This window comes from Mesocricetus auratus, unplaced genomic scaffold, assembly GCF_017639785.1.
Source record: "Mesocricetus auratus isolate SY011 unplaced genomic scaffold, BCM_Maur_2.0 Super-Scaffold_100001, whole genome shotgun sequence".
NCBI lineage: Eukaryota > Metazoa > Chordata > Mammalia > Rodentia > Cricetidae > Mesocricetus > Mesocricetus auratus.
The window spans coordinates 9,650,528-10,174,684 of record NW_024429187.1 but is presented as its reverse complement, the minus strand read 5'-3'; the positions used below and the strand labels follow the sequence as shown (position 1 = coordinate 10,174,684).

The 524,157-nt window shown below is 41.1% G+C and overlaps 3 protein-coding genes and 1 long non-coding RNA gene across 10 annotated transcripts in view; 1 reads left to right on the top strand and 3 right to left on the bottom strand.

Annotated features, from left to right (window-relative positions):
• Slco1b3 (solute carrier organic anion transporter family member 1B3) overlaps window positions 1–13,212 on the bottom strand; it is a 57,704-nt gene extending 44,492 nt beyond the window's left edge. The window contains exon 1 of the mRNA XM_013115514.3: window positions 13,073–13,212. Within this exon, the coding sequence (XP_012970968.1) occupies window positions 13,073–13,147 (75 nt within the window). The 5' untranslated portion in view covers window positions 13,148–13,212. The remainder of the gene's footprint in view (window positions 1–13,072) is intronic.
• Window positions 13,213–57,542: 44,330 nt separating this feature from the next.
• Slco1c1 (solute carrier organic anion transporter family member 1C1) lies at window positions 57,543–93,988 on the bottom strand. Of its 6 annotated transcripts, none has more exons than XM_040743504.1 (16): window positions 93,839–93,985; window positions 93,652–93,734; window positions 89,809–89,961; window positions 88,678–88,819; window positions 83,625–83,757; window positions 81,272–81,405; window positions 79,459–79,605; window positions 77,478–77,576; window positions 75,326–75,571; window positions 74,761–74,925; window positions 69,773–69,968; window positions 65,841–66,006; window positions 64,672–64,856; window positions 63,554–63,618; window positions 60,309–60,426; window positions 57,543–58,525 (listed from the first exon to the last, which is right to left on the bottom strand). In XM_040743504.1, exons 3-16 carry the CDS (start codon window positions 89,935–89,937, stop codon window positions 58,303–58,305), a joined length of 2,148 nt encoding a protein of 715 aa, XP_040599438.1. In that variant the 5' UTR covers window positions 89,938–89,961; window positions 93,652–93,734; window positions 93,839–93,985; the 3' UTR covers window positions 57,543–58,302. The 6 variants fall into 6 exon arrangements, with proteins under 6 accessions (XP_040599438.1, XP_040599439.1, XP_040599440.1 ...); XM_040743505.1 differs by having other exon boundaries at window positions 93,652–93,719; XM_040743506.1 differs by having other exon boundaries at window positions 60,309–60,423; window positions 93,652–93,987.
• Window positions 93,989–108,541: 14,553 nt separating this feature from the next.
• Pde3a (phosphodiesterase 3A) lies at window positions 108,542–381,163 on the bottom strand. Of its 2 annotated transcripts, XM_005072911.4 has the most exons (16): window positions 380,201–381,163; window positions 225,107–225,157; window positions 164,372–164,626; window positions 163,866–164,020; window positions 160,574–160,698; window positions 152,941–153,160; window positions 148,431–148,516; window positions 145,579–145,733; window positions 143,705–143,842; window positions 138,700–138,811; window positions 135,335–135,448; window positions 134,993–135,192; window positions 134,030–134,233; window positions 132,884–133,039; window positions 130,933–131,191; window positions 108,542–113,860 (listed from the first exon to the last, which is right to left on the bottom strand). In XM_005072911.4, the coding sequence occupies exons 1-16, from the start codon at window positions 381,161–381,163 to the stop codon at window positions 113,619–113,621; spliced, it is 3,435 nt and encodes a 1,144-aa protein (XP_005072968.1). In that variant the 3' UTR covers window positions 108,542–113,618. The 2 variants fall into 2 exon arrangements, with proteins under 2 accessions (XP_005072968.1, XP_021084534.2); XM_021228875.2 differs by lacking the exon at window positions 225,107–225,157 and having other exon boundaries at window positions 380,201–380,846.
• Window positions 381,164–420,120: 38,957 nt separating this feature from the next.
• On the top strand, window positions 420,121–426,925 carry LOC121139689. Its single transcript, XR_005876595.1, has 2 exons — window positions 420,121–426,054; window positions 426,696–426,925. It is a non-coding gene; the product is annotated as an uncharacterized LOC121139689 (long non-coding RNA).
• Window positions 426,926–524,157: the final 97,232 nt, after the last annotated feature.

Genomic DNA, 524,157 nt, shown 5'->3' with positions numbered 1-524,157 from the left:
TTTCCTACTTTAAAATAATAGCATGCATGCCTTAGTTTTCAGTATTCTTCACTGTTTTGAATAAAGAATGACCTACTAGATTTATCAGTGGAAACAAGCTGTTCTCTTAATAAGACATGCTTTGAATCAATTTCTGAATTCATGTGTGGCTTTACAATTATGGTCCCCCCACTGATGCATACACTTGTTTGTGCATCTCTTTAAAGTATAGCCTCCGGTTTCCTTTTCTTCTTTCTCTCTACCATCTCCGTTTTTTTTTTCCCTCCCATATTAACTTTCCCTGAGTTAAGGTGATAAGGGTTCCTCCAAATTACTCTCAATATTTCATAATCTTTATTAGCATCTACTCATACAGGTTTGTGTTCACGCTGCTTATTCATCCTCTCTAGTACAGATTAACAGCATCGCAGCTTGGATCCCCACTGTAAACAACAGACTTTCCCAAAATAATTAACACTGGGTGAGGAGGTTACTCAAAAGAACGCTGGATGATGTTCTTCCTAATGACGGCCATTTGGCTCCCAACACCTATGCATCTGCTTACAATCTTCAGGAACTCCACTTCCAGGGGATCTTACCCTCTTCTGGCCCTCCTGGGCACCTGCAGGCACACGAGGCACACACATACACGTAAGCATACACATGCACATAACATAAATAATAAATAAAACTAATTTAAATGTGTATTGTGCTCGTCTCTCCAGAAAATACAGGACTTAAGTTCAGGGGAAGGATAATACATAATATTCTCAGAACTAAACAAAAACATGTATTTTAATGAGTTTTAATGACTTGCATGTTTCTCCCACATCTCTCCAAGAAGTAATAATCATATCGATTTTAAAGGTTTGATCTTTCCCTACCCTCATCTTTTATTTTTTTCTCTATAGTTGAAATCTCTGCTATTAGTTCATTGGCATAAAAGCACAATTGTTCTATTAATTTATCCAAACCCATTTCTATGCAAGATACTTCAAAAGGCATCTACACTGATAAGTGATTAGTGTATTAATAGAATAATTTATTGCTTATGAAAGAAACACAGAACATTCTCATCTAAACCCTAACTATGAGAGCTTCTGATTTGATGAAAACAGCAGAAATACTTCCAGGAATCCGGGGATATCTTAGTAATACAGACAGAAGTGCAACCAAGGACAAATCTTGGTACAAATCTCAAGGAAAGGTTTTATGTTGCTCTTGATTTCAATCTTAAAAGAAACATTCAACACCCTGAATTTCACAACAAAACCCTGAATTAGTTCTATAAGAAGAAACAGGTAACAGACATAAACCTTCCAGGCACAGGGGTCCCCAGTGTCCTGGGATATTGTGAGTGTACAGGATATTTCACGCAGATAGCAAATTTCTTTAGATTGATGATAGGCATACTCTTGTGCTTACTATATTATTCTGACATGGCTACTCTAGTCCTGTTCTTAACGTGGAGCTTAGGTTTAGAGAGAGAATGATGGAAGTTCACAAAGTGTCAAAGAAGAGAGTTGAAGTCTCTAATAAGAACATACTGAGAGACTGGCACGGGGGCACACTTCTGTGTGTGAGGTTTCAAACAGGCAAAAGTGCTCTGCTGCCCAGCATATTTTAATTTGTTTAGCAATCATTTCGCTCTCTGTGCATCAGTGCTTCCTTTGCCTGAACATATGCCAGTGTGCCAAGTGCATGCCTTGAGGGCTTCTGATCCCTTGGAACTAGAGTTACAGACGGTTATAAACGGACCTGTGCATCCTGAGAACTGAGCCTGGGTCCTCTCGGAGAGCCGCCAGTGTTTTTAACCACCTAGCTATATTTCCAGCTCAGTGTATCTTAAACTGGAACTGACAGGGCCACGAGATGGTAAAGTCTGTATTTACCTGCAGTCCTGGCAAGGGTTTATTTATTTATTTTGGCCAGAGATCTAGGCTTGAAGTCCGATGCCTGCTCCATGCGGTACTGGGTCCCAAATGCACTCGGGTGCCTTGTTTGTATCGCAACTGACTCGCTCAACAAACATTAACTGCAATTACAATAAGGCACCTGCTTTTCTCAACCTCAGTGTCGAGAATGGTGTAAAGGGTCACGGACAGTAAAAATGAGCCATGAAACCCCTAGGAAAACTAAAGCCACATAAGGACAAAGAGCCAGAGCAAACAGTGTAATGTGGACTGAGCCCCATCACTGTCGTAAATCCGTGTTATGAAATACTAAGCAAAAAGTGACTGAGGTCCTCAAAGGAGAGGTTTTTTGTAGATATAGCCATTAATATCTGAGTTATGGCTTTAGGGCTCAAAGAAATTTGCCCATTAAAGAAGAAATGGCACTTAGAGTGAAACAGAAAGCAGGTGAAAGCTTCTGGCCCACTGAAGCGCATGGGACATTTGAAAAGCAGAGAGAAGGGGGTGGAGAGAAAGGGGGAGGGAGGGAGGACAGAGAGAGAGGGAGAGAAGGTGAGAGAGACAGACAGACAGACAGACAGACAGACAGACAGACAGAATGGATCTGGGAAGGTACAAAGAGAGCACAGCACAGGGAGGCCAGTTCACATGGTAAACGTAACATTCAGCAGGTGAAGGAGCTTCCAAGCAAATATGACGATCTGAGTTCAATCCCCAGGATCCACAAGATGGAAGGCAAGAACCAACTCCTCCTTGTTTTCCTTTCATTTCCACATGTACCATAACATGCATCCCTGAGCACTCTTGCACGCACACATGCTTGTGCACATGCATACACACACACACAGATACTCACACACACACCTCACATATGTGCACACAGGAAAACTGAAATCTAAACTTTTCAAAAGCTATTTCCTAGGAGACGAAATGCAGCGGGTCAATTCTGACGGCTATAGCGAAGACGGACAAAGAAATCTTTACCAAGCTGAGCTCTAGTTAAACAGAATGAGTAATTAGGAACAGGCTGTAAGAAAGAAGGCTACAGACGCCTGAAATTCCAGGGGGATCTCTGTAGTTTCTGTTCTGCAGTGCTATTTGTGGAGCGTTAGTATAAGGAGTTGGGAAAGAGAGGGTGCCTGCAGAACTCTTGCAGGCAGGGCTGACTCTGCAGGCAGTTTCGATAGGGGTGGTTTTGTGAGTAGCAAATAAAGATCTTTCGCCCTTGGAGCATTTCCCACAATATTTGTAGCTTTTACTTTCTGGGCGTTTTGTTTGGTGAGTTTCACCAACATCTGATGTGTTCTTACAATTCTTGTACTTTGGTGAAATTCTAATCAATACCCACGCCATCAGCTGTCTCTTCTTTCATTATGCATTTTGATTTTGTTATAATTTATTTGTTGTGTTTATATTGGTGCCTATTTGCCACCGTTCATGTAGAAGTCAGAGGACAACTTGCTGGAGTCCATTCTCTCCTTCTCCTACATATATGTAACTCCTGTAATTGAATTCAGGTCTTCAGACATGGTTGGAACATCTTCACTCAACAGAGCCTTTCTTGATGGGCTGTTTCCCTGCCCTCCTACAGTTAAGAGCTTTTCTTACAATATGAATTTTGGTGATAAATTGTTTCCGTAATACAATCATTTTAATATAACGTTAAAACTACACTCAATTGCAGAGAATTTGAAAAACACACACAGATAATGATAAGGTCTTACTGTACAGACTGGGTTGACCATGTGTCTAGAATTGTCCCACCTCTGTCTGCCAGTTGTTAAGATTTCAGGTGGGTACCACCGTGCTTGCCCTGGGATTGGTCTACTATTTTTCTGACTCATTCACAAGCTTTAAGAAATATGGAAACTCTTAGTGCCCAGAGATCTGATCAGTTAAATATGCATAAACCTATCTTCACATTTCCCTTCATCCCTCCTAGACTACAAGTCTGTGGGTTTAGTCTTGGCTTTCTCTTCAAATGTCTTCCTACTTGCTCCATTAAGACGCATGGCTCCATAATGTTTTGAGTTGTATTCATACAGTCTGTCTGGGCTACTCAGTGTGAGGTTAGTGGCAACTACTGGGCTACTCAGATTTCAGTGCCAGAGCCTTGAAAGGTAAAACGCCAACATCTTAGGGTCCTGCCCAGAAGAGCAGGTTTATGAGGTTTTGGATTTCCCTTCTAGAAGCAACACCCTCAACACGCCTATGCTCCAAGAGAAGTTGCTTTCTCCTGAGGGAAGGAAACTCTAACTAAAACATGTTTTGGCAAAGTGTGGAAAGACCAGAAGGATAACTGACTGGTGACTAGAGTTCTTCACTCCCAGGCTCCTCGCCTTCCAGGAAATCCTGGTCTTCACCCTGAAAAAAGTCCCTAGTAAATTTATACAAACACTGAACTAACTCTACTAGCCTATAAAATAATAAGTAAAAGTAGAATATCATGCTTTTGATAACAGAGCTGAAAGACAGGTTTTCACAAGAGATAATCAGAGTAAGAAAATCCAGATACCAAAAAAAAAAAAAAAAAAAAAAAGCTCTAGCAGGGCACTTGAGAGATGGCTCAGTGGTTAAGAGCACAAGCCTCAGTTCAGCGTTCAGTGCCTGCATGGTGGCTCACAACTACAGTTCTGGAAGACGCAACGCCCTCTTCTGGCTTCCTGAGGCACTGCATGCAAGTGGTACACAGACAATGATACAGACAAAATATCCATACCCATAAAAGTAAGTAGGGTAAACATTCTTAAAAGCTCTGGTAGCTGTGCAGGATAGATAGACTTACAAAGTATTACTAGGTGCAGAAAAGAAGAGACGTCTACTTATTGACACATACATACATATATACCAGCCTAGAATGTAAAAATAGTCATAATTCACCCAGTAGCTTCAAAATATATAGAAAACTAACAGATTTACTCTAATGAAAGGGAGATTAATACATCTCTGTCAACTCCTGCTGTGGGAATGTTGCTAAGACATGGCAGGTCTGAGAAACACTAGAAGCAAGATCGATCTGTTGGACATATAATTTTGTATCCAACACTGTAGAACATGTGCATTTTTTTTCAAATAGATGATTGGTAATATAGAAATAGATCAGGAAACTTTAGGAATTTTCAAAAGGAGGACACTACACCATCTATTGCAATAAGTCATGATTAAATTTAACAAAAAGTGACCAAGAAAATATTTATATGTATAAATAATAGGCTTATTTGTGTGCTAATGAAATCATAATAAAAATTTAAGAATAAGTCTAGAATAAGACATTGACAGTAAACATAACTGCAAAATGTTGAAGTGTGTGACTTCTGTTTCTGGATGGATACATTATCATCCTATCCTGACAATAAGGAAATGAAATTAAAAACTAACTTTTCTCAGGTTCCCAAGACATACAGACACATGGCAAACAATTTTCTTTCTCTGGGATTGGAGGGAAAGGCCATAAACATGGAGAGTTACAGTTTGTCCTACATAAATAGGACCTATTGTCTGGGCAGACAATCTTCAACTGTGACTGAATTGCTGAAGGGACACATGAACAAGGCCATGATTAGACATTCTTTGCATTGTCCTCCATACCCTGTCCTTTCTACCTTCTTGCTGTGTCTAAGAGAAAGTGCAGTCAAAGACTCATCTGGGAATTTGAACAGTTTGCACAGCAAACCTTAAGGAAAATCCTTGCATTGGGAAAGAAAGGGTCATTTTGAAATAAACAGTACCCATTACTGTTTTGTTTGTTTTTGTTTGTAGACTTTTGAGATGGTTTTTTCTCAATAGCCCAGGCTGGCCTTTAACTTACAATCCTGTCTCACAGACTCCTGAATACTGGGAATGTTTATGTGTTACCACTAAATGTATCCTTTTGTTCTTAATAAGGCTTGCTTTGAGGAGAAACTCTCTGAGAGCAAAGCTTCATGATGAGATTTAAAAAAAAAGAATGAATGCTAAGCCATACCCAAATCTCTAAGCCCCCAATTCCACCTCCCAGTTATTGCCATGTACCACCTATATATTGGGGCAGTTAAAAAAAAACAAACAACAACAACAAAACCCTGACAAATGTCCTAATCTGGAATCAAAGCTCACTGAAACCTTATCATACACAGCTTATCATCTCATTTTCACCATCAAGAAATAGTTTTTTCAGACAGTTGAGTTGCCAGTAAACATACTTTGCAAGATGACAAAAGAAGTTATTTTGGAAAAGAATGGATATATATATATATGTATGTATATATATATATATATATATATATTTGAAACCCAGATCTAGATGAAAAGGAACTGAGAAAGAAATGAAAGTAACATAAAGGCTATTGATTTCATAATCTAAACCAACTGACTAATTTTTTCTTTTAAAAATGGTTCATCTAGCTTATTTTATATATGAATGTTTTACCTATATGTATGAGTATGTATTACTTATGTGCAGTGCCATAGAAGCTGGAAGAGGTCATTGGATCTCCTAGAATTGGAGACAGAGGTGGTTGTAAACTGCCGTTTGGGTACTGGGAATCAGATCTGTAACCTCTGTAAGACCAGAAAATGTTTTTAAGCACGGAACTATTTTTCCAGCTCCAAGTTTAAAATTTTTTTGCAACAGGAATAGCCACAATGCATCACACATGCTTTGGTACATACTTTATACAAATATTTATTTGTAAGCAAACATGAGTGAAATGATTGACATCAATAAAATAAGTGTTAGATGAGACAAGTAACAGTGTTCTGTTTTTTATAAGTGGCATAGTATTACTTAAAAGTAGACACACATTAGAGTTAGTTTTAAATGTACATTTCATATACTATGGGAAAAATTATTAAAGTAAAAGAATAAAAATATTAAAATTGTATAAAAGGTTTACTTAGGACTGTTAAGACAGGAACGTAGAGGAGAGAAAAAGCAGAAGCAGATGGAAAACATGGGTGAATCCAGTAAGTTTTCAAAACTCTCATATTAGTAGTCTCTTTAAATAAGTGTTCCCTTGAAAACTCTGAGGACTGTTGATGGCGAGGATGTCCTACTGTGTGTATGTTTCTCTTATTGGTTGATGAATAAAACACTGTGGCCAACAGAGGCAGGGGGATAGGTGAAACTAGGTGATAAGGTGAATTCTGGGAAATGTAGGCAGAGGCAGTCATCATGTAGCAGGCAAAGGAGTCGCAGGTCCAGAATTCTCCTATATCCAAGACCACACGGAAATACATAGATTAGTGTAATGAGTTAATAATTGAGAGAAAGCTAGTCAATAAGAAGCCCTGGTCACTAGCCAACAGTTTATAACGAATATAGTGTCTATGTGTTTATTTGGGGCTCAGGGCCTGTGGGACTAGCCAGAACAGAAATGCCATAACAGACTGTAATTCATAAAACATGACTCCACTCTATTCTCTCTAATAAACTCACTTTAAGCACAATATATACATATATTCACATATATATATAAATCATAAGTAAATGGAAAGTATTCTCTGCATTATTAAAGCAGAGCAGACACAGTTATACTATGCCCAGACGGATCAGATTTTAAAACAAGGAGAGTTATCAATATTTCTTAAAGGGACTTATGGGTCATTTGTCAATGAACATATAGTAATCTTTAATGTATTTGACTGTAGGATAGTAAATTAAATGAAGCAAAACCTGGCAGATTGTTGAAAAAGAAATAGATGACTCCACTATCAGAAAGAGACACAAGCAGAAAAAAAACACAATTGGCCTCAATGCATCATTAATAAGTTGGATCAATAGATACTGGTCATTGCAACCAACAACAGTGAAATGAATACACATTATTCTTAACTTCCCAGTAAGAACTCACCAGTTATAGACCACATGTATAGCCATGAAATATACCCTAACCAGTTTAAAATAATAGAAGGCAAAACTAACAAAAACAAACAAGCAAATGACAAAAAATTTTTCTTTACTTCTGTGGAATTAAATGAAAAATTGGCAACATAAATAAATGAATATGCTATAGTATATGAAGGTTAAGCCACAGGCTCCTAAAGAACATGTCAAAGAAGAAATTTCAGGAAAAAAATTAAAATACTTTAAACAAAAGCAGAATATCTCCTATCCAAATCGGTGGATTGTAGCTAAAGCAATATCAAATTAGAACTATATAGTGTTGTATATGTATAATACAAAAGATAACAAATATAAAACAAATATTAATATTTAAGGTTTGATAGTAGGAAATGAGGAAAAGAACAAATTAAGTTCAAAGTAAGAAGAGGAGAACAAAAAATTGAGATAGAAATCAATTAAATGGAAAACAGGATGTCAATAGAAGAGACCAACAAAAGCAAGAGCCAGTTCTTTTGAAATTCCAATTTGTAAGGTTCTAAGTGGATTGCGTATGAAGGAAAGAGTAAGGATAAAACCTAATATTGGAAAGAAGAGCCGTCACTACAGACAACATGGGCATAGAAACAGCCATTACTGCAGACAACGCACGTATAGAAGAGCTGTCACTACGGACATCACAGGCATGGAAGATCCATCACTACAGACAGCATGGGCATAGGGTATCTATCACTATAGATAGCATGGGAATAGAAGAGCAATCACTACAGGTAGCATGGGCACTTAAAGAACTAAGAGAGATACTGTGAGCAAGTACGAAAACTCTGACCACAATTTCAGCGATGTAGGTGGCATCCAGCTATTCTTTGATAAACATGCTCCGTACAGATTATGAGGCAAAGCAGGAATATTGACAGGCCTGTGTCTTTTTTAAAAGTTGATTTACTAGCTAATAAATTTCCCAAATAGAAAGAACCAGGTACAGACAATTTCACTGGTGAAGCCACCTGAAGAGTCAAGGAATATATATATATGAGTGATAATTAGAAAATTCAATATAATGGTATCCAAAAATAATTAAACATGATGACCAAAGAATTATTTATCTCAGATATGCAAGATGAGTCTATGAACCCATCCTACCACCAGGCTCAAAAAGAATGTACAAGAAGTGTGACAATATGTGACAAGAAGTTATTTAACTTGATGAAGATTATGCACTAAAACTTACACCCACTGATAACGAGTAGGAGCTTCCCCACTAGGTCAGTAACAAAGCAGGAGTTCACTCTTACCACTGCTTATCAACATTTTACTGGAAGTCTTGACTAATGAAATAAGAACAGAAATAATCATTACAAGATTAAGAAACAAGGAGGAATCTGTCTTTTCAGATGGCGTGATAATCCTTACAAAGCATCTCACAGGACTACGAAGGAAATAAATGGAACTAGGAAATAATCATAGGAAGAGTTTGTACATGGCATTAATTTCCAGTTCAAGCACTGAACAGTGACAGTTGAAATTTAAAAAGCATACTATTTTTATTAGCATCTCTGAAAATTAAATTCTTTGATATAAATTTAATGAAGTTTGATGAAAGGTATAAATTTCAAATGGAAGGAAATTTACAAATTTACATAGCTATTCTATGTTAATGTCAACATGTCAGTTCTTCTCAGCTTCACATACAGTTAATGAACTGCCAATTGAACCCAGCAAATAATTTTAGTAGGTATTAATAAAGTAATTTTAAAATTTATGTGAGAGACAAAAGACCCAGAATGAGGAATTCAGTATTAAATGAGAACAAATTTTGAGGACTGTCAGTATCTGACTTTAGGACTAACTATAAATCTGCAACAACCAGAACAGTTCATACTAGTGGAAGAATGGAGAAATGGGTCAAAGGAACCAAATAGAGAGCTCAGAAACAGATCCACAGAAATTGACAGTTTGTTCTTATGCCAAGACAGTAAACAAAGGAAAAGAACTTGGGAAAAGATCATTTCGAAATAATGAATTGACACTTGAACTCTATACCTTTCACAACACTTGACTCAGAATGGACCACAGACTTAAGTGAAAAGTACAAATGATGTTGCCCACAGAGATGACTCTGAAGAAAGCCTATTCTCGCCGAGATTTGGCGGTGTCTTTTAAGATGCAATTTATAAATTCCATTCTGATCAAGAACTTCTGCTATATAAATGGCACTGTCAGGAGAATGAGAATCATCAGGCAGGGAGAATGAACTTGTCAAAGTTATAACTGCTTAAAACAAACAAAAAAGCAAGTTAAAACTAAACAAAAAAAATGACCTCTTAAAATGGTTTTACTTATTTGAATACTTGGTCAACAGTCGATGGTGATATTCGGGAAGGCTTAGGAGGAGCAGTTCTGGTGACAGAAGGAAACCACTGAGGATGGGCTTTGGGAGCTTACGGTGCAGCCCCAATTCCAGCTTGCCTCTCTGCTTCATGCTTGTGTTTGAAGATGTGAACTCTCAGTAGCACAGCCATATCTGATGGGAATGACAAAAGTCACGAGGCCGCCACAGCTGCTTGACAGAGATCCAGCAATGCTGAGCCACGGGATGGCAGCCATGCCCTTTCTGTTTTTATCTCTGCCAGTGGCATAGTTGGGGAACTATTAGTATTAGTACAATTTGGGCATACTTGACTGATGAAAAATTTTTATGAATGAATTAGGTCTTCTCCCAGGAATACCACTTCAAGGTTCCCCAGAAAAGTCCTAAATATCCTACTCCTCCTGTGTATCCGTTTGAAGGTCTTCCTTACTCTTTTGAGGTTATGACACACATATAGAAGCCAGAGGTCTCTTTATGAGATATTCTCAAAACATCTGGCCCTGCGCTTAGAAACAAGATAACCAAACAAAGTAAACTTACAAAGGTCAACAGGATTCTGTGGGCTAGAGGAGTTAGCCGTAGATCAGATTACAAAATTCTTCCTGCTAAATACTCAGGCAATTCTGTTCCACAAACAGCAGCAAAATTAGGTCAGCTGATGTTAATTCTGCCCCATGCAGAGACATATTGATAAAGAGTGATATAGAAAGATGATAAAAGAAAGAGATATCAGGACCTCCCTTCCTTGGAGCCACAGTGATGTCCTATGACAAAAGAACAAAAGAATGCCACAACTAGACAAACACATTATACAAAGATGTAAAGCATAAGCATTGCATTATGTCAGAATTGGAATAATAACTGCAGCAACTTTGGACTGAATTTTTTTTTCTTGGTCTGTGTAACAGTTAAGAGTTAATAATATATTGCTTGTGACATGGCAATCTTCCTGGGCTAACTTGGAGATTTTGTTTTGATATGGCGTCCATATAGCCACAAAAGCTACTAGACTGAGAATAGGCTGTTATATGCCTTTATATTCTTAAACGTTGTGTTATGGTTATGAAAGATAACTGTTTATCAATGATGATTGCACTCGGGCGGGGGGGTGGATGATTGTAAAAGATAACTCTGTTCTGTCACAGTTTATCAGTGATGATGAGATGTGCAAGAGAGGGTGAAACTTATGTCCAAAAGCAAGAATGCTATGACCTACATGCATTTTAGAACAGCATGCATCTATCCCTGCTTATTGAATTCTGTATAAATAAAGAAATGCTCTGGATACTAGTCAGTCAGGCTGCAAGATTATCCTGACTATTCCACCTGGCTCATCCTTCCCTTGACAACTCCACACCTCCTTTCTGGGACCTGACCACCACCAGAACTGGTCCCAGGCTTCTGATATTTCTGTTCCTGCTACCATGCCTGTGGTTTACTGTCATGTTTCTCCATCATGATGTAGATAAACCCCAATAATATTCATGGTTCACCATGTTGGACTTTGTGGGTATATGCATTTTGATATGTTGGTTCCCTATCTGGAGTAAGTGGGCATTTGCTCCTGTCTTATTGAGAATAGTGTCACACCACAATGATCAGTCCAGCTACTTTAGAAGATGGCTAAAATATGTCTCACAAAACTAGCATTCTCACCCACCATAACACAGCATAACATCCAGAAAATGCATTGTCACTGTGGAATGTTAAACGGTGCCTTCCCCAGACTTTCCTTCAGCTTAAACCTTTTTCAGACATTTCATCAGAACAGACCTTTCCAGAAGTTACTAAAAACAAATAGACTTCATGTTCTCTGGACAAAGTTAAAGGAACTGTTTTTTTTAACAACATTCTTGCCATTAATTATTAGCTCTGTTATCTGGATTCAGCTACTTAAGGCATCAACCTTACGTAGGTCAAGATCTTAACATGTTGGAGAAGGGCGCCCATGGCTGATGTCTTTGCCTTGGGTCCACGGGTTGTTTTAGTTTATAAGGTGGGTGATTTAGGTCAGACATGTCCCCTTTGCTGATTGGGATCCCTCATGCCACACTGCTAAGAAAATTCTCTTTCCTGTGTTTGAAGTTGCCTATGTCATCAATTACCTATAGTTTTGTGCCAATGATCAAGGTCAGAATCACTGTGTTTTCAGGTGAGAAAAATTAAAAGACTGTTAAGTCTTCAACTAGGTCTTTGTACAAAGTCCATTTTACTAATAGCAAATTCTCTCTCATTGGTTACCAGAATTAAAAAAAAACACTGAGAAAATAATAAGGAAAGAATAGTATTTTGAGATTATAAAATGACTTATAGATACTAATCCCCCTGTTCATTATAAGACTATTTTATATATTACGTACACACACAGAGCTTTTAACTACATTTATAGTTATCTCTTGGGCCATCAAGAACCAGAGGGTATATCCAAATATTTCTAACTTACAATATTAATGAATATGCAAACATCAAAAACATCAGCAAAGTGCTACTGGGACAATATGTGAGGCCACTGGCAGTGGGTTCAAGATCTAACTAATGCACAGACTGACTTAGTGGAGCCCATTCTGTATGGAGAGATACCTTGCTTAGTCAGAAACAGGGGTGTGGGGGTGGGGGGGTGCCTTGGTCCTGCCTCAGCGAGATGATGGGGCAGACTTAGTAGACTTCCTAGGGGAGGCCTTACCCTCTTCAAGGAGCAGATGAGAGGTGAGAAGAGCAGGGAGAGTGGGAAGAGAGGAGGGAGGGGGAACTGGGATCGGAATATAAAAAATAAATTAATCAAAAACATTTAACATAAAAAATCACCAAAGGAAACTTACTCAAATGTAAAACACTTAATCAATATATAGATCATGTTGTTAATGTTTTATACTTCAGTGAAAATTCTAACTTGAAATATAATATTCTTTTGAATTACTTGTTTCCTTGTCTATAAGTAAAAATTCCCTCTGGATCTATCTTTGTTTGGTGCTATGGCACTCATGCTACCTTGAAGCCATCACAACGCCTTGGTCTGGAAGGTTGGACCTCTGCTGTTTTGCTTGAATGCTGAGTTTGGTCCATGCTTGAATAGTGGATGTGATTGGAGTATCTGCAATCACTGTTGATAAATGCTTCAGTTGAAGTGATCACCTACAGAGGGAGAAAAGGTGTCAATTATTTGGCTTTACCAATATATGATTTAGAAATGAGAATAACCATATGAAAATCAACTGATGTCTACGGAGATTATTGGCTCTCAACCACTGAACTAGGTAAACCCTGAACACAAAATTGAGAAAGAAAAACACAAAGTTCTAACCTCAGGGAGACTTTTAAATTTAAGCTGGTAAATCTATGAAGAAAAATTTAAAACCAGTGAGTTCAACATGATTCCTTTATATTTGAAATGAATGAAAACATTAAATTATAAATGTTAGGATTTTGATATCATTCTGCATGTCTAGGTTGTATGGCCTAAGAAAGGAAAAAGCATACATTAAAATTTGTTCTTAAGTTTTTATAATGTGCCAAACAGTGCCTTGCATACAACAGATACTCAATAAGCAGAAAAAATCATGTTATGGCTTGTAACAAGAATGATGTAAGATGCTTTACAGAGGGGTAGGTGCATGACAAAAGCTGATAGAGTTCATGTTTGGTGAACCACGTATGTAAGGTATATGTTCCATGTACCTCAGAGATACTGGCCATGTTTAACTTACGTTGAGATTTATTTATTCCCAAAGAGAAAAGATGATTGAAAATACAAGAGGTTAAAAACAGTCATAAAACTTCCTTATGCTTTATCATGGTACTCAGAGGCCTTGATTAAATATATAGTGATTTTCCTTTATTACATGGATGATGTCATATGATCAACACAATCTTATACTCCTTTTCCTGCTGCATACATTAATAACCATCTGTGTGAAGGGGCTTCTTGTCTTTTTATACAAGGATAGGGGATATGTTATCCATGCTTTATATATTTAGTTACATGTGTATTAGCAACTGGGATATACTTAACTACTTCATATTAGAAACAAAATTTATGAATTGCCACACCTGTAGAGTACATTGCTGCAAGTGTTTGGTGTCAAGTATACAAAGAACTGTATTTTAAGTATTTTCTAGTCTCTATTCTTTTTTCCATTTGTTAAAGACATGGTATCTCTATGCAGCCCTGGTTGTGCTGGAACTAGCTCTGTAGACCAGGCTGGACTTAAATCCACAGAGACCAGACTGACTGTCTTTCCAGAGATTAAAGGTATGCACCACCACCAATCATCTTGAGTACCTATTCTTAAGAAGAGGAAAATATGTACTTTGAGTCTTTAAAGTAAGAAATTACAGAAGCCCTCAGAAAATGGAAAGATCTCCCATGCGCTTGGATAGGTAGGATCAATGTAGTAAAACTGGCAATCCTGCCAAAAGCAATCTACAGATTCAATGCAATCCCCATTAAAATACTAGTACAATTCTTCACAGACCTTGAAAGAACAATAATCAATTTTGTATGGAAAAACAAAAGACCCAGGATAGGCAAAACAACCTTACTCAACAAAGCAACATCTGGAGGCATCACCATCCCCGACCTCAAGCTCTATTATAGAGCTCTAGTCCTGAAAACAGTTTGGTATTGGCACAAAAATAGACAGGTAGACCAAAGGAATCGAAGTGAACAGCCTAATATTAACCCAAAATGTGGGAACATCTGATCTTCAACAAAGAAGCTAAAAATATACGATGGAAAAAGAAAGCATCTTTAACAAATGGTGCTGGCATAACTGGAGGCTGGCATGTAGAAGAATGTGGATAGATCCATGTCCATTGCCATGCACAAAACTTAAGTCCAAACGGATCAAAGACCTCAACATAAATCCAGCCACACTGAACCTCTTAGAAGAGAAAGTGGGTGATACCCTTGAACGAATTGGTAAAGGAGACAGCTTCCTGAACATAACACCAGTAGCACAGACAGTGAGATCAACAATTAATAAATGGGACCTCCTGAAACTGAGAAGCTTCTGTAAGGCAAAAGACACCGACAGCAATATCAAAAGGCAGTCCACAGAATGGGAAAAAATATTCACTAACCCCACATCTGACAGAGGGTTGATCTCCAAAATTTACAAAGTACTCAAGAAGCAAGTCTCCAAAACACCAAAGGATCCAATTAAAAAGTGGACTACAGAACTAAATAGAGAATCCTCAATAGAGGAGTATAAAATGGCTGAGAGGCACTTGAGAAAGTGCTCAACATCCCTAGCCATCAGGGAAATGCAAATCAAAACAACTCTGAGATATCATCTTACTCCTGTCAGAATGGCGAAACTCAAAAACACCAATGACAGTTTGTGCTGGAGAGGATGTGGAGAAAGGGGAACACTCCTCCACTGCTGGTGGGAGTGCCAACTTATACAGCCACTTTGGAAATCAGTATGGAGATTCCTCAGAAAAATGGGAATAAACCTACCACAAGATGCAGCAACTCCACTCTTAAGCATATATCCAAAAGATGCCCATTCATACAACAAGGATGTCCGTTCCACTATGTTCATAGCAGCATTATTTGTAATAGCCAGAACTTGGAAGCAACCTACATGTCCCTCACCCGAAGAGTGGATAGAGAAAATGTGGTACATTTACACAATGCAGTACTATAAAGCAGAAAAAAACAATGGAATCCTGAAATTTGTAGGCAAATGGATGGCACTAGAAGAAACCATCCTGAATGAGGTAACCCAGTCACAAAAAGAGAAACATGGCATGTACTCTCTCATATATGGATTTTAGTCATAGATCTGGGGAGTGCCAGCCTACAATCCCATGGCCAGAGAATCTGGGAAACAGAACCTTCATTCAGTGGCTGATGGAAGCAGAGGTAGACTCCCATGGCTAAGTACTGAGCTGAACTCAAGAATTCCAGTGACAGACAGGGAGGACTGTTGACCAAAGGGGTTAAGACTGGGCTGGTTTAACCCCCAGAAACAGCTAACCTGACAAGGGTTAGCTCTTGAATCCCAGACTGATGCCTCAGAATCCAGCATGGGACTGATCAAGACCCCCTGAATGTGGGTGTCAGTGAGGAGGCCTAGGTAATCTATTGAGCCTTGGGTAGTAGATCAGTATAAATCTCAGGCATACAAATGGACTTTGGACTCCCATCCAACAATGTGAGATGCACTCTCACCCTGAACTCTTGGGGGAGGGTCTAGGCCCTGCCCTGGATGAAATGACAGACTATGGACACCGCCATGGAAGGCCTCACCCTCCCTGGGGAAATGAGGGGATACTGGGGGGTTGGTGGGAGGGCACGGGAGGAGGGGAGGGGAAGGAAGAGGGACCTGGTATTGACATGTGAAGCAATCTTGTTTCTAATTTAAATTTAAAAATAAAAAATAAAATATAAAAAAGAATAGGAAAATAAACAAATTTCTTCCTTGAGTTCATTTATGTTAACGTGTTTTCACTAAGGTTTAGAAAACATGCACTTGTTTATGCATGTATTGCAGAAAAGTATATTTTTGTATCTAAAATATCTATAGGTGAAGAAAATATAAACATGATTTGGGGGATGTGTCCATTATATATTATGCTTACTATATGGTGAGTGTACAGTTGATTGTCATTGTTTATGTTAGTCGCAGTCTGTAAAATTCAGTAGAACATGGAATTAGTAAACATCTAAACACTGATTCTTGAGAACACATTAGGACAGATATATCAGTACCTTGTGTCACAACAGTTTAACCAATTAACTAATAAGTAACCGTTCATGTATATTTCTGTTGAAAAGTACTTTCTTGAGTATATGCTCACATCATTAACATTCAAGTAGTGCATAAAATGCTTGGTCAAGCCAGCTTGAAGGTTATTTCACACACACACACACACACACACACGCTCACGCGTGTGCACACTCCTCATTCAAATTATAGTTTTTCTCTCTGTCAGACACTTTTGCATGAAAGAAACCTTGACTGAACTGTACCCTATTTTAAGTACGAAACAGGGCACGAAAATTGCAAAGTGCTTACAAAGCACACTGTGAACAGGTCATATATTGACACTCAGATGGCAAAGTGTGGTCTCACCTCCTATGACTTGCACCAAGAACTCACCTGTGCCCTCCACTGATAACCTGGTTTTCATCATTTGGCTCATGCTGGCCACTGGCCATGGAGTACCTGCACTATTGATTTTTTATGACATAAGTAGGAAATTTGCTGAAATATGATCTATAAATAAGGAGGGTCAACTGTGTATATTACCCATTAATTCTTCTTTTTTCCTTTTCCTGTGTATGAGTATGTGCGTGGTCATCTCTGCACAAGTGCATGTGTATGCATTTGGGTATACATGTTGTGTGTGTGCGTGTCCAAGTACGTGCAGATGCACGTGCGTGTACAGGTTTATGTTGTGGGGTGTGCATATGGAGATCAGAGGACAACCTCAGCTGTTATTTTTTCTGTTGTTCTTTTCATTTTTTGAGAGGGATTCTTACCAGCTTAGAACTCACTAAATAAAGTAGGCTAGCTGGCCATTGAGCACCTGGGTTCTGCCTGTCTCCGCCATGAAGTACTGGGATTGTCTGCACATACCACCACATCCAGATTGTTTTTATGTAGGTTCTTATCTTCCATCCTTGCCTGTCTTCCTACGCATACTCCATCTGGCCTAAGAATATTTCAGAGATCCAAATACCATGCAAAATACAATTTGTATTTCCCATTTGGTGACATCACAGCCTAAGTTCAGCTCTTGTTTAAAGTTTTATTTTCAATCCACTCAGAAAACCCTCCACACATGGAGCCAACATTTCAAGAAGATTGCTCTCTGCCTTTTTGAAGTTTCTTCCTAACCTGAAATCTTCATTTACAGATTGTGTATCTTCCCCAGTCATCTCTCTTCAATAGTTTTATTGTCTCCACTGAAACAAACACTGCCAGTCTGATGAGTACAGCATGCAAGCATCCCGTTCTGTATTCACACTCCTTTGATGAGACAAACTAACTCTACATACTTCTAGACTTTGGGGGGGGGGAGGAATACACAGCAAAATGGTGGAAAGATAAACCTTTGCTCCTAGTTTCTCATAAACACTAAGCTGATTGTAAGTAATCAGTATAAGTAAATCAGTATAAGTAAACTGATTTATAAGTAACCTGGAAGTGAGAGGGTCAGTCTGGCTTGAATCATACGGCATCAGTTTTCTCTATCTTGGAATCTGAAGTCTCATTTGGAGGTGTGGAATGTATTTTATCTGAATGTGTTTCTAATGACTAATTAGAGTATTTCAAACAAACAGTGTTTACCTATGACTATAGACACCTAATATACCATGCCAATCTTTCCTGGGTACAAAGTCTTCCTAGGTAGATTGAGGGGAAGCAGGGTCAGAAACTCACAGCCTCTGCTGTTGTATGTCTGCATTAACTATTCATGGGTCACAGGAATATAACACAGACAAGGGCCCGTCTGCTCAAGGAACTGGGAAAGAGAAGGAAACAGAACTCTCCTTCACGTTTCCTGGGGACCTGGAAATTCCCATGACCCATCTTACTTTGACAGTAATAATTTTCTCATCATCTTTGCAAACTGAGGAGGGAAAGTGGTATTCCTCTCCTTTGTGCTAGGAGCTATGCTAATCAGAATTTGGAAGCCTTTGAGATGGAAATAAAGCCACCAGGAAAATCTCTTCACAGTCCTTCCTTCTGAATGGCAGAGCAGATGTCATCTGGCAGGAAGCAGACACCAAAGAGCTCAGAGGAAATGCCTATTCCTGTTTAACATCTAGCTCTGCAACCTTACTTTTCCAGGTCAGAGGAAGTTAAAAAGAAAAATAAAAAGGGGGATCAACCCATCATTACATATGGGTGGTGAAATAGTTGTCCACAGTGCATATTAAGGAAGAAATCCGAGGTTCTCTGCATCAGACTTTAAACTCAATTTGTCTAGACAGAATTGGTAAATGATTTACAAATTCTATCTTTAAATTATCTTCTACTTGCTATAAATTGAGACCGTGGAAACCTGAGTCACATCTACCTCCTGAAGGGACTGGTGACAGGTTTTGAGAGCTGCGCTAAAGACACAAGCCATACAACTTAAATCATGTAGCATGAACACCCCCTTTGTATTGTGTAGAAATACTGAACACTAAAGAAATGTCAAAAGCATTCCCAAAATGCCTTACCTGAACTTAGCCGTCTACAGCTCCTGTGGCATGTCCAACACTGATCTTAGAAGCCACTGATCCTCTTTGAAGCTACTTTGTTTCTTTTCTTCTCTGGGTCCAATGATGATTAACTATCTTTTCAGGTCACCATCCTCCATCAATTGCAAAACACAGACAAAGATCTAGCTACAAGTTCACTGTTGACTCCTGTGTTTCAAGATTGTACTAAAAGCTTCTCAGAGATTATACATCTTATGCTGATGCTAAAACAATAAGCTTTGATTTTAGAAGTGCCTTGCAGTTTATATTCAACTGAATTCATTTCACACTAATTTCCTTGAGAATATAAATACAACATATTATCTGAGGTGTATAAATTCTTCCCAGTGTGTGTGTGGGGGGGGGACACAATGTAATTCTGAAAAATGAAGCCAGGTTGTTTTAGTTTTAAAAGAAAATTTACAGCATTGTTTGGTTCCTGGATAGAGTTCCTAAAATATTTTTATGTAATTATAAGATCATTTTATCATAATGAACTCAAAACTGAGGCTATGGTAATTAGACAAGCAGAAGTCATTAATGTGAAGAAAATAGGAGAGGAAGTTATTTCTATTTGCAAATGTTGTGATTTCTACACCTTAAGATCCTATTAAGTCTACTAGCCAACACTTAGATCTAATAAATACCTAAATTAGAGAGTCAGAATATAAAATCAATATAAAAACCACCTGCCTTAATACATGCCTCTTTCTCTTGTTCCTGATTTTAGAGGATATATTCCCAGTTTGTCTCCATTTAATTTAATGTTGACTCTAAGTTTGTTGTATATAACCTTTATTGTTCTGAGGCATGGTTTGTCTATTCCTAATGGCTCCATCATGAGGACACTTTGAACACTGCCAAATGTCCATTCAGCAGTTGAAATTACTGTGTTTTCTGTCATTAGTTATTTATGTTATGTATTACACTAATTAGTTTACATACGTTGAACCAACCTTACCTTTCTGGAGTAAAACCACTTGGTCATAATGCACAATCTTAATATGTGTCTGAGTTCAATTTGTAAGTATTTCGTAAAGAACTTTTGCATCTCTGTTCATTAAATTTGGTTTTTAGTTTTCTTTTGCATGTTACCATTTCTTGGTTTTCATATCAGAAGCCGGGTGGTGGTGGCGCATGCCTTTAATTCCAGCACTTGGGAGGCAGAGGCAGGCAGATCTCTGTGAGATCGAGGCCAGGCTGGACTGACAGCCTCCAAAACAATACAGAGAAACCCTGTCTCGTAAAACCAAAAAAAAAAAAAAAAAAAACAAACCACTGACTTCACAGGATAAATTTGTCAGTGTAATATATTCTGAATATTAATCATATATACATCTGTCAGATGTATAGATGGCAAATTTTCTCTCTATTTATGTGGGCTTCTTTGTCACCAGGTTGATTGTGCAGAATCTTTTTAGTTTTATGAAGTCCCACTTGTCTACTGTTGGCCTTAATTTTGGGCAAATGGAGTACTATTCAGGAAGTTTTTCTTTAATGCCTATATCATGCATGGTACTGCCTATGTTTTCTTCTATCAATTTCAGTATTTAAGGTTTCATGTTTAGACCTTTGATCTATTTGGAATTAGTTTTTGTGCAAGATGATAGATATTAATCTAATTTCATTCTTTTATATGTGGAAATCTAGTTTTCCCAGAAAAAATTTATTGAAGATACATTTCTCAAGTTAATGTTCCTGCTTTCTTTGTCAACTATTAAACTAACCAAGAACTAGGTCAAGCTCCAGGAATCCAGGCAAAGAGAGGGAGGAGAGAACATACGGACAAGGAGGGTCAATATCATAGAGGAGAAACTCACAGAGACAGCTGAACCATGCTCCTGGAAACTCTTGAACTCTAGACCTACAACTGTGATGACTCCAGGGGACTGAACTAGAACCTCCATATGTAGTAGAGAGTTGTGAAGCTTGGGCTATCAGAGGGGCCCTTGGCATTAGGAAAATGATACAAACCTGGTACATGAGCTAGCTTGTTGGAGCCCATTCCCTATGGTGGGATACCATGCTCAGTCTTAATGCATGGGAAAGGGGCCTGGCCCTGCCCCAACCTATTGTGCCAGACTATGTTGACTCTTCATGGGAGCCCTTACCAGTGAAGAAGAGTGGACTGGGTATGGGCTAGTGGAGAGGTAAGGGAGGGTGGGAGGAGCCGAGGAGGTGAGAGGAGGGGAGGAAGGGAGAACTGTGGTTGGAAGGTAAAATGAAATTTAAAAAAAATATCTGAAGTTACATGTACTCGTGCTTGGGGCTCAATTTTGTTCCATTATTCTATATGTCTGTTTATATGCCAATACTATACTGTCTTTACTACTATGACTCTGTAATATATCTTAAAATGTGGGAAGGCAATCCCTCAAGTATTATTCTTTTTGCTCCGAATTATTTTGGCTATCTGGGGTCTTTTGTGACTCTGTATGAATTTTAGGATTTTTTTCTATTTCTGTGAAGAATGAGATAGTGATTTCTAAAATACTGTGCATGTCATCTGCAATAGAGGCAGTTTAATTTCTCTTTTCCCTATTTGTAGTCCTTTAATTTTCTTCTTTGGTTTTGTTGCTCCAGTTAGTGATTCAAAAAGATATTGAAATGAAGTGGGGACAGTGGACATCCCTGTCTCATTCCTGTCTTCAGAGGAATTGCTTCAAACTTTTGTCTACTTAGGATTATGCTGGCTGAGTGCATTTTGTACATGACTTTTATTATGTTGACCTGTGTTTCTTCTAGTCCTACATTCTGCAGAACATTTATCATGAAGGCACATTGGATTTTATCAAAGGGTTTTATTTCTGTTTCTCTTGAGACGATTATGTGATTTTTATCTTTATGTCCATTTATGTAGTTTGGTACATTTATTGACTTGGGAATGTTGAACCACCAATGCATTTCAGGGATAAAGCCAAGTTGGTCTTGGTGTATAACCTTTTCTAAATGTGTGTCTGCATCCCGTTTATAAATGTTTTATTGAACATTTTTGAGTCTATGTTCATCAGAGACATTAGTTTTATTTTTGATTGTGTATCTACCTGCTTTGGCATTAAAGTGATATTAGTTTCATGGGAGGAATTTGAGAGTGATCCTTCTATTTCTATTCTTTTCAATAGTTTCAGAAAGACTGGATATAAAGCTTTTAGAATTTGGTAGAATTCTGCTATCTGACTCTGCACTTTTTTTGTGTGGGGAAGGTTTTTTTCAGTCTCCTCATTTGTTATGAGTCTGTTTAAGTTGACGTAGACTTGACTTAATTTTGGTGGACTGGGTGAATCCATCATTGTATCCATTTCTTTTAGGATCTTCCAGATTAGTGAAAAACAGGTTTCTAAAATCTCCCTTATAATATTAGGAATTTCTTTGGTGTCTGTTGCAATGTTTTCCCATTTATTTTTTTATTATGTTAACTTGAGCCCCTCCCTTCCTTTTTGATAGTTGGGCTGAAGGTGTGTCAGTCTTGTTTACCTTCTTGTATCATTTTCCTTGTTTCTATTTCGTTAATCTCAGCTCTGATTTTCCTATTATCTCTTACCATTAACTTGGTGTGGATTTGGTTTGTTTTTGTTACTTCAATTTTGTGAGTTGTATCATTGGGTCATTTTTGTGCTCTGTCTGATTAATTTTTAACATAGCCACTTAGAGCTATAAATTTACCTAGTAGGACGGCTTCCTGTGTGTCCCAGAAGATATGCTGTGCTGTGTTTTCATTTGCACTTAGTTCCAAAAATTTGTTTATTTCTTTCTCAATTTTTCCATTGACCCACCCATCATTTAGTCTTGAGTTGTTTAATCTACATGAGCTTGTGTATTTACTAGATTTGTTTGCTGTAAATTTTAAGTATTTGTGCCTTGTGGTTAGAAGTACTATATGGAGTTATTTTGATCTTTTTGAATTTGTAAAGGTTTATTTTGTGTGTCTGGATATGGATTATTTTTTAAAACAATTCCATGTGATGCTGACTAGAATTGTATTCATCGCTGTTTGGGTGAAACATTCTGTCGGTGTCCCTTAAGTCCATTTGACGTATAATGTCAATTAGTTCTGATGCTTTTCTTTTTTGTCTGGGTGACCAGTGTATTGGAGAAAGTGGGATACTGAAATTACCTACTATTAATGATTTATGTTAACCTATGTCTTTAAATCCAGTAGTAAATGTTTAATGAAAATCGGCACCCCTAGAGTTTGGTACATATATGTTTAGAATAGCAGTAACTTCCTGGTTAATTGCTCCTTGGATTAGAATGAAGTATTCTTTATCACTTCTTATTAATTTGTCGTCATTTTGTCAGTTGTTTGGACAGCTAATCCTGATAGCTACCTGGTCCCCATTTAATTGGTGTTCTTTTGCTCATCGTTTTAATATAAGACAGTTCCTGACTTCAAAGCTCTGTTTCTTATAGGCAACAGAATAATGCATTTTGTTTCTTGGTCCATTCATTCAGACTGTGTCTTTTGGTTGGAGAATTGATATTTTAGTTAATATTTTACGTCATTATCAAAATGTACTATTGATTAATCTCATCATGTTGTTGAATTTTGGTATTAATGTTTGCGTTCTCTGTGGTACTTTGTATTTTTAATAATTCTGGCTTCATATTTCTTACCACAATATTTGTCATGATTGATTTTATGCTATGCTATATTTTCTCTGGTTTTTTTTTTGTCATGTTTAGCACATCTGCTAGAACAAGGTCATCTTTCATCTTTGACTTGCCCTTCTTCTCACTCTACTTGGATTTTTTGTTTTCTGTGAATCTTCCTAGAGGAATGTATGCGTTGAAGTTAAGCTATTAGAACCAGCAAAATTTGGTGTAAATAATCAGATGGAGTTGCTGAAGTGATCTGGTCTTGGTTATGTGGCAACAGGACTAAGGTTAGGTCTATATGATCAACGCTAAGTCCACATGATGGAGTTAAAAAAAGAAAGAAGAAGAACCTGCTCATTCTTTGAATTGTGTGAAACCACTGGGGTCAAGAGGTCAAATGCCAGACCCCAACTGAAGTTTGTGTATTGGCTAGAGCTGTGCTGGCAGCCACAGGCCCAACCTTTGGCCTCTGGGACAAACACATAGATGGTGGGAGACTCTATACACAAGTATGGACTCTGCCCTGCAGTGACCACTAGGGCCTCAGAAGTCAAAGCCCTCATCTCACACTGACATTTGAGATTGGTTGAATCAAAGTTTCAGTCTCTCGGGAGACTCGGAGTTTACTGGAGCCCTGTGCTGATCTTTGGAGACACGGGGGATGTAGCGTATATTGCTTGCTGTGACTCTGGTCTCAGTAAAGCCAGAGGCTTTATTGCTCTTAAAGTACTTTCTGGTCCACCCTTAGCTGGGAGCCTGGTTGTGCAAACTATCCCGTGGTCTAGAACTAGAGGCCTGGTCTCCTACTGTTCTCTCCCATGTGGAATTTTTAAGTTCCCCCTGATTACAGGCATCTTCTTCAAGATAAGAATCAACACTAGTTTACTCAATTGAATTCTTATATCAAAACCAGGAAAGTAATGGTCACTCACTTGTAAGGGTTTCTTTTGTTTTTGAGGAAGGATGAAGTTGGTGGTTTGATTAAAATAAACATGGTTCTCTTTCACAAATACCTCGTCTGGATTTCTGTCTTAAACTCACTGATAATAGTAAGATCTTCTCCCGTTCACTGCCTCTCCCCCCACGTCTCTCTGGTGTGTGTGTGTGTGTGTGTGTGTGTGTGTGTGTGTGTGTGTGTACGTGTACATGTACCTTGGATCATTCTATCATGACACTTAATAAAACTGTAATAACACATATGTAGTCTATTTCTCAGTCATTTGATATATTTTTAGTATTCCTTGTTAATTTTTAGAAACATAGGAACATTAGGAAGAGGCAAAGAGTGAAGAATAGGGACTGGGAAGTATGTGGAGAATCTAGGAAGGCTGTAAAACTGGCCCCAAATACACCTGTCTGAACTTCTGTGTGGTCTTTACTAAAATATGGCCCACACAGGAGACTCAGACCGAACAAGCCATGGGTCAGACTTTGTTTGTTCTAGACAAGGTTCTCCTATGTATTCCAGGTAGCTCCTAAATATGCAATCCTCCTACATCAGCCTTCCAAATGTTTGGATTACAAAGCATGCACCACCACATTGAAAAAGATATACATTCTAAATAGACATATAGCTGTTTCTGCATAATGTTGGCTTCTGAGAGCATTGGTGCTAAGTTACAGAACCTGCTTCATAATTTCAGTGGATGAATTTCATTCAGCATGGGGAGATGGCCTGAAAAAGTTCATTATGGCATTCATTTAGGGAACACAAGCATGCTTTGAACAAAATATGTGAAAAGAACTAAGATCAAATCAGGCCGATTAACCAAGAATCTTTCCAACTCCAGAAAAAAAAGCTGTCCTGATGAAATACCATAATGTTTGCTGAGGCCAAAGAGCATTTTCCTCTACTTCTGTCTCCTCAAGTCTTTAAGTCACAAGATTGCTCCTGAGAAAACCGTACTGGTGAGAGGAGAACCATTGCACAAGTCCCTTTGAGATCAATATCATGCAAATAGTCGAGGATCAAATAATTGCTAAAACTTTTCTTTAAGTCTATCAATATTTATTCTGGAGTAGTCCAGCAGCAGTGACGAAATACCAGACTCTGAAGTCTGATAGACTGACTGGAACTGGTAGCAGCTGCTTACAGTTTGTACCAGATAACTTGTGTTGTGCTGAGCATTTCCATGTCTTTCAAGTAACAAGTCAATATCTGGAGTAAGACACTGACTCACCTGACATATTCTACAATGGACACTTTGTCACATTCATTTTGTCACATTCATCTATGTGATTCTACAAAATGACTATATAAAAAAGTTCCCAGTGTGTTTCTTTTAAGTAGTATTTGAATTCAGTGTCTTGGGCAGCTAACTTAACACATCACAAAAGTTATCTCCCAGGTACAGAGCAAACTTGCCAATACCTAACTCAACATACCTCCCTTGCAAGGAGCCCCCAGAAAACTACCTCCTTCCGCATGTACCCTGTACCTCTATCTGCCACTGATGCTCAACATTCTTGTATCACTGAGGCTAAGGTAACTGCTAGAAATTATCTCTTGTAGTCATCACCATAGCAAGGAACCCCTGGTCACTGGCTTTTCACTTCTAATCTCCCTATGGGCTACATAGTCCTGTTTTGTCTCCCATCATCATGGATAATTATAAGTAAAAGCCATTTGCCTTCAGCCTCTTCTCAGAATTTTTCCGTGTCCTCTTCTTGTTGGTACTTGCAGTTGACCCTTCCCTGAAAATGGCAGCTTTTTCACACTGTGACCATTGGGGGCAGATGTGTTATTACTATTCTTCCATGCAATGCTCAAGACTAGACCTGACTTTCAAACTTATTTCACTAAGTTACTTCACTTCCATTTTCCCTTTACATCCCTGGGAATCCAGGCTTGAATCTCATATCAAAAGAATTCTGTTGAAGAGAGGGAGGATGGATTTTAGGAGCCACGGTGGGTCAAGGACATTACAATGAAACCCGTAGAAACAGGTAGACTGGTTCATAGGAATTCGCAGAGTCTGAACCAACAACTAGGAATCGCATATATATGACAGCTTTTTAGTTTGGTCTACTTGTAGGTCTCCTAACAATGGGAATAAGACTTTGGTTGGCTATTGGGAACTCATTCCTTATACTGAGTTGCCTTGAGGAGCCTTAATACAAGGGGAGGAGCTTAGTCTTATTGAAACTTGATACGCTGTGCCAGCTGAGGTCTGAATTTTCACTCAGGGTTCAAAAAAGGAACTAGAAATAAGTGAAAGAACTAAAATCTGGGGAGAAAACGGAAGTGACCCACACACAATTGCTCCTCTGCATGCTCTTTATTCCTCTTTTGCTCTCTTTCTCTATTGTTCTCCCTTGTTTGTCTGTTTTTTTCTGCCAGTTCTTGGGGGGTGGGGTACAGGTATATATACACACTTGCAGCAGTAATTCTTTTTCACCATACAATGTGAACCTTGAGTTTCTCAGAATCATCAAGGCAGATCAGATCTACATACAGAGCAATCAACTAAAGCTGCTAGGAGAGGCTGTTAGCATCAATCTCAGAGAGGCTGTTAGCATCAATCTCAGAGAGGCTTTTAGCATCAATCGCACAGGGCTGCAGGTCAAAGAGGGGGGTCTAAATTTAATTTGCACAAGAAACAAAACCTGGGGTTTTTCCAGCATCCCAGCCTCAGCAGCTACACAGGCTGCTGAGGAAAGTTTACTTTTCCCTGAGGATGAGCAAATGGGTTGATTACCTTTGTCATTATCTTCCCAGGGGAAACAGGAGGGAACAGTAAATCTCTGAGCTAAAATCTTGAGTTAATAAAACAAGAAGTTTAAGAATCTTTTAGTGCACGGTTAGTGTAGGTTATTGCTTTTTATATCTGCCAGTGAAGCAAAGCCAGGGCATGCTTATTTTTTTCTATCAATCTAGGCAGCTATGAATCAACAACTTTGTGCACGCAGTAATTCTATGCCCATGTATATCTGGGAATCGGGAATGTCTTAGATGGGATGACTTTGCCTGGGCCCTAAACACCAATCTAATGTCTGTCAGTAAAGGCAACTACAGGAAGGCAGATCTCTGCAATTGCAATGGGAGGGAACAGGATCTGATAGGGGAAAACAGGTCTCACACATATCTAAAGAACGTAATCAGTAAACTAGGACCTGCTAGTGGAAAACGGGTTTTTATACACTACTAGGGGGTATAATCAGTAAACTCAAAATGCATGGGAGAAATTGTTCTCAGTAAATGATGAAGTAGTGCTGAACTGTGGGAAGCAAATTCCAAGTTTGTTACAGAAAGAAATAAGCTACAGGAAGAATCTATAGCAAGAAACAGCCAGTTCAATCACAAGATTATAACACCAAGTACAGCTTTTGTATTGGTTTATCCATCAAAAGAATCCTTAATACATCTGAGTTATCTCATGATACGATAGCTGTGTAATTACTGTGTGATCTTCAGAGTTGATTATCATCCTAGTGAGAATATTTTCTAGGATACATGCCTCATAAATTTCCTTCTGTTTCACTGCCTATCTCTTTTACATGGTCTTTTCTATATCTTCGGGATCTTAATTGAAATTAAGTCACAAGATTTTGGTGACTGCAATAATGTTCATGTCTGATAATGCCATGTACATTAATTTAAGACTTTAATCACTGGTTTAGATTTACTTCTAAATACCACATTTCACTGTCATTTTATAAGGTTTACCTCTCTGGTGCTTAATTAGTATGCATCTCACACTTAGCCTTTTCTATACTGGTCTCCATATATTCTACCCCAAATCTCTCCTCTTACACTGGTTTTCACTGAATCAAACTGTGCTTCTGTCCTGACATTTACACAAACAGGCAACACATTGGAATCGGCCTTAATGTCTCGTTTATTCACATGTATATTCAAAATTAAGAGTCTATTTCTCACTAGTTCCACATCTACCACACTGGTTTCTAATTGCTGTAGAACTCTCAATTGCACGTTCCGGGTGGTTTCCTTACCACTTACCACTCATTTCCCCTATCCTGAGGTCCTCATGTACAATTCTACAGAATAGCCATAGTCATAATTCTGTGAAGCAGGACATGCTACTTGTAATCATTCAACTGATATGGCCATGAGGAATCACACCAGGCTGCTTGGAAGGGTCACAGGACTGAGGCAATCAAAACTTTTAAAACCTTTATCAGAAACAGAATATAATGGCGATTGCCAGGATCAACACAGTTGCAGTTGCCAGAATGCAATGACCTTTGCAAGCTTTACAGGGAACGCAAGATTGATGTCTAAAGGCCAGTTGTCTGTCAAGCTTCCATGCTTCCTTGACTTCCAAGGGTCAGGCAGAGAAGCACAAAGTGGCCTGAATGCTTCACTGCCTGAGGAGTGTGTCAGTGTCTCAGGAACTGAGAGGCGTAGAGTGCCCCAGGAGTCAAGGACTCTACCTGGAAAAACCTATGATACATCTCTCTCATGAGACCTAGGCCAGAGCAACTCTGTGATTTTTCTCCAGGATCTGCTATCTTGTACCAAACTCGTAAAGCCAAATCCTGGATTTCTCCACAAGCCTCAGGAGCTTGTGCCGTTGAGCATCACCACACATGCATTCTCCTGTACCATTCCAAGAGTTGTGGGCGCGTTACTTGGTTGGTTTCTAATAGCTTAGTCCTGGCATCTTTCTGGATAATCAGTGTCCCACAATCAATACTGACCCCGGGAGGACAAGCTTTGCCGAGATCCACCAGTCAGAGGGAGGAAAAGCAACCCCAGAAACAGAATGGGGAAGGACAATGTAAAAGGAGTGGTTGGTCCATACTGAGCATAGGCCTGCTTAATATCCTTAATGGTCTTAAATGAAACAGGTGTATAATTTCTACCACTTTGCCCTGGGTTATCAGGATCAAAAGGAAAAGAAAAAACAAAATCCCCCATTTCTTCTCCCAACTCCTGGAAACAATTCAGAGCCTTTAGTATCAGAGAATTGTACCCTGACTTAGAAGGAATTAATTTTCTTATCAGGGGATGAGAAAACTCAGTTAGAGATTAAGAGGAGCATAAAAAGAAGTTTCCATGCTTTCAGGAGCTGCACTTGATGAACAGGTTTTAAGGGCAGAGGAAATTGGAGCTGGATGGGGGGGGGGCAAAATCAGCACAAGGAGGAGGAAAACCCTCAGTCTCATCACAGAGAGAAGCACTAGATAATATATTTTCAAGATCTAATTTTTCTCCTATTCCCAGCGTTATTTATGTTTTTTCCTGATCATTGTCATTTTTTAATTTAAATGTGTCTTTCCAAAGCTGAAAAGTATCGTTAGGATTTTTTCTGGTCTGCTTGCACCTAATTCTCTTTGAGTTACTCTTCCTAACCAGGTCCAAGTGCTTGGATCCTGAGATCCCTCTTTGGGGAATGAAGGTTGAAGGTCACTAATTAACCCCAGGAATTTCATCAACTGATGGTAGACTGCTTTAACTCATCCCTCCAGCTACAAAGTTTGCAGAACTTCTTCTAACAAATGTCCTTCTTTCAACCCTGCCTATCCCATATTCACACCTCCAGTGAATGCTCCTGTCTAGTGGTATATTATTTATGATCTATTAAAGCTTGCCTAAGGATTGAGAAAGTAAAGTCAGCCACAAGCTATAGAAGCCATATACACAACCTTTAATTCCAGCAGCCAGTAGCTAGGGGTAGTGGTACACACCTATAATCCTAGGGCTCAGGATTAAGAGATAGAAAGATCTCTGAGTCCAAAGCCGTCCAGATCTATACAAGTGTGAATCAGTCTAAATGAGAATTATAGCTCACACCTTGAATCCCAACATTAGGGAAATATATAAGACAGAAGCAAGGTCTCAGAGAGGGATTCTTTCTCCAGCCACACTGAGGAGAGGTTACAGTCTGAGACTAGGTGAGAGCTCATGGAGACAGGATCAACCCTTTCATTCTGAGGCAGAGAAAGAGCTAGTGACCAGTTGCTTTGCTTTTCTGGTCTTCAGCTTGAAGCTTGAACCCCAATATCAGTCTCTGGGTCCTTTGATTTATTTGTGTTACACTCCTGCCTTATTCCTTATTATCCTTGTGTGGACTTGGTTCCCAGAAGTTCCTCACCTTTAACCATCTTTTTCCTTTTTTTTCTTAAATTCCCATATTTCAGGTGATTATTTACTAGACCAAGGTCAATGATATGACCGTGAGAAATTAAACCAGGCTGGCTGGAGGGGACCCAGCAAGACTGAGGTTGTAACAATTTTTTATGGAGAGAAATCAGAGTTTTTAAAACCTTTATCAGAAACAGAATATAATGGCACAGTTGTAGTTGCCAGAATGCAATGACCTTTGCAAGCTTTACAGGGAACGCAAGATTGATGTCTAAGGCCAATTGTCTGTCAAGCTTCCATGATTCCTTGACTTCCAAGGGTCAGGCAGAGAAGCACAAAGTGGCCTGAATGCTTCACTGCCTGAGGAGTGTGTCAGTGTCTCAGGAATTGAGAGGCATAGAGTGTACCAGGAGTCAAGGACTCTAACATGAAAAACACATGTCTCTCAAGGCAGCCAGGCCAAACCAACTCCATGGTCCCCCACTTTAACAATTCTGCTAACTTTGCCTAATGACTTCCCAAATAGCTCATCATAGACTCTCATGAATAGCCTTGGGTTTTCATAAGATTCTTATTGTAGTTTGACTATAAAAATGTGCGCCAGAAGCCTGTGTGCTTGAATAATTAACTCCCATCTGGTAGGGTATAGCTTACTTTTGGTTAATCCTGCCACACTCTTAATACAGTATAAACTCCAGAAGAATACAGATAGATTTTTCTGTATTTTGCTTGCTGCTTTTCATTGGTAAGTACAATACCTGTGGTACCTAGTAGATATTTAAAAAATATTTGTTGAGCAAATTAATGAATGGTATTTTCATTTCAAGAAATTTCATAGTAGGGAAGTGATAAATATAGCATAGGTAACATTGAAAATTCCTGTAAGGTGCTGAAAAGTTTATTATACTGTAAGTGAAGTTGATAGCCAAGCATCTCTGGGAGATGGAAGCTGAAAATTGTCAGCAACTCAGTTTTACTAGAGGTAAACATGATACTTACAGTGCACCATGCTAGATTCTCTATGTAAATGATACTCAAAGTCTTCCAATAGTTTCATAGCTTGTTCAAAAAATATGGATGTCTTCCCCATATCGTGCAAAGGTCCCCAAAGCTTGTTTCCTGGTTGTTCTACACATATTATTTCACAACACATTTACAGTCAGTCACTGCTTCCCAGCAGCACAGGTCTCCCTCATATGGCATAAGCAGCCCAATCACATCCCTGTCTTGGGCTTTTGAAATCTTTGTTCCTTCTCCTTGGAATATTTTCCTCATTTCAGTCATTCTTCTAAGTGGCTCTCCAGCATCACAGACACTTATCCTGACTGATTTAACAACTGAGCCTCTGTAAGTGGCTCATCCTCCACCTTAGTTCATCTCAAAGAGGAAGTCCATAAAACTCATTCACTTATAGTAAAAACACCATTCACTTATAGTAAAAACACCAGGAGATTTGCAGGCAAATGGATGACACTAGAAGAAACCATCCTGAGTGAGGTAACCCAGTCACAAAAAGAGAAACATGGCATGCACTCTCTCATATATGGATTTTAGACATAGATCTGGGAGTGCCAGCCTACATTCCCATGGCCAGAGAGTCTGGGAAACAGAAACTTCATTCAGTGGCTGATAGAAGAGGCAGACTCCCTGGGCTAAGTACTGAGCTGAACTCAAGAAAGTCAGTGACAGAGAGGGAGGACTGATGACCAAAGGGATTAAGACTGGGCTGGTTTAACCCCCCAGAAACAGCTGACCTGACAAAGGTTAACTCTTGAATCCCAGGCATCAAGAATGTGGGTGTCAGTGAGGAGGCCTAGGTAATCTATTGAGCCTTGGGCAGTAGATCAGTATTCATCCCGAGTATACACAAATGGACTTTGGACTCCCATCCTACAATGAGAGATGCACTCTCACCCTGAACTCTTGGGGGAGGGTCTAAGCCCTGTCCTGTATGAAATGACAGACTATGGACCCCCCATGGAGGGCCTCACCCTCCCTGAGGAAATGAGGGAATAATGGGGGGGTGTTGGGGGGGCACAGGAGGAGGGGAGGGAAAGGGAGAGGGACCTGGAACTGACTTGTGAAGCAACCTTGTTTCTTATCTAAATTTAAACTGAAAAATAAATTAAAAAAAACAACAACTATAAAAAATAATAAAAAAATCACCAGGAGACAGCAAGGTAAACACCACAATCCCACCAGGCTGAGAAAGAACTGCGTGTTTGAGGCTATGCTGAGCTGTAGGGTGGGACCCTGTCTCAACAAAATACAAAACAGCAAAAACAAAACTGAGCATTAGCAAATCATGAATATAAGCGGGTTTCTCCCAGGTGATAGAGAATTTTTACTCCCCAAGAGACTGATTCACACTTTATTATGCTTTCATTTAGCACCAGGGCCTAAATAAAAGAAATGAAGATCCAAGGGCTGGAGAGATGGATCACTGGTTCAGAGCACTGTCTGCTTTTGCAGAGGACCCACTTTCAGTCCCCAGAACACGGATATCCACCTGTAACTCCACTTCTAGGTGGTAACCTGGTGATGCCATCTTCAGGGCCCTGTGGTCATTACACACATACAGCATGCATTCAAACATGCAGGTAAAACACTCACACACTTAAAATAAAAGTTAAGAGTGTTTTAGACGCAATGAGTTAGTAAGAGTAGTTTACTAGGACTGGGGGAATGAGATAAACTAAAGTGCAAATCCAAAGTTACTTTCTGGAGCAATTCCAGACTTTGACTAATACTGATAGGAGACTATGGATAAGCTGATTGAAACAGGCTGAGAGAGAACATCTTTTTCCCCATCGCTCAGCAATGCACAGAACTTCTAGCCAATGGTTTTCTTGTCTAGCCTTCCAGGCAATGCCATAGGATATTATGGGCGATGACTTTAAAAGTCCTATGACAACACTCTCTCAGATGCAGCCTAGAATTGACAGAGACATCTGACTGCCTGGACTGTCACCCAAAGTTCCTCTGCAATGTTGGGGCATCCATCTTCGGCCTATAGACCTAACAAGTCTGACAGACTTTTCTGTGAAGCAGAATTTTCTGAAGGACTGTCCCACCTTGTCTTGGCAATGTTTTGCAGTCACTCTCTTTGGTGTTCTGTTTGTCCAGTTTGGACAGCATACTGTCATCAGTCAAGGCAAGGTCGCTTTCTTGTCCAGTGGCTACTTTTGCTACAAAGAAAGTAAACTCTATGTGGGGTTTCTTCAATGCTGATCATCTTCTCTATAGTTGATTTGTGCTGCCAGGAGCAAACATGTCTCATTGTCATGAAAAACCCTAATAAATCACTTTAAATGCCATATTCTGTAGGCCTTTGAAAGATTTTGAAGAATACCTATCCATTTGAAATATATCTCTGTATATCTAGAAAGTCTAACTAAGTTTTGACTATAAATCACTCAATACCCCATCCAGCAGTGGCAATCAAGTAAGTTTTCCCTTTAGTCAGTGTAAATGCTTCCCTGTGTCCAAGGATGTCACCACTGAGTGTCCAGCATACCTCTGGTAGTCTGAGTACTCCTGGTACTCTAAGGCTACAGCTACAGCTACAGCAAGCTACATTGTGAACACCTTGGTTGGTCAGGGTACATGTCCCTTTCTCATTAAGTCAACTCTCTCAAACAGAAAAGAGGCCCCCATACTGGGGTCCTATACTGCTAATTCTTTCTACTTCATTGAAGAATTCTAGTATATTACCCAATCTTAAAACCTCAACATCCATGATATTAATATGATTCTCACCAACAATCTTCTCCTGAAGGAGTGTATGAATGTCTGGGGCTGGGCCAGGGTACATGCAGACAAAAATCCACCAAGCTAGTACCTCCCATCCAGTCTGTGCTGAGGTAATCTCTGACTGGGACTTTGAATGAAATTACCCCAGGAGGCTTTCTTGCTAGTGGTCAATTTATAGCTTCCCTTCTGTCCAGTTACTCTAAGGCCTTCCTTAAAGCAGTAAATAAAGAAAAATCCAAGAGGTCATCCAGAACAAACAGGAAAACATAGACCACCTTGCAAAGGACCCTCTCACAATATAACAATTTGGATCATGAGAGTCCAAATGGAAAAAGAAACTCCTTGTGATCTACCTCTCTGAGAGTCTCCCTGGTATTAAGGCCAAACTTAAATGTCTAGAGAAAGGACCCCTGTCTCCACAGGCAGAAGCCTTAGCTGTGGCCTTCAAGATGGACCATGGGAAAGATGAAAAGGCCTCAAAACCAAAATACCTGATGCTGACTAGGGCCTTTCAGCTGATCCATGCAGCTTCCCAAGCTCCCAAAGCCTGACAACCTCTAGGTGCCTATTTCAGATGTGGTCAGGAGAGTCACTGGACCTTCATCTGTCCAAACCCTGGTAAACCATTCTGACGATGACCACAGTGCCATCAAGAGGGCATTGGGATGATGACTATCCTCATGTTCTTTGTGGTATGAGGACATCAAGCCCAAGTCACTGTCCAGTGGACTCCTGGTCTGACCATGGATGTGACTGATAGGGCTTTGGTTCCTTTGCCCCTCCCCGCCATATCTGACAGGGAGTCTTGGGTAGTCATCACAGAATTAAAGCACTCCATCTTCTTCCTTCTGGACACTGGGGTCAGTGTTTTGGTCCTAATGAAATTTTGGGAAACCACCACTCCTCGTGTCTCTATTTTCAGAGTAGGGGGACAGCCTTACCAGCCTCACCAAACCCTACCAGCTGTATTTTAGGGGTGCTCTCTTACCTTACTTAAAGTACCACATATACAGAACAAATGAAGGTAATTGAAAGGGATAAGGAAAAAGGCCACAGAAAGGCATGCTTATCAGAATAGCAGCTGATCTGTCAATGGGGACCATAAAGGCAGAAGGACTTGGACATGTGTAATTCAAGTTCAGCATATTATAGCCAGCAAAACTAAATGTAATAAATGAAGGAAAAAGAAAAACTTCTTCCTGTAATAAAAGTAGACAAAAAGAATTTGTGAGTGCCAAGCTATCTTAAAGAATTTACTGGAAAAAAGCACTTTGGACTGAAAAGAAGGATTTGAATATCAATGGATGACAATGAAAATAAACACCACAAAATCAACAACATGACAGGAATCAACACATATTTTCAATTATAATAATGGCCCCAATTCCTTTGTCAAAAGAGACAGACTGGGAACTGGAGAGATGACAACTGAGAGAACTGACCACTTATTCAGAAGATCTGAGTCCATTCTAAGAACTCATGTCAGAAATATCATAAATGCCTGTAACTCCAACTTTATAAAATACAACACCTCTGGCCTCCACAGGAGCCAACACACACACACACACACACACACGTATAAGCATGCACATAATTATTTTTTTTTAAAGACAGAGGTTCGCAGACTGAGTTAGAAGTTAGAAAACAGGATCCATTGTTTTGCTGCCTTCAAGAAACTCACCGCATTACCAAATGCAGATACAGATATGAACAGATAAACAAAAATTTTCCCAACAAGTGGAACCAGGAAGCAAGCTGGTGTTGCTATTGATACCTGGGAAAATAGATTCAAAGCTGATCAGAGGAGATTTTTTTAAAAAAAGACACTTCATTCTAATAAAGGGAATGGCCTGAAAAGAGGACAGTACGGTTTCTAAACTCTGAGCTTGGATATGCCTGATTTCACAAAACAAACACTGCCGGAGATAGTCATGAGTTAGCCCTAACTCACTAAGAGAAGGGAGCTTCAGTACCAACATACAGGTCACTTAGTAAAACTGAACAGAGAAACACTGGAGTTAATCGTTGTCATCAATCAAATGGACCTATGAGAGATATACAGAAGTTTCTACTCAAACACAAATTATAAAAATGAGCATTCCCTTTCAGAAAGCTCAGGGAGGATTTTCCAAAATAGACCATGCGCTGGAACACAGTGAGTCTCCACAAAGACAGAAAATGAAGTCACTCCTTATTTTATATACGACCACAAAGGGATAAGGCTAGATAGCAACAGCCATAGAAACCACAAAAGATACAGTCATAAGAGATCAAACAACACACCATTGAATAATGAATAGATCATTGAACTAAACTTTGTAAGGACAAAAATTCCAGAATTGAATAAGATTGAAACAACATAGCCAGGCCGTGGTGGCGCACTCCTTTAATCCCAGCACTCGGGAGGCAGAGGCAGGCGGATCTCTGTGAGTTCGAGGCAGCCGGGCTGGACCGACAGCCTCCAAAACAATACAGAGAAACCCTGTCTCGTAAAACCAAAAACAAAAACAACAACAACAACAACAAAAAACTTATTGGCTATAAGGAAGGCGTTCCTAAGAGGAAAGTTGTAGTGTGAAATGCCTACATCAAAAAAGGGGAACCCTGTTGCTAGTTACCCTGCTTGGACACCTCTTGAGGGAGGGGGAGAGAAGACCAGAAGACTCCGTGGGTGTGGGAGAGCTGGCCCCAAAGGCATGGGCCTAGGAGAGCTGCAAGCTCTGGGCCTCTCGTGAGGGGGACAGTCCCAGTAGCCCAGACTGACGATACAAACAGAACTTTCTGCCTAGTCCAAGAACTTTGCTCAATAAACACTGCTCCTGTCCCCCTGCACCTTATGAACCCCTCCTTTATGGTTGCCTCCCGGCCCCGCAGACCCGGCCTGCCTTCCCCCTTTTCCCTCCCACCTGCTTTAGTATGGACGTGACCTCCTCCTTTACGGTCCTCTGGACTCCAATAGCCAATGTGACACTGCCTCACCCTCGATTTCAGAAATTACCAGATCTCACCTTTCAAGGTTCAACTCTCCTCTCCCAAGAATCACCTCCTGTCTTGGGTTCTCTCTTACCCCAACCCATAAGCACTTCACTTTAGACCTCCTTGCCTATCCCCACTCATTATCTCTGTTCAGAAAAATCCAAACTGCTTTCTTTGGGGGGGGGGGGGAGTGCGCTAACCAGTTTCTCTCAACTCCTACCTTACGGAGGACTCCAACCCCTTCCACTGTCTCGCTTCCATCCCTCCGAACTTCTTTCATCAAAAAACTCATCATTTAAATGTCTTGCCTGGCAAAGACAATAGTCACACCAACATGACAGGACATCCACCTGCTTTTCATCCCTTATGACTCATTCTACTTCCCCCCCAGGCTACCCTACTTATGTAACCCACACAACTACATACCTAACCCACACAACAACATACCTAACCCACATAACAGCATACCTAACCCACACAACAGCATACCTAACCCGGCTGCAACACAAAACTTTATTCGCTATTTACAACCGATATTTCACTCTAATGCTGAATCCCTTTTGTCCTTTCTCCAATTGTACCTGACTCTCATCCCAGCAGATAAAACTGTTTCACAGAACTAAACCCAAACCTACAATGTATATCAGCAAATTAACCCCATCCCTGCTATACAAGCCCTACCTTTCCCACTCACCAGTTACATAGGTCTGAAGGTATGATAGGCTAAGGAAATGTGTTAAGGACTATAAATATAACTTGTAAAGGTTTCAGGATGTCGATGACTAATTGTGTAAGTTTGTAAATGCGAATTATAAGAAAATGGTTAAAGGTTTTAGGTTATAAAAGCTTAAGTTTTGAGGATCTGAGAAAGCGATTTAAGGTATACAAAAGATTATTTCAGATTTCTTTCCCTCCCTCTATACTGTTGTTATACTAAAACTCTAAAAGTTTATAATTTTAAGATTAATCAATAGAATTCCAATAAGCTATTAATATAACCCTAATAAAACATTGCTACTGTTATTACAGTCACAAACTTCAGATTATAAATTTCCTTTGGTTGACTTTTAAAAATAGACAAAAGTATTTTTATCAGGCTACAAATATCTCTATCCAGTCTACACATACAATCCTATAAAAATGCTAATGATTTTAGCTCAGAATCATTTTTTTTGGACTCAAAACTTTTCCTATGACTCGAAGACCTTCTGCCCTTTTTATAATGTAGATTTTAGTTAACAAATCTACAACTTTTGTTGGTATAAAATTGAAAAATTCTTATAAGCTCCAAAAAATAGGCTTGCATCCACCTATTGAAGGAGAAATGGACTCCAGATAATTACTCCTATCAACCAACAGTCTAAATGTCCCCTACCTGTCTATTCATGAGGGTGGGTTCTTTCCCCATTTTTGCTGGTCTTGGGATAACCTTCCCCCATTTACCAGGATCATAAACCTAGAAATGTCAAATGTGTAGCCAAGATTACCTTTTTCCCCTTAGCTCCTCAATTTACCTTCTGTCCCTAGTCTATCTGTCCCAGAAGATTTCAAACCAACTACAAACTGCCCCGGCTACTTGCTGTCCTCAGGTGTTCCCTTGGAATCTGCATCCTAGACAGCTCCTAAGCAACTGGTCTCAAATAGTCCAACCTCACAAACTGCCCTGCCGCTGCCTGCGATTCCCTAGCTCCAAGTGGTCTTGCACAGCCTGGACATTGAAAGAAACAGCCTGCTCTTCCTGATCTTGACCAAAAGGTTTTTGTCCTTAACAATGATGCCTCACTGTCAGCAGGAAGTAGCCAAAGAGAATGATGCCCGTTTACACAACACCCAAAAATCTAATAATAAAACAGAAAGGTGTGAATGAAGGACTCTCTAATAGGACCGAGCACGGCTAACGTGGTACTGACGGGGTTTGCCTTTCCCCCCCCTTTTCCTCTCCCTTGAGAAAAAAAAAGCATTAGATGACATCTCTAAAGCTGGCCTCCCAAGGTTCAAGGTCCATTCCCTTTATTTGGCCACTGGCTCATTCCTGAGACAAACAACAGGGTCCAACAATCGAAATTTATTATTTGCCTAGCATGTCCAATCACGATTTTCCAACTCACCCTGACACAGATTCCCTCCTCCCCTTTTCTCCTTAAAAACCCAATCTTGAAAAAAAAATCTGTTATCTGCTTGCTGCTTGCTATTGCTCCATGCTGCCTACCTCTGCTGGATCCAGAGGCAGTGCCCACCTTGCCTCTCTAGGGTAACAAGTCTCATTTGTGCTGAGAATTTGGTGCCTGGGTGTGTGCTCTAGCAACTGAGGGATGGGGTGTGCCGGGGTCTCTATGGCCCCCCAGGTTGAGGTCAGAGAGAGTAGAGTGCTCTGTTTGCCTGCCCCACAGCATCCCTAGAACCCAGAGATAATCAGACGAACCAGGGAGTCAAGTCAAGCAAGATCTCCTTTGTTGTTTAACAGCAGAGCCCTCTTAAGTAAAACACCTCAGGGCGGGAAAAGTATTACCCAATAATTTAAAGGTATTCCTATTATGTATCTAGTGTACTATCCCCTCTCGGGCATGGTCTGCTAGTGTGATGACCTCATCTACTGTGTGAGTCTGGGCAGCCAATTGTTTTTCTTAGTAAATGCGTGAAACCTTGCCTCAGTAGATTCCTCCCAGCACCATCTTGTAATGGCACTGGTCATCAGCTTGGACCAGTCCCCCTCCTGGTTGGACATGATCTGTGGTCCTTCCTTACAGATATTCCTGTTCTGATGGATAATTCTGTGACTTAGTATGGGGGCCCAGAATGCTGGAAAAATTCCAAGCTTTTCAATATCTCTAAAGACAAGGATTTCTGTCTATATGTTGTCAGAAAGCCCTTAACAAAGAAAGAAGACCAGGTACAAAGCCCCCGAGATTCAACATCTTGTTACTCACAATGTCTTGCAACACAAATGCCAGCATATTTCTCCAAACAAGTAACACACTAAGAGAAATGAGGAGGAGGAGGCTTTTGGCAAAGAGAATGAAGGAAGCCAAGGAAAAATGGCAGGAATGAACTACCAAGGCTGTCCTCACTGAGAATTTCTACTTCTAAATCTGAGTGCAGTCAAGGTAAAGTCTTTAAGAGCAACAAATAAATAGTCAGACCTTGATAAAAAAAAGACGTAGGTAGGAGTCTTGATTTGGATTTTATTGCTGTGAAGAGACACCATGATCCCAGCCACTCTTACAAAGAAAACATTTCATTGAGGTGGCTCATTTATGCTTTCAGAGGTTCAGTCCATTATCATCTTGACAGGGAGCAAGTAGAGTGCAGGAAGAGTACGACGTCTTGGCCGGAAGACAGGAGGAAGTCAACTGACTGGCATACCGAGGGAAGCTTGAGAAAAAGAGTCCTAAAAGCCCACCCCCACAGTGACACGCTTCCTCCAACAAGGACACACCTCTTAATTTGCCACTCCCTTTGGGGGTCATTTTCTTTCAAACCACCACAGTAATTTAGTCTGAGCAAAAAATACTGGGCAAGCATCCACCAACTGTGCAGGCACCAATATGCATTCTGGCACATATTGACAACACACATGCGGACATAAACACACCTGTGGGTAAGCACACAACACTGAATAAGGCAGAGAGATCTACAGACAGACACTCACAGAAAGGCTAGCAAAGATGAAGGCATAGTCAAAGACTCCAGCCTCTGCCCCCAAGGTTGAGTTTACACAGACTCACAGAAACATGGCATTCTGTCTAAGATAACCATGTAACAGATGTATCATTTGCTTATAGGTTTCCTGGACATCAGGCTTCAGTCATTTTTCTGAACTCATGCCTTTCAGTTTATCTCTTTCCTTGGTACTTATGGATAGGGTGTTAGCTCTCAGCTACTGCTCCAGAGCTCTTCCTGCCTGCCAGCTGCCCTGCTGTAATGTTCCTGGACTCTAACCCTTTGGAACTGTAAGCCCAAAATTAAATGTTTTCTTTTATTAGTTGCCTTAGCTATGGTGGTTTTGATGGAAATAGACAAGTAACTAAGACACCATCCCTTTTAGACAATTGGGACTTTATAGAGGTGTCATCTTGGCTCATAATCCACAATAAAGGCATAGAGAACAATACCACACAAAATATTCCAATAGATTTTTAAGTTTTGTATGTCATCTAGAGTTCTTGACCTTATAAGTTCTTAGGCCCATGACCAACTCTCTCAGTTACGTAGGTTTTCAGACTCCAAGAGCCCCAGGTTCTCATGCTCTATATGCTTCCAAGCCTACTAGCAGTGTCAAGGTGTTTGAGGCTCTTAGCCTTTGTAGGTTTTTTGGGATCTCCCACATGAAGCCCACTCCTCAATCCAATGCATACATGGAATGGGGAGGGCTTATTTATGACCCAGAGTTACATAGGCCTTAACTCATCTCAGTGGCTGCTTTATCCAACCTGGGATTTTTCTAAATAGTATTGGTGGGCATTTGTACTGTCACTGACTTTTATATGGCCCTCTGTGGTAGTGTGACTGTAACTGGACCCCATAATCTCATAAGGACCAGCACTATTGGGAAGTGTAGCTTTCTTGGAGTGGGTGTGGCCTTGTTGGAGGTAGTGTGTCATTGAGGTCAAGCTTTGAGGTTTCTTGTGCTCAGGGTTATCATCCAATGTCTCCGTCCTGCAAGATAAAAGACTCTCAGGTATTACTCCAGCACCAGGTCTGCCAGCATGCTGCCATGCACCCAGCCTTGGTGATAATGGGCTTAACCTCTGAAACTGTAAATGTTTTCTTTGTAAGTGTTGCCATGGTCATGGTGTCTCTTCACAGTGATAGAAACCCAAACTTAGACACCCTCTAGTGAAAGTGTCAACAAGCCAGGCATTTTGCCTTTTAGGAGCCTATGTTGTGAACTAGTATATATACTTTATTCATCCTGAAGCCTTCTGGAACTGAGTTGTTAGGAAATCACTACATAAAGCCCCTATTCCCCCCTTGATAGGCAAACCTGGCTCGTATACTATGGAGCTGTTTGTCATCTGTCTCCAAGATTTTAGAGCAGCTATAAGACTCACAGCCATAGATTCTAAGTCTGTAAGAGAACCAGAGGTTGACACGATGCCATCAGCATAATACAAAACGGTTGCCTTGGACCACTGCCAGGATGCCAAGTCTGGAATCACCAAGCCATGATAAGTGAGTAAGGCTAAACAAATTTCCCTGGGATAGCATGTGAGAAAAGCTGTTCTTGGTTCTGCAGGACTAGTATCTATCCCTGGTGAATGGGCTAGCTTGTTGGAGTCCATTCCCTAGGGTGGGGTGCCATACTCAGCCTTCATGCAGGGGAGCGGGAAGCTTAGTCCTGTCTCAACATAATGGGTCAGGCTTTGTTGACCCCTCAAAGTTATTTCTCAAATACCATCAGTTTTTTACATTGGCCACATGGGGGCATTGTAGGACTATTACAGTACATTGACATGTCACCCTGCCATCACCCCAGGCAACCAGGACTGGTTGATGGAGGCAGACCATCATTTTGGGCTTGATATCCTGAATTAGTGAGGGTAGCATTGGCTTCACTGTCCTCACTTGTAGCTTAAATTCCCTGGTGGTTATGTGGAGGTTTACCAGCCCTCATAGAATGCCCAGCCCTGGAATATAATTCTTGCAAGAGAAATATCCCTATATTGGACAGTGGTGGGTGATGGGTCTCAAGGCAACAATTTCTGGTTTGACGTTGATCATGAGGTCACCATAGCCATCCATGTATTCTCCAGACTCCCAAGGACTACAGTTGTAGCATCAACAAGGGCAAAACCCCCTAAATCTACAGTGGGGTGTCTTACTTGGAGTTTTCATTGCTGTGAGGAGATAGCATGACCACAGCAACTGTTATGAAGGAAAATATTTCATTGGCTGGCTTACTGTTAAGTTAGTTATCGTCATGCTAGAACACAGCAGCTTGCAGGCAGACAGGGTGCTGAAGAAGGAGCTGAGAGTCCTACATCTTGACCCACAGGTGACAGGAAGTCGTCTGTCTGCCACACTGGGAGTAGCTTGAACATAGGAGACCTCAAAGCCTGCCTCCAGGGTGACACACACCCACCAACAAGGACAAACCTACTCCAACAAGATCATGCCTCCTAATAGTGGCACTCCTTATGAGCTTATGGGGGCAGTTACATTCAAACTACCACAGGGAGAAATTATTAGATTTGAGGAGCCAGGCACAATATTTCCGTCTCAGAATGTTTTTATTAAATCCATGTCAGTGGCTTGTTTATTCTTAATTTCTTCAGTTTGCCAGTGTCTGCCCATACTAGACATACTCTGGCCATCCCTAGATCATTGTCAAATGTTCCTGAACCTGTGGTCTCCAGGCTTGTAGCACTGCCTTAAAGAAAGGTATGTTGTAATAGAGATTATCTGCTCCATCTTTCTCATCATCAGCAAGATTCCACATGCCCCCCTTGTCTCACAGGTGGAGGGGACAACTCCCCCATGCTTTGACTCACTGCTATCCCTTTGATAAGAGGGTGTTACTGGGTTCATGTCCTAGATCACATACTCCAGCTTTCAATTAGTCCTCCAGGGCATCTAGTTCTCACACTTTGTCTTCTTACATTCCTGTTTCTAACATCCCTGATAGACAAAACAGACAAATATATAACAACAAGAAAAGAAAATCATAGACAATTCTCCCTGATGAACCTAGGTGTAAAAACTCTTATTGAGGAACTGTAGGGATGGCTCAGAAGATAAGAGAACCACCTATTCTTCCAGAGCACCCAGGTTTAATTCTAGGAATACACATGGTGGATTACAACTATATGTAACTCCAGTTTCAGAGAATCTATTATCATCTCCTATCCTCCAAGGGCAGGAAACACACCTGGTGTACAGACATATATGCAGGTAACCCCCCACACACAGAGAGAGAGAGAGAGAGAGAGAGAGAGAGAGAGAGAGAGAGAGAGAGAGAGAGAGAGCATTACAAATACTAATGACAAACGTGCTAGTAAACAAATCAGGGAAACAATCCCATTCATGATAGCCACATACAAACAAATAAAATACTTGGGAATGAACCCAAGCAAAAAAAAAAGAAAAAAAATGGTACAATGAAAACTCAGCAACCCAATAAAGACTTCAAGAGAGATTCTAGAAGATAGAAAGACACCATATAGTCACGGGTCAGAAAAATTAATATTATGGAAACAGACATCCTACTAAAATCAATCTATAATTTCAATGCAATCATTCTTTACAGATGTAGAAAAGAACAATGTCAAAATTTATATAGAAGACCAAGGATATTCAAAACAGTCCAGAAAACTGCAGAAAGTATCAATAAGCCAAGAGTTCACTGGTACTATAGAGTAATAGTAATAAAATCAGCATGGTCCCAGCACTGAGAAAAGATGCATGGATAAATGGAATAGAACAGAGGGTCACATCTAAGTTCACACAACTAGAGCTGCCTGGTTTTGAGGAAGATTTTTGACAAGGATGCACAGTAGACAGCATCTTCAGAAATGGCGCTGGGAAATTTGAATGCTGACATGTAGGAGAATTAACCTAGGCTCTTCTCTGCAGTAACTGCAACTCTCAATGGATCGAGAATGTCAACATAAGACTTGGTATGTTGAAAAGTCTTAATATAATCATGGGAAATAAATTTCTCTGTGTATTTACAAGAAAGACTTTCAGAATAGGACTTTTATGCTGCTGGAAACAAGACCAGTGACTCACATATGGAATTTCATGGACCTAAAAAGCTCTATGTGGCAAAGCATACTTACTAGCTAAGAGAAGAACAAGCCCACAGAATGGGGAAAATCTTTGCTAGCTGTACATCTGATAGAGGATTCATATCTAGAATACACAAAGAACTCACAAAAGTAAACATTAAGTGTAACACAGTAAATAAAAGACCAGAGACAGATACTGGGGCTCAAGCTTCAAGCTGAAGATGAAAAAACCAAGCAGCTGGCCACTGGCTTCTTACCTCCACCTCAGACTGAAATACTATCTTGACTCCACTAAAACTCAGACTGCTACCTCTTCTCAGCTTGGCTGGAGAATCCAGAGACTTTATTGTCTTCCTATCTTTAATGTGGCTGGAGAATGAATGCTTGAAACTGACCTTGCTTATGTCTTATATACATCACTAATTCTGGGATTAAAGATGTGTGATCCCAGATGCTGGGGTCAAAGGCATGAGCTGTTTCTGTTTAGGACTGGGTGTATCTTGTGTAGATCTGGGTGGCCTTGGACTCAAAGAGATCCATCTACCTCTTAATCATGATTCCTAGTCTTAAAGGTGTATACCATCACCTCCTAGCTTCTGGGTACTGGGATTAAAGGTATGTGCCTGGCTTCTATGTCTTGTGGCTGACTTTGCTTTCTCAATCTTCAGGTAAGCTTTAATAAATCATAAATAATATATCACCACAATTACATAAAACAAACAACAAAATTCAACCCCAAATTAATGAACAAACTAAAATTACACAAAAGCGTGTAGTCTGTTTTGTGTTGGACAACTATGCCTGAGCATGAAGTCTGCACTAGAGAGTGTTTGGCATTCCCAGTTTCACTGCATTGGAGAAAACTGATTTTTCCTATCATAGACACAAACTAGTGCAAGCAGCTTCACGGTCAGGTGTTAGAACCTTCCTTGGGATTCTGTTTGGATTAAGTTGGTACAGGTCCTGTATGTGGTTATGCCATGTCTGTGAATCCATAGGTCCATCAGCCTTGAAACTTATTTAAATACTCATATTTGTTTTGTGTTCTTAACCCGTAGTGATTGTGGAAGAATTGTGAAAAAAGCCATCAGGTAGGATATGAGAACAGAGAGGAGTGTAGGGGAAGGATAGTTCAAGCAGAGATGAAGCTGGGTAGATAGAACACAAAGGGTCTATCAGCCACTTTTCTGTGGCTATGATAAAACACTCTGATGAAAAGCAACTTCAAGAACAAAGGGTTTGTTTTGGCCTATAGTTCCAAAAGGATAGACTGCAACATTGCAGGAAAGGTGTGTCTGTATGATCACATTTCCACGCACACACATGAACAGAGAGAGAAGCGGGGTGAGACCATAAACGCACAAAGCCCCCACAATGATGTACTTCCTTTAGCAAGTATATGTGTGTATATGTACATATATATGTTTGCTTGTATGTATGCGTACATATACACATATAAGTTCTGTAATATCCCCAATGTAACCATCAACTGAGTCCCACGTGTTCAAATACCTGAGCCCATGGAGGACGTTTCTCATCCAAACAACAACGAAGTGTCAGGGGGTTAGCCAAAGCTAAGGATTACGAAAAAGCACTTGGAAACTTCCTATGTCATAATTCAATTTAAAATATAAGAGGGGGGAGATAGAAAAGATATCCTTAATGTCCATATAATGCTGCTTCTAAAAGCCAAGAATTATGAACCTATAGCCTTCATTCCTGTTATGAGATATCTCAAAACCAGTATGAGATGCCCCCAAGGACCTCCAAAACAGTACAGCTGCTTGCCATTCCTTTTGGTAGTCCAACATAGGGATCAAGTTTGATGGATCTCATTGGATGAGCAAGAAAACAATGTTAGGGTGTATATTCTCCACTTTAAGTGTATACTTCCTGAGAATCCCAGGAAATGATCATTAATGTGCATGTGACTACTTGAGAATATATGCATATTAACATGTCTGTCTACATTCAAGTGAACTACTGTTTCTTGCTCTCTGAATGTCTCACGCATGCTTGCCTTTCTTATATTCAGCCCCTTGATGGGATGGCATGAGTAGAAAGTCAGTATTATGATATCTTGAGGTCATGAGTGGCTCTTTGATCAATTTCATGGCATTTGTCTATGATGCCTCCTTCTGTTTCTTTGTCTAGGATTTAAGTATTAGGACATTTATTTTTCTAAACCACTGGTCCTGTATTTGAAAATGTTTTTGAATGACTTCCAGAGTGATATGTTTTAACTTAAAACACTCATTCTCAAAACATTGAAGACAGTTACCTCACCACCCCCAATCCCTGGTTCATAATTCAATGACTAACTTCTGTTTGCCCCACTCCCTGACTTTCTGTTGATGCAGAAGCTAGCTCTCCATAAGTAGTAAGGGAAAGAACCCATGGTGAAAATCTTAAATTGCCCACATACGTTGCATGAGAACACAGCCTGGGATTAAAAGGAAGATTAATAGTTAGCATAGCAAGGTCTGGACCACTGAGGAAGTTGAATTAAGTTGGGCACATGATAAATTAGATAGATAAGATGATGGACAGGGCTTTGGGCCTCTGAGAGCAGGTTAACCCCCACACCTACCCCAAAGGAACTCCATATGTAAAGGACATATGTCCTCTCATATGTCTTGTCTCTAGCACAGATCATTGAAGCAGACTTTCTTGTAAGTAAACATGGCTTCTACCCATCTTCTCCTAGAATACACCCCAGACCACCTCATAGACAAGGAGATGAACATAAGGTAACTGAGGAAGACCTCACTTCATGGCTGTATTGGAGTTAACATTCTCTGGTGGTAAAGCTACAAGCAGTATATATGAGAACAAAGATAACATAGTCTATTCAATAGCAAGAGAGACTCCTGTAAGGTGGTATTTAAAACCACCAGCTGGTAGCAATAGCTATCATACAGTCAAGTTCAACACACAACGAAGTACACCAAATATTGGAGAGTGGGGCCTTCAGACCACAGCCATCTCCCTGACTGGGACAGATAGAGACACAAAGAGCTTGTGGGCTTTCCATTGCCTTAGACCATGTCTAACCTGAGGTCTTCATTCACACTGTAGGTGGATACATATGTTTCCCCCACTATCCCCCACAAAGCTTCCTTTATCTTAGGCTAATGTTATTGTGACTTACCCTGTGTTTTATTTCAGAGTTGAAGTGTCTTCTGATAATTGTGAAGGCCAGGTGTGAATCAGCAGTGCAGGGGACAATCTCCTTACAGTGGAATCCAGTTGGACTCAGCTGAGATTTCATAGGGACACATCCTACTGGCAACTCAAGGTCTAGGGCTCAGACGAGCGTCCTGAATTAAATGTGTCACATGGGACCATCAAAGGGCAAATGGTATATTAACCATTCCATAAAAGAAGAAATCCCTTAAAGAAGTTTGCGGGCATGATTGAAGACCCATGGGAGACAGAAGAGTTGGTGAAGAGGAAAAGCCTGCAAAGACAAGGAGTGTAGTAGAAAATGCTGACGAGAATGTCTTCATGAATGCCAAGACACAAGTTCATAGAGAGGCTTTCTTTTTTTCTCTTTCTTTCTTTCTTTCTACCTTTTTTTAGTGAAAAAATATGGAGTGTTAGAAATGAAGACTATGTTTCATGCACCAAATTTGATACTTTATTATCTAGAAGGCAGATAACTTCAGGACCATCCATACTGTACAGAGTGTGTGTTGTGCTTAGAACAGCATAGGTCAATGGTCCCAAAACAAGGAGCTGCTGGTTGTGTATCTGGTTTCTATAAATTGAAACACTTTCTATTGGAGGGAGGAAGGAGGTATCTAAGACTGACCCAGCTGAGTAACCTTCGGAACTTAGTTTTTTTGTTTTGTTTTGTTTGATTTGGTTTGGTTTGGTTTGGTTTGGTTTTATGAGACAGGGTTTCTCTGTATTGTTTTGGAGGCTGTCGGTCCAGCCCGGCCTTGAACTCACAGAGATCCGCCTGCCTCTGCCTCCTGAGTGTTGGGACTACGCCACCACCACCCAACTACCTTTGGAACTTAGAAACTTGGAAGATACACTGGGCCCCTCCACAGGGTTAGGGAAACAGTAACCAGTTGCTGGAAGGGAGAGTCTGGTGGAGCCACCTGCTGGCCATGCAGGGAGCTCCAAGAGTGCAGCTTTCTTGAGTCCTCACTCCGGGTGGGTGAGTAACCTTGACAAACTCAGTTTTTCCAAGCTAAATTTGGGTGCAATCATTTCTTCAGTCTGTTGTTGGTAACCTACCTGGGGTCAACAGACATTTGTTCATGTCTTACCGGCAAAAGTCATACAACAAACGGTAAGCTGAATTCCATGTCTGCAATTTCATGGAATTATATAGCCTCTTCAAGCCTCAGCAACCTGGTGAGTAACATGTACAGAGATTGTATTCATGCCTATATATAAGAATCATCAAACATGATAACAGCACAGAGGCTACAGTGTTTCAAACACATTTCTATGAAAATGTTTTCGGAATCCTGTTATGATAAAACCAGAAAGATAAAATACACTAGGTGGCACTCTAAGACCAAAAGAGTCATTTTTCTTTCGTATGTGTGTGTGTGTGTGTGTGTGTGTGTGTGTGTGTGTGTGTGTGTGTGTTTAATTTCTGTCTGCTTTCATGTAGGTTAGCATGCGATGGGAATTCACTGTTAATGGGTATGAGATATCAGGAGAACGGAAAACTAGAGAATTTTATTGCAGATCCAGGACATATTTTTTCTTAAAGCTAATGCTTACTCTGCAGAAAGCACCAGTGGCTGGAAGTATCTCAAACCTGCAAGCTGGGAAAGGAGATATGAAAATACCACGAGGTAGAAAGATCCTCAGAGGTATGGTGGATTTACAGTTATAGTTCCCAGTGCCTTTGGGCAGCTTGGCAACTCCTAGAGACTCCAGAACGTTCTAATTAAAGCAACAAATTAAGAAGCAGTGTCCTGAGTGGAGTTCTTGTTCATAGTGAGGGAAGCTGGTGCCAAGTCCAGACCCAACCTTTTGCCAGATGACAGGAAAACAAGTTCTAGACTTAGAACACCAACAGCTGCATATGAAAATGCAAAATAAAAAGCATGCAGTAATAACCACTCCAACAGGCAGACTCACGGACAACGCCTGCCTTCAAATGGCCAGGGTTCTGACACAATTTTAAATGTGTTCCTGAATAAAGACAATTGTGTGCTTGTCAGGCTCCTGAGTCCCTGTTTGTCCTAAAGTTAGAGGGCTTGGTTCTTTGCTTTGTACTTAGGAGACAGTGGCATTAGCTTTCGGCAGGAAATAAATCTATGTGTGGATTTTCAAAGATGCATTTACTCCAAATCAGACCTGGCCTGGGACACTGAATAACTGAAGCTGGAGAGATGCTGATCAGAGATGGGATGTTGGAAAATGACACTTACTAAAGCATCCAATGAGTAGGTACCCCAGGTTACCTCAGCAATTAATTGTAAATGAAACACAAAGAAAGTCTTTTTGTGAATAGCAAGTTCTGTAAAACTTTGGGGTTAGCTGGCTAGCCTCCATCTGTGAGTTTTATTCAGGGAAGGTAGATGCTTCTGTAACAAAGAAACCTCCCAGGTTCCAGAGTTTTCCTCACTGGCCAGCTTCTTTCACCCTAGGTGTTTCATTCAGTCAGCCATTGGTTCCCACTGTATTTCTGGCATTTTTCACAGTGGGAATAGCCATCCCTTGGCATGTTGTGGAACTTTCAGAGAATAAATTCACAAGAAATAAGATACCGAACAGTGACCATTGCTACTAAGATGAGATCAGGCTAATAGGACAGAGAGGGACACCATGTTCTAGGCCAATGTTGTTAAGGAAAGCATCCAAAAGTGATCAAGTTACAGGGGACACAGAGATCACCCAAAGATATGTCACAGGGGATGCTTGTATGTCACAGGAAAAGAGAAAGGGCTTCACTGGAGGACAGTAGGTACGGGTAACCTAAGTTTGAAGATGCAGATTGGCTCAGTGTGACATGAAATTTAAGGTTACATGAAACATAGTAATAGCAAATCTTTCATGTTGTGCCTGTATAGTTACAAAGTCAACTAAGTCCCTCAGAATCAGTATTCATCTTAACTTAGTGAAGCTTAAACTTCAAATGCCTTGATGATCTTCAACTCTAGTGAATTCATTGTGGCAGTTCTTGGTGAACAGACCATGAACAGGACACCAGGGGACCTGGTCAGTCATGACAGCATGCTACCCCTGTCCCCACTTTCTCAATCATTTTTCATTGAGCTCCAGCTCTTCTATGTTTCACCACTTCTTAGCATTACCAAAGAAAGAGCATGCTTTTAGCATCCCAACTTTGGGGGATCCTCCAAGTCACCTCCAAATTTTAGGACTAATGTTACGGAAGAAAAAAGCACAACTGTGGTATTTGAGACATGTGCAACACTAACATTGCTACAGACTACAGAACACGGGATGTGCAAATGACTTTAGTCTTCATCTGTCAGTAGATGTCACCCTAAGTAGCATGGCATGCTATTCAAGAATTGAAAGTAGGGACTAGAGAGATCTCTTAGTGGTTAAGAGCAATGGTTGCTCTTCCAGAGGACCTGAGTTCAACTCCCAAAGCCCCAATGTTGGCTCACCACCATCTGTTATTTCAGTGGTAGGAAATCTGCCACTCTCTTCTGGTCTTGCCTGGGCACTGCACACACAGTGAGCAGACATACATGGACTCACAACATCCAGACACATAAAAGAAATTTAAAGGATTGGAATGTGGCCATCAGAAAAACACAGTAGCCTTGTTAGATGTTTTTGCCTCCAAGGGGAAGAAATAAGACTGTTACTTCTTATTTCAAATAATCTCATCCCACCCTTACTAACCTTGTACAGGCTTCAGCTTGCTTAAACTTTTCTAGTTTGGTTACACAAATTTGATGCTTTGGGGAGTTATAGGACGCTAGTGGCTTAGGTTATGGGTTAACACAGAAGCAACATCACCAATGCCTGTAAGCCTTAGCTTAAATCTTGACTCCATCAATTGATAAAACCTGTTGATTTGGATCAAATCAACAAAACTCTCTCCCCGCCTCTACTTTTGAGTCAGAGTCTCTTGTAGCTCAGGCTGTGCCAGAACTCAACAGGTAGCAGAGGATGACCTTGAGTGTTGGGATTACACATGTAAGCCACCATGACTACCTTATGCAGTTCTGGCGATCCAACCAGATCCAACCAGCTAGGCAGGCATGCTACCAACTGAAAATATCGGCAACAATGAAGAACAGAAGCATTTATTATTTTGACCCTTCAAGGTGAGAATGTCTAAAGCCCTTAGCACACAGAGTACTTAAAGTAATAATTATACCCACAGTTATTATCCACTTTGTAAACATGATAGTAACTCTCAAGTATAAGTAAGCATTAGTTCATTCTTAGTCTTCCCTGATCAAACCTGATCCAAATCAAGTCTAAAGGAAATCTGCAGCCTCTCATGCCCAGTGAGAACAAAAGCAAGGCCTCTTCTCATAAAGCAATGCATATTTTAAATAGCATTATACAAAGACATATTAGTGTGAGGACTTTCCTAAGACATTCAGGCTGATTTAATTCAACACTCCCTCTTCCAGTCCCAGCCAGGTCCCTTAAGAGCTGTCATTTGCTTATGAGCAATCAAAAAGTTCAACGTCAACACAAAACACAAAGGATCCAGACTCCCTGTGTATTTCCCATGTTATATGTTTTTAATTACTTTTACTCTCTAAGACTTTATTATCTATAAACTCTTCTTTCTTTCTATGACTGTTTATACCCATTTTCTTTTCTTTCGTAAGCATGCACCATTGTTACACACACAGGAACCTGTTTAGGGTTTTTTTTTCTACCTGGACCTTTTTTACTGGATATCTCTAGCATTGTTTTTTACCATAAGTAAACTTTAAACTTTAAACAGCTGAGCTACAGCTGGGTCCTCTGCATGGCTCTATATGCTGGCTCTGCCTGCTTCTAGGTTCCTGAGAGCCAAGCCTAAAGCTCCAGGCCCAGTTGGAAGTTTGTTTAACCAGAAACTGTATTTAACCCCCAACTCTGAAATGCCAGTGCCCTGATCTGTGGCAGGCATTTTTTACTTAGCTTTTTTCTTCTTCTATTTAGTGTGAAAAAGGCTGTTTAAGTGCTCTGCTATGCAGCTGAACTTCCTAAAGGAGTCATGTCTGGTTTTGTTTGTTTAATTTTAAGGTTTCTCCAGTCCTGTGGATATATGAACCCACACTGGAACACTAAAATGTTGATTTTTTTTAAGTCTTCTGCTTTTGGGGGACATGACACCTAGCTCACAAATAATCACATGGAGACTTATGCTTTCTTATGAATGTCTGACCTTAGATTAGTTTGTTTCTAGCCAGCTTTCCTTAATTTAAATTGTCCCACCTACCTTTTGTCTCTGGGCTTTCATCTTTCTCAGTCATATACTTTTCTTTGCTTCTTATTCCATGGCTTGCTGTGTAGCTGGGTGGCTGGCCCCTGGTGTCGTCTCTCCTTCTCCTTTTCCTCACTCTCCAAACTCTCTTCCCAGATTTCTCCACCTATTTAATCTCTCTTTGCCTGCCAGCACCACCTATCCTTTCTCCTGCCTATCTATTGGCTGTTCAGATCTGTATTGGACCAATCAGCTGTTTTAGACAGGCAAAGTAACATAGTTTCAGAGAGTTGAACAAATACAACATAGAAGAATGCAACACATCTTTGCATCATTAAACAAATGTTCTACAGCATAAACAAATATAACACATCTTCAAGTAATATTCCACAACTGAGTTTGGTTTAAAAATAAGTGTACTTTGTGTAACACAGAATGTCTGCTTACCTCTGTTAGGTATGAGTTTATTTATATAAAAGTATCTGTATTTTTTTCTAATAAATTCAGTACCCCCTCACTCAATGATACCTTCCTATGCACAGAGCTGAGTTCCATAGATGAAATTCTGCTGTCTATTGAATTGATGATTATGCATAAAATCTTTCTTCTTTTTAGTTGGCATTTGGTCTTTTTATGAAAGAGATAATTTTAATAAAATAATTTGTTTTTTGAAATTAAAATATAATCACTTTATTTTCTCCTTCCCTTTTCTTTCTCCAAATCTTCCAATGGAGCCCTTGTTCTCTCTCAAATTCATTGGTTTCATTTGCTTAACTGTTGGTACATTTGGAACACATTGGAATATATTCCAAATTTATAAATGCAGCCTGATCAGTCTGTATAATGTTACTTGTGTGACATAATGTCAAGGGTGAGTACTTGCTATTAATGTGGCCAGTTGAGCTCTTCCCTATATAGGCTATTTCTCCTGCTCTCAGCATTCCTCAGTTGTCTGTAGTTCTTTCTAACAAAATATGGTTTGATTTTCCAAATCGTTCAAGAGTAAATTAATTAAGATTCTGTCGAGATAGTTATCTGCAAAGAAGTTACCTGTTAGGATATTGCTACAAAAAGCTTTGGAAAATGAGGAGGATGTGAGAGCTAGGGTGAGAATTTTGAATTTTACTTCGATATATTAAGACAAGCTGGAGAAGGCACGGACTCCTACCATTCACTCTTTGTCACAGGTCAGATGGATACAGTGGTGAAATGGATTCCTGCTCAGGAGCTGTCAGGGCAGTAGCTTAGTGGACACAGACCTGTTTACCAGAATAAAGGTCCATTTACATTTTCAAAATCATGAAAATATAAAACATTCAATAGTTACTAAAATTTCAATAAAATGGCAAAGACTAGGTTGTGTGTGTGTGTGTGTGTGTGTGTATGCGTGTATATGCACACATGGATATGGGTGCCTGCTGAGGTCAAAAGAGGACAACAGATTACCCTACAGCTATAGACATGAGGGGCTTGAGCCTCCTGATACGAGGACTGGAAACCAAACTTTGTCCACTTGAAGGGCATCAAGTTTTGTAGCTGCTGAACCGCCTCTCCTGACCCAACATTGCTTCCTGTGTTTTAAAGGACATCTCTCTTCCTCATTCTCAGTCTTCCTATCTTTTCCCATTCACATTTGCAAAAACTAATGTGTAAAGAGACAGCGAAAGGCACCCGACACCATACTTGAACCACGTGATTCTTCTGCTGTGTAAGACGAGGAGCCATGCTTTTGACCGGTGCCTTTCTGCTGAACTTCTACTCTGTGCACAATTTCAAACACAGTCTTCTTGGGGAATGTCCTGTTTAAGTTTCCTGTAAGTTCTAAAGGTTACTTCAAGTTGTATGTCAACGGCCAGCAGGATGGGTCAATGGAAAAGATGCTTGCTGCCAAGCCTGGTGACCCGAGTTCCATTCTGGGACCCACACGTTGTGAAGAGAGCCACCTCCTCAAACTGCCCTCTCACCTCCACAAGTATCCCATAGCATACACCCACCAAACAAATAAAACAAGTGTAAGAATTATCTTATAAAGAGTTGTATTTGAAGTCCAGGTCTCTAAAGCCCTGTCCTTGATTACCTGACTTAGGTTTAAGTGGCATGTTTTGGCTTTATCCATTGAAAGTTTATTATCCTGAACACAAGACACACCACTTGGGAAAACAAGAACAAAATCATGCTAAGTAAATTCATTCTGTGACTTATAATGTTTGCTGGCTATTGGTAGGATATTGGAATATATGGACAGAAATTATGCCTGAAGCAATGAGAACAAATGAAATAAAGTAATTACGAGACATTACAAATGACAGGAGCATATGTCCCAGAACACAGTATCATGTCTGGCTGATATGGTGGGAAGCCAATGTCATGTAGCACGGAATTTCATTTTGGCTGTGTTTCTCCATTGCTGAACAGTTTTTGTAACCTCTCTCGGCATTGCCACACCCTTTATCAAATGCAGGTTTTGGTATCACTAGTGCTGTGAAGATGAGTCAGTTTTTAGTAAGACTGACATGTCACAATGATGGATTCCTCATGTGGCTTTGAGAATTCCTTTGGTATGTAAAGTGTGTTGCCCTCCTGAATCCAAGGCACTCCAGTGTCTCACTCACACTGAGATACCCCAGTCTTACTTTCTTAGCCCTACTACCTGGTCTTTGGACTGTCCTGGCTTCCAAGATTTACAGAAGGCAGATGGGCTCAGGCTGTCAGCTTCCAGAGTATGGTGCCTCTTTACAGGTTCTCTGATTTGCCTTTGCATTCTTTAGAGAGACGAGGACTGTGCTCAGCGGAAGAAAAACAGTGATGAGCATTTGGAGATTAGAGCATGGACTGTCAAATTCACTAACTGCAGCCAGAGAAGCCGAAATACCAGGGGAGAGGAAAGGGTCTGAACTGAAGGTTTGCAAAGGAGAGCACCAGAGGGTTACCTGGTGGAATCTTTCTCACTTGTCTGGTAAGTGGCAGGTAGAAACCAAAGACACCACACCCAGCAATAATACTGCTTAAACCATTCACTTTCTAGGTGTATAAACCGTCTATTATTGATTTCCAGAAACTTAACCTTTTGTAGAGGAGTTTATTTTACCTTACAACCCTCGGTTCACATTCCATCACAGAAGGAATTTAGGGTGGGCATTCAGAGTAGAAACCTGGAGGCAAGAACTGAAGTAGAGGCCATGGGGACTCGCCACTTACTGGCTAGCTCTCCGTGGCTTGCTCAGCCTGCTTTTTTTGTAGAACTCAGGACCACCAGCCCAGGTGGAATCGACATCTCCACATCAGTAGTTAATCAAGAAAACGTTTGACAGACTTGCCTACAATCCGGTAATATGGAGGAATTTCCTCAATGGATAGTATCCCTTCCCAAATGACGCTAGCTTGTATCAAGTTGACAAAAGAGTAACCAGGACAAGCAAATGGCATTTAGAGCCTACAACCTCAACAGGGTGAAGATGAGCCATTGGAGGGTCGAGATTTCTGACTGTTTTATATATAAAGTACAAATAAACCATACATCAAATGTATAGTACACATGAACATTATATACCGCAGATACACCACATAGTACCACAAATGTATACTCAATCTGTGGTACCTGTGATATTATATTTTTCCTACATATTTTTATTGATTATTAGGGAATTTCACATAATGCAGCCTGATCACGCTCACTTCCCTGTCCTCTCAGGTCCACCCCCCCAAAAAAATATATTTGACAAATATACCTTGTGTCTAAGCAGAAAGTCGCCTACAGACATGGACATAGGGCAGCATTTGTTTTAAAATACTTTAATTCACTGATTTCATAGACAATAAAGCACGGTGACATTAATGACAATATTACCATGCATGCTTCTAATGTCACAATGAACATATGTAAATGATTAGTGGGGAAACTAATAAATTAAAATACTCTTCCGCCGGGCGGTGGTGGCGCACGCCTTTAATCCCAGCACTCGGGAGGCAGAGGCAGGAGGATCTCTGTGAGCTCGAGGCTGGGCTGGACCGATAGCCTCCAAGACAATACAGAGAAACCCTGTCTCGTAAAAACCAAAAAAAAAAATACTCTTCCAAGACCACTCATTCATGAATCTTCTCTGTATCAATTACTGCATTCCAAGGAAGATCTAAAATTGAAGGCACTCCTTAGGAACTACCCAAAGTGTATTCTAGACAGGTGGTTCAACTTAGAGGTGACATGTCATAATCAGGTATGAGAGGCATCCCCCCCAACAGGAGTACATCTTACATATCAGTGGACACAATGCAGAATGAAGCACAAACAAGAGAATAACTAAAAGAAATGTATAAATAAGACATTTTAAAATAATTTTCATCTATATCTCCTATGTTTAGTGATATTTATTACAGGTCTATCATCTAAGGCTTAGAGTGAAAAACACAAGACATACTTCTGAAAGAAGAGAGAAATTGCATGTTGAAGTCATCCTTTTGATTATAACTTTATTTGTTTACAGACTTTTCACGTACTGGGTAAAATGACCTCCACGTTTGTTTGTTTTCCAGATTTCTCTAAAGTCGCGTCTCCTTGCCTGGCCAGTACTTGGGCTGTGGCGCATGAACCCTTGAGACACATGTTTCCTTCCTGAAGCTTGAAGACGCCACTGCTCCGTCTCTTGTGGTTATGAAGCTGCTGTGTTTTGAAACATACTTTCTCTTTAAAACAAAAAGCACAGCCATGCTTAGGAAAATGGACACTGTTCCCAGGAGCGTAGTTAATCCCAGGTATATGTGTCTAAAAGAGGAGAGAATCTCAGTTATAAGGATTGCAGCTACTCAACTTGAAATAAAACATAAATACAAGTTCTAACAGAATGATGGTGACCTCTTGAAGCTCACAGAGTTAGAGTGGGCTGGCGGAAGTGAACACTGGTGAGCCACTGTTGGAAGTTTGCTGCTGTATTTCTTAGTAGTATTGTAACTCCTACTTACTGCAAATGATATGATAGGCTCCATTTCCTCTGCAAGGAGTCCCTGAAGTCGGCTAGCAATTTTCCTGCTTGCCCTGGGCAGTCCTAGGCAGGCTTTTTGCTGTCTTGGAGTATAATTTTTAAAGTGTCTCTTTAACTTCCCAAAGGGTCAAGGTTTGACTGAGTCACGTGGTGACCTTGCCTCAAATATTTCTCCCACACATTCCAAGGAAAAGCTGCAGCAAGCAATTTGAAGGAGGGGTCAGAATTCTTAGCGTAGCAGAACTGCCTGAAAATGAACTCGGTGCTCAGTTTACTCTCCCGAGAAGCCTTTAGTCCAGGAAGAACAGGCTTCAAGCTTTGTCCTGGACACTTGGTAGGCACCCCCCCCAGTCTCTGCATCACAGTTGCCACGCTGCATTGAACACACAGCCTGAGCAAATCAGAGCAGATGCCAAATCATACTCCCTGAATTGGCCTTGGCCATGGACTAAAAGCCCTTCACACATAACATCAAAGCCTATTACAGCTATCTCATTTGAGATGGCCTGACTAATTCATATTCAACTTTGATGCTGGAGACTCAGTTTCACTTCCCCGAAACAAAGTGCTGAGCTTGTAAGTCTGAAGAAAAGGAAGTCCCTGCTCTTAAACCACTGGCGTGAGGCTTTTGGCAGTAAGAGAACAAAGATGTGATGGACAGGACTGAACGACACTGTAGTGAGAAAATCTCGCTCTCCACACGAGACACACTCACACACACACACACAGAGAAAGCTTTTTACTTGTATGCATCTCAAGTACTGGAATAATTGAGCATCAACCTGGCAATAAGAGCCGGACGGATTGAGAGCCAAATCCAGATCTTGCCCAGGGGATTAGTGCTGACGTAAATGGTACAGTTTGGCTCAATTTAAAAAAGAAAAGAATTAAACCCAGAATGTGACCTAAATTTAAATGCATCTGAGTTTCAGGGAATGTCTTGCCATTTGTGTGCACAAACTTTACTGTATTCAGGGAATTTTCGTCATTTGTCATGTGTGTGTGCTCATGTGAGTACATACATGCAAGTTGTGTGTGTGTGGGGGGGTGTATTATGAGGCAGGATTGCTAACTGTGTAACTTCAGGCCAGCCTAGAACATATTACATAGCCCAGACTGACCTCAAGTGAGCATTAGTTCTCTTCTGTCAGCCCCCTCAATTCTGCAACTTCCGACGTGAGGGATTTTACCTGACTCATTTTCATCATACTTAAAGAAATGACTACTTGGGGGGGGAGGGATAAATTAGAACAAAGTATAATGATACATATGTGTGAAAGTATCATATCATAATTAATACATTCATGACACTTATTACATGCAGGATAACTTAAAAAGTAAGAATAAAATAATGATGATATTTGAAATGAAATTCGGTATTAACAGTGGCAAATATGTATTTTAAGATAATATCAAATAATAGAATGGGTGTATGAAGCAGCTCCCAGCTTTTAGTTGATTTGTCTTCCAAACATAGAAATTGCACACTGAATTGTAGGTTTCAGGGATGCTGCACAAACTGCAATGTAGCAGCATGGAGATCTGGGAATATGTTTGACCTGGTACCTGAAAGCATGCGAGTCATACAGCCTGCAGGAGCCTCTGCTTCCACACTTTTTAAATCCCCATTTGAGGCATGAAGTGTCAATCAAAACACCAAAATACACCGGAGCTGGGATTCCTGCTATAAGAAACACAAACGATCACGCCTAAGTTTTCGGTCACGCACCGGAACCACTTACCTTGAGTGCCTTAATCACTGTTTGGGAGATGAAAAGCCGCAGTTACTGAGACCTCTTTCTGTGGCTCAGAGTTTGGTCACAAGCTCTGGGCTCAAGCCATGACTCTCACTAGTTTACCTCCGGGTCCACGTCCCCTGGTGCATCGCACTCAATGTGAGCACAAGCTCTCCCTTGGCTGACGGTAATTACCAAGTGAACGGGATTATGAGCTTGGAGGTCGTATTTGAGCCCCCCTCCTCCCCTCACTTTTAATACATCCCAAGTCATGAAACATCTATACGTTAGGTATACAGTCTCCTCTCTCTACTTCTGCGCCACTGTAAGGCCTAAGCAAGGGTACGTGTACAGCTCACTGCTGAGAATTTGCCTCGCAGACTTCAAGGACTGGGGCTCAATTCTCAGAAACTCCATCCTCAATAAAAGCAATAGCTAAGGATTGTTTTTGCCGATTTCCTTAGCACTCTCTAACCTATTTACTATGCAAATAAATGCACAGATAATTGCCTAAGGTATTTATTTCTTTCAAGACCAAACTGCATTTCTGCCCTCAATGAGCTTTATATTTGGGATCCCAGCTTCACTGAAAATCTTTCCATTCTTAAAATGTTCCGTCCTCTTGCCTAATACCTTGAGTAGCTTTCTTTCTAGGAAACAAACTTACTTTTCCTGCCTCCCTCTTTTTTTTTCTATTCTTCTTCTATTTATTTATTTATTTATTTATTTATTTTGGTTTTGATTTTTTGTGGATTTTTTTGTTTTGTTTTTGAGACATGGTTTCTCTGTGTAGCTTTGGATCCTGTCCAAGAACTCACCCAGACTGGCCTCCAACATACAGATAGCATCCTGCTTCTGCCCTTCAACTGCTGGGATTAAAGACTTGCACCACCCCTGCCCTGCCTCCCTCTTCTTAACGCACACGTACCCTTTGTGTCTCAGTTTAAATGGTTCCCTTCAGAAAAGGCCATTTCAATGGCCTAAAATGCATTAATTCTGCTCACCAGCCCATAGTGCTTGTTCCCTTTCACAAAGCCTTAATGCTCTCGGAACAACTTGTGTTAATTGTGTTTTCTGCTAGGACCCAAGCAGACACAGGAAGCTCCTCTCTTACTCACGCTATAGTGCTCATCATTTCTCAGTAACTGATTACCAAGGACACAGTCCTTCCTGTGGAGAAAAGATAAATCCTCACAACGAAGCTTCAGCAACAGTGTTCTGGGAGGATTGAGATATGTTCACAGCCTCATTTCTGTTTTATGTATTGCAAGCATATGGTCCATGAGCATCTGTTTTACGCCATTGTCATTGCTTAGGAGTCGCCAACATTTGTACATCTGACTAAGGAAGGGTTTTATGTTGGCTCACAGTTCAAGTCATGTGCGTCAGCCATGGTGGGGAAAGCATGTCAAAGGACTTGACCCATACAGCAGGGGCATACTTGGTAAGTGACTACAGCGGGAAGCATAGAAAACTCCAGCTGGCAGTTGTCAAGTTATAGACCTCAAACCCCGACCCCCCGCATCAGAGATATCCTCCTTCAGCCAGGTCTCACCTTCTAAAGGTACCCCAACCTTCCAAATGGTGACACCATCTGGGTATCTGACACTCAACAAATGAAACCTATGGGACACAACTCATACTCAAACCACAGCATATTGTTATACAAAATAGTGTGCTCTGACTAAAGCCATCCTAACACTTTAGATGGGCCTTTGATAACAAACAGGAATTATTTTTAAAATGCTGCCTTCTTGAAATTCTGTTGGGAGTTTTATAAAATAGTCATGCTACAATTGAGTTAATTTAGAGCAGTAATAGTCATTTCAGCTTCAGGCAAAACATATGCCAGGAATGGAATAATGACCTCATCTCCTCACAGACCACTCATTATTGACAAATGATCTTTACTGTGGAAATGGGTATGGCCTCATCACCAAGAGAGCATTATCCAGCGATGGTCTACACTAAAGACAGGTCTTCACAGCAGAATGGGCAAAACTGCATACAAGGTCAACTGTTCTCACCTGAAAACATTTTTGGCAGTTTACAAACATCAATCAGGTAAACGCAAATGAAGGACTAGCCATTAGATGACAGATCTGCCTACCTACAAAAAGGAAGGTTTGTCAGAGGTTGAAAAGGGGTAGCTAAATGCAGTGTGTGGCCCTATACTCACTCTGGAACCAGAGTGGGTAAGGGTGTAGAGAGCATGGCTACAATGTAACTTCATCATGTAATTTATAGAAGATAGAGTAGCACATTGGTACCAAATGTCTTGACCATGGCAATGGATTGTGGTCACACAAAATGATGGCATTGCTACTTGTAGCGCAGCACAAGCTATGGTCCTTACAGAGTGCAGGAGGCTCAGCTTAGAGAGGGCATCGGAGGAACCAGACTTCTTAAGCACTGGAACTATTTCCGTCAAGGGAAGGAAAACGGCTGATGCCTTTTCACCTTTAAGGCTGGCGTGGATGTTGTCTAACAACCTGCTAATCTTTTTGCCAGTCTATGGAGCCAGTCTTCCCGAATCCCCTCAATTTCTGGGCATTGTTTGGGCAAGGTCTGGGCATACCTTGAGCTTTGTCTCACACTAACTGGAACCCTTCCTTACGAAAGAGGCTGCATGCCCTTTGCATACTCCTATCCTCATGCTTATTACAAATCTTTCCCCCCTAGGCCTTACGTTGAGCACCGTTTATCACCCAACAGAACACATTCTTACTGTAAAGGTTACAGGGGCTTTACTAATCTGCAAGGGAGTTTCAACATAGCCATCCCTGAAGCTTTATGGTGAGAATTGTGGAGATTTCCCACCCCCACTCCAAGTTTTGCTGTGCTTAAATGTGTAGGAAAAATAAACCATAACCCAAGATTCCAGAGGTTTTGACCAGATGCCGCTAAAGCAGTGCTGACCCGAGTTTCATTCTTCACCTTCCGTGGATTATTTCCCTGCTGTCCATGACACTTCCGGGGGCGCCCGGACAATAAACCAATGTAAACACACACATACACACACACACAGTGTTTCAGAAAGAGAAGAAAATCATGGTCCATTTTGATTACACTTACCGAGAACTCTTACTGCTAAGGTGTATATACCCAGAGCAAAAGACTTAAGCTGTGGTTGAATGCACCTGAAATAGGCAAAGCACCATTTAGAAAATGTGGCCTGAGAGATTTCTCAGTGGTTAAAGCACTTACCACGCAAGCATGGAGCCCGAAGTTCAGACACTCAGGCCCCACACAAATAATGAGTAGGCTGTTATTCCAGCCTTAGAAAGCAGAGACGGAAAAGCATCACTGCACAACGGCTAGTAAGAATGACCTAAGCTCTGACTGGGAGACGCTGCCTCAGTGACCAAGGTGGAAGAACATTTGAGGGCCTGCTCATGAGTACACACCTGTGTGCACTATACACATGCAAGTATGTACGCATATACACACTACACACACACACGCACGCACATGCCTTTCATGCAACCCTTACTCTAGTCGCGATTATCCAAGTATTCTTTAATCTCAGCAATTTTGCTTAAAAGAGGGATATAAAATTTAAAATCCTCCCATTTTCAAATACATGATTTATACCAGAAATCAATGCTTACTTCCTATCTAAATCATTCTTTAAAACATATATTCTAATTATAATATGAGAAGGAGTACACATTTAGGGTCCTTTATATAAAATTGCTTTAAGTCATTCACATAATGTTCATAGATCAGAATCCTCAATTGATTTTTAAAAAATACCCATCATGGAAAATTCCAGTATTAGCAGAAACATGTAGAAAATACTAACCTATAGATAAAAATGATCAGTTCAAAGCACTCTGTTATTAGACATACCTTCAAGTATCTCACAATTGTTTATTGTATAAATTTGATGGAAGCATATTTGCTGGAAGGTAGATTTTTATCTGTGTTAGTAATACTGTCTCCAACGTCGGAAGTCCCACATGGTATTTACCGCAAAACTTCAATGATGTAGGTTTTAACGTTGCTCTAGATTTAACACACTAAACTAAGAAAACTCCATATGGCTATGTTTTTATATAAAAACATAAGATGGGTTCACCTGACATTGGGATCAGGGGCTGGTTTCAAAGAGCTATCAAGAACCATGATCATAGAGAAGAGTATACACTGCATTAGACCATGATGTTTGGAAGAGGAGATTCAGCACTCACCTCAGGAGCAATATATACCCAGGTATGCCACCTAGAGATAATGTATATGACGTGATGACTGAAATCACAAGGAAATACAGAAACATTTGGGGACATCCATTATCTTTCTGACACCTGCCCATTATGCCTGACCAGTTTCCTGATGTAGGGGCTGCAAGTCCCACACAAGTGCAGTTAGAAAATATCTGTAACACAGTAGCGAAAAATTCAATTACTGAGATATATTTAATGAAATCAGAAGTCACTTTTTAAAAAATACTATTACTATAATATATATGCATTACATAATTAATGGGGAAATACTTTTTGCTATATTTACATGTATTAAGGTGACATCTAATAGAGTATTTCATTGTTTAAACCATGACCTGTAGTCTACACCTGACTACTGTTTCATCCTTTGATTACTGTAATGGTCATCTTTTTGCTCAACCTACTTCCTCTTTCACCACCCACAATCTGTTTTCCACATGGCAACCAAATGAACATTCAAATCCTCTCACTGCCCTCAACCCTGAAATTAGTGTCCATCACTAATTGTAAGAATCTCAAATCATGGTAGTGAGTTTTTCATTCTCTATCAAGTAGCCCCCAGATCCCACCCTGATCTCATTGGTCAACAATCTCCCCGATTGCCCTTTGTTTTCCTTATACAAATGACTCTGGAGCAGCCCTGCAGCCCAGACACCATCTGCTCCTCTTGATGAGCTGCTTCAGAACCACCAACTTACCCAGAGTCAGTTCTGGGCTCCTGGGTCCATACCTTTAGATTCACATCTCATAACCTCCCAATTTATGCTGTTCCTAAAACTTCCTGTATGTACTGGCCTTGAGCTGAAGGGACACAGATCCTAAAGTAGACCTTAAAACTGGTATGATATGATGTTTGGGAGTTTCTTAGTCTAGGCTAAACTTTTTCACAATACAAGGAGAGATGTAGACTAAACAATTATGAACGTTGTTATACCTGTTTCCTGACTAATTCTTTCCTTCATTCTTTCAACTTTAGTTCCATAAGGATATTTTAAATTCCCTATATTTATATACAAACCCAAGGGTTGGATCAGAACCAGGCTTCTGTCTTGGTGACCTACTAAGACCCCAGCAGAGCAACACATGTTTACATGACAGTCAGCTAACAGGCAGACACATTAGGAGAGATTTCTTACAATGTTCTTTCCACTCTGACTGGACGACTGACAACCAGCAAGACAAGCAGACACATAGGTGATCCCATTGTCACCACACATGGGCTCCCATTTTGACTCTGAACATTTACATCTTGAGTTGCAATCTGAAAAGAGAGCTCGTTCATGATAAGAGACAGGTTTGGTTCTGAAAAGAAATGTAACAGTATTAAATATTACCTCTTAGCAGGCAAGATTCTAATTTTAAAATGTCAATGCTCTTGAGTCATATAAATGCTGTGGTATTGGCGATTGGTTTGTCTTTTGAAAATACAATTGTTGTGTTAAAGATATCAGCATCTAAGTGTTAAATATGAGCCAACTGTTAACTGACTTTCCCTTAAGCCTTGTCTTAACAGGCTTACCCATTCTAGCCACATCCACTACTTAGCTTAAAGTTCTTACTAAAGTCCTCTGCTTCCATGATCCTGTAAGGAATTTCTGTGATTACAAGACAGAAAAGCAAATTCAGGGTCTATTTATGACCCTATGCATGTTATCTTTTGTAATTGTATGGACATCAGTATGATGGGTATTGCTTTTAGTTAGGAATAAAAGCAGCTAACAGTGAACACCCTTCTTGCATCCATTGTGAGTGCATACCTAGTTGCATGTATCTTTCCAATCATGCACGGTGAATACTTTGTCTCTCTACTCTTCCATGTACAGAGATCTTCTGCATACCTCACCATCTTTGCTTACATAGTCCAAAATTAGTCAATGAATTACCAACCCATTTAGCCACAAAACTGATTGGAACACTCTGAAGTGCCAGCTTTGGGAGGATGGAAGATGTTTATAAATAGTTATGAGTAATCTTTATCTTCCAAGGGTTGACTTTCTTGAACATTTACCTTTCTTCTTTTTCTCTAGTCCCTCCACAGGGCACTTACCCATTGGTGTGTCATTTTGGCTTCATGTTATGTGAAATGCCTATAGACCTTTCAAAATTCAGTTTCCTCCCTCATCGTATCTTCTTTTGTGTTGATCTCTTATCTTGGTGGATTTTTATGCAGGTATTTTAGAGACTTAAATGAACAAACAATACTTTGAAATGTACACTTAGTAGAGGCCAGATCAGTTTGTTTATTCCTGTGATGCTAGTGTCAAGTATAATTCTTAACACATAGTAGAGTAAGAAATGTGGTTTATAGGAACTGAATCATCAAAGAAAAAAGTCTTTTTATTGAGTCTGGATCTTGCTATACAGCCTGGTGGGGCTTGAACACTCAGACCCCTGGGTCAGCCTCCTTAGTGTTAGTATTGAAATCACATTCATCAAAAGGTGATGTTTAGAGAAAGAATAGTGCTTTGTGCCCTTGCTCTTAAGTGTATTTCCTACATGATTAGAGCAGTGATTTCTTAACTGAGGTAACAGCCCATCAAGTTGGGCCTCTGTGGATTGGGCCATCTCAAAGGTCACCCTGAACAGAATTTAACTAGGTCTCTGAGAAGTGCTCTGGGAACATTTAATATTCTCTTCCATGAAGTGTTAACTGCTGGCTGACATGAGTGGTTTCATAGGAAGCTTAATAACAATAAAGTTTTTGAAAGCCCAGTATCAGTCTCCTAGAGGTCCTCTGAGGTCAAAGCCACAGATGATTGTACCTCCAATGAACCTTGGTGTGAGGGAAGCCATCATTCACATTCATATCAGGAAGGTCAGGTTAGGCAGGGTACTTGCTCAAACTCACACCGTTTGTTAGTGACAACCTAGGAGTGGACCCTCCCAGGCCTCTTGCATCTATATTCTTGTTCTCATATCAGCATTATCCTCCTTCCTGCAGAAGAGATATTCCCTCAGTTGTCATATTTCAAGCTCATCAGCAGAGGACCTCTTGGGTGTCTAAAATCAAAATAACCTTTTCAAACAAAGCAACACAGGACAATCCCAGGGGAAGCATCTTGCATTAAAGTTAATTATTTTACACTACTGGGGATATTTTTAGTTTGCCATCTAGGACAGACTTTAATTGCAAACACATCTTATGAAGGATGTGTTTGACAGTAGGCCTGTGGCTTAAATGTTTAATTATAAGAAGAGTTCCAACAAACATATTAGAGTGTTTATTCCTCAATGAGACTTGTCTTTCAGACAGTTGCTCTGAGAGGCAAGGTGATTTCCTAGTGGTGTTGCCCTTCTTCGACTGCTTTCAATGGCACAGCTATTATCAGAGGTTAAACCTGTGCCACTGCGGGGGATGTTTTTAAAAGTACGGAAAGCAATTTTGAAAGAGGAGTTTCAGAATGCTCTAAACAATGGCAGCATGATGCCAATTCAGCTACAGTCTCTCAAGGTGAGAGGCTAGTACCCAATGGTTAGATTATCTTCAAAATATTTCATCTTTTATCATGGAAGTATTCACAATGTGACCTCAAAAGTTCGCAGCTATTGAACTGCGTTTGCTTTTACCTTAGAAAAAGCATAATGTGGATCTGATTCACGCCTGTGTGCAAAGTCAAGATCTACCTTTATAGTCAAGTTTGGGAAGCAAACTGACTTTTTAAAACTCACGTCCCTTCAAGGAAGGTTAGCAAAACTAACTTGTATAAGAGTATAGAGGATACGCATTAGAAAAATGAGAGTTATGCTGTTTTTTAAATTGAAAGCTACAAATGATTCCACCATGCTTGTCTACAATGAATATGAAAGGTGCAGTCAAAGATGGTGCAAGGCTTCTATTCTCTGAAACGCATAGTTACCATTAACACTCTTAATGCTGACCACAGCAGACTCTTCAGCCTCCCAACCTGATGGGATACATTTCTATTTAACTTTGCATTCAGAGAATTAGAAATGTCTTCTATAAGCGTATGTGCTTGAATGAGGTGGTGGTGTTTTGGGAGGCTGTAAAAGCTTCGGGAGTTGAGGTCTCTAGGTCACTGGATCAGAAAGCCAGAGGTTCCATCTCTGTCTCCTAGTCTGATGAGATGTGAACAAGAAGTTCCTATGCACTCACAAAGCCATGGGGTCCTCTGTTGCTATGCCTTCCCCTCCAAGACGGGATGTGTATATTCCTTCAAACTGCAAGCCCAAATACATTCCACGTTTCTTAAGTTGCTTCTTGTTAGGTATTTGGTCACAGGCATTGAAAACAAGAAACAAAAGAATACAAGATCTGGAGAATCTGCCTTTCTTGCCTCTACAGGGCTTCAAGTGGTCCAGTTGATTGAATCTAGATCCTCTCTGGTACATGGTAGATGTTCAGTAACATCTGTAGATTAATAGTATAGGCAGACTAGATGAAAGGGTACACACACTCCTTCTGGTAGAGTGATAAGAAGGACTTGTGAATGGGAAAGTGAAATAGGTCTTACAAGACTCAGTGCAAGACAGACAGCTAAAGACAGCTGCTGTGAGATAACTTTTTCTCCTGAATCTTGCTGTGGTTTTAAGAAGAGGAGACTCGGAAGGATAGCCAAGAGACCAATCCAGTTAACTAGGGGTCCAGAGGGGAGAAAATCCAACATCTTCCAGATATTTTATGGCAGGGAAATACTAATCATTATCATGTGTATGACATCACATCCACAATTTTAAAAAACAGTTATTATTCTATTTTCAAAAGAAGAAATTATAGCCTAATTGGCTCAACCCATAAATTATCACTTTACTAAGAATTCAAGCTCTGTTCCCTTGATTATATTGTTTCATTTGTCAGGTTGATTTTCTAATGTAAGATGTAGATTTAGCAATTTCATATTACATAAGACATTTTCATTCAAATTTGAAAGGAACCACAAGTTTGGGTGACAATAACAGATTCTAAGCTTTATGTGGTATCAGTTATTCCATTAAAATTTCCTTTCTATGAAAGTTATGAGACTTAAAACATTAATCTTATTGGAAAACTCTATTGACAAATTGAATTACTCTAACCCATCTCCTCAAATGATATCATGAGGGAACATACCCTTGGTAGGACACAGTCAAGCCGGCCACACCAGGATTTTCACATCCCAGGGCAAACAGAGAGAGGAAGAGGAGGTAGCCAACGACAGATGATCCCAAGTAGAGTTTTGTAGCTTCAAACACACCCAGCCTGAATTTCTTCATAACTATTCCCCCAGAGAATATTCCAAGGGCCACTGCAGGAATGTTGATGAGCCCTGAGGAATAAGAAAAACAGGCCATTCAGTGACTGCCTACAAGAGATCTCTGAACATCAGACATGTGAATGCAAAAAACCTCTGATGGTTTTGATGTATTAAACTGTGCTGTCCTTTTAACTAACAAAAATATTGGTATTATAATTGGCAAGCATATACCAAGAGTTTGTGATTAGAATGAATGTCATGGATTAACAATAGCTCAAGTCTAGTCTCAGAGTCTTACATTCCAGATGACAGAATGTATAACTCCATTAATACAGAATAAATTGATGATGTGATGTCTTTTATGGTGGGTGCCCAGAGCTAACATTCTCTATCAGGAGGCAGTTGGGTAGACATCCATGTTCTTTAACAATATCCATAATATAACAGGCATAGAGAATGAAGGGAAGCTTATTGTTGTTTATGTTTTGTTTTCTAGTTTTTGGCTCAAACCAAATCTTGATTGATCCAGTTCCTTGGTTTCTTTCTTTGAAGCTGTCCTTACAGCTTCAGTTAAAGTGGCATATGTCATCATGTGGTCATGTGCCAGGTACCCAATTAGGCATATGACACACTATCCATCATCTCTAGTCTTCACTGCAATCTTAAGAGTAGGCATATTAATTTTCTCTACTTAGAAATTTCTTCATGATTATGGTTAGTAATGATTAAGACTCAACTGAAACACAGGAAGGCTAAAGCCAAGTCTTCTTTCTTCCATCTTTAGTCCCATCTTCTTCAAGTAGAATACTAGATTTAGACTTATGCAACCTCACAAGTCGTCAAGTAAACATGATGAAAAACCTGCATAGGGATTGGTCCCACCAGGTGATAGAGAGTGCCTGGGTTGAGGCGCTCTGAGTTCAGCCACTTAACAGCTATACAACTGCAGGCAATTCTCTGAACGTCTCCAAAGTTGCCCACTGTCAACTGTTCATTAGAGCCTGAGTATTCTTTACCTAAATGTTTGGAACCAATGTGTTTTTGAATTTTGGATAATCTTAGAGTATACACATATAATAAGATGTCCTGGAGATGAGATCCATAATGCAACAAAAATTTAATTTTCTGTATCATATACATAACACTGTAACACAGTCTGGATATTTTTAGTGTGTTTTTATTCTGAAGGAGCTCAATCACTCAAGGTCAGGAGTTGCCTTCTTCACCTGTGGAATCATTTTGGCATTTTTATTTCTGGTTTGGAATGTTGAAAGTGAAATAGTGTTGAGGTGATGATATGATGCTATTTGTGAGTGGCTCTTAGCACAATGTCTAACACAGAAGTATTCATTTCTACTAGATGGGCACAGATAAAAATCATGTATGGGAATAGGGAGTGAATCCTCCACATTAAAGTAGACCAGGTCTAGGATAGGAGTATGTGATTCCCATCTATGCAGGAGACAAATACAGGGAGGTTATGAAGCCTGAGCAGGCTAGTGAGACAGAGTTCAACGCCAATCTCAGCACTTTAGTTAGATGCCATAAATGAAATTAAGACAGGGATTTGGGCTGTTGCTCACTGGCAGAATGCTTGGCTACCATGTGCAAGTGCTGTATCCAAACCCTACACATCACAAAAAACAACTACAAATAAATAAAATTATCATTCCTTCTCTATACTTACTTTTATTTTGTAATTTATACACTGAATCTTTTTAGTAATCTTCACGGAATTAAAAGAAATAGCCTCTTTCAGGTTACTCTTATATTACCTTATTTTTTAAAATGTATCTACCATGTGTCAACAGATGAAAGGACATTTAATCCATCTTTTTTTAAATCCATCTTTTTTATTTGACTATTGGTTGTAATTCTTAATATTAAAATTGGTGTATGAGAAACCAGGCCAGCCTAGCTAAGGACATAGTTCCAGGGTAGATTCTCAAACAGAAATCAGCTCATCTCCACAAGGGCTGGACTGTGAACATGGAATAAATGAGACACTACTTTTGCTCTCCAACTAAACTGAGATTTGTGGGGTGTGGCCAGTGAAGGAGATGGAAGTGTCCTGAGACTTTGAATGGGCAACAATCAGCTAAAAGACACATGATTGCCATTTAAAAAAAACAAAGAACAGAGGCTGGGAAGAAGGTAACAGATATGGCTACTTGTAATCCAAATTCATTCATGTTAACAGTTTCCCCTAATTTAAGAAAAAAGTCTATTTTCCAGGATACAATATTGCATGATGCTGAATAATGTGAATAGGCACTTCTTCACAGACATGCTTTTTATGCAAGCTCCTGGGAAGAGGATTTGGTCTTGTTTTGTTTGTTTTTCCTCTTCATCCTGATTGAACCTTGTCTTTCATATTACATAAAAACTTGATTAGAAATGAATTGTTCCAATATGTGAAAACTGAGACAATTAAGTACTAACATTAGAAGTATTAGGAATATTTCGGTTATCCCGGGGGTTTAATGTACAGTTTTAAAAGCAGAACCAAAATAGCAAGAAAGAAAAAGACTAAAAATTGGGCTTTAATTAAAATGATGATCATGACATTATCAACATTAAAATATCTTACATCTAATCGGGTAGGGAGGTACTTGGAAGAATAGAGAGAGGAGAAACTGTATTCAGATTATACTATATGAGAAAAGAATCTATGTTTAATAAAAGGGAAAACAATTAAAAGGTAAACTAAAATATATGAGAAATACTTGCAGTGCACACATTCAATGAAAAATCTGTAACAAGAAAACGGTACAATAGCCAGAGGTTACCAAGTGAAAGACTGGCAAGAAAAATAAAGAAATAGCATTGGCAAAGGACTGAAACAGTTAGTAGAGGGGAATGCTGAGGTGACTAATAAACCTATGCAGACATATTCAACATAAACAGTCAGCAGGTAAATGACATTACAATGAAAAAGGCTGACAACATCAAGGCCTGATAACAGTGTGGAGAGATTAGCATATATGTTCACACATCTAGTGTGTGTTTAAATGTGTTCAGCCATGGTGTTTCTCAGCAACATCTACCGTATCTATCACAGACTGCCTATGGTCTAGTTAGTATTTGCACTCCAAGAGCTAGTCAAAGAAAATGAATACACCCATAGTATGATAATGTGTGATCTACAGTAACCAAAAGAATAAAACCTAAAAGGCCATCAGCACTAACATGACTCATAGAAATAATTTATGGTACATTGATATCACAGACTATACTACAGTAAGGAAAAAACAACAACCATAGGTATTCAGAACAGAGAATGGATTTGAACATCAATTGTTCAACTTCTATAAGATTCAAGAACAGGTAACACTGGCTTACGAAGATTGAGCCTACAACAATTGTAGACATTAGGGAAAGTATGTGCTGGTAATAATCTTCTTAGCTAATAGGGTGCTCTAGATGGTGGCTACTTCACACATGTACACATGAACACACACATATACATAATTTATTCAGTTAAGCTATACGAGAAACATCTGCAAACTTAACTGTTAATTATAAATTATATCTGGATACATAAAACTACATATAAAATGGAAAAGACTATCTCAAAAGTCCATTGCTTATTTATTCATTCTCCTTAAGCTCAGTATACAACACTGACAGATATTAATGAAGTTCTGGATGGAAATTTCTAAAATATGCATTGTGCTCAACCAGTAATGCAAATTCTTTTGAATCAATTAATATTGGAAATGGAAAAGTTCAGTGATCTAATTTTCTAATGTTGGAGAATAGACCAAACAAATCAGTAACATCTTCTAGGTGCCAATTATTCAGAATTTGTTATAAGAAAAATGCATCTTCCAAGATGCACTCAACTTTTTAATTCTCTTTTTAGAGATAAATATATGGAGTGATTTTTTAAATATTCCATGAAGTGGAGCTGTAGAGATGGCTCAGAAGCCCAAGTTTGGTTCCCACAACATACAGTGGATGGTTCACAACTACCTGTAGCTTCACCTCCAGGAGATTTTATAGCCTGTTCTGGCCTACATGGACACATGCATTAATGTGCATAAATGAATACACCCACCTACCACATACTCATCATCCATACCCACACATCCCCATAACACATCCATACCATAGAAAATACTAATAAGATAAATCCTTTAACAATTTCTAGGGAGAAGGAAATTATTTTTGAGTCTCAAATCCTCAAAATGGTGGTTTTAAAATGGTATGCTTGGAGAGAGGGAGTTAATTCATGACTTAAGTCTCTAATATTATAAAAGGTGATAGCCCTGTGTTTTAAATATTATTTTCTCTGTTTTATTTCCTTATTCTTGTTTTGGTCCTTGAGTGGTGTTCTTTTTATTGGATACATTAACATGCTATAAATACAATCCCTTTAAACAACATATTCTTCAGAAGTCAAACACATTCCCTGACTCTGAGTTAAACATGAGCTTTGCAACGAACGACACAGTTATACCATCTAAATGCCTGCTGTATTCCATCTCAGACACCACGCGTGCAATATTTCCAATGTTGAAAGGTATCCAAAAAGCCTAAAAAAACAGATACTCACTTCTAGTAATAATCTAAAAAAATTCATGCTATATTTATTTCTTTGTAATTCTTAAAGAACTGTGGGGAATTCTCTCAAAGCCAACCAGTTACAGTTACAAACAATTCCTTGTTGCAAAATTAGAATACACACCCACTATGTACATACATATTTACACTACTAGAGGGTTTTTTTTAAACTTGCTATTTTACTTCATCTAAAACACTGTAATCACTTTAGGTTAAAAAATGGAGCAATATAATATCAGTAAGAATGTACAAGATTCATCAAAGATGTGGAAAACACATGACAGACAGGTGTACATACCAATGAAAAAGTTGGCCTTGGAGGATGACTGCCCATACTGCTGCTCAATGTACTTTGGTTTATATGTCACCATGCCAAACAGAGAATTGAACTGAACAGTGCTTGCACACAGGTATAAGATGAATACTGGATTTCTAAGAAGAGTCTTCAGTGATGGAAGAAAATCTGTAAGACAAAAGCAATATGGAGTCCTGAGACAGCGTCTCAGGTGGCAGACATTGCAACCTTCAGGGCTGCAATCTGCCCAGGTTTGAATCCAGGCACACAGTCTCCTACAGGAAGACTATACAGGACCCATAATTCAGACAGGGACAGATCCCACCAGCCGATGTGTCATGGGCAAAGGGGCATTTCCCTCATCCTCCCTCTAGGACCCCCAGACTGGACATCAAGAACTTCCAGTGAGTCTCTTACTCCCAACGTAAGTCACAACTGTGTCTTTAGTGAGTGCACCTTGATGATAAAAGGACCTTTCTCCTACTCTCTTCATTCTGTGATTCAAGTGCTATTATTCATACACTTCAAGCCCCACTAGTCGCCCATGACCAAAGAGAATCTGACTTACTTCTTGCCATTTCCATGATTTTCATTTCTTCTCCAGGGGCCATTTGGTAACTGACAGGGTCATCTATAATGAACTTGGACTTCTCAGATGAGGATCCAGGGTCCTCTCTGCCTTGGGACCTTGGTAGGGTCTTGGGTAAGCACCAGAAAGGCACAGCTGCAAGGAGACTCAGGAGCCCTGCTATTAGGTAACCAAGCCACCAGGCCCCCACCCACTGGGGATCCTTTGGGGTGATGGTGATGTGGTCTGGAAGACAGGTTTTTCAATGTTAGGGTATTGAAATGAGTTACCACAGAAAGCAAGTTCTAGCAACACTTCTACCGCTCATAAAATCATAAAAACCTACCCTAGATAGTCAGGGAGATGTCTCAGAGGATGAAGAGCCAAGTTCAGATTTCCCCAGAATATACATGCATGCATGCATGCATACATACATACATATACACATATATACATGAATGCATGCATGATACATGCATATACATATATGTACATATATGTGTGTGTACACACGTGTGTGTGTGTGTGTGTGTGTGTGTGTGTACATGCCAGGTGGACCTGGATGCTCACCTTTATTCCAGTCTCCAAGTGTAGAGACAGGAGAGTCACAGAGCAGGCTGGACAGTCAATTAGCTATATTGGTGACCTCTGGACCTGATTGAAAGACCCTAGACCCTACCTCAATGAATAACGGTAGAAGACAAACTCAAGATGATTCCCAGTATCATCTAAGGCTCATGTTCACACACATGTATGCCCAGACACAAGGGAACATGCACACACACATGAAAATAGAAAACATGTAATAGCTCATCCAGCAAAGTTGTTTCTGTAAGTTTTTAGTTTCTGTTTGAATCATGGATTAAAAAGTCAGCATCTATGGGCTGGAGAGATGGCTCAGTGGTTAAGAACATTAGGTGGCCTTCCAGAGGTTCTGAGTTCAATTCCCAGAAACCACATGGTGGCTCACAACCATCTGTAATGAGATCTGGTACCCTCTTCTGTCCTGCAGGGATACATGCAGATAGAACACTGTATACATAATAAACATATATTTTTTCTTTTAAAGTCAGAGTCTAAAGGCTGTAAGAGCCTTGTGGCTATATTCTGTGCTCTGAAGCTGTGCCTTGAGCACAAGGGAGAGTATAGTGTGAAACACCTTACAGCCAGATGCTCAAGTTCAGATTTCCCATATATATATATATATATATATATATATATATATGTATATGTATGTATGTATGTATGTATATGTATATATATATATAAACACTTGCGTCTGAATTACTCATTCAATGTCTAAGATTGTCCTCAAAGAGTAATGGCCACCAGTCCCCAAATTATTGCCCACTTGGGCAAATAGGACGGGGGAGACCGGCTAAGACCAGGGGAGAGGGAAGTGTGGTCATCAGAGACTCCCATGTGTTTGCTTTATCGGCTGACACATCCAAGACCAGCGAGAGCCAGCAGTAGCCACAATTTTCAGCCTGAACTGGAAGCTGCAGAAGAGAATCTGCCTTGATAACAGACCACAGGTCTCCCCGCTCTAACCACTATCCTTCTGCACCCATTAACGCCTGAATCTTCAGCATCAATGTGTATCCCATGGAATGCTTTTACTTTATGAAAGAATGCCACCTGGACATTGTATCAAAAGCAAAGTTTGGGGGCTGGAAAGATTGCTCAGTGGTTAAGAACACTTGGTGATCCTTCAGTGGACTGGGGTTGTATTACCAGCACCCACATGTCTGTAATTCTGGTTTCAGGGGATCTGACACCCTCTTCTGTCCCCCTCCAGCAATAGGCACTCACTTAGAGTACATATATGCATGTATGTAAATATTTATACACATACTGCTTTTTAAAAATTAAAAACACAAAAATAAAATTTGGTATTTTTCTCAGTCCCATTAAAAATTATAGTAGTTAAAATTAATGAATAAATAAAAAATATACTCAGGCTGGCCTGACAGCTTAGTGTGTGAGGGCACTTGTACTAAGCCTGGGGACCTGCGTTCCATGCTGGGAAAAGTGATAACTGATTTGCACAAGTTGTCCACTGATCTTCACAAGCACATCATGACATTTACACACACAGAGACATAAGAAAATTAACTAACTAATTTATATATTCATTAATAAAACTACTTACCTAGATTCACGAAGCCAATATCAACATACAGTTTGGCACACAACGAACCCAAAAGGAAGCCAAAAATGGGCCCTATAATTGCCACTGTCTGCACACATCCTGTACAAGAAAAGCAAACCAAACCAAACCAAAACACATTAGAAAGGGAGGGGTAAAAAAGAGAAAACACAAGAATAGCTGTCATTTGGTTTTGCCTTGCTAAATTAAAAAGATGCTAAGCGGGAAATGTAAATGAGATGCAGCTGATAGCTGCAAAGTAAATACTTCAGCACTCCATCTGTGGGTGTGTCACTGGCTAACGTTTCAATGCACCAACTCAGGAAACAAGTCATTCCCTATTTGGGGAGAAAGCCATTTCTTCTAACACATGAACCGGCTCATGGAAATAACACCAACACTTTGACAAATTTAAATTCCAAACACGAAGCAAGCTTTAGTTCTGATAGCTGTAGCTGTCCCCAGTTTAGGAATCCCAGTCCTTGACAGGTGGAGGAAGGACCTAGGGACTATATGCCACAAAAACAAAGAAAGCAGAACTGTACTAATTTGTTAAACTTGCAAAAAAAATTTTATAGTCAGTTAAGCATATGTTCTCTTTTGACATTAAAGCAGGTTTTCCAACCTTGGTGATAAAGAGTGCTCACTTATTCATGAGGAGCTTGTGAGGAAGCACTGTGGAGGGAGTGTTGTCTCCGGAAGCAAAGGAGGCAGATTTTAGAGCAAGTTAAGATATTCTAGAAAACTCAACACATGTCGGGGGCAGCCTGAAGGACAATGGGAACAGGTTACCCAGAGGGCAGTGTCACTAGTAAGCAGAAAGGCTGCCCTGCTTAGTGTGTGTCTCCCACATGCCATTCATTTCCCTGCAGAAGTCAAGCATGCATGCTCCTGGGAGATTACATGAACTGGAGGTATGAAGAGCCATTCCCAGGCCTCTTCCAGGCTAGAAGAAAGTGTAAGACCATGGGTAGCCTCTAAGCACCTCTAGAGAACAGTAAATGCTAGCCAGTCCCTGCGAACATTGCTCAGTGAACCCCAGACTGTCCTTGAGCCCCCAAGTTATGATCCAGCTTTCCAATAGAGTGAGAGCCTGATCTTAATTTAAGTCTGTATTGGTATATGCAGGATATGGGATTTCTATGTTGTGCGCCCAGAAATACAGTGATTCTTGGCAGAGCCTCTCCTTTAACCTTGTCATGTGTCCTTAAAGGCTATGCATTCAAAAGCTCAGAATTCCAAGAAGTCAAAACGATGCGTAAAACACAGAAGACACAGCAATCACCCTTGCAGATCTAACTTCTAGCTGAATTCCAGGGTGTAAGAGACACCCACTAAACAGTGCGTGGATGCATCTGACCCTCAGAGTTGACTTCTACTATACAATTTTGTGTGGAAGATTCACCAGTGCATTGTCGTAGACACTGGTGAGTGCTGCTGTCCTCTGGAACCTGATCCACAGATGAGGCAGCCTGGAGCCTTGTTTCTATGTTCTTTCTATTTCTTTTCATCATTTATACCCACTCTCAAGGTTCAAGAATCCCTTCATATCTCAAATAGGGAAAAAAGATGCTTTAATTAATCAGGGCTTATATAATTCAAGGAAGCTTCTAGAATTGCAGAAACAAAACACGCACATGCACATACACATGTACACACCCTCACACACAAGGCACACACACACGGTACACACACTACACACATACTCTATGCACATGCACACACAACATTAAAAACAATCTCTGAACTCCAAAAGTCCCTAGATGTCTTCATAAAGTCCCATGCCATTACAGCTGAGGTCACAGCTGTTTTCTTCTAGTCCGGTGTTCTTCCCATAGTGCAACAGACATTAATTAATGAAGTGATCTCCATGTACTTCAGACACGTGATAACTGAATGAAGGCATGCTGAAACCTTACACGTTAAATCTGGAATACGTGGGAAGGGGGCAGACAGGCCCCCCACTTCCTACACAGGGTATTACCAATGTAGAAGGCGGCGTTGTCTTCACTGGCAAAGTCATCCAGATAGGTGATGCCAAGGGGTTGGATGGGAGTTTCCCCTAATCCTCGCAGAAGATTTCCCAGGAAGACATAAACCCACATGGAGGAGCTGGCATCCCCTTCACATCCTGGCAAAAAGGCAAAGAGAAGATGTAGATCAAGGTCACTATTGCTGTTAGATTTTTAGTCTACACTTCTACACTCGGTTTTCAAATTGAATTAGAGACCAAAATCAAAATCTGCCACAGTGCTAAGCTAATCTCATAAGAATTTGGATGAGGCTGAATCTCTCTCTCTCTCTCTCTCTCTCTCTCTCTCTCTCTCTCTCTCTCTCTCTCTCTCTCTCTCTCTCTCTGTGTGTGTATGTGTGTGTGTGTGTGTGTGATTTTTGCATCTCTTTCACAGATACACTGAGAGGCCTCACTAAGAGATTCTCATGTTTTTCACAACCCTTTATTTTTTTCTCTTCTTTTTATTTGGTACCTACACAAATATATTTGTCTTTCTACACACTGACATCTTTCAACATGTTATCTGAGGCAAAACAGGTCATGAACAAAGGCATACCCACATCCACCTTAACAAAAGTTGTGTATTTTTCAGCCACAAGTATTTTTCATTGCTGACCAAGTTCTACCTGTAACTGAAATGTTGATGTCAGTAATTGCAACACTGGGCTGTGTTGCCTGCAGTTATACCTGGTAATGATTAACTCTGGAAACAAGTCCCCACAAAGGTTATACGTCTTATACTCTTTAGCAGTCCACATCTTCCAACAAACTGAATATGTTTTTTTGACAATATTTTCAGAGTTGAATATAAAGCTGACTATTTAAGGGTACATTAATAAATGTCATTCCATGATCTGACTACACGAGGCAGGGCAGTTATGTCAATTACATAAATGAAAGACTGCTTCACAGAGATTTGGCATTGTACTAAGGAGAGGATGCTAACTGCCTCTAGTAATCACCACATCTAAAAAGCCCCCTCCCAAGCACACTCTGGGCTAAGTGATTCTCAGGTATTTATAACTGAAGTCTTCTCATCAACACTGGGAGGTGGAAGCTATTTTTACCTACGTGTGAAGGGAATTAAGAGAAAATTAATTGTAACCATGGGAAAAATTACATTTCTTACCTGACACTTCAGAATGAAGTTTCTAGTTGTGAAATTCATTTTATTTTCATTTCAAGACCTATCTTACTGTAACTACTGGAAGATATTCCTAGACATCAGCAAGTCATTTGTGTTTTTTTCCCATAATATGGGATCACTGAAATGTTTTGCTGTGATCATATCATACTATAGGATCTGTTTATATGTGTGAGTGTGCTTGCAGTGCAGACATGTGAGCAGCAGGTATGTGTGCCTGTCCCTGTGAGCAAGCAAAGGCCAGAGCATATTGGTAACTTTCTCCATCATTCTTGCCTTATTGTCTCAAGACAGAATCTCTCACTAAACCTAAAGCTCACTGTTTCAGCTGCACTGGCTGGCTAGTGAATTTTAGGAACCCATTTACCTTTGTCCTCCAGTGTTGGGTCTATAGGCATGTGCAGACATGCCTAGATTTTTAAGTGGGTGCTGAGGATTTGAACTCAGGTCCTCATGCTTGCAAAACAACCACCCTTTCCCATTGAGCCATTCCCCCCAGCAGAATAGCAGGGATTTTTTTACACCTTAATATTTCAAATACTAACACTTTTCAGAGAAAAAAGAAGTAATGAACTGAAGCATATATAAAAGCTAAGAAACTATTCGCTTACACAAGTCAACTTTTAAAAATGACCTTACCATCATTTATTTTGTTTTGTGATTTCCCCATGACTGAGCTTGGCGATGGACTGCTGGACTCCAAGTGGCATGGAGAGATGTTGGGAGTGATGTTGGAGGAGGGAGAATACTTCTCGTATTTCTCGTATCTGTACCTGCATATAAAGAAAATGTTTACTCTGACAGACTGACGTCCAGAGGCTTGCTTCACCACTGGTGAGGCTGTCAGTTTGGGTTTGCAGTCTCCTTCAAATCAGACTCGCCAAACCAATCTGGCACTGAGCAGCAGCTGGTTCCGTGGCTAGCCAGAAGACTCCGCCTGCCTTTGTGCCATTCTTGAGCCATCCACGATCCAGCGACAGAGAGTAATAAGCAAGAATCATTTTAAGACTTATTTTAAGAGAAGCCAGTGACTGCCCATCACCTATTCCCTTAGAACCAGAGGTAGCCACCTACATCTGCTGAAGACCAAGCAAGGCTGTCTCCAAGTCAGAGAACAGTCAGCACTGTTAACAGCTTGAGGCATTAGCACATCAGAATCACAGACAGCAGAACACTCACAGGCCAGTTCTAGAAAATGTAGAAAATGAATCATGGCTCTAGAGTCATTAGCCCAGAAGGAATTCTGCTTTTCTTCCCTCCAGATAATTAATTTGACAAATTTATCCAGTCCCAATCCCTCCAACATCCACCCCCAACCCAAACCACTTTCTGAGTTTCTTTAAATTCATACATGCACTTGCTATGTTGCCCTGAACCTGCCATGACTTCACAGTGGTCTACACAGACTAGCCTTGAACTTATGTGATCCTCCTGCTTCAGCCTCAGGAATAGTGGATATCACATGCCTGTGTCATAAGGCCCGAATAATGGTAGAAAACGTTTTTCTTTTCTTTTTTTTTTTTCTTTTTCCATGCTGGAGGCTGAAGCCACTTCCCCTCTGTACAGGACAGAGTTGTACTGAATCCCCCAACCCTGGCCATGGGTGCTCTTAAGTTAAGGGATTTAGTTCTGAACACATTTCGAATTCTGTCTGATGCAGTCTTCACTTAGCATATACCAATTCAGTATTCGCTTCCCGAGGTCTAGTCCCAAGCTTGTATATCAGTGTCCGCTTTTGGAGCAGAGGTCACGGTCACAGTAAACCATTCAAAACTCCACCTCTGGGTCCAGGGAGACACCTGTGTCAGCAAAAGGCCTGCTGTGTAAGCATGAGGTGCTGAGCTCAGATCCCCAATTCCCAGTTAAATGCCTGGTGCAGGACAGGCATATGGAACCCTGGCACTGGGGAGGCAGGACATCACCAGAGCTCATGGGTCAGCCAGTCTGCAAGGGTCTGCTTATCTTTCCACAGCTCTTCCCTCAGGAGTCTTCACTTGGCTGTTGTTCTCTATCGTTCACACGTGTGTGTGTGTGTGTGTGCGTGTGCGTGTGTGTGTGTGTGTGTGTCTGTGAGTGTGTGAGTGTATGTATGCTGGTGTGCACACCTGTGCTCACAGGGAGGCCAGAAGGGGGTATTGGGTGCCACTGAGCTGGAATTACTGGTATTTATGCAACATGCAGCTTGGACAGCCATCGCTTTTAAAGCCTTGGCCAACTTCTCCAGCCACGTTCTCTAAAGCTAATGTCCCTGTTTGACACAGTGCAGTACCCTGTGTATTGTTTTCTCCTAAGATCCATGAGATCAATGGTTCTTTTCATTCCCTCATCCCCAGTGTCTGAAACAATGGCCAGCACAACGCTAGTATAGATGTGTTAGTGGAGGTAAGAGAAACAATGCTAAACTCAGCCAGCCAGAGTGACCCTTCATAATCAACCACTATGACTGAAAAGAAATTACAACACCAAGATTACCGACTTGAAGAATGCGGAGCAAAAAAAATTGTTTTTACCAAGCAACAGGTATTTACAAAGAGCCCATCGTCAGTGAACAGTGTTGTGAAAAGCTGTAGACTGTCCACTGATGGCACTGGAGACATGGTTCATGGTGGAGAACACTAGCTGCCCTTGAAGAGGATCCGGGTTCGATTCCCAGCACCCACGCGGCAGTTCACAACCAACTGTTAAGTACAGTTAACAGAGATCCAAAGTCCTCTTCTGACCTCCCTGGCACTGCACGCAAAGACATACCGGCAGGCAGAACACCCACACATGTATTTTTAAACAAATGCCCACGGCCCCAGAACTCTGGGGGCTGAGGCAGGAAGGCTGTGAGTTCAAGTCGTCTTGGGCTGTCTAGTGAATCCAATCCCTGACTGGCCTGGGCCACTTAGTAAGACACGTGCCTTATGAAGACAGGACAAAATTATGACTGTAAAAATGGAGGAGGGGTCCTGCCACTGCAGATGAGGAGAGATGGAGACTTTGCACTTACTTCTCCATGAAGAACTGCGGCATGGCGATGAGCATTGTTCCAACTCCCATGACCAGGCAGCCTGCTCCGATGATTTTTGGCCTGTGAAGTCTGGCGCCAAAGTAGCTAACAAATGTGATGACCAGGAGATTCCCTTTGGGGGGCAAGAAGAGGCATTCATGGTCTAGGAAGCAGCCAGCAGCAGAAGTGAGCAAATGATGGACACACACTTAACCAAACTTCGCTCTAAGGTGACCACAGCCCCAGCCTTCCCATCCTGTCACTTTGTCCCTGTGAGATAACATGGCTGCTGAAGTTATCTGCAGATTCATGGTCTTCATAAACTCATCTTCTGTCAAAATATTCCAGTCAGAGTCCCACCCCTCTCTGCTGCTTTGTTTTGCCCAACCTGGTCATTTGTTCTTTTAAAAGCACTTTTTAGTAAATTAAATTTTAGGCATGGGGCTGGAAGGCTGGCTCCTAGGTGGAGAAGAGTGTGCTGCTCTTACAGAGGCCAAGGTTCTCAGCACCCACACGGGGAGGCTCACTGCTGCGCGTGACTCCAGCTGCAGGGGATTAGATGCCCTCATCAGAACTCCAAGGACACTTGCATTCACACGCACACACAATTAAAAATTAAAAATAAATCTAAATTATACAAGGCTTCCTTTAGTTGACATTTTTAATTTTTCTTAGTGATTTTGCAGTGAATTGTTATTAATTCTCTTCATTTCCTTATGGTTTGGAATAAAGCTTCTATTCGTTTTTCAATTGTTTTTGAAACATATATTTCATATTACCCCTACAGCCAATATTCCCTAAAGAAAAGTTTCACAAAAACATGACTACACCACACTTTAAATGAAATAAAATATTAGGCTTACATTTATACAAACTATATTTTATTTCACAAGACAAGCATTTTTTTAAAAAATGAATGAATAATGCTAATCTTAAAGTAAGAATTACACAATTCTAAAACAGCTCTAATGAAACATCATGAGTCACTTCTGTGTATGCATTTTTGTGTACTTGTCTGTGTGTGTGTGTGTGTGTGTGTGTGTGTGTGTGTGTGTGTGTAGGTGTGCATATAGACATTGTAGGTCAACCTTGGGTGTGAGCCCTCAGGTGCTGTCTGCCATGTTTCATAAGATTAAGTCTCCTTTCAAAGGCCCATGACTTTCTGGGCCGCTGGGCTGGCGGTTCAGCAAGCTGTCTCCACCCATTCATTCTGCAGGATCAAGAAAAGGTCCAATACCATGCCTGGATTTTTACTGTGGTTGTTTAACACGGGTTCAGACATCAAACTCATGTCTTCATATTTCCGTGACACTTTACTGAAGGGGCTATCTCCTGAGTTTTATGACTCAACGTGTCTTACGGGAAGATTTCTCAGGCTCTGTTATATAAAAGGGTTCCTAGGAGGTGATCCAAAGGGTGATGCAAAGTGTTAAAAATGCAGACGTCTTGGCACATCCTGTTTCTGCTGCTATGGAATGGAGTCCAGTTAAGGAGCCTTCATTTGCAAAGCAAGCTCAACTGCAGTGGTGTGGTGTGAATCACAGCAACACGCCATGAGAAACCCAGGTTAGGGCTGCACATTTTAAGCAGCCTTCATGTCTTAACTGTAATCATTTGCAGGAACTCCCATCTAGATAAAGAAGAAAACCCTTCACAATTGGGGGCTGATGGGCGAGGATGGCCTGAGTTTATGCTGTCCTCGGTGTTTTCATGTTACAGCAAAAGTGTGTTTCCCATCTGCAAGCAATCATCTGGTTTACTACTGTTCAGACATACTGCCAGAGTTAGCCAATTGGATAATGAGTGGTGAATTTTACAGCCCGAAGGATAACAATAAGGACGTGGGAAAAATAGCTCGAAAATGAGGTCCATGTGCTTGACTCCTGGAAGAATTCAGGTCTTTAAAATTTGCATATTAAAAAGCTAAGCATGAGAATACCCATTTGATACTTAAATAGTGTAAGACACTATACTGGTCATGTCTTTCTGCTTGTGAAGCTGACTTACATTTTGTAGCGATCATTTTATTATCGCTCCATGTACATCACAACCAAACTCTCTCAGCAACGGACTGGGGTTCAAAGGGTGCTTCTTTGCTACATTAGTGAGCAATACCATTTTGCCACCCGTTCTATCTCCAGGAGTTTAGGTTTCCTTAATTTGCTATGATAGCAAACTTTTCTGAGTTCTTGGGAGAGATACATGGGAAATATATGGTGTTTTAAAGCCCAAAATAAAAATGATGGGAGCATCTGGGAAGAGGGCTAGAGGGTAAATTGCTGAATGTGTTCCGATCTCAACACCAACATAAAAGTTGGGATGAGGCAGGCGCCAGTATTCTCAGCACCGGGGTCGGAGGGGAGGTGTGGAGACTGGCAGATTCCAAAGGCTTTCTGGCCAACCAGCCTAACTACAATGGTGAGCACCAGGCTCAGTGAGAAAGCCTGTCTCAAAAGACAAAGTGGGCAGTGATAAAGGAAGACACGATGTCTACCTCTGGCTCCATATAAACATGCACAGACAGAGCATCTGTGTTCTCATACGCCACGTACATGTTTGCGCCGATACCACACACACACACACACACACACACACACACACACACACACACGCCTGCTGAATTGGACATAAGAATTCCTCATAACTCATGGGATGAACTGATAACAGATAAGATGTCCAGGGAGTCTAGTAAGTGTTTTACTAAACTTGAACATACCCCGTGATTTTTTTTCTTCTTTTCATGCACACCCATTCAAAATTTCAAATCTTATAAAAGAGGGCAAACAACTGAAGTTATCTTATGTACCAGAAACAAAAACTGAACAGGGACAGTGTGGGAGTCAGCAATTTGGAGCCCAAGTCCATCTGCATATTGGGAGGGTAGGTATCCTATTAACAAAGGAAACAGTCCGTTGAGCCTGCCTAGTACAGCTCATTACAGGAGTGAGAACAGGAGTTAAGAAGAAATGTACTCATTAAACCACTATATAACAGGTGGAAGAACCTTTTTTTGCAGACTAGAAGACATCTAGTAAAGCCCTCAGGGTAACCAATCACTGAAGCATAGGAAAAACTGAGTCTAGCCTGGTGATACACACCTTGATGCATGTGAGGTCACTGACCAACAAGCATTGGTAACCTCGGACAAAAATAAAGGCAGACTTGCTGTAAGGTATCTCAGAAGGCAAAGGCACTTGCCACTCAGTTGATGACCTGAGCTCCCATGCGCACCACAGAACACTCGTGTATGCACATGCAAACACACAGGCTAAATTAGTGAGTAAATAACTGACTGGCTAACTCAATGTAATCTAAAACAAAAACTACTGTTAGCTTGGTTCCCATCCCTGTACAATCAGTGCCTGCCCTTTAACACTTCCCAGATGCTAGGAGGGCCATTCAGGTATGACTGGCATTGATTTGGGAACTTTGGGAACAGATCAACAGTAATGCTCCACCAACGAAGGCTGATGACGGCCAGTTTAGAGCTCCAGTGGCTGGAATCGTATGGGCTCAGAGGCAAATTATCTTGGGTCTTCCTATCCTCTTCATTGCATTTGTCACCGACCTCTGTGTTGGCCCTGACATCTTCCTGACCATTTGGTAAATCCCTTTGACTGTATGAACAGATCTCTAACTTCCACCTGTCCAAAAGCTAATGCTGTTGTCAGGTGGCCCCTGAGCCCCACAGCAAAGGTTTCCCCTGCTTTGCTGTAACCACTTACCTGATGTTTCCACCAACATGTTGGAAAGCATCTTGATTTATGGCTGTCTTTGTTCTTAAACAAAACTTTCATGAAACAGATACCACATTAGGACACTGCATTTAAGGCAGCCTAAGTCTGTGTCTTGGGCTATGGCCTGTGGCGATATCTTGTTTTTACTTTAACACTAAACCATGCCTGAAGACCAGGGAGACTAAGGAGCAAGTCACAGCCTCACCTTACCTTGCTTACTTCCCAGATGAAAAGAGAGCGAGCGCCTGTCTCCTCCTGTCTTATCACTTCCTCTCTCAATTCAGCCATATCACTTCCTGTCTGTCTGTACAGACCTCCAGTCCTCTATGGTTAACTAGTGGCTAGCTCCACCCTCTGATCTTCAGGCAAGCTTTTATTGTTAGAGCAAAAACAGGATATCATCACAATGGCCATGTATTATTTGTCTCAAAAGTAAACTCTCTCTTATCCCTTTTGAAGTGAGGGTTGTGGTTTTTACAAAAGCCAGAAAATGTATATGTTTATTGGTCTCACTTTTTCTGTGACCTCCAAAGTCACAAATGAAACCAAAATAGCAATTAAAAAGCAAACAAACTTGAAGATTTAAAGACTCCTCTCACTCCAGGTGTAGTTGACACTAAAGTGGTTAGGAGACTTCCCTGCCATTCCCAAATGGCACCAGTGACCACCGAGGGGATTATTTTATTTACTTTGGAAAATCATTAAATGCCTCACAGTTCTATTAATCCAGGAAGCCGACTAACAGGAACCACACTCTTACCAACACTTTAAAATCAGTGATTGAAGTCACTCTTTGAAGAGTCTAAACAATTGCCAAACCAAGAACACCTGAATGTAGAGTTTTTTACAGTCTGTTCTACTCTTGAGTTCCTGCTAACAGAATCCCCTTCTCTCCTTCACAGATGATGTGTAGAAAAATACGGTTTCTCCTTCTTAAATATTTGGCTACATTTTTGCAGAGCCCCTCTCCGTGTTCATGTTCCCACATTCTCACTCCTCTGAGTGGTGCTTCCCACATATGTTAAACCCAACACCAATCAGCACCCCCTCTTCCTGTAAGGAAAGTCTCCCCTGGGATGTTTAACTGACTCATTTAGGGCATCCAGTCAGGAACAACGGGGTGCAGGGAAACTGTTATCAGTTGCCTGCTCTATGAGAGAATGGGATTCCTCCACATAGCATAAAGTCCTGGCAGATTTATCCAAACAGGATTTTACATGTTGGATCTCAGCAGACATAGAAGGATGATAGCATTGAGCAGGTTTCAGAGAAAGACCATGGGGTTCATGGAAGGTTCTGGCTTCTGTCATACCTACCGATTTCAAAACTACCATCAATTATTCCCACCAGAGAGGAAGGGATATCGAACCTTCTCTCTATCTGAGTGATGGTGCTCTTCAAATAGCCTTCTGTCAACGCTTTGGCAAAGTAAACAAAAGACAATGCGCCCACGAACACCTGGAAGACACGGAAGGGGCACACGTGGTCTGACTGCTTTGGCATAGCTCAGAAGTCACCGAGGAAACAAATCAGAGGAGCAGCACTGCAGAACAGCAAATGTGTTAGCCTTGATGGTCTGATTCAAGCACTGTTGCAACCCTAATTAGTCTCAAGGCCACGCAGAGTCCCTCCCCTCACCCGAAAACAACCCCTCTAAACTACTTGGCAGTTGAAAAATGCATCTCTCCACTGCCCCTCTGCAAAAGACGTTACAGAGAAGTCTAGCTTTGAGAATATCAGTGAGTGACATGGAAAGAGTCATTGATGGGTGAAAATTGTAACCCATACACGTGTCATCTTCTCCCAGGTCCAACCTTGCCTATTATATATTTTGAAATCACAGTCTTGCCCCAGCAGGGAACATCACTCACTGAAGTATTCAGTCTACTTCTCTGTTTGTTTGGCTTTCTTGAGACCAAGTCCTTTAGGTATGCACTTGTTAACTTTATTCTTAAATTCCCAGTGGTTCTTCCATAGCTGTTTATATTTTAATAGACATGTCTTAATTATGCGTATAGCAGGATACATGTGAATTGAGGTTCATATTTATTAAAACACAACATTGTTTTGCTCCAATAATATTACTTGCTGGAAAGAAGGGAGGGCCTGCAACACACAGACACTGCCACTTTCTGTGTAACAAGGCCAAAGTTTTCTTCCTCAGAAGGAAAATAATAGCGTGCATGTACTTAGTACGATAACGTCGCAGGGTAGCTCTTTAGCAAATGTCTGCTTCTACTGTTCCCCTGTTTGTCTAGGAAGAGCCTTCAAAGGAACCCAAGAAATTCTTCTAGCCTGCATGGCAGGCAAAAATGATTCCACCACTTGTTGCCTGGCCTTCATAATTTGCAGTCAAGAGCCTATTTTCAAAAAGAAAGCAATTTCCTCTTCTAGCTGAATTTTATCTGGAAGGAAATCAGCATATAAACTACCCCCAAGCCCTCTACCTTGAGTTTGCCACAGCACGGTCGTGCTTCCTCCGGGGATGGACACCCCACTTTAAGGGATTGCCTTCTGATGGGTCGTGCCGGAGTTTTGTGGAACAAATGGGCGTTTTTCTTGGATGAGGTGTCCATTATGAAAATGTTCCTTTTCCCAGCCTGTCAAAGTTGATTTTAAAAGGAAACAACAATTTAATTCCGACCCACATAATTTAAAACCATTTCCATTTCACAGTAGACTACAGTTCTATAGGTATAATTTAGAGTGTCGTTATCTCCTCTTAGCACAGAAAGTTGGCAACCCTTTTCAATTAACAAATCCTGCCATTGAGAGCCTGCAGCCAGCATTCTTTTTCAATCTCTTCACTTTGAGCCTCATTATGGCAAAGAATAAATTTCCATGTTGCCTTTGGAATAAATAACGAGGCAGAATTTTTCTGACTTTGTGGTCTCGCCAGATTAAACTGGGCGCGAGCAGGAAGGGGAAGAGAAATCCAACCTCTTGAATATTGATTCATTAGAATTAAGGCTTCCAAGACTCACTGAATAGCAGAAGCTGACACCATCCCAGACCCCTGAAGCACCTTAGCATTCCCGTGGCACCCGAGTAAGGATTAAAAAGAAGCAAAAAGGAAGAGGTCCAATTTGTGTACCAGTTGGCTAATGAAGAAGGAATGCAAACGATGAACGTCTAGAGCCTAGGTTGAATTCAGATGAAAGTACAGGCTTTAGTTTGCCTTAGAGGAAGGGAAACCCTCCCCACGCTCCTCCTCCTTTCTCTTCTTCCTGACCAAACTCATAACAGTTTTGCACAGTCTGACCCTATTTCTCCTTGTTCATATTAATATTTACACATCCTGTGCTACACGTGGTTAGCCTTTTAACATGAGTCATAGTTTGTCTGATAATCTAATGCATGCCACAGGATTCAAAAATTAAAACAGTGTGGTTGTCCCTTTTGGCTACAAGGGGCTCACTTGTAGACAAATCGAGGTCTTCTAACCCTTATTACACTGACAGCAGAAATAATATTTGGAGTAAAACTTCATGCATGTTGTAAAATTTAGGATTGTTCTGCTTATGCACACATGATCTTAACCTTGTTAGCCTATTCTTTGGTTTATTAGAGTTTCATCATTTGGCTTCACAGGCAACATTTCATATTAGAAAAAAATATCAGCCAGGCGGTGGTGGCGCACGCCTTTAATCCCAGCACTCAGAAGGCAGAGGCAGGCAGATCTCTGTGAGTTTGAGGCCGGGCTGGACCGATAGCCTCCGAAACAATACAGAGAAACCCTGTCTCGTAAAAACCAAAAAAAAAAAAAATCAAGGAATGATGGCACAACTCATTTTGAAATCAAAGTAAGAGCAGATGGACCAAACAATTTAGGAATAGAGTAGATGTTTTTACTCTTTATCTTATGGAAAATGGACAGGGTTTAAAAGACAGGGGCAGGGACTTTTTAAAAAAATACTATAAGGCATAGAGTAAATGACAGGATTCTTTATCAATGGATCACCTTTAAGGAAAGCAAGCAGAGAATGAAACGGATTCACTGATGCTATTTCTTTGATACAACTGAACTGACCTTTATTAGGAAGGCTCATGAGGTCAGCATAAAAAGAGAAACTTCAGAACAAACATATAGACTTATAAACTCCCCAAAATGTTACCAAAACCAAATCAATTGCTCAATACTTTAATTGGGATTATTCTAAAAATGTAGCAATTGATTAGTAATAGTGGTTGATGGCATTCAACCTCCATTCCGAATGAAAAACAACTACAATAAAACATAAGAAACAGAAACAAAAGCAGAAACGCTGTTAGCAGTCTCTGATAGCAACTTTATACACCTACTAAATTACTAAGACTGGTTATCCAAAATAATGCTTTGCAAGAGCCATTAAACACTAGGAAAAACAGGCTTTTGCAATGCTGAGTAGTATTCTTTTCAATAAGAAGTCTACCCAGTACCTGATGGAGAACATCTAAAAAGGTTCATTGCTTAGGATGAAAAACATTCAAACAGCCAAATGATCTAAATGGCCAACAAATTATGGTGATGTCTCACAATGAAGTCTTAGAAGACATTGAAAGGTAAGGCAAAGAAACAAATATAGAGATTGGACAAAGAAGGATTTATTTTTAAAACAGTGTGACAAAAAGAATGATAAGAAATGAACTTACAGGCAGAGAAACAAAGTTGCAGTGACTTCAATAAAAAAGGCATTATTGCTAGTGAATGACATTGCAGAGAAGTTTTTAATGTTAGTTAAGTTTATGCATATATTCCAGTTTTTCTACAATAAGCATGCATTTTACAAAAAATACATTATGACATTAGAAGCCTAAAAATATCACTGCATAAAAACATACAGTCAGAAAGATTTTAAAGCACAAAAGGAGTAACAGTAGATTTACAACTCAACATGTGATTCTTTCCAAAAATTATATAATTAACGTTGGCCTTTTTAAGGGGTTATTGACATACTGCTTCCCATTACACATGATGCTAACACTGTTAACTAGAATATGCTTGAACTAAAATCTTTCTTTAAAAGAGCAAATGGCTTGACTATAAGCTGTAGACACCAAACAGTAAAACACACTGGAAATAATGTTTTAAAATTTTGAGATGTTTTAGCATGATATCTTCTTGTATTTTGGAGTGTTGACACAATCATTCTACTGTGACCTGGTGGTGAGACCAAAGAGCAAATGTCCTGATCTAGGTCAATATTGTGACAGGACAAAGTAACACTCTCTGAAAATTAACACTACACAGTTTCCCTGAAGCAAAATCGCATCTTAGTGGCTAATATGCGAATCAGAATTGACTGCAATATGTTCTAAGCAGGTTTCAGGCTGAGAGCATTGTGAGCTTCTCAGGGCTTTGAAAGGATAGGGAGAAAAGTGCCATGACATGAATGGGAAGACTTCTACAATCTAAGTCCACATCTCTTACTCTGCCTTTGTACAGCAGGACGATACACAGCTGATATATCCTTCATCCACTTGATTACATTCACCCAAAAACTAAAATAAAAAAGTAAAAGAGCAGACGGCATAGTTTCATTCAATACCCTAGGTTAGGGCATAACATATTCCAGATTCTAAAGCAAACAAGTCGAGCTGGTGGTTTATATAAAGCTGAATTCTCTGTTTACATGGGTTGGTTTGAGAGCCTAGGCTTTATGAGTATGGATAAATAAGATAGGTAAAATGAGTCACACCCATACACCCCAGCCAAGGGCTGTCACAGAGAAGGTCAGAGAAGCAGCCACACCCAGCTCTTCCTTCTTAGACAGTTCTGCACCAGATAGGTGCTCTGACTCTGAAACCCTTCGCCTCAAGAGGTCTCAAAAACTGACCTGTGATCTTTGCTGAGAAGCAGTGTGCCTTACGTAGAATACCAACCTTCCACCCCTAACAATGAATGACCTTACTGTCAAATTCACATTTCATAAGTGTTACTTCTATTCAGGGTGATACATACATTTATATACATATACTGTAATCTTTAAAACAACCCCCAAACTTCAAAGTCATGGTATCTACTTATAAAATGTCAGAGGCTGCCCAACTAATAAACATCAAAACCCAAATTGGAAAGCAGACCTGAGTTTACCTGGCTTCTCTAACACACTCCTCTCCTATTTCACCAAGCTAACACAGGGAACCCATCACCGTTTAATGAAGTGCTATGGTTTTATAAAACATTGTCTGGCAGAAGTCAATGTCAAATTATCAACTTCTCTCCTAGGGAGAGCAAGGTGCAATGCTCACACAATCAAAAACAAAAATAAGTGAATAAATACATGGAAATAAGAAGAACCCATTCTTACCTGGAGATCAAAGCCGGGCAGTTCTTCTCAAAAAGTGAAGCAGAAGGCTGGATAGCCCTGGGCACCGCCTGAAAAAAAGGAAACTGAGGCAACAGGAGTTCTGAGTGTTTCTGCCAAGTCAAAGGAGTGGTGGGCACAGCAGAACAGATTAGGGAAAGAAAAGACAAGACCAAGGGTCTGGTCTCACCCCGGGGGCAATCTTTCTTTCGCCTTTCCAGTTGGCCTCCTTTTTTCCTGGCAGTCTGGAGAGAATTGGGCACCCTGGCAAGGGTACTGCCCTGGTCTCAGCTCCCAGGGTACTGAAAGAGCTGGAGCCTTTGAGTCATTTCTTTCCAATTTGCAGCAAGTTTAAGGCCACACGTGATAAAGCTTTGTTTATGGGAGAGAGAAGAAAAAAGAAAAGACCACTTGTGATTTTTTTTTATTTGCTGATCCCAGAAAACACAACTCCACAGGGGGTGGGAGGGGTAAGGAAATCGAGCCAGGGCAGGGGAAGGAAGTTTGTAACAAAGATCCCCTGCCTTCTTCCAAGCAGTTTTCCAGCCAGCCATTGGGGATATCAATGGGCCAGCCTTGTTGTGTTGCATTTGTTTGTTTGTTATCATTTTAAAAGAAATATTCTTGGGCTAATTCCTGGCGTGGGGATTCTAGAATCTGCAGGAATACTTTCAGGTCAGGATCAAAGCTCTGCAGGCTCCTTTCAGGTGGAGTTTCGAAAAAACACAAAACAATAGCTTTCACCCACCCTGTGATTCTGGAAATTTGGCAAAATAGCTTGTTTCATTTCTGGCATTCAGTTGCATATGCTGCTTAATCCTAGGTAAAGAGAATGCCTTACACAATTCAAATCAAATTTTTCCCTAAGAGAAAGATGTTAAAGGAGTTTCAACAGTATGAGTTTACATTTTGTTTGCACCTGTAAGGGAAGGTTCAACTTGTTCTTCCAGGGCTGTGACTCTGAGCAAGCCACTTAATCTCAGCATGTTCTGCTATGGAACTAAATATTTGGTCTTTAAAATGAGATTTCTACGGACAGTCCAAGGATTAAATTATGTCACGACCACCACCTTTTAAAATGGGACATAGAGTAAGATGCCATATCAACAGAAAGAAAAGAGAACAGACAAACAATAAACAGGAATCAATGATGTTTGGACTTTTTTAAGACTAAATACTTTAGCGCTCAAACTGGCCTTTGCCATCAGAAGTAGGGGGAGATCAAATATCTTTCAATATGTCTACAAGTGGCCATTGGCTATCAATGGGGGAATGATGTATACCATGCAAAAGGATATGGGATTTATTTATCTCTAGCAAAAGAGAAAAAAGGAAGTAATTCTCCCCTTTGAGTGTAATTTGGACTATTTCAGTGTTTCTCAAATCCCTCTCTAACAGGACTCCCTTTTTCCACTTGTAAATTGTAAAAATTTACTAACATGACTACAGAGAACATAGCTAACATTTCAACATTTCTTGGGGCTTCGTAAACACAGTCTGGATCATATCCTATTCCACACTCTCATTCTCACCTTCAAATTCTAGAGCCCCACTCGTTTAACTGTGCATGTGACCCCCCAAATGGCATTGCCTACCTCCATAGGAGGGGGTGACAAAAAATGTACCAACAGTGCAAAGTTTCTGAGTGTTTAAAGGCCAGCACTAATTCAAAATGATGAAATGGTTGCCAAATCTGAGGTGCTCTGGTGGAGTCCAACTTGAGACCCAACACACCAGTGCAACCTTGGTTCTACACACATGGCATGCCCACTTGGCCTTGAGCATGCCCCTGTGGTCCACAGTGCCCGCCAACACAGCCTGAAGCACAGGCTCAGAATCCAGGCAATGTCGTGTTAAGGATTGGCAGGGTTTTAACGGCACTTTTCTTAATAGAAGCAAAGTGGTTTAATTACAGAAAACAAAGAGTTTTCATGCTTTCCTGATGTCTTTCTTCAGTCTGCATCAAATGATCATATATTTGTATTGTTTTATGATAAAATGTTTGACTTTTTTAAAAAGTATGTTTGAACTGCTGACTTGAATTTCATTTTTAAAATTCCTTAAACTAATTTTGGTTTGCAATTAGGATAGTGTAAGCATTTCAGGCTGGCTCTAGTGGGTCAGGTAATCTGGAGCTCGGGAGTCACAGAATACTGAGTGTTACAGCTCAGATGGAAAGGTATCCTGGAGCTTGGGAGTCACAGAATACTGAGTGTTACACAGCTCAGGTGGGAAAGTATCCTGGAGCTCGGGAGTCACAGAATACTGAGTGTTACACAGCTCAGGTGGAAAGGTATCCTGGAGCTCAGGAGCCAAGGACTACCACAGGCCTCAGTAAGCTTAGCAGCTTATAGCCTGGCCTCAGGGAAAGGCTTTCCCAGTGTATCCGCTCTGCTCCGGCAGGAGAGGGTCTTCCAGACGAGGATGTTTGCCCAGTGTAGCAGTTTTGCTCAGACAGGAGGTTTCCCAGGCAAAGTTGCTACAGCTCAGCTCTGCTCCCGGGAGAGTGGAGAGCGAGTGTAACAACTCCACTCTGCTCCGCTGCAAAGGAAGGTCCTCATCCAAAGCTGAAGCAGAAAGCAGGGCATGGAGGCATGCTGCCTACAGGCTTGCTCTCCATGGTTTGCTCAGCCTGCTTTCTTATAGAACCCTGGGCCACCTGCCCAGGCATGGCCCCACCCACAAAGGGATGGGCCCTCCCCCATCAATCACTAGTATAAAAAAATGCCCTACAGCTGGATTTTATGGAGTCATTTCTCAGTTGAGATTTCCTCCTCTGAGATGACTGTAGGCTGTCAAGGTGACATAAAACTAGCCAGCATGGGGCATCCAGGAATGGGCAGGTCAAGGCTTATCAGAGGACCACATAGGAGGATCTATCCTCTCCTTTTCTACTTCCTGGGTCCAGTCAGGACCTCTGGCTTTCTGTGAATAGCGTGATGGAGGTCTTCTCTGCCTCTGTTACTGATGTGGGAATATCTGACTGAAAGCAGAGAAACCTTTCTTGACTCTTGTATTTTGCTTGGGAAGTTAAGGTCCCAGAAACTCAATGGCTACCAAAGCTACAGTGTTTTTTGAGTGCCTGTCTTGTGAATCTGAAAAATTAAATTCACAGACCATAGAAGATGAGTTTTAGAGAAACATTTTATTGTAGGGAGCTTAGGAGAGATAAATAATAAAGAGCACTTAAATAGCTGGAGGAGTTCCTAGAACAGGCAACCTTGCCTTGGAGTTAATAAAGCTTTAGTGGATGGAGGAAGGAGAGATGGGGATAAACTGGTCTTATTAGCCCAGTTCCTATTCTTTGGTGTTCCGGTAGGTCCCAGTTTCAGTCCAATGCTCAGAATAGATTCCAGGAACCATACTTTAGGAGAAAAGAGATAAGGAAACACCTCACCTCTTCCTGGCATCTCCACTCTCTGGCCCCAGCAGAACCAGACATATTTTTGACTTAGATGCATGTAGCGTTTTTTTTACTTCTGGGATGAACAAGGCTTCAGACATACACAAGGGCATTTCCAGCATTTAGACAAGAAAGAAACTGGCCACACTTTTGGGTCCTTTTACTCTAAAGTGCCAAGTTGAGCCAAGGTCTACCACCCTGTCTCCTGTGTTTGTCTTCTGTTCTTCAAACACTACTGAAACCTTTGGGATTTTCAACTGGATCTCACCTGCAAAGTCCCTTTTCCCAAGGCAGGGTGCACTCAGAGACACAGGGTGTTAGAGTCACAGCACAGGATGCAAGAGACAGTTAGCACTCATTTTCTCACTCCCATACTGACCTCAGTGGCTTCCTGTGGTCATTACTTCTGTGTGCTCCTAAGTCCCCCGTTCCTCTTTCTGTTTGTTGTTCTTTGTTGGCCAATCTCGCTGACTTAAATCCAACTTTCTGTTTAATTCCTCTTTCATACCCACACTCTTGAAAATGGAGAACCACTCATTAATGTGCCCTTGGGGTTGATTTTGTATTCATTATTACTAACCTAACTGGACAGCAGATTAATTGTTGGGCAGAATACACTTTCATGATCCAATCGCTTTCCTTCTTTCTTAAATAACTTCTCTAATATTCTTCCCCCCAGCCCCAAACTTTAGCTAGTGGCCTAATTGAGGGAATTCACTAATGAAATAGAGGGAAAGAGGCAGGATAAATATCACAGCCTGCCACCACTGTGTCCATTCTCTTTTAGTAGTGTCTGTCTTCCCCTTTCTTGATCTTGTGGAAGAACTATCCATGCTTCTAATCTGTAGCTTAGGTATATATTCCTCAATTTCTTTTCCTCCTTTTTTTCCTACCAAACCAATCACTGTTCTTTTTTCCCACCACAACTATTTCTATAAATAACATCAAAGACATTTGAACTAATAAATGTGATAACAGAATTTTATATATGAATTTAATGATTTAGTAATACAGTTGTTTAGTTACCATTGGTCATGTGGTTTTCTTAGATTCTTCTTCTTCACTTTGGTTTCAGAGTTCCCTTTTCCCTTGATCTTTTCAGCTAGTAATGCTCTCCATAAGAGCCATAGTCTATCTAACAAAAACCCCAGTACCAGGAAAGAGAAACCTTCTTACCAGTAGTGACTTCCAAAACAATATAGGTATATCTCTCCTACCTCAGTGGCCCTGTACTTCTAATATTTAGCATAGAATACCCTATAATTCAGTTCTTGAATTATCTTCTTTGCTCTGTTTCCACTTGCTCCCTATATTAGTTATTTTTCTGCTGTTAAGATAAACACTAGGACCAAAAGCAACTAATGGAAAAAAGAGTTAATTAGCTTACTATTCCAAAGGGAGGGGTGTCCATAATGAGTCCATAATGATTGGCAAAGCCAGGCAGCAGTATGTATCTGAAGAAAGCTGAGAGATCATAATCTCCAACAGAAAACAAAGCAGAGAAAGTCAACTGGAAGGAGGCAAGTCTCTTGTTAAACAGTCTCTACCAGAAAAGGGGCTACATAAATAGGATGTGACCAATGGCAGTATCAATAGACTTGCTAACATGGAAGGGAAAACATTTGCCACAGTTCCATGCCTCGACAAAGAAGTAAAAGCAGCTGACTGCTGGAGGGAGAATTAGTATTTCTGCATACAGACCCATAAACATATATGTATGTAACAGTCACAGTGAAAGAAAAATAGACAATCAATTTGAGGTGGGAGTCATGAGAGTGGTTGGAGGGGGATGACCTGGGAGGCACTGAAGGGAGGAAAGGGAAGAGGGAAAGTGATGTAATTCTATCTTGATTTAATGTTATGAAAGATTTTTAAATGGAAGGAGAATCATCAGCGACCAGTAATATCACACCCAAAAAAGGAACAGCCACCGTGACCATCTTTATGTTACTTTGCTGCTTGAACTGTGACTGTTACCTTAGTCCTCTTCAGAGCAAAGCTAGTCTTCTCAAGCCTTGGTATGAATATGTGTCTCATAAAGAATATATTATGATAACCAGTCCATGGGAAATCCAGAGTCTAAACAGCACAACACATATAGAACCATCAAAGGACAAAGTGCAGAATCTTATTAGGATAATAACTCTAGGCTATCTCCAATCAAAAAGTTCAAGGGCGGGCGGTGGTGGCGCACGCCTTTAATCCCAGCACTCGGGAGGCAGAGGCAGGTGGATCTCTGTGAGTTCGAGGCCGGGCTGGACCGATAGCCTCCAAAACAATACAGAGAAACCCTGTCTTGAAAAACCAAAAAAAAAAAGTTCAAGGGTAGTAAATTACATATTAAAATATAAGGAATGAATCAGCCAATGGCAACAAATGTTTGTATCCCTATCTAACAGGAAATACTCTATGTATCCAGAATATTCTATAAGTTTTCTGTTTTGAGAAATTTATATCACTATTCTTTACTTATTTTTGTGAGAACTGATGGATTCTGTTGTCTGAGCACAAATATTTTAGAGACAAACACAAGTCTCTATTTTAAAAAGTATTTACCATTGTAAAGATATGTTCCATTGTCTTGAAAGCACCTTGTGGGGTACATGCTAAAGGTGGCAAATCTGTGTGATCCAAGCCATCTGTACTCAGTGTTCATTGTACTCTGTATATCTAGTTTGGACATATTTAACGATTTCTAGAATTACATGTGAATAAATGATAGGATAAGCAGATAAAGTGTTTGAAGATGAAATTTGCATTAATCTCTATCAGCTACAAAGCCCGAAGTGACACATAATGGCTATCTATCTATGTAGTTTTCCATACATACAATACTGAGATTTGAAAGATAGTTCATCAGTCTATAGAAATCCCAGCTCTTTCAGAGGACCCAAGTTCTATTCCCAGCATCCACATCAGGTGACTTAAAATTGCCTATGACTCCAAGGGATCCAGTGCTGATTTCTGGCTTCTGTGGGCACCCACAAACATGGCATTTACTCACACAGACAATGTGCATAAATATAAATAATACAAATAAATCATAAAACCAAAATTCTGCTCCTCATGTTTCTTTGTCCTCTGTCTGTACTTCCCTTGGTTGAGAGCTCTTAGTTATAACATGATCCAAAAACCTGATTCCTTCAGGGCCAAGTTTTGTAGGGCCCTTGTTTTCACTGGGTGTCTCTAATTTCTCATTGCATTCACTATTCAATGCAGAAACATCCACAGGGGATTCTCTAAGTTCTAAAAAATGATCTTTCTTGCCAAGAGTTTGTATCTAAAACCACATTTCAGCTTACGAGACTGGGTTCCATCCTGTCTTCTTTGGGTGGTTTAGTAACATGAGAGAAGAGAAATTGCCTAGTGATTTCAGCTTCAAGGTGAGGGAAACCATCGTGCATTTTGGCAAGATCATTCCATGATTACATCTTGAAGATCTGTTTGTGGAGAGCAAGGACATCCACATGAGGAGGAAGGTGCGGGGGTGCGGGGTGGGAGAATGTCAAAGGTCAAATATGACAGGTTATAATAATATCGAACTATGAAAATATCATGAGACCCATTTCTTTGTATATCAATTAAAATTTATAAAAAAATAAACAGGCATAATCAAGTTTCAAAGACAGGACTAAAATAAATGGGACAATAGCTATAATAGTGAGGGGTACAATTCCTATTTTAACCTAAAAGTCTAACACCTCTGTATTCTGGTGCTGTGCTTGACCAAAAGAGGCACTCAATAAACTCATGGTTCCCTAGAGTGAGCTCTGGTGGAACGGTGTTTCCATTCGTCATTACAATCCTAGGGAAAGTGGTATATGTTGCTTATGTATCCCCCTGGGAAACAATTGTTGCAGCATCTGGCATAGAACAAATAGCGACATAGGCCACAGCCTGGCAGAGATTAAGAACATGTGATCTGATCACGACAGACTATGGATGAGCACTTGTGATTGCAGGTGTTTGAACTCAACCTTGAAATCACTCAGTAACTTACTGAAAGTCAGTCATTTTGGATTCTCTGTTGCCTTTTCTATCTTTTGTTATTGAACCACCAATTTCCTTGTGGGTATGATGAAACAACAGGTGTTCTTCATTTATTCTTTTTCTTACTTATATTAGTTGAACACAGAATGATAATTTCCCAAATACCCGTGCCCTAATTCATGGGAACTGTAAATTCTTCCTATCATTCCTGCAGTGACTCTTAATATGTCTTTAATATTAAAGATCTTAAAATAAAGAAATCATGTTAGTTTATTTAATTCATATGAGTCTTTAAAAGCAGGAGCAAGAGATGAAATTTAGTTACTGAATGTTTGTCTTGCATGTAAAGCCCTGGATTTGATCCCTAGATCTCATAAACAGACTGTGGTGGTACATGTCTCTAATCCAGAAGCTTGGAATTGGAACTGATGGGAGGCTCTGGGTCATCCTCAGCTATATGGCAAGTTTGAGGCTAGCCTGAAGTATATGAGACCTTGTCTCATAAAATTACTACCACTACTGCTAAACACTGATGTGTTCGATCCACTTGGAGTTAGTTTTAGGTGATAGGTGTGGGTCAAATTCATTCTACTGTATGTGGATATGTAGCTTTCCCAGAACCATTTCTGTTGTTTTGTTTGTTTTTGTTTGTTTGTTTGTTTCAAGACAGGGTTTCTCTGTGGCTTTGGAGGCTGTCCTGGAACTAGCTCTTGTAGACCAGGCTGGTCTTGAACTCACAGAGATCTGCCTGTCTCTGCCTCTCTAGTGCTGGGATTAAAGGCGTGCGCCACCATCACCCAGCACAGCACCATTTCTTAAAGATATTGTCTTTCACCTAGTTTATGTTTTTGGTATCTTTGTCAAATCAGATGGCTGTAGTTTGTGTATTTTTGTTTGAGTCTTCTGTTCTGTTCTATTGAACCACATGTCTGCTTTTTGTGCCAGTACTATACCGTTTTAATTGTTATGGTTCTGTAGTAGATCTTGAAATCTTGAATGGTAATTTTTTAAGCATTGTTCTTTTTTATTATGATTTCTTCAACATTTTCTCCATTTCAAATGACATCGTATGCAGGTTTCTCATATATATGTTCCCTCTGGTTCTACTCTCTCTAGTTCTTTTATCAGGATGCCATATTGGACCTAGTCAAAGGCTTTTCTCTGTTTCTATTGAAGTATCATGTGATTTTTGTTTTAGATCCATTGATGTGATTTATTACATTTATTGACTTGCATGTGTTGAAACATCCCTGCATCTCCAGATAGTCAACTTCATCATGGTGCATAATCTTTTTGATATATGCCTCTGTGTGAACTACAAGCATTTTATTGAGGATTTTTGAATCTATGTTCATCAAGGGTATTGGCATGAAGTTTTCTCTTTTTATTGTGTCATTACCTGTTTTGGGTACTAGAATAAATACTGGCTTCATAGAAGGAGTTTAGACATACTCCTCTGTTTTTATTCTTTTGAATAATTTAACAGTAGTGGCTGTAGATCTTCTTTGAAAGTCTGGCAGTATTCATCTGTGATTCTATCTGGGTCTGAGATATTCTCTGTCTCTCTGTCTCTTTCTGTCTCTCTCAGTGGAAAGCCTTTCATTACCATTTCAAACTCCTCCTTTTTTATGGTTCTACTAGGTTTTTGATCTATTATTGCTTTAACTTTTGTGGTTTGGATGGGTCTAGAAATCCATCACTTTCTTTTAAACTTTCCTTAATGGGATGTTTAAATTATTCACTAACACTTAGAATTTCTTTGGTGTCTGTTGTAGTCTTCCTATGTTCATTTTTGATTTTGATAATTTGGGTCCTCCTTTTCTTCTTTTGGCTAGTTGAGACAAGGGTCTTTTGATAATATTATATCCTCAAAGAATGATAGCAGATTCAATGATTCTTTGTATTAATTTTATGTTTCTATGTCATTAATTTCTGATCATTTTTATTTCTTTCTACTTAGATCATTTGAGTTCAATTTATTATTACTTTTCCAAATTCTAGAGTAGAATTATTAAGTTATTTATTTGTCCTCTTCTAATTTATATATAGATACTTAGAATTATATATTTCTCTCATAAGGCAGCTTTTAATGTGTTCCGAAGGTTTTGCTTTTTGCTGTATTCTTGTCAGTTTCACTTTGTTCCAAGAATAATTTTTTACGTCATTTTGCCTTTGATGTATTCATCATTCATTAGTGAGTTGTTCAATAGCTCTGAGTATGCCTGAATTTGTGTAATTGTGAAGGATGTGCTGCCTGTTGGTTTTAAGTGTTGCTGCAGTGTGGTTTAAATAGGATACACAGAGTTCTTTAAATTTTTCTGAATTTGTTCCAGATTTGGAGGTTTTGTCCTAGTATGTGGTCTATGTTAGAGATGTTTCTGTGGGCTGTTAAGTAGACTGTGTATGCTTTGGTGTCTGAGCAGATTAGTTGGTAACTATCTGTTTACTCCATTGGAGTATAATGTTATTTTATTCTTTTTTAATTTACTTATTTTTTATGTATACAGTATGCTGCCTGCATGTATGTCTCAACACGAGAGGAGGGCACCAGACCTCATTATAGATGATTGTGAGCCATCATGTGGGTGCTGGGAATTGAACTCGGGACCTTTGGAAGAGCATCCAGTGCTCTTAACCTTTGAGCCATCTCTCCAGCCCTGTCATTTAATTCTAATGTTTGCCTATTATGCTTATCTTTTGTTCAGATGACCTGTCTACTGGCCAAAGTGTGGTACTGAAATCACCTACCGTTATTGGATTGGTGTTTATCTTCATCTTCAATCCCAGCAGTGCACTTTTTATGAATTTAGGAGCACCAGAGTTTGGTGCATATATGTTTAAGATTGTGATGTCTTGGTTAACTACTCTCTCAATCAAAGTGAAGTGCCTTTCTTATCCCGTCTGACGAATTTTAGCTTGAAGTCTATTTAGTCTGAGATTGGGATAGCAATAACTGCTTGTTTTCTCTTCTCATTTGATTAGAGCATTTTTCCCCATCATCTTATTTTAAAGTAGTTCCTATCTTTAAGTTGAGTTTCTTGTAGACAATAAAAACATGATTTTGAAGCCGGGCATTGGTGGCACACGCCTTTAATCCCAGCACTTGGGAGGCAGAGGCAGGCGGATCTCTGTGAGTTCGAGGCCAGCCTGGTCTACAAGAGCTAGTTCCAGGACAGCCTCCAAAGCCACAGAGAAACCCTGTCTCGAAAAACCAAAAAAAACAAAAACAAAAACAAAAAACATGATTTTGTTTATTAATTCAATCAGTCATGCTGTATCTTTTGGAGAATCAAGACCACTAATATTTAAAATAGTTAGATGATTTATATTGGTTTTAGACTTTTTTGTTTTTGTACTATTAGCCATACGTTATATTTCACTACTTATAACTTCATTTAATTCCTTTCTAGCCACTTGACTACTTAATCCTCTGTTCAATCTAAGATATTACTTCCCATATTCTGTTTAGGGGTGGTCTTTTAGATATGAATTTTTAAAGGCTGGTTGTGTTACAGAAAATTTTTCTTTCTCTTTAACTATAGCAGATAGTTTTGCTGGGTACAGTAGTCTAGGTTGGCGGGTATGGTCTTTCAGAATTTGAAGTATATTGCGCAGGCTTTTCTGACTTTCAGCGTTTCTATTGAGTAGTCAATTATTCTGATGGGCGTGTCTTTGACTTGTGTTCTTCTCTTGCAGCTTTCAATACTCTTTGTTCTGTATATGTATTGTTTTAGCTACAATAGGCCATGGAGTTTCTTTTCTGGTCTTGTCAATTTGGTGTCCTGTGTACTTCTTGTATCTATTTGTACGGATGTGTTTTTCCTTGGTTTGAAGATGTTACCTTCTATGGTCTTCAAGACTTGGTCTATGTCATTGACCTGGGATTCTTTTCTATCATCAATGCCTATATTTGAAGATTTGAACTTTTCATGGTATCATACAGTTCCTGTCCTGTGTTTTAGAATTATTCATGTATTATTTGTTTGTGTAATCAAATTCCTCTATTTTTATTTTTGAGCCCCCCCAAAAAATCTACCTTAGTCTACTTATAAGGCTTCCCATTGAGTTTTCTAGCTGGATTGTTGAGGTTTTCAAATCTATCTTTATTTCACTTTGAGTTCTCTTTAATATTTCTATCTCTTTAACTAAGTTCAGATCTCAAATTTCTGAAAGAGTAGGCAGTGCTCTTAACCTCTGAGTCATCTCTCCAGCAAGATCTCAAATTTCTAATTGTCATTTTATTCAGACTTTTTCTGCATATTTTCAGTTTTTGGACATCATTCAGGCATTTATTAATGAAATTCAATAAGGTGGGGTTCTGGGGTGTCTGTTTAAACTCATTGACTTCTTTGATAAAAGTTATGATTGTTCTTTTAAATTCTATGTCCTGAGGCTTATTTAGGCAAGTCTTACTAGAGAACATTTCTATAGAATTATTGTGTTTAATGGGAGGCACTCTGTTTTAGCCATTGTTTGTTTTTTCAATGTAATGTGGGCATGTGGATTCCTTTTACCAGTCGTGTGTCGATGTGAAATTCTGGTCTGTTTTAGACTAGCTCTAATGCAAGTGCTGCATGTCTAATACCATGCCAGGTAAAGCCAATATGAAGTCTTAATTTGGATCTCAACAGTACAACTACAAAATTCAATGGAAAGCCTCTCAAGTAGACTAAGAAAGAATTTTGGGGAAAATCCTAAATTTTGTGTAGGTATAATTATAATGTTCCACTTTGTGTATCTGGTATTCATAGAACTGTGGCATTATTTGTAGTATAATCAAAAGCATTTGATTGCATATTATTCTGAATCTGAATGCTTGAAGCTAGGTATTTTGGGTTGACACTGTTTGATTTAGGAAAGAATACAGTTCAGTGTTAAAAAGTTAGGTGATGACAATGACTAAGAATTCGTTAGCAACAGTGATGGAGACTTTGCCATGGAATTCAACACCCACCAAGGTTCTGTGGAACTTCTAACATAGTCTCAGGTTGCACAAATGACTACAGAAAGAATGATACCACAGAATCACTTTTATATAACGCATCATGTTCACATTGTAGCATATATGGATTATCTATGACACAATTTTAGTAATTTTGAATATTATGTAAATATATAAAACCAAGAGGCACTTCCAGTAATTCTGGCAAAAGAGAGTATCAATATAGTATCTAAGCTAAAAAACATTAAAAAATAAATATAATTTATCTAATTTTCTTTCTGTACAGATCCTACTTTTTACAAAACTTTTGTCAGCCATTAACTATGTCACTTAACAAACACTTGTGGTAGAATGATACTAAATATTGCTACATACATTGAGTGCAAGATACAGGTGGCAAGATCGAATTGATTTCAAATGTAAAACAATCACTTAAGTTCCAAGTTTTTTGTGTTCCTAAAAACGGATACACTTGGCAAAGATACTAATTAAAAAATGTAGCCAGGCTGAGTGTGGTAAGGAAAGAACTGTTAAAAAAAAACTGTCGTTTACAAATGATGTCCCCATTACTATCATTTAGTCATTTGAAAATAATGGGCATTTTTAGGAACAACAAATTAAACCACACTTAAACCTCTCTGGGTTGAAAATATTATTACTCAGGGTCGAGTACTTTGAATCTGCTATAGAGAACTACTCAATGCTTTTTTTTTCTTTTTCTTTTCACAGAGCAACAACGACAGATCAAATCAACCACTCAATCAGGGGTCAGAATGCACTTTCTACAAGAAGAAATGTCTACTCAAACCAAACCCACTGGATTCAGATTAAAGTTTCTAACATCATTACAGACGGTTAAAGAGAATCTTTTCTACCATGATTTTGCAAACAGAGCTCATAATATGTGTAAAAGCACCAATCGGCATATTGGGATTAGCTGGATGAAAATCTCCAGGAAGGAGTCTAAGGGGCTGTGTGTATTCAGAGATATTTCCAGTGCTTGCTGGCTAAACAGATGGACATCACTGGTGTATAAAAAATATGCTGTGTGCCCTGCTGTGATCATACATGCAGTCACCAGACACTCAAAAACGCAAACACCAAGCCAATAAAGTATGCCGAAATCTCATGCAAATATTTTACACAGTACTCAAAATTAGTGATTAATGAATAAACATATATTAAAAGTTATTGAACCCCCTCCATTAACAAGTAATATGTAGATATGTGAGGGCTATTTTTAAATGACAACAACAGCTAGAGTGAAATATCTGATATAATGGAGGTTTTGCTGAACTAGAAAAAAAAACCCGTCGAAATTTTTAAAAGGAAGATAATAGGACCCTTATTCACCAGCAAGTTATATATACAAACAAGACAGTGTTATTGTTGATTTCACATTAACATCTGAATATTTTGCTATATAAAGGGAATGCAATTACCAGGGACAAAGTCCCTTCTCTGCAGCAGCAGAGGGTCTGATCACCAATGATTCACACTCAGCAATGGGCAGAAGTGCTTGTCCTGGTAAATAAAGTCAGGGAGGTACCATGGCCTTTCAAGGGCATTTCACTCCAGAGCAAAGAACTAACTTGACTTGGGAGAAGGCTGTGTATTGAGGGTTTTAAATTCTTATGTCATCTGCTTCTTTGTACCATGGGTTTTATTACAGAAATGGGGTGAAGGGTGACTTGGACCCTGGCACTGAAAACATTCCTTCCTCTGTCCCAACTGAAGAGCATTTCTGATTATACTTTCCTTGCTAATATTGACTCAGAAAAGTAAAATTGGTGAGAAACTGCTCATTTTCTCCTTTGATCCAGACTTTTTTTTCCTGTTGTTAAGAGGGGAGAACTTCCTGCAATAGTTTGTCTCAACTGAAAGAAGTAGCCCTGGTAAAACTGTAACATTAAAGCGTGAGAGCTTTATAAAGTAGGTTCCTGTTACTTTTCTATAAAGGAATCCATCTATTAACCTGCCACTTGGTTTAAAATGACAGGTGAATACTGCAGGGTTGTTAACACAAGGTCAGCCCTTCATCTGTGAAAGCTAAAATGAATAACGTTTGATTTCCTTAGTGTTGAATAATTTGACTTTTAACTTTATTAGAATTTGGATAAGAATGATCTACAGCAGCAGGCCATTTATCATTCTTTAACGTACAGTGATAAATTACTGGGTGATGTCTTCATGTGCACTGGGGTAACTGGGAGGAAGTTTGATTGTAACTTGGGCACTTAGATTCTTTGGTAGTTTTTGTACAAGTGTATCTTATGTAGGTGGGTGTTTTTGCCTGCATGTCTGTGCACCATGTATAGGCAGTGCCCAAGGAGGCCAGCAGAGGGTGGCAGATCACCTGTAACTGGGGTTAAGGACTGTGTTTAAACATTTATTGATCCCTCTGTAAAGCATTTCCCCTCGAGAGCATTAGGAAAGCATCCAACCCTGCAAGTTTTCTTAGTCTTGGTTATGTCTAACTGAGAATTTTGGTAACAAGAAGCAGTGGTTTATGGGCTTCCTTTTAATCTAATTAAAAAAAAGACATACAAGAGTGGTGATTCAAGAAAGCAAATCGTTTTAAGTATTTCTGTCAGTATCAGCACACACAAAGGTTTAACATTATTTTTTTTTGCCAGTTTTCATGATTAGAGAGACCCACTTCTTAATGCAGAGCAAGGAGTCTAGGCTGAACACGGCCACACTGAACACTGACCTCTAAGAGAAGGCTGTCCTTCTCCTGTGGGCCATGTCACTTGGCAGGCATACACCTAAGATGCCAACACATGATGCTATCAATGTGGAGACGTCAACCCGTCTCAAGAGTACACCGTCTGCATACTGATGGTCTTTTCTACATTAAAAAGCTTGAGGGTCAATGTTATCCTCTAAGGAAGCAGGCTGGGTTCCACCAACTTCATCTTTTCATCTGGTCTGTAGACATATTTAAAATATTCATGCATAGAAGGTCAGATATCTTAGTCATGACATCTAACCAGGTTTTAGCATAATCTACCAGCGTGAATATAAAGACAAATTCTTAGGTAAGGAAAAAAAAACAGTATTAAGTAATGCAAAAATTAACATCATTTCAATACGTGCAATGTATATAAGGTGGTGACACAGATTACTGGTATCCATGCTGCATAGTATATACTAGTGTGTCCTTATTCTCTAATCATGGTTCCTTCGTGTGACACATACAAATACTCATGAAAAGCTCAGTTCAAACTGCCCAGACCAAAGTGTATGGTTGAGTTTACTCAGTGATAATAACTTAATTCACTTCTAATTTAATTTTCAGTACTTGGGCATTTGCTGGAGGACCAATTGACATAATATGGATATAGGACCACAAACTGATGGATTTCATCTTGATTAGACATTCTGAGAATAATGTAAATTCTGACATCTCTCCTGTTTAAATGGTGAATTGTTTTCCTCTAGCCTCATTTTGAATTTGCTTGGATAAACTTTAAAATGCAGCAATATCAGCAAATTCATAGTTTCGATTTACAAATTTGTGAAAGAAATGAATGACTTAGAACAAGGATCATGTAGTATTTCATTGCTCAGGTGGCAAGAAAATGACTTCAGTTTCAAAGCACATGGTTACTGTGGCATTTAGTTATCTGGGGCTAAACTACTGACATGCAAATCTTTGTTATTTTTATCTCCCGACACATATTAGGACATCATGAGTCAGGAAAAGTCTTGATTTAGTTTGTGGAACATCACAGAACTCTCTTACTGTAGCCTTTGGATAATTGAAAAGGCATTTTAATTGTTAATTGCACAAAAATCAAAACAGGAAACTAATAGGAATCAGGATTAGGAAGGAGGGAAGGCTAACAAGCCCCACCTCATGGTTACCACTATGCTTCTTAGAGTTACCCTAGGGGAGGACAGTGGAGGTCCCTGCACCAAGAGCATGCCCCAAGCAGAATAGACAGGACTTCTGCATTATTAATTTCCCGTTGTCCAGGAGTTGTTCACCACACAGATACTTCACTTTTATAAAGAAGTTATTTCAAGCTTTAGACTTTATTTACAATGATAATTTTCATATTTTTATTATTTAGAAAATAATTTATACTTTTCCATCATTTAAACAAAGAATAGGCCTGAGTCTCATGCCTTTTGCACAGCTTTTTACCTTCAAGAAAGTTCTCTGGGAAAGACAGGCATAGGACACAGGGAAACTGCAAATATATACATCTACTAAACAGTCGGCAGGGTATTCAGTTCTTCTTAGAACTACTAGGACCGCAATGGCTAATGTTTGTTCTGGATTAAACCCAAACAGGACAGAAAAGGGTATGGTGAGGGTAAGAAGCAGATACTTTCTCACACAGGAGACCATTCTCTCAATGCCAGATGAGGACAACTAGAGAAAATGCATAACTACTGAGTTCATCTGCTACTGATAACAAAACCAGGTCTTACATAAATAAGAACATTTTTTTTCTTACAGATAAGTAAAACAGTAAAAGTGGCATTTCGACTAAGGAAATAGTATTCAAAAGGCCAACTGGCATTGATCACGATGAAGATATTCAATTAGTATGCTGGGAATGGCATGGATAACATGCAGAAGACGCTTCAGCTTTTACTCCACAGAGAGCAGCTGGTTCCAATCTCTCCTACCATTGATGTGTTATGGCTGTCTATGAAACTATCCTTTCCCTAAGTGGGTAGAAATCCCTCCACTGGGAGACCTGAGTTTATCAAATGGCACCTGTATAGGTTCATATAAATCTGTAGTAAATCTCATGGAACACATTGGCACCACAGGAAGTTAATTCTGAAGTTGGAGGTGGACACAGTATATTGCTGTCACCAAGAAGTTGGACAACATCGTTCATTGTAAACACTCTAGATGTTGTTTGATAGCCTTTGAGATTTCTCAGGGATTCTTTAGGTCACACGCTTGGCGGTTGCCACCCTGTTCAGTTTGTTGCCTTTCGGTTTGAGTAGAATGACAACTTGTTTGCTAAGAGAAAAAAAAATTAATCTGCCTGGATGAATGAGTATAATTCTGGAACAAATAGGTTCAGATTGCTTTGGTCATTAACCCGTTACTTCATGTACCTTAAAACAAGGAAAACTAGGCAGTTTTCTGAGGACCCCCACCCCTCCATTATGTAACCACCCTGGCTCCTACTCAGATTCTATGGCTTTATTCAAACTGCATACATATTCACAATGAATTTACCAATCCACTCACTCAGACCTAGCTTGTTTTACTATTTATATGCATTTAATAGGCATATATCATTTGGAGATGGGGATGAGAACTGAGTAGATGTGAAAGCTATGAGTATAAGTGCTTTATCTATCTTTTTTTTATTGTAGGGGAAGGGTACCTTCACCAAAGAGGGGTTCTTGCTTCTAAGTAGATTTACAGAGACACACAGACACCATGAAGAAAGAAGAAATGATTCGAGACCTGCTAAATGCTGAAGACCTGGTGTTAACTCAGAAATACACTGGGACATATTCTAATTGTTTGGATGAAGCCTTAAGTCCTATTCAATAGAAAAATCTGCTTGAAATATTTGATTTCATCTTTGTCTGTTTTGGAGAAAAAATGCTGTGAATTACTATTAAATCATGCTTTTGAAGGGAAGGGTATACTACCCACGTATGGGAGACAAAGGGGTTTTTATCGTAAACAATCAAGGATGTGAAAGGGCAGAAATCAACACACGGGTCTTGGAGGCTAAGATAACCAGAAATCTGTGAATGCAGAACGTAACTGGGAGCTACAAGCAACAGAGTCCAGCGAGAAATGTCAAAATTGGGTTGGGAAAGGCTTTCATCAGGAAAGGGAAGACCTCCAATCAAGTCAGTTATCCAAAGCTGCTGTCTCTGCAATGCCTTAATTTAACAGCAAAACAACTGTATCAGATCATGACTCAAACTAGAGTAGGTTGATGGCAGGAGGCCCTCAGACTCCACAATGAACCCTCACCCGCTCTCGTGGGCTTGGACATAGCTACAATGTATAAAATGGCGATTAAAATATAACTATAAAATGTTTCCCTTTTCCCCCTTTTTTTCTTAAAAAAAAGTTTACTATCTACATACAGAAACAAAAAAATTCTTTATATTTACATCACGATAACTAGTCATGACATACGTAATAATATCCAATAAAATATTGAAAGTGAGTATCAACTTTTTAAATAGAGGTTTGGCTCACAGCATAAACAAGTGTAGAAAACAAAACAAAGCAACTCAAACGGCTTTCAATGGCTTAGCCACAAACAATACTCAACCCCCCTATAACCTTCACTTCAAAAAGGAGCATGACCACAGACCAGGCTGCAAAGTCATGCTGTGCCATCACACAGTGTATGGAAGACCACAACTGGTAACGTCAGAGCAAACCATCTTCAACAGGTGCCAAGGGTCAGCTTTCCCCAGGCCAACTTCCAAACCATAAACTGACATTTTACCTTCATCTCTTGTTATAAAACCCATGGTGAGTTTCTTGACTTTCTTTTATACTATAACACATCTTGCAGCAAATTGAGAAGACACAGGGCATCATCACTAAAGGTAATCTCCTGGGCCTTTCCCAGCACCCTTTTAGAACTCTCACCTGACGAAGAGCTGATGCCAGCTGCCCTTGGGCATCTACCACTAAAGAACAGCATCCCCTCCCATGGCTATTTGATCATAGGTGAGTGACATGTGTACTCACATACACCCCTTATACATTCACTAGGCAGGTAGACCAGAAAGCCTCAGTCTTGTGAGTGTGAGGCTGGTGGTGGAGCGCCTCCAAGTGGCAAGTAGCAGTGGTACCAATCGTGTGGCCCACACAAAGCCCACCCTCTGGAAAGGAACCTTTCTGGAAGCTAAATGGAGGAGGGCTGCCATTCAAAGACACTCCAGAAAGAACTTCCTTCTGTGTGCTCACATGTCCTTTGTCACCTGCTACAGCTAGTTATTCTATGAACAACTAAAATCACAAACATTTTCCCTACACACACATGTATACAAACATATCTCTCTTCTCTCTCATGCACACGCACACACACACACATACACACACACACACACACACACACACACACACACACACACACACACACACATTGGCAGGATGCATTGGAATTCCAACAATGCTCGATAACGTTCATCCCTCAGCAGGGAAAACAAAAGCTGGTCACTCTCAAGCCTACATTTGTTTCCTTGCTAAGCTGCACATTTCCTAGTGACTTCTTGTCCTTTGTGATTTTATGTCACAGTGACCTCTATATATCTTAATATGATTGTTACTACCTTGTGGAGTCAGGCATCCTGGCTATCAGTGTGCATGTGTTACACGTGACTATAAGTCTTACATGAGCCTATGTGGGAATTTGTACACACACATATACTTCTTCCTTATAAACGATCCGTAGACGCTGGTGCCACAAAGTGAAAGAAAGCTTCTTTGAGCCGGAGTCTTCAGCGCTGTCCCTTACTGTAAAAGTAAACACACAAAATGTGAAGAATTTCCCCAAATGCTTTAGCCATTTGCCCATCTTCTGGTGTTCTACAGTGTTGTGTCTAAGTGTTGTGCTGGCTTGGAAAGTGTCTGGGACAAGTCATTCTGTCTGCAAACACAGCTCACTCTCCCCATGGTCACAGGTCTGGCTGTGGAGCCAGGGTCTCCTCTACTCTTGGCTTCCCCTTGTCTTCCTCTTCCTCTTTGATGGCCTGGATCTGCTCTGAGGAGTGGGGCACAGGAGCCTGGTCCAGGGACTGGTTCTCTATGTCTGCTAAGCACTGTTCCTCTTCAATCACTTTCTTCCACATGGTGTGGTTCTGCAGGAGGTGTTGTGTTATTTGGCAGTAGATTTTCCTCCTTTTGAAAGTTTTCTTCCCTGCAAAACATAAACAATCAAAGTGAACTATTTGTGAGCTACCTAAATGAAGGTTATTCCTTTTCATATTATAATCAAGAGTTAAGTATCAAAGATACAATTATCAGTCTATCTTTCTGTTTATCAATCCACCTACCTCGCTTTACCCATGCTAACAATGCAGTTCTCTAGAACGGGAAAGAGAAGGAACATGACAAGAAACTATTCCTGAGATAAATGTGAACAGTATTTGAACAATATTTCATATTTAGTAATGCTCACATCAGGCTCTGCTTGTATTATTTTGTTAAAAATATTTGGGGCATATGTGTGTATGTGTAGTGTAGGTGTGCCTGTGTCCATGGATGTGGAGGTCAGGGGTTGATGGTGACATCAACTTTCAGAGGACAAAGTGATAACCACTGTCATAGAACCCCAAGACAAGCCTTTCTCTATCACTCTCTACCTTAGTCTTTGAGACAGCATCTCTCACTGAGCCTGGAGCTTGTCAGTCACCATGGTATGTCCCAGCCATGCTAGCTCTCTTGAGATCCATCTATAGACATCTTTGTGCAAAGGATAGTAAGGCGTTATTATAAAAGTAAGTGGATATTTTTTGCTCTATAGACCAGTAAGATCTAATTGTAAAATGTGCAGAAAAAAGAATTCAGTTAAATTATTTTGAATTATTTTTGAACCGCATACAAACATAAAAGTATTTAAATAAATGCCAGGAGATAGTAACACAGGTACAGAGTTATAAAAAATAATCTACATTATTTTTTACTCTAGTCATCATTTGTTGATGAGATGAATTGATCAATCAAACTGATATTAATCAATTGGTAAGCACACTTTGCTTTCTGTGTATTTTAAACAAAGATTGATTGGGCTCAGAGTTTGCTTTCAAAGCACTTGTACTCTGTGCAAGTACACTCAGGAGAGAGAAACTGACTAAATGTGCTGTTTGGGACAGAGATACACTTGTGACAGAGACAGCTATGCTATTTATGATAATTAGTGTTAACAATTAGCTTCACAGAAATTTGAAACACCTGGAAGATGGACGTTTGGACATATCTGCAGGGGTGGGGTGGTGGTTGCAAGCCCCACCCACTGTGAGTGGGGCCATTCCCTGTGTAGGAATCTTGGGATGGATATGAGAAGAGAAAGTGAAGTGAGCACTCGTGTGGGTGCCCTGACTCATTGCTCTCTGATTCCTGAGTACGGATGCTGTGGACTCAACAGATCTTGGCAAGGTGACTTTCTCATAATGAAGAACTATAACCTGGCATTGTAAGACAAAATACACCAATTCTCCCTGAGGGGTTTTTTTCCAGAGTATTTTATGACAGCAATGAGAAAGTAACCAAGACACTGTTGGTCTTAGCTTTGCATGTTAGAGGACTCACCCCCTACTCACACCTGAAAAACCATGATCTCCTTCCTCTTAGAAATCTTCTGATTGGAAATACATTCTCTAATCCTTTGCAACGCCTTCCAACCTGGGACCACCCTTTTGCAAGGTGATCACAGAGGAAGAAGATGGTACTAACATAGCAGTGTGACTGGAAACGCAGTGAGCTCTGTAATCCTAATGTTAAATGACCTTACCAAGGCAGACTTTAAACACAAAGAAGAAGAAAGGGGGGGGTGAAGAGACAGGGAAGGGGAGGGGGAGGTGAAGAGACAGGGAGGGGAGGGGGAGGTGAAGAGGCAGGGAGGGGAGGGGGAGGTGAAGAGGCAGGGAAGGGGAGGGGGAGGTGAAGAGACAGGGAAGGGGAGGGGGAGGGGAGGGGGAGAAAACAGCAGGAAAGGACAGCAGATGAGAGACTCAGAAAACAAGGGACAGACAAGCAAGAACAAAGGAGGGGGGAGGAGGAGGAGGAGGAGGAGGAGGAGGAGGAGGAGGAGGAGGAGGGTGCTGCCCATCCTAGGTCCACAGGCCTGTCTGTCCTCAATCACCCATCTCACAGCAGGAGTGCCGGGACTGCAAATGCTAGGTCGAACCACCACCACCACATCTGACTTCCTTTTGTTTTTCTCTCTCTGTGTGGGTCTTGGGATCAGCCTTGTGCCTCTGCTTTTATTTGCTAGACCATCCCATCCCTAATTTAGCTTTTTAATTGACTCTTTTAAGATCAATAGCTGACCTTGGCTTCTTATGGCTGCCAAAGCAGGGGCTCTGCCCCCAATAACTCCAACAAGACACTTCAATATATGTATCACTGATATTTGACTGCTAACATTGCAAACTGGGCAGGACCTGGAATCACCAGCAAAAGGGAAACCTCTGGGCACCTCAGTGTGGGAATTCCCAGAGCAGGTTGACATGGGAAGAGCCTTCTAAATATGTGAGGGGGTATCATTCTGTGGGCTGGGGTCCCAGGCTGAATGAAAAGAAGGAAGTCAGCAGAGCACTGGCATTCACTGGACTCTACCTCCTGTTGCAGATGCCATGGGGCACACCTCTTTGAGCTCTTCTGTCAGAAGCCAAGCTGTTCTCCATCCTGCATTTGGTGATTCAGTGATGTCATCACCAAACACTATACCCTTTAAAAGGTCCTCGCCACCTCTCTTGGTCTCCCCAGTTCTCTCTTGCCCTCGGTCTCTCTCTGTCTCTCTGAATCTGCCTCTGCTCTCTCTTGTCCCTACTCCAAGATAGCCTTTTACAGCTCCCCCTCCCCCCAAAAAAAATCTCTTGCATGAAGTCTCTTGCATGGAGTCTCTTGCATGGAGTGATCTCCATAGAATTCCTTGGCTCTGATTCACCAAGGTACTCTGCCACATAAACCCTGACATTTCCGCCTGTGACTCAGCAGGATAACCTCAATGCCTGTGCACTCCCCTCCCACCCCTATCCACTGGCAGTCTAAGCCACACGGGGATCCTATCCCTTATCTCCAGTGCATCTGCAACAAATTCACCTCTGGCCCACTGATCACTGGCGTCCCTTCCAACAGCAGCCACTGTTAAATTTTCCCTCTGATCAGCATAAATGCTTGCCTGAATCCAAGGGAGAGACCACTGAGTATCCATTCTCCATCTGGTATTCTTGGATGTGGAGGTACCCCCAACCACAGGCTTTAAGGCTATGATTGGCTCTCTTTGACGACCCAACCTCTGACCAATTCTGTTGGGTAAGCCTTCATTTCTGAGCATTTTCTTTTTCTTTCTTTTTTCTTTTTTTGTTAAAAAGATGTTTAGTACCATTTCCCAAAGGTCAACTCTTTTTTTAATAATAATAATTGTTTTATTTAGGTTAGGAATAATCTTGTTTCACATGTCAATCCCAACTCCCTCTCCCTTTCCTTCTCCCCTACCTTCCCCTGTCCCCCACCCAATCTCCACTCCAATCCCCAGGGAGGGTAAGGCCCTCCACGGTGAATCTCCAGTGACTGTCATTTCATCCAGGGCAGGGCCTAGGCCCTCCCCCAAGAGTCCTGGCTGAGAAAGCTTCCCATATTGTGGCATGAGCACTTAAAGTCTATTTGTATGCCAGGGATAAGTACTACCCATGGCCCCATAGATTACCTAGGCCTCCTCACTGACACCTATATTCAGGGGGTCTGGGTCAGTCCCATGCTTTCCACACAGCCATCAATCTGGAGTCCAAGAGCTCCCCCTTGTTCAGATCAACTGTTTCTGTGGGTTAAACCAGCCGAATCTTAACTCCTTTGCCCATCAGTTTTCTCTTTCTGACACTGAATTCCAGGAGTTTAGTTCAGTGTTTAGCTGTGGGTATCTGCCTCTGCTTTCATCAGTCGCTGGGTGAAGATTCTGTTTCCTAGACTCTCTGGCAGTGGGATTGTATGCTGGCACTCCCCTGATCCATGCCTAAAATCCATATATGAGTGAGCACATACCATGTTTCTCATTTTGTGACTGGGTTACCTCACTCAGTATGGTTTCTTCTAGTTCCATCCATTTGCCTGCAAATTTCAGGATTCCATTGTTTTCTTCCACTGAGTAGTACTCCATGGTGTAAATGTACCACGTTTTCCCTATCCACTCTTCAGTTGAGGGGCATCTAGGTTGCTTCCAGGTTCTGGCTATGCCAATGAAACTTTTTTTTTTACTTTTGGCTTTGTTCTAAAGCTCCGATACCAAGCACCATGTCTCCTCAGTCTGTTAGCTCTGACTCCGTCCAGTGTTGACAATCCAATGAGCAAGCAGCATGTGTCCTCCTCATTCAGTCTCCCTTAGTCCTTGGGTTGCCTTGGACTTCAGGCCTTGGAACATCCCCTCTACCTCACATGGGAGAACTGTGTTATCCACGCCTCCTGGCTTCTCTTTGGGATGCAACCTGGAGAAACTCCAACTTGAGGGCTGCTGAGCTTATCTGCCTTTGTAGTTGAGACCTCAAAACCCCTTGGACAATCAATAAAAATCAAAATGGCTGCCCAGAGGCACAACACCACCCCAGAGTTATTAGGGAACCCTACAGCTAATGCCAGCAATTAGGGAAATGGAAATTCTCTACCTCTCCTTATTTCCCTTTTCTCCACTCCCAAGCCCTGTTCGTTTTTGTCTGGTTTTCCTGACATTGTACATGTCTGGTCTTTTACGCTAAGGCTGACAGACCTGCAAATTCGTTGCAAAGCTGGAGCCGCAGCTAACTGTGAGGAGAGGAGGGTGCATAGGAGCAGCTGGCATGCACAGCTGCTCTCCCCTACATTCTTAAATACCTAGCGCTCCTAAAGATGCACGCCAGTCATTTGCTTGTGAAGTTGATTCTGAATTCTACAGTCCAGTTCTTCTGCTTCTCCCGGACCTCCTGGGCCCTCCACACAAGCACCTATGTGAGAAGGTGCTTCTCTGACTCCTGCACCCTGAAGGGCCTCTAGCCTGCTCCACCCACGGGGACAGCCCACTTTTCTCCTTCTCGGCCCTAACTCTCTCTTGCCTTCCCCTAGGAGCTGCAGTCCCACCTGAGGCAGACTGGGACTCTTTCTTTCCTTCCTTCCTTCTTCCCATTCTGTCTCTCTTTGTGCCTTTCTGGGCCTGCATTTTGTGAATTTCCTCACCTCCCCGGGGCGCTGTGTGCAGTGCCTCTCAGTTCCTAGTTGTTCCTCCTTGTCCCTTAACCCTTCCTCTCCTTGTCCTAGGCCATAAAGTGTCTCTGTGGCTCATGGGGCTAGCTTCTCCTTGTTTGGGGCTCCCACCATGTGGAAAGCTTTCTCAGCTCTGGCCTTTTGCACCCCTGTGGTTCTCTCTACTAAGAACAGGAACTGGCTCCCATTTCCCCTGCCATCTCTAGGCCGCTTGGGACTCCAGTCCTCTGTATTTCCACAGCTTTAGCTCTTTTTTATTTTATACACAAACCTTTTTTTTATTACTTTAATTTTAAATAGCTTGCTTCACATGTCAATCCCAGTTCCCTCTTCCTCCCCTCCTCCCCATCACCATCCCCCCAACCTGCCACCCTATCCCCACTTCCTTCCACATAGGGGATATCCAGATACCAAGGACTTTGAGTCTCTAAAGAAAGAAATCAAAGAGGATACAAGAAAATGGAAAGATCTCCCATGCTCTTGGATTGGTCGGATCAACATAATAAAAATGTCAATTTTGCCAAAAGCAGTCTACAGATTCAATGCAATCCCTATCAAAATTCTGGCACAATTCTTCACAGACCTTGAAAGAACAATAATCAACTTTATATGGAAAAACAAAAGACCCAGGATAGCCAAAACAACCCTATACAATAAAGGAACTTCAAGAGGCATACGGGACTTCAAGCTCAATTACAGAACTATAGTCCTGAAAACAGCTTGGTACTGGCACAAAAATAGACAGGTAGACCAAAGGAACCAAACTGAAGACCCTGATTTTAACCCACACACCTATGAACACTTGATTTTTGACAAAGAAGCTAAAATTATACAATGGAAAAAAGAAAGCATCTTCAACAAATGGTGCTGGCATAACTGGATATTGGCATGCAGAAGACTGCAGATAGATCCATGTCTATCGCCTTGTACAAAACTTAAGTCCAAATGGATCAAAGACCTCAACATAAATCCAACCACACTGAAACTCTTAGAAGAGAAGTGGGAGATACTCTTCAATGAATTGGTACAGGAGACCGCTTCTTGAATATAACACCAGTAGCACAGACACTGAGATCAACAATTAACAAATGGGACCTCCTGAAACTAAGAAACTTCTGTAAGGCAAAGGAAACAATCATCAAGACAAAAAGGCAGCCCACAGAATGGGAAATGATATTCACTAACCCCACATCTGACAGAGGGCTGATTTCCAAAATTTACAAAAAACTCAAGAAGCAAGACTCCAAAACACCAAAGGATCCAATTAAAAAGTGGGCTACAGAACTAAATAGAGAATTCTCAATAGGGGAGTCTAAAATGGCTGTGAGACACTTGAGAAAGTGCTCAACATCCTTAGCCATCAGGGAAATGCAGATCAAAACAACTCTGAATACCATCTTACTCCTGTCAGAATGGCTAAAATCAAAACACCAAAGACAATTTATGCTGGAGAGGATGTGGAGAGAGGGGAACACACCTCCACTGCTGGTGGGAGTGCCAACTTGTACACCTACTTTGGAAATCAGTATGGAGATTCCTCAGGAAAATGGGAATCAATCTACCACAATACTCAGCAATTCCACTCTTAGGCATATATCCAAAAGATGCAAATTCATACAACAAGGACATCTGTTCCACTACCTTCATAGCAGCATTATTTGTAATAGCCAGAACCTGGAAGCAACCTAGATGACCCTCAACTGAAAAGTGGATAGAGAAAATGTCGTACATTTACACAATGGAGTACTACTCAGCAGAAAAAAACAATAGAATCTTGAAATTCGCAGGTAAATGGATGGAACTAGAAGAAACCATCCTGAGTGAGGTAACCCAGTCACAAAAAGAGAAACATGGTATGTACTCACTCATATATGGATTTTAGACATAGATCAGGATAGTGCCAGTCGGCACTTCCACTGACAGAGAGTCTGGGAAACAGGAAAGAACCTAAGAGAGATATGCATGGTACCCCAGAGGAGAGGAATGAGGCAAAATCTCCTGAATAGATTGGGAACACGGAGAGAGGTGAGGGCAGGGGAATGGGAGCTGGGAAGAAGAGAGGGGAAGAAGAGGAAGAGAGAGTAGGTGGGGGGACAGGAAGATTGAGTGGGCAGTAGAATAGGGGTAGAACAGGATGAGAAATACCATAACAGAGGGAGTCATAGGTTAGAAGACAGATCTGGCACCAGTGAGACCTCTAGTGATCTAAAGGGATGACACCAACTGGCACGCTAAGCAATAGTGGAGAGACTACCCTAAATGCCCATTCCTGATAATGAACTTGATGTCTACACTATATGCCAACCTAGAACCTTCATCCAGTGACTGATGGAAGCAGAGGCAAACACCCACAGTTAAACACTGAACTGAACCCATGGAACCCAGTAACAGAGAGAGAGGAGCGATGATCAAATTGGCAAAGAATGGGCTTGCAAAACCTGCAGAGACAGCTGATCTGAACAGGGGAGAGCTCTTAGACCCCAGACCAACAGCTGGGAGGCCAGCATGGGACTGATCCAGACCCCCTGAGTGTGAGAGTCAGTGAGAAGCCCTGGGCAACTTATGGCACCCTGGGCAGTAGATCAGTGTTTATCCCTGGCATACAAATGGACTTTGTGTGTCCATAACACAAAGAGGGATGCTCTCTCAGCCTGGACTCTTAGGGGAGTGCCTGGACCCTACCCTGAGCGAAATGACAGCTTTAGCTCTTAGAACTCTTGGAGCTTGTAGGGATGCACCCACACAATGTTCTTTCTGCTTTGCAAATATCTCTTCCTCCAGGGACTTAGATTTTATTACAACAGCCTGGTCTCAGTTCAGATCCATGGCCAAGAAACTGGTTAAATTTATTTCCAAATTCCCACACACCATGAAAACGGCTACTGCACAGACAAATGATCCACAGACATCTTCCATCTTTAGCTTGCTTTACTCCATGCTTTCTCTACTTTCCACATGTTGTCGCTACAATTTCTCTGTGTTCTGCTCTCAAAATGATCTCTTAAGACTATGCTGCAAACTCTACTTCATGATTGGAAAGCTCATTGGGTATTGTTTAGAATCTACAAAGTGTGCAACAAAATTGGTCTTTAAACTTATAACAATGATGGGGTCCATAGAAGTGGCTCCATTCCATATTGACTTAAGGTCAGAGAGTTCAAGCCTATCCTTGCTCTTTCAAGGCTAAAGGCTTAGGACCTAAAGGTCTAAGGTATGGCTGCTGAAGGATGTTTGGCCTAAGGTGTGGTCACTAGATGTCTTGCCTAGATAACAGAATACTTGATCTAAGTGTGGTTACTGAATGTCTTAATCCTCAAGGTCAGATAAGAAGTAGGTTTAATCCAAGGTGTGGTTGCTAGATGTTTTGAGAATTAAGGAAGTAATTATGTTTGTTTGTTCCTTGTATCATTGGTAAGGAGGTCCTTTTGCCCCCCCCTTTTGGTTGGGGTATATAAGTACTTTGAGCACTAAACTTAGGGCCGATCCCAGTATTCACTGGATGTTCTTCCGACTTTATCTTCTGTTTCTTGTCTGTTTCTTTCCTCAATCTGAACTCCCTTCTCAGGTATAAACTGGAGTAGTCAGCTGTACTGGCACTTAACATGGGCCTGACATAACAAAAGGCTTATAGACAAAAATTTATAGGTGAATGTTTGTGTGTGTGTGTGTATATATGTGTGTGTGTGTGTATATATATGTGTGTGTGTGTGTGTGTGTGTGTGTGTAACTTGTATTCGACTATCATTAAACAAAATAGAGATCTACTAGGAAATCAGATGTTTTAATTAGCAACCATGTAGCTCCCCTCCTTCTAGACTGATGACCTCATCAGAATGTAAGTACCCACATGGCTGGCAATCATCTTTACTAAGGTTAATCAGTGCATACCATGTGGCTTCACCATCTTGAGATAACCACATACCATAAAGCAAAAATTGTAAAAATTATTAGTCTTAATAAGCTCTCTATTTATCATTGTATCTTTTATACTAAGGAAGCAACAATTCCCAAATATTTTGGACTGGTATGGATTTTTTTTTACGATGATAAAAATTTAAGGTTATATTTGCTACAAAATGCTATTATGTGACTAAACTCTGGTTTAGAGGGCTGGAGAGATGGCTCAGAGGTTAAGAGCACTGACTGCTCTTCCAGAGGTTCTGAGTTCAATTCCCAGCAACCACGTGGTGGCTCATAGCCATCTGTAATGAGATCTGCTGTCCTCTTCTGGTTTGCAGACAGACATGGAAGCAGGATGTTGTATTCAAAATAAATAAATCTTTAAAAAAAAAACCTCTGGTTTAGAACATACTGTATATGATGATAAAATTTGAGTGTTATAAAGGTCCATTAAGATTAACAAAAGCAGCCAGGCAGTGGTGGCGCACGCCTTTAATCCCAGCACTCGGGAGGCAGAGGCAGGCTGGACTGATAGCCTCCAAAACAATAGAGAAACCCTGTCTCGAAAAACCAAAAAAAAAAAAAAAAAAGATTAACAAAAGCTGATTTAAGATGTCTAACTGCTTTTGTCTTTGCTAACTATTTAATAACAAGCTCCTAGAAAATTTAGATAAGTAACAACATATGTTTGATAAAGTATACTTGATAAACAATAAGATGTGTAAATTCCTAAGGTCTACTCAGGTCCACAGTCAAGCTCCTTCTTCATCTCTGCTCAATTTAAGCTTTAGCTCTTTGTACATACTAAGCCATACAAAAAGTTGCAGTGTTCTATAATGGTGCACTATAAAAGGGTCAGTAAGGTTGACACTCTCGCTATGGCCTATATCTGTAATTACAAGTTTTATTTTAATAGTAAAGAACTTCAATTCTAAATTTTTTAAAGGCTAAACCTAACAAGAACGGAATTCAAACTCCTAGTCTTATAAAAGCCATTAACTTGTAAAGTGTTAAGGATAATTAAGACATACTATGTAGGAGTGAGCCTACAGTACTGTCCACGCCCCAAACGTGGACAGGCATACCTGGTACAGGTGAGGATATAAGGTCAAGAGAAAGCAAAAACCCTCTCCCTTGGAAGCCAGCCATGTTCCTAGAGCTCCTATCTCCCTGTAAGTAAACTCTATATTCAATAAATATATTAGACCTCCTTTTTCAGATAGCATTATTTCCATCGTCAATACTAGTTAATAGTCACCTTATAAATGATTAGATTTTTTTGGAAGAGCAGTCAGTACTCTTAACCCCTGAGCCATTTCTCCAGCCCCCTTATGTATACGGATGCTTTGTTTTTATCATACCAGAAGAGGGCACCAGATCTTATTACAGATGGTTGTGAGCCACCATGTGGTTAATGGGAATTGAACTCAGGACCTCTGGAAGAGCAGCCAGTGCTCTTAACTGCTGAGTCATTTCTATGTGTCCAGAACTAAACTTGTAGTTATGCTAAGTACTAATGCAATTAATTACAGGAATTGTATGTTTTCAAAGTTAAGCCTAAAGCAAGTTACTAAATTGGGTATAATTAACAGATAAATGTCCCTCAAACTCTGCAGAATCTGCTGGATATAGCATTAAAAATGTTTAATTAAAAAATAGGCTTTTCAAGCTGGGCGTTGGTGGCACATGCCTTTAATCCCAGCACTCAGGAGGCAGAGGCAGGCGGATCTCTGTGAGTTCGAAACCAGCCTAGTCTACAGAGCAAGTTCCAGGACAGCCTCCAAAACAATACAGAGAAACCCTGTTTCAGGGGGGAAAAAAAGGCTTTTCTTTATAGAGGCACATACCAGCTCATGGTAGCACCGCTAATCTTCTCCATAGAAGATGATGGGCACAGAACAACCACTTTCTGGAGCTTGCTTTAAATGTGGCAAAGCTGGCCATGGGGCAAGAAAAATCCTTTACCTTGCCTGCTGCCAGAACCTGTCCCCAAACCATGCATAAGCAGGACACTGAGGAACTGATTGCCCTACTTTGTCTAGAGAAAGAAGGCTAACTGCCCCCCCTTCCCCACATCCCAATTCCTCCTACATGGGAAAGTCTGTTAGTTCTTTTGGGCCTGGCAGCCAAAGTCTGATGCTGCCCTGGGACCTTTGCCTATAATAACCATGTAGGAACCCATGGTGATTGTCCAAGTCGCCGGTAAGTCTGTCATTCTTAATAGACTTGGAAGCTGCTGGATCTATACTTCCTGATGACTTAGGTTAAATTATCCTTCTCAGATCTCTCACGGTTTTGATGACTAGGTTAATGATAGCTTTGCCAGGTTAACAGCAGCAACCAAGGCATTGACTGCATTCTCAATTATATTTATATGTAAAATAGACCACAGGCCTCACATTCCTAGAGCTACTATGCTACTAGGTCTAGACACAAGTTTACCAGATTCTAAAAAGAGATAAACTCACAAAAACGGATGTCAATGCAACTTTTTACTAGTTGTTTATTTAAAGGACCTCACTTTACAGTGACTGCCCTCAGTAACCAACCACCTGCGTCTCAGTGAAGGAATGGATAGGAAAACAAGTTTATATAAGGTCTGAGGATACCAAAGCTTAAGTTGTGAGAATTGGAGAAAATTTTTTCAGGTGTAAGAAGGCATTATACAGTGTGTAAATGCAATTTATAAATGTCTGAGGACATGAAAGACAAAGTTGTGATAAGAAAGTGACTTAGGATGTATAAAATTTTCAAGTTATAGAAGTCTAAAGACTTGATATCCTGAGTTGTGATAAGAAAGTGATTTAAGGTATAAAAAATGAAAACTATTTCAGATTTATTTCCCTCTCTATGCTATCCTTACAGTAAGACTTCAAAAGTTCAGAATTTTCATAATCAACAGAGTTCTGTTAAGCTATTGATATAGCTTTGGTAAGTGTTGACTAATACTATTATCGTCACAAGCTCAAAATTTTAACTCTCCTGTTGTCTTCTAAGTATAAATTTAAAAATGCTTCTCATTGTTCTAAACACATCTGTCTAAACTATGTACATCCAGGCTTCTGGATACAAGAAAGAGTGTTCATGCTTTTAACCACAAATCATTTATTTCCCAAAGTTTCTACTATTATTCAAAGTACTATCTTGCCTACAATGTGGAAAACTCAGCTCTGTTTGTAAAATTAGAAATTTCTTATAAGCTTCGGGGAATTGACTTGGACCCACCTCTCACAGGTCAATATAACTCCAGATAAGCACTGTCTATCAACAGCCTATCCCCCAAATGCCTATTCTGCTTATTCCAGAGGATCTCCTCCTTCCCCTGGTCTTGGAACTCCCCTCCCCTAACTACCAGGACCATGGGCCTAAAGTGTATATCTAACGAAGAAAATTTCTCTCTAAACTCCTTAACTTTATCTTCTGCTCCTACTGTGTGTGTGTGTGTGTGTGTGTGTGTGTGTGTTCCAGCATTCTGCCAAGTTTAGATATTCCCTCAAAATCTGCATCCTAGAAGCTTCAAAGTGGCTAGCCTCAGGTGGTCCCACCGATGGTCCTGCAGAGCCTGGAAAGCAAGTAAAACGGCCTGCTTTTCCAGGACTTGGCCAGCATCCCAGCTTCCTTGGGTCCTCAAAGATATCAACACCCCCCAGGCATTAGGAAGTAGTCTAAAGAGCACGGTAACCCTTCCTGCCTCACCACCACACCTTCCTCTTCCCTCGCCTGCCCCACTATCATCCGTTCCTGTTTCCTCACCTGCCTTAACATCACCCAACCTTTTATAATAAGCAAACAGGAGGAATGTTAGAATCCATTTGCTCACTCAGCCTGCTGTCCTTAGAGACTAGGGTCAACACCCATGTCATCCACAGCTGCTGTATCCTGTAAAAGGCACCAGTCCACTCTCTTGGTCTCTCATATTCTCTCTCTCTCTCTCTCTCTCTCTCTCTCTCTCTCTCTCTCTCTCTCTCTCTCTCTCTCTCTCTCTCTCTCTCTGAGATGGCCTTTCATGCCTCCCCATAAGTCTCTTACATGAGATCTGTTGTGGGGTGTGATCTCCACAGCAAGCCTTGCTCTGATCCACCAACACACTGTGCCACGTAAACCCTAACACCTTTGCCATGCAATATGAAAGCACATTTTATTTTTAAAGGTAAATTAAAATTTATTTTCCCCGCAAAGCCTTCTACTCTAGCTTTGATGTGATGGTGATTAAGCATGAATTTGCTTTTGTAATCAATTTATTTTTATTTATATGAATGCATGTGAGCCTGTTTAAGTGTATGGGCACCAGGTAGCAGGAAAGCAAAAGCCTGCAGAAACAGATGAAGACACCGGATTTCTGGAAACAACTGGAGTTACAAATGTGGTGACTCGCCAAGTGGGTGTTGGGAGCTGAATCCAGGTCCTTTGTAAGAACAGCAAATTGAACTAATCACTAAACCATCTCCTCGGGAGCCTCCCCCTCCCACCCACCCCCCATCCCCGAGTCTACTGCTTCCCCAAATGGATTGAATCAAAACAGGAGGAAACTGCCTACTGTGCACAGTGTGCATATTTGCAGGGAAGGAGATAACAAAATTCCGCTTCCCCCCTTTTTCCTTTTGGGGCAGGCCCCAGGAGAGCAGCTGTTCTCTTAGGTGGCTGTTGAACGTTAGCAATAAAATTATGCTGAACCAAGTGACGTAGGAAAAAGTTGTTCCAAATAAATTTGCGTCGATTAGAATCTGCAGGTGGCCTAAAGCATGCCTGTGTTGGGAGCCAAATTATTCAGCACTGGAACCTTTTGAAAAGAGAACAAAGCGCCTTTCATTGCTTGGATTCTGAGCACAGCTTAGTACTTCATTAGAAACCTCTTAGCTCGCCCCAGGAACCTTTCAGATTTAATTATGAGGTGGGGTAAAGCCCCCTCTGCTCAGAACATCACACTGCAGCATTTTATTCTGTTTCCTGGGAGACCTCCAAGTTTTACAAACTGCAGAACTCACTGGTGGCTATTTAATATCTTTCCCCTAAGATCTGAGATCAGGCTAAATCAAAGCAAACATCTCAGCCAATTTGAATTCTGAAATGAAAATTACAAAGAACTCAAGGGCAACAGAGTTGAAGACAAAGAAACCCGAGTCCCTTCTATGGCTCTACAGCCTTCTGCTTACAGGTGGCTGTCAAGCTTGTTTTCTCCTCTATTAAAAGGAGGAGGTGTCTAACTAAACATCACAACTCTACACTGTGACTGGTGGTTAAATCTGCTAGCATCACTCCACCTTAGTCATTTTGGGGATTGCAAAGGCGCTTCAAAAGCATTTGGAGAGGTGGACCAGTGGATGGAGTGTTTGCTATACATCATGAGAACCCTGGCTTGATCTCTAGCATCCATGCAAAAAAGCTAGAATGTTGGGAAGCATCTGCAATCCCACTGTAATCACAGATTTGGGGCAGGTGGATCCCTGGAGCTCACTGGCTCCCCAGCCTAACCAAATAAACGAACTTCAAGTTCACAGAGAAATTCTGTCTCAAATAATAAGGTGAAATTAACCCAGGATCTCTACATGTACCCGGACCTTCACCTACACACGTTTCTCACACATAAACATACATTCCAAAACACACAAATCTGTGCATGAACAGGTCACACATCTAAAACTACAGCATATAATTACTGCGGCAGAGATGTTTTAAATTTCAGTGTAAGGGCGCTACTTAATCACTGAAAGCCATGTGTAACTGAACCCATAGACTTCTCATGAATGTTTCACTAGAATTGGCTGAAATAGGAGGGCCAAGGCAACATCATATCACTCTGGAGGCCAGCATGCTAGCCCAGCATTTGGAAAGACCATTCCCCATTCAAGCTTAGATAGGAAAGCTGACCCTGCTAAATAATGGTCCTGGCATGACTCCTTCAATTCCCATGCCTGGGTATGTGCCTTAATAATGTATGTGAGTTTAAATGGCAACCCCTACAGACTCTTGGGGACAAAGCATTTTCAGAGGCTCAGCTGACACAGGACTTTCAAGATATTCACTGACAGAACTTTCTCTCCATGAGCAGAGTGTCAGGCTGTTTGACTGTTTGAAGAGGAAAAGAAAGCAAAAGAAAAAACAAAACAAACAAACAAACAAAAAAACCCTAAAAGATGAGTAAGTCTTGGATCTCAAGTCTCAGGTTAAAGCTCTGAATCCTAAAATCAATATTCTTTTTACACGCATCATAGGAAATATATTGACAATAGAATATTAGAGAAAAAAATCAACTTTTCAGTTTCCTCAATTCAATTCAGAAGCTAGAAGCTGGGGAGGGAGCTCAGTGGGTAAGTGCTTGCTGTACAAGTGTGAGGACTTGAGTTCGGATCCTATCATCTACTTACAGCTGACGATGTGCCAGAAAATGTGTATTCTCAATGCTCCTATATATAGACATGATGTAGAGACAGGCTATCCTGGCTTAGGCAGCGATGAAGAGCAAGAGATGCTGTGTTAAACAAAGTGGAAGGTAAGGAATAACATGGAACATTTTCAGCTGACTTCCGCATTTATGCCTGCAGATACACACACGATAATAAAAGAGACAATGAACAAGAAAGGCTAACAAGTCAGACAGGACACGCAAGAATCTGGTCCAAAGCCAGTGTTCCAAGATTCTCTCAAGTAAATCCAGTTGACAATGAGTTCTTTAATTTTGCCAGCGTGTGTTGAAAATCAGGTTATATCTCCCTGTCTATATTATCTATCTGTATCAACTATATCATCTATATCCACATCGACATACACACACACACACACACAGAGAGAGAGAGAGAGAGACAGAGACAGAGACAGAGACAGAGACAGAGAGACAGAGAGAATGGACCAAATCGGCATGGTAGAAAACCTCCTTACTCTATGATAGACAGTAACCAACTCTTGCATTTTCCTGACTGACCAAAATAGAGAAAAAAAATGGCAAGGGCATCTGCCTGTGGTGATGTTTTATTTTTATTCATGGACTTTGAAAATACTAAGGTTTCTCTTTGTCTTTTCAAGTGTATAGAAAACATGCTGTGTTCACATGGTCACAAGACATACTTGTATATTTCATTTCAGAGGTTGTGGGTTTTACTAATTGTATTATTAGACACTGTGTTTTGTTATAAGAGGTACAGAGGAGTGTATCTAAAGGTGTAAGGTGTGACAGAGTCCTGTTTTTATAGTCACTTGAGTCAGTTGGATTATTGGCTGCATGTGTAATGCACCCAGATCCAATTACCAGATGTGGCAACACACTGGTGAATTTTCATTGTTTACTTGTTGTAACTCAGAGTCACCCGAGAAGGAAGTTTGGCTGAGGAACTGTAGCTCAGGTTGGCCTGTGGGCATGTCTGTGAGGGATGGTTTTGACTGTTAAGCAAAGTGGGAAGACACACCCCGAATGTGTGTGGCACTGTTTCCTGGGCTAGCCCTGAACTGCAGGAGAGAGAGAGAGGGAAGCTAGCTGAGCGTAAACAGTATAGAGAGGAAGCAGGGATCCATGTGCTTCTTTGTGCTCTTGGCAGTGAGTGTCATATGACCTACTTCAAGTGACTGCTGCTATGACTTGCCCTCAACAATGGACTGGGACCTGGCATTGTGAACCAAATAAATGCTCTTCCCCTAAATGCTAAATGGGTTCTTCTTCTTTTGTTTTGTTCAAGACAGGGTTTCTCTGTATTGTTTTGGAGGCTGTCCTGGAACTTGCTCTGTAGACCAGGCTGGCTTTGAACTCACAGAGATCCGCCTGCCTCTGCCTCCCGAGTGCCAGGATTAAAGGCGTGTGCCACCACCATGTGCCAGGCTGACAAAAGTCCTCTTATCTCTTCTCATTTCCCAACTCAGTCATGAAACAAAATGCCTGCAATTGGTGCATCTGGTAACTGAGATTCTAAATCATTCAGAAATAGTGAAGCTACTTATCAGCTCTATCTCACAGTGAAAACATCTTTGTGTGATATCTGATTGCCATACATTCACTCTCCCACTGTCTCTGTTATGATACAGGTAGCTATTTAGTGCCCAACCTAGCAAATTGAGCTTGGGTATGTAGTTTATGAGAAGCACAAAATCCTCTAAATCCAAGGCAGAACCCACCCCTGGAAAATCTCACCAGGGCTGAATTTTATGACTTACTGGGAGCTGTGTTATTTTCACAGGTTTCTTCCTCATTCAGTGTTTCAGCATCTTCCTCCTCTTCTTCTGGGTCATCAGTGTCCCCTGAATCATCGCTGTCATCCACCCATTTTCCTGGCATGAGACCCGCAGAGTCATAGGAGTGGCATAGAGGACCCACAATGTGTGAGATAAAGGATTCTTGAAGGTTGGCCAGCTGCGGGGCAGAGCGGTCCATGAAGGGGCTGATGGGCAAACCAAGGCTGGCTTCTTCATCACCCTAGAAATGGGGATTCACAAAGATAAATGACAGAGGAGCATAAATAAACATAAGACAAGCCAACATTCAACTGGCATTTAATGTGTGGATACTCCATAACAGAGTCATATAAATCCCTTGAAGTCATTGCTCAGAGTCATTGCCGATGACTAATATGTCCACAGAAGGACTTTGCTCCTGGTATTTTGTAACTGTGCAGTCTTGCATTTTTGGTTCACTTTTTAAAAAGGGCATGTAATGAGATTACTGATATGTACCGCTACTTCAGTGGAGCTGGGGTTCGAACTGAAGGCTTCCTGCACACTAGGCAGCAAGCACCAGATGAGTCACACCACCCTATTATGTTTGTCTCTCTGCCTTTGACTACTAGAAAGCATCAACTATTTTCTTGCCCCATTCAAATTGCTATATTACTCCAGATTTTGTTTAATTTATAATCTGTGATTATGTTTTAATACTCTTACTTATTACAGTATCTTTTGCTTTCATTGCCTTGAATATTGATGAGAATAAACATAACAGCTCATAAACAAGAGGTTGCCTTGAAAACTTAAAAACTTAATCAAATTATAAGCCAGGGTATGTAGATTTTCCTTTTCTTTCATGTTTTTCTGTATTTTAACACTTTACCATTGATTGATAATGCCATTACTAGTAAAGGCAATGCACTATTTTTTGAAAGCATAGATACTTTATTTTGCATATGAATGCTGACTACATAAAGCTTAAAAGTTTATTACAATCCCTATTTAAGTACCATTAATTATACCTGGTTGGGGACCTTTAATGCTAACAACTTTTATTTTCTGCTATTGATCTGAGTGGTCTGTCCCAGTGACATGGACATACTTGTTACAGTCACACCCTTTTCTTCTATGATCTGACCTCACCCTGCAGCCCCAGGAGGTCCCGCCTCAGCCTCTCCATGTTGGCATTCCAAGCTTGTGTCACCATGCTGGCTTGGCCTGTGGTCTAGGGCACTCAAGAAGGATCTAGCATTTCTTTTGGATCAGCTCTGTCATAAGCACTTGAGAGGATTTCTCTGCTCAAACTCCACAGCAATGCTCTGATAAACCTATTTTTGAAGTTCTACATGTGGCTTTTAACATTGGACCACAGTCTATCTGTCATCGATGCCCCCCCCAGTCTGTCATCTCTATCCCCCATCCCCCACAGAGTAAACACCTTTGTTGTGGGAACTGTTCTTGTATCAAGTCTAGAGTCTACACACACACACACACACACACCCTTTCATGTACTGCTGTTATTTAGCTCTACCAGAAAGCAGTCAATTTATGTTTTCTAATACTAAAGCTACTTTTACTATGATAAACAGACCTGTAGCAATTCGGCACTGAAATATTGTTCATAACAACTCACTAGATTATTCTACTATACTGACATGTCTCTCTAAAATGCCTAGTGAAAATTTTACCTGGGTATTCAAGAATTTAGTTCATTTTCATGTGTCATTTTTAAATTCCTGCGAAAACTGTTCTCTCTCTCTCATATATATATAAATGTATGTGCGATGCACATGCCTGCGTGTGTGTGTGTGTGTGTGTGTGTGTGTGTGTGTGTGTGTGTGTAAGATGGAGTGATCATGCTGTCATGGCTTGAGGGAAGCTTTGGTGACATTGTACCCAGCAAGAACATATGGCTTATGGTGGATGATGCAGCTCTGTGAGTTACCTGCTCATAAAACTCACTGGCGATGCCCTCTGTCCACTTCAGGTGGAGTTCTTTACATTTAGCAGGCCCGTTAATGTCAGCCAACTTTATACACATCTGACACACCAGGAGACGATCGTTTTCATTGGTCCAATCTATCCCAACTTCATCGTTCACCTGTTTGAGGGACAAAATTAACATGTTCTATCTCCATGATTGCTCAACTAGAACATGAGAGGCGACAATAGAATCTTATTGTCTTCTTTTTGTGCGGGAGTAAGAACATCAAACATCAGAACTTTTGATACTGGAACTAATATCATTGGCTTGCACTAAAAAAAAAAGTGATGCAGCTCACCCGAAATTAATGCAGTCAGCAAAAAGTTGCTATTCCTGAACTCACAAGAAATCCTGTTTGAAGTTAGCACATAGTTTCAATTTCTATTAAATAACAAAACTACAATAAGGTTTCTTTTGTATGTGTATGTATAAATGTATTTGCAGGAGTGGTGTGTGTGTGTGTGTGTGTGTGTGTGTGTGTGTGTGTAGGTCAGGGATTAGCCTCAGACCTCAGGTGTCTTTCCTCATGAGCCACCACCGTGCTTTCAGACAGGGTCTGTCTCTGACTACCCAGCTGGCTACTGAGACATGGGAGGCTCCAGTGTTGGCCTCCCCACTGCTGAGGCAATTGCATTATGCATGACCACTGCCATGCTCAGTTTTTTGTTTGTTGTTTTAAATGTGGGTCCTTAAGGTCAACACTTAGGTCTTCCTGCTGACAAAGCAAACACTTTACTGACTGAGGTTTCTTCTCAGGAACAGATAAGAAACTTTCTTGAATGAATAGTTGGGCTTTTATGCTTGACACATGAAGTTTTGCTTCAAGTTTTCTGTCCTTTCTATTCCTGTCAGATAGTTTACCTCATGTACTCTAGACATGCTTATATGCTACATCAAACAAAGCAGCAGTGATAGCTAATGTTTCTCATTCTATAAAACAAAGTCTAACACACAGCCAAGGTGACTTTTTACGCCAGCTTGGGAAAAAATAATTCAATCACTTCCTTCTCACATAAAGCTCATGGCAACTGAGTTTTGTCTACTACTTTGGACACAAAACACCTCTTAATGTGTCCACAAGATGAACGCTGGTAGACATCTACTTACCTTGGCATTAAATTTGGCTACAAAGTCAAAGTGTTTCTTCAGGTCGGTAGCCAAAATTGCTTCAATGACTAGGAATCGGAAATGCTTAAATTCCACATGGTCCAGGTTACCTAAGAAGTTATACTCTGGCCGGGACATGAAGAGATTCCATGCTGCAGCTGCATGATGATTCTCCAGAACTGAACGGTCATTGTACAGTACCGCCTAAGGTGAAAGGCAGGAGAAGGGAGAGTCCAACTTCTTAAGTTAAAAAGGAATCACAAAAGTCTGTGAGGATACGGAAGGCTTTAAATTTCTCATTTTGGTGCTGGCTATTAAGAATCATTGCATTATTGTGACTATAATGCCTTTTCTTGGGCGATGTTGTTTTCTGACATATAAGTTTCTCCCCTTAAAACTTTTTTCTGAAAATTATTATATATAATTATGTATATATTATAAATTATATATAATATCTTCTTTAAGAAAATTTTTGTTTGAGGAAACACTGTTTAGATCAAAAGAATTATCCCCAGTGTATAAGATAAAGAGACAGTAAATACATGCACTAAGAAGCAATGTTGCCACGGAAATATTTCAAAGACTAAGTTTTACATACAAAGTACTATAGTCTTAAAGGACCAAGGAAAACATCGTTCTTCAACCTTTTCAGAAAGGGATGTGTATGCAAGCTGTCTTTGCTATGTTGAGGATACTCACACTTAGTCATTTGAGTCCCTCCTAAGATGGCAACAGAGAAACTGTCTTTCTCTGTGATGAGGTTGAACATCGGCCACGAATAACTTGGCCTAAACCATGATATCTTTGGAATTAACAAGACCTCCAAGAATTTTAACTGAGGACTAAGTACAGGTTGGTTCCTACAGACCTAGGGTCTCTTAGACGTCACGTTTGTAAAATTAATTTTATTCCAAGAAATGCATACCGTAAATAATTTTCTCCTCGTGAAAATGTAACCTTTACCTGAGGAGCACTGGTGGCAACCAGGAAAGCATTCGTCCTCCCTGGGTGATCGTAGTCATGCATGGCTGCAGCGACATACAAAGCCATCAACTCTAAGGCGGGGATATTTCCAGACAGACACCCATATTTGTCATCTGACACATGATACGTTTTTGAAAACACATATCCCATGTGTCCGTGGATAAATCCACTGTCAGAATCTGGGGAGAGGGAGTGAAAAATGACAGGAAATCTTAAAAACTGTAAAACTGGAATCATCTTTCTGATTTCTTCTGAAAGCAAAGTGCGTGACCCCCCCAGTTCCTGGCTTTTACAAGAAGTGCAGGCATAATTCATACACACCCGAGTCGCTTGCTGATCCATGATCACTAATGACACTTGGGAGGCCAGGGATTGGCTGCGTTGTGAGATACCAAACAGCATGTAAAACATCTGTGGCGTGGATTCGGTTATGATCTGAAACAATGCAAAGAAGGCACATCAGCTGGTGAACTCTGGGGTTCAAGGGTGGAGAGTGCCATCTACTGGATAAACACTTCTGTCTGCACATATTAACTCTCCAGGGGAGGCATGCCAGACTGCCCTGGACATGCACTTCTGGAAAATTCTTCCACCAATTCCATTATGTCCACAGTAACAAGAAATCATACCCACAGCATTTATCATGCATGCAGATATCCAAAGTGGAAAAGTCAATGTCTGATTTTTCTAGAAGTGTATGTACGCAGGAAACTCAACGTGTTGTGTTTGTATTTCTCTCTCTTTGTTCCTGTACATGAAATACTACATAGAGATGCAGAAAGAAAGACCTAAACTACTCAGACCAATGGTCTCAATGACCAAAAAGTCATCTCAGATTAATGGCATCTTCTTCCTTATTTACAACAAAGATGCCCAGCAGAAGGGACAAGTGACAATATCAAAATTCCACACATCCTCTTTTACCATTAGGAACCAACAAATGTCCATCAACGTCAATCCTCACCAAGCAATCATAGATTTTTATCACACTTGTACAAATAAGTTGCCTATGTGGACTATACTGCTGTTTCATGGTTTCTCCCTTAATCTCTGCCTTTTTATAACTGCATCTGGATGAACTCAGACTAACTTGCATGACAGCTAACTTTTATGCTCCCATGTGCCCTGAATGGAGTTAGGGGTGGACTCTGATTAAAGACTTAATCTCTAAGATGTGAACAGAGTCTCAAGTCACAGTCCGTCTGATTCCATTTTCACGTCCCTTCCATGGTTTTTTAATATTAATTGTGGATTCGTTTACAGAAAGCCATAAGACACATAATTCTTCAGGAGTGTCAATGCTAAAATAATTGGATCAGTGAATGTCTGTAGTTAAAACTATGACCAGGAAAGCTTTTATTAGTGTGTTCACATTAACCTAAGTGTCAGTGTTCAACAGAGAGGAAATATTATATTTCTAAGCAGCACAAATCAAGCTAAAGCTTTCCTAGGAGATGGAAACAAACTCTTTTGTGGAAATGCAAGGAGCCAAGAGACCTTGGAAAGTGTAAGCAGTTTTATTGTAATTTTTTTGTGTGTAAGTGTATACACACCTACACACAAGCACACCCTGGAGGCCAAAGGAAAACCTTTGGAAATGAGTTCTTGCCTTCTACCATTGGGCTCAGGGACGAAGCTTAGGCCGTCAGTTCTGATGGCAAGCATCCTTATCTACTGAGCCAACCTATTTGCCCTGTAAGTATCCTTACTACATACATTATTTTCACATGGAGTGGACAGCTCCATGGTTTCCAAGAATAAATTATTTACTCATCTAAAAATAGAAATAAAAAACGTAAAACGATAAGTTTAGACTCTGGAAGCTTCCTTTTATACTTGAGTACTGGCCTGTCCTTCCCACTGTCTCACATGACGCTACAAAGAGCAATGTGTTCTAGGTTTCAGCAAAGCAGCATGGCCACATCGCAGTCTTCCTATGCAATGTGGCATCTAAGTGAATTCACTGAAACCTGCTGATGGAAAAACAAAATAAATTTGTGTATAAAACAGCGACTTGCAAATCCTGTCTGGTGCATAACTATACTTTAGTTTTCCTGGGCTGCCTTCCTGAAAATGTTTATTTATGTAACTCCTTAATCCCTGTGAAATCACTAACATTTATGTCACTTGTTGGCATCTGACCAGACTGAGCCCTGGGAAAGTCACATTAAAGGAAGCCAGGCTTATAGCCAGATTCCCCCCCGCCCCCACCCCCCCACCAACCCCCTTCTCATGTCTCTCTTCCAACTTCCACGGTCTGAGCAGCCAGACTTTCCCAAAGGACCCGGTACCACTAAGCATTCCCCCCCACACCGCCAATTTTGCCTGTGCTTGATCTTGTATCCCTCAGAATCTCCCAGTGGCACACTATGGGCTATGCATCTTCACGTGAGTATACCATGTGTATATCTTAAAAGCAGCATCCTGCTCACTAGGCTAGCATGTCCAGCTTGTTCAGAGATGCTGGCCAATTATTTGTGTCATAGTATAAGCATTTCTAAAATTTAACTTTATTTTTTTTTTTGCCTTAAGGCAGGGTGTCTTTCCCTAGAGTTCAAGATTGTTTTGAACTCATTATGTGGTCCAGGATAACCTTGCATTTCTGATCCTATTGCCTCAGCATCCTGAGTGCTGAAAGTACAGACATGTGCCACCAGATTTTCTACTTGCTAGGCAAGTACTTTACCAACAGGGCTACACCCCAGCCCTTCAAGTCTTGATAACTGAAAAAGACACAAGCTTTTGAAGTTCAAAATGTATACAAGCAAACTTAAAAGGGAAAACATGTTTTAAATGACATGCCCAATGTTATTGCACATGCTGTCAGAGTCCACATTCCCAAGATATATTCAAATTAATAGATTGGATAGAATTGGTTTTTCTTCTATGTATTTATTCCTTTGAAAGACCATATGGATGCTATATACTTCTACGGCTCCTTCGGTTGTGTGTTTTGGACATTTTCTTCAGTTCCATACATTCTATAGTACTGTATAAAAATCATAACATAACGTAACAGTGATTAAGCATATTTGACATGACCATTTAGCCTCTCCCTTGCACTCTGTCTTCATTAATTTTCTAGATCGTCAAAACTGAAATTCTTGACTGTGCTCTCATCTTGGGGTTTCACAAGTACCTGACTTTTTAAAACTTCCCCATTACCATGTATATTTCTTCTTTTCTATGCTGTTAACTAAACCACCATCTTCTAGACCCTCTGAGCACTAGCCAGATTTATCTCATCTTGAGGAAACATCAGTTGTTCTTGTTTTAGTTGTTGAACTAATCAGATACCATGATAAAAGCTTAGATTCACTCGATAAAAGCAGGTGACTATTTAATGAGAATACATTTAAATTTAACGTTTAATCTTATCTCAAACAGCTATGAGATATACACAGGGTGCCCATTCTAACCTTTTAAGAAGTACCATCATCCCATTTGATCCTGACACTCATGTGAAACGGATCTCATGACCCTATTTTCAAGATAAAGATATGAGGCTCGAGGAGGTGGGTGAGGCTCCAGGGTCTCACATAACACGCAGCGAAGGAGAGAGGCTTCCAGCTGCAGCAGCCATAGATATAGGGAGGTCGCCCAGATTAGCCAATGACTTGGCTTCCCACCGCTCTCTGAACTGAAGATCTGACAAGCAAGCATTGGATTATCCTACTTATACTCACAAGGAATGTCCCTGTATCCGATCTCCAAAGCATGAAAGTAATTCATGAATTCCCTAACCGGGATTTTAAAGGCTTCAAAGAGACCCATGTCTTCAAACAGTCTGTATGACACCTGAAAAAGGGGAATACAAGACCCTGTAAGAGATCACCCATTGTGCTGGAGATGGTAAAGGTAAGAGTGTACATCCGCCAACCACACTGACGTGCTCCTAGGAGAGATATTCCTATTGGGAATAGTAAACACACTAAAGACTTCTGTGTACTGAGCCCATGGAGGGCCTTACCACAGGGACTATGCCATCTGTATTGAAGGCAATTGCTGCACACCATCTCATAGAAATCCAAAGAAAAACCCCAGTATAACTAAGAACAATGCCCCGAGTCTTAAATTGCTGATTGCTGAACACGTTAAGATAACACACACATGCTAAGCCAGGCCTGGCATCTGCCACCTGCCATCCTAGCATGGGGAGGATATGGAAAGAAGTTTGCCATGGCTTTGACTACATTGCTAGAAATAGAGTCCTTTCTATTACTCTCATTATTACTACCAATACTTGAGTTCTCATATACAAGCACTAAGGGAATTAATGATACCTGCCAGATCTACAATAATTATAGTAACCATGGCAATGATATGTATACACACAGAACCAAATGAGACAGACACATACCCTAATCAGTCAGCACATATTCATTGTTTATAGGTAGTTCTCAGAGTACCTTTTGAGACTGGTACTGTGAGTTCCCAATCTCTGACAGCAGAGGATGCTGGTAAGAGAGAGACTGAGCAACTTGCAGAAGATCTTCTAGTGGGTATAGAGCAGAGCCAGAATCCAAACCATACATGTAGGTTTTAGAGTTTGTAGTCTTAGCCAATTCAAACCTCACAACTACAATTGGGAAATCAAAATGATTAGAACTTCAAATCATCAGAGTTTCCATATGATTAAAAAAAACCAATGTAGGGTCTCACAATGTAGCTCTGGGTATCCTGGAACTCACTATTATGTCAGACTGGCCTCAGACTCACAGAAATCCACCTACCTTTGTCTCCCAAGTGACAGGACTAAAAATACATGACACCATGCCATAGTTCTTGTGAAACCTTTCAAAGATGAACTAAGAGTTAAGACTATAGTAGGCTACTTCAGAGTCAGACTTTACATCAGGGTATTGAAATCAAGGATCTATCAAAATCAACCAGCTAGTATTTCACACAAAATCAACCCAAGTTCATGAAGAAAGGATCATGAACTGGGCAAACTGTGTTCACCGAAAAGAGTAAGTATAATTTCAAAATGTGAGGGCTGGAGAGAAGGCTCAGTGGTTAAAAATACTGAATGCTCTTGCAAGGACCCAGGATCAATTGCTAGCACCCATAGAATCTCACAACCATTTGATACTCCAGTTCCAAGAGATCTAACACCCTCTGCTGGCCTCCACATGTACCAGGCATGCATGTAGGGCACTGACATACATGAGGAAAATAGTAATATACAAAGATAAGAGAAATAAATTGATTTTTACTAAAAAGCCAACATTCAGATGCAAAGAATTCAGCAAGGCCAGGCACTGTGGCCACAGCAATATGATTCTTCAAAAGCCTGTTTGAAGTGAAAGTTGGCCTTGTGGAGTCTCAGACAAAAGGTGATTCTTGGTCTGCCCATGCTAATTAATTCCAGCTGTCCTAACATCTCACTAAAAGTGTTGTGGAAGGTCAAGTCAGGGGCCAGGGGGACCTTTCAATAATCAGAACTTTGGGACTCATCAGCTTAAATGCAGAATCTCAGAAAGGTCTACTTATCAAGACAACTGAAACTGCATTCCCTCAGAAGTTCTATGCTCCATGATGGATCAAGGTGAACGGTAACAGAGAGGGATACAAAGAGTATGCCTTCCTGGATGACTTGTATAATGACATACAAAAGATAAGTGGGTGAGCTTTGAGATCTAACTGTTTTTTTTCAGACATTTATCATGGGCTTGTTATTGTATTCACTTTTAACTTATACACATAATTAGAAAGCATATGCGCAAAATATATTTACAAAATAAAATTTTGTTTGTTTTTATATTTTGCTTTTTATTTACATTAGAAACAAGCTTGTTTTACATGTCAGTCCCCAGTCGCCTCTCCCTCTCCTCCTCCCCTGTCTCCCTGTAATCCCCCATCCCATCTCCTTTCTGCTCCCCAGGGAGGGGGAGACCTTCCATGGGGGATAGTCAAAGTCTGTCATATTATTTGGCTGAGAGAGCATCCCTCTATGTGGAATGGGATCTCAAAGTCCATTTGTATGCTAGGGAACTGTTAATTACCCTAAATATTCCTAATGTCTACTAGTAACCATGATTCTTAAATAGGCGGAACAGCTGAGAGTGTTGTTAATGGATAGAAGCCCATGCTTAGGAAACTGGATTCAATTCAACCCCTAGCAACACAACAGTAAAAATGGTCACTCATACCCCTACCTCTGAGACCATCAAGGGACACCAGAAATTTGCAGTATTGTTTGCTATATTGTCACTGTGTTGAAAAACTAAGCCATCACAGGTCACTTTGCTATGTGGTCATACTTTCTGTTTGGAGGGTTGGATGGTGCTATGAATGAATGAGTTTTATAGGTTTCCACGATGAGGCTGAATATAAAGAATCTGAACGTCTGAGAAGTCTAATCTCATGCAGGGTTCTGGAGTCTAATATTTACTCTATGATTTACCAAAAAACATAGAAAGAAAGGAAAAGTAAAAATATTCTTCAAGCCTTAGTTCCTTCTGTAATACAGAGATTAAAATAAAACAATAAAATCTCCTATACCAAGCTGGTGTGGTGATGTAGACTTGTAATTCCAGCCTTTAGGAGGTAAAGAGAGGAGGATAAGGAGTTCCATGTGATCTTTGGTGACATAGCATGCTTGACACCAGCCTGTGTTATATAAGACCTTTGTTCCCTCCCCCCACAAAACAACAAAACACAAACCAGCCAACCAACTACTGCCAGCACCAAAAAAAAAAAAAAAAAAACCTATACCAAAGTTACTGTGGAGATCGGAGACAAACAGGCATGTGTGGTGTTTAGAATCTAAAACCTGAGAACTCTGAGGCTGAGGCAAGAAGGCTGCTATGAGTTTAGGCTAACTTGAGCTGCACAGGAAGTTTCAGGCAGGCCAGACTGTGCTACAGGGCAACACTGTCTCAAGCAGAAGAGAGAGAAAAGAGAGGGGGGGGGGAGAGAAGACATACAGGTCACATAATCTCCAGTAGAAAAGAATGACCCTGCCTGGACCATAGCTATATTTTACAGCATGGTACATCATATGCCTGGTTTCAAAACAGCCTTGCTCTCGGTGTCACACTTGGCAATTGGATTTGAGCACTCCTAGGGGGAGAAAGGAGTTCTGACACCAAGGCACATGGGATACAGTGGCTGCCTTGAACTTGCTAAGACCAGGGAGCTTTACAGACAGTTTGGCACTAAGGACTCAGGAAGAGATGAATGGAGCTCTTAAATCCTAACAAACATGGCTGCCTGCCACTGTGTCATGCTCATGGCCAGAATAAAGTCTGGCAGAGGTAATTAGCTTCTGCTTCATGGCTCATCACCTAGTTGATCCATCGCTACGTCTCTTTCCCAACTTGATTAATAATTCCTGCAGGGAAAGGGCCACTTCTTGAAGACCAGATGAATTCCCTGGGCCTGTGTATTTAACACTGAAAGTAGAAGTATGAGCTTCCCATTCAAACCGTGTGAACTGTATTTTCCTTGAGACATTCCATACTCAGGCTCTTGTAGAGCAGTTGAGGACAGCCAGACTCAGAGGTGGAGAAGAACCAGCGCTCCACAGGCTTCTAGTATTTGGCAAACAGGGTATTAGTGGGCCTCATCAGCATGGGCTGGGTCCCAGTCCCACTGAAAGCATTTTTGGTGTGTTGCTTTGCAGTTTTTGAGGTATAGATTCACAAAGCCAAGGGTGACCTGGGATTCACGAAAGTCAGCAGTCTTTGGGGGTGCTGTGATATTTACTCATGTGCACATTTTAAATATATACTGATATGCTGTCATATCATCCCTTGGATTATAAAAATAATTTTCAGTTATTCACTAGAATTTCATGTGTATAAGTGCTTGCCTATGTGTATACATGTACACCATGTGTGTGCCTCGTGCCTAGAGAGTCCGTAAGAGGATGCCAGATCCCTGGAAGTGCTGTTCCAGGGGGTGGTGAGCCTCTGCAATAGCAGTAACTGCTATTCACACATGCATCATCTCCCCAGCCCTGAATCATGCAAACTACGATGACTGTTTTATAGCACAACCAATTCATCACTTAGCTGAAATTCTTGAAACAGGCATATTTAAGCACCAAATTCCCGTATGTTTCCCTTCCATGCATCCACCAGACAACCAGTCCTTTAAGAGGGCAGTCATGAGAGAGTCTCTCTTACAAAGACAAGACTAACAAACACTCTTTTATGCATCCGGCCACTCGCTCTGCATTTCTGGTGAAAGAGGTGGTTTTGATTTTCAAACACATAGAATTCTGATGTTTCACATGCCAGTTCAGGAGATACGTATTTCTTCACAGTATCTTATTTTTCCCATGAGGGCTAAGCACTGTGATACTCAAAAGTTAAAACAATGGTCAGAAGATATTAGAGCTGGATTCATCAAAAACAGGAGTTTCCTTTCTGGGGCCAGGCCAGTTTCTCTTTGGCTCAGTTCTATGAATTTCGGTTACTTGTCCATCTTGCTGATTTATTACCATCTCTGCCTCCTTTGCCTTAAAACAATTACATAATATCTTAATTGTAGACTACAATACTCAATTGAAATTCCAGTTGATTTTTGATCAGTACACAGCCATAAAACCCATCACACACACACGTTCTATGATAAAAAAAATTCACTTCTTTCTGCAAGCCTGCCCACAGGTGTTGAGAATGTACAGATTAGTATATAGTTTCCTTCTATATTTCCACTTATCCATTAGAATACATATCTTACCTGACTCAGAATACGGCCACATTTTCTTCCTATATTTTCCACTAAATCAAAAATTGGAAAATTCCAGGTGTTTAACTGATCCATAATTGAGTCCAGGTTATCCATGACTAGGGGTTCAGGAGCAAGAATAGGTTTGTCCTGTAATGGAGATGACGATACTTGAACCACACATAATTTTTCTATTAAAAAAAATCATCAATTTGGTCAATTCAATAAATAACTGTGGCTCTCAGAAATAAATGACTTAAAAGTGCACTAATCTTAAGATCAGTCAACAAACAAAAAGGAAAAGAAAGGAAGGAAGGAAAGAAAGATGACAGAAAGACAGAACGTGTATCCAGAGTGAAGAGGCCAGCACTGGATGCAGTTCCACTGACGTTTATGGAGTCTGGTGCTTGCTTGCCAGACTTTCACACACAACCCAGACAGACGTTTCTCCCAGATGTTAGCTTTACTACTTTTGTGTCAATTACAAAACTCTTTAATGAAGACTGAAAAACCTCAGAAAACTCTGACGTTATTTCTAAACTTCCTTTTTTCTATACTACAGCAAATGTGACAGATGTGCGAGCCTGCCTTACATTGAACCCTTGCCAGAAATGCATGAGGCAGACGAAGACTTCACCCCCCTTTAATTGCATTTATATTTGAACTGTTCAGGTCAGTATTCTTCCTGGAAAATGACAGCTGCCACATCTTTCAGGAATGTAATTTTTATCCTCAAGACCCAAGATCTTCCCTCCACTAAACAAGTTGCTCTAAGTGAAGCAAGGGCAGTCAGTGTACAAAGTGTCCTAAAATCAGGATACTCAGATTTCCCACTACCACAATTATTTTTCAAAGTAAAGAAAATAAAGAGATTAAAACACTAAAAAATTTTTGTTTGGAAAACTAGTTTGAAGCTACGAGTAGCAAAAACAAAGAAAAACGCTAAGGGCAGCAGCTGATGATTACATCCCTGTCATTGGCAGCCACGCTTAACCTCTCTCAAATGTACACCAATGAGTCTTTACACCAGATGAGTCACCACCAAAGGACCTTTTAGAACCAGTACAAACCTGATCTAATACAACAAGGAAAACAAATACTGATTCAGTTTCTAATCAAGGGGGTATCAAAGTTAAAACAGAAGACGCCCTAAGAAAAATTAGTCAGCCAATCAACCTCTTTTTCTAAACTATTAGTTTTATATTATATTTCCACTTAATATTATTAGTTTATTAATTTTTTCATTAAACTTGTCTTAGTTTTTTATTGTATTGTTTGTAATCATATGCAAAGATGAATATTTGGGGCTGTGGAGATGGCTCCATCAATCAGTAAAATGTTTTCCATGCAAACATGGGAGAGGAGTTTTATCCATAAAACCTATTAAAAAAATTGATGGTGGTCTCTTGTAAAGTCAGAATTGGGGACATAGAGAAATGTGGTTCCTAGGACTCACTAGTCAGCCATCCAAGCCCACTTAACTGAGCTCCAAACCAATGAGAGTCTTTGTCTCCAAACAAAGCAGATGGAACTTGAGTAAAAACACCCAAGGTTGTTGTCTGGACTTCCCATGTGTGGTTTCTGTATGTGCACTTGATCACACACACACACACACACACACACACACACACACGCACACACACGCACACACACACACATGCACGCACACATACTCACGCACACTTTCCATTACCAAATAAAAGAATCATGAAGAAAACCAATAAGCTCAGAGAGAGAATTATAACAATATAACCTGAAGGCTACAGGCACATGGACCAAATGGATGCAGCTATAGATCTAATGACAAGAGAACCTATGCCTAAGCAGGTCTCTGCAACAGAGGCGAGTTCTCACTGAAATGAATGAGTTTAGTGACATGGGGCTACCAGGAAGATCATGGCCTGGGAAGCATAGGTGCCACAAGCCGATGCTTTCCTCGGTGGCTCTCTCCGGCACTCGGCCTCCTCTTCATTCTGCAAAATATCACTGCTGTCACTGTTGTTGTTGGTCTCATAGTCAGAGGTCACTTGGGAAGTGTCATCTACAATGGAAAGAGAACAGCCTGCTATCAGAGACATCGCCATGGCAGGAACACAAGGAAGTGAGCCTCCCTGAGACACACCAGCATGTGGTGAAGTATTTATTTAGGGAGACTGCATTCATGGATCCATGCATCAAAGGCAGAATAATAGGGAAGGAAATATAGTTTCAAGCTGATTTTAGTTTTGACTATGTATATGCAGTATGTCTGTGTACACGTGATTTATATGCCTGTGTAGGGCAGACGAAGGCATTAGATCCCTTGGAACTGGAGCTACAGGCAGCTGGCTGTAAGCTACCCAACATGGGTGCTGGGAAGAGAACTCAGGTTTTCTGGGAGAGCAATACATATTCCTACCTTCGGTGTAACCTCTCGGTCCCCCAAATACATTTCTAATCCTAATAAATAGATGGGAATTAAGATGTGTGATTTATGTGACATTTGGTAACTTTATAATAATAACTTTTAGATAAATTGTTTGTATTAATTCTGTAAGTTTATTTTCTTCCTCCCTTATTTCTTCCCTTCCTCCTCCTTTCCCTCCCTCCACCTTTCTCTCTCTCCCTTTCTTTCTTTCTTTCTTTCTTTCTTTCTTTCTCTCCTCTTTCTTTCTTTCTCTCTCTCTCTTTCTTTCTTTCTTCTTTACATTATGTCATCAAGAAATCTACAGCTCCATACCCTCACTAGATTTAAATTTCTGTTTCCTCTGTTCTTCCACTGTATTAAGTCAGGAATAAGTTGACTACACACTAATTAAAAGGCCTGTGTGATGGGAATAATTATGTTGACACACCCAGGGATGAGTGGTCTGCAGAACTTCATAACTAATAAATGCAATGACTAATGGTTGTGAGTGGACAGATCTTATGTGTATGGCCCAGGTCCTTGGGAATCTAGGCTTCCTCTTTTCATTTTCTCCCCCACTATCTCACCTTCCAGTCAGCAATTATTAGCTGAAAATCCAACCAGAAAACACAACTGTGTAAAGAACGTACTTCCAAGCCGTCATCAGGAAGCATGAAACATTTGTAACATTATCTGAGGATCCTAATTTTCTTACATCTTTCTGATGAAATTGCTTGATGCATAAACTTAGAAACAAAGGGTAGAATAAAAACATATCTGATCATGTGCAACTCGTGATCTGCGGAGAAAGGGGAGTAGATCCAGAGAGGACCCCATGCTCTGCAAGAGTCCATGAAGGTGGCCTGTGCATTAGAGGACGATGGCACTGTGAGAGCCCAGAAAGTGACCTGACCAGATGTTCTCATTCTGTCAGCCCTGGGAGCCTTGGAGAAGCATCCTAAATCCTCAAAAAGCTACACAATAACCAGGCCAATAGTTTTCCTTTGACTTCTCCTCGCCCTTTGCATATTGCAACAGAAGATTCTCATGGAAAAATATGTCAACAAATTTTGAGTGTATCTACCAAACGCTGACAGGGATGCACAATTATCCCTCATGGTGCCATGACCTTAAAGTCTACATTTCACTGATGCTTTGTTTTCTACATTGTATACTCTAAGTACAGTAAAAACAAACCCATAGAGCCGTGCCAATAAAAATAATCATTACAGCAACACCCACAAGCAGTAGCTACTCACAGTGCCCCCATAATCCAAAGGGAAATAAATGATTCACATTTAAATTTTTTTTAAAGATTCGCTTTTGTGTGTATGTGTGTCTGTGTGCTCAGTGTGTGTGGTGTCTAAAGAGGCCACAGGAAAGCATCAGATTCCTGGAGCTGGAGTGACACACGGTTGTTGAGATACCAAATGTGGATGCTGGGAATCAAACCCAGGTCCTCTGGAAGAGCAGCCTATGCTCAAAACTTCCAAATCATTTCTTCATCCCCCCATACATGGTTTGTTTAATCTTTACATTGATCTTATGTAGCAGGGCACCATTGTTACTCTGCCATTTGCAAGTGAAGGAATTAAGGTTCAGAAATTTAGAGGACATGTAATTGGGGAACAGCAGGAAGAGTGATCCAGGTTATGCTAGCCATGCCCTTGAGCAGAATGCCTCAAGGGAAAAACCATGTTATCGTGAACAGTGGTACAATCAGGGTCATTCCTTAGCATATGGGTTGGTGATCTCATAAGCATATGCCGGGACAGGTAACCCTCTAATAGAAAAGGCATCAACATGAGCCACCATTGATGTATAGCACATCATGTAACATACAGTGCTATACATTATACAGGGAGGGCTTTGAGTTTAAAATAATATACATTTGTGTGAAAAGTACTAGAAATGTCTAGGAGAGTCCATGTCCAAACTTTGCTGTGAGTTAGATTTAGATAGTGCATTGAGGATGACTTTTGTTTCCTTGCTGGTCATTTTAAGTTCACATTTAATTTAAGTGAGTCGGAGAGATGGCTTAGTGCTTAAGAGCATTTTGTGTTGTAGAGGAAGTTCAGTTTCCAGTACCCACATCAGGAGGCTCACAATCACCCATAACTCAACTCCAGCTACAGGGATCTGATGTCCAATTATGGTCTACATGGGCATTACACTCATGTGCATGCACCCCCCAGACAGACACATACATATACACAAGATTTTAAAAATTCAGAAAGTTAAAATTTACAAATTTGAAAAAAGCTAGGAATTCAAGTTGCCTTTTTGGTCAAGAGGAAATTAGAAAATAAAATAACTTGAATTTTGAGCAACAGAATCCAAAAAGTTTATTACCTGTTCTGTTTGGTTTTTGAATGGCTGGGCCACTTCTCTCTGAGGGTCCATCAGGAGGATTCCCTTTTGAATAAGGTCTGCCACAGCTGAGAAGTGTTGGGAGAGCATAAGTACCTCTGTACATTTAAAACACTTTTAAGTACACAGTATCTTCATAAACATCAGCCATCCCCTGCCTTAGTCTTTCATTGCTGTAAGATTTACATTGGCTCATAGTTTAGCGGTATCAGTTCATAGTCGAGTTCTCCACCACTTTGAACCAGAACTGAGACAACATATCAGGGCAGTGACAAAGTGTGTCCTCCATCATGGCTCACAGAAAGCAAGAGAGAGCTATGGAGAGATCAGGGTCAAGGAACATTAGTCATAGTACAACCCTACGGACCTACTTCCTCCAATGAGGCTCCCCATGCTTCCAACATCTCCCAACAATGTGTCCAGTTATAAGGACATCAGTAGACCATCAACTGACTAAGTTAAGGCCATTTATGTCTAGCTATTTTCCTGGAGTCTCCATGTTTTATATGAAACCCATAACAACATATATAATAAAATATCACAGTCTTCTACTGGTGAGTCTAGTGAGGCGGTTCACCTTGCAATACATGCAGATGCTGATGGGTGGTCCTCTTTGGTGAGTGGCTTATCAGCAAAGGGGCTCTAAACTTCATCTGACTCTCCTCTTCCTCCTCCTCCTCAGCCCACATAATTACACTAAAATGCTGATGAAGTTGTTATATTATTTGTAAAGATCCTGGGATAACCACCATTTGTCTGTGAAGTAGTTCTGAAGGGTCTGGCACATGTCTGGCTATGACTGTCTTTCCCAATGGGATACCTTTAGAGCCTCATTGTTCCACTCATTGTTTGTAGTTAGGATCCTCAATTATTTTTATTAAAACACAGAAAATTTAAAACAGAATGATAGTATATTCATTTTATTTTTCCCAAAAACAAATGTATTTCTTTGCTGCAAATTTTTCCAGCCATCCTTTAAGGCCTAAAGGAACAAAGGATAGAGACATTGTGGGGGAAAAGTAAATGACTATACTCACTATTGCTTGAAAAGAAAACCAAACAAACCAAAAAATGAGTCAACATGATCTGTGGACAACCAAGACAGTGGAAGTTCCAGGGAAGTGAGTGGTGGCCCATCAGAGAGCTGGGCATAAGGAGAGAACCCTGTTTTTTCAACAACTTGACTACTTTACTAGTCAAAAGGTAATCCCACAAACCCTACTGAGATCCAAACTGCCCCCTCCTTTATTATTTTGTTTAACTACTGCACGATTAGATTTTAATCTTCTATTTTGTGGTTGGGCTCTTTTCTTCTGCATAATATAAAAGGTCTCAGGAGAACTTTTTGGTCTCATGGTTACTTTTAACTACAAGATGACACCGCATAAATTAGTTTGATATCAAATGTTTAATATCTAAATGTCTCATCAGCTTCTCAACTGTACACACAGTGTACCATCATACTAAGTAAGTATAGTTTTCAACCCTGAAATATATACAGAAAAAAATTATACAGGATTTATTTCTAATGAAGAAAATCCATAATTTTGCTATAGGAATCAAAAGAGAAGAATAAAAGAAATAAAAAGAAAGTTCATGCTAACTTATGACTTCTAATATTGTGTGAAAACTTATTGATGTGAAGGGTTTTCAGTGCCTGACAATACCTAAAAGAACTATTTAAGTTACTAGTTCAAATAGAGCAGCTCCTGCACCTCCCTCCCCCACCAAAAAAAAAAAAAACCAACCAGCTTGTTGCAAAGGCATTACAACAGCCAAGAGACTAGGGTTCAATGCCAAGCCCTTCGAGTTCAGCAGGGGAAACCACAATAGTTAGTCGTGTGTTTCTGGAGCATTTTGTGACTACATGGGTGGCTGCCTTGAAGGGAATTATAAACCTGGTTTGAATTATAGATTTATAAAGCCCAAACAAATAAAATGCACACTACTGGATTTCTAACCATCACTGAAAAAGGAGACAGAGAAATCCTCTTTTTGTTTTGTTTTTTTTTTCTTTCTTCATTCTCTTTAGGAAAGCTCTGTGACATTCTTCCCTCTAAAAACAACCACGATAATATGATAAGAGAATCTGGCTGGAGGAAAGCTGGGCAAGCTACAGATCTTTCCTGAACACCCTTAGCTTTTCTTTCAGATGATTATTTCTCACAAGTCTTGAGGGAGGGAGAGCCCCTTGAAAAAGCCAGAAGCAGATGTTCTTAACCCAAATCACTCTGCTGGGCTTTATCCTGGCTCAGGGTGCAGAACAAAGAACAATGCTTTCCTCAGCAAGCCTGTCCAATGTCAGATGCACGAACAATTACAGGGTGTCAACCTAAGGGAATTGGCCCTGGGGCCCAGTGAACTGAGAGACATGAAACAGACCAAGAACTCCTCCGAGTTTTTGGCACAGTGAGCGTGATGTAGCGTGTCTCAGGCTCTGACGCCACAACACACTCTGAAGATGGCTGTGCTGGATGGGAAGCCCATAGAACTCGATTCTACTTAGAAGGCTGTCTTGGGAAGAGTTTGGTTACTAGAATAACATTCTAATCTGGTCTTCGCCCAATAGCCAAGGTTGGCTATTATTTTTTCCACTTAAAAATAGTTGTATAGAGAAAGGAAGTAAAAGTAAAGATGATAAAATAAACAATGTTTATTTATCTTAAGGCAGTAAAGTTTGGATGAGGAGAGATCCCCAGATGTGATGTGTTCAAGTCCTGCTCAACAGTCTGTGGTGTTGTCTAGAGGTAGGGAATCTTAAAAGTTGGGTCTTATGGGGAAGAATGTAGGCCGTGGGGGTAGGGTTCAAATGGATATTGGGACCTGCAGACTCTCTTCTCTTTGTCTTCACTTTCCCCAACAACAAAACATACTTAGTTAGATAGTTCCTGCCCTGGGATTCTGCTTTGTCACGGGTCCAAAAACAACAAGGTCAAGGAGCCACTGAGTGAATCCTCTAAAGCTGTAAGTAGACGTGGGCCATTCCTTCCTGGACTCAGGTATGTTGCCATAGTGATGACTGACATAGGGAGTTTACAGACCAGTTACAAGCAAATGAAATGTGTGAAGCTTAGTATCAGTTGCTAGTTATTAAACAGAGTGCCCCGATAAAATGAGACACAAGAATGCATCATGCTGCTAACACATTCCAAAGTCATCTTCATTAACTGCACACAATAACATTTTGTTTAGGGCATTCTCAGGATTGTGCTGAAAACACTTGCCTCTTTTCTACTCAAAAACAATACTAGGGAAGGGAGAGATGGCTCAGCGGTCAAGAGCATTGATTGTTCTTCAGAGGGCCTGGGCTTGATTTCCAGCACCCACTTGGTAGCTCACAACCACTGTACTCCAGGCCCAGCCAATTTCTCACTGTCCTCTAGCCTCCTAGAGCACTTCATACACCTATATTCAGATAAAAACCCATATCCATAAACATAAGTAAATCTTTAAAAAACATTCAGTCCTTTAAGATAAAGCATCCAAAATGAAGATATTACTTGAGAACAACAAAAATGTTCATCAGTAATTGGTGGTGTGTTCTTTTTATGGTCAATGTTGATAAAAAAACAACATAATAATCACTTCAGCACATTAAGATCCTCTTTAATCAACCTCTGATGATACTGGGCAATTCTGTTTCTTCCTTCATCCCTCCCTCCTCCTCTCCCTGCCTCCCTCCCCCCTCCCTCTTTTCTTCCTTTTTGAGAAAGGGTTCCCTACGCTATATCCCAGGCTGGCTTCAGACTCATTGTGTAGTTCAAGCTGCCTTTGAACCCCCAGCCATCCTCCTGAGGGCTAAGGTTTCAAGTACTGCCCCCCCATGACAAGCTTATAATTCTGTTTTATTATGATACAAGAAGAAATCATTTGCTTAATTTCATTCAGGGAAGCAATTGAGTCAAGCCATAATGCACGATGTGTTAGTCATTCATTTTGGAAGAGTTAAAATGAAATACATAAGTTTCAGGTAAAATGCCTTAAAAATCCACATAAAATAGTCATAGGATAACAAAAGCACCCCAGCAAAATAATCAATTACATCACATTACTTGCTGAAGATATTTTATTTAAATTATTTAAACTTTAATTTTTTATTATGTGTCTGTGTGTGGTATGTTCACCTGAATGCAGGTGACCCAGGAAGGCAAAAGAAGGCATCAGATCCCCCAAGAAGAAGGGCTACAGGTGGTTGTAAGCCACCTGATGAGGATGCTAGGAACCTAACTAAGGACATCTGTAAGAGTTGCAAGCACTCTTAACCTCCAAACTGTGTCTCCAGCCCACAAAGCACATATTTTATCCATCACCTACTAGTATATAACACAGCTAATTATTTTGAGCTCTCTCCAAAAATCTGTCCAGACCAGACTTAATGGAAAATGAAGTTTCTATTCACAGAGAGCCATGGGAAAATTTAAGTTCCTATTATAGCCTTAAACATACCACCGCACTATCCTATACTTTTCCTATTACAGCATAAAGTTCTTACCTGCTACATATGACAGGTGGAGGCAGGATCTGAGGGGACAGGTCAGGGGCACTTTGGGTGTAAGTCAAGGCCCTGTGGTATCCGGGGCCTCTCTTGGCAGTTATTTCAGGGGATTCTGGAAACTGGGCTGAAGTAATGTTGCCAACAGGACTACTGGCAGGCGAGCCTTGTGGAGGTGAGGAGGAGGGCGAGGGTACAGGTGAAATATTAGCAAGGCCGCCTGAAAGAGAAAGAGAGTAATGATGTCATTCAACAATGCAAACATGATTCCTTCCTGTCACCTTTACCCTACATACATACAATCAGCAGCCACCAATTTCATGGTTGGCCCCCAGATCTGACCTCATCTTCATGCCACCACCTAGAGACAGGGCATGTACCTGGGGTGTCTCTATGGCATGAGAATATGACCAGTAAATCATCCAAAAATATTGGCAGTAGGGCTGGCACATACCCACTAAAGCCATGGTGGCCTGAAGTAACCTCAGGGAAGAAAGGTATTATTTTCTTCTCCCATTTTTGTTTCTCTCTTGTCATCCTGATTTGGAATAGCAAGTACAATTTCCTCATGGGTCTGGAAAATTTCAGCTGGAAAAAAACTCACTGCCCTTTAAAAGAAATACTTGCATTTTGTTTTGTTTTGTTTTTTCGAGACAGGGTTTCTCTGTATTGTTTTGGAGGCTGTCCTGGACAGCCTGTAGACCACGTTGGCCTCAAACTCACAGAGATCCACCTACCTCTGCCTCCCGAGTGCTGGGATTAAAGGCGTGTGCCACCAATGCCCGGCTGAAATACTTGTATTTTAAAAATATTTATTTCCATGAGTATTGGCCTGCATGAGTTTATGTGCACTGCATGTGTACAGAAGAAGTCTATGGAGAAGACGGCACCTGATCCCCCGGAATTGGAGTTTCCTAGATGATTGCTAGTCACCATGTGGGTACTAGGAATCAAACCCAGATCCTATGAAAGAAGAGCAAGTGCTCTTAATCACCTAGACTGGTCATCATCCAAAACTAGAGATTCTCCTGTCCCTTCCTCCCCAGTGTTGGAATGGGAGTCTCAGCCTGGCTTGGCTGTTTACACAGATGATGAGGATTGAACCCAGTCTTGAGTCAAGCACTAGACGCACAGAGCTGTCACCTCGGTCCTATCCCACCTCTTTTTATAAGTCTTTTCCTTCCTTCCTTCCTCCCTCCCTCCCTCATTCACTCCCTTCTCTCCCCTCTCTTTCTTTCTTTCTTTCTTTCTTTCTTTCTTTCTTTCTTTCTTTCTTTCTTTCTTTCTTTCTTTCTTTCTTTCTTTCCAGGCCATTAGTTCAAAGCCCAATGGAAAACTTCTCCATTTCTATGTGGACACAAATATTTATGAGAAGACTGATTTGTTTGAGTAGCTGGGAGCTGATAGCTGTAGAGACATGGGGTTTCATACTTAAATACACATTTTAAAATTCTTATGGCCATTAGGGCTCTTGGAACTCTGTAGTTAACTAAATTTAAACTAATAAGCAGACTTTAAGGCTCCTGGGATGAACTCTTGAATAAATGTGTAGCAGAGAAGCACTTTGCTTTTAAAGTTCTTTGCTCTCTCTATTTTGAACTCTTTAACAAGCACCGGGTCTCTGCGCCAACAGTGAAAAGCAGAGTGTAGGGGGCAGGGTGGGCGAGAAGCTGAGAAGATAAATGTGTAAAGGTTGCTGCAAATTTAGAAAAGGAACAAGGAGGACGTTATAGCCAGAGGACACACATTTCTATGCACCAGTCTTCAGATGGGTGGATAAGCCATTGGTGTAGACACCGGCAGAGCCTCCCTGAATGTTTGAGTGGGAAGGATTTCAGATTTCTGAGTTTTGTGGATTTGGGAATATTAACACCAGCTTTAAGAGTTGAGCATCTCTAATGCAAATTTGACAATTCAAAATGTCCCAATTTAGGTTTTCAGATTAGGATGGCTCAATCTGTGATCACCAAATACCATTTCCCTTTAGAACGGAGAGATAAAGTGCTGATGATATAGAAAGGGAATTTCCAAAGGAAAAGTAGAAATAACCTTCTTTGCAAGTAGGGAGAGAGAGTGTGTGTGAAGGATAGGAAGGAAGGAAGGAAGGAAGGAAGGGAGGCAGGGAGGAAGGAAGCAAGGAAGAAAGGAAGGAAGGAAGGAAATTCTATGACTTTTTAAGGGTCTTCAATCTCAAGAGGGAAGACATCTAATTTTGTGTTACATACACACACACACACACACACACACACACAAAACTGGATGAGTTAAACATGCATACCTTTTATATATTTATCTTCATTTTAAAAGTAATTGGAGAGAGTCCAGGAACAAGACACAGATCATGAAATAAAAATCCCACAATGATTTATATTATCCTAATATGAAACATTTAAAAACAGTGATAGGCAAAAATAAGTAATAAAATATATAATACAACTTTTGAAGAGTCTAAAATTCAGACTCATTTGAGTAACCTAGCCTTTGTCTCCTAGGTCTCTTGTTCCTTAGAGCCTGAGAAAACTTCAATCTACAGAGGCAACTAGAGGGAGAAGAGGAAGAAGACTGCCCAGGAATTCTTTAAGTAAATTCCTTTGCTTTGCAGTATAAAAGTTTTCCAGTTTAACTTTAATTGAGCAAAAACAAACTGGGCTGAAGAAATAGCTCAGCAGCTAAAAACACTTGCTGTTCCTGTAGGGGACCTAAGTTAAATTCCTAGCACCCACATCAGGAGGCTGTAACTTCAGCCCCAGGGGATCTGACATTCTTTTCTGGCCTCCTCAGATACCTGCATACAGATGTACTATGAACACACATGTACACAAATAGAAACAAAATAAATTTCTAAAAAAAGAAAGAAACCAGCTATTCTGATAAGCATGTGTCTCTGTACCAATGTTTTAGTAAGAATAATACAAAAGAAAAAATCAGCATCCCATAAAATTTTCTTTTGCATCTATCTTATAGATTTATGGCATCTGGATTCACCACATTAGAAGGCCCACATTTACAAGACCCTAGCAGAGGATTACTGCACAGGCAGCAGTTATGAATTAGAGGAATTTGGAGGCTGCATGGCAGTAGCTCCCCATTTTTAGCAACTCATACTAGAAGGGGAAGTTTTGAAATTCAAGTCAGGGGCTCTAGAGATGCTGAGGGGTTAAGAGCACTGCTGCTCTTCCATAGGACCCAGGTTGGTTCACAGCACCCACGTGAGAGCTCGAAATCATCTGTAAGTCTAGTTCAAGGGCATCAAAATGGCCTTTACCTGCCTTTGCTGGCACTGCATACATGTGGTCTACATATATACATATATACATACATACATACATGCATACATGCAAACACTCATGTAAATTAAAAAATGCAAATCATATTTAAATCTCCCATTGCTATGCTTTCATCAGAGGACTCCTGTGTGATCTGACCCATGTAGTTTCTTTTACTCATTGGTCAAGATGGCTTGTTTTCCAGCTCTTTCAAAGGAATGCTGAGGAGAGAGCTGGGAAGGCATGGCTCACTAGGTTTGTGCAAAGAACATATCAATCCCTCATACTCTGGACACAGACAAATCATCTTCAGCGTGCTGACCCATCTGCACTTTGAGGCTCAGGGCTCTTAAATTGCTCTTCACACCACCTGGGACCCCATATCCTTACCCCTTTTCCACACCAAAGACTTTCCCCAATCTCTTCCCACATGGTACATTGAAAAGCAGGTAGCAAAAGAATCAGTTGCATCAAACATATTTGGGAACTTGCTTATCTAGGGCAACTAAAGTCCATGACATCAAAGCAAGAATAATAGAGTTTCAAAACTGAGGTAGAAGCTTATAGAACACATGTGATACTGTGGTAGAAAGAGACTACTGTGGGCAGAAATTACTAGCAGAGAGGAGGTGGTAGAAAATGAGAGAGAGAAAAGCTAAGCCAGGCAGTGGTGGCGCACGCCTTTAATCCCAGCACTCAGGAGGCAGAGGCAGGCAGATCTCTGAGTTCAAAGCCAGCCTGGTAGAGAGAGAGAGAGAGAGAGAGAGAGAGAGAGAGAGAGAGAGAGAGGGAGGGAGGGAGGGAGGGAAGGAGGGAGGAAAGGAGGGAGGGAGGGACAGAGACAGAGACAGAGAGAGACAGAGAGAGACAGAGAGAGAGAGACAGAGAGAGACAGAGAGAGAGACAGAGACAGAGATAGAGAGTCAGACAGACACACAGAGAGAGAGAGCTCCTGAACAGCTAGGGCCACTCATTAAAACTCTGCCTCAAAGCAAAGCAAAAACAAAAAGTCAAAACAAAACATTGAGATAGAAAAGGAAATGTATGAAAATGCTATGAAGAAAACTGCTGCTTTGTGCTGATTTTTAAAATTGCATTAGGAGAAGGAAAAGCAAATCAAATAATCAAATGAAAACAAACAAAACCAGAAGAACCTAACTGACCAGCGAGAACTGGAATCTAGGTTCATCTGGTTCTTAATCTATCTCTATGTTTTGGCAGAGTTTTAGTGATTGATTTACATTCAGTATGAACAGGATATGGATGTTATAAAGTCCTTATTCCATGATGACAGCAATCTAAGGATACCACAATACAAAGTCCCTTTGAAATAGTCATTGACAGGAGACATCAAACCCCCACCCACAGAAATGACAGACTGCGACCCCTGGGACTGGTTTCTACCGTTGCCGCCTGGGGCATGTTGCGTGGATGGTCTTCTTGAGTTTAGTTAGACAGCAAATAAGACACAGGGTGTGAAATGCAGGGACATGAAGCTGTGCCCTCAAATACTCTGTTATTTCCAGTGTGTGCCAGAGTTACAACTTTCAGATTAAACACTTGATTCTGAATTGTGTGTTTGTGAGTCTGTCTGTGGGTGTTCACATGCATGTGGCATGTGTGTGCACAGCTGAATCTAGGGGACAACAACAGGCATTGGATCCTTTGAGGCTGGTGTTACAGGTGACAGACAGGTAGCCATGTTCTACGGGTTCTGGGAACATAACTAATCCTATGGAAGGGCAGTACACACTCTAAACTGCTGGGTCATCTCTGCAGCTCCCAGAATAAGTATATGTATATTTATAAAAATTATATATATTTATATAAAATTCATGTATTTATTATATGGAGTGTCTGCCGTGGCACACATGCCAGTCAGAGAACAACGTTTGGGAGTTTACTCTGCTCAGGTCTTCGAGTTTGGCAATTAATCTGCTGAACCATCTTGCAGTTCCAATATTGAGCTCCTTAAATCTAGCATGCTGGGTTGTTGAATGATTGTTATTAGATCACTTAACTGAGGGAGCACAGGTACCCAGCCATAGAATCCTAGTCAGAAACCATATCAATTTATTGTCCTTGGTTTTTCTTTACTATGAAACCATGAGGACAGAAGGAAGGCCCAGATGAATTCTGGGCCTTGGACCAGTTATGTCATTTTTCCGTCCCTCCGTTTCCTCCTTTGAGCTCTTTTGCCCATCAGTACCAGTGGCATTAAAAGTAACAGAAAAAAACTCTTTTTCGGGCTTGTGATGTCTGTGTATGTGTGGAGTGCTTATGTCTGTGGTATACATGCCACGCGTGAAGGTACGTGTGGTGTCTGTGTGATGCATGTGTGATGCATGTGTGTGTTTTCAGTGTGTGTGGTGAGATGTGTGTACAAGCACAGAGTGTGTTGAGTTCCTCACTCACACATGTGTGTAGAGGCCAGAGAGGGTGCCTGTGTTTGTGTCGTGGATCTCAGTTCATCGTTAATCTCCATCATCTTGCACTGTCTGGTCCTAGTAAAACTCAAGTCTGTTTCTCCGCTCACTGATGATGTTCACCTTACAAAGCTTAACAGACACCACATCTCAAAGAACTGTAACATTTGCAGGAGAATCAGACGGTCTTTAACAGTTTCTCTCAAATAATATATGAAATAAATGTTTCTTTCTGTGATGTGCATTCTTCCCCACCAGCTGCCTGGGTCCTGCCTCTGTCTCAGCCCCCAAATAACACACGAGACACTATATTAATTATGAAACTGCTGGCCATTTGCTATGGTTCCTTAATGGCTAGCTCTGACTTAATTATTAACCCATAATTACTAATATATATATATTTTTTTTTACAAGGTCTTATCTTACCGTGGATGCAGCCTCATGTGTCCTCTCTTCCCAGGATCACATGGCGGCTCTTCACCCTTGACTACACTTCCCAGAATCCTCCTCAACTCCTAGTCCCACCTATCTTGCTTCCCTATTGGCCAACAGTGTTTTATTCATCAACCAATAGGACAACACATACACAGAAGGACCCCACACCATCTTTCAATACAAATAACCTTACTCTGTGGGGAAAGTGTCCTCCCCACACTTAGCACTCGAGACTTTAAGCAGACTGAGTGATGGTTTCCAGAGGAAGGACCAAGGGGGAAGTAAACAACCAGAGGAAGATGAGCGACCAGGAGCCCTTCTCCAAGTCCTACATCTTAATGCCATGTCTGCCTTTCAAAACCCATCTCTTGAAATATTAGTGGAACGTGGGGAATTTTCAAATGGCTCCCACACAAATCCCATCATTTTAAGGATGTCTCGTCTGCTTCTACCTGTTATACACTGATTACTAGCAAACCCACACTTGCTTCTTTGAGAACAGGTAGAAAAGATGAGAAGGGAGCGAAGGAGGGAGGGACAGGAAGGGGGAGGGGGAGGGAATGCATTAAGGGAGGGGCAGGTAGAAAGGGAAGGGAAAGAAGGGTTTCAAGGTCAAGGCAGAGACCCAGATCTGAGGGCTTAGGTTCCCAGAAGACAGCAAGAGTGGGTGAGCCACAATCCTACTAGTTGCTCCCCCTCAGAGCTCTATCTACTGCCTGTTGGCAAAGAGGAGGGTGCAAGTCTGAGCAGAGGGCCCAGCTACCACAGAGGCTACCAGCAGAGCTTTCAGCAGTGGCATGAGGGTGATGACATGGATTTTGGAGTTCACAGTTGCCATGGCACCAGACTGGCATATCCAATATCACTTTGGGAAAAGAGGGTCCACATTCAGCCAAAACTGAAATTCTTAAGCTGCTGAAAATAGAAGATTCAGAAATGAAGCAAAAAGCAATTGAAAGACCCCAAGAAGAATTTCTACAATGCCATGAAACAAGCATTCACGGTTTGTACTTCTCAGAAGGAAGAGGTCAGTGTTTCAGCCCAGGCCCTCATCTAAATTCTGGAAGGGAAATTCATAGACAAATATAATAAAGTGGTGTGTGTGTGTGTGTGTGTGTGTGTGTGTGTGTGCGCGCGCGCACGTGTGTGTGCATGCATGCAGTACCTATAGAGACCAAAAGTGGTTTATAGGTGGTTGCCCATCATGAGCACTGTGAATCAGACTCCAATCCTCTGCCAGAAGTACAAGCCCTGAGTCAGCTCTCCAAGGCCTTGAACTCTTATTTCTCCTGCATTAGCCTCCAAGTGCTGGAATCATAACTATATCTCAGCAAACCCAATTTAGAGATCCCAGCATGAACCTGGGCTTGGATTAAGAGATGAAAATCTCCTAATTCCTTCCACTTTCCCAACTAAAAACCTTATTGTTCATTTTAATGCCACAGTTCATTACCGCAGCGTATGCATAGAAAATGAGACCGTGTGTGCGGGGAGTACATTGCTTACCTGGCCTGTTTTGCTTTTTAGCTTTCACATGGTTAGCTGCAGAGATAGCATAGGAAGAAGTGAAGGACCTGCTCTTGGTGAGGGTCGTTGATCCCGGCGTATTCCAAGAGTCAGGACTGAGAGCACTGCAAAGACAGCAATTAAAGACCACAGAGAGATTACTCAACTGTTCCTGAGCACGCACGGCCAGAACCCAGCCTCCACCTCTGCAACAGACACTCCAACACGAGTATTTCTTCCCAAGTTGCTGCCAGAACCATTTAAATTGCAGGTGACAGACTCAGCTAAGGCCAGCCTTGACTGCAGCTGCGTATCTGTCTCTCATTAAACACAGTCTACCAAAAGCAAGGATGCCATTGCCAATCCGTCCAATTCATAGACTTTCCTACATTTGTAGCCATGCCATTTACAGATCTTTCAAGAGCTATCTACATGATTCATTGATTGTTATGCAACTGTTCATGTAGGAGCAGAGAGTGTCACAATGCTTACTTAGGTGCTCTTTGTCAGACAACATTGTGACTATACACTGAGGAATTAACATTTGATCATGCCACTCAGGAACAATGTCTTGCTGCAGAACTTAACTTACCAAGTAGAGCATAAGAAGCAGACCTACAGCCTGTCATTTCTGTTGGCAACTCATCATTGCCTTTCAAAGACAACTATTAGCAGCAGCCTAGTGCGATGTTCTAAGACTCCTCTTTACTGGTGACTCCCTGGAAAGAATGTGATGTCCTGTCACACCCCACTGAAACACACTCATGATGGGCATGGTGTTAATGTACCGACCATATGATTAAGGGAGAGGCAACAGGCTCTCTTTACCTAGGCAATGCATTTATCAACAGAGACATGGCTCATCAAGTTGTTCCCTGTAAACAAATCAGGAGTCAATCCATCCTCAGAGGATTCAGCCCAGAGAAGGTTACAGAAGCCATGTAATTAGTAGGATTGGATCCCTGGAGGGTCTTCCACACCAAAATTTCTCTTTACATAGTGCTTCAAACCTTACATGTGGAAACGGAAACATTATCCACCCTAATTTTGGGGAGAATAGAATTCAGGAAGTTGTGTTGACAACCTTGGACTGCTCCTGGTGAAAAGTGCTTGTCTCCTGTCTTGCCAACACCTGTGTTTCCTTTCATGCACCAGTAAATTTGGTGAAGGTTGAAAACCTATAATTTGCAGATTGAATAGGATGTGTCTAATCTGTCTGGGTGGCATATTGTAAACAACCCTGGAATTGATGGGATTATGAATCATGATGCACAGAGTTTGTCGCATAAGATAAATAATTAATGAGGGTTAATGTGGAGATGATCCTGAAGAACAAGGACTCTACCTCTCCCAGCAGCCATCAATTGCCAAGAACTCCTTCATTATGGATGGGATTTCCACGAGCTCTTTCATATGAGACTTTTGTTCAGCGATTATATAATTTAAAGGTCTCCTTTTGCTCTTACCGTTCTTAGCAACTTACCACATACACAATGAAAGAGACATTTGAAGGTTGATGTGAGCTCCGGCAGTTGCCAAGAACACTTGAAGCCTAAAAAAATGCTTGTTTGTTTCAAGGCACCTTTAAAAATCCCATCTTTAGTCTTTCAGATGCCTGGAATTTTGTGAATGAGATTAAAAGAAAAACTTTGTGTATTTCATAGTTAGTTATTTCCTTGTGTTAGTAGTCTCTTTTTACCCATTCTGCTTGCCTGAGTAATGGCTAAGATTGACTATGAAAAGTTTATGTGATGTATATTGTCTGTCTCTTCATTCCATAGACTATTATACGGTAGGTACATTATTACTCATCCATGTAGACTTTTTGAAGAACTTAACATCATTTAGCATCTTAAAAAGATATCTTATTGGGGCTCATACAAAAACTGCCTACCTCTGTTCTTTGACAGCCATTAAGCATTTAAAAGGGGGCTTCAGGGATGGTTCAGTAGTTAAGAGCACTCACTGTTCTTAGAGGGGCCTGGTTTGATGCCAAGTAACAACATGGCAGATCACAACCATATGTAATTCCCGTTGCAGAGGATCTATACCCTCTTCTGACTTTCAAAGGTGCTATACACATGTGGTACATATATACATGTGCTGTACACATGTGGTACATATATACATGTGCTGTACACATGTGGTACATATATACATGTGCTGTACACATGTGGTACATATATACATGCATTCACGAAATTAAAAAAAACACTTCGAAAGAAGTGTGTCTAAAAAACAATTAAAATGTATTTATTTTGAAGCGTTTATATAATGGAATACAATGAAGTCAAGATTAATAAAGTCCTACCTGTATCTACCCCACTCTAAGTTGCTATATATTAATTTATTGTATGATACTATTAATAAAACAGCATGAATCAATGTATGTTATTTAAATGCACTGTAGTTCAGGGTCATGTCTGCCTATCTGTCAGCTTTTCAGTGACCAGTGCTGGGCAACCCCTGCTTAAAACTAATAAATAGGTAAGAACGGAGATTCAGGGCCACTCCAGGACAATAAGTAGAGAGATGCTAGACAGTTATTCAAGAAGGACGAAGACAGACAGGGCCAAGGAAAAGAAGTATCCCAAAGGAAATACCAGAGAGAATTCAAGCAGCCAGTCTGTTTACCAAAGCCATTACATGGTGAAATTTGTACAGTGTTCCCAGCTGGCCAGGACAACTCTTTGGGGGCCCTTTGGTAGAGAGCTTACTGGCTTTCAAAGCACAGGGCTCAAGTAATTTATACACAGAATGCTAAGGGTGAAGGTGGCCTAGTTGCTGGTAAAGACACAAATACACATATACAAACAAAAAAAACATACGCAAAAATGCGCATACACAGAGAAATTTTAAAAGATTTGAACGTATCCAAACGTTGATGAGATATCTACTGTTTGATCTATAATTCCTACTAATTCTGCAGGGAATTAAGGCGCAACAGGTCTGACAGGCCATGGTAAGAATTGTATGTAAATGCTAGGCTAGATGCCTTCAAGTTAGCTCTCAGTATTGATCTCAAAGCAGGTAAAGTATAGGGTACCCTCACTCTGGCCTTAGACTTTTCCACTCAGTGCCATAGGAGCAGGGGTCATCCCTACCTGCTCTTAGTGACTTAAGGTCATTCCAGTCTGGCCCTAACGCGCTCAGAATTTAAGCATGAGATTTTGGTAAGTTCTCAGCCCATTTCTCAGTAACTCTGGTTGGGCACATCCTCTTGGACCCCATGAATCCTTTTTGGCAAGTAACTTCTCTGAGGAGACATGGAGACAGTGGAGTGGACTCTAACCTGGGTGAAGGTGCTTCGTGCGGCTTTATGCTGGCACTGCGGTCTCTCCGCACTGGTGCCGGCTCCAGGGTGGGTAGACCTGTGGCAGAGGTGGTAGTTGTCCAAGTCGAGGAGACTCTTCTCAGCAAGCCTGGGGGCAAACTTCTTCTCAGGCGCTGGAAGGAAAATTCGCTTTATCAGGAACCATATTTTAGATAGTTGACTCTAATGGAAAACAATGCAAGGGATCAAGGGAAATGGAAGCTGGATTTCATCTATTCCTATCCTGGAACAGTGAAGAGAAACCCTGGAGTCCGAAATGAAAAGGGCAGCAGTAGGCCGCGCCAGGTGCTCCCTGGGGAGTCTCGGGAAGTGGCTCCAAGAAGCAAACTGGGCTGCACACGGAGTACGAGGCTCCCAGGTCTACCCAGGAAGGTTCTGTCTCAGACATCTCAGAAGTGGCAGGAAGGAACCCTTGCAGACTGCGGAAAGATTAACTCAGACCAAACCCTTCCCGCCACACCTACCTTGGGAATGGCCAGTTTATCTTTCTCCAAGCCCTCCTCCGAATCAGAGCAGGCGTAGTTCTCACTGAAGGTTACAGAGGGGTTCACTCTGGGCTTGTGGATGGCCTGGAAGGTGAGCTGGGTGCTAAGCAGGTTGCTCACGGCCCTCAAGGATGTGCACACGTTCGGAGGCAGAGACGGGTCTGCCAGGAGGTCGGTAATGAGCCCATGGGCCTCGCCCATCACGGCAATGTCCACAGTGATGCTGGTTCCTGACTGGGACATGAAAGCAGGAGGTCAGGGATGGTGGGGCGTGTGGAGGTGAAGGGAGCTGCTCTGGGCTTTGACCTGGACTTTCTGGCTGAAGAACAAGCAGCTGTCAGGCACTGTAGTGCACACTAATAAACTTGATACACAGGCGGCCGAGGAAGGAGGATATGAGCTCTAGGGCCAGCCCAGGCTAGGTAGTGAGACCATGTCTTAACCTCTGCAGTCCACTAGAAGTTAAAAAGCAGGTAAATTGAACTAAACATTTCAGAACAACAAAGTTTCAGTCACATTGCTGTTTTCACACATTAAAATTTGCCATGGCTGTTTTTGTGGGTCCATGCTTTTCAAAAAAAGTTACACTTTTAGAAAACGCATACTGATCCATAAATGTTATTGATACAGGTTTGCCAGGTGGCTCAGTGTTTGCCAGCATTTACTGCTCTTATGGAGGACCCTCATGACAGCTCCTAAACATCTGTAACTACTCCATTTGTCAGGTGCCATCCACTGACGTCTCCTGATACTTCATGCAGATGATGTGTATCAGTGGTCCTCAACCTTCCTAATGTAGCGACCCTTAATACAGTTTCCCATGTGGTGCTGACCCCAACCATAAAATTATTTTTGTTGCTGCTTCCTAAACTGTAAGTCTGAATCACAATGCAAATATCTGATACGCAGGATATCTGATGGGGTCATGACCCACACGTTTAGAACCACTGATACATACACACACACACAAACACACATATATATGTATACATATACATACATACATATATGCAGACAAAACATTCACATGCATCATACATAAAAATTAAAATAAATTAAAAAAATTCAAATAGTTATCTGTGTGATATATTAATATGTTACATATTATACAATGTCCAAATCAGGGTCAGCACATCCATCATCTAAAGCATTCATTATTTCTCTGTACTGGAAATATAGAAAGGTCTTTCTCCCAGCTTGTTAAAACTCATCACCTTCACCTACAGTCATCCCACTGTGAAACAGCGTGGGACAGCTCCATTCTCCCTCTGAGGCACATTTTTCAAAGCTAGAGCTTGAGGAGGAATGGGAGCATATATAGCAAGACAAAAACAGCTCTAGGGTTGCATCTTAGTAGTTCAGCACTTGCCTGTGGTGACATTATTTATGATTTATTAAAGTTTGCCTGAAGATTCAGAAAGAAAAGTCAGCCTCAAGCTGTGGAGACCAGGCAGTAGTGGTACACACCATTAATCCCAGGACTTAGGAGACAGAGGCAGATAGCCAGTTTAAGGCCAGCCTATAATATATGCAGTGGTCCTAGTCTCAAAAAACAAAGAAATAAACCAAACCAAAATGAACTACTTTCTTCTCTAATAATTAAAATGTAAAACAACTGAAAAAAATCACCTAATATTACCAAACTTTCCCAGAATTATAAAAACATGGCAAGCACCAATTATTTACAAATCAACGTGAAAATTTAAATGCACTATTAATAGCTTTAGGATAATTATGTCTATGTCTTACAGATATACATTATTTATGACAACATTCACAAAAATACCACTAAATTGCAATAGAACCTCTTTTAGCAATATGTTTTTTTTTTTTTGGTTTTGGTTTTTCAAGGCAGGGTTTCTCTGTATTGTTTTGGAGCTTGTCCTGGAACTCGCTCAGTAGACCAGGCTGGTCTCAAACTCACAGAGATCCACCTGCCTCTGCCTCCTGAGTGCTGGAATTAAAGGCGTGCACCACCAATGCCCGGCTGCAATATGTATTTTTTAAAAATTCATCTTACATACTTGTAGAAAAAAATCATCTAGGGCATTCCTCTGCAACAGCACTTATTCTCCCAACCTATACTTTTCTAATACACTAATTAGCCGTATGATAGTTGAATGAGAAATGTTCCCTACAAGTTCAGACTTTTAAACAGTTGGTCTCCTGCTGATGCCTCTGCTGGAGAGATGCAGCCTTACGGCAGAGAGTACATCACCGGGGACAGGCTTTGAGAGTTCACCGCCTTGCACCCTCTTCCCTTCTCTCTCCGCGTCGTGCTTGCAGGCAAGGGTGTCACTGTGCCTAACACGGCATAATGGACTGATATGGCTCCGGAGACAGCTAAAACAAACGCTTTCTTCTTTAACTTTCCTCTGGAGATGGTGTTTTACCACAGAGACAGAAAAGCAAAGTGACACACATACCCTAAGACATTGTACCACTTCCATGAAAATTTGAAATTTTTAGTTGGACCTTAGAGGACAAATTTTAAGACTTTTTGACAATGAAATAAATCTCAAAAAAAAAAGAGCAGAGACTGTTAGTTTTTTAAATCAATTATTGATGAGAATAACTTTGTCTAATTTTCTTTTTGTCTTAAATATTTTATCACATTTATGTGTGTGTACATGTTCATGTATGTATGTATGTGGTGTATGTGGTATGTGGTGAGTGGTGTGTGATATATATATATATGTGTGTGCATATGTGATATGTTGATGTGGGTGAGTGTGTGAGTGTGGTGTGTGTATGTGTACATGTGTGTGCACATGTGTATACACATAGATACCATGGCACAAATGGGGGGGTGCCAGAGGACAGTGTTCTGGAATGAGTTCTCTTCTGTCATGTGAGTGGCAGGGATTGAACCCAGGTTCTCAGGATTCACAGTAAGTACCTTTACACAATTGGTTTTCTTTCCAGTCCTTGTTCATTTGTTTATTTCAATTACAACTTAAAAAAAATCAAGCTAAGTATTTCATATACATTTAAAGAAAAATGTTAAATTTTATGAAGCATATTTAAGAAGAAAAAGAGGAAATGACACTTCTAGTTCAGGGTTAGTGCCACATAAACTTTAAAACGGATGCTGTGTTGATGTGGTATAGCTTGATAAGTTGACTCAGTGGGCCATGAGAAACAAGAAAAATACATGAAGTGAGGACAGGTAGGTGTGGGGGGAATGGTGGACCTGGGAGGAGTTGGGGAAATGGGGAGTGGATATGATCAGAATATATTGTTTATGCATGTATGAAGTGATTTAAAATACTGTAGTTAAGAACTGTTGTCATTAGCAGTAGGTTTCTTCGAGGCCTTTTCCATACAGTGTACAGTCCTACGGCAAAGGCCTTTAAAGAAAAGCAGGCAAAAAGTGGTGCATCCACACTGGGATTCACCGAGGAGCCAACATAAACACATTATGCTCACTTGGAAGAAGAAAACACAAGAAGAAAAACATCCACCTTGCCTACTGGCATTAAGTCATGCCCAGCTTGAATGAGTTTCGACTTTAAGGACGTTTTCATGAAAGAGTTAAAAGCTGCACTGTGCTGAAGAACTTATCACTACCCTTTTTGAAAAATGTCCACCTTGCCTACTGGCATTAAGTCATGCCCAGCTTGAATGAGTTTCGACTTTAAGGACATTTTCATGAAAGAGTTAAAAGCTGAAGAACTTATCACTACCCTTTTTGGCTCACAGAACTAAGGATGCCACTGAAGCGTGAAATGCTAGACTCACAATCAAATTTGATTGCCCTGAACCTGCCAAGAGTAACCACACATGAGTCTCTGAGAGGCACCCTGGCTGCTGAGCCAACAAACAGTAGACAAACAATAAAGCCACTTGCATGCTCATAGAATGACTATTAATTAATTTCAGGCAATGGGGCTTCCGTCATTGATATGGTGTTTTTAAATTACATACAAAGTGGAAAAAATCGGATGATTCACTCAAAGGATATTTTCGTGTCTTTTCAAATAAAAAATAATTAAATTTCTAAGTATCTCAATCATAATAATATGTTTCATTTAGCTAGTAAAAATGTTTGATAATGGCAATAAGCATGAAAATCAGGTTTATGCAAGGGCCACTGAAAGAAGGAGCCTTAAACTAAGAAGCTTCAAACAAACAAACAAACAAAAAGTCCCAAGTACAACATAAAACATTCTACCTCATTCTCCCCTTATAATTGGAGCATTTCATATTTAACATTCAGAGAATGCAATTCCAGAAACACTGTTAAATTGACAACCAGACCTGGAGCCTCACCTTTAAATAGAAATCTGGTGTTTAACTCCAATAAACAATGGGGGGAAAGTGCAGTTTTACACAGCCAAGTAAAAATAATAGGATCTCTTGGTAATCCACTCCTTCACTGCCTCTCCTATTCTCTCTTCTCCCCATCTTCTCCCCTCTCTGCTTCTCCAACTCCTCCCTCTCGTTTTCTCTTTTCTTAATGTATGTCACTTTATCTCCCTCTGCAGACCAGGCTGGCCTGTTTGGAATTAAAGGTGTGCAGGACCACATCTAGCTATGATCACTGCCGTTTTGAAAGCATCTCCTTTAAAACATTTGCTTTCCTCCCTTCTTTTCTCCAGCCAGTCACCTTTACAGTCTCCTGTCAGCATCCAGTACGCTGGCTTTCGGTTTTCAGATATGAGTGGCATTGCGACAAAAGAGTTGGACAATTTCAAAGTACTGTTTTTATCTTAAGCCAAGGGCTCAAGGTGACACGGTGAAATGTTCCCCACAAGCTCATGTATTTGAATACTTGGGACCCATTTGGTGGGTGGCATTGTCTGGAGAGGCGGTGTCAACTTTAGGAGGTATGGCTACGCTGAAGAAAGCAGCTCTCTGGGGAGAGGTAGAACTTGGGAGTGATAGCCCACCCCTACGTCTGCCCAGATCATTCTCCTGTGTCTCTGTCCGCATTTCCTAACAGCCAACTCAATGTGCTAGCTACCTCAAAGGCCCACAGGAATGCCTTCCCCTCTGTCACAGCTTCACCACAAAGGACCAGACGCTCTCCAATGTTGGGCCAAAATAAATCTTTCCTTCCTGAAGTTGCTTACTTCTAGTATCTCATCATGGTGACTAAAAAAAAAAAAAAAAGAGTAATACGCCAAGGGACAAGTTAAAAAGATGAAAAATAGAATTGAGATCAACATCGAGCTTAATTCCAAGATTAGACACATAACACTCCACAGCCTAGATATGGAAGCAGATTCTCACAGTGGAACCCAGCACTTGCTGACTTAGCTAACCTACTTAGTAAGGGTTCCCCTAACTCAGTCTCTTAAGCAGTCTCCTAGGGTGGCTTTCCATGGCCTCCTGGCATTTTCCTGAGTGTTGTGTATCCAAGCTGCAGCCTTTATGCTTCAACATCAAGCATTTTTTTCCACCGAACCATCTCTCTAGCAGCTAACATTTTAATGTGAAAATTATTTTACAAATAGTAAAATACTTGTTTTACTGTCTGCTAATACTGCCATGACCCTTCTATGTTGGAAATCATTATGTCACTTATTACTCTTTGCTTTTGCCTAATGCACATGGAGTCTTACAGGGAACAGAATCCTGCCTGGAACTTTCACAAACCCTTTTCTCCCAATAGTCAATGTGCACCTTCATCAGTTTTGCTGGTTCCCAGGACTATTTATCACAATACATATGAGAATAAGCTATCACTAAACCAATGGCCAGTGAGGCAATGAAATCCATTTCCGTTGAAACTAACAGACTAGTTTTGTCGAGTTGCACAGCTTTTGTAAAAAGACTTCACGAAGGTAGATTTTCATTGAATTAGGCCCCATCAGTCATGACTTCAAAACTTCAAATAGAAAAGTGTGACATTCTCGAAGGACTTTCCAGTAAAAATGCTCCCAAGTTCCTAATTCATTTCCACTATAAAGAAACTGAAATTGGCAGTCATCCACAGTATGGCTTTCAGGACTTAGGAAAGGCAGCTTGGAGCTACAATCCACACAGGGGATACAACCTCAGAAAAGAGGCATTTTTGGTCCCTCATCAAAATATGTGGGACAACTTGCCTGCAGACATACTAAATGAAAATACGTTAATAAAGGTATGGAAAATTTATGAAATATTTTACGATTTTTCTGCTTGAAAGGCTTTCAAAATTCCCCAATCTCTGGTCCTAATTATCACAGTTAGCGGAACACCAGTGTGTTTTTAACCCAACATTTCCTTTCTGTTGAAATGAGACATGATAAAATAGCTATGACAAGCTATTCCTTGTGATTTCTGGAGCAGGAGGATGAAATGCTGAGCTCATTCAAAAATACGCACCCAGGGGAGGGGAGCAAGTAAGGACCCATATAGCTATGACTTCTGTGAACTATAACAATCACCAGGAGGGCACAAAGGCCCCATGGCTATACGATAGTGGCATGCATGCCTCGGTGGTAACCAGTAGCATTTTAATCGGATCCAGGGTCCATTCACTGAGAGATAGATAGAGAGATCAATCATACTTGACACTGGAGACATGGCCAGCTCTCTAGAATTGGCAGATTCATGGAATGTAGAGAAGAACCCACAGCTGCCACTTTCCTAAATCAACATGACTCCTAACTTTAATCTAAATACTTATCCTTATACTCAGATACATGTAATTCTTACCCCTCATCAAAGAAACGCCTCTTTGCAATAAATGGAGGTCAGTACAGAAAACCATGACTGCTCAAAATGCAGACACAAAATGATTATGAGGTGTACATCACCAATTGATACATCTATATTTTAACTCCTGCACCAGAGACTCAGAGAGAATCACAAAAGAAAGGATAGATAGAGTATAAGAGACAGAGAACTAGAAAATCAACAGTGAGACAGCATCTCTTAAAAAAATGAGAGGCAGGGTTCACCCATGATATCCCAAGAACATGCCTGCTTAGAAAACACACCAATAGACATGCTTCTATAGGAGGAGAAAACTCACAGGGACCTACCCTAGACAGGCAACAAAGGAATGCTGTGAGACAGAGAAATAATCTCCCCAGAAAAGAGATGCCTCACCTACCCCAAGTGGCTCAGAAATTACTTACACACAAGTGTCATTATATGGACTGAGAAGGCTGTGTTTATGTATTTAAGGAGTATATATACACAAGCATAAGTATGCAACAATAATTAAAGAATTCAAGGAAGGGAAAGGGGGTGCATGAGAGGTCTTGGACGAAGGGAAGGGAGGAATTATATCATTATATTTTAATTTCAGAAGTTTAAAAAGTAGATAGTATAACAACAGTAATAATAATAATAATAATAATAGCAATTCAGCAGCAACAATGGGGAATATACAGGTTCCAGCGCATGTTTCACTACTTGTGTGCTCTGTGTGGGAAGAGTTAGAAAGTAAGGGTGTCAAGAGTTGTTCCAGAAGACAAGATAATTTGTTATTTCACTAGTACAAAATATCTATTCTGTGGGGTCCTGGGGGACACAGAATGTAAAGTCACACTGCCTGAGTTCATGTTTTTCGATCTGCTACTGTCTATACAGGCAAATCTATTTCTCCCTATAACTTTGGCTGTCTTAGCTCTAAAACAGGTGTACTGACAACACCTGCTTATTGACAATGAAATAAAACCACGTGTAGGAGTGTCAGTAAAGTCTCAGGAAGACAAATATAGGAGTGAGAAGTCGTGGATGTATACTACGTGAAAGAAGACATGAAAAAGAACGGATGTGACTAACGGGAGAGGAGAGAAAGAGAAGGCTGAAGAATATGGGGAAAAAAACACGATGTAAAACACAAACCTTGTAGAAAAATGTCTTTACGTTACCCAGGGTCATGTACAATGAATATATGAAAAGAAAATCAGAAAAGAAAGGGTGCTAGTAAGTGTTTAGCCTGGAATATGTGTTTAATAAATATTACATATTACACATGTAGCGGGAGTGTGAGAATAAACGGAAAATGATTGCATGTGTAAAGAAAAGAATCATAAACATGTACTTCTTTGTCAATTGTACTGGGCATTTCTCTCTCTCTCTCTCTCTCTCTCTCTCTCTCTCTCTCTCTCTCTCTCTGTCTGTCTGTCTGTCTGTCTCTCAACAATTACTCATGTGCATGAGTGTATACCTGTGCATGTGCCACACATGTACACATGCCTGTAGAATACGGAAGATGATGTTGAGATTTCCTGGAACTGAATTTACAGGCAGTTGTGAGTCACCCAATGTATGTGCCAGGTACTGAGCTCAAGTCCTCTACAAGAGCAGTCAGAGATCTTAACTGCTGAGCCATCTCTCCCGCCCAGTCAGAATCCTCTTATAAATGAAGACAGCCTAAAGATAAGGTTTCTCTACCAACAAAACCAAAGCAATAAAATGAGAACTTCTGATATTTTCACTTCTTACTTTAGGCAAAAGTAGTTACAAAGCCTATATCCCCAAATGCCCCATAACAGGTCTGAGATTAATTTTTTGGCTGTTAAAAAGTAATTGTACAACAGCCCTGGTTTCAGTTAACATGGTCGATTGCACTGGTGTGATTTATAACACTCCCTGAAAAGAATTCTAAGAGCAGGCATCTGAGGCCCATTGTTGGAAGCATTTTTCTTTTCTTTCTGTTTAGTCATCTTGGGAGGCACCCTGGGAGGCAAGCACAGCATGGAGGAGCATTCTCATGGCAAGGAGGGAGCTTGGTAAAGAGATGGATAAACAGCTTGAGCGATGACAGATAAAGAGGAGAGTCTGGGACTTTCTGTATGGTAGGAATGGATGCTGGGTCTATACAGGGAGACTATAGCCTTCTAAATCGCTATAGAATGGTGTGTCACCCCATCACCTCCAAACCTTTCCCAGAGAGGCTGCCCGTGTTAACCGGAAAATGCTATTTTGGTCTTTAATATGCTAAATTATTCTAGGATATGAGCTGGACACCATAGAAATAATCTTTGGCATAGTCTGGGTTCTGACCTCAGAGACAGAAAAACTGCATATGTGTTTATACTTTCATAGGGCCAGTTTATAATTTTAGACTTGAAGTTGTCTGGGAAATTTTTAAAAAATGAAATCATGTGAAAATTTTGCAGCAAGTCACTGTAGGCTGAACCTTGCCAAAAGGCCACCCCAAGGAAACAGATGTTTGCTTATTTTAATTTTCTGGCAGGGAACATGCATTTACATTTGAAGTAGCTTCTAAAGACAACACACATACAGTACAGTAGGAGGGGACCTATAGAGCCCTTAATCAGATGATTTTCCAACAACATTTCTGTTGGAAGGACCCCTATGAGACATCAGAAACCACAAATGCCAGCAATTACTGTAATTCCCAACTTCCTTCTCTTTTGATGTTCTGAGAGCATTCCATGCCATCAAATGAGAAGTAGTACGTGCCTCAATATCCTTTTGTTCTTCCAGAAAAGTCTACCTGCACACAATTGATAACTTGTCCAAACATTCTATGTTTATATTTCTTATTATAGTACTCTACAGACCCTAGTAACTTTACCTAACAACACAAAATTAATAATTACAAGAGAGAAAGCTATTTTATTATTCAGAAAACCAAACATGCTATTGGTTATTTATTCTATATGCCCTTATGTTATTGAAAAGATAACCCTAGGCTTAACCTTCAGATTTGTTCTCTCTCTTCCCAGTTAGATAAGATGAGGTGGGTAGCATAAATATGTGGGAATCTGACGGTGAGCTCATACCAGTAAAGGCTTAGAAAATACAAACTGCTGCATTAGTTAAAAAAAAAATTGCCTTTGTCAGTGGGCGAAACAGAAAATGGAGACCGTCTGTGCACCCTCTAATATGAGAAGAGATTTTTAAATAGGAATTTAAATTTAAATAAGAATGATAATCTCTGAGATCGAACTCTCCTTTGGTCTGTTAAATTTTATCAATGGTTACTAAACTTGAAGCTGCTGTTTAGACTGAAAACAAAGTGAGGCTGGTGAACAATAGAGGGCAGTGTTCTGCCTTGGAACTGACTATCTGCCTGGTAATCACCTCTCATTAACATACAGACTTTCATTTCTTTCCACACAACAAAAAAACACATAAATCATGAGGTTACTGGTGGAAATCAATAAAAAGTAAAATCAGATCTTTCATATCACTGTTCTAGTGAAGTTAAAAGCACATTAAATATTTTTCCCAATTACAAACATTTCAGTTGTCACTTTTGAACACGATCCTTTACAGGGGAGCTGAGGAGCCTACTCTGGGTCCTAAGCATGCTCGCAAGCATTCTCAACAATGAGTTACTAAACTGTAGCCCCAGCTTCCAGCTAGCGTGCCAGCGCTCCTCATATTATAGGGTACCTTAGAAACATGATCCATTACAATACATAATTTGATTTAATTTTTCCACATGCAATTCACCATTGTGGTTAAAGCATTCATAAAGCAACGCACATGCGCGCACACACACAGACAAACGCAACACACAGGTACATCCAAGCACAGTTTTCTGAACCTTCAGCAGCCTTGACTTCTTCCACATTGACCATCACTGAACACTTCCTGACTCACTTGCTGCAGTGGCTCCTGCCTATCCCACAGGTCTTTTCTGCTTCTCTTTCAAGAGTGTCTTCCCTGGCGCCTTCCATGCTATCCTTGGTGCCTGCTGGGATGTTCCCTTGTTTCATGTACTAGACGTACAAAAGCCCTAAAAAAAATGTCAAACTCTTTGAGCCACATGCCTCCCATCATCTGTCCCTGCATGTATAGACTCTCTTCTTAGGAGCCATATATATATATATATATATATATATATATATATATATATATATATATACTCTCTTCATAGAAGCCATGAATCTTCCATTATCTGCCTCTATGGGCATAGATTCTTCATAAAAGCCATGTGCCTCCCATCATCTGTCCCTGCGTGTATAGACAGACTCTCTTCTTAGGATCCATGCATCCTCCAACATCTGTCTCTGTGTGCAGACTCTCTTCATAGAACCAACGCATCTCCCATCATCCGTTGCTGCATGTGCAGACTCTTCTTAGAAGCCATGCATCTATCTCTGCTTATCTCTCACCTGTAGTAGATTCTCTTTCTTCTGAAAAGCCACTCATCCCTAATCATCTCTCAACTTTACACTTATCTGACACATTTATCTGATTGCTTTGGTTGATAATTTATGCAAGTATACGAAATCTATTACCTCCTTAAGGGTTTAGACTGCACAGTAAGGGCAATGCTTAGTGTAGTACTAGAAATACCACATACTCTAAAACTACAAAGTGGTGCATTCATTATTTCCAACCCTGTGCTCTCAAAAAAGTGAAAAAGGATAAGTTATTGTGTACAATATATCCCTGAAAACAAATCACTGTGTTAAGATAGCTTCCTGATAGAGCAATCAATCGTCTAGTGCAGTTTCATATTCTAAATTGATTTTTAAAACAAAGAAAAAAAAACTCTTGAGAAACTAGAGCCAGGAATGAAACCTATTCTTAACAGCTTGCTCTAGAGCACATGATTTCTGGAAAGTAACAAAAGTCAATATGAGGAAGTCGGATTGAAAAGGGAAACAACCTACAATGTTTTCTTATAATCTGATAATAATGAAATAGCAAGCAGAGGATTTGTGTGTATATTTATGTATCTTTTCTCCTTTTTTTAAAGAGAAAACCTCAGCAGGCGTGTAGGCAGAGGAAAAAATAGCTCTTTGGGTGCAGTGAACTTCAAACAACTAAGGTGGAAAGCATGAGTGTAGGAAAGTTGGAGAACATAGACCACAGCAGGAATGGATGCTGTGCTCAAGACCTTTGGTTAACTTGCCAACTGTAGTGAGGAACCCTGATAAACAGTGGCATGGGTATCATGGATGAAGACAGAAGTTGTTTGAGGCCAGGGAGACAAGAATGCTTCACCAATGCGGAGCTCAAAGTAATGTGCTCTTGTGAGGTACCTGAGGCACATATCTCTGAAGAAATATGTGGCGTCAATGGAGTCAATTAAGCTTTGTATTATGGTGCTCAGGCTTGCATACAGACACATGGATCTTGATGACACAGTTGTGTCCAGGGATGGCTCCTAGGCTGCTGCGGAAGTTGGTGAAGAGAAAAGGGAAGCAGACGGAGGGCAGGGCTGTAATGGATACTGGCATCTATGAGCGAAGTAGAACAGGTGCGGGAGATTGTGAGGGGCCAACCGTTCACACTAAGAATTTGCTATCAAAAGAGGCAAGGGGGAAAAAAACACATTTGTTGAGAATGAAGGGTCATCACTGACAAACGACTGAGATACCAGTGGTTTCTGAAACACTTTCTGTTAGTGTAGTGTCTGAGAGGTGGCTGCAGAGGGATGGTTTCAGCAAAGTATAGAGCCTACCAACCACTCTTCAGTAAGTGGGGCAATGAAAGACAAGGAAGAAACCGAAGATGATACGGTCTGGACACGAGATGAGGATGGAGATGCAAGTGTCCTCAGAGTCAGGTCTTTAGGTACTCTGTAAATCAGGCAGTGGCCCCTCAGCTTAGAATGCGGGATGGAGAATGCCGACATTACTAGACTCGGGGGCAATTGGAAGAAAAGGGCTGGCTACATTCTCAGGCATCACTGAAGGCCCACTTGAAGTTACCAGGCATGACACTTTACATGAAATGGCAACAAGCATAAGGAAACACAGCGTTTCCATATTACCCAGCAACAGCTCCCCTAGGCATCACCGACAACATGTCGTAGAGAGACTTGAGCACCAGTGTTCACTGCAGCGCTGCTCATAAAAGCCAAGTTACAGAAGCAACCTAGGTGTCCAGTGACAGGGGAGTGAATGAAGACAAAGTGATGCAGGTATACAGTGGAATTTTCGTTCAGCGAAAGGAGGGACAAAATTATGTCTTTTGCAGGAAAATTTGATGCATTTGGAGACAATCATTTTCAGTGAATTAAGTCAGTCTCAGACAAATATCATATTTTTCCTATCACTTTTGTTTCCCAGGTTTTACATACATATACAAAGTCATGTATATGACATGATAGGACCTGACAGTACAAGAGAAAATACAGAAGAACAGTAGTGAGGAATGACTAGGGAAGGGATGAGAAACAGGAGGGTTTGGGAGACACAAGGAGATATGTTCAAATATATTATATACTTGTATGACAATGCCCTCTGTAACATAGCACTGTATAAAATGATTTTATGCTAATGAAAACAAAAATTTTAAAGAGAATGGGGAGATGGCTCAGTAGTTCAGAGTACATGCTTCTATGGTGGTAGGTTTCCTGCTTAGCCAACATCTTCACTATGTGCTTGTACCCTCATGCAGGCAAATATATGTACACCTGATTAAAATAAACTAATTTTTTAAAAAATGAAAAGCAAAAGCAAGAAGAGCATGACTAAAGTCTTGGCAGGGATGAAGAAAGATGACCAGCCAACTGTCCTGGAAGTCTGGTGAGTTTGGGAAGGCAGGTTGATGGCAGAACTGGTGAGCATCAGAGCAGAAAAACTGGAAGGAACATGGTATCAGGACCTGGATTGCACAAGAAAAATACAAGCTTGATTTCACAGATCTATCTTCTAGGCCTGGAAAAGTTCTGCTTTCTATTATCAGTAATCAACTTCAAAGCAAATTCAGAGGCCAGACTTCAAAAGCCCATGAACTAAACCCCAAAGTTTTCTAATTCTACAAGTTGGTAACTAAGTGATGAATGATGTCTTATAAGGAAAATGACATAGCCAAATACAACCCAGTATTTGAGGAAGATGGTCATGCCCAAGGCTTTAAGAACATTATGGTGGTTTGAATGAGAAAAGCCTTTCAAGGACTGGGGTATCTAAATACTTGGTCCCAGTTGGTGCTCTTTGGGGAAGGCTGAGGCAATGCAGTTTTGTTGGAGGATATGTACCATTGGGGACAGACTTCAAGACTAAATAATCTCACTCTATTTTTAATTTGCTCTCTTCTTACACTTGAGTTTGAATATATGAGCATTCAGAGTCCTGCTGCACCTATGTCTGCTTCTTGCTGGACTTGCTGTCCTGATATGATGGACTCCCATTCTTCTGGGAGCATAAGCCCAAATAACCCTTTCCTTCTATGAGTTGTGTAGGTCATGTTTTCTTGTTTTTAATATACAAACAGAAAAGTAACAAAGATAAACACCAAGCATGGGCAACCATGACATTGGCAACCCTGACGAAAAGGAGATATATTGTAATGTTGACATCAAGGCAAATCAGTGGTACCCAGGAACCTATTAGATATGGGGACATGGGAAATTCAATATAACTTTTACTTTTCTCTGTCTATAATTTCTCAGTTCTGTCTTCTAGAATTATCTTCAGGAGTCCCAGGCCTCACAAAGAAATATGTGAATAAGTCACTTGTGAACATAAAAATGCATGTAAGTTCTGACCAACTGTCTCAATAAAATGCTTTCTTGAGATAAAAATAGTCAAGAGTGGCCAGCATTCTCAATGAGTCTAATACAATGAACGGACTTGAAAAGTCTTTCAATAACTCATCAAAAAGCAACCAATTCCATTTAGACAATAAAATACACCTTCCATTAAGAAGAAAGATTTCCAAATTTATAGAGAGATCAAATTTCAAAACACATGAAAAAGAAATGTTTTGAACCAAGAATTGTTCTTCCAACAAAATTTTGTTATAAATGCTGTTGTGGGAGCTCATGCCATCACACAATGAGCACAGTAGAATTTCTTTCCTTTCTTTCCCTCTCTCTTTATTTCTCTTCCTTTTCCCTTCCTTCCTTCCTCCCTCCCTCCCTTCCTTCCTTCCTCCCTCCCTCCCTCCCTCTTTCTTTCCTTCCTCCCTCTCTCCTTCTCCCTCTCTCTTTCCTTCCTTCCTTTTTCTCTTTCTCCTCTTCTTATATAAAAATGATTTCAAAAAGACAGGCAAAAAAAAGGAGAGAAATTTGAAAGGAATGAAAGAAGGTTGGATATTTTTTATCTTTTTATTCAACTTGCCAAAATGCAACTCCAAGTTCTGAACATGTCATTATAAAGGGAATGACTTATTACTTTCAAATCTTACAACCTGCATGGGACAAGATAAGCAATGTGTTTATAGTTAGTGATGATGTTCCTAGTGTGTTGTGTGGTGATTGCAGGGCTGTACCATCTGCCCACACTGGAAATAATGTTTCTATATACAGTTACTGGTCATGGCTGATAGGAAATTATCTTTGCCAATTCATTCCATGCTTTTGGTACACTCTTCTAATCAATCTTCTTGAGTTTTGGCTCTCATTATCAACCTGTGAGCGTCATCAGCAAACTCCACGATTTTACAGTATCCTCCCTTCCTTCACATTCTCTCTGTAAGCGTCAAAATACTCTTCCAAGCACAAAGCTCTAGGAAAGGCGCTATTAATCCCCTCTATTGGGAAAAAGGATGCATTTGCTGGCATGATGATTCTGTATTCCCAGGCTGAGGCAGGAGGATCGCCAGGAGGACCACAAGACTGTGGCTACATAGTGAGTTTCAAACCATCCTGTGTGAGACTATCTCAAAACTCCTAAGAGGGAAGGAAGGCAGGAATATAGGAAGGAAGGAAGGAAGGAAGGAAGGAAGGAAGGAAGGAAGGAAGGAAGGAAGGAAGGCATTTTTTCTCTTCTTGTATTTCAAACTTCAGACAAATCTTCACACTGCTCCCCCTGGAAGCAAACATTCATGTGTTTTGTGGAAAAAATTTTAGGAAGGAATTTGTCTTCATTTATCTCTTAGGTGGCAATGAAGATAAAATTTTATGTGTCAATCTACAAAACTTTAAGTTGGAAGACCTCAGTGGCACAAAATATGGTGAATAGGAAGAGAAGGGACAGGCTCCTTTGGGAGGATGTTTAGGGAGGAATTTACAAATCACTCCCATTCCCTACTGTTATCAACAATGACTCACCATGTAAAAGGAAATAAGTGAAGTAAATATGCCACTTGGTACAATGGTTAGTCACTTACGATTTATGCCACAGATTCCTTTTCTCCTCATGGTCATAATTATTGGTTCCATCAATGCTTTCACAAGCCCTGGTTACAGCAATAATGGTTGATTTAAGGAATATAGGGAGCCAACAATATGGAGTGAGTCAGTCCAAGTTATTTAAAACAAAATAGCTACACAAAGAAAGGAAAGTAACTTCCAAAGGCTCTTAGAAGATTAATGTCATAGAAGATTAATAAAATTGTGATTACAAGTACTCCTATTCTGGGTATCAGGATACAGGATACAAAAAAAATTCTTTGAGTTCTTGTTGGATATCATTTTAGTCAATTTCTTTATTTTTGTCTTAAGGAGATGAGAAATGAAGGATTGTCCTGGCTTTGATGACAGACTAAAGACTGCACAATTTACTACAGAGGAGGGGCTAGTTAAACACATCTCCAAAGTATCTTCTGACTAGCTTCGATATTTCTCAGAAATAACTGCAAGTTACTGACTCATTTCTATTATCAGCCTTCCTCTATACTGGCTTGAAAGACAACAATGACGTCTTATGTGCTTATCAACAGTACCCGTGGCTGCTGGGCTCACTAATGGATTCAACCATTATCTTATAAACCAGAATAACATTTGGATAGAAGGATCAATATGTGTAAACACACTCAAAAGTGTCCTTGTTCTCAACTTGACTCCGAGTTTATATACTACTTATGTATTAGTTACTTTTCTGTTGCTGTGATAAAATACCATGACCGAGGCAACCTACAGAAGAACAAGTTTATTTAGGCTTATGATTCTAGAGGAATAAGAGTCTGTCTAGGCAGGGAAGCATGGAGATAAACTGCATGGTGGCCCAAGCAGAAACCTAAGAACTCAAGTCCTCAGTGGCAGGCAAGAGCCACAGAGTGACTCCTTACTAGCAGTTGCCTGTCTTTAAAGTCTCAAAGACTACCCACAGTGACATACTTCCTGCATCAAAGCCACACTGCTCAATCTTTTCCAAACAACGATGTCAGCTAGGGACCAAGTGTTTAGAAACATGAGCCTGTGGAGAAGTTTTTCATTCAAAGCATCATGGTGTCTCAGCTACTTCCGTTGCTGTGATTAGATAATCTGATCAAAGGAACTTAAGGGACAACACATTTATTCTCGCTCATGGTGTGAGTGTGGGGAGAGCATGGGGACAGGAGCTGAAGGTAGATGGTTACATGGCAGCCAAGCCAAGAAGCAGAAATGAAATCCAGTTCCCACTCATTTTTCTCCATTTTTTATGTTTTGGGATCCCCACCAAAGGAATGGTTTGCCTATTGTTAAGATAGATCATGCCACATCAGCCAACCTAATCAACATAATCCCTCACCATCATGCTCAAAGGCCAAATAGTTCCTAAGAGGTGTGCCTGTAGGCTGGTATCATAGATGGTTCCAGAGCCCATCGAGTTTGTGACTAACACCATTAGCCATCAACTACTAGGTTCATGATTGAGTTGCTTATTTTTTTAATTTGTATTTATTTTGTATATTGGGAGTGTACCATGTGTGGAGGGCAGAGGACAGCTTGTGGTAATAGAATCTCCCATTCTATTTATTACATGGCTGCCTGGGATTTAATTCAGGCTATCATGCTTGGCATAAAGTGTGGTTAATACCTTAACCCACCAAGCCATCTCACCATCCTACTGCTGTAATTCTACACGAATTATGATCATTAAAATCCTCAAGCTAGAGACTCAACTAGGGATGGCTAAGACAACTGAACGTGAGTTCATGAGAAAAGAAGGGGCCACTGAGCTTCTGGATGAAGGAGATCCTGTTCTTTCAGAAGGAAGCATGCTGCCTCTGGGTGGGGTCAGCATTAGGGAGAAGGTGATGCTGTAGATCATAGTATAGTGGAATTAAACAAAACAAAACAAACCTTCATGACCCATTACTACTGTTCAGATGCTAGACTCATATAACCCTTGAGAATTTCTGACTATGAAAAGAACATTCCTTATTGTGCTGGGTTGAGGCAGGCCCACAGCCAGACTTGGCGGAGGGCGTCTGAGCCAGTCCTGCACAGAGCTGGATGAAGGCGCTGGGTGAGCAGCTCAGTGCCCTTCAGCTACAGCAGCTGGAGGAGCACCGCTACACTGCAGTGGGAAAGCCATCACTGCGACTTTACTGGGCCTCACTGCTCCAAAGGATCCCACTCTGCATGGCCCCCAACACCATCACACTTGTCAGCCTCGCCATCATCCTGGTCAACAAACTCATCTTCTACTGCCCTACTGGCCAAGGAGGAGACACCATATTGGACGTACTTTTTATGTGTCTCGGGACTCTTTATCTACTAGTCACTGGATGCCACTGATGGGAAGCAAAGCTTTCTTTATTTGTGGTTGGAAATACAAAAACATAGCAAATAAGTTTTTGTAATTGCTCTGTTTTTTTTTCAGAATGTACCCTCACTGAAGAGCTAAGAAGAAGAAGAAAATAAAGTTCCTAGATAGTAGAATGTGTTATGCATCCATTTAAGAACTTGGCATCAATTATAATCTTACAAAATTCAAACTGTTATGAGATGAAGACAATAGGACCATCCTACGATCTGCAGAACCTCATAGCCCACTCAGGACCAGGAGAGTTAAAGGGTCTGGGTATGCCATTCTCTAACCTGAGGCTTTAATTTAGCTTGATTAAATACTACCAATACCATGCTTGTCTTTCTGTGACTGGGTTACATCACACAGGATGGTTTCTTCCATTTCCATCCATTTGACTGCAAATTTCAAGATTTCATTTTTCCCCGCTGAGTAATACTCCATTGTGTAAATGTACCACATGTACTCACTCGTGTGGATATAAGACATAGAAAAAAGGTCTAACAGCCTACAATCCACACTACCAGAGAAACTAGGAAACAGGGAAGACCCTAAGAGAAAAATAATGGTCCCCCAAATAAGGGGAAAGGGATAAGAACTCCTGAGTAAATTGGGAACAAGGGGGGTGAGGGAGAAGGGAGGGAGGAAAAGGAGTAGGGAAGAAGAGGAGGGGGGAGGAGAACAAGAGGGTCAGGAAGACTGAGACAGGGGAAGTATAGAGGAGAGCAAGAAATACCTTAATAGAGGGAGCCAGTATAGGTTTAAAGAGTAATCTGGCACCAGGGAAACGTTCAGAGACCCACAAAGATGACCCCAACTAAGAATCTAGGCAGTACTGAAACAGTGCTGGCTGGCTGGGGCAAGCTATGTTCTAACTTTCTACTCCTCCTCCTCCTCTTCCCTCTCCTCCTCCTCCTCCTCCTCCCTCTTTCTCTGAGAAGACACTGTGTTGGGCTTGTTACCCCCTTCTTGACTGACACTGCTGTGTTTACACCCACTTCCCTTTCAGCTCCCACCTGATGTGATCAGGCATGTCTCCTACCAATAGCCCATTCCGCCCTCCCATAGCTCGCCCCAGACAGCCAGCGCTGTTTCACATTCAGTCTGACCAAAGAACATGCATTTCTTACGGGTAGGTTTTGTACCTACCTCCATCTTCTGAAGACCTTTCTTCTTGTACTTCCACTCTTAGCAAATGGCGTATCCCTCACCATTGACTCTTGACTCACGTTTGTTTTGGTTTTTATCCTTTGCTTTCTCAGTTCTAACATTAAATCCGTCACCAGATTCACCTAGGAATCTTAAAAATCCTCTCATCCCTGAGCCATCATTATTTCACTCAAGGGCAACCGGACCTTTTTCTTTCAACTTCTTCCTGTCCCAACCTGGGTTTCTTACAGAATAGAAACAGAATGTCCTACCTTGCTCTGTGATGACTTTCCAAAACTGGAGGAGAAAACTCAACTTCATGGAAAAGCTTCAAGTGTATTAACATTTAACTTTTCCCTACTTATACCTCCATACACTCTATAAAGGTCTTGTCTCCCCAAATATGGCCTGCAACGGTTTGAATATGAAATGCCTCCCATAGTTCAAGGGTGAACACTTAATGTCCAGTTGGTGGTGCTATTTTAGAAGCTTGTAGAATCTTTAGTGGGTGGGGCCTAACTGGAGGAAGTGGATTGCTGCTCGGGTAAACATTGAGCTGTGATAGCCTGTCCCCACTTCCTGTCTCTTCTCTGCTTCCTGACTGTTGATACACATGGCTAACTGTCTCATGCTCCTGTTGCAAGCTTCTACACTTGAGAGCACTGTACCTGGTCAAACTGTGAAACAAAATAAGCTCCCTCCTCCTTGAAGTTGCTCCTTTTTCAGGAATTTGATACAGAAATAGAAATGTGACAAATTCCTACACATGGCTCACATCCTGTGTAAGGGGAACTGAGAGATTAATTTTTCTCTTAAGTAACATTCATAGTCAAGCTTTAGAATATACAGCATATTAGCCTAATGCCCACACATACTACATCAACCATCTCAGCATTGAACCTCCATAGAACCCTGTTCAGACATCTGTTGTCATAGTGGGTGATTGCTAACTGTCAGTGACTAAATTTCTTACCAAACTGGGAAGGTTAATAATAGTAAGAACCGGTTTTGTTCATTTTTATAATCTCAGTGCTCTATATATTGTAGGAATGCCAAAAACAAACACACAAAAAACAGAACAACAGTCCATAGTGAATAGACTTCTCGTGGCCTTCTAACACAATATCCTATCCTTACAAATAGTTCTTAAAAGTTTACAGAATAATGATTTTTATTCACAGTGCTAGGGATTGACTCAAATATTCCAATCAGTCAATACAGAGTTGTTTATTTAAACAATACTCCCTTGAAGTTCTTATAGCTTCTACATATCCTGTTACTTAGGCATCTGCCTGCAATAAACTCACAGTCGTCAACATCAAGTGTGGATTCTGGAGCAAAAGGTACCCAACACAGTATCATAGAGGCAAGCACATGCATTACCACTGGGCAGCCTCTGCTATTCACTCATCTCTGACTGTGCATAACTCATTTTTATGATTAGAACTCAACCAGAAGTGTGTGCTTCGCCAAAAGAGGCATCTGTAGCAATGACACACCCAAATCACCGGAAAACATGAGGACAAAGAGAAAGATGTGTGAATGAGCAGAGGCTGACTCACTGCAAACACAGCAGGGTGACGCCGTACTTTTTAAAAAAGAACATAGAATAATTATAGAAAGTATTGGGATGACTTTGTACATATGACCCACCAATACCTTCAGAACACAACTCTGGAAACCCCATCAACCTCTATGGCCTAAAGACTAGCATTATACTCTAGCATTCCATTGTGATCAGCATACAGGTAGCCAACTGTCCTTAAAAAACAACATTCTTCCTTGCTCCGGAAATTTGAACGCCAGCTCACATCAAAACTAAAACCCACATATAAATTAACTGGACTGCTTATCTGCAATAAAACTGACCTGTAAGTCAAGCCACTTGTTTTCCATGCTGAGATTTTATTTTTAAACATATCGAAAACTATGTCAAACATAAGAAATTCACTGTGGTACACATTTTCCTAAGTAGTGACTGACAACAGGCCATAGGAAGGAATAACTGGGCAGGGTGGTTTGTCTGAGGGGACTTGAAAGTTCCTCACAGGCAAAGGCGAGCGTTCAGAAAAAGTAGACGTGTTTGACATGTAGCTACTAGCAACATGACAGAGAACATTAAAATTATTTCATACTCTTTGCTCTGCTATGGCATTCACGAAGCTATCCCTGACGGCAGGGTTTTCTCCTCAGACCATTAATCCACTCAGGCCTGTCAATTTACTTTCCCAGAGCCTTTGCCATTTGAAGGACATCATCCCTCCTCTTCCTGGAATTTCTAGCTGCTTACCAACTACCACCAGCTAACGTCCAAGGCCCTCTCTCCTCCCTTCCCATTCATATCCTAACATACCAATGTCAGGGTTTCAGCACAGCCTTATAACAGCTCTTGCTGCTACTGTTTGTGGTCAATTTATTTATTTGCTTTGAATGGGAGGTTTACGGGTGTGCACATGCCACAGTGCAGAGGGTTTTGGGGTATGTATATGCCACAGTGAGGTTGTACAGTCAGAGGACAGCTTTAGAGAGCTGAATCTGACCTTCCACCATGTGGACTCCAGGAATCAAACTCAGGCCACCAGGCTGGGTGGCAATTACCTTTAGCCAACGAACCACCTTGCTAGCCCTTACTGGTGGTTTTTAAATCCAATTATATCTCTTTCACTCCATAATTGCTTGATTTCTTTATAGTACTTTAAAAATGCAGGTGACATTGTTTTTTTTTTCTTCTAGAAATGTCTCTCCTTCCTCTGGTTATACAGCATCAAGCCTTTTTCTAGTTGTTCTGTTGTCCCTCTGGAAGTTTTTCTCCTTGTTTCCCATCTTTGATGGTCCAAATGAAAATGACCTCCACAGGCTCATATGTTAGAATACTTGGAGCCCCAGTAAGTAGAACTGCTTGAGAAGGACTAGGAAGTGAAGACTCCTTGGAGCAGATGTGTCACTTGGGGGCAGACGTTGAGATTTTAAAAGCCCATACCTTCTTAGTTAGGGTTTCTATTGCTGTGAAGAGACACTATGACCATGGCAAAAAAGAAAACCCATTTAATTGGAGTGGTTCACTTTCAGTTACAGAGGTTCCGTCCATTATCATCATGGCAGGAAGCCTGACAGCATGCAGGCAGACACAGTGCTGGAGGAGTAGCTGAGAGTCCTACATCTCACGGGCAACAGGAAGTTGACTAAGACACTGGGCAGTATCTTGAGCATAGGAAACCTCAACATCCACCCACCAGTGACACACTTCCTCCAAGAAAGCCATATCTACTCCGATGAAGCCATACCTCCTAACAGTGCCACACATGTGCAGCCTAACCTTACTCTCTCACTGCCTCCTGCCTGTGGACCATAATACAAGCCCTCACCTGCTGCTCTCATGCCTGCCTGCCTGCCTGCCTGCCTGCCTGCTTCCATGCTTCATGCCTGGATGATCATGGACTAACCTTCTGAAACTGTAAGGAAGCCCCCAACCCAATGCTTTCTCCTTTATGTCTTTGCCATGGTGTCTCTTCATAGCAAGTGAACAATAACTAAGACACCACACCTTAGCATTACCAGTCATTGTCACAGGATTTATTGTGTGGTATGGGTCCTTCTCAGTTCTTAAGTTTCAACTCTATTTGCCTTCTTGGGTTTGTAAGACTTCTTCTTCTAGAGGAGCTGAAATGTCCTGGCCCCCGAGCCTGTAGCCTAGAGCCTTGCACTCTACGAATCTGTGGGCAAGACGGCACCATGCAGGCAATGCATCTTGACTTGCTTTAAGGGACTTACATGATGGCTTTAATTGACTCCAGTCCCATCCCTGGGTTCTGGCTTCTATCATATTTAATACTTCAAAAGAAAGCTCCTTTTCTCATTTATTACTAAGTCCTATGTCCTGCTTTTTTTTTAAGCTTTCCACTCTTGTAGACTTTTCTTCCAGCTACAACTAATCCAGTTTCACTCATTCGTGTCCTGACAGATGTCACTACACCCATGTACAAGCTCCACTTGCACACAACAACAGCCTTCCCACCACCAAGATGATCTACGTTATTAGTTCTATATTTCTAGACCTTTAAATTATTCCAAAGGCATTTTTTCTGACTTGTCCCTACACCAATTGGCTGGGTTACAACCCATCATTTGTATCCCCCCACACATTCCGTTCATGTTCACTGTTCTATTAAAATGGAAGTAATGTGTTTAAATATTCATCTTGACCACTGACTGTCTATTTTACTTAACTATCACCAGTATGTAGCAGCAATGAAATGCATTCAAATGTCTGCTGAACTTAGATCATAGTAGTAACTTCTACAGCACAGTAAGGCATGTCAGATAAACTGTAATAATCACTGGTGGTTACGTGAACTTTTATGAATACCTAATATGGAGGATTTTTAATCTTTCCCCCATTGTAAATGCCTGAGGAAATAGACATATTGACTGCTCTGACCTAAGCAATGTGTACTGTATAAACAAATTGAAATGTTATAATGTAGCCTAAAATACATTTTTGATGATTGGTTTTTTTAATTAAATGATTACTGAGTTAATAAAGGCACTTATTTATAGATATGTGCCTTTGCCAAGACAGATTTTTCTCCACCAAGCCAAAATACTGGAAAGCCACCAATGAGTATTACAATCTATTTGGCAGTAACTCCCTTAGGAAAGTGAGTCAGTACGGGTATTCTGGTTTAGCAGGAAACCTCTCATGAGATGAGTTAAAATTCACAAGTTCTAGTCCTCTGAATGAACCTGAGGAAGACTTAGTACCTGTCAGCACACCATATGTGTATACGTATATGTGTGTATATATATATATATATGTACATATAGCCACATTTCATTCTGACCCTTGCAGAATGGGCTGTGCTTCGAACCATGCCATAAATACTGAGATTCCAGCCCCTAAACAATACTCTACAAATTGCATTCGGTTAAAACACAAGGTGGTGTGTTGAAGTAAAATCAAGTGGGAGTTTGACTCTAAGTCCTTTTGACAACTGACTCTGCAATGTGCTGCCATGACACTACTGTATTTGCAAAAGAGTGAAACATGTCAAGCACGGTGGTTCATGTGTGTAGTTCCAGCGCTGAGGAAGCTGAGACAGGAGGATTAACGTGAGTAATTCACATCTACATAGTGAATTTCAGGGCAGACTGAGTCACATAAGTAGATCCTGTATATAAGTTAAAAATAGTAAGCAAATAAATATCTTAAACTGAATATATGCAAATAATCTGTGAATTATATACCTCATTATATTAAAATAAAAAAGTTATTTCACAGTTGGAGAAAAATGTATCAACAGATGCATTTTCTACAGACACAGTTACTGTCTTAGGACTTCGGAGGAAAGTGGGATGAACCCCAGGAAGGACTGTGACCCGAATCTCATCCAGGATTTCACTGTTTTAATTCTGGTGACACACAGGTAGACCCTAACATGTCAGAAGAGGGAGGATGAAGGGCTGTAGTTACACAGTAAACCGCAGCAGCCCTGGAGCCTAGCACAAGTGCTCTGTCCTTTCAAAGTGTGCAGGAAGTGAGGGCATGCAAAGGCGTCCACTGTCATTGACATAACACCGTTCCTAAGGTGTATTCCACGAGACATGTATCAGAAGCCACCCATGACCAGAATCTTCTTGACTCAGGCCATGCACCCATGTAATGAATTTAGGGATACATCCTGTTTTCCATCTGCCTTGGTGATATCTAGGATTAGGGTAACTTTCATGTGTATCCCTGGCCTTTCTGATTCCCTTCTTCCTGTCCATTTTGATACCTCCCTGGAAGCCTCCTTTCTCCTGGGAGCTGATGATTAATGCTAATCCTCCTTCAGGCCACCTTGTGTTTTAGGAGCCTGTTCAAGCATATAGTACGTAGATCATGCTTCTATACACACACCCCTTGCAGTTGAGAGAAGGGGAAAGGGCAGATGGGAAGGTAGACCTTACAGCTCTGCTAGCAGCCGCCATCTCCTCCTACATATCCCTAATGCCTGAAGCAGGAAAATCAGAACCATGGTTTGTGTTTGAAAACAAATCCATGATATGGATGTGTCTGGAACATGACACAGTAGTAAGTACAGCTTTCTCCGTGTTTCATCTGTGGCAGAACAGAACATCTGGAACACTGTTCATAGACTGCCTATCCCTCAAGACAATGGCTTTAGCATATCTCTGATGTGATGACTAATACAATAGCATTTGATTTTTCACTGCACACAGATAATCATTCCCACTGTAAGGATCTATTACAACAGCCTATGTCATCATGACAAGGCAACACGTATGATGGGGTTGTATGCAGTTTGTATGTGTATATGTATGTGCACATGAAGGCCATGGGTCAATCTTGAGTGGCAACCTCTGGAGCCACCAATCTTGTTTTTGAGACAGGGACGTTCACTGGCTCAGAGATCACTGATCAAACCGCAGTGCTGACCAGTGAACCTGAGGGATAAGCCTATCTCCACCTGCTCTTCCTGCACCCAGCACTGGGATTAGAGCCATGGTCTACCATGCTTGGATGTTTTTTAAAGGTGTGTTCTGAGGGTCAAAATAAGGGCCAAATGCTTGCACGGTAGATAGTTTACCAGCAGCGCCGCCTCCTTACACCCGTATAACAACTCTGAAGCCTTTCTGTCTTCAGAGCCTCGGTGTGGTGTCCACTGTCTTCACGCCGCTTCTTACTTCATCAGAAGCCACAGATGCCAGCCCTGCCACCACGGCTTGCACCTGTGACATACCTCACACTGCTGACTTCAGATAACAGAAGGAAACCTAGGGAATGCAGTCCAGGCCACGTTGAATATGCCAAATTATTTACTATGAAAAATTCAAGTTACAGTCACACTGTGACAGAAAGATTTTTCTGGTGTAAAAAACTTTGTACTGCTTTCCGATTTTAAACTGGCCCTGGAAACCAGTTCATCCAATTAACTGTCCCAGAAACTCGTACACTGTGAAAACAAAAACCACTTCCAAAACCCTACCCCAAACAAAAAATGAAATCAAACAAACACACTTGATAACAAAATGAATTAAAAGCGTGACAAATTCCAGGCATGAAAGTAAGCTACACGGTTTGAGGCAGTGGGAAAGGGCGAGCTTTGAAGACGGATCCACCAGTCCAGAGAGTTTGAAGAGGACTCAGCTTCCCGCCATTTGCAAGCCCTGTTCCTTCCTTCAAGCATGCATGCTCAGGGGTTCTCAATATCCCCTTTCTTTTGATTCCCCAAATAGAGCACACAGGGCTTCTGAGACAGCATTGTTCATAAGTGCTCTATCCTTGCACATAGGGCATTCTGCTGTCCACAGACCATGTCGTATACCCGATTGCTGTCACCTTAGACCCTTCTGGTGCTACCAAGGGCATCCCCCAGGCTCAGAAACCTCAGAAACCATTTTGGAGAGGGTGCACTTTCTGAATGATCAGATTATAACCCTGACTAGAGCAGAGCAGCTCATGCCCCCTTAGGAACTGACTGAAGCATGGTGTCCCCGAGCATGAGCACATGTCCCTTATCAGAGCAACTTAAGGTAAAAGCATCCTAGCAAACAGCCTCCGGGTCTGGAAAGGTACAGAGCCCCTCATCACTCCCACAGCGAGAGAAAGCATCAGACCACTTCTGGGAATGCAAGCGAATGAAAGCCCTTGCAACAGCTGCAATAAAAGGCTCCTGTCTTTTTGCAAAGCATTCAAATGCCATCTGGCAATTTCGTTGACGTCAGCAAGCACAGAAAAACAACTGCTCCCACTGGCTTCTTCATCATTCCCTTCCGCCCCCTCCAGCCCCACTCTCCCCTCCTCCCTGGCAAAAATCTCCAGCTCTTAGCTGAAGAGGACAGGGGCAGAGCAACCTATGAAACCAGATTTTTTTTCTTTATTTCTTGTCTGTTGCATTTTAGGGAAAAGCTTGAACATTAGACTCTAAGTGGTATCTGCCCTTTTCAGTTAGCAAGTGAATAAACTATTTCTGGACAAGAAAATTTAAAGCCTTTTCTATTCTTGTGTGTTTGTGTGTGTGTGTGTGTGTGTGTGTGTGTGTGTGTGTGTGAGTGAGTGTGAGTGTTCAGATTGTATGGAGTGTGAGGCCAGAGGTGTTAAAGAAAAGTATTAATCTAAATTCTGGTTCCACCCATTCTCTAAGCCAGCCCAAAGCCAGCACTATGCCAGCCCAAAGCATGCCTGCAGGCCCCAGACTGACTATGTTGGCTTCAAATTTATGCATCACACATGCTTTCCCAGGTAGTTCCCTAGGAACCCGGATGGACAGATTAGTATTTCAATGCTGATGCCATGCAATCCACTGTTTTGTTAGGCATGGTCTATGAAGAACTTTTTTTTTTACATTATCAGACAAAAGTCAAAGAGACCAAGTGAATGTTGGCTATTTTAGTCGAAGAAACAAACAGTAGAAGGGGCAGCATCAAATGCAAATTTGGAAACCTGTTAGTAAAAAGTCAGTGTACATCACATGAAAAGACACAGTAATGCTGTGTAGATGTTACCTAGGCCTTTCTTTGGTTCTGAAGCAGAAGCTGAATGGTCAGCGCACGCCATTATTCTCAACAATAGTCAAATGGCCTCACCAAAGCTGATTGGATGGAGGGCTCCTGAACAGTGAAGAAAATATGCACTTGAAGAGACCCTATGGTTTAATGCCCATCGCTGGTCCTTATTTCTAATTGGACATTAAATTAAGAAAAGGCTGATCAATAAGCACTTGCTAATCTTGGGGTTGCCTGGATCCTCTGGTATCACACTCAGCCTTTCCTCAGTTTTTATAATCACCTTTAAAATCTCCTAAACTTCCTAACGCTGAAAGTTAAACACCACCACAATTTCTCATGATGATCCATTTGCTTTTTAAAGATATGGATGTGTCACATCAATGTGAATTTTCTTCAGTAGCTCCACCTAATTTAATAAACTAATCTTATTAGAGCTCACCTGAGGGTGATAACAGCATCATTAATAGAAAAGCAGATGGCAGGAAAGAACATATGAGGGAGAGTTGGTGAAGTGGAAAGGATTAGGTTTCTGAGCTTTGATTTTTTTAAATGATAGAATTAGTTTTTAATCTCTCCTCTCTTCTCCCCCTCTCTTCCTACTCCATATGTATGCGTGTGTGTGTGTGCATTTATGTGTGTGCTGTGTGTAACGGAGAGAGAGAGAGAGAGAGAGAGAGAGAGAGAGAGAGAGAGAGAGAGAGAGAGAGAGAGAGAGAGAGAGAGAGAGAGAGAAGGAGAGAGAGAGAGAGAACAGTGCTCACATTGGCCAGGAGAGAGGCACCAGGTCCCCAGGGTTACAGGGAGCTGAGTTACCTGCCTGAATCAGGAAGGTAACTACTCAGGTTGCCTGCAAGTGCAGCAAGTACTCAGACCTCCTCGCCGACCCTTCTCCCCAGTCCTCTTGGCCCCACTGAAAAGGGACAATGACAAGGGTACACAGGCACCTGGCCCTGAGTTCCTTATCTCCTCATCAGCTCCTACCTAACACTTCCCCTTCTGTGTGTGAAGTCCCTGGAACTTTTCCTTCTTAACAGGTTGTTTGTCACTGTGCCCCTCAGACCATGCAGCTCCCTTTGTTCATCTTGGGTATCCCTTCCTACTCATGCCTGAAGGCTCAGTTTAGCACTTTCTCCTCACAAAGGCCTTCCCTGCAGCTTTGCAAATGCCTGGTACACATATGCTAATTTAGTGTCTACTGCTGGCTGTGCCTGCCCCCCCTCCCTGCACAGAACTGTGGATTCCAGGGAGGCAGAAATGGTGGCTTATCTGCATCCTAGGAGGTTAGCCTGTGTTGCCTCCTAGTTGTGGAAGAAATGGAAGAACAAGGGACCTAGCAAGTGTAGGTACAGAGAAGGGAAAGGGTGTGAGCCCACGTCCAAACTGAACTGTTACCTTTCACTACTGAAGAGAGCAGAGAGGGGCCAAGCAGGGAAGCAGGGCAAGGGGACAGGCAGGGCTTTTTGCAAGTCTCGATACTGAGTAGCACACCAGACACCCCACACCATCCCATTGCAACCAGGCCAGTCCTCAACTGTTACTCTTACCACCCAGACTCACAATGGAGCAGGTCAGAGGACCGCCAGATTTTTGTGTGTGTGTGGGGGTGTCTTTTCTTTCTTATTATTTAATTTATTAACGTATTTATATTACATGCTGACCATAGCCTTCCTCCCTCCGCCCACCTTTTAGGAGTCTTTCCTTCAAAACAAGGAATTCCCAGGCTAATCCCTTTGACATGTGGGCACTGTGAGCTTTAGAAAGCTTTCCCTGTGCACCAGACTCAAGGCAGTCGTCCCTGCATCTCCTCTTGCCCTTCACAGTTCTTCATAGACTTGAAGTCCACTCTCCTTCTCTGGCTAACAGGATTAACAAATACCTCTACCATTTGTGTTCCTCATAGGACTTGCAGGTTCCAGAAACAAAAGCCATTTTTATAGGAACTCTGATAGTTTCTTAGAACGTCAGTCAATGAGAGAACAAGCAATCAACATTAATGATAAGTTATATGAAAAATAGCATTTATAGAGGGTTCATCTTCCACCACCACGGGCCAGTCTGTGCTCTTCCTGTACCTGATGTCACTCAGTCCTCATGTCACTCTGGTTAGGAGTTGCTAAGCTTAGACATAGTTTTCTCATGAGCTCATAGTGTTTTAGCCACTTTCTATCTCACATCTATTGAGGGATCAGACTTGGGCATGATTCCTGGCTGCTGCTGACTCTATATAGTCTGTGCCCTTAACTGTTAACTTTCCTTTGTCTTGCCACTGAAGTTCAATTTAAAGAGATCACTGTCATTTCTAATGAACTCAACCAACAGGAGTTAAGGCAGCACAAGAAAAGTCAGTCCTTAGCGACACACTGAAATGACCTGGAAAATTATATACCCACACCTGATGGCATTCAAATTTGAAGTGCTTATGCATTGAAACTATAGCAACGGTGGGAGCTTTAAAAGGTTTTACAATAAAGCTCGCAGTGTAAGCAGCTCTTATCCTGTGACTAAGGCAAAGCAGGAGTCCAGAGGACAACTTCAGAATCTCAGTTCAGAGGTGACACCAATAAGCTTGGATTCAGATTTGGTTGAAATCTGTTTACCTGGGAATATTTGTGAAGCTATGAAAACAGGTTGTCAGACAATGAGGGGAAAGGAAAAGAGAAGAACCAGGGATTAAATGTAAAATTTCTAAACCGTTGTGTAGAATCTTAGAGTTCTTGGGAGAGGGGAGTGGCCAGAGTACTATTACAAGAAGAATTAAGTTTTAGTGATTTCTAAAAGTAGCTCTTTCCTTACATACAGAAAATATTGTGGGAAGAATATCATTTCAAACACAGAGCCTTTTAATAGTATATGTCTATATTAGATCATAAATTTGTCTACCACAGTATAATTGCTTCTAGAAAAGACTTATTTATTTTGATTTTATGTGTATTATGTTTATCGGTATGTATGTTTGTACACATATGCTTACAGTGCCCTTGTGATCCAGAAGAGGGTGCTGGATCTTTTGGAACTGGGGTTACAGATGAGTCGAGCCACCAAGTTGGTGACAGAAACCTAGGCCACATCCTTAGTATGAGCAACCAGTGCTTTTAACCACAGAGTCCTCTTTCCAGCTTCAGTGCAATTATTTTTTTTGCATGCAGCTAAGAATCACATTAAAACAAATATTTCCTACTGCAGATCCACAAAAGCACGATGGAAAAGTGCACTTGTCTATGACCTCAAATGCATCGCTGTAAAAACATCAGCATCTTGGTGAGACATGGATCGCTACAGATGTTAGCCTGGGCCAATGATGACAAATCATTTATGGGTTAGTTATCTATTTATAATATTATAATTCCACTATTTCAAGATCTTATAATCCTTTCAAACTAGCTTAATTATTAGTAACTCAGAATGAATTATTTACTAAATGACTATATCTAAATACAATTTTCTTTTAAATTCAGCTTTAAAGTCATTGGTCATGGAAAGATAATTTCACAGGACTTAAATTGGAGAGAAAAATATATTTGTGTGTTTATAGAAGTCTTCGAATGATTGGAGACTTGCCAAGAATTGAGGAAAAGAAATTCTCCAAAGTACTTCAAGACTATACTTTCAAGGATATAAAATTAAATATTTCCAAGGAGCTTTATACATCTTACTACTTGGTGAAGGGCTTTCCAATACTAATAATCTATAATTCTGACTTTTAAATTCTGGTATTCCATAATTTCTGTATAAATTTTACACTTAGAAATGTGTGTGCACATATATATTCCACGTTCCTTTCAAAGAAAAAAATGGCGAGCTATAGTGTGCTATTCAGTTTCAATGTTCAGTGTTTAAATTTTGTAACAAAGTATCAGCAGGGAATAGAGACAATCAGATGGATGGACTAAGAAGTTGACTCAGCTCTAAGCTATGATACAAGTTCTGCTTATTTCCTTTTGTAACATCCCAACATGGTGACCTGTATCAGTATTACAGGTCCCTTGCTATTTAATGACCCATCTAGTAGAACCGAATGAAAACACATTAAGAAAAATAAAACCCTAGGATCTTCCGCAAATTCTGATAATTTTCATCAAGAAGGATTTCATTTGGTTTTACATTGCTGCCTCCACCCCTGTTACATTTAGTACATTTGTCATGGTGACAAACTATTTCTAGCTTGCCTTTGTTACATTGGGGATTAAATCCAATATTGTGAGTGCTTTACATAATTTTAAAAAGAAATTTAGAAATAACAGTCTTCCGCTAGTTTTCCCAAACCCAAATTATTTCATTGTAAGGACGGCTGTTTGAAAATCTCAGTGATAAACAAACCTGGAAGCTATAATTTTTTTTGATAGTGAAACCCTCCATTTGCCTCTGAAGGCAGGAAGAGGGCAAGACTTTCTTTTTTTCTATTGACTGTTTTTATTGTGAAACTGTCTTTTACGGGTTAGTGTTGCTAAAGCCAGAACTGAATCCAAGAGTTTAATTTATGCCATTAGCTTCGACTGTTAGGAAATGAGGTTTATTTGCATATTTGACAGGAACCTAGCATGTGAGTGCACAGTCAAGGGGTGGGAGAGAATTACTTTAATAGTAGGGTGCGCATTTACTCCTCTGACTTAGCATACACAATTGCTCTCAGTGCTGCAAAAATAAATAGCAAAACAATTTGCAGTGATTTCCCTATCCCTGTGATCAATAGAAACAGCAACAGAAAAGAACCAAAAGGCCCAACCCTGTCAAAATGTGCATTGATTAATGACTGCTATGATCACAGGTTTAAATTCACTAAACACTTTTGAGCCTTGGGTATTTTTAATATCACCAGTGTGATGGCTGGATCAGCTCTAAAGTGGTCCTTTAGCTCTCTCATCCCAACCAACTCATCCTCTGAAGCTGCCAACCTCTGTGGAATTCTCCCTGAAGAGCTCAGCCATTCTTGGTTGTTATCCGTTCCAACTTCCATCTACTAGGGTCTTTGGAAAGTACTAAAGTATTGCATTCTGTCCCTCCATGCCCTTTCTCTTTCTAAATACAACTTTTAGGGAAACAGGACATGTACTTGAGCTGTGTAGAAGCTACTCAGCAAATCCTCACACCTCACCCCAATCCTTCAACCCAATTCATAAAATGTATGGTTTAGACAGAGGTCCCAGGAGGTGGCTTATTATATGGTAATATGGTATTATTGTCCAATTTTTGATGCTATTACAGAATTCCTGAGACTGGGGAATTTACAAAGAAGAGATGTTTCTTTCAAGTCTAGAAGGTTAAGAATCTGGTAAGAAGACTTTTGAATTGCATGATCCCATGACAGAATACAAAATGTCCTAAGAGCATGTATGAGAAAGAGAGAAAGCAAAGGGAAAACTCACCCTCATATAAGCCACCTACTTACACCACAATGGACATGCTGTCATGAGAGCAGAACTAATCCACTGACAAGGGATGTAATAACCTATGAGAAGTGCTACCTTCAACACGGCTGGACTGCAGACTAAGTTCCCCACGCATGAGATTTGGTGGCACATGCAATTGAGAATGCATCAAAAATTTGAGTTTAAGTTGATGGAAAGATACTTCTCTAATACTAAGTATATCACACACACACACACACAGGGAGGGAGGGAGAGAGAGAGAAATATAAACAAACATACACATGTTATGCATTGTCAAATTGATTCAAATGCCAGTCCCCTGGGAAGGGAGATACTCAATTGAGAGAAAAATAAAATAGACATCCATAAGATCGGCCTTTGGGTCATTACTTTTTATTATCAATGATTGATGTGGCCAGGCCCAGCCGATTGTGGATAGTGCCACTCCTGGGGAAGTGATCTGGAGTTGTATAAGAAAGCAAGCTGAGCAAGCCAAAGGAACAAGCCAGGAAGCGGTATTCCTCCATAGACTCTGACTCAGTTCCTACCTCCAGGTTCCTGACATGAATTCCCTGTCCTCCCTGACTGCCCTCAATGATAGGCTGTGATGGGGACACATAGCCCAAACAAACACTTTCCTCCCAAAGTTGCTTTCAGCATGATCTTTAGCACACACACACACCTACACACACACACACACACACACACCAGTTTGTGGGAACACCAGACCTTGAGCAGAGACCCACTTCCCCTTCTGCCTGGGAGTAGGCAGCTGTAAGACAATGTTTACTAAAAACATGTTTACTAAAAACAATACAATGCCTGGGGGCATTAAGTTCCTGGGAAAGGCCTGCCCGCAGAAACCACCCTGAGCTCGACCTTGTCCAAAGACTAACCGCCTCTTCTGCCACACCCAGATCAGTTTCTGGGGTCAGGGCAGAACCAGCGAGGGGGAGAGGAGAGAGCAGAAGCTTCTCTGGTGGGAGCCTTTCTTGGGGGGAAGTTTTCTTGAACCTTTTTGGGGCCTGCTTAAAGTTTTCTTTACATCGTTGAGCAAGTCTCTGTGTTGTCAATCCCCGACACCCTCCGCACGTTCTCGGACACAGGCCACGCAGCAGACGCGACAATTGGAGGTCCTACCGAGATCGTGAAAGTGAGGTAAGTGGACGGGGTTAAGAAACTATGGGGAATAGTTCCGGGAAGCTAGAATCATTGCAGTATCAACTAAAAAAGTTACTTAAAGAACATGGGACTGCAGTCAAGTCTAAAACCCTAGAAGGATTTTTGGGAGAGGTGCAATGGTTTCGTCCTTCTCTTTCTATGAAAACAGGGGCTCTTAAAGCGCTTTATGATATTCTTCCTGGGGATCCTGCTCCAACGTCCCCTAGACAGATTACCCCAGAGGCCAGGGAAGCCCTACAATTGTTGTTAAGAAGTATAGAACAAGCCCACCTTCGGCGTATAGATTATGGGCAGCCCCTTGTTCTGGTTGTACTTTCATCTAGCTTTTCGCCCACTGCCGTGTTTTGGCAGACTGGTCCTATTTATTGGGTACATTTGTCAGCCTCCCCTAAGAAGGTAGTGACCCCTTACTATGATCTCATTTTACAATTGTTGTGGAAGGCGCACAAGTTTAGCATTCAAACCTTTGGAAAGAGTCCTGATAAAATTATCCTTCCTTATGGTAAGGAGGAGGTGGAACATCTACAGATCTTCCATGATGGGTGGACCCTGTTTATTACATCTACAGGCGCTCAGTTTGATAACCAATATCCCAACAGCCCCTTGATGTCTTTTTTCAAAAAACACCCTGTGATCTTTCCCAAGATTTTAAAGGAGAACCCTCTAGTTGGAGCTCGCTCAGTCTTTACAGACGGCTCCTCCAAGGGTTTCGCGGTGGTGGTTTCTTCTCAAGTGCAGAAGAGGGTACCCATAGGGCAGATGTCAGCACAAGCCGCCGAGTTGTTTGCTTGCTTGATGGCTTTCCAAATGTTTGAGGGAGAGCCCTTTAATTTATATACTGATAGTGTTTATGTTGCCAACATTGTTAGACCTTTAGAAACTTCTCCATATGTTCTTCCAACCTCCCAGGTTCGTTCCTTATTAGTTCAGCTCCAACATCTTATTTGGCAGCGCATCCACCCTGCTTATGTGGGATTTATTCGTGCACATACTAACCTTCCAGGGCCCCTTGCCCAGGGCAATCAAATTGCTGACTCCTTGACCCGCCCTAGGGTCTTATTTACTCAGGAGCAGCTTGCCCACCAGCTCCATGAGCGGTATCATCTAAATGCCCGCTCCATTAAATTTCACACTGGATGCCCCTTATCCATAGCGACACAGATTACCTCTCAGTGCCCTGATTGTGCTCCTTATCATAATTTTCCCAATGAGGGGGTAAATCCCCGGGGCCTCAGGGCCAACCATCTCTGGCAAATGGATGTCACTCACCTGCCGCAGGCAGGAAAATTAAAATACATGCATGTTTCGGTGGATACATATTCTAAACTGATTTTTGCCTCTCTCCACTCAGGAGAGAAAATTAAAGATGTTATTTCTCATTGCCTGCAGGCCTTTGCCTACATGGGCGTACCCGATGCCCTAAAAACGGACAATGGCCCTGCCTATGCCAGCAATCGCTTTGCTGCCTTTTGCAGGGAACATCACATTGTCCATTCTTTTGGTATTCCTCACAACCCCACGGGACAGGCTATTGTGGAGCGCACCCATGCCACTCTCAAACAGTATTTTAAGAAAATAAAAAAGGGGGAGTATGTTACCTCCCCCAATATTCAGTTATCCACCATACTTTACATTTTAAATTTTTTGACCATAGACCGTAATAATTTGTCTGCTATGGAGAGACATTGGAACAAACCCTCCCAGTCCTTGGGATGGGTCAGATGGAAGGACTTAATTACAGGAAAATGGCAGCCACCCACCCCCCCTATTAGCTAGGGTCCGAGGGGCTGTTTGTGTTTTCCCTCCAGGAAGTGAGAAGCCTATTTGGGTCCCCGAACGGTGCATCAGGCATGTCGACCCCAATACTACTCCGGATACTAGGAATGCTCACCATGATAAAGATGATCCAACCATTGCTGAACACTCAGGTAAGGGAAATATGGGCGTTGGTGAGGATTCCCCCCATGTTGATGCCAGTTAGTCATTCCAGCTCCCTGTTCATCAAATTTTATAACACCAATAATACATTGGGAGCGGCTGCCGCCAATGAGATTAAAAAGTCAGAAACTAGACATTCTGAGTTTCCCCCTCCTAAGCCTGATACCAGGGTCAGAAAGTAGGGGAATCCAAGAGATTGCCAGCGGCATACGCCTTTAATACCAGCGGCATACGCCTTTAATCCCAACACGCCTTTATGAGGGAACATCCTGGGTTGAAAGTTGGATTGAAAATGGGTGAATAGCCGGGCGTTGGCAGCACACGCCTTTAATCCCAGTACTCGGGAGACACAGGCAGACAGATCTCTTGAGTTCAAGGCCAGCCTGGTTTACAAAGCAAGTTCCAAGACAGCCTCCAAATACTACAAAGAAAAAAAAATTGGTAACAAGCTGGGCGGTGGTGGCACACGCCTTTAATCCCAGCACTTGGGGAGGCAGAGGTAGGCGTATCTCTGTGAGTTCGAGGCCAGGCTGGACTGACAGCCTCAAACAATACAGAGAAACCCTGACTTAAAAAAAAAATGGGAAAAAAAATTTTGTAACAGTAAAGAGGTACTGGTATTAAGTAAAGAAAAAGAAAAAGACAAAGGTATATAGAATGGAAAATTTTGTTTGCATTTAAGGTCAATTTTGTGAGTCATCTCTAAAAACTTTTGGCCAAAAGCTTGGCCTCTCTACCTTGCATCTACAGAGTTACAAGGAGTAGGTACGGCTGTACCCCATGACTGTAGCTCAAATGGAGGAATGATAAAGAACATACAGGACTTTTTAACCTCTTAGTTCAAGGATTGGCTGGAGTTGTTCTTTTACATAGATTTCAATTAAGGAAGCTTCATTGCAACAGACTAATCATGACCTAGGGAAAAAGGATGACTGAAAGATGCATGTATGTTCTGAATGTATGGTGTGGCCACACCGGTATGTATGAAATGTGATTGTGAATGCGTGAGTGTGAACTGCTTATATGATTAAAAGGATACTTAAATCCCTTCAAAAATAGTTAAGAAGCTACCTAGATTGCTTTAAATATAGACAAAAGGAACATCCAGCCAGTCTGTTAATGTTTTAACAGAAAAATTTAAGATACAAATAAGGCCTTGTCAGCTAGTGAGAGCTCTATAGGTTAGATTGGGAAAGACTGCTCACAGACTTCAAATAATTTTCAAAAGTTATTTGGACACAGTATAGTTTACAATCTTTGAGTGATTTTCAGAAGTTTTTGGGAAATATTTAATGGAGATGTCCTTTTTAATGGGCATCTACAAATAATCTAATAGTAATCCCATTACCTAGATAGTCAACCAAGGAGGGTAGACAAATCCTTCTACTATTATGGTCCAGCTTCAACAGTTCAAAAAAAATTTTTTAGAAAATAAAAAAGGGGGAATAATGTCCCCAGTCCCCACATGACTCATCAAATAATACACTCCTCATTTAAAAATTTTATAATGTGAATGCCAGTGAGCTTCAGACAGATTCTGACATGATGGAACTTGAGCAACTATTGCTCAGGTCAAATGGAGACACCCATGCACTAGACAGTGGAGAAGACCCTAATTTGGGGTCGAGGGCATGTTTGTGTTTTCTTGCAGGAAAAGAATAAAGCTTCGGCAGCTGTCAGACCATTTAGTGAGATGCATGGAGCAGAGAAAAACTGGACCTGAGACCATGGGAGCCTACCTAAGCCAGTTTGAGTGAGATCTCCTAAATCAGTGTTCCTGACCCTTGATGTCATCGAATCTAGAGCCCAAGAAAGAAAGAAAACAGTCGGTTCGAGATTTCCAGTTTCTCAACAGACCTGCTGCATCAACTTTCCGGACCCATGAGAGTTTTCATCGTGAAGCCAACAGAGAAAAAAGGACCCATTTAAAATATTTGGACATTCGTATGGACTGTGATGAGGGGCAAAAGCCTCTTTTCAGTAATTGAACAGGACATGGTCACTTGAAATATCAGACTTGATGGTTCCTGTTTCTGGAATCACGACTAGGCCAGTGTATTTTTCTAGAGAGATGCAACTTGTCCTAATGTGACAAAAAGGAGACTTTGACTCAAGTCGCATAATCAGCTGATGTTAAATCAACAAACTGCATCACCACAGGAACAAATTGGTGCTCTGTGGATAGTGCAACAAGCCTATTGTTCATATTTTTCATAATGCTACATGTGTAACATCAATGATTGTACCTAATGTATCTGTGCAAGTGCACTTTCTAAATGCTTTCCTGAGCAGATCTTGGAACAATTGTAAACTTTATCAAATTGTAAATCTAAGTCACATGCGGGTTACCCTTGTAACAGAATGTAAATCACGTACATGCTACCCTTGTAACAGATGAAGGCTGGTAGAATGTTATGGCCCAGATCTGGTGATGGGTACGGTGATGGAGAGGCGCTATGTCAATGGAGGTCCTGGGAATGGTGGCAATGGCGGTAGGCATTCTGGCTTTATGCCGGGCTCAAACGTGCCTTGTTCCAGAGGCAAGAGATCTGTAACCAAGTATTGCTTAGCCTAGCCCATGGCAATCCCGATAGCCATGAAGGTTGGTTACAGATGATTTAAAGTTGTGGTGTCTCCGACGACGGGCAACTTGTGGGGAAGACCCCTCCCACCTAAGACAGGGGTTCAAGGTCCCCCAAGGACGGGAAAGGGAGGGTGACCCTACTTGACCTAAGCCAGGAGTGCCTCATTTAAAAATAAAAAGGGGTGAATTGTGGGAACACCAGACCTTGAGCAGAGACCCACTTCCCCTTCTGCCTGGGAGTAGGCAGCTGTAAGACAATGTTTACTAAAAACATGTTTACTAAAAACAATACAATGCCTGGGGGCATTAAGTTCCTGGGAAAGGCCTGCCGGCAGAAACCACCCTGAGCTCGACCTTGTCCAAAGACTAACCGCCTCTTCTGCCACACCCAGATCAGTTTCTGGGGTCAGGGCAGAACCAGCGAGGGGAGAGGAGAGAGCAGAAGCTTCTCTGGTGGGAGCCTTTCTTGGGGGAAGTTTTCTTGAACCTTTTTGGGGCCTGCTTAAAGTTTTCTTTACATCGTTGAGCAAGTCTCTGTGTTGTCAATCCCCGACACCCTCCGCACGTTCTCGGACACAGGCCGCGCAGCAGACGCGACACCAGTTTTTGTCAACAAGATCTCAAAAGACCCTTCCTGGCCCTGAACTCCCTATGCAGCCAAGGAATGACTTTTCCACCTCCACCTCAGACAAATTCTGGGATTGTAGGCACGTGACACCATGTCCAGGGGATGCGGTGCTGGGGACGTAGCCCAGGCTATCACGCATGTCAGGTAAACATTCCACCAGCTAAGCTACCTCACCACCAGATCTTAATTATTCTGATTTAATGTGTTAAGTTTTGAGCTAATCTGCATGGTCCCATTTCTATATCCCTAACAGTAGGCTGTTTGCTGAAGCTTTGCCATTTCCTTTGTGAATAAACAACCCTATGGAGGCATTTCTAGTGCTTTTCTCCCCGTCAAAAGGCCTTGGCCTACATCATCTTCTTGCCTGGCAACTGTTTGCTCTGCATGGCAGGTCAAGTCTTAGAACATTACTGATATGTAATAAGACATTACCTATGATAAGGCCTGAATTATTGTATTAAGTGAATAAAAGACATTTGGGGCTGAGGTATAGCCCAGTGGTAGAGTATGCACTCAGGGCCATTAAAAAAGAACAGCAGCAAAACCAAAAATGCACTCATTCAGGAAATGGCACCTGGAAATATAGTATGACACACACATACATACTCGCACGCACACATGCATATATGCACACACACACACACACACATCCATGTTCACGCACATGTGTGATGAGATAGGGTTCTCCTGGCAGGCTATGAGGAATCAGTCTTGAGTGTCAGGACATGTGACATGAACACATGACAGTGTTACACAGTACACTGGTTGATCGTCATCAGAATCACCGTGGTAACACACTTCTCGGTACATCCATGGAAACACACTTCTGGGTGCATCTATGAGAATGTCTTCAGAAAGTTTAAACTGTGGATCTGATATAAATAGGAGTAGCACCACCCCATGAGCTCAGGTTTCAACCCTAATAAAAAAGCAGACAGTGAGCCGGGCAGCAGCATTGGTTTCTCTGATTCATGACCGAGGCACAGTGATCAACTGCCCCACATTTCTGCCAGCATGCCTTTCCCCTCGGATGGCCCATATCCTCAAACTGCAGGCCCAAACAGCCCTTCTTGAAGCTGCTTTAGTGAGGCATTTCACCACAGGAACTTGAAAGACAACTGAAACACATGGTGTCTTAGAAGGCAAGAGGCAGACAAAATGAGCCTGTGACTGAGATTGGCAAATAGTACCCAAGTGTCACCGCAGTCACTCCGGATTGTAGTGCATGAAGGATGACAATTGGAAACATTTGTTTCATGAAACACTTGCTCATGGGAAAAGGGACTAGAGGGGCCAAGAGCAGCACAATCTGTGGGGGATGCTGAATTAAAAAACCAGCACAACTTATTCTTGGAAAGAAACTGAGTATGTGCTTATCACACCCATCACATAACCTTTAGTGGACTGATGTGACATATACTCGCATGAGCAACTTAGCAAAACGCAGCCTTTTCAACTGTCTGTTTTAGTGTGAAGACAGTAAAGACGCTTCTCATTAAATACCTGCTAGGTTTTGTCAACAAAGGTGCATAGGCTCAAACATTAGCATCTAAATTGGGAGATGTCTGGGCCTAAAGGAGACAGAAACACCACACCCAAGGGATAGAACTGGACTCTGAGTAAATGGAAGCCTCATTTAAATATGGTGGAGATGCTATCACACAAACCCCAGCTGTATCTGATTCTCTTCCCCAAATCTATAGGTTGACATTCTAATGCCCAGTAAGTCAGAATGTGGCCTTATTTGAGGATAGAGTCTTCAAAGAGCAATGGAATTAAAATGAGCTCATTAGGGTGACCCTCATGCAATGCATGCTTTGTTTCTACAGAGAGGCAATCTGGTAAGCACATACAGAGAAAGGCAAGTAAAAATGAACAGAGTTTAGGGCGAGTTTCCCACAGGCCAAAGAATGTCAAAGGCTACCAAAGCACATCCAAAGCATGGACAGACTTGTAATGATGTATTATTTATTATATATTAAAGCTTGCCCGGGGATTCAGAAAAGCAAAGTCAGCCTCAAGCTATAGAGATCAGGCAGTGGTGACACACACCTTTAATCCCAGCATCCAGAAGCTAGGAGGTGGTGTTGTGAGATTCCTGCCTGTGTCCCATCGCTGCTTTAGACCCCAAATAACATACGAGAAACTATATTAATTAAAATGCTGTTGATCGTTTGCTATGATTTCTTGTCAGGTAGCTCTGACTTAATTATTAACCCATAATTACTAATATATATTTTTATGAGTTCTTTCTTACCCAGGACGCAGCTTCATGTGTCCTCTCCTCCTGGAATCACATGGTGACCCTCCACTATTGACTACATTTCCCAGAATCCTCCTCGACTCCTAGTCCCACCTATCTTGCTCCCTACTGGCCAACAGGTTCTTTATTTATCAACCAATCAGACAAACATATACACAGAAGGACTTCTCCCATCACACAGAAGATTTGTGTGGTTCTTGTCTTTGTTCTTCCTGGAGACCAGAATGAGCACAAACACCTGTCTGCCTCTTCTAAAACTCCCCCAGTAGAGGACAGAGTCTAGGGTGCAGTCATGCTAGAGTGCAAGTCCTGCCTCTTGTCCACTTGTGGAATCTGAGTATCCCCATCTAGCTTAAAAAAAAAGCACTCATAAAAATCCACATCAATACCACTAATCCGGATGCTGCAAACTTCATAACTACAAGTGAGATTTTATATTGGGATGGTAACGGTATCTAAATGAAGCTGTCTCTATGGATATGAGATTTATGTTGTTTCCAAATGTGCTTTGTTGCCTGTAGTTACTGGTACGTACCTCATGAGATACATATGCTTACCTGCTCTCACACCCATCTGTGTGGGCATATACATGCATGTACATATACATGCATATATGTAGATACATATACATGCAAATTTATGCAAAACTATTTAGCTACAATGTACCAAGTACTTTGCTAGACATCGGGAGCAAACTGTGAACACAGCACAGAAAGGTTGTGTCCTCTTGCAGAGAAAAATCATTACACGTTACGTGCACTAAAAGAGATGCAAGACTATGGAATTTGGGCCATGTTGGTGTGTAGTGATGATTTGGAAGGCCTTTCTGAGGAGACAGCATGACATTGCCACCCTCGGACTCAGCAGTACCTGGTCTACCCCACTATACCTAAACTCACAGTCACACACATAGAAAACTAAAGCATTTAAAGATCTAAAGGCATAAACTGAAAAGCAACCAACCACATGATTCTTACTTCATAGCTGTTTCTTTCACTCCTTTGCTTGATTTCATGTCACACTTTCCAGATCCTTTCATATCGTATTCTAACTGGACAGACCTCACTTGAAAATTGGAAAAATCAAAGCCTGCCTTTAACAGCAGGGGTCTAAGGAACGGTATACAATGCTGTCACTGCAGGGGTATCTTTAGGTAACTGACAGTGTTCTGTTCTTGGCAAATTGCACTTTTGTGAGTTTCCATGCTTTAGTGAAGATTGTCTAGTCTCATTTTCAGTGGTGGATGATACCACATGCTTAAAAAGTCATCCCCATTTGTATGTTTATGGATAGTAAAAGAGTTTGGTCCTTGCACATCATGTATGACCACGGCGACCCTGGTTTCCTGTTTTACATACAGCTCGGAGCTCCTCTGTTTCTAATCAGTTCACATGTAGTCCTGCATTTCAGGATGGTCATATCTTCATTCTGGCTAGTTGTCATATCTTCATTTTGGTCACTTTTACCGCAAATTTATTGCTAACCTAATGTTTGGTAGTTTTGTGTAAACATTACAATATGAAAGTCACAAGTGATTTAACATTTGAGACAAATCATGTTACAATTTTTTTTGCTTCAGAAAAGTGAGAATAATATTTCATTACAAATACACATTTTTTAAAATGAAAGGGTTGGTGATACTAAAATTCAATTATTTTCAGAATTATTTTTTAGTATTAATGTGATAACAAGACTTTGATATGTGGCAAAACTAGGTGTAAATCCTTTGATTTGTGAAAACATGGAAATGATGGCTAGCTCTCTCCTCTCCTTTCCTCCCAACTTCTCCCTGATCCTCTCCTCTCTTTTTCTTCCTTCTCATTCATTCATTCATTCCGTTTTGAATCAGGGTCACACATACCCAGAGCTGGCTTGGCATTGGCTATGGAGCTAAGCATGGCTTTGAACTGCAGCTCCTATCCCAAGTGCAGAGATTATATATAGGCAGGCACCACTACACCTCTCTCTGCACTTTTATTGCTGTCTGTTTGGTCTTTGCATGTAACTTCAGTTTTAAGGAGCACAAAGGAAAATTACCAGGTTGCAACTCACAGTTAGAACACATCTACCAAGTCAAAGGAGGATTTGGGGCTCCAGGAAGACAAGGGGGTGGGGGCTCTGGCGTGTGGCTTAGTGCGGGCACAACTGTGTGTCTCCCACTCGAGAAGCCCGGGTTCTATTGTCAGCATCACGTATAGATAATGGATGTGCAGCTGGAGGACAATAGATACATAAACAGATGGATGAGATGACAGAGAGAGTATAAGTAGATGATAGACAGGATAGATGATAGATAACAGATGATATACAGGTAAATAGATGATAGATACATAGACGAATGATTAACAGACGATAGATATACACAGATGAAAGAATTTTCACAACAGAATCTTGTGATCTAACTCAGAAAGAATAAAAAAAAACATTTTATTTCACATGCATGGAAGAAGCTTTTAGATGACTGCAAAGAAGTTGAAAGATTAGTATATATTATACATTAGATAATGTAATTAAATTAATTTTTTAATCTTTTAAGCTAGAGAAAAAAATTGTAAATTTTGGAACATTAGTTATTTAGCTATTTCATTAGAACTAATATATTAAAATTTCAATTAAAGAATAGCACATAACAGACCAGATTCTAAAATTCTCCTTTCTATGTAATCAGTAGCAGGGGGTGGCTTTTAAGGCTACCCAGGCAATGAGCCAACACACAAACTGTAGAAGAACTGTGTTGTAAACTCTATGTATATAAAATAAAATTAATTTCATTTAAATTCTTAGTAAGCACTCTGTTGTCTCCCCCTATTTTTAACTAGAAAATTTAAAGCTCAATTTTAATTAATTCTACATTAAAACTTAATATATTAGTTCTAATGAAATAGCTAAATAACTATTAAGTATTCAAAAATTTACAGAAGGCAATGTCTTTCTTGATCTCCAACTTAAAATATCAATTAAAAATTCAGTGTTAGTACAGACATTTTTTTCTTAATATGTTTCTGCAAAATGTAGGCACCAAAAATTAATGTTCCCCCAGAAAATCATCAAGAAGTGCGTTATGGATGATGAAGTATTCATCTTCATGAATCTTCAGACAATTTATCTTGCTCAAGTCATCATAGTTGACCTAATAAATAAAATGGTAAGTGACATTTATAGCAAGTCAGAAGGAAGATTTTCCAATCTGTAGGTCAGGGTGTCCCCTCTTGTATATCATGAAAGCCTGCACAAGGGAGGGTATTTGATGATAATTCAGTAGAAAGAAGCCTGACAGAGAGGGATTTCCCTTGATGAGAGATAATGCTAATGTATTTCCAGGATGAGTAGAAAAAGATGGACAGAAAATGCTACGGGCTGATGTACTCGTATTATGTTTTAGATTTATTTTTATTAATATGTATGAATGTGTGCCTGTTTTTGTGTTTGCCACCCAATGTGTGGGCCCCTATTGAAACAAAGAAGGGTATTTAATTTCCTGGAGTTACAGGTAATTGCCATCCACCCAACATGGGAGCTAGGGATTGAACCCAGATCTTCCGCTAGAACAGCAAGCTCTCCTTAGCTTCTGAACTATCTCTCAATCCCCTAGATATATCACCTTAAAACAGACGTCCTTGCAAATTGATTCTCATTTTTCCAGAACATAGATACTCATTCTACTGGATCAGATAAAAGAGAAGGCCCAGGCACCCTGTCTTGACAAATCCTCCGGTACAGTAGACACCGATAGCGTAGTGTCTACTATAGAATCAGGATGATAAAATGGGATGATATTGAGTTATCATTCACCGGAGTACTGACTCAGATGTGGTAGCATGAGTACTCTGAGGAATCACTGGGAACTCAGGGCTGTCCCAGGCTATACAGTAAGGTTAAGGCTAGAGTGGGCTACAGGATGAGAGTCTATCTCAAAAAGAAAATCAGAAGACTGTATATCGAGAACAAGTGTGCAGTGTGAATGTAATGTAATGAACGAGAAGACCATGTCTGACAAGAGAAGTCTCTCATTTTGGGTAACTTTTACATCTTCCAGTAGAACTAACATTTTTACTGCTTCCATGACCGTTATCTTCTGGGTCACACCTATCTAGCATCCCAGTTCATGGAGAATCGTGCAAGGTGAAACTTTAAAAGTATGAAGTTTCATAAAATCCCAGACAAATTGTATAATTATATTTTAATATATAAGTATATATTATATAATTATCATTTTGGCTTTCATAGAAGTGGCTTTAAGATGAGGTAGCTAGGGGACTTGGCACAAATTGATGGCTACTCATCACATTCAAAGATGCCACACCAATTCAGAAGTAATTTAGGCTCCATCCTGCTAAACAGCCCTGTGCATCCACAGTGCACTGAAATGTTGGTACTAGCTCATTTTCTGTACATAAAGAATCTCTTTAGGGAAGGCAGGCTTGGCAGAAGCTGCATTGGTACATTACTGTTGGGTGAAATTACTATTATGTTTAGTAATAACAATTCTAAAATGTTTGTTTCCCATACACTGATAACTGGGGACTGTGGAGATAGTTCAGCAGTTTCAAGTACTTGCTGTTCCTGAAGAGGATCTCAGTTTAGTTCCAGTACCCATAGTGGGTGGTTACAACTTCCTTTAGCATCAACTGTAGGGTATCACATGCCCTCTTCTGGCTTTTACGGGCCTCACAAAAATGTAAATAAAAATAATCAATCAGTTAATCAATCAATAAAAGGTGGTATGAAAAAAATCTAATACTTAGGAATGGAGGTTACACAGAGGTAGCTTAGTGGTTAAGAGTCCTTCCTGTAAAATCAAGAAGATAGGAGTTTCATAAATTGACAAAAGCAACTACTAGGGGATGGAGGAAAAAAACTGCATGCTTTATTTACCAAGTTAGAGTGACTACATTAACAACTATCCTTGTACCAAATGCCCAAATCACCCCAACCACTTATATATTTCAGCTATAAATTAAAGTCTGTTTAGAGTAATCCTTTTGACAGATATGCACTTTCCTCTCATTATTTTGATCATACTTTTAAAAATGTTTATTTTTAAATTTGTGTGTGTGTGTATGTTGGGGGGGTTATGTGCACATGGGTATAGTGCCCACAGTGTCCAGAAGAGATATAGGATTCCTCTGGTACTGAAGTTATAGACAGTTTTGAGTTGCCAGATGTGGGTTCTGAGAATTGAAGCTCAGATGCTCTGTAAGAGCTGCTAGTACCCTTAACCTCTGAGTCATCTCTCTAGGTCTATGACCATAGTTTTATGTTCTTCCATAAAATAAAACCTCAAAAGTTCTGAACATGCAATCAATGCAGAAAGATAATATCAAAAGTATAATGTCACTGCATAACAATAATGAAGTTTCACAGCACTGTAATCTTTTGGTTTGATTTTTACTTGAGAGTTTGTTCAAGATGTCTAAGCTAATAAAACATTCTGTTTAACCTTCCAGAATAGCACTGCTATCCCTCTAAGACCATTTCAAATCTTTGAGAAGACCTGTTGATATTGGGCCGTTTGCGAGCATTAAATTAAACAAGTTCACAGCAAGCCTGTTTTGGATTATTTTCTGTACTTCTGTTTTTTGGTTTAAAATTTTCAACTATCCTTCTTTGATTGGAAATCATTATAGGATGGAAGGGTTGTTCATACATTTTACCACCATATATAATTCACACTACAATGTGAAAATATTATAACCATGTCTGATCCACAATAAAATATGTTTTAAAGTTCAGATTTTATTAGAGTGATTCTCAATTTCATAAAACAAACTTCCGAAATACTGATAAAATGTCTAGCTATCCTTCAGTTACAACAAGGCCCCACTGTAGTCAACTTGTAAAACAGGCTAAAGGAAAGTCTGTGTGTTCAGATGCCTGTGGTTTCGCTTCATCCATCTATCCACCCACCCACTCACCCACCCACCCACCCACCCATCCATCCAACCTTCTATCCACACATCCACCCTCTCCACTCACCCACTCATTCATTCACCCACCCATCAATGTATCTCTCCACCCATTCAACATTTCTTGAAGGAATCCTGAATGATAAATTGCTATGAGACACAAACAAGAAGATTCAAAGAAATTTGAACCTCAACTTAGAAAATTCCATACAACATTTTAAGTTACACATATGTAGGAGATGAAAATGTAGACAACTCAGGAGAGTGTGGTTCAGATGTCTGAGCTGCTTAAGAAGGTAAGAAGGTAAGAAGACTTAAGAAGGTAAAGAATAAAACAGCACTTATCACAGGCACAGGAAACACACTACTAAAGCTGCAACGTAGTGAAAGAGCTTAATGCTCTCCAGAGTCATGAAATTTGATCTGCTTTGGATACTGGTTAGTTCGAAAACAAAACTGGGAGCCAAAAATAACAATAATTGTGTCGTTTTCCATGGCTAACTGAAATGGTATAAACATGTTTAGATTTTAGGATACCTTTTCTAAGTGTAGAAGAAGATGTAAAGACTAAAAGAACCAGGTGTGTCACAACATATACTGCCCTTTGTGTAACTCTAGGTGGCACATTTCATGTGTTTTATGATATATATGGATCTACTGACTTACAAAAAGTTATTGCTTTGATATTACATGTTAAGATAAACCTGCATCAATTTCCACTGTCATTTCCCTGCCTCTGAATTTGGTCATTTGTAATTTTCTTTCTGTGACATCGTAGGATGCCATTAGCCTTCTCCTGACTAATGAAGAAGTGAATGATACAAATCTTAAATACAATCCTTCCTTTCAATGTGCAGATGAACCAGGTGTAACCGCAGAATTTGCTACAACAAGGGTCATTGTAGATACAGCATCTATTCACAGCCTTGCCCTTACCTGTAGGTGATATAACATAGTTACCCCACTTTTCGCCTGTGAAACTTATGAAAATGAAGTTGTCCAGAAGCATCTCAGGACTTGTCAGTCTAGTCAGGTCTACAGATGATACTGAGTGGACCTGCCAGTCGTGAAAGGGACCACTGAAAAGTACCTTCCAAGGAACCGGCTAATTTGCTCCATGTAGAAATCAGCTAAGAGCCAGCCTCTCATGGTTTTTCTATACACAAAAGTTTCCATCAAGGAAAGGGCAGAGTTAAAGAACCCACCTCTGAAACGCACTGTGGTAGACACTAACACAGGTTTAGATCTTCACATTTTGGACTGCTCAATATTTATTGAAACAATAACAAAATTCCCCCTAGAAAACAAATTCATCAAAGCTTAAAGAATCTATTCTATGAAAATAACCCTCATCCTCACCATTATAGCAAAAGATCAAAGGAGAATGTGCTTTCAGTATTTTGATACCTCATGTTCTATTCATGTCTTCATTCCTCTCTATTAACAGTTGATACTGAGTCTCTCTAGACAAACACAATGATGTAAATGAGCCAGTAATGCCCACAAGTGCTAGAAAAGGATATTTAACCATGGCAGCACTCATTTCTATTAAAACAGTGCTCATTTTATATATATTCATAAAAATTCTCTATGAGGCTAAAAGAAAGTTTATAAAAATAACGCAAGTCTCCACCATAAAATGAAGGGGCCCCCTATACACAGGTCAGAAACAAGGTGTATGCAAATGGCGTGTCATAATGACGCCATAACCGAAGGCATACACTAAGCACACTCTGCTATTTAAGTAACACAATAAATCCATTTTCGTCTTATGCTGGATCGATAGCAATTTCTGTGTTAATAATCAGTGGAGAAGTGGAACAAGTGCTTTTTAAGGAAACCTCGTTTAGATACGACTATTTATCCTCGGGGTTAAAATAATGCTTCTCCTCTCCTGTCTTTTTCCATAAACAACAGCCACAGTGCCAAGATCCAACATCAGAAATGGCAAAATTATATATTTTCTTCTTTTGGGGCATAAATAGCAATGCCAAGTTCAGTTTGTTCCATGGATTTTTAAAGCCAAAGATACAACAAAACATAGTGGAAAACTTGGTCCCATCATGTGTCATAGGTTTCTATTAAAGTCCTAATGTAAATTCCCACTCCCTGAGTGGAAGGAGGCAGGATTACCTCTGCACATAAAAATTTCATGGGATAAGGAACAAGAGGGGAAAGGGCAAAGGGAAGCAAGGGGGTAAGGAGGCAAGGGCCGGATGGGGGGGACACCCATGCACTCTGGAGGCAAGGGCGGGGACCCATGAGCTCTGGGATTGAGAATTGGTGCTGTACCTAAAACTAAGGTTTAAATATCATCTTTAAGAATGTTTAATTGTGTGTGTGCGTGTGTGTGTGTGCATGCTTGTATATGTGTGTGCTTGTGTGTGTGTGCTTATGTATGTCTACATACATGCACATGCAGAAGATCTTCCGTGACAGGAAGTTAAATGGCAATTTGAAGGAGTGGATATTTTCCTTCCTTCAATCATATGGGTCCCAGGTCATAGGCTCAGCTGTAGGTACCTTTGCCCATTAAGCTATCTGACAAGATCCTACCATCTTTTAAAAAAATCTTAGTTTTGAAATCTTTTTCAGATAGCATCTGACTGTGTAGACCAGACTGGCCTTTTGAAGGTACACTCTCTGTCTCAGCAGCTGTGACCTAAGATTACAGGCATAAATTGTGTGCTCAGTCTTACATATGTTTCCATATCAACATGAGAAATTCCTACTCCTAACAAGATGTCGACTTACAAAGCAGTAAAACACTCCCCAACATATGTTATCTCACATATTAAAATGAGAAAAACTCATTGAAACCAGAACTCTTTAGAAATAGAACAAGTCCAAGAGCATAGAGATAGTTTTAAACACACAACTTCTCAGCCTTAGGATTTAAGCTTTAAAAAATATTTCACTGATCACTAGAAGGTTGCTATGTCACTAATTAACCAATATTTCTTAAACACAGCAGTTCAGCACAATTTATTCACGTCAACTGTAAGTTAATATATTATAACAAGCTGGCCTTGGTGTTGCAATGGTTTTCCTGCCTCTGCCTCCCACATGATGGGATTACAGGCAGGTACCACTTGTGCCTGGCTCCATCATCTTTGATAGTGAGCTTCTTTTCATCTCTTGCCTAGAGAAGTCGTGATTTCATGGTTTTCACACCCTCCCTTCTAGAATCAAGAGTCTGCTACCTTTCAAAGATGATGCTACTAGCTGCTTTTTTCCTTAAACATTCTTCTTTTTAACTCACCCTAGAGGTGTGTGCCACTGAGGCTGCATGAACAACTCTGGGTTTTCATGAATGGAAAAGAAAATAGCTCTGTTGCACAGCTCCAGGTTGGAAATAGTTGCAGGGGTACAAGTGAGAAATGCAAACCAGAACTTAGCTATGAAGCCACAGGGGCTCTCAGCAAATGATTTTGACTCAAGATTTGTTCTTATTGGATATCCCGTGGATTTCCAGTAAGAGCAAACTTCAACTTGCAACATTCTAGAATTTTTCAGGAATTATCTATTGCATAATGCATCAACACTTTCCCACACATGCAAATATATACATATGTATACACCACACATATACATACATGGACACACACACACACACACACTCCAAAACCCCAAATACCTGGACCCTAAAAAATTCCAACTGACAAAAACTCCATTCGTATGACTTTTAAAATAACTGTAACATCAATATCTACTGTTATGGTTTTAATAGTTGATATGTCCTTGTATTTTCTGCTTTCTTTGCTAAATAAGTCAGGCTTTAAATGCCGAGAACAGAAACGCCAAGCAATCTATAGTCACAGATAAAATTTCCATGGGTTGTGGACACTGACCACAGGTCTTCATGCTTTGGCAGTAAGTGCTATCACATGCTGGCTCACTGACCCATCCAATGTAGTACCTTTTAAAAGGACAGAGAGCGTCTTTGGTGACAGTATGAAATATGTCATGGATGCTATTAAATAACTTTGCAGTTTTTTCCTTACAATGAGGGCAAAGACAAACCTCATTCCATAAATTCAATCACAATAGTATTAGAAATGTACATAAAACTGTCTATGCATTAACAAGAGACTAACTGAAAACATTTCCCCTCTTGGGTAAAATTTTTAAAAAGTATACCAAGGAAAGGCTAACATGCTACCTCTCTGTCTTTTGTTGGGATGACACATGTCTGGAGCCACTGTAAAAATCGACAATTCCCCATTCTTCTACTCTCCTGCCTCCCTCTTTAGCTAACCTACTTCTTACTCACCACCTGACTCCACCACCACTGGTGCCATTTTGTGGCCAATGAATCATTCTAGCTGTAACACAATTGCCTGAGATTTTTTTTTACTTACATGAGAATATGTTCATATCTGAACTATCTCTCCCCCTACAGTTTTATTGGAAAGAATAACTTCCAATTTCCATTTCATAGTACATTCTCTCAATCACTGAAAAATGTCTTGCTCTATGCCACCAATAATATAAAATCATACAGTGTTTAAAATGTATTTGTCAGATTCAACAACACAAAGATAAAATGAACCCACTCTGAAGTTACCATATTTTTTTTCTCTTGCCTTTATGGCAGGTACAAGAGAAAACTGTATACCTGCAAAATTTGTTAACAGAATTTGTATACTTATTTTAGAAGACTCTAAAAACCAAATACTATCTTCCTTCATTGTCTTTTTGTTGCAGCGTCAACTGCAAGAGTAGTCAGGAACTACTGGGCTGAAAGAAGTGAGTTTTGTTGTTCTGGGCACTTGGTAAATGCAATAGCTGCTTATTCTGGTCAGAGTCCCTTCAGACAAGCAACTATCACCCGTGCCTGACATTCCCATCGCTTTTTGGAAGTTTTATAAGGTCCTACAAAGCTGTGACTTAGCAAAAACATTCATAAGGCATTGCATGTGTCACGGAAATGATGCCATCAGCCCTCAAGATAAGACGGTCATTCAATAAGCATTAGGCATGTCCACTCATCTATAAACAGGGTGCAAAGGAAAGCACAGCTGCCGACGGCAATTTTCCCTTTTATTTCCGTGGACTCATTTGATTCCTGTTTATTGATGCCCTCTGCAAAGGACCAAGGCTTTTAGCAAAGAGTGATGGACTCAAGGTCACTCACCAGGTCACAGAAGCACGTGCACCCATGCAGCCACTGCATGGCAGAAACACCTCGTCTCCCGGGCCACTCCCATTAGTCACTTCAGTGTGTAACTATGTAGACAACACCCATTCCCCATAATTTCTGCAGACGTTATATCCCCCTGTGAGAAAACTACTCCACAAGGATATGACCCTTGAAAGTGAAGTGTGATGTAGAGACTGAACCTGAGATTGTGCCTTGGAGAACACTAAGTGATCAGACCCCCACATTCTTAGGTGAAGTGCCAAAGCTAATCAGTCCACAGTTCCCACTTCCCTTCCACCACCAGCAGGGACTATGCTATAATCGCCACCAAAGGTTGCTTTCCAGACACCACTTGGCCATGTTTGGAGATGTCTCTGCTGTTACCATCGGAAAAAGGGGGCTGCCCTTGTCTCCTGCTGCCAGACATCACAATGCACAGATAAGGCAAATGGCTCTAAAGCCAACACAGCTCTCTCTCGTGTTTTTGGTGACAAAAAAATCAACAACTTCAGACCTGTTGGTTTCCAGAATTTGTGTACTCATGTCATAGGCACTTGTATGCAAAATGCTTGTACTAGTTCATTTATTTCCTCATCTCAGAGGACAAAGGCAAGAAATACCTGCACTTTTATAACAGCATGGAAGCTGTAGACAGTGTGATTAAATGAGATTTAAAAATTTCACAAAATAAAGACTATTTCAAAAATGAGTGTCCAAACAGTACAGATCTATCTGACAACAGAAGTTATGTATGAATGCATGTATGCATGTATGTGGCCCTTCTGGTCACTACTGCATAGATCTCAAAAGTCCTACCTAAAATGCATGGAACCCAGGCATGTATTTGTTGCATGATCCCACTCTGCAGAAGCAATTTTAAACAAATTTCACAACACACCAGACACAAACACAGAAAACGCAACAGTAGATATGGAAAGACAGCTCAGTGATTAAGCCCTCTTGATGCTCTTCCAGAGAACACTAGTTCAGTTCTCAGCATCCACACTGGGAAGAATATAACCATCCACAACTCCAAATCTTGACTGGAAAAGTATCGCAAAACAGAATCAATAACTGGAATGATTTCTAATCAATCATTAAGTTGATAGGGTTGTTGAAAAGTGAAAAAGAAAAAGAATGTAACTGCAAGACACTGAGTTTGTGCAAAAAGTCACCCTGGCAGTGAACTCTACCCAGGACATGAAAAGCTAGTAAGAAGTAACACTTGACAGGAGCGTTTGGAAGATGGAATAATGGTTCCTACTGTACTCACACTGAATCCTCATAACGAATTCCTGGGAAATGCGGCTGGGCATCATACTAAAATGTATTAAGAGGAAGTAACGCTAATACATTTATGTGGCATGGTTCCAGAGCAATCTGGAAAACATCTGTATTGTTCTTCATGTTCTTTTATAAAGAAATAAAATAAATTATTTAACCCCTAAAGTAAATGACATGCTACTGAATTCTACATTATTGGCAAAGGCGTAAGTGAGTCAGACATTCTCAGCATATCCAGACTTATAGAGGCGTGAGTTACACTGACTTCCCAGCAAACTCAGCTGGGACACCTAAAGATGTAAAGGCTAACTGGGCTAGCGGATTGCTTCCTGCTCTAGAGTTTTCACAGGCTGGCATCTCCAGGATGCCACAGACAATTAAGTACCTACCACTAACATAGTTCAGAGGCTGCTTTGAAGCATACTAACAGCCTGATATACTAAATAACATTTTCCACCAATCTGTTCAGCTACCTCCTTGCTTTGTACACTTACAAATTCAATTACTTATGAACAGTGAAAGCAGAGTCTCATCATCTACAGCAAGACTTCAATCATGCCAATAATTGTTGTTAGGCCTCAGCCTACATTCTTGCTGACAAAGCCTGGCTGTCAGGAGAACATCAATAATACACCAAAGTGGGGAAAAAAGAACCTGTAAGTTCTTATTGATGAATAAAAGTCTTTTAGTTTCCTCTTTGTCAAAATGATAGGAAGTTCATTGATTCACAAGCCAGACTGATCTTTCCCACTGGACCGTCCACTGAGTGATAAGTAAGTTTCGGGTCCTTGAAATTCCCCCTTCCACAGAGGTCCCTTTTGTAGGATGGCAATTTTCTGTTGCTTCTCTTTACTTCTCACTGGAAAGATTTTCATCAAGAATTTAAGGGGAAAAAAACCATAATTGCCTTCTGAGAATGTCATGCCCTGACTTCATGTGGTATTACTGGGAACGATGCCACATGAAGGATCTCTGTGTGATTCTGGAAGTTTATTTATCATTTAGCATTTTTCCTATATTTGGATGATCTAACAATTGAGAGCAGATGCTTTAAAAGGCAAAAACTAGAAACAAGAAAGATTAATTGCAAACCTGTTAGCTGAGGGATGAAGTCAGAGAATTATTGACTACAAAACAAACAGACTTGAATAAAGTTCTTGCTGACTCTAAACAAGGATATGCAAGTAGGTGATGAAATTTATTCAGAGTAAGACAGGCATGCTTTTCAATAAAAGTTTCACATATTAAATACTGAAATAATGCATATATGGTATGACCATGAAGGATGGAGATGAGTTGGAGAAAATTCTTATTTTTTAAGTAGCTAGGAGTTGAAAAGTCAACTCTAGCCCAGTACAGATTAAGGTTAACTATAGATAAAAGTAGACGCTCAGAAAAATTGCTTGCTACCAAAGATATGAAGATGAAAATTACTTTATTCGATTTTGATTCCTCAAAGGTTAAAAATACCTGAAGTATGTTCATGTTTTCCCTTTAAAAATACATGTGTTTACTGTGTGTATATTTGTTCACATTCATGGGATGGAGGGCCACGTGTAGGGATCATTCCCTCTAATGTGTGGGTTCTGGGTATTGAGTTCAAGTTACCATCAGGTTTGGAGTTAAGTACTCTACCAGTGAAGGCATTCCCACTATCCTGCATATGCATGTTTTCCTGTTTTTTAAAAAAGTTAACTTTTTTTTTTTACTTTACATGCCTGAGTATTTCTGTTGCCATGCATGTAAGTTCCATTTGCATGACTCGTATGAGTGGAGGCAATAGTAGGGCATTAGAGAAGATTTGTCTCCATGTATGCATGCACAATGTGTGTGCCTGGACCAATGGAGGCCAGAAGAGGGAATCAGATCTCCCAGAACTGGAGTCTCAGAGAGTATAAGTCACCACCTCTGTGGTGACCGGTTCTTCCGCAAGAGTGCTGTGTGCTGTTAATTGCTGATCACCTCTTCAGCCTGTCAGGCTTTTCTTAGAGTAAAACACACTAGAGTTTATCATCCAGAACAGTATGCACTGCTAATGAAAAGCTTTCCAGTTTCTTCTAGGCTGTCTACCAATTCATTAATTATTGAGATGAGATCCTGCCCTCTAACCTAGCCTGCTTTCAAATTCCATGTGACCCTTTAGTCTCACTCTTCTAAATGCTGGGGGGACAGGCGTGAATGATCACTTCTGCTTCTGCTAGAATTTCTTGATGTTCACACACCGAGTCAGTCGGTAAATATCTACATCATCAATTCAAGATCTCCTGTTACATCACACACACACACACACACACACCCGCACACACGAACACACGCACGCAAGCACCCTGCCTCCCAAAAGAAGTTAAAGGCCTCATGTTGATAGCCTACTTACCGTTTTGAAAGATTCATCCCCATTTCTTCTCCACCGTGGGACAAATATCTTACAACTTTTCCAAAGCCTTCCCATGCATGCTTTTGGTTTGGGGGGATGGTTCTCCAATGTTGTTTACCTGAGACTATATGATCAGTTTTGCTGGCATGGGCTGGATGGCTGGGATGAAGTGGGAAGAAGAGGTGGGCTGTGTGAAGGAAAACCTGACACCCCTTACACACAGGAGCCAGAGGGAGCCCTTTGAACAGAGCTGAATTCTGTCCCATGACAGCAGTTTTCCCTGCCATTAGGCCTTGGAGCTGCTTCAGCCTGTTTGGTTCTGTGTTTTGTGTCTGCTGATAATTATGGGTAATTCGCATTTCACTTAGTCCTGTCGCTGCCTTTCTCCACAATTCCACCTTTTTTTTTTTGAACAGAGCTTTCCCATTTTACCCTCCTTTTGGTTCAACTCCTAGAGTCTCCTCCCTACCATGGCTTCTTTGTCAAAAGCTCACACTCACTGGCCGCCTAGCCAGTCCAAAGGTACTTCCCGCGATTTTCATTCTCGTGAGCCTGTGGTCTTGGCCTTATTTTCTCAGACAGCACTCTTCAGCTCTGACTCATTTTATCCCATTGCTGACTTCCGAGTCCGCGTGCAACCAGCACCTCCCTCTCTGGCTCCCTCTCAGCACTACCAGTGACTAGTTCCCAAGAAGTGGCCTCTCTTCTGTTTTTCTCTTCAAGTATTCTTCTGGGAGTCTATCTGCTGCTGTAGTTAGATTGTCACATGTGCAATTGGCATTTCCAGTTTGACATTCACTCTCTCCTGGAGCCAGTGCAGCTAGAATGGTCCCGTGAGTGCTCACGCGACGCTTCCTTCTGGAATTACCATCCCGGCTTGTCACTTGCCAGCACCCACACTGAAGCGGCCCTTTTCCCTTTGAAGGTCTCTGCTTATGGGTCGGAATCTCTCAGTGTTCAAACCCTTGGCCTTCCTTACATCTCTGTGCAATCTCATCAACACCATGTGGCATTCTCTGTCTCAGCCCTGTAGAGTAATTCCTGTGATAGCACTCATCCCACAAACATTGTGTGGCATTCACATCAGGGCCTCCTGTAGCATACTTACCCAATAGGTTTTGAAAGAGATGCTACAAAGGAAACTCACGTACACCCAGACATGTCCCAGTTTGTATTGCTACTGAAATACTTTCATTTCCTGCTCCCTTCTATGCACTTCTGGAGGCTTGCCTAACATCTAATGCTCTGCCAGTCCTGCTGGTACCAGTTCTATTAAGTAGTGCTAATCCTACTAGGCAGAAAGAACTACAAAAATCCCATTACATTTTTGTTTATTCACTGGGCTTTCTTTCTATCCAGAGGCCTTATCCGGGAACTACAAGTAGAAACACTGTTGTATTCATTTTTATTTTTTTTAGTCATACATATGATTATGGATCTGTGAGGGTGGGGTGTGTGATATATATAATATATATATATCATGTCCTACAAGACCAGCAGTTTCAGGTTCCCTGTAGCTGAAGTTACAGGCAGTTGTTAGCCACCTGACACAGATGCTAGGACCCTCTGCAAGAACATTACATGCTCTTAACCATTGAGCCATCTCTCCACACCCTGCAATTTCTCTACTTCGAGCCACGACCACCACACACTTAGAGTTAGTGCTTGCAAGCCATTCTAAATTAAGCCAAACTGAGATGAGGTTTCACCAAGGCCTTCGAGTGTTAGCAAACTATTAAAGGATATGCATTCAGATAAAGCCTGCTTGGAATTACCTTTGAAAAGTTGAACTGCTTGAGAATGTTATACATTTTTTTAAAAGACAGTAAGAGAAGAAGGGATTAACGCTCTACCCGGCGCCTTTGGTATTTTATGGTAGCAATATAGAAAGAAATTAGAATTAGTGAGGAGGTGCTACATGGTGCTTCATTTATTTTTCTGGAATTTCTGAAGGATGGAGGGTTTGTCATTAACTGTTTGAAGAATCAAAGTGGGATGCTTGTATCCTACATTGGAAAGAGTTACTCTGTGGGCTGAAAGGCACAAAAGGCCTTTGTTGTACTTGATGCAATTTCCTGAAGCACAGGCTAACTCCTTCAGGATTTTCAGAACTAGAAAGGCTTTCTAATGTCATCCAACTTTTATGAAACTTATAAAATCACTTTAAAGCATATAATTCTAAGCTGTATATAAAATACCTAGAATATAATTTGACTCTGAGTTTTCTTTTATTCTTCTAAATAATGGCAACATGATGCCAGGAGTTTATCTTTTATAATTTACATAAGAGTGTGACCAAGTCCAACCTTAATATAAATTATAGTACAATGGCCATAGACAGAAAGATATTTTAAAAAATATATGTAGATATTTTACTATATTCTTTTGGCAGTACATGTCTTCAACGTGTTACTTGGCTATTTTGAACATCAAAGCATTTGGGCAGTAATAATCAGAAACTATGCGCTTGTTTGTACTGTTTACTTATTAACTATTTTAATAAATCTTTTAAACATGTAATTATGTGTATGTGTGCATATTTATATGTGTGAGTGACCATGTAGCCCAGAGACATCAGATTCCCTGGAGCTGGAGTTACAGGCATTTTTGATTCACTCAATGGAGATGCTAGGAATTGAATTCAGGTCCTTTGCAAGATTGGTTATTTTTCTTAATCACGGAGCCATATCGCAGTCCTGTGCTTTTCTTTTTATTGTTGGTTTGCAATCATAAACATGCAAATCACTTATTCTGTTAGTCTGAACAATCCATTATCCACAGGAATTTTGAAGAAAATTGTGACTTAAGATATTATAGACGTGAACAGAGTGAGAAGTACCAGAGAAAGTGGAAGAGGAGAAAAAAGCAGAAGACATACTCTTTTGGATAATCCTGGTTTAAGTGAGCTTGTTTATATTAGTTATTCATCCAACTGGTATAGAAAAAGGATCACAGCTTCTATGAAAATAGATTCACATTATTATCTAAATTTTTCACTACAGCACTGCTACTAAAACTATATGCACAGTAAGATATTTTACCTAAATATTCTCAATAGAAATATTTCATTTAAAATAGTTTTTCTAAAAAATATTAAATAAACATTGGTTGAAGTAAAAAAATATTTACAGCTTCTAAGATAAGAACTGAAGCTATCCATTGACTTGACTTCATTTTCCCTATGACCTACGTGAACAGTTCCATACCCACACAGTGGTGACACATGCACAGATAGCTACCTGAAATACAGTCAGGAGCAGCCCACATTTGACAAAGAACATACATGTACTACATAATTCACTGAAGCGTGAATCCAGAGTTAAGAATTTCCAGCCATGTACGTTTTTTTTTTGTCATGTTTACAGTCAGGTTAACAGAGGCTGTTATAAGAAAAATATATTTTCTACATCTTTACAAAATATACTTGGAGGAGAAAGGATATTCTGAGTGTGAAACACAGCCTTTATTCTGTCAGGCAATGTAATTATGGAAGAAAAACATATCCACATTGTCTAATTAGGTCATTAAAAAGCATAAATGCGTCATGGAAGCTTTTCCCTCTGCCTAAGACATAAAACAAGACAATGAAAACAGTCTGGTAATATAGAAAGGTCTAGAATTTGTTTCTTTTCAAAAATAATAGGTCCTTTCATCTTTCTTTTTCCTTCGACAATTAATTTAGACTCAAAAATCTTCTAATTAGTTCAGAGTTCACCCCTGATTGTATTTCAGAATATTTAACCAGAAACAGGAAGATGGAGGAGGGGAGAAAGAAAATACATGGAAACTTATCAAAGGGAGTGAATGAAATCAAGAGAGCAGGCTGTTGATCAAAATGAATTCTGCAGAGTCGAGGTAAATACAAAGTCCACATTCACGTAAACACGGGGCAATCTGGGAAACCGGGAAGGTCTCCGGAGGAAAAGACTGACATCTGCCTGTGGGTCTTGAAATCCAGACTTTAATTACAGTTAACTTAAATAAAAACAAATGGCATGATTATTTCGCCTCTTCCTCTGTCTGCTGATTATTATTCCTTGAATTTCACAGAATCTCATTCCTCAAATCATTAGGAAACAGAAACTGGAAAATTGAAGGAGAGGATGTTTACCTGGGATCCCCGTGGCCCTCTTTTGTGGTCCCATTCTGAATGACCCAGGAGCTGTGAAGACAAGAGGGTAACTATGGTAAATTAAATGCATATTTTACGTCAGCAATATCTTTATCCTTGCTCTAAAAGGACAACTGAGCTGCTAAAATCTGTGTTCTAGTAGGAATAGGACTGAACAGGCATAGTGAGTAAATTAACACGAAGAAATGAACTGTCTTGATAGCTACCATTTCAAACTATCCTGGCATCAAAGGTATCTGAGTATCCCTGGGAGGAAGAGTCTGCTATGTGTGGCTTTACTGTTCTTTGCCGGGGAAATTCTAAACACATGCCACATTGTGCAAAGCTTCACTTTCACGTCAGTAAGCCTGCGGCTTCCCAGGGAAATAAACACTGTAAGTCACGCAACAGGGCTGTGTGATACGCAGTCAGCAAGGGCAAGCAGACGGCTGATTTTATTTTCTTAGTGGTTTTCAACTATACAGGTATATATAATTATGCAAATCCACTGTTCTTAAAATCCTACACCCCGTTAAGGCTGGAGAGATGGCTCATTTGTTAAGAGCACTTGCTGCTCTTTGAGGGGACCCGGGTTCAGTTCTAGCTCCTATGTGGTAGCTCATAACCAACTAAGCTCTAAATCCAGGGGATCTGACATACATCCAAGGACACCAGGAATACATGTGGTGCACAGAAATACATGCAGAAAAAAATAATCATACATTTAAAATAGAAATAAAAATAAGTCCTAGGAAAGCATACCACTTTAAGTAGGTCAAAATATAAAACTCCAGTAATAATATGTTAAAATTTGTTATCCAACAGAAGACAAATCAGCCAGTAGTAATAGTGTGAGAAGAATACAGACCATAATTAAAATTTGACTTTAAAATCTTTGACAAAAAAATTGAATGAGAAATTATTGTGATATGATAAGCCAAAAATAAACTAAGGTAATTTATGCTACTCATTTTACAAGACATAGTTGGCCACTGTACTCAGCAGAGTCATTGTAATGATTTAATTATCGTTTGGCTAGCACATGATTTAGTCAAAATTATCCAACTAACCATTATACAAAATTAAATGTTCACACAGTTCATATTTCTTTAATGCTTTAATTTTAAATTTTTTGATTTATGGGCATTTCCTTTTTCTGGTAAATGCTCATTAATTCTAATTTAAAATTGCTGGTGAACTTCACAAATGTTAAATCAATCAATCAATCAAATGATTGGTATGGCTTATGAATATTTAAATTGGAGCCATTTAATTACTTATTTTCTAGAACTATCAAAAGCAATTCTTGAAACATATCAATTGTCAGCCTGTTTGTGGCCTTGGGATTGGCTTGTACTAATAGCAGGAAGGTGAGGAGCTCTGTACAGACAGTTTGGTGACATGATGAAGTGTGCTCTAGCTGGTGGTGAAATGACTTAATAAACTGTTTGGGACAGATTATTTTATAGGAGCCTGACTCATATGATTGTCACCTGCCCGGCTAATGATCTCAAGCCACCAGGGCTTAGTGTAACTTGGCAAAGTCTGCTGCCCATTGCTGTCACAATAAACACAGATCAATTAATTTTCTAAATGAGAATTATAATTTGTATTCCATGGATTAAAGAAAGACTGTTTGCCTGTGACATCAGGTCAAGAAGGCAATGTTTTTCACAAACCAGAAAGAACGTCATGAGATTTCTCCTCTCCTCGGCCACTAGTATCTTACATATGTTGATGCTTTAAGCCCAATAATGATGTTAGTTCCATTGTATCCTGATTTGAGTCATCATGTATTACAGAAAATAACATCAACTCAATACTTTGTAAATCAGAGCTTTTAAAAATACTGTAAAAACTCACGGTCTCAGTTGGGCATTTTCTTTAAAAAAATTAAAACCTATACTTTTCCAAGTGCATTATCTTTTAGAGACAGCAATTTCTCAGCATCATATGATAGACTAATGAGATGCCATTAGTGTAAATGAATTCCATTTTGTTCTATTATGAATATGTATATGGCCTGTTTTATTTAAAAGGTATGGGCAGACCAAGAATGTGGTTTGCTTAAGATTTATTTATTTATTCATTTATTTATTTGTTTATCTATGTGTGTGTGTGTGTGTGTGTCTGTCTGTCTGTCTGCCTGTCTGCATTAGCTTATGTGTGCCACGTGCATGCAGAAGCCTGTAGGCGCCAGATGGGGGGCAGATCCCTGGAGCATTAGTTACAGACAATTGTCAGCTGCCTGTGTGTGCTGGAGCCAGGTCCAGATCCTCTCTAAGAACGGTACCTAGCGGCTGAGCCATCGCACCAGCCCCTGACTGTGGTGTATACATTTTTAATGTAGACTACTGCTGTTATTTTCAACGTCATTGAAAGCTACACACGGTTTCTATAATATATGTAAAATATAAATGAAAAACAACTAACTGAATATGGTAAGTGGGACACAGAAATGGTCTTTAAAAAAGGAGGGCATCAAGGAAAATTAACTGGACATTTATCCCTATGGGCTTAAGGCCTTAACCCTTAAATTCTATTTTTTATGAAAGCAATTTAACCTCAAATTATCATTTATTATTTCAATGTTGAGTACATGGGGCTTATTACAGTATTTTCTGTGATTGGATTTATTGAAGAAGCAGTGGAAAATAATCCTGGAAAAACAGAACCATGGGGCAAAAGGTTTTGGAAAGTGCTAAGATATTCTGCAGCCCCCTCTCTAGGCTAGTGATTGTGAGTGGAAATATTGCTAAAACAGACGTTAAGGAATAGAGCATGAACACATAGGAAAGCAATGGATTTCAGAGTGAAGTACAAACTGTTGTTTTTCTATCAACAAGAAACTTAGCTATTCCTTTGATCAATCTGATAGATTTAGTGTTACCTCACAGAAAATCAAAGCAGCCAGGGAATTAGATTTAAAAAGGAAGAAAAAAAACCACATTTATAGGCCAAGGACAACAAGGAACAGAAGTAGAAACTGGACATTTTCCTTCTTCCAATCTAACCCATATGGACTAAATCTTTGAGATAAATGAATGGCAGCAGGACACTCCAGCAGTTCTGGAAGAACTATCTGAAAGGATTAACTCCATTTGAGACAGTCCTTTGAGAGAGGAATGTGCGTGACTTTATGATGTGTTAAATATAAGAGAAGGAGGGGAAGCCCTGGAAAATACATACGCTCTGGGCGTGCAGGCGTGGTCTAGTTCAGAGTACATGGCTACTTAACTCAGAAAGAGAAAACTATCAATCTGTCACCATCTATTAAAAACTTTCCCCTGGTTATTCACTGTGATTTCTCCTTGGAAGAGTGACATTTTGATAAGTATCTTATGAGAAGGTTTGAGGCTATACAGGTCATTAATGTCAAGCCTACACATGACAGGCAAAAATCTTTCCATAGGATGAAGAAGTCCTGAGAGAGGGGGGGCAGGAAGTCCCTTGCATCTCTTTTCTGTTCTCATGAACCAAGATGATAAATAAAGATAAATTTATTCCTGGTGGACAAACTACGTGTTCTTCAAGAGAGACAAGTCTGTCACATGAAGCATTAGAACATCCCGGCCCTTTGACACTGAGTCATTTTCATCTTACAGAGTGAATTCCTCCTTCTCTCCATCTTATTTTCAATAATAAATTTCTGCATCACAGCCTTCAGCTAACAGTATGTTGCACAACACTGCCTTCCAAGGAAAACAAAACCACTGCCAAGCACAGAACTCAAGAAGTTCACAGGAGTAGCAAGGAGAGCAGTGGGGAAACACAGCGGCTCTATCTGAGCACAGATATTTTTAAGCGTGCCGTGAGAAATGACAAGAGATGGCATGATGCTTCCTTAGCTAATGTTTCTTCATCTGATGCTGACAGAGTTTCACGATGCTACCTTCTCCCAATATTTATTTATATAAAAATAATTGCCTTCACAGGGGCATCACGGGAAAATTGTTAGTGAAAGTCTGAAGGCTTCAAGAGAACTGCAACTCTTTGGGAAAGAAGTAATTATTCCTAGTATACACTTGGAAAGATACAGAGGAAAAATAATTAGCTGAGGCTTGTGGTATAGACTTATAATGCCAGCTAATTCGGAGTACAAATTGAAGGCCTGTTTGGGCTACAAGCAAGTCGAACACCTGCCTGAACAACTGAGTAGGATCCCTAGCTCCAAATAAAAGTTTTAGAATGGGCTAGGATACAACTTAGTTGGAAAGCATTTGTCTAGCACGTGCAGGGTACACAGGCTCAATTCCCAGCATGGCTTAATTATCAAAGATAAAGGATGGAGAATCAAGTCACCAGGATTATGTTTTATGTCACTCTAAAGAAATCTTCTTTGTGAGGGACAGGTTTTACTTAAGGTCAGGCTAACCTAGAACTCTACAGCTCAGGCTGGATTCGAGGTCACTGTGATGCTCCAGCTTCAGACTTAGTGCATTACATTTGCCAGTCACCTTGACTGGCATTAAGAAAACTATTCCTTTCAGATGGTGAAAATTACTAACACACATAAAAAAAAACATACAGAAGTAATTTACACAGGGGGAAGTCAGAGTTGCCACAGGGTCCATTTTTAATCACTTGATAACTTTTTTGTTCACTAAACAAAATTTTATTGTGTGTCTATGATGCACATAGCACTGATGACCCCACAGCTAATACCACACTAAAAATGTAATTTTTATTCCCTGGCATTCATAATCTAGCGAAGAAAGGAATAAGACATTCACAGCAGCAGCCAGTCCACATGGCCCTGATGCAGATGAAGGGGTTCGGGGTATCATGAGAGGATGGGGTTAGGTACAGGAAAGATGGGAAACAGCTGGAGCTGGGCACAGAGCTACTTTCCAGTACGTAAGCCCGAGAAGCCCCTTTGAAAGATGGCCTCTCGCAGAGCCTTGGAGAAAGACAGACAGACACACTCATAGACCTGGAGGAAGAGCACATCAGACAGGATTCCCTGGGTGCACAATCCCTGAGGCAGGAGCAAGAAGTGGTGCCTAGGAGGCAAGAGTGAGTCCCTCAGGGGCCACTTGGGAGCAGTAAGATCTGTGCAATCACACAGGTCTACCTTTGATAGCTTACTTCAATCCAACAGCAAAAAGACAACCCTAGAGATCATTCTCTATAAAGACTGGGACACTGGGAATTCTCCTTGCCCTAGACTCTCACTAATTCTATCGAGAGACACCTTCTATTGGTTGGCATATATAGCATATTTTATTTTGCCTTGTTACATGTGCTCCAAGAATTATAAAATGTGGCAGAGTACAGAGCACTTGCTTAGTGCATGGACAGCTTTCATCGGGATCCTCAGCCTAGCAGGGATGGGGAAGGAAGAGACTCAAAATTGTAAGTGCTTGACTGGGCATGGCCTTCCGGCTCCATGTTTAGTTCCATGGCCATGGAGTTTTCAGTGTGACGAGCAAGTTCAAATTTATTTAGCCTTGGAATATTATCCATCTGGCACATGCTCTTCAATTTCTTTGTAGGTAGGTTTTCCCACTCCAGAATTCTGTATGAAAATATGACCACCTTGTTGGTTCCCTGGGCACAAAGGTTGCCAAGGTGAAGCTCTCTGGGCTGGGGAGCCATGTAGCTGAGTGTGGAGACTAGCACATCCCCTTCTGCTTCATTGCTTAATGTTCCTTCCTTTGTCTGATGTTGTTAAGAATGGGATGTCAGTACTATACTGTGCCCTTCAAACAAGGGACAATGGAAGTTTGCCTTTCATCTGACTTAGTCAGATATAAGCTAGCACAATCACAGAGTCTTCCACACTTTGCTTCTTAGCCTACCCAGGCTCTACAGTCAAGACTGGAGATTTTGCAAGATATAATACAGATTATGTGGAAAACGATTTACTGTCCTTCATGATTTAATAGCTAAACTAGGAGACACTATCAGTTTCCTTTGGGTGGACCAGATATAACTACCTGGCTGCCTCATAAAGAGCTTTCATTGAAGCTTCTTCAGCACTCCCTCCTGCAACCCGCAAATTAGCTCCAGCATATCAGTGATGTTTGCTTCACGAAGGTTTTACAGGGGAGGAAGAGGGGCTAGTTACATTATAGAGAACACAGCCAAGAGCCCTGAAGATAAACTCTAGGTAGCACACAGTTCCTCCATACCCAACTGTGCTCTTGTATCCTTTGTGACCGACAGGGCAGAGTGAGTCTTTTTCAAGTTACTAGTCCCAGCTTCTCTTGCCTTCAGAATCTTTCCCAAGATCAATCAAATACCTTTGTGAACATCCCAGGGTAACATATCCTCTCCTATGCTCCCCTTCTTACAATGCCAGAAAAATTTACAAGGAAAGAGGAGTTCCTTAGAATTACTATTTTTAAAAAAATGATAATGATGATGATGGTGGTGGTGGTGATGATTGTGTGTGTATGTGTGTGTGTGTGTGTGTGTGTGTGTGTGTGTATGTGTCCATCCGCGCGTGCATGTTTAGAAACTGAAGGTTACATTTGACTATTGGTCTTCAGTTACCATCCACAATTTATTGTTTTTGAGATGGGTTCTCTTATAGCCTGAAATTCACCACACAGCCTAGGCTGGATCATCAGCAAGCTCCAGGGACCCTGTATCTTTGCTTCCTCGGCACCAGGACTACAGGTGTGTGCTACTGAACATGTTTTTCTTGTTGTTTTATGTTTTTTAGTGTTTTTCTGTGTGTGTGTGTGTGTGTGTGTGTGTGTGTTTTATTTTTGTTTTCCATGTGGGTTCTGGGGATTGAACTCAGGTCCCTGTGTTTGTGTAGCATTGACTTTACCAACCAAATTGTCCCTCTTTAGAAAGCATTACAAACCTTAACATAGCCTATTAGTATTCAGGCAACTGTACTGGCCTGTCCTTTGGGTTCTGACAGGATATGCCCTCAGCTGCACCCACTAAAAACACCTGTGCAAATTCACTATGTTCCCTTTTAAAAGGGCCCTGCCCACCTCCCATATCTCTCTCCCTCCTTCCCTCCCACCCTCCCTTCCTCCCCCTCTCTCTGTCTCTCTGTCTCTGTCTCTCCCTCTCTCTGTATGCTCCCCCTCTCTTTCCCTCTTTCCTTTCTCTTCTCTTCTGCTGCTCCTGTCTCCAGAGGTGGGTCTCCTCTCTTCCCTGCACCCTTTTTAGGATCCCTTTCCTTAATTAAAAAGAAACCCTCTGCTTGAACACTGTCAATGGTGTCTTTCTCTCGCAGGGCACTTTTATTAAATTACAACACAGTCCACTGGAAGACCTTTCCTTTTCACAGACAGACACAAGGCCTTTAACTCCATCCACCCTCAACCTCTGATCCTGACTCTAACCATTGCAACCTGGCAGCCAGTAGAAAGTACAGAAAATGAAAGGCCAGAACATGGAGGAAGAGGGCTGCACGTGGCAACTCAATGGGCTTGAGTTTGAAACCCGAGCTCCATCTCTGCTAAGTGTGATAAAGTTCCCACACCTGAGTTCAGAAGGCTTTAATAATCCTCCCTCGCTTCTACCCTCACAATGATGACCAACTCGCTAACCTTACATGTTGCTAAATCTAGTGGAGTGACATCTGGATTATGCACAACATTTCTACCATGTGTGCATGGATGATTCTTGGTGCAGGTACATCATCACATCCAACCTAACAGTTCTTTCTTGTAAGATAGGTCAGGAAAACTTGGCAGTAAGATGAAATGAGCTTATGATTCTGCAAAAGGAAATTCCACCGGTGCTATTTCAGCCCACACTGGTTATTGAAGTCTGCGGAAACCTTCAAGGCAGCAGATTTAGATTAAACATGCCAAAGAACTGTTATTTCTGCTTAAAGAAAGATTAACAATTTTGTAAGAAATAGATTCTTTTCAACAATCTGTTTTGTGATTTTTCTGAGCATTTCTCTCATCATTTATTCTCTTTCATTTTTAAAAGAGTCATGTGACCCTGTTTTATGAATATAAAAATGAATTCAAAGAGGCAGGATGGAAGCAATTACATAGTAATTGAACAGGCATTAAAATTTAGGTCAGCTAGGTGTGAATCACATTGTTTCCTTTTCCTGCTGTTTTTCAGAGTCCATGCTAAGTATTGAGTCTTTGGCATCGGAGCATTTTGGTGAGGAGAAAGAAAGATACCATATTTCATCTTCCCCCATTAGGGAACTCACTGCAAATATTAGTGAGATAAGATTTATTTCTTCAAATCCACTTCCTTCCCCTAGCATTCTTCATCTTTCTTAAGACTGTGGTGATGGGGGAAGTCCTTCTGTGTATATCTTGTCTTATTGGTTGATAAATAAAGCACTGTTAGCCAATAAGGAAACAAGATAGGTGGGACTAGGAGTCGAGGAGGATTCTGGGAAATGTAGTCAAGAGTAGAGGGTTGCCACATGATCCTGGGAGGAGAAGGCACAAGTTTGACGTTCTCTGTAAGATAAGACCTTATAAAAATGTATATTAGTAATTATGGTTTAATAATTAAGTCAGAGCTAGCCATTAAGAAACCATAGCAAATGGCCAACAGCTTCATAATTAATATAGCTTTCTGCGTGTTCATTTGGGACTCTTGTGGCTCAGGGAGCAGGCTGGTGGGAACACATGTTGCACTGTGGAACATGAGGAACTTTTAATCTTCTAACACTATAAATTAACCATATTCACACCGATAGCTGCACAATCATCTCTAAGTATATAGTAAAGAATACATTGATTGTTAAGCTATCAACTGTTTGTTTGACATAGCTCATTAGTGCCACACATTCATTCCTGAAATCATTCATTCATTAATTCATTTAGCACAGAACAGTTGCACAAATTTGGCTCCATGTTCTATGAAAATATAACAAGGGAGTAATTTCCCAATCTAGATGATCCTTACAAGACCCTCTGAATCAGTAATTAGGAGTAGGGAGCAATGATCTACGTGAATTCATCAGGGCCACTGGTTCAAATTTCACCTCAGACATGATGCTGACTCATGAGTTAAATGATCTTGGTAGTAGTAATGTAAAAGGCCTTGGGTTCAATCCTCACACTGCCTCTCACATGCAAAAATACCCGAAAAAAAGAAGAAAACCAAACAAACCATCTAAGAGCCACTCCTCCCAATTCTGTGCAAATACTCTATAACAGCCCATGAGAAAAACCTCCTAAGTTCTGGGCAGATGAAGCAAAGCAGTTTCTATAAAAATAAAACATTGAGGCATTATGGCTGTAATTTATTAAGTCTACGTAGAGACTTTAGTTCAGTGGAAACTTAAATCACTGATCACCTCTGAGTGTGATTGTAAATCTGTACTTTATAGTATATTACACCATATCCTGTATTGTTTCTGCCATTTGGATCATTATGTAGGAAACAAAACAAAACAAAAAAAGGAGGAACTCCATATACTGTTTCTAAGTATTTACCTGCTGTTAGACTGGATCAGGCTAACAGTTTTCAGTTTCTTTATACATTTAGATTCCATTTAGATAGTAGCTTGTGAGAGAACTCATTCAAGGCTATTTTTCCCAGAAAAATTATTAAAACATGCAGTAACATTTCATGAGACTAATCTATAAAAATTATCTCCTTTTAGAAAAAAGTTAGAAAATTGAAGGGAAAAAATAAAATCTAGAAACACTGTCAGTTGAACCAAAAAATTTTTAACTTAAAAAGATTTATTTGTTCTTGAACTTGGTTCACCTTTTTATTCATAAAAATTTTTGATATGGTGAATTTGGTGTAAGCCTCATAATTAATAAGCCAAATAGCTTACATCTGTGGCTATAATCGTGTGTGTGTGTGTGTGTGTTCTTGATTATATAAATGTAACAGTGTATATACATAAATGTAGTTGTTAATATATAACTTACCTTTAACTATGCAAAATATATAAGACAACTTCATTTCAAGCTGTTGTGAATAACTAACTGGATCTGAGGAAATTCTCTAGGCTATCATGTTAAGAAATGCTCTTAAAATAATTACAAATAAAACAACATGACTTTTAAAATAAAATTGTCATTATATGATTTACATCACGGGACTCATTTTAAAGCCTGATAAGTAGAAATAGTTGCTGAATTCACCTTTATGTGTCTTTAAAACATGAATCCTGAATGTGACTGTGGGTTCCCAAGTATTAGGGTGACTCTTTGACTGACTCCCTGAATTTATATTAAAAATTGTCAAAGGGAAGTGGTCACATGATGTTCTGGTTAACAGGTACTACTAATGCCCAAGGTTCTGTCATCAGAGGATGACAAATTTTTCAAGATTTTGCAAGATAAAGTCTTGACCTCATTAGCCTGCTCAGATTGAGCAGTGATTTCACTATTATTGTTCTCAAGTTTTGCAAATTGCACATGTTCATTGTTCAAACAGTTCATTAGAATCTCTCTCCTCTCTCTCTCTCTCTCTCTCTCTCTCTCTCTCTCTCTCTCTCTCTCTCTCTCTCTTACACACACACACACACACACCTAACCTTAGGACAACCCCATAACTTAGTATGCAAAGGGAGTTTTTAATCTTTGAAAGATGGTTAGAGGCAGCTCTAAGAAATCAGAACTATTCATCCAACTCGCAAGTGACCGACAGGAAATGCTTTTAAAACTGAGCTCATTAAATTGGCAGATATCTTATTTCCAGCCACCGTCCATGAACTTCACAACCCAGGCCCTGTTAGGCAAGGTACTGTGCATATAACAGTGTGTCTATTGAGTCTTCACAGTGCTATAGTACAGAAAAGTGTGATGGGGTTGAATTTCTTGTCAGTAAGCCCTGGTTTTATTCTTGCCAGAGTTCAGCTTTCTCATTTATAAAATGGAGGTGGGCACCAGGGAGAATGCTAAGTGACTAAAGGTGCTCGCTGCAGATCCAACCAGCCTGAGCTGGATCAGCAGGATCCACGTGGTGGAAGGAAATGACATTTCTTTTTAGTCCTTTTTCTCCCCAGCTCCCTCCCTTTCTCTCCCCGCCTCTCTCTCATTCTCTCTATCTCTCTCTGTGTGTATGTTCCTTCCATGCAGGCATGTTCTCATGTGTACATACATACATACGTGCCTGTGTATATGGAGGCCTAAGGATGATGTTGGGAGTCTTACTTTAGTCTCTTCTACCTTATTCAGTATGGTAGGATTTTTCAGTCAAATCCAGAGCTCACCAATACAGCTAGTCTCTCTAGCCAGCTTTCTCCTAGAGTCCTGCCTCTGCTTTCGTTGGATTCAATTATGGATGGGCACCATGTACCCCAGCATTTATTTTGTGGATCTAGACTCTGGACCACTTGACTGAGTGACAAGCACATTAATGGCAAAACCATCCTCCCAGGCCCCATTCTAATATTTCAGCATTGCTGGAACACTCTCATTCTTCATGTTTCATTTCTAATAGCATCTAATGGGGGACGCTCTCCATAACTTCCCTGCCATCTATCTACGCATCTTACTATACCCTTATCTAATACCAGCAAGCATGGATTCTTTACCCTGAGCCAGGCTTGGCACTCAGAGTAAACAAAAGTTCAGTATAACCTGCACCTTCCCTGCCACTCCTCACACAAGACTACATTATTTCTTGCAGTTGCTGCAACATGAAAAGGTCTGTCAGTACTAGCTCTTAACTGTCTTCCACCAAAATCATAGGTTTTAGAATAGAAATCTAGTAGGTGTGTTATGTGTGCACAAGTTGAGATACACAACATAGGTTCACACAGAGGATAAGCAATTCCTTGATGCAAGAGAAAACTGAACCGTGGGAGTCAAACACCACACACCAACACATAGAGAGACAGAGATGAGAGAGGGAGACAGAGAGGCAGAGAGCAAGAGAATCTGTTAATCTGAAAGTTATGTTACTGTGTAACTTTCACAGTTATACTACTATTCAAATACTAGGTCCTAATTTCGCTCTGCTGAGAACGAGTGTCTTGGTACAAAAAAGCATATTTATATAAAACTGTAATATATAACATGTTTCCTGTTTTAGTTTTAAAGTCCTATTTTGGCTCTTAGATGCAAGTGAGAACCTGAATGTAGTGCAAACAGCTTTAGGATGCTCTGATCAAAATAGGAATCTTCTACCTGCCTTCTTCTTCGGTCTTAGGAGTATCATCTACTATTCCATACTACAGATGCTTCAATCCCAGGGAGGGGACTTTATTGATGCTGATATGCATAGTTTAGAAGCAGTTTCCTGGCCCAACTTGCCAACAGATCAGGAGGTGACAGGTCAGTAGATACAAGCAGAAGTCACTAGGTGACATTTCCATAGGAACTCTTGGTTAGTTGGTGTCTTGCTCTTCTCTTTCTTTTCTTCCTGCCCTCATGTAATGTAGGAGTCTAGGAGGAAGCAGTGACACCCCCCCCAACACAAGGTGACCAATCAGGAAAACTATCAACTGCTGTTCCAATAGCCTAAAGAGTCACCAGCGAGCACTCCTTAGGCAGGGAGATATTGATACAGTAACCCCTGTCTGACACACACAAACACAATTTCTTATGAAACAACAGCAGTAATGGTAGATAACAAATTAATAGTGAAAAAGCCTTGGAAACGGATAACAAACAGACCCACAAATATTATCTGACCTTCACTAACTCTGAGAAAGCACAATACTCTAACTGTATAATAGAGGCACAAGTTACACTGTATGTGTGTGTGTGTGTGTGTGTGTACACACACGTGTGCTCTAACTGCTTAATATATCACAGAGGCATAATTTACACTGTGTGTGTGTTTTTGGGTGTGTATGTATGTGTGTGGGTGCGTGTGTTTGGGCATGTATGTAGGGGGTGGATATGTGGGGCTGTGGGTGTGTGCATGTATCCTTCATAGCTAACTCAAGCCTATGAATGACATCTGTGTGGTAGACAAAACATGTGTGTCTAAATCTGTTTTACTACCACACATCTGAATCTACAACTTTAAAAAATTAATACAATCACAACTTTAAAAATGGATACCTGTATATAATGCTACAAACCAGGGAAAACCTACCTGAAGAACAGATTAAAAATGTTTTGAAGCATGCATTACAGAACCTGGTCCTAAAGTTATTCTAGGAAGAAACAGTTTTGTAATTCTTGGGTTAACCATATTATTTTTAGTACAGAATGTGACATGACCTTTGACATCATGATTTCTCAGATGGAAAATGCAAAGTAATATTTTATGCTGCCTTAAGCCTTAGAAATAAAATTCATTTATCATTAACCAACTTGTCTAATTCAGGCCACAGAGAAATGATGAAATTGAAAATTTCATTATAAAAACCTTTACATCTTTAATATAAAAGGTAGGGTTTCAGAGACTATCACAAATATAAGAACTTCTAGACGGATCCTGATGATTGAGAATTTACCTTCAAATCTGACTATCAGAGCAATATGTCTTCTCTTTTCAAAGATAAATGTTAAGTAGCCCCAAGAAAGAAAAGCACAAGAAATAGGAAAATATTAATACAACAAAAATCTAGCAGAGGTCTTGTAATAAGAATACTTGTAAAGAGAATACAGATCCTTAACACTTCAACAACAGGAAACACTTCAATCAGAAAACAGGTTAAAAAAAAAGAACTGTAGAAATAATGCAAAGCTTTAGTTCTGAGAATCTACTCATGCTTTCAAGTATTTATCTCTGTAGAGCCACAATCAGGGAAAGCTCAGCAGTGCTGCTAATGATGTTTGTAAAATACACCTTTAAATGTAGTGCAATATTTTTCTAGTGGGAGAGATTGTAGAGGCATCACAGTTGTACTTTAGAGCAGGGAGGGAGGGGAAACTCCAAATGTCCTAGAGCATAGTAAGGGATAAAGGCTTCAGTTTAAAAGGTTGTATTATATTAAATTACTCATGTAATCTTGCTGCCGTGCTATGCTATCAATAGCTAAAATAATAATAATAAAGACTGCCACGGAAAGAAAGGAAAAAGAAAATATGGAAGTGACTTCTCTCCAGCGACAACAAAAATCTAACTAGCACACAGGTATGTGCTTGGCCAGGAGCTGCTGGAGAAGGGCAAGTGAAAACCATAGTGAAACACCGCTTCACACCCTCAAAGCGAGGGCTACTTTTTATTAAATAAGCACACAGGACATTTTAAGTGCTGGTCGGGGCGTGGACGAAGAACACCCACCGTTTGCTGCCAGGAATGCAAATGAGCCCAGCCACTCGGGAAGAGCATCCAATAGCTTCTCAGAATATGAAACGTGGCGTTCACATATGGAGGAGCAGCAGTGTCACCCATAAGCATACACCCAAGACAAACGATAATTTATCATAAAGGCCTCAACAACAATACCCAGGGCAAACATTCTTCAGAAGGACCCAAATATAGAAACAACTCTAAGTGCACACACTAACAAGCCTTGGGCTAAATGGAAGATGCCAATCAGAAAACCTGATATTGACTCCCGTTTTAGGAAAAGTCCAGAATATGCAAATCTGTGTGGTCAGTCAGTGACTAGCTGATCTGAGGTGGAGGGTAAGCAAATGACAATGAGGTGTGAAAGCTAGAACACATGAGGTTTTACTTGGAGTGATGAAAAATTGCTGGGTTCAGTGATGATGTCTTTAGCTCCATGAAAATTCCAAAAGCTATTGTATTACATGCTTTAGATGGGAATTTTTTGGGGGATGTCATTTCAGCATAATTTCTACACAGACACACAGACACACACACACACAGACACACACACACACACACACACACACACACACACACACATACCTCTGTAAGGGCAAACATTAAATTCATCCCAACTTAAATTTGAGTAGTACTATTGGAATGTTGGGGGAATAGAACATTATAATTAACCTTTAAAAAGATTTATAATTATTTGTATGCTTGTGTCTGCATGTTCTTGAGCTTGGGGAGGCCAGAAGGTGGCTTTAGATTCCCTGAAGCTGGAGTTACAGGTGGTTGTGAGCCATGTGCTCTGTGCACAAGGACCAAAGTCAGAACCTCTGTAAGAGAAACATCATTAACCCAGCTCTCCAATCTTATAACTAACTTCTTTGTGTGTAAGTTATTAAGATACTTTAGCTGTATTAATGACCATATGTTAGCATGCCTTATTTATTTTTATACTGATGGTGTGTGTGTGTGTGTGTGTGTGTGTGTGTTCAAGCAATATGAGCATGGCCATGCCATAGCATGCATGCTGTTGTTAAAGAACAGGTTAAGGGAGTCTGTTCTCTGCTTCCACAATGTGGACCCCAGGAGTCAAACTCAGGCCATTAGGCTTGGAAGTAAGCACTGCTGCCCACTGAGCGATCTTAATATCCCTGGACATCTTATTTCTAATAGAAGTGATGTCTGTGTACAAGGATCCGTGTTTTTCTCACTAGCTTCTCTGGAAGGCTTTGGGGATTTTTCCACTTATATTTGTTCTGCTTGCCAAGTCGAAGGGTTATGTTAAGTACTCACATTGCTTTTATTTTTGAGTTGGCTGGAGGAATTCTCCACAAAGAGAGGCAGTATCAACCTTTTTATGGGTTTGTTATCTTAAACTGTGGTCGGCACAGTAGCTTTTATTTTCCTTTTCCCTGTGAGCAAAGCCTCTCTCCAAACACTTCAGTATTAAGTTCAACTTTAATGTGTACAGTTAAAACTTACTTTAATAACCTCCTATCCATTCTTCACGTAATGTTTTGACCAATACATGAACCTTTCATAAATGTCTTAGAGTTTCCGTTCTGTGGTTGCCACCATGACCCAAAGCAACTTGTGTAGGGTTAGGTTGTACTTCAGCCTGCAGATCTCAGATCACATTACGACACTAAGGGGAGTCAAGGTAGAAACCCCAGGTAGGAACTAAAGCTTAACCATAGAGGATCACTGCTCAATGACTTACTCCTCATGGCTTGCTCAGTCCGTTTTCTTATACAACCTAAGACCACCAGCCATACAGACTTGACTACAGGTCAATTGGAGGGAGTGTTTTCTCAATTAGGATTCTCCCTTTCAGATGTCGAACTTTGTGTCAAATTGCCAAAAAACAAAACAAAACAAAACTTAGAACCATGAAGACGTATGTTAACATTCCTGTAAAACTACATTGACTTTAATTTATTTAATGTTTCTTTTGGGAATCAGACTCAGGTTCTCATTCTTACATGACAAGCATGTTATTGACTGATTCTTTAGTGAATTATTTAAAAACATCTCCAAATACATTGAGCAGTATCATTGCCATCCCCTCAACTGTGATGGGACCACACCATACGAAGTTCTTTACTAGACAGCACACACAGAAAGTCTTAGAGACAGATGGACACAGAAAGATCTGCTCTTTAAGTGCTAATACTTTTTGCTTTCTATTGTTCCACTCAAGAATGAATAGGTGCTGTTAAGTCACACATGTAAGGACACTGAGTTCTTCGTTGAGAGAGAAAGGTAATGGTGATGGTTGACCTAAATACAATTGAGTTTTAAGGCACAAACCTTTGTCCATGGGTAAGGACACATTTTTGGTAAAGCAGTCAATATACACAGAACCTCTACATGATTTTAAAGATTCAGGATATATTTTATGGTAAGAAAAAAAAAAGCAAGACACTTCCCGGTGAGGGTTATAGCTACATGTTTTGTGATTTAGAAAAATGTTTCATATGACAATAGTTCTTGTAGAAAGAACATTGATAACTTAGAAGATACTTGCTAAACATTGAATTAAAAATAAGTTTATTATTTTCCTATTCTGATATCTACAAAGAAATACTCATGATTTCATGACCAATGATTTAAGTAAGGTACTAAACATTAGTGATCATGAGCAAGTTATCATTTCTGCAGGGGTTTGGCATTGAGTCAATAGGTGCAATTAATAAAAGAAAAATCAACTCTAATACACTGAAGGAGACAATATTCACACTTCAAAGGATGGGGGGAGTCTTTCCTTGTCTCCCTTGAAGAGGCCATTTAAGTCTCAAATGCAGCTTGGATCTCAGAATCAGGAAAATACATCTGAAGGTCTGGATTTTCTGTCATGCATCTAGATTTCTACTTTTAATCACACAGAGTAGCAAGGGCACCTCTCCCATCCAGATATTGGACTGAAAGCACTGCTGTGAATTCAGATGAGAAGATAAAAGCATTTATCCCATGGCACACATTCTTTCAAGGGGACTTAATGGAAATGCTTTGTTGTTTGGACTGTTCTTACCCATAAGAGGTAGATCACACCACCTGACGGACTGGAGAAAGCCAGAAAAAGATGAGTTGAAAGCATAACAGATTTTTTAAAAAGTCAAGGACAGACATTCTTTGATGATGGGACTCCTACGGCAGAAAACTTTCCATCCATTAACTCATTACGTATCCAGTGATTTCTACCAGCTAGATTCAAGTGGCATTAGAGAGACAAAAATAAATCAACATGAGTCTTTACTTTAGCAGAATTTCTACTCGTACTGGGAAACAAACTTGTAGCTGAAGAATTACAGTCCTATGATATAGCTCTTAAAATACCTATTCTTCAATGACACAGAGGTGTACAATCCATTTAAAACACAATTTTAAAGTGGAAATAAGCTGGAGAGATGGCTCAGTAGTTAAGAGCACTTGTGCTTGCACAGGACTACAGTTTAGTTTCCAACACACACAGCAGACAGTTCATAACTGCCTGTAACTACAGGTTGAAGAGATCTGATGCCCTTTTCTGGCCTTCACAGATACCTGAACATATGAGCATGAATGCATGCATGCACGCACACCTTTATTTATGAGAAGAGGGCCTTATACAAAGGAATTGTATGTAGAGTGGCTTGTAGGATAAAACACTAGTTCCAAATGAGAAAAGTACATCAGTGAACCATTTGGAAAGAGAGGGTTTCTTTACAAACGATCTGTATCCACAATACATGCAGGAAAGGGTGGACATCTCTAGATACACAGTGTGGCACTTCTGATGCAGTGGACAAAAGACTTGTAATAGTCACACCAAAAACTTAAAGGCAATGTTGCCACATTCATATTTGTTCTTAAGAAAGACTCTAAGAAACTATACATAATTGGCTGGAGTCAGTGAAGGTGGAAGTCTGCAAAGAGAAAGACATTATGAAATGTCTAAGGAAGATAGATATAAACACAGATGTCAGGAATTGAGGAGAATTGGAAGGTGAGGGCTCATACCTAAGGTGGAGCATTACTTACTAAAAGAACACAAATAAGGCTGACTCTGAATGAAGGAGATACTCCTCAGAATGTGTACATTTCCATACTGTCCTACACAAGTCTATCAAAAAAAGATGCAAATTCTATGGCGAATCTGCCTTCCACTCATATAGCCTGGCACCTTGAAGGTATTCTAGAGGTAACAAGTACATGAGAGCAATATGCAAAGCCAGTATGAAGCATGGACAAATGGGAGGTAGTGAGAGGTGGCTCAATGGTTAAGAGTGCTCTCTGATTTTGCAAAAGACCTGGTTTCAGTTCCCAGCATCCATGTTGGGCAGCTCATAACCATCGGTAGCTTCAGTTCCAGGAGATCTATTACCCATGGGCACCAGCATGCATATGACTTATGCAGATATAGACATATGAATAAAAAAGATAAATTATCTCTGAAAACAGTTGTGCTTGAGTCTAACCTATTGTTAGTCATAACTAATGTTTGCCTGCAAGTGCCCACTCTTCCCATGGCCTGTACCCACTTCTTCAGCATAACATGGGACCCTTCATATATCATTATAGGCTGAGTGTCATCAGTTTCCACAGAAAAGAAAGGAACACAGGCCAGTTCAAGAGAAATATTTCTCTTACATCCTCATCGTTAGTATTCATATTGAATGCTGGCCATATGGTTGCCATGTGTGCTGTCATCAGCTCTTGGTGCTCATTTCTAAAGGAGAGACACTGTGCAAACCTTCTTATATGCAAAACATGACTACCAACTCTTCATACATGCTGCTGATGGTAACCCAAAGTAACTTCATGCTAACCCTTCAAGTACTCATGCAATCAACCCAGTAACCATACATACTAAGCATGAAGTCCACAGGTGAAGGTGTCCACATCATCATACTTTTCATCACAGACCTTCCATGCTTTTCATTCCTTTCACTTACGGCTCTTTCCATAGGTTTTTAGCAAAGATGACTCTGCATAATTACTTTTCTGTACTCATACATACACTCATATATACTCACACATTCACACTCACACACACACACTCAATCTCACTACTCACACACATTCTCTCTGTGTCTCTCTGTCTCTCTCTCTCTCAAACACACACACACTCATACATACACACACACTCGTAAACTTCTTCGTGAGGGTTCAGTCTTAGTTGTACTAAATTGGCAATGTTAAGAAACTCATCTGACTTCTTTGACTTGCCTTCTTATTTTTTCCTATGAAGTAATGCTGTCAAATTACAGGAAAACAAAAAAAATGTTTTATTATCTGATGTGGTGATTACAAGAAGAAATCTACTTAACGTGAAATGACTTTTGAAGTATTAACTATACACTTAGCAAATTTAATAAGGTCAGCACAAAAATAACTGTCTTCAATTTAAAGAGCATTCTCTTTATATCAAATAAAAATTATGTTGAAATGATTACCTCTAACATCTTATAAACTATAGAGTAATATGAGAAATTTATGCACATAGATGCAGTTGCTCTGACCACATTGGAATCAGCTTGCTGAGTTTACAAACTTAACAGAAAAAAATATATGAAGAGAGAGACAGTAAGGAGGAAAGGAAGAGAGGGAGAGACAGACAGACAGAGATCTAATTGATGCTATTAGGAGAATGGCTTTGATATTAGGAGAGTCTTGTTGGCCTGGGAATCAAAGCATCTTGCTTTGAGGTAAAATACCAAAGAAACAGGCTCTATATTGTCATAAGAAAGAGTGTTTTTCTTCACAGAAGCCCAAAACAGACAGCAAATCTCTTTCATTCTGGGGATCCCAACTCTGACTTATTACAAGGTTTAGTAGAACAGTCAAAACTTAGATTTTTTGCAGGAAGGGTTTCCAAACATGGTACTTTCTGGGACCGTGAACAGTGCATCACCACCACAATCCACATGTGCATGTCAGAAAGTCTGGAGGTGGACATGATGGATCCCTGTTCCACGTTTTAATATGCTGAGCTAGTGAGCCCTGCACATTTCTCCTAATTTGACAATAAAGATTAATTTGAAAGAATAACATTTTTAATTAAATTTTTTCCATGGTACCAATTCTTAATAAAAATCTATTATGGAGAAATCAATATGTTTTTAAATAAATTTTATTTAAATTAGAAATAATTTTATTTTACATATCAATCCCAGTTCCCTCTTTCTCCCCTCCTCCCATGTCTCCCACCAACTCCCCATCCCATGCCACATCTGCTTCCCAGGGAGGGTGAAGCCATGCTGGGAAAACCCACAGAAACAGCTGACCTGAGCAAGTGGGAACTCACAGACCTCACGCATAGGACCTAACCAGACCCCCTAAACGTGGGTGTCAGTTAGTAGTCACTGGGAAGTCTATGGGGCCTCTGGCAGTGCAACCAGTATGTAACCACAGTGTACGAAGATACTTTGGGAGCCCATTCCCCATACTGAATTTATTTCATGGAATGTATGTGTGTCTTTCCTCCTATCTGGAGGAAGGGGCCATGCAAGATCAAGTGTGGCTGCCTGTAGGACTACGGATCGTAGCAAAGACAATAAGCTTTAGTTTGTGTGTTCACACTAAGCAAACAAAAGACTTAGTTTTTATTAGACCATATTGATCAACTGTGTGAAATGAAAAAAGGATTTGTCTCTTCAAGTTCAAATGTGGATTTAAATTGAAGAGTCTACACCTGAAATCTGTATACTGTTCATGTACAAAGGTAAGTAAAATAGGATAAGCAAGAACAATAGCAAAATGATAGCCTCTCTTAACTTATGAAATAGGATACTTCAAAGGGAAGGAGTGAAAAAAATGTGATTTTTGTAGAGTTGGACAAGGAATCCTCAGTGTGGAAATCAGACTGGCTCAGCACTGACAACCTTTGAGGTTCTTCAAAGACCTCAACCACTAATATATTTTTGTTTGTTTGTTTTTTGTGAGACAGGGTTTCTCTGTATTGTTTTGGAGGCTTTCCTGGAACTCGCTCTGTAGACCAGGTTGGCCTCGAACTCACAGAGATTCACCTGCCTCTGCCTCCCGAGTGCTGGGATTATAGGTGTGCACCACCAACGCCCGGCTCAACCACTAATGTAAAGACAGACAAGCCTGCTAGGACAACATACTGAATGTCTTAGAATGGCAGCAACACATTTGACCATTACACACAACAGTGCATCTGCAGACTCTTGTTCCTTGGGAAGCCTTCCTGTAGCATCCTAGCTATTAGTGGCTTGTTGGCAATGCCGGCATTGTTTACCCTGTGGATACATTATCGGAACCTTCCCTCTGCTTCCGGGAGTCATCTTCCCTTAGTGTGTTTGTCTGTATATTTGTATCTACCTGTTTCAGGTATTAATCATGTCACAGGGAAATCATTCTAATTTAATTACCTCCATATATACCAGCACCCTCTTCTGGTGTCTTCTGGTGCTGCACACACATGTGAAATTATCTCCATATAGACACACATGCTTTCAAATAATAAAAGATAGCATTTCAAGCATAGTCTGTTCTTCATAAGCAGTATATTCTTTGTGGGGAGGAAATGAAGTCTCTAGAGAATGTGTATTGCTGGCAAGAGCACGGCCATGTCAAGGGCCCAGATGTCTCAAACTCATGAGAATGGACAGGGCTTCCCTGGGTCAGGCTCAGAAATGGCAAAGCCTCCCCTGCTCAGACTGCCAGTGTTCAGTAATGATTAACTTTAGCTAAAAGCAGTATGCTCAGTATCAACTGCAGCTTCCTTATCTGGATGTTGCCTGAAACCCGAACCGGCTTCTCTTCAGAGACCGCCCACCCCACTTCCTCCCTATTCTGTAGGCGAGTTTCCCAACTGCTGGTGGTGCATCTCCCTCACAGTGTCAGGCTCACAAAATCCTCAGCTTCCCTGTATGCATGTGTAGGGAGAGATCTTATGTACCCGTAACACTGACCATACCCCCTTTCCTTACTGTTGACATTACACCTGTTTACAGTAAGTTTCCAATTGCTAAGGGTTGGGATTGGAAGGAGGTGTTCAGACTTGGGCATGTCTTTCAGATAAGTATAGGTTTAGATAGAATAGATATGCTTAGGATGGGATATAGGTAGAGTATTGTATCTTCTGGTGATTTATGATTTGTTGTAATTCGTCTTACTGTGTATCCTTATTGTCCTCTATGTGTATATGCTTTATATATGTTTGAGACATTTTGTATATTGACACAACTTAGTTTTAAGTCTAAATGTTTTCTTTAGACTAAAAGGGAAATTGTAGGGAGAGATCTTACGTACCCATAGAGCTGACTATGCCTGTGTGGGTGTGGTCACAGGTGCATAGAACATATGGGGGATAAAAGAGCTGGGGGGAAGGAGATGAGCTCTCTTTGGGTCCCGGTTGAGTCTGGAGAGCAGTGTGCAGACCTGTGGTTCTCAGCTTTCTTGGCTTCTCATGTAAGTGATTTCTCCCTCAATAAACTATCATAGGACATCCCTGTTTTGTGTAGCTTAATATTTCCATGATATACATGCCTGTGATTTCCTTTTATTCTTTTTATTCCTTGTGTCTTTCACATCATGCTTCCAATCCCATCTGTCTCTTTCCCCACACCTTTCCCCAAAATAAATAAAAATAAAATCTCAGAGAAGAAGAGGGATGGGAGAAGGGAGAAATCTCATCATTGAAGCTACAGTGTGACAGTGAGTCACACAGTAAACCCCTTTATCCATATATTCTTAGATGCAAGGGTCTATTGAAAAGAATAATTGCCCCTGGTCTCTGCTGCACCATTGACACTGGACTCTTCCTGGACATCCCATTGCTGACCTGTGTCACGGAGATTCTGCAGCCCTGGGTCCACAGGACTGACCCCCCCCATGCTCTAACAGATCATAGAAGGGGTGGATGTTGGGGCGGGCCAACACATAACCCTGGTTCTGGGCCTGGGTAGGTGTAGGTTTGGTCAGCCTGCCAGCTCTTCCAGTCTTCATCACCATCCCAGTCAGACCAATCTCAGTGCCCCAAGGTCACAGCCGTTCCTTCTACAAATGCATACTCTCAGGAAACACTTTTGTATACCACATTATTCACAAAAGTGTTGTTCAGACCTAATTGTGGGACTTCAAATCCCAGCTCATCCTACACTGCTCTCCCTGCCTCAGTGACCTCAGTTGTAAATGGGTTTGTTTCTACAGTGAATGCACTTTAATTAGCAATGGCTCATTATTAAATTACTATAGATGCAATAAGTCCAGAAAGATTATACCCATATCAATTATCTTGAAGAATTCATAATAAAAAGGAGACAGAGAAGACCTGTAGAAGCAGATAGTCTTATTTGTTTACCTTGGCTAGCTTCTAGATTCCCTGTATTTTTTAAAATTGTGATTCTGATCCAAGGAGTCACCATTCCTCCACGGGCAACAAATACCCCTACTGCCACCATGAGCATATAGCACAATGCATTGTTCAACACCATTGTGCTGGCTCAGATCACAGAATCCTCCTATGTACTCCATGAAGCTAGAAGCTGGGTTTCAAAAGCAGGGATGAAGTGAAGGCAGGGGTGTTTGAAACACTGGGAGACAAAGCAGGGGTGTTTGACATGCTGGGAGATGCTGACCTGCTTCTATGTGAGCCAACATTAGAACCGTCCATCTTCTGAATCCTTCCTAGCCTAATTCTTCTTAGTAATTGAGAGTCAGTATTTCCAATTAAAATAAAAATTTAAAAACGAGAGACTAACAACGATAAACCAAGCCCAGGTATGCCCTAATTATTTAATTCCTGTACCAGAGGATGGGGGTCTGCTTTCACAGACACCCTCACTCCCTATCAGAGGCCAGAGTACTTCCCGCGGGGTAGGTGGAGCCTGGCCTGAAAAAGTTTGTGGCTTTGGATATTTTTTCTTTCATTTTAAAATTATACAGACACACATAAAATGTCTGCTTCTGCATTTTAGTCAGCCACCTCCCCATATAAAGTGATAGGTTTAAACAGCAAAATAACGATATAATTGGAGGAAAGAAGTCTTGCCCCTGGCATTGGGTATTATAAACAGCAACGAGTGCCAGCGTAAACCTTAAGCAAGAGACTGTGTTCTTTGTCAAGCCATGTCTTCCTTTCAAAATACCCTTGCTGCCATTTGTCTGCACTGGGCCAGCTACAGTACTAACGGGGCCTTTACTCTTGTTGTCTAATGTTTTACAGGTTTGCCTTGGGGGTCACTCCCTGCGAGGCCTTTACGTCAGAGTGAGAACTCTGACAAACAGAGAGTGGGAAGATGCCAAGAAATGCAGAGTCAGAGAGGGGCGGACTGACGAGGATGGAAAGGGATACTGCACAGTGCTCACAGACCTTCTATTTATCTGGCCCTCCCTTAATGCCAGAAGCAGTGTTTCACTATTAAATGGAGGAGAGCAAGGGCAGGGACAAGCATGAGGTTATATAAACATTATCTTCAAATGTAAGATAAGAAATGCTCAGCTAACCCTCTTGACTATCTCATCAAAAGGGGTAAGACACTCATCTTTTCAAATGCTTAGTATTTAATTATGCTTCCTGATAAGTTAATATATAAAGACATCCCAAGAGCACTGTGGCTTGCTTCACTGAGAGACTCGGAGGCATCAGTGACAAATCTCATACTATTAACACAAACTCAGGCTGACGTAAAATGAGAGTCGGTAAGGCGGAGCAAGAAAGCACTTGAAGACCAGTGCTGCAGCATTTTCAAAAGTCGAGTAGACTACAGCATTTCCTGAGCCTCCTCTGCCCCGCGAGCACCATCATAATATATAATAAACTTATTAAGTGGGCTTCAAGTCATTTGTAGATCCTCAGGCTGTACTTCCAGACGCTTCAAAGTTCAGTAGGCTCGGTGCAAAAGCCCTCATTCAGTTCCCTACAATGACTTGCTCTCATCACAACAGAATCACTTGATATTCAAGCCGACTTTCCAGTGACTTTTAAGGTCCTGGATACAATATGGAAACTTACAGATGAATTTTTCAGGAAATTTCAGTGCAGGCAGGGCAAGAGGGAAAAGCGTTGGTGGGTGGGTCCTGGCAAGAGGGGGTAAATGGAGAGAGGTAGTGGGTGGGGGGTAAGACCAGAATACCTTGAGTATGTGCGGGAGATTTTCAGTGAATAAATATTATTTGTGTGTTAAAAAAAAGAAAAGCACGATGCCATATCAATAAGAAAGAAATAGTACTGTCTTGTAAAATAAAGTCTCAAGGCCAGCAGCTGAGTGTCTACCGAGTCCCTCACTGGAGCCAGCCAGAGGATGATGGGATGGGACTCAGTACATAAGAAGTGAGAGAGTCCTACCAGGTGCTTAAGCCACGGTGTGAGGAAGGCAAATATACGCCTGCTGACTATATGGTGATGTCTCCATCACTACAGAGATGCCAAGGAATTATCTCCATACCAACGGAGACGAGAAAGGAAATCAACTCGGATCATTTCCCACTCTTTATTGATAATTATCTTTTTTTAAAATCTGGATTAATGACAGTCTCCAAGGCCTTTACCCCTTTGAACAGCAGCCTGGAGTCTGGTTCAGATCATCATTCTTTTTCAGAGAAAGAAGGAGGGCTTTTCCATGGTTGACTCTCTACCTACTGGGCTTCTTCACTCCAGCCCTACATTCCTTCTCATCATGCCAAAGCTCTCTCCAGCCCTCACAATCACGTGACCTCTCTCTCAAACTCCTAGCAGCACACTTAAGAACACCCAGCTGAGAATCTAAAGACACCTTCCTCCAAGGAAAGCAAAGAGATCTTTTGAAAAGTCTACAGTCATTCAGCTTCTGAGATAGTCTGACTATAGAGGCCAGGCCGTCCCACAGTCTCAGCCTTCCACGTGCCGGGATGGTATGCCGCGTGCACTGCCTTGCCAAGCGGTGCAGTTTGTCATACTGACCCATCTCTTTTGCTCTAGTGTGGATCTGGTGTGGCCTGATCCTCGATGTTACTGGAAGAAGGTATAATCTCATTCAGAGGTGGGTCTACCAGCAGGATGTTGGCGCTTCAGGAGTGTGCCCACGAAGGAGACACAGGTGTTCCAGTCCTTTAATGTCTCTTTGCTTCCTGGCCACCATGATGTGGACAGGGCTTCTGCACCATGATCTTCATAATGCTCTGCATCGCCCCAGGGCACAGAAAGAGTTAGCAACCACGGGCAACGACCCTAGGAGCCGTAAGCCAAAGAAAACATTTCCTCTTACGTTGATCACCTCACACGCTTTGCAGCCATTAGAGAAAGCTACGTAAAGCAACATTTCACCCAAATTATATGCAAACAGACAACACTAATACTACATAACATAACAGCCAAACTCCATTAAGTGGAAAGTCATAGAAATAGTGAATGATGCTGCTATGAATTGATAGAGACACTATGAGGTCCTTGTTTTAAAGCCACATTTCCATTCTGTTTCAATAGAACATTCTTGAAAAGATGGCTTACAGGTACATGCTGAAAAAATGCAAGATGGTATCAAAAAGGCTCAAGGGAACTTTTTATCTCTCCCCTGGTTCTTATAAAAGAATGACAACAGGATCATTCTAAAATCCAACATGGCAGTCCCTCAAATTATACTTTGCCAGAAACCTTACAAGTCTGTCAAATAAGGGTTGGAGTGGTGGCTCTGCAGTTAGGAGTTTTCAAACAGGATCCATGTTTGGTTCCTAACACCCACATCAGGTGGTTCACAATGAAGTGTAAGTCCAGCTCCTGTAGATTTATAGCCTCTTCTGGTCTCTACAGGTACCTACACTCATACCACACACACACACACACACACACACACACACACACACACACACACTATTTGAAAAGGAGATCTCTTAAAATCCAAAATTATGATAATGATACAAATAATAAATAATAATGCCTTCACAGCATTATCCTAAGTATGTCACAGAGGTGACTACATTCAGTCTTCCCCATGTGTCTATTACTACAGCTATTATACAGATGGGAAATCTGAGTCACAGAGGGGTTAGTTACTTGCCCAGGAACCCAAAGTACCTATAAAGCCCCAACCTGTACCATGAGAAGGTACTGCCCAGTGGTGAGGCTAACACTGAGGAGGTAAGTTAGACCAGAAACCCAGGTGGGCCTTCCATGACAATAAAAGATTTATTCCAGACTCAATCGTTGTAGCAAATGTTCATTCTATATTTCATTCCTATTATTATTTTAGTTATACATACATAGATATAAAATATCGATAGTCAAAATAATATAGTTAATAAAATATGTACTTCTACCATGTATTATTAATTTGTAAAAATGGAATACAATTAATTTAATGAAATAACACTACAGATTTCTGTGTACTCTTCAGTGCTTATTTAAATTTTGTTTATTGGACAATTTGAAAAGTTTAACAACACAGTTACAATATGAATGTTAACAATGACATCAGAAGTATCCAGACTGAATCTGAGGTACAGATATAAGCATCACCCTTTCCAGGGAACACACACTCTGAACTTGGAACTCCATTCTCACATGTTAAATATACCTAAGAGTCCCACCTCTCTCCTAAGCAACACACTTGGGAAAATGGTGATCACTCTAGCCTGGGCTTCTCTTATTTAAAATGATACCTAAACAGATCATCCTTTAAACACATATGGTCCAACACTCTAGGGCTGTAAAGAATTAGTTAACTCAAGTGCTATCTGCTAATAACCCCCATCACTGATACCTAAATACTGTGAGTAGGAGCAGAATTTGCTAAATCAGAATGTGTGTCTTCCACTGGGGTCACTCATGCCCTGTTTATGGGGCTTATGAAGTGATGGAGTCTCACAGGTGAACCTGACAACACTGGTCCTGAGTCTAAGGCTGGATGGCCCCAGAAACAGGTGTAAGACTTTAGTAGACAACTTACCTTCTCCTTCTTTACAAATATGTATAAAAACATGAAGCACCTTGCCTTCATCAAGGTACACATGAAATAATTACCTTATCATACAATATACTTGTGTTTTCCTAAAGAGGCACAAACAATTCCAATACACTTTAAGTAACATAGCAAATTATTTTGTAGGATAGTTTTCTGGAGTAAATCATCATTCAAAATTTGAAATGAAGATTTAATTTTATATGTTCGAGGGTTTTGCCTGTATGTATGTATGTGCACTCTTTGCATGCCTAGTACCTGAGGAGGCCAGAAAAGGATCTCAGATTCCCCTGGAGCTAGAGTTACTACTGATGGCCATTAGGTGCCACATGTGTCTGAGTCCTACACAAGAGCAGCCAGCACTCTTAACTGCTGAGCCATCTCTCCATGCCCTGAAAGTGATTTTTAAATGGTACACTACCATCCACAGAAGCATTGTACCCTGAAGGTATTTCCAAGTATCACATTCCTTCTTGGTAACTATAAATCTCATTGTCACTGTGGCCAACAGTTCAGAGTGTTTCAATGATCTCATCGGAAGACATTTAGGACACCAAAGACCAATGTTGTGGTTGTGAGAGGCCTCCTAGATGAGATGTAGACCGAGTTTCATAAGTCAACCGTGACGGTGACACAGGTGCGCCATTATCAAAAACAATGAAGAAGATACTTCACTTTTCTTTTATCTCTGCAGCCACCCCTCCCCCAAATAATTACTTTTAGGAAACTGTGTAAGAGCAAGAAAGGATACCTGGGAAGAAGACTGAAGGCCATGACAGAGAGGAAGGAAAAGGCAGGATGTCCCACTGAGCAGAAAGTCTCACAACACATTCAGAATCCCCAGGTCTCATGGTGAGTCTGTGGCAGACAGCTGATGGGAAGACAGATAGTCTACCTGCGAGGCCAGAAGCCCCAGCAAAGGCAAAAGGGACAGCATGGCACGAAGGACATCAGAGAGAAAGGGCGAGCACGCGGAAACTTTGGCCACAAACCGTTCATAACTAACCTCAATGTGAGCCATCCAAAAGCGGCTTACCCTCACCAAACTGCCATCGTGCTTTGCACCTCTCTGTTGGTGTTTCGTGAGGTGTTGCTCGTTGTCACCGTGCTAGCCAGCCCTTTGTGCTGCCTTCCTCTACTGCCATTCATCCTTCCGGATGCTACTCTCAGTCATTTATAAAAATAATAAGGTGACTCTACGTAGTCTTTCCAGCCCCAGCCTTGCTACGTTCTGCTACCTGTGCTCTTTTCCTCTTTTTCCTCTCCCTCCCCAGTGTGTGTGTGTGTGTGTGTGTGTGTACATGTGTGTATGTGTGTGTGTGTGTGTGTGTGCCCATGTGTGTGTGTGCCCGTGTATGTTGATGTTGTTGTTATTGGAAGTGAAACCAGGACTTCATGAATCCCAGGCAATGACCTTACTACAGTCCAATGAATTGCTTCAGGAACTTGAAGTTTCCAAATATCCAATGCAGTTATTTCCCCTCCAAATCCTCCCTTGTCCTGCTCTTCTCCAGTCAGTGCTCTTCATCTTCCTGTGTCTGAGGTGATGCCCTGGGGGGCCATGAGGTATCAGCAGGCACCATCACAAGTCTGCGGCTACCCCACCATCTTATCCACATTTCCAATTAAATGGCAAATTCTGAGGATCTGCTCTTCAAATTAATCACAGTTCCATCAGTATCTAGATAACTGCAAAGCCCCTTCTCCTGGACCACATGGCCAAAAGGGCTTCCCCCGTCCCTGCTATGTGAGCTGTACCCTTTTGTGTTTCCTAGAATATGTAACCATTGGTTGATGTCTTTTCCAGTAAATATCTCACAATCGCACACAGACCCTGTTGAAATGGGGCTCACTAGACTCCTGCCCCCAGGGCTTCAGATTCAGTAAGTCAGGCTAGGGGCTGAGTCTTTCTGTTTCTATCAATTCCCAGGTGAGTACTGAAAGGAAATGGCCAGAGTAGGGCATTTTGAAAGCCATGATCTTACAAAGTGGAAGATCTTGGAGAACAGGCCCTTGCTTTAATGATTGTCATATCCACAGCATGTGGAATGAACCTTAGATGGCATTCACAAATGAGCGACTTTTGAATGAGCCTGTTCTAATGCAACATACATTTCCATAGGCATCAGATTTAAATTATTATCTTAAACTTGTAAGAGAAAACATCTCATCTGTCAAATATAGGTCACAGTGGGAATGAGGAGGCTGTATCAATAAGTATACCGATAATCAAAACAACATTCCATTTAATAATCATTCATGTATAATTAAGTAATGAGAAATCATTCCTCCAAAGGCTCAGCTGAAGATCTCATTCCATTTTTCACATTGTTTTCCTAAACTTCATCTTTTTTCTTTATTACTCCTCCAATCACTCCCTCTTTAAAAATATAAATCATTGGCACACAGAAGCTGCATCATTCTTGTCAGGTCTCCAAAGATCTGCACCAATTGAAAACTGTGTTTGCCTGTTTCTAGCCACCTGCAGGTAAAGCTCACAAACCCAGAAACTGGAGAAAGAGAGAGACCCTTGACATCCAAACCAGAGCTGAGCTATGAGTGGGTTTGAAACAGGAAAAGAAATAGACCAATAGAATGAGTTACATTGGGAATAACAAAACACACTATTCTAGTTGGAATGAAACTTTTTTTTTGTTCCACAAGAGAAGCAGGGCCATCCTCTCCTCTAAACTGTGGATGAACATGAAAGATGCTTATCAAAGAGGAGGGAAGGGGGCGTGTCATGAGACCCACCCCTCCCCATGCTCTCTCCCCCTATCTTGGCTAACCACTCAGTTTTGTAGTAGGAGTCCCTCATCAGTTGCAGAGTATGAAAATGAACTCTCCTCAGTGGCTAGAACACATGCTAGGATTTCTCATGGCAGCGCTTGGCTCTGGTATCTATGTGCTAAACTCTGATCTCATTCCTCTCTTTGTGACAGGGCCGAGGGGCTGATGCCGGGTGCTGCTGAGCATGTGAAACCCAGAAGCAATAGAGGAATCATTCAACCTTGGGCCAAATCCTAGAAGTGATATGGAAATTTGGCCAGATATTTGTTGTCCTCTTATTTTATGTTTTGACAAGCATGCATTAGAACAAGGCAACAATCAAAACGCATAATGTAACAAACACTTCCCAAGTCATTGGCAGGCATGAGAAAAATCAATTATGAATATTTCCGAGGCATCTGCCTGAATCTCTTGGCTGAGTATTCACAGTTAATTTTGACTCCTTAGTCGGATGACAGACAGCACAACCAAGATGGGACTTATCCACTTCCAAGCAGCTGTGCATTTAGAAAAAAAAATACAATTAAAATAAAATTTTCCAAGTCTTCTGTTGATTTTACCTACTATATTTCTTTAAGGTTCATGATGCCACTGCCTAGCCTGAAACTAATCCATCTAACTCCCCACATTAGTTCTACCAGAAAAAAAGCAGTGTAGTTACTATGGTTCAGACACTTTCAGATGCAGCTTCTTCAATATCCCTTGCCTCAACCTCTCCCTTGGCTTCTGTGAGAATCACGTCCTTCAGTAGGATTGTACTGTTTGACTTCTGCAAGCACACAGTTCTTTATACTAAGACCAATGCCTATGGTACAATGCATGTGTTTTCCCATTACACAAAATAGTCTCAAATCTTGGTGTCCTCACTAAATAATGATGTCACCATCAACAAGTTTCTAAAACAGCGTTGGCTACATCATCACTAAACATCTATATAAACCTCTCTAATATGAGAGCGGGAAAAGAAAGGGAGATGCTCCCATAAAAGTTGTTTTTGTGTGTGTGTTCTTATTCTTTTTTTATTACTTTTTTTTAAAATTGGAAACAAGCTTGCTTCACATGTCAATCCCAGTCCCCCAGGCCCCCACCCTATCTCCATTCCCTTCCCCATAGGTGATATCCAGAGTCTGTCATTTTGTTCAGGGCAGAGCCTAGGCCCTCCCCCAAGAGTCCAGGCTGAGAGACCATCCCTCTTTGTGTTATGGACACACTGAGTCCATTTATATGCCAGGGATAAATACTGATCTACTGTCCAGGGCCCCATAGGTTGTCTAGGCCTCTTCACTGACACCCACATTCAGGGGATCTGGATCAGTCCCATGCTGGCCTCCCAGCTGTTGGTCTGGGGTCCAAGAGCTCCCTCTTGTTCAGGTCAGCTGTTTTTGTTGGTTTCACTAGCTCATTCTTTACCCCTTTGCCCCCATTAAAGTTCTAAGCAAAATCTTAGCCCACAGTAGGTCCAGCCTTCCTTCCCCACCCAATGCTAGGCCTACCCTTCTTCTGTTTATTGTAGTTATATAAACAGTATCTAAGATACATAATCAGCCTATGAGGGCTTGAACATTAGGTAAAAGAAAGGACGTGATATGCACACAAAGATAAACATGACCAGAATATTAAACAGTGAATAATTAAATGAAATTGTCATTTGGGATAAATGGTTTGAACTCAAGGACATGATATTAAGTGACAGAAGCCAACAAGACAAGTAGCACTTGGTTTTTCACAAGTGAAAGTTGAAAGGAAATCAACATGGAAAATAAAATAGCTGTTGATAGACATTGAAAAGCAGGATGACAAAAATGAGATTTCATTTGGCCAGTACATGCTGTAAACATACAAAGTCATGCAAACATAGAAAGCCACTCTGTGTCATATTAACATTCATAGTAAACATGCAATTACAATATATTAAAAACATCCGTCCCCCAACAATTTTCCTTATGTCATCTTCCTTGCCTTTAAGCCTCCTCATTTTGCCACAAGGCTGCAAAACTCAACTAACTACACAAAATCCTCCTCTTCCTTTGTTGACTGCACATGGGATATTTCAATCTAAGCTTTACTTTCATTATTACAGGTCTTAGCATTTCAATATGTTTAGTTATTTTCATTTTTCATTAACCAGTAAGTACATTGCATGTAGTAAGTCTAAGATATCTTTTTATTCTAAATAAGTTAGCACTTTCCATAAACAAGGTTATAAACATAGAGCAGCCTAGTGAGTATAGAAAGATAAAGACAACATTTTTATAATACATGTTTATAACTTTCATGCTCCCATCACTGCATAGTTTATTAAGACAATTAAAAAAATACTTAAATCTAAAGTTTAAGACAATTTTTTATTACTTAGACATAAGATCAAAACACATTCCTTATGGGATTTAACTCATCTATCAAGAATTGACTTCACATCAGGCACCATGGGCATCAATCAGGTCAGATATGATCCAGGAGTGGCCATGCATGCTATACTGCCTGAACAGCTCCAGATGGCGCCAACCCAATTTGATTATCTTTGTATAGAACAGCACAGCACACTGTATAGTACCTACTCACCTTAAAAGGAATAATGCCCTTCTCCTATAATGAGATTGATGACTACCTTAATTGCCATCCTAGAGCCTTCATAACTGATGGAAACAGAAGCAGAGATTCACAGTGGGTCAAACTCCTGGAGTCCAGTCAGAGAGGGAGGAGTGATGAGCAAAGGGGTTAAGACCATGCAGGAGAAACCCACAGAAACAGCTGACTTGAGCAAGTAGGAGCTCACCAGGATACCAGTCTAACAGCAGGTGAGCCTGTAGAAGACTGAACCAGGCCCGGTGAATGTGGATGTCAGTTGGGGTGCTTGGGCAGTCTATGGGGCCTCTAGCAGTGGAACCAGTATTCATGCCAAGTGCATGTATGGACTTTGGGAGTCCATTCCCTATGGACGGATACTCTCTCAGCCTAGATACAAGAGGGAAGGCCTCAGTCCTGCGCCAAATGATGTGACAGACTTTGATGATCCCCCATGGGAGGTCTCACCCTCCCTGAGGAGTGGATGGGGGATGGGATGGAATGAGATGGGGGAGATAGTGGGGGGCGGGCAGGAGGATGGAAAGGAGAGGAAACTTGGATTGGTGTGTAAAATAAGATTGTTTTAAAAATAAAAATAAAATGATTATTTAAAAAAAATAAAAGAAAGGAGTCTGAGAACCAAAGTAGAGGAAGTTGTAGTGACCTTTGTTGTAAGTATGGCAAAGCCAAAGTACTGCTTTGCCAGAGGCCAGCATGAAGGCCTCACGGAAGCAGAGTGCTGAACAACACTGAGGCTTCCTATTGGCAAAGAGGTGCCCATCAGCTCTTCTGTAGCTGCATAAGAGGTCTATTTTATACTTTCTTCCAGAGAGGCATAATCAAATGCTACCCACGAGGTAATGTACAATAGCTGAAATTAAATAAGATCTAAAGTTCATTTCCTCAAGAGCCCTGGCTATGGCTCTCATGTCTAACCACCCTATGAAGCACACATAAAACATGTCTCTCATCACACAGAGTTCTAGCAAACAGTCACCTCTAGAGAACTGAAATGAAAATCTGTTTTTTAAAAAAAGAATCTAATTATGCCACTCTGTTTAGTAGAATCTATTATTAATTGGATTACTGACTCCCTGTTACCAAAAAATAGTTGGTCATCATTATCTTTTAGGTGGGAAAGAAAGAAAGAAGGCAGGAAAGAAGGAAGGAAGGAAGGAAGGAAGGAAGGAAGGAAGGAAGGAAGGAAGGAAGGAAGGAAAGAATACCACTTAGATCCAAAACATCTGTTAATCTTCATTTATAAGCCTGGAAATGCTCCAAGCCAATATTAGAAAACCTTTTTTTTTCAATGATAGGGAACATTATTTACTTTTTAATAGCTTCTATTCCATGTTCTTTATTAGTTTTGCTTTTTTTAAAAGTCAGTTATTTTCACAGGCACAAAGTGGCTCAACTTGTACACACTGATCCTAATTGACCTCTCACCCTGTGCTTTTCTTTCTAGTACTAAACACCTGTGAACTCTTTCAAAGTTCAGTCATAGACGAATCCAGAATTTAAAAGCTTTTGAGAAATGTCCCCTCCCCACTGTCAAAATGGACACATTCTTCCTGTTTCCTTATGAAAAGTTTCTGGGTGGGTAACTGGCATGTGTAATCCCTGCAATAATCCCTCTGCTGAGGGGACACGGGGCAATTTGTAATTTCTACCGTGGAACCAGCTTACTCTCTCCCAGTCTTTAAGGGATATACAATATTTAAATATTGTTGGCATTCCCCCTGCCAGATTGGCTCTGCCTGTTTTCAGAAAAGAATGTGGCATAGTGCCTTTCCAAATGTGGTCCTGGACCATGCTTGGAGTCTGTCCAGGAAGTAAGCTAAGTAGGCTCCTATGAGTTACACTCCAGGATTCAGTCATAACCCTAAGTTTGGAAAGAAGGAATATCCATTTGGGAAGGTTGCAAGAGCCTGAGATGCATTTGACCACCATTGTCAGGATGGCAGGACCAAAGCTGAAGGGCTCCACACTATGAATCCCTAACTGAGTAAGTTTGAGGAGCAAAGAAGTGGGTTGTTGGGACAACTGCAAAATGATACGACAGGAACAATAGCTCACATCCCAGCAGCCTTTATTACTTATTTAATATACCCATGGATATATTAATTTATAAATACATGAATTTATGTATGACATACACGTATAAATAAATAAATGCAATTTTCAAGCTATGCTGAAGAATTGGGTTGTAATGAATATTCAGTTTGCTACATTTGGAAACTGTAAGATGCGCAGCAGGAAGTCAGAGGAGGGTCTAATTTATGTCATTATGGCTCCCACCAGAAAGTTATTCTATGAGTTTATGAAGTCATGCTGCACTTTAAAAAGCAAAGGTACAAACATGTGCAGAGACTCTAAAATGTGAGTCCTTTTCAAAGGACTAACTGGCCATTAAGGAAAGGTTTTGTGTTGCTTTGCTGGTCTGGCTTTAACCCCTATGTCAGTTGTTAAACAATGGCAGAGGGGAATGGAGGGATGATGGGTGAAAGGACAAGCAGGCAGGTAAATTAATGGGTGGGGGATGGATGTATGGATGGAGGGATGGATGTATGGATGTATGGATGGAGGGATGGAGGGATGGATGGATGAATGGAGGGAGCGAGGAAGGGAGGGAAGGAAGGAGGGAGGGAGGGAGGGACACACGGATGGACGGATGGATGGATAGTGAGCAGGTTCCGTAACAATTCATGAGACTCTAGACTGTCCTGGAAATTTGGGACACTGCTGTGTGTTTTAGAGTCCCAAACCAAGTGGGTTGGAATGTCCCAAAGGTTGTACGAAAAGTCATTTTAGATTATTTCCATGATTATCACTGGGGTGTCCAGATGACTTCCAATCTATTGCTACCTAACATATTATCTTCATCAGCAATTTACCACTCAAAGAGAGTGTGAAAGACTTTTTCCTTCAGGAGTCATAACATTTGGTTTTTTTATCAAGAGAAGCATTGTGTTTCCTATTTGACATGTATGCTGAGGTCTTGCATTCAGAAGCACATGTTCCTGGTAAGGTTTTAATGACCAATCATCAGCAATTATTCCTTGGATGTCTACTATCACAGTACATATTGCCTTATTAAAACTTTATAATACCCACTAAGATAGGTGATAAGGGAAATAGTTTACATAAACTCCAGGGAAGTCACATGTCAAACACATCAAAGTCACCCAGCTGGGAAGACTAATGAATCATTTTCCAAAGCCAAGTTCACTGCCAAAGGTCACACTATTTTCACTCTGCACTATGCATGCTCAACTCTCCCAGGATTCTCAGCTCTCACTAAGTTTATGCACAGCTAACTGTGAATAAAGCCATAACCAAAATACTAAAACAATAATCCTGCAGTGATGAAGAGACCGTATCTCAAACAAAGGGGAAGGCACTGACCAACATTCCAGACTGTTCTCTGTCCTTCACATGTGCACTATGGCATGTATGTGCCTATATGTGCACACATGAACATGCGTGTGCGTGCACACGCGCGCACACACACACACAAACAAACACACACATGAAATCAGCTAAACATCTTTAGGATAAAACACTCAAATTCTATTATCTAAATGGGTTAAAGGGGCCTTTTCAGAACTTTTAAAATAAAAATAATGCAAAACTAAACTGGGTAAAAAGTAGATTTCAAAGCATATTAAGTAGATGTTGTCAAGTGATATTTGACAGGCTTTACCATCAACAAGATCAGTACACATCATTAATATTTAAAATGTTATTGAGAAGAAAACTCATGAGAAAATATTCAAATGGCTAAACGATGTAACATGTCAACTTCATGAATAATAATATACAATGATAAACCTATGGTTTCTCACCTGCCAAATTTATATGTAATTCAAATGCATACCTCAACCCTAGAAACTGACTTCATAGCATCAGAATGACAATCCTAGAGAGTAGCCAAAATATATACAATTCTCATTTGCTGTCTATTTCTAGATTGTCTAAGCAGCCATAAAGAGAAGAAAAACAATTAGCAATTTGGAATACAAACCAAACACCATATTGTAGACAAACAAACAAATAAAAACCATATCATAAATCTAGTTAGCCACTGCTATAAAGCAGTGGGTTAGGCTGATACACATCTCTTGAAATTTTTAAAGTGCCCAAAAGTCCCCTTAAATATCTCTCTTATCAACTTACTCCCAGTTTGCAACAGACAAAGTATTTATTTAATTGGCAATCAATCTAGGAAAGCAAATACTTATGAGGCATATAGTTCACACTAAGTTATAAATCATAGACTGTTTCTGGGAATGAGGCTTGTGTGTGACGGAGCCAGAGGCAATGCGTATGTACCCCCAAAGTGAACAAAGCAGTCACTTTGTATGGGGAGGGGAAGAGGTCATCAAACCAAGGTCACAAATACTGAAGACAGTCCTGCCAGACACCTGAAACCCTCATCCAGGAGTCTACACCGTGCTTCCTGCTTGGAAAGAAGCAGCTGTGGACACAGATGTAGCCTCCCACTGTGACACAGGCCAAGACTCTGCTTCAGAGAAAGAGGTTAATATAGCTTTAATGCTGCCAGATTAGATAGTTGGTCTGTTTGTGAGACATAATTGAATCTGGATCACTGAGAACAGCTCTTGATGACGCACGATGTCACAAATCCAGCATAAGGAGGACAATTTAAGATCTGGTTGACAGAACACGCATGTTATTGAATGAAAATGTGGGCTCTATAGGGGAAAGGCGATGCAGACACAGTACGCTGGAATTTTATGCTTTCAAATGAAGATAACTATTCGTCTTGAAAAGGGTGCTCTCTCCAAATAATAACGCAGATAAAGATATTGATGGATTTTGAATACTTAAGCAAAATAGACAAGTACAGGGAGAAAATGAGAAAAGATTTTTTTTCTGCTTGGTTAATTATTTGTAGAATATTTAGGGTAATGGAGAGAAGGAGGGTCATCGCACTGTATTCTTTGTGCACCAGGAAAGAAATCAGCACCATCTATATGATATAGACTGCTCCAAGTGTTTCCTCAAATGACAAAGTAGTTTCCCTAAAGGATGCAGTATTTAGATGAATCTCTTTTAGATAAATGCATGGTGTGAAATGCAGAGAATCTTGGGAAAGCATTTTCTTTGCCTGGTAATTTTTGACCCATTTTATTCCACCTGTGCTTAGGGAGTATCTACTGGACATGGCTACATGCACCTGAGAGAGATCACTGGAAGAGACATTAAGCAGTTACTTTTATGACAGAGCACAAACAGCAGTGAAAGAGGCAAATAAGAGTGCACAATAAACAAACACGGCTGAGCATTTCCAGTGGTTAAAGCACTTCACATGCAAGCAGATCACTGGAGTGCGGACCCCAGAACCATACAAACAGATACTAGTGAGCTTCTCACAGTGCAGAACGTGAAGACAGGAGATCTCCAGAGCTACCGGCTAGTTAGAGTAGCCCACATTCCATGCTCGAGATTTGACTGAGAGACAGTGTATCAAAGAACAAGAGGAGGAATCATAGAAAAGATCCCTGGCATCAGGCTAGGATCTTCACAGGTATGAGCACACACATGCACCTATACACACAGACACACGCACAGAGATACAGAGATACACACACACAGACACACACACACGTGCACCCATACACACACAGGCATGACACATATACATGAGAAGATAGCAACAAATAAATAAGAATACATCACATTGTGTGACAAGTGCATCAGAGGATGACAGAGTGGGATAAAGAGACTCGCTAGGACAGGGAAGGAGATTTCGGTCTGAGGAAGGAGGCGGAGTAGATTACCTAGGGCCAAGATGGGATTGCTCAAAGACACGGGCCAAGAGAAATGATCTATGAAGATATCTGGGGAGAAAGCAGCCCAGGCTAAGGAGGAAGTTTGGCAACAGGTAGGTTCCTAGTTTGTACAAGAAACTTAAGTGTAGCTACATGGGGGAAGAAGGGGGAAGGGGCAAAGAAGGGACATAAGGAAGGCATCCCGGTTACCAAGGTGTTTGAGGCAGCTAAAGCCTGACTTAATGATATGTGGAATCGCTGGCATCTTTGAGCCCAGGAGTGACATCAGCTGATAGGTCCTAAAAGGGCACGCAGGCACTCTGGTGTGAACAGACAGCAGAGGAAGAGACAGCGGAAGCAGAGAGGGTTGCCGAGGGACCCCTGCGGCATCAGGAATAGGTCTGATGAGAGTCTGAGGAAGAATGCAGCAGCAGAGGTCATGAGCAGCTCTGGAGTCTGAATTCCTCTGCAAGCAGAGAGTGGTTTGGGCGCGATGAGAGAGGAGGGAGGAAGAGAGCGAGCGAGAGTGGAGGGGAGAGTGGTGGTCAAGCAGGCGGGGCATCTTCCTTGAGTATCCAGAAGGTGGAAGTTGGCTGCTAAGTGGGAAACTACAGGTGGAGCTGTTGTGGAAGCCGTGATTCTGTGGAGTCTGGGCTGTCTGCTGGATCCCTAGGTCAAGAAGCCCACAGTCACAGTTGGCTGCACGCGTCTGGAACTCAGGAGATGGGTCTGAGCTGGAAGGACAAGCTTAGGGCTTTGTCAGTTTGGTACCTAACCCTTGCTAACAGCAAAGGATCTGAGAACTGTACACAAAGTTTAACACGTGATGCATGGCACACATGCTCTTTCACACACCTAACACCATTTAGTTTTTATAAATTTCATGTTTCCCCAAACCAGAAGTTTTTAAGGACTACCAATTTAATTGCACAATTTTAAGGAACTCACTGTGGCTAACCAACTTTCTTCGTAAGAGTGGATTTCTAAAAGGGGCAGAATCTCCATTTGTCTAAGAGACCCATCACCTCTCATAGGCTTAATGCAAATAGAAATGCAGCTTATACGGTACTTGAAAAAGAACTCAGTACTCTGGTCTTCAGGGAAACACATATGGAAAATGCTTTGAGATTCCATCTCACCCCCGCCAGAGGGCTGCCATCAAGAAAACAAAAGGCACCAAATTCAGTCAAAGATACTGGCAAGGGGGACCCTTAGTCACTGCCGGTGGGAGTGTAAACTGGTGCCACAGCCAGTCAGAATCGTGGTTCCTCAAAACAATAGGAACAGAACTTGCACATGACCCAGGTAGAGCAAACATGAGCCATATTCCCAGAGGACGCTAAGCACGCGTTGGAGATACCGGCACAGCTATGTTCACTACTGCCCTGTTTACAATAGCCATGAAATGAGACCAGACTAGAAGTCCATCAAGTAAAAGGGGCAAGAAAATGTGGCCCGGAAACACATTTTATGCAGCCGCAAAGCAAAGCAAAACCATGCCATTTGCAGGAAAACGGACGGAACTGGAATCAACGTTAACTGAAAAAATTTTTTTTAAAAGCCAGATTCAGAAAGACAAATACTGCATGTTTCCCCTGAAACCTAGATTCAAAATCACGCATGCGTGTGAGCCTGTGCACACATGTGTGTGTGGGCATGTTTGCATGCTTCCATACACGCGGGCTTGTAAATCATGAAGCTAGAGAAACGATGACGAGGGGGAGGAAGAAATGCTAAGGATGGGGGAGGCAGGGGATGTGATGGACACATGTAATGAGGTATCAGAAGGCGGACTGGATGGAGGACAGGACGGGACCACACAAAAGGAAGACGGAGGTGAGGGGACCAAGTGAGAGTGACATAGTGACACATACACATATATGGTTGCAGTCATTATTTTGTATGTAACACTTAAAAGTAATTTTAAAGAGGAGCCAAGGGGTTGAGTGGTTATCAGCACTTACTCTATTGCACAGAACTTGAATTCAGTTCCCAGAACCCACAAAGCCATTAAAACACACCCGCAATTCCAGTCTCAGGGGATTTATCACCTTCCCTGGCCTCCGACGGCACCGCGTGCAGATGCTGCACACAAATACATATGAGCGGAGACTTGAAATAGAAAATTAAAAAAACATTGCTTACATAACCAGAAATTTTAGAAAGCAAATATTATGCGGATTTTTTAATACAATCTATGAAGGATAGAAGAAGTCCATTCAGAATCACCATCAGCACTAGCAAACACCTACATGAGAATTCATTACGCATCTAGGATGTACCAGCTACTAAGAAGTCTGAGAAGTGTTGAGCTCACCTGATTCACATCCCACAGATCTTCTACTGTTTGAACTGGCTCATGGTAACAGCTAGATACTGAGAGAAAAACACTGCTGTGCATGTAGAATGACAGTGAGGTCAACAGCCAAAGTCTTAGAGGTCATGCAAGGATATTGTAAACCTGTGGAAACCATAGTCTAGCTGGGCATTCAGAAGACTTGGTGTCCACTGCTCAGATCTATCTCCTGCTTTATTAGGAAAGTGGAGGTGGACGGAAGCCTTTCCCATCCAGTTCTGACATGAGTGGTCCCTAAATTTAGCCAGTAACCAGTTGTCTCCATCCAATTCTGGTGGTAATTGATCACAGGGAATTTTCTTCCTCAACCAAAATTTTCAAACTGAGGACCTCATTCATGCTTTAATGTCAACAACAACAACAACAAAAACCAGATTCTATTACATTCATGAACTGCAATTTTAAAAAGCCACCAACTTAAAAGAGTATACATGTTCTAAAGAGTATAAAAATTACGTTGGCTAAGACTAGGGTTACATAAATAAACCTCTTAAAAAGTGAACTGTTTACCATTACGGTGGAGCAAAGAATGGTGAACACTAAGCCTGACACATCAAAAACAGTACAGATATTATTTCTATTATAATTATGATTTCAAATTCAGTAAGCAATGCTTTCTAAAATGACTCCCTTGGAATCCAACTGATTTGGATTTTATAACGCTGTCATAAATGACCATTAAGAATATTTAAGACCTCTGTTAAATAGCTTCATTTTAATAAGTACTCACTGGTTGAATAGAAAGCAATTCATTTAGTATGGTTTGCTTGGGGGAAAAACTTAATTACTTCATTCTACAAATAACTTCAGATTGCTACTATTGAACTCAATAGCAATTCTTATTCCATCTAAGTAGCCCAAAATTTGACTCACATGCATTCTGGGAATGATTCTGTTTCTATTTGGAGTACTAATATTATACAAAGTAGATTATAAAACTCCATCATGTATGCTTTCATTGATCTAATTTTCTAAATATTTACTTTGTATTGCCCTGGCTGTGTGCAAATCCTGATGTGATGCTGGGGTCAGAGAGATGGCAGCTACACAGAGTTACACTGTGAAATGAAAAGATGACTTTTGATACAGCAAATATTTTCTCTTTTTAGGTCCATGAATCCTACTAATTCAAAATGTCTCTAAGCCACAGAGAAAAGCCTACACCCTTGCTCAAGGGCTTGCGGGAACATAATATTAAGAAGAAACTCCTTGTGTTGAGTCCTAACACCAGGTTAAAGCTGTAGCACTATTGGAAGAGCATAAAGGGCATACTTGTAAAATCCTGGATTTTTCCCGTTTCTCAAGAGCATTCATCTGTACATCTTGCTAAAGCCACTAGTGATTTACTTAGAATTTTTATCACTCTTTTACTCCAGCTACAAAGTCTAAAAGTTCTTCTATAGTCTGTCCCAACTATGTATTCTTTAAAATCAGGTTATTTTAAAAGATGTAATATTCAGACCCCCTGTCTTATGAGAACTCACACAACATTACAGAAAAACTAAAACCCCCAAACAAACAAGAATAGGTGACAAAGACATACTCATGGCTATGAGATGATCAACTTGCATTTTTAGGCATTCTTAATTATCTTTTACATTTTATCCAGAACAATATAGCATATTTAATCTCGTGTATTTCCTGAACACTTTCCCTCATTGTGAGTGTTTAGAAACTATCTTAAGGGTCATGAGCCAGTGTAGTCTCTGACTGTAACATTACTTATTTTGTAATTAGTTGTTAGTGTCATTTGTGTTGTAGTTGTTGTAATTTTAAAAGTGGCACGAGAGAGAAAGATGCCATGTAACAGACCTCATGTGAAGGTTTTTTTTTAATTGGGGAAAAGGGGGAGAGGAGGAGGAGACCAGCCTCTGGGGACAGGTGCAGGTGAAGAGAAAAGAGGGGAGGGACAGAGAGACAGACAGAGAAGGAGGGAGAGAGAGACAGAGAGGAATGGGAGTTGGCCAGGGCCCTTTTAAAAGGGAACATAGTGAATAGGCACAGGTGATGCTCTTAGTGGCTGCAGCTGAGGACACATCCTGTCAGAACCCCAAGGACAGGCTACTATAGATTCTGAATACTAACAGTTGTCCCTGCTACAAATAATAGTGATATAAAAAGGTATTAACAAGGTTAAGTTCCAGAAAACCTATTTAAAAGATATTCTTAAATGTGGAGGTAGCCAGCAAAATATGGAATATTTTTATGATCCTGGCACACACTGCCAAATGGCTCTTCAAGAAGATTGAGCCAGCTTGCATTCCCTAAAAGCAGTGTGGGAGAATGCCTGATAGCTGGTTTTGTTTTTGTTTTTAATAAGAAGTCAATTGGAAAATATTAAATAATCATTAGAACAAACATGATCTCAGTTTGCATGTCTGTTATTATGCTTAAGGAACACTCACAACATGTAAACTACACAGTTATTACTGTGATACTCTGAGTTAGATTCATGTTTCTCAGCTTTGATACTCTTGATGTTAATAATGCCAGGGTTGAGATCTTAGCCAGAGCTCAGAGGGCACGTTCAAAACTGTACAGAGATGGGGCTAAGAAACAGGAAAAGGTGGAGGCAGGCAGAATCCTAATGTGGGTTTGACAGGGAAACCCCTTCACGCTCCTTCCCTTGTCCATATATAGGAATGCTTGAGTCAACTGAGTTCATACATAAGTCATGGCTTTAAGATATGACTTCTTTATGCCAATTAAACTTGTGCAAAATCAGTCAACTGGATGAGACCGAAGAAGTCACTTTGCAGTTAAACAAGTCAACGTCGTCACCACTGAGCACAACCTGCTTGCTATTCCAGACAGGGTCTCGTGTATCTAGCCTCACACTCACGATGAAGCCAAGGATAATCTGTAAATTCTCCCTCTGCTTCCACCTCCTAGTACTGGGATGGACATTATGTGTGAGCACACCCAGTGTGTGGTGTGCTGGGAATGGAGTCTGGGGCTTCTTTGTGTGCTAAGCAAGAGCTCTACTGTGTGAGCTAAATGTCAGCCTGAACTTGTGTTATTCTTCCTATTACTGCAGAGACCCCAGCACTCCACTTTCCCAGTGACCTTCCACAGAGAGTTCAGTATAATGGCCCCCAGAGAGAAAACACAACTCATCATCAACAGTTTTGCATCACAGTTCACAATGGCTACTTTCCAAAACCATAAGGGTAACTATTCTCATCCTTCTTGATAGGTAAAGGAATTTCAACTGACATTTTACAATTGTAATCAGTGAGACCATGTATATATTCCAGACATCTACATAGCTTACAAAATGTTTTTGTATTGAATATTAAGTTAACCAAGTCCATTCGAGAGAAGGCAGCGCAGATAATCAATTTTTCTTCCTAAGTCCTCTCAATCTTTCATTTTCTTTCAGTAAGAAATGTTAAATCCATCAGTTACACATGTGGCATTCTGCAAAACCCAAATCTAGCTTACCAGGAAAAAAATACAAACTCAGAGTCACCCTGCTTCTCGCTATAGAAAGACTCCAGATGTCAACTCAAATACAACCTACTTCACTGAAGATTTATTAATGAATGACTGCCAGCAGTGAACATGAGCATACCGTGGCCCCAATCCTTTTGCCTTGATGACGTCAAGACCTCCACAGTCCTGCATTTCCTGAGCAAATGTGGGCAAAATCCAGGTCACTCCTTACTGGAGCATGAATGTTAACAAGCAATGTCTTCTAGCCATTGTTGTTATCTGGCTCCTAGACCCATCTGTCATCAACATCTAAATCCTTGAACATTATTTTTTGGCTTGCTATTATTAGAACAGAGCTATGCAGTCTGTATATAAGGAAGAAATTAGAATTAACCATGAATTTTGAGGAAGTGATCCATCTTATGATCCCCTGTAACTATATTTATAAGAGTTCAGTGGACCATTATTCATGTGCTTATTTCCCAGCCTAGTGACTGACTCGTCAATCTTTCATATGAGTTTATGGAAAATTGCAACACAAAAAGGGCTATTCTGTCTTATGTTGGGGGCTACAGCAGTTTGTTTACACTCTAAACAACATGTTCTAAATCAACATGGTCATCAGACACCAGCACACAGAGGCCATCATCTATCATGCCTACTTTAAGGCTTGTTCATTCTGTCAGGAATCACTGCCAAGCTTGCTGCCCATGTCATTTTGGCCCCAACCTCTAGAAAAAGCAAATGAATGACTTACTTCTCTCATGCTGCACTCAAACAAGACACAAAAATCCTTAGGAAATAGAGAAAAGTCTCACGGACAGCCACATATACATATCTCTAGGCAAGTGTAAGCAGAAAACTGTTGTCTTCAGCCTGGGAGTGCAGTTCAGTGGGCAGTGCGCTTGCGTAGAGGACATGACAATCTGGACTTGAACCCCAGGTCTCTGCTGGGGCACAACCTGAAAGCTTGGCATTTGGAAACAATAGGATAAGTCAATGTCACCCTCTGCTACAGAGGGAGTTCAAAGCCAGTCTGGGAGCACATGAGACCCTGTCTCAATAAACAAACAAACAAACAAATAAATAAATGTCACAGTTAGACTCAGAGTATCTTAATGAATTTAGAATGATACATTTTGATAAAAAATACAAAGTATTTCCAAGTAATTGATTAATTTTTACAAGAATTATTAGTTTATTTCCAAAGAACTATAAGCGGAAATATACAATTTTGCTTTTAACATGGATAATTACTACAAAGTCCATTTCGGAATGCCATCACATGTTTAAGGCTTTAAAAAACAAATTTCTCAAAAGTCTGATCATCTAAAAAGAGATACTGGTTGTATGGGAGTAAAAACCAAAGATGATTTTTAAAAGAAAAAAAAAGGTGAATAAACATCAGACTAAGTTGAGAATTAATTAGAAATTAAATTGGATCTCAAAATGTAGATTTTTTCCTGTTGTTTTTGTTTTGTTCAAGTCGGGGTTTTCTGTGTAACCCTGGCTGTCCAGGAACTCACTCTGTAGACCAGGCTGGCCTTGAACTCAGAGATCCACCTGCCTCTGCCTCTCCAGTACAGGGATTAAAGGTGTGTGTCACCAAAACCGGCTTCCAAGCAAGTGGAATGACAGCCTCACATTGAACAACAGCCTCGAATGCATTCCTTAAACAGCGTTACTAACATTGCCCATTTAATCGTGAAAACTTGATTCCAGAGTAAGGCTGGACTCCCTGGAGGGTTGGGTAGAGGGCATCAAAGGGGACTTTAGGGAAGAAGTGAGGGTAAAGACTGTTCCCCCAAAGTAAAAACCTCAAGAAAGTTTTCTGTTTCATTTAATTCCCTTTAAATTTTTTATGCATTTCACACTGGTTCAGTAATTCGGTAGATAATTTAAAATTTATTGGGGAGATATATACCAGCATGGTATTGCTTACTCTTACATTCATTTTACATAGAAAAAAAGGGAGTATGTAATTCGTTGTGAATGTAAACAAATAACATACATTCCATAGAAAATTTGGTGAAGATTTTGAAATGGACAAAACAACTAAACAAATTGGTGGGTACCCTGACCACTTTTAGCTGGTTTACAATTCCACACAGAAACATGGCTACAGTGTAATTCAAGATCAGAATGTTGATAGTAATGGTGTAACTATCTACTGGAATGCAACTGTTTACTACCCTAAAGTGACTGACCACTTATGTGATTTTTTTATAAAACTATTCCTTACCTTATTTGAATATGTGTGATACTTGAACTTCTCATTTAGATCCACTGTAACTTCCTACTAGTTCATTAAATAAAAGGTGCAGCATTCACTTAATGAATGCATGAGTTATGATTTAACTTTAAATATTATACCTCAGATCTATATAAAGGCATATGTATACATACATTCAGAGACAGATATCAAAAACGGAAACTATATTATGCTTAGGTTGTAGATACATTCTCTAATTGCTATTTTGTATTTTCCAAAATGTATTCAGTGTGCATGGCTTACTTTAATAATCAGAGGAAGGAATATTTAAAGGAACTAAGAAAATAACTCAAAGTGACTCTTGAACTCTACATTTATGTCTAGCTATCAAACAGCTTATGTTTTTCATTTCCAGTCTTAGGTGAACACTGAAAAAGCCTGCCGGCTACCAAATGACCATGCCCATCATATTTTCAGGTTTTTTTTCCTCAAAAACAAAAGGTAGACACTTCACACTGAGAGTCTTTCATTTGTATGAGAGATTATCTTATTTAAAACATCATAAAACAAAACTCAGTGGTAGGATATGAAACAAAAGTTTGAGGACAAAACTGAAAATTTAAGCAAAATGTAAGCCAGGAGTTTTCTAAATTATGATAAAATTTGCCAGAACTTTAATGGTATTAATTAATACATACTAATGTCAAAGAATGAGTTTACTGAGTTAAAGCAAACTTCCTTCTCTGTCCTTCAGAGACCAGAGCTAACTCCAAAATCACATTGCCCCTTACAACACAAATGAAACTGTAATAGCAAAAGCAGAAACAAAAACAAAACCCCACCGATGTTAGACAATATCATAGTTTATAAAAGGTGTGTTATTGTCCAATAAGCATTAAGTATAACACTGGAGAAGGTATCACTTGAAATAATCCACTAAATTAACTATGAGTTTGGGATTTCAAAGAAAGGAAAGAAATCAGCTAACTGGGAGTTCTGCAACATGCAGTTACTACATTCGGCTGTCTGGCCAGGTCCCACAGGAAATACAAGAGCTCTGCTCATTTTTATGCATTTTAAAAATTTTTATCAATCGATACTCATGAAAGGCTATAGGAAGTATTTTTAGCGATGTGTAAATGCCAAGTTCACTTATAATCCCAGCACCTCGGAGTCAAGATCTTGTAGTCAGCTGGCTAACTAAAATTCCCGAATTCCAATCAGAGACCCTGCCTCAAGATACAAGGTGAAGGGTGATCAAGGAAAACTTGAAACATCAAGCCCTGTTGTACACATTCATCCTCATGTACATACGCACACACACACACACACACACACAGACACACACACACAGACACACACACACGCACACACACACACGCACACACACACACGCACACACACACTGGATTGTCAGGAATGCAGAAGGATGGAGTCTCCACAGCAAACAAATAGGAAGGCAGATTCTTGACTGTCACCATAACAGGAGAAGACAACAAACAGGCCATAGGGAGGGACCACTACTGTGTGTTGTCATTGTTGTTAATTTAACAAAACACAAAGGGAAAACTATCTCTGAAGTTCCAATTTACATAACATGCGTGACACTAGGTGACTCTCAAAGCAGATAGCCTAGAAAATAATCGGCTATGATTTCTTTTTCTCATTTCTAAGAAATTTGAGAGAATTTCTTCTAATTTGCAGCGGGCTGAGTGTTTTGAGATGACTGATGTGTGGGCATCAAATCTCATCACGTGTGTGATATGAATAAAGACCATCTAGGAAAAAAAGGTCTACAGAGAGAGGAAACCCCAGTTTGTGTCTGAAAAGACTGAGCAGAAGCTTGGATTTGCTGAATTCCTGCTCCCTTTGGTCCTTCAAACTTTCTAGGAAAAAGGAGCCATGGTGTTCTTTTCCAGAAAAACATGAAGCCTGGAAGGTCTTGGAGTCACTGACTGCAAAGGAAGCAATGGGTGCCGATCAATACGCAGGTCAGCTGCAGGGCTGCTCTGAAGTCACTGTGCCAGCCCCACATCCAGCTGCAACACTGTAGACACCAAAGACAGCCCATCAGAGGGACAGTCTTAGTGTCTTAGTTCAGTTTGTCTTGAACACCAGCAGAAGATTTAATATCAATTCTCAAATTTTCCCACAAAATAGAAGGTGAAGAAACACTACCAAATTCTCCCTTGAAGCAATTATCACCCTGGAACCAAAACTAGATACTAGCACAAAAGGGACAGCTACAGAGCAATTTCTCTGATAAACACAGATGCAAAACCTTTCAAGAAAACCCTTGCTGAACGAATTCAGAAACCCATTATGAACATACATACATAAAGCATGACCAAGTTGGCTGCATTCCAGAGATGCGGGGTTGGTTCAACTTATGTAAATCAACTAATGTAATACAGCATATTAAAAGAAAAGTAAGGAAAGAAATCATACAGTAATCTCTACTGGTATTGCCTCTGTTGGATGTTCCTGTCTATTCCACATGAACTGAGCTGTCTATAGGAACCCACTTGTCTAGTCTGTACGAACACTATAAAGTCAAAAAGAACATGATGAGAAGTTCTTGAAGTTAACCCCATCCCAAACGGTTACCACGAGAACTTCTTGTGTTGGCAGACTACTCTGGAGGAATACAGGTCATCTGCAGAACCTCAAAAAAGTACAAGCTTCATATACTTGTTTTAATTAATCGCTTGATGAACAAGTACTTCTGAGATTTTAAGAAGTCAACCTAGTGACTTCTGAAAGAAAAGTAGATCTGAAGAGAATTGCCCACCTCCATAATGAGAAGAAAGGCAAGCCAGTGAAACAGGTGAACCACAGAAAGACTTTACAAGTAAATGTTTAGTGGTTGGAGAGGAAAGCAAGGAACTGCAGGGGACCCTAAGACATTTTGCAAAATGCAGGCAATTGTTGTTTTTAAGGACCTCATTTCTGAGGCTAGCATCCTAAAAACAGTAAAAGCAGCCATGATAGGTTTCTTCCTACTCATAATTGTGTACCTTTCAATAAGTCCATTTCATTCCCCAAAGTCATACAAACCCTGCTCTGTGCTTTCGCCCCCCAGCATGTTGAGTTATCCACTGATGTGAGGCTTCGTACAGATTTTTAATCAAGACGGGCACACTGGCTGCAAAGCAGAGCTGAATTCAGAGTGAGGTAATACTCTCCTCTGTAAGCAAAAAATACACATTTGTGTATTCTTAGAAAAGTAGCAAAAAAAAAGATGTCGTGTTAAATGTAACTAGTATCTCTTCTTCTAGAGCTTACTGGACATTCCTCTGACAGCCGGATGCATGATGCGCCCATAGAATATCAACAGTTATAATTACATATTAATTCATGCAAATTAGAGTCTGCCCCACATGGCCCAAAATGCTTGACCCGCCTCTGGGAGTTCTTTTCTAGATTACAACCAAGCAAAAGTTCTGTTAGGCATGAATTCCCACAGTAGGCATTCCTCAGTTCTTGCCTGGAAGCTCAGAAACTCAGGCAAGAAGTTCTGAGGAAAAAATGATCACGGATGACTAAAACAATATTTTTATATTATGAGAAATGCTTCACTTGGGAAAATGTCTGACTTAAAATTGGCATGAAGTTAGTAATCATAATAATAATTAAGCTCATGATCCTATTCTCAACTTCTAAGATTTTCAATACAGATGTAACTATCTATATTCCCTTACAATTATATAAAGAAGGGGAAATTATGATAGTCAAATTCTGTATAATTTTGAACAATAAATGTGATACTAGAAATAATAGCTCTAGGAGAAAAATTGCCATGTTTCTAAAGTATTATAAAAGAACACATTTTGAATATCAAATACTTTGATATTAGTCTATGAATTAAAAAACTGAAGAACAAATTCATTGGCAATAGATTTCTAGGGGCTGGGACCTAGTAGTTAAGAGCATTGTGTGTATTTTCAGAAGATCTAGGATAAATTCACAGTTCTAACACCTTCTTGCCCCTGAGGGCACCCGGCATGCAGATGGTGCATAGAAATACATGAAGGAAAAACACCCATACACATAATCATATACAATAAAATGAAGGCAGGCAATAGAATTCTATCTACACTGTAAAACACAGAGAAGCTTGTGATTAAAATCTGTCTTGGAGGCAGAGAGTTGTCCCAGTAGTTAAGAATGCTTCCTGCTCTTACAAAGGGCCCAGGTTCAGGTCCCAGCACTCACATCAGGTGGCTCACAACCTCCAGTGACTCCAACTTCAGGAGTAGCTGACATTCTTTTGTGGCCTCCACAGGGATTCGCATAGACAGCATACATTCACACCAACACAGATATATGTGTAAATTCAAGAAGTGACAAATCTTTATAAAAACAAGAACTATTTAAACATCTTTCTGATTGTCATACATACAAATGAAACAAATAGTGGCTGGGTAATTTTAAAGGTAAGATGAAGATATTAAATTTTTTTAAATACCTCACATGCCTCCTTTTTTTTTTCTTCAGTGTCAAGATGATGGTTAAAAAATGATCAAAAGTAAATTCTAGTTCTGATAAGAACTTGATCAAATTATTATTATTATTATTTGTCTCCACAAATCTCCATTTTCCCATGAGAAAACTAAAGTAAACAAAGTAAGTTTGTACAGTTCTTCTATGGATCCGATCAAAAGGCATACTTAAAATACTTTGCAAGGTGTGACTAATTGCAAGCTATTATTAATTCAAGATAAAAAGCTGTGTCTTCACAGCCAGCTTTCAAGCTCTCCTGCTTTTGGCAACTTCTTTGCACAAGTCCCTTTTCAAGCCAAGCCTCTCAGGATGGGGTCAATTAAAAACATAACTACCTGTAAACAAATGGTAAACTCTGCTTGTGACAGGCAGGCTCACACACTACAGAGAAGGGCCCTGGTGCTTATAGCTCACTCTGAACTGCATCCAAAATTTAGAGGCATAAGTGGATGGATAACGGGTTGGAGGGTGAACTGGTATGTGATTAAGCAAGGGATACAAAATATTAATGGTGAAATGTAGCTGGAACCGGCATGGGTGCTCAATATAAAAAACATCACAAGTTTTACATGCGCTTATATTTTTCCATCTACAAGATGGCACGGAACCTAGGCACCCAGTATGCATCAACAAAAACTCACTAAATCTGGCGAGATTCCAAGGTTGACTCCATAAAAGGAACGACTTGGGAGGAGCAAGACTACCTTGTTCGTATCAAAAGTAATGCTCAGAAAGGGTTGCAAACATGGCTGGCATTCTCACCAAGCCCAGGAAGCCTGAGGTGCCTGAGTAACTACACTGGGGAGGGCAATAATGAGTTTCCTTTATCCCACAATGCAGAACGGTCTTGTCCTCTCGCCCATCTCAGCGAGAGTTTACCAAGCAGCACATCAGCATTGACACTGTGTAGAAAAATGAATTTCTTGCATATTATGTGTTAAATATTAGGAACCAGGTAATAGGACAAAGCTCTCAGAATTAGACCTGGCCTGCTTCCATCCTTTGAACCGTAAGCTGCCCTGCAGATACCTCCTCGGTTTTATGTTTAAAAGAAATGATTGTACCAAAAACTCAGTTGTTTTTTCCCCAGTTCTATTCATTTAACTGCATATTGAGTTATTCCTTAGTAGTTTGTTTCTCGACTAGAAATTCATTTTTATGACTGTGAAATATTTTCTTACCAATCGAGCCGGGCTTCGTGGTTCTGGATGGAAATTTGGAGGGCTGCAGACCTGTTTTTCTTAGAAAATGTCATGTTGATTGTCATGAAATTTCGAGAGACACATCTGCTGGCTGACAGCATTTGCTGGGACTTTTAAGAAAAACCAATCATAGGGGTCTTGGGGTGAAATATTAATTCATATATTCAGTAGCTTCAGATTTCAGAGACAATTCTAGACAGGCACACGCCCCTTCTTACTTCCCCAAGCCACCCTGTGCACTCTGAAACCCTGAAGACTGTCAGGAACATGTCTTTCATTTTGTGCCTTGCTGGTAGAGAAGTGTACCCTGTAACCAAGAGAGTAACACTCCATAAATATGGCTCAGCAGAGAGGATGGGAGCCTATCCACACTAGGTGTCCAACCATATTCAAAGAAGCATGGTGTTTTCCCCAGGTTTTGGGTTTTTAGAGACCAGAGAAATGAATACTCAGCTGCCACATTCTGCTAATGGCAGAATACAGGGTAACCAGCAGTTATATTTTTAATAATTTTTAATGCATAGCTTAGTAGGTACTGACATTTGAAGTCCATGGATTTGAAACAACTAGATGGAATATGCCAAGTGATATAATTCGGTTGTCACATTCTCTTGCTCTTTGGGGAAGGCTTTACATATAACCTCCAAGGTTTCAATTCCCAGGGACCTAAGCATATGTTCAAGAGACTCAGAGTTATCAACATTTTTGATCATTTGAATAACCACATTCTTCATTGTCAACTGCATTTCTCTTTCTAAGATTTACAGAGTGTTTGACACCACAGACTAGAACAGTACAGGCAATGGCCAAGGCAGAGGTCTAACACTACTACATCTTTAAGTTTGTATATTTAATGTAGGGATATCATACAATGCCATTTTTCCCGCTCAGTCTTGAAATTATTAGCCTTTATTTTTATATTCTAACTATAGCAAAGTTGACAACATTATTGTTATACATCTACTAAATCCACCCCAATAAACTTAAATATCACAAAATCAAATATCACACCAAGCAACTACCTTTCAAACCAGCACTGTTATTAAAAAGGAACTGGTATCTTCCAAGTATAAGTGTGTTATAGATAATCTGCACGTGGCAGGCATTAGCATTTTGATATTCTTCCATACTTTATAGTGTGCAAACATTTTTCTAAATTTCCCAGTCTTCAAAAGAAAAATTAGAGCCAAAACAAAATCACTTGCTTAATTTGGCTTCTGAATATTCAGGGACCCCAACACCTTCCCTTCCTCTGGCACCATCACCACCACCAATAGTCAGAACCAGACAGCAAAAGATGAAGTTTACCCTATGGTAAAAATCAATGATGGCTGCCAAAGATATATACTTTCGAATCCCTGGAACCTGTGAGGTTTTTGTTTTGTTTCTAATTTCTCAGTAGGGATTCTTCAGAATTATAAAATGAAGCTGTCTGAGATGACTCAGGACCATATGGGTGAGCACTACTTGCAAACTCAAAGGCCTCTAAAGAAGGGAGCAATGAAGGAAACAAGGACAGCAGAGGCAGAGGGCAGCATGAAGGTGGAAACAGGGTGCTAAGTTGCTTCTTTGCAGGAGGTCAGGGCATCTTCAGAAGCTGGAAAAGAAAGAAAAGAATTTTCCTAACGTCTCCTAAGAAAGTAAGGCCTTGCAGACACCTTGCTTTCAGTCTGATGAAACTGACTACATTTTTCTTGATCTGCATAATTGCAAGAAAATATGTGTGTATTACTTTCAGCTGCTGACTCTATGACAACACATTAAGAATCTATGGGCAACACAAATTAGAGAAAAAAAGAGGGCACAAAGTTGAATGCATGGGGAAAAGTTGGGGAAGCATTGGGGGAAGGGTAGATATGAAAGTCTATTGAACTCAACAAAATTCTAAAATATAAAAACTTTTAAAAAGATTTCTCATGTTGGTAGGTAATCATTTAGTTTTGTTAAAATGTGAATCTGAGGCCATGTACTCTTCAATGTCTTAGTAGTTTAGACATTAAGCTATTTATGGTTCCCAAACATTTTGCCCTTTAGTCCAAGCCAAATTTGAAAATTCCCCCAAACTATATTAAAAGCTCAGCATTCCAACATCTAAAATGACTTTGGAGGAGACTCTGATAAGATTCAGAATTTAAACCATTCTTTATTTGTTTCTCAGTATACTGAGGGTCACTGGCTACTTGCTGTTTTTTTCTGAGAAATAGTTCTGAAGACAACTTGCAGCTGTGACAATCTAGCCACAAAGATTAATAAAACCCCCGAGAGAGAGAGCAGATCCAAAAGACATTTAACTGTTGAAGAACATGGCTTTTGTGACTCCACAGTGATGCCTGTAAGAGGGAAAATAAAAGGTAGAATCCCTCTGTTAGTTTCCAGAATTTCTCATCAAGTGGAGCTTGAAGGGGTGAGAATGGAGGAGCTGAGGTCGTAAGATGTACCAGAGCTACAGCCCCATGAAGTCAAACACCACGGAAGCCGTTCTCAGGCAGTAGAGATTTCCCAGTGAGTGCTTACAAAGGACCAATACTAAAAGTGAGTGATGGAGTTGGCAGCACTGTGCTCAAGACCCTCTAGGTGTCCATAGGGGATGGATGAGCAGTCTTTTCTTTGGGCTGGGGATGTGACTCAGTGGGTAGAACTCTTACCAAACATTCAGGCTTCCCTGAGTCCAAACCCCAGAATTCCATAAAACCAAATGTGGCATTGCACACCTGTAATCCCAGCACTCACATGATGGAGGCAAAAGGATCATGAAGGAGTTCAAGACTAGCATGGCCTACAAGAGCAAACAACATAAAATAAAAGGAAGAGAAACTCATACATCAAATATTACTTTGGTATAACATTCAAAACTCATTACTCTTTGAAATGTGAACTTTTAAGTGAATAATGCCAATTTAGCCAGAATTAAAACACCTAGAAAATCCACCTGCTTTTTAACGCCCCGTTCCTTGAGAACCCGTGGAAGCAGAGACACAGATTTGGAGAGGGTGAATTTGCTGTTCGGAAAATGCTACCAAACTGCCCCTCAGATGTGAAAGGAGAGGTGGAGACCTCATGATATGCTGCTCTTCTCCACAAACGAGGATCTGTGAAGGAGAAGCGTGGGGGACATGAATGACCTGGACCAATGATTACTTTGGTTCATATTATGCCTCACTGAGGGCGTCTTAAGCAACCCCAGTGCCCTGGCCATGGGGAGGAAATGTGCATGACTCATATTTAAACATTCTGGAAGAGATTTAAGGTACAGGCTAGATTGAAAACACACACACTGAAAAACCAAATGGTTTCCTTTCCTAACTGGCCTCCTCAAAATCCTATAATGATTCTGAAGTGTTCAAATGCAGACTGATCTCTAGATGTGTGAAACTAACCTCCACAAGAAAGCCTAGTAGCCTAAAACACTATAACAAAATATGAGAGGCAACAGTCATTGATTGTTTCACAATTGTTGAAACCAGAAATCCAAAATGATGGTACCAATATGGTCAGCTCCTGGCTAGAAGTCATCCTTTGTGGTGTAGATTTCAGCTTTCTCATGTATCCTTGCATGGTGAGAAGAGACCACACACTCAAAACTCTGTCTTCTTTCATTGATCTCATCATACGTGCTCCACTTTCATGATTACATCTAAACCTGGTTACCTCCCAGACCCCTTTGCAAAATAACATCACATTGGGCTAACAGTGCTTGTACATATGAATTTGGGCATTGGTAGAATATAACTCAACCAATTATAACTCAACTCATTTTAACCTTGTTTTCTTGACAAAGGTAGTGCTGAGGATTGAACCTACAGCCTTGCCTATGCCAGGCAAGAACTCTACTATTGAGCCAAAATCACAACATAGGGCTGCCTCTCATAAGTCAGAACAAGGGGCCAGAGAAAAGGCTCCATGGTTTAAGAACTCCTGAGGCTTTTATAGAGGACCCAAATTTGGTTACTAGCATGCAATTTAGTTACTAGCACCCAAATTTGGTTACTAAGGGGCTCATAGTCACACATAACTCCAGCTCCTGGGGATCTAATATCCTCTTCTAGACCCCATGGGCACCTGTACTCGTGTACATGGGAATATACATGCACACACACACACAATCAATTAAGATAATTAATTTTTAAGTGTTAGAACAAGTTTGATGCTAACCCAAAGCTTATACTTAAAGATTAAAAAAATCAGAGAGTGTTACTTTTGAGCAGGTGAATTACCACTTCCCCACTCCTTCCAAGGATATCTTGTATAAAAAAGTATTAATTTAAAATAGCACACTTTTCTGACCACACTGCTACAGCTTTATAATCACATAGCTCTCGACTGAACCCTTTAGTATCAGCAGTTATATCTGAAATTAAGGAAGATACCTCTGTAAGTCTCCAGTTTAACCAGCATAAGTCACAAACACCAAAAAAGGGAAGTCTATCCTATAGCTGCCCCTGCACGTATAGACTCTGATTTGTGAGAATTTATCTACAAAATTATTCATTTTTTTAAAGTCTCTAAAAGTACAAAAAGTAATGAAAGACAGTGATGAATTGCTGCTATGCAAATGAGAAATTTAGAAAACAGCAGGAGTTGTTAGCATATGTGAGAGGGATATAAGTAATTGGAAAAGACAGTAACAGGATTGCAAGATGAAGGGTGAAGGTGCTCAACTGTAATCTCGGCAGGTGGGGGCAGAAGCAGGAGGATCAGGCATTCAAGAGACACCCACAGTTATATAAGGAAGTTGAGGGTAGCCCAGGATCCGGGAGACCCTGTCCCAGAAACTCGAAGAGAACGGTGGAAGGGTGACGCCTCCAAGCAAAGGAAATCCTGGAAACCAGGGATGCCAGGAAGCAGGGCAAAGTGTAACAAAGCCATGCAGCATGGAACTAACTACTTTTGCTCTGGCAGGGGCTGAAGACACATGACTGACACACTGGCAAGATCACCAAGCGACCACAATCCCTAGCCACGCCTCCTTGCTCCATCACCAGGTCAAGCTAGAAGACCTTGTGGGAAGGAATCCGACCTAGGTGGAGATTTGCTGCAGAGATAAGGTCGGGGTCTCCACAAAATCCAGAAGAATTATCCCCAAACCAGAGTTTCCCATAATAGCTGGCACTGTCCCTAAAATGTAGATGGAAAGCTGCAATGACACATAAGCAGAGTGTCTGCTGTCTTTATGAAGAATGTTCTTTGGAGTCCCCGAATGCCTTTTCAGGGCATTTTGTGCCATCAGAAGGCCTGTTTTGATGAGTCTTTTATTCTGCATGACCTTAGACTTCACAGCTGAGGCATGACCCACTTTTACAGCACTGTAAAGCCAGGCTACATCATTTAGTCTCTTTTCACTTCCTAAACAACTAAGCATTTCCCTAATCCTCCCACATAGTATTTTCCCTCAGATGTCATCCACGGTGTGGTATACCGAAATACACACTAGATGTTATCTGGCGTGTGGCATCTTTTCAATGATGGCATTCAAACATACCCATGACTGTCAAAGGGGGATCTAAAGAACTTTTATGCTGATATAATTACTCAAAGTGTTACCAAAAAGATCCTGAGTTGACTTGTCAATTTAGAAAATGGATTATTTATGGAAGAGGGATTGTATGAGAATAGGGGGGGTCAAGGTCAGGACGGGGGAACCCACAGAGGCAGCTGACCTGAGCTCACGGGAGCTTGTGGAGAGAACAATTTGGACAGAAAGTGACTGAGGCTGGATAATGCTTCGTGAATAAGGATGGGCTGACAGGTGCAAGCCCAGTCAGATGTGACAAGAAGCACAAGTCAGGAGTGAAGTTCAGACACACAGAGAAAGTGAATCCTGGGAGTTGCCGTGGAGGTTGGTAATATGCTTGTCATGCATGCCTGGAGAGAAGTTCAGATCCCCAGAACCCATATAAAGAGCCAGCAGTGCTGTGTAACCTCTGCCCTCCAACATCTCGTGCCTGCTCATAAATGGTTGTCAAGCAAAATAGGACTGTATTCTAAGATGCAGAGGAAGCAATGGGTGACCACCTCAGCTTTGAATTTCACCTCCCAGATTGCTGTGGCAGTGTGAGGACTCCAATAATTTAGACATGGCCACGACAGGCTTGACAACGTGGCCAGACTGTGGTGGACAATAAGGTCTTCAGTCACCTCTCCTCTGGACTTGTTTTTGTTTGTTTGTTTGTTTTGCTTATTATTATTATTTATTATTATTTTTTTGGTTTTTCAAGACAGGGTTTCTCTTTGGAGATTGTCCTGGAACTAGCTCTTGTAGACTAAGTGGGTATCGACTCTGGACTTGCTTTTAAAAATATCTCCTACCATCAGTTCAGAGACTGTGTAAATATGGCTGGTGGTCTACCCATCTTTTGGATCGAAAAGGTCACCAAAATCCAGTCACTGGGCCACAGATCCACCACTACTGCTCAGGGAACAAACACTTTGAAAGTACTTCTTAATTCCTCTCTGCTATAGTTAACTTAAAGGTCATAAAAACAGGGAAACACCTCTCTTGGGTCTGGCAGGCACTGAGCTGCATGTCAGGGGGAGAGGGGAGAGGGAGATAAGCAGCAGGACCAGAAAGACTAGGCAGCCTGCAGGATCTCAACCTTTTCTCACCTCTTTAGGCTGCTGCAATCACAATTGCCAGAATTCTGATGTCACTCCAGGCCATTTATCATTAGTCTGCACCATTTATCTTCTAAGTCGGACATTACAGAGGTACTTTTACAGAGGAGAGAATATCTTAAGAGACTGGAAAGTTTCCTCAAGACCACAAATTACTTAGTCCTGAGTCACCCACTGTCCTAATTTCCAAACAAAGGCTAATGACAATAACAAACAACTATAGGTGCAAAATGCATAGCCCACAAAACATTACTCAAAGAAAGAATGATTCTGAGGCATCTTACAGTATGAAAAGAATATTCAGAAACCTATTATAAACAGAAAAATAACTCCATAAGGAATGAATGAACTCAACGCTTACACAACATTCCTATTTTAAACCTGAGCAATGCAGTTTGCTTTGCCGGAGAATGAGGAGGAAATCACAAAGAATAATATAGGAGGCAGTCCTATCTCATTCTTGAGAGTTTCAAAATGTTCCCCCCCCCACTGGTCAATACTTTACAGAGAAATGCTAAGAGTAAGGTAAATGTCTTGGGCCATTGATATTTCTCAGCGCACTTGATGTTCAACCTGATGACCTGAGTTCCATCCCCAGAGCCCACAAGGTAGAAGGAGTGTCCCGACTTCCAAAGGTTGCCCTTTAATCTCCCTTTGTTCCACGACATCCGTGTGCCCATATGTATACACACACAGTAAATAAATATAAATTCCATTATAAAATAAAATAAATAGAATATCCTTTATACAATGAGGAATAAAGGCCAACGTCTAATGAAATTAGCTAGTAGGTTCGTATTCCATGATACTAAGAGATTATCATATAGTGAGATAAAAGTAAAATTTAAAAGATATTTTCATATGATCAAGAACAGCAACTCACTTTAAAAATCATTTAATTATAGAATAGACTATAAGGTCAAGGAAGAATATAGAAAAACATTCTATAAAACTTCAAAGGCCTGTAGGGTCTCATTCTGTAATACTTAGAAGGCCTGAAGGGTCTCATCCATTTTAAAGAGTTTTGCAGTTTGCTTTTTTAAAATGAGTGTTTAATTTACTAAAAATATTTATTCAAAGAGTTTGGTCTATCATTATCATTCATTCAAAATTTATTTCAGAATTAAAGATTCCTAGACATAAACTGAGAGTACCAATATTTCCTTTACCTTTTTCCTTAATCTTTTGCAGAATTTCATGTATTTATAATGTATCCTTCTAGAGTATGCCTATCTGCTATGCTTCACATCAGATATTCTGCTAAGATGAAAATAACCAGTAACTCAGAAATTATGTTTAACAGCTGTCTTCTTTTAAATAAAAGTTGAAAGTATTTATTAAAATAAGTCAGTCAATGGGTTTAAGAACCAAAGAAAAGATCTGGGAGCATATACAACAGGGCTTGCCCACCCTACCCTTCAACAAAGACAAGTAAGGCATGTGCAGATAAAATGGGCGCTCATTTCTTCAAAGTTTACACTCACAAGTTTGATATTTAAATTTGTTTTGCCCTTATAACCACAAAAATGGAAACATTAGCGGTGGGAAAACAAAGGTCTCATTAGCATATAGAACAAATGGTAATAGGTAAAGAGCAAGGACCAAACTTCACCCGGTAGATGCACAAATGTCATCAGACAGTGGTTTATTCTTAAGGAAGCGCTGCCATAAAAATTCTTAAGTAGAGGCTAGAAATATAGCTCAGATGGCAAAACACTTGCCTAGCTGGCATGGTACCTTGACTTCAATCCCCAGCACTACATAATCCTAGTGTGCTGCTGTAATCCAAGCCTCAAAAGGTAAAGGCAGGAACATCAGAAACTCAAGGCCATCCTTTGTTATATAGTGAATTTGAGAGCAGTCTATACGAACATGAAAGTCTGTCTCAAAAATCCCAAAACCATGCAGAGCAATTCTCAATTAGGAAGTTATTTTTGTTTATGTGCTTTAAAATCCACTCCAGTTGCTCATTCAGGCTGGGGGTATAGCTCAGTGGTACAGCTTGTACTTAGTATGTCCAAGGCTCTGAGGTTCAACATACCACCAAAAAAAGGAAAATAATCTGAAATATTTTAAAATCCTATTTCGTTCATATAAAAAATACAAGCTTCAGTCACACACTGTGACTGCCAGTACACAGCATTTTCCTTCCCCAGCAGCCTGCTCTCTTTGCTGGCCTTCCATGTGTCTGGTTCTCAAGGTCAGGAATGGGAACAATTTCCATGTTGCACAACACAGTTCAGTGTACTCAGCAGAGGGTGGGGCCTCAAGACTCACAGCCACTATTCGGAGAAATCTCCAGGGAGCATGCTTTTCAAGAGTCAGAAGACAGAAAAATAAATGGGCCACAAGGTCAGGCTCCAACCTGCTGACTTAGTTCCCTGGCTCTCTATACTCACCAGTCACAAAGCAACAAGTCCATAAAAACAGTTTTTAATGATGCAAAACATTGGGGGGGGAGGGAGAGAGAGACAGAGACACAGAGACACAGAGAGAGACAGAGAACACTAAGATGAGTAACATCCTCTGGCACAAATTTATATTATTTATAATGTTTCCTTCTACTGGGACATTCTTTTAAATATAGTCTCTGGAGTTCTAAGAACTAAGAACCATTTGTTCTATCCACTTCCCTCATTCAACTTAGGGACTTTAACTCCTGTATTTTCTATCTTAAGACATGCAACCATTTCTGAATTGCATAAGATCAAGTACCTAAGGTCTTCAACATTCTAGAACACACAGTACTCAGCTTAAGAAACTGATGAAAGCTTGGCACAGCCTCATAGTCATGAGCCTATGTAATCTAAGAACCCATCAGGAACTCACACAGGGGTTACTTTGTTCTTGGAAGGTGTCTACCGCAAAAACAGAGGGATAAAAGATACTAATACAGTGAAGAATCACCCCCTCCCATTTCATTAATTTTTATCATTGCAGAAGACGTGTTAAGCGAAAAGCTTAGAGTTTTTTGAAGACTATAGGTAAGATAAAATAAATGGGTGATCATAAATCAAAAAATAAACAAAAACAAAATAAAACAGGAGCTCACCACGAGAGACAGGCTGGCTTGGAACTCACTGTGTAGACCAGTCAGGCCTTCAACTGACCACCATGCTAAAAAATAAGTTGCTTCTCAAACCACAGCACTGAGGTTTCTAAGTGATATTTTAGCAGCTCAGAATGTATCAGGCGCCTCTCCTCAAGCATTCTCTCCCCATTCTGTAAGTCACCATTCAATGGTAACTAACGAGAATCTCCTAACTGTCCCCAGAGGCCTGATTGTATTCAATACCAGCTCAACCATTCTTGTCCCCAGCTGGTCTTTAGGGGAGAGAATGCTATGTTATACACAATCCTTGGAATATGAATTAGCATGAGCTAAGGGACTACAGAAAAACAATCATCCTTAAAGATAGACTGAGTCCATCCAGGTAAACGTCTGGCCCCCATAGCCATCCAGAATAATACTGTACATTAAATATATATATGAATTCAATATATGTATTCAAGGGACATAATCATAAAGAAGTACCAAGAGAGGAAATTTAACTAATAGCATTTGAGTGATAGAATTAAGACACAGTGATCTACAGTCAAGGCCTAGACCAGTCTGTACCAATGATTCTGGGTAAAAAAAAAATACATGGCTTTCTAAACACATCCAATCACTATGTTGAAGGCATATATTAAGCCAACAATCCCTTGAGATTTCATTTGAAGCATCTCAGGTCTATACCACTGAATTGCTGAATGATTGTACCCAAGGATTGTTCATGTAAAGCTGATAAAAACCCAAGAAATCCTACAACGTCTCAGCCTAATGATACTAACAGAACTCCATTCTTAGGAAAACGTCATTCAAACACAGAGCCACCTAGTGGCTGGCACAGGAAAGTTGATAAATGACAAGAGTACATACAGTATTAATGATACATGCTTGGCAGAAAAAAACAAAACAAAAACTCAACTTTCAACTTCCATGGGGGTAGGGGATGAACTACTCAACTATGAAAATGAATGTACTCCACAGAGTGTATATTTCACTGTATCAAGTCAAAGAAAAGTTAAAAGAATTGCACACAACCCCTATGCACATACCACACACACAAAAAGACACATACATAATTAGCACACACAAACATATACACCCAACACCAAACACATACATACACACATAAAACACAAATACAAATACAGCACATGCACAACACAATACATAGATAACACTTCATGCAGCACACATTCTCTAGCAATGCACACATGCACACACATCACACCCATCAAAGGAACATACACATATACACAATATAGGAGAGGGGGGGAGAGGGAGGGAGGGTGGGAGAGAGGGGGGGAGAGGGTATTCCAGAGAACCCAGGCCTTGCCCTGGGCTCATCACAACATGATGATGCATTCCATCTTTGGTGAGTTTCTGCATGTTTCTTAGTGGATCAGTGAATTACATTACTTTTATAATCAGAAAATAAATCATTTCAAACAGACCTGGTGGCATCCACTTGTAAGTCCAGTACTCCAGAGGAAGAAGGAGAAGAATTGTAAGTTGTAGGCCAGTCTGGGCTACAAAGTAGCTTCAAGGATAGGCTGGGCTGTATAATAAATAAGGCCTTATCTCAAAAGAAAATAAAAATAATTTTTCACAAAACTCTGAAGAACACTGAAACAGATGAGATAAATTGTGATAAATAACCATGAGTGTCAAGTCAGTGCTCTCAAAGAATGAGATAATTCCCATTCCTAACTGTTTATCTTTGTAGACCAAAAGCTTATTTGGGGAAAATAACTGAAATACCCCCTCGTGGTACATGAGCCACAAGCTTGGGCCACACCTCTTCAGGGAATGTGCTATTCTCTGTAACAACGCAATGTAATGTATCTTTTATGAAACTTTTAATTTCAAACACAAATTGCAAGCTTTTAAAAATCATTTTGTTTTGTATGTGCATGAGTGTTTTTCCAACATATATGTCTGCGCACCATGTGTGGTGTCTGTGAGGCCAAAAGCGACTCCTAGGACTGGAATCACAGGCAGTTGTGAGCCAGCATGTAGCACTGGGAATTGAACCTGGATCTTTTGGAAGAGCAGTCACTGTTCATAACCACTAAGCCACCTCTCCAGCTCCTTAAGCTACTTTAAAATATGTTTAAACTGCAGATGTCACACTGAAACAGGAAAGAGAGAAGTGATGTTTTCTCTCTGCTGAGGGAGGCATGGAGCTTTAAGGAGAGTCCATATTTCTGTCCAGCTTTGCCACTGTGATGATAAAAGTCTCTTGACCTCTAACCTACTGCTCTTTAAACCTTATCAGTTTTTACGCCTGGGACTTAAAATTACCTGCATGCTGTTATCACATTTATTTTCAAAAAGTCCCCTTGGAAGCAACAGCAACTCTTTTTCCTATTTTTGGATGGAGATAAGCAAGGCGCTTTTGAAACTAATCAGAGTCTAGACTTTCCTCTTCTGGATCTGTTGATCCTCTGTAGAGCTTTCTAGCTAAGTGAATACAGACCTACAAGGAAGTTTGGTGCAAACATCTGGAGTCAAGTCAGAAATGGAACCCTTACATATTAAAAGTAATGACCAAAGTTACAAATGATTTTCTTTTAAATGTGTCATGTAGATCTCAAAGGTTACAACTAATTCAGTTTCTAGATAAAATGAGGCTTCAAGGATCCCAAGGAAATGAAACCAAAGCTTTAAAGTAGGCAGACTAAATTAATGGGCTGTGGACAACAATCCTCAGGAGAAAGATTCAGTTCAGTTAGGAGATGTGAGCCGAGTCTTCTAAACCACCAACCAGCAGTTTAATTTTTAATATTCCCAATGTTCAAAACAATTTGGGAATGCCGCCATTAAGGACTTACAGATGTTAATCACCCTTTCAGTGCAATTGCTTTCTAAGTCTGAAGTTTTTAGCTGGGATCCTTTGAGTGGTGGTTCCAGCTACAGCTGACAGTGGGCAGCTACCCACAGCTGACGACAGTGGGCAGCCACCCACAGAGCGATGAGGAGATGGGATGGCACCATTGCATCCCCTTGCTTTAGTATTCCTCCTACTCTGGGGCTAACTGCTGTCTTTACAGTGTTCTGAAATAATATATACACTGCCAATAAAGCAGGAAGCACTTTGGAAACATGGGTGAGGCTTTTTTACATTTATTCATTTTTTATTTATTTAGTATGTGTGCATGCATGTGCGTGGTGTGTGAGTGTGTGTGCATGTGTGGTGAATGTGTGAGTGGTGCATCCGTGTGTGTGTGTGTGCGCGCACGTGTGTAGTACGTGTGTGTGTGTGTGTATGTGGTGTGTCCGTGTGTGGTGCATGCGTGTGTGTGTGGTGCTTGCGTGTGTGTGTGTGGTAACTGCATGTGTGTGTGTGGTACATGCATGTGTGTGTGTGTGTACACGTGCATGTGTGTGTGGTTTGTGTGTGTGTGTGGTGAGTGCATGTGTGTGTGTGTGGTGCATGCATGTGTGTGTGTGTACACACGCCTGTGTGTGTGGTTTGTGTGTGTGCGTGCGTGTGGTGAGTGCATGTGTGTGTGTGTGTGTGTGTGTGTGTGTGTGTGTGTGGGCGGGGCTATGGCATGCATGTGCAGGGGAGAGAACAAGTTGTGGGAATCGGTTCTTTCCCTCTTCCACATAGGTCTCAGGGATCAAACTAGGGTCCTCAGGTCCTTGGCAGATCATTTACTTACTAACATCACACTGGCCTTGACTAGTATCTTTGCTTTACATATTTGTTGAACTAACCGGTCAAAGTTCACAAAAATCTGCTAAAAGGCCATTTTGGTAGTGATCTTTTTAAATAATTAATCATTATAATTATTTCTTTCACTGACTGGACTGAACCCAAAATTTAATCTGGTTTACTTAGAGAAGAAAGAGTAGAAAGCAAATGATCTTTATCTCATTTTCCCAAATGTGTCCACTATTCCCATCTCTATGAAATAATTAGAACAAAGAAAGAGATGTATGTAAACCTGTTCCCTACAGCAACCTGCACATCGTGAATTCACATTCCACAAGTGGAATTACACATAATCCACTGAAATGGGAGTACCAAAGCTCCCACTAAAGAACTTTTAGGGAAAATGCTATCATTTGAAAATTTCAATTGTCTATTGAAGTCACCTTGTGATCCTTTTAGCATGCTATAGACTTATGCCACATATTAACCTTCAATCAGATATGTCAAAACTTTAAGTCATTAAGTTGACTAAGCAGAAACACAGTAATATGTCAAATAAGTAGGAAGTGATAAAAAAAACTAAACTCACTGAGAGACTATACCATGCCATTGAACTCTAGTTAGCTTTCCTTAGAAAGTCACAGCCCAAGGGTCACTACCCTAGTGACAAAAGATGACCACTAAATGTCAGGACATATAAACCCGACTTCTGCGGCCTGTAACCACACAGTCAGGAGGATGAGAACCAAGTGCAAACCACACATGTGTTACCTACAAGAGCATCAGGCTGCATTTACAACAACAACATGGACTGCCAGGATTGTGGTCTCTACACCTCAAGAAACACTCTGTGTATTATTACACTGGGCATGCATTCCTGAAATTAAAAGTTACCTTTCATTAAAATGACAGTGGTGGTGATGCTACAAGGGGAATAGCATTCACTGATGATGTCAATGACTAGGGAATAGCACTGGCCAGAAGTTCATGACTGGGGAGATCATACACACTAGGTAGAAATCTACCATTGTTCTTCTGCTAAATTAACATGTGGTCAAACTGTCCTCTAAGACTTATGTTTTAACCCATAGATCATTGCTGCTCTCAATCCTGGGCAGAGAAGCCTCTTACTGAAGTGGGCAGGAGTTAATGCAGTGAATTGTAGCTGATCAATGTTTTGAGAAGAAGCAACTGTTGAGTGCTCAGCCCTAAATGGAATAGCTATGCCAGTCCTCACAAGGCTCAAGAAACACTGAAGAAGAAGAGACAAAAAGAATGTAAGAGCCAGTAGATGGGGCAGATTCTGTAAAATATGATCTTCCAGACATGACATGGCCATGTCAGAAAGCCAAGCCAACGAGACAAGTCAGCATTCTAGAAGACAGCACTAAGAGGACTCAATGGGTTACAAAGCACAATAGAAATGAGAGGGCATTATGAGGGATGCAGAAGTGTTTAGGTAGAACAGCAGGGAGGAGGGGAAGTAAGTATTACAATGATAGGCTGTATATGCACATGAAATTGCCAAATAATAAACAAAGATATTCTAAAACTGCATAGAAATAATAGGTGGTGTTAATAATCCTTAGAAGTGGACAAAAAACCAAAATCTTCCCCCCTAGAGATAAAAATGCATTGTCTTGTACAAATGGATCAGCTAGGTGAATTATTCCACACAACCAATACAAAGAATTATTTTCTATTCATAAAAGCTTGGGGATCACTTTGGTGTAAAGTCTTACAAGGATTTGTATTTTTTCCTTATGCTGTGATACCTCAAGAGTGAAGCCTATGCCTGTTACTACTTTTCTAGTTTTTCAACCAATCACATCTTAAGGCCTTGATAAAGAGCCATACATACTTTCAGCAAATAAATTGTGGTGGCAACAAATCATTTATTTGCAGGTCAAGCAGTAAAATGAGCAGCATAAAAATAATAAAAATGGGCAAAGGAACAAACACATCAGCAGACTCTTAACTTTCTGGTTCACAAGATTGTCGAAGAGTCTAAAGTATATTTTAAAGGATATAATGAAAGGAAGGTCTCTCCTCTCTCCCTCCCTCCCTCCCTCCCTTTTCCTTTCCCACTCCTCTCCACTTCCCTCCAGCTTCCACAGAAATCGTAACTAGAATCTCCTCTGGTTCCTGAGGCACCAGGATTGCTTGTTTCAGAAATGTGAGTGGTTTGGGACCCTAGGGACCAACTAAGCCACAGGAGAAAGTGCTGTTTTAGTGACAGAAGCACACTCTCCCATGCCCCAGCAACTCAGCATCCCAAGCAATTCTGTGGCTTCTGGCCCAGAGAGATAACAGCTTCTTGCTCTCTGGATGACTGCCGTCTTCCTGCTACTTTTGAGATGGATGTCTCTCATGTGTCTTTTCTCAGAGTGAAGTCAGAGTTTCCGAGTAGACACAGTGACAAAGTACAAGGCTCCTGTATCTGAAAAAGACTTCCTCTCTCTATCATTAGTGGATTAAGTTTTAAAGTTTTCAACATGTCAAATTAATGCTGTCAAACCTTTGAATACTTATGATTGACACGTGCACACTTGACACAAACACACAAAGCATGTGTTATAATTAAACTAATGTGATGCTCTGGACAAATTCCCTATTTTTTCCTGATTATGTTATTTCTATTTCCTCCCATACATTTACTATTTTTCATTTATAAACACATTAAAAGGCACATGGAGATTTAAAATGTAGAAATCATGCCAGTAACTTCCAATAAGCTTTAAACAGATGCTTTCTTTTGATTTCTTTCTGGTAGTACAGGGGATTGAACCCAGGACTTTATGCACATGGGTAAGCACTCTTCCACTGGGCTACAGTTCCAGGCTTTGCTCTAGAAGGTTTTAGTCTCTAAATACCTTTTGGTAAATTTTCTATGGTTGAAGGTTTGCATCAGGATAATTTCTGTTTACATCAAAGTATATTAAAAAGAAAAAAAGAAGGCGCTACTGTTTCTGCAAATACATCCAGCTGCTGAAAATACACCTCACAGGATTGCTAAGAATGTTATTGAAATTATCGCTGCCAAAGATGGACTTGTGTTTTCCACCCACTCTTTGCTTTCACATATGCAGCAACCAGACATCTACTAAAGGCCACAACTTAGTATAAACATGTGAGAAGCACAGGGAGAATGCATGGGGCAACTCTGTCTGAGATGGGAGTATTCTAATCACAACACACTTCTTACTCTTGTAATGGCATCTCTCTCTCTCTCTCTCTCTCTCTCTCTCTCTCACACACACACACACACAGGTGTGCTACTGCAGAGGTCAAAACTAGTCATATTGGGAAAGTATTTATCATGGAATAACACCTGCAGCCCATCTACATGCATTTTACTTACGTATTTGATTCCTTTATATATTACATTTTAAAAAGCTAAGAATTTTCCTATGGCCATTTTAAAACCACCCCACGCACCTCTGTAAAGACCTCATTAGTGGTTTTCACAATGCCATGGTAGTCTACGTTCAACAGCCTCAAACAGATGTACATATGTAAAAGATGGAGGCTTTCTGATTTGTGGGTTTGCTTCTAGCTCAAAGGATCCAGTGCTTCTGAACAATATGAAACAATTTGTCTTCCTAGTGACTGTCAGATGGGTACAAGAAAACTATAGGCTAGTGGCAAGTTTCTAGTTTTTTTCCATATGTCGGTAAAAGACTCCTGATAGATTTAGGTAGTAGACACATGTTCACTGTCTTGGTCTGTACACTTCCTTTCCTATGTCTCTAAGGGAACGTTAGTGAGCAGGCAAAGGAGACTACTGATTGGAGACCATTTCTGCACTGTAATCTAGCTCATTCTCAAATTTACACTGATTTTACCAACATTACTTATTCATTCCAAAATAGTTTTCTGGAAATTAACATTTGTAGAACTCAATGAAACCCAGGATAAGTAAAGGGGCTATTTTGGGAGAAAATGGAAACAACAGTGACAAATTCAATACTACATTAAGCAGAAATAGAAACAGCGGGCAAAATGTCCATATACTGGGAAATCCATACAATCAGGAAGCAAATTAATAACTTTGACCAAAGGCTACTAAGTCACTAGGCACTACATCTTGTACTTTCTGTGCTCCATGAACAACTGACAGCCTCGGGTGACAATGAATGCAGATAGAAAGCTGAGTGCACTCTAGCAAGTTGAAAGACTCAGCTTCTTGGCATTCTGCAGAAAAGCAACAAAAGGTATTGTTGAAACAGGGGATGTCAAAGATCCTTGGTGCTGAATAGCAATGTTGAGAGTAGAGGAAATCATAATAACCCCAGTACCTGATTATAAAAATCCCAACACCTTAAGGAAACCAAACGGCTAGTATGGGTTCATAATAGAGCAATTTCAGGGAAATCAGGTAAGCTTTCGAATTTATTTGAGGTATTTGTTAATTTAATCAGGACACATTTTAAATGTTCTTTTAAAAATATTTGTAGAGTTCTACCATAAACTGTCCATGACAGACTGAATTATACTACATATTTTTTTTAGCAAATTTAACAATCTAATAAGAAAATGTCTGATTTGTCATCCACTAGAATTAGGTGAGTATTTGTAATATCTGGGATTACTACAAACAGTATGCCTTTTTTATGTTTGTTTTTGTTTTTCCATTTGAGACATAAGGTTAGGAAGCCTAGGAATCAGCCACTTAGATAAGACAACACCATACAATAATGTATATATAATATATACACATCTAACTTTCATTAAAGGTTTTTTCATAAGAGGACAACATACAGCATACATCAATTAAGCTGTGTCAGCATGTATATGATTTAAAGAGTGTTACATGTATGTGTGTTCACAGAAGCATAACACCTAAATTCATGATCTCTCTTTTATTTTTAAATTACTACTTATGAAAGACTATGTGGTTGATACTCTTGAGGGTTCTGTGGAATCCTACAGAAATCTAACTCTTAAGCATGGAAGGATTAATATTAGAAACAAAGAAATAGCTGGGCGGTGGTGGCGCATGCCTTTAATCCCAGCACTCGGGAGGCAGAGGCAGGCGGATCTCTGTGAGTTCGAGGCCAGGCTAGACCGACAGCCTCCAAAACAATACAGAGAAACCCTGTCTCGTAAAACCAAAAAAAAAAAAAAAAAAAAAGAAACAAAGAAATAAAAAATATCTCCCTGATTAGAAAAAAATAGAATCTATATTAGTTTTCAGATTTTACTTTAAATTGGGAGTAAATTTACAGGCTTGACTTACTTTGTTTTGTTTGGTTTGGGAGGCAGGGTGGACAGTGTGTATTACATCCAAAATTAATCTGTAAACTCCACTTGCTCAAAGACCAGTTAACTTCCTGGGTTTCTGGGAATTGTAGTTCTTGAAAGATAACCTGCCAAAGGACCAGGTAACTTCCTGAGTTCTTGGAGTTGTAGTTCTTGGAAAATAACAGCAATCCTCTTGGAAAAGTAAGGTGACCTATGGGTTTTGCCCATAAAGACCCATTAACATATGTCTCAGGATTGCACAGATGGAAAATTTCCAGATGTTGGTCCTGATCAAATTCCATCTTCATCAATAGTTAATATTTTTAATAATATCTTGCTTAAATTTGGCCTAAATAATGATGTTCTGGTGGAAGCTACACCCCTGCCCCTGATTTCCATATACCCAAAGAATCTCAAGTGTTCTGCTGAAAGTCCCACTACAAGACCCTCCCCTATCTCTCTGCAAACCTTGCTGCATCTCAGAAAACCAGTCAAATGATGATCCCTCTCTCCCTCAGAGATGCTGAAGACCAGTGCAACAGTGTATTTAAACTGTCCCTGAGAAAACAAACATATAGTTTTCTTGTCTCTCTTTCCTGTCTCTCCTCCGTGGGGGCTGGAAAAAAATCATCCAGGAGCATTGTATCCATTAAAGGTAGACTTCTCTAATTTGGTTTGATTGAGAGAATTATCAGGGTGCAGGAAATTTTCAGTTAGGACTGGTTTTTCTGGTGAATTTCAGAATTAACATATGGAGGCACCAGTGAGATAATTCCACCCCAAATTCTGAAGCTAAGCTTTTTACTCAGACTCCCGGTTACCCCTCACCTCGCGCCCCACTCCCGCAGTGAACAGCCATGCTTACAAAAGAAAACAGCAAGCATTTCGGTGAAGACTCCCTTTTTGTTTGTGGTAAGCCACAGAAAACCTTTTTAAACTCTAGGACACTTTTCTACCTGGTTTTTGGATTCTGGTTTTAGGGTACCCTACTGGAGGTGAAGAGGATCTAAGGAGACCCACAGAATCCTTCATCCAGGACACAGAGAGATGTCGCACATCACTCTGGTTATTTCTGGTTAATTGGATGTTCATCTAGAGCTAGCAGTTGTTTTCTGACATGCCTTGGATCTCTGGTTTCAAACTCTTGTGACACTGGGGACCAATTCAGAAATCTGAGAATATAGTTTTAAATGTTTAATTAAAAAAAAAAGCTTTCCATGATAGAGATACAGTTCAGCTCCTGGGAACACCTCCGTCCCCTCTGTAGAAGATGATGGGCACAGAAGAGCTCTACTTGAAGTTTGCTTTAAAAGTGGCAAAGCTGGCCAGTGGGTGGTAAAACGCCCTCACTGCTGCTAAAACCCTGTCCAGACTCTGGACAAGCAGGACACTGGAGAGCTGATTGCTCCTCTTTGCCTAGACAAAGCAGATCAGTCCCCTCCACCAGTTCCTACCTACAGGAACTCTGTCAGGTATTATTTGCCCGACAGCTGAAGACTGACTCTACTCTCAGACTTCTGCCCCAAGTGACCATGAAGGAACCTGGGGTAGCTCTCTGGGTAGCCAGCAAACCTGTCATTTTGTTTGGTCCTTTTCAAATCTCTGATCACATTGATGACTAAGCTAACTGTATCCTTGTCAGATAGGCAACAGCAGATAATGAGCTCCTTCCCCCAAGGCTGTAGCCACTTTGTTTCAGTCCATTAGTCAGCAGATCAGTTAGTTAAGGTTACTAGGTCTCTCGTTACACGAAAAGACAGGCAGGTTTGCCTTGCTCACAGGCTTCATAGTAAATGATGAACACATTTGAGGTGTAACTTTTCTCTCTCTCTCTCTCTCTCACACACACACACACACACACACACACAAATGTTTTACAATGACTGTTCTTTAATAACTACTCATGTCTCTAGTAAATAATTAAAGTCCACACAAGGTATAAATTCTGATGGTCTAAGGTATAAAGGGACCGACGTTATAAGAACATAAGTTCCAAGGGTCTCAAAGTGATTTAAGATATAAATACAAACTATAAGGATATACTGTTACACTGAGATTTCAAAGGTATTTACATAGACAAATAGAGTTTTGATAACCTGGTAAAACACTGATTATTTACTATTCAGTCATGAGCTGCAGATTTTAAATTTCCTTTAGTTGGCTTCTAAATGTAGATTTAAAGGTGCTTTTTCACTGGGATAAAGTATATATATATATCAGGTTCTCTAGACACAGGAAAAATAAGTTGATGCTTTTTTAACCCAAAGCCATAGCCATTGCTATGACACCAACGTAGAAATCTGCTCTAGCTGTTTTTACAGATGCCTGTTCACTGCTTTTATACAGTGTGCATTTCAATACAATGGTAATGCTAATGTATCTAAAACCTTTGTCTCCTTCAAAAAACTAAAGTTTGTGTAAACTTCAAGGAATCAAAGTCATAAGGCTTAGATCCACCTGTCACAGGTCAAATGAAAAACTTACAAATGTAAGTGAATTTTTTTAAGTTCTTGAGTTTTAACTTCTGTTCCTGGTCTATATCTCAGCATATTTCCAATTGGCTGACAGACACAGGGAGCACCTGCAACCTGCTGAGCTCTGATTTCCTAAAAACTGATGTGAACCAGTCCAGCCAATGTTACTGCTCCCTGTCCCTTTACCAAGATCAACTAATCAGGTGCTTCTGATAAATGTCCTATTTCCCAGTCTTTCAGCCTTTCTGCGTCCTGACAACCAATGCCCCATTTCAACCGGAAGCAACTACAGAAGAGAATGCATTGTCCTTGCCCCTATATCAGACTGAAAAAGGCGAAGTCGAAACTCCCTGACATAGTGGGGGAAAATGGTTACCTGTAATGCCTATTGACATACCAAAACTGAGCTGAGATTTATCAACAGATACATTAACTAAAATGATTCTATAATATGATAAGACACTTGACCTGCTCTATGAAGAACAAAAATATATTATCTATCATAGGGCCTTTGGTTCTTCTGCTTTATATCAATTACTATTAGCTCTTACATCATTGATACAATAATTGAATCATAATTCCTGTTTGGGAACCATTAAACTTATGGTTATTATATCCAAATGTAAACTGGTACACATCATAAAGTGAAGGATTTAACCTAGGATACAACTTGAGGGAGTATTAGACCAGAAGCTAACCTATAAGTCCCACTGGCCCAAAGACCAGGTAACTCCCTGGGATTCTGGGAGTTGTAGTTCTTAGAAAATAACAACAAAGTCTCATGGGAAAGTAAGGAGGCCTACGAATTTTGCCCATGTAAGACCCACGAAGACATGTCATGGGACCACCCAACTGGAACATTTCCAGATGGTGGTCCTGATTGAATTCCAATTTGGTCAATACTTAATATTTCTAATAAAGGCTTGCTTAAATTCAGTCAAAATGACAGACCTGTTTTTTTATGTCTAATTTGAGGATTAGCAGGTGCTTGTTAGAAGTAGATGCATCCTTTACAATAGCATAATTGATTCATTAGCCTTGCACAATAGAGTATTAAAAGAAGTTCTGGGAAGGAAATTTTGACATCACTCAAACCAAGGGAAGAGAACACAAACAGTGAAGGTGAGTTCACAGGAATGTCTTCTTTATGCTAGGCATGAGAGGAAACAGGTGAGATTTTTTTTCCCTCAACTGGAAAGTTGCCTGGAGACTCAGCCTTTGGCTTGCCTATGGTGGTCCAGTCTGCTGTTTTAATTCTTTCTTGTCTGTGATCAGGTGATTCCCTCATAAAGGTAGTTATAAAGAATCATTAACGTTTCATATTAATACATTAAAATAACCAAATCATTGGTGGCCCTAATGCCACTCATAGCTTGAAAACTTACAGACACACATGTCTAATTGGATCACAGACACACATATCTAATTGGATCACAAGCAAATGTTTGGTAAAAGTTCCTTACTGTCACTATATCTACAGTAACAATATCATTTTGTCTCAGTTTTCATTGCTTGTTTTCTGATGTGTTATGAATACATTACAGCTGTCAATCGTTGTTCTGTGAGTTTCACATATGGATCCATACTTTTGCCAATATTTTAGGAGCATAATTTCCTAAGAAGTCACCTAAAATACACATGCACCATCATTCAAATATGAAGCACTAATATTTATTTACTTTGCCTCCCAAATAAATGTATATACAATCTCTTCTCTGATGGACCTTGAATAAGAAACCTAACTCCCAGGGAATTTCCTACCCATCTTACCATAGTCAGTTTTTAAAATTCTACTCAGGTTGTGACATATAAATAACACAATGACAGGATATGCACTGTGGACAGATAGACAGATGATAAATAGATAATAGGCAAACATTGATTGATAGGTAGATAGATATAATAGATGAAATTATATATACATGATAGATGGACATAAATAGAAAGTTGATATATATATATGATTGATACAGATAATAGGCTTGATGATTGATGATAGATAGATAGATACATAGATAGATAGATGAGACATGAAATTCTACCTGCCTCTCAAATTTTGTAAATGTGTGATGTCACTGTTGTCACTCAGAAAGTTTATTTGGGCTCAAGTATGCTGCATGTCTCAAATTATCTGTTCTTCAAGAGGCACTGAGTCTCTTTAAGGAAAGCTACTCGAGAGTGAACCCCTGCCAGAAGACACTCGAAGCTTGTCAAGGTGATCTGAATGTAAATGTTCAATGTGCAATTAATTTGTGGCATCATGTAATTTTTAGTATTTTACTTTATAAAACTTTCATCAGGAAAAAGTATTATCCTTGAGATCAAAGGCCAATCTCTTTACAATGAACATGTCACAGTGCCAGAGCTCAGCAGGGATCAGTGATGTTTTCATGTCAGAAAACTTGGGATTCGTCATACAGTTACAGTTCCCACAGTTTATAGAGGCAGTTTCCAGGGAATTTCACAGTTAGTAGGTTGTTCTCCCATGTTTTAATACTAGCTTTCTAATTATACTCATAAAATTAGTATTATCATAAAGTACAGTGATGTACTGAAAAACAATGTATTATTTCTTGTTGAATGTTAAACATCACAGCAAATAAAGCAGCTTGCTCATGCATCTTTTGATCTTCATTTATTTGGCAAGTATTAATTACATGGCTACTGTGTGTCAGGAACCCTCCAGCAAGAGCTGGTCTCAGCACTGTGTAGATAAACCAAGCCCTCCTCCTATTCAACTACATTATGCTTGGTGAAGGCAGAGCATAATGAAACAATATGTTGGGGAAATATGCATAAATCAGATGTACAGATACATAGAGAGAGGCAATAATTAGCATGTATAAAAAGATTTAAATAAGGGAAGACAAGGCAGACCATGTTGGTGACAACTGGAGGCAGAGACTGTAAGGAAATGAAAGGAGAAACCATGTGGCTATTGACAGGAAGTATATCCCAGGTGGAGGAAATTATAAACAGAAAAACCAGAAGGTAAAGGCATGCTTCCAGGCTCAAAAAAGAGCAGTGAGACGATGTGACTGAACTAAAGAGGGACAAGTGTTAGAAGATGAGATCAAAGAGGACAGACAGAGCCTGGCTGAGCTCAAGGGCTGTGTTAGGAACTTTGAGTTTCATTCTGAATGAGAGGTGAAGCGATCTCCAGACTGCATGGAAATGACATGAGTTGACTCTGCCCTCAAAGGTTTGGTAACGTGGCTATATGATGAATAAACCACAAGGGTGAAAACAGAAAGCCTTTCAGAGCTACTCTGATGACTGAGCCAACAGGCCAAGATGGCACCTGCATAAGTGATAGAAAGTGTTGAGACTAGACATGTTCTGAAATAGAGATGAATACATTTGCAGATAGACTGTGGAATGAAAGAGCAACCAAGCTGGGAAAGATGACTCTAAAATGTGTGCCCTGAGCAAATGGAAAAATATAATAGGATAATCAATGTGTCAACATCCCGATTTCCTGAACTTGTGTCCTATTTATATTCAAAACAAGGGTGGAAAAGCATCCAACACTGTACAGACTTTCCTCTCTGGCCTCTGAATTCTTCGATACTTTTACAACTCAGGATTCTGTTTTTCTACCTTTATATCTGCAAAGGGACACAGAAATGTCACAGTGAGTCTGTTACCCTGATTCAGTAAGCAGAAAAACTGTTAAATAAACGTCAGAGTCCACCATGAAATATCCACGAGGCTACATTTTTATGTGTCTGCACGGCAGATTAAAAGCAGTGCATCCAAAGCAGCGCATCAGGCAGGCTAAAGGAGCATGGGACTCCTGCACTGAGTGCCTGAGGAAGAGGCTGCCCTATAGATGAAAGCAGACAGTCTGCGTGACCACGAGGAGAAATGGCAGTGCTTTCTGTAGGGAAATACGTTGTCCTCTTCCTGCTCAGAGACTCCTGCTCACCATCGCCTGATGAAGACAACCGATGCCAAGGACAATGATAAAGTGGGGGGGCTATTCAGTGCTAGGAGTCAGGAGACCTCCTTCTGCTTGTTACCTGTCCATGTCTGTCAGTAAGAAAAAAGACCCAGAGCATAATGGAGTCATGATGAGGAGCTGCTTGCCTCACCATCTCTCCCAGCATTCCCAAGGTGGGTTCTGTAGATTGCTAAGCACATAAGATGTCCCAAGAAGGAAAAACTATATTCTCCAGTCATCCAAAGACTTGGCATGATCTGTACTACATTCCTCCTGTAGAGAATAATAATGCCCCTTCATTGGAAATGTTGCCATGTTTAATGGAAATTAAATGGTTAACTGCTTAACTAGTGTTTTCCACCAGTAGGTATAAAGAAAAACCTTAATTAGGACAAGGAAAAAAGGAAGCCATTTACAGACATCTTATGGGAAAACTGCCAAAGCTTGATACACACTGAAGCTCGCCCTCACACCGAATGAATGTGAGCAAGAATTAAATAGCACAGATGACTTTGGGTGCAATAATAATGATCAGGAAAGGGAGGAAATTGTATGTTAAAATAGCTCCGTAATTTACAAGTTTTTTTTCATTTTTAAGCATCAGTCATGCATTGACTAGTTTCTGTGTTCTGTTCCACACAAACTGCACTCAGAACAAAACAGTGAGAGATGATTTTTAGACATGCAAAATGCAATCAGTCTGAGCCATCACAAGGACAACATGAAGATCGGGGGACCGTGATTCAGACGCATCAACACTGAACATTGGCTTGAGAGCATACAAAGTATTTCCAAGAGTGTGTTCCAAGGGGAAATAGGAAGTGAGGTGTACATTTAGGTCAGGGAATAAGATAGTTTAGACATGGAGTAGAAGAAGCATCCAGAGTGGGTGTCATCAAGGAAACAAAAAGGAACCCAGGGTTGGGGCAATTTCTCAGTTGGCAAAGTCTCTTTCTCGTAAACACAAGGACCCAAGTGAAATGCTTAAAAAATATTGGATTTGTAGAGCATGCTCGTAATCTTAGCACTGGGGAGGTGCAGACAGGTGAGTCCCCAGTGTGAACTAGCCATCCAAACGTCTGAACTCAGTAACCCCCCCCAAAAGAAGATGCATGGCACTTTAGGTATCTCACACATGTACACACACATGCACACATGTGTACATGCACCTCACAGATACACACACAAACACACACACAAGAAACACATGTGCGAGCTTAATGCACCCGATGAAGGCACAAAATACATAGCAAAATACACAAAGCACTGTGTGCCGTGTCCACCACAGGAGAGGCACAGACATTTCCAAAGGGATCTAACAACTCTCAAATCAGAAAATCCCTCTAATCCAGAGTGCCAAAGAATGTGGCAAAAAGACAGGGGTCATTCTGAGCTACATCTCATATTTCACAAGTGTAATTGGTCTTCTCCCCTGCACACATATATCCGAAAACCACAGGTCAGTTGCAGACGAGTGAACAGAGATGCGGTGGCTTAAACGAGAAGTGTCTTCCCTAGGCTCACACATTTGAACACTCTGTCCAGCCGACGGCATTGTTTGGGTAGGTTGTGAAACCTGCAGGAAGTCCAGGGGAACGTGCCATTTGCGCAGGCTGTGACAGTTCACAGCCTCATCCCACTTCCTGTTTTCTCTCTGCTTCCTATGGGTGATGACTAAATTAGGAGCAGCCAGCTTCCTGCTCCTGCTACCATGCCCTGCCTGCTGTTCCCATCATTATAGACATTAACCCTCAGGAAACATAAGCCAAGATAAACTCTTCCTTGAGGTGTTTTTGGTCAGAGTGACTTGTCACAGCCACAGAATAGTAATGAATGCAAGTGCTAGAGAAAATTGCTAATCTATGGAGGCTTGAAAATTTCCTAGTATTTGAAGGGAGAGCCACTTAAACACCTAAGTATTTTTCAAACGACTTCTCAACTCTACAGTGTTTCTCCGTGATTGGGATGTACTTCTGAATACTAGAATTTCGGGTGACACCTCTGAAAGAATTATAAGTGTAAACATTCACCATATGGCTTATAGCTGATGCCCCAGCTCGCAGAAGAGGCTGACAGCAGGACGATCTGGAGGTCTGGGGCCAGGGGCTACACATGAAGAACATGTCTGAACACATAACAAAAGACTTGCACTATCTAATTGTCACACTGATGTACCTGGGACTCTTTTCTGTGGGTAACCACACACTCCCCTTGCTCACCTTCACTCTGACTTGATCAGTTATAAACTCCTGCCTTGTGGGGTATGATGACACCTGATTCTAATCCCTGTTCTTGGGAAGTAGGGGAAGGAGAACTTCAAGGTCTGCCTTGGCCATATGAGACCCTACCTACTCCCCTGAAGAAAAACAAAGCAGAAAAAAAACACACACACAGAGGCAGAGACATGAATCTTTTTCCTGGGGTGGACCTGAGGTTCAGTGATTGAGTAATCTAGCATATGGAAGACCCTGAATTCAAGTTCAAATACCAAAAGGTTTTATAAAAGAAACCCTTCTTGCCTCAGACAGGTCAAACAGGCAGCTCTCGTGAACTCATTAATATTATTTGTTAGTACCTGCTCGATACACTTGTTACACACCAGTGAGAATTTGAGAGCTCAAAATTCATATTATCTGGGGCATGGCCTAGGTCCTCCCCCATGTGTCCAGGGTGAGACAGCATATCTCCATGTGGAATGGTCTCCCCAAGTCCATTTGTACACCAGGGATAAATATTGATCTACTACCTAAGGCCCCATATGCAGGGGAAGAGGGGAGGGAGAGGGAGTGGGGATTAACGTGTCAAGCAAGCTTGTTTCTAATTTAAATTTTAAAAAATGTAATGATCTTCCAAGCGAACATCTGATCAGAAGGTGTCAGCCAGTAATTACCTTGTGTTATGTTAAACCACTGATACTTTGAAGTTGTACATAGGTCATTAATACTGCCAGCTAAAGTACTGACTGTCAATATCCGCCAGCAGACAGCAGACAGCAAAAACTGTCATATGTTAATACAATGAACTGTTATTTAGTTTGGAAAAAGAAGGGTATCTTGTCATTTGTGGTATGGATGCAATAGGAAGATGCTTTCCTAAGTGACAGGTCAGTCAATGAGGGACAATGACTTCATTTGTACACCTAGCTGAAATATCTAAAACAGTGGAGATCATGGAAACAGAGACTACAACAAGAACAATTGCATTCCAGGGGACTGGGGATGGGGACCACAATGGTGGTTAGGAATAATGGCAGTTATTGTTCAATAAGCATATGTTTTGTTTTTGCAAGATAAAAAAAGTTCTGTTTAGAACACACTGCTAATAGTTAAAAATACAGTAATTATAGTATAACTAAAAATGTTTTGGAAAGCCTGTTGAGCTTCATGGAATATTCTTTCCTCATCTATCAGGAAGATCAAGTGACTTCTGACCTTAAGTCTATTTATACTGTTTATGACGTTTATTGATGTGTGTATGTTGAATCAACTGTGTGATTCTGGAATAAAACCCCTTGTCTATGATGTAAGACCCTGATGTGTTTTTAAGTACTTTTTTGAGAATATTTGTATTTATGTTCATCAGGGATATTGTTCTGTAATTTTCTTTTGTATATTTTTAACTGGTCTTGATATCAGGGTGATACTGACTTTGTATAATTAATGTGGTAACAATCTTTTTCTTCTGTTTCGTGAAAGATATTGAGAACTGTTGATATTAGAATTGTTGGGAGAATTCAGTGATAAATCAGTCTAACCCAGGGCTTCTCTTCATGAGGAGACTTTAAAAAATTAAATAATATACTCACTAATTAAAAAAATAAGGAATCAAAATTCAGATTGCTTGTTCAAAAGACACAAACATACACTCACAAAAGCCAAGGTTAATCCAACTGTAGAAGGCACTTAGTTGGAGACAACAAACTTCTGAGCCAGTTCTTCATTTCGATAGCTTTCCCCAAATGGCTAGATGCAACATTCATTCAGACACCCAATTCACTCTTTCGTAGAATTTATAAGCTGTCTTTCCCCTTCTCCAAAGACAGCTGCAAACAGAAGGAATTTTCCATCTTAAACACAACCTGACATGAATCAGATTCCATCTGGTACAATAAAAATACAAACAAAATTTACTTTTGCTTGGTCGAGTCAAGAAATTAATTCTTCTCTGCAACTGCTCTAACATTAGAATTCCTTCAGGCAAGAGGAAAGGCTAATTCTTGCCTTTGGCCTATGAGCCCATGGATATCAGAGACTAGACTGATTCACTGCTGTGCCCACTGGTCTTAGCATAAAACTCACAATCTTTAGCAACTTGGCAACCTAGCAGGTATTCAATATACACTGAGAGGTGAGTAAGCAATCTAGAGAGAAGCATCATGCACACATTAGGCATAGAAATCATCAGTGCTTGTGAGTGAAACAACCCTTGTTGGCAATAGAAGGATGTGGTCACTGAAACCTTTACTGTGCAGGATCACATTTGTGTGTCATATAAATGTGTATACGTATGTGTATGTATATGTATATGTATATGATATGTATATGTATATATGTGGATATATACAGTTGTTTTGCTTGTTGAGATAGGGTCATACTATGTAGGCCTGCCTGCTCTTGACTCATAAGATAATCTCTGGCCTACACCCACTGAATGGTAAATACCTCTATACTGAGCTTCTCAAACAATTATTAAAGTGAAGTAAGGGTTATCTATCCTTAAGAATAACTGGAATTGTGTTAATTATTGGTATTAATTATTGCTTATGTAAAGAACAGAAGGACTAGAAGAAAAGTTGGTTTCCATATATTTCAGTCTTGCCCTCCTAGGTCCTTCTGGGTGATCTTTATACTAGTTAGGTCTGGGCCAACATATAGCATTGGAATAACCAAATCACAATAGCTGCTACATCATAAATCAAGTTTCTTAGCTGAAGAATCCCCATTCACAAAGGAGAGCCCACTTAGCAACTCACAGGAGATAAAAAGCATTATGTTAAGAAGGATACAGAACCAATATTTTTTAAAAAGCAGGGAATCTAAGGAAATAATGTTTAGAGGAAACCAAAACAAGACAAAAAACCTGAAACCTATGACCAAAGAACTTTCTTTAAAAAAAAAAAACAGTAGAAAAACTCATTTTAAAATATAAACATTTTATGTTTTCCAGTCTTTGAAAATGTGATAAGGGTTATCTTTTATAAGCAAAACTGTTTTTGATGAGGGAGGAAAACAACATCAATAACAATATGAGATATTATTTGAGTTAGCGCTACCTGTGGTCACATAATCATTCATTGAAACAACTGAAACCACTCAGTTTGGAGATTCCAAGACTTGATGCAGAATGGCCCAACTTCAAAGTGTCTTTGAAATATTCATTTAGAAAAGCCTATCAACAAATGTGAATGGGAAAACCGAAGAGCATCATGTTGGGCATAATAAGCCAGACTCAGAAAGAGACTATGTTGTCTCTCACATGTGGAAACTAGATTTAAATATGTAAATATGTATTGATGCAAAAGCAGAAGAGGGCCTGAACCACCAAGAAACATGGGGTCTAAAGGGAAGGGAGGGAGAAACAAGACAGCAAAAAAATGGAGAATTATAAAATATAACATTCCATGTATAATTTTAAAGTAAATATATTCTACTAGTATTAAATACGCTATATGTAGGTACGAATATATATTATGTGAATGCATAAAGGGGGATAGGGGTAAAAGTGGGTCATGAGACAGAGTAATGGGGCAGGAAAAATATGAGCAAGATAGAATGAAATACCAATATATGAAAATATCATAATAAACCTCATTTTTTGTACAGTAAAAAAATAAAAGCAATGTCATCAACTTCAAAAGTTTTGTAGTTTGCAAAGTTACCCTATTCACCAATTCTATCATGTTTTTGTTTAAGTGGAGTCTTCTATGCACTTTAAAAAAAAATGACCATCAGTTTCCTGGGTCTGAAAGCTAACCAAGCTGTAATATATTCTAACTGGTTCCTCCTCACATCTTCCCATCTCAGGAAATGACAGTATCATCTCCCCCATGCTCTCAGAACATAAATCCATTTGTGTAACAGGGTGTCAAAACAAAATACAGCATGTTCTCCCTCTTCCCACAGACCATTCAACAACTAGGACACCAGAGTCTCCAGCTGATACCAGCTGGTCTCCTCCAATTAAGTTCAACATTGTCTACCTGAATACAGCATCATATTACACAGTCTGAAGGCTCAGTCCCACAAGCAGGTCCCTCACAAAAAGTCACAGGTTATAGTCCTCAATGAGTTATACATTAGAGTTCTCTGACCCTTTTCCTTATACTGCACTTTCTAGACCAACTCACAGAAACGTGTTATGTATGACTGCTCAATTATAAAAGAAAGCACCTCACCAAAGATACAAATGACAAATTCAATGGAAATATGAGGGAGGAGGCGCTTCTGTATGCTATATACCCCAGACACCTCAGCAGACCAACTGTGCAGTCTTCCAAACCAGATCCTTATAGCTGTTAGTGGAGGATTCATCGTATAGACATGTGTGGCACTTTCCTTCATCCTAGAGTTATGGAGAGAGGCTGAAGTCTCAACCTTTCCAACCCCACCTCTATCTTTCAGGTACATAATCCATGACCACTGGTCAACAGAGACAGAATGGAACTGGTCTGCTTCCAAGGAATGTGAGAATAAACTGGGACTAAGAACAAATATGTTAGGGCCTTGAGTTATGGCTCAGGAGTTAAGAGTGTATTGTGGGCGTGAGGATGCGGGTGGATACTTTTCTTTCCTTTTTTCTTTCTTTATTTTTTGGGGTTTCGAAAAAAGTGTTGGTCTGTTTAACAGCTCTGGCTGTCCTAGAACTTGATTTTGTAGACCAGGCTGCCCTCAAAATCATAGAGACCTGCCTGCCTCTGCCTCCCAAGTGCTGGGATTAAGGGCATGTGCCTTCATTGCCTGGCTCAGACAGACGATTTCTTTTTTTTAAAGTGAACCAGCTAGGTATGGTGTTAAACATTTGTAATCATGACGTTGTGTATGTGTGTGTGCCACAGGGTGAGCCAGGAGGACAATTAGTGTGAGAGCAGCCTGGCCTACACAGTCACTTCAGGGTTAGCCAGGCTATCCAGGCTATAGAGTGAGGGACCCTGTCTCAAACAAATGAAACCAAGCAAATACAACTTTCTGGAAAGTCTGTGACTCAGGCCAGGCTCTGACCCTTGTCCATCTGCAAGTCACATTCCACCCTATTCATCTGAAAAGCAAAGGACTCTGTGTCACTCTACTATAAAGCCACATGCTGGTCAAAAGAACCCGTGAAGCCCTCACTATATTCACAGCATGCCATCTGTGTGTGTGTGTGACATCAGCAGCCTCCTGTCAACACTCCTGTCTCTTGCACTCCTGTCTCTTGTAACATTTGCACTTGACGTTTTAATGCATTTCCCCCAGACATTCAGATGCCATTCTTTCTCATTTGTCCTCAGATGCAATGGTCCCTCCGCCCAGTGCAATCTCCATGTACCCATCTGTTTAACACAGCTCCCACACCCATGGCTTCCTGGAACAAACCCTCACCTGTTGTGTTTTCCTTCCCAGCATTTAGTCCATCTAACGTAATCTCCAAAGGAGAGCGATTTAAAGTGAGCATAGGACATTATCTCTTAGTTGCTCGGTCTCCCACGTGCTTGGCTTATAGCCTGGCACATAGAAAACTAAATATTCACTAGGATAACATTCTCTAGCAATATACTGACAGGCCCTGAGGATCCTGAACAAAGAGCACACCCCTGTGACAAAGACTTGCTCTCTGGAAGGGTACCTTAAGACATGGGGCCTCGTAAAGAGTCTACAGTCATTGTGAAGATTAAGTCCTAAATGCTTGAAGGGAATTACAGAGCCAGCCTCCTCTCAGCTCACCCTTTGCTCGCCGCCTGAGTTTCAGAGCTGTGGACTGTTCACATGTCCACCACCACTTACTGCCTCACCCCAGGCTCCAAAGCACCAGGAATGAAACCCCTGAGACTGTAGTCAGGATAAACCTTTTGTCCTAACAAGCTGACTGCTTCAGGCATTCGATACAGTGGCTGGAGGCTAGCACACAGCCCTCAGCAGGTGTGAGATCACCTCTGGGAGTCCTCTTTCTCAGGAAGAGCCACCTGGGATGTCGCGAATAGCAAAGTGCTGCGAGCAAGCTGAAGGAGCTCAGAGAGGTGATGCTTTCTCTGCCCACCCATCTCCAGAGTCTCAGCCCACTGCTCTCCATGCTGGAAGCCCTCAATAATAAATGACCATCTCCACTTTATCTCACTGGAGAAGAATAAGGAAGGTGACATTTCCTCATGACTTGAGCTTAGTCAGTTGGACAAAGGGAGAGGGTCACTGCAACAGAAGCAGCTGACTCTTCAAGTTCCCAGCAATCTCCTGGCTATGGTTTTTCACAGGAAGGTCTTCATTGCAGGCACGTGGGAAGAAATGGGTGGAGGGAAGAGTCCTGGGGGTGTGCTATTTTTAATTTATTTGTTAATAATGACTATTTTCTTCCCTCTCTGTGTCTCTTGCACCACCCAAATATCATGTCGGCATCACTGGCCGTCTGGAGGCTATGGAGGCACTGTGAGATGAGAAGGATGAGTCACATGCTCATCTCACATGCTGTTACCTCTGGGGTGTGTGTGCATGTGTGTGTGTGTGTGTGTGTGTGTGTGTGTGTGTGTGTGTGTGCTTAAGCTTTGTGACCTAGAAAGGCGAGGCACAGTATGACTGATGCACAGGCTGCAGGGAGCAGAAGGTGTCACTGGGCTATTTATACCTCCAGGAAATAAAAAAAAAATGAGTGCAGGGCAATGACTGTACACTCCAAGGACTGGGTGTGTGGAGATCATCTGGAATAAGCAATGAACAACACAGCAAGGCACTGGGGTCAGTGGGAACCATGTCCTCACATCCCTTGCTTCTTCCAAAACCAATCGCCTTTAGCTGATAGCAGATTAACCCCTGGCTATTTCCCAAACCACCCCAAATCTGAGCCCAAAGCTCAGATGCCCACATTGCAAAGAAACCTTCACTCCATACCAACATTTGGCTATAACTTATTTGGCTATGGAAGAAGTCCTTGGGAAATGATCTCAGTTTTGAGAAATTCCTTGGGAAAGCCTCTAAACCTTCTTTGTGTGTGTGTGTGTGTGATTTCAGTTACAAGGGTAGGAAATGAGATCTACACAGACCTGTAGTATTCTGAAGAGTAGCATTTTCCAGTGTAGATGCCCTGTTTCTCATAAAGGGTGAGATAGCTTCACCGTGAGGCAGGAGACTGAGCTAGCACTCCTTCCTTGTATTAAAGATCGGGAACAAGAAAGCAGTTCTTTAGATATGCGTGGTCATTTGTCTGGTAAACATGTAATCGATCCTAGCTGTTTTAAAACATTGCTTTTAGTTTTGATGTCCAGGTAGGTGATTGGTTAGGGGTCTGCAAGTGGAGCTTCCTTTAGAAGCAACTGTGATAACACACACAGATGTGAAGAAATTACTGTCATTCCGAGCCTTCAGACTTCTGTAGCTGTGTTACAGCAGCCTACCTTAGCCTAAAACGAGTCAAGTGTTCAGACTTAGCTAGGATTGTATGTCACAAACAGGAAGTTTGAAAAGAAATTATGCTCAATAATTGTAATATTGGAGAACAATTTTGGGGACTGAACCTAGGGCCTCATGCATCTTAGGCAAGTGTTCTACCACTGAGCTAAATCCCCAGTCCACATCCAATAGCCTTAAATGACATTTTAATATGGAATATACAGTATGGTTGGTAACCAATGATAAATTCTTGTCTTGGTATAGAACTACTTATATGGATATACACTTTAAAATTTTGCATCAAGCAACAGGTTACAAGCACTTCAATATCTAACAGCAACAACAGAAAAGAGAATGGAGGAGCAGGATAAAGGGTCTAAGAGTTGGGAGGGGCTACCTGGGTGGCATGAACTTAGGAAAAGGAGAGGAATAGATGACAGAGAGATTGCAAAGAATGCAAAGCGGTTGTGGTAAAGGTCCTGAAACCAGAGAAGCCTTGGACGCTGCTGTGAAGAACTCTGATGCAATTCAAGACGCTGGCCGTGGCAAGGTACCTTTTTCGCCCACTGTGCTCTCGGCTAATCCCATCCACCCACCAGATCCAGATCAAGGCCTGTCTACTCTGTGAACCTTCCTGCCTCTCTGAGTGCTCCTTCTGCCTCAGGAAAATCCTTTGCTTTTTAATTATTCAAACCTGAGGCTTGGAACTAGGACCTTATAAGTGCTAGGAAAACTGTACCACAGAGCTCTATCCACAGCCCTTAATCCTTCAGTTCATAGCTACACCACAGACTGAACTAATATGGCACTTACATATTCTTGCATTTTTTCTTTTTTATATTCTTGAAATTTTTATCTACTATGTTCCATTTTCCTTTTTTTGTTCCATTTTCCTTTAATCATTGTTACATACTTATATTTTTATATTTTCATAATGAACTTAGTAGCAAAGTCTTGAATATAGCGTTACTGTTGAATAATTCAAGAAACTGTATCTAATGTTTTCAGGTTGAGACAAAGTTTCATGTATCCCAGGATGGCCTTGAACTCCTGATCCTCCTACCTCTGCTTCCAAGTGCTGGGATTACTACACAAGGCTTGGATCAGATTAATTTCTAACAAATAATTCTATTTTAGTTTATCCACAAAATATGTTTTTATTCATAAAACATCATAAATATTGCCTCAAACTGGTCATTTCTCCTTCTCTTGGACTAGAAATAATTAAGGATAAGATGGGCTGAATCATTCCTCTACCATGGTGTTGCACGTTGATGACAGGTCCAAGAGAAAATTTACTGTGTCTGACAGAAAATCCCTAATTCTATATCCCAGAAGCATAAAGGAAAGAAGCTAATCTCCCTGTGATTGGGGCAGACAGCATTCCTCACTCTCATGGTCATAAAGATGTCACAAGGAAGATAAGTACCCTTTCAAACAACTGGCTGTTGAAACAGATTCTCCCACCAAGCAAACCCTGCCCTCCTTGAGACCTTTAATCTTAGCTGACTGTTGCGAATACCATTTGAAAAAGGTTATGGACATGATATATCTTATTCAAAGAAAATTTACTTACAAAGAAACTGAAGGGCTGGGGAAGTGGTTTGGTCTTAAGTTGTAAAGCTTTTGCCTCATAAGCATAAGAAGGTGAATTCGGATTTCCACCACCAGCACAGAAGCCAGAGCCAAGGAGGCAGAGACAGAGAGATCCCTGAATCTCATCACCCAGCTGCTTTAGTGAAGTTGGTGAGCTCCAGGTTTAATGAGAACGTTGGCATTCTCCAACGATGCCATGGACAGCAATAGAAGAGGACACCTGCTGTTGATCACTGACAATATACACACATATGCACCCACAGGCATAAGGTACATGGACCACAGGAGGGGAGAAAGGAAGGGAGGGAGGGAGAGAGAGAAGGAGGCATGGGATGGGATGGAGGGAAGGAAGGAAAGAAGAGAGGCAGAAAGAGGGAGGGAGGGTAATGGAAGGAAAGGAGAGAAGGATCAAGGGAGAGGAGGAGTGTTGGATAGGAGGAAGGGAGGAAGGGAAGGTGGAGGAAGGAAAGTGGGGAGAACTCTGGAAAACATGGGCCCACTCGAGGCCTTTACTTTAAGTGATCCAATAAAGTTATAAAAGACTTGAAGAGTCCGATGTCATCTTATTTGGGCCTAGGTGTTGATTGTGTAAATCGGTTAATGTAGCATGAGTTCTAATAAATTGTAATACTAAAAACCTAGAGTCGGATATTGGGGTAAATGTTGGAAGGTCAGAGAAATAAAGGAGCCAGATTAAAAGCGTGTGCCACAACTGTCTGGTGTCTGTGGCTAGCTAGTGTGGCCAGCTCCACATTCTGATCTTCAGGCAAGCTTTATTTGTTAGATCACAAACAAAATATCACCACAGGTTCTCTATGGAGTCTTTCTGGAACCAGCCCCGAGCAACCAGTGGGATCATAGAATTATCCACCAATTCTTTTGCCCTCCTAAATTATTTTGGAATTGAAGTCTTTTGGAGGTCAGTATCTAAAACAAATCCTAACAGTTCCATATCCTGCACCAAGCACATCAAGGTAGCTCTCCATACTCCATTACAAGTGTGCAGCCCTCCCACACTCATTCCAGTCAACAATTAAATTCCTCTGGGAATCACACCCTATGGTGATTTTTGTAAATCTCCTTATTTTTATACTGTACTTGGATAAAATCAATCAGGAGGAATGTTAGCAAGAAAATTAAATATTGATTTAAATGGGAAAAATAGGCAAAAAATTATCTTTCACACAGAGTTCATTTAGAAAAATAAAAATACTCAGTCATCACAAAACAAAAATTTCTTTGGTAGTGCTAATTCTCTGGGTCTACATTTTCCAGACAGATCTGTGCAACATCCTGCTGGTCTGACATGGAAAATGTGCCTGTGGGTGGGTCTGGGGAGAGCAGCTCATTTTCTTTTTTAAAGTCCTAATTGGAAACAGATAGTTAAACAATACAATAAACTTCCTGTCCTCTACAGATATTTTGAATTTATGCACTGCAGAACTATAAGGTACAAGGAAACAGTAATTAGCTTGAAAGAAAAAAACTTCACAGACCTCCCTTTTGCCCACAGCATGAAAAAAACTATTAATCAAAATATTCTGTCCCAGGAGATAAGTACTTACCAGTGTCCAATGATCCGAGTCTTTTCAAGTGGACTAAGTCATAAGTCAAATGGAGTTTTTATTTGATTTCCTCCAAATGTTGCTGTAGAAACTTAAAAACCATTGGGATGGTGCTGTTTTTCCCCTTCCTAAATGATAAGAACTAGTCCAGTGAGTATAATTTCTCCCATTCTGGATTCTCTGCCTTCTATGTTGACTAGAACCCAATATAAATAGATAAAATTCATAGATTATCACCCATAATAAACACTTAGACCAAAATAAGTTTACAGAGGTTTTCTATCAAAGTTTAGGTCTCTCTTCAATAATTTCTTTCCTAATTTCACTCTGCTCTCTCCCAAGCTAAGAGCTTTTAGGCATCTGTTCCCCTTTCTGTAAACAACTATTGCAGACTTGTATTTTGTAACCAAGTGACTACTTCAATCTTCTACCTTTTGAAACTGACCAGAAGAACACACTAAGTGAGAAAAAAGCTGCAGGAATCGGGGTGTGGCTCAGTAAGGGCCAGTGGCTACTTGACAGAAGGGAACAAGGCACATACATCTCTGACAGGTAACCATATTCTAAGAAGGGGGCTGAAACTGCTACCCACACTGGGATGATGAAGATATTGTGACAGAAAGTTCCCTAACACCAGCATGCCAGATTGCAGTCTATGTCTAAACACACACCATATTTATTCCAGCTATATTCCTCATTACTTTTTTTAGATAAATGGCTGTTGAGACGTTTTTCCCCATATTACCAAATTATTCAGTGTAATGTCAACATCTGAAAACAATTCTATGTAATTACATGACCTAGGAATGCAGAGAATCATCGTACATGGTTTGCAGTAGAGATTAACTGCCATGACAAGTCCACATTAACATTATACATAGAAATTCCTGTAAGGAAGTGACTGCCAGATCATTATAGCCTTGTAGTAAAAGCAGAAGAGCTAGCTGTGCCCAAGATTAATCCAAAGTTTAGGAAGCTGGACACATAACAGTCAGGAGGCTCCTTAAAAATGAATTCGGAGTCATCTTGGTAAACTCTGGAGAAAAGGGAACTTAATTACTTCCTGCAACAATGTCTTCATAGTTCAGAACAGGAAGACTTCTTCACCAGGCAGAATCACATCTACCAAAGACCCAAGAGAATCCTTAGACTTGGCAGTGGCCTTGCATTATATGTCTGCTTTGGAAGACAATTTTAACAGACTGTTTTCTAGGTTTGACTGGTAGTCTTACTGAGAAAAATAATTGATATTTTTCTTCTATTAAAAGGAAAAGCATAGGAGCAAGGTAGATTGCTCAGTCAGTAATATTGTGTGCAAACATGAGGCCTGAATTCAGATTGCCATCCATTTTTAAAAGCCCTGTGTGATGGTGCATGTTTGTAATCCTATCGCTGGGGAGGAGTCAGGACAGAAGGAGCTTGCTGGCAAGCCAATCTAACTGAATTCATAAGCTCTTAAAGAGAGACTCTGCCTAAAAAAATTAAGAGGCTAGCAATTGAGGAAGATGCCAGATGTTGACCTCTGATCTCGACATTCACACACATGTGCAAGCTCACACCTCCAACATGAACACACAATAAATGAATGAATGAATAGATCTTCTCAAAAGAAGTATAACATTTGGAAAAGTTTTAATGTGAGAAACTTAATATTAACTCTCTATGTAGTTAATGTCAAACTTCTGGAGAATGGGCTCAAAAGAATGTCCACTACAATACAGTATAAACTATGTGATAGAAACCTGCCATCCACTCCAGTCCCAGCACCTGAAAGTAGCACATAGTAGGGATGCAGAATTGTAGAATAAGTGGATGAAGGCAGATTTGCAGTGATACTAGCTCCCTGACAGTGGCCATTGCAAGGTGTCATAATTTGTACTAGAACAGGCCAAAGGCATCCTCGGAAAGATCATAAGCCATCTCCTATGCCTAGTATTACATTGTCAGCCAAAAGTCTCAACTCTTTAGCAGCATATTTCACATTTATAGTTAGTACTGAGGGCAATCAGATAGCACCCAGCACATCAAACTGCCTTGCTCTGTACTGGAAATCTCAGCCAATGTGGGGAAGGGACAGAGGAGGAGGAAAACCCATGTAGACTGCAGCTCCAGGAGAGGGGTGACCAGAAGTCTGCCCAACCATCCCAAAAAGGAAAGTTCAGTGCTGGTAGAAAAAACCCCACTTGCATATTTTAAAAAACATATTTTAATTGAAATAGAATCACATCACTTTCCCCCTCCATTTCCTCCCTCCAGCCGCACCCCCAGGCTCCTTCCCTCCAATCCTTTCCAAGTCTCCAAACACTCTCGTGTTGACAGCCTCTTTTTCTTTGATTATTGTTATATACATATATGTATGTGTATATATGCATGCAAATAGGTACTATAGATAGATAATAGGTAGGTAGATGATAGACAGACAAATAGATGATAGATAGATGATAGACAGACAGGCAGATACATGATAAATACATAAATAGATGATCTTTAAGTTAAGTCACTTGATCCACTGCTGCTTGAACATTTTTCTAACCCTAAGTCTCACTATGGGAGAAACTGTTTTTAAAATATGCAAGTCATATAGGAACTGTTTGAGTATCTGGAGTGTTCATTGCAGTTTTCAAATGGGTATATAATCTTTATAGAGAATTTAAGCTTGTCATAATCTGGATTTCACTACATAAGATTAAAAATGTGACAGGTAGAGTGGTACACATGCGTAATCCAATCACTTGGGCGAAAGGAACCAAAAGATCAGGAGTTCAAGGCTAACCTTGGCTCTAGTGTGCATACCAGGTCAGCTGGGGCTATATGAATCCATGTTCAGTGGAGAGAGGAAGATTGGAGTGTGTAGAGAGCTGCGAAGTGCTGCACCCTTAAGATGGTGCTGGCTTCCGCCTTCTGCTAGCCTGACAGCAGGTGCTCTCTGTGATAAACAACTCCTTAAGAGCCCCACCTGTATTTGGTTAAGGCTGGATATCAGGCTTGCTTCCGCGTACGTGGACCTATCTGCATGTTCCACGTGGCATACTAGGGTTGGCCGCCCAAGGATTTTTAAGCTGTGGGTTGGCGCTCCCCAGGAAAAGAAGATTGTTCAAGGTTACTGAATAAACTGCTTAAAGAAGAGTCCGAACGTTGCGTATTCCTTGCTGGTCAAGGCAGGCGCAACAGAAGTGAAAGAATGAACGGAGATGGGGGAACCAAGAATGGTTGAAAGGAGGGGAAAGCAGGGGAAATTGATTCATTTTATGACCCACCATGATCCCCAGACAATATACATCTCGTCTTGTAGAAGCTGGACCACATGAAGTAAAGCAACCTGAGAATGAAATGATGCCCAAAAACCAGATTTCCTAGAGATAAATCCTAGTGATTTCCCAGTTCCTGTAAGTATTTCCCTGGTTAGTCTCAGGCCCTATAACCACTAGTCACCTGTGGTCTGTTATTGCAACAGTAGGCTGATCCAAATGCCGGAATAGTCTTAGTGGCATAAACCAATCATTTTGAATAGTGGTTGACTCAGGGTACTGATGGGAGGCTATGAGCCTTTTGCCCCAAATGTTCCTGGGAACAGAAAGCAGCGTGTGTTTGTAGATGCACCTCCTGCTTCCATTCTCCCAGGTAGTGCTGAAATATCTAGCAACTGCTATCACGGTCTTCATCATACTGCAAGAAGATTTTTTTTCCTTTGCAAAGGCCAGGAATGACAGTCTGCCACCTGGACACTACAACCTTGCCTGCTGCCACAGGAGGAACGTATTAAAATGAAGATTTTATTAACAGTTATCTGGGCAATGGCCAGAGAGTCCCACATTCCTAGAAGCAATGTGCAGACCTGTGAGCCTTGCTCTGGGTAGACAGACTATGTCTGTTTTTACCTATGGAATGTAACTTTGGAATGTCTTAGTCACTGCTCTCTTGCTGGAACAATCACCAAGACCAGGGTAACTTATAAAGGGAAACATTTCAAGTGAGACTTGCGCACAGTTACAAAGAGTTTGTCTATGATCATCATGGTTGTTGGCTTTACAGACGCGGAAGCCGAACTCCAGGAAAAGAGAGCGAGACTTCCTGTGCGCTGTCTTTTATGCCTTCCCCCGTAACGCCCCTAGCCATGCCCAAAAGTGGGCCTGGCTAGTGACGTAGTTCCACCTACGTACGTATACGTCTTTACGTCCAGCCGTATACGTCTTTAGTCCTGCCTAAAGTGGGTGTGGTTAGCGGTGTGGTAAACCGCCCTTTTATTACCTCATCTGTATGCGCCTCTAGTAAGTCACATGTTTAATGGCGGCATAGACTTAGTAAGTCACATGTTTAATGGCGGCATAGACTTCCTCCTACAATGGTGAGGAACATGGCAGCGGGGGGGGGGGGTTCTGGCGTGAAGCTGGAGCAGTAGCTGAGAGCTTGCATCCTTATCTACAGAAATGCAGGAGAGAGAAAGAGAGAGACAGACACTGGGCATGTCTTGGGTTTTTGAAACCTCAAAGTCCACTCCCAGTGACAGACCTCCTTCCATAAGGTGGCACCTCCTAATGCTTCCCAGACAGTTCACCAACTATAGACCAAGCATGCAAATATATGAGCTTTTGGGGGCCGTTTTCATTCAAATCACCACAGAAAACAACAATTTCTCCCTCAATAAAATCACAATTATGACCACTAGCTATTTGAAACTAAAGCCAGGCCACTTATGCAGGGCTCACTAGCCAGAGATAGCAGTCATAAGCAAGTTTCTACCCGATACTACAGTTTGGCAATAACCCAATGACTTTCATATCGCCCACCATTTCTAATCCCAGAGGAAATGCTTATAATGTTACACTTGGTTTCAGCAGCTATATGGCCAGAAAGGGAAAAGCATAGCAAGACTATAAGTGATTGTCACTTGGGATTCACTATTTCAGTGCAAGGGACATTGTATATTGGAAAGACAAGCCTACATTATACTGGAAGGCATTGCAGAATATGAGAATAATTGGAAATTCTCATGACTTAATTTACTGGCAGACTGTTTATGTATGTTTTTGTTTGTCTTGTTTATTGGTTTTGAGCATGAGTCTCACTTTGTTGACCTGGAGCTCATTATGCAGCCCAGGCTAGACTCCATCCCACAATGATCCTCCTACCTCAGCCTCCCAAGTGTCAGCATTAAAAGTGCTATGTCTCCAAACAAGGCTGTGTGTGTGTGTGTGTGTGTGTGTGTGTGTGTGTGTGTGTGTGTGATGTATATGTCTGTGTGCACTGCACACATACATGTGGGAGTATGCATGTATGTGGAGGTCAGAGGTTGAGGCTAGATGGCTTCTTTTTTGTTTTTTTACTTTTTTAAAACTTTTATTTTTTAAATTTAAATCTAAATTAGAAACAAGGTTGCTTCACATGTCAATCCCAGCTCCCTCTCCCTTTCCCTCCCCTCCTCCCACGCCCTTCCACCAACCTCCCCAAATCCCTTCGTTTCCCCAGGGAGGGTGAGGCCATCCATGGGGTGTGTCCATAGTCTGTCATTTCGTCCAGGGCAAGGCCTAGACCCTCCTAGATGGCTTCTTTAATCAGTCTTCACCTAACTTATCATTGTGGAAAGCGGAACATTTAGGGACGGGTCCTGGATGGTGGAAGTAGGTCACCCACTGGGGACAGGCTTCTGGAGGCCACAGCTCTGCTGCTTTGGTCCTGTAAGTCTACTTCTCTAGGTCCTAATCCTCAGGGGTACAAATAGCCAGCCCCAGCCTCAGCACCACACTTCTTCCCACCACGATGGCGCCCTCTGAAACAGTGAGCCCACCAGACCTCCCCATGCTAAGTCATTTCCGTTAGGCATTTTGTCACAGCTATGAGAAAGGCCAGTAACAGAGGGCCGCTCGCTGCATCACAGGAGTGCCCTTAACTACCCCCAGTTAACTTCCTCTTCGCAGAAGCTCAAACCTACACAGAGAGAAGCATCAGAGAGGCAGGGTCTCCAATTACTTTAGGGTCACAGAGCCAGTAAAGCACCCCAGCTCCGGCCATCCCCACGCCACGGCTATGGTGCTCTCCTTCCTTATCCTCTTACGTCATGGGAATCTCTTCCCTTCCATGAACCTACAAGGCAGAAAAACATTTCACTGAACAACACAACATCATCTTGTGAGCCTTTCTGGGTCATCCCTGTGCAGGAATCACCAGGGAGGGGCGGGGCATGGTTCAGTGGGTGAAGTGCTTGCTCGGCAGCACGAGTCCAGACGCCCCAGCACTCACACTGAAAAGCCCAGTCTGACGGTGCCCAGTCGTAACCCTGGCACAGCCCCCGGGGCTCACTGGCCAGCAAGTTTAGGTGCAGTGAAGTCCTGGTTCAATGAGAGACCCTGTCTAAAAAAATAATAAATGATACAGATAGCAATTTGGGGAAAGACTTGATGCCAATCCCTGGCCTCCACAAGCATAAGCACACATACCAAGAAATGAGTGTTCTTCCTTTCTCCTTGGAAGAAGTATCCTGGGGTACAAAAGAAAACACTGTGTTTATTTCTTCCACTGAGCTTTCATGGAATATAGATGCCTTTGCAGTGGATTTTGTATGTAATAAGCGAGAATTCTGACACATGAGGGAAGGCGGACAAACAAACGCAAGAAGATCTTGGTATATTACTTAACTTCAGTTGGAAAGTTTCCAAGTTATTTTCTGTATTCACTGCTCATTGGCTTGAACAGCATCTTCTAAATGATCTTTGCTTCATTATATATATATATATATATGTGTGTGTGTGTGTGTGTGTGTGTGTGTGTGTGTGTGTGTCGTGTGTTATATTTAAAGCAGTCTTTTGGCTCTCTGACCCAGGATAATGGGTGAAACACGTTCTATCAACATAGAGTTACCTTCAACCAAAGGCATGAAGGAGTCCAAAACTCCTTTTGCCATCCTTTAAGCTGCACTTCTTGCCTCAGATAATTTCTTATTTTTGTAAATTAGTAATGAATAACTGCAAGGTTGATTTGTGCCAGGCTCTTCACCAGGCTGTAAGCCACTCCTTCACCAGGCTGCAAGGTGCAAGGTACCTTTGCTGTTAGGACAACCAGACCAATGTCCATGGGCACAATACCCACTGTGACCATTAGAAGGAGCTGGAGGGAGCACTCCTTGCATGGCATATGGAATTGGGTGAGCCAGTCACTGGCAGGAAACTCAAGAGACTACTAACGTGAAGCAAGAGATAGTTCAAGCCACGTCAATCTTGGTGATAAAGTACTTACAGATTGCCATGCCCCTGCGTGCACAAGAGTCGTCTGTGTTTTCTAATGGTGAACTAAGATGCGGGAAGATGACTTTGGAAACCCACGCACTGCAAGCACAGGCCTGCCAACGTTCAGAACACCTGCAAGCACTCTGCCAGATTCCTGAAGGCTTCTCAAGCTATATGAGATGATGCAACTCACTTGCAAGAGAAGCCCCATGAGCTTGCGTGGAAGGAAGCCAACATGACATGGGGATGGAAAATATCAAATTTACTATTTTTTATTAATTTTCTTACACAATGCTAAGTAGTCTATGCTTTATAAAATGCCTGGGCATTTGGAAAACAAGCATATAAAACTGGAAACGTTTTCATATTCGAAATAATTTACTCAGCTCACACTCTATTTTCAAACCCCAAGTTCAAACCTTGTGCTGAAGATGAATGTTCACTTCCTATTCCCAGGCAATCAATATCAGCCTTTTACTGAAGGCATTTGACTTGTGTCTTCCTAAACAACGCAGAACCATTTTCCATTTGGGAAAAAAGGAGATGATGGGGGGGGGCAGAGAGAACAGCTATCATTCTCTAAGCTTTGAAACTGTAAGCTCGTGGTGTTTTTATGGCTGCAAAGATCAGCATTTGTGAGCTTGTTTTATTACCTTATACTGGGTCTGATCATCTGATTTCCTGGAAAAAGTACAAGATCACAGGGCTGGTTTTCCGGGTCATGCCTGTGCTGGGGCATAACCTATCCATACTGTCTAGAGCGAATCACAAAGCTATCCGAACAGTCTCTGATTTAGGAGTGACATCTGCAGCTGCTTTCTTACTGTTCACAGGTGTGCCTCTGACTCAGCTAACAGGCCTGACACATCACATGGAACACTCTCCGGAGCTTCTGGGAGGACCACAGCTCTGCATTCCAGCACAGCGTGAATGGGCTGAGATAGCTCAGCAAGTTAAGGTGCTTCACAAAAGCCTGACAACCTGAGTCCTGAGTAGTTCATCCTTTGCAACACATGGTGGGGGAGGACAAAATCTGTAAAGATGTCTTCTGTCATCCACATACACTCCAGGACATACACACACACACACACACACACACACACACACACACACACAGAGAGAGAGAGAGAGAGAGAGGAGAGAAGAGAAGAGAGATATACACACACAGAGATACACATGCACACACACACACAAGCAAACAATAAGTAGAATTGTAAAAAAATAGTTTTAAAAAGGCAAATTCAATGGGTTGTTCCATTAAGTCAGAAAACTACAACCCCAGATTTCTGTTTGTCTCAAACCACATGCTATGGTTGGTTTCTAAAATTGTAGGGTCAATACTGCCTGGCTGCAACACTAACTGATTCGGTTCTCCTCTGTTCGTGAATCTGCTTGTGGATGAAATGCTAAAAGGTTACATGGCCTTCAAAACTTTTAAAGCTTATTCTTTGCCAAGGGTCGAGTGTTTTAATGACCTTTGAAAGACAATGAAGCAGTGTGCTAAACCTTGTGTTTAAATACCTAAAACACAGTGAGCAGCCGAGTCACCTTGCAGAACATTCTCCTAGGGCACTGCTCTTTGAAAATACCATTGCGTGCTTCTGTTTACTTGGGAAATCGAGCCCAGCAAACAGTTAAATACCATAGGCTACAAGTCATGGAAAAAGGAGTTTAACTGCAGTTCACATAAAACTGTGAACCCAAAAGAAGGTTACTTTGAAAATACACACAAATAAAATTTAAAAACATTTCGGGGGGCACATGAGAGTTCAAGTCTCCCAACATACAACAAAATGTAGCAGATGTTGTATTTAGGGGGCTGCCTGGATATCACAAAAACAGACAACCAGACCTAAAACACACGGACTTGGATTTAAAGCCTCAGTGAGATTAAAAAGGAAATATACTCTGCCAAACCAAAAGTAAACATACATTGACTTTCTCTCTCATAATCCCTTCCCATGCCCCTAGTAGGTGCTTAATAAAGACCCATTCCGCTTCACCTAACATCTTCCTGAAGGTGGCGCTATTAGGTACTTTTTCTACTCCCCTAAACTCTGGGCTTAGAAGGATCTGTCACTGAAACTCATACACATAGATAAAAATAAATAAATCTTTTAAAAATTATAATAATGAATATCCGAACCCTGTAGTTTGGGATACAGTGTTTTCCCACAATATGTAACAACTGAACACAAGACATAACCAAATCTTTTAGCCTTATAGAAAATGCAGCCTAGCCAGCCAGGGCTAAGTTAGCGGAAACAAGCAAACCCTAAGGAAACTTTACAGGATTCAAAGAATATAAAGACTGTTATAATTAGAGATTAACGAGATGGGCCACACCTGGCATCCTAGCATAAGCGAGGCCATGGCAGGAAGATTAAGAGCCAAGCTCACCTGGGACACAGAGAAAGGAGTCTGTCTCAAAACTCATGTACACACATATACACATTCACACATGCATATATACACATACATGCACACACATCACACACACACATATATGCACATATACATATTTACACATGCATATATTATACACACAAATATGACTTATTTACTTGAAAGGTTTGGGAATCACAATGTATTCTAGATTGTACTATAAGAAACTCATATTTCCAGTGCCTCAAAAGAAAACATCCAATAAATTTTATGGATGTATAAAGTTTATTTTAGTGAATGGGACTGAATCTCTAAGTCAGCGACACTGGGACTCTTAAATAGACTCACCACTGGTACCACTAAGAAGGGCAAGTCTAGGTCTGGAGAGTGGCTCAGTGGGTATTGCTGCTCTGCTCTGATGCCCTCTTCTGACTTCCCCAGACACTACATACATATGGTGCATAGACATATCCTGACAGACAGACAGACAGACAGACACACATACACACACACACAGTCTTCTAAAAATAATGCTGCCTTATCTTCAGCCTTAGTTTCATCACTTTCTTCCTTGAGTCGAAATGTACCTTTATTTTCCTCTTTGAATCCACTTTTTTGTTTCCTGTGTATCCATTTCTTTTTTCAATGGCAAACCTGCGGTGATTTGAGATGTGTGTGTTAGTCCCCATTTGCTTTCTCCTCTTTGGCTGTACAGTCCCACTTCCTGGTTGCTACATGACTGCCAGACTTCTGGCATTTCACTTAATCTGTGTCCTTCCTAAAATTATGGAGCCTTGGACAGAACACAGTATTCCAAGTGAGCAGCCAGCGTGCGGTACGTCAGTGACGTGACACTGCTTCCCAAGGAGTGGACACTCGTTTCTATTTATACTAGGGAAGCTTTCAGGTTTTTTTTCTCCTTTCATTTTTTTTCTCACTGTTAAGCAGCTGTATCATACAGTCAACTCACATGAAGTTCACAGTCAAATAAAACTTCCAGATGTTTTTCAGAAACTGAAATTTTCTTTCTTATTAAATTCATTTCACATGTCAACCACAGTCCCCCCCTCCCTTCCTTCCTCCCCACCTTCCCCACAACCCACCCCCATCCACTCCTCAGAAAGGCTAAAATTTTCAAAGTGACTTGTCCCTCAGATCCAGGAGCCAACAACACCAATGACAGAGCAGGAACTCAGAGGTAGCAGGAACCACACAAGAGAAGCACAAAATGTAAGGGACAATTTTCTATGCTCTATCACAAAATCTCAGGATTTAGAATGCCATCAAAAATAAGAAATCTCTTTGGGAAAGTCTTAAGAATACAAATGGGCACGTCTCCATCTGAGTATTACGTTATAAACAAAAACAAGCTGGCTGTGAGTCTAAGGACATTGGAAAGGTGAATAGAATTAATCCAACTAACAACCCTATGAAGTGAGGTTATTATTATCAAACCCATTTCACAAATGACAAAGTGGATTCCTTCCAAATCACACAGCCTGTTGGAAGCAGAGCCAGAATCACGAATCCATTGGGGTGTGGCTCAGTTAGCAGTGTGCTTGTCTAGCATTGAAAGGTTCTGGGTCCAATTCCTAGCACCACATACAATAATGGGCATGGTAACATATGCCTATCGTCCAACCCTCAGGAAGAAGAGGCTGAAGGAGTCAGAAGTTCCAAGTCATCCTTGGCTATGTATCAAGTTTGGGTCCAGCCTGAGGTACAGGAGACCTTGACTCAGAAAACTTATTAAAAAATAAATCAATAAAAATAAAGCCAGGGAGTCTTGTTCTAGACTAAGACTCATGACCCATATATGAAAATAGTTAGACACACACACTGTGTTGTGGGAAACATGTACACTAATATAACATCATCTTATAATGCATGTCTGTTAGCTTTAGAATCATAGAGCCAGAAGCAGCAACAGAACCAGGCCACAGGCACGCTAAGCATAACTTTCTGTTTTCCCTCCTAAACATGAAGTTCACTTTCACTTTTGAAGGGATTCAAATATTTATATCTGCAAAGAGCTCATAGCAAAGCCTTGCCTAAGTGCAAACTCATTTCAAATATCAATCCTATGTGTAATTATTCAAGCAAACACATATCCTTATCAATGCACAAATTCCAAAGCTCCCTGGAGTAAAGAAAGTAACCTTCACATTGTGATGAAATTTTACTTTTAAAAAGTGAAATATCCATTATCAGTGATGGGCATTTAAGGTAGTCTCTCCACTATTGCTTAGTTTGCCAGTTGGTATCATCTCTGGAAATCTCACTAGTGCTAGATCTCCTTTCAAATCTAGAATGACTCCCTCTATTATGGTTTCTCTCATCCTGCTCTCCTCTGTTCTACCCCCAACTCAACCTTCCTGTTCCCCCATGTCCTCCTCTCCCCTCCTCTTCTCCCCCTTCTCTGTACCATCTAGAACCTCCATCCAGTGACAGACAGAAGCAGAGACAGATACCCACAGCTAAACACTGAACTGAACTCCTGGAACCCAGTAACAGAGAGGGAGGAGTGATGAGTAAAGGGATCAAGACTGGGCTGTTGAAACTCAGAGAAATAGCTGACCTGAACAAGGGGGAGATATTGGACCCCAGACTGATTGCCAAGAGGCCAGCATGGGACTGATGCAGAACCCCTGAATGTGGGCGTCAGTGAGGAGACTCAGGCAATCTATGGGGCTTTGGGTAGTAGATCAATATTTATCCCTGGCACACAAATGGACTTTGGGTGCCCATCCCACAATGAGGGATGTTTCTCAATCTGGACACTTGGGAGAGGGCCTGGGCCCTCCCAGGAACAAAATGACAGACTCTAGAGATCCCCCATGGAGGGTCGTACCCTCCCTGGGGAATGGAGTGGGGATTGGGTAGGGGACAGGGTAGGTGATGGAGGGGCGGGGTGAATGGGCATGGAGGGGAGGCAGAGGGAGCTGGGACTGAAATGGGAAGCGAGCTTGTTTCTAATTTAAATATATAATAAAAATTTAAAAAAAGAAATGCAAAAAGTTGAAATATTCTACTAGAAGAAAAGGATGGTGAAAAAATACTGAAGTGAGAATGCAAGACAAAGCACCAGGCTGGAGATGTGACACGGCAGCTGAAGAGAAGCCTGTCATGTGCGAGGCCCTGGGTTCGAGACCATACCACAAGAAAAATCAATTCCTCTCATACTCCATCTCCCATGGGACATGGGAGTCTCCACCTTGGCATGGACCATGCCAGTCTCCACCTTGCTCTGTGAAAAAAACCAAACGGCTGTGGGAACACATGTTACCATTCCCACAATACATGTCCCTTATGCTGACCCCAGAATATATCTGTCTAAATTCTCAGAATTGAGACTATTCTGGGCAGTGTGTGTGTGTGTATGTGTGTGTGTGTGTGTGTTCCTGATAATCTAATCAAATGTTACCTAAGATCCTGTGTATTAGAATTTTTCCAAATGGATGGAGATGCCCTGCTTCCTCCCCCTGCAGCTTCAGAGCACAGCAGCTATGCTCTGCAGAGCCAAAGCTGAAAGAGAGCCAAGACGGTGACATCCTGACGAGCTCCTCTTGTCACAGCACGGTGAGTGACCGTTTCTCCTATGATGGCCCAGCTACTGTCAAAAGTCTGTTGTCTTCAACTTTTAAAGAATTATTGATTTTTAATCATGTCTGTCTGTGACCCACTGTCGTCCACAAAGGCAGAAGACAGCACCAGATGGCCTGCAACTGGAGATGACTGCGAGACGCCACCTGAGTGCTGGGAATCAAACCCGGGTCCTCTGCTGGAACAGCGATTGCTCTTAAATGCTAAGTCATGTCTCTCACTCAAAGACTCTATCATTTTTTATTTTACGTCCATTCAAATTGATCAGTATTTATCACTAGTTGCTTAACTTATGACACAGTAACAGCAAATAACATATTTTCTATGAGTTTTCCAGTAAATACATATTAGGGCACGTGTTTTGCAGGAGACACGTCGACCACCCATGAAGTAGTCAGTGCAAACTTCATCCCTCGCCATGCCCAAAACGTTTTCATTTGTTTGTTTCTCACAGGCAGGAGTGCATCACTGTGGATGTATTTGTGAGTTTCTAATTTGCAACAGCAGAACTACTTTATAAAATGAAGCCATGAGCACGGATTCACGTTGCCTCTATAAAGCGGCGATTCGTGTGTGCCCCTCTGCGCGTGCTGACAATCAGTGAACACTCTCCCTGCTGAGACGGAAAACTGCCATGGAAGCGAATGAAAAGAAGGGGGGAGAGCGACAAAGGGGTCTCCTGATAGAAGTCACCCCCACCCAAACGCAAACAAGGCAGATTTCTTTGTTGTAGGTGGTATGCCCCCTCATACAACCTGTTTTTTCCCTTCATGCCCCTGCCATTTCCTGACAACCCAAAACTGTGTATGTGTTCTACAAGGACAAATATACAATTACTATCAGGTGGTAAGAATTCCAAGATCAGATTATTTTGCCTTTCAAATATTACTCTGGGGATATCTATCGTTAATACCAAAGTTATATAACTGATTATACTGAAGTGTGCACAAATACGACAATTTCTGTCTCTAACCGGCATCATCCTTCATGAACTTTCCATTTCACGGAAAGGTGCTGCTCCTCCCCTTCCCGACCCCCAGCACTGAGACTGTGGCACACAAGAGCTCCAGTCGTTATCTGGAATTTGCTGTATTTACCATGTCGTCATTCCATGTCTCCCGCACACACACCTTCCAGCTCCAACTCTGGCATCCTGAGCCTCACCTTGGGATATGCCTGCACTGACATGCCTATCATACCAGCCAGCTGGCCCTGCATGCCGCCAGGAGGCTACAGGAAACCAAAGGTCTGTCCTGGGCTCCCTTGCGTACATAGGGAACCCAAGCTTTAAGAAGGCACCCGGCAATGAAAACACAGGAGAAGGCAGATGCCGGCTCGGCCACGCGCTAGTGCTGACATTTTCCATGTCAGGCCACTTCACCTTCATCCCTGCGTCTAAACCGTAATTAATGATTCTGAAAGTCTGTTTTGTGTTTGTCCAGGTGCATGTGGCTGTTTCCTGCTGCACAGAGAAACAAGTCCAGGCCACCGGGAACAGGGCACTTACTCTTAAATGGAGCATTTCAATCTTAGCTGTTATGTGTAGTGTGAAACAAAGTCCAGAGGAGGAAGGGAACCCAGACAGACGCCGTAGCACAGGGAGAAGTGCGTACACTGGGTGTGGGGGAACCAACCTGCAGTCGCAGCACAAGATCAGGAACTCAAAGACATCCCGGGCTACACAGGGAGTTTGAGGACAGCCCGGGCTAAGGGATACCGTGTTTCAACGCTTCCCCCTAATTGCTACGTGTGTCATTTACATTTCACAAAGAGCACAAGATGAGGGACTCTTCCATCAATCCTCATCAGGCAGGGGTTGGGGGTGCGGTTAGTATGCTCCTATCCAGACGTGCCTGCCCGACAGCTCCAGCAGGAATCCCCCAGAAAGCAGGTGTAAACATCCTATCACACAGGACTGTTGAAGAAAGTCATGTTACAGCAGTACATCTAAATGCCATTATTTTGATAACTTTCATGTCTCTGAAGACACCACAATTTATTAGGTCTAATTTTAAGCTGTATATATTCCCTCTGTGTACCTCAAACATATACACATTGTTAAAATGTTAATAAATATCCATAAATGTAATTTGATAATGAAAAGTTATATTTTTTCAAAGCCCCCAGTTTTTAGTATAGCATTATAATTTGATCAAGACAATAGCAAAAAATAACTAAAACCAAGTTAAGCTTTAATAACTACAAATTCCAGTCATTTCTAGAGCTCTGGAATATAGTATCATTACACAAAGATATTATTATATTAACAATTTAGCATAACAAATTTGATAAAGGCATTCATGTTAGAAAATAATGTACTCTAGAACCTAAATGCTATGTTAGAACTGAAATTTAAACTTTATACTTCCAAGAACTGTCTCCAAGGAGCAGGAGAAACCCTTTCCTGTGAAGGGCACTTGCTGTTCTTGTACAGGATCAAGTCTGGTTGTTAGAACCCACCCTAGGTGGCTTGCAACTCTGGCTCCAGAGAATCTGGCACCTCTTCTGGCCTCAGTGGAGACCCGGATTCACATGCGCACATTCCCCCACACAGACACACAGTTTACAGATAATGAAAAATAAAATCTGTATTAAAAGAATCATCTCTAAGGCAGCAGATGATTATACCAGGAACTCAGGAAGCCTTCTTAAATTCACATATTCCTAGATGTGTAAATGTTCATATATCTCCCTCTTGAAACTGTTCCACGCAATCTACTTGTGTTCATTGTCATCTTAAAAGCAATGTAATCCAACACAGTCTTCAGAAGAAGACAATGAAGTTGCAGCAATTATCCCTAACATCTCACAAAGGCCCTGCCATACCCTCCCACATACATTTATAGAACAAGATCCTGGCAAGAATGAGTCTTTATTGTAAAGTCGACTTGATTTTTGTTGTTGTTGTTCTGATAAGAGAAAGATTATTTTTAAAGAAAGACATTATGTACACTAAAATGGGTTCCCTGTTATAACAGGAAAGTGAATGAAAGGTTAATTAAAACCATGTTAAGATTTTTTCCTGATAATCATCTACAATGACCAAAAGAGGGGTACACTTTAAGGTTTAAGAGCTGGTTTATCACCTTAATAGACTAGACAGTAGATATTTAAAAGTAAATACAGCAACATTTTCACCTCAAATCACAAGTGAAGTTGAAGCTTCCCCGCTACTGTCTGAGAGGTTTGCACTATCATGTTAGCAAGACCTTGCACTTCCGGTGTGAAAACACAAGGCATTTCCAACAGTCTGAGGCGGGTGGTCCTAGACAGTCTATTCCCAGGACCTGGGCTTTTCCAAATATTTGCCCACACTTTTTGCTGCTCATGACCAATCTGTGTTTTTAGAACTTCAAAGGACAGTTATTCAAAGGACTGAGAAGCCAAACAGACATGAAACCTGAATGCCACACTTGGGGACATGGAGTGCTCTAGCCTGGCCACAAAGGCAGGCCTCGGCTCACCTCTCCCACTTCCTGTTCCTAGCAAAGGTTAGAAGCTGACTCTTCTCCCGAGTGTGAGCGCGAGCCAGCCTCTCTTCTTCCCCTTTTTATTACCGATAAAAAACCCTGAGAAGCACACATAAGAATGAGTGCTTTATGCTATTTGCTTATCCCATGCCAAGTAATAAACCCTCAAAGCAGATGGCCAGGTAATTGTTCAGTTCTACAGATTCACTTGGCTGCACTTAAGCAAAAAGCTTCATAGACCAATAGAATGGCCTCACAGCCCTGAGTTACCTGCTGTGGATACAGACTTAACTCTGATAAAGACATATAAAAACATTAACTAATTTGATCGTCAAAGTTAGGGCTACTGTCGGTATAAAAAGGCTGGTGAGCATCAAAACACCAAAATTATCAGCCCATGAAGGTAAACAAAAATGAGAAATCAACCTCTGTGGGTGAAGGTGGGGTTAGAAGAGAGTAAGAGCATATGCCAGAAATCAATGTCAGGGTATTTTGATGTGGTTAATTAGAGGTTTGGAGTGATTTCAGATATTATAGGATACACATATTCACCTCAAGGACTATTCTACTAATTGGTACAATTGTGTCTTTCCACCTCAATGTCCTCTGTGAGTTATGGTTCATAGGTGGACACCTTTGGTGAGCAGAAAAGACTATGGCTCTGCTTTTGGTTTGACTTTGGGATCTTTTGGTTCTACGGCTTGAGACTAGTTGAACCTTTCCTATCCTGCACTTCTCTTTAACTGAAGTATAGTCCAATTGCCTGCCACACTGAGAACAAGCAAATTGACATTGGCTCCTTTATTGCCCAATGACCTTGCTGGACTCTGAAGACAAAGTGGAAAGGTTGCACCTTAACCCAGAAGCACTCAGATGATTGTGCTTCTAGAGATACATTTAGAGCATTGTCAAGAAAAACAACAACAACAAAATGTTAAGCTCTGATAACATCCTCAAAACAATAATGAAAAGTAAGTACTGAATTTGCCAGGAAGTGCTCCTGGGAAACAATGTGACCAAGCCTCTACCTGGGGTCTAGCTCTTGGAACACATATAGAACTGGAGTAAATGTCTGCAAATTCCATATTCATGTTTAAAGCTCCTGACCCAGGATTAGTCATAGCCAATCCTATTTGTAATTACCACTTGGGTTTCATTCTCCCTTGATGTCTGCAATAAGAAAATATAATAGCCTGGGTTGTCCCTCATCGTAAAGCTCAGCTGATTCTTATGTTAAAGACACTGTAACTCTGTGGAGTGAACAATATTTTCTGAGATTTGACTCCTAAGAAGGGAATATGGAGAAATGGTGGCATTCAAAGTTGTGAGTCATACCACGGTTTTTGGGCAAGCTTTGGTTCCCTATCCTTCTCTCCCTATTCTGCCATACACGGCACAGTCATCTATAATGCAGTAAGCTTCCTTCTCTGAAGACACCACTTCATTTGATGAACAGGTGTTTTGGTTTTGATGTGAAACACCCATCACAGACTCACATTCATGAACATTCAGTCCCCTGCTAGTTGCACTGTTTTGGTAGGATGTGAAAACTTAGAAAAATAGAGTCTCGGTAGAGGAAGTGAGTCACTAGGGGCCGACCATAAAGTCCTAAGGTGTGTGTGCCAATTCCTGCCTGCTGTTCCCTGACACAAAACTAGCTGCTTTACCCTCTGGGTCATACCTTGCTCACGGTGGTGGACTGTGTCCCCTCCAACTGTGAGCCAGAACAAACTCTCCCTCTGCTGAGTTTCTTCTTCTTAGGAATTTGGTCACAGCAACAACACAAATATAACTGATACAGCACTTTGTGGAAAGAGCAGAATGATAACAGAATGGGGTCCTGCCCTCCCCATATTGTCACCAATATCTAAATATTTTTCTAATAAAACTGTTGTTAATAAAAACACCCCTTGCCAGAGACAGATTAGCTTCCTGAAGTTAACATGTCTTGGCGTTACTTTATCTGAAAACTAACATTTTGGAATACATCTTTTTTTTTTTTTTTTACTAAAGCTAAAGTTTAATTTGGCATAAGGAAAGAGTATAGAAGAAAAGTCCCTATCCATGCTTTGTTTTCTCTTCTCAGTAGCAACTCAAGAGGAGTCACGGAGCTCTTGGAAAATGACTGCTCTGAAGTGATGAAAATACTCTTTTTAAAACACTAATGATCAGATTTTAACCTATTATTATAAAGCACAGTGTTTAATTTCTCTAATCTGTAACTCCATTTATACAACTGTATTAGAGAAAAAATGGAATGCAAACAAAAATTCATAAATAACAATGTCCACTCCAACATTGTTAATCATGAAAACCCAGAGATAACAAACCTGACCAACACGGAGAGATTATTTTTAAAAAGAATAATTAAGAATCATATAAAGGGGTTAAAGAGATAGTTCCGCAAGTACTAGTACTTGCTGCTCTTGTAGAGGACGTGGGTTCGGGTTTCCATACCCACATCAGGTGACTCACAATCATCTATATCTCTTGTTCTGGGAGATTCAATGCCTTCTTACGGCCTCTGTAGGCACTTGCACACACATATTGCACAAACACAGGAGTAGGCACGCACACATATACATGAATAATTATTTAACTCAAAAAGAAACATTCCAACCGTATCCATAAACTTAAATGGTATAGACAACAGTTGCAGATACTTAAAAATATGCAGGATTAATTATATCCTAGGTATGCAACATATAAGGTAGGAAAAAACACTAAAAGATGTTTAAAATATCTACCAGAGACAATTGAAAAATATATACGGTTAATGTTCATATTTATTTTTGATGTCTTCTTTCAAGGATGATTGTTTAAATGTAATCTTATTAAAAAATTTTATATGAAAACAATATGAGCTATAAAAACATCACCAGAAAAGTAGAGGATGAGGGTTGTTGGGGACAGTCTTGACTTCAGTTTACTCTCTTCTTCCTGTTTGCTTTCCACTCCCTATTCCATGAGCATGTGAAGGGATGAAAGTCCCAGTGGCCTTAAAGCAACCTGCCACCACATGAGGCACAGCACATCCTTCCTCTCTCCTGTCACATTCACAAGAGACATAACAAGTGCAGTAATAAAACATTATCGTCTACGTGCAATGAACATGCATGCTTGTGAGCTCCTTTAGTCCTTTGTTGTCTGGTTTTCTGAAACAGGGGCTCTCACACAGTAACTCAAGCCGGCCTTGAACTTGAAGCAATCATCCTGCCTCAGACACGTACACACAACACACACACACACACACACACACACACACACACACTTGCGCGTGAGATAGCTTCACTTAATCTTAATAGTAGAACTCAGAAACGATACAGGCAAGTAAGCTGGAAAATATAATAAGCATTTGAAAGACATCAGCTTTTATCATCTGACAATTTCATATTTAATCTTTTAAAGAAGCATTTGTTTGCACATTTTTATTTGTGTTGGGGGTGCCATGTACATGCTAGGGTATCCAAGGATCCCCTAGAAATGGAGTTACAGATCGTTATAAGTCATATGACATAGGCATTGGGAACTGAACTCAGGTCTCCTGGAAGAGGATTGCGTGCTCTTAGCCACTAAGCAATCTCTCTAGCCTCATATCTAGCTCAATAAATTATATTATTGATCTGCCTAACTTCTGGGGACATAAACATACCTTCAGTTGGACACTCACTGCCCAATAGAGCCACAGAACCATTCACTTAGAAATCTTGTCTAGAGCTGGCTGGATAAATTCACACACACCTTGATGTCTCTTTGAGTTTGAAATGACCATGGACAGAGAAATTCTCAGGTGTTCAGCATGCACTGCCTGATTTTCATTTTTATTACCACCACAGGTAATTAAAACAGGAGCACATTATACCTTTCAAGACTCAAAATGCTACAATAATTCTGTAAAGTATCCTCAAATATATTGGTACCTGAATATATCATTTTTGGGCTCATACTATGTTTTCAAATAAAGCTACTTTAAAAATTCAAAGTGGGACAAAAGCAAAAAAATGCATTCAATTTTGCTCAAAATGTCCTTTTCTGTGTGCACTATGTTTCTTTTAGGGGGTGGGCAGATGGGGATAAACTGGCTCTAAAGAGTGAGGGATGCTATACAATGCCACATGAGTCATTTCCCTAGGTGATGAGCTACACAGCACGGAAGTGAGGCTCGGTTAACAGAACCTGCTCAGCATCCGTGCCTGGAGAACAGTGTGGGACCTCACATTGGGCGCCAGGCGGCTCAGCCTTCACAGCATCTTTGAGAGCTTTCTTCCCTATGAGAGTAAACAACTTTAGGATTCACCTACACAAAAGGAAAAGATAAATATGCAAGGGAAATTATGAAATTACCTCTTTCCATTTTTAATGTAAAAATGTAGGGTCTGTATGACTTGAAATAATTTTGTAATAACACAAAGCCCCAAGCTCTTTCTAAAGTAAAAGCAATTAAGGCTAGCCCTTTGGTTTATATTCAGCCTATGTGTATGACTATGTAAGCAATTAAGATAAAAATCACAAAGGTATCAAAGTCACATCTAAAGAATTGTCTAGAAACCACAGATTTAAGAAGTCAGGTGAGCCATTCTTTGTTTGGTTGTACTTTCTTGGTGATTTTAAAATACAAAGAATTCAGAGAAAGCCCTAAAGGTTGAGTCAAACCTGGGCTATGTGAGACTCTGTTTCAAAACAAACAAAACACGCCCCTACTGTCCGGTTATACAGTGCGAGCAAAAATCTGCTACATTTGATTGATGTGGGATAATGCTCTTGTACACTATAAAGATTTGTTACTCATATTGGTTTAATAAAACTCCAATTGGTCAGGAAGTTTAGGCGGGGCTACCAGACTAGGAGAATTCTGGAAAGAGAGAAGGAGAGAAGGAGACAGAGACAGAGACAGAGAGAGAGAGAGAGAGAGAGAGAGAGAGAGAGAGAGAGAGAGAGAGAGAGAGAGAGAAGCAGGATGAGAACGCCATACTGAGAAAAGGTACCATGTGGCTAAACATAGATAAGAATTGTGGGTTAATTTAAGTTGTAAGAGCTGGATGGAAATAAGCCTGAGCAACAGGCCAAACATTTTATAATTAATATAAGCCTCCGTGTGTTTATTTGGGACCAAACATTTGTGGGACCAGGCGGGACAGAAACTTCAGTCAACAAATGGCACCCAATGTAGGGCAGCTATATCCCACATAATTCCTGAGAGAGTTTGGGAAAGGATTCTAAACACAAAAGAACAGAGGCAAGCATGGCTTCTTGGTAGCAGCATTTTCTCAGGTGGGCTGTTTGCTAGAGGCAAACAGAAAGATGGCTCCTTTAAGAGAGGCTTCCTGACTCAGCATTAGCAGCAAAACCCACAAGGCTCTTTTAAGCAGCCCTGCTGCCAAACACTTAAATGGTGTGTATGAGCAGCTAACAGCATGCTTCTTGGTGGTGACATGGACCTACAAACCCTGCAGAGTTGTGGCAGTAAACATGACTCTCGCCAGTACCTTTGCCATGAAGCTAGACTCTCAAAAAGTCAAGGAACGGGGCAGAGACAGCTACCAAAGCCACAGCTTTCATCCTAGCCATGCAGCTTAGCAGATTAAAGACTCGTGTGATAAGAATAAGAAAGATACAGTAAAGACTGATCCAGATTTAAAAAAAAATCCCAATGGTTTGCAGTGTGCTTTAAAATATACATAGGCTTTAGAGAGAAAAGGAAAAAGATAGAGAAAGTCCTTAAATAAATTGGAGTAGCTGTGTGTGGTGGCACATGCCTTTAATCCCAGCACTTTAGAGGCAGAGGCAGGAGGATCTCTGTGATCTCAAGGTCAGCCTGGTGTACAGAGTGGGTTCAAGGGCAGCCAGAGAAACCCTTGCTCAAAAAAACCCAAAGAATAAAAAAAATAGGGTAACAAAAAAGTCATGTAAAGATGGAAAATACCAAGAGAGTCTTGATACTGCATGTTACTGTGTTGTCTTTGAATTGTTTGTCTGCTGAGGAAGGAGCAACAGCTGCTAAAAGACATTGGATTATAAATGCTGCTGGATTAATTCAACCTATATATTTTGAAAATGCCTTGATCTCAAAATTTAAGTAAAAAGAAATGTGACTTTGGAGAAGAGGTTTTGTGTTTGTTTCCACATGAAATGAGAGGCTGTGGATTCATTATTGGTTAAGAAAAATAAGGCTTGATGGAGGAAGACTCCCATGAAAACCTCCAAAGGGAACAGATGGCTCAGATGATCCAACATTTCAGAGTACCTCTGTTGCAGGTTCTTCCAAGTTCTGCATCCAGAACAGGTTTAAGGCTGTTGGCTGAGATGATCCAGCCTCACAAAATACTGCAGTCAGGACTTGACCATAATCTTCATTGTCTTTAGGTCTTCATAAGATTACCAGAACTCCCAATCATCAGTAGGTAGCTTAGGAAACTGTGCCCACATTCCCCATTAAAAATGATTATGGATGTTTGCTTTTGTTACATGTTGGTTACAATTGTTACGGTCAGAAAAAAACCTAAACAAAGGAGATTAGATTTAGGGTTTTTGTTTTGAAAAGAAAAACAGGAGGGATGATTGTTCACTGTAAAGATTAGTCTCTCACATTGGTTTAGTAAAATACTGATTTTTTCCAGTAGCTAGGCAGAAGTATAAATGGTGCTACAAGACTAGGAGAATTCTGGGAAGAGAAAGGCAGGGAGAGAGTCTCCAGCCAGACACAGAGGAAGCAAGATGAGAACGCCTTACTGAGAAAAGGTACCAAGCCAGGTGGCTAAGCATAGATGAGAATTATGGGTTAATTTAAGTTGTAAAAGCTCATTAGTAATAAGACTGAGCCATAAGCCAAACAGTTTATAATTAATTGAAGCCTCTGTGTGTTTATTTGGGACTAAGGAGCTGCCTAACCAGGCAGGATAGAAACTTCTCTTAACATTTGACGCGCTTTCAAGTTTCTTACCTTTAGAAAATATTATCTGTTCTAGTATTCGTGGCACATCATGGCTGGCTATCAATTCTTCTTGAGTGTTTAATCGGGGTCTTATTTTAATGTAGACCACACAGGTAATCATATGCTGGGGGGCCATATCTATATTGAATCTACAAATTCAAATGAATCTCTGAAGTTCATTATTTCACTCCTTGGCCAAACTGTTACTTATTCTTTCTTCTTCCTTGAGCACTTCAAATGCATTAAGCAGTTGCTGGGAGCAACCAAAAATACTCATGGGAAAGCAAGTTCCTTTTGGTGCCTCACTCTCCAGAGAAAAACAAAATAAACAGCATTTTGTTTCCCCAATATACGGCTGTGTTGCCAGGGTCAGGTCCTTAAAGCCAAGAAAGGTGTTGATGTCCTTAAGTAAGCTGGTTTTTTGAGCTACTCAATCCTTCTATGGGCAAACATGATGCCACAAACATCCACACACCAACCTGGGAGATGCTCCTACACTGAAAGTTGATATATTGAGAAATCTAAAAGTCACGCAGCCGTAGGTCCACACCAATAGAATCCTGGGTTCTGTTTGTTTCATTTCCAGCGTCTTGAGGCAGCACAGGCTGTAGCTCAGTCCAGCCATGAGCATCTATTCCTCTTCCTGCCATTCTCCCAGTGTGGGGATAACAGATGTGTAACACCATGCTGGGTTTGAAGTCCGTCTACACTAAGTGTTCGGGTACTTTCTGGAGCTCTTTAAACGTTCTTTAAGCATGCTATCCCTTCTATTGTTGGCACAAAGTGGGCGCTTAGTTATTGTTTATTGCATCTTTAATTGCATGCTTATTTTTAACCATGACTATTAGGTCACATACGGGAGGGGGTAGAGATACAGATACACCAGATAGACAGGTGGACAGATAGACAGATACACTAGACTAGACTGACAGAAAATCATCTTAAAACCATTGAAACTGAATATGATATTCAGACATAGGTTTTAACATGTCTGAGTTGCGCCCAATGATATTTACAGCTACTCCTAAAGTCCACGTTGGCCTTTCTCTATGCCTTCATCTCTAACACCCATGAGCTTCACCACACTGCCACAGACCTAAGAGCAGCCTGCTAGTACATCAGAAATCAATATGAGAAAAATCAGCGGCTTATTCAAAGTAAACTGAATGCTCATGTAAAAAAATAGCTACCTTGTTTTGGGACAAAATAAATGAAAGTCCCCTTCAGGAGCCCTATGAACCGGGGATTGACCTCATTACATTTCCAACGCGTGTCTATTATCTGCCACTCTAAGAATGAAGACCAAGGGAAGCCAAAAAAGGAGCGTGGGAAAGCTTGTGGTTGGGATCAGGAGTTAGGGAAACAGCTGCTGTGGGCATGATACAAAAAGAAGAGGAAAAAATAGCAAAAGAGAAATCAGCAATAAATAGAACACAAATATCTTGACATTTTGTGGTTAAAATAGAAAGTCATTAAATAAGAGATATTTCAGAGGGTTAAAAATTACCATTAAGCTTATTGGCAACCCCATAAGTTTTGATCTTCTGGATTCAAAAACCATGAGAACTTTATGATCAGAGTCTTATGGTTCTGTGTAATGATGGTTTCTATGTGTTTAGTTTAAAAAATATCAGTAGTTGCTCTAATTTTAACCCAGGAGAAAAGATAGACTCTGGAAAGAAATAGCAGTAACTTACTATACATATTCTAACTTCGGGAAAATATTTGTTCATAACTTACAGGAAAAAAAACAGATTAAAGAATGTATAAGTCTCAAAAATCTGCATTTTGTTTTGCTAGAAAATATTATCTAGTTTTGCCTCGAATTTTTCTTATACTTGAACTCATTTGATTAGTCTAGAGATCCCTTAGAATTTGTTTCTATCAGAAGGCATAAGAAATAATAGGAGGGGAAAATCCTTACAGCACCTTAATTTATAACTAAGGCTGACAAGATAGGTATGTCAAGAAGCATAACTTGATTTTGTTTTGGCTCTATTTTGACAAAGGGTTTCACGTAGCTCTGGCTGTCTTACAATTTGCCATGTACCTGAGATTAGCCTTGAACTCCTGGTCTTCCTGCTTCCACCTCAAAGTACTGTAATGACAGGTGTGCTCCAGTCTGCCCAGCTTCAGTTCGATTTTTATTTGTGTGTGTGACTCAGGTTCTCATTTGTATCTCTGATAATACCAGTCTGGCCGGGAACTCATATAAACTCCTCTGCTCCGAGTGCTGAGATAAAGGTGTACACTACCCTACGTGGCCTTCAATAGAGTCCTTAAAAGCCAACTGAGAAGGTGACACTGGATGACTCTCTATGCTATGACTTAGGGGAAAGCCCAGAGTGCACCTCACTTGACTCATCTTTATTCTGACTTCACATTGCTCGAAGTGGGAAGAATGGTTGTTAAATCCAAATCCAACTCCAACAGCCTCTGCACTCTGTTGACAAGTATTGGGTTCTGAAGAGCACACGTTTTCCCACAGATTCCCAAGAAATAGTATCCAGTCTCATAGCTTGACAGGATAACTGGAAAATATTCACCTGATGGGCTCATGACAATGTGTGTGCACATAAATATGCTATATGTTACTATTCATAATTGTGTATCAATACATGTAAAACACCATTGAATTCACCATTACAGATTTTCCCCCAAGTTTTTTTCATTATCTCAGGAAGGGTATTCCATTATCCTCTACCAACTTCCACTTAATTGCTCAGGATAGAAATCTGAAAGCTTGGGTGCCGCCTGCCTTCCCATCACCTCTTGAAGTCTAATAAGCTTTATAGAACATCATTCTTCTCTTTTATGTTTTTGTTTTATTTTTAAATTATTATAAACTTCATTATTTAAAAAATGTTACAAATTAAAAAAAAATCACATACCCAAAGCAACCAGACCCAAAAACCATATAACTTAGTATATATGTAGCACTTAATTTCTCTACCGTTTGAGTAGGCATTTGACATGGAAGCTGTGAGGCTTCACAGTGGATTTTATACTTTCACTGTCCAATCATCTTATGCATTTATCTACACGGTAGACTTAGAACTAGAGAAGCAATTGGCTTTCTACCATTTTTCAGAGTGCACGCCCATTGCCTGCATTCACATAGAACATGATTCTTGATGATACGCATAACTCTCTAAAATGCTCCCCCCCCCCATCTCTCTCAGGTCAAAGGTGCTACTCTGTGACACTCGGGATGCTGCTCTGCTGCTCTGCTGCACTCATTGATTAAGCCATTGTTTATTCTTCCATGAACGCTTAAGAGGTATTAAATAGCTCCTGGGAACAACAGGACAATGAAGGGAAGTCACAGCTCTATGCAAATATTTGGACACGGCAGTAGTCTTAGCCTCCTCTAATTCATGCTCTGTAGTGTGGATGAAACGACACTTCAAAACGAAGCAAACCACAACATTCCCATGACTGAATTTTTCATAGCTTCCTTCAAGGATTCATTCTGTATTTCTTAGCAAGAAAAACTGGGCCCTGATACATTTGCCCCCCCCTGGCCGCTCTTGGGTCTGCAGTCCTGCTTCCCATCAACTGTTCCTATTTTGTGCTCTCTGCTCTTCTGTGCTGCCTGCTGTGAGATGCCGAGAACCCTAAAGCATGGCTGTCCTCCACTGTGCCATCTCCCAGGAAAGCCTGCTGTGCCCCTTTCTGCCTTGTAACCTCTATTCAGTGTTCAGGCGTTGGTTCAGTGAACACTTTCTTAAGACGTTCACTGTCCCATAGAAAAGTAACATCCCCATATTTTTAATTGCCAAAATGTTCTGACCGGAATATAAACCCACCAGGGCAGACAGCTAATACTCTTTCATGTATTTCTTACAGTGCTGAGAATTGAACCTAGGACCCATGATACGAGGTGAGGACTCTCCCGCCATCTGCGTCCTCAGCCCTCTGTTGTTACTTGTGCTTTGCATTTTTATCAGAATCTGTAGCTCTAAGCCATAATCCTTAAATGGAGCTGATTATATAACATCCATTTTTTTCCCTACATGTGTGCCATGAGCTAATTCCTCTATGGACTTCAAATGTGTGTGCTCACTTTTATTGCATCACTTGACATTTATAGTTACCATGATGCTCTCTAAAGGGAGGAGGAGGAAATCAGGACCAGGCAGAGGCCATCCAATTCGCCCATACTGGAAGCACAGGGAATTCTAAGAGTCGTCCCTCCCACTCAACAATGACTAGCATTTGATGTTATTCAGAAAAAGACATGGAATGCCCAGAATGGCTCAATGGAAATGACAATTCAAGGGGCAGAGCAATATGCTTGCTACATGCACCATTCTATGTGAGAGAACCAGCATTTCAATGGTAGTGACAGGAGTCTATGTGTACTCACCAGTATTACTGATGTAAGTTGTGTTTGTTCCTCATTCCTTGAATTTGCATCTAATGATAACAGATAGATCAACTTCTTCTAAGGCTGGGATGGTCCTAGGCTAAATACATACTGGATCAAAAACCTCCCCTCTGTGCAGTTCAAGACAAGGAGAAAGTGCTGATGGCTTCCTTAAATATTTACAAAGGCAAAATCATTTTCAAGCAAATTAAAGGTGGATGGCTTAGAAACATCAGGGAGGTGGAAAATAACAGTTATATCTGGAAAGTTTCATAGTGTATGGGCAATTTATTCTATTGTTACAATATTACCATAAAATGCTACCAAAACAGAAAAGAATATTGATTTTCTACTCTATGTATATGCTTACAATTAGCCTGCTGGCATGTGGCTGTAAGAAAGGGCTTTCAAGAAATTAGAGTGAGTTAAGAAAGGTCACTTAGTATAGCATAATTTCTAGTCATGGTGTTTAAGAGTGAGTATAGCAGGCTGCAGCAACTGCAAAGTCTCAATGGAGGTGCCCTGTGCCAGACACAGCATCTTCAGCTAGATACTGGAAGCTGAAAATTTCATTCTACAGGGATTAGAAGAGGGAGTCAGCAAGTAAGGGAGAGACAAAACAGAAGACAGGGAGGAAATGAGAGAGGAAGTTAGGTAGGGAGGGAAGGAAGAACACACAGTAGAAGGGACAGAAAAGGGGAGGAGGGAAGGGATGTAAGCATGGGAAAAGTCACATGACTTCTGAGATAGACGCCCTTGGCTAACTATGGCTCGTAATTTTAAGCACATGATAGTAGTTTTCGAAGGAATCTTAACAATATTACCGCTACAGATATCAAGCAGTAGGGGGCTTGAGTAGAAAGCTATCAGGTAAGACAGTGTAATGATTCTAACAAGAATATTATGGATCCTCTATGTGCTACATCAACAACATTTGCATGGTTATCTCACGTTCTGCAAGACAGATGAGAGCCATGTTTGTAAAGATGAACACACATGAAGTCTGGAAGCAGGAAGAGACGCCCCCCCAGAGAGCCATTAAGATGCTATTTCAATAGCTCAAGTGCAACATTGAAGGCTCACACTCTGAGATAAGTGAGGGAGGGATAACAAGAAAAGAAAAAAGTTAGAGACTAATGTTAACATAAGAAAATCAAAATTCTACACATTCCACCCAAGGATGAGTCTTGAGTACATTACACTAAGTGAAATGTGTCAGTCACAAGACAAGTCGTTCATGATTCCACTTAGATGCGGTAAGCAAATCCATAAAGGAAGGAGGCAGAGTCCTGTTTGCCAAGGGCTTGGTGGAGGGGAAAATGGAAAGCTATTGCTTAAGGGAGCCAGTGTCAATATTGCAAGATGAGAAAGTTCTCAAGAACTGAATATGAGGGTTGCACAATATGAGAGCTCATTTAACTCCACCAACTGCATACTTACAAATGATTAACATGTTAAATTATGCTATGTGTGTCATACCACAACTTAACATGCTAACGTGGTTTGTGCAGGCTAACATGGTTTGTGCAGGACTGAAATCCCAAAGCTCTAGGGACAGAGGCAGGAAGATCACCACAAGTTCAAGCTAGGCTTGCCTACTGAGAGATTAGGGTCATTGAGAGTTACACACACACCCTGTCTCGGTAATTAACTATAATTTTTGAAATGGCAGTTGTCACAATGGGATTGTCCAAACTGTTCTCAGATCACTGTCATAGGAACTGGAATAAATAATACTGTTTATGGGAACACTACAGTCTGAAGGGGGAAGTGAGCACAAAGTGTCAAATATGTGTGATAGGGACATAGAAATGGAAATGGTTCCCACACATCTGGAGAACACAGATAAGGCTCCATGTAGGCAGAACAGGAACTATGCTGGTTATAATTTTACTGCAGCCATTCTGGGGGAGGGGGAGCTATAGGTTCACATCAATGATGATCCTTTTTTTTAGACTTAATTTTAATGAACAGATTGTTATATTAAAATGTTTCTTTCACTTCAGGATACCTTTAAATTGACTGGTCATCTCATGAATACCACCTTTTAAGATAGTTTTATTAAGGCAAAATAGGCGAGTAAAAGCATATATATATATATGTATGTATATATATATATATATATATATATATATATATATATATATATCAAGGCTGGAAATGGTGGTACACACCTGTAACCCCAGCATGCAGGAGGCAGAGGAAGTTGGATTATGCATTCCAGGCTAGCCTGTGTGGTGAGACCCTATCCCAAGATTAAATAATTAAAAAGACGCACAAGTGTAGTCAATGGTCTATTATGACTGTCCATATGCGTACAAAAGAAAAGCCAAAGCCAAAGGTATCTTTTGATGAACAACCGTGGTGGTAATAGCCGAAACTGACTCTAGACAATTAGGGTAAGGAAGCAAGGTGGTTACTGGAACAAGGGTGGGCAGGTAGTGTAGCCTTTGGCAAAGCAAGACCAGAATCATGAAGTCCAAAGGTGTCCTTCCCCTGCCCTAAGTTCCCCCTACGCCATTGCTTCTGCAAACTTATCACCCCGTACCTTGGATTGACAAGTTTGGTGTTTTGGGGGAAGATTGTTTAGTCACCCGTTGTGCCAATATCAAAGTCCTGGGTCAGAATCCCAGTGCTTGATCAGGATACAACCAAGTCCACCAGTTAAGACAAGACCTTCATGCCAGTCAGGAGTGCCAGTGACTGCCTCAGCTACTCAGTATGCTGAGGCAAGAAGATGTCAAAATGGCAGACAGCTTGGGCCATAGAATGAACTGAAGGCCAGCCCAGGCAACTTAGTGAGATCCTGTCTTCATAAAAAAAAAACAACAACAAAAAACTGAAAAACTAGAAGGAGTGCTGGAGACACAGCACAATGCAACCCTCCCCAGCATGCACTTGCTCTCCCTAGACACACACACACACAGAGGTTGTGCCAGCCACCCAGGACTCTATGAGCACACATTCTCCATAAGCAAAGAAATTCGAAGCCACAAATCGTTGGATTGCAATGAGCCAGGGTGTGCCTTCCAGCACCTGTCCATTGAGCTAAACAACACACAAGAGCAGTAAGGGCTTCTCTGAGAACACTGTTCATCAGCTACATCATGACAGTGGAGCAGGTCTGTCTGGGTTCAGGGCTGCAATCTTCATAGAGCAGCAAGACTCCTAAGGCAACACGCAAAACTTGTCTCTTGCCTTTCTGAAAGTTTAGCCATTCAGTTACAGTTCAGCTTCTTACTTGTTCAGCTGAAAAATAAATTTAGTGGACATTTATATGTGCATATGAGAAAAGGGAAATAATCCAAAGTACCTACTGTGCACCTGGTACTTTGGTGGCCACTTAAGGATGATTGTCACTTAATAGGAAATGTCACTCACTATATAGGTAAGGGAGGCACAGAGATGTTAAGTAATTTACATCGGGTCATGCAGCTGGCAAACAACATCTGCCTTAATCCCAAAAGGTACAGGATAGCACATGCCTGCCTCCAATAAAGCAGGGGCTAAAATGGGCTGCCCATCACATGGGTCACATGAACAGAACAGAGAGCCCAGAAGTCACTACACAAATGTCATTAACTTATCTTACACTAGGGTACCACAACTACACAACTGAGAAAAAGGTAACTGCTCCATAAACAGCGTTGGGAAAACAGAAGTCTCACCTACAATAGTGGAATTTGACTTTTGCATCATAAACAAAAATCAATGTAAAATGGATTCAACAAAATTAAAACCATGAAACTCCCTGGCAAAAACACAGAAAAATTGGTGTTAGGGGTGATGTTTCAGGCAGGACACCCAGAGTAGGAGCAGCTGAAGCTGAACAAGTGGCCCCTCTGCCAAGCTCCAAAGCCCTGTCTAGCAAAGGGTATGATGAATAAACCATAACGGTGACCGAGAATGGGAGGAAGCATCTGCCAGTCCTATGCACTAAGAAACTAATACCACACACATTATATAAGGAATAAAATAAGTAAGTGTATTTTGTAAAGAGCAAAGGACCTGAATGGCAATTTCTTAAAATAAGATGTACAAATGCCCAGCAGATAAATGCAAATTACTTCCTATCACTGGTCACCAGGAAGATGAAAATCAAAAGCCCAAGGAGGTAGTACATGATGCCTGTGAGGATACTTACTGCCCAAAAGGCAAAAGTGGATGTTGAGAGACCAGAGTACAGCCACTGTAGGGCATGAGATGGGGGCTCCTCAAATAACTGAAAATAGCACTCCTGGGCTGGAAGAGTGTGTCAGCGGTAGAGCAGCCATCACCATGAGCAAGACCCTGCATTCAACTGACAGCACTACAGAAAACCATGAAATGAAAACCAAAACAGAGATACCTCATGATCCAATAATCTTACTGCTGGGCATATCTACAAAGAAGTGAGACCAGGCTGTCAGAAAGAACTTCATGTTCACAATGATAAGCAACATGAACAGCATAGACAGATGAGTGAAGAAACGATAGCATGTGAGCACATACAGGTAGAGGTGTGTGCATGCACGTGTGCATGTAAACACACTGAAATATCCTGCCACTTTCAACAAAGTGGATGGACCTGGAGGATGTTGTGCTACATGAAACCAGCAAGACACATAAAGACAGAAGTCACATGATTTCGTTTACATATGGAACTTGAAAAGATCAAATTCTTAGAAGCTGAAAATGGAATCAGTTACCAAAGTGGATACGGTAGTGGGAGAAATGGTGAGATGTTGACCCAAGGGTACATATATTCCATCATGTAAGCTCAAAGGATAGTGTACAATATGTTGACTACAACAACTCTCTCATTTCCTTGAAGTTTGCCAAGGGCAGGCCATACACATCCTCATTCTTACATATTTATACTAATTTGACCAGGATAACCACATCCAATGTATACATATGTCAAATCATCACATTGCATAGCATGAATATTTGCAATTTTATTTATCAGTTTCATATACTTCGATCTGGAATAAAAGGTTCTTGCTGCAACTGGCAAAGTAAGGCCAATGGTAGAGTAAGGGAACGCTAAGTTGCAAGGTTCTGTATTCATAGAGACACCTGAGAATGGGGATATGGATGGTTTTCTGAAGGGGAAGGCTCTGGAAGTAGGTCATGAGGGATGGACAACATTTTTCTAATTAGAGAAAAGAACTGATGTCATCCCAAGGGCTGGAAGGGGATAGGATACAACTTGATAAGGCTCATAAGAAATAATATTGGGTGGGAGAAACATAGAAGTACACAAAGAAATCATGAAAGGCCTGCAGGATTCCAGGGTAAGGTTCTCCGTGACAGAATACAGAAAACACTAGCCCAAAGGTTAGAGGGTGGTCTCACGAGGGGCTAGGAGCCTGTGTCCTCTTTCCTGGTCTCTGTTCTCCTTCTGCACAGATTACAGAGCTTCACAGGCAAGCTCAGCTTCTTCTTATTGTCCCTGAAACTCGTTTTCTCTCCTGTGTAGTATCCAAACTTAAACACTTAAATACATAAGTAGACATATATTCATACAGATGTATATGTAGGGCTTGACTTCATAAAAGGATTTGTGTGTGTTTCCTGCTGGAAGTATTAGAAGCCACAGATATATGACAACGGTTGCACTTGCCAAGTAGCAAGAACTCAAGGGACATGAATCATGTCAGCTGAGGAAAGAAATTAGAGGTATGCACAAATAAGATAACTTTTTTTCACATCCTTGACTGCCTTTTTTGTGGTTACTTAACTCAGTAGGTATGATTTTCACAAGAGAAACATTACCTAAGCACAGACCAGTTAGGATTAAAACAAACAAAAGAAAACTTATCAAGCTCCTCATTTTTAAAAGTAGAGGTCAGGAGAGACCAAAAGTAACATCTTCACAAGTATTACCTGGTGCCTGTATCCTTGTTCCTGAACTCACAAATGCTTAAGATGAAGGGTGAGGGTGAAAGTGTTCACTAACAGATGCTACACAGTGGATGGGAACACACAGGGTTAATGGAGAACTGTATAGACACCCGAGCCCAGAGTTCTTACAGACATAAGAAACATCCATTTTCTCCCAACTCTGTCCAGTTCAAGCTTTGGCATATACGTGCAGTCAAAATGTTGGTACACCCAAAATAAAAATAAATCTTTCAAACAACAATTTAACTTCTATATGTTATGACCAGCTGGAGAGCTTATTTTTGATTCAACATAGATCCTAAATTAATATGCTAAAAAAGTCTCTTTCTTGTGTACAGAAATGTATTTTATCTAGTTCTTTGAGACCTTCATATGCCGTATTTTTTATCACATTTTATTCTCTTCCAATGGTATTCTTCTTTCCCCTGTTTTGAAAACTAGGAGCTAAGCCATGCACACTGACTCTAGCTCCTTTGTTGATTTAACAGTTCCACATAAAAGATTTACATTATTGTTGCTTTAAACAGTGTTTGCTTGCACTCCCTTGTTCACAGATAAGCAACATGAGTGTCCTTCAGTTATCAGGCAAATAAAATGAGACACACACACACACACACACACACACACACACACACACAGTGGAGTATTATCCAGCCTTAAAGAGTAAGGAAATTCTGTCACTGTCTACAACACAGGCTGAAGACACTGTACCAAATGATGCTGACAGTCACAAAAGAACAAACAGTACAACATTTCACCAAATGAGATTAAGAATGGAAAAACATAGAGACGAGAAGAAGAATTGAGGCTAACAAAGGTGGGGGATGAGCTAGGGGGGAGTTGTTATTTCGTGGATACAGAGTTTTAAGTGTGGGAATGAGTTAATATCCTAGAGACTGATGGTCTGGGGACATAGCAGTGGTCGCTCAATGATGGAAATATATCTAATTGTCTGTACTCATGACTCCTTCCTTACTTGAAATTTTGTCTGCCATGGTTTCAGTGCCCCTAGTAAATAATGGTTACATTTTAAGTTGCCATTTTGAGTATAACTGATGGGATATCATGCTGCCCATCATCCTAAGACAGTAATTATCTCTTTATGAAGTATGTTCATGTTACATAAGTTACCCTCCTGCTGTGTGCTCGGTACCCGCCTGCATAGTCAAACCAATGCTGCAGCATCACCATTCACACATTTAAGTAATATCTGTGCATGCCTCAACAGCCCCTAACACCCCTTCCTCATTCCCGTCTCTGTACCCCACCACGGAACCACTGAATCATCACATGCAACTTCAAGGAGGCAACCGGAATGTGATACGGTCTGGGAAAAAGAACAACACATCCACACAGCTTTTACCCTAACTGTACTGCTTACTGTAACTGCTCATTTTATTACATTTATTTTTGGTGTTCTTGATTTTTATACCTATTTTTTTACACTGAGCTTTGCCACATATAGATACATCAGGAAGAAATATGCTGTGTGTGAATAAAAATACCACGATGAAACCCACTGTCATGCATAAGCAATGAATGCTAATAGTATATAACTTCTCAAAGAGAATCAGTCCCTCCGTAGATCCAGTCACTGGTGTGAAAGCAAACATGCCCAGGTGTTAGTCTCTATTCACTGACTTCTTCCAGAAATCCTCTTCTCGCATGGACTAAACAAAGCCAACCCCTATGAAGAACACCCTGGTTAGTGATGCCCTCTCAAAACTGAGAGGATACATGCAGGCTAACACTAAAATACAGCTCCTCGGTTGTCTCTCGTGTCATCTTTTTATGACTCAGAGGTTCATTTCAAAACAGAACTGGCAGAGCCAGCCATCAGTGTGAAATTTTGTAGGTGAGCATAAATGAGCGGGTGGGTGGCAGTGAGGGAGACACCTCTGTTGCTTAACTTGAGGGAGTAAAAGCAATTTATCGTCATTATCCATAGGACCCACTGTGGGCAAGTAACTGTAGTTCCAGCAATACTTTTGTAGCTGGGATAAGCTGTTTTTCCACAAGAGCAATGCTAGCTTACTAATTCCACCTGCCATGCACCCACCTCCCTCCTCACCAGAAAACCACAGGGTATACCCCCCCGGCCCCGCCACATCCTCCTAGATTCATTAAGCTTTATTAATTCTCACTTGGAAATGTCAGGTTTCTACCTGGCCCCAAAATAAAAGATGCTAGGCTGAGCCTGTGGGAGACTGCCAGTGTGCTAAGAATAAGGGTCATTCTCAGCCAAGGGAAACAGCAGGAAGCTTCCACAGAACAAGAGTGGGTGCACAGACAGCAGTCTCATGTCCCCCCACCAAGACAAACACGCCCCTAGCCTCCCCGTATGTAACATAGACAATCTGTCAGTAACCACCTGCCTTTTTTTGCCTTCTAAGAACATGAGCAGGCTCCCCTTTGTCATTGGCTCATTTATTTTAATAATGAATAACAGACTAAATATACATATACACAAGCAAATGCTTATGTTTAAAAGAAAATATTCGGGGCACCTTAAGAGTACACGACTTATAAAATGCATTTACTCTTTAAATTTTCCATTCATGTGTTCACGGTGTACTTCTTCCTAAGTCTCTCCTACTTTGACGGCCTCTCTCACATGACCTGCTCCGTTGACTCAGGGTTGCTTCTGAGAAAATATTCACAACAAGTGGAGAACATGACAGTTTGAGAAATGTTTTTGAAGTCTCATTTCATCATAGTATCTGAACCCAATTAAGATCTCTCTAATATATGAACTTGGTCACAAGTCATCACATATATTAAACATGCTGTATATACATTCTTATATATTACTATATATTAGCTTGACACATTGTTCTTAGTCTAATTGAAGGAAATATTTTTTTCTTTAGAAGTGTTTATTGTACTAATTGTCAATTCTTCGAGTCTTTAAAGGAACTAGTCCAGCGGAGAACCTTCTTGAAATGAACATAACTTCTTAATCCTGGACAGGAGTTATAGAAGTCTATAAGATACAGGACACAGAGCATGGCATTGTATATGCACAAAATCTTTAAGCTATGACTTGTAGGTAGAGTCCATAGAGATTCTAATCTCACTGCCCCTGTGTCTTCTGCTGTCAATTTAAGATGGGAACAAGGGTGCCATCTTCAAAGAGATTCTCTACACTGGATTAGAGAAACATATGGCATTTACTGTCAGACTGACTGACGTGTGTGTGTGTGTGTGTGTGTGTGGCACGTGTGTGTGCCTGTGTGTATATATGTGTGTGTGTGTGTTTATGTGTATGGATATAGATGTGTGTACACAAGCAAGTGCATGTACGTGGGAGCCAGAGGACAATTTCGGGTTCATTTTTATTGGGGGGGTGTTGTTCATCAGGCCTTTTATATTTTATTTTTTGAGACAGAACCTTCCATTCATTTAAAGCTCACTGGACAGGATAACTAGGAATCTACCTGTCTCCAAAGTGCTTGCTTCATCCCGCATTTCCTTGCATGGGCTACAGGACTTACTTACACTCAGGCCCTCAAGCTTGCAGGGAAACACTTTACTCACTGAGACATGTTTCCAGCCCAGATTATTACATTACTAGAACAATCTCAACCAATCCCTAAAGCATATCTATGGGTACATAGGAAAAGCTACATTTGGGGATATTAAACAGTTGTAAGTTACCCCAAACCACACAGCGACTACAATGCTGAGCCAGGGACTTAATGCCAGCGTTGCTGAACACTTTACAAAGGTCAGTGTTCCTCTTGAAATACAGTAACCACTACTGGTCACAATGCTACAAACTAGAGATTCAGATTCTAAAAAGTCAGCTCTCAGAACCTACTTTAAGCCATACTCCTTCCATGGTCCTATTCATTGTTTGAGTGGGGGTTAGATGATTGCCCAATTCTCTTCATCATCAAATCATAGAAGTTACTTGCAATACTTAAATTATAATAATTTACATTTCCTCCTATTAAGTTTACCATTTTTAGCATGCCCCTGCTGTTCAAATCAGCCTATGTTTAGAAAGCGGATTTTTATCACTAAGTTGTGTATTGAGGGCCAGTGAGGTGGCTCAGCAGGTAAAAATCACTTGTTATTCAGCCTGATGACATTAGTTTGATCCCCAGGATCCCCCAGAGTGGAAACAGAAAACATGCGCAGTCTTCTTCTGACCTCCACCTGTACACTATGACACACTCAGATATGCTCTCTAAATAAACAAATAAATTCAGTCTTAAAAGTATCTGTGCTTCTAAGTTTTTTGACAACCAGAAATTTGGCAGTTGTCTTTGTGATGTTTACATGCAAGTTCCTAATAGACTTCTGAAAGGGACGCAGTCAAGGGCAGAGTTCTGGCTTTGCAGAAGCAAGCTATAAAATCCCCTATGCCCTTCCCAAGCCTACCACCCAGAGCCAACATCACCAGCTTCAGCAACAGGACTTCATGCCAGGCCCCAAGATAAAAGCAGCAATATGACCACTTTATCAAGCCAGGAAAATGTTAATGGCCCCAGAGCGTCACTGCTTTCAGAAAGGCGACTACAGAGGGAAACCAACTCACAGAGATAAACAGGTGAAAGGGGGATCCTGTCCTCCTGAGAAATTATTCGTTTTCAACATTCAAACTGAGAAACTAGGAGAAGTTTTGCTTTGTTTTTCAGTTATTGCAGAGTGATAACATAGAAGGTAGTGCTCTTGGAACAGGAAAGGCTCATGGCTGGAGACGTGGCTCAGGGGTTGAGAGCATGAATTGCTGCTGCAAAGGACCTGCATTTGGTTCTCACCACCCAGGTCAGGTGGCCCACACCCACCTGCAACTCCAGCTCAGCTCCAGGGCATCCAGTGGCCTTTTCTGGCCTCTGATGGTACCTGTAATCACATGTATACAGACTGCATAAACGGACACATGCCCATAATCTTAAAAAGAGAGAAGAGATCCATTTTGTCTCTTTTACATAGCCCACTGGTAGTGACTGTTGCTAATTTGGCATTTTTTTTCAATGTCAATACTTTTATCTTGGAGGTTGTTTCTCTATAGATCTTTCCAGTTGTTAATAATCTTTGCTAGGTAACTACCTAAACACTCACACACACACACACACACACACACACACACACACACACCACACCCTTAAATAGTACCTATCTCCATTGAACTAAATTTTCTATAATTTGTTCAAGAAATTCAGCTCTAATATTTTTGCCATCTCACTTCCTGGGTAACTTGGCAGCTACCATGCAAATAATCTGAAATCACATTCTAAACATGACTGTGGCTACCCTTACTGAACAGGCAATATCTCACCAGTTACTGACACAGCTGTAACAGAAGAGGCTGTACCATAGAACTGAGTGTTCACATCATAGGGAATAGATTCCGTCTGACACCAGGAGGCTATGGAGTCAAAAAGTGGTGGAATCAAGACCTGCCTGAATCTGAGCATAACCCGGATTCTTAGCCCTGTCCTAATGAAAACTTCAGTTACCATTTAGTGCAACTTCCTGTGCATTAATACAGATGCCTGAACAATACTGCAAGCTTTTTCTCAACCTTGACACCAATCATGCTGTGTCAATCAATTCTTTGTTGTTGACCTCTACCCTGGATATTTTAAATAATGTTTTAAATCTGCAGTGTGTGTGTGTGTGTGTGTGTGTGTGTGTGTGTGTGTGTGTGTGTGTAGCTATGTATGAGCACAGTACCCACAAAGGCCAGAAGAGGGAGTTGTGTCTCCTGGAGTTGGAGTTACATGTGTCTGAGCTGCCTAATGTGGGTTCCAGCCCTACCCTGAGCATTTTAACATATTAAGCTTTCTCCTTGTCTGTTACACACAAAATGTCAAATCCATGCCATACTCCTGCCAACATCCCCTGTAAGAAAGTTATCTTCAATAGCTAACCAATGCAGGCATTAAACACAGAGCAGGCACAATAGCAGATTCAAGCTCTTAGCTTATACTTTAAAGTATTTTCTTCTGTACTGATTGCAATTATAGAATCTGGTACTTTCAAATCAAAAGGATGACAATGCTTTTCTGATACTCTTATATTGTACCAACCAGTGTTTAAGCTGGACCCAAATAGTTCAGATGTAAGCTTTAAAGTCAATTTCATTACATTGTAAAATTCCTCTAGTGCTTAAAATGGTAAAAAAAAGGTTTCTTATTTATCTCAGCTCATGAAAAATAAATGCCCTCCAACTTTGATGTAGAAATATTCTTGTAGAATATTCTTTATTATAGCTACTCTCCAGGAAAGAAAAAAAATGGTTCATCTGTATGTTTTAAGTGTGGACCTATAAACTACAAAAACTAGCTTTATGAGGAAAAGTTATAAAACAGTCTGCCATTGAACACTTAAATAAAAACCAGTAACTCAAATCAAACTAAAACCCAAATGGCTGGTGAAGGTACTGTATGAGATGCTTTCCCAGACAAGATTTTCCAGGTGAAGCTTCAGAGAAAGCTTTCCCCTGAGCTGTATTTACTTAAACCTCTTCTCACAGGACCTTTGAACGGGACAGGAAAGGCGGGTTCCTGCCCCCACTCAGAACAATTTTATAGAGCTGTGAAGTGCAAACTTTTCTCATATCAACACACCGGATGGATATGACACACCCATAACTGAGATTCACTACAACATTGATTTAAGATGTTCTGTGGTCTCTCGGGGGAGAATACACAGGAATTGAGGGCAGCTCCATGCTTGAATGAGGCCTTCCAGGACCCTTCCTGTGGAAGCCAGCGCTATGGCCATCGGGAAGTACTGGCCTTGGATGAAATGTTAATTGCACCACTGACAACACAGGTGAGCCTCAGTAATAGTTCTAATAGTTCCTTATTTAGTTCTAAGAGCTATGTGATTTTATGTATCCAATCCCAAGCAGTCCTTTTCCAGTGTCACCTTCATTCTATCCATTTAGACCTTTCATTTAAATTATAATCTTCTCAAATTGGGACATACAAGATGGCTAAGCAGTTAGAGGTACTTGCTGCCAAGCCTAATGATCCAAGTTCAGTCCCCAAGATTCATATGAGGGAGGGCAACAACAGATTCCTGTAAGTTATTCTCTGTTGACCTCCATATGCTAACTATGGCATATGTACATGCACACGCGCACACACACACACACACACACACACACACGCACGCACAAGCACACATGAAGGCACGCACATGCACACACAGAAAGAGAGAATAAATTATAATAAAAATTTTAAACACATTTGTCAATTTGTTTCTGCATGTGTGGTATGGGTTACATGCAAAATGGTGACACACACAAAGGAAAAAACAGGCCATTGTCATGTGCTGTAGATGTCTACACTGTTGGAGATACTCATTGAGGGGGAAGAAAGTGGGAAAATAGAATTATACTTTAATTCCTAAGCTCCAAACAAACTTATGCAGAGATGCTTATGCCTCCCAGTGTTCATTATCCTCGCCATGCATAAATCATCAGAAGTTAATGCAGGAAACCTCAGCTATCTTCCCATTTTTATCTAAGCCAAACAAGAACAGAATGTCCAAAGTACCAGAGCACAATACAGACAGATACAGTGCAAATGCATGTGAAGATCTTCAGAGCTACAGCTGATAAAGACTGTAAATATACAAATTACTTTACTGACAAGAAGAAAAAGGAGGAAGAAATCACATTGCATCCAGTTCTCTCTGCTCATGGTTTGTCATCAGGTGTGTGATAAATCATGCACCCCAACTCCTGCCTGCCCAGTCACAGTCTGACATCAAGTAGGTCTGGAATCAATGCTAGACAAACAGATATTGGAAAAGGTCTATAAGTGATTTTAGTATTAAAAATATGATAATCATATGCTAGTTTCAGTCACACTGCATCAAAACTCCTGCATCCTTCTGCTACTCCAACTTCAGAATTCCTTGCTAAGTGAGAAGAGGAAATGGGAGGGTGTGGAAATGCCAGGGATGGAAATTTTGCTCCTGTCATGGCAAGGATTGGGCAGGTTAATCAAGAGGACTCATGAGAGATCACATACATTTGACTATCTTTAATTGCCATTCAAGGCTAAGATAAATCATCAATGATATCTTTCAAGAAAAAAAACAACATAAACAAAATTCTATGATATATAAGATCAGGTCAAGAGAAATACTGAGAGCAATGGAGATTTGCCACATGGGAAATGTCATTGGGCAAAGAACAAACATACCATTGTGCTTAGAAACTTGGCCCAGAGAGATGACTAGTATTGTTACTGATACAATGCTCCCAAACACACACACACCACTTATACTCTGTCACACACATTTAAAAAAGACAAACAAGAGTAGGAGCACCTCAAGAAAAAAATAATCCAAATAGAATTTACTTGATAATTGTCCAAGGTTACTATTGTGGGGCTCCATAGATTGTCTCAATTAACAAACTAATTTATTCAATCGTCCTATAACCCAGCATTCATCTGTCTCATAAGAAGACCCTTGGCCATGTACTTTCAAATTTGATGACATTTATGGGACTTAACCCACAGTTCCATGTCAGAACTGAGGTCTATAACGCCCAATTATCTCTTTCCTTGTGAAGACTCACTACTCAGTGTCTATTCACCAGGATTCTGGACCCTGTGATATCTTCTCTTAAATAGGGGCTGGGTGACTTTTTGTGATTTGTTGCTGTTGTTTAGCTTTCGAGACAGAGATATATGTAACCCAGGCTAGCCTCTTTGAGCTACTGCTACTCCCAGCTCTACTTCTACATGCTGGAACTGACAAGCACATAACACATGGTGGGCTTTCAGGGCAAAGTCTCTGTGTGCCTACAGAAACGACTTCTCTGCATTTGAAGCTACAGATGGAATGGCTTCCAGTTATAAAGGAACAGGCCCACCCTGCACAGGGAAGGTATTGAATGCAGTCAGCTCTTTTATTAAAATGCATCATGACTGAACGAGACTGGCGACCTTCAAGAGAGCAAGACTGCATGAGGTTAAGAGTAACACATGGAGAAGCATCCAAACCAAACAAACACCATCTCAGATGCTTTCTCACCCGGAACTAAAACAAAAGACCAGAGGGTGTCATTTCCCAGCCAGTCTTCACTATTTAGCTTCCCGTGATCTCAGTTTTCAAAATGCCAGTGCCCTTTATGCCCTGTGCCACCAAATTCTGACCAACTCTGTCAGTTAAAATGCTTACTTTCTCTTTGTCATCATTTCCTTTTCTCATAACCCCTGCCCCAACTGTCTTAAGAAATCTTCCAAACATCTAAAAGAGCTCTTCCCCTAGCCCCGGTGTCCATTTCACTGATCCGGTTTATTGCTACCCAAATTATGTTTCAGCTATTCCCATCACACTCCTTTAAGAAAAAAAAGCTTAACTTTCTGACATTTTGTGTATACAAAATCATACTCAGATCCCTCAGCCCAATCGGGGAACACTCCATTTTTTCATCCATCACCCCCATCCTCTGTCTAGTCTCTTAAAATTTCCCATCATCCGCCCCTCTCGTCTCAGCAGCAAAGAGACTATCTGTTCCACGTGTCTTTCATGAGACATGAAATGCAATCCACACCTGGCATCCAGCTCATTCAGTCTCAAACCTTTTGCTCCTGCCCTCCCTCACATCCTCTGGGCATAAAGCCCAGAGGAGAAATATAAAGAAGCATTCCTTTACACACGCATTCTTTATAACGCAGCAAAGCTGCTGAGAGTCAGTGGAATAGTCACATAAACACATGGAAAAGTTAAGCATAAATTTCAAAAGGAAGGAAGGGCAGAATTTTACCAGAAATCTATGTTAAGCGTGCAATGGCATTCCAGCATTAAATTTAGCTGTGACCTTTCTAGAAGGCAAAGTTCTCATGACTTTCTCTATGTCAGAACTTTTATCGTTGGGCATTTGCTAACGTTCGCATCTTGACTATAAGCTTGGGGGAGGGGATGAGTACACGAGCCATCCATTTCAGAACCCTAACTCTCTCAAGGTCCCCAGCTTTCTGGCATGTCATGGGCACTTTTCACGTTTTCTCTTAAAAATGCAAACAGCAGAATTTTCCCAAGAAATATTCCCACAAGCCAGAGATTCCCAGTTGCAACATCAGGGCCAACCATGCTAAAGATGACTTTCCCACTAGAAACAAGAAAAATTTACTAGAGAGCCCTGCCACTCTGGTCTTCTTCACAGTTAAATTCCCCGGTGTAAATTAATAACTTGACATTCAGATTGATGAGTTACGGCTTTATGATTAGTGTGCCCTGGTGAGGGATAAGCTCTGTTTTATGGAAAAATTGCATCTCTGACCTGTAAGGCTGAGATCTGAATTCCAGCCAACCCTAGCTCCGTGCCAGCCCCTCACCCTCACAGCATATACTCAGAGAGGAAATGACTGTCAGTCCCTGCTACCTTAGCTCAGGGGGCCCCTGGCATAATCAGCTCCCACTAACTGTCTTCAAATAAAAAAAGGCAACAGGAGGAAACCTGAGAGACTGCTCAGTGGTTAAGAGCACTTCCTGCTCTTGTTGAGGAATCAAGCTCAGTTCCCAGCATCTAAGCTTGAAGCATCACCACAGATGCCTTTAAATCTAGCCTCCAGGGGAGATACACGGATACATATACCCATACACATATGCACCTGAAGAGCACAACTGGCTGTCCAATACCAAATCATCCCAGTAAATACACAAATAGCAGTACACAGGCTGAGTGGGTTGTAGTTATGAATAGATATGTACATATATATATGCATATAACTACCATAAATGTAAAAGGAGGCCATGATATTAAAGGAAGCAAGGAGGAGTATATGGTGGGAGGAAAGGGAAGCAAGACATTATTATAATGTAATCTTCAGATAGAATTAACATAAATATAAATAAAAGTAAATCTTTAAAAGATAATAAACCCCAAAAACAAACAAACAACAAAAGTGAAAAAAATATAAAATACTTGATTGAGTCTGGGGTTTTAGTTTTGGATTTGAGGTGATTTAGTTTCTTTGACTCTCCATGTCCCAACTTTTATTCTAGTATATCTATTTCTGAAATAATTTTAAGGAATATTACTGAGATTGTATTTGAATGGGTTTAATGCACTCTAATGTGTTAGTGGAGAAATGACTAACTCTCCAAGTAAAAAAGGCATGTGAAATAATTGTGACTATGGAAATAATTGTTAAAATATCATATATACTTATGGTTTTATTTCCCTATTCACTTATTTATACCAGAACCAGCAAATGGAAATGGACAAAGTCCCTTCATATTCAAGCAGAAATGTGGGAAACAGCCAACAGAGCCTCACAAGCAAAACTGAAATCTATCCATGTGCATTCAGTATGTTTCAGACAGAAAGAAAACAAAATCTAGGAACTCCTAGTGCCTGAATATGACTTACAGATGAAAACCAAAAATGTAAAAGAAAATGTGTATTTGTAGATTCCATAAAAAGTATTAGAAGAATCATACTATGAATGAAATAAGGACTCTGATACAGAGTTCTTTTGATGAAAGAAAGCTTTGAAAAATCCATGTTCATTCATTCCTTCGAACACTTACCATGAAGCTGGCTTGTGTTTATGCTGGGCTAGTAACTAGTTCAGCAGACCGCATGCTATCCTCACAGAGATCATGAAGAATCTGCTCCCCTTAGAACAGTATCTCTTTTCATACTCTCAGTAAATCATGGTTGCGATGGCAACAAAATAACCCAAAATAATTTTGTAAAACCTGAAACACATCCCAGTGTGTGTATGTGTTTCAACACATATCTGTCTATATTCTTTGATAAAGCTACACCTCAAATACAGATACAAAGATTGACTCTACTGCTTCAGGAACGTGTTTCTAGAGGTTTGTGCTGGGGTGTCCAATTTTATAAGAAGCGTCTTTCCTCTCCTACCTTCTGGGTCAAGAGGCAGAATTTTATTTTCAGATGCTTTTTGTCCCTTATTGAATGTCATATGACCTTTCAGAAGCACTTCCCCCAATGCTGCTTCCAAATTTCCATGTCAAACAATGAACAGACATTCTTAATACAGATCCCTAAACTAAAGAAAGCATACAGGTAGCCCTCTCTAAACTCCAAGACTAGCCAGCCATCACCAGCCTTGGCAGGTCAGCTTATTGCTTGTATTGACAACCTGCCCAATGATATTGGTATTTGGGTCCAATTCATGTTCTCCACCCCCTCTTCTGTGACAACACTCTTCACATTAAACCCAGACTGAATAATCATAATGAAGGTGAGGCCGGTTCCACCCATTCTTTGCTGAAAACCCTTGGTTGAGGCTCAGTGGAAGGTATCCTTGCAGATACGGTGTTTGGGCACATAGTCAGGGCACTACTTTCAGAATCAGGGTGTCTCTGAGCATTTCCCTATTCTCCTAATGGCTTCCCCAGCTTCCTGTTAGCCACATCTGTCCCCTGGTGTTCATGTCCTCATGCAGGTGCAGGGAAGAACTCTGATATTGCCTTACCTTCCCTAAGTTTTCAACCCATGAGTTAGCTTTCCCTCTCTCCCTGAAACCTCACTATCAATCATAGCAACAAGAGTGGGTAGTGTAACTGTACACCTGTATGGGCTTTTGTCGCAGGAGATAACGCCCCTCTATTGGGCTCAACATTCAAAAAAAAACCAAACCATTTAACAGTGAAGTTTCGCTCCCTGAGTCCATTCATTCTCCCTAACGCTCATTTGCTGTGACTGGAAATCATGCTTATTTTCTCCCCACCCCCTTCTCCTCTATGAAGGATGTGGGTTTCCGAACTTCAGGAAGCTAGAAGGTGCATGGGCTCTGTGATTTTTCCCATGAGCACACAGCGATTCCTTATGGCCTTCACCTGTCAATCCGTCCACTGCAGGTTCACACCAGCAGACCTTCACCATGCTGGTAGACAGCCCTTTCTCCCTATGACCTCTGTGGTGTCAGTTCCCCTTTGGAGAAAGTATCCCAATGATGGCTATGCCCTCTCATGGCCTGCATGATGCAGAGAAGGCTACCTTCCTCGATCCACCTTCTGCTGTCTCCTCCACCACTGAAGAAAAGAGACCACAGGATTTCCTACAAGCAGGAGAAGGGACGCAGACCACAGTAGACTCTCTTGTCACTGCCAAGACCAGCTGAAAATAACCACCGCAGGCTAGACTGACCAGTCATTCGACAAGTGGAAAAATCTGGAAGAAAAGTAGCCTGAGGAGTTGATCTTGCAAGGGCTAGTTTACAAAGACTGCTCTGATGAACAGTATATGGGTAAACGATTAGTGCCTTTCCCTGATGACTGAGTAAATTGAAGCTAGACTGAATAGGCTTAACAGATGCTATGCATTAGAAAACAATGGTACTTGGTGTAAATAAAGAGAAAAAAAGGTTTCCTGATTTTTTTTCTCCTATGAAGTTGTGTGATTTATTTCATTTTATACTCAACTATTACAAACTAAGATAGTACTATGTTCTTTGTGGCTATAATAATTACTCAGTACATAAGCAACATAGTTCATAACAAGATACAAGCAATCCAGTGCCTGTTGGCTTCAATATATGTAAAAAAACCTTTTTTGAAATGTTACTTCTATAATGAGCTTTTGGTGTTAGAACTGTATTTACTTTGAATTTGAGGATTATAATGCTGGATATTACCGTTGTTTTTAGTTGACCTGTAGAACTTGATGGTAAGACCCTACTGCTGAAGACACCACATACTTGAGTCTTCATGAAGAAAACAAGATGGTGCTGACCTGTAAGGCTCTATGCACAGTACTAGGAGAGAAAAGTAATCAATGGTCTTACCCAGATGTGACCCTGTGAACTTCAGTAACAGTTACCCTTGTGAGACATGCCTGCCAATGCAATAATGGCATGAATATGGGAGTAACCAACCACCCTCAGACTGGATTTAAAGGGGGATCCACAAGATGGAACTCATTCCTGACATTGTTATCTAGACCAAAAACCTGTGGCTGTGTAGCTCATAGAGCCTCGGGGAGACCCTAACACCGTTTATTCTGCTATATAGACACAGCAGTAAATGTCCCATAGGTTCTTATCTTTATTCCTATACATGAGCACATCTCTCAACCCCCATCATACAGTCTTCTTTTTGAAGTGGATGTGATTCACACAAAGACCCACAACTGGCCAACAGGCAGAAAATAAGAGACTGTAGAGTACCCAGCCCTGAATGGGGCACCTATATCCCACCCATACTCTCCAGGCTCAGGGATCACCCTGTAGGGAGTTGGAAGAGTTTAAGGGCCAGAGGTCGTGGATACCTGTGCAAAATAGTCTTTGCCAGACATGACCACAGCTTTTCTCACATGATTTCAAAGCTGCTACAACTGTATGTACAAGAACTCCACACAATCAAGCCAGCCAAAATCCCAGTTTGGTTGGAAAAGGAACTCATGAAGTCTCACTTCTATCTGAGCAACCATTGGCAATTGATGGCTAGTTGGGGACAGACAGTTCTTTTCAGGGATGCAGCCCCTAAGAGGGGCCCTGCTCCAGGAGATGCCCGCACAGCCATTCACATACAAGCATGGCCCTCATTAGAGTTAATGGATTCTTTAAAAGGAGGACATGAAGCTAACAATTCTGAAAACACATTTGTCTTTCAAAATAAAATATGGCATGCAGTATCAACTAGAGGCTGAATCAAGTCAGAGGCAAAACTCAAGTGTGACTGTATGACACAGTTGGCACACACTGGCATCATCACCCACTTGGTAGATAAGCTCAAGGGTCAACCAACTTGTGTTTCTCTCCAGGCTGCATCCTTCTCCTTAAAAGCACCTGTACTAACTCTAGCATATTCCTCTCTTTCCAGTCCCATCTGACTGCTTGTTAGTGACTTCAACTACAATTCATCAATACTGAAACAGCACAGTCATCAACTTACATGGAACTGCATGTTTCTAAGATCTGCAAGTAGGTCCACTAACTACATGTTAAGTCTGTTGTACTTGTTTAACTTGACTCTCCTTATATTTAGCTTACACCCTTCCATGCCTCAGCCGCGGGCTAGGATAGAGACTGTCCTCATCCCCCCAGAACACCTGATGGAAGCTCCCTCCTCTTCTTCCCATCCATGTAACCTTCAAGCCCTTCACTAGGTTCTATGATGCTTCTGATACAGATGGAATCACTTATGTTCAAAAAGTGTGCAAACATTCATACTTTAAGGTTTTGGTCTATCACAGTCTAGCATCTCTACCCAACATTAGTGTAGTAACTTGCTTAATTTTTGGAACATCTTTTATGAAATAGGTTTACAAGTGATGAAAATGAATAGACAGGCTAATCAAGAAATAACTTATGAGCTAGTCCCAAAGGGGGAAATATTGGGAAAATTTGTGAGTGTTTGGGTTCACAAACTACTTTTCATTTTGTTTTGTGTTTTGTTTGTTTGTTTGTTTTAGAGACCAGCTCTCATATATCCCAGGCTAGTCCAAAATTCACTGTGTTTCTTAGGCTGGCACTGAACTATACTCCTGCCTGTGCCTCCCGAATGCTGAACTACAGGAGTTTGGCACCATATGTAGTTTTCACAAACCATTGTATGTGACCACACATATACACACATTTGTTTGCCATGGGTATGCAAACTTATTTCCAATAATACTAAGTCTTCTCACAAGAGTTAAGTTCAGAACTACTCAAGTGAGACTACAAAAGTCAGACTAGCCGTATAGTGTAAGTAGACATAAGTTTGTATCCTTATATCCCTCATCCAAGGCATCAGGATTGCACCTTAAAACTCTGCAGTGTTCTAGAGCCCACCAGAAAATCCAAATTAGTTGATGGCAAGATCCAGGAATATGCATTTTAGTGGGCTTTTCAAGTGATTTTTCATTCACACTAGATTTTGAGAATTGTGGCACATACCTCAATGTAAAAAGTACAGCATTGTGAGGAATTGTGTAAATGAAGCCAGATAATCTTCTCACAAACTTTGATGTCACCTATACAAATCTATGAATTTTAAGTGTTCACAGTTACAGATCATAAACCGTGCTTTGCTTCCCTTGGCATGATAACTATGTTAGAATAAATAACAGCAAGTGAAGAGTCAGGGAAAAGGAGATAAAAATGCAAACATACTGATGTACTCAGAAGGTAGCAAACACCATCTAGTAGAAGTTACATCTCCTTTTTGACTTTTTTAATTCAGAGACTCATGGTCAAACATTGAGCAGAGCTTGGGGAGTCCTGCTGAGGAGAGAGAGGGGAGGTTGTAGGATCCTGGGGGAGGGTCAGGAATGTCACAGAAAACCACACAGAAATGATTAGCCTGGGAACTCACAGAGTCTGAACCAACAACCAGTGAGCCTGCATAGGACTCACCTAGTCCCTCTGCATATATGAGTCAGTTGAATAGCTTGATCTATTTGGACCTCTGGAAATAGGAGCATGGGTTGTTGCTGGTGCTTTGACTGGCTCTTGGGAGCCCATTCCTCATGCTGGATTGCCTTGCCCAGCCTGAATACGGGGGAAGGTGCTTGATTTTGTTGACATTTTTAATCTAGTGTAGTTACATGAGAAGTTCAAGTTCACATAAAATTGCCAGTAGGCATACTTACAAGTCAATGTAACGAACATGCTTAAGAACTAAAGAATAAGAATCTATATCTGGGAAAGTTCATGTCAAGAAAATTCACCCACAAGAGCATAAGGAGTATGTGTAAAGAGTTAGCCTCTTAATCTTGCCAAAAGCAATCTACAGATTCAATGCAATCCCCATCAAAATACAGGCATAATTCTTCACAGACGTTGAAAGAACAATAATCAACTTTATATAAAAAAACAAAAGAGCCAGGATAGCCAAAACAATCCTCTACAATAAAGGAATTTCAGGAGGCATCATCATCCCTGACATCAATCTCTATAAAAGAGCTATAGTCCTGAAAACTGTTTGCTATTGGCATAAAAATAGATAGGTGACTAATGGAATTGAATTGAAAGCCCTGATATTAACCCACACACCTATGAACACTTGATTTTTGACAAAGAAGCTAAAATTATACAAAAGAAAGCATCTTCAACAAATAGTGCTGGCATAACTGGATGCTGTAAGAAGACTGCAGATAGATCCATGTGTATCACCATGCACAAAACTTAAGTCCAAATGGATCAAAGACTTCAACATAAATCCAGCCACACTGAAACTCTTAGAAGAGAAAGTGGGAGGTACTGGAGACTGCTTCCTGAACACAACACCAGTAGCACAGACACTGAGATTGACAATTAATAAATGGGACCTCCTGAAACTGAGAAGGTAAAGGACACGGTCAACAAGACAAAAAGGCAACCCACAGATTAGGAAAAGATAATCACTAACCCCACCTCTGACAGAGGGCTGATCTCCAAAATTTACAAAGAACTCAAGAAGCAAGTCTCCAAAACACCAAAGGATCCCATTAAAAAGTGGGGTACAGAACTAAATAGAGAATTCTCAATAGGGGAGTCTAAAGTGGCTGATAGACACTTAAGAAAGTTCTCAACATCTTTAGCCATCAGGGAAATGCAAATCAAAACAACTCTGAGATACCACCTCACTCCTGTCAGAATGACTAAAATCAAAAACACCAATGACAGTTTATGCTGGAGAGGATGTGGAGAAAGGGTAACACTCCTCCACTGCTGGTGGGAATGCCAACTTATACAGCCACTTTGGAAATAAGTATGGAGATTCCTCAGGAAAATGGGAATCAGTCTACCACAAGACCCAGCAATTCCACTCTTAGGCATATACCCAAAAGATGCACATTCGTACAACAAGGACATCTGTTCCACTATGTTCATATCAGTATTATTTGTAATAGTCCAAACCTGGAAGCAACCTAGATGCCCCTCAACTGAAGAGTGGATAGAGAAAATGTGGTACATTTACACAATGGAGTACTACTCAGCGGGAAAAAAACAATGGAATCTTGACATTTGCAGGCAAATGGATGGCACTAGCAGAAACCATCCTGAGTGAGGTAACCCAGTTACAAAATGACAAACATGGTATGTACTCACTCGTATTATGGATTTTAGATATAGAACAGGGGAGTGTCAGCCTGCAATCCCACCACCAGAGAGACTGGGAAACAGGCAGGACCCTAAGAGAGATATGCATGGTACCCCAGAGAAGGGGAATGGGACAGAATCTCCTGAGTGGACTGGGAGCATGGGGGAGGGGAGAGGGAGCTGGAAGAAAGAGAGGGGAAGAAGAGGTGTGAGGAGGACATGGGGGAACAGGAAGTTTGAGTCAGGGGAAGAATAGAGGAGAGCAGGATGAGAGATACCATAATAGAGGGAGTCATTACAGGTTTGAGAAGAGATCTAGCACTAGTGAGATTTCCAGAGATCTACATGGATGACACCAACTGGCAATCTAGGCAATAGTGAAAAGGCTACCTTAAATTCCCTCCCCCGATAATTAGATTGATGACTACCTTACATGCCATCCTAGAGCCTTCATCCAGTGGCTGATGGAAGCAGAGGTAGACACCCACAGCTAAACACTGAACTGAACTCCTGGAACCCAGCTGCAGAGAGGGAGGAGTGATGAGCAAAGGGGTCGAGACCAGGCTGGTGAAACCCACAGAGACAGCTGACCTCAACAAGGGGGAGCTCATGGCCCCCCCAGACTGATAGCTGAGAGGCCAGCATGGGACTGACCAGACCCCCTGAATGTAGGTGTCAGTGAGGAGAAAACCTCAACAATATATGGGGCCTCAGATAATGAACCAGTATTTATTCCTGGCATGCGAATGCACTTGGGGAGCCCATTCCACATGGAGGGACACATTGGGGAGGGCCTAGTTCCTGCTCTGGATGATATGACAGACTTTGGCTATCTCCCATGGAGTGGGATTGGGTGGAGGGTTAGTGGGGCTGGTGGGGGGTGGGGAGGAGGGGAGCAAGAAGGAGCTGACATCGATATGTGAAGCAAGCTTGTTTCTAATTTAAATCAAAAAATGTAAAAAAAATAAAAGAGTTAGCCCCTTGATTTTGATTGTTTTTTCCTGCCCAAACAGACTTTAGCATGGGTTGTGTGCACTCATTTTTATGGGCTTGCACTCCTGACTGACGCCATAACCCACTTACCAGAGCTCACTCATATCTTTCTCCAGCATCCCCAGCCTAGTTCTCACTCTTCAAAGGAGGACCAGTTAATAGCTGGGAGAAGTTCCACCATACACACTTAAAACATCTAACAATAGTTCTCCAAAGGGGGTTGGAAGATCCAAACCAACTGTGACTCAAATCAAAAGGAATGAAGAGACTGTCACAATGAGCTACCACTAATAAATGTATCAGGACATGTGTCCTGTCTGTCTATAAAAAAAAAAGCGATTGCAATTACAAGAAAAACAAAATGAAGAGTAAGGCACTCATTATTTGAGATAAGACATCCACAGCTCTGTATTCTGCTCTTAGAAGCTTTGCTTATAAATATTGTACTAAAATGTCTAACATATTTCACAACCAACTTGATCATAATCTGATGACATGTGAAAATCTAAGTGCAGAACTAACTTCTCAGTTTGCTGGTTATTTTTCAATTGAAATCATATATAGATTTTGTAAGATTATTCAAAGGGCTCAAACATTGAAAGATGCCATTAACAGAAATCAGAACTACAGAGATAACTGACAGCTACAGAAAGAGATATCAATCACCATTAAATGGTCTGAACTTTGTTCTAAGCAGTCTAGTAAGTTTCTCTGAGGGTCATTAAAGTCTAAATGACATATTCAAAACAAATGGCCTATTTCAATGAAAAGAAAGCATCTCTATTGACTATTAAAACTGAACCAGCAAGATGATCCTTATTTAACTGAAAAATGTTTATTTTAGTAAGTCAAATTCTACTAAACACCAGGATGACTAAAAAATCTCTTCCTTCCTGTCACACTTTCTAACCCAGTCTGGTTCTGACCCACAATGGCTAGTTTTGCCAGTCTGCACCTCCATGCCTGTCTATAGATTTCAGTTTCCATAAAATGCTGTAATCTGTTGGGACTGGGGCGACAGATCAGTAGTTAGAAACTCATAAGGCTCTTACAGAGCACCCAGTTTGGTTCCCAGCACTCATGTCAGGTGGCTGGCCACTGCCTGTAACTGCAGCTCCAGAAAATCCAATGCCCTCTTCTGGCTTCCAAGAGCACCTATACTCAAATGCACACGTGCACACACACTATTAAAAAAAAACAAACATTTATATCACGGTGATCCTGAATGTAGATTTGGTGATTTTTCAGTCATTAATGATCTATAAATAAACGAACAAGGCACATATTGAACATGAAATTTCCCATTAATAAGGATGCAGGAAAATTCGGCCCTGTATGTAAAACATCACAGAAGACTTTAAAAACATTTTATTATTTTTACTTTACATGTATGAGTGCTAGCCTGCATGTATGAGTGTAGCAAGTGCATGCAGTGCCCATGGAGGTCAAAAGAGGTTGTTGGATTCCCTCAAACTGGAGTTACAGATGTGTGTGAGCAGCCTGTGCAGTTGGGAACTAAATCCAGGTCCCCAGCAAGACCAGTCAAGAGTTCTTAAACACTGAACCATCCTTCCAGGTCCTCAGAAGACATTTTAAGAAGCAAAGGGGAAAAAATTGCCAACACCACATCAAATTTGTAAATTCTCAGACTTGTCCATAGCCTCTTTTCTTTGCTTTAAACATTTTAGTCTCTATCCAATCTCAAGGGACTGGAGGGGATAAATATTTTATTTAACAGACATTTCTTTTCCGTCTACATATCCTGCCAACCAGAACCTACAAAAAAAACAAGGCACTCAGCCAAAATTTTCTCAGGGAAATGTTTATGGGTAAGATGGGGAGGCTGCAAAATGGATTTCTTTTCTAATGAAAACTGTCATGGTCTGAATGTAACTTCTTTCATTCCAAGGCTTAGAAAGAAAATCCCCTAGGAAACACAGGGCAGTCGCTGGGCTCTCTCTTTCCAAACCTTAGGGGCACTGCTGCAGAGGCTAGACCCCAAAACACTAGCCTCGCAATGGGGGGGAGGGTAGGTGTCTCATACCACCAGCTGACAGTGACCTTAAGGAGTATGTCTCACATGAACCTGCTGTTTTGATCCCTGGAAACCCTTTGGATCAAAACAAACAAGAATACTAGTGTCTCTATTTGTTGTCACACCTTCAAAAGGTGACAAGGATACCATAGGCTACACATAGCAGTACACAAATTTGCCAGCAGACAAAACATCCCCCCACAACATCTCTGCAATGTTAAAACTCCCACTGGCTTTATCAACGGGAACTGAGTGTGCCTGGGGAGTAGAAATGCTTGCCACTGCCAGCCGGCCTTAGCATAAATTCTCAGTGCTTCACAACGAAGTCAGAAGAGGGAAAGGTTTTATTAAAACCCTATTAACTCCAAACCACAAGTTTCTCACATAAAATCATTCCAGTGTTCTCTAAGTAACCTGTGGAGGTCAGAGAGGCATTCCTTACATTTTTAGACGCCCTTGAGAGAGAAGAATTTATTAAGTAAGAAGGACATGAAATAAAGTGGGGGGAATGAAGGGAGAGAGGGAGAGAGAGAGAGAGAGACAGACAGACAGACAGACAGACAGACAGACAGACAGACAAAGAAAATGACTGGGGGAAATTATAAAAACAAATAAATAGAACTAGGGAAAGGGGATAAATAACTAGCTCCATTTGCATGTACTCTTTCAAATAGTGAATGTCTGTTACAGTCATAGTCTTTGGATATGACTCCATCAAGTCTAAAGTTGGATAGACTGAAGTGAACCTCATCCATATTACTTCTTGCATCAAAATTTGCTCTCTGTATAACGTGATTATATTGATTTGTTTTTTTCATTATTTGAAGCATGTTATGTGAGAAATAAAGTATCTATTATTTATTTATTTATTTATTTATTTTTATTGTATAGTTTCTCAAGACAGAGTTTCTCTGTGTAACAGCTCTGGCTGTCCTGGAACTTGCTTGGTAGTCCAGGATGGCCTTCCTCTTCCTCCTAAAGGCTGGGATTAAAGGTCTGCATCACCACTGCCAAGCTTCATTATCCATTTTTAACCCTCGATATAAATGTAAAATAATATGCGCCTTGACTCATGTGACTATGTGCACAATAAAAATCATCAGATAAAAACCATCATACACAGAATACATGCCTTACTTTAAAATTGTGTGTCTATCTATAGCTGTAGGCATAGTTATGAAAAAGCATGTCATGTATGAAAAGTATTTTGTGATTAATTCTCCATGTAATGTCGGAGCTCCATCTAGAATTAATGACTCCCTGGAGTTTGATGGGAAATGAATGACTTTGGACGTGCTGAGACTTCTTCCCATGAAACGGTATGTAATCCCAACCTGCTTTATGAATTTAGAAAGGGACTAAAGACCTAATCTGAGTGTCTTGATCCTGCATTCTGTACCATGGAACTCTCCAGGCTCCTTACACACAGAACGGAGCCCTCGCTCTCCTTCCGCCCCCATAACTGATGTCTACAGAAGCAAAGGTGACGGATGACCGCATCTCCACAGATACCACTAGCAGATCTGCCACTTTAGTGGCTGATTTTAGAAAGACAGTGTCCTGCCCTACCTATGTAAGCACAGTCTGAACAACCTGGACTTGAGAGCTGGAGACAGATGTGATTCCTGACACACAGAAAGCCGGAACCCCAATTAACTGTGACACTGTCCTGAATCAACTGTATAGGCTCTGCCCCAAAGAGTGTTAAATTCCCCCTGGATCCAAATAAGCACATTTTCATCAACAAACACTGACAAAAAACGTGAAATGAAGAGAATTCTAGCTGTACAGTTGCCAACTGATAGAATAAGACAAAAGGTGAAATCAAAATTTGCTACCGTTGCATCTACGTATATTTTCACTACATGTGAAGATGCGACATCAAAGTGCGTACGTTGCATCCTGCTGAGAATATGTAGCTACACCGACTAGCGTGGTGACCATCAGTCATATGTGTGTGGCCTGAATCACGAGCAGTAAGCTACAACAAACTGAACGCTTTTGGGGTAAAACACATGTTGGATATTTGGCTCACTGCAAGCAAAACAGAACAAAATGTATCTCTATTTTCATCTTGACTGCATGCTGGGTCAAATACAGCATTATTATAAACTTTATCTTTCCTTTAGTCTTTTTTATGTAAACACTAGAGAATGCAAAGCTAAATGTGTGTTACATTTCTGCTAACTCTGCAAGGCACTCACCCAGGGCACTGGCAGAACTGTTTTCAGCAAAGCCACTGGGTGACACTGTTCTCCGCAAATCTGACACAGCCAAGGCAATTTCCTGGCAGGGGAAAATGACACATGTACTGGATATGTACAGGTCATGCATGCACACACAAGTATGCACAAGCCTACGTGTGTAAGTACACGCAAGCCTGGCACCCAACAAAGCATATATCTTTAGGACCACTCATCACCTCAGGGTGAAAGGCTTGGTAGCCTTTGGACTTGCAGCACTCTGCTGGGACTCCGAACACTCGACAATGATCACTTGTAGGTCCCTTAATGTTAATGGCAGCTGGGGTAAGATCAGCCATGCAGAAGGAGTTTAGTTTGGGACTTTCCCCCGAAAGGCCTTTTGTCCTTTAAATAATAATGTCCCTCCTGTGTTCCCCCTAATATCACATGTAGTTGCATTTTTATGACTTTTGAAGGAGACAGATCAAACTAATTTAGGGGGACACAAGTCGCTGTTTCCAATAACAGCAAGGGTTTTACAGTTTCTAAGGTAATTTTCTTGGCTTGAATTTAAAATCCTGAACATTTTTTAATCAATTTCTTTAAAAAAAAAGGGGGGGGCAAAGAGTTGTATGCTGCCACTGGAGACTTCAGCTGGGTGAGCTGAAGATCCTACAGACTTTTCCCTGCCACAAACACCTGTGGGTGGGTCAAAGCTGACAATAACTCACTCCCACTCCAGGGCCACCTGGCTTTGTCGTTTCATTTCGAGAACATGCGAAGTTTCGTGTTATTTTTACTTCTGACTTGCAGTCTCCTAAACTGCACTGGGGATCCAGACTTGGTTCCAAATGATGCCTGGGTTTGGCACTGTCCACCACAGTCCCTTCTTGAATGTTTCCCAGGCAGCCATCAACTGTCACAGTACTAGCTGAGGATCCTCACTTCAGCCACCAAGAAACATTTCCTTGAACCTCCCTCCATGCCCCTCCCTACTACTAGCTCAGGTCTGCTTATGGCAGTCTGGCCTTGGGTGGAGCACTATTCAGCATCGCTGGTGACAATCACGAGCCTCCATAAACTACCTAATGATAACCGATGTGTTCTCTTGAACACATAGCATGCCCTGTGTCTGGTAACATTTTGTCTTTGTCTCAAAACCTACTGTCAATGCACACTAGTTTCCATTTCTAAAGACTTGCTCTACAGCACCAGAGGTAAAGTTGCTTCACACTTAAAACATGTATGCTTGACACTCGGGTGCTGAAGGGTTTCCCTTTATCTGACTTCATGCGCATTTTTTTTACATAAAAGCAATTTTGCACATAATTTTAGAAGACAGATAAGTGGGTCCTATATCCAAATTTAAAACTGGATACTATCTACATTACTTAATCTATTGCTTTCTTTTTTGCTTTTTGAGATGGGGGGGTCTCGCTATCCTCAACCTTATATGTAGTTGAAATCTACCTTCCTGTTGCTACCTACCAGTGCTTAGATGACAGGTGTGTGACCCCATGTCCCATCTCCTGAATGCTGTCTCTAAATGGTCACTCACACATTTCCTGTGATTTTCCTTGTGCAGGTTCCTCATCTCCCCAGAGATGCTCTAAGCCCTGAAGAGACAGCGGCGGTGTCTTCTCTGTGTGTGTACAGCTTTGGCACAAGGCCTGGTGCACAAATGTGTTGACGTGACGTTTGATGGGCCGTCTGACCAAAGGCCTGTATGAATGACATTAACTGAGAGAAGTATTTCCCTTTATCACAGTATTACATACGAGATAAAGAGTGTGACCAATTTACATTTTTGACAATTACCCACCTGTGATTAACTCACATCAACATATCTATTAGTCTTTTATCCATGATGATCGAATCTGTTTATTTTGTGTTGCAAACAGCGCCAACATACAGGCTCAGCTCAAAGTTAAAACAAACAATTCTCAAAGATAGCCTCACCAAAAAAAAATTGCTCTCAACAATAAAAGTTCATAAAGGCAATTGTTTATTATCTATGGAAAGAAACAGGAAGGTACTGGACCATGGGAAAATGAAACAACCTTAACATGCAAATGCAAGAATGCAAAACCTAGAATGTAAGAGCATGGAGATCTGGCGACTCTAGGGTTCCTCAGAATCATGTGGGAGGGCTTCATCAGACAGACGAACGCAGGGTGCTTGCCCAAGCGGTGGCTTCAATCGGCATGCGGAGCTTTCAGGAAACACGATTGTTAAATACCACACAGAAAAGAGGAAGGAGGAAGACGCCATGGGTGAAGAGACCCACAGGAACTAAGAAGCATCGCGCCACAGCGAGTGTGGACAGGCCCGCAATGCTAAGGAAACATTGCTAGTGACCCAGTGAAAATGTTCCAGCTTGTCGCTGTCACTCCAGACACCCCGTGACGTGACATTGACCCGGAGTACCCACAACCATGTTCTCTGAAAAATGCAACCTCCAGCCTAACCCCCCCCCCAATAAACTCACTCCTTTAAAGGAATCAAACGACAGGCGTTTTCAATGAAGTCAACATAAACTCTAGTAAGCTGCGGCCACCATGGACCATATTAATTGAAGAAATTTTAAAATAGAAGCAGGCTTATTGGTTTGATAAACTCCCCACCTCAGCGAACCCTATGAGAAGAATGTCAGCCTGGGAAGTTCAGTGTGGCAAGGGCTTCAGGTAGCCAGGTGAGCGCAGACATGATTCTCAGAGCTAAATCTCGGCAGAATTACAACAAATTCACACAAATCTCACCGCAGATAAAATGCATGTTTTTTCATGACGGTGTCACTCATCCAGCCCGCCTGTACCCCCTCCCCCCAGACTTTCCCATACACAGGGTCACTGTTCTGGTTCTTTATTTAATTAACATGACAGCCCGGCACACACTGTTTCTTTCAGCTCCACAGCTAAACTTTTTACACTTTAGACTCAAGACAGAAAGAGTAAAGTGACTGTTTTCACTCCCTCTAACCTCGGGAAGTTTATATAGATTTTCAGACTATTTCTGTTAGTTAAAATGGCCCTTTGGTAGGCTTTAAATATCTGTATTCATAAAAAAATCACTGGAAAACAAAACATTATTTTCCCACCTTTCCCAGGAGGATCAGAAATCCTTGTTTGCCTTTTCAGAGGTTGACATTAATAAATTTTAATTCTGTCACCAAGTCATAATCAATATTTCTATTTACATTATTATAAATTTAGGAATAATTCTGAAATATGATAGAAGCCACAATTTAAAATCCCATATTTCTTAAATCTGTTTAATATAAGCAACATATCAAATACATTTAGAAATGTATACAACATTCTTCATGTTGAGAAAAATAGGGTGTGGTTCTGTGATGGAGCACTTTCCTGGCTGTCTGGCTGTCTGTCTCTCTCTCTCTCTCTCTCTCTCTCTCTCTATATATATATATATATATATATATATTTGCCATTTTAAATGCTGAATTTCTACTAAGACTGCTTGCAGGACCAGCATGCTGGCTCAGTGGATAAAGGAACTTGCCACCAAGCCTAACAACCAGAGAATGATTCCCAGGACACACATGGTGGAAGGGAGGGCCAAGTTCTGTAGGTTGTCCTCTGACCCCTGTAAACACATGCTATAGTGTATAAACTCTCTCTCTCTCTCTCTCTCTCTCTCTCTCTCTCTCTCTCTCTCACACACACACACACACACACACACACATACACACACAAACACACACACACATACACACACAAACACACACACACACAATTTTAAAAACACTGTTCCCAAAATCATTTGAGATGAAATATTTCTATGCTTTGTGGCTATACTGTGAACACTATCAAGTTCCGTTCGATTTTAAGCAATGGCATAAGGAAGCCCATGACATGTGCCCTCCCCACCACAGAAACCATTATCCTATCTTTCATTTTATTGTTTGAGGGGTTAGGGTTAGTTTTAAAATATCCTTCTCACCCCAGTGATTAACAACTTGACCCTTCTCTGCTACCAAAGTTATAATTTAAATGTGAGGAGATTCACAGAGGCTAATTATGCTCAACTGAGTGTTTAGAGAAATAGTCACAGGAGAGGTTAGCTTTTACTTTAGTAAGACAAAGCAAGTATGTATCTCCTCCATTTCTGACTAGCTTTGTGTCTATCCCAAAGAAATTAGTCCATAGTGTGTCTCAAAGGCATTCATGGAAAGAGCAGGATGGCTTGTATTGTTTTTCTTATGAAGCCACATGTTTGAAATATTAAATGAGTAACAGGTAACTAAAATAAAATTAGATTTGGTTTGGAATCCATTAGAAATTAATGGGTATGCTGGATTCAGTCATTACATGGAATTGAGTGTCCAATAGTGCTCGGTGATACATATAGATAGCAGGGATGCCTCGAGTGTTTTCCTAAAGTTGAGAGTTGCTGAATTAACTTCGTGCTGAAAATAGCCCTCATTAATCAAAATCATTCACTGAATCTAGTATTTCGCATATTGGATGTTGCCAGCGGACAGTTCCGAGTTGACAAGGCTATAGCTGCTGTCAGATGTAAGAATTCTCTTCCAGAGGACACACACACCTTAGCAGACCCCAGTCTCCCTGGACCACCAGCCTAAAAAGTGTAGCTTGGCACAGTCATCTAAAATCAAGACCTCTACAGGGCTGGCAAGACACACCTGGTGCCTCCCTCTCTGACCAAAAACCAGACTTGCTTTTCCTTTCCGTGCTGCAAATTGTCTGTGTTACAAACTCAATTCTATGTGTGCTATCTTGACAATAGACTTTGTAATTCTAGACTTCAGAAGAGAAAGGAAGGAGGGAGGGAAAGAAGGAGGGAGGGAGGGAGGAAGACAGACTTGCCTTATGAGAAGTTTAGCATATATTCTCCTGTGCCTTTTTAGAAAGTTGGGCCACTAATGAGAGGGAATTCATAAGCAGTGGTCACTGTCACCCACACAGAAAGGACAAGTGCCTCAGCTGTCTCACTTTTAAACTCCACCGTGAGCAGCAGTTAAGTCAATACTTAGGAGGTCTCTCTCCTGCCAGCCTCTCAGTGCTATTTCAAACTCACTGGTTGCCTACAAGATCTGCCTTACTCAAGACAGAACTGACTGGACAGCACTGGGGAGTGGTAGATGTTCCTTTTATAATTATTTTCACTCTGGACTTCGTCAAGTATGCAAATGATCATGACACCCTTTGCCCTCTTAATCAGAAGTTTGCTTCCTCGTGATAAAAGAAAGATAAGCCATTTACTATATGGCTCCTAACCTTTTCACAGAGTTCGGCCAACGTATGAGCTGTCACCTCACCCTATCTCATAAGATACTATTCCATGTCAGCCCCACCCTGTGGCCACAATTATGCCCAGCAACAGCTTTAATGGGTCATATATAAAAACCAGCATTCCATGAGCAGGACTTCACCCATGCCCTCATTAAAACTTCAAGGGTCCAGGCTGCTGCTGCGTGCAACCATGGCTTCCTATCACCCCAAGTGAGAGTTTCTTGCTTTAGAACATTCCTCATCAACACTCCTTCAACAACAACAACAACAAAAAAGATGACCAGGACAGATGATAAGTGGGCACTATCTAAGTAATTAATCGATAAAACCTTTGGGAAAGAAAACAAGCCCAGTAGGCCTTTATGAGATCATTGCAGTCCTTCACTTACCAACATGAAGCAGGGGAAAAACCTACACAAATCTATGTTTATCAGCAAAGCTGTTCCATTCACCTGAAGACCTTCTGGTCTCTCATCCACTCTGAACTCCCTTAATCCGAAATGTCAGAAATTTAATTTTGAGGGCTAAGTGGCATTAATGTGGAGTCCAATTGCTTCTGATTCAATCCAGATTTTTCCCTGTAAATTAGGCATCAATGTCGGCAAGAACCTCATCACATTTCCTTTAAGTTAGAGAGAAGCGTTGTCAATGTGATTTTTTTGATGGAAAAAAATCATGCAAAAGTTCTCTGTTGTGCATCCATCTGTACTCAACTTACTTTATTCTAATCATCTCCAAATTTCTATACATTTATGTATCAGTCAGTGACCTACATTTTCCCCTTTACTCTTTAAACCCAGAAATATTTGTTTCTGCTGAACAAAAGAATAAATACATTTGTTTTAAAGTTAGCACGAGCATGTGATGCTCTCATCCAGTTTGCTATGTAAAGTCAAAAAGCCACCCAGCTGGGTAATCAACTCCATTTCAGAAACAAGCCAACCACTCACACCATATGGTGACTGATGATTCTAAGGAACACCTAACCAATTACCCCTAGAATAGCACCCCACCAAAAAAAAAAGGCTATTATCATAGGAACAGCCTTGTACCCTGAAAATTATCCTAACAGGATCATGGGTAGGCATGAATTTAAATGGGAAAAGTGTAAATTTCCATTTAGACTGCAGAGTCAACTTTCTGGATCCCCTTCAGCCAGTGTCAGACCTGGCAGCGTAAACTGAAGTGAAAAAGAAAAAAACTTCTCAGGTACAACTTGTGTATACAATTGGAAATGACTCTCCTATACCATGCAGGGTAACTATTCTGTGATACTAAAGACATTTTTGACCCCCTTCCAGTCCCCCGCCTCTAAAAAGAGCCGCCTAAACTGGCACATGCAACTCTGGATTCAACTCCCCCATCTCTTCCTTCCTCAAAGATACATATCTAGCAATCTTAAAAAGTCGGGATTAATGTTTCCTGCAAACCCTGAGGAAGTCACTTGAATTTCTCTCCACCTAGGCTTGTAAACGCTCCCGAGAAAGGTTAGTTTTCTGAGTGAACAATAAAAGCATAGCTTCCAGTTCTGCACCATTCTAAAGTTCACAGGCAGCCCTCAAGTGTAAAACCTGAGTTCAGAGTTCAGCACACACCAGTATCTAAAGCCCTATGGCGGCCATCAGATACGGCCTCTCCAAAACCACTGCAAAGCAGAAGCGCCTGTGGGCGCCTCACCATCAAGGATGCCTTGCGGGGCTACCGAAACTCTTTTACTGCCTTTTATATGTTTACCGAACACTTAATTAGAAATAAATTTTATCATTTTTAAAAAGACACAAATATAGAAAATACACGTGTTGAAAGTCACTTACTTCTAATAGACAAATAAACTAATTCCAAAGATTTAGGGAGGGCAGAAATGCTTCGAGAAGCTCAGGGACTCACAAGCCAGGTGTAGGAGATTTGAAAACATGCCCAGCTGTGGAAGTCCGCGCACCGCCACTTAATTTTGCCACTTTTTTCTTGTTTTCTGTTGCTGTGCTTGTAAACTACTCCACTAAATAGAGAACGAGCGAAAGAAAGAAAGAAAGAAAGAAAAGAAAGAAAGAAAGAAAGAAAGAAAGAAAGAAAGAAAGAAAGAAAGAAAGAAAGAAAGAAACTACTTTCTTAGTAAGTGTGAAGTCGTGCTGTTTGGCAGGCTGCCTTCCCGATCGCCTGCGTTTCACACCCTGCACAGTTTTAAGTCCCCCCCCCTCCCTGAGCGCCCCCAAAGGTGCAGCCCCAGCTTACCTGATCCCTGGGTATGCAGGGCAGGGAGGTCCTCCGGTGCGACTTGCTGCTGCAGCCAGACATCTCGCCGGCCACGACCGAGCTGGACCGCCTCCTCCTCTTCCACCCCGGAATCTCTTCCTTGGTCCTCGCACTCAGCTGGGACCTAAACCGCTCCCTGGGCGGAGTCGGCCCGGAGCACTGCGGCAGGATCTGCTCCGCGTACCTGGCCAGCAGCAGCCCCAACGCAGCCGCCAAGTACGCCAGGTAAGGTCTCCAGGCGACCTTGAACCTCTCCAGGGAAACCAGGGCCACCGTCCTGAGCGCACTAGTCAAGGCGACCATGAGAACGCCCAGCCTCAGCCTCAGCACCAGCCATGTCGCGCCACCCAGGCAGCTGAGCAGTACCCCCGCGGCGGGCAGCGACAGCAGGCGACCGTCCCCCACGCCCAGGGAGAGCTGCACCAGCGCTTCTCCGGCGCAGCAGGCGGCCAACAGCGCGACGGCCAGAGGCAGGCGCACCCCGGCGCGCAGCAGGCACAAGCCCATCCAGAAGAAGGCGCACAGGAGACTGAAGAGCAGCGCGGCCGGCTGCAGCCAAGGGCTGAGCTGCGCGCCGCCCCCGGGAGCACCTCCCCGAGGGCCCGGGAAGACGCCCCCTCGGGCTCCTTCCTCCTCCTCCTCCTCGGCCGCCGCCTCCTGACTCGACTCCAGCTTGCCTCCGACCTCCCCGCCGACCAGCCTCACCAGCAGCGCCAGCAGCACGGACAGGGAGCCCGCGCACAACGCCGAGGAGGAGAGTTGCGGCGAGCGCCGGAGCGGCTGCGGAGCCTGGACTCCCCAACAGTCCCGGCAGCCCGAGTTCCGCGGGGATGGAGGGGACGCGCCGCGACGGTGGTGGTCCCAGCTGGCCACCTGGGCGGGACTCGCCCTTCCGAGGCCCGGCCTGGCCGGCTCTTGGGCGGCCTCGCTCAGCACTGCCATGCTGTGAGTTCTGCGGGCAACCCCCACCAGTCCCACCGTGCGCCCGCGCTCTTCTCGATCCCACCCTCCGAGTCCCTTCTCCCGGATCTACCCGAAGTTTCAGCGTTGCAGAGAACTCGGGAGTGCGAGCCGAAGACTTCTTCAAGTTGGCAGCTAGCAGGATCAGGCTTGGATTTCCCCACTCCCTACCCCTCTCCTCCACTCTCTTCCTTTCTCTCAGTCTCTCTCTCTCAAAAATCCTTCGCTCCACCCTCAGCCCGAGTTTATACCCTATGGGGTCTCTTTCTGCTTCGCGATTTTAACATTGCCCAACACAAAGGTTGCTCAGGGATCGCTGATGCTCCAGCAGCCTGGGTCTCAGGGCGAGCTCTGGCCATCCCGGGGCTGTGAGTGGTCGACTCCCCCCTTCCCCCTTCCTCCCTTCTCCCCGCAGCAATCTCTCTCTCTCTCTCTCTCTCTCTCTCTCTCTCTCTCTCTCTCTCTCTCGTGCTCGCTCTCTCTCCTCTCTCTCTTTTCTCTCCCCTCCCCTTTCTATCTCTCCCTCTCCTCTACTCCTTTTTCTCTTCCTCTATCACTCTCTGTCGTCTGCGAATCTTCCTCCCCGCTGCTCCAGGACACAGACTTCGTTTCACAGAGGTAGGAAGCTGAGACTCCCAGCCCCTCTGTGAACAGTTCGTGGCAAAGAGAAGGGGGTAAAGAAAAGGAGGCTGGGACTAGTCTGGAAGTTGTTAAGTTCCACCAGAAAGACAGCCTGAGAGCAGCTGCAGCAGCAAGGACAGAGGGACAGCGAGCTGGTGAGGCAGAGGGATGGGGAGGAGAAAAGAGAGGCCGTTGTCTTAGTTTTCTTTAAAATATTTTTCTTTCTTTCTGATGCACGGTGGCTGCTGCTTTTGCAGGGGGCGGGGGAAGAGTGGAACTGATTGATTCTCAAAGAGGCTTCTGGAGGGGCCCACAATTCTGCTCGCTGGCTTTTAAGGGAACTCCCTATATGAGCTGGCTCAGGAAAGAGAGGCGCCACTCAGGGAGGAGTCACCCTTTTCCTTGAGTTGGGCCTCCCAGCCATAAAGGGCAGCCCAGTGCTGGGGTCTTCGGCTGGCCCTGAGGGGTGGAAGCCAGCATGCTTGTTCCTGTCATAGAAAAATGACACTTCTGTCTGGGTGATTTAACAGGCACAGAGATCCCGGGGGTGAAGGTGTTCCTGGATAACTAGCACTGCTCCAGGTGGAAGGTCTGTTCGCCAGGTCCATTTTTCGAAGTCATATTCTAATTATTTGGTTCGTGTGCCGCTGTGAGTGTGTGTGTGACCTAACAGGACATTTTGTGGGAGTCGTCTCACCTGCTGCCACTGAGCCACCCTGGGGGCTCAAGCATGTCTGTCTTGTTCCTTCAAATGGGATAATCTCCCAGTATCTAGTGCACAAAGCCATTTAAGAAAAAAACATACAGGCAGAAAACATATAGAGAAAAGGGGCAGGAGGGGAGATTATTAGGGAATGGAGAGATGGCTCAGCAATTAAGAGCCTGCACTGATCTTTCAGACAACCCAAGGAGTTCCCAGCACCCACACCTGGTGGCTCAGAACTGTGGATTTAACTCCAGCGCCAGGGGATCCTCTGGTGCCCTCTTCTGGCCTCACAGCCACCTGCACTCACACATGTTCTTTCATGACTTAAAAAAAGTAATTTTAAAAATCCATCAGGAAATGACGGTGCGTGCAATCCCAAGACCTAGAGTGCTCAGACAGGAAAAATGTGTGATGTGGGAGCAAGCCTGGGATACATATGGGATACTGGAAAGAAAAAGAAATATCATTAGTCAGCAGTTGTTGTTTGTGCTTGGTAAAATTACACTGTTTGCTGGGGTTCCTTTAGCGGTGACTGAAGAGCCAGGAAGCCCTGTTAGTGAAACACACCCACAAAGAACAAAGCCCTCTCCTGACTAATGATTACACGGTCATACACCACAGTATGTGATGTTTGAAAAAACCACGTTAACTCTTTTGGCACTTTACGAAAAGAAATTCTCAATCTGTTCAGCAGATTCAAAATGATGTCACAGTGTTCCTGGAGTAAAACACATCGACTCTTGTCCGAGTTATCTGGGTGTCATTTGACTCTCACAAATAATAATAAACTGACTTTGTTTCAATTATCTTGGTGATCCAAGTTAAAGTGTGTTTATAGCCTGGAGTATTTGGATAACTGGCTCAAAATGCCACTGTGTTTTGTGTGTAGGGACGATTCAACAAAACGTGCCGAGGGGAGACTGATGAAATGAAAAGGATTCACGGGGGCAGTGGGAAAACGCGGCTTAAGTGGTAGGTTTCTTTTTATGGGAAAGAGCCTACTGCAGTCCCAGCCGGGTGTCCACAAAGCAGCAGGCATCAATGAACGGGAGGGGGTGTGACCCCACAGCCAACTCCTCTCTGTCACATGTCCATATCTGTGCCACTGCCCAGCAGCATGCGTCGGGCAGCTAGTCAGTGGCAGCAGCACCATCTGTCTAAAAATTGAGAAAACAGGAGTAGCAAGGCCTTTGCCAAAGACAAATGAGCCACTAGCATGCACACACAGTTCCGTGAATTTCCATCGTGGCCATGATTCATATGCCAGGGCCTACCTGGGACACTTGAAAGTCAAAAGCCTGCTGCTTCTTGACACGGGGAAAGCACAAAACAACAACAACAAAAAACAAAAACAAAAAAACAGGCACTTGTTAAATTTGGAAAGAAAAAATATCCAAGTGGGGGATGAAAGAATACTTACATTTTCTCTGTCTTCTACCTCCACACACATCTTCATTTTTGTTTTTTGTTTTTTTCAGGAAAAATAGTGGCATATGATCATCAAAACAGAACTCTCACAAGATTGACATCAGACATTGTTTATAAGCTGTCATATACAGACTGGTGAGATTACCATGGGTAAAAATCACTTACTGGGCAAAGCCCCAAGGCCTTGAGTTCAATCCCAGGAACCACATTAAGGTGGGAACAAAGGCCCAACTCCACAGAGTAGTCTCTAATTGCCATGCACGCACATGGCAGATGAATGGCCACATGCGTGCACGATCTTTCAAACAGTGTTAATTGGCAAGAATAATGACGTGTCCTAGCAAAGCACTTGCCATTTGCTAACAGTAGCAAAACGTCACTGGGTCTGTGTGTTGATGGCATCTTAGAGCTGGTCAGTACTGTAAAAGAAACAACGTCCTGACACCAGGCTTTCTCCCTGTTTTCAAACAAAAATCACAATCAGAAGGTTAGCCGAAAGGAAGGAAGGCCCCTTGTTCTGCCCACGAAGGAGATGAAAAGCATCCAGAAGGAGAGCTGCAGGGATAGACAGGGAGGGAAACGTCCTTGAACAATCACTAGTTAGGTGAAAGGCCACAGGGGATAAGACAGGCTCGAAACAGCCTAGTATGAACACTGCCCTTTGAAACAGGTAGCGATCAGTCCTGATTCAGGAAAGTGACCACACATAGATAATAGAAGAAAAAAACGGCTTGTCTGTCTAGCTGGAGAAAGCCCTCCACTTGGCCAATTCTAACCAGTGTGGCTTTTTTAGTTCTTTGTGTAAATCCTTTACATGTTGTCAAATATAGTTTCACTTAAGAGAACTCTCTTGTAATTTTTTTAAAAAATTTTCTCACTCCTAAGTATGGCTTTATTTATTCTCTACTGCCTTTCTGACCTCCCTGCACTGACAATGAGTTAACACCGAGTACCTAAACTAGGAAATGTCTTAACATCCAGCCCCCTCCCTCTCCTCTCTTCTACCTACATACTCACTTTCTCCTCCCTGGTCTCTCATCTCTGGAAAAACAAAAAACCAAAAAAAAAAAAAAAAAAAAAAAAAAACGATGCCATCTACCCAGCTTCCCAGATCCACAAAGTTGCCCTGGCTTGCTGCCCTTCTTGTCCGCTAACAAAAGCACTTGTTCCCATCTCTAAAAAATGACCTGAATCTCTTTATCGTTCGCTTCCCCTTTTGCGGTAACCAAACAAATGGCCATCGTCGTCATCCCCAGCTAAGACAGCTGCAATAGCTAACTGCTCTTGCCTGCCTTTTATAGCTCATTTTCAATGGAACAGAATGATAGTTCGCATATGTGAATTGAATGATTGTGTATCCTCCCTTAAAGTCATGCGGGGCTCCTCATTGTGCTGCAGGCTCCAAAGGCCCCGGGACAACTTACAGAGTCCTCCGAGACCTTTCCAGCTCTTCTCTGACCTCTTCCTGTTCTAGTATTCCCATTTTGCCAGTACAGTCCCAACTGTTGCAGCGGCCTCATTCACAAAAGCAGACTCTGGGCTGTCCACCATGCTAGACAGTAACTGCCAAGGGATGTTGACCACTCAACTCATGGCTACCACAGAGGAGCAGAGAGGTTAGATTTCAATTACTTTTAAAAAGTGGAGTAGATTTGTTGGCTGGTGGGTCCACTCATGAAGACTGCATGTGTCATACCTCAAGCCTTGCTTGTGGTCTTCCATAGCTACTCAAGCCACAGACAGTCCCATGCTGGCTCCTTCTTCACCAGTCCTGGCTTCGGGGGTTAACTTTCTTTTGGAAGACATGTTGGTTCCCAGCAGCTGTGACAATACCTGACCAAAGCAACTGAAGGGAGGAGGGATTTACTTTGACTCACATTGTGAGATGCTACCGTTTGCCATGAGGCAGAAGGGCATGTGTGCAAGGGTCGCTCTAGCTGTGGTATCAGGAGTATGAGACAGGCGGTGACATTGAGGCCATGGTCACCAAGCTGGGAAAGATGACTACTGGTGCTCACCTGACTCTGTCCCTTTTTATTCGGTCTGGGACCCCAGGCCGTGGGATAGTACCACACGGGTAGTGAATGGGTTTTCCCTCCTCAGTCAAAACCTCTCTGGAAATATTCTCACAGACACACCAGAGTTTAGTCTCCTAGGCGATCCCATACCCTGTCATATTGACAGGGAAGATGGCCATATACCTGCTGAAAAGACGCTAGGGTACCCCATGTGCATGCATGCTTAGCCATTTAATACCACACTGCTTTGTTGCACTCATCTGATTATCTCTCTATAAAATGGTTCTCTTCTTCTGCCTGCTTTCTTGTTTTGTGTTTGCTTTTGTTCACTAGGGTATAAGAAGCCTTTACTCTGTCTGAATTTCCAAATACCAGACAAGGACATGGCACATGGTCAAAATACATTAAATACTCAACAAATGTTTGATGAAGAAATGTTCAATGGACTTATGAAAGAAGAATAAAATTAAATGTACCACCACTATGTTTCATAATAAAAATATCCATATATATTTATGCAATACACATATATATGATATATACATATGCATATTATAATATACATTTCCTAATTGCTTGCATGGACAGATGTCTCTAGATCTTTCCTTGGAAATTCTGTTACAACAAGTATTCTCATGGATAAAATCATGCAAGCAACATTCCACAGGGAGCTGCTTTAAAAAATATGTATTGCTATCATAACTGATTCATCTCTTAGAGAAATAAATACTTAGCAAAGATTTAAAACGTATATTGAAGATGTGATGAAATGTCTATAGTCATGGTAGGCACAGGAGTGAGGGCATGAAATTTAAACATATACCTTTGAGTTGCAAGTAATCTGGGAAATTCAGAATTAGAAGTCTGAATATAAATGCCTAAAGGTCATATTCACATTGTTTTCTATGACACAGTCTCTAATTACAATTGTAGGAACTGAATTTAGAGTAACAAACATGACTGTCTTGTTAAGATACATTTTACTAGTACTTCCAAATATAGTCAGGGAGAAAATGTAGAATGCTTGCATTTGGGGATCCACGATGGTCACTGGCTTTCCATGTAGTGCTGTTCCTTCTTTTAATTTCTAGACAACTAATTAATCTTAAAATGATCCTAATTTCAAAAGGTAAGCAACACATTGGCAAAGGTCTGGCTTAAAAGGACTTGGTCTTCTGTCTCCTTCCCTGAGGATAGTAGTTTTGAACATCTCCTCCCCCATACTGTGCTATAACAGGATTTTCAAACTTAAGAATAATTTTTATTTTCTCAGCTAGAATATATTTATTTAGACAAATGTACAGGTTAAAGTTACCTGTAACTGCCTTCTATTGTGTCTCTCAACAATACTGAAGTTTAAAGTGGGTTTTACTTCATCTGAGAGAATCCTAATGGCATTCACACTGCTACTTTTGTGCCCGTGACAGTAGAATACCAAGATACACATTATCAGGGGCACAGGGACATCCTTGGTCTGCAAATTGAATTCTCTCCATGCTCCTAAACTTTGATGGGCTGCGTTGAACAAACTTCTCACTTAGGAGGAAATTGTAATAGGCAGGAAAACATATATAATTAAGCAATGGAAGGAGGGAAGGGAGAAGAAAAGAACACAGGCAATTTATACACTGAGTATGTTCTCTGAGTGGTCCATCTCCCACTGCTCACTTCCTTCACAGTACTCTAAGGATAAAGCATATGCAAAATTAGAAGGAAATTATAGAGTAGATGCAAAAGTCATTCATAAAAAGAACATGTTTCAGAATGTTGAATACATCCCAGTATAACATCCATATTTCGCTTGGAAGCCTTAAAAGCACTCTAATATTTCTAGTCCTAATTAATTTTCACAAAGGATGTGATGTCAGTGACAATTTTATTATCATCTTTATTTCATATAAAAGGAAACCAACATACAGGGGAAATTGAGATTCACTAAATCCAGTAAAACAGCAAAGACACAGGAACTCAAATATGATTCATTCTTGTTCTCAGACTGCTCATTAACTCATATAATAGATCCCCAATGTCTTTCTGATCTAAAGGAGACCTCTGTCTCTCACCATTATCTGCACTAATATCTAAGAGATAAAGCATCACCATCTGTCTTTCACCAACCAAAATCCTTAAGCATAAAAGTTCCCAAAGGTGAGAAGTTTCATCTTTTGTGTGTGTGTGTGTGTGTGTGTGTGTGTGTGTGTACCCACCCATGACTTTGTTTTATGTACCCCACGTGAATGCAGGGTATCTATGATGGAGGCCAGCAGAGAGGACTGGATACTCTGGAACTGAAGTTACAGTTTGTTCCCAGCCGAGCTGCCATGTAGGTGCCGGGAAACAAACCCAGGTCCTCTGCAAGAACACTAAGTATCTCTTGACCTGTGAGCCATCTTTTCAGTCCTTACTTTTTTTTTCTTAACCAGGGGTGGCGAGATGGCTCAGCCAGTCAGTAAAGGTGTTGGTCACACAAGTCTGAAGACCCAAACTCAATCCTTGATTGCCACATGAGCGACGGAGAGAACCAATTTAAATAAATTGTCCTCTGACTGCCACAAATGCAATCTGGTGTGTGTGTGTGCATGCATGCATGCACTCCCATGCACACACACGCATGCACACATACACACACACACGCAGGCACGCATGCACACACACTCAAACACAGATCTGACTTTCACCTGGTGAAGCTCACCTCTTGGAGTATACACTGCCATGTTGATGACATAGTCACAACCTCATGAGTCCATTACTTGCCTAACTCTGGGTCACCTCTGCTAAACACACTGTGCTCATGAGCAAACATTTCTTACTTCACATCTCCCCAGACCCTGCCAGTCACTAACCTGATTTCTATCTCTATGGGTTTAAACTACTAAGATATTCATACTTTGTAGTGATAAAATAATGAATACGTGGCCTTTCATATCTGACTTCTTCCCCTTAGTACATTTCTAAGATTCCTCCACATTGCAACACATGTTAGTATGTATCCTTTTTATGGCAGGAAAAAAATCTCCCATTGAAACAAATCAATAGTATAAGAGTTCTTTACCTTCTGGGTGCAGATCACTCAGCACCAGGGAGTTAAAAACCCTTCTTTGGCTTGCATTTACCTTTCTCCATAACATCCTGTCTTACATTTGACAGAGTCTAATTGTCGTTATTGCCTGTGTCTCATCATTGTAGGAACCCATTGCCAAATCCAGGCCATGAAAATTTGTCCTGTGTCCTCCTAAGTGTTTTGTATTTTTTAGTTCCGACGTTTGGACTTTGGTTCACTTAGAGTTTATTAATATTTTTTAATGTCAGGTGTGTGAGTGTGATGTACAAGTGTATGCAGATGTGCACACCCATGTGGGAGTATGTGTGCAGATGTGCACACCCATGTGGGAGTATGTGTGCAGATGTGCACACCCATGTGGGAGTATGTGTGCTGTGGGCCAGAGGCTGACATCCTGGTGGCTTCTCCACTCTCTTCTCCACTCTGTGAGACAAGCTCTCAGTAACTCTGGGGCTCACGTCTCTCAGCTACTCCAGGTTGCCTGGGGGGCTCCCAGGAGCTACCTCTCCTTACCCTGTATCACACACTGAGGCTTCAGACACGTGCCCCCACAACAGACTTGTGTGTGCACACGTGCATTAAGAACTCTATGCACTGAGCCGTCCCCCACGCTCTGAGCTGACTTTTGCTGACGGTGTGAGACGGCCAATCTAGCTCTGTCCGTCTGCACGGGAGGGGATATCTCGCTATCTCAACACATCGTGTTGAAAGACTGTTTTTCCTCAGTGTGCTGCCTGGGAGTCCTTCTGCCTCAGATGAGTGTGGGAATTGGAGCGTTGCTAACATTAGGAAGCCTCCCCCTCTCTGAGGTGAACTGGCCTCACCTCAAATATGCTTCTCAGTCTCACCCCTGGACTGAAGACAGTCCTAGCTCCACCCACCAGCATGCCCAGTGCAGTCTTTATGACCCCTTATTAATTTCTGGACACTGTGATTAGTGTTCCTTTCCCGGGAAGCCTCTTGTCTGCTTGTCAGTCAGCATGACTCTGGCAGCTCCGGTCCAATGTTGCTGATGCAAAACAAACAGACAAAACAACTACTGTTTTCTTCTTTTCTTTTTCTTTTTTTCTTTTGTTCTGCTGCCTGTTTCTTTTTGTTTTTGCTTTTTATGAAAATAGACTTTTTTTCTCACATAGCACATCCTGATCACAGTTTCCCCTCCTTCTGCTCCTCCCTGCTCCTCCACACACCCCCTTCCACCTGGACTGACTCCCTGTCTAAATCTCATTTAAAAGAAAGAAGCAGGCTTATAGGGATAATTACAATATGATTAATATATTAAGGCGAAACAAAACTAACACATTGAAATAAGACAAAGCAAGGGGACAAAAGAAAGGAGCCTAAGAAACAGATGTAGAAACAGAGACCCACTCATTTGCACACTCAGGAATCCCATAAAAACACTAAACTCAAAGCATAATACATATGCAAAGGGCCTACCTATAGGGTAAAAACTGAGGGAAAGGACATATATGTTATATTGTTTCATTTACCACATTTATGTTTATACTGAAGGAACTGGAAACTGCGTCTATGTAGCACGCAGCAATCGTTGTTACTGATTGTACGGATAGCGGTCTCATTTCGTTTTATGCTCATCTATGCAGCCACATTCCTGCTGTCTTAGATGTTTAAAAGCATATTTTAATATTCTGTCTGCTGTACAGCAGCTTTTCCTTAAGAGCAATGCCTGCAAGTATTTAAATGTGCTTCTATTCTTTGCTTTCAAACACGATGAATTAACATAGTTCATGGTGAAATACAAGAGCCTGGGAACACAGACGAAAGTGTCCTGGTTGGGTAAATATATAAAAATAGACACGGGAGTTTTAAGTGCTTCATGTAAGGCCAGCCTGAGCCAGCCCAACCCCAGGTTTCTTGAGTCCACATCACACACAGTTTGCATCTTTCAATAAATCTAAAGAGGCTGTCACTTGGTGAGCATCCTACACCCCATATTTTAAGATTCATTGTGTTTATAGCTGTGTTCGACCTCACAGAATCTAGTGTGGTTTACTGTAGTGTCTCCCACGTTCTTGCCTGTCTCTAAATATCAGCTTCAAAGGGGCTGTCTCAGCTATGACTAAGAGATATGTTATTGACTTTAATATGATACATAACAGCTATTGTAAGAGTAGACTAGAAGTGCTAAAACACATTATTTTAAAGAGAATCACCTCCGCAAACTATAGAAAACTACAGTCTGTGTCTATAAATGGCCTAATATTTATCCTTCAATATTTAACAGAGAGAGGGGGAGGAGGGAGAGAGAGAGAGAGAGAGAGAGAGAGAGAGAGAGAGAGAGAGAGAGAGAGAGAGAGAGGTCAGAATTATCTGGGGTCCTCAATCTGAGCCCCACCTACTCATGATGGTAGGGGAGAGCACCTCTTAGCTCATCCAGAGTAGGCCTTGCATGAAACTATGAGGCACGCCTTACACTCTCCCAAACCACGGAACCGCAGTAACTTTCCACAGAGAAGGCAAATTACATGCAAAGCTTAGGTGCGAGGATTTCTTTTAGCCTCAAATCTAGAAATGGGGTGTTTGAAGTTTAGTAAGAAGAACAGGTGAGACATGGAAGAAAAACAGGTGACCCGTGGGTAGATCTAAGAATGTAGAGGGTTTTATTTCTTAGTCTTTATGTTGGTGTTTCTCTCTTTATCTATGTATCTATCTATCTGTCTGTCTATTTATCTCTGGCATGTGTGTCTGTCTGTCTCCTGTCTGTCTGCCTGTCCCATTTTTGTCTCTCTGTGTTCTGTCTATCTGTCTCCATCTCTCTCTCTCTCTCTTTCTCTCTCTCTCTGCTTTCCTAATGAAAACTTTTAGTCCACTTACTATAAAGAAATAATTTTACTTTTGCTGATTTGGTTATCACTACATAATTAATTTTGTAGGCAAACTTACAGGTTCACCTAAGAATTCTAGGAAGAGTGGATAGAGAATGGATAGAGAATGCTTCTGATTATTCTAGATTGAAATAATTGTTGTCATTCACCAGGGATCTGATTCCACATCTAATCTCAAATATCCGCTGTTCAAAGAGCTGAAGCAAAGCCCAGAAGATACTTTCAAAGATTAATTGATTTCATTAGAAGGGTCCTTCAGTTTACCTTTACTCTATAGTGATTTTTGTGAGAGGGGATTTTTTTATACAAATACACTCATATCCTAGTTTTTAAAGACAGTCACCCAAACAGGTATTTTTTTTGCCTGTTCATAAAAGAGGTCAAGATGAAAATCTAAGTCCATATGTCTATATTTTCTCCCATAGAAACGTAAGTCAGCTTCTTTCTACAAAATCCATATATCCTACTTTTCCAGTTTTTAACAAAAAGCTAATGTTGCCACTCAACTATAACCAGATTGTAGAATGAAGGATATACCTCTAACCTTATAAAACTGCCCTGGAATGTTTAATGGGCACAGTGGTCAGAAGCCCAGTCCTGCATCTCACCCAGTAGATGGTTCTCTTGCAGCAGTGAGCTCCCTAGCTCCAAGTTGGGAATTGGCCCAGGACCACCTTGGGATGGAAGAGGGCCACCTACTGACTCACCACCACCACATCCTGAGGCATCTTCCAAGTCTTTCCTGGGCCCACCCCTGCTGAAGTCCCAGGGTCTGAAGAGATCCCGGCATTAATGCATTCCATTACAAAATTTAAATTTCCAGTCTCTGGTTTTCATATAACATTTCAAGATCAACATCTTTATTATTGGTAGCATATTTTTTTATTTTGAATTTTTATAACACCTTTTTTTTTCTGCTGGGAAATTCCAAAGAGGCTACTGAATGCCATTACCACACAGGCAGAAATCCTCACAACACCCCTATGCAGGAGGTGTTAACAGAGAGAGAGAAAGGAAGAGGGTTCAACATCCCCTCCTCACAAAAGTTCAATCCCTAGTCATTAATGAATGAAAATACAGCTTAAGCCCAGTGGCCACTAGGACTAATTGGCCTGTATTTTCTCAGCTGCCTGTCAATAAAAATGGTCATAATCTAACAAATCTATGAGCTGATGCCTAAAGTAAGTCCTCTCCTGCACCCAAGCAGTAGAACCGAGCCAAGTCTGAGCAGACAACTCTGTCAGCACACGTTCTGCTCTGTCCCTGAGCATTCCTAGGTCACCTTCCTTGCCACTTTTCAGTCCCCACTTAATGAGGTGCTGGCAGTGGAGAGGTCACAAGATCACCTTCCTTTTGTCTATTCCCTCCTCTCTGGCATGGGTTCCTTAGTATGCAAAAACTTTGTTGACCAAATAATAACATCCCACGAAAAAAAGATAATATGGTTTAAGAAATGGGCATGGTCCAGGCATCGAAACAAATGGCATAGTATGATTCTGAAGTTAACAGCCTAGCATGGTGACAACTGGTCTTGGAAGTAAGTTTCCTTTTACAAGTATTTTTTTAATATCACTCCAACGTGCTCTGCTGGTTCTGCTCTTATTCCCCTGTATGCTGTAATTACTAGTGTCTTTGACTTCATGCCAGGAGTTAATGCTGGCTGCGGAGGGAGAGGCCCAAGCACACTGTGGCGGGACAGAAGGTGGTGGCTTGACGGGATGTTCAATAGCTGGGGATAAGAGAGTGAAGGCAGCAAACCCTCTACCCAAGGACACAGATGGGACATCACCGCACCTAAGCCTGGAGACTTCCAAGTCACAAGGACGTCACCACACCTAAGCCTGGAGACTTCCAAGTCACAAGGACGGGAAGAGGACACAAAGAAAGAATAAAAACACTGTGTCGATTATAACTCCTAAGGGAAAGGGGTTTGCTGCTGCACAAGGGACTCAGGAAGGATTGTGGCTGAACTAAGATTTCATTAAGTCACTTTTCAGTGCCTACATCCTATGGGGTAGCCTGATAAAATCAGGACAAGTTAGGCTGTATATTCCCCTCGCACATCTAGGTATGTGCTACCCAACTAAGCCACAGACTGCCTAGCAGAAGGGCTGTCTTGAAGAAAGCTACAGAATGACTTATTAAAATAAAATGAGCAGTGAGTATCAGTTAAGATTCAAACTCACATGTGCTACCTGGATTTATACAATGGCTTAACTCATTAACCCCTCTTCTGCTTTGGTGTGCATGTGTGAGCTCACCTGTGTGAGTGTGTGAGTGTGTGTGTGTGTGTGTGTGTGTGTGTGTGTGTATGTGTAGAAGTGGTGCTGGCTTGGCCACTCCTTTGTAGAATAAAGTAACAATTACTTCGGTACCCCGGATGAGTGAAGCTGGATATACCAAGGGACACACTGTAAGTAAACCTCTTATCAGAGCTCAGCTTTGCTAGAAATGCTCTGGCTCCTGTCTGCACACACAGACAAGGTCTTTGTCTGGAGTCTATCTTCATCTGTACAAAGTGAATGTAGGGTAAAATCTTCTAGGACCCAGTTGCAGAGGAACGAAGTTCATAACAATAGGAAAACCACAGGACTGCAGGCTAGCCCTTCATACATGCTGCTCTAGCAGAAGGCAGTCATTTAGAATGTTTTACTAGAGAGGCCAGCATTGGCAGGGGTGGGGGATAGGGACAGAGGTTGTAGTCAAGTGCAACATGGACAGAGAAGCATCCTCTAGAAGGAAGGAAACGGTTAAACTAAGTGGATGCAGGGTTCATTCAGCACTGGTCAAAGTTGCATTCAATGAGAAGGAACAATGATGTCCAGAGTCAAATTCAAGGAACTCCTAAGCACCAGATAATAGAAACAAACATTGCTTTCCTCAAACATTCCTTTTCCTTGAGCAAGAACAGACCACGGTGACAGACAAATGGTATTCCTGTGACACCCCCCCCCCTGCCGAGAGCTCCTGAAGTCTTCAAAGTCTCCGGATCCCCTTCCCTAGCCAGCAGCTCCAGACTCCTTCTGAAATGCAGTCCATTCAACAAAGCATTTTACAACTGACTTTGGTCCTATTTTGTTTTATTTGGGACAGGGTCTCAAATACTGGGGGTGGGGGATAGGCTTTGGGCTTACTATGTAATTCCTGATCCTCCTGCCTCCACCCCCCCCCCGGGTACTAGAAATACAGATATGCACGCACACAGCTGGTTTTGCTGTCCTGGGGAGCCAACTGAGGGCCTTATGCCTGATAGACAGGTACTCTATCAAGTGAGCTACAACCCAGTCCCCTGTCTTAGGTTGTGATGTTCTTCACTTTAGAGATCTGACTCCTCTCCTGTGTAGCATAATTGGGTATCAATTATTGGTGCAGTCAGAGGACCCATTCACTCTCTAAGTCAACTTACCCTTGCCCTTCTCTGGGCTCCACAAAGGGTAACCTAGATAATAACTAATGAAATGGCATGAGCTAAACAGCCTAAACTATCCTGTTTCTGTATGTTCTCACAATCCAGGAGGGAAAGTCCTCCGTTGATGCGAACCTGGTGTCCATAGCCACTGCAAGGGGGCTGGCTAAGAGTGTGCTAAAAACACATGACCATCCTCACAACATGGCCATGTCACCATGCCAGAATACACTAGGGACTTGTCTGCTTTGGTTTAATCTGGAATGTCCCCAAAAGCCAACATACTATGGGCTTAGTGCCCAGTTTGATACTATTCAGAGGCAATGGGACCTCTAAGAAGCGGGGCCTAACAGGGAGATCTTATGTCACAGGGCTGTGATCTTGACAAGTATAGAAGGACTCAGATGTCTCCCTCTTGGGTTTGCCAGCCATGAGCAGAGGAATCTGGAACTGTCACACATGCCCACCACATGACAGTCGACCCACACTGGAGTCAAATCACTATGAGCTGAAACCTCCCAAACCACTCACCAAAGTAAGCTTATTATTTAGTTGGTTATCCCAGGTATTTTGTTATAGTAATGGCAAGCTGAATACCATAACACTTAAAAAAAACAAGTTAAAATGTGGTGACCTCTTTACCTCTGAAACGTGATATAAAACAGAAAGGGAAGTAATGCCTGAAGAACTTGCTTGTGAGAATGGGCTGGATGGCTCAATAAGGAAAGGTGCCAGACCCCCAAACCTATAGAAAGCTTGGAGAAGATAACCAATTCCACAGAGTGGACCTTTGACATACTAAAACCACGCATTACAGAGCGGGGAAAGAAGCAAAGCCCTTGGGAAATAAATACCTTCTGTATCATATGAAGAGTCTATTGACCTGTGTGTGTGATGTATGTATGTATATATGTATGTAGGTATGTATGTATTGTATATATTTCTATATATGATAGCAAATAAAAGGGTAGACTATAGAGGGAGGACAGAACAAGTGGCAAGAGACACAGGAAAGTAGGAGGTGGGGTGGGAATAAGCAAACCACAATGAAATATATGCATGAAAATGTTATAATGAAATCCATTGTTTTGTATGCTAACTAGAAAACTGTTTTTTTAAAGTTAGATGAAAAAGAAAAGGGGCTGGAAGTGTGTTCCAATGAGTAGATTATGAATGAAGTCTTGGAAGGGAAGGGCGGGGTTAAACCCTTGACTACATACTGTGTTAAAGGCTTGCCCTGGCTAAATGTCTCAAAAGAAAAGAAAAGGATTAGAGAAGGGAGGGAGGGAGAGGAGGGGAAGAGGGAAGGAGGGAAATTGTGGTAGACTTTCTTTTGGAAAAAGAAGACCAAATCAATAAATCAAACAGAACAGAAACTCCTACCACTATGAGTAAAGAAGGAGAGAGTCTGTGTTCCTTAATCTACTAAGGCGGGCCATCTTATCATCTCATAACACTGAAAGTGAAATGAACCAAGGAAATGTGAATGACACCAGAGGAGGGGGCCACATGGAGATGTGCACTGTCCTGAGGTGCTCATGAGATGGGTAACTAAGGGAGACAGAAAGAGATGCCATGAGTACCACAGCAGCTTTGATGTGGAGAAGATGGGGTTTCTTTTTTTTTGTTTGTTTGTTTGGTTTGGTTTTTCAAGACAGGGTTACTCTGTGGCTTTGGAGGCTGTCCTGGAACTAGCTCTTATAGACCAGGCTGGTCTCGAACTCACAAAGATCTGCCTGCCTCTGCCTCCCGAGTGCTGGGATTAAAGGCGTGCACCACCAACGCCCGGCTGAAGATGGGGTTTCTAAGATGTGCTTTATTAATGTGTATATGTGTGCACACACCCCTGTATCACAACATGCATGTGAATGTCAGAGGGCAGCCTAGAGTGTTCATTCTTACCTTCTGCCATGTCTAAGACAGGATCTCATCACTGTTGTGAGACTCAGACCATCCTGCCTTGCCACAGAAGTCTTAGAATTACAGAAGAGACCTACTATTATCAATACTAGTCCATTTTAGGTGGGTTTTGAGCTTGGTTCTCACCCTTGCAAAGCAAGTGCTTTACCCCAATACTGTAATTTAAGAATAGATGCCATGCCATAGGTTTCAAGCAGAGGGTTTTTTATTATTATTAGGGAAAGGGATCATAAAAAGTGGAAAGGGGAGTGGGGGAGACCAGAATGCAAAGACAGGAGCAGCAGGAGAGGGGAAAGGGGGCAGAGAGAGAGAGAGAGAAAAGAGAGACAGAGACAGAGAAGGATGGGAGGTGGGCAGAGCACTGTTAAAAGGGAACACAGTGAATTTGCACAGGAGGTGCTCTCAGTGACTGCAGCTGAGAACCCCAAGGACAGGCCAGTTCAGATGCCTGGATACTAACATCTGAGCCACCCCCGCTCCTGGAAACACATTATATTATTCTGGTATAACAGCCTTCCCTTCCATAATCTCAGACTTAAGGATCCTAGAAAAATGAAATTGTGAAGATGAACTTTAAAAGGTCAACTTTCTCCACTTCAATATATCTCTGTGTTGTCCTAAGTTAGCATCATTTTTCTAGAGGAGGAAACTATGCAAAATATTATAATAAACTCAGCAAAAAACCCCAGTCATACATATAATTACATAAATTGTTATCACTTTAAAGAAAAGAGAAAAAAACTTGGGGCTGGAGAGATGGTTCAGCACGTAAGAACACTCACTGCTCACAACCACCTGTAACTCCAGTTCCAGGGGATTCTGTGGTGTTATTTGTTTATGATCTGATAAAGCTTGCTTGAGGATCAGAGAGCAAAGCACCCAGCCACTAGAACGTTCTCACCTCCACCAATGCTCAGATGGAAAGGGTGATCCACCATCCTCACACTGCTCCCGGCTGCACTGAGACTGCAGTGAGCTCCAGGCTCCTCCCATCTCATGTTCCTCTCTCCTGTCTCCACCTCCCCAGTGCTGGAACTAAAGGTGTGAGCTCTGTTTCTCTTTTAGACTGGTTCACTCTCATGTAGCCCAGGATGGCTTTGAACTCACAGAGATCCATCTGCTTCTGTCTCCTGAGTGGTAGGATTAGAGATGCGCACCACCAGTCCCTGGACTCTATGGCTGTGTCTAGCTTTGCACCCTGATCTTCAGTAAAGTCTTATTAGATATCATCAATTATCAACAATATATCACCGCAAGAGTCAATGTCCACTTCTGGCCTCCATGGGAAATTCATGCATGTGGTATGTAAATACATGCTGCAGGCAAAACATATATGCACAATAACACAAAATACGTAAATCTTAAAATAAAACCCAGTCTAAAATATGTTGTCGTGTATGCCATTCTTTAAATGAAAAGCACCCAAAGAAATCATTTTATTAGAAGCCCATTAAAATGGCCACATATTGTAAATATATAAAAAAAGATAATTCAGTAGACTCAGTATGTATGTCTACTCGAGTATATAGCTGGAGATAACCATGGAGGAAACACCCTGAAGAGATGATGGCTTTCAAACAGGCTGGGAGTTAAGTTTTTACCCAACTCACCATTTCCCCTCTAAAGTCTTAGTATAATCTATTTATGTGATTGCAAAGCCAGTTTTCTTACGATGAACCTTTAAAAATGTACAATTCCTCACCCGAGTGTTCATTTCCTTCTTCTTCTTCGGCTTGGGGCCTGAATTTGGACTGGGAAAAAGGCATGGTTCAGATTTTTCCACAGCCTTCCTGACCTGTACTCATTGGCTTGCTATGAACCAAACCCCTGAAGCTTTCCCTGGCAAAACTGGAAAAGCCATAAACACTTTTTTGGCTGAGGATAGCCTTAAAATAAGCTGAGTTTTTTTTTATTTCAAGATCATGTAACACTGATCCAAGTGGCATACACCGAGGCAAAGAGTTAGAACGTATTTCTAAATAAATATTCAGGGATATAGAAATATTTCTCACACTAATCCATGTCAGCGGCACAGCCGAGGTCCCAGACTGAGGGTTCTGTAGTAGAGCTTGTTCCCCAGGGAGCTTAGGGACAGCCATAGAGGTGTTGGATAAAGTGACAAGGTGCTGATATGTCGTTAGCCACTCAGAAACAGGGCCAGTAAGGCTGATGTGCCTAAGAGGGGTGGGGTACTGGCCCAGCATGCATAAGATCCTACATTGGATCCACAGGCACTGCAACAAACCAGGAAAGACAGCCCATGTCTGTGATCCCATTCCTCGGGAGTTAAAGGCAGGAGGATCCGGAATTCAATACTATCTTTAGCTGCATAGAGTTTAAGGTCACCTTGGGCTATAGGAGAGCTTATCTCATACAACAAAAAAAAAAAGGAAAGAAAGGGAGGGGATGGGAGGGGAAGGAAGAGGGGAGAAGAGAAGAGAAGGAAGCAGGGAGAGGGGGGAGAAGAGAACAGTACCACCTGAGCAGGCTCAAGTCTTAGAAGCTTGGGAATGCCCCCCCACACACACCTCCATCAGTGATTTCCAAACTTCTGGTCATTTCTCAATCCACTGGGAAATGTAGCTGGCCCTCAGCCTCAGAGTTTTGATTCTCCAGGACATTTGTGTATGTAATGAATATGCTAGCACCTTCTGGTGGTTGCGGGACCACACATTAAGATCTACTGGACCTGATGGGTGTGGCCATCCCAGTGACCATCAGTAGAAAGGGAGCCACAAGGACCCATTCGAATACACACGCTTATTCTTTCCCATCCGCTGGCATCTTGTAGCAGGTCTATTTACAAGATGTCCAGGAGGCTGGGTTAATGACTCGTAATTCCCAAGTTCAGAGCATAGAAAGGTAATTGACAGAAGAGGAGGGAGAAGGCCTTACACTGATTGCTCACACTCACTGCTTAACTTGCCTAGAAGACTATGCCAACCACTCTGGGGAGCAGTTCCTCATCATATGATGGAATTGCTCTTCAATTTATTGATTGATTGATGATTTTTAATAACACAAGAATTTTCCCTTGAGGAATTTTAACCCCTCCTTTCAGGCCACACAGTCAGCAGGCTGACCTTACCTTGAACAGCCAGCCTAGGTAATATGAACTGGTATATTCCATCTTTCTGCTTTGCTAAATGAGATCTAGGTGACCTCATTCCACCCTGTGGAATTCATAACAAACTTCAGTATTTTGAGAAAGAGAAGTTATCTGTTCCCATATTGAATGTGAACTTAGAAGATGAATAGTTAAGTTTGTAAGTTAAATACAGAGATCACAATGAGAAATGGTGGTACATGCCTCTGGTCCCAGCATTTGGGAGATCAGGGCAGGAGGATCAGAGTTCGAAGTCATTCTCATCTTCACAGGGAGCTTGAGGCCAGCCTGGGCTACATGACACTTTGTCTCAAAAAGACAAAAAAAATTGTAATAGTATTTTAAATATATCTCCAAATGAAGCTACAATTCCAAACATTCGCTTCCACAAAGCTTATTGGAACCAGTGTGGTTTCTTTGTGCTTAAGCAACTTGACATTCGAGTTTTGTGTCGCCTGTGACTAACCAGCCTAAGTTACAACAGAGCAAATAAACAAATTTGACATTTTCTAACCTCTTAAGAGTTTAGAGAATGGAAGCTAGCCTCTCTGACATTACTCAGAACCCGGGTAATCAAACTGCAGCAAATGGTACCCTGAAGGCTTATTAACAGCCGGCTCATTTTCATTTCAATTCCAGAGTCATCAAGCATCTATTCTCATCCCACTTTTTAACTTCATTATTTACTTACTTATTCATTCATCTCTCTCTCTCTCTCTCTCTCTCTCTCTCTCTCTCTCTCTTTCTCTCTTCCTCCCTCCCTCTCTGTGTGTGTGCATGTGTGTGTGCGTGAGTGTATGTGTGTGTGTGTGTATGTGTGTGCCTGTGGGTGTGTTTACACGTTTGGACATGTGCATGTGGAGGTCAGTCCTCTCCTTGGGCGTGGGGTACTGAGTGCTGAGTACTGAGCTCACATCATCAAGCTAGGAGGGACCAATGAACCACCTCACTGGCTCCTAACCTTTGCCTTTAAATGTTTACACATCAATGAGGTGAGAAGGTTTATTTATCACTCAAAGGACAAAGAGTTTTTACATGTCACTATATGAGGCTGTGAGAATAGTCAGTAGGCATTGATTGGAACACGGCGTTTGTCAACTCACTGTTCATGGGTCATAGCCCACAAGAATACACTTTCACAGAGGACTGCCCTATAAAGCACAGCTGTTCCGGTGTGCTGAAAGTGCAGCCCAGCATCATGCCTGTGGATTGCTAGGCTCAGACTTCTGGCACTGAGGCCGCCTAGGATATTTCCAGTCTCTTAGAGAAAAGCATCAACTTAAGAAATGGTTTTATAGTTAATTTTCACCGAGGACAAGGACATATAGCAATCAGGGAGCACTGGGAGTGCAAATTCCTATCGAAGTCTATATTACAAAGATTAATGTCAGCCTGGGTGCAGCACAGAGGAAAAGATGTGCTGCCAATTTGTAGCACATGCCCTGGTTTTTGTTTTTGTTTTCAATTCTCATCATTTCAATTCAATCAAAGGACAATAAAATGTTCTCATGATGACAGGTGGAGTCTGAACAAGTCCACAATTCTGAACTATTTCTCTTCCTTATTTAAAGTCCAATGCTCTGTTTAATTTTTTAATAATTTTATTTATTTTTTCCTTTTTTCTTATTTAAGTTAAAAACAAGTTTGTTTCACATGTCAATCCAGCTCCCTCTCCCTCCCCTCCTCCCCATCCCTCCCCACCAGGCTCCCAGCCCCCCACCCAATATCCACTCCGATCCCCAGGTACAGTGAAGCACTCCATGGTGGATCTCCAGAGTCTGTTATTTCATCCAGGGCGGGCCTAGGCCCTCCCCCAAGAGTCCAGGCTGAGAGAGCATCCCTCATTGTGGGATGGGCGCTTACAGTCCATTTGTACGCCATGGCCTCATCTCCTCCATCCTTGGACCGCTACTCCTTTGTATCATATTTGTTTGTAGCAGCAGAAGACTCTCAGCTTTTCAGGTTTTAGTACAGCATCTTCTCAGCTGTATGGAGCTAAACACGAAGGCTGTTTCATTTCTTGCTCTCAACCCACATGGCTCCTGCCAGTGTTTATTACCAGGGACTGACTTCTGTCTCTATTTGAGCAGCCAGCAAACCAGTCCTCTCCGGGAGCTGCCTGCCGCTCTGCCAGAACCATACCAGTTGCAGAGAAAAGTCTGTACTCTTACTGCTCTTTTGGCTGGCTGGGAGAATAAATTCCATCCCAAGTTCAAGTTGAAAATGAATCCCTCAGTAGGCAACACCGGCTGCTATCTTCCTGTGGTCCGCATTAAAATCCCTCGGGCCTCAGCGGTCCTGCGTTTTACAGGACCACCAATAACACGTTCTGTGCTAGGCACCATGGGAAATTCAGGGGCAGAAGGCCATGCTTCACATCAGCCTACTGAAGAAGAAAAAGAAAAGGCCTGTCCTAACAGCTGCCTACCCTAATGCTCACCACATGCTCACACCAAATTCCTCCCACTTTTATTGTTTACCTTGGCACTATGAGGCTCCTGCTTCCATCTTTTTTGGTTTCATTTGGGTGTGCACAGCCAAACAGGCGTCTACTGTTGCACTGCTTGGGGTCTAACAGAACTGCGGCTTGTACCTTACATCTCGTTGTCCTTGTGAAAAAAAAAAAAGCTGACGAAGCCTTCTGAACTTAAAAGAAATTGATAATTTCACACTTAAAACACATCCATCAAGTCTTTCTATCAGCTTTTTACACAAGCCTGTGAAGGGAGTATTCTCTTAGTCTATTAACCAATACGTTTGTTAGAAACCTGTTTTATAAATCCAGTCATTCTGCAAATATCTCTCTAATTCTTTTGGAATAAATAAAATCCACACTTTGCTTTATGTAACAATAAAAATGAAGAATCTATCAAAACAAGAGTTAAAAAAAACCAGCTGAGCGCAACCATGGGAGAATGCCCCTTTTTTAAAGGCACTGGAAAATAATCTTGGAAAGACAGATAATATTTATATGCTAGGTATATCCCATTACATCTTTATATCATGTTAAAACACACAGATTTCCAGCCAGTAGCTATTGACTTCTTTTTTAAAGAATGTGCCCATTGACCTTATTTGTTCCTCAGATTTGTTTATAAGTGTTTTCTGCACCATACTAGGCCCCTTTCAAAAGTGAAAATATCTTAAGGGCTTGTTTGAGTGTAACACAAATAAAACAAACAAAATTTATACAATTTATTTAAATAGAAGTAGTTTGCTTATGAAGGCTAAAAGTACTTAGAGGTCTGTGAGTCTAACGCTACAGCCCAATCTCACATGGCTGAATGCCTTGAGCCACGCAGCTGGATGACAGAGGGGTTGGGGTGAGCCTGATGCTCACTCAATCTCAAAGTGACAAATTGTTTATCATGCTGAAGGAATCCCACAAGCCTATGACATCAATTTATTTCTCTCACTTGGTATTGACTCTGTCACTGGCTTCTTCTTCCTTTCCCACGGATGCAAAACTGTCAGTGAGTCATGAGAATTCCTTTTCTTCGTCCGAAGGAAAACCAACTATGGCCTTGTGCATTTCTTCTCAAGTTCACCAAGACTTCAACCAAATACTCATTACTAAGTAAGCCATGTCTCACTGACTCTCATTTAAGACATTAAAAGAAAAGCATTCCTCCCCCCAAAACAGCTAACATATTGCTGCCAATCTTCAAATTAAAACAAAATCTAAATATTTTTTTCTGTGTTTTTCCTCCATGCATACCACTTAATGTATAAAGAGAATTCAAAATAGTCACAATGTCCATAAAGCCACACTGTCACATACAGAGAGGATTTCTAATAATTTCACTCACTCAGAGAGTTTTAGAACATTAAAATACAAACAGAATTTCTGTTATAACATCACCTGTGACATCGAAAAACACTGGAAGCAAGGTGTCAGCCAAATACCTAAGAAGTTCCCTGACAACCTTGGCTACTGTTTGGGGATACATAAATACATACCTGGCATATTTTTTCCTTTGAAAAGTTAGTTAATTGAAGGGCCTATCATTTGAGCCTCAATGACAGAACTACAAGACAGACTAAAACATTTCCTCCGCTAGTTTTCTTTTAGTTGGAGTGTTTTCATCCCAGCCACTGAGGAGTGGCTGACACAATTATCTCAAAGCACGTTCATGGTTTCCTCCAGCAATTGTGGGGGTTCATATCCGGTAGTAAGGACCCGAATTTTGTCCATTTTGGATTGACTTTTGTACAGGGTGAGAGACAGAGGTTCCACGTGTGTAAATTGCTTTCCTAGCAATATTTTCAACAGCTTTTTACAAACCTAAGTGGCTGTAGGTAGATGAGATTATTTCTGGGTCCTCCACTCATCGATCCGGCGATCTGGTGTAGTGCCAATGCTATGGCATTTTCTTACTAAGTCTCTGTAATATAATTTGTTTTTCCATATTTATTTTAATGCTGGTTATAGGTTTTTCCACCCACAGCCTTTATTATATTGAGTTGTATCCTTTTAAACCAGGAGGTTTTCATGTGGATTTTCTCTGGAGGGGTGCTGACTTTTTCAAAGGACTTTGATGTATCCATTGAGACGACTGTGTGATTTCTGTGTCAAGTTACTAATGTGTTGCATTTCAACCACCGATTCATGTATCCTGAACCATGCTTGCATCTCTGGAATGGAAACAAACAGATCATTATGCGTGATCTTGTTAATATGTTTGTAAATTTACTTTGTATTTTTATTAAGAACTTTAGCATCTCTTTTCGTAGGAGAAATGGGTGTGTAGTTTTCTCTCTTTCATTCTGTCTTATCTGGGTTTGGTACCAAGGTTATAATGGCTCCATAGAAAGAGTGCTGTCGTGTGCCTCACTTTCTATTTCTTGGAACAGTCTGAGTAACAGCAGCATTAGCTTTTCCTTAACCGTCTGCTAGAATTCATAAGGAAAGCACATAGACTTGGCATTTTCTTTTGGTAGTCTTTATTACTGCTTTAGTTGCTTGTTACAGATCTGTTTAAGTAGTTGGTTTGATTTTGACAGGTTAAATGTGTCTACGGATTCACCCATTCCTTCTAGATCTTTCCATTTCTGTCTTTCCATATGTTCCTAAACTGTTCTCTAACAGTACCATGGATTTCATTTATATGTGTCAGGACATTCCTTTTATCATCTCTGATTTTATTACTTGGGGTCTTGGTTCTTTTGTTACCCTCAGTTTGTTTAGACTGCTTAAGGATTTGTCGATCTTGTTTAGTTTTTGAGAGAACCAAGACTTTCCATGTCTTCTCAGAGACATTAACATGACACTTCACCCAAAATGGGAATGTCTTTTCCATTCAGTTAAACTTTTTTGTTTCAATTTTCAAAACACCAAGAGCTAAGATGGCTAATGAGTCACCAGGGTTATCAATATTTAGGAATTATTAAAAATATTATTTTTTCTTAATGAAATTATAACTCATACATGAAAGATTTTAATTTATTATGTAATGAGGGAAACAGGAAGGTGTTCTAACTAATTCAAAGAAGGATTTAAAGATATATATATGTATATACATATGTATATATGCATATTTATCAGCAATGAAGAATACTGAAATGAACTTACAAATAGATGCAAAATTGACCTAGCCATGGGACAATGATTTATTGCAGCCTATTGATCATATTTCTTTTCATTTTTGTGAATAAGAATTACAAATTTGTGAATAAAATTATTAATTTTTCAGAACTTAAGGGAAGTTGTAACATAGTTCAAAGATAACTAATGGTAGTGATAACTAGGAATAGTATGCTACAAGGACAGTGCTCATAAGCCATCCCAGTCATTCCCATGACTTAGTTTTGTTGTCTGGCAACAAGGATCCTGCAGTTCTAATTAAATGTATTCATTTTAGATGTTAAAATGGAAAGATTATATGGATATACCAGTCATACCAGTCCTTCAAAAGCAGAAATAATTTTTTGTTTTCTAGCTAGCAGCAAATAATCTTGAGGCTTAAGAGGGGCATTTGCCAGATCATTGCTGGTGTGAACACAGAGCAGTTCTTCAAGTAGGAGGACCTGGGCATATCTTCTAGTCATTGGCAACGATCTCCAGCCAATAATGGCTGAGAGAAATAAGGGTACAGAACTGAATTCTACCAATAACTCAGTTGGATCTGGAAGGTCCTTTTTCCCAGAGAGGCCAATGGGTAACTCCTTTAACTCTGACATTCCCTTAGCTGAGAACTCAGACCAACCACATGGGGCAGAACCTGGAAAATTGTAGATTAATAGACAGCATCATATTAATCTACAATAGAAAACAAATATTCACACCAATCCCTTTGGCCTACTGTACAAAAACTTGTCATAATAGTAATTAATTAATCACAATCTTACATATCTGTTAACTGTACATGAACAAACAATCAGCCATGCCATGGAGATTTTCACCTGAAAAAGGAGTGATGGTTAGTTTGATGAGTCACTTGGCTGGATTAGACAATACCTAAGGGATTAGTGGATCACATCTCTAAGTATGTCTGTCGGAGCATTAACCTAGACAAAGGGGTGTAGCTTGGAAAGGAGAGGGCCAGGCTTGGATTGATTTCCCAGCACCATCCAAAATGAGCTGGTGGAGGCACACAGGCCTCTAGTCCCAGACACTCCACCAGAAAGGCTAGAATCTCAGGACTTTGGGTTGATGCTGGCCATAGCCAGTTAGAGGTCTGTCTGGACTACATTAGACCCTGTCTCAAAACTACAGAAGGAGGGTCTAGGCCCTGTTCCAAATGATATGGCAGACTATAAAGACCCCCCATGGAAGGCCTCACACTCCCTGGAGAGCAGAAAGGGAATGAGAGAAGGAGGGTTAGTGGGGGGCAGGGAAGGGGAGGGAGAGAGAACTGGGATTGACATGTAAAAGAAGCTTGTTTCTAGTTTAAATTAAAAAAGAAAACTACAGAAGGAGAATTAGGTTGTTCCAGAGATTAGACCGTGAACTCTGACTTGATGTATAATTGACTTCCCTGGTGGATTTATAATTATCAGAAAATGGTAAAAAGTAGCAGGTGGGGCCAAGTTAGAGGCAGGAGGTCACCGGGGTTGTGTATTTGGAAGCCATATTTTTCTCTCAACCTTGGTATCCTTCTGTATGCCTCTCGCCTCTGATTCCTGACCTGATCAGCCATGGAGTGAGCATCACTCTGACACATGCTCCCTCTGCCTTGATGTTCTGCCCAAGATCATGGGGTCAAGCATTCATGAACCAACCCCCTCTGAAATCATGAACCAGTCCATAAATCCTTCCTTTAAGTTGCTTCCATCAAGTATTTTGCCACAGTGATGAGTAATTAGTGACGAAAGGGATTAAGGATTTGGAGACATGATGTTATATATGACTGATAAGTTGACAGTTAAAACACTTGCACATGTACACAGAGAGAGAGACAGAGAGATATTTATTTGATTGGCAATATATGGAATACATAAGTAGAACAGAAACAGCTACGTCCACATTCCTCTCTACTCTGCCCATGGTAGGCAATGCCAGAAGTACTACTGTGAAGGTAGCTGTCATTCCAAAGAGTTCCCTGCATTGCAATAGCATCCTCTGAGAAGTCCCATGCCTGTGAACAAAGAGCCTGGTCCCCTCCTGGGGAGAAAGCAGCTTCCATTCTGTCAGCCACAGAGGTACTGAAAAGAAGCATCAGCACCTGGATGTGATGCTCGTCCCACACTGCCTGGCCTTTGGGAGCTGAGAACAATGAGGAACTGCCCACGTTTGTGCCGGCAGATGCCCTGCCTGGCAGCCAGCACTGACAAGTAAGTCCCTGCTGTTGGAAAATTGCCACCGCCAGCCAGGGAAGTTTATGGAGTGCATTGGGCACACTGAAGAACCAGGAAAAAAGGTTGTAAATTTACAAATATGTATCTACAGACATTTAAAAATGACTATTTTGGCCAGACGCTGGTGGTGCACGCCTTTAATTCCAGCACTCAGGAGTCAGAGGCAGGCAGATCTCTGTGAGTCTGAGGCCATCCTGGTCTACAGAGTGAGTTCCAGGACAGGCTCCAAAGCTACACAGAGAAACTGTGTCTCAAAAAACCAAAAAAAAAAAAAGAGAGAGACTATTTTGTCTTTGACTCCTAAAACACAGCACATGTTTTTGAAAAGGGTGAGGTGGGATTTTTTCACATTTAAATATGTCATTAAGGTGTAGTATATTAAGAGACTGGGTTGTCTAAAGGGGCTCACCTGATTTTTTTTTCTCTTTTAGACAAATAGAAGTAAATAAATATGAAATATCTTATTAATTGGTCTCTGTCTCTCTCTGTCTCTCTCTCTCTGTCTGTCTCTCTGTCTGTCTCTCTGTCTCTCTCTCTCTGTCTCTCTGTCTCTCTCTCTGTCTCTCTCTCTCTCTCTTTCTCTGTTAGACTTTGAAAGTGAAATGTCCCTCATAGGATCATGTCTTTGAATACTTGCTCCCCAGATAGTTAAGGAGGTTGGAGAACCATGAGGAGATGGGGAGGGGCCACTGGGCAGATAGTCTTAAGGTTTGTAGCTTGGCGCCAGTTATGGCCTTTTCTCTGCTTCCTTATACTCCCAGATGGGAGCAACGCCTACCCTCAGCTGTAAACTGCTCTTGCCAACTTCCTTCCCACAGCCGTGGACCGTACTCCTCTTAAACTGTGACCCCAGCGAATCTTTCCATCTCCAAATTGCTCCAGCCAGGTATTTTATCACAGAAATGAGACCTCTAAACCTCTTAGCCCATTCCAATCCCCCCTTTAAGGCCTGATAGTAACATCCTCCACCACATAAAGCACTCTGTATGAGGAAGAGGTACTCTTGGGGACATGACCAAGTACACAGCAGAATTAGCATCTGAAAGAAACCAAGGGACTCGCTCTGCTTTCCAGTGTATGCACTACGCTTGGTGAGGGGAAGGTCCCCCTGGTCCAGATCCACTGCTGATCCTTGTGCCTTAGCAACTGTGATCGAGATGGGCTTTGCACATGAACCATTTGTACACACGTGTAAGGCTGAGGAGCACGCAGGAAATTTCCCAGTGACTTGTTCTGTGGCAACCATTCCTAAATTGTTGTCCCCTTTGAAAGTGGCACATACTTACCACTTAATTATCGAGAAGGGACAAAAAGAAAACCCGAACCTGGAACTTTAGAGCAGAGAAGTTTAGGTTGTGGTGAGGTTTCTTCTTTTTAATTAGTAGCTAGGAAATATCACACATAGTAATTCTGATACAGTAGCCTATTTATGTGCTCCAGGCGGTTTAATTTAAAAGTCCAAGAGGGAGTGAAGGTTGCCGGTGACCGCCAGGAGACAGAATGCCTGATGGATGAATCTCAGAGAGGCAAGGTCTGAGGCCACAGACTCCATAAGATCCCCTGCTTTTCCGGTGCCTTTACAGGTTTGCCATTTTTTCTCCGGTAATGGGTGTGGGAAGACGCCCGCTGCTTGTAATGTACTGTACTTATCCTCATGGAAGCATTTTGCCTATAAATTATTATGAAGATAATGTCCCCCTAAACTTTACTCTTTAACTGAAACAATGATTTTATACAATAATGGTGTTAGTTAAAACAAGATTTTGATGATTGGAGTTTTTAATAACTACAGTAAGGGATTATGATAGAGGTTAGTCTAGTGGAAAAATTAACATAGCTAAAGGTAGGATAAAATGCTGCCCCTGCCTTTGATAAAGCAGAGGCTGCAAAGGGTAAAAATATAAAAGAAGGAAATGTCACACAGGCAGAACTCATTGAGTTTCTATTGAGGAGCTATATAGACTGTGGCTTAGGTTAATGATTAAGAAAAACAACTGAGTCCCAGTAGCCCAGCTAGGTTAAATTAAATCCTAATAATACACTAATGTTGAGAGATATGTTCACAGGTGTTGAAGTGCATCACAGCTGAAACAAAGCCTTAAAACGACCTCAGGTTAGATTAAGATATTTTGATAATAGCTTTGAGGTTAGGGATCAAAAAAAAAAACCAAAAAACAAAAACAAAAAACAAGGCAGTCAAATTATTACTAGCTGACGTATGTACTTTCCTTGCAAGAACTGGTTGGTGGTCAAAGATGATAATTAATTCTTTATACCCATTTCTACCCTCATGTTCCTGATTAAAAAAAATATTGATGAGTGAGGATGTACCCTAAAGATATAAAGTAGAGCTGACTGATTGCTTTTCATGTATGAAAGTCTAGGTTTGTGATTCCTTTAAGATTCCTTATAACATTACCTTCCAAGAAAAGTAATAAAGTGACTGGCCCTTTCTTTTTAACTACAAAATGCAGGATGCCAGTAAAAGAACCGAATGAGAAGAATAGCGTGTTCACCTGCACCCTTTTAATCTGTAACAGTTGCTTGGGCATGAACATATGTACATGGGTTCTTGGGACAACTTGTTCTTCATCTGTAATACATAAAATGTTTAATCATGTAAAGGGTATGGATAACATGCTATTTTTTATTTGTATTCATTGTAAATGTTCCCTTGAAAGATAGAACATAACCAGATTGTGATTTCTATGTTGCCTAAAAGAATTTGTTGGGAAATATAAGCTGTAGAGGAAGAATAAAGATAGAAGGAAAACATCAAGAATGAGAGAATGAGGAAGAATACCGAGTAAAAAGAAAACATCAAGAGAGACAGAAGGAACCTTTCTGGATAGAGATAGGAAAAGAGAATAGAGAATACAGAAGAAGAAAACCATCAAGAGAGTGTCTCTTCCCCTGCCCCCTCAGATGAAAAAGTAATAATATACTAACTCCATGAATTCCCTTTGAGCCCTGCCCTGCTGGAGGCTGGCTCTCCAGGCAGAAAAAGAAGGTACTTCTCATGTCAAACTACAAGCTCAGCATGAACAAAGTCTTTTCTTTCTTTCTTTTTTTTAAATTTAAATTAAAAGCAATCTTATTTTACATAACAATCCCAGTTCCCTCTCTCTCCCATCCTCCCATGCCCCTGCCAACCCCCCCCATCCCATCCCCTATCTACTCTCCAGGGAGGGTGAGGCCTCCCATGGGGGATCATCAAAGTCTGACACATCATTTGGGGCAGGGCCTAGGCCCTCTTCCCCTGTGTATCTAGGCTGAGAAAGTATCCCTACATAGGAAATGGGCTCCCAAAGTTCATGTGCTAGGGATAAATATTGGTTCCACTGCCAGAGGTCCGATGGACTGCCTAGTCTCCCAACTGACACCAAAGTCTTTTAAAAGAGAAAGACAGGGAGAAAAGAATCAGTCTTCTCCAGTGTAAGCCCTCTAATAGGTTACCTAATCACAACTGGTCAACCCTAAGCAATACTAGACAGACTCAGCAAGGTGTGTGTGTGTGTGTGTGTGTGTGTGTGTGTGTGTGTGTGTTCAACAGTAATAATTTTAAAAGATATCATGCTTTTGAGAGGGACTGGAGGGATACAAATGGAGTTGGGAGGGGGAGAGAGAGAAGGCAGGATGGAAATAATAAAAATATGGTATTCGTGTATAAAACTCTCAAAAAAAATAAAAAAGAAAGAAAATAAATGAAAGACCAAAAGAAAGGAGCAAGGATAGAACAGAAGAAAGAAACTTAAAAAAGAAGGGAAGAAAATAAAATTTGGAAATTTCCTTTGCGGTATCAGGGACTGAATCTATATTTCTATCTCTGTGCATGTTTAACTAGCCCTACACAAGTGAGATACATCCCAATCCTAGGAATACCTAATGTCGCATGCAATGACAGTATGGAGACAAGCAAGAGAGGCATCATACCTGGTCCTAACCAGATAGCTAAAGCAGAAAACATTTAAACTCAGCTACATAACTAAGGCCAAATTATGCCTATTTTTTTAAAGTTCTGGTCACTAATTTTTATATTGAACAATGGTTTCCAATTTACTGTTACAAATTTACCTGAATTCAAGAAGAAGCTTAGAGCTGCAGAATAATCCAAATGCATTACAGTCGTGAAGGTTAAAAGTGTGTTTTACACTGGGTGAAAACTCAGGGTGTTTCTTTCCTTTTTTCCAGCTTCTAGAACTCTCCATACATTTGACTCACACCCTCCCAATCCCCACCAGCAGCGGTGGCTCTCCTGCCTCTGACTCCAGCCTCACTGCTTCTCCATCCTGCCTTCCTACAGACCCCTGTGATGACACTAAGCCCATCTCCCTCATTTCCATGTGCTTAATTTAATGAGCATTGGCACAATTCCCTGAGTCTCATTGGGTGATGCATTGAAAGACCTGAGAACTAGGACATGAGCATTGGGGTAAGGGCATTATCATGCAGAGGCCATAAGAAGGGATCAGACCCCCTGGCACTGGACTTACAGATGGGTTGTGAGCTGACTCATATGAGTGGTAAGAAATGCACAGGGGATGTCTGGAAGAATTCTTACCTGGCTTTCTCTCCCGGCCCTTCCATTCATCTGTGGATGGGCACCCATGCTGGTTTTCTACCTTGGATATTATGGATATTGTAGTAATAACCATGGCTATGCAGATGCTTCTGTGGTCTGTTAACTTAGGTTCCTTTGGGTATTTATCCAGGAGTGGGATAGCTAGATGATATGGTAGCTCTATTGCTGGTGTTCTGAGGAACCTTCATACTGATTTTCATGGTGGTTGTACCTGTTTAGAGTTCTGCCATCATTGCATAGACAAATGCTCCTTTTCTCCAACATCCTGAACAGTACGTGTTGTTTCTGTTCTTGTAAATTTCGTATGTTAAGTTTTAAAATTTTTTGAGAATTCTGCATGCGTATATAGTGAGTTTTGTTCAAGCCCATGGTGGTGGTTTGAATAAAAATGTCCCCATAGGTCCACAGGGAATGACACTATTAGGAGGTGTGGCCTCGTTTGGAGTAGGTGTGGCCTTGTGGGAGGAAGTATATCACTGGGGGCAGACTTTGAGGTCTCAGACGCTCAAGCCAGGCCCAGTGTGGCATTCTCTTCCTGCTGCCTGCAGACTCTCAGCTCCTTCTCCAGCACCATGTCTGCCTGCACACTGCCATGCTTCCTGCCATGGCAATAATGGACTAACCCTCTAAAATCGTTAAGCCAGCCCAATTAAATGTTTTCCTTTATAAGACTTACTGAGGTCATGGTGTCTCTTCACAGCAATAGGAACCCTAGGACGCCCATCCTCATTTCCTCTGCTCTAATTCCTCTCCCATTTCTCCAACCACCATTCCCTTCCCACTCCACGCTTTGTTGTGTTTCTAACTCACTAAATGCAGCAACCTCACGGGTATATAGGGCCATCTACTGGAACAGTGATCGCCTCTTAAGACACACATCCTTGAAGAAAACTGACTCTCCCTCTCCTGGAAGCCACTAATTGCCAGTAGCTCCTCAGCAAGGAGTGGAATTCAATGCCCATGTCTGTAATCGCTGCTGCGGTTTTATCTGGCTCGATCATGCACAGGTCTCGTGCATTCTGTCAACAATTACTGCTTCACTACATCAATCCCCCAGCTCTTCCAATCTTCCCTCGTCTCTTTTCCTGGGTGAACCCAAATCCACAGGGGGAGGGAGGGGATACATCCATTCTGACTGTAGTGTTGAGTTGCCCATGCACATATAAGTCATCAAATCTTGTGCTTTGGAAGAAAAAAAAATAATTCTATATGGATGTTTGCTCACACTTGTTGAAAACACTCTTGTCTTCCAGGTACAGAGGTACAGCAATATGTGTTTTATGAACATGTGTGTATTAATTCTAAAGCCTATACTATTAATTTCATCTTCCTATTCCTATAAAGAAATCAAAACAGCCAGGCGTTGGTGGCGCACGCCTTTAATCCCAGCACTCGGAAGGCAGAGGCAGGCAGATCTCTGTGAGTTCGAGACCAGCCTGGACTACCAAGCGAGTTCCAGGACAGCCTCCAAAGCCACAGAGAAACCCTGTCTCGAAAAAACCAAAAAAAAAAAAAAAGAAATCAAAACAAAGTATACTAGTTAGGCCTTGTGCCTCAGACCTGGGATCCCAGCACGTAGGAAGCTGAGGCAGAAAGATCAGGAGTTCAAGGCTAGCCACATCTAAATAGTAAGTTAATCGGAGTTTCATGAGACTATTTTCAAAAAAGAAAAAGGAAGGAAGGAAAAGAAAAAAACAAAAAGAGGAAGGAAGGGAGGAAAGAAGGAAGGAAGGCAGGAAGGAAGGAAGCAAAAGCAAAAAGAAATGAGGACAAGCTAGCTGTGTGATTCAGTGGTTAGGTAAAGGCTCCTGCTGCAGCCATGCCTGGTTGACCATTCCTTAGGACCTACAAGATATAGGACAGACTCCTAAAAGTTGTTCTTTGACTTCTACATGTACAGTGTGATACCACCAAACCTACACACACACACGCACACACACACACACACACACACACACACACACACGTGTTCACACACACACATGCATGTGTACACTATAAAATAAACAACTTTGCATACAGAGGGTGTAAAAGTGCATGTGAGTGAGTTTGTGTGAACATGTGTGTAGCAATCAAGTTCAGGGCCTCACACAAGCTAAGCGAGTGCTCTACCAGTAAGTTGGATCTCAACCCCATGAACAAGATTTTTATTTTTGCCCCATCCTCTAAAGAATGAACCTTTCCCCACTGAATCCCCAGCAATCTCTCCACAATAGCATGGGCATACGAAGTGTTCCAAGTGTAGGGTGCTGTCGTAGGTTGGATATCCATTTCGCCTGTCTGCATCGTGGAATAGCAGCATCCCAGGACTTCCTTAGAATACGTCATGAGTGTCTAGGTTTCGTGCTGACCTACTCTTTGCAGTTTAAAACGTTTCCTCTTCCCTCAAGTTAAATCTGTGGATTAAGTAAATGGTTTGCCATGAGAAGCTTTTTAATAGAAAAGGAACTGCTGGGCTCCCAAGGCACTGAGCATGGAAATAACCAACTTGACAGGCAAAGGCCTTGAAATGCCATTAACGCAGCCAACGAAACCATTTTACATAAAGCTAGGCCTAAGGAATGCAAATAAAAATTAGACATGACAAGTCATACTTATTTAAGGATTAAGAAACTGCAGAATGTATGCAATTGAAATACTATTTGTACTTTTTGAAGTAGAAAAAAATCCATATTTATAGTCAAAGATTTAGGTTTAATGTTGGTATGTACTGTACACATCTTTCACCCTCTAAGTCCTAATGGTTCCCAGAAGCATTTCTGTATTTGTGTGTATAGAAAAGATTAAAAAACATTAAAAGGCATAATTTTAATTTAATAAAAAAGGTATAAACAATGATTTTCTTGTTGTATACCATGATTAAAAAATTCTCCATAGTATGAACTTTTGATGGGGAAAGTCTTCTGTACATATGTTTCTCTTATTGGTTGATGAATAAAACACTGTTGACAAATAGGAAAGTAAGATAGGCAGGACTAGGGAACAAGGAGAATTCTGTGTAGCTTAGTAAGAGAGAAGTCATCATATGATCCTGGAAAGAGAGGACACATGTGTATGGCGTTCTTAGTAAATAAGACCATGTAGAAATACATGTATTAGTAGTTACAGGTTAATACTTAAGACAGACCTAGCCTATAAGAAATCCTAATCACCAACCAACAGCATTATAACTTATAGCATCTCTGTGTGTTATTTGGGGCTAATGCAGCACTGGGACCAGGCTGGCAGGAAGCATTATCATAGCTTTATTAATGTTTCTTAATGAAAATAACTTTAAAGTGATTGTTTTCCTTTGAAAGGTTTTGTCTTTATCTTTAATTACATGTTAAGTGTGTCTATGTGTGAGTTTACGCACATGAATTCATTGCCTTTGGAGACCAGAAGATGGACATTGGACCCTCTGCAGCAGTAGGCAGAGGTGTTTGTGAGCTGCTCAACATGGGTACTGGGAACCCAACCTCTGACCTCTACAAGAGCAGCCTGAGATCACAAGTGCTGAGCCACCTCTCTAGTCCCAGTGACATGTTTTCTAAAAGCATTAAGGAAATAACAGGCAGACATTTGTCATTGCCCTGGTTTTTATGAGAGTACTGGCTATGCCACGTCAGAGGTTATTTGTATTTAAAAATTAGTGAGTGCCAAATATGATGAAACTGGTATTGACACTATACATTTAGAATGTTCTACTTCATTTCTTTAGCTGACTTGAGGAAAAACAAATGTTACTTGACAAGGGGTCCTTGATTAACTTAACCAAAGTAGGACACATGGTATTTTACTCTTCTAAAATGATTTTCATTTTTAACAGCTGTCACTACTGGAAACATGACATTTTAGTGCTTACTTTGTACATTTTCTGTCTCTCCAGCAGAGTGCAGGCCCCAAAGTAGAATGTTTGTTGGTCCTACTGTTGTGTTTCTGTGTTTAGATTAGTGCCTAAAGCCAAGGAAGCCCTTGGTAAATACTGCCCGGTTAAAGGATTTGCAACCATTAGGTATTGTGTTAGTTTACCATCTATTTTATAACTTGCTTTTCAGGTTAAGTCTTGGAATGAGTTAATAATAGTCCAATGTGCTTTGTAGATTTGGATAGAGCAGACCGTTTTCTTAGATCTAAGTGGGAATGAGTTAATTTGTCTCCAGTAGAAACTGTATGAAATATTCTCATTGCACAGATAAGGAAATAGTTATACGAAGAGAAAAATATGCCTGAGGTTATTTATCCGGAGAGCGGATGAACCTGGATTTTAACTCAGCAAGTGAGGCTCAAGTTGCCATGACGTCAGCCATTGCATTGCAGGCCATTTCATGTGTTTATCTTACATTAGAGAGCTAAGGTTGGGAGTCTAGGGTGGAAACTGTACCTTTTCCTTTTCCTCCTGTGTGTTTATGTTCACTCGCTGTTAGTTTATCACTGGTTTCATCATCAGGAATAGCTATAGTAGAAATGAGTAGGGAAAAAAAGCAGACATGCATGTAACCATATTTGGGACTACTGGGTTAGAAATGGCCAAAATGGCAAAAAGGCACTAAATGTTACTTATATTAAAAGTTGTCATCCTAAAGTTGAGAAAGTGAGGTCTGACAGGTGTAGAAGAGCCTGCGGTCCCTGGGAACAGTGACTGTCCCTGCAGTGTAAAGCTCTCAAGTGGCATGCTTTCTAATGAACATGTGCTTTTGATAATGAGGTATTGATCTTCAATGCTATTATTTATAGCAGTCTAATAATAGCAAAAACTCTACAAGTGGGAGGATAATAAAGGGCTCTTCATTTCCTTAATTAAAAAACATTTGTGTGTGTGTGTGTGTGTGTGTGTGTGTATGTGCCCAATGTACATTCTCAATTGTGAACGTCAGAGAAAAACTTGCACAAGTCAGTGTTTCCTTCTACCATGTGTGTTCCTGAGACTGAATTTAGGTCATCAGCCTTGACAACAATCACCTTTACACACTGAGCCATCTTGCCAATCCCAGAAAGCATGAATACTTGAAGGCAGAAATGACAGCAGGGTGAAAAGCCACATTAGAAAGGTGAAGCAGAGATCTCTGAGACAGAGAAAATAGAAAATAAAGTAATTAAGTGGAAAACAAAAAGACCCAAACATCTGGAACAATCTGAATAATCACACAGGAGTCCTGGGGCGGAGGCAGCCTCAGAATTGCCCCTTGCGATGAGAACTGGAGCATGGAAATCAGGCTCACAGCTCGCAGGACACGAGGGAATGGCATCCCGCACTCTGGCATCCCACACTCTCTCTGCCACTCGCTGCTTGTGGCTTTGACTCGCCCTTCTGTTTCTTTCTCTGTGCAGTGTGATGACAGATCACGAAGTTGTGAACTGTGAGACACGCTAAAGAAAGGGCGAGACACCCCTGGGCTCCCTGAGATGCAAAAGGGAAGAGAAAAGATAAATATATACACAAAGATCTAGGCAGAAAAAAATTCTTTTGAGACTGGGTCCTGGCTGGCCTGGAACTCACAGAGATCCATCTGCTGTGCTTCAGAATGGCTGTGATTAATGGTTCGCACCACCACACCCAGTTTTTGTTTTTTTTTTACTTACTTATTTAATATGTACACCTGTGTGTATATGTGTGCATTACAGGTGCAGGTGCACACGGAGGGCCGCAAAGGTGTCGGATATCCTGGAACTAGAGTTACAAGCACTTGTAAGACACTAAATCTGAGTGCTGAGAATCAAATGCAGGTCCCCTGTAGGAGCAGCAAGCGTTCTTAACCACTGAACCATCGTCTCTCCTGCTCCATCAGGAAACACCTCAAGCTTCCCATCAGGAAACACCTCAAGCTTCCCATCAGGAAACACCTCAAGCTTCCCATAAGGATCTTGGTCTATAGAGTCAATGGCAACTTTTCCATAGCTATGGAAGTATATCTTATTTTTCACATCTCATAAGAGTTCGTTCTTTCTATCTAAATTCTGACAGGACAGAGAAGGGGTAAGGAGCAGAAATTCAGAGAGGTGGGGCAGAGAGTAACAATAAGGGAACTGAGTTAGAGTCCAAACTCATCAGCAAGCTGTTTGCTACAATATCTTCAAATTGACTACAAATTGGTAACTTTGGCAAATTTTGAAAAATCAGAAAGCTTCTCAAAGAGTCTGAAGGTGCTTTCTAGCAACAGGTGACAAGGCTGCATCCAGTCAACAGGTGATAAGGCTGCATCCAGTCAAACCCATTGGGATCCATCAGAATTACTACCTTAGGCAGATTTCTGGGCCCCACCCTGAGCTTTGAATGTCATGTCTAGGGTGGAGCCAACAAGTGCTCCTGGGATGCTGTCACACTGATCACATAGGACAATTGATAGATCAGTCCCCACTTGCTTTAACCTTTCTGATGTAATATAGTCTGTATCAGGCTTTTTCATTTTGGTCACCAACAAGCTTCCAAATCCTGATGCAGAGACTTATTATTAATTTTGCATGCTGGGCCTTGCTTAGGTTTGTTTCTGACTAGCTCTTCTAGCTTAAATTAACCTGTTTCTCTTTATCTGTCTTTTTGCCTTGGGGCTTTTTACTTTTCTTTCCTTCTGTATAACTTACTTTCTCTGTTTCTTGTGTCTGCCTGGCTTCTGGCCCCGGGCATCTTCCCCATTCTCTCCTCCTCTTCTTTTTTTCATTCCTCCCAAAGCTATATTTCTCCTCCTCTTTATTCTCTCTGCCTGCCAGCCCCACCTATCCTTTCTCTGCCTAGCTATTGGCCACTCAACTCTTTATTAGATCAATCAGATGCCTTAGGCAGGCAGGTTGAAACAAACACAGTATATCTTTAAATAATTAAACAAATGCTTCAGCATAGACAAAAGTAACACACTTTTACACAGTAAAATCAACATTCCACAGCATAAACAAATGTAACACATCTTTGCCTAGTTAAAATAATATTACATAACAATAGTCAGTTTGTGACACCGGCTTTAAAAATAACTTGCAATCATTTTCAAATCTGTAGATAGCATCTCTTCTTTTGAAAAAGTCAATCTCTAATGAGTTAAGAAACACACAAACAAAAAGCCCACCAACTATTTGGTCACATTTGAATATATGGTATAAAAGTAGATATTGTTTTTCAGAAGCATTCTCATCTTTTTAATTGACAGTTACTAAACAGAATTAAAAACCCTCTGCTGAATTTCTTGTGTATATCCTTTGCTAAGGTCTAAATATATCTGCTTCTTCTAAAGATTCATATATAGAAGAAACACTAAGGCCCAAGTCCATAGCATTAAGAGGAGGGCGGGACCTTTGAGAATGGACTGAACCATATGGGATTTGTCCTCTTACAAAAGAAACTGATGGGCTGACTGGTGGTGTGGATCAGTGACACTGTCCTTAGCAATTGTGAGTCCTTGGGTTTGTATTGCAAATTAAGAAAAAGAGAGGAGGGAGAGAGGCAGGGGGGAGGGAAAGGGACAGAGGGAGGAAGGGGAAGGAAAGAAAAAAAAGAATGAAAGAAAGAAACTAATACCCAAGGGGTTCTATCCCTTTCCTTTGTTGTTTATGTGATTTTTTTTCTTTCTGAGACAGGATCTTATATGGCTCAGTCTGGACAATTTCACTATTTTGCTGAGGCTGTCCTTGAACCCCCTATGTCCCTGCCACCACCTCCCAAATGCAGGAATTACAGGCGACCATTGCCACATGTGCTGGCAGGATGAAATCTTATTTTAAATTCTGAGGACTGAACTCTGGGCCTTGGCACTGCACACAGTAGGCATCACTGCACCTGAGATATACCCCCATCCCTAGTTCACTCTGTCCTTCAAGAATGGTACTCAGCCTACACCATCCAAGAGCAGGCCGTCATCAGATACTCGGTCTGTATTCCCTCCCTCGTTGAATTACAAGATCAAACTAGAAAAATAGTGGCTCCCCTAACCTCTAGAGTTGCAAAGAAAAGGGGTGTTTATAAGGTATTCCCCTCACACCATGTACAGTATTTCTGTTAGTCCAATCCAAGGCATCTTAGCTAATTTCTGTTCACATGAGAGTGTGACATGCTCTGATTATAGATGTGCCTGGATTTCACAGCCTTGCTCCCTTCTTACTGGTACTGTGTCTGGAGTGACAAGCTAAATTCACGTATGCCTCAGCTTCCCTGTCCATGAAAATGAAGACAGAAGAAGGGTGGCATGAACTATTGAATTTTTCCTCATTTTACTGTATCCAGCAGAAAGAGAGTTAAAAGGGTAAATGGATGAGCCAGGTTTGAAATACTTGCACCCACAATGACTACATAAGTTTGCTCCAGTATTGAGGGCTGTCCCGTCATCATTTTCAAGGAGACTATCCATTTATGGGCTATGCTGGTAGGGATGCTATTGGGTTACTCTTCCCTTTAATGAGCCTTAAATCTCAGTGTGAATGTAAGTCTGGGTAGTGATGCCACATTTGACTCCCAGAGGAGACTTTGCAAAACACAAGTGATAACACTAAGGGTCAAAGCAGTGTTTTCCTCATATGCCTGAATTTCTGTTTCGAAAGACAAATTCTAAGCTTCATGGACAATATGTTTGAGTTTATTTCTTGAGCCATTAAAAGATCTGGAAGATGATATTGTACCAGGCTGTCTCTTCCTCCTCCTCTTCCTCTCCCTCATCCTCATCCTCCTCCTTCCCCTCCTCCTTCTTCTTCTCCTCCTCCTTCTTCATAGACTCGAATGGTACTTGAACAGAGCACAGAGAAGTGTTAGAATTAGCCTGTGAGTAATTACTCAGAGAAACTAAGGAGTCTAAGTGCTTTCTGTTTACCCTTTGCTGAACACTGATTTCAGTTGAGAAGTGTGCTTCTTAAGAACATTCAGAAAAACAAACAGCACAGATGGATACCAGTCAGGCAGCAGAAGACGTGAACTGTCTGTTGTCTGGACTCTCCTGTGACAGCACTGCTCTCTTGAGATGGAGTGATGATAAATTGAGCTGATGCCCTCAAAGCTCCTGGCCAAATGTAAGGGACTCATCACGATAACAGAAAGTGGAGGTTCTGATAAAGATCTTTCTATAATGTCAACTACAAATCTATATGAAATAACTTAGATTTTCTCTACAAACATCAGTTCTATACTCATTGCTTAAATTTCCTCTACAAACATCAGTTTTATACTCCACAATGTGAGAATTTTTAAGGTGGGTGGTGCGGAGGTTGGTTGTTTTTTGAGACTGGGTCTCACTGTGTAAACCCGGAATTGCTGTACAGCCCAGGTTAATTTTGAACTTGAGAACCTCCCTTATGGCATACACCCCCATACCTGACTTAAAAATGATTTTGAAAGACCCCTGCTAATGATAAAAGCAATTTTATGTAAAGAGGATTGCAAACATGAGATACTAATTGTAAGTGGATACCCTTAAGATTAGCCAACTCTCCTGAATAAATTATTCATTTTTCCCATTTGTGTTCTGATAAAGAAAGACCATAAAAGGAATACAAGCAATGACCAAATTCATCAAAGAATGGATCTTGTACCACGAAAGCAGTAAAAATGCTGAAATTATGGTTAAAGTGAATATGAAATTCATAAAAACTCATTGATTCATGTGTTTAAGGAAACATTAAGAAGAGCAATTTCTCCTTGGCCAGATCTTTCCATGAGTTGGTCACAGGAGAGTCCCTTGGGTTCCACAGGCACAGACTCAATGTGACACTAAGGAGCAACCCAGGTGGGACCAGTTGGCTTCCTACAGCTTACATCCAGTGGGTTGCAACCAGAATTTGGAAATAAAATTAAATCAACTCTAAGGTAAAATAATGAAATTTGTGACCTAAGATTTTCAATGCTGGAAGTCCAAATTCTAGCGTGTCTGACAGACTAGGCTTGATCAATGTCCCATTAAAGAGTTGAGCAAACACGGAGAGATTTATTCAATGCAGCCACACTGGGAAGGGGCACAAATAAAGGTTCTCAGTGACCCCAAGTCTGTCTTGAGGTAGTGACATGAGCTTTGGGTTGGGGCAAGGTGGGCAAGAGGCATGCATAATTAAGCAGTCCTGGCCTAGATGTGGTTTGCTTTCTTGACCAGACTGTCAGCTTTGTTCCTGCAAGGTGGTCCATGTCCTTAGTGAATGGAGGGCAAGGTGGTTCTCAGGAGGTTAGTTCTGCTCCTGGATGTGGTCTCGTTCTTACAGATAATTGCCCTCATGGGAATGGGGATAGCATATTTCCAGGGATTTGCTATTCTTGAAATCCAAAGCTAATGCAGATCAGAGCAATGACTTCTCTCTGTACCTTGAGCCTAGAAGAAGGAAGTCATGAACTGGATACACATGTCTTGAACAGTTAACAGACCCTGGCAAGCAGACAACCCCAAAGTCAAGGGAACAGACAGAAAGTGAGAGCAGAGACACCAGGCTTCCATGTGTATTCAACTGCCTTGTGAACCCATGTGAGGAACCAAGTCTATCCAGCAAAATCAAACCCCAAGTTCCTGTTTCAGTTCCATAGTGCATTGCTACAGTGCAGGTGTGTCTATCACAATGCAAGTGTGATTATCACAGTGCAGGTGTGTCTGTCACGGTGCAGGTGTGTGTATCACAGTGCAGGTGTGTCTGTCACGGTGCAGGTGTGTCTATCACGGTGCAGGTGTGTCTGTCACGGTGCAGGTGTGTCTGTCACTGGCAGGTGAGTCTGTCACAGTGCAGGTGTGTCTGTCACAGTGCAGGTGTGTCTATCACAGTGCAGGTGTGTCTGTCACGGTGCAGGTGTGTCTGTCACAGTGCAGGTGTGTCTGTCACTTGAATGTGTGTCTGTCACAGTGCAGATGCATTTTTAAACAGATGTTTTCCCCCTTAATGTATTGCATCAATTGGGACTGGAGAGATGGCTCAGTGGTTAAGTGCATTGGCTGCTCTTGCAAAGGACCCAAGTTTGACTACCAGCACCCACATGACAGCTCACAGTCACTGATAACTCCTGTTTCATGGGATTTCAGCACCCTTTTCTGGTCTTCGTGGGCATTGCACACATGTGGGACACAGACAGGCAATTGAGAAAACATATACACACATAAAATAATAAAATAAAAATTAAAGACTTATTGGACTTATTGCATCAAGTGTGTGACTTATCATTCTTTCTAGTCAGTGAAATTCCAGAATCTTTTTATGAACTAAAGCTGCATTTGCCTAAAGGAGGTATTGATTAGTTGGGAAACAATGATGAAGGAAGACAGGTGTTAGCATTCCTATTTGATCACCCATGTTATTTCTGCCAGAGCTGTGATCTGTGTGAGATCATATATACATAATCAATTTCCTGTGTTCAAGGTTACGTAGAACATTGCACAGAAGATGGAAAATTTAATAGGGAGTGCTCATGCGGGTACATATTGAATAACTTCAAAGAGCTGAGCCACATAGAAAATAAATGTGAAAATAATATCCAAGGAGAGTATTTCCCTGAAAGTACAAGCTTTTCATTTCAATGCAAGACTTAGCCTAAGTCAAGGAGTGTGAGAACTGTCTAATTGTTACAGATAACCTCTGTAATACACTTCAATATGTATATGTTGAATGTTTATTGTAGGTTTTCATTGTCTTTTTATATTCAGTTCCCTTTTTCCCTGCTCTTGCTTTATTTTACAGTTGTGGTTATTTTTATTTTGTGTGTATGGGTATGTGCCTGGATGTGCGTGTGTGCAACACATGTGTACAATGCCTATGGAGGCTAGCAGAGGGCATTGAATCCCTAAAACTAGATTTAGGTGGTTATGAGTCATCTGATGTTGGCGCTAGGAACCAAATGCTAGTTATCTGTACAAGTAGAAAGTGGTATTAACCACTGATCCATGTCTCTACCCATCTCCCCAATATTTTAAACTGTCAGCATTAACTCTTTTATTTTTATATTTTCCATGCTTTATATTTCATCTCTCACATCACATCCAACAAAGAGACATGACCTGTGAAAAGACTTTTTCAGAATTCTAAGTCATTGTTTTTGAAATTGATTCCATGAAAATTCATTATATCATCACTGGCTTTGTGTATAACCATTGTGCATATGTATAAAACCATGAAAATGTCTACAACAAATGAAAGCACTTTGAGGGAATCTCAGTAATTTGAGTGAATATATCAAAAGACTTGGGTTGTCAGTCACACAGTATTTCAGATGACTGAAGTCACCACCAATAGGGCTTGCTGGTCTACCTAGCATTCTGATTTGACACAGACTCCAACCATCATTATGTCCACTAGGACCTGAGTCCTGGTTACAAAGCCTTTGTATAGCTGGTAGGGCATCTTCTCTTTGTCTGACCACCACTGGCATTTGACAGCTTCCCAAGCCACCCATTAACAGGGTCAAAGGAGAACAGCCAATGTAGGAAAAATCACCTTTAGACTCAGAATGGCAGCACTAAAAAAAGCATCATTCTTCCAGTTTTTCTTCTGAGTCTTGGTAATTTAGCTAGTATTTTTAAAATACACTTTAATAACCACTATCCTTTAAAAGGTAAATTTATATATTCATAGACATTTGGATATTTCATTCATTCCTACTCTCTACACTTTTGCTTTGTCCTTCTGAGACATGGTCTTGCTATGTGACCCAGGCTGGCCTGGAACTTACTATGTTAAACAGTATGGCCTCAAACTTGTGGTGTTCCTTCAATCTCCACCCCTTGAGTACTTGGGTTTGAACATCACCACACCTGGATTCCATTGTATGCTTTCTACTTAGTTCTTAAGTCTTGTTTTTATTTGGGCCATCACTGATGACTTAAGTCAGTGTCTGCCCAACTAGAAAATGATTGAAATTGGTAGGGATAGCATGACTCATCAGGTAAAGGCATTGCCATTAAGCCTGAGGACTTGAGTTCCATCCCCAGGACCCACATGGTAGGAGAGAACAAACCCTCAGAAGTTGTCCTCTGACTTCCACATTAGTACATGAGACTTTCACATGCACCTGTAAACCCATCCATCCCTCTAAACGCATTATACAAATACAAATGAATAAATACTTGAAAATTTATCTGGGTCAGACGAAGAATGGATTGTTGTTAAATGACTTGCAAAGAGGGTATCAGATGGAGAGAATACAGTCTTCCTTTCTCTTTTCTTTTGCCCTCCCAACCTCTTTTCTTCTCTTCCTTTCCTTGTTGTAGAGTTGGGGAATAAAATTTAAAAAAACTATGCATGCTGGGCAAGGGCTTTACCTTTGAACTTTAATTCCAGCCCTTTTCACCCTTTTAAATATTGACCACAGGAAACCGACCTGACATGAAAACAGAATGAATGACACAAGCTGTCTCTCTTGAGAATACAAACAAACCAATGATCTTTCTCAGCTGCCACCCTCTGTCCCCCTCAGTTCCTGGTAATGCTCTACATTACTGGTTCCAGAGGATGCTGCACTGGGGGTAAGTTTCCCAACGCATGAATTTGTGGACACATCTAGATTATAGCTGTGCAAAAAAAAATTCACTATAGAAGCCAGGAATGGAGACACATGCACAGTAATCAAGGTATTTGGGAGGCAGAGACATTCACATGCGTGTAGGGTTCCTGCAGGCCAGAAGCAGTTGTTGCTGGATCCCCCTGGAAAAACAGAGTTACAGGTATTTGTGTGAACCCTAATGTGGGCACCTAACTTCTCTCTCTCTCTCTCTCTCTCTCTCTGTCTCTCTCTGCTCTCTCTCTCTCTCTCTCTCTCTCTCTCTCTCTCTCTCTCTCTCTCTCTCTCTCTCTCTGTCTCTCTCTCTCTCTCTCTCCCTCTGCCCCCTGCCATTCCAAGAAGAAATTCCCTACAGCATATTGTTGAAATGAATGATTGGCTTTTAGCGTATTCTATTTATTTCTAAAGATGCTAGATTTGTGCATAACAATGACACTGCCTGATCTTTGAGCCCCATTCTGTGATATCTTGAACACAAATTACCTCCCAGAGGAAAATACATTTTGACTTGTTTGACAAAGGTCATGGAGTTTGTTCAGGAGCTGAGAAGTGTTGAGCCCTTTTGAAACTATGGTAAGGCTTGTAATTATATTTCTTCTATTTCAGAGATATTCATCCTTCAGTGGCAAAGCAATTATCCTTGATACAAATGCACTGCCAGAACTGTGACTACTCAGCCTGCTGTAATTCTTCAGTACAGCCCAACAACAAAAGTATAGACTTCTCATTAAATTCGCCAATGTGGTGTTTTTAAATGTGTGCTTCCTCAGCTTCTCTTTCTCTCTATTGAATAATTAGTTCACAGAAATAAAAAAATTAAAGATATTTCTTAAAAATTTGAATTTGAGTTTTGCGTTAAATCCACTGGGGTTGAACAGCTTTTTGTTGGGTTGGTTTTGTTTTAAATATACTTACAGTTTAATGAGTTAAATAACAATGGATTCAGTACTTTTGTCTGTATTCACCAGTCTGCCACCCTCTCTTATCCTCTGATAGTTGTGCATGGTAGAGCCCTCCCTCCCCCAACTCCTATCCCCTCTACATTTATGTCGCACATTTCCCGTGAAATACATTTAAGCCTCATCTCAACCTGCAACGAGGTTAGGCAAACTTCAGAAAGGGACTTGTGCTTATGGAGAAATTAATGGTGTAATTTCCTTGTTTCTTTCCTACTTTTGTTGTATCTGAAGCCAAATCTAGACTTGAAAACCAACACACCCAGAGGCTAATTTCCCTCTCTAGATAGAGCATGGCTAGTTTCAGAATTAAGCCTGGTGCAAGTAAGTTATCAAAAATGTGAACAGGGACTGTGGGCAGGAAAGACTAATCCTGAGCCCAGGGTAGAAAGACAGAGATAAGTTCAGGGGAGATACAAAAGGAAAGGAACCCTCTAGAAGGTAAAGTCCCACCAGCTGAGAATTGAGAATGCCAACACAACAGCAGAATTTGCTATGAAGATTGATTACATACAGACTATATTCTGTTTTCATGGAGATGTTTCAAGTAAGAATGTTAAAACAGCAACAATTCATCCTTAAGGCCCAAGAGGCTTTAACCTTTGAGTATGGCCATGTTATGATCCAGCTGTAAAACCGGTAACTTTCTGTGAATCTCCCATCAGACTATAAGCTTCATTTACAATGAAAACATGCCTCAACTCCCTTGTGACCCCACATAGTAAGCATTCCTTCACCCCATCTTGGCCCATAGAACCACCCTACCATCTCATTTACTGAAAAGGAGTAGACTTAGAACCCCTTCAGAATGGACCTTCAAAGTCTTATGCATGGTGATTGTGAAGTATGTATGATTCTGTCTTTGGGAAACTTGAACCCACACTTGGCTATGTATTATTCTTTGCCCTAAACACCACTCTTTGTATTCAAGCCCATACTTAAACCTATGTTAAAATCTTTGCTTAGTAAACTCCAACTCTGCTGCATACTGACTTGTTCTGGAACTCTTTTATGGTGAAGTCAAGAATTCCAGCCTCACCTGAGTTGGGGAATCTGTGAAAAAAAAAGCCCTTAGGCAGCTGCAGCATGGCGCTGTCTCCAACTCTCACTCATACTGCTACTGACTTTATATGTCCAATAGTTCTCTGATTCCTTTTTGTCTTATTTCAAATAAAATATTGTAGGTTACTAAGTTTGTAAGGCTAGACTACTAAAGTGCAATCTATTTTTACTGATAATAGGGTTGATACCAATAAGTAGGAACATGCACACATCACATAATATATATATATATATATATATATATATATATATATATATATATATCAGTCACTGGGATCAGCAGGACAGAAATGGGTGTTTCAGAATAATAGGAAAGAGTCACATTGTGCATCCCGATACAGCTCATGTCTCAGACTCAAGCAACTATAGCCAACCACCATGAATGGATGCTCTAAGGAGCCAATGACACCTCCTCACAATCATGGAGGTCTAAGAGCAGGTATCAGCACAGACAGCAGGCTCCTGCTGAAGGTGTGCTTCCCAGTTTGCATACAGCTGACTGCATGATGCATCCTTACATGGTTTGAGAATGAATGCTCTGGGTTCTTCACCTCTTTATAAGGGCTCTGAGTGCCATCTTCCCAACCTTATCTAAACCTAATTACCTCCCAAAGACCTTATCTCCGAATGCCCTGGGGATGGGGCTTAAGCATATAAAGACTGAGGATCTAGAGCACAAACAGTGTCTAAAGACATTATCTAAAATATGTCCAGATGTCCATGACCCTGTAGAATTATACATCAAAGAACAGAATGTCACTGCCACTGTTAATAGGCAGTGTCTGCATATAAATATGAGACAGAATGGGTCTCAGATAACAGAATATTGATGTACAAAGAAGAATAAAAAATAGAAGCTACAATGTTAGAGTCTGAAACAGGTAGAAAGGAAAAATATCTCTTGAGCTTAAGCAGAAAACAGAAAGAGAGAGAAAGAAACTAAAGTTGTAGCACTCCCTCCATGTTTTGATAATTTTAAGGCATTCATTACATGTCAAACCAGAGAAACATGAAGTACAGGGAAGTAAAAGTAAACTGTTCAAATTCATTTTATAAATACGCATTTGTTATATCAAACATTATATGTGCATCTCTACATAGCATGTGCTAAAAATGATTAAAGTTCTGAGTATTTGGAGCTAATAGGAACTTAATAAAGAAGCTAGTCCTTTTAAGTGAGTATATACCCACAGAAGCTTGAGTTTGGGAAAGAAAACATCTTTTCTGAACAGAATGCTGAACCCTGGACCTAGGTTTTCCTACAAAGAGGAAACGGGTCAAGGGTGCTCCTAGTCCTTCCTCCCTAGGAGGGCTTATCTCCAATGCTCACTTCAGATGGGGCCAAGTAGAATTATGAGATAAACAACAAGGGAACAAAGGTCACCAGATCTCAGGAGACTGAAGAGCTCCTTCCTGGGGTCAGACCTGAGCATAACCTTGGAATGTTCCGATGGACTGGGCCTTAGAGGGCTGTCCCCAGTAAGTAGCACACATTAACCTAAGTGTCTGGAAACTCACCTGCATGACACCGCAGATACACATGTAGGGGCTTATAAAAATGCTGGGTGGAAAGAGCGAAGTGATGTAACTATTGTATAATCTCAAAAAAGATGAATATTTAAGAAAGATTCAAAAGCAAAAGCAAACAGGGCATGAAAACATTATTTAAAATAAAAAGAATACAATATTAATAAAAATGCAGTCTGGTCACACTAACACGGAATTGGGAAACCTCACAGGCCCCCACCCTTAGACAAAGAACTACTGGCAACTAAGGCAATCGAGAGTGGTAGAAATGGTCTTCCCTGGGTATGAGCTCCCAGTTGGTTATCCAATACCAATACCAAGGAGTCATCCCTGAAATCATATACAAGTAACACTAAACAGACTGATTGGGTTATATTTATATATTTAGCTATGTGTGTGTGTGTGTGTGTGTGTGTAACAATAACAAAGGAAAACAGGTCATGATTTCAAGGGGGAGCAAGAGAGAGCACATGGGAAGAACTGTAAAGAGAAATAAAGGGAGGAAATTATGTCATTATATTTTAATTATTTTTTTATTTCATGAAGAAAAGCCATCTGATCCATCCCCCAAGATCCATATACATCCTGTAAGATGACGATAAATGGATGATGGGGTGGTCCACAGACACAGCATCACTGGGGAGTCAGAGTCTAATTTTATTACATGAATCCTGGTCATAGGACTACATTGACTGATTACCCTTTACAAACGCAGCTTTGAGCCAGTTTAGCCTTTCTCATAACTAATATTCTACTGGTAGAAAACATCACCAACTATGCCATTGCCTTTCCAGATGATGTCTTTAGGATTCAGCTGGATCATAAGGCTTCACTACTCAAAATCATTTTATGTCTCCCTGCTCCCTTCCCAAGTATGGACAGATTCCTTGGTCCCACTTCCCAGGCCCTTTGTTAAGAAACTATCTCTAATCCTATGCTAGAATAATTACATGTAATTCCTATCAAGGTAGATGAGTAGGGTGGGCACTATTTGGGGCCTCATTGGATGAGAAAGCAATTTCTTATGCCAGCACCAGAAACTAAAACCTTTTAACTCAAAAACGCTGCCTGGCTTTTATGGGTGATATCGTCTAACTTATCCTATTGAAATGTCTGGCCCTCCCCTTACTTGTCTGTCAGCCTTTGTTTTAAATCTTTCCTTTGTTGGTACTGATACCAACACCCACAAACCCATCTGGGCCGCTGGACTCTTCCCTTGAGAAACACTGCCACTGTCCCTGTGTCAACACCATGGCCTGCAGCCATGAAGAGTTCCTGGTTTGGGGTCTCAGATTTCCTTTATGCAACCATGGCGATTCCTTTGGCTCTGATCATTTTTGATGTCAACTGCCATGAATCTTTGTTCCATCAGTCACTCTGGACTTGTTTCTTGGTTTCAGTTGCTACTGACCCAGACTCATTCCTCAGGGTTAGGCTGGGCTGGCAGGCAGTCCTCACATCACACATTATGTTACAGACATGCTGGTTTCTCATCCAATCTTATAGCTGCCTAGAGTTTCCTCCCTTTAGCTGGGGTCCTAAAGGATGGGAAAATACTCTATGTCTTTCCGGACCTACATTCAACGTCATTTTCTCTGCAAACCTTTCTTCTCATGACTCACCTCATCCAGATTGGCCCACTCCCTTACCATTCCGGAGCTGTCTGTAGATGTTTCTTGTGTTTTTAATAACAATGCCATTTCACAAACCCATTCCAAGGAAACACTCCTCTGGCTCTTATAGCCTCTGCCAGGACCTCTCTGGCTTTCCCCCTCCATCCTTACAAGAGAGAACAATTACGTCCCCTGTGTCCATGACATGCACAACAGATTAAGGTTTCTCAATGGCACGGGTGCATTTCATTCTTCATTATATGCTCTCTACTGAGCTCCTGCTTGGAAGGCTGCAGGAGATCAACAGATTGTTGTGAACCCTCACTGTTGGGATGGACTTTTACCCACATTGTTTCCTTAGATCTTCATGATAACAAGTAAGAGAAAAAAGGGGGGGGCGATAGAGATCCCTGTGAAAGGAGGAAACTGACTCAGAGTGGCTAATGATGTCGTCTAGTCTCCCAAAGTCTTGAAATATTAAATCTAACTGACTTACTAGCATCCCTTCCTCACTCCCTCATCCCCTCCCTGAATGCCAGATGTTCAAAGACCGACGAAACCTAAAAGTGTTCGTAGACGAATGGTGGGGATATAAAAATTAAGCATACAATGTAGCTAGGCATGGTGGATCACTCTGGAGGCTGGCATAGAAGATCAATGCAAGCGCAAGGCCAGCCTGACCTACATAGCAGTTCCAGGTCAGCTAGGGCTATGTAGTGAGACCCTGACTTTAAAACCAACCAACCAACAAACAAACAAAACACAGGGTTGGATACATGAACTGATAGAAACTGATTTTGAAATAATGGATTGATGGGTAGCTGTGAAAAGTATATGAGAATGGAAAGGAACCAAAAACGATATATCTATATATGTATCTTTATCTATATCTATTTATCATCTATCATCTATTTATCATATATATATACAATTTTAATGGAATAAATTGTACATTGTATCTTAGAAGATAAGAGAAAGTTAGCAATTGAATGAGTGGAGGAAAGAAATTTCTAAGCAGGAAAAGTCCACACCAAGATACAAAACGAAGAGGAGGTGGCAATCCAGAAAACAGCAGACATGTTATCACCACAGAGCCAGGCAGGTGGGAAGGCTGGGGCGGGGAGATGACATACTTCCCATAAGGGAGACTTTAGAAACAGTAAAGATAACATTACAGTGGCTCACTTACCTCATATTTGGCTTTCCTGATTTCCAGGAACAACAGGGCATTCCTAAATGCCAGGCTGGTCTTTATCAAGACTCAGAACTGAAACTGAGCAGTGTGTTTGCATGGAAAGAGCTTTCAAATGTTTACAGCTTCCGACACCTTAAACATCCCAGAACCACCATGCAACTAGAAGGAGCTCAGCTTCATAAATTCTGTCCCCACTGCTAATGCCACAAAATGAGATGAGCCCCCATCACAATGTGTTTCTAAGGAAGTCCAGGGGTTTTACTTCATCGAGTATTCTGAGAGCAAACTTACTGTGGGCATAAATTCAATCAGAAAGTATTTTGTTTTAGTTATTAACTCATTTTAAAAAATTGTATTACATTATTTATTTAATTACTCTGTGTGAGAGAGACAGACAGAGAGACAGAGACAGAGACAAAGAGAGAGAGAGACTGAGACAGAGACAGAGAGACAACAACTTGCAGGAGATGGTTCTCTCCTTCTACAAGGTGACAAGGTGAGTTCTATGACTGAACTCAGGTCAGCAGGCTTGGTGACAAGGGGCTTTACACCCTTAAGCCACATTTCTGGTCCAGGAGTTACTTATTAACATCACACAGGAAAAAGAATAATGCCTTCCCCCAAAGTCCTAATTCCTGGAATCTAGGGATGTGTCCCCTACACAGTCAGTGGGACTTTGCACACAGTACTAGGGTCGAGTGTTTTAAGGTGATTTTTTTCTGGAGTACACAAATCCGTGCAGTGTGTCCACAATGGTCTTCACCAGGAAGGAGCAGGTCAGAAGGCTGAGACCTCAAGGGCAGGAAAGGAGCTTTGCATTGTTGGTGGGTGGAGCCTGCAGACAACCTGGGAAGCACAGGCAATGTCTAGACCCTGGTGCTGCTCAGAAAGGTGTTTGTCCCTAGAGCCTCCTAGCAGAATTCTGGGTGGGCAGTGTGTGAACTTTTAGCCCAGTGAAACTTGCTATAGATGTCTCATCTCCAATCACATGGCAATTTGCTTCTGTCACCTTAAACCAGCAAGTCCATGCTCACATATAACTGATCAAAAATGAAAGCCAACCTAACTCTTACTTGCAAGCAACTTAGACTATCAGCAGCTGTCGTATTCACTGTGAATGCCTCTCTTTCAGCATAATGCCAGAAAAAATAAACACATCCTAAAAAATTCGGACCCAATTAGTTAGTTAAATAGTCTATCCATTTTTGAGCTAATAATTCCCACACAAGAAAGCAGATCAAAACTCTCAATTCTGCCAAATAATTCTGTCAGCATTTTTAGTTTTGGTCCATGGATCTCCCTTAAGGAGTGGATCCTTAAAACCATGGTCCGAGGGATACCTAAATGAATTGTCAGACACTGAATAAGAGAGAAAGAACGTATAGAAATACTAGCCATTCCTGTGAGGCCAGCTTCATGAATTTGCATAATATTCATTCATCCGCCTGGAAACAAAAGGCAAACCAAGAAATAGAGCATATCTCTTTTGCTTTCATCTATTCTGCCAGAGAGGTAACCATGGGTACACCTAAGAATGCAGATCCATGTGGCCTGTTTTATAGATGTATGTAAATAGTGCAGTAGAGTGCTTGTTTTCATTAGTATATAGTATGCATTTATACATATATTATATGCTATTTATTTACCAATTTTTAAAAGATATGGGCTATGCATAATTGTTAGAATAATACACTTATATAATATGCTTTTAGGTAATACTATGTTACCAGGAATTTGGGGGGAGCTTGGTGGAGCACCCTCATATTAACTAGGAAAATCAGGATCCCCTGTTGGAATTTGTAGTCTCATTAATAAAAGAGTAAAAGAATGGATTCAAATGGAGCCTGACATAATTTTTAATTAGTTTAAAGTATCCACATGATGGTTCATAACCTCCACAGGCTCTTGAGCACCAATAGTGCTCAGAATATACTCAGGCAATCTCTCTCTCTCTCTCCCTCCCCCCTCTCTCTCTGTGTCTCTATCTCTCCCTCTCTCTCTCCCCCTTCTCTCTCTGTGTCTCTCTCTCCCTCTCTCTCTTTCTCTCTCTCTCTCTCTCCCTCTCTCTCTCACACACACACATACATACAAACTAATTTAAAAAAGAAGAAAAATCTCAAAGCAGGCAAGCTATATTTCTCCACAGCTACCCAGAGAAGGAAAACAGAAAAGGGACGGATTGGGTGGGGGCATACTCCAAGAGTTAGGGAAAGAATGCTTAGAAAAAAATATAAATAAGAAAATGAAAAGTTATGCTTTTTTGTGATTCTGAAGAACAAATGCAGACTTACATACCTGCATGATTGCATGTTTATAAGAGACCACATGAGGGGATCAGAATTCTGGGGTGGAAAAGTATATTACCCCATTAGAGGACTAATTATTCCTCCCATTTCTTTAGTATAACTTAAGGCAAACCTGCCTTCTTGATAGGCGGTCCTTTGGCCAGAAGATTGGGAGTCCAAGATGAACTAAGAGAAGGGACAACTCCACAGAAGGATTGATTATTTTTTTATTATTATTATTACTATTATTATCTTTATTGTGAGAAGGCAATAAGTTTCCCTTAATGGACCTTCACTGTTACTGAAAACTATACATACAATACAATACATACATAAGTACACACATATAATTATATATCCATATATGACAGTGTATGTATAGTAATAGTCCTATAACTATGAGTGAATGTGACAAGTCATAGAATTCTCTTATACTGAAATTTGTAGATACTAACATTATTGTGAATTTGCACCAATTGAGTCTTAGAAGCAATGGATGAGACTCCCAGTTGTTACATATTTACACCAATAGTTTACTTATTATTTATTTCTATTACATTAATTTCATTAACTTATTTTAATAGTAATTCATCCATTGATGTAATACATGATTTAATTAGTTTAACTTAATATTAATTCTACTTATTTTATTAATTTAATCTGCTAAGTATGGCCTACTCATCCTGATATTTACCCAAAGGAGCTGAAAACTTATATCAATACAAAAATCTGTCCATGTATGATTAATAACATCTTCAGTAAAATTTCCTAAATTTGGAAATAGCCAAGCTACCCTTCTGCAAGTTAACAGATAAGATGGTATATCCAAACAATGCAATGTTATCCAAAGAAAGCAAGAAGAAAACTCCTTAGTTTATATTATATAATTCCAAAGATTAGACAGAGTAAAAGATCAGTGGTTACCAGAAGCTAGAAGATATGAGCAGGAAGAAGGCTGGCAATCTAAAATAAGGGGGACACTCCATGAGGGAGGTTATGTCCTGTTCCCTAGGAAATAAGCAACACCAAGAGTCATCCCTGATGGGAACTGTCAGTGTTGGGCATGGGTCTCAGCTGGTACCACTGAGGCTACTGACTAAGCAGAGCCTGGACTCCCTGTACAGGGAATGAGGGAGGAGCCTTGTGCCCAGCTCTCACTTTTTCTGTGAACCTAAAAGGGAGAGGAGGTGAGGGGGGTGGGAGAGCAGGAACAGAGGGGAGGGAGGGAGTTAAGCAAGGAGCATCAGAAAGTCACTTGCCCCAGGCCACATTTTCGGGAGGTGATTTCAGGGAGTGACCAGGAGACAGATATCACTGGGAGTTATGTCAGGAGTTCACCAGCAGATGGAAGCTACTAAGGCTTGCAGACACCTCCCCCTGTGTGTCCACAGCTGAACCTAAGAAGTTGTACACCAATGGCCCATTCCCTGGTAAAATGTTGGGACAGAGAAAATTTCTCTTGGGGAGGGAGGGAACAGGAATTTGGGGCAGCCAGTAAAGGCGCTTGCCACCAAACCTGAGAACCTGATTTCAATCCCCAGGACTAGAAAGAAAGAGCTGACTCCTGCAAGCTGTCCTCTGACCTACACACACACACACACACACACACACACACACACACACACACACACACACACGAGAGAGAGAGAGAGAGAGTATTAATTAGTTGGTTAATTAATTAATTAAATTCCTTCCTGTAATCCTAAATCTGGCTCCTTTCTCCAAATTCAATGATAGGAACTGAAATTTTAACTTGTGAACTAAATGTATAGGCCAAATGGTAGGCACTGTTCTAAATATGCTAGACACTTTGGGTCACTTCTCCTCATGAGTTCCTCGTGAATTGGCTATTTACCTTTTAGATGAAATACGTTCATAGAAAGGACGTAGGCACTGTGGTGATATTTTGTTTGTTTGTGCTTTAACAAATAAAGCTTTGGCTGAAGGTCAGAGTACAAATCTTGCCACTAGTTAGCCATAGAGACCAGGCAGTGGTGGTACACGCCTTTAATCCATGCACTAGGGAGGTGGAGACAGGAGTGATATGGCTGTGCAGAGAGAGGAATATAACAAGAGAGGAGACAGGAGTTCATAGCATTCAGTCTGAGGTATTCGTAGGACAGGGTCACCCCTTTTGTCTGAGGATTCAGTAAGAACTAGCGGCTGGCTACTCTGTTTCTCTGATGTTTCAGTACTAATCCCTATATCTAACTCCAGGTTTTTATTATCAAGACCAACTAGAATTTTCAATACAAGGAACTGAATGGCAAAGATGGGGTTTGAATTCATTAGGTTGGAATCCAAGTAAAAGTCTCCTGGTGCATATATCACAATGTCTTTTGCAGTCTCCAAACAGATCTACTTAAAGCTAGGCTTAATACCTCTTCACCTCACATTCCATTCTGTCCTCCGAAGTATATGTTCTGATGACAGTGCTAACTTGACTGTAAGGGCAGCACAAAATCACAAATTCCATCCAATAGATTGGGCAACCCCCTCCAATGCCCATTGATAATGAACCATAACATGTGGATAGTCCACTCCTCTGTCAGATTTTAAACCATGTACAGTTGCTAAAGATCATAATAATGGTTTCACCAATTTTATTTTTTCTGTGCATATATGATGCTTGTATGTGTGTCTGTGTACATGAATGTCCGCATGCATGTATTCACATTGGCACGCATGTGCATGTCAGAGGACAACTGCAGTGCTGGTTCTTGCCTTCTCCCTTGTTTCAGCCAGGATCTCTCTTGTTTGCTGTTGTGCATGCAAGACTAGATTTCCCACATGCCCCTGGGGCTTCTCCTGTCTTCACGTCCCATTTCTTCATCGGAGCACTGGGATTAGAGATGTGTGCTACTACGTCTGACTCCATGTGGGTTCTGAGGCTCTAGACACTGGTCCTCACGCTTGCTTGCACAGCAGACATGTTACTCACTAAGCCATCTCCACGTCCCCTGGGTGACCAGCTTTGAAAACATTCCATGTAGCAGGAATTAGAAGTGTGTTCTCCCTGCATTCACTGTGACGTCGTGTTAACAGTGGTGTTTCTGAATGCTGCCTCGACAGCAGAAAGAGACTAGTCAACCCCCGCCACCAGCTGACTAGGAACTTACTTTTACTCATATGTTGTATTTTTTTTCAGTGAGTATGGACTGTCTCTAGCTAAATATATCATACACAAGAAAGCGTTTGTCTTATTGCTGTGGAGAGATAGCATGACCATGACAGCTCTTGTAAAAAGAAAACATCTAATTGGGGCTGGCATCTAGTTCAGAGGTTAAGTCCTTTGTTCTCATGGCAGGAAGCCTAGTGGCAGGCAAGCAGATGCAGCACTGGAGGAACTGAGAGTTCTACATCAGGATCTACAGGCAGCACAGAGGGAAGAGGGACTGGGCCAGGCTTGAGTACTTGAAACCCCAAGGCCCACCTGCAGGGACACATTTCCTCAATTAAGTCACACCTACTCCAAGGCTGCACTTCCTAATGCTACTCCCTAAGCATTCAAACATATGAGCCTGTGAGGGCCACTCTTACTCAAATCCTACACGCATATAAACACTAGCCATCAGGGATGTGAGGATGCAGGGGACACCAGAGCAGAATTGTGCTGTCTTATTAATTAAATCATAAAACCCTACAGAAAGCCTTCTTAGTTTCATCCTCGACTGAAGGGGTTTGTATTCCTCATTCTTCCCAGGAATAAAGGAATCAGGCCTGATGCTTGGATTTTCTTTCTGGAAGAATTCAGAGTCTTGCTTGCTTCTTCAGACCCTAACTTTGTCGAGTTTCTTGGCACAGTTTTCGTTTGTAAGCCTTAGCTTCTGAACAATTTGTGCTTCCCTTAGACCATTAAAAAAATCCTTTTCACTAATTTTAAGGCCACCCTGGTACCCAGTTCAGCTGTTCTGAGTTTCAAGCACCACTGCACATTCTGGAATTATCTCAATATAATAGTGTAGAAATATGCCACGAATTAGGATTCAATTGTGGTTGAATGGCTGGCTGCAGCCACAGAAAGAATTTCACACCAGCCAAGGGACAGTGGTTTGATCCTGACAGGGGGTCTACTTTCTCATTGATTTACCAATTACCAGTTCTTTTTTGAAAGGTGTTTTCTAAACCCTATAGTTTAGTCTACCCATAGGGCTGTAATTACACTGGGCAGTTTGTTGGCTATTGTGTGTGCTGGGTAATATTTCTGAGACAAGAGAAATTATAATGGGTCTTTGTAAATTAGAAAGGAATCTGTGTTACCACCCACCAACTTATTTGCATAAGGCTTTGATGGAGTCTACAATTGTTCAACAAAAATGTACCACAGAAGATGTTGTCTTCCTTCTGCTGACAAATGTTTCTAAAGTCACCGGAGGGTCCAGAGTGATGGTGGTTGTTCATCTTCTTCCTCCCAAACATTGAAGCAATAAACATAATTCACAGGGCCAGGGGGACAGAATAGGGAGGGTTGCTACATGGTATTAAATGCTTACATTGTGAAAATGTGGGAGCAAGACTGGCTGGCTGGAAAGACCTCTCAGTGATTAAAAGCATGAACTGCTCTTTTAGAGGATCCAAGTTTTGTTTCCAGCCCCCATGCTGGGCAGACTCTCACCTCCTCTAACTCAATTTCCAAGGGATCAGATGATGTCTTCCGGCCTCAAGGACACTTGTACACAAGTGCACATATCCACAGACAGATAAACACATATGCATTATTTGTAAGTAAGCCAGTTAAAAATGGGAGGTCTATCTCCGTGGTAAAGAACACATGGGGCTTGACCCCAGGGCCTTACATATTCTATCCAAGCACTCTACTGCTGACTTAAATACTTCTGTTGTCTCTTTCACTTCCTCCCTTCTTTCCTGCTGGCATGGCTATTCTTGGTAGTCAACTTGACTACAGTTGGAATGAACTATAGTCCAGAAATGGAAGGCACAGGAATGGAGGCAAGAAGACAACATGCCTTTGGTCTGGATCTTGAGACTGGAAAGCACATCTTTAATGTTGACAACACCTTTTACTGGAAGGAGAATGGAAGAAGGAAGGGGGTGTCCCTCATCTGCTTGCCCTCACCTTGTCAACACATCCATTCCTTTATTGGCATCAGAATCTACTTCTTCAGGATTCCAGCATATACAGAAGACCAACTGAGACACCCAGCCTTGTGGAACTGAGAAGCTACTAGATTCTTAAACCTTTCATTCACAGCTAGCCATTGTTGGACTTCAGCCTATACATCATTCCAATAATTTCCCATATATGGAGGGGGAGGGGAGAGAGAAAGAGAGAGAGATAAGAGAGCATTCGTTCCGTAAGTTTTGTGATTCTAAAGAGCCCTGATTAATACACCTGCCTTCCTTCCTTTCTCATTTTTAATTTTCAAGTTTTGATACAAGGTCTTATTAAATTGCCGAAGCTAGCCTTGAATTCACTCTGAAGTTCAGGCTGGTCTGGAACTTATAAACCTTCGAAGTAACTTGGATTAGAAGTCTGCCAACTCTGAGAAAGGAGGCTCAAAGTAGGGACTGCCCATATTAAACTGGCCAGGGGATGTGTCTATGGGAGACTGTCTTAATTGCTAATTAATATAGGAGGGCACAGCCTACTGTGGGCAGCACCATTCCATAGGCAGATGGTCCTGAGCCGTAAAAAGAAAGCTAGGGAAGCATGAGCCAGCAGGCAAGCCAGCAATAAGAGTTTCTCTGTGGTTTCTGCTTCAAGTTCTTACTTGAGTTCTTTCCCTGACTTCTCTCAATGATGAACTGTGACCTAAAAGTGTACTTTGAATAAACCACTTCCTCTCCTAAGTTAATTTTGGTCACAATGATTTATTGTAACAGGAAGGAAAAAAACCTTCACTAATGTAGCTAATTACTACTTTAATGAATCTCTTAAATTCTCAAACATATTTCTAGTGTATCAATTTTATTTGAATTCATTCAGTATTTCAAATCACACACATGGCTGGATACATACAAATCTAGTTACTGATATACTTACATTTTTATAATCTGCTCTGTTCCTGAAAATAAGAAAATTAGAAGTTCAGGTGAAATTAAAAAAAAAAAACTGAGGAAATAATGTATTTGGGGGCTGGCTTCCATTTCAGAGGGCCAGTCCATTATTGTCATGTCAGAGAGCATTGCGGCAAGGGAGAAGAAATGGTGCTAAAGAAATTGCTGAGAACTACATCGTGATATATAAGCAGATACACACACACACACACACACACACACACACACAGACAGAGACAGAGAGACAGACAGAGTGAGAGAGAGAGACTAGACCTGGCATGAGCTTTGAAAATCTCAGAGCTCACCCCCAGTGACATAGTTCCTCCAACAAGACCACAACTCGTAATCCTTCTAACCCTTTCAAATAGTGCCACTCCCTGGCATTCAAACACATGAACCTAAAGAGGCCATTCTTATTCAAACCACAACACTCCACTCTTTGGCCCCCACGGGCTTGAAGCCAAGTCATAATGCAAAATGTATTTAATCTAACTTCAAATTTTCCCATAGTCTATCACAGTCTCAACACTGATTTAAAGTCCAAAGCTCAAAGTTTCTTCTGAGATTCATGGTAAGCACTTAACTATAACTCCTTGTAAAATCACATACTTTCAACATAAATTGGTACATGGTATGAATTATCATTCCAAAAAAGGATGAGAGGTAGCATAGTGAGGAAATTCTGGACAAAAGCAAGACCAAAAACCAGCAGGGCAAACTGAACATTCTGCATCTCCATATCTGATGTCAAAGTGCTCTCCAGATCTCCAACCCCTTCCATCTTTGTTGACCACAACACTCTTCACTTTCTTGTGCTTCTTCCACACTCAGTCAGTAGCTCTCCTTGGCAGGTGTCCTGTGACTTGGGAATCTCCAATATCTTGGGGTCTCCAACACAACCTAGGCCTCACCTCCACAGCTTCACTCAATGACCTCTCTAGGCCTCCGTGTAGGGACACTCTTGACACACAGATGACTTTGTTGGCTTTCCTTGGCTCTAACGGGAGATTCTACAGCCCTTTTCTTGTACCCTTGACTCTAAAGCCATAATCACATGACCAAAGCTGCCAAGCTCTGCTACTGGAACTTGACCCCTTCTTCATTTACATTGGCTTTCCTTTGGCTGATAAGTTACTTCACTGCTTAAGCATGTATTTAATTCCTTTAGCAAGGTGAAAACTTAGTTGGGGTAGGGTCTTGCCTTAAGATTACTCCTCCCTTTATTCCATTTATCATCAATCAGACATTTCTTCAAACTTCTCCTTGAGCAGTGGATTTAGCTCCATTAAACTTCCCGGTACTCCTTTTCTCTTCAAACTGTATATTCTGCATTTTTCTTTGTCCAATTTGTTCCTTTTCATTATAGATCTGCATAAGATTGATAACTAATAAGCACACAACACAATCAATACTAGGCTGTCTTGAAATTTCCTCTGCCAAAGGTCATTAATCTAAAACTCCTCAACTTAACCTCAGGCGGATTTTTTGTACAAGGCCAGGAAGTAGCCATATTCCCTGCCAAAATATCATAAGAACAGTCTTTGGGCCACTTACTAATAACATTCTTCCCCTCTGAAACCTCTTGAGCTGGGATGTCATAATCTGCATTGCTCTCAGCAACACTATCTTCCATGTTCCTACTAGCATGGCCCAGTAAGCCCCACTAAAGTGTTCAATCACTTGCCTAAACTAAAGTCCCATGTTCTTCCATATTTCTACAGCAAAAGCATGGTTAGGCGTATCACATTACTACTCCACTCTCTGATACCAACTACTGTCTTAGTCACTTAGCTGTGAAGAGACACTGTGATCAAGGCAACTCTTATTAAGAAAGCATTTAGTTGTGAGCTTGCTTATAGTTTCAGAGACTTAGTTCATTGCCATTATGGCAGGGAGGGAGCAGGGTGGAGGCAAACATTATGTTAGAGAAGCAGCAGTGAACTCTATCCCAATCTGCAGGTAGAGAGAAAGAGAGAGAGAGAGAGAGAGAGAGAGAGAGAGAGAGAGAGAGAGAGAGAGAGAGGGAGGGAGGGAGGGAGGGAGGGAGGGAGAGAGAGAGAGAGAGAGAGAGAGAGAGAGAGAGAGAGAGAGAGAGAGAGAGTCTGAGCCTAGCAGAGGCTTTTGTAACCTCAAAGCCTATTCCTAGTGACACATTTCCTCCATCAAGGCCACACTTCCTAATCCTTCTAATCCTTTCAAATTGTGTCACTCCCTGGTTACCAATCACTCAAAAACTCAAAATACACGAGCCCATTGAGGAACATTCTTATTCAAACAACCATACCCACTTTCCCAAAATTTCCCCATATTTCTTTACTTATAATTTATTCAAATTAATCCAAACGTACAGCCTAGAAGTACTATATGCCTACCATTGAAAACAAAAATAGAAACAGTTTTGGTAGAGTATGATAAAAATACCTTCCCATTTACTTTGCTCACACTAACTCTATGTTTCTATGCAAAGGTGTTCAATCAGAATAATCATTGTGGAGAGGTGTTTGCTTTGCATGCATCGGACTGTGGTTTTGGCCCCCAGTATTAAATGAGCACTCCTGATATGGTGTCACACACTTACAGTCAGAGCACTCAGGAGGTGGATGCAAGAAGAACAGGGGTTTAGAGTCACCCTCTACAACGTTGTAAGCTTGAGGCCAGCGTGGGCTCCAAAAATAAAGATTTTTATGAACTGATACATACATGTAGTGTTTGGTGATTTGTCTTAGAACTTCATTTGAATCATGTTTTAGGGCAGATATAATTATAACTTCATGTACAGAAAGTTCATCTGAACTCTTCCCCTTTGGGGCTTTTCATTTCAGTAGTTTCTCTACTCAGACCAACTCCATCGGACAACTCTTTTCAAAAAATTTTCCCTCCTACTCAGCTTCATCCTTTTAAAATAAACTACCAAAAACCTACCAAGTATCTCCTAGAGAGAGAGAGAGAGAGAGCTTGATTGCTAGGGAGTTTCCTAAGTTCTGATTGCAAGAACCACATGTCTTGTTCTCCAGGTTTCCCTGCTGTGGCTGCCACCCAGCCCCACAACCCAGAAGCCAGGGAAGTCTTCATTAGCTCTGAAAACCTCTCCCTTGGTTCACATTACCCTACACTCATGGCCTGGAAACCAAGGCTGGAGTTCATTAGTAAACCCAGATTCCATGTATTTAACATTAAGCTGAAGGTTTTTTTTTTTCTGAAAAGAAAACTGAAACCAGTTCCCTGCATGCACTGCCAGGACTTAAACATTGAATGGAGGTGTGTCAATCCTGGAACCCCAAGAAAGGTTGCTCTCTGGTGATGTCTCGATAGAGTCATCAGCACACAAAGTCCTAGATCAAGCCTTGAAGACTGCACAGAGTTGATCAGCAGTGGAAGGGAAGAATTCTAGTTAATCTCTGGAGAAAGACCAATTCGCTAATAAACGTCTATTAGTTTATGTAGGATATGGATGTTGATGGGGAATTGAATCCTCTTTTCATAAAGGAGTGTATCAACATGGGAAGGAGACAATGAAGAGATAAAACAGACGCCTACAGGGCAAGGAGAAAGACCCCAGAACAAAGCAGTCCTGCCCACTCTGTGATCTTGGACTCTTTCAGAAGATCTGGGTTTAGTTCCCACTGCCCACATAGCAACTGACAGAAGTCTTGTCATTCCATTTCCAAGGGATCGGATGCCCTTTTCTGGCCTCCGAAGGTACTGTGCACACATAGTTCACATACACATACACACAAAACACTCATACACATAAAATAAGTATTTTAAGCTGTTCTAGGAGCTAGAGAGCTGATGGTCTGGCTGCTAAGAGAGAGCTTGTTGATCTCACAGTGAACTTGAGGTCAGTTTACAGCACACTTGTCAGGCAGCTTGTGAATGGCATAACCCCAGCTCTGTCAGGGACTCTGACACCTTCTTCTAGCCTTCCAGGAAGAACACCCACCCAAACATACTTAAAAAATTATGACATCAGTTCTGAACTTCATGAGGAAGTATTTACATGTTTGACGGTAAAAGCCCTCCAGCACCCTAGGGTGTTGCTGGTTCACATTAGTAACAATCTTTGCCGCAGTCTGATCTCTTCATTTGCTCTGGGATTCAGATACTGTTTCAGAGTTCAGCTCCCTATCACTCAAATTTTAGAAAGTGCATGCTAAGTTACTGATTCAGTTTCCCACTAGAGACTAAGTCTAAACCTTGCCCGTGGGTACAGTATGCTGATTGAAGATATGCACTCATAAAAGTCTCCCCTTAAGTTTCAACTGGCATCATAGACATTTACTTTAGTGTGGATTACATACATTCAAGTCCTGCTTTTCACATTAGCAGGGAGATGACGGTCCAGGAACAGAGAATGAGAAGGTGGGGGGAGGGGAGTGACAAGGACTGGAACCGGTCATTGGTATGCCTGTACTGAAAACCGCTGCTGAATTCCCAAGCAGCTCTGGCACCACTATTAGCAGATCCATGAGCTTTTGCACGTTATCGCATTTCAGTTATGGAAGTCACTTGAATCTGATGGCATTTGGTCTTATTCCCTTACAGAAAGCTCTGGTTATCTTCTCAGTAGCTGAAAGGAGGGAAAAGTCAGAAACACCCTGTGAAGTCCCGACAGGCATGAATGATGGGTTCCTGTATACTTTGTGCTTTAATACAACTCAGCCTTGAAAAGTGTTTGCTTCCATTTAAGCATCTGTGGCCTGGGTGCATGTGTGCCATGGAGCTCGTGAAGGTCAGAAATCAATAAATAATAGAAACCTAATTATTAAGATGGAATTCTTATCCACAAATTGACAAAAATCTCTCTGTGCGCATGTAAATGAGCATTTATCAGAATGAGATGGGGCTGGGGCATGGATGGGGGACACACTTGAGGTTCTTTCAGAGGATGTAAGCTTGGTGGATGGAGGAGGGTGTCAGCTTTCCTCAGGCCTCCCTCCCTGTGGCTGAAGCGAAGTTACTGGTGAATGCAAAGGCTCCACTCCTCTGGGCCAGCTCCATTCATAAGATGGAGGCTCTGCCTGAGGGGAAGAGTCACTTTTGCAACAGTTAAATATGAAATAAAGAGATCAAATCTATTCCCAACAATGTGATATGGTGTGAAATATTCTAAATGAAGCATAAAACAGTCTAAATAATAAAAAAATACAGATTTTTTTTATATACCAGAAATGACCACGATTGGTGAGACACTAAAGGGTATCTGCAGAAGTGAGGAAAGCAAAACATGTTTATGAATCGGAAGACTTAAGTATTGTGGGCCAGGTGTGCTGTGAGCTGCTGTAATCCTAGCACCGAGGTGTTGGAGACAGGAGGCTGGTGAGTCAGAGGCAAGTGTGAACTGTGTACCAAAATGCTGAACTAATCTCCTCCCCACACTTCCACAAAGGAAGACAGGAGAGATAAGTCAGCAGTCAGATGTGGTTCTTGCCTTTCCAGAGGACCTGAACTCAGTTCCCAGCACCCACGCAGAGCAGCTCACAAAGGGAACTCTAGAGAGCAAACTAAGACCTCGTAGTAAGATGTCCCAGTTTCCATCAGTGGACATTATCAATGTCTCTGTTCTAAAAAAAAATCACATCTGTGATTCTTGGCTTGTGATATTTAAGGCAGAAATATGACCAAATCCCACGTTACACCTCAACCTAAATCCATAAAAAAGCACCATTTGTGAAGGTTCTGCAATTATATACCTTTGCATTTGTTGGTGAAACACTGGAATTTAACCCTTCACCCATATTTCTGTCACCTTTGTATGCCACATGGGGTGAACACACATAAAATCGCCTGACTTCACTATCAACAGACCCACTTTCTTATTAGGACAGGTGCTACTAAGTAGAGTTTATCCAGTTCGTGGTTCTCCCTTCTCTTCCAGCTGTCCCCCCGAGGGTTGAACCCAGATCCTCACCCATCTAGGCAAACACTCTACCACTGAGCTGCACTCCCCAGCTCCAGCATTCCAGTTCCGTCACTTTGCAGCTTCACAGAATTTATCAACACCCTGCCACTGCTTATGGAGAAAATCTGTTCACTTTTTACAAAATGACTTTCTTTTCCTCTATAGAAAGATGCGATTGTGTCATGGACTTCTTAACACATCTTCACTCTGACACGAAGACTGATTTTATGCTGAGATAGTGAGATGGAAATATATTTTGGTTTTCAATAAATAAAATGTGAATTCAATTCTTCAGCGATTTGGTAACTGGGGAAGATTCTTGTTACGTGGCCACGGGCATAGGAAGATGTTACAAATGAATTTGGCAATGCGGTCATAATCCCTAGTGGAAAGCTACATTTTTTTTTATCTTGCTCAGACTTTGGCTCAGTGTGTACAAATATCTGGAACTGTTCTATCTCACCTTTCCAGCCAAGTTTGTAATCATCACCATATTACAATATTAATCACAAAAACCTGCCCAGATGCTGCACACTTTGGGGATAACCAGGTATCCTTTACTTTGGGCTATATCTCTTGTGTAAATTTCAAGAGCTCGGGTTTTACTTCCAGGGCTATGGTGGGTATCGAAGACCTGTCCAGTTAGTTTTCTTGTGTTCCGTGATGATGATGGCTAGCCCTCACTGTTGATTAAATAGGTTTTAAAACCACCATGGAAAGGAGCCTCTTGGCCTATCAATGAAGAGTCTTCAGGACCTGACTGATTGAGGTGGGAAGAGCCACCAAAAACATGAGTGACACCATTTCTTGGCCTGGCATCTCAGACTGGCTTACTAAAAATACAAAGAAAAACATTAAATTAAATAATCCTCATTCTTCTTTACTTCCTGGTTGGATGCAATGTGACCACCCATATTATTCTCCTATAGCCACACCTCTTCTGAACTGTAAGCCAGAATGAAACCTTTAAGTGGCTTTTGTCAGACAGCAAACCATCAATAAAAGTAATCACTACAGTGAATGGCCTTAGAGCATGAGTCAGTGTTACTGTACCCTGGTCAACTAAGACCTGGGGAATTGTTACCTGATAAATGTCACGTTGCGATCTCATTCTCCTGCTGCTGGAAAGGAGTCGAATATCCATGTCAGGTGAGTTTCCCCTCGTGCAGGTGGTTAGGTTTAATCAGGGCAGTAGGGAAAGCCTATATCTGCTGCTCTAGCTAATACTGAGCTCATCAGAGGTTCTTTCTGAAGTTAGGAGACAAAAGCCTGCAAGGATAGTTTTAATCTCAGATTGTTTACCAGTATTTAATATGATGGACATATAAATCCTCACACCCTATATATTCTTGAGAAGTGAAATGCGAAGGCACTCCATTTTGCTGACACACAGAGTCTATTCTTAGATATGAATGGACAAGACAAGGTTCATGAATGCAATGGGAAAGCTGTTAATAAAAACAGAGTCAAGCCCTTAATAGTGAACCAGTGGACAAAGCTCCCCAACCCATGCTTATTTGACTTCAGAGGCTTCTGATAGACAGAATACACCTTGCCAGGTCATCTGCAGCCCAAACACAGAAGCGACTATCCACAGTTGCCCAGGTTTTACCTGAACTCTGACAGCCATGAAGCATCAATACTGTTGATTTTAGCCCCCACCACCACCACATAGGAACAATAGAAAAGCTTTGTTTGCAAAATGATAAATTTTCTAGTAGGGATGAAATCAATGAAAGCATCAGATAACATGAGAGAGGAAAGGTGATCGGGAAAGGCTTGCCCTCTCTCTATCTAATGTATAGCTCTGACTTAAGGGGAGACGTGAACTTCACATGCACAAGGAATTTGTGGGTTTGGCTTCCAACTCATCTTATTGGCACAGCCTGTTTCCACTTTTTAAGGTACAGACAGAAGCATACATTTAAGGATCAATACTTCAAGATGGCATGGTAATCCACACCTGTGATGCCAGCACTCAGCAGACAGAGTAGGAGGATTAGGAGTTCAAGGTCATTCTCAGCTACATAATAAGTTCAAGGGCAGCTTGGGCTACATAAGTTCTTGTCTCGAAAGACACAGGTAAAGGGATAGAGCGATGGCTCAGCAGTTAACAGCACTTGCTGCTCTTAGAGAGGGTCTGCATTCAGATCCCAGCTCCCACATTGCAGCTCACAGCCATCTCTAACTCTAGTTCCAGAAGATCCAATGCATTCTCAATGTATGCACATGACACACACACATACATGCAGGTAGAACACTCATATACATAAAATACAACAAATAAACATTACAAAGATAAATAAAAACAAAAGAGTCCATTCTTATAATAATAATAAAAAGTGTATATCCCCATGACTAAGATCATAGTATCTTCTCATGTCTTTGTATATAAATTTAAGATGAAAATAAACTTAGTGTCTGTTACACTAAAAGGAGATAAGATGAGACATGTTATTGGGGAGTCAGTCACCTATTCCTTCCTCTCTTTGCTTCCTTTCTTCTAGGTTTAGTTGTTTAGATTAATCCAGTGCTGGTAAATATTCATGTGACTCTCTTCAAGATCATAGACAACATGTGAACTAGATATTGTAAAAACAGACAAACAAAATTTCAGTTTCTGCAAGAACTTCTGTATGGTTCATAATTCTGTGGGTTGAAGTTTTGTTCAGAGATGTTTGGGTTTGGTGATTTCAGGATAAATGTTACTGAAGTCTCTTATTCATGCTGAGTAGCAACAATAACATGAGCATGTTCTCATGGAGGATGCCACAGCAACAAGGTGGAAAACACGTAGTGCCTGAAGATGACAGAGCTCTTGAAATCTATCAATCTATCTATCATCTATCATCTATCTATCTATTTATCTATCTATCATCTATCTATTATCTATCTATCTATCTATCATCTATCTATATCTATCTGTCATCTATCTATCAATCTATCTATCTGTATGTATGATTATAAATATACATATATGTATATTGTGCTGTTTTTACTATCTTAAATATTGACTTTAAAATATACACACATCTAAAACTAAATAATATGTCTATAAAGAAAGTATATTTCTGTACTTTAAAACCTATACCAAGAAGAGTACTTGCTGTTTCTAGGGCAGCATCAGAAGTTTATTCTCTCCCACTTCCCTGAGATGCTTTGCTGTTCCCTGATAGCAGCTCTGAGATGCATCCCAATGCTGAAGTCAGAGAAGAGCAAAGCCTGTGTAAGAACAGGGCCAGCTACAGTCAGCAAGGAAGAAAGACAGCATATACAGGATGGCAGTGAGCTTTCTAATTCGGCATATCAGGGCAACTGAAACCAGGTTTGGAGTAAAAGGGGGGAATGAGGCCTGTGGAAGGGAAATTACAGTCCTAAATGCCACCAGAAATAAGGAAGGCAGAGCAGATGAGGGTGAGGAGACAACCCAGAGGAAGGTGAACGTGTGACATGCAAGCTCGTTCGTTGCTTTCTCTTGACAACTCCAAAGGGGTTGGGGAATAGGAAGGATAGGAGACCAGACCATTCTGTGTGTACATTGGTGAACATGACCTAAAACGGAGGACTCAGCTCTGTTAAACCTTGAGTTCCACTGACATTCACAAGTTCTCAGGAAAGTATAACTTATTCTATTTCTTTATCCTAAATTCATAGAGATCTAGGCAAGAAAATAAATGGCCGTGAGACAAGCGCTACCATGATCTCAGGGCCCCAGTGTGAGAAGACAGGTTGCTAGTGGTGTGACCAAGCCTGGAACTATGATTCTGTGATTGTTTTAGTGCCACCGATTGAGGATTGAACGAAGAACCTTGTACACGCTAGGCAAGTATAAAACACTGAGTTAATTCCCAGCAATCAATACATTTTTACCACCAATAATAAAAATAAAATTAGCTAAGTGTTTCACTTAAAATGTCTTTTGCAGTCTCCTTGTTTGACCATATATTAATAGCATGAAAAGCCAGTTTAATCCTGCAATGTTTTATGTAGCCTACAGATAGTCTTTTGAAGGTCTGCTTTGAAATTCATTATGTGTAAATATCAGATATACGTGATACATACATACTGTTGTGAGATATTTGGTCACACTGTGTGAAGATGTCTGATTTACCTGACCTGCCTAAGGTACCTTCTGACTGGTTTTATAAGAGCTGAATGGCCAATAGCTAGGCAGGAGAGGATAGGTGGGACTTCCAGGGAGAGAGAGGAACTTTGGGGAATAATCTGAGAGGCAGGGAGTTTGAGAGCTAGAAATGGAGGAACTCAGAGGAGAGGTAATAAACCACATAGCAGAATGTTGGGAACAAGCCTAAGCCAAGGCCAAGCTTTCATAATTAATAAAATGTCTCCCTGTCATTACTTGGGAGCTAGTGGTCCAGAGAAAGACCCGTTACAGCATACCACATACAAAAATACAAGTACAGGCACTTATGCATGTGCGTGTTCACATATTTAGTCTGACTACATAGCTGTAATTTCAATTTTACAAAGTAAAGGTAAATTGAAAGAGAAGATATTAGTTGACTCCACTGCAAACTGATACTAGGTATATTCAATATACAAAATGTGCACTGTCCTAAGCATTGCAATTGGGTGCAACTCAACTCTCCGTCTTCTACTGTACTGTGTAACCCTCCTGATGCTTCTTCTCCAAAGTGTTGTGTTTATGAGAAATTCCTCCAATTCTCTACCGTCTGCTCCTCCATCTCAGCGCCCCATGCGTAATCAGATCATGTTTAAAAGAGACCACTCATGAAAATACAAAGTGATCATGTGGTTTAAAAGGTTTCTTTTTATACACGAACTTAATACAGTTTTTCATAATGCTGGTCCAAAGGACCCTTTCCTCTCTGGTTTGGAAATCTTTGTCGAAACATCTTCAAGGTTGTAGAATACAGGGTGGGGAAAGACAAATGGCCCTCTTGAGCAGGGGTTCTCAGCCTTCCTCATCCTGCAACCCTTTATTACAGTTCTTCATGTTATGGCAGCCCCCAAGCCATAAAATTACACCATTACTACTTCATGACTGTAATTTTCTACTGCTACAGATCATTACATAGATATCTGGTGCACAGGATATCTGACATGGGACCCACAAAGCAGTTGAGACCCACAGCTCTTGAGGATAACCAAGTTCAAGATTCTGTTCTGCTACCCATTTTATCTGTCACTTGAAACAACTATGATTTTTAACCCAGTTGAAAGGCAAATTTCACCAAGAGCATAGGAAGGCATCTTTCAAGGTCTTTATACCCATTCTCCTTCTCTAGGTAAAACAGGCATAGCAGAGGGAAAATCAGACCTAGATGTCTGATTTAAAGACCCCACACTCTGATTTGCATTGTTACTGTTCGAGAACATCTTCAAAGCAGGTCTTACTGAATTTTCATCCAGAAGCATAGAGGGTTATGATTCCTCCCTTAGTTAGAATCTGCTGTTAATGTCAACTCAGTATGCTTTGCACACAGCAATGGATTGTAGGGCTGTAGGCAGATTCAAAATTTGGTCAAAACTCCCAGAACAGCAAGTATTGGGAATATGACCCATGTAAATAAGGAAAATAGTTAATAACTTTGATGAGAAAGTAGAAAAATTCTAGGAAGCAAACATTAGGTTTTTTTTCTGCCCGCGTTCCCTGTAGACAGTTCACAGCGCTGCACAGAGACCTGGCCCCGCCCACGCACACTGTAGACAGTTCACAGCTCTGCACAGAGACCTGCCCCGGCGCTCACTGTAGACAGCTCACAGCTCTGCACAGAGACCTGCCCCGGCGCTCACTGTAGACAGCTCACAGCGCTGCACAGAGACCTGGCCCGGCGCTCACTGTAGACAGTTCACAGCGCTGCACAGAGACCTGGCCCCGCCCACACTCACTGTAGATAGTTCACAGCCCTGCACAGAGACCTGCCCCGCCCACACTCACTGTAGACAGTTCACAGCCCTGCACAGAGACCTGCCCCGCCCACACTCACTGTAGACAGTTCACAGCGCTGCATAGAGACCTGCCCCGACGCTCACTGTAGACAGTTCACAGCTCTGCACAGAGACCTGCCCCGGCGCTCACTGTAGACAGCTCACAGCGCTGCACAGAGACCTGGCCCGGCGCTCACTGTAGACAGTTCACAGCGCTGCACAGAGACCTGGCCCCGCCCACACTCACTTTAGACAGTTCACAGCGCTGCACAGAGACCTGCCCCGGCACTCACTTTAGACAGTTCACAGCGCTGCACAGAGACCTGGCCCTGCCCACGCTCACTGTAGACAGTTCACAGCGCTGCACAGAGACCTGCCCCCGCCCACGCTCACTGTAGACAGTTCACAGCACTGCACAGAGACCTGCCCCGGCACTCACTGTAGACAGTTCGCAGCGCTACACAGAGACCTGCCCCACCCACGCTCACTGTATACAGTTCACAGCGCTGTACAGAGACCTGGCCCCGCCCACGCTCACTGTAGACAGCTCACAGCGCTGCACAGAGACCTGGCCCCGCCCACACTCTCTGTAGACAGTTCACAGCGCTGCACAGAGACCTGGCCCCGCCCACACTCACTGTAGACAGTTCACAGCGCTGCACAGAGACCTGGCCCCGCCCACGCTCACTGTAGACAGTTCACAGCACTGCACAGAGACCTGGCCCCGCCCGCACTCACTGTAGACAGTTCACAGCGCTGCACAGAGACCTGGCCCCGCCCACACTCTCTGTAGACAGTTCACAGCGCTGCACAGAGACCTGGCCCCGCCCACGCTCACTGTAGACAGTTGCAGCAGCCAAGCTGTAGATTCAGTCTAGGGGTCTGCCAGCAGGAAGTGGGCAAGCCAGGTTTATGCAGCCATAAAGAAGAATGACTTAGTTATTTTTATATGTGTGTGCATGTTTTGCTTGCATTTGTGTTTGTGTACTGCATGTGTACCAGTACCTGCGAAGCCAGAAGCAGGCATCAGATCCCCTGAAACTGGAGCTGCAGATGCTTCTGAGTCATCCTGTCGGTGCTGGCAACTGAGGCCAGGTTCTCTTCAAGAGCAGCGAGCACTCTTACCCTGGATGAGACACCTTTGAAGCCCTTATAGTTTACATATGACGTCAACCTAAAGTAATCCTTATGTTAAACTTTGGGAAGCTACAGAAAGTACTGTTGGAAATTAGATTATTCCACAGAAATGGAAATACTTGAACCAAAGTCCATTCAACTACCATTCCTTGGCATAACTTTTTTCAAGTAACCAAAGGAAGTGTAGCCTTAATGGTACACACATATTTAACTGTCTGTCAAAATTCCAGAATGTTAGAACTGTGAAAATGGTGTCAGTTTAGCCTAAACCTGCTGCCATAATTGGCTGATCATTTTTGGCTGGAGCTGCCTTTGCACAGGGTAAATTTTACGTTAAATCCACATGTGGACAAATTGCAACTTAACCTGACAGTATGGACCCTTCTAAGAGAGCAACTGAGGCCCTGCCAGTCACAGCAGCCTATTTTCAGCTTGTGACAATCAAACAACTGAGTTTCAGTCCGTTGTAGAATTTGATCTTCAGTTGGTCACAAGCTACGCACTGATCTGACATGCCCGTCCAAAGCAAATGCCAGCTACAGCCAGTCAGGCTCCCTCTCTGCCTATAAAGGCAACCTCTGCTTCCAACAGAAAGGGACATTTTGAACCTTCTCGGATGGCTGCCCAGCTCTAGAACCTTTCTTTCCTTGTTCAAATAAACTTTGTGAAAACTAACCTGGGTCTCAGTTTTTCCCTTACCCATACCGTTACTTGTGGGAACCAGTTTTGTTTTGTCAAAGGATCCAGTAAGCTGAGTTGAGAAAGGGGGACTAGAAGAAATTCACTTCATGCTTTTTAAAAGCAATATGAGGACTTGAAAGCTGCACTCCAGTTGTTAAGGCCTTGTTGTGACATGCTACAATTGACAGAAGGTGTGTCTGTGCGTGTGTGTGTGTGTGTGTGTGTGCGTGTGTGTGTGATATGCCCACAGAGACCAGAAGAGCATGTCAGACACCTCAGAAATGGAGTTACAGGTAGCTGCTGACTCCCTATTGCGGGGGCCAGGAATCAAACCCAGTCCTCTGGAATTTCACTAAGTGCCCCAGCTACAGAGCCCTCCCTCTAGCCCTCTCTCCAGTTTTAAAGTGACACTGTCATGAATCCACTCAGTCACATGGTCATGTCTTCAGGAAAAGGGAATTGAGTGAGACGTGTCCTGGGAGCCACTGGGATGTGTCAGCAAATGAAAAGGGTTAGAGACTCCTGGCATCCACCAGTTTATACACCAAGGTGATCGTGGCAGGCAAAAATGGCCCATAAACACAACTCATTGCTAGAGGATCCTAACATAAACTAAACTGATAATTCAGTCCCATGATAGTTCATTCTCACATAGGGTAAGATTTCCTTCAGCGAGGGGAACCTGTGTCCAGTAGTGTTGAAAAAGAAACCAAGACTACCTTTTAAAGTCCTTAGTAGCTGAGCACCACGGGGACATGAGTGAATGTTATAAAAGGCAGATTATTCCAAGAGGTTTTAAAAAAGCATTACAAAGGCTTTCAGAAGGCTGGGGGGAAGAGTTTTTACTTGAATAAATGAGATGACAAGAAATGAGGAAATGGAATATTCCATCAAAGAAAGAAAGTGCTAATTTTAAAGAGCTGAAATAATAGATGTGACAAGTCTCACTTAAAGAAAATATTTCATCTGTGTAATAAAAATACATTCCCAAGATGAAAACTATATTTAAAATAAAAAAATGAGGCTGATTTCAAACCTCAAAGAATGAAAGCTCTGAGCTTTGACTAGTCCAAAAGGAATATTTACATAAGGTTTTGTCAACTGTGTCCTTGTTTTGAGATTATTTACTTTTGGTCGTGTACGTCTCCCTTCCCAGTTGGTGTCACTCAGCAACTGTGCTTTTGTAAAGTATAAATTAAAATTAAAATATAATTTTCTTAGATTAGAGGTTGTTTCACTTGTTAAGTGAAATCACTTTTGAAATATAGGGCAATATTAGGTAAATATGGAGACTGTGTCATAACTGCCAATCAAACCAAAAGCCAAGGCTTGAAGGTAATCAATCATGAAGGAAACTCTCAGCAATGAAGGTGCCTGTTATTAGGCTGATGTTTTCCTAAGGGTTGTAAAGAAAAGATTAATTCACTCTCATTCTCTAAAGAAATGGGTCTTACCTGATTCTGATTTTTCAAGCAACAGATGTACAAACAAGGGAAGTCAGTGGGAGCAAGGATGGAGAGAAGCAAATATGGCCAGAAAAAGCCTAGAAAATCTTTGCAACTCCAAGAGGCCATGGGTAAGGCAACAAATACTGGATCAGTTAAAAGAAAGGACCTCGGTATTACAGGTCATTTTTGTATCATGCCTCCCAAGTGACAAATTTTTTCACACACCACATTTTTTTCTACTCAAAACAATTCTCTGCCTCCGCTAATCATTATCTTTTAATCACTATTATTCATGAAGCAGGCACAATGAAACCCACTGTTGCCTATGGCTATCGAGCTATGGTTGTTCAAAACCCTTCCTAAGAGCGAAAGAAACATTGTGGTATTTATGAAATAAATAAAACCAGGTAGTTCTATTACAGCTGGCTTTTTAAACATTTCAAAGAAAGCTTTAGAAAAAATCAGTCAACCAACTGTTCTTATCATTTTCATTGATCCCTCTTATTTGTTCAATCTTTTTGTGCTAGGTACTATACTAACTGGCTGGGATACAATTCAAAGGCCTGGACCCCATCCTCAAGAGGTTCATGGATGGAAGGCAGTGGAAGTGATCAGAGTGCATCGGAATAAGATGATAAGATGATGTGTGTTTTGATTAGGACCCTCTAAAGGAATAGAACTGGTATAATGAGTGTGTGCGTGTGTGTGTGTGTGTGTGTGTGTGTGTGTGTGTTGATACATATATGGGATTTATAAAATGCCTTACAGGTTATGGTCTAGCTAGTCTAACACTGACTGTCTCCCGATGGAAAGTCCAAGGATCCCACAGCTGTTCTGTCCATGAGGCTGGATATCTCAGCTGGTTTTCAGTATATACTGGAATCCCGAAGGAATGAACTTGCCTGGGAGAGTGAGGGCAAGCAGGTAAAGAGAAAAGGCTTCTTTCTTCCATGTCCTTTATATAAGCCTTATATAGGCTGATGCCAGCAGGTGTGGCTCAGATTAAAGGTGATTCAATCAAGAAAATCCCTCAAACCTCTTCCCAGTCACTTGAGTGTCCATTTATTTCCAGATGTAATCAAGTTAATAGCCAAGAATAGCCATCAGAGTGTGGGAATGCAGTATAGGCAAGAATGTATTATGTCACAGAAACTCTAAATATTTTCAGAAGAAGAATCCCTGGGGGTGTGGGGGAGTCAACAAGTAGAAAATATTTAGAAACTACAGAATTTAATGTACTCAGTGTAAAGAATACAGTTGGGTACAGAAAGAGAGACAAAATTGGAAAAATAGGGGAATTGTTTATAAAAGACTTTGTAATACACAAAGTGTTTATGTTTCTCCAAATAGTTAATTGGATTGTAGCCAAAACTTTGAGTCTAGGAACTGCTATCAGATTTATACACTAAAAACAATATAGATTATGCACTGTGGAGTCAAGGAGACTATCAGAAAGTGACTGTAGGGTCTGTAGAGATGACTCAGTTGTTAAGAGCACTTGATATTGTTGCAGAGGACTTGTGTACAGCTCTCAGCACCCACACGTGGTGGCTCACCACACCCTATAACTCCAGCAACAGGGATTCTGATGCCATTTTCTGGCCTATTATGGAACCCAGGTTCACAGAGGCACACACAAGCATACATACATACATACATACATACATACATACATACATACACATATGAACATTATTATAAATATTTTTAAAGAGACTGTAATGCTGAAGATCCTCGCCTGGAAAATGGGATACATTTTAAGGTCATGCACTTAGTTGATGCTTATAAAAATATAATTTTGGTGGGGAGGGAACAAGAAAATTGATCATTTGGGCTTGAGATTTGTCAGACATTAGAGGAGATATTTAGCATCAGATAAATGATTTGAAAAGGGATCCCTTCACCATTCCATCAATTGTGAGATAAGTAAAAATGTTTTCAAAGAAAAACTAAAAGTTCATGGTCTTACTTATAAAAAATTATTATGCATTGTCCAAGTAGATAAAAAATACTTTTCTATTTGGCTTAGTTGGCTTGTGTCCTACAACTTGGGAAAGAGATTAATAAACTGACAACTAAATTTATAGCTTTTAACATTAGGTTGATCCAAGTCATTCAGGCTGATGACTTCATGTTCTTGGACTGGACTCTCACCCAGTTCCTGAACCCCAGAGGGCTGACAGTTTGCACAACATTTTTCCAGTCTTCTCTGTTAGAATATTATCATGTTTTCCCTCCATTGCAATCTGGAACTTTATTCTAGCTCCTATCACTAGTATCTCAGTTGTTTTAAAACATTGTGTTAATATTAAGATATTTCCAGCTATTGTTTCAGAAGTTATTGGAAGCACAGAAAAGACAAACCCAATATTAAGAATAATTGCTTGGTGGTCAAGTTGCTTGCCAGAAAAGACTAATGAACAGAACTGGATCCCGAGAACCCACACAAGTTCTGGGTGGATTTGATGGACTCCCGGTAATTCCAGACTCAGAAAGCAAAGATGTGTTTGCTAAATTAGCTGGCAAGCTCTGAGTTTGATGGAAAGACCCTGTCTCAATGAATATTGTAAAAAAAAGTCAAGGATGAGTTTCAACACACATGCACATGCACTCCTACATACTTGTAGCCACACACATGCATACATACATATGCACATCATACATGCACACAAACACATTCATGCATGTATGTGTTCAAAATGGGGGAATAGAGTAAAACAAATTCTTTTGGGTTCCCTAAACTAAGCATATTAAGCTGGCAAACCACACTGAAAGGAATTTTTCTATGTGGGTTAAGCATTGGTCATGCACAAATTGGAATGAAATGCTCTTGTCTCAGTGCTTACAGACACTTGGAAAAATTGTTTTCCTATGCATTAAAAACATACTGGTGGGTAGCTGAGCCCTTTGAAAAATTGAAAATTAGACTTGGTTGCTCTACAACTCACTGAGTATACTGACAGCAATGGGAGCCAAGGGCTGACGTGAGTGCTGCTGGATTTGACAAAATGAGTTTCTTCAACCATGGCAGCACCCTTACACACACTCAAGCACACACAGATACACATACAAAATAAAGTATTAGCACGTAAAGAAACATATGATATACATATTTTCTGGATATTAGCACCATAATGTTATTATTTTTTATTAGCTGTTTTTCTGTTTACTGGTTGTCTTTGGTAGTTATAAACATATCTGTTACATGAAGACAGTCGTTGAACATTTGATCAGTAAATGTTCAAAAGGCATTAAGACTTCCTACTGTAGCTCTGAACTCATCACTTCTTCGGGTGTATTTTTAAAAACTCAGCCAAAATCCACTACATGAAAAGTTGGAATTTTATCAGTTCTTAGGCACTAATTCAAATTTCATAGAAAAATGCTAAAAAAAGAGCTAGCTTGTGGGAAGTCCAACAAAAGGGGGACCATTGGGAATAAAAACAAGTATGAAGATCGAAGGTGGAGGAAAGATAAACAGTGAGCGTGATGGGGTTCCCACCCATCAGAGGTACCAACCATAGCCTGAGTGCTTAGGCTATTGCGTTCTTTTTCCTATGGTCCCTGCATAGATGTATACTCCTATGCAGTCTTCTCGAAGGGGCTATGAGTTGAGTATTCTACAGCAGTTTTAGTTTTAACTAGAGTTATCTGATAATGAAAAATCCTCCCATTCTTGGTGTTTGAAGACAGCATTGCTGGGGTCTGCCCCCATGCTCAAACCTTGAATCATTTATTTTATGAAGAAGGTGTAAACATTTCTGTTCTGCATTGTAACAAAAGCTAACAAAGCTTGATTTCCTTGTGAGGCTTTGCTGATTATGTCTGGCCAGATGGTGTCTACATCCTGTATTTCCTCCCTGTGCTGAGCTTTGATGATCCTCAGCTGCACAGTCCCATGGTCTGCTTAACCTTTTCCCATGGTCCTGTCAGCTGGGCAAAATGATTCCTTATGGGTCAAGTCCTGGACAAGCTATTTTATAGAATTGTGTTCAGAGAAAGAATTGAAAAGAACACAAGGATAATGACTGATCAAACAGAATGCAAATTTAGAATAATATGATTTATTTTGTATTTGTTTTCTTGTTGTTGTTTTGTTTTCAATGTCTTGAAGTAGCAAAATGGCTCAGTGGGTAAGAGCACTTGCTGCCAAGCCTAGTAACCTGAGGACCTGAGTTCAAACTCTGGGAACCACATAACGGAAGAAGAGAACCAACCCCCACATGTGGTCCTCATACTTCCATACATCTATCACAGAACTCGGGCGTGCATGCATATGCACACTCACACACGCAGTGCAACAAATGTTTTGCAGATCATACAGATTTTGTATGCACAGTACTTGTCAAAGTGCCTTGTTGTATGTTTACTAGTTTTTTTAAAACTTTTTAAATTTAAATTTTATTTTATGTGTGTAGGTGTTCTGCTTGCACGTATGTCTGAGTACCGTTTGCATGCCTGGTGCCCATGAAGGCCAGAAAAGGACATTTGGATCTCCTGGAGCTAGAGTTACAGATGACTGTAAACTGTCAATGGGTGCTACAAACCAAACTTCTGGAAGAGTATCCAGTGCTTTTAACAGCTGAACCATCACTCTAGCCCTAGTATTTATTATCTTTACTATTATGCATCATTAAAAATAACTATTGATAGCTGACCTATTTTATATATGTAATTAATGAAGATATATTATTCATACGTAATATTTATCAACATATACAATATAATTGATGGATACTCACTGACAGAATAAATTGGTTTTTTTTAAGTCTGTTTTGTTTCAATCTTGTTCCTATTGTTTTTTTCTGCCTCAGCTATCAAGAGTCACTTTTCACTTGAACACAGTTAGCATGCATTTTCAGACATGAGATTCCTGGTCTTGCAACATTCTCTCTCCTCCCTGCTTTCTCCAGAATCATTAAGGAATGTTTTCAGATTCCAGGATTATTCCTCTTATCCCTTCCACCCAATTCCTTGATCTTGTGAGAGATGATGTCGTCTGTCTCCTTTTGCTTCCTTAAGTCTTTTCCTTTGGGAAGTCGTTGCTTGCTGTCTGTAGTGATAACTCATTCCAGAAGGGGGTCTGAGTAACATCTGACTCCCCAGAGCACAGTTAAAACTAGCAGGTTATCATTTTACATGAAGTTCATAAGGACTTCGGGAGAAAACCTCAGAGTTTCACACTTGGGAAACCATCTGCACATCAGCACACGCTCACACAAAACCAGTGAAATCGGACTAAGTGTGGCATCTTTCCCAATTGTCGCAATAAGCAACTGTACCTCTTCCATCTAACTACCAAAAAACCAGACAATTAGTTTCAGCTACTCTGCAAAAGGGGAGATTCATGGGAGTAATTTCTACCAACTCTCCCCATGATAGAATAAAAGTAACCCTTTACATTTATTTATCTTATTTATTCTTGATGCCAGGGATTGAATCCACTTAGAAGAAGGCAAATGCTCTACCAGTAAACCACATTCCCAATTGCTGTGATTTCTACTGTTTGAAGAACTGTATTCTCTATCACCAGCATCTTTATTGCGGAAGGGGTTCTGACCTCTCCCCAAGCGAGCATGCATCATTCCTGTATTAGAAAAGCAACTCTCAGCTTTGAAATAACATTGGCTCCCGTCATTCTCAGCTCCACACCCCCACACGCAATAAAGCAACTGCTGGGAACAAATTTAGGCATGTGACTTGCTGTTCGGCTAGACAAAGGGTATACTTCCCAATTGTGTGGGGCATGCCCCTGTATTCCACCTAGGGATGTTTCAGCTCTAGTTTCATCAATGCTAATAGAAAGCCTTATACATTTCTAAGAAAACTGTAAGCCAAGAAACTTTTTGTGCTTCACTTACAAAAAATGTCATCGTAACAATTTCCTAAAGTGTTAGAAAATGTTTGGGGGAATTGTCAGGAGCAAACAAACTAGTATCTAACAGCTGAAAAATCCTTTGTGTCTACATTTCTAAATGCTTGGATCATGTGTAGACATTTGGAGGAGAAACTAATACTTGGAATCAATCTCCAACAATTCTTCTTTATGGTGAGGTGTGGTGTGTCCCCAGCGGCAGGGTTTCTGCAGCATATAGCTCCACGGGCAATTCTGTCTGAAGCCACAATCAAGGAGCTTTTGTAGGAATTTTTGTGTTTGTGCATGTACATGTGCCTCTATGTGGGCATGCATTTATGTGTGCCTGTGTGTATGCATATGCATGCATACAAATATATGCGTGTGCCTCTGCATATTTGTTTATATACGTGTGTGCCTGGGTATATGCATATGCCTGTGTGCATATGTATGTGCCTCTATGTGTTTGTTTGCATGTGTGTGTGTGTGTGTGTGTGTGTGTGCTTGTATTTTTTTCAGAAACTGAGCAAAAATTTACTTGGACTATTAAAAGACACTGCTGCTTTGTGTGAGAATGTGCATTTGGCTGTGGGTTAGAAAGTTCTACACAGAGTGTTTAATTTATGCTACTGTTTATGAATTTCTTTTTCTGTGCCCTGTTATTATTGAAAGCTTGGTTGTAAAGCTTCATAGTATTATTGCGTTGATCTCAGAGTCTCTTTGAATGTCTACCACTTATGACATAGGCAAATATATAATGTGTTTGCAGTTGTATGTAGGATAGGTATATTAGGCATAATCATGACCTGGTTATTGTTTCGTTTGGAAATAAAGCAGGACGTAAGGGAATACAATTCTAGGTCAAGTTAACAAGGGACAGGCTTGTAATGGCCATTCTTCATTGTCAACCTGACCATATGTGGATTAACTAAAACCCAAGCATCTGGGCATGCCTGCCAGAGGTTCCTCTTGATTGGATCACTTGAGATAGGGCAACGCCTTGTTATGTAATCCTTATGAATGGCATGGAAAATGGAAGCTTTTGCCTGCTTGCCCTCATTCACACTGGCAAGTTCATGTATACTGCTGCCAAATAGCTGGACTATAACGTGTAAGTCTTGCTAATAAATCCCATATATATTCATATATTTGTTTTATCAAATCTGTTCTTCTAGGGAACCCTGACACATGATGTATATGCATTTTACATGTTTAGATGTTTTGATAGTGGATACGTACATATGTGCACAGTTACTAAATCTTTCTGTTGAATTTCCCTCCTGTTATCTCATCGGCTTTGACTTTTGTGATGATGTCTGCATTTTCTGCTATTACACGTATACGTCAGCCTTCATTTGATCACTGCTCATGCACAATGTCTTTCTCTCTCCACTTAGCAGATACATGCCCTTCATATGAAGTGAGTGTTCTGTGCACAACACACTACTGACTCCTGTTCATCATCTTCTTAGCTACTCTATGTTCTGTGGTTGGGAACCTTAAGCCATGTATCCTGAACATGGAGACTGTCTGTCAGTATCCAGAAACTTTACAGACCAGGAGAAACTGGAACCATTTAACACAAGGTACTAAAAACACATGTCACTCAAAATAATTTCCCCCAGAGAAAATTAGGGCATGATAAGGTCTCATAATAGTAACTGGTTTTAGAGTTGTCCTCTCTCGTAATTTATTGAAACTCTTTGATTGCATTAAGTTCTTCATCGGGTAATCCATAGATTTCCATTTGTGTGTGTGTGTGTGTGTGTGTGTTCTTATCAATTTATTGTGTTTCTCTAGTGGTTTCTTATTTCCTTATTGCTTTATGCTCCTAGGTCCCTTGCTGAGAAGTCTTCATATTTGGACATGATGTCACTGCTTTCAGCTTCACAGACCACTGCTGGGAGCCAGATACCCACACTGGGGAATGGAGGGGGCACGTGGGCACATCTTCGGAAGTTGGGCTGCACAGCGGTACCTGCTGTGAGGAGGATTTCCACATCTTTGAATCTCGGAGGCAGAGTGGCATGAGGCTAGGCTTCTCAGCAGTAAAGGCTCCTGGGATTCCTCTGATGTCACAGCCAAGGACATCCCTTTGAGCACTGAGTCATGCTGCTCTGTGGAGGGGGTGACATGGGGTAAAATGAAATGGTTTTGCTTCCTCCATCTATGCAGTTATCCCTGGGTTTGTTCTTATTGCTGCATTTTGGAATATTCTTTAATGGATTCCAGGGTTCTTCTGTAGCCAGTTTCATCCAGTTTTTGCTGTGGTGGTGGTTGCTTTGTTTGTTCATTTGGTGCTGCTGTTGCTGCTGCTTCTGTTACTGCTGCTGGCGGTGGTGGTGGTGGTGGTGGTGTGTGTGTGTGTGTGTGTGTGTGTGTGTGTGTAAGAAAACACATACTTTTTAACTCACCATCTTGCTAGTACTTTTGGTACTGACTCTTGATTTGGTTATCTTATAATTCTGTAAGGATTCACATTAACTTGTGGAAATACATCAATGCAAGCTATTCCTTTCTGATAACAACATAGATAAAATTATTCTTTCAACAGGCAAACAACTCTTATCCATGTAAAGTTTTATAAACCAAAGATGATAGCTTATTTATTTGTCCATCCACTCATTCATTCTTGACCTGTCCAGTATTAACTGGTTTTGCATATAATGTCACAATTGTGAATTTCCCCTTTCATATATATGCACATTTACATTTCCTTCTCTTGTGTGTATAAGTGTATGACTTCAGTTTTCTGTTTGTTTTGGTTTTTTTTTAGAGGAGATTTAGTTTTGCATTGAATTGAAAGGAATAGAGAGGTGGTGATATACTGCTTATTATCTAGTAAAGCCACTGGAGACCAGTTTGCAAAGCCAGCCACACTAATTAGTTATAGAAGCCAGGCAGTGGTGATACACACCTTTAATCTCATCACGGAGAGGTAGAGGTAGACAGGTCGCTGTTAATTCAAGGCCACACTGAGCTACACGACATTGATAAAGTCCTAAAGATCACACAAAGATGACCTCAGCACTTAGGATCCCATGCCTTTAATCCCAGCACGAGGGAGGTATAAAAAGCAAGGGATCTCACGTGGTAATTGATTCTCCAGCCACACTGAGGAGAGGCAGAAGTCTGAGGCTTAGAAAGAGAGTTCATGGAGATAGGATCAGCCCTTTCAGCCTGAGACAGAGGTTAAGAGCTAGTGTCTGGCTACTTTGTTTTTCTGGTCTTCAGCTTGAAGCTTGAACCCCAATATCTATCTCTGGGTTTTTTATTTTTCATGTTACATAGAGACTTCCTATACAGCTATTATCTCCCCACTCCAAAACAGACAAGCACTTCACCCCAATAATATACACTCCTTACAATGGACAAATCCTCATTGACACACCATAATCAAACAAAACCCAGAGTGCACATTATTAGTGTGCTCTCTCTCTCTCTCTCTCTCTCTCTCTCTCTCTCTCTCTCTCTCTCTCTCTCTCTCTCTCTCTCTCTCTCTCTATTTCTCCATTCTATGGGCTTTGCCAAAAGCATTATTACATGTTGTTGTTTGAATCAGACATATCCCCCATAGGCTCAGATATTGGAATCTGATCTCCAGTTGGTGGTATTGTTTGGGGAGTTTTAGGAGGTGCATCCTAATAGAGGAAGGAGATCACTTCCGGGGGTGGGGGTAAGGGCTTTGAGAATTTTTTATAATAATTTTTTATTTAACTATTTACACATGTTTCTCCCAGTTCCCTCTCCCTCCTCTCCTACCCCGGGCTCCCAACTCCCCTCCGCTCCACAGGGAGGGTAAGGGCTTCCATGAGGGATTTTCAGAGCCTGTCATTTCATTCAGGGCAGGGCCTAGATGCTCCCTGATGCGTCCAGGCTGAGAGAACATCCCTTCATGTGGAATGGGCTCCCAGAGTCCATTTGTATGCCAGGAATAAATACTGATCTACTCTCCAAGGTCCCATAGATTGCCAAGGACTCCTCTCTGTCACCCAGGTTCAGGGGTAGGGGTGTCTGGATCAGTCCCATGCTGGCCCCTTCAGTCATCAGTCTGGGGTCCATGTGTTCCCCCTTGTTCAGGTCAGCTGCCTCTGTGGGCTTTGCCAGCCAGGTCTTGATTCCTTTGCTCATCACTCCTCTTTGCAACTGGGTTCCAGAAGTCCAGTTAGGTTTTTAGCTGTGGGTGTCTGCTTCCGTCAGCCACTGGATGAGGGGTCTAGGATGACTACCTTATATGCTATCCTGGACCACTCATCCAGTGGCTTCGAGAATTTAATGACCTCTTCCAGTTTGATCTCGACTTCATGCTATGTTTGCATTTAAAGATGTGAGCCCTCATCTTCCTGTCCCTGACACTTGCTACTCTGTCTTCCTGCTGTGAGGGCTTCTTATCCCTCTGCCATAGAAAGTCCAAATATATCCTTCCTTCTGTAAGTAGCTTTGGTCATCGTGCTTTAGTAGAAATGTAACTACTTCATACCCATTGGGCACCACAATACGACAGAAGATAGTTTCACTTCCCTGAAGCCCTCTGAACCCTGATTGCTTATCTGTCCATCTTTCTGGTGCCTAGGAACAGACAATACCAGGCCTTTCCTGGTGGTTTTTCCTCCTTGCGAATGCTATCAGCACATACCTTTCACAGACTGGCCTCTATCACTAGGAACACTCATTTCCCTTTCCTCCATGTCCTTGTGTGGCTTAGTCCTTCGTTACTTTTCATAACTGAGACATATCCTATTGGCCAGATGGACCATACACACTTGGCTTATGCATTCACTTCACTAAAGGAAGACAGGTTCAAGTCTTGATAACGATAAATTAAACTAATACAGATTTGCAATCACATTTGTGTGTGGGTCAAATTTTTTACCTCTTCTGGGGGGGATTTCATGGAGTATGGTTACTGAAATCAATGGTCAAAACCTGTTTAGTTTTATAAGGAAGAGCCAGCATGTCTTCCTGAGTGACTGCCCCACTCTGCATTCTCAGCAATGACCATGACAAGCCCTGCTCCTCTGCTTGTTCACCAATACTATATGTTGTCACTGTTCTGAATCTGGGTCATTGTAGCAGATGTGGAGGACGTAGCTTGTCAGTTGTTCTAGTTTGCTTTTCTGCTGCCATGATAAAATATTTTGACTAAAATAAAATAATGGAGGAAATGATTTATCTGTCTTATGTTAGAGCCCATCACTGAGAGAAGTCATGGTAGAAACTCGGGGCACGGACGCAAGAAGAAACTATTGAGAAAAATGCTGATCACTGACGGACGCAAGAAGAAACTATTGAGAAAAATGCTGATCACTGACTCACTCTCTGGCTTGCTCACATTCTTAGCTGGATTCCTTATATAGAACACAGGCATCTGCCTAGTGGTGGTACTGCCCACAAAGGCCATCAATCCATGATGAAGACATTTCTTACATGCATGCCCACATACCAGTCCTTCTGGATAATTTATCAACTGAGGCTCTCCTGTCAGATGACTCTAAGAGGCTTGTAGTTGATGACGAAAACTAACTGGGATATTAGGATAACCATATTATCACTAATACTATATCTCGTCAATGTTCTGGATCCAGACCATTCCAGTAAGCACAAAGAGAGATCTGATTCTTAAACATCATGCCAAGCCACAATAAAAACTAGCTTTACTGATTCATACTCCCCTGCTTTTACTTCCTGATGCTAGGGTTTTATTTCTATGTTCTAACTAAGTTACTTTCTGTTTTATATAGGGTAACACGGGAAAAAAATTGATTTCATGGTCTGACCACTTAATGATTTCTGAGGCACAAAAATGAATGTATTCTCTGCTAGATGAGAGACATTGGACAATTTGATTTAGTGGCCTTTTTGGTAGGTCTACTGAAATCAATGAAGAAAATTTTCCATGCTTATTCCCGAGAAGAAAGCAAATTGGAAACTAAACAGTGTTTTGCAAGGAAGACAGCTTTTGCAAGGAAGACAGTATCTATACATTGAATTTTGTCTTCTGTATAATGCTGGGACTAGGGTTGCAAACCCCCCCTCTCTCCTCTCTCTCTCTCTCTCTCTCTCTCTCTCTCTCTCTCTCTCTCTCTCTCTCGTGTGTGTGTGTGTGTGTGTGTGTGACTGAGAAAAGCTTTCAGCTCTGATCAAGTGTGAAATACTTTCCTACACTACAGAGTATTTTTATGTTACATTAAAAAACTCTAAAATTAAGGTCTCTTCTGATAAAAAAGTAACAAATACAGACCTAATTCTAATATCTACTGAAAACAAGGGCTTTGTTTCCCTATAGCGCCTTCTAGAAGATACAAGTCTGTTTGAGTCTTGCTTTCTTGGCTCCAATTAAAACTCTCTCATATGAACAAGATCACCCAGCCCCTTTTACATGGGCCTCTCTCTGAATAGGTTGGCAAAGGGAGAAAATGCCACCATGAAGGTCACACCGCTTGCTTTGCTGAAATAAATGGCCCTTTGTCTCTGACTTAAGGATCTTGAATCCTCTGCCAGTACCCATGAAACCATGACAGTCTGATTTGTTAATGTACAATCAGGATGACAACTCATATCGCACACAACCTTCCAATTTTTCAAAGCTATCAGGAAGCATACCAAAGCCCTTTCAGAGCAATATGGAAAAGAGGGAGAAAGCATAAGTAGTGAGACAACATTTCAGATTTACATGTGAGGAAAGGAAGCTCCAAAGTATCTCTACACCTGGACAGAAGTCTACAAATTATCCAGTGGAAAAAGCAAGAAAAAAAATACAACAAAATCTGCTAGAGAAATAAACACTGTACCTAGGATGTTCCTGTCCATATTGAAAGAACCATTGAACTAATTCTGTAGGGTCTGTGGTTCTGAAAGTCAGGAAGCTGGACTCCTTCTCTGTAAATCCCCACAGTACAGTTACACATGGCCCTTAATGAACATCGCTCCACTAGAGCACAGTTGGTTACTAGGAAATTGACCCCAACTTTTCACTTCTCAGTAGGTGGTTGAGGATTTCCTTTTGTGTTTCTCAGAAGATTCTGTAATGAGCCGAGGATCTGGTTTTCAAGAAAGAAAAACGGGCTGAGAGGCCCCTGAAGTTACATGGAACAAGCATTCGCCAATTCTTCCCTGAGGAAGTAGACTCATCAGCTCAGGCTGTTGAACTGAAGGCATCATTTAGATGATGAGAATGGCGTCAGAGGACTGAATCAGGGCCTTTTTGCTTTTTGTAATTCAAGAGGCAGACACGTTCACGAAAGTATGCTGTCATACAACATCAAGAGGAAGACTGGGTAACTATACAGTACTGAGTTACTTTTCAGGTTTAAAATGAATGTTTCAAAAGTGGAATATCACTGTACAGATCCGTTGTGTAGCCAGAGGCATGTAAAAGATAGCCCTGCTGTATTTGAGAATAAATACTATCTAATAAGAATTATAAGCCCACATTTAAGAAAAAAAAAGGATGTCATTTAGATCTGGAATGTAGCTGTCCAAGGCAGCTGGTCAGTCACATCAGGACCCTAGCCGCATAGGTGGCCTAGAGGATCAATGTCATCTGCGAAGACACCCGGAAGATTTGGGGAGCATGGCTGCAAAAATTAAAGTTCACGCCTATGTGTAAGTAGGCAGGAGGCTCATGGAAACCAGCACCCTTCCCTGCTCTTCACATAACCAAAGAATAGAAGACAAAAATGAGAATTATATGAAGCCAAAGCAATCTTGTGTTGGAAGGTGCTCTGAATGATACTGGAGGAGAAATGTAATTGTCCATCTTGCAATGGTGCAATAGTTTCATGAATGTCATAGGACAACTACTTTCTGGTTTAGTCAACTACTCAAGATGAAACCCATAACTATCATTGTTATCAGAGCCAAGAATCTGAGGATGGACAGGTAACAGGTCCAAGAGTAGTGGTTCTCTACCTTCCTAATGCTGTGAACAACCCTTTAATAGAGTTCCTTGTGTTGTGGTGACTCCCCAATCATAAAATTATTTTCATTGCCACTTCATAATTATAATTTTGCTATGTTGATGAATCATAATGTAAATATCTGTATTTTCTGATGGCCTTAGGTGACCCCTGTGAAAGGGTCATTTGACTCTCCAAAGGGGTCACCACCCACAGGTTGAGAATTGCTGCCCTAGAAGCTAACTTATAGACAGAAGTTTCTGTCCACCCAGTCCCACAGCTGTTTAGTCCCAAATAAACACACAGGGACTCATATTAATTACAAACTGTCTGGCCTATGGCTCAGGCTCTTATTGGCTAGCTCTCTCTTAATTATTAACCCATTTCTATTAATATGTGTATCTCCACATGGTCTTGGTTTACCATTGATGCCCAAGTCTCTTGTTTTCTTGGCAGCTACATGATGCCTCTCTGGCAACTCACTTCTATATTCCTCTTCTCTGAATTCTCCTAGTCTGGTAGCCCCACCTATACTTCCTACCTGGCTACATCCTACCTGTCCATTGACTGAAGCAACTTTATTCATCAATCAATAAGAGAAACATATATTCACAGCATACAGAAGGACATCCCCCATCACTAACATGCTACTATTATACTGCAAATAGCCATGTGTTCATTGCTATACCTATAGATTAGCACCTCCTTCAGCCTTCATGAGAGAAGTGTCTTTCTGCAGTAGATGGCAATTAACAAAGGGACCCACACTTGTCAAGGCATAAAGAAAAACAAACTGTAGAATACTCACAATACCTTGAATAGAAACTCTATATCCCAAGACTCAGGCAAAAGATTGTAAGAGCCAGAGTCAGTGGATGACTACAAGGAAACAGTGTCTTTGGGTCACAGCAGGGCAGTTGAACACATGAACTAACAGTGGTTGTGACAGTGTACATAAAACCTGCACACAAAATTCTGCCAGAACAAATTGCAACACTGGGAGGGCAGGTGGACACCAATTTCCATCCTTAGCTAAGAGGCTATTAGGGAGGGAGATTCAGTTTCTTTTGTGGTGTGGACCCTGGTAGGCTAGCCACACTCCTGTGGATATCCACATACACAAGATCATATAGGAAGTACAAATAGGACCCAATGGGTTTCAAAGGAAAAGTGGACCCAACTAGGGAAGGAGGGCAAATCTTGCAGGAGAGCGTAACTGATAACTGAATGTGGTCAAAATTCATTGCATGAAATTCTAAAAGGATTAATAAAAATGTAAAAGCAGTTGTGAGGTACATCATTAGAAGGCCATGTGATTTTTTTTTTACCTGTAATTGAACAAAACAACATGACAAACGTTTGGCTTTGCTTAGAATAATCGGCAGTGTCTACTTGGCATCACACTGAGCCTTGTCTAATCCTTGTCATGAGTGATCTGAGTACCCACCTTTGTGGGGAATTACTACTTACGGTCAGGAGGCTGTTCTGCAGATCTCTTGGGATGCTGTGGTCACAGAGCTGACACTCACATTAATACTCATGCTGATGAATCTTGTTCTAGCACTTATGATTGGAGCACTATGATAAGTCACTTTGTCCCCAAGCCTGAGGACATACAATCCATCTCTGGGACCCACATGGTGGAAGTTGAAAACTGTTAGAACTTGGCATCTGATCTCCACACACGCACTATGGTACAAGTAGACCCAGCACCACAGATAAATGGATAAATAAATGAAAGGGGAATTTCAAAAAAAAGCATTTTCTCCTCCACCTCTTTCTTCTTTTGCCCCAAGAGACAATATTCACTTTAGAGTCTCATTTTACAACCTTGTTATATCAGTCACTGTATTTTAGCTTCTTTTATACTTTCTTTGAAAAAGCTTCACTAGCCTCATTTTTCATTGTGTTCAATCTTTAGCAGGTGTTTCCTACAGAGGAAAACCATGTTTTACAACCTTTGAAAATTCCATCCTGGCATTGTTGAAAGCTTAAAGCAATAGCATAGAAGTCCAACCTTCAGCCTATAGATTTCTGGCTAAAGATTACTTAATAAATACAAACAACCTACATGTTGGGTTGATCATGTGCATTTTGTGAATTCTTCTAACTTGTTGGTTTTCATCCTTATTCCAGACACTTCTTAAAGCATGTTATTTTATGTGGCCTATAAGACCTTAGTATTCCACCTGGTTATATAAGTGCTTTGCATTTTAATGTTGAAAATAGGCTTCAAGACATTGGTACACAGAAATTCTATGCATGCATGCTGTCTAGTTCTTGCAGGTCACTAAACAATTAGATGTTTCTCTCAAACTCTCAATTTTTGTTTATATTTTGGAGCTTTATAAAGCTATCTCTCTTATAAAATTATTTGCTTAAAGAATCCAGATATCACCATTATAATCCATACTATAAGTAACAAATGCAATGTTGAAAGGCATGACATTCAAATCAATGTGGGTAAGGTTATTATTATTTTGTGGGGGTATTGGCGGTGCATGCTATGGTAGTCATATGGAGATCACAGGCCTGGTATGGTGGTTTACATCTGCAATCCCAGAATTTGAGAGACTAATATAAGTGGATTGCAAGCATTCAGGGTCAACCATTAGTCTGACTACCACTAGTTAATAGAGTGCAATTGTGAATGGGGACAAAAACCACTTCTGGAGCCTGAGAAGTCTGAATAAAGCAATAGTAAACCTCTAACAAAGAGGAAATGCTTGAAGTGTCTTGCCAGAGAGAAGAAAAATCAAAGAATGTGAGAAATGAAATTCTTCAATGATTCTCTCATGCACGGATGGAGTCCCATCAGAGGACTATGGTCCATGAGAGGGGCCAGAGAATCACACATCCACTAGGGCTCTCCTATACAAACTAGTATGAGGGTCAGGAGTATTACTCAGTTCAGAGCTGGCTCTCCTCTGTCAGGTGGGGGTGATGCTTGCATAGGGAGTTACAGAGTGAGGCTTATTAGCATACCTGGAGCAATTCTTAGGACCCTCAAGAAACCCATCATCTTTTTTTTTCTAGTTGATCCTAACCATAATTTCTATACTGTCATATAATTCCATACAATTTGGGATAAAGTCTTATTCAACCATGTAGAAGAGATTAATGAAGCAGCAGGCTACAATTTCATGTTGACCAGCCAGACCAGAGCTGAGAAGAAACTAAACCAGGTTGACCCAGGGGGATATGTGTAGATGACTGTGATCATGGTGTTATTATGAGCAAAAGCCTTGGGCAGCAGCAAATGTTCTCCTACTCAGGAAGAGTATAGGGAAAATAAGAAGAGAGTAAGTGCATGAATAAAATGTCAAAAGCTTTTGCTCAGTTACCACACCTGAGAGGATTTTTTTAAATTTTACAACTTGCTTTAGTCAGGGTTCTCTAGAGCACTGTACCTCTTGACACCACAGGGGTCACATATCAGATATCTTGCTTATCAGACACTTACATTCATAACAGACAGTTTTGAAGCAGCAATGACATAATTTTATGATTGGGGCTCACCACAACTACATGAGGAACTGTAAAGGTTGCAGCATTGGAAAGACTGAGAACCACTGCTCTAGAGGAACAGCAATGATGGAATGCCTACATTTTAAGGGGGGTTATTAGCTTGGTTTACATGGTGTGATCTGGGTAGTCCAACAACAGCCATCTCTGGCAGGAAGGCTGGGGATTCAGTTCATGGGGCAGGCGGAAAGGCAACTGTATGCAGTCTGTGTTGGGATCCCACAGAGACCGGTTCTACTATCGTCAAAGTGCATGCTGCAGGACAAACGTGCTTGCCAGCGATGGTGAGGGCAAGGAGACAGAAAGCAAAGTTTCCTTCTCTGTGTTCTTTTATCTGGACTGCCACCAGAAGGGGCTGCCTCCATTTAGGGTGGGAGTCTTGATTCAAATAACCATGTCAAGGCAAGGATGACCAGTGGCTTGTGTTTTGGTTGATTCCAGATCAGTCAGACTGGCAAAAACAACAAACAAAAAAACCCAAAAAAACTAATCATTACACAGGTCATTAACAAAATCCCAAGCCCCCCCCCTTAGAAAAGGGGCCCTGTAATAACATGGGAAGCCCTGATTTTTCTAAGACCATTCCTAGATGTACATCTGATTATCATTCCCAGATACTGTACCCCTCAAAGCAGAAAAAAATCACCTGATATTTCAACAACTGTCAGATTTAGCATCAGTTCATTTGACACCATTGTACCAAGGAGAAAGACAGCCACAATCTGTTGTCCTACTTGGTGTCTTCAGAGGATGTTTTTCAGCAGTCTGATGTCAAGAAATGCATCACCATGTTTTTCTAGTTCATCCTGAACACAATTTATAGACAATTATATAATCCCATACAATTTGTGACAAAGTCTTATTCAGCCTTTTAACATCTGGAATGGCATATTTATTCCTCTATTCTTTTTTTTTTCCCAGCAGACACACAGTGACTATTATGTACAAAGAAGTCTAGTGCTAGACATCATCTGCTGCTCTTCTGTGATATTCCTGCCCTTTCTGTTTGCTTCAAAATAGTTACATTTACTTCTTCTGTGTTTTAGGAGCCCTTGGTTCTCTGGTTATGACCCAATGATGGGCTCTCAGTCTCTTATAGCTTTGCCATCTAACCTTGCCTGTAGTCTCCTATCAGTCTCTACTTTCCAAATCCAAGTACCAGGCCCCTAAGACTACAGTGTAGTCTCTAGGAAAATACTCTGGGCCTCCCCATGTGGTAATGAAGTTACTCTCATGAAAAACAATTCAGCCCTCTGGAACAATGGCAGATTGATTTCTCTACCACAGACCTATTTGCCACACATGTATGGGGGTCTGAAGACACCATAACTTGGTCTTTCCCCCAAACCTATCAGCATTGGCATTCCAAGGCATCCTGCTGAGCATAGTGACATATACACAAAAGTCTAGAAGTTCAGGACCAATCTGGTTTATAGGAGGTTTCTAAAAGGATTCTATGCCATCAGAATATGCCACCATCCCCTTCTTAATCTTCAGCCCTCTCCAGTCACTGTTTTCAACAGAGTATTTCTGCTTTAATTCCTCTTCTCATATTTTCAATTCAATGCAACCCTCTGGGGCCCTTCTGGCCTTGTTTGTGGAAACAGCTCTTCTTGATGTCAAGCAACCTCCCACTGCTACATGTTTTGCTGAGTTCTCTGCTCTGGTATTCTGAGGTCTTTAAACAGCATTTATAACTGTGGATTCATCTTCCTTAACGTATCTCTATCTCTTGTCCTGCAGACACCAACTTCTCCTTCTCTAACTTGTCTGTGCTCTGCTTTTATCTTCAAGCCCACACTAGCTCAGTCTTTGGCCTCCTCTTATCTAGCACCAGGACCTCCCCTGGAGAGCTCATCCAGTCTTGGAATTTTACATATCAGCTCTAAGCCATGGGACACTTCCTGTGCTCCGGTTCTTCACAGCTAACCACTTATTCTGTGCCTCCAAATGGAATTCCTAGTCTCCAACACCTCCTTCTCCAGTCCTTCCTATCGCAGTAAGTGGTGATTCCATCTTCCCAGTTCCTCATGCCACGGAGCTCTGTGGGACCCTTGTCCCGCCTCTTTCTTTTCTATGGCATATCAGAGGCCTTGACAATTTTTAGCAATTCTGTTTCAAATATGTATCGAGAAAATAACCACATTGGCAGCTTTACAGCTAATAGCTCAGCGGGCAACCACAAGCCCTCACCTGAATCACTGTAACAGCTCCCATTCATGAGCATGGCCACTTCACACACTACTTTATTAGCAAGTAGTGAGAATAATTTGTACAGCATACGAACTGAATTTGCTCATTCTTCTGCTCAGACCCACTGGCTTTCCAGTCTCAGAAAACTCTAGGCCTCTAGGATCATATTCTTTCTATCCCATCTGTCTGATTTTATGGAACACTGTGCCATATATCTTTGAATTGCTATAATGGAATGCCTGGTGTTCCACGTATGGAGAAAATGGGGACTACTGAGCTCATGATTTTTCAAGCTGAAGGTCATGGATGAAGATTTGACAGTGAATGGCAGACAACAAGATAAGGAGCAGAGACAACAGGAGCGGTCATGCCTGCTCCTTCAGCAACCCTCACCATAACATTTTACATATGTCCCCAATGACCCAAGGATATCATAGCAGATACCATTTCTACTACCTTCCAATAGCATCTCTCTGGAGACCAAGTACCCACTAACAATATGTGTATCACAACCTTCCAATAGCATCTCTCTGGAGACCAAGTACCCACTAACAATGCATATATCATATACTTTTACAGGATCCGCTTTATTGCTAACACTCTAGGGTCTCTGCACATGAGTTCATTTTCCAAAACAGCCTCCTCTCCTGACAGGTATCTATATCTCTCTCTTCTCCTTCATAATTCTGACCAGATGTTAGATAGAGATACAAACAGAGACAGGGGAAGAGGCCAGGGTCTCACAGTCTCATTTGAGGGCCTATCCCTAATGACATAAAACCTCCAAGTAAGCCCCATCTCCTAAAATCCCCACCTCTAACTGATATCACACTGGAGACCAACCTTCACACATAACTGACAGCATGGAGCTACCTGCTGCCATGCCTTGCCCCACGGTGGACTGTAGCCCCTTAAACTGTGAACCAGAACAAACCCTCCCTCACCTAAGTCCTTTCTTAGAATTATGTCTCCATCTTAGAGCTATGGGGAGCTATTGTACGGACTTTAATTGCCTTAGATTCTTCTCAAAATTAAACACCCAAAAATAGATGATGTAGATGATGCCAGTGTTACAACACAAAAGATAATTATCTCTCATAAAGTAATTAACTTTCCTAAGGCTGTCAGAGTAACTCCTGCCTACAGTTTTGGGTTCTATGACAAAATTCAATAAAATCTGCTAAACTCAAGGGACATTCTTTTTCTTTTCAAAATCCTGGCTTTTAAACTTAAATGTGTTTATTTATAATTATCGTTTAAATTGTTTATGTTTAGGCAGAAGCCCAGGCAGCCTCCGTACATACCTCAAAAGGTTGGGATGTTGGGAATCTCTAGCTTGGGGCCCCTCCTCCCATTCCAAACCCCGCCCCCTCAAAAAGCCTACCAAGCAGCAGCCCCTCCCTCAGAAAGCCCACCAAGGGTCAGCTCCTCCCCTGGGGCCTACTCAAGACCACACCTATAGGCTACTCAAGACCTGGTAGCCATACTTGACATGTGATTCCTCTCCTGCCCTCCTGAGGGTCACCCAGGAGTGATTTGTTCTGTTAATTAAACCTGGATTTATTTGTTAGGCTTAATTGCCTTATTACATTATTAGCAGCAGATATCCAAAACCAGGGATTCAAATGTGTATATAAGAGAGGGATAGAGAGAGGAGGAAACAGAGGGAAAGATTGGGCTGTAGCACATGTGTGGCAGTCAGAGGACAACTTTAAGGTCTCAGTTCTCTCCTTCCACCATGGGGTCTGGAGACTGAACGCGGCCTTGTGCAGAAGACACTTCTGCCAAGTGACCCATCTTGTCTGCCCTCTGTTTAATTTATAAAGTTCACCGTCAGATTACAATTAGCATATTCAAATAGCTTCACATCTGACACAGAATGAGTAGGTGTAAAGTAGTAGCTACCATTGCCAACACTTGTGTTTGTGGTAATGTGGCTCCTGGCAGAAGACTGCTCTCTGTGCTGTTCTGTTTGGGGTGTGTGTGTCATGGGTAGTTTTTGTGTTTTACATGACAAGTATCTTGTGTAGCATAGGCTAGCCTCAAACATACTACATAGCTAAGGCTGGCCTTCTCTTCTTTTACACACATCAGTTTCTTAATCTGTAAAGTGGGGAACTGTATTGAGTTCTCAAATCTCCACTTCAGAAGCACACATTTCATAAAGAGTCATCCCCAGGCAAAGCGACCATCACCACACACCTGGGTTTGGTGTCTTCATCAGACTTCTACACGACCAACCCTGAAGGTGATGACAGAAAAACCACAGTCAGGAAAATGTCTTCACAGCAGGACACCACAGGGAAGTCCCTGGGGGAGTGGGGGGGGGGGGGAGCTAAACCTCATAGGACTGGAAGGGAGTGTGGAAATAGAAACTGCTATCAGCCAGAATGAAGACCTCAACTTCCTGTCTGAGAAAGTTCAGTTTATATCCAACATGGATTCCAAAGTGACAAAAAAAAATTATGAGGATTGACCACATAAGTACAAATACATGTATACATAAATGACAGGTGCCTTTTTAAATCCCAGTGCGTGTCATTTCGTCCTATTCAAGAATGTTAATCTCAAGCATTGAGATTGCATCTTGAGCCCCGTGAATCACGCTTTTAAAGCCCTGACATGCAAGGGTGCACCCCTTTGCTGTATTCTTTCATGATCACCTTTGCCCATAAAATATAAAGAAGTTAGGCTTTTAAGGGCTGAGTTATCACAACGTGGCCTAAAACCCCATGTCTTGGTCTTGGCCCACGAGTAAAACGCGGCAGAATCAATACAAATTCTATTAGAGAGTGCAGCCGAGTTTGCCACTTGGTTCATAGCACGGCATGAGACACCACACTTTGTTTCAGGTCCATTAAAGAATAGCTCGGGGACCAGGAGCTGGGGAGCCAGATCCGTTAATAAAGTGTTTGCCTTGCAAGTGGGAAGACCTAAGATTTATTCTCAGAATCCATGTAAAGATGTGGGGCCTGGTGGCAGTCCCCCCACAGTGGAGACAGAGCAATGCTTGGGCCTCATTAGCTAACCAATCTAATCGGTGAATTCAGTGAGAGAGGTGGACAGGTTTCCTGAGAATGACCTCTGAGGTTGCCTCTGGCCTCCACATTAATCCACACATACAATTTTGAAAGTTGAAAACAGATGAAACGATGCATTTATGAAATGAAATCAGTGCTATATCAGCCTTAATTCGGAAAGAGATGCTGGCACAGAGTAGCCTCGAGGTAGTGTGGAAACACAGCCACCTCAGAACTGCCAAGCCACCTGCTCCTCCTGGCTGTTAAGCTATAAGGCTCGTGCTTCTCCGTTCTGAAGACTCGGCACACTAACGATGGACAGGGACAGGTAGCTCCTGGTTCCAGCAATGTCCCACGAAGACTCAAAACTTTAGGACACAACTGAGATCCAACAATGTGAACATTCATGATTCTGCATTCATTTGCTGAGAAGAACCCTTGACATCAGACTAATGAAGGATACAACTGAAGTTCCCACAAACTGTAAACACCTCCACCGCGTGACCGGAATGCTCTCTCAGCAGAGCCGGTGACCTGAGGCCTGCAGCGGACAGCTGGAAGACCTTTGACAGCCACACTGATAAGATTCGTCATGATTATTTTGACAAAACTTGTTTTTACATTTATGAGGTAAGTGATGCACTCACACAACCAGTGTATGGGTGGAGGTCAGAGGTCATTGTGTGCCTGTGTGCTAGGTACAGAGGAACGCTACCGTGAGGACGGAACCAGGGCCCCGTGCATACCAGACAAACCCTGTAGCAGCTGACTACACTGCCGACCCGACAAGCAACTTTTAGTTATTATGAAAATACGTTCCCCGCCTGTTAGAAGCACTCCGTAATGAACAGCAGGCATGCTAACTGAGGCATCTGGAACTTTCTAGTCACCATACCACAGCATTTGTTCTTCGCCTGGTCATATGACTTAGGAAATGAGAAGGAATTAGCCTATAAATGCCTTCTCTCTCCACCAAAAGAAAAACCAGGCCAAATCAAATTTAAATAAGCCTCTAAATTCAAACTAGCAGAAATTCCTATGGAAAAATGTAATTAGACATGCAAAGGAAGTAAAAGTCAAATTGTTAAGTAAAGCCTACAAAAAGCAAATTAAAATGCATTCAGGCGAAAATACCACCTGAGCAGACAAGAGGGCTTAATAGAGACTCCATGGCAGCGTCCTACACCTACCTGGACTTCCCCCATTAATTATCTCTTTTCTTCTCTATGTTGACAAAGTTTGCCTCCCTTTTCAGCTTTCCCTCCCCCTATTAACACGCTCAAGTTGCTCCCTCAGGAAAATGCTTCCTCAATGGCCCTCTACTCCAGCAATTGCACTTTTTCATGTTTGACTTTTTTTAAACAGCTCTGCTTCCAGAGCAAGGGACCTACCTTGATGTTTGCTTGTGACAGGGTCCCACGTGTCCCACACAGAGAGACTTGGAACTTCAGGCCCTCCATGACCCAGTACTGGGATTCCATTATGATGCTCTTCCCATTGCACCAAGCTGAGAAGTCATGAAGACTACTGCTGCAAAAGCTAGCCAGCATGCTTAGTTAACATTAGCGCCTTCTCTTACATATGCAACTTTGCTCAAGTCCTAACTTGAACATTTTGTTCGTTTGTGTGTGTGTGTGTGTGTGTGTGTGTGTGTGTGTGTGTGTGGCATGATGTATATGCAACATGTTCAAGTGAGTGTACCCATGTATGCCTGGAAACTAAATGAAAAGAAGGCTGTAGATAGAGGTTAGGGGTCCTGATCTGTTGCTCTTTGTCTTATTCCCTTGAGAAAGGGTCTCCCACACGCATGGAGGTAGGCTGGTGACCAGCTGTCCTGCTGTATCTGCCTCCCAGCAGCACTGGGGTTACAGGTGCAGGCAAGTATGCACAACTTTCCAAGTGGTTCTGAGCATTTCAGTCAGGGTTCTCATGGTTACACAGTAAATGCTTTTACCCACTGAGCTGTCTCTCCTCAACCCATAACTGGCTCTGATAAGGTGCATGAAAATGTGCTTTGTAGATTTCTCTCCATATTTTAAAGGCAACCTTAAAAGAAAAACTGAATGTATTGCATGTACTTAAACACAGATATGAATGTATAAATATTATTAGTGTCTTATTATAGTCAGACACATTTAAAAAGTAAGCTTTCTAGATTACTTTTTATATATTTTTCATTTTTATTTACATATGGACAGAAGTTTCCCCTCCCTCCTCTCCTCCTACACACTCCCACCCCCATCCCCCAGACTTGTACAATCCCCCTTCCCTTTCTTCAGCAAGACTCCTGATCTCAAGTGCTTGGCTGTGGAACTCTGCACCTGCTTCTATCAGTTCCCGGATAGAGTATCTCTGATGACAATCAGGGTGGTCACCAATCTGATACAGGAGAAGGCCAGATCAGGTACCCTCTCCACTATTCTAGGAGTCTTAGCTGGGGTCATCCTCGTAGATTCTTGGGGGGTCTAGCTCCAAAAGATGGGACATCTGTGTTGTGCTCAAGGCTCCCTTCGTTCGGTATATAAGTCTAGACAGACATAGATATGAACACCAATGACTGAGGAAACAATCATAGGATTCAAGGAGCTTTCAGCTTTTAAAAGATTCTTTAAACATTTTTGCTTTCTTTTGTTTTAATGTGGGTGTCTGTGTGTCTGCCGTGTGTGGTATGTATACATAAGTACAGTGCCCACAGAGGTCGGAAGAGGATGTCTGATCCCCTGGAGCTGGAGTCACAGGCAGCTGTTAGCCACCTGAGATGGGTACCGGGAACCAGACAGGTCCTCTGCTGAGTAGCAAGCACCCTTATTCACTAAGCTGTGTCTACAGTCTAACATCAGAGCTTTCAAATTTCCAGCTATAAGAATTGTTGTTGAGAGTGTATGGAGATTCAACATAGGGTATCAAAAATGCTTATCTCTTCTTTTACTAGTATTGTTCATGTATTTGCTTTTATTTTCTAAGATTTATAAGCAATGCCTCTCATCCTCTCACTTTCTCTCTACTGAAGATTTAGTGACTATTATGGAAACATTTCATTAAGCAGACTGCTCAGTGTTGTGGACTATTACTTTAACTGTGTGAATGTGTGTTACATTTGTTTATGCTGCAGGATACTACTTTACCTGTGTAAAGACGTGTTACATTTGTTTACTTATATAAAGATGAGTTGTTATTTTACTTTGCCTATCTAAGGTACATAATTGGTCTAATAACAAGATAAACAGTCAATATCAAGGCAGGAAAGGGATAGATGGGACTGATGAGCAGAGAGAATAAGCGGGGAAAGTAATCTAGGTTGATGGGAGAGAAAGAGATGAGATGCCAAGAGGCAGCTAGCCAGGCAGCTGCCTGACAGCCAGACATGCAGAATGAAAGAAAAGTAAAAATCCCGGAGGCAAAACTTATATTAATGTAGATAAACAGGTTAATATAAGTTACAAGACCTAGTGGGACAAATGTAAGATAAGGCCAAGCATTCAAATTAATAATAAGTCTCCGTGTCATGATTTAGGGGCTGGTAGTCCAAGAAAGCCTGCTTCAGTTCAGTGCACTTTAGATAGAAAAACCCAGTTAAATACTCTAAATCTTTGGAACCCTTATTTACACGGCAGTGACTGACCAGGAGGGATTTCTGCATCCCAGTCTCTCAGATTGTCTCCCACCCAGTGAGTACTCTTTTTTAGACCACTTGAAGAAGCAGCCCCAAGATTCTTCCAAAAGTGCTTCAGGAGGAACATTGTTAACCTTCAGATTTACTACATCTAGTCTGTCTTCAGCTTCTGACAAAAGGGAAGGCTCTATGCTGGATCTGAGGCTGTCGTTCTACTACATGACTTTGAGTGACAGTGACAGAGAGACACAAAGTGGGGGCCAGGACAGACTACGTAAAATTAGACCTAAATCTCTTGTGCAAATGTTGCTAGTTCTCTTTGAAAATCCACTTCTAAAATATGCCCGACCACAGCACACAGATCCACACATTCATGCAGACATCCATGGACAGGGCACATTCCTAATTTAGTTTTAAAAGAAGCATGGGCAACTTTCCAGGCTGCAGAGAGAGCATAACAGATAGGCCAGTTTATTATTTTGGAGCAGGTAGCACAGAGCCTGAAATTTCCAACTTTTCATGATCTCAGTAAAGACAAAGTGTGCCCTATGTGTATCTCATGGTGACTTGGAGTCCAGCCAAAACGCACAGGGTTCCAGTTCCGAGGGTTAAATCATCACATACTATCAACCCTAACAACACACTGATTCACGCTATTTGCCCTGAAAGCAGCTAAGAAACTCTAGCAAAGCTGGGTAGAACAAACATGCCATTGTCTGTAGCCAAAAAAAAAAGTGTGATCTTAGTTTCTTGAGGGTCTCCAAAGTATGTGAGCAAACCAAATCAGCATAAGATTATGAAAAGGCTTCCTCAACAATGGGTCATTGAGCTAGCTGTATTGGATGTACATTTCTGGCCACCTATTTCAAATACTTACTTGTAAATTCGTAAAAGTAACAAAACAAGAAATTTCCAAGCTAGCAAATCCTTAACTCCAAAATAAGCTAAAGGGCTGAAAAGACATAACTTGGTTTCTGTAAATACTTTACAAATTTGAATTTATGATTAAATAAAAAGTCAGTCTTGTTCAGACTGTCTGAGGAGTCTTGGCTTTGTAACTGTTTTTCTTAAGTCTGTTCACAGGGGAGTGACTGAAACGCACGACAGCAACAAGCGGCTGGTAGAAATCAAATAAAGGGAACTAGTGAGAACTACATGGAGGAGTTGGAGAGCGGCCTTCCCATCCACTTGCCGCCCACAGGCGGCTTCCAGCATCCATACGGGCAGCTCCACCCACTGATAACTCTGAACGCAGGTGAACTGAGGCCTCTGGCCTCTAAGGAGAGCTACATTCACCAGCATATACCCATGCAGAGGTACACACTCATAAACATAATTGAAAATAAAAACAAATCCTTTCTTAAAAGGCATGAGCCACTGGTTGTGTTATTTGTTGACGAGAACCTCCTTCTTTTCCCATGATTTTACAGCCACACTTGATGTGCCATGATCATTCAAGCTCACAATCGTGCAAACCAAAAAGAGTCAGATATCTTCATTATATATTAAGTGGGACAACTGAGTGACAGCTTCCAAACATATAACATCCTTGTTGCCAAAACTAAATTAGGAACCTGAGGATGGTTGCATCAAGCGACATGAGTGCCTTAATAGCAATCACATGTTCAATGTAAGAGGCAGGCAGAGGGAGATCTGAGAATAGAATAGAGACCATGTGATGAAGGGTCAGCCAAAATGCCAGAGTCCCACCTCTGGCACTGAAGATGTAGGATGTAACCTTAAGCCAAGGGAAGACAGCAGCTCTTCATGCTGGACAAAGCAAGGACTTTGATTCTGTCCTAAAGCAAGTGGAGGATAACAGTCCAGGGCATACTGACATCAGCCAAACCATTTCAGTCATCTCACCTCCAGAAGATTCCCAGTGAGGAAATCTTTCTGTTGCTTCAAGCCCCCAAGTGTGGGATGGTTAATTCATAGCCACCCCTGGAAAGATGCTTAAAAGCACAGAAAAATATGCTTAACACCGGTAATCCTGAGGGAGCTGCACAGTAAAACCACAAGGAGGTATCATGCATACTGACTGATTAGAATGGCTAATACTGCTAGGGGAAGGGAGGAGATAATGAATAAACCAACCAATAATGAAGAAGTTCCGTGAAAACGTAAGCATAATCTGCAAAGCTAGTCCTATGTAGTTACCCAAGAGAAACAAAGTGAACTTCGATGATGGACTTGTATGAACTTACTGAAGTTTTCTGTGCAGTAGGTGGATACCAGAGTTGTTCAAATGTACACCATTTGAGGAAAGGGGGAAACAGGCTATGGTATGTCTCCACAGTGGAATGAGGCTCAGAAATGGGAAGGAATGAGCTCATGAGATATGAAAATCAAGGGTGAACAATTAGAGTAAAAGAAAACACATTACATTCCCCCCTAATAAAAAATACAAACAGTGGCGATGTCACTTGTATAAAACTTCAGAAAATGATAACTACCAGTGACAGAAACAAGGAAGCTGCCTCCTGGAAGAGAAAGTAGCCAGAGGAAGAGGGATGTGGGGAACTTTGTCAAATGAGACACAGCTTCACAAATGACATGAGTCAAACTTATGATTGTGTTCATATGCAGTTTATCGCATGTAGATTAAACTGCAATAAAACTGTCATAATGATATGTGCTTTAATGATCATTTTCAACTTAAGAGGTAGAACTGAACTCTACAGTAATGTAATGTTAAACTTGAAGGTGTTACATTTCACAGAGCACATAAATTCCAAAAGCCTAACTTTGTGACGAAGCACATTCATGCACCTGACCCACAGTCTAGTTGTCAATGTAACGTTCTATATCTTGGTAAACTCCTCTTGTGAAATACTGCCCTAAGTGTAGCATATGCTAATTTACGTGACACTGAGGGTTTTGATTTTGAACCTACTTTAGGGTGAAGTAAAAGCTGTCTCGCTGCAATAGAAAAGGAGCATGTGTGTTGCGTGTGTGTGTGTGTGTTCGCGCGCACACATGCGTGTGCGTGCTCGTGTGCATGTGTGCAAGTGTGCGTGTGACTTTCTACATAAGACTGAAATTGTAAAGAAGTGTGGAGAAACAGTCCTTTTGTTTTACCTTTTCATTCTACTGATCATGTAAACAGAACAATACTAAACAAAAAGATAAACTCTCAGGGAACTTTCATATAAAACATAATTGTTTAAAGTATTTAAGTCACAGCTGAAAAGTATCAACAAAACTCACAGCCCTTCATGGGTTAACATGGAGCAGAAATAGATTTTCTTGTTTGTTGTGTGGTATTAAAATGAATAAAAAAGATAAAACAAAAAGACTGCCTCTCCTACATCTCTTCCCATCTCTCAGTTTTATTTGTAGAGAGTGGCACTTTCTCCAATACTCTACCACACTATATTGAGTCTGGAAGTCTACTGGATATACCTAGGCCTGACCTGAGCTTCAAACCAAACTCACACAGTTCCAAAACACTCATTAAACCCAAACTAGGCAGTACTTCAAACATTTGGACCATTTGTGTAGACACTGTCTTCAAAGGATGCCCTCAATATATCTTTGAAATGAACAAACATGAATCCATTGGCATAATTATAAATTGAGAACTTTTCCACTGTCCAATTACTTCACCAATTATAACTCTAGCCATAAACTCACAGTAATTTGTGTACAATTTGCAAACCCACTGTTGCATTCCAACACTCACCAGCAAGGGCTCTGTCGAAGGTGCTGCCCTGCCTGCCCTGGTCATGCAGATCCTAAGAAGCTAAGTCATGGCATCCTTTGTCAGGAAGCTCAAGAGAGCCCAGGAACAAAATCAGAATTTCTTATATCTGGTGGCAGAGGCCTTAAAACGGGACTGAAGCTGCCAGCAGTCATATTCCCATTATGAGAATAAGAGCAACGAGGAAGCCAGACTACTGGTCAGAAGACAGAACCTGACCGACAGTCACATTTTCCTTTGCCATGAACGTCTTGCTACCTTGATGCTGTTTACAAAATGAAGTAGCCAAACCTTTCTTGGGTTCTGTGAGTGAAAACTGTTTGCTTCAATTAGTTCCTGCTATAGTTTTTGAAATTTGAGTTGCACATTAAACAAAAAGCGTATTCTTTGAAAATGTCATACACAGTATGCAATGTATTTTGATTATATCCACCCCAACTACCTCCTCCAGCTGCCCTCAGGGACATCCCAACCTGCCTCCCTCAATATTTAATTTCTTGCTTTAAAATTATTATTATTATTAGTAGTAGTAGTAGTATCATCATCATCATCATCATCATCATCATCATCATTAACTCCTGAATCCAATTAACATTGTTCATATGTGCATGGGCATGGGACTGATCACTGGGGTGTGGGCAAGATACCACCAGTCATATCAACAAATAAAAGTGATTTTTTTTCTCAGCAGCCACCGATTTCCAGTAGCTCTTGCATTAGGGGTGCGGCCTCAGGACTGTCTCCCTTACCCGTGTTAGAATGCTGACTGCCTTGATCTTGTGTAGGCCTCACGCAGGCAACTATAGCTGTGAATTGATGTGCACAATGACTATGTAAGGTCCAGAGGACAGCACTGCACAGTCCTACTAAATATCTTTGCACATCTTGTTGTGGAAGAAAAATGTAGTAGCAATAAGCGATTCCTTCTCTAAAGTATTAAATAAAATAGTATGTCTCAGATTGGGAATGTAGCTCAGTAGTTGAGTACTTATTCAGCATCTGCAAGGCCCTAGGTTCAACACTCAGTTCCAGATTAAAAAAAAAAGAAAAGAAAACACACTGAAGAGGCTGTGTGTCATCTCACTGTGAAAATGGAATTACGAGGTGAGAATACCGAGAGATGTTAATGCCGGAGGATTCAACAGCCAGAATCATATCAAGTACCCCACTAACAAGAAAAGGATGTTTAGATACCTTAAGATCTGCAACTAAAATTAATTTCAAATGTATAAGAAATGTAACTGAAAAAGCAAATTAAAAAAGTATGTATTCCTATTAGGATACGACACGACATGTTTTTATGTGCATTAGACTGTACGTAGAGACAAGTTTGGCTTGAATTTGAACATTGACAAAAATGAGACAAGACGGAGCTGAGACTGTACCTCAGGGTTCGAACACTTGCATAGAATGCACAAGAAAACTTGGGTTTGATCTCCAGCATCACACACACACACACACACACACACACACACACACATACACACACACAGGTGGGTGGAGAGGAGAAGGAGGAGGGGGCAATAGAGACAGAACGCAATGGATAAAGGTCCTTGGTGATAGTTTTGAAATGGCAAATGCACTGAGAAGTTGGCTCAGTCAGTACAGCCCTTGCCACGTAAGAATGATGACCTGAGTTTGGATCTTCAACATTCGCATAAAAGCCAGGCAGGCATGACAACACACACCTGTCACCTCAGAGCTAAGGAGGAAAGACAGGCAGGACCCCAAGTTCAACGAGAAACCCTGTCTCTAAATAATGTGAGCAGAGCAACTGTAGATGTCTCCTGGTGCCTACGTATGACCTATACACACACACATACACACACACACACACACACACACACGTGCTCACATGTGCACACACCAGTAAATATACATACACACATGAACACCCAGCTTACTCCTGCTGGGAACTGAATCTGGGTCTTCTGCAAGAGCAGCCAGTGCTCTAGCCTCTGAGTTTTGTTTTGTTTTTGTTTGTTTTTTTTTAGTACAGTCAATTTTTTCTTCATTTATTTTTGGAAATTTATTTCATTCTTTGAAAAAAATGCTTCTTTATATTTTAACACATTTATATGTATTTTATTCTTTTGTTGGCATGTATCCAATGCCTTTTCTGTCTGGTGCACATGAAGATAATCAGGCACACACAAACACATATGAATGCAAATACAAAAAAAACAAACATAAAAAAGGAGCTGGCATAGTGATTCACACCTATAATGCCAGTATTTGGGAAACTGAGCCAGACCTGGGCTATATAGTGAGTTCCAGATTAGCCTAAGGGTACAGAGTATAAGTCTGTCTCGCTGATAGGGGTTGTCCTTCTGCACATATGTTTCTCTTATTGGTTGATAAATAAAACACTGATTGGCCAGGCAGGAAGATAGGTGGGGCTAGGAGATAAAGAGAATTCTGGGAGAGGTAGACAGACAGAGTTGCCATGAGGGACTGCGAGGATAGGATGCGCCAGGCATTCTCTGATAAGATAAGGCCATGTAGCAATACATAGATTAGTAGTTATGGGTTAATAATTAAGATAGAGCTAGCCAATAAGAAGCCAAGACATAGGCCAACAGCTTTATAACTAATATAGCATCTGTGTGCTTATTTGGGGCTCAAGGGCTGCAGGACCAGCTGGGCCAGAAAAATCATGCGTACAGTCTCACAAAAACCAAAACTTAAAAGGCAACATAAGGAAATCATTGTGTAAATCCAGGTATAATAGAAAATGTATCAAAGAATATCAAAACAGAAGATATGGATATATACATGTAGAGGATTTGTTTAAAAAATGGCAAACTTATGGGGTACAATGTATATGGTCATTTGTCATTTATGGATATGGGAAAATATAATTTATATGTTAAATAAAAACATAATTTCACACAGTAGCATAGTTGTTCTCTTGATATCATAAGAATTTTTTGGAAGAAGCAGAGAAAACACCTTCAGGCTTTGGGCTGGAAGACTACCCAAGAGGTCTCAGTTTCTACTTCCAGTGCAGACTGAGAGACTTGTTATTAACTTTGTTACAACAGAGGAAAGTGAACCAGCTCATGCCTCCTCGTTCTGACAGATTAGGTGCTGGATAAACAGACAGCCATGCCCATCCCACCTTCGAGAATGGAGAATCGTTGCCTACATTATCCTAGCAGGCTCCACAAAGTCGCAGGTTTAAGTCCTTCCAGGTGAGCTAAGAGGAGTAAACTATGGACACAGGACCATTAACACCCAGCCCTGAATTTAAGCAGCCACATGAGGCTAGAGTATGTTAGCAGCCACTCACGCTGCCTACACAGGTGGAAATGACCCCAGGAACCAGGGCCACACCCCCTCACAGACACAGTTACAAGCAGCAAGGCTGGTTGGGGGCGAATGATCCCCCTGCTCCTGGCCTCCCAACCACATGTCTGCCTATCACGTGTGTTCTCACACACGCTTGATACATACGTGCCTTATTCTGACTCAGTTTCCCATCTGTTCATCACTCAGACTTCCCCGAATGAACTGAACTTTGAACTGGTGAAATAAAAAAAAACACTTTAATTAATTCAGTGTGCGTATGTATGGTGCATGTATCTGTATGTTTGCACCAATGTGTGTGGGTGCAGATGCTAGCGTGTCTGTGTATGAAAGCCAGAGGTCAACACTGAGTGTCTCCCTCTGTCATTCTCCAGTTTATTTTCTTTCTTTGGGGGGGGTGGAGGGCAAAGTCTTTCACTAAACCTGGAACTCGCAGTTTCAGTTAGACTGGTTACCCAACAAGTTCCGGGAATCTGCTTGTCCTCTCCCACTCCATGGAACTGGAATTACATGCTGGCAGTCATGACTTTTACATGAGTACAGGGGATCTGGACTCAGGCACTTCACCGACTAAGCCATCACTGGATGCCAAGGCAATATTTCCCTCATTTCACCCATTGTTTCCTTTTCCCTTCACTCAAAAAAAAGTTTCCCCGGATCAAGGAGCACCCTGTGGAAATAGGCACACTGTACCAGACCCCCTTTTCAAAGGTGACCTTACAGCCAGCTTGCCCATTGGGATAAGCGACAACCTCCAGTGGTCAGCCACAGCTGAGACACCTTTCTCAGCAAAGGGGCCTCTGTTGCAGGGGCAGACTGCACCTGGACTCAGAGTGGGGCATAAGCATAAAGGCCAGCTATTGTGGCCCAAGTAGGGCAGGAATGCTGGCAGGCTGCACTCACCAGAGAACCTGAGAACTCCCTGCAGACCTGGGGAGCTTTCACCAGCTCTGGGATGCATTTGATTTTTCACTTTGCTAAACCTGGCTTCTATCCATTTCCCTTCACAGGTGCTGTTTACTAATGCATGGCTCGGGAGCTCTCTCTTGGTGTCCTTTAGAGACATCTGCCTCTGATCACTGCTACTAGTCATGGCCTACAAGCAACTTGTAAGACAGCACCAGGAAGCTTCTGTATTGTGGAAAATTTCTTTACACTGTAACGATGTGTCTCTGCCTAAGGTGCCTTCTGATTGGTTCAATAAAGAGTTAAATGGCCAATGGGTAGGCAGGAGGGAATAGGTGGGACTTCCAGGCAGAGGGAGAGAGAAAGTGGGGGGAGGAATCTAGGCATGCAGTCCTCACCAACAGACTCAGAGCAAGTCGGGTGTGGCAAACTAAGAAGAGATAACCAAGCCATGTGGCAGAGTGTAAATTTAAAAATATGGGTTAATTAAGTTACAATAGCTAGTTGGGGAAAAACCTAAGCTAAGGCCAAGCTCTCATAATTAATAATAAGTCTCCAGGTCATTATTTGCATGGTTGGTGGTCCAAAGATAGTCTAACAAGAAAGTACTGTTGCACTTCAGATTTATCACCTGTCTGAAAATAAGAAGCCCATTTCCTTTTCTTTCTTACCTCTGTGTGTGTGTGTGTGTGTGTGTGTGTGTGTGTGTGTGTGTGTGTGTCCAGGATGTTTGTGCATTTATACATACATATGAACGTATTTGTGGGTGTGCATTCACATGTATGCACATGTATGTGGAGGCCAGAAGTAGATTAGAGAGTCTTCCCTAATTGCTCTCCATATTACTTTGAGACAGGGTCTCTCACTGAAGACTGCTCTTTTAAATAAATAGTTCTGTCTTTAAATTAAAAAACTAACATGCTTCCTTTTTTATATATTTAATCTCTGTGTGTGTGTGTGTGTGTGTGCCTATGTGTACAAATGCCTGCATGTGTACATATACCATGTGTGTACTGAAGTTGCAGGCATCTGTGGACTGCAGTATGAGTGCTGGGAACTCAACGCATGCCTGTTGTAGGAGCAGCAAGTGCTGTCAGTCACTCAGCCATCTCTCTACCTCTATATCTTCACATCACCAGGCTGCAGCAGCTCCACAATCTAACTGTAACAGCCTCACAAACTCCCAGGATGTCATTTTCTAGGGCAAAAGATGATGGCAGAGAGGTTGGCATGCTTGTCTTTCTTAACCTAGTAGCAAAACCCAATGGAGTTTTGACTTTTTAAACATTTTCAGTTGAGATATCCTGGCATCATTCAGATGTGTTCTTCCCCACCCCAGTCTCTCTCTCTCTCTCTCTCTCTCTCTCTCTCTCTCTCTCTCTCTCTCTCTCTCTCTCTCTCTCTCTCTCTTCTCTCTCTCTCTCTCTCTCTCTCTCTCAAATTAGAGTAATGATAGAAGAAACACTCTGGATGTCCCCATTTTTATTCCCTGAAAAGATAACTCCACACACATTTGACAGCAAAAAACAATTGGTTTGTAGAGAAACAATATTCTACACCATCTCAGAAAATGAGAATAACTTGGTTAAAACAAAGCATAGCAACCCAGTTGGCTTTTTAGGGCATCCAGTTTCCCAGTATTCCTAGTATCCCCACATACTATGGGTCTCAGTGATGGTCACTGACATGTAGGGAAACAAGACTCAGGAAAGCAGAGAATTTAATTAGGAATGATGATTTGGTGGTAAAACACAGAAAGAAACCCCATATGATGCAACTTTTCTTACTGCATACTAAAGAGTTACTACTGACCAACACAGGCCATTGTCATATTTGGAAAACTAAAAGTAAATGATTTTCTTTGCCATAAAATAGAGGCAAAATTCACTGGAATACAAGTATAAAGAGAGTCATAGACTTGAGTAAAATGGAAAGTTTTACTGGCATAATCCTTTTCAATTTCCTGCCTCATGTTGGTCGAAATTCAATGCATCCCACAGGGCGTGAAGTCCTCTGCAATTCCCGCTTGGGAGCTTGGTCTCTCCAGGAAGCCCGAGCTCATGCACTCCCCCACGCCCACCCCAGGATCGGAAAGTCCTGTGAAGAGGGAGTCTCTGTGGCCTCAGCTAAGTTAGACTTGGGTGCCAAAGCCACTGTGCTTCTTGCCTTGGTGGGCATAATGAAGACTCAGCTGGAGCCCAGACCTCACATGGAGAGGCGAAGAGGCAGGTGGAAGCTTTTACAGAGATGAGAGTTGAATAGGAAAGCAGCAGAAGGGCTCTTGTAGAACAAGTATCCAGAGTTCAGGAGACGGAGGCTGGAAACCAGTGTAAGGAGACTGAAAGCCCAGATGCTGAACGTCCTTTTCTAGAGTTAACCTAGCTGAATCGTGTACAACCATGCACATCACCTAGACAGAGAGTAAGCAGAGAACAGAGTGTTAAAAGGGTGCTTACTCCACGTTGACCTGCCCCGGATAGTTCATGCAGGCAGACGTGCAGACATGGTGCAGCCAGGAGCTTGTCCATCCATCAGTGGAGGATGAGCTCGGAGTGAAGACAACAGAGATCTGGTCAGACAAGAATAAAGCAGAGTGAGCAGAACACATGACTCAGAAAAACAGCAGCCAAGGCTGGATCTGGATAATCTCTCACCTTCTCCTGTTTTAAAAGGCTCTTTCTGGATCAGGATTAAAAATGATTCCTGGCTTATAACTAAGCTAGCAATCAATTAAAATCAATAATCTCAACCAAAATGAGTATGTGTGTGTGCATATGTGAACGCACACAGCCATACCTGAGCGGAGAACAAAGGCTGCTGTCAGATGTCTCTCTACTGAATTCCATTTTCTCACATTTATTTAGTGTATGCGTGCGCACTCGTGCGTGTGAAAATCAGAGGACAAATTTCAGTTCTCTCCTTTCACCAAGTGGATTGCAGGGCTTGAAACTCGGGTTTTCAGGCTTGGTGACAAGCTCCTTTACCCACTGAGCCATCTCAACAGGCCTTTGGATATTCTTTATTTCATAATCTTACTACACTTAACTTTGAGTCACCTCCAAAGGCAAGCTTAAAGACAAGACTTTCTCAGCTGAAGGGAGGTTTGCAAGGCAGCTGCCCGGACTCAGTGAGATGCTGCAGATGAGCCCTGGAGTTATCCCTGCCTGGCTCTCATTTTGATTTTTCCATTGCGTTTCTTATGTCAAGCAGATCATTAGCTGTGTTTATTCAGGCACATGGGAGAATAGGGAGACAATTACCTAAAACCCACTGTGATGTTTTAGTAAATGCTTCAGTGAGAGAGGGGGGAAGGGGGAGGGGAAATGGAGCTTGAATGATCCAGGATATTTGTTTCCATTGATTAAAGTCACAAAACGAACCTCATTTTGCTTTGCTTGAGCAATTCTAAATTCATGGCAGATTTTTATCTAAAGCATAGCAAAGAATGAACTGTGGAGCTCCTTACTTAAGTTAAAAGTACTTACATAAACTCAGAGCTGTTTAAAGGCTGGGTTAAAATGGATGGCTGAAGTCATACGTACTTAGTGGATGCTGACCCAGTAATGATGGTAGATCTACATTTAAAATGATGATATTCCAAAAATTTATGCTGTGAAATGATGAAATGGCTTGTCTGTTTTTATTCAGCTTCTTATTCATGACGTTAAGATTTACTCTGATTAGAATCGAAGGACAAATTTAGAAAGTGCCTGAGTGCCAACTCTGGGACTCACAAAGGGATGCTGACTCCCAAAAGCTATCTTCCGACCTACACACACACACACACACACACGCACACGCACACGCACACACGCCATATATATATATACATATACACACATACACACACAATAAATACATATACATACACATACACACATTAAATGAAATTGAAAACTGGCACAATGATTAGAAGAAAGTGAAGTTTTAAAAGTTCCTTAGATTAAAATTTTATGTGTGAATTTAAAGTACACCTAGGAGTAGGAAAAAAATCTAGTTCTCACAGCATGAGTAGAAAAATATAAATACGAACAGTGACTATGAAGCCTCCTTTCTCACCGTGCATGGTTGATGGCAATGTATCTGGGCAGGAGCCACACTGGTTGGGATTTTCTGTTTATGGTTTGAAGGGGGTTGTTAATTTCAGTCAGACATCAGGAAATATTCCCTGCAGTATGATCTCATCTGTGAAAACCCACCTCCTGGGATATCCTGGAAAAATGGTCAGAATTCTTTCACTGGTCACTTTCTGTTTGCTTAGAGACTAGAGCGGACAAAACATTATAAGACATGTCATGAGAAGCAAATCCATTTTAAAAGGAGAGGTCAAGTCAGGGGGTAAAAATAGAAAGGACTGCCTACAGCTACTCTTGGAGTCACACACTTTGACACATGTTCAGTATCCATCGTCTGAGAGAGGATGTTAGGGACATTTTTCAGATGAGGAAATGAGATCAGGTTGCCTTGCTTGAGTCAATAGTAGTGACAGAGGTCATGGTTAGAGCCCAGATCTACCTAATTCCTGAGATGACTATGTTTCTCTGTTCTGAGAAAGAAGACATGTTGAAGCATCTATCACAGAAGAGAGAGAGGCAGCAACCTTAAAATCTCCAGCTGAAGTGGATATCTTTTTTCTATTTGCCCCACATGAAATTGTCTTCTATGTTCACATCTAGTAAAAGAGACTAAAATGAGCATGTATTGATGGGATGGCACAATCTTATTATTGTTTTTGAAAATTAGAACTAATGATATTCAAGAGTTCTGCTGAATCTCATGCATGATGGCACACACCTATAACCCAAGAACGCGGAAGGTAGAAGCAGGAGGAACATGAATTCAAAGCCAGCTTTTGCTATAAATGAGTTCGAGGCCAGCCTGAGACCCACGACACCCAACCTCACAAACAAACAACAATACCCAGATTGACGGAAACGACCAGCGTAACCCTCATGGATGACCATGAGTTATCTCCGTGTGTGTCTCTCTATGTCCCTTTCTCTCCCTCTCTTTCTCGCTCCCCCTCCCTCTTTTTCTCTTTAAGGAATGTAGACAGCATGTTCAAGAAAAATATAAGAAGCAACTCACCAAAAGGTGCATGCTTTTAAAGCCAAGTAAGAGGTCAGGAGGCTGAGAAGACTCAAGAAAATAAGCTGTGATTAAAAAATGAGATTAGATAATAATGGCAAATAACCATTGCTTTTAATTGAAATCACATACTTTGTGAAGGAGAAGAAAATGGGAGTATTAATTTGGGGAAAATATGGGAGGAGGAGGAAATGTGAGGAAACACTGAGCCATGAGAGATATTGCAGGATCTGTATCCAGGAAACCGTGGAGGTGTAAGCTACAAAGAAGCCATGCTGGAGTCCAAAAGACAAGAAGAGGAGAGAAGAGAAAAGAAAAGAAAGATAATAGCATGTATAATACATGCATGGAGAAAGGACCAAAAAAAGTAAGGAGTAAATGGATTTCATAATAGGAAAAAAATAATTGAGCATCTGGAGAGATTGGGAATGAACTAATCATGGATGCTGGCTCCAAACCATTAATACACCTTTGAAAGTAGATAGGAAATGGGTGATTATTCCCCACCAGTAGACAGGAACTAAGAATAACAATTAACTAATAGTACCTCATGAAACAGAAAAGCTTCAGTATGACAAAGGACACCATCATTCAGACAAGGAAGCAGCCTACAGAAATGGAACAGATTTTTTTTTACCAACTATACATCTGATAGACAGCAAATATATATCAAGTATCTAAAATATATCAAAACTGGACATCAAGAAAGCAAACAATTAAAAACTATAGTACAGATATAAACAGAGAATTCTCAAAGGAAGAAACACAAATATCTGAGAAGCACTGAAGAGTCAACACACTTAGTCGTCAGGGAAACATAAACAAAACTACTCTGAACTTTCATCTTATAGCAGTCAGAATGGACAAGATCAATAAAAAAATGATGGCTAATTCTGGTGAGGATGTGGAGTAGAGCAACACTCATCCATTGTTAGTGAGAATATTAAACTTGCACAGGCACTATGGAAACCAGTGTAATGGTTTCTCAGGAAGCTGGGAGCAGATATATCTCAAGATCCTGCTATACCACTCTTGGGCATCTACCCAAAGGGTGCTTTATCTTACTACAGAGGCACTTGCTTATCTATATCCATTGCTATTCTATTCATAACAGCCAGAAATAGGAAACAGACTAGGTGTCCATTAACAGATGACTGGATAAAGAAGATGTGTTACATTTACATAATATAGTATTATTCAGTCATCAAAAATCAAAATCATGAAATTCATAGGTAAATGGATAGAGCTAGAAGAAAAGTCATCCAAGGTGAAGTAACCTACACCCAGAGTATAAATATGGTGTGTATTCGCTTATATGTGGATGCTAGCTATGAAGTCGTCAATAAGTGAGTTACAATCTGTGTAAGCACAGAGGTCAGGTATAGAGTAAGGGACTAGACAGGGGGGTTGGCCTCTCTAAGAAGGGGAGAAAGAACTGATGGCTAAGGATGGATGAGTGGTTGGGGGCTAGAATGGGAGGATCAAATGAGGAGAGGGAGAGAAGAAGGATGTGAGAGAGGGAATCCAGCTAAAACTAAGGATCATTTGAGGGATCACATAGAAACCTATTGCAGTAGAAGCTTCCTAAAATATATATATACATATGAAAGCGATCACTAAATAACAAGGATGATGGGGCCCCAGCTGGATATCTCTTGACACCAAATGAAGCTTCCAGGACCAAGAATAGGTTACATCTAATCAAGTTGTTGGACAAAATGGGCCCCACGAGAACCCCCAAGCAACCCAGGCTATCTCCGAGACTATAGGCTGTTGTCCATGAACTGACAGTAAGGCCTTATTGCTGGAGAAAACACCTAAACACAACTTGTTGAACGCAAATAAATTGGGCTGGTGACTACCGAGAGCAGTGGTTCTCAGCCTTCCTAACACTGCAACCCTTTAATACAGTTCCTCATGCTGCGGTGAGGAGCTATACTCCATAACTGTAATTTTGCTACTGTTATGAATCATTACATAAATATCTGATGTGCAGGATATGCAACCCGTAAAGGGGTTGTGTGTGGCCAAGAACCACTAACCTGTCTCTCTGTCTCTGTCTCTCTGTCTCTTTCTCTCTCTCTGACACACACACACACACACACACACACACACACACAAACACTCCTACCTACTAGTAGTGTTCATGGTACTGGAAGGTACTCTGCTACCAAAGGAGAAAGGTAAACACCAACTCAGCTACAAACCCTTAGATCCACAGTGGTGACCCCCCCAAAGATACAATGATGCAATGGTACAAATCTTGTGGGAGTGACCAACTAGTGCCTAATTGGATTTAAAGCTCACTGCATGAGATGGTGGCCAAGAATCTAAGACTAGACAGGTCATGGGCCCAGGGTAAGACCAAATACGGCTGTCCTGCTAAAGGAATATAGCAATAAAATGATTCCTAATGACATTCTGTAGTACTCACTGGTCAGTGCCTTGCTCAGTGATTATTGGAAAAGCTTCCTTCTACAGTAGATGGGAACTAATACAGCAACACACAGCCAGACAATATTCAGAAAGTGACAGACATTTGAATACTCTGTCCTAAATGGGATGCCTTCATAAAATCCTGTGGCTGGAGTTTCTTTCCTACCAGGTCCTGCTGCCACCTTGCCCCAAATGAACACACAGATACATACTAATTATTAAACTGTTGGCCAATTGCTAGGGCTTCTTATTGGCTAGGTCTGTCTTAACTATCAACCCACAAGTACGAATCAGTGTATTTCTACAAGGCTTTATCTTACTAGAGGATACCTGGCACATACTATCCTCCCGGTCTCTACATGGCAACTCCTCACAGTATCTCTCTGACTACCTTTCCCAGAATTCTCTTCATCTCCTAGCCCTACCTATTTTCCTGCTTCTATTGGCCAAGCAGTGTTTTATTCATCAATCAATAAGATAAACATATATACAGAAGGACATTCCCCATCAAAATCCCTGATGGCAGGGCTCATGGAACTCTACAGAAGAGTAATAGAAAGAACGTAAGAGACTGGTGGATGGAGGCAAACAAGGAAATAAGGCTTCCTAGACACAGAAGGCCTGACATACATGAACTTGCAGAGACCATGGAAGCATGCACAGGGCCTAAAGGGATCTGCACCAGATGGGGGTCCCAGAGCTGAAAGAAGGAAGGGACACAGTTTCCCATCCCTAACCCAGAAGCTATCCCCAATCAATAACCACTCACAAATGAAAATTTGGTTTTTCCAGCAGTCACTCTGGATGTACAAAACACACTTCAGGTAATTCTCAAGGCCAGCAGTAGATGATCAACACAAAACAAGCTCAGCGGACTCTTTGGAGCTTCTCTGTTTGAACTAGTTTTTAGGTCCCTTGAGTATGTATGTTGTGGCTTCTGGTTTTGTGTTTTATGGAATTCCTATGTGTACAAGCATGTGTGTCTCAACATCTATACATGTTGGATGAGTGTGCTTTTTGTTTGGCTCTTTTGCTTCAGTTTATATTTTGTTTGCTTCATTGTATCCCAGTTTATTTTGTTTTATTGTATCTTGAGACAAAAAAAAATGTATGGATTCAGATGACAGGGGAGGTTCTGGGAGGAGTTGGGGAAAAGGAAGTTGTAATCAGATATGTTAATCTGGAAAAAAATCTATTTTCTTTTTTTTTTTTTTTTTTTTTTTTTGGTTTTTCGAGACAGGGTTTCTCTGTATTGTTTTGGAGGCTGTCGGTCCAGCCTGGCCTCGAACTTACAGAGATCCGCCTGCCTCTGCCTCCCGAGTGCTGGGATTAAAGGCGTGTGCCACCACCACCTGGCCTAAAAAAATCTATTTTCAATAAAATGAAAATAGAAAAAGAAAACATGGTATCAAAACAGCAAGCATATAAAATAAATTTGAAATGTAAATGCAAGGACTTCCAACTGAGTCCATGTTGATTTTCTTCAATGACCCATCCATCATTCCAAACGGGCTGTTGTCCCATCTCAATGAGGCTGACAATTCTATGTCGTTTATTTTGCCAGCCATTTAACATGAAAGAGATCGTTCACCATGACAAAGTGGGCTTCATTCTAGGGTATAAAGATGGTTCGACACACGCAAATCAGTAATTGTAATACATCACACAATTAGACTTAAGGACGGAAGTCACATGATCATCTCAAATGATGTGGAAAAGGTTTTCAATAAAATCCAATAGTTCTTCATGATAAAAAGTCTAGAAACTAAGAGCAGAAGGAACACATTTTTACTCTGGTGGAAGCTGCACCCCCAAGACCTCCTCCCCCATCTCTCTCCAAACCCTCCTGCATCTCAGAAAGGCAGCCAAATGATGACCCCTCCCCCCAGAGATGCTCAAGACCACTCCCACAGGGTATTTAAACCATCCTTTGGACTGTCTTTCCTGTCTCTTCTCTGGGGGTGGGGGGAGGGCTGGAGTACATTCCAGGAACATTGTATCCATTAAAGGCGGGCGTTTTCTAATTGGGTTTGATTTGGTCCGATTTTGTTTGCTTTGTCACGGAGAGACTTATCGGAGTGCAGACTTTTCCTCGGGAGGAAACCTTTCAATGTTAACGTAATGAAAGACACATATGGCAAACAGAGATCCAATATTAATATGCCAAACTGAGATCCAGTATTACCCTAAATAGGGAAAACTTCAAGGCATTTCACCTAAAACCAATAATGAGACAAGGAAATCCATTTTCTCTGTTCTTATTCAATACGTGACGTCTTAGCTAGAGCTGCAAGACAGGAAAAAGAGATAAGAGGGATACAGAAAGGAAAGGAAGAAGCCACAGTCCCTGTTTGCAAATGATAATGATCATCTAAATAAGACACCCTTAGGATTTACCAGGAAATTCTCAAAACTTTAACAAAGCATCAGTTTACAAAATAAACTTTCCTGCATACTATTAAAACTCACTTCAACAAAGGACACTAAGGAATGAATCTATCAAGGAAGCGAAAGTTTACAGCACTGAAGAGTGAAGTCAGGGCAGCCACCAGAGCTGGGAAGGTGCCCACGCAAACACCAAAGAATTTATATCAAGAAAATGTCTGTGACTAAAAGTGATCTGAATATTTAATGCAAGGCCCATCAAAATGCCAATGACATTCTCCAGAGAAATAGAACAAATAATCCTAAGGTTTAGAAGCACAAACGCCATTCTAAAGCAGGAAGATCAACAGGGAAAGACTCACACCATCCGATTGCAAGTCCTAATTCGGAGCCACAGCAACAAAAAACAGCCTAGAAAGGCTAAAAAGACTGGCAAATAGATCCGTGGAATAGAACAGAGGACCCAGGAATAAACCCACACAGCTCCAGTTACTTGATTTTTGATAAAGATGAAATAAGCTCTAGAGAAACAGAAAGTCTCCTTTCTCAGATGGTGCTGGGGAAACTAAACATCCTCATACAGGAAAATAAAATTAGATCCTTGGGTCTCATCCTCTACAAAGCCTATTGCAAATGGATCAAAGACTTTAAGGGATTACCTGGATCTCTGCTTTGAGATACAGTGAATGCGGGCAAAGACTTCCTTTAACAGGGTCCAATAGTACAGGAAATAAAAACCAAAACTGACAAATCTAATTACACGGAACTAAAAACTTCTTCACAGGAGGGAGAGAATTAACCCTGTGGTGAGAAAGCCTACAGAATGGGAGAAAATACTTGCCAGCTATATAACTGCAGAGCATTCAGATCTAGAATATATAAAGAAGTCAAAGCACTAAAAACCAAAACATCCATTTGCGTGCTCATGACAGAGTGGATAGTTCTGAAAATATGAAGTACCCATCTCCACAAATGTCATGCACATGAAAAATAACATAATTTCTATTATTATTGGTTCCATATGCTATGTAGATACATACTATTTTATTTATATAAATATGTATGAATAACATAAAAACAGAAACAAGACTGCGGGGGATGGAGAGGAGCTAATAGGAAGTGGGAAGGGGGTTATAAAGAGACAAATGTGATCAAAGTGCCTGATACACATGAAAGAAAACATTATGAAAGCCATCACTATAAACAACGAATACATGGCAAAACCAGGTTTTAAAAATTCTGGATTGTATTTTAAATGCCAAATAATGCCCAGAGTTTCTGAGTTCTTTTGTGGAAAACAAACAAATGTATATAGGGGGCAAAAGGACCTAAAATGTGGAAAAAATAAAACCTTAAACATGCAAACATTTTAGAGATAAATGATATAAAACTGGTATAAATTAACTAGTGTACACATGATACAAACTTTGGATATCAATATTCATATATGCATATGTACATACATGCGCTACTTCAAGGAACCCCCAAATTTGAATGAAGGAGCTAGAGATGTGACTCAACAGAAAGATCAACAGCTGCTTTTACAAGGAACCCAGGTTCAATTCCTATCACTCACGCAGTGACTTACAGTTCCCAGGGGATCCAACACCTCCTTCTGGCCTCCTCAGGCACTGTACCCACCTGGTACAAGTATACATGCTCAGAAAATAAATAAATTGATACACAAGCAAATTATCAAAGTTGAATACTGGATACAGGAAGCAGCATTTAGGAAGTCAGACTCGTGTGTGTGTGTGGGGGGTGTGTGGGGTGTGTGTGTGTGGTGTGGTGTGTGTGTGTGAGTGTGTGTGTGTGTATGGCGTGTGGTGTGTGTGTGGTGCGGTGTGTGTGTGTGGTGTGTGTGTGTGTATGTGTGTGTGTGCGTGTGTGTATGGCGTGTGGTGTGTGTGTGGTGTGGTGTGTGTGTGTGGTGTGTGTGTGTATGTGTGTGTGTGTGTGTTGCTGTTGTTGTTATATAAGGATAAATAGTCTGGCCTTTTATTTCCCCACAGTTGTATTTCACAGCAGCAAAAGGGTACAGAATCAAAATATCTAGAGGATTATTATCAAGAGAACTTGAAAGAAATGTAAACATTGGTTTTTAATATTCAGCCAAGTGATCTCTCAAAAGACACATTTAAAACTCAGGAACTGCTATTCCTTGGAGGATTCTCAAGGCAGCTACCATGGGCTGAAGAAGACAAGACAGAACCTGTGGCATCTGAGCTGACAGCTCAGTAGACAGAAGCAGAGGAGGGGGGGTGTTTTGCGGTGACACAGTGGATATTTGTCCCCTGACAACAAAGAAAGGCAGGGACCAGCAGAAACCTGTGGGGAGGAAGAGGTAGGTCAAAGGTAGAGTAGGTGTGGTCAGGTCTATGACATCATCTGTAACCCCTGGAGTCAAAGGATATCTTTTAATGCTGGTGGATCAATTGGTAGACGCTTGAGCACACTTAGCAACACAAAGGCAAACAAGAAGAGAGACAGCACTATTGACTGAGGCGATGTGGAGGCAGAGAGGGAGGGAGGTGGAAGCAAGTTACTATTAACCTCCAACTTGGAGAAACTAATAAAACAACGCTGGAGCCCAGAATTCCTGGCAGACCACTGGAGGAGGCTCGTGGAGGCGCTGTGCTGTTCTAAGCTGCTATTTTTCCTCTCTGGAGCAAAGGCAGTTGCTAAGGAAAGATGAAACTGTTTGCATCCTAGCAGGAGAAAAGCTGTCGGACTGGCTGTCTCAGCACTCGCTGGGCCGCTCCTAGCCATGCACTTTCAATTCATTGTCTGTCCAGGTCTACTTGAGTATGCGAAGCTGTAAAAATTCTTAATTTTATTACACCTCAGCCTTGAACAACATGTCCTTTTTAGTGCTCTATATAACCGCATGGGAGGAACACAGAACACCTCTAGTCACATCAAAAGTCAGCCACCTCAAGGCACAACACTTGGGCGGTCATTTCCCTGGTGGGAGGAGCCAGCTTCTCTCTCCAAGAAACACAGTCTTTATCTGAAAGAACAACTGTCAGTCAGTGGCTGATCTGACCCAGCGTTTAGCAGACATGTTTTGGAAAATAAGCAAACCAAGTATCCCCGTTCAAGGGGAAACCATCAGCCAAAGCAATATCTGAACTGGTGGGTGTCTCATCCTCTACTTTGGGCGTGGCCACTTTCTAGCACATGAGCATCCTCTGGTGAGGCCACTGGTGACATTTATAAGCATCTTTCCTATTCCCTAACAGAAGCTGGAAGATCTGAATGACAGTGAACCAAAACTTTCCCAGTGCCCACTATGCGCCTTTTATATAGGAATGTGAACCTAAGAGACACATGCAAAATTTATAGTTTTTGAGTCATCTCATCTCTGCATCACTGAATGCAGACACTCCATCAAGAAAGTCTAAGATACCAATGAAGCTGATACTGAAGTGCCAACTACTGGTTGCATTTTACTGAAATGTCAGAGAAGGCTATTTCTAATTTTCTGGCAAAAGAAAAAGAAAGGAGCCCCGCTAAAATCCACATTACATCTGTGTCTGTGAAACCAGATGTTTCCCAAATGTATCGAATAAAACAATATACAGTGATAGACTTCATACAGAAACACATCTGTGGTGAGAGATTGGTCCTATTGAGCCTGACATCCATAACAGGGCCACTGGCACTGTGAGTTATTTGTTTGAAATACATTATTTTTTAAATATAAGCAATCTTAATGTATAAATGGGTTTATTATAACTTGGAAATAAATATATATTTAAAATCTTAGTTTGGATTTTTTTTTCGAGACAGGATTTCTGTATTGTTTTGGAGGCTGTCCTGGAACTTGCTCTGTAGACCAGGCTGGCCTCAGACTCACAGTGATCCACCTGCCTCTGCCTCCTGAGTGCTGGGAATAACGGCGTGCGCCACCACCGCCCAGCGAGATTTTTTTTTTAATTTAAGAACTATTTTAGATATAGCCCAAATAAACACAAGCCCTTTGAACTCTCTATAATTTTTATGCCTATCACTAAGTTCAGAGGCACACACACTGAAAGGACGAGCAGAATAATAAATTAAGTGCGTTCAAAAGATCAACAGTTGAAAACGCCATTCTTGGGAAAGTAAACTTTAGAAGACAGAGTATATCTAAAAGTTTATTTCATTCACTTCCGGGTGCGGCGCTCTGATAACAGTTGAGCAACCTCTCTGGCTTCCATGAGTTCAGAGAAGAATTGGGCCTGGGGAGCAGCCCACTGGTTAAGAGTACTTGTTGCTTGGTTTCTAGAGGCCATGTCTGATGTCTTACAACTGCCTGTTCCTGGTTTCCCACGATTCTGCTGGGCCTCCAGAGGCTTCCCCGAGGTATGGAACTTTTGTACCTGCTTGGCATAGCTGTCAGTTAAATCAGAAAAGTCATCTCACCTGCAAGAGAGAACTAACTGAAGGATCAGAGGAGTGGGAGAAAAAGGGGGTGATGAAGAGAGGGGTGGTAGACTCAGGGATGGAGAAGGCATTCATTGCCTCTATAATTAAAACACCTGACAAAAGGCAAAAGCTCCCTGTGGCAGGAGAGAGAAGTCAGCAGCAGAAGGCAGGAAGCGGGGCGGGGCTATGGTCTGAAGTCCCTGCCACAGAAACCCCCCTTCCTACACTGGGGCTCTGTTCTGCCTGCTACAGGTTCCACAACTTTTCAAAATGGTGTCAGTAACCAAAAACCAAGTGTTTAGACGCACGAAGCTGTGTGTGAGAAATGTTCCCCATAGGCTTAGATATTGGAGTGATTGGCTCCCAGTCAGTAGCCCTGTTTGGGGAGGCTTGGAGGTGTGGCCTTGCAGGAGAAAGTATGTCACTCGGGTTGGTTTGAGATTATATACACAACCTCATCCGACTTCCAGTTCTCTTTCCGCCTTGAGCTTGTGTTTAAAGCTCTCATAATGCACCCTGATCACACTTACTTCCCCATATTCCAGGGTCTACCCCTTCCCTTGGACCTCTCCCAAAGAAAAGTACCCAGTAGGTGTGGTCCATCTACTCCCTGGAGCATGGTCATGATGGAGTCTCATCCCTCCAGAACCCTAAGCTAAAATAAACTCCTTCTATAAGCTGTTGTTCAGTGTTTTGCCACCGTAATAATAAGACAGGGCCATTTCACACGCAAACCAAAGCAGGGACACACAGAAGACACAAAGAACAGAGTCTGTGATGAAAGAAATGTCCTCTTGCTGCTTGCTCTGTCCCTTCTGAATACAGGCTATGCAGCAAAGAACACAGCAACAGTGCTCCTTCGAAAGCTGTGATCTATTTTTAAGGCAAGCTTTCCTCAAGCTACTCTGTTTATCATTTCAAGGTGGTTTAATTATAGCCTATTTCCTACTGCTGGTAAGTAGAAGCATTCTAAAGTTGTATTCTCACATTTTAGAAAATTTAATGTCCTTGGTATTTTTTACAATATCCTTAGGGATGTCACTTATCAACATCTGTTGAATGTAGTAATGAAGGCATGCATATAATTAACAACCAAAATGTAAGGTGATTTCAGATACAATGACACATAAGTGGACACTGTGTGTGCAGTCTGGTCCTCCCATAAAATTCTGCTTTACTTCTATCATAAGCCTACAGGGCACCTGAACCCCAACTACAAGCCAACTGAGGCTATGCAGATGCTGCTGTCCAAGTTGGTAGTGGCATTTCCCTTAGGTGACTTGACTTCTGTCAGGACTCATGGTCCATCCTGTGCCAACAGTTTTTCCAGTAATGACACTCATATTCATTCTTTAAAGTCCTACTCCAGTTTGGACTCCATACTCAAGTGAGGACAGACATGCATGTGCATTTTTTTTGTCTTCTAATCTTTGCTCTTTAGGGAAGCCACTTTCCTGCATAAACAATCAATACACTGTTGTCTGCTCATCACACATTGCTTCAGCATCTGTCTTTGCATAAATCATGAGAACAGAGACCATAACTTGCTTCTGAGCTTGAAGAATTCTACATCCTTGAATTATGAAGATGGTTGTATCTCATTTCTCAGTCTTGGGCTGAAGTTTGTAACCACAGAACACAACTTCATAATATCCACAAACCACACCAGAATTGTTGAACATGAAAGTTGAATGTCAATTTCACTGATAGAGATTTAAGCTAAAATTCCATTTGCCATGCAAATGATTTGTGATTCATAGCAGATTCTAGGAGTAATCAGGACCGACTGAGTCACACTGCATGTATATGTTTCATGAGCTTTAGCTGGGTCCTAGAACTTAGTGGATGTAGTCTAGGGAATGGAAACCTAACCTGTGATGCCCACCAGACAACAACCGAGAGCCAGAGTATTGAAGAGGGGCATTTGAAAACTGAATTCAAAATGTGTTTGCAGAGTAAAGGCGATGTGGACCTGAAGAATTCATTGCTCTCTTTAGGCCCAGATCCTCAGCTGTAAAAGGTTTAATTCTATCTGCTTTCAGATTTCAAACTCAGTCTTGTGTGGCCTTTAAGAGACTTGCAACAACAAGTGGGGAAATTAAAACTCGACTAAATCTCCATACAAGTTTGAAACCTGCCTCTGGAGTGTGCCAGTCTCAAAGCAGACAGCCAACAAAACATTTTGGAGGGAGGGAGACTTAAATGAAGGCCTCAAGTAGCTCAGGCTGACCTCAGTCGTACTCTGTAGCCCAGGATAACCCGGAGCTGTGGTTGTCCTGCCTCTACCTCCTAACTAAGCTACAGGCTGGTGCTAAGCCTTCTCTCCACCACTGGCTGTGAGCATCAGCAAACATCATCCCCACCTGGGGCCATTCTTGGGGCTGCATTCACCGTGATTCTCCCTGAGCAGGTCTGCTGGGGCTCCATGTGCCAAGGCGCCTGATACAGCCGGCTCAGGAGCTATAACTCAGCATCCTACCAAGGTGAGCTTCGTGACAATGAATTTGGCAAATGAATAAAATAACTATTGTTTTTTTTTTAGAAAAAAACACGATTTGCCAAAGGCAGCACAAAAACAAATGGGCGAGTTTCATATTTATTTTCAAACTTAGGTCTTCCAGAAACGTTATTGAAGGAAAAATCCCAGACCCAAAGAGCTTTCACCTGAGAACTCTTTCAGCCAGCTTAGGGAAATATTCTACCAGTCTAACCCAGTCCTACCTCCCACACCCACACACACCAGAGCACAAGTGAAAACAGCAAGCGTCCGTCACAGCTTCTGCTACAAGGGCAATCCATTATTAAATGTATGCCTTAGAGGACTTGTAGAAGACAAAGATAAAAACACTTAGAAACATAGACACCCCCCTTCCTAAAATAAGTGAAGTAAATGTTAACAGACCTCATTTACAAAGGATGGGGTGGGGCACAGTGAAAATGGCAGAGAGGGAGGGAGTGGGGGGGAACGGAAAGGGGCAGTGTGTGTGTGTGCATATGTGTGTGTGTGTATGAGAGAGAGAGAGAGAGAGAGAGAGAGAGAGAGAGAGAGGGAGGGAGGGAGGGAGGGAGGGAGGGAGGGAGGGAGATGGAAATGGAGATGGAGAGACAGAGAGACGGAGAGACAGAGACGAGACAGAGAGAAGAGAGAAAAATGCCCCACTGGCAGTAATAAGTAAATCAGCAGCTTTAAATGGTTTCTCTGGGGATTGTGATAAGTAACACAACCAAATTACACCTTCATCGTGGGCTAGCCTCGGGTTTGCTGTGATATGTAACTAAACGATTTAGTTATTGACACAATCATCTCGGAAAATCACCGGAATTAGATACTAATTCCGTCCTGTGTATCTCTTATTCAGTTCTCAACAACCATTCCCTATAGCTATACATGCAACCCCCAGATGGAGTCTCGCTCCGCTGCCCCTCCAGCCCCTCCAACTCCCACCTCCCCTCCCTTCACAGCTTGTTTATGTCGGCGGTGCCTTGTGTACGCTCCTGGTTTTTTGGTTGTTTGGTTTTTTTAATTTACCTTCATTTCACTGTCTGACAAAACCCCAACTCTAATTGCATCCCTGCACATCAGGATTGACCCCAAACACCTATCTTGCTAATAAATCTCACTTTAGGTTCAAACACCTTCAGAAACGTCCAAGATACTCACCACCCTCATCCTCAGGGGACTGTCCTCTTCCCATGGTGACGGTTCTGCAAGCACAGCAACTCCTCCATTCTCTGTCCTCCATCCACACATCCTCAGATGTGATTCCCCCATCGTCAAATGCTAACAGAACAAGCCTGAAGATGACACCATCATCTTCTCTCACCAATGTCACCAAGGCTTGCAAAGCTCCAAGTGCATAAGCGCTTGGACGCTACCAGCTCGAACACCATTGTGGTGGTGGTGGTAGTCGAGTATCCCAGTTGGGAAAGAGGGTCATGCTAAGAATTACCAGCAACAGCAGCACCTGGGAACCGGTAACAAGCTCAAATCATGAAACCCAGGGCTTTAGAAGCCAGGGAAGACGGAGCCAGCAATCTGCGCAGGCTCTGGGCTTTCCAGGTGCTGCTGTGTGTGCATGAGTTTGAGGCGTGCCTCTGGAACTTCCTGATTTAACCATGCCTTAAATCTTGATTGAAACACGGAACAAGGGCTAGAGATGGCTCAACCGTTAAGTGTACTTGTTGCTCTGGCACAGGACCTGAGGTTTGGTTCCGGGCAGCCATGTTAGCCAGCTAACAACCACACGTAGCCCCAACATCAGCGAATCAGATGCTCTCTTCCGGCTTCCATGGGCGTGCATGCGCACTTACATAAATCAATAAAATCGTCAAAATAAAACAGAAGCCAGTACTTGGGAGGCAGACAGATCTCTGTAAATTCAGGGTCAGACTGATCTACTGAGTTCCAGGGCAAACAGGACTACATAGAGAGACCCTGTCTCACACAACTAAAATGAAATAAAATAAAATAAAATAAAATACAAGAGCAGAGGGACATACAAATAAAGATTTAAGTGTATTTGGCTTTCTCATATGCATATTCATGAAGTCTATATAGACATGAATTTTACAAAGTAGAATTCTTGTTTCCTGTTTCTTGGTATTATTTCCTCCATCTGTCTTGTCTAACAATGCTTTCTTCCAATGATGAAATCTTCCAAGTCACATGACATTTCTGTAAAGTCAGTCCTTTTTTTTTTTTTTTTTTTTTTTTTTGCAAAATTTTGGTGATGGGCCGGGCGTCGATAGCGCCCACCTTTAATCCCAGCACTCGAGAGGCAGAGGCAGGCAGATCTCTGTGAATATGAGGCCAGCCTGGTCTACAGAGCCAGTTGCAGGACAGTCTGCAAAACAATACAGAGAAACCCTGTCTCGAAAAAAACCAAAAAAAAAAAATTGGTGATGTGCTAAAACTAACGAAAGCTAAACGTGCACATAAAAGGCAATGGCTTTTAAACCTCTGGTGTACAAGTTACTAACCTTTGAAGGTAATTGGAAACATTATAGTTTCTATTACTGCAGCCCAGAGTAGAATTCTGTGCACTTAAATTGGGCTTTTAGGATTCCATTAGATGTTAATTTACACTTGAAACATCTAGGGCATTTAGTGTTATAAACTTTGAGGCCAAGAAAATGTTCTTAGTATTTATATGTTGAGAGAAAGTAAGTCAAAACGGTAATAAAAAGGAAACATTCTGTTTATGTATTCTCCAGATTATATATAGCATTACAATTTGAGACTATGCCCAGAGTTTCTGAGCCTTGGATGCATAGATCAAAGATGCCCTGGGCACACCATCCCGTTTTGTGTATATCATTTCAGACACCCGATTTCCCTTGACCGAGGTGAGGCTGCCTGCACAATTTCTTTTCTATGGTGTGTATTAAGTCAGCATGACCAGCCTTGCACCAGAGAGCTCCACGATTTTTTCAGCTTCTCCTGATTTCTCAAAGGACAAGCAGATTCAGCCTTTTTCAAAGATGGTGCCAGTTTAGAAGTCAGTGGCTAACCCTGAACTCAAATTGTTCTTGTGAAGTGTGGATCACAGGATAGAGCAAAGCTGAAGCAACAGACCCTACCAGATGCAGCCTGTCACTCAGGAAGGTTCAGCCCCTTGAAGTCCTTCCAGATTCCTTACTTCTTCTCTCTTAAATGTTGGACTCTGACCTGTGCAATCCACATTTTCCATGAGCTGAGTCTTTGCCAAAAACAATACAGGAATACTGTACTCTGGATCTGCCTGCATTAATCTAGTCCACGCATTCCAGTATTATGCTAGCTCTTAGAACCCACAACATACACAAATCTACACTCAGACATACACATAATTAAAAATAGATATTTTTTAAAGGGAAGCCTAGAGAGATGGCTCGGCACATACTGCCTGTGTGCTGCATACTACAGAGAACTAGAACTTGGGTCTAAGTACCCATCATGCAGTTCACAACCACCTGGGACTCCAGCTTTAACATCACTGAATCGTAACTCATTAGCCCAAACTAAGGCATAACAACAACACCATCCTATTAGCCTGTACTGCTTCACCGAGAAGCTATATTGTGAAAACACACCGTTCTGTACAAATGTTTGCTTTTCATGATCTCAGATTCAAAGGGCATAAAATTAGAGTATTTTTATTGTGTTTTCCGTCTAAAATTACCACTGTTTCCTGATGTTTAAATCCAATATGTAGGCTCAAAGATTGGGTATGGATACATTTTAAAACCCAGAGTCACTAAGTGCTATGAACAGGTGTCTACTAAGAAACATACAATCTATCCAGAGAAGACCGGTAATGACGGCTTTGTTTCCACAGATGGTGCTGGGTTATTAGAGTGGAAATATGCCAATAGTTTGCCAGGTACCTTCCCGCTCAACAGAGGAACCTGTATGAAGCACAGCCTTGTATTTAATTTGACTCTGACTGTCTCATGTAGTACATTCTGGCCAAATCACCATACCCTTATCTCTGAAACTTCAGTTTCCCTGAGAATAACCTCAGTATCATATGAAAAGCTCCTTGGAGAAAAAAAATTTATTGACCTTCGGTTTGCTTACACTGTAGCCAAAACTCTTTTTCTTTTCACAAAGTGGGCAATGTGTATAGGTGAATTGAATTAGGTAGGAAATATCTATAAAACTAACTAAATGTATCCAACCACAAGGAAGTCATTTAACTTATCTTTATCCTGGGTCAGCCAGCAGCTAAAGAAGATAATAAACTTACTTTGAAAGGGTCTCTGTTAAAGTACAAAGAAATATGTTAATAAAATGTATCTTTTGTCTGTTTGGACGGATGTCAATCAAGACACTACTGCTTAATAAGGTTAATAATGTGGTAGAGTTGAAAGGTTTGGAGGCACCTCACAGTTGGTTCCTTCACTGAGTCAGTGATCTTCAACAAATAACACGGTTTCTTTGGCTCCTTTTTTTATGTCTAGATTTCCCAAACACTTTTATATAGCAGAACATGGCAAAAGCAAAACCCATCCCCTTTGTCTCCAACATCCCAGCCCTGAAGATGTTGGTAGATAACCTGACCTTTTCCAAATTCATGTTTCCACCTGAGACTCTGAACTTAGATTAAGTGAAATTGGAAAAGAAATGGTGGGGGGTTCATTTTTGCCAGTGGGAACTGAAATAGTGATATCTTTGTCAGAATGGGAATTCTGGAACTTTCCATCAGCTATTCTTACCTGATACCTTTACAGTATAATGAAATGATGGTCCAAGGATTTGGGAGGTTATGGGTGATGCATATCTCAACATCTCTCTGAAGACCTTGGGGACCGATGCAAAGAATAAGCTCAAGCTCTGTTGCTTCCCACCAGAGTCCCATTTATCATCTGACCCTGAAGAAAAGCACCACAAGCAAGTAGATTTGGTGATAGCTGTAGCTTCAAGCAATTAGTTAAGCCCCAAAATATCTGAACATCCACAGTGCTGCTCCAGTGTGTAAAGTAGAAGGGAGGGTATGCTTACACTAAGGGCTTGACCCTATCTTCTACTCTCTACTTTCAGGACAGGCTATCCTCTCTCATGGAAGTGTGGTTGCCAGGACTAGAAAGATGGCACTGTTAGTAAAATACTTGTTGCACAAGCACAAGAATGTGTATTTGGAATCCCAGCACCCTCACAAAAGACAGGTGTCTCGGTACACATCTATAATACCAGAATTGGAAGCAAGCTGATCCCTGGAACTCACTGGCCAGTCATTCAAGTCAAATCTGTATGGTACAAGTTCAGTAAGAGGCCCTGTCTCAAAAGGTGGAGAAACTTGGGAGAGCACTTGCTCTTTCAGAGGACCTGGGTTCAGTTCATAGCACTAACACGGCAGCTCACGACCATCTGTAAAAACATTATCAACATCTCAGATCAAAACCCAAACATATGAAACTTTTTGGGTGACATTTCATAAGTATCAAGTGACAAACCCTTCCAACACCTCTTTAAACCTCCTGAGGATATGGTCACAACTTCATAATATTATATAGTATTTATTGTATCACACACCACCCATATATTCCCACCACTTATATAGTGTACTTCTGATGCCTTTGAAATTTTACACTTGTTTGCTAATGTGTGTGTATGTGTATGTATGTATGTATGCACACACATGAGCGCACATCATAATACACACATGAAGGTGAGAGGCCAGCTTGCAGGAGTTGATGTTCCGGGATGTACCGTGGGAATTCTGGAGACCAAAGTCAAGTCATCAGGACTGCTAAATTCCTCCACCCACCTCACCAGCCCTATCTCAAATGCCTTTGTCTGCAAGCATATTTTGAGTATTTATTCCTTTATATATTCCTGAGTGGTGGTACATGAAGATGTTCAGCAGTGACAGCTTGTCACTACATTCTTATTCATTTATGAAACATTATCATTTACTTAACATACTGAATGACTAAGCCTCTGTGTTTTCTTCTTTAAGTTCTGAAAGGACTTCATTAAAATTCCTGTGGCCTTATGCTTTGGTCACAGTTACATATTTTAATGTATCCTGTTATAAGGAAGTGTTTAGTTGGCTTCAGTCTTTTTTCCTGACTCCATCAAAGTTCTTCTTAAATTGGGATATATTTGGGTGTTTCCAAAACATTTTATGCCCACATAAATTTTCCTTCCTGCCAGATATGGTGGCACACACCTTCAATCCCAGCACCTAGGGGCAGAGGTGGGTGGATTTCTGTGAGTTCGAGGCCAGCCTGGTCTACAGAATGAGTTTCAGGACAGCCATGGGTACACAGAGAAACCCTGTCTCTGAAAAGATCCTTCCTTACACATATTCTCTAGGATATTCTAAAAACACATCCAAGGAAAATGAGGCTTGTTTGCTAGTGTGTTTGCCTTGATCTAATTTATTTAGCATTGGGTAAATGTACTATTGTTGGGATTTGTGTATGGTACTTATGGTTAAGTGTTTCCTCTGTATCTTTCATGTCAATGTAATCAAACTGGATTACTGATCTATTAATTAAGAAAGCATTGGTTTATTCCCCCACTCTTTGGAGCTATTGCAGGTGTCAAGAACATAACAGTGAAGAAAAGTGTGATGTTAAAACTGTTACCCAGTAGTAGAGCACTTTTGTCTGGAATGCATGAGGTCATGCTTGCATCATGTATGAGGTCATGGGTTCAATCAAGTATGGGGTCATGGGTTAAATCTATGTAACTGCAAAGAGCAAAAGAAATAAAAGAATCCACACACTCAGAGAGATACTTTTCCTTTTTCTTAAAATGTATTACATTTTTACTTATTAATTTTGTGTACAGGTGTGTGTATGTGTGGGGGCGTATGAAGTCAGAAGACAACTTCCTGGAACACATTCTGCTCTTCCACCATTGGGTGCTGGTGACAGAACACAGGTCCTAAGGCGTGATGGCAGGTGCCTTTACCCACAGAACCCTCCTGACAGCCCTCTTTCTAGCTGCAAGTTTTACCTGTGTGCTATTTTCTTCGGCCTTTTTAACATAAACGTTTTAATTAATGATGATTACTGTTTACTAAAATAAAACACATCTCAAAACCATGATAATAATGACATTACGATATTCTTCCAAAATTTTCTTTAAAAAATATGAACACTTCCTAGATCTTTAAAAATATGAACAATTCCTAGAAGTGCATCTCTTCTCTCTCTGAATTGTTTGACAAAACATTGTCAGAAATAACAGAATTGTCCAGTTTTACAACAGAAAACATAAAAATGAAAAGATTTTAGTACCTAGGATTGTTCCTTGAAAATTGGTACTCTGAGTTGGATAGGAAGAAGACTCAGCAAGTTAAGAGTGTGGACTGCATTTGCAGATGACCCACCCACATTCCATTCCCAGTACCCGTATCGAATGATTCATAACTGCCTGTAACTCCAGCTCCAGGGGACCAATGCCCTCACTGGCCTCCAGGGACACCTCCACTCACCTGCACATGCCCACACAGCCGTATATGTACACATACCTGAAGTTAAACATTTTGTAAATGTAAAATGGGATTAAGATTGAGCAGGAGAAGAAGCCCCACACAAACCATCCGGGGCTGTCTGCCCTGGGTGGGGAGGAGAAAGCACGGGCCCTATTACGATGAGCAAGTGTATGTAGTGCGGTATGGAAGAGAGAGACAGAATACTTCATGTCCTGTGGAGAGAAGCAGACCTGAAGAGGTGAAGACAGTGAGGAGCAGGTTGAGATATGGGTAGCCTGCTTGCCATCTGGGGTCTTAGTGATTGTAGGCCTGGGTTGCTGCCAAGGGCCGTGTCTGGGCCTGGGACCCTGCTGCAGCCATGGTCTGTATCGATGTCTGTGGCTCCTGTTACCACCAAAGGCAGAGAGGGTAGGACTGAACAGACTGACTGCAACTCTAGAAAGAACTGGTCCCGCCCCTCACTGGCTATAGCACTTGAGAGAGCAGGCCCTGTGCCTGGCCTGGGCTGTAGGACAGAGATGACTCTGTGGTCTCGGGTGTGGGTAAGTTGGCCCTGAAGGCGTGTGGGTGGGAGAACTGGTCATGCTATGTAGTGGCATGGGCTAGAGAGAACCCTGCCCCTCACCACTTGTGGCAGGTGGCAGAGCTGGCCTTGAGGTCATAAGAGCAGGAGAGTTGGCCCTGCCTCTCACCAGCTGCAACACACAGGGGAGTGGCCCCTGTACCTTACCTGGGCAACACAATAGAGTTGGCTCTGGTTGTGTAGGTGTCGGTGAGCTTGACTAAGACATTGAGAGCAGAAGAACCACCTCACCCTGGCTGCTTACTGCATAGCGTGGGATAGCCAGAGTGGAGCTAACCACCCTGGTGCTGAGAATGAGAGGGAGATCTGGAGGGCTGACCAACCCAGTAACATCCAGGCTCAGAGCCGGGGCTATGAGTTGGCCATCCCAACACCCACCCCATCCATGATTCTGGAGCATGTGACGGGCCAGGCCTGAAGACCCAAAGCACAGGATCTCTATGACGCAGGACATCAAACAGATATCCAAGAGGAGTTCCAGCGAGGAATGGGATAAGCAGGTTTCTGAGTGTATTTTCAGCTGCAGTATTAATTGAGCTAGTTTCACAGAGTGTTCACTTTGTAAGACTTCAAGTAAAAGCAAAGATTTCAAATGTGCAGTTCAGGGCTTGTGTGACTCAGTGAAGTCTGCACTCCTTTGTGCTCAGTGGTGACACCAGAGGATCTCATGCCAACATCTTGGACAGCATAATAATCACTGATGATCTTAAATGACCATCTAATCTAAGGTTTAATTTATTAAGTGCCACAGGGTTTATACTTTACCTAATTTGAGGAAATTAGATATATGCAACAGTGAAATGACCTTCAAAGCCCTTCCAGGAGGGTGTCTTTTTGATATGCCAACTTTCCCCTTAGAGGTGATATAAACACGTCACCACTGTTTGGGGAGCCAACCTCTTTTTATATAGATGTATTCCGAGCTTTGAAGCAATCTTACCTTGCCATCCACTGAAATATAAACTTTGGGTCATTTGTTTGCTCATTTTACCTTGAGGTACTTAGCTCTTTATTTACATGTATTCAAACACTGGTATTTTTGCAGTTGTTTATTTAAACACTGAGAGACATTGCTGATGTCAACTTTAAAACATGATGGTTTGGTTCTCTCATATTTATTGTTTGGTAGACTCTGTGTCTCTAGCACAAGGCTTGTTTTTGCTCATAAATGTATAGTGTTACCATTTAAACTGTGTAGCTGTTCAAGAAATGTTAACTGCCCTGCTGAAGTGCTCCCAGGCAAATGAGCAGCCGTCATAAGCCCGTTGGAGTTTAGAAAAACAATTAGCGTCATGTGATAGCTGGGCAATGAGTGGCAAAACTGATTTTCAGTGGTTGGGCTTTTGACTGAAAAATGAAGGGGGGGTATCTGGATGAGGTTTGTTTGTTGGCTCCTCCTCCCTCTCCTTCTCTCCCTCTTCCTCCCCCCCTCCTCCTCCTCCTTCTCCTCCTCCTCTCCTTCTCCATCTCCTTCTTCTTCTTCTGGTTCTTTGAGACAGATTCCTACACTGTAGGTGAGATTGACCTCAAACTTGAGGCATTTGTCCTGCCTCAGCCTTCAAGTGCTAGGACAACACGTGTGTATAGATGCTTGGATGCCATCTCTATAATTTTATTCAATAAATAGGATCAATGAGAGGGGGGAAAGATATGAAATTAACCCCTCCAAGGAAAGTGATTATATCTCAACATTTACATCAATTAGCTTATAGGAACTGTGTAACACAAGTTACAAATCTATTTAGGAGGTTGTATGCAATCAATAGTTTCTTTTCCAAAGTTTCCTCTTTGACTAAAACCAAGGACTATCACAGACGTGTCATTTTAATTGACTTTCTAGCAAATTTGGCGCCTCTGTGATTAAAAGGAAAATTAGAATTATCATACTTAAGTAGTGTCATGCCCGACACAGAATGGGCATAAAGTAGACACCACTGTCAACACTGTGTACTGTGGCTCCTGACAACAAGGCAGCACTGTTACGAATAGGTGAGCAGAGCTGGGGAGACACTTGAGTTGGAAAAGTACTGTGCAAACATGAAGACCCAAGCTTCGCCCCAGAACCTACATATGTAAAAAATCCAGGGGTAGTGGGGTATGCTTGTTACCCAGCGCTGGAGAGGCAGACAAAAGACATCCTATAGCTTTCTAGGCAGCCAGTTCAGCCTCCTTGGTGACATCTAAATGTAAGAGACCCTGTATCAAACAAATAAGCAAGGCAGACAGAGGAATGACACCGATTTTGGCCTCTGGTCTCCACATGGACACTCAGAAATTTACACACTTGTACCTGTACACATAGACACTCAGAGATGTACACACTTGTACCTGTACACGTGCGTTTTCTCTCTCTCTCTCAAAAAAATAGAGGAATCAAACTCACTGGGTTCTAATCTGGACTTTGAGCCATCTTGCACCCTTGAGTCATTTCCTCCTTTGGTTTAACACAGCATTTAACACAGGAACAAGAACATTCATCTCATTAGGTCATGCAAGGGGTGGTCGGTAGCTCCATCTCAACTGGGAACAGAGCAGAAGCCCGAAGCTTGGCTTCCTTCGCTTTCATTTGTTTCCTTTGAGTGCAGTCTGAGGAGGGGAAGCTGAAGACACACTCTGAGCCTTGCACTTCTCCTCTCTTCTGCTCTCTTTAGGCATCCTGACAGGAAACTCAAGACAGGAGAAAAACCTTCTTCAAGTCAGCAGCTGTTACCTCACCCTCTTCACAGTCTCTTGTCATAATCCTCTCCAGGTTCAATGAATCTGGGGCTAAGTAGAATAAATGTGTTTATCTTGGAGAGCTAAAACTGAACATTTATTTAAGATCATCAATGTAATACCCATCTTACAACAGAGAAACAAAAGCTGAGTAGTAGAAACAGAAGGTGCATTGCTGTTTCTGGAAAAAACAAAGAAAACACCCATCCAGGCAATGTTAGGGAATGGAACCAAAATCCTTGCCACATAGACCTTGATAGACACAGTCAGAGCTAGCCAGTAAGAAACAAGCAAGGCCAACAGCTTCATAATTAATATAGCCTCCTGTGTGTTTATTTGGGACTGATGCGGCTCTGGAACCAGGCTGGCAGGAAGGCTTCTCTTTACAGTAGAAATATTTTGTTTGTGCTCTAACAAATAAAGCTTGCCTGGAGATCAGAGTGCAGAGCTATTGCTGCTAGTTAACCATAGAGGCCAGGAAGTGGTGGCCCACACCTTTGATCCCAGCACCTAGAAACTCATACTTTTCATTACCGCTCTAGGGAGGTGGAGACAGGAAGTGATATGACTGAGCAGAGAGAGGCTGTAAGGCAGGTGGAAACAGGAGCTCAGCCCATTCAGTCTGAGGATTCTGTAAGAAGTCTCTAGCATCTGACTCCTTCACTTCTTTGACCTTTCAGCATTTATCCCAATATCTGACTCTGGATTCTTATTATTAAGACCAATTAGAATTCACTCTACACACAGCCGTAGATCATTTATTGTTGGTCTCAACTGAACAGTTTTCCTTACAGTTTGGGTGTATATGCTTCTCTCCTGGCCATGCTGGGGAGAAGGGCTTAGGAAGATCTATGACAAGGTATTTAGCAATTAGAGACACATGGTAGAATAGTAGTTGGTCATAGGAAATAGTGACACATTGTCATTTAGGGTGCCATAGATTAAACTAGAGATCATGATACTAACAGAAATACAGCAGGCATGGGATGACAAATTCCATGAGACCCCACTCAAATGTCAAATCTAAAAAAGCTAAGTTTGTAGAAGCTGAGAAAATAATGGTGATGACCAAAGGTTAAGAGGCAGTTGTGTACAGGAAGGGATAGGAAGTGGGTTAGTGTGTCCTGTGTTCGAATTAGAATAAAGCAAGAAGTTCTGGTGTTCCACTGCACAGAAGATGACTACAGGAAATAATGGACTGAATCACAGGGGCTGGGGTGATGACTCAGTCAGGAAAGTACTTACAAGATACACATGAGGACCTGGTTGAGATCCGCTGAGCCCAGTGTTATGCATTTGCAATCCCATTGCAGGGGAGGCAGAGGCAGGCAGATCCTGGGTTCTACTTGGTTGAGCTAAGGCCAATGAGAGACCCTGCATCAAAACACAAGGTAGAAAAGAACTGAGAATGGCACCTCAAGTTTTTCTGTGGCTTTCATACTTATACACATCCATCCATACACTGCACACACACACACACACACACACACACACACACACACACACACGAACACATGCAACAAAACTATAACAATGAATTGTGAAGATTATCACCACACAGAAATGACAAATGTTTGAGGAAACATGTGTTTAACACGATTTAAACACTATACAGTCTATACACGAGTTACAACACTACATGATGTCTCACTGATATATACAATTTACATGTATTTCACTCAAGAGTGAATTCAGTAAAGATAATAAATTGTACTGTGTGTGCCTAAGGCAGATTCCCTTCATTTCCTCCCAGCTTCTCGCTAAGATACTGAAGTTACACCACTACACTAGGACAGGTTTCTATTTTAACTCCACATTAAGTCCTGTATCACCACGAAGCATGCCACGTTGATGGAGAATTAACATCTGGCTTCACACAGCAGTCTCTGAGAGTCAACCACACAGGCTCATGATTAATATGAAGCCTGTGAAACTGGATACTTCCCCATTCTGTTTGAAGTCTCATTCCCTAAGCACATTTTAAAAACACCTTCTAAAACTTACTTGTCAAACTTTAAATTAATTAAACGCATTAAGCCATGAAAAATGTTCTTCTCAATCGTATCTCAGCAGGTAATACATCCCAACAGGCAGGTTTGTCTCCTCTGCACCTTTTCTTTTGTCATGGGGTGGGGTGCCAACCTCCACCTTGATGCTCTCTATGTTAATATTAACGATGAAACAAAGAGGCATCAATATGGCATCACAAAGCCTTTAGATTTATGTACACCTTCACCCTTTATTAAATGGAGCTTCTGTTGCAGCAAATGGAGACCATTAAAGAAAGCTATAACTGGTCAAACTGCAAACAGTAATTGGCTGTGGGCTGCCATCTATAACATAACTCCTCTACTCAAGGAACATCACAGAAAAGAAGATAGAAAGATTGTAAACCAGAGGACTAGGACATCAACTGTAAGACTGTATCTTCTATATATGATGGGAAGCTTATCCATCCACCAAATATTGATAGTATGGCTGCCTGAACAAGACCTGAACTCATCCAGAATGAGAGAAATCTCACAAGGCCCCACCCATAGATGAAAGGCTAGAGGCAATTAATGCCTACTGAGAGAGAGAGAATCAGTCTTCTCTTCCTGGGATGAGTCCCTGATAGATTGTCCAATCCCAAACAGTCAGTCCTAAATGCAATATTAAATAAACTCAGTAAGTTTTATTTATCAATACATATGTGTATAACAATAACAACTAAAGAATAAGAGGCCATGAATTTGAGGAGTGAGGATACACAGGAAGAATTTGGGAAGTGTCAGTACAGCAATCACATTAAAATTCTCAAAAAATAAATTAATATTAAAAAATAATAAAGTGTGTTGCTGAAATACAAACTGCCAAGTTTTTTGACAGTGTATGCTGCAATTAAGGTTTTCATTTTACCCCCGAATCTGTTCCCTCATGACACCAAGGGCATCAACATCTCAGCACATCAAGCCTCATAAGAAATGCTAATGTCATCTTCAAGCTTCCTGGGAAGAGTTATCTTTGGTGGTCCTTTTCATATTCAAGTGACAGCTTTTGACAGATTCTTAAATGGGTCATTTTGGCTTATGTTTTGCTCTCATTAATAGAAGTACAAAGGTAAGTGTGTAACATGCACCGTTGGTCATGCATCTTTATCACATCCAAGGTCAAGGTCAGATACATGTTACTTCTACCTAGAGCACTAGGTATCACTCCATAACCCCGGGTGAAGATAGACATGAAGGCAGATGGCAAGGCTGGCCAATGCTAAACACTCTACACAGTAAATGACCATGACCAGGTTAGAGCAGTACATATAAGAGCAGGATTACCAGGAAAGGGATCTGGGAGCATATATTATTGGAAAACATTGATTTCCTTACCATATGACCTTCCCAGATTCTGTTTGATCTTTTGTAAGATGAGGAAAAAAAGCTGATGCATGCTGTTGGCAGCAGAGTTGCTTTCTATGGGACATCAAAGGTTGTCACCAGTCAGAGGAAAGAGCTAGAAGATGTCTTCTCCACAGGGAAAGGAACAATGCTTCAAGAGATCACAGAACTCAACTGAGTGGAGAAGATGCTGGGATAAAGGCATCTCAGACAGCAGAGTGCACAGCTGCAGACTGACAGCAACCATTCATGAGATAGCACCCCAACCCTTACCTAAAGTGTTAGTCTGGTCCTTTAGTTCAACAAAAACAGATGTATAGTAAACCATTCAAAAGATAAAGCTTTTGATGATTGAAATGTACACCCAACCACATTCTTAGCCTTCTAATGAAGAACACTTTAGCATTTTGGAGAGGCAGAGTCAGAACCAGCTCTAACGCTGTCCAGCCTCTACAGATGAATTCTGTCCCACACATAGAATGGCCATAAGCTAGTTCCCATGGACTACTGTTGCTCTTTTGATATTTTACCTAATTTTGAACCAAGTCATCCAGATTTTCATCTTGTCCTAGGTTTTATCAACTATGAAGCCATCTTGGCTCTGTAATCATACTTATAATAATCAGCAGCTATTTATACTCTGACTTATTTTATTTACCTCATGAAATTCTATGAATTCCTTCTCCCAGTGCTGTAAATATAGCAATAGCCACAAAGCCTACTCATTAGTGAGGACCAAGTGAATTCTTGATTGTATTCTAATTGTTATTTTCTCCAGTGTTGCAGACAGAGACAGGTCGGTGCCTGAGACACTCGGCAGAAGAGTTTACTAGGAATTATTTTAAACATCTGGAAATTAGTGCTTGGCCAGCCTGGCTGCCACATAACACATGGCTGGGTCCTGGAAACATGACTAAGGACTCAGCACAGAAAAGCTGGAGCTGGGTGAGCTGTGTTTGATGGAACAGCACCTACTGTTTGCAACAAATGGGAACCTTGGGGGTATTCATTGTATGCAGCCCTGAAAGTCGGGATAGTTGGTCCCCACCAGGAGTCTCTGTGGGTGAGCATTCTCAGACTGAAAACATCCAGGAGGAGAAAGATTTCTGTACGTTCTGTCAATACTTGCACATGGACTCCAGGAAGGGTTGGCCAGTTCCCTGAGCCTGACTCCAGGAAGGCTTTGCCGACTCACGTGCGTCTGAGGCACTGGAGTCCTTGTCAACAACCCCCGTTCACTCAGGACTTCTACTGCTTCCCCAGCCGCCATTCTTTCTTCTCCCCTTTCCACTTGCTTTTTCTCCCTTCGCCCTCTTTCATTTGCAGCTGAGTTCATGCTACATTCTAGACAATGCTCTCAAACATAGGCCCCAGCAAATGGTATCCTCAAGGAGCTTATGCTCGGAAGAGACTAAGTTACGATAGTAGAGACATGGGATAGGCCTTTCCTACACGCAGGTGATGTGGATGGAGGAGACTCCAGGCAAGAGAGTCAATGCTACGGGAAGGGAAGGACTTAGATGAATCAAGACTGTATTGAAAGGAAGGTATTTAGGTGAAAGAGAGAGAGAGAGAGAGAGAGAGAGAGAGAGAGAGAGAGAGAGAGAGTGTGTGTGTGTCTGTCTGTCTGTCTGTCTGTCTGCGCACATGCACAAAAGCTTGAAACACATAAATTACAAGAAACCACAAGTAGATCTGTAAGTTTGTGTCAAATATGTGTATGGGCATATAAGGATTCACGAGGAAGGAAAGGAAACTAAATGGAGACCCAGAGCAAAATATCAGAAGTTATAAACTAGATGTTAAAATTCATCCTGAGTTCTCCTTGCAGGTTATCAGAAGGCAATTACGACAGAGTGGTTAGATTCACCGAAGAGACACACTTCTGAGGATGTCTGAGTGGGAAGATCTACCCTGAATGTGGGCAGTACCAGCCTATAGTCTGAGGTCCCAGACTGAGCTAAAAGGAAACAGTAAGGACGATGCCAGCGTTCTATAGCTCTTTGCTATGTGGGTGAAATGTGACCAGCTGACCCCTACTCCTACTCCCAAGATTTCCCCGCAATGATGGAACACATCTCCAAATCTGTAACACAAACTGAACCTTCTATTCTTTAATCCCTTCTGTGTCTCATGTTTGGCCTTTGGGAAAAGGAACTGGCAGAGAAATGAAAACAGACAGATGAAACAGCTAGACATGGTGTAGAGACAAATAGTAATAAAAACTGAATGAAGGTTTTTTTCTGAAGTCCATGTCTGGGGAAAAGACAAGAAGCACGTGTGACTCTAGTGACACTGTGGAGAAGACATTCATAGGACATGTTAGGTCTTACAGGCAGGTTTTGTTGAGCAACTAGTAAGGCAGCAATGCTTGGTTATGTCCATGGAATAGTATGGAAACTGAAGTAGACCTCTTCTTAAGAAGAGCGGGGTGCAGTGAAGTACAGACACCAAGAGTGTTACACCCTGGGTGATGAGAACAGAAGAGGATGCTGACGGTTCCTACAGGACCTACAAAGCTTTCTAGAAAGAGCAGAGGCTGTGTCTCAGAGGAGTTCCCTGAACTGAGACTCACAGGCCTGAAGGAATCAACCAGCTGTGGGATGAGGTCATTTGGAAGGAAATGTTTTAGGTAATATATACATCACAAGCAAAGGAAATACAGGTTTGCATTGGCTGTACAGAGTCCAGGGCAGAGACGGAAAGAGAACGAGCCAGCACGTAGCCTGTGGAGATGGTAAAGTATGGGAAGTACACTTCTGAGGGCCAGGACGTTCTGTAGGGCTCATGCCTCATCGGCAGTCAAATAGCTCAGCTGGAAGAAGGGGGGGTACCATTCTACCTCATCCCTTCAACTCCTTCCTGTGACAGCCACAAAGACCTTAAATTATTAAATTTAGCTACACTATTATTATTAAGACCTTAAGATAGTAATTGATGGTTTAAATCTAAGATGATCAAAAGCATGTCTGTTCACACACTGCCATCCTGCAGCATGATAAATGAAAGACCTGGACATAGATACCAGGGTTGAAGCTTCAAGCTGAGGATCAGAAAAGCAAGGCAGCCAGCCACCAGCTCTCACCTCTACCTCAGTTCATACCAAAGGGGCGATCCACAAACTGCTCCCAACTTCACTGCTCCTCAGATTCGCTCAGACTGCTATGCTCTCCTCAATGTGGCTGGTGACTTGAGACTGAATGCCTCTACCGTTTATGCCTCTAAAATCCTGGGATTAATGGTGTGAACTCTGATTCACTCTTCAGTAGCCCAGGGTGATCTTGGACTCAAGATATCCATCTGCCTTTCTCCTGAGTCCTGGGATTAAAGGTGTGCACCACCGCTATCTAGTTTCTGTAGCTAACTAGTGCAGCTGGTTTTGACAACTGA

What these genes read in the sequence shown, in the direction of transcription:
- Slco1c1 (XM_040743504.1), bottom strand. Translation starts at nt 89,937, where the DNA reads ATGGACACCTCATCCAAGAAAAACGCCCATTTGTTCCACAAAACTCCG. An exon ending in CCGCAGTTCTTCATGGAGAA is followed by an intron (nt 81,406 to 83,624) that starts GTAAGTGCAAAG and finishes CTTTATATGCAG; the next exon opens with GTACAGATACGAGAAATACG. An exon ending in GGGTATATATTGCTCCTGAG is followed by an intron (nt 63,619 to 64,671) that starts GTGAGTGCTGAA and finishes TGCCTATTTCAG; the next exon opens with GTGCATTCAACCACAGCTTA.
- Pde3a (XM_005072911.4), bottom strand. Translation starts at nt 381,163, where the DNA reads ATGGCAGTGCTGAGCGAGGCCGCCCAAGAGCCGGCCAGGCCGGGCCTC. An exon ending in CCCAGGCCATGATCTTCCTG is followed by an intron (nt 143,843 to 145,578) that starts GTAGCCCCATGT and finishes TCTCCATTACAG; the next exon opens with GACAAACCTATTCTTGCTCC. An exon ending in TTGCCACCAGTGCTCCTCAG is followed by an intron (nt 134,234 to 134,992) that starts GTAAAGGTTACA and finishes CTTTCACCTTAG; the next exon opens with GCGGTACTGTACAATGACCG.